The sequence below is a fragment of the Bos grunniens genome, chromosome 9, assembly GCF_055505025.1.
Source record: "Bos grunniens cultivar Pamir isolate PY7600 chromosome 9, Bosgru_T2T1.0, whole genome shotgun sequence".
Taxonomy (NCBI): Eukaryota; Metazoa; Chordata; class Mammalia; order Artiodactyla; family Bovidae; genus Bos; species Bos grunniens.
Window position 1 is genome coordinate 37,294,628 of NC_141173.1, and position 576,716 is coordinate 37,871,343.

General features: G+C 39.5%; 2 protein-coding genes, 5 long non-coding RNA genes and 1 pseudogene across 12 annotated transcripts; 5 read left to right on the forward strand and 3 right to left on the reverse strand.

Moving 5' to 3' along the window:
* Window positions 1-74,184: 74,184 nt before the first annotated feature.
* On the forward strand, window positions 74,185-109,559 carry HDAC2 (histone deacetylase 2). Its single transcript, XM_086317220.1, has 14 exons — window positions 74,185-74,470; window positions 87,005-87,117; window positions 88,224-88,341; window positions 90,531-90,605; window positions 91,123-91,261; window positions 93,770-93,911; window positions 97,646-97,738; window positions 97,820-97,928; window positions 103,200-103,340; window positions 103,568-103,676; window positions 104,326-104,456; window positions 105,172-105,327; window positions 108,124-108,181; window positions 109,190-109,559. The coding sequence occupies exons 1-14, from the start codon at window positions 74,419-74,421 to the stop codon at window positions 109,218-109,220; spliced, it is 1,467 nt and encodes a 488-aa protein (XP_086173346.1). The 5' UTR covers window positions 74,185-74,418; the 3' UTR covers window positions 109,221-109,559.
* A 4,193-nt stretch (window positions 109,560-113,752) lies between these two features.
* Window positions 113,753-156,168, forward strand: LOC147365804 (uncharacterized). Of its 4 annotated transcripts, XR_015132799.1 has the most exons (7): window positions 122,111-122,385; window positions 122,753-122,837; window positions 128,196-128,349; window positions 129,011-129,062; window positions 151,920-152,173; window positions 152,690-152,789; window positions 155,165-156,168. It is a non-coding gene; the product is annotated as an uncharacterized LOC147365804 (long non-coding RNA). The 4 variants fall into 4 exon arrangements; XR_015132797.1 differs by lacking the exons at window positions 122,111-122,385; window positions 151,920-152,173; window positions 152,690-152,789; window positions 155,165-156,168 and adding exons at window positions 113,753-120,009; window positions 120,240-120,314; window positions 138,434-138,810; XR_015132798.1 differs by lacking the exons at window positions 151,920-152,173; window positions 152,690-152,789; window positions 155,165-156,168 and adding an exon at window positions 138,434-138,810 and having other exon boundaries at window positions 122,123-122,540.
* Window positions 156,169-160,025: 3,857 nt separating this feature from the next.
* On the forward strand, window positions 160,026-165,448 carry LOC147365805 (uncharacterized). The gene is made up of 3 exons (XR_015132800.1): window positions 160,026-160,160; window positions 163,485-163,556; window positions 165,190-165,448. It is a non-coding gene; the product is annotated as an uncharacterized LOC147365805 (long non-coding RNA).
* Window positions 165,449-176,759: 11,311 nt separating this feature from the next.
* Window positions 176,760-182,856, reverse strand: MARCKS (myristoylated alanine rich protein kinase C substrate). The gene is made up of 2 exons (XM_086317221.1): window positions 182,212-182,856; window positions 176,760-180,411 (listed from the first exon to the last, which is right to left on the reverse strand). Exons 1-2 carry the CDS (start codon window positions 182,311-182,313, stop codon window positions 179,512-179,514), a joined length of 1,002 nt encoding a protein of 333 aa, XP_086173347.1. The 5' UTR covers window positions 182,314-182,856; the 3' UTR covers window positions 176,760-179,511.
* A 2,030-nt stretch (window positions 182,857-184,886) lies between these two features.
* On the forward strand, window positions 184,887-267,917 carry LOC147365807 (uncharacterized). The gene is made up of 3 exons (XR_015132802.1): window positions 184,887-185,431; window positions 266,843-267,167; window positions 267,718-267,917. It is a non-coding gene; the product is annotated as an uncharacterized LOC147365807 (long non-coding RNA).
* Window positions 198,558-199,843, reverse strand: LOC147365808 (TBC1 domain family member 7 pseudogene; annotated as a pseudogene). Its single transcript, XR_015132801.1, has one exon. The product of XR_015132801.1 is annotated as a TBC1 domain family member 7 pseudogene (transcript).
* Window positions 267,918-274,993: 7,076 nt separating the features above from the next.
* On the reverse strand, window positions 274,994-305,750 carry LOC147365809 (uncharacterized). Its single transcript, XR_015132803.1, has 2 exons — window positions 305,629-305,750; window positions 274,994-276,340 (listed from the first exon to the last, which is right to left on the reverse strand). It is a non-coding gene; the product is annotated as an uncharacterized LOC147365809 (long non-coding RNA).
* An 81,797-nt stretch (window positions 305,751-387,547) lies between these two features.
* LOC147365810 (uncharacterized) lies at window positions 387,548-393,259 on the forward strand. Of its 2 annotated transcripts, XR_015132805.1 has the most exons (4): window positions 387,548-387,873; window positions 391,318-391,507; window positions 392,836-392,953; window positions 393,044-393,259. It is a non-coding gene; the product is annotated as an uncharacterized LOC147365810 (long non-coding RNA). The 2 variants fall into 2 exon arrangements; XR_015132804.1 differs by having other exon boundaries at window positions 387,549-387,873; window positions 392,836-393,259.
* The last annotated feature ends 183,457 nt before the right edge of the window (window positions 393,260-576,716 follow it).

Sequence of the window (576,716 nt, forward strand, 5' to 3'; positions counted from 1 at the left end):
CCTCCCAGCTAACCATCAGAATAAACTGTGTTAATACCACACTCAAGAACGTAATCACACATTATCACTCATTTTATTATAACTCTTTCCAGAGCACTGTATAGTTCATACAATTTTATACCAGTATGTCAAAGTATGCCCCACTGGAACACTGATATTTCAAAAACTCAGCCTAGGTGTTCCACCAGTAAAATAAAAAAATGGCAATCTTTTCCTAAACTCACAGAAATTTTTTTAAGTAATGAATAGAAATTTTTCAGTGACAATCTTTTATAGTCCAAATTTGTCCTCAACTTTGCTGCTGCTTCCAACAGTGTATATCAGAGTTGATTATAAGATTCTATTTGACTTGTGTTGACTTTTAAAATTTGTTGTTTTTAGCTCAGGAAGCAAATATATCTTCATCACACACAGGAAAAAAACTGCTGCAATTTCCAGTTGTCAAATAACTGAGAATTGTTTTAAACCTGGGAGCCTCCTCACAGAGATCTAAAACAGGAGACTGGCCTAGAAGGATGTTTTTAGAGGCGGGTTTCATTTCAGTAAAAAAAAAAGAGAGAGAGAGAGAAACAGCCAGAGCCACTGCTGATTGAACTAGGTAGAAATAAAAATCCTATGACTTAAGAGCACATTTCCACTAGAGGCTTCAAACCTCCATGTTTAAGAAAATGTCTCCTGTTGTCATCAAACTGGCAACCAACCTCTCGGGACATCTACAGCTCATTACAATGGATCCACTAGGATTCTCTTTAATAAGTTATTCCTTTTATATTATGAAAACTTTGCATTTCTTCTGGAGGCTTGGTGGCACCATACAGTTTTGTAAAACAATTCAAGCTGCAAAGAGAAAAAAAAAAAAAAAACTGTTTAAACAATGGTGAAGTCTCTGCTGGATTATAAAGTTAAAACTACATCATTTTGGAAGCCAGGGAATTCCAATTATAATTGTACAAACACGAACAAGAGTCCCAAGGGAATGAGAGAGACCCGAGAACAGAGAGAAAAAGAGACATTCAAACCCTTAGACAGACATCAAATTCCTGAAAATCATCTTACAAAACCCCTTAGCTGATGAAAGTACTAATTTTTTTCTACTCATTGCACTGTAGTATAGAAAAAAATCTTCAACATCAGGGTCTTTAGCTAATCTATGATAAAACAGAAGCATGTAAACCCATCATAATCCCCTCTGATCTTAGATTTGGTACCTTTTATGGTGATGGGCCAGTTTGCCAGAATGCTAAAGCTGATGGAGCCTCATGAGAGCACTGCTTGGGGTCCTGCCCTTGGAATGAGGGCCCTCCTGGAGGACAAGCTCCAGGACCAGTGGAGGACTCCTGGGATGCTACCAAGGGAAGGTAAGAACCAAGGACAAGTACAGCCCAAGTTCCGACCCTGCCAGTAAGATTGTGCTCTATCCAATTAGCAGCCTACTAAATTGGATTGCTTTCATAAGCCCAATTTGAGAATTTTCCAGGGATGGAGAATTTCAAATGATCATAAATAGTGTCTTCCTGCTGAAGTCTTTTGTACTCTTTTTGCACACTCAGCAGCCATTTTCTACTTAAGAGAACAGACTACAATCTTAAGCAAAAAAGAAAACTTTGCTGAGAACATTTTCCCTAAAAATAACTAAATACAGCAGAAATCTTAGCAATTTCGGCTAGCAAGGTGAAAATAGAGAATATTTTAAAGCAAATTCATGGCACTTCCCCGAAGTGCCAAACTATACTAACGATGCATTGATAAATAAATACCTAATTGCACTTGATTTACAAATAAAAGCCTCTTAATTGGCATATTTTTTCCTAACTTGGTGTTACTTCCAAGTATTTCAAAAGTCTGTTCTCTTAAGTACTGTAGGTTATTCAGGCCTCCTAGCATCTGTTTATCAATTTTTATAACAAGCCTTTCTTTTATAGCTAGTGCAAGGATGAAATTTACACCCCTCCCCCCAAAAAAAGATCATTTGTTAAGGTCCTAATAAAGGCGCTTTACGACACATCTTACAAAAACAATTTCCTTATGTTTTATTCTTTTAAAGATTTCTTTCCAATTACATTTTATCTTGGCTTTAAGGAATAAAAGTGCTATTTCATGATGATTAGAAGTGGATTGGGGCAGAGAAAAGGCAGAACTGAACTGAGAGCAATATGCATTTGCCATAGAAAGCACTTGATTGGTATTCCAAGAACAAGTGTCTGTTATTTAAAGGCAGCTTAGTAGAAAAGCAATAGCCTTTCAATCATATCAAGGAGGCAGCCACATGCTTGGTACTTTATCAGGCTAGTTCCATCACTCCTGAATTTGCAAACCGTATCAGTCTACTAGGTCTTGGGGAGCTGTTGGTGAAAGAGTTTACTGTTTCTAAACATACATGTCATCCCCCTTTAAAAACAGTCCACCAAGAAGGTGAGTCACTTCCAGAAGATTGGTAACATCCTTTCAAAGAGCTAGCTCACTTTCAGCCCTTCTAAATGCACACAACTTTGCTTTGCATTACCTTTCCTTTAATGGCACCAGGGAACAATCTTTAAGACCAACTAGCAAAACTGTCTGTTTCTTTGGTAAGGCCATGCTGATGGCATCCTTCATCTCTGGCTCATTTTTTCCAGGACTGAGGCAAAGGGGTTCTTTCAAACACAGGTCTCCCTGGATATGCTGACCATGGAAGAGTCATACTCTTTCCCTGCCACCGAGCTTCTGGCTGTAGGTTCACTCATCCATCAGGAGATGCAGGAAGGAGAAGAAAACAGAACACAACATTCTCCCGCAAGTAAGACACTGTTTTATTTTCAGAAGTGTTTAGGAAATATCTTTGTTTCATTGAAAACAAAGGTAATATAAGCTAAATGGAAGTGAAACAGGCAAGTCAATTCATCCCTTTGGGGTTGAGCTTTCTATTAAATAAAACAGGAGCATCAGATTAGGGGATGGTTAAACTCTTTGAGGATAACATCATGCCAGCAGATGAAAATGATTATTGGAGCAGGGTGTTTGCCGGTGAATGAAACAGAGCTGAGAGCATGAAGGTGGAGAGGAAGGAGGGGGTTAGACTCAATGTGCTCAGCTGTTTCTATGGGTTGGATCTCTCCCAAAAGTTCTATGTCTATGATTTGTCTTTAAGGGATAGTCTTCACCACAGTTCTCTAGCAACTGAATTTGCTTTCAATTCAACCTTGTTCTTGGTTTTGGTTTGCTTTTTACCCTGGTGGCTCAGACGATAAAGCGTCTGCCCGCAATGCGGGAGAACCGGGTTTGATCCCTGGGTCAGAAGATCCCCTAGAGAAGGAAATGGCAACCCACTCCAATACTCTTGCCTAGAAAATTCCATGGATGGCGGAGCCTGGTGGGCTACAAACAGTTCATGGGGTCGCAAAGAGTCCGACATGACTGAGCAACTTCACACTTCACTTCATGCATTAACTTCTGTTACCTAGCAGACCACCTCCAAAACATCCTAATTAGTTCACAATTCTATTGCTTATCTGGGAAGTCCTGGTCTGTCCAGTTTATCTCCACACTGCTGGCCTTCCTCATGAACCTGTGGTTTCCAGCAGCTCAGCTGGTGACTGGATGGTCTAAGGTGATCTCTCTTAAATGCTGGTGGCCTGTGCTGTTGATTGATTGGTGCTACTTGCCACTGCTAGTTATTGGCTTGATGACAAAGGTGCCTGGGTCACATGTGTCTCCTCACTCAATAGATTCACTTGGACATCTTCATGGTAGTCAAAGAGCTATTTAAAGAATAGCAAGAGAGGGTAAATCCCAGTGTACAAGCATTTTTCAAGCATTTGTTTACATCCTGTTTGTTATTTCTCATTGGCCAAACCATGTCACGTGGCCAAACCATGAGTCAGCATGGGAGGGGATGCCACAAAAGCGTGGCTGTAGGAAAGAAAATGATTGTGGCCATTTCTGCAAATACAGACCATACCTCTCAACCGTGATCCTGCCATGATGAAAATTATAACAATTATAGTAACAATTCACTAGACAAATCTATCTTCCTCCGTTCCTAAAGAAACACAATGATAATCAGGATGGCTGTCAGAATAATGCCCTCCTTCCAAAGATATATATTAATACATCCTCATCTCAGGAATCTGTGAAAATGTTACCTTATATGGCAAAAGGGACTTCATAGATGTAATGAAGCAAAGGACTTTGAGATGGGGAGTTTCCTGGATTGTCTGGATGGGCCCAGTGTAACCAGAGGGTCCTTAAAGGTAGAAGAGAGAGAGAAGAGGACACTTGGAGAAATGCTGATAATGGAAAAATGGGTTTAGATTTTGGGGGCCTTCAGAGAGACCTGCACTGCTGGCTTTGAAGGTGGAGGGAGGCAGCCGCAAGCCAAGGGATATAGGCAGCTTGAAGAAGCTGGAAAAAGCAAGGAAGCAGTTTCCCGTGGAGCCTCCAGAAGAAGACATGGCCATGGCAACATCTTAGTTTTAGCCCAGGGAAACTTATGCTGGACTTTGATATAACAGAAATGTGAGAGAATATGTTTTTGTTGTTTTAAGCCACTAGGTTTGTGGTGAGTTGTTACAGTAGCCTTAGAAAATGAATGCAGGAAATCAGGGGAAACAGTGCTCACCAAATGCTGGAGTGTTCGACCAGCTTATGCTCCTCCGGCATCACAGGGGCAATAGCCGACGGTCACCAAGGGCATTTCGTCCAAGCAGAGCAAGCAGAAGTCCTGAAGCATAGGACCCCCAAAAATTCCCAAAAGTGAATGCAGGCAGGAGGACCCTCAAGGAGACAATTCCATGGTCCTAGAAACACAGAGCAAGTCTCATTTCTTCTGAGACACCTCCACTGAAGCCCATCAGGTAAGAAACAATTTAATGGTAAACTGCAGATAAGTTTATAGCAAGGTCTAGATTATGCAACATTTAAAAATCTCTTTAACATTGCGGGGTTCACACTGAAAAGAGAAAACATTTTGATCTTCTTACAAGACCATAAAATCTAGCCTGGATCCAGAATATCTGAAGTTTCCAAAGATCAGAGCCAGGAGCCTTCTTTTCTCTTCTTTACTTTCTTAGTTGCAGCACATTCCTGCGGCGTGCAGGCTCAGTGATTGAGGCTCACAGGCTTAGTTGCCCCTGCGGCTTGTGGAATGTTAATTCCATTCCCTGACCACGGATTGAAGCCGAGTCCTCAGCATTGGAAGGCAGATTCTTAACCACTGGACACCAAGGAAGTCCCAAGGAAACTCGCTTTAGATTGGTCCCAAGATCTCCTCCAAACAACCTTGAAAATTCTCTTGTGGGTAAAACAAAGACCTGAGATTCTTTCTCCTGACCTTAATGAAATTCAGAGGCATTTATTGATCACCTAATATGTTCCTAGCTTCTGAAAGATCTATCAATTACTAAAGGTCACTAGGAAAGCCAGTTAGAGGTGTGACTAGAATACAGCCCTCCAGGGTTCCGGCCCAGTGCCACTTGTCAAGAAAAGTCTCTAAATGGTTCTATTTATTAATTATGTCTGCCTACTTCCTAAAAAGATTTGTGGTAGCAATTTTCTAATTAAAATTTGTTTCTAATCTCTTTCTAATCTTGTCTTTTTGGCTGCATTTCAACCCCCTTGTACTTAATCAACTTGGAATAGTAACATGTATTGAGTCTGTATAAAAATATGAATTAGCTTTAAAAATTAAAATGTACATACATTTATTACACATGTAATATGTATGGACATATTTATATTTGTAAGCAGTTGAAAGAGGCTAGTGATAACGGTTCATTATGGGCTAATTAAAACCATTCTTTTGTTAGTGATTACCTGTCAAATTTGCTGCCTTTAAAAAATTACATTTCAAAGGTGTCACTGTCCAGTCAAAGTGAATACACGTAAAGAAAGGAAAAATTCAGTACATTAATATTTCAAAAGCACATTGACCAATCTGAAAACAAATATTTTCATAAAAGAACACAGTTCGCCTAATTAAAGTGTCACTACATATAGAATAAGTTTCAATGTCCAAAAAAATATGTCTATTTATCTTGTTAATTCAAGGATATTGAAGGTGCCCACATGGGAAATATTATACCTGACACCATTTGGTACTTGTGCACGTGGACACCTGTGTGTGTGTGTGTGTGTGTGTGTGTGTGTGTGTGTGTGTGTGTGTGTGTGCATGCGTGTGGTTCTTGACAATTGTATAACAGTGTCTCATCCTCATGTGATTATCACATTACTTCTCAGCTTGATTATCACAAGTCTTCCACCTTGGAATTGTGTCAGGTTTTTCTGAGAGCACAGTAAAAATTAATATTAGTGATGACAATAATTATATAATAACATTGTATTAATAATGAAAGAGTGATTCATTCAATCCACAAAAGTTAACTGAACACCTAACACTAGATTCTGAGTTATTTTTCATTATTTTTAAACTTAAAGATAAATTTAAGAACAATGTGTGTACTTGGTATTATTATCTGCATTGATTGTGTTTGAGGTACTAATGTTAAATTGTTTGAAATTAGTAAGTACACACACCCAAGCTCTGAGAGCATGCAATTGTTAAGTCTCTCTGGGAAACATCACTGAAAATAAAAGTTTTTTGAGGTGAAGGGCCAGAACCGTCATGATAGAACACCCCAAGGCTTCATTTTACACTTGCAGCCACCTCATGGGAAAGATGGCAAAAGGATCAGCCAACCCACTGAGCGTTACCTGTGTTTATACCCACAGACTGACCAGCTGACTGACCAGTCACACAGACCCTTAATTTGGATAGAGTTTGTTGAAATTGGTCAAACTGGTTACTGTGTGATTGTCCTCAAGAAAGTTACTTAATCTTTCTAGTTTCTCCTTCCAGACATTACCTTTGAAATATTTGGAGAAAAAACTTAATAATTCTTGATGTGGAATTGCTTCTTTTTCCATCTCTTCGGCTGGTTCATAGCCACCATGGGCCCCAGCCCCTGCAACTTGTTCTCGGAGCTTTCAGAAGTCCTTGAGAACTAGCTCTGCTCACACAGCCAGCCAGCACCACAGGGCACTGCCAGGTGCGGCTGACTGTCAGCACCACTGCCGATCCTGCTGGGCGCTGTGGCTCCCCAGCTGGCACTGTTATCACCTCCACATCCCCAGAGATCTATGGTGATGTATGAATGGGTGTGGCGGGGGAAGAGACAGGGGGTCAGTAGGAATCCAGTCTCTCCTTACGTTATACTCCTTTTTAAAAAGTTCCAAAGTCATCCTATGGAGATATCAAAAAAAAAATCCCTTTCCACTCTGTGTTCAGAATCTACTCTCTCCATAAGGCCAGACTAGGGTGGAAGCCAGATCTGGGTAACAGATACTATGATAAACTCAGAATCTTGTGATAGGTGTTCAATAAAACTTTGTGGATTGAATGAACAAATGATTCTTTCATTGTGATGTTGGAGTCTTTACCACTGGGTTAAGCTTGTCTGCCGGTCTCTTACTTCCCTTAGAATGGAATCTCTGCCAGGAAATTCTGAGGTTCTTTATTCAAAAAGATTTCTAGTGGGCAACCCACCATACATCCAGACATGTTCCCCAGCAGTGAATGTATGCACAGTGCAGACTTTTACTGAACTCCTGAATGCCCATTATACTTCTCATGCATTCTAAGACACAAATGCTAAGAACCAAGGGCTAGCCTGATACACTGCAAAGGCCTTTCCATGCCAGGAACCAGCATGACAGTTGAAATTACTTCTCTCTCTTATACTTCATAATATCTGACGATGAGGCAGCAGATGTCAACTTCTGTTTGTATGAGTCCTGGTCTCTCAATAACAAGGATCCTTACATTTTCTCTATTAAACTGTTACATTTTACACAATTTAGCATGAATTAAAATTTTGAATTTCAAAAACAATGATGGAAACAATCAACTAATTGCCGCCTTCATTACAGTAAACCATGGTAGTAAAGGTGAACAGCTTAGTTCACTCGTGATGTAGAAGTAGAGCTCATTGTTGTCATTTTTAATTGTATTTGACTCTTACTTCTTTTGCATGTGAACACAGCCTGAAATATGCACACAATACAGTGAACTCAAAGAGAAGTAGACAGTTCATGGACCACAAAGACACTGGAAAGAAAACAGGAATCTAGGTATATAAAGTAACTCTGTAGTCATAGAGTAGGAGAAAACCCACTTTTATTTGCTTTGAGACATTTAGGAAATCATTATTAGATAGTAATTAAAGAATGATTAATGCTAATTACTTGATGACGGCTCTGTATGTCCAAATGAAATAACCAGACCATGGTATGATCCACTTACTTCTACTCTAATAGTAGACATGCCTGCAAATTGAAATTGTCATTCTATGAGTCTAGCTGATTATTGTGTCTCAGTTGATTGGTTATATCAGATAGACACAGGCATATCTTTTAGGAACATACATTGATGCATGAATGAATTTGGATAGTTCAGCAAGTGGAGAGGCAGCAGCTGTAAATACATGAAAAGGCTTGACCTGAATATTTACCTGTAAATAGAGTTACACCGGTCAGGGCACAATGGGAATATGGTTAACATCTACCCTCTAGGCTGCTTATTTCAGTATCCACAGGTAATTCTGGCAGAGACTCAAAAGAAATGTTTATGTCAATTCCTACCCCCCATATTGCAGATAAGCAGCCCAGGTGGGGAGCCATTAATTCTTTATTCTAAAATGTAGGTATTGACATTATTGTCTTAGTTAAATGCAATATCATTAAGAAAATGGTGTCTTTGTTTAACATTTCTTCTAATTGTAAACAACTTTAGGGCAAGTATTGTTATCAACCCCTCCTGATCCGTTGAAGGTCCCAGCAAATGATTAAAAATTTTTTTTTCAAATGAAAAAAAAGTAACAATTTATTTATTTAAATATTAAGAATCTTGAACGTTCATTATTTGCTGAAAATACCTTCTGACACACAATACCAGTCAGAGCCCACCACATATGGATAATCGTAAATACATTCATCTAGTGGAGGGCCTGTCACGACGGGTGCAAGGAGGGCCATTGGCTCCAAGCCTCATACTGGTGAAGAGGTCACAGTTAGCCTGGTGACATTACCTTCGAATGAGATTAGATTGCTGGTCCTGAAAAACTCTGGCATATCTTATTTTTTGACATATTTTGTCAGTACCCCCGAAATCTCAGAAGATGGTGGTAGGTCCCTTGAACTATGAGAGGCAACAATCTCATACATTTGGACCTGAACTCATGCGTAACACCATCAGCAGGATGGATGAGGCATCCCTTTAGTGTGTTCACTTTGCTTGTCCTTGTCAATTTGGTTGAGAAACAATACCAGAATCCACGGGTCTGCAAGAGAATGTGCTTTCAAGCAGGGCAAATATTAGCAGGGAGGAAAAGTACAGGAACACTAATCCATATTCCCATGGAAATGCTCTGGTTTCAATATTCCTTTTGAAAAAAACCTAGCTTCTCTAGTAAGTTGGTCACACTCCAAGAGGAATTAAGCTTGAAAGATAACAGAACTTCAAAAACCAAATAGAAAAGACCAGACCCGAGGCTGTGAAGGGCATTCAGAAGAGAGAAGAGTTTTAACTCAGATTTCAAAGCATGTCCTCCCTGCTCTTTGAAAGTTTCTGACACTCTCAGAGTTGCTGAAGATTTTCCCACCTGAGACATCTTTCATCAGAAAACCATGAAATAACAACAACAACAAAAATCTCTCCAGGTAGAGTAAGAGGAAAATGTGAATTCAAGTAAGTTGCTGCTCATTCTGCTTATTCTTGAGCCTAACAGGTCATCTCCAAGAAAGTTGCTCGAGTGTTACTCATCTCACTGCAAATTAGCAGGATGCACATTCTACCATGAGTGGGATTGAGGCCCCAAACCCGTGGTGCCCAGCAGAAAGCATAGGTCTTGGCAGGTTGCCAGAAATGTGTCTCCATGACCTGTTTGCCAGGGATGGCCAAAAATCAGAAGGGAAAAAATAGGCAGTAGGAATAAAAGGTGTAAATCCACATCTCAACACATATATTCCTGCTTTTTCATGCTAATTCCTTTACCCAGAATCCCCTGGGTTCTGCATTTACCTGGGTAACCTTTGCTGACCCTTCATGGCTCAATTTCAGGTCCAGTGGCAGGCACAGAAACTTGACAGTGCCTGATGCAAGATGCCTGTCCACTAGGAGCTGCGTCAGCCTCACAAGTGGGCGTGATGAATGATGCACAAGGAAAGCAGTTCTCTTCAGCTCACTGCTTGGAACAAGAAATGAACCAGTACACAACACAGGATACCTACCCCCAAGGAGCCGAGGGTAGGTTGAGTACAGACTACAGCTAACTTGACAGTGCATGATGCAAAGTGCCTGCCCATAGTGGTTGAGTGCCAGGCTCAACTGGACCCAAGAAGCACAACAGTGCAGAACGAAATGCATTTATATCTACAGTGAGTGAAATTTGGAAAACTCAGCAGTGGCCACAGGACTGGAAAAGGTCAGTTTTCATTCCAATCCCAAAGAAAGGCAATGCCAAAGACCGTTCAAACTACTGCACAGTTGCACTCATCTCACACGCCAGCAAAGCAATGTTCAAAATTCTCCAAGCCAGGCTTCAACAGTACGTGAACTGAGAACTTCCAGATGTTCAAGGTGCATTTAGAAAAAGCAGAGGAATCAGAGATCAAATTACCGTCTGTTGGATCACAGAAAAAGCAAGAGAATTCCAGAAAAACATTTACTTCTGCTTCATTGGAACTATGCTAAAGCCTTTGACTATGTGGATCACAGCAAATTGGAAAATTCTTAAAGAGATGGGAATACCAGACCACCTTACCTGCCTCCTGAGAAATCTGTATGCAGGTCAAGAAGCAACGGTTAGAACTGGACATGGAACAACAGACTGGATCCAAATTGGGAAAGGAGTACGTCAAAGCTGTTTATTGTCACCTTGATTATTTAACTTATATGCAGAGTGCATCATGCAAAATGCCAGGCTGGATGAAGCACCAGCTGGAATCATTATTTCACCAGCTGGAAAAATATTAATAACCTCAGATATGCTGATGACACCACCCTTATGGCAGAAAGTGAAGAGAAATTAAAGAGCCTCTTGATGAAAGTGAAACAGGAGAGTGAAAAAGCTGGCTTAACACTCAACATTCAAAAAACTAAAATCATGGCATCTGGTTCCATCACTTCAGGGCAAATAGATGGGGAAACAATGGAAACAGCAAGAGACTTTATTTTCTTGGGCTTTAAAATCACTGCATGTGGTGACTGCAGCCATAAAATTAAAAGATGCTTGCTCCTTGGAAGAAAACCTATGACAAACCTAGACAGCATATTAAAAAGCAGAGACATTACTTTGTCAACAAAGGTCCGTCTAGTCAAGGCTATGGTTTTTCCAGTTGTTATGTATGGATATGAGAGTTGGACCATAAAGAAAGCTGAGCACTGAAGAATTGATGCTTTTGAACTGTGATGTTGAAGAAGACCCTTGCAAGTCCCTTGGACTGCAAGGAGATCAAACCAGTCAATCCTGAAGGAAATCAATCCTGAATATTCATTGGAAGGATTGATGATGAAGCTGAAGCTACAATATTTTGGCCACCTGATGCAAAGAAATGATTCATTGGAAATGGCCCTGATGTTGGAAAAGATTGAAGGTGAGAGGAGAAGGGGACAACAGAGGATGAGATGGTTTGAAGGCATCACCAACTCAATGGACATGAATTTGAACAAGCTCCGGGAGTTGGTGATGGGCAGGGAGGCCTGGTGTGCTGCAGTCCATGGGGTCACAAAGAGTTGGACATGACTGAGTGACTGAACTGAACTGACAGTGAGCAAGAATCTAGACTCAGTGCTGGACATGAGGAACAGAGCAGTGCACAGTCCAAGGTTGCAACTCACTGTGGATGTGCACCAGGCTTCATGTGGCCAAAACAGACATGGGGTGCACTACGCAGTGTGCAACAGTGCAGCTAATTTCCTTGAACCCCTTGGCCTTCTATAATTACTGTAGAAGTAATTATACTTCTACACTCCTCTTTATACCCTAAAAATAAACATCACTTTTGAGTAAAATATTTACAGTATTTATTTCCCTCATGGACAATAAGCATATTGAAGGCATCAGTTAGACTTTGTTTGTGTTCATATCCCCAGCAGTAAGCACGGTGACCTCAAAAAACCCAAAGCACCACCAGCAGTGTTAATATAGATGTATGTGGCACTAAACCAAATTACTAAAGCTCTGCTCAAAACAATGTCAATGAACTTATAGAGAGATACTTTGTTTGCTGTATTACACTTAGTATTTTGCATCAGTGTTCGTGAGTGATTCTGTTCTTCAATATTCTTCCCTTGTACTATCTTTCAATGGTTTTTGTATCCGTGTCAAACTTGTTTCATAAAAAAAAAGTGAGAAAGTTTTGCTTCCCATTCCATGTTCTAGAACAGGTATCAGCACACTTTCTTCTATAATGGGGATAGTAAATGGTAGCAAATATTTTAGGCAATGTGGTCCCTATGGTCTCTGTGTTGCCACTACAGTCGTCCTTCGGTATCTTCAGGGAACTGGTTTCAGGATCCCCACAGAGACCAGAATCCAAGGATGTTCAAGTCCCTTATATAAAATGGCATGGACCAGTTGTACCCAGTCTGTATCCATGCATCTGCATCCATGGATACAAGGGGCTGTGTGTACTCAACTTTGGGGAAAAGCAGTCATAAACCATAAGGGTACAAGCAGGAGTGACTGTGTTCCGATTAAACTTTAGGTGTTTCAATTAGTAACAGGTGGCAGACAGTCAGATTTAATCTCTGGGCCTTGGTTTGTGGACTTTTGATCTGGAATGCTTTATAGAGCAAGAGGACCGTGTGGTCTTGGTGATTTGGGAGAAATGTCCCTGTACCTCATTTTAGTGAAAAAGACTCTGGTGTTTCCCACTAAATAAGATCACAAGATGTTATGGGTTCATCTTGTATCTTCCTTGCCTCAGTTCTGGAATGACCCACTTCTCCAAGGAGCCAGTATCATAGTGTTTTAGGAATAGAGGCTTTATGGTATGTTTAATGTCTGGTAGAGTTAATTTCCCTTTGCAGCTATACTTTTATCATATTTTGTGACCGGATCTCTCCTGGTTCAGCCAACTACAGAAAAACAGAGACTAGGAGGGTACATGACCCAGAGGCAGACTTGCTCACAGAGACAGGGTCTTAGAGGAGGAAGCCCAGCCCTGCAGGCCAAATGTGGGCACTAGTAACTTGAGTATGCAATATTGTGACCACAGGTCACATGTCCTTGATCTTGTCAAAGAGGATGAGAGTTAACACCAGTGATATAAGGAAAGATCTGGCAGCAGTGGATCCAGGTGTGAAGGCAATCAGATCCACTCATGTTGGGTAAAAGCAAGTAGCAAATATCTGCTCCAGGAAGGTTTACTGTCCTTACAGAGGAAGGTTGCCTGGCATGGACAAGGCAGAGCCCTAACTATAGAATACAGAAGCTCAAGATCCCTCCAACAGAGGGAACAAGTAAGATACCCTTGGCAAAGCTGCCAGGAATCCAAGGAGTAAACTGAGACCCCAAAATAAGGCCCAAGCTGAGTTACCAAAATCGGAGCGCAGGACAGAGCTGGATAAGGAGTAAGTGGGGTTTAGACTAAACTCCAGGTGTCAAGCTGGTGCTCCTAAGTTCCTCCTGCTCAATGTCACAGTTAGTCACAGAGCCTGCGGGTGCCCTGTTACTCTAGCTTTGAAGGAAGGAAGGAGAGAGAACTTGGAAATCATCAAGATTAGACACAAGACAAGTCTTTGGGGCTGTCCTTAGTTAGTCATGACCTTTGGTGGGCCACTTTGCCTCTGGTCCACCAAGGGAATGGAGTGAGCTTATGTCTAAGGCACCTTCTAATTCTAAGAGTCCATGCCTCCACCACTGGGGGGCTTTGATTGCCTAGAGAATCCCATGGACAGAGGAGCCTAGCAGGCTACAGTCCATGGGGTCCCAAAGAGTCAGACACAACTTCACTTTCACTTTCACTTTTGAGGAACTAAGATCCCATGTGCCTCATGGCATGGCCGAAAAAAGAAACTAACAGGAACAATAAGACTCCAGTTTCACCAACACATTTTATGTGCCATACGTGATTTACATATTTACATACATTAAAGGGAAAGAAACTAATGTTTTTTGTTACCTACCGGTGGTGTAAATGTTTAACAACCAGCTCTCTTCGGGGGAGGAAAAAAGCTCTGATTTGCAGCATTTGCCAATATCTGAGGTACAAATATTCCCACTATGGTTTCAAGTTATCACCATGTAGTCACTGAATTCAGGGTTGGGAAGAAATGTGCAGTGAAACACCATCATATAGGGCATCCTACAGATGCAATAGAGTCAGATAGGCTCAGAATACAAATAACAATAAAATGTAATGAACTGATTAGAAAGTTATGAGTATATATGTGTTACATTTGTTTTTAATATAATTTATGTATAGAAGTATATACAATTTTCAACAATGACTGTGTTGAACGACTGGCTCTCAAAATTTCTGACAATTTATCAATCAGTCCTTGTTAGCTGATAAGGGCCAGCTGCAGCATACCACTGATTATGACCTGCTGTCTACTAGAGGCCATGATTGTCACTGTAGTTTTATTGTTTCATTAATCCTCATTGTGACTTTCTGAAATAGGAACTGTTTTTCTGATGAATAAAAGCATCTCAGAAAGGTTAAATAACCTACCTGGGACCACACAGCTGTTATGGTTATGTGGCCTTCACCCTCCAAATCCCCAAATTCTAGTATCTCATGCTGTCTCTCATAGAGCAAAATTTTTATTTTAAACGGTTTTATTCTTTAAGTGAGTAAACTATGTTCCAGGTAAAGCCAAAGCCCTCTGATTTCAGTGATTGTGTGACCACTGATGTGTGTTTGAGGTCACTGCCACTGAATCAGTTTGGTGTCAGAAAGGGCCATTAGGCTACATAAGATGCCACTGTGAGGCGGGACTTGACTACAGTTTTCTAGATGAGCACACAGGAGAGCACCACTTACCCGGTAATAAATCTCCACCCAGAAACACTGGGATCAATATATAATGAATAATGCAATAAATGAAATTAAAAACACTCTGGAGCCAACAAATAGTAGAATAACAGAGGCAGAAGATAGGATTAGTGAATTAGAAGATAGAATGGTAGAAATAAATGAATCAGAGAGGATAAAAGAAAAACGAATTAAAAGAAATGAGGACAATCTCAGAGACCTCCAGGACAATATTAAACGCTACAACATTCGAATCATAGGGGTTCCAGAAGAAGAAGACGAAAAGAAAGACCATGAGAAAATACTTGAGGAGATAATAGTTGAAAACTTCCCTAAAATGGGGAAGGAAATAATCACCCAAGTCCAAGAAACCCAGAGAGTCCCAAACAGGATAAACCCAAGGAGAAACACCCCAAGACACATATTAATCAAATTAACAAAGATCAAACACAAAGAACAAATATTAAAAGCAGCAAGGGAAAAACAACAAATAACACACAAGGGAATTCCCATAAGGATAACAGCTGATCTTTCAATAGAAACTCTTCAAGCCAGGAGGGAATGGCAAGACATACTTAAAATGATGAAAGAAAATAACCTACAGCCCAGATTATTGTACCCAGCAAGGATCTCATTCAAGTATGAAGGAGAAATCAAAAGCTTTTCAGACAAGCAAAAGCTGAGAGAATTCTGCACCACCAAACCAGCTCTCCAACAAATACTAAAGGATATTCTCTAGACAGGAAACACAAAAATGGTGTATAAACTCGAACCCAAAACAATAAAGTAAATGGCAACGGGAAAAAAAAAAAAAGAAACACTGGGAATCACCCCAAGTTCCCCTCTCATCTTCCTTTCTTTTCCCTAAAGTAATTCCAACTCAATAAAGCTAATTTATTCTTAATCAAGTCAATATTTTGTACAACAAACCTCAAGGTGAATATCCAATAATATTTCAACTATTGTCTTCAACAAATTCACAACATTTCTTATAGTTGTAATTTTTGTGATTCAGTTATTGTTTGTTCTTACCACATAACATGTTCTTTTTCCTAAGCAGCATCACTGTAAAGTTACAATGAAAAAAGATTTTTTAACTAATAATACACTTTCTCTAAAATAGAAAGAAGAGCTTACAGAAAAAAAAATATATTTTTTATGATTCAAAAAAAATTACTTTTAGGACATATTTAGACCTCTATACAGTCTACCCAAAAGGATCAAAGGCAGTTGTTCACAATCATGAGTGACCAGCCTCACCAGGAGAAAGACACCAGAATTGACTCCACTGAACAATACATTTTATTTCAAATACTGGCACTCTTATGAAAAATCATTTTGTCTATCACTGGTTGGTTAAGTTATTCTTTATTGTTATAGACTTATTTTACGTCTTGGAATAAATATATTACTTTTAATTACAGCGTCAATTTAAGAGGTTATTTTTTCCCCTCATGTTTGCTTCAAGAACACACAGGAAACTCAGAAGAACTGTGTGCAGCCCAGAAGCCTGATCTGATATCAAATGTTTCCTCTTGTCTTCACGGTTCTTGCTTTTCTGTCCCCTACTGCCAGTCACGATCTTCTTTCTTGGGTGCTCTCATTTTCCCCTCTTCTTCATTTCTCTCCTGGCACTCACTAAGGGAGTAGATGAAAAAGAGAAAGGAGAGTGGGTATGTACCCAGAGCCTGGCATGAGAGTAACACATGATAGGAACAAAGAGATAAAGAGGATACATGGTGCCAGGGCCAGGGCACTGTTACTCTGTACCCATTTCAGTCTTCATGCTTTTATACAAGGGTTTTGGGCATTGAAGTAGAGGACATAGTGGAGAAATGGAGTGAGGAAAAGATTTTTTTCCTCTTTAGATATATAAATATAGATATAGAATAGAATAACAGAGCAGATTGGGACAGGAGTATCTCAATACACCTCATCTGCTTCTCTCTTTTCTTCAGGATTAAACCAAAGGTTCAAATAAATTGAATGTGATTCTGCAAAATTATTCTACTTTGGTGCCATTAGTCCTATGGGAAAGGGCATGAGATTGTACTGGACCTGAGCGTCACCCAGGAAAAAGAGGACTGATGATGGATGGTGAAGAGGGATCTTCCATTTTATTTAGTGTACTTGTTCACTTAAAAAGATAGATAAGACTATATTTAATGATTTAAAGATGAAGTTCAGGAATGATTGCCAAAAAAAACATTTTTAGTACAATGCTGAGGGTATTGGTTGCCACTCAAATCCTGAAAGATGATGCTGTGAAAGTGCTACACTCAATATGCCAGCAAATTTGGAAAACTCAGCAGTGGCCACAGGACTGGAAAAGGTCAGTTTTCATTTCAATCTCAAAGAAAGGCAATGCCAAAGAATGCTCAAACTACCGCACAATTGCATTCATCTCACATGCTAGTAAAGTAATGCTCAAAATTCTCCAAGCCAGACTTCAGCAATATATGAACCGTGAACTTCCTGATGTTCAAGCTGGTTTTAGAAAAGGCAGAGGAACCAGAGATCAAATTGCCAACATCCGCTGGATCATGGAAAAAGCAAGAGAGTTCCAGAAAAACATCTATTTCTGCTTTATTGACTATGCCAACGCCTTTGACTGTGTGGATCACAATAAATTGTGGAAAATTCTGAAAGAGATGGGAATACCAGACCACCTGACCTGCCTCTTGAGAAACCTATATGCAGGTCAGGAAGCAACAGTTAGAACTGGACATGGAACAACAGACTGGTTCCAAATAGGAAAAGGAGTATGTCAAGGCTGTATATTGTCACCCTGCTTATTTAACTTCTATACAGAGTACATCATGAGAAACGCTGGACTGGAAGAAACACAAGCTGGAATCAAGATTGCCGGGAGAATATCAATAACCCCAGATATGCAGATGACAGCACCCTTATGGCAGAAAGTGAAGAGGAACTAAAAAGCCTCTTGATGAAAGTGAAAGAGGAGAGTGAAAAAGTTGGCTTAAAGCTCAACATTCAGAAAACGAAGATCATGGCATCTGGTCCCACCACTTCATGGGAAATAGATGGGGAAACAGTGGAAACAGTGTCAGACTTTATTTTTCTGGGCTCCAAAATCACTGCAGATGGTGACTGCAGCCATAAAATTAAAAGACGCTTACTCCTTGGAAGGAAAGTTATGACCAACCTAGATAGCATATTGAAAAGCAGAGACATTACTTTGCCAACAAAGGTCTGTCTAGTCAAGGCTATGGTTTTTCCTGTGGTCATGTATGGATGTGAGAGTTGGACTGTGAAGAAAGCTGAGCACTGAAGAATTGATGCTTTTGAACTGTGGTGTTGGAGAAGACTCTTGAGAGTCCCTTGGACTGCAGGGAGATCCAACCAGTCCATTCTGAAGGAGATCAGCCCTGGGATTTCTTTGGAAGGAATGATGCTAAAACTGAAACTCCAGTACTTTGGCCACCTCATGCGAAGAGTTGACTCATTGGAAAAGACCCTGATGCTGGGAGGGATTGGGGGCAGGAGGAGAAGGGGATGACAGAGGATGAGATGGCTGGATGGCATCACTGACTCGATGGATGTGAGTCTGAGTGAACTCCGGGAGTTGGTGATGGACAGGGAGGCCTGGCATGCTGCGATTCATGGGGTCACAAAGAGTCGGACACGACTGAGCGACTGAACTGAACTGAAGCATATTAATAATGTTCCTTCCTGATCAGTAACAATAATGCCACTAATGATAAGCTAAAGTAATTGTCACTCACATTGATTGAATGTTTATTACGTAACAAGCACTGTTTTAAGGACTTTACATGCACTAATTCATCTCACAACAAACCTATGAAATAGGAATTATTATTATCCCCCTAAACTTTACAGTAAACTGAAGTACAAAGAGATTAATAATTTATTCAATAATTTCTTATTATTTGAAAGTTAAGCTCCAAATTCCTTAGGTTTCCAATGAAGGCCCTCCATGATGTAGCCCCAAGTGCTTTTTTTAGGTCCCACTCCAGCTTACAGCAACAGACCTCATCAGAATCTGCCACATCTTCGGCTTAGCAATAGACCTCACTCCCACTGCTGTCCCACCCAAGAGATTTTCTTCCTTGCCCTTTGCCTATGTGCATCCTCCCACCACACAAAACTCTGCTGTAGTGTCCACTGTCAACTGGCATGAGATTCTACTGGACCAGGGCATCACCCAGGAAAAAGAGGACTAAGGATGGATGCTTTCATGGAGACATCCGTGACCATTCTCACTCATTGACTCACAACCCACTTTTGCCAATCCTTTCCAGTGGTTCCTTGTGACTTATTATCTTATATTGTCATTTAAATGTCCACATCAAAGTCTTGTTCCTCTAACTCCAATTCTAACTTGGCATAAATCATGTCTCCACAATGCCTAGCACAGTTCTGAATCTATAGTTATCTTCAGTGTCTTTTGTTAATGTATCCCATAGCTTGAACGTGAACGTGTTAGTCACTCAGTCCTGTCCCACTCTTTGCGATCCATAAACTGTAGACTGACTGCTCGGTTCTTCTGTCCATGGAATTCTTCAAACAAGAATACTGGAGTGGGTTGCCATTCCCTTCTCCAGGGGATCTTCCCAACCCAGCGTCAAACCTGGATCTCCCACATTGCAGGCATATTCTTTACCATCTGAGCCACCAGGGAAGCCCGTCCTATAGCTTATGTAGAGGTTCTTTCTTTCATCAGAAATGCACTTTTTTTATTGGACCCACACCTCACGTATTTTCAGCATGAAAAATGTTTATAGGCCTAAAGATTGTATCCATTCTAGTGAAAAGAACTGACAAGATTTATCTGTTAATCAGGATATTTGCTACCCCAAACTCATACTTTTTTTACTCTATTTTCATATGCTACAAGAAAATAGAATGTTAGAAAAAAAATTTCCCACATAAGCAAATAGTGGAAAATAATACTGAAAAAAACTCACAACTTAGACAAAAAATGAATGTTTGAAAGTAAATGATTTTTCTCATAATCATGAACAAGACCAAAGGGGAGGCAGATATAAAAGAAGTAGAGGGCCACGTGCTACTGGAGTTCTTTTTTAAATAATTCCATAGACCCTTGTAACTCTTCTGGTGGCTCAGACAGTGAGGAATCCACCTGCAATGCAGGAGACCCAGGTTCAGTCTCTGGGTCAGGAAGATCCCCTGGAGAAGGAAATGGCAACACACTCCAGTATTCTTGCCTGAAGAATTCCATGGACAGAGGAGCCTGGCTACAACCCTTGGGGTCACAAAGAGTTGGACACGACTGAGCAGCTAACACTTTCAGAGGGCCTTGTAGAAAGAAGAATTACAAAAGTTAAAATGAGGGAAAAAAAGAAATTTTAAATGGCATGTGAATTTGGAAGTTTGAAAGACTTTTCAGGACAGTCATTCACAGCTTTTTAAGTGTATTTAAATGAGGTGGAAACTGACAAAGCTGAATTGTTTGGGAAAACTTGCCCAAAGCAGACAAAAAGCAGATGGAAGGATAATGCCAGTGAACACACTGCATGCCACTTAACTCCAGTTTGATGATGGACCATTACACTAAAGATGAGAAAGAAAAAGAGTTTAACTCGAAAGAAGTAAACAAGCTAGCTACTTTTAACATAAAATGCCTGATTTTATTTCAAACTGCTCTTTAGGGGATCTGAAGTGCATCAACTCCTGCAAGCAGGTAGTGGAAACCATCTCTGTGTCCCTTCCAAGGCTCATTTGCTCATAAAACAAAACAATGAACTAGATTGCAGCATCGACATTTACTAGTCATGTTGTCAGAATTAGTGCTAACTTATTTTTAGAAGCCCTGATTGGCCATATTCTTAGCATAGCACTTGAACACCAAGGTGATTTAATTGGAATGATATCAGGCAAGAATTCAGGAGAAATTCTTGAGGAACTGAAATTAGGTAACAATAAAAAGGCCCAGGATGCTCTGGATTCGGAAAACTGTGGACTGGCTAGTTTAACTTCTGTCCTGAACAGAGTGTCCAGGCTTAATTTTAGAAGTCAGTTGGGAATACTCACGGACAAAGCTTCTCTTCATTAAGAAGAATGAACCTGGTGGCAGGAAAATATGGCCACTCTCACTAACAGAAGTAATAAGAGCTATCATTTGAAGACAGTAGAGCTGACGAGGACAAAAGGAAGAGTCAACATCATAATTAGATAGCCTCAAAGGGTATGAGAGCATTTCACACTCGCAGTAAAAGCTGTCAAGGGCAAAGTCAGAGAAATGCTGGCAGTGGTCCTGCCAGCACTGATTCTATAAACTCAGATTCTTAGAAGGTTCAGGGGCAGAAACCTACATGTGAAATTGTAATGAACTAATGAGTCATTTTTATTAAACATAAATAATAGATTACAACTTGCCTTAAAACATGTTCCAATATGATATTAAGAACCATGACTGAGAAATGAAAATTCTATCCAATATGAAACTTGGTAATCCAGGGCCTATGTCTCATCCACACCTCCCTCTGGAGAAGGGATGAGAAGACAAAAGTATATATATCTAGGAACTTCTTAATAAAACTAAATGTACTGTATTTCTTGTCATAGACTTTAACTCCAAAAACAAAAAGAAAAATACATTTGGCTCTGAACAAAAGATCTGGCCAATTTGGTCCAAAGTTCTATCAGTCATAGGAATGCTCCCAGGCAGCTGAATTAGTGACCTTTTAATGTACTGACTCTCCATCTAGGTGTCAGGATTTTATTCAAGGGCATAAGTGACTTCTTAAGAAAGTAGGTTCTTTGATGGATGTGGTAACTCTTTTATTTCCTAGAGTTTGAAGCAGCATTCACCACTCTAGATTTGCATCATCATCAAACATTTACTGAGACAAAACCCAAATGTATAAAAGCATGTATTTAAATAACAAAGGGGCATAAATTATGTACCAAATGAATGCTCAGGACAATAAATGCCACAAGAAGAGGTAAGAGTGGTCTGGAAAGGTCAAGAAAAGTTTCACAGAAAATGAAGTGAGCTTGAAAGTACTAGAAGAATTGGATGAATAAGGAAGAAGAATGCAGGCATCCAGGGATCTAGAAGTTGGAATTCATCTGGTCTGTGTTATTTGACTATAGTGCAGTATCCACATACTAGACATAATGAAAAATAAATCTGGAAAGATAATTAAAAGCAAAATGATACCGTTTCTTGAATGCCAGGTTTTTGTACTCAGTCTGTAGATAATGGGATTGTTGATGATTTAGAAAGTTTGAAGGGATATCTGTGAACCAGTTGGCCTCTGAATAAAACTTGTGCTATTATTGCCTGCTCCCCGCTGAATGAAAAAAGAACTTTCTGCTGCCAAGGCAGAGCACCTCGGCAAGGATTAGGGCACAACTAAGTTCTATACAACTTAATTTAGTAACACTGTGAGAGCACGCACCTCAGGTACTTTACAGTGTATATTGTAGCGGACATGTACCCAGTTAAGTAAGTGGGTTCATGGATTATGTTATCTAATTTAAGCCAAACTCACCCTCATGAGTGAATCATGAGTGAATACATGATTTATAAAAATAAATCATTATAAAAGGAGAAAGATGTTTAAGTAACAATATTGTTACTCACAATCTCAGAAACTTCATATTGAGCACAAAAGGCCAGGCATAAGGAGGATATGCTATTTGACTTCAGTCATATAAAGTTCAAAACAAACAAAACTCAACTATAATGTCGGAGGTCAGGCTAGTGGCTAGCCTTGGCAATGGGGGAGGAGGGGTATAGTGACCAGGAGAAGGTACAAAGGGAGCTTCAGAGGTGCTGATCATGTTCTATTTCCTGCTCCTAATTCAAGTTACATGGTTACACACCTGTGTTCACTTTGTGAAAATTCATCAAGCTGGACACTCATGATTTGTCTTTTCTCCCTGCATGTTATCTTTAAATTAAAAAGTTCAGTTACAATAACTTTAAAAAAAGTAAGATGTTTAAAAAGGGCTCAAAAAGTACATGGACAAATTTCTATAATTTGTAAGAAAACTGCTTTTGTCCTATTAAAAACAATTTTTAAAAATTATTATTTTGCTCAATTTTACCTCATCTGAAATTTTATTTATAAGGTATAAAATATTAGATAAATAGTGCATGATTTAATTTCATCAAATATAAGAATATGCATAGTGAGGAGTTTATTGATGGGAATATGAATTCCCAGTAGTGTTAGGGATGAGAAAAGGAAACAAGAGTCATTAGTGGCTCCCAGGTTTCAGCGTGGGCTCTGAAAGGCTGATAATGTTCTTCACCAAGAGATAACCCAGGAAGACAACAGCTGTGGAGAAGATGCAGACATTTAGCACCTAAAAATTCATTTATTATTTTCTGAAGCCACACAAAGAAGAGTCATACTTAATGGGAAATCTTAAGTAATTAATGTTATATACTTAAGGTTACACTATAAATATCATTTGTTTTTGAAAGATGGTCTAAGAAAAATTGTTCTGGAATCAAATGCTATATTTTTATATGTGTGGGAAAAAGTACACAGTATTTTATTATCAGGTCTATGAAAAGGGCAGTGTAAGTAATTATCAATTACATTCTTAAAACTAGGCTTCTTTTAAAATATAAAAGCCAAAGAAATGCATTCATGTTTAATTGAGGCTTTAAGAATATGTTATAAATTAGCATCATGAAAATGTTATTAAGATAAAAATCATTTGCATTGCCCACAAAAGACCCCATTCTCAGTAATGTGCATCAAGTGTATTGTCTCTAATAAGACTTTGCCCTTACTTAGCTTTTTTTTTCAAATCTGAAAAGCTTTCATTTCTTTGCAAACATTTATCCCATGTGCCTCATGAGGATAATTCTCTGGGAGATTAAACCACAAAAAGATGCCTGCCTTTTCCTCAGGTCACACCGTGATGAACTGAGTGGCATGGGCAGTAAGGAACAACCCAGTCGTTTCAGTCGTGTCTGACTCTTTGCGACCCCATGGACTGTAGCCCGCCGGGCTCCTCTGTCCATGAGATTTTTCTGGCAAGAATACTGAAGTGGATTGCCACTTCCTTCTCCAGGGGATCTTCCCAAACCAGTGATCGTTCTACTGCGTCTTTTGCGTGGCATGTGGATTCTTTCCTGCTGAGCCACCAAGGAAGCCCAAGCTAGACTTAATGGTGTCCCACGTTGCTCCCTTTATGCCAGTAAAAAATTATTCTATGAAGCTATGAAAGGCTATGGGAGCCCCTAAAATGTGTTGGAGGACAAGAAAAATATCCCCAAAGAAGAAAGGAGCCTATGGGTGGAGGAAAGAGAAAAGCAGCTCCAGCCTTGAGAGGATAATGCGCCACCATCATCTCTCCCTCTTTCTGAAGTATTTTCTTTCAATTATATTCATTCTCTACAACTGATTAAAGTTTCCCTTCCCTTTTTTTTTTCCTTTCCTTCACTTCCTTCTTTGTCTTCTCCATAGTCATTCACTGATTGCTGACCATAGGCGGGTACAGCGCTGGCATTAATGACACCAACATTAAGTAGGGCATGGTTCCTGCCCTCAAGAAGATCACAGTTTAGTAAGGAACTTTAGTCAAGGAAACACATGAATTTTATATATTTTTGTCCACAAAGCATTAGGACTCTTTAGTTTGATCAAGAAATTACCAGTATTTCTGAAATCTTAAAACACTGATAGATTGGCTTCTTGACTGTTCTTTTAGGGATTTTAGGTAAACCCCCTTCACAAAGGGCTGAAAGGCAAGCGAAGTTTGCTCTGCCTATGGATGATGTATTTTGAAGGCTGGGAGTGATTTTTAATATAGCTATTTTTCATGATACTGCTGCACACAGTAAATTTTTCAGGGTGCCATACTAATACCCCAGGCTCAGAGGTTGTTGTTCAGTCACTCAGTCATGTTCAACTCTTGGTGACCCCTTGGTGCAGCATGCCAGGCTTCCCTGTCCTTCACCATCTCCCAGAGTTTGCTCAAACTCATGTTGGTGATGCTATCTAACCATCTCATCATCTGCCATCCCTTTCTCCTTTTGCCCTCAATCTTTCCCAGCATCGGGGTCTTTTCCAATGAGTCAGCTCTTTGCATCAGGTGGCCAAAGTATTGGAGCTTCAGTTTCAGTGTCAGTACTTCCAATGAATATTCAGGGTTAATTTCGTTTAGGATTGACTGATTTGATCTCCTTGTGGTCCAAGGGCCTCTCAAGGGTCTTCTCCAGCACTACAAATTGAAAGAATCAATTCTTTGGCACTCAGCCTTCTTTATGGTCCAACTCTCACATCCGTACATGACTACTGGAACAGCTGTAGCTTTGACTAGACGGACCTTTGTCAGCATAGTGACGTCTCTGCTTCTTGACACGCTGTCTAGGTTTGTCACAGCTTTTCTTCCAAGGAGTGTCTTGAATTATTTAACTTTAAAATAAAGTTAGTTTTTATTTTTTCTCCCCTCATTATTTTTCTCCCCTCCCTCACACTTTTTGGTCATTCTAAGACTATTTCGGATAACAAATCACAGGCACAAGCAAGCATGCTCTCCATCTAATGGGCACTGCAGTGTTCCTATCATTTTCCTCCTTATTCTTCACCTAGCTATTAAAGTTGAGAGGTCTGAACTTTCCCTGCATGGGCCAGAGTTCTGGGAGATTCACATCACACTGGGGTCTGGGGTCCAGAGCTGCAGATTTCTTAATGCACAAACCACCCTGCTGTTTGCAAGATCCAAGGCTTATGTTGGATGTAATGAAATGGATAAGTGAACTTCAGCCAGTGCACCTGAGTGTTCTCCCTCAGGGCTCTGTGGTGTATAAAGTGCTTTGATGTGGTTGCGAGAATGGGGCACTCCCTGGGATGCTTCTGCTGCCCAGCATGGAGTGTCTTCCAGTGACATAGGCAAATGAAAGGAAACCACAGTCATTGTGCAGATGAAGCAGATTTTTGCCCAGTGACCTGCTGTAAAATGTAACCAGAGCTTTCCTTTAATGGACTGAAAATCCAAACCAATTAGAAAACTGACCCAAACCATAGTTCAGTTCAGACTACGAGAGAAGCCATTGTCTTTAATGTGCTTCACCTCTCCCCTGAAATAAGCCCTGGTGCTTTCAAAAAGGTTAAAATTATGCTCAGGCAGCAAAACTATAAATGGCTTTGCCTTTAAAGGAGCAGACTTCAAAATGATATTTTGAATCCTTACCCTCTGCAAGATTGAAACCACAGAACATTGGAGAAACGTGGCTGCTAATTTTCAGGCAAAAGATCTGGACACATAGGGAAAGAGAATCTTTAATAAATTTATACTTATTAAAATAAGAATGAGAGGAGTTTCAGGTGCTTTTCGTAGACTTATTCAGGAGGACAGCACAAATCCCCTTATGTCCATGCACAGAAGGAAGCAGTCTGCATTTCCCAGGAGGAGACGCATGGATATTACAGGACTGTCCATGAATTCCAGAGCCTAGAAAATCAAACTGAAGGTACAGTGTGTGCACACAGCAGGGATAGTAACTCTATGATCTTACAGGTGTTCCTCAACTTACAGTGGGTTAAGCTCCATCAAACCCATCATAAGTTGAAAAACTTTAAGGGGATCCCCTGGTGATCCAATGGTTAAGAGTCCACACTTGTGCTTCAGTTTTGATCCCTAGTTAGGAAAGTTCCTCACGTCATGAGGTGTGGCCAAAAAGCAAAAAGAAAATATTGTAAACCAGAAACGCACTTAATACACCTAACATACCTAACATCATAGCCTAGCCTAGTCGACCTTAAATGTGCTCAGAACACTTACATTAGCCTACAGTTGGGCTAACTCATCTAACACAAAATCTATTTAATGATAAGATATTGACTAACTCGTGTCATTTATTGAATACTGTACAGAAAGTGAAAAACAGAATGGCTGTATGGGAACAGAATGGCTTTAAGTGTACTGGTTGTTTACCTCCGGGATCTCATGGCCCACGAGGAGCCACCGCTCACTGCCACTGCCCAGCATCAAGAGAGAGTATCATACTGCATATCAGTAGCCCAGAAAAAGGTCAATATTCACAGTTCCAAGTATGATTTCTACTGAATGCATATCACTTTCGAACCAAGTAAAGTTGAAAAATCATACATCAAACCATAAGTCAGTTGGGGACTGTCTGTACACTGTAACACTGGGAAGGAATTACTTTTGAAAAAAATAGCGATAGACCAAATTAACCAAAATATTGCTTTCTTCAGCTGAATCATATGCCACCCCATCTGGTTATATATGAAAGTACTGAGCAGACAGACAAAAAAAGTACAGAAACTTCTCAAATCACATGTGGAAAGAAAATATAAGAATACCTAAGGTAGGCTACAAACCAGTGGACTTTTTGTGCTGTGGAGATGAGAAACAGGAGGGGCAGATATGCATCAAACGCTTGGTGGGCCAGTTATTAACAGATTGTCTCACAGCTCCAAATTCTCTCTTCTTTGCCCTGCCTTGTGATACTGGAGTGGGTCCCTGTAAACATTATCTTCATTGCTGGCTGGATTATTTAAGGCTTTGCCAACAGAGGCACTAGAAAGAATCTTCTCCACCAGAACCAGAGGCAGGGACTTTGCTTTTTCTGCCAGACCCAGAGGCAGGGACTTTTCCACTCAACAGTTGGTGGATTTGGCTCACTGTGGTCAACCTACACCTTCCAGCAAGGTTCTCCAGCATCAATGGGCCACATGTACCCTCTCCTCGGAGGTTCTGAAGTTCAGCCTGGGGTTGAGGGAGGAGCTTCCTCTACGTTTTTAGTTCTTTCTTTTCCACTCTCTTTCTGCCTAGAAATAGACACTGCTTTACCCCTTGGAATCCTTCTTCACTCCTTTTGGTTAACTACCTGTTGTACATTAACAGTTCTTCATGTTAAATTTTCCCTTTTCAAATTATTGATGTGATTTCTACCTCCATGAGATCTCCATGGAGAAAAAGTCTCCAAGGGTTACCATGGTCCAGGGTCTGGTACTTGGCTTTGCAGATCTAGAAACTCAAAGAATATGGAGAATTTAGAAGTGTACTTAATTTCAATCCCCTACTCACATTTCAATCCCCTACTTGCATTTCAATCCTGGTTCTACCATTTCCTAGTTTTGTAATCAAGAGCCACTTGTATAAATAACAACTCTACTTCAGGCAATGAGTCACGCCTTCAACATACGTTTATTGAGAATCCTACCATGTATCAGGTACTATTGTAGTCATTAAGGATATTGACAAAATCCCCTGCCCTCAAGTATCTTATATTTGGTAGGGGAAAATGGCAATAGATAAAAACAATATATGAAATACATTGTATAGTGTGTGTGTGCCTAGTCACTCAGTTGTGTCCAACTCTTTGCATCGCTTTGGACTGTAGCCTGCCAGGCTCCTCTGTCCATGGGATTTTTCAATCAAGAATACTGGAATGGATTGCCATTTTCCTCCAACAGGGGACCTTCCGAACCCAGGGATTGCACCCAAATCTCCTGTGTCTCCTGCATCGCAGGCAGATTTTTTTTTCACGCTAAACCATCAGGAAAGCCCATCATGCATGGATATGGGAAAGGGAAGGGGATAGGAAGCATTGGGAAGTTGGAAGTTTAAGTAGAATGATTGGAAAGAAAACTTTTCTGTGAATCTTACATTTGAGTCAATATCTGAAGGAGATGAGAGAATAACTGGGAGAAAGTATTCTAGGTTAGGGATTGTTCAAGTGTTGCTTCAGGACTTTGTGGAGGACTCCCTGGTGGTCCAGTGGTTAAGACATTGCCTTCCAATGCACAGGGTGCAGGTTTCATCCCTGGTCAGGGAAATAATATCCCATGTGCCTCACAGTCAAAAAACCAAAACATAAAACAGAAATAATGATGTAACAAATTCAATAAAGACTTTAAAAATGATCCACATCCAAAAAGAAAAACCTTTAAAAAAATTTCATGGATCAGATTGGCTGGAGCAGAGTGAGTGAGAAACAAGAAACTCCAGGAAACGAGATCAGAAAGGAAATAGGGAGTAAGACTGTGAAACATGGAAAGCACTTAATCCATGCCTGACACACACTCTCTAAACCATGACTATAATAGTTACCCTTGGGAATGAGCTCCTAAAAATGAGACAAGCCCTCAGAGTAGGAATTGCATCCTACCCACTTCTGAGTCTCTAGCACCTAGAGTAGTGCCCAGCATAAATAAAGTGCTGAATGAATGACGAACAAATTATTTACTCTAATCACACACATGGGACTGCTATGTGAGGTCAGAACATGAAGTTATTAATTTATAACATGTGGTACACCTCTCTAATGTACTAATTATGTCAGCTGGCTATCTAGGGCACTTCCTACCAGATATCAAGGTAGTTAGGCAGCATAATTAATCAAGAGAATACTGCTTAATAAGCATGGAATAAGGTCAAAGAAAGCCGGGGAGCCTTCAGGGATGTTACTTGCAATCCTGTCTTCCCTGCTCTGGCAATTTTACATATCAGAAGATATGCCAGGCTAGCAAATTGGATCAGGGAAGAAAACGGAATAAGCACATGAGAGGGATCTAACCAAGACTCATCCCTTCTCCCCACCCCACAGTTCCTGGCTAATAGAAGCCAGAGGGTAACTGATTCAAGGGGTTCTGGGCCCCATCCCAGTCCCCAAAAGTGACTAACAATTGATCTAAACCAATCACAGTAATCCTGATCCCCTCAAAGGGATTATTTAGGCAAAAGCATATGATACCATTTTGACTAAGACAGGAGGAAAGGATTTTGAGGGGTGGGGTGGGGTGGAGATTCTGGAAAAGTTTTTTTCACTCTTAAACAGGTTTTCATGAGAAGAAGCCTGCTTTTCTGCTTCTAATACAGCTGTGTACAGAGGTAACACGGGACTGTTAGCTCCCTTGTATCCATGTGTGCGGACAAGTCTAGGGGTTAAAAGTCAATATGCTGAGGATGGCAGGACAAGGAAATGAAAAGAGCCCGGGTCCTTGTTTACGTTCAGTTCAGTTCAGTCACTCAGTCGTGTCCAAAGCTTTGCAACCCCATGGACCACAGCACGCCAGGCCTCCAACTCCCAACTCCCAGAGTCTACTCAAACTCATCTCCATTAGTTAGTGATATCATCCAACCATCTCATCCTCTTTTGTTCCCTTCTTCTCCTGCCCTCAATCTTTCCCAGCATCAGGGTTTTTTTCAAATGAGTCAGCTCTTTGTATCAGCTGGCCAAAGTATTGGAGTTTCAGCTTCAGCATCAGTCCTTCCAATGAACACCCAGGACTGATCTCCTTTAGGATGGACTGGTTGGATCTCCTTGCAGTCGAAGGGACTCTCAAGAGTCTTCTCCAACACCACAGTTCAAAAGCATCAATTCTTCAGCGCTCAGCCTTCTTCACAGTCCAACTCTCACATCCATACATGATCACTGGAAAAACCATAGTCTTGACAAGACGGACCTTTGTTGGTAAAGTAATGTCTCTGTTTTTTAATATGCTGGCTAGGTAGGTCATAACTTTCCTTCCAAGGAGTAGGTGTGTTTTAATTTCATGGCTGAAATCACCATCTGCAGTGACTTTGGAGCCCAAAAAATTAAAGTCAGCCACTGTTTCCACTGTTTCCCCATCTATTTCCCATGAAGTTGTGGGACCAGATGCCATGATCTTCGTTTTCTGAATTTGGGGCTTTAAGCCAACTTTTTCACTCTCCTCTTTCACTTTCTTCAAGAGGCTCTTTAGTTCTTCTTCACTTTCTGCCATAACGGTGGTGTCATCTGCATATCTGAGGTTATTGATATTTCTCCCTGCAACCTTGATTCCAGCTTGTGCTTCCTCCAGCCCAGCCAGCGTTTCTCATGATGTACTCTGCATATAAGTTAAATAAGCAGAGTGACAATATACAGCCTTGATGTACTCCTTTTCCTATTTGGAACCAGTCTGTTGTTCCATGTCCAGTTCTAACTGTTGTTTACTGACCAGGAGCTGACTATGGCTCAGATCATGAACTCCTTATTGCCAAATTCAGACTTAAATTGAAGAAAGTAGGGAAAACCACTAGACCATTCGTGTATGAACTAAATCAAATCCCTTATGATTATATAGTGGAAGTGAGAAATAGATTTAAGGGACTAGTTCTGACACACAGAGTGCCTGATGACCTATGGACGGAGGTTGGTGACATTGTACAGGAGACAGGGATCAAGACCATCCCCCAAAAAAAGAAATGCAAAAAAAGCAAAATGGCTGTCTGAGGAGGCCCTACAAATAGCTGTGAAAAGAAGAGAAGTGGAAAGCAAACGAGAAAAGGAAAGATATACCCATTTGAATGCAGAGTTCCAAAACAGGCAAGGACGATAAGAAAGCCTTCCTCAGTGGTCAGTGCAAAGAAATAGAGGAAAGCAATAGAATGACAAAGACTAGAGATCTCTTAAAGAAAATTAGAGATACCAAGGGAACATTTCATGCAAAGATGGGCTCAATAAAGGACAGAAAGAGTATGGACCTAATAGAAGCAGAAGATATTAAGGAGAGGTGGCAAGAATACACAGAAGAACTATTCAAAAAAGATCTTCACGACCCAGATAATCATGATGGTGTGATCACTGACCTAGAGCCAGATATCCTGGAATGTGAAGTCAAGTGGGCCTTAGGAAGCATCACTATGAACAAAGCTAGTGGAGGTGATGCAATTCCAGTTGAGCTATTTCAAATCCTCAAACATCATGCTGTGAAGTGCTGCACTCAATATGCCAGCAAATTTGGAAAACTCAGCAGTGGCCACAGGACTGGAAAAGGTCAGTTTTCATTCCAGTCCCAAAGAAGATCAGATCAGATCAGATCAGTCACTCAGTCGTGTCCGACTCTTTGTGACCCCATGAATCGCAGCACGCCAGGCCTCCCTGTCCATCACCAACTCCCGGAGTTCACTCAGACACACATCCATCGAGTCAGTGATGCCACCCAGCCATCTCATCCTCTGTCGTCCCCTTCTCCTCCTGCCCCCAATCTCTCCCAGCATCAGAGTCTTTTCCAATGAGTCAACTCTTCTCATGAGGTGGCCAAAGTACTGGAGTTTCAGCTTTAGCATCATTCCTTCCAAAGAAATCCCAGGGCTGATCTCCTTCAGAATGGACTGGTTGGATCTCCTTGCAGTCCAAGGGACTCTCAATAGTCTTCTCCAACACCACAGTTCAAAAGCATCAATTCTTCGGCGCTCAGCCTTCTTCACAGTCCAACTCTCACATCCATACATGACCACCGTAAAAACCATAGCCTTGACTAGACAGACCTTTGTTGGCAAAGTAATGTCTCTGCTTTTGTATATGCTATCTAGGTTGGTCATAACTTTCCTTCCAAGGAGTAAGCATCTTTTAATTTCATGGCTGCAGTCACCATCTGTAGTGATTTTGGAGCCCAGAAAAATAAAGTCAGCCACTGTTTCCACTGTTTGCCCATCTATTTCCCATGAAGTGGTGGAACTGGATGCCATGATCTTCGTTTTCTGAATGTTGAGCTTTAAGCCAACTTTTTCACTCTCATCAAGAGGCTTTTGAGTTCCTGTTCACTTTCTGCCATAAGGGTGGTGTTATCTGCATATCTGAGGTTATTGATATTTCTCCCCGCAATCTTAATTCCAGTTTGTGTTTCTTCCAGTCCAGCATTTCTCATGATGTACTCTGCATATAAGTTAAATAAACAGGGTGACAATATACAGCCTTGACGAATTCCTTTTCCTATTTGGAACCAGTTCCATGTCCAGTTCTAACTGTTGCTTCCTGACCTGCATACAAATTTCTCAAGAGGTAGATCAGGTGGTCTGGTATTCCCATCTCTTTCAGAATTATCCACAGTTTATTGGGATCCACACAGTCAAAGGCTTTGGCATAGTCAATAAAGCAGAAATAGATGTTTTTCTGGAACTCTCTTGCTCTTTCTATGATCCAGCAGATGTTGGCAATTTGATCTGTGGTTCCTCTGCCTTCTCTAAAACCAGCTTGAACATCAGGAAGTTCACAGTTCACATATTGCTGAAGCCTGGCTTGGAGAATTTTGAGCATTACTTTACTAGCGTGTGAGATGAGTGCAATTGTGCGGTAGTTTGAGCATTTTTTGGCATTGCCTTTCTTTGAGATTGGAATGAAAACTGACCTTTTCCAGTCCTGTGGCCACTGCTGAGTTTTCCAAATTTGCTGGCATATTGAGTGTAGCACTTTCACAGCATCATCTTTCAGGATTTGGAATAGCTCAACTGGAATTCCATCACCTCCACTAGCTTTGTTCATAGTGATGCTTTCTAAGGCCCACTTGACTTCACATTCCAGGATGTCTGGCTCTAGGTCAGTGATCACACCATCATGATTATCTGGGTCATGAAGATCTTTTTTGTATAGTTCTTCTGTGTATTCTTGCCATCTCTTCTTAATATCTTCTGCTTCTGTTAGGTCCATACCATTTCTGTCCTTTATCAAGCCCATCTTTGCATGAAATGTTCCTTTGGTATCTCTGATTTTCTTGAAGAGATCCCTAGTCTTTCCCATGCTGTTGTTTTCCTTTATTTCTTTGCATTGATCGCTGAAGAAGGCTTTCTTATCTCTTCTTGCCATTCTTTGGAACTCTGCATTCAGATGTTTATATCTTTCCTTTTCTCCTTTGCTTTTTGCTTGTCTTCTTTTCACAGCTATTTGTAAGGCCTCCCCAGACAGCCATTTTGCTTTTTTGCATTTCTTTTCCATGGGGATGGTCTTGATCCCTGTCTCCTGTACAATGTCACGAACCTCCGTCTATAGCTCATCAGGCACTCTATCTATGAGATCTAGGCCCTTAAATCTATTTCTCACTTCCACTGTATAATCATAAGGGATTTGATTTAGGTCATACCTGAATGGTCTAGTGGATTTCCCTACTTTCTTCAATTTAAGTCTGAATTTGGCAATAAGGAGTTCATGGTCTGAGCCACAGTCAGCTCCTGGTCTTGTTTTTGCTGACTGTATAGAGCTTCTCCATCTTTGGCTGCAAAGAATATAATCAATCTGATTTCAGTGTTGACCATCTGGTGATGTCCAGGTATAGAGTTCTCTCTTGTGTTGTTGGAAGAGGGTGTTTGCTATGACCAGTGCAATTTCTTGGCAAAACTCTATTAGTCTTTGCCCTGCTTCATTCCGTATTCCAAGGCCAAATTTGCCTGTTACTCCAGGTGTTTCTTGACTTCCTACTTTTGCATTCCAGTCCCCTATAATGAAAAGGACATCTTTTTTGGGTGTTAGTTCTAAAAGGTCTTGTAGGTCTTCATAGAACCATTCAACTTCAGCTTCTTCAGCGTTACTGGTTGGGGCATAGACTTGGATTACTGTGATATTGAATGGTTTGCCTTGGAAACAACAGACATCATTCTGTCATTTTTCCGAGGTCAGGGGCAGAAGCCGGGAGGACCCCATGCCAGAAGGGTGGCGGCCAAGAGGAGTTAACCCACGTCCGAGGTCAGGGGCAGCGGCTGAGAGTACCAGACTGCGACGGCGCAGGAACAGCCTAGAGGAGCTACACACCATCCGAGGTCAGGGGGGCGGCTGAGAGGAGATACCCAGCGTCTGAGGTCAGGGGCAGCAGCCGGAAGGAGCTACCCCACGCCCCTAAGCCCGAGGCCAAGGGCGGCGGCGGGGAGGAGCAACCCCACATCCAAGGAGCCATGGCTGCGTGGGCGCAGGAAGGCCTAGAGGAGCTATCCCATATTGAAGGTCAGGAAGGGCGGCAGTGAGGAGATACCCCTCGTCCAAGGTAAGGAGCAATGGCTGCGCTTTGCTGGAGCAGCCGTGAAGAGATACCCCACGCCCAAGGTAAGAGAAACCCAAGTAAGACGGTAGGTGTTGCAAGAGGGCATCAGAGGGCAAACACACTGAAACCATACTCACAGAAAACTAGTCAATCTAATCACACTAGGACCACAGCATTGTCTAACTCAATGAAACTAAGCCATGCCCGTGGGGCAACCCAAGACGGGCGGGTCATGGTGGAGAGATTTGACAGAATGTGGTCCACTGGAGAAGGGAATAGCAAACCACTTCAGTATTCTTGCCTTGAGAACCCCATGAACAGTATGAAAAGGCAAAATGATAGGATACTGAAAGAGAAACTCCCCAGGTCAGTAGGTGCCCAATATGTTACTGGAGATCAGTGGAGAAATAACTCCAGAAAGAATGAAGGGATGGAGCCAAAGCAAAAGCAATACCCAGCTGTGGAGGTGACTGGTGATAGAAGCAAGGTCTGATGCTGTAAAGAGCAATATTGCATAGGAACCTGGAATGTCAGGTCCATGAATCAAGGCAAATTGGAAGTGGTCAAACAAGAGATGGCAAGAGTGAATGTCGACATTCTAGGAATCAGCGAACTGAAATGGACTGGAATGGGTGATTTTAACTCAGATGACCATTATATCTACTACTGCGGGCAGGAATCCCTCAGAAGAAATGGAGTAGCCATCATGGTCAACAAAAGAGTCCGAAATGCAGTACTTGTATGCAATCCCAAAGAAAGGCAATGCCAAAGAATGCTCGAACTACCGCACAATTGCACTCATTTCACACACTAGTAAACTAATGCTCAAAATTCTCCAAGCCAGGCTTCAGCAATACGTGAACCGTGAACTTCCAGATGTTCAAGCTGGTTTTAGAAAAGGCAGAGGATCCAGAGATCAAATTACCAACATCCCCTGGATCATTGAAAAGCAAGAGAGTTCCAGAAAAACATCTATTTCTGCTTTGTTGACTATGCCAAAGCCTTTGACTATGTGGATCCCAATAAACTGTGGAAAATTCTGAAAGAGATGGGAATACCAGACCACTTGACCTGCCTCTTGAGAAATTTGTATGCAGGTCAGGAAGCAACAATTTGTTCACATTACTGAGTTTCTAATTAATCAACCTGGAAATGTTTTTATCTGAAACTGTCTGTATTATATAAAGTAGTAAATTTGCTCATATTTACAGCAATTTTTTTATCTTGTATCAGTTTGTAGGGCTACAATAGTAATATACCACAGATGAGGTGCTTAAACAATTGAAATTTATTTTCTCACAGTTCTGGAAGCTGGAAACCAAGATCAAGACGTTGGCAGCTTTGGTGTCTCGGGAGGCCTCTCTCCGTAGCTTGTGGTTGATCACCTTTTGCTGTGTCCTTAGGTGGTCCTTCTTCTGTGAGTGCATGCCTGGTATCTCTTCCTCTTCTAATACAAATAAAGGCCATATTGGATTAAGGCTTTATCCTTATGATCTTAGTTAGCTTTAATTACCTCTTTAAAGGTCCTGTCTCCAAATTCATATGTGATTCATATACCCACATATCACTGTAACTGTTTATAACAGATCTCCTCTTATAGATAATCTATTATCTTTTTAGGTGATTGTAGAAACTTCAGAATATCAGTGCAAACCAATTCTTACAACATCCTCTAACAGTGATTATAGGTTCAGTTCAGTTCAATTCAGTCGCTCAGTCGTGTCCGACTCTTTGTGACCCCATGAATCGCAGCACGCCAGGCCTCCCTGTCCATCACCAACTCCCGGAGTTCACTCAGACACACGTCTATCGAGTCAGTGATGCCATCCAGCCATCTCATCCTCTGTCATCCCCTTCTCCTCCTGTCCCCAATCCCTCCCAGCATCAGAGTCTTTTCCAATGAGTCTTTTCAACTCTTCACATGAGGTGGCCAAAGTACTGGAGTTTCAGCTTTAGCATCATTCCTTCCAAAGAAATCCCAGGGCTGATCTCCTTCAGAATGGACTGGTTGGATCTCCTTGCAGTCCAAGGGACTCTCAATAGTCTTCTCCAACACCACAGTTCAAAAGCATCAATTCTTCGGCGCTCAGCCTTCTTCACAGTCCAACTCTCACATGCATACATGACCACAGGAAAAACCATAGCCTTGACTAGACAGACCTTTGTTGGCAAAGTAATGTCTCTGCTTTTGAATATGCTATCATATTCATAGGTTGGTCATAACTTTCCTTCCAAGGAGTAAGCGTCTTTTAATTTCATTATATATCAGATGGTTAGACTAGATAAACTTTAAAGGTCCTCTCAACTCTAAAATTCTATGAGTACATTTGTTTATAGTTAATGTTTTTAAATTGTAATTATTTATATGAAATACAACTTCAGTTACTTCCAGCCTCAAGGAACACAAATATCTTTTTTTTTAATGTAACTGAAAATGATTTAAGTCACATCACATGAAGAGAAATCTAGAAATAAAGAAGTTCTAGAGTTAAGTTTAAAAAGATGATTAATAAATCAACAGGGCCAAGATCTTTTTTCATCATTCCAACCTGCCAGTTGTCAAATGTTTCAGCACTTCCCCCATGGTCCTGAAATGACTGCAGCAGCCCCTGGTATCATATCACTGCACAGCACCTCCACAGATGGGACAAGGAAAAGGGAAACATCTTTGCTTCCTTCCTTTTTTTTTTTTTTTTTTTTTAGAATAAAGTACTCATTTCATAAAACTTCCCTATTAAGCTTCTCACTGGTCAGACTTTGTCATGTACTTACTATAACTGGTAAGTACATGACATTACTATTATCGGTAAGTACGAAGACAAATGAGAAATAGGTCTAAACAAATTGTGAGTCTTCCTTGGGGTCGGCTTTCTCTTCAGCATTTGCTTCTTGGAAAAGAGTCGACCAAATTAAGGCTCCTTTAGCAAGGAGGAAGGATGGGGACATCAGTTGTTTACAGATAGAACAACCACATTATTAAAATCCCGAATCAGGCCTGATTGTGCAAATGAATATTTGATGTTGAGATTGCCCTGGGAAACCTGAGAGACCAGAGATGGTGACTACACTTGTTCCCCCTGCAGTTACCTAGAAATATCAGAAGGTGCTGGTGGAATTTCTTAGCTATATTCAGTACCTCAAGAATCCTAGCAGAAAAGTTTGCACAGACTAGCTAAAAAATTTAAATTTTTTGAAACTGATTGAAATTCTATAAGGTCAGTACATTAAGGATTGTTCTCTCATGCAAATCAGAGGCTCATGTTGAACATTAAATATATATTGAAGTAATAAAAATTTTCAGTAAATTAATAACTAAATATATATATTTGAAAGACTCTTATAAGAAGGAATCCATGGAGGAAAAATAAATTTTAGATTTTTAAATAATTATTTTAAAGTAATTTTTTAAAAAATTTTAAGAATAATTTTAAAGGTCATTGGTGGAATAAAACATGAGAAATCCTTGATGCTCAAACCATTCCCTTCCTCAAGGAAAGGTAAAGGATGTCAGCTATTCACGGCTCAGGAATGCTGTCCTCTCTAAAGAAATAAGAATTGTTTACAGACATTAGGCCATTCGATCTTAGTCTATGCCATGTCTGAGAGTTATCTTTTACACTGACCTTATGCTCAAAAATTACTCTCTTTCCATATCATTAACTCATGACACCACCAGGATTTCTTGAATATGTAAAATGCATTACTTAATCTAAGTGGGATGTAATAATAGGCACCCTGTTATCATTTTTCTTGTAAGAAAAAGACCAACCAACAAAGAGTATTTAAATTAAATTCTCTCAACAAAATATATTTATTTGATATCAGAGACATTACTACTAGCCGATATAATCACCATCTGTTGCTGCTGCTGCTGCTGAGTCACTTCAATCATGTCCGACTCTGTATGACCCCATAGACGATAACTCATCAGGCTCCCCCGTCCCTGGGATTCTCCAGGCAAGAACACTGGAGTGGGTTGCCATTTCCTTCTCCAATGCACGAAAGTGAAAAGTGAAAGGACTCAGTCGTGTCTGACTCTTCGTGACCCCATGGACTGCAGCCTACCAGGCTCCTCCGTCCATGGGATTTTCCAGGCAAGAGTACTGGAGTGAGGTGCCATCGCCTTCTCCGTACCATCTGCTAGTAGTAATTTATTAAATAGGGCTAGTGGCAAAGAACCCACCTGCCAATGCAGGAGACATAAGAGACCTGGGTTTGATCTCTGAGTCAGGAAGATGCCCTAGAGGAGGAAATGGCAGCCCACTCCAGTATTCTTGCCTGGAGAATCCCATAGACAGAGAAGCCTGGCGGGCTACAGTCCAGAGGGTCGCAAAGAGCTGGACACAACTGAAGCAACACACCAAGCAGAGTAAGCATTAATTAAAATTATGAACATTTTGAGTCCATCCAGTTTTACTTTTCAATAATGACAACTATATTTAATAATTTTAAAAAGTATTAAGCAAAGTCAGAGAGTGATGATGAAAGATGATTACATGACTCTTGAACATTAGATGGTCAAAGGAAACAGTGATTCTAGAAGTACTGTCTGAGAAGAAGAAGAAAGCAGAGCATAATTGTCAGGTGTTTTGAGTGTTCTGATGGTAATGTGATTGGGTGGGACAAAAGCAGTTGGCTAGAAAGAGAATGCACTGAGATTGCATCAACAACCAGCCTTGTGCCTTTTTATTAGACTGGCACTTTATCCTGCTTGGCAGCTTAAAGGTACAATTAGCCTCCTTAAGAATCATCTACAGAGAAGACATTGATCTCAGATTGTTGGAAGACATCCAGGGAAGAATCTTATATATATATATCTTAATCTAAGTGGGTTGTAATAATAGGCACCCTGTTATATTTCTTACAAGAAAAAGACCAATCAACAAGGAGTATTTAAGTTAAATTCTATCAACAAAATATACTTGACATCAGAGACTTAAATATATATAAATATTATTTATATATATTTAATATATAATATATTATTTAATATATATTATTTATTAATATTATGTATATTTAAGTCTCTGATATATAAATATATATATTAAATCAAATATATTTAAATATATATATATTTAAGTGAATGACCATGACTTGCATTCATACCCCGGTAAAGTGGACCCTGAGCAAGAAATATATCTGATACTCCACATCAGACAGGAGGAGCACTGTCCAAAGGAACCTTTTCGTTTCAGGGAACAAAGACTCAAGCTAAGTAAAATGAGTCTGGTTATTAGGAATATCTAAATGGGATTTTTTAAAAAAGAGGAGCCAGAAGAGGGTCAAGGCTCAAGTATCAGGAAGAATAAACTGAAGAGCAGGTCTCAATCCAAGGTTGCTTGGGAGTCTTGCTGCTGCTGCTGCTACTGCTGCTAAGTCGCTTCAGTTGTGTCCGACTCTGTGTGACCCCATAGACGGCAGCCCACCAGGCTCCCCCACCCCTGGGATTCTCCAGGCAAGAACACTGGAGTGGGTTGCCATTTCCTTCTCCAATGCATGAAAGTGAAAAGTGAAAGTGAAGTCGCTCAGTTGTGCCCGACTCTTAACAACCCCATGGACTGTAGCCTACCAGGCTCCTCCATCCGTGGGATTTTCCAGGCAAGAGTACTGGAGTAGGGTGCCATCGCCTTCTCCATCCTTGCTGCAGTGCTCCACAATTTACAGAGTACCAACATTTCCCCATATGCCTTCTCTATTTTCTTTTCTATGAACTGGCATCTTTACTCTCCAGTCTGTAATTCTCTTCTCTGTCTTGAGTGTATGCTCATTCATAACCATGGCTCATGTATGGTTTTACCTCACCCTTGATCTACCTCACTCCCCTTCACTTTCTCTCCATTGTTAATACTTTATTCTCTTGGAACATCCCACTTGAAATGCCCGAGGGAGACCATCTGATTGGCTTAGAGGCCCGGTCACTAACTAGTTCATATGCTGATTGGCATCTTTAGTAGAACAACTAAATCAGGAGAACTCAGTCAGAAGACACACTTGTAGGTAGCTGCTGCTATCTGGTTTGCAGATCTTCAGTGATTCAGCAAATTGGATAATAATTCCGTATCTGTTTTATGTAATATAATCATACTTTACACTTCTTTCAATTTAAAAGTAAATGTTAGCAATTATGAGCGATACTCTTCAAATGTATCGGAGTTGTTCTTTTTTAATATTTCACTTTATTATATATTTATTTTTGGTTGTATTGTGCTTTGTTGTCGCACACAGGCCTCTTCGTTGTTGCATCTGGGTTTCCTCTGGTTGTGGTGAGCAGGGGCTGCTCTCGATGCGGTACACAGGCTTCTCATTGCTGCGGCTTCTCTTGTTGTAGAGCATGGGCTCAGAAGCATGCAAACTTCAGTAGTTGTGGCTCCCGAGCTCTAGAGCATGGGTTCATGGTGCACGGGCTTTGCCCCATGGCACATGGGATCTTCCTGGACCAGAAATCAAACCTGTGTCCCCTGCATTGACAGATTCTTAACCACTGGGCCACAAGGGAAGTCCCTGGAATTGTTCTTGATGCAACTGGTTTCTTGTATCAACTCAGTTCCAAAAGATTTAGATCCATGGGAAGCTATCATCTTCTCTGTTGTTGTTGTTCTTGCTGTTCAGTTGCTCACTTGTGCCCGACTGTGACTCCAGGGACTGCAGCACTCCAGGCTTCCCTGTCCATCACCAGTTCCAGAGCTTGCTCAAACTCATGTCCATCCAACTGATGATGCCACTCAACCATCTCATCCTCTGTCGACCCCTTCTCCTCCTGCCTTCAGTCTTTCCCAGCATCAGGGTCTTTTCCAATGAGTCGGCTCTTGGCTAATTCCCATGAAATAAACTCCCTTAGATATCCATAAATCATGACTATCCACTCTTGTTAATAAATTCTGTAAATACATTTCAAAATAAAGGGCAGTTTATTATTTGTTGTTTAAAATGAAGCCTCCTGGAACCAGAGGGACATTGTGAGGATCACTGTCAGATTTTGTAAAATGCCTTTGGCTTTTCAATGGATAGGTACTATATATGATAATAAAAGGAATAGAAATCATATTCTTGAAAAACCCTGACACTGAGTTCATCTTTGTCTTAAAAAATAAGACAGTTCATCTTTAAGCCTTATGGGGACACTGAATTCAATTTGTTCTGAGAATGCCAAGCCTGATGAAAAAAGATACTCATTATAAAAGCACTTTCTCCAGTTCCTGTTCTGTTCAATATGTACTGCTCTTAACTTTGGTTTATATTGAAGACCTGAGCATCATTTGTAAATGTATAATGGTAATAATTGGAATCTGAACCTTATAAAAATATTACAGTGACATAGGAGGAACTTTTTTAGAATAAGGCATCACAAACTTTGCAAATGTGCTCACCTAGCATTCATGTGCTCATGCAATTATGTATACATATATATGAGAGAGAGACAAAACAAGAAAAGGAGCTATGGAGTAAGACTTTTAAGACTAATGCTATGATCATACCTGTATGTGGGTTGTGCTTGTATTGCTTTATAAATCACCTTTGAATACCTATTTCCTTTGGTTCTCACTAGAAACCTTGGAGCTAGGTGAGAAGATGAGGCTTGTCTAGCTCTCTGGCCCTGGGCACTGTAAGATTCAAAAGCAATCAGACTTTTCAGAGGACAACAGAGTTTGGCAGGTGGGAAGTCAGGTGCACCAACAGTTTCTTGCTGGAGACAAAAGGACAGACCCCATGAAAGCCCAGAAAGCACTGAACCTGAAGCAGTGTTCCCTATCAGGTCCCAGAGGAGATTTCCAGGCTTTTCCTTTAAACATCTGGTTTAGGGCTTCCCTGGTGGTAAGGAATCCACCTGCCACTGCAGGAGACACGAGAGACGTGGGTTTGATCCCTGGGTCAGGAAGAGCCCCTGGAGAAGGAAATGGCAACTCACTCCAGTATTCTTGCCTGGAGAATCCCATGGACAGAGGAGCCTGGCAGGCTACACTCCATGGGGTTGCAAAAGAGTTGGACACAACTGAGCAACTGAGCACATGCACACACACACACACACACACACACACACACATCTAGGTTTGGGTAAGGGGAAGGACACATTGGGATGCAGTGAGATTTGAAGGAGGTGTCTCATTGGAATTATTTCTTCCTATGCAATTTTCAGGAGCCAGCAGGGACTAAGAGAGTAACACAAGCCCTAAGAGATAGTAAGGTACAAGTGAAGAGTCTTTCAAAATCCAAAATTCACACAAAGGCTCCTGTAGTCAGGCCTCTATGACTCACATGTCTGATGTGCTATTAACTTTCTATAAACAAACAAGCTGTTTTGATAGAATCACAACCCAGAATCAAGCCACTGTCTCCAGAGGAGCTGCCCTAAGCCTGCCTCTGCAGATTCTCTGATCAATCCCTGCCTCATATGAAATGATCACTCTTTTCTAGCTTTTCTTGAAATCTCACTTTTCAGAAATGCCAGGATGTCTCAAATGTGGCAGCCTAGCAACTTTCTCCCTATAGAAAACTCTACCTTGTCATTCTGCCATCTCTAAATCTAATTTAGAATTGCTTTTCTGGTTTTTACAACTCTTCATCGGCTTGCTCCTCCCTCCCTTTCCAAATTCATTTCTCCTTCTCTTCATCAATCTGTCACCTTCAGCTCCACCCCCTCACTCCACTTCTTGGCTTTTCAGGCAGTTACTGTTTGAATGAGAAGATTGAAAATCTCATTTATCATTTTTGAGAAGTCTCACAGGGGCGTACTGCAAATCTTCCCTCACACCCGAGGAAGAGAGAGAAAGCACAACACCTAAAAATGAATCTCTAAAGAGAGAATAGTCCTAAAATAGAGCAGAATAATAAATGGATGCTGCTGTGCTTTCTTACAAAACAAAACTCACAGTGAAACTTCCTTTTTGTATTTGAGCTACTATCAAAGGGCTCAATTCTGGAAATATTCCACAAATTGCTAAGTTCCCATTAAAAAAATAAAGTCCATGCTACTTGAACCGTTGCAACAAATCTGCAGCTGAAACAGCTGCAAAAACAAAGCCCCACTCTCACTCGGTACTGACACTGCCCTGGTCCATGCTACACCACCTCACAGACTTGGCAATCCAAACATCTGTTATAAGGCACACTTCTAACGCTATTTGCACTCACATTCCTTCCTTCCACGAGCTTGACAGATGGATGAATTCCTAATGGCCCCAGGTGACAGTCACAGGGTTGTAACAGCCACCTCCTTCTTAGCAAACACTGCTTGCCCCTCCACGCAGCAAAACCTCCAGATAACTGTAGAGGGATGGATAGTGACATAAATTGGGGATCTAGGCTCAAAACCCAACTTTGTCTGCTGGCAGGAGCACCTGGCAACAGTGTGTTCATCCTGCCATGCTCACGTGCTGCAAGTAACAACAGGAACGAAACACAAAGGAAGAGAAAGATATGCCCCCAGGTACCTCCCAAATGGTGACCAAGTGTTTTGTTTGAACCACCTTGTGGCTGATGGAGACTGAACTGCAGGCTTCCTGGAAGACTGACTACCACCCTGTTAGGATCTTTGCTGATCATCACCAAGGGTCTTTTGTCTTCAGATTGCAATGAAAAGTAACTCTCAGAAAGGAAGGTGGTATAAACTGAGAAATTCAGGCTATGTCAGAATAGTGTGGATGGATATGCTCTGCTAGCAGGCTTCCATTTCACTCTGTAACAGGAAGGAAAAGAGATGCAAGTCCTAGAGAAATAAAGCATGAAAACTGCTGCCAGCGAAAAGAACTTTTACTACCAAGTCACACAGACCGGGGTCTCCACTTACAGATGGTAATTAACATAGACTATGGACTAAACCGTGTGGACACGTACAGACCAGAAGTCTCTGTGTCCTTATGTGGACTCTGTTTGGGCTTCTTTCCTCATGCCCTTTTCTTACACGCTCATGTTCCAATCTTGCTTTCTGCTCTACGTTGGCATAAGATTCAAGTTTCTAAGGGTGCCAGGCTGTGAGTGTAGAACTGATTCCATTCTAATTTTATTTTTGTATATAAAATGTAATGTAGAATGAAGTACGTTTGTGTCATCTTTGAAACAGGCTATGAAGAATATTCTTTGTGGCCTCCGACATGACAATAGAAAGTGATCCCTTTCTATTTGCATTAAAATGTATCCATAGTCTTGGCATGTCCCTTTTTGGAATCTGCCAATACTCTTGTCTTTTCTACTATCAAACCCACTGATGAAAAGTTTGCATGCTGTTCAGTCTAACAGCTTCTCTAATAATGGAAGTGCCCTCTACACCACTTTTCCCCTCTTGCCAACTGCTATCCTGTCTCATGTTTGACTTTTCATACCTATTCCCTAATTCTAACATTTCTGTTTGCTGTCTTCCCTCTTTTATGTCCCCTCTAATTCTCTAGAAGGGATGAGATGCTATCACTGTTATTGCTATTTTCTTTTTTCTATCTAAATACTGGAAGAGTGGAGCTGAAATATATGAAAAATGACGACCCGTTCTATAAATATCAAAAGGTGAGAAGTATGTGGAAGCTGGTCCAGGAATCCTAATAGATTGTCTCCATTTGTCGTGAACCACATATGATAGGGGCAAGATGCAAAATCCAGTGCCCTTATTTTTCAAGTCTGTGCTTGGAGAGGGAAAGGGTGGAGCCCACAGAAGCCCACAGCTCCTCTTCTCCACGTGTAACCAGAGAGCAAAGCCTGGCAGGTGGGAAGCCAGCAATCAGCAGTAGGGGGCTGCAAACGACCTCAACTAGGGAAGGAGGAGGATCTCTCCAGTTGACAGCTGAGGAGCAGGACTCTTAAAACCAGTGTTGCCTTTACTGAAAGAGCGGAGGGCAGGGTTTCCCAGACACTGGTGAGTAGGTGAATCAGGTCAACTGCTAACAAATTCAGATCCCCAGTGCAGCCTCCAGAGTCTCAGGGCCTGGGAATTTTTTTTTTTTTTTTTTTTAAATCCTCATCTGATGAGGATTCTGTGATTCTCATCAGATGTGATGAGCATCTGTGATTCTGATGCTGCTGTACCAAGTGCAAGTGAGTGTGTGCTCAGTTTCGCTCAACTCTTTGTGACCGGATGGACTGCAGCCTGGCAAGCTGCTCTGTCCCTGGGATTCTCCAGGCAAAAATACTGGAGTGCGTTGCCATTTCCTAGATTAGGGAATCTTCCCAATCCAGAAATCAAACTTGCATCTCCTGTGTCTCCTGCACTGGCAGGCAGATTCTTTACCACTGTGCCATCTGGGAAGCCCCAGCTGTGCCAGGAACCACACTTTAAAAATCCCTGGCTGGGGTGCAGCATCTCTGACTTTAAAATACAAAGAGTATGATGATTACTCAGGTGGTAGGACTATTTCTCTTAGAGATTGGACTTTCTTTTTAGCCTTTAAAAAATGTACCCATGAAATTAAATTATTTAGGGACTATTTAACTAAGACACTTCCATGTTCTGATATTCTAACATCTTATCAAGCAATGTATCCTAATTTGTGGCATTCTAAATATGATCCTCATAAATTGTACAACACAGAGAATATAGCCAGTATTTGGTAAGAACTGTAAGTAGAGTAAAATCTTACAGACCTGAAGTCTCTATGTCCTTATGTGGACTCTTTTGGGGCTTCTTTCCTCTTGCTCTTTTCTTATACTCTCATTTTCACAATTTTTTCCCCAAAATATTGTGAATCACTATATTATAACCTGTGAGTGAGTGAAAGTCGCTCAGTCGTGTCCAACTCTTAGAGACCTCATGGGACTATATAGTCCATGGAATTCTCCAGGCCAGAATACTGGAGTGGGTAGCCTATCCCTTCTCCAGGGGATCTTCCAAACCCAGGGATCGAACTGGGGTCTCCTGTATTGCAGGCAGATTCTTTACCAACTGAGCTACCAGGGAAGCCCATTATAACCTAATGGGTTATATAAAAATACCTAAATATTTTTTCCAAAATATTGTGAATCGCTATATTATAACCTGTAACTTACACAATATAAAAATATAAAAACACCTAAAAAATAAATAAATAAAAATAAATAGATATGATCCTCATTTTAGAAAGAACTATGATCTTTGCTGTTGCAATAGTTATTTATATTTGTTGCTATTTCATTCTTGAAATAAAGAAAAGCCCACATAAAGACAAACATCCAATTCCTAGTTCTCTCAGAAATAAAATAATCCTGACTATCATTGAGCCCAAGCAATGCCAAGCCTGCCTGGGAGCAGCTGGTCAGAATGCCTGAACCTGACCTGGAAGGAATAATTGTTCTCCCAAAGGCCAGCTGTATACATTGCCTTTTCCTACCCGGGTTCTGATGCTCAGGAATGCTGTGCTCTGGTGGTTCTTCATTGGCGTCCATTCTAATCGCTGCTTCATAGTGGGCCACAGGCTGTCAGTGTGAAGATGGGCTTCACCACAGCACAGAAACACCATTTTACGATGCACATTTTTGCAGTCAGATGGAGGATTTGAGTCGCACAAGATACAGTAACTGCTAGAGGAAAGAGCAGTAAACCTAGAGAAATAAATCAAAAGAAAAGAATTGTGGAGGAGTAAATTTAACCATATGCATTAGATTGGCAACATTTCTTAGTTTTTCTTGGTAGGATTCTCAGACTCTGTCTAAAGAAGACAGTGCTACTGCCTTCCTCCAAAATTCATATTCTGCTATTGTCTGCAGGTCAAGGTGAAAGTTAGCTTTGAAAGAATCAGCTATAAATCTAATAAGTGGCAAAGAAACAGATGGTTTTTTTTTTTTTAATGGAAAAGTGATTTCTTTTAGACAGACTGCAAAAATGTGCTGACCTTAAATCACAGTTACAGGGTAATACTCGAGATATGCAAGAAGATTATTGAATTCTAAGACTATTTTCAGGAATATAAATACATAGGTTTTTTCCTTTTTTCTTCAAAGCTCTAAACTGAATCATCACTAAATTAACACATCATTGAGAGGTTTAAGCAAACTGGAGCCTTATACCCTGGTTATGTAAGCATTAAAAAGTCAACTGCAGGGTCTCTGAGCTTTCTGTCTTTCTGGTAGGCATTTCAACACTGTTGTCTTATGTTGCATCTCCCTCTGCTGCCCACACCCTCAGTAGCAATGGCAGAGCTAGACAATTGGTGGATAGGGACAGAAGTAGTGAGTCTAATATGAGGAATCAGACTGGGAGGAAACTAGTGTTTTCCTCTTGGTAATCAGAGAATTTGATGTGCACATATCTTCATATATTTCTTATGGTTGCCATAGACACTGACCCGGGGCTGATATTCCCTTTTATCTTCAAATTCTCTCCCTAAACACATGTAGACTATTTAACAATGACAATAGTAACCCTGTGTACTGAGCACTGGCCAGGGAAAGTTGAATGGCATTGATTCAGAAGGTGAAGTGGTCTGAAAGATACAACGAGGAGTTTAAGCCCCATGTTTCTGGACTGTGGGAGAAATAGCAACCTCTTCCAGAGATTACCTGAAAAATAGACCTGGAGGAAATAGCAGAAGATGGAAATTAAGGCAAGAAGGTTACTGAGAGTGTAAAAAAAGCTAATTGTGTACCAATTATGGTAACAGGAGACAAATGCTTAGACAAATAAGCTCCAAGTTTTCAGTGGCTAGTTTTCTCGCATCCAGGTTAGCAGTCTAGTGTAGACATTCTGTGTTGGCTACAACTTTCCCTATGGAGTAGCTCAGAGACTTAAGCTCCTTCATCTTGTGACTCTGCCAACCTCTACAGCTGCAGAATCTTTCCTATTTGAGCAGGACTAAGAGAGCAGGGAAAGCACAGATTCTTTTTAAAAGCCCATCTGGGAGGTGCCATAAAACGCTTCCTCGTTCCATCAGTAAGTACTAGTCAAGTGGCCACCTCTGGATGTAGGAAGGACTAGCGGAGGCCGTTCCTACCACCAGGGGCCTCCCAGTGACTTCTCTGCCCTAAAGTTGGGGAGCAGCTATCCTCTTGTTTCTCCCACCGCTGCTGCAGGAGCCTCTTCATCTCTTCTTACAAATATGGGTGCTTCTCACAATTCTGTTCCAGACCTTGTCTCTTCTCACTTTGCACATTCTTCCCCAGTGATACCATCGTGCTCTGATTGATTTCCAACTACTTGCTGCTAACTCCCAGATCTTCATCTCCAGCTATTTACTCACGACTCGAAACCCTTCAGGACTCTCATAGCCTTGAGATTAACATGCATTGTAACTACAGTTATCTGTTTACCCTTTTGCCTGCAGCTCCCTGCTTTTCCTGAAGAACTAGAGCCATGGATCAAAAATGATTTCTGAGTATCTAAAGTCATCACTATAATAAATTTCATTTTATTACCAGGATATTTAAGGCTGTGGGTCATGACCCATTATTGGGACTAGAATTAATTGGGGAAGTTACAACTAGTTTTTCAAGACTGAAACATGGAATAGAATGGAACAGAAATAGCCAAAAGCTTCCCTCCTCTCCCCAAAATAATAGTAAGTATTGCTTTAAGATTTTTTGTTTTGGGACTTCCCTGGTTGTCCAGTGGTTAAGACTCCATGCTTCTAATACAGTGGGTATGGGTTCAATCGCTGGTCTGGGAACTAAGATTCTCACACGCTGTGTAGTGCAGCTAAAAAAAGAAAAAAAATAATTAGGAAAAAAGCTTTTGTTTCAGTGTTTGTGCATTGGGTCATAAAAAAAAATTTATTTATTTGTTTACCATAAGTCATTGACATAATTGAATACCTACTGGATTAGACCACTGTTTCTTCCAGAGCATCGCCAATCAAACTGTAAGAAGAAGGATCGGGAATTAAGTTATTTGAGTTCAGTCACAAGCTCCCATGCTTATTAGCTGTATTTTCTGGGACAATTTCTCTACTTCGAAATTTTCTTGTCTGTAAAATGAGTATAAAAACAGTACCTCCTCATGGACCTATTGTGAAGATTAAATGAATTAATATAGTTATATATTAATATATATATATTATAGTTATATATAGCTGGACATGGGTGAGTACTTTCCACCTATTAACTATTCTTAAACAATGAAATATCTAAAAACTCTATTAAGATACCAAATTGTGGAAGTAAACAAGGATATCCACATAGAGGCGTATTATCTACAATGAGGAAATAGACAAATGTATTAAATTGTTTCACCTTTTTAATGAGGTGATGAGCATGGAAAATGAGAGTGTTTTTTTGAACCACAGGCTAAAGGGAACAAGCCACTCTGGCTGGAGATGACTGGCCAGATGTGATGGTGGCTTCTGGACAGGGACAAATGACAGTTTTAAGGCCTAAAGGGATCAGTATCTCTACACTTGATCCATTCTCAGCACAAGATGAGAAATTCTAGACTGTAAACCAAGATTCATATCTTTCCCAAGGTCAGTTACCAGTTCTGGGTGGGTCTGTAATCAAGGTTGGTGAAGGAGACTGGCAAGAGGTCCTTACACCCCAAGGTGCTTTCTGTCATTTACTCAATGAGAAAAAGGAAGCCCATTACCCAAGTTGATGCCAGCTGCAGGAAGGGGCATCTATGTGATGACAGAAAAGGCGATCTAAAGAACCTAGTCTCTGACAAAGTGGCCGAGGTGCTGAGTCAACCAGCAGCTGTCCTTTTCTAGACTCTCTGTTAGGGGGATAATAAATGTTTTTACTGTTTAAGCCATTTTGAGTGATGATTTCAATTTTACTCAGCCCAAGTTTCTAACTGATTCAGTGTCTTGTTCTATTTCATAGATTTTTCAACACTATAATTTATAGAATAATACTGTACCGTGAAATGCAAAGTATTACACACAACTTCAGCAATCAGTGTTACGGGCCACAGAACACAAACAATCACCAAGTGTTAACATTTGGAGTTTCCAGTTCTTTTGAGATTTTCATTAACCCTTCCATGGCAAAAGTTGCTACTAACTAACAGACTGTTTAATTCATTGCACCTCATTTAGATTTTTCTGCTTTTTGCTGGACTTGATGCACTTTCAAAAGTCTGGATAATTTCAGAATTTAAACTGCTGGAAGCCACGTGCCACCCTTCTCTGTAATTGCTTCTTTGGGTGCCTGTGGTAAACTCTGTCATGGCAATTCCATATCTGCTGTAGGAAGACTTAAGTTCATAGAACTTAATGCCTGTGGGGACGTAAGGACCTTTTGCCCTCTTGATGGCCCCTGACCATATTGTACTTCCTCTGACTATCTTGAAAGTGTCAAAAGCTTACAGCTACTGCAGATAGTAAAAGGCCAGGGCAGGCACCTGGAGCATCTTCGTAAGCTGTTCATTGCTCTCCCAACTCTTCTTCAGGCTGCTGCCTGACACCATCCTCTAAATGAACTGGCAGAAATGGAAGATGCATCCAAGGAGTGAGCAGCTTGGGAACTCCTGAGAACCCCCTTAATTGCCACATGTCAAAGCCTTTCACACGTGACAGAGGATGGGAGATGGGTTTCAGCTCCTGCACCTGCCGCTGCAGGTGAGTGTGTACCAGAGGGGAAGAGTGTTTGGAACACTAGTGAAGCAGTTTCTGAAGCAGAGTTCACACTGTCTCTACATTCGTAGGGATGTACGAATCCAAGACATTTGGATGACAAGTAGTAGCAAATACCCATATTCAGCCCTGCAATTCCTCTCCTTGTCTCAGCCACTCGAAGCAGCCCATCTGGAAACAGCCCACCAAAGCACGAGCAGACTCACTAGAATGACGAGCTCCTTCTTACAAATTCCTCCTACTGCATTTATTGGTTTGCTTTTGTTTTTACTATTAGAAGGAGCTGAAGAGTTTTGGCTGCTGACCACTGGACCGTACTTACCCATTAATTACTCATCCATTATGCTCCACTCCTGACTCAGTGCTTTGAATTTAGCATCCACAGAGTAACTTCTCTTGGAAAAGAGTGACCAGGACAGGATGGGTTCTGGGATTCCCTCAGGAGCACCTCTGAATTCCCATCATTGCAAGGTCCAAAGGGTCTGATCCCCTACCAGTCCCAAAGGCTAGTTCCAAATTCCTATGTGTGATGCTTCTTGCAGGAAAAACTGTTATTTATGTTATAGCAAACCAGTGGCTTTTGGCACAATTAATAATAGTTTCAGTCCCTACATGAAGCCATCATTATATTTGAGTTTGCTGCCTTCATTTTAGGAAACTTAATGGGATTACTTATGCAAAGACAAAGCTTAAAACCATTCATTGTTTTCAGAGTAGTTTGAGGTCACCTAAAATCTGTGATAGATGCTAAACACAGGACTTAAGGATTGCAGAAAATAATAAACACTGTAGAATTAGTCAGATCTTTCCCTCAAAACAGAACAAAACAAACAAAAAAAAAAGAGAGAGAGAGTTTTCATTAGAAGGAAAAAGGAAATCTAGGTTGGGGCTGTCTTATGGGATGATTTAATATGGAAGAACCAATTGCCAGCAGCAATTCGTGGCACAGCATTAGGCCACAGCATTCGTGGCTATTTATATGGAGCAAATCATCTGTAGAGAGTTAAAGGAAATAGACTGCATGCACAGTTGGGAGTAAGCTGTCCTATGTATTTGTTGTTGTTCAATCACTAAGTCGTGTCCAGCTCTTTGCAACCCCATGGACTGCAGCACACTGGGCTTACCTGTCCTTCACTATCTCCCAGAGTTTGCTCAAACTCATGTCCATTGTGTCAATGATGCCATCCAGCCATCTCATCTTATCTCCCCCTTCTCCTCCTGCCCTCAATCTTTCCCAGCATCAGGGAAAAGCATCATTTCCAGTGAGTCAGCTCTTCGCATCAGGTGGCGAAAGTATTGGAGCTTCAGTATCAGTCCTTCCAATGAATATTCAGGGTTGATTTCCTTTAGGATTAACTGGTTTGATCTCCTTCCAGTCCAAGGGACTCTCGAGAGTCTTCTCCAGCACCACAGTTCAAAAGCATCAATTCTTTGGCACTCAATCTTCTTTACGCTCCAACTCTCATATCATTACATGACTACTGGAAAAACCATAGCTTTGACTAAACAGACCTTTATTGGCAAAGTAATATGCTTTTTAATATGCTGTCTAGGTTGGTCATAGCTTTCTTTCCAAGGAGCAAGCATGTTTTAGTTGCATGGCTGCAGTCACTGTCCGCAGTGATTTTGGAGCCCAAGAAAATAAAATCTGTCACTGCTTCCACATTTTCCCCTTCTATTTGCCATGAAGTGATAGGACTAGATGCCATGATGATCTTCATTTTTGGAATGTTGAGTTTTAAGCCAGCTTTTCCACTCTCCTCTTTCAATCTCATCAAGAGGCTCTTTGGTTCCTCTTCACTTTCTGCCATTAGAATGGCATCTGATGTTGTTTATATTTCTGCTGGAAATCTTGATTCCAGCTCGTAAGTCATCTAGTCTGGCATTTCGCATTATGTACTCTGCATAAAAGTTAAATAAGCAGGGTGACAATATAAAGCCTTGACAAACTCCTTTCTCAATTTTGAACCAGTCTGTTTTCCATGTCCAGTTCTAACTGTTGCTTCTTGACATGTGTACAGATCTCTTAGGAGACAGGTAAGGTGGGCTGGTATTCCCATCCCTTTAAAAATTTTCCACAGTTTGTTGTGATCCACACAGTCAAAAGCTTTAGCATAGTCAATGAAGCAGATGTTTTACTGGAATTCTCTTGCTTTCCCTATAGTCCAGTGTATGTTGCCAATTTGATCTCTGGTTCTTCTGCCTTGCCTAAATCCAGCTTGTACATCTGGAAGTTCTCAATTCATGTACTGTCAAAGCCTCGCTTGAAGGATTTTGAGCATGACCTTGCTAGCAATTGTGAAATGAGTACAATTGTGTGGTAGTTTGAACATTCTTTGGCATTGCCCTTCTTTGGGTTTGGAATGAAAACAACTTTTCCAGTCCTGTGGGCACTGCTGAGTTTTCCAAATTTGCTGGTATACTGAGTGTAGCACTTTAACAGCATCATTTTTTAGGATTTGAAATAGCTCAGCTAGATTTTGTCACCTCCACCAGCTTTGTTTGTAGTAATACTTCCTAAGGCCCACTTGACTTCACACTCCAGGATGTCTGACTCTAGGTGAGTGACCACACCATCATGGTTATCCAGGTCATTAAGATTTTTTTTGTATAGTTCTTCTGTGTATTCTTGCCACCTCTTCTTCTTAATCTCGTCTGTTTCTGTTAGGTCCTTGACATTTCTCTCCTTTATTGTGCCCGTCATTGCATGAAATGTTCCCTTGGTATCTCTGATCTTCTTGAAGAGATCTCTAGTCTTTCCCATTCTACTGTCTGCTCTATTTCTTTGCATTGTTCACATAAGGCTTTCTTATCTCTCCTTGCTGTTCTCTGGAACTCTGCATTCAGTTGGGTATATCTTTCCCTTTCTCTCTTGTCTTTCACGTCTCTTCTTTTCTCAGCTATTTGTAAGGCCTCCTCAGACAACCACATTGCACTCTTGAATTTCTTTTTCTTGGGCATAGTTTTGGTTACTGCCTCCTGTACAATGTTACAAACCTCCACCCGTGGTTCTTCAGGCACTCTGTCTACCAGACCTAATCCCTTGAGTCTATTCACTGGTATAGTGTTCTAGGTGCAGTATGTGGCTGATGCTAGAGCCTCTTCTCACTGGGCACTCAAGGACCTGTTACTGGCCTCTGTATTCCGGTGCCGAGTCAAATCCTGGAGACAGTAGTTTTGAGTGAAGCAGAAAAGGATAGTTTTATTGGTTTGGAGATAAAGGGAGACACATCAGGCTTCTTCTGCCTTGAAGGACTATGTGTCTGAAAACTTAATGAGGGTTTTTATAACAGTGGGCCTAAGGTGGGGTCTCTGACAGGATTAGGGTGTGAACAGGGCTTGCCTGCCCTTAATCTGTACCAAGTAGTCTCCTAACCTTGATGAGCTTCTTTGCTCCATTTAACCTTGTCTCAGGTAGTTCCTTGGCTGCTCCTCCCTTGATTAGGAACTGTTTGAATTCACCTTTTGGAACTCAGGAAGGCCATCATGGCTGGGGTCTTGCCTACAAGAAATGGGTCCGGAACAGCCTCCATGCCTGGGAACCCACAGAGCCCCACGCAGTTGCAGGCCCAGTTGCAGGAATAGTAGAAACAGCAGCAAAGGGGCTGCTTCACTGGCCATTAGACTGCTTCATTTCCTATGGTAGCTTCGGCCCTTCTGGATGAAGCACCCTCAGCATTCTTAAATTCATCACAATGGGGATCCTAGAAAGATCAAAGGATAAGGGGAATAGGAGTCCCTTAAAAGGGTCATTCTTATCCCACAGCCCATGAATTGAAACATGTTCCTTTTGCAAGCAAGTGTAACAGGTATTACATTTGAGTACACGATACTGCTTCTTTTCCACTTAACAGATATAATTGGCAAACAACAAACTGCATATGTTTGAAGTACACAATCTGATGAATTTCAACCTGTGAAAATCATCATAATCAAAATGAAGACCCTATCCATCACTTCCAAAAGTCTCCTTTTGCCCTTTTGTAATCCTCCCGTCTTCTGCTCCTCCCCAGTGCTTCTTTCATCTCCAGGCAACCACTGATCTGCTTTCTGTCACTATAGATCAGTTGCATTTTCTAGGATGTTATATACTTGGAATTATACACTATGCATTTATTTTTGTCTGGCTTCTTTCACTCATTGTAATGATTTTGCAGTTCATTCATGGTGCTTCATATATCAATAGTTCATTACTTTTTAAACACTGAATAGTATTCCTTTGCACAGATGCCCTACAATTTGTTTATCCATTTACCTGTTAATGGACACTTAGGTTGTTTCAAGTTTTGGGCTATTGAAAATGAAGCTGTTATAAACATTCATGTACAAATCTTTGTATGAGCATATTCTTTCATTTCTTTTTGATAAATGTGTCCTTAGTTGCTCTTTGTGACCCCACAGACTGTAGCTCATCAGGCTCTTCTGTCCATGGGGATTCTCCAAGCAAGAATACTGGAGTCGGTTGCCATGTCCTCCTCCAGGGGATCGTTCCAACCCAGGGATCAAACTTAGGTCTCCCACATTGCAAGTAGATTCTTTACTGTCTGAGCCATCAGGGAAGCTTGGTCTTTGATAAATATTTAGGTGTGGAATAGCTGGATAATATGATAGATAATATAATAAGTTAAAAAGTCTAATTTTTTTTCTTAAAAAGTCAAGTTTTTATTTATTTATTTTTTCAATAAGTTTTTTTTTTTTAACTTTACAATATTGTATTGGTTTTGCCAAATATCGAAATGAATCTGCCACAGGTATACATGTGTTCCCCATTCTGAACCCTCCTCCCTCCTCCCTCCCCATACCATCCCTCTGGGTCATCCCAGTGCACCAGCCCCAAGCATCCAGTATTGTGCATCGAACCTGGACTGGCGACTCATTTCATACATGATACTATACATGTTTCAATGTCATTCTCCCAAATCTTCCCACCCTCTCCCTCTCCCACAGAGTCCATAAGACTGTTCTATACATCTATACATTTCTTTAATTTTTAAAGAAACTGCCAAATTGTTTTCCAAAGTGACTGTATCACTTTATATTCTCACCACACCTTTGCAACATGGTATAGACAGTCTTCTAATGGGTATGTAGTGGTAGCTCATTGTGATTTTGATGTACATTTCCTTAATGGTTAATGAGACTGAACATTTTATGTTCTTGATGTCTGTATATCTTTATAGGTGAAATGCCTGTTTAGATTTTTTGCCCATTTGTAATATACATATACATATGATACTCTCTAATTAAAAATAGAAGTTTTGACTAAGTCACTGAGGCAGATTATTAGTTCCTTCAGCTCCTCATCTTCACAACTACTAAATACCTTACAAATAGGATATTTGAAAAGTCTTAGTCCATTCGAAGAGTAGAACATAGAGATTAGAGTTTGACTCCAAAAGTTTCCACTGCCTTAGAAATCTTATAGCATGGAACTTAGATAGTCTTGGAGCAGAAGAGTGGAAGTAGTCAATTGTTAGAATGCCAATATCCTAGGACCAGAGTATAAAAGTGGTATCCTTTCTGAAGACTAAGGAGATTACAAAGCCAACCACTGCTCCTAAGTGGTTCTTGGATTCAGGGCAAGGTGGGGATCTTTTTTGGGGGGAGGGAGGGTACATTGTCTTCTTTGCCTACTGGGCTTACAGGAATGTACCACCTTTCACCTGGATACCTGTGTTGGATGGCAGCAAGAGTCACGAGAAAAGACCGGGCTACCAACAAACCCACAATGTTAAGAACAAAGCTCCCCCGAGAATCCCAATCTTACCAGCGTTTCCAGGGGCTGACAATTAAACAGACAGGGCACACAAAGCGGAAGGGATGTCACAGCTGGCGGGTGGTGGGGGGCGGGGAGGGCTTCGACTGAGTAGGCATAGAGGTGTGGCCCAGCGTGGTAGACAGCATTTTTCAAAAATGGCTGCCAACACTTTCAATCCCTAGTGTTTCCTGTAGTGTGGCCCTGACATTCCACCCATCACGCAGTGAGCTCTATATCCCCTTGCCCTGAATTGGGGTACACTTTTGTAACCACTTCATCCAAGAAAGTGCTGTAGAAGTGAGGTTATATGACTTGTGAGGCAAAAATCACCAAAAATGTCATGTTCTTTGACTTTGTTATCCTGGCATGTTCATTCATAGAGCTCAGCCACTATGCTGTAAGAGACACTAAGCAACCCCACGGAGAGTCTCAAAGTATCTCCCCTCAACTACCTTACTATTTACAAGGGGAAAAATAAAAAACTAGACAATGGAGAAACCTGTGGACACCATCTTAACCTAGTGATCAAAGTTAACATGACCAGTGAAGAGGAAAATGGATATCATGTGTCTCCTAACACAATGTACTAAGAAGGATGCATCGCTGCAGTGGCATTTCTGTAAAAAATTCAATCTAATAATGAGAAATATCAGATAAACAAAAGCAGAAAGGCATTCTACAAATTAGTTGGTTGTACTCCTCAAAAAATGGGAAGATCAAGAAACACAATGAAAGGCTAAGGAACTCTTACAGATTAGAGGGGACTCAAGAGACATCACAGCTAAACTCAACACACGATCTCGGGTTAGCTTTTAAACTGGGTGGGGAGAGAGAAATAGCTATGAAGATATTATTGGGAAAGTTGTGGAAATGTTAACCTAGGCTCTCGGTTAGATAATGCTATGCTATGCTATGCTAAGTCACTTCAGTCGTGTCTGACTCTGTGCGATCCCATAGACGGCAGCCCACCAGGCTCCCCCGTCCCGGGATTCTCCAGGCAAGAACACTGGAGTGGGCTGCCATTTCCTTCTCCAATGCATGAAAGTGAAAAGTGAAAAGTGAAAGTGAAGTAGCTCAGTCATGTCCGACTCTTAGCGACCCCATGGACTGTAGCCTACCAGGCTCCTCCGTCCATGGGATTTTCCAAGCAAGAGTACTGGAGTGGGGTGCCATTGCCTTCTCCGGGGTTAGATAATGGTATTATAATGGTATTATACAAATATTAAATCTCCTAACTCTTATAAGTCTACTCTGATCATGTAAGGGAATGTTCTCAGGAAATCATACTGAAATGTTTTCAACCTACTTTTAAATGTTTCAAGGGAAAAAAAGTGTATGTCAATAATTGGCAAACCTGGCAAGCAGTGTACAGAACTCTCTAGTCCTATCCTTGCAACTTGTTCTGAAAGTTAAAAAGTAAGTCAAAGTAAATAGCTCTACCTAAGCCCCTAAAAGAAAAGGAGGTAAGTTTTCATGGGATATGGCTGGCTTGGGCACCAGCAACACTTGCTCCTAAAGATCCTCTGAATCCAGCGACGCTCATGGGATGGTTATGCTTTGGCTGATCTTTGGAAAATGAGAATACAGTACAGAGGGATGTCATGGATTCTAGACAGGGGCTTGGACCAGCAAGAGCTGCTTTGCAGCAGAGGGTGGTCAGGCCATGCAAACTCTTCTGTGACACCTTGTGGCAATAAAGAGCTACTGCAGACGTCACTGTGGTCTATTTGCCAGGAATAATCTTTGAACTTGGTCGTCTCTCAGAGTTCTTGGACAATCTGGGAGGAAAAACATTAAGAGGGGACACTATGCTTCCTGTTAAATCTGGTATGTGAGTTTTCAAACTACAAAGTGTAAGAATAAGAGATGTAACAGCATTTGTATCCTGAGTTTACAGAGTGACGCCAAGCATTCTTCCTTAGCTTGATATGTTCCTGCAAAACAATTGTGTCAAAAATGATGCAAATGCTACAAGAAGATGGTGAAAATACAACCAGATAAGTCTGCACAAAAGGAGAAAGTGCAACTGCCATACAGAGTTATGTAACAGTCTTTTACAGAATATGTGTTCTTAAAAAGCTATGAGTAATTTATAGTTTTATAATTGAAACTTTTTTATATTTTCTTTGCACAGCAGAAGCATTTAAAAGAATATCATAGAACAATACTTTGAAATGTGAGAACATGCAAAATTTTTAGTTCAATACAAATTTTCAGTCTTCTAAAACATTCATCATTCCTTAAAGTGCTGCTGCTGCTAAGTTGCTTCAGTCGTGTCTGACTCTGTGCGACCGCATAGACGGCAGCCCACCAGGCTCCCCCATCCCTGGGATTCTCCAGGCAAGAGCACTGGAGTGGGGTGCCATTGCCCTCTCCTCCTTAAAGTGCAGTATTCTGCAAAGTTGGATGCTTAGATAGGCAGATGGAGAAAGAGAGTGAAGTAGCTCAGTCATGCCCTACTCTTTTGTGAACCCACGAACTATAGTCTACCAGGCTCCTCCATCCATGGGATTTTCCAGGCAAGAATACTGGAGTGGGTTGCTATTTCCCTCTCCAGGGGATCTTCCCAACCCAGGTATCAAACCCAGGTCTCCCACACTGCAGGTAGACTCTTTACCATCTGAGCCACCAGGGCAGAGGCTAGTGACAAATCATGCAAGCTTGAGAGCAGAAATTTTATGTTTTAAAATAATGGGCCATATGATAGGAAATAAATGTGTATATAGATATTAAAATAATTTTCTTCATGTATTATCAAGGCTGTTATGGTTATATAAGTGGTTATGAGTGACAGAGATCCAAATCAACTTAGTTTAAGCAAAAAAAAAAAAAAAGAGAGAGAGAGAGAGAGAGAGAGAATTTATTCTACATTATTAGGGAGTCCAGAGGTAGTTGTAACTTTAGGCATGGCTAGATACAGAGATTCAAATCTCTCCTATCTATTGATATCTATCCATCCATTGTCCATTCATCCATCTCTCTAGCTATCTACCTATCAATCATCTATCATTTTCTAATTCCCTCTGTATTTCTCTTAGTTGTTCTTTGTACAAACAGCCTTCTCCTTAAGGCCAGGGAAGACAGCCAAGAGTAGATAAAATAAGTCTCTCAATTTGCTTTATCAGCAATGCCTGGGGGAGTGCTCTGGTCCAGCTGGGATCACAAGCACATGCCTGGGACAGGAGAAGGGAGGCAAGGTGATTAACAACCCTTCCAGGATTGTGATCCAAGGTGGGGGGTCGAAGGGCAGGGTAGGATGTTATAAGGTGCAGTTCTCCTATAAGAACCAGTAGAGAGAAGCAAAAAGGTGGTAGGCAGACAAAAACCAGAGCTACAGTTTCCCCCTCTGCTTCATAAAGGCATAGTTTTATAATTTAATTCTAATGACCCAAATCACAGACAACTATATATCAAAAGATTTTTAAGGTAAATGTTGGACAAAAACATAAAAATCCATTATAGATTTGAAAAAAGCTCTGTTTTGTGAGTCAAGTCTTTTTTTTTAATCTAAATAGAGGTTTGCTTAAATAAATATTATTCATGAAATGGTTTTGCATTTATTTATACAGAAATTTATTGTATTATTGAGAAAATAAAGACAAATTTAAAACTGTATGCATTATAAAGCAGTATATAAACACTCAGCTTCTCTTTTTGTTTTATAGTGTATGTTCTTACTTGCTTACATGGATACATATGCACTTAAAGTAGAGGAGTATATATGACAGAATGTTACCAAGGGACATCTCAACTAGAAAGAGATGGATGATAGGTAATTTTTTAAAAATTCAGTCTATGTATATTTTCATCCTATAAAACTCAATTCTATACAAAATTTTATACATAAACTGTTACTTGCAAGTAACCCAGTTAATTTCATAATGGTAGCAAGAGGAAGGTGTCAGCCCCACCAGCTTACCTAGTTAACTTAGACTTAATGATTTGCAATAAGAAAACGTTGGCCAAAAGTCTCAGTGGATTGCAAAGACCTATAGGAAAATAGGGCTTCCCTTGTGGCTCAGCTGGTAAAGAATCTGCCTGCAACGTGGGAGACTTGGGTTCAATCCCTGGGTTGGGAAGATCCCCTAGAGAAGGGAAAGGCTACCCACTCCAATATCCTGCCCTAAAGAATTCCCTGGGCTCTATAGTCCATGCAGGAAAATAGATACCAAGCATCGGTGATGTTTCCCAATGTGTGGATTTTGGGTCACCTATATCAGAATCATTTTTGGGGAGTTTGCTAAAATGCAGATTCCCTGGTCTTATTCCAGACTTTCTGATTCAGAAATTTAGGCAGTGGTCCAAAGAACTGGCATTTCCAGTGATTTTTATGCACACTGGAGCATGAGAACACCTGTTTCAGAGATCATAATAAACAGTGTACGAGGGAAGTGACTGCACTGCCAAGAGGGGACCACTGCACATCCCATGGCCTTCATGTTCTCACCGTTATCAATAGCACAGTTCTTTCGTCTAATGCTTCAGCTCGGAACATTAATCAGAAAACTGAAAAGTTGTCATCAAACATTCTTTGATTTGAAAAATAGAATAATTTTACTACATATAAGGCTCAACATCTTCTTCCCAGGAGGATATATTCCAAATTTTTAGGAGTCAAAATTCATAAAATCTACAAAAATTCACAGTATAGAAACCATTCTAGCATCATATCTATGTTGTTAGCAAGGTAGTATTGAGAGTATAGATAGTACTGAAAGAAGCAGAAAAGGAAAGGAAAGAGGGAGGAAGAAGGAAAAGGGAAGGAAAGAAAAATTCATTAGAATTTTGCTAGGCACCAACTAAATACCAAGGCCAGCACTTTTAAAATCAGAAAACTCCATCAAGATTGTTTTCCAGGGACTTTCTTGGCGGTCCAGTGGTTAAGACTCCACGTGTCCAGCGCAGGGTTCACAGGCTCCATCCCTTGTTGGGGAACTAAGATCCCACTGCTATGAGGCCAAAAAATTTTTATTTTCTAAACGATTTGAAATATAATTTTATTATATCAAAGTTGAATTTTCAGATTAACTTTTAAGGGATCTATAATTTTAGGTATTTCTTATTGTCTTAAAACTTTAATAGAATGACAATTAAATGAAGAAATAAAAGGTGAACAATTAACCCTGTTTCAACTCTACCTAGTCGATGAGTTTACACAGTAACGGAATGGAAAGCAGTGAATAATAATGGAAATAATGGAAAAGCTTTGTTTAACTGAATAAAATGAGGTAAGCTAAATTCTGATAAATGTTTATTATGAATATACTTAATAATTTTCCACTAGGAGTAGCAGAAATCTTTATTGGCTGCTATGCTGCTGCTGCTGCTAAGTCGCTTCAGTCGTGTCCGCCTCTGTGCAACCCCATAGACGGCAGCCCACCAGGCTCCCCCGTCCCTGGGATTCTCCAAGCAAGAACACTGGAGTGGGTTGCCATTGCCTTCTCCAATGCGTGAAAGTGAAAAGTGAAAGGGAAGTCACTCAGTCGTGACCCCATGGACTGCAGCCCACCAGGCTCCTCCATCCATGGGATTTTCCAGGCAAGAGTACTGGAGAGGGTTGCCATTGCCTTCTCCCCAGAATGCTGCTGCTGCTAAGTCGCTTCAGTCGTGTCCACCTCTGTGCAACCCCATAGACGGCAGCCCACCAGGCTCCCCCGTCCCTGGGATTCTCCAAGCAAGAACACTGGAGTGGGTTGCCACTGCCTTCTCCAATGCGTGAAAGTGAAAAGTGAAAGGGAAGTCACTCAGTCGTGACCCCATGGACTGCAGCCCACCAGGCTCCTCCATCCATGGGATTTTCCAGGCAAGAGTACTGGAGAGGGTTGCCATTGCCTTCTCCAAGCCATTATCTGAGCCTTCTGCAAGTCATAGTAGTAATATTAAAGATCACTGATCATAGACCATAATAATAAATATCACAATAAATAATGAGTTTAAAATAGTGCAAGAAATACCAAAATGTGTCAAAGAAACAAAGTGAGCAAATGCTATCTGGGAAAAAGAAAATAATGACAACAACCTTGCTTCATGCAGGGTTGCCACAAACTTTCAGTTTGTGAAAAACAAACAGTATCTGCAAAGCACAGTAAAATGAGGTACACTTGTAGTTGGAAATACCATGTAGATATTCATCTTGAGTTGGATGTAAAATATCTGTAGGTTCACAGTATGAGAGAAAATTTCTCATTGTTAACGTTTTGGTGTTATATGGTTATAAATTGTGAAGCATTTGAGATTTTATCCCTTCTTTCAAGCTTACAAATTAACCTTGATTAATTTGTAATTAAAATTAATTACAGTTTCATGAACTCTAACTGAAGTCAAGAGACTGACTCCTAGATCAGAGACAATGTACTTTATTGCTCACAGAACAGCGAGCAGCATGAGCATCAACATACTCACATCCTTCCTCTTGCTCCCAAGCCCCACGGGAGAATATGTAATGGACCCAGATGACATCTGAACACAGACTGAGTTGCTACAAAAGAGGGATTCAAGAGTCCAGGCTTCTTGAAGAAACAGTGGCAAGCCAGTCTCCCCAACCCTGAGAGCAGGCAGTTACACAATAGTCATGTTATGGTGACCTTGACCTACTCAGTTGTCTGTGCGACCAGCTACAGAAACTGCTCAGTCTCAGGAGATGGAGAAGCCTCGCAATCTGGTATGCTCGGCAAGGACACCCAGGGTCATGGAAGACCTGCCTCTTCCGACAACCCACCCTACATGTTCTTGGCAGAACTGCAATTTTCATCTGGATACAGAATTCTGTTGACCACTCTGATTAATCTGACAAAGGTATTCAATTTTTCTCATACAGCATTTAATTAAGGAACTGTCACCAACAGCCTAGTAGCAGAGTAAGGCCAATCTGTAGTGCTGACCTCAATTGTGCCCCCCAGGTTCCTGAAATACCATAAACCATTGAAGTCTACCTTAGAAAGCCAGCAGCTTTCTTCTTATGGCTCTGATTTGACCTCTCTACTTGGTTGGTCTGAGGCATTAATCCAGGTACATTTGGATTAATCCCTTAATTAATTAAGGGACAGTTCAGAATCTGCCATCTATGGCAATTCTAGAACAACTCTGGCCAGTGAGTTAAGGCGGGCCTGACTACTTTCTAAGGTTCGGGCAGCATTGCTGATCACTTTAGCTAAACTCAGGGATACATTTCTAACCATCTTTTCTAAGTAATTGACTCACATCACTGGGATTACCAATCACAGAGTGCACTAAATGAGTCAGTTATCCCTCTGGGAAGTCCTTCCAAGTAACTAAGGATGGCCCTGTTTCAGAGAGATCTCCATAATCATCTGAATCTCTTATGACTACCCCTGGGTACACATTATTGTGATCTTGAAAGTGGAAAAATTAATGTGTGGCTTCCATATAAGAAGGACAGTTCTCGGGGTGAACATGGTGTCCCATGAAAGGAAGTGTTGCTTACAATTGTTGGGGCTCCCCAGTGGAACCAACAGAAGTCTAAGAACACAGATGAACAGTGCCCCCAGCATGGTGAGGAAGTTCCCACAGCTGGAGGAAAGTTGTAACAATCCAGACACTGCTCACGCATCTGTCTTTAAACCCACTTTTCATCCTGAAACCCCTTCCTCGTTTGCTCCTCATTAGCAGGCAATACAGCAGAGGGCCATTTAATTCCCAGGAAATTAGTAGCAAATATATCAATCAGTTTAAAATACTGAGACATGAGAGAGGAAGAATTAAAATACAAATATAGAGTAATTAGGTGATACTAGCAAGCAGGTTTCCTTAGAAACAGTGTGGGTATAGAATTTTACTAGAAAATTTGCACAAGTAGATGGAATACATCAAAGTAATACTATGCTTTGAGGGTTATAGGCAAAGTAATACTCAGCAAGCTAACAGAGGTGACTCAAAAGGTTTCATGTAACTGAATAATTTAGTAGGTAAGCTATAACTCAAAAACATATTTTTAATGAATATGAGTAATTTTAAATTTTATTATACAAATACACAGTTCAAATAGCATTCATTGTTTTGGTACTAATATTTAGATTTATGAGTTACAGTTTATACTACTGTGTAAAAATAGGCACCAAGCTTACAAGGAAATCAGAATTCAGCTTGAGGCTGTTTCAGTTTGTGACAACACCCTACTGTTAGTCACTATACTTTACCTTCTGTATTACCTGATGGAATTGCTACATAGAATTTAACACTAAGCAATCTAAATTTCCTTAGGGTAGAAACAAGCTTAAATGAATAATTTTATAGCAACCAAAAATTAAACTATCTGCTGCAGTTAATAGCAGGGTTTAATTTTTAGTATAAGTTGAGGCAATCAGTTTCTAGACAGTCATGTTTCTAGATAATCCATTTATGTTTAATAGATTATTCAATTGAATAATCTCAAACACTGAACATCTTCAAGACTGAAAAAAAAAAAAAAACAAGTCCATGTAGACGGAGCAGGAAATAAAGAAAAACAGTTTAAGAATAAAGAAAATCCTCATTTATGCATTCTGTGAATTATCCCTGCACTCAATTTGTTTCCTTCTATTGATTATTGTCTAAAACTCCCTTTTTTCTAATGGTAAAAAGGTTTGAGAGAGATGGGTTGGACTACGGAAATGAACTTGTCAATAGGTTTCAATAACCTGATTCCAGGTTTAGCTTTAATGACCTAAAGTTCACTATGGATGTTTAGGCACATAATTGTCATGGGCATAATTATTGGTAGACCAAACTCCTTCTCCAATACCAGTTTCTAGGGGTAAAATAATTTACTCTGTTGATTTAAAATTATTAAATAATAGGGTGGAGCTCAACATGACAGAATAGAAAGACATGGAGCTCACCTCCTCCCATAAATACATCAAAATTCTGTGGAATAATTCTCACAAAATACCTACTGGATGTGTGCCATATGCTCAGTTGTGTCCAACTCTTTGCAACTCTGTCCGTGGAATTTTCCAGGCAGGAATACTGGAGTGGTTTGCCATCTCTTCCTCCTGGGCATCATTCCTGGCCCAGAAATCAAACCCATGTCTCTTGTGTCTCCTGCACTGCAAGTGAATTCTTTACCTGCTGAGCTATTGGGGAAGTCTCTTGGACAGCAATGAGATCAAACCAGTCAATCCTAAAGGAAATCAACCCTGAATATTCATTGGAAGCACATACTGAAGCTGAAACTCCAGTACTTTGGCCACCTGATGTGAAGAGCTGACTCTTTCTCTTTGGAAAAGACCCTGATTCAGGGAAAGATTGGAGGCCAAAGGAGAAGGGGGTGGCAGAGGATGAGACGGTTAGATAGCATCACTGACTAAATGGACATGAATTTGAGCAAACTCTAGAAGATAGGGAAAGACAGAGGAGCCTTGTGGACTACAGTCCATGGGGTCACAAAGAGTCAGAGACTGAACAACAATACCTCCTAAAGGCTGGCAAATCTCATACAACCAAAATCATTCGGTTGAGAGATCCAACCCAATCAATGCAAGAACGATCATTACATAACCAGGAAGGATGAAAGGAAAAAAAAAGTCAGGATGGACCTGCACCCCTGGGAGAGAGCTATGAAAGATGCAAGGTTCTCTCACCCTAAAACCCCCATCACCAGACTGAAAAGGAGCCTCAGTGGCTTAGAGGAGAGCACTGCAGCTGGACTGTAGCAGGCAAAACAGACCCCAGCACAGAGGGTCCTGGCCACTTCCTACACTCCTCAGCCAAAAAGCATATCTGCAAGCGTGCATGGGAGCTGGGTGCTAAAACTCAGGCTTCAGTGGACAGACCCAGGAAAAGACTGGGGTTGGCTGTGTGGAGATAGACTGAAGGGCTGGAGCGTGGTCCAAGCTGCAACTGGGGGATGTAAGCAGGACCCAGCCTAGGTCTGCCATAGGAGCCCCGTTAATTGGAAGAATTAATATTGTTAAAATGGCCATACTACCCAAAACAATCTAAAGATTTAATGAGATCGCTATCAACTTACTGATGACATTTTTCACAGAACTAGAAAAAATAATCCTAAAATTTATATGGAACCATTAAAAAAAAACAAAAACAAATAAACAGAATTGCCAAAGCAATCCTAAAGAAAAAGAATAAAGCTGGAGGCATAATCTTCCCAAACTTCAAACATACTACAAAGCTGCATTATCAAAATAGTATGGTATTGGCACAAAAACAGACATATATATCAATGGAACAGAATAGAGAGCCCAAAATAAACCCACACATGGTCAAGTAATCTTCAACAAAGGAGGCAAGAATATACACAACAGAGAAAAGACTCTCTTCAGCAAGTGGTGTTGGAAAGCTGGACAGCCACACATGAATTAATGAAGTTAGAACACTTTCTCAAACCACACACAAAAATAAACTCAAAATAGCTTAAAGACTTAAATATAAGACATAACACTATAAAACTCCTAGAAGAGTATATGAACTGTAGCAATATTTTCTTTGGTCAGTCTCCCAAGGTAATAGAAGTAAAAGCAAAAATAAACAAATGGGACCTAATTAAACTTATATGCTTTTGCACAGCAAAGGAAAGGAAATGAAATGAAAAGACAACCCACAGACTGGGAGAAAATATTTGCAAAGGATGCAACCAACAAGGGCTTAATTTCCAAGATATACAAACAGCTTATACAACTCAATAACAAAAAAACCAAACAACCCAATCAAAAAATAGGCAGAAGACCTAAATAAATATTTCTCTGAAGACATACAGATGGCCAATAGGCAAATGGAAAAATGTTCAACATTGCTAACTACTAGAGGATTGCAAATCAAAACTAAAATGAGGTATCACCTCACACTGGTCAGAATGGCCATCATTAAAAAGTCTACAAATAACAAATGCTGGAGAGAATGTGCAGAAAACAGAATCCTACCACACTGTTGGTGGGAATGTAAATTGGTGAAGCCACTGAGGAAAACAGTAAGGAATTCCTTAAAAAAACTAAAAATAGACTTGCCATATGATCCAGCAAGCCCACTCCTGGGCATATATCTGGAAAAACCATAATTTGAAAAGCTACATGTACCCCAATGTTCATTGCAGCCATGGAAGCAAACTAAATGCCCATCAACAGATGAATGGATGAAGAGATGAACTACACACACACACACACACACACACACACACACACACCACACAATGGAGTATTTCTGAGACATAAGAAAGTGAAATAATGCTACTTGCAGCAACACAGATGAATGTAGAGATAATCATGCTAAGTGAAATAAACTGAGAAAGGACAAATACTATATATCACTTATATGTAAAATCTAAAATATGATACAAATGAATTTATTTACAAAACAGAAGCAGATTCACAGACATAGAATACAAACTTATGGTTACTACAGGGGAAAGAAGATGGGGCAGGGATAAATTAGGGGTTTGGAATTAGCAGATAAAAATAACTATATATAAAATAGATAAAAAACAAAGTCCTACTGTATAGCACACGGAACTATATTTAATATCTTAAACAGCCTTATGATTATACAGTAGAGGTGAGAAATAGATTCAAGGGATTAGATCTGATAGACAGAGTGCCTGATGAACTATGGACGGTGACATTGTACAGGAGACAGGGATCGAGACCATCCCCCTGGAAAAGAAATGCAAAAAAGCAAAATGGCTGTCTGTGGAGGCCTTACAAATAGCTGTGAAAAGCAGAGAAGCAAAAAGCAAAGGAGACAAGGAAAGATATAAGCATCTGAATGCAGAGTTCCAAAGAATAGCAAGAAGAGATAAGAAAGCCTTCCTCAGTGATCAATGCAAAGAAATAGAGGAAAACAAAAGAATGGGAAAGACTAGAGATCTCTTCAAGAAAATTAGAGATACCAAGGGAATATTTCATGTAAAGATGGGCTCGATAAAGGACAGAAATGGTATGGACCTAACAGAAGCAGAAGATATTAAGAAGAGGTGGCAAGAATACACAGAAGAACTGTACAAAAAAGAGGCTTCATGACCCAGATAATCACGATGGTGTGATCACTGACCTAAAGCCAGACATCTTGGAATGTGAAGTCAAGTGGGCCTTAGAAAGCATCACTACAAACAAAGCTAGTGGATGTGATGGAATTCCAGCTGAGCTATTTCAAATCCTCAAAGATGATGCTGTGAAAGTGCTACACTCAATATGCCAGCAAATTTGGAAAACTCAGCAGTGACCACAGGACTGGAAAAGGTCAGTTTTCATTCCAATCCCAAAGAATAGCAACGCCAAAGAATGCTTTAACTACCACACAATTGCACTCATCTCACACGCTAGTAAACTAATGCTCAAAATTCTCCAAGCCAGGCTTCAGTAATACGTGAACCGTGAACTTTCTAATGTTCAAGCTGGTTTTAGAGAAGGCAGAGGAACCAGAGATCAAATTGCCAACATCCCCTGGATCATCAAAAAAGCAAAAGAGTTCCAGAAAAACATCTATTTCTGCTTTATTGACTATGCCAAAGCCTTTGACTGTGTGGATCCCAATAAACTGTGGAAAATTCTGAAAGAGATAGGAATACCAGACCACTTGACCTGACTCTTAAGAAATCTGTATGCCAGTCAGGAAGCAACAGGAAGCAACAACTTGTTCACATTACTGAGTTTCTAATTAATCAACCCGGAAATGTTTTTATCTGAAACTGTCTGTATTATATGAAGTGGTAAATTTGCTCATATTTACAGCAATTTTTTTTATCTTGTATCAGTTTGTAGGGCTAAAATAATAATATACCACAGACAAGGTGCTTAAACAATTGAAATTTATTTTCCCACAGTTCTGGAAGCTGGAAACCAAGATCAAGACATTGGCAGCTTCCGTGTCTCGTGAGGCCTCTCTCCGTAGCTTTTGGTTGATCACCTTTCGCTGTGTCCTTAGATGGTCCTTTTTCTGTGAGTACATGCCTGGTATCTCTTCCTCTTCTAATACAAATAAAGGCCATATTGGATTAAGGCTTTATCCTTATGATCTTGCTGCTGCTGCTGCTGCTGAGTCACTTCAGTCGTGTCCGACTCTCTGTGACCCCATAGACGGCAGACCACCAGGATGCCCTGTCCCTGGGATTCTCCAGGCAAGAGCACTGGAGTGGATTGCCATTTCCTTCTCCAATGCATGAAAGTGAAAAGTGAAGGTGAAGTCGCTCAGTCGTGTCTGACTCTCAGCGACCCCATGGACTACAGCCTTCCAGGCTCCTCCATCCATGGGATTTTCCAGGCAAGAGTACTGGAGTGGGGTGCCATTGCCTTCTCTGATCCTTATGATCTTAGTTAGCTTTAATTACCTCTTTAAAGGTCCTGTCTCCAGGACTGCACAATTGCACTCATTTCACATGCTAGTAAAGTAATGCTCAAAATTCTCCAAGCCAAGCTTCAGCAATATGTGAACCATGAACTTCCAGATGTTCAAGCTGGTTTTAGAGAAGGCAGAGGAACCAGAGATCAAATTGCCAACATCCACTGGATCATCAAAAAAGCAAGAGAGTTCCAGAAAAACATCTATTTCTGCTTTATTGACTATGCCAAAGCCTTTGACTGTGTGGATCCCAATAAACTGTGGAAAATTCTGAAAGAGATGGGAATACCAGACCACTTGACCTGCCTCTTGAGAAATCTGTATACAGGTCAGGAAGCAACAGTTAGAACTGGACATGGAACAACAGACTGGTTTCGAATAGGAAAAGGAGTACGTCAAGGCTGTATATTGTCACCCTGCTGATTTACTTATACCAGAGTACATCATGAGAAATGCTGGGCTGGAAGAAGCACAAGCTGGAATCAAGATTGCCGGGAGAAATATCAATAACCTCAGATACAGATGACACCACTCTTATGGCAGAAAGTGAAGAGGAACTAAAAAGCCTCTTGATAAAAGTGAAAGGGGAGAGTGAAGAAGTTGGCTTAAAGCTCAACATTCAGAAAACGAAGATCATGGCATCTGGTCCCATCACTTCATGGGAAATAGATGGGGAAACAGTGGAAACAGTGTCAGACTTTATTTTTGGGGGCTCCAAAATCACTGCAGATGGTGACTGCAGCCATGAAATTAAAAGATGCTTATTCCTTGGAAGGAAAGTTATGACCAACCTCGGTAGCATATTGAAAAGCAGAGACATTACTTTGCCAACAAAGGTCCGTCTAGTCAAGGCTATTGTTTTTCCAGTGGTCATGTATGGATGTGAGAGTTGGACTGTGAAGAAAGCTGAGCTCTGAAGAATTGATGCTTTTGAACTGTGGTGTTGGAGAAGACTCTTGAGAGTCCCTTGGACTGCAAGGAGGTCCAACCTGTCCATCCTAAAGGAGGTCAGTCCTGGGTGTTCATTGGAAGGACTGATGCTGAGGCTGAAACTCCAGTACTTTGGCCACCTCATGAGAAGAGTTGACTCATTGGAAAAGACCCTGATGCTGGGAGGGATTTCGGGCAGGAGGAGAAGAGGACGACAGAGGATAAGATGGCTTGATGGCATCACCGACTCAATGGACATGAGTTTGAGTGAACTCAGGGAGTTGGTGATGGACATGGAGGCCTGACGTGCTGCGATTCATGGGGTTGCAAAGCGTCTGATATGACTGAGCGACTGAACTGCAGTGAACTAAACTGAAACAGCCTAAATGAAAAGGAAAATAAAAAAGTATACATACATAAGCTTTAAAAGTATATATATATGTATATACACTTTGCTGTACATCAGAAACTAACACATTGTAAATCAACTATACTTCAATTAAAAATTAAAAATAATAAAATTATTTAAAAGTAGTTAATATAACAAGTTCCTAGACCAATCAAAATATGTAAATATATGTCCAGGCTCTTTTCACATGTTCAAAGGTAGGTTCCATGGATACCAATAATAATAATTATTACTAGTATTATAACAATAATCCTAATACTCCCATGTATTCACATAGTTCTTCATTTTTTAAAAACTATTCTGGGGACTTATCTAGTGGTCCAGTGATTAAGAATCTGTCTTGCAGTGCAGGGGACACAGGTTCAATATCTGGTCGGGAAACTAAGATCCCACATGCCATGGAGCAACTGAGCCCGAGCACCACTACTACTGAGCCTGTGTGTCACAACTAAGACCCAAGGCAGCCAAATAAATATTTTTTAAAAAAATCTATTCTGTATTAATTTTCTTATTTGAGGTACTCTATATTCATATGAGGAATTACTCTCCAAGTAATACTGCCCCATTTTACAGATAAGGGAATTCAGACAATTGAATGACTTACGCATACAGATACACTTACCTGCAAGACAAACATAGTCTCTCCTCTCATGACACTGTTCTAATGAGAAGTTGCAGACAACTGCAGTATGGTAAGTGTTGAGCTAAAAGGGTACAAGTCACAACCACCAAGTGAGGGGCAGAAAAAACAGACTGGAGGCTGGGGAAGAAGTAAAGTCAAGGAAGTCTTCCAGAAGTAAACAAAGTCTCATTTCAGTTTCCACTCTCGTGGCTCTGAGAATGTTAGTTTCTACTAAATTAACTTATTTTGTTCTCAGAATATACCAAGTTGATTTGGGGCTTGATAGCGTAAAAGCTGTAAAATAGTATCATGTAATTTTTAACCTCTAAAGTCAAAGTTTCTCACTCTGATTCTTGTACCAACTGTGTCCTTTACCTGGGTGCTTGCTAAAATCATGGACTTAGGTAGAGGGGGATGGAGGCTACCTTGGATTGATTTTTTTCTAAATTTCGTGGGGGTGAGATCCAGGAAAATTACTGCTTTAAGTATGAACTACCTGGAGATTTTGAAGTCAAATATTTAACAGCAAAATTAAAAGGATAATTTTGTTACTGGCTCCCAATGATTCCTGTTTCAATAAGGACTTTTGTTTGTTTTTTGATAGGGATGGGAGAGAATGTGTATTTGGGGAAACCTACAAATGGTAAATGGGCTTCCCAGATGGCTCAATGGTAAAGAATCCGCCTGCCAATGTAGGAGACCGGAGTTCCAACCCTGGATCAGGAACATTCCCCTTGGAGAGGAAATGGCAACCTGCTCCAGTCTTCTTGCCCAGAAAATCCCATAGACGGAGGAGCCTTGGGGGCGGGGGGGGGGGGGGGGGGCACAGTCCACGGGATCGCAGAGTGAGACAGGGCTGAGTGACTGAGTCTGCACCTATACACAGTAAATGGTATACGGGAATAAGTTTTACCCATGCACTGTCAGCATCCCCCACCCCCACCCCAGTCACCTACAAGGTGGGTGGCTTACAGTAGGTAAAGGCTCCACGTTTGATGACTTATTGAACACAGGGGCAAAGGTATTTATAACGTCCCAAAGTTCTGAAAGTCCTTTCTCTGAACTTTATGCTGCGATCTTCCAGTGCCCGGCCAGCAGAAGCAGTCATAATGGAGTAGCTAGGATGTGTGGACTTTAGAGAAAGGCTGAAATCAAACCCCAGACCATCAGCCTTGGAGAGGACCAAGTGCGTTATAAAGTCCATTTATAAAGAAGAATAGAAACAATACTTAACGTCCCAGCTTACTCCCAGTTGTTGGGAGTCTCAATCGAGTTAACACATATCTATTACAGATATAAATGAAATACATCATAAATTAAATACTTAGAACCCTAACACATACATGCATGCCATAACTGCCTATTTAAAGTCAGGCAGTACTCTCTGCTCTTTCATGTCTGCAATAGGTCCCCTTAACAGGGGGGACCTCCTCCGAGGTCAAAACCTCCTCCGAGCGATTATCAGCAGAAAATGAAAAAAATAAATGAAATGCACGACGACCCAGTACAGGGATCGTGGGTTGCAGCTCGGCGGGTTCGAGAAGGTAGAAGGGGTGGGATAGTGGTCTCTCAGCGCCCGGCTCCGAGCACGTGGTCCGCCCCGGCGGGAGCTTCGCGACAGAGGGGGAGGGGAGCAGCGTGGGACTTCGCGGAGGGGGTCCAGGCGGCCCGGGCTACGGTTGGGGAGGCGCCGACTGCGCAGGCTCAGGATAGGCGCAACCACTGCGCGAAGATCCGAAGGGGGGGAGCGTTCACCCGGCTCCACGCTCCCTTTAGTTACCTAATCTAAAAGCGAAAGCCTGCTCTTTTTAAAAAAGAATCCTTTTACGACTATATTGGGTAGCCGTCCTGTGCAAGTTGCTCATCATAAGAAAGCCTCTTTTCCCAAATTGAAGAAGCCTCTTGCCCCCTCCTCCCCGTGGAGTCGCAGTGGACGCGCCCCACCTCCCCTCGGCCTCCGGAGGTGGTTTGGCGGCCCCCTCCCCCTCCCCAGTGTCGCGAGTTGGCGCCGCTGCCACCCCCTGGTCCGCGCTCTCGGCCCTTCGGCCGGGCGGTACCCAGCCCTCCCGGCACCCCCCCTCCTCTCCTCCCTCCGGCCTGCCCTTCCCCGCGGGACTGCCACCGTCCGCCTTCACCCCAGCCTTCTCTCCCCGCCGGAGCCGCGGAGGCAGCAGTAGCAACAGCAGCAAGAGGAGGAGCCGGAGGCGGCGGTGGCCGGGGAGCCCATGGCGTACAGTCAAGGAGGCGGCAAGAAGAAAGTCTGCTACTACTATGATGGTTAGACATCGGGCAGGCGGGAGGGTGGGCGGCCCAGGGCTGCGGCGCCGGGCCCGGAGCCGCATCGGCTCTGCGGCCGCCGTCGCGAGTGGTTGCGCCGGGTGCTGAGGGGTCAGGAGGAGGGACCGACTTTTGGCAGCATCTTAACCCATTCCCGACCCGACGCCGTCCGGCAGCCTCCGCGGGGAGCTAAACGGACGCCCCACTTTTCCCTCCGGCCCCTCTCGCTCCGCCAGTGCGGTCCGCCGCCGGCCTGCCCTGGCTTGGTGCTGGTGCGAAGGGGACGGCCCTCCCTCGCGCCTGTCCCGCCCGCCGCTCGTGGGAGGGAGGTTTTGGGGGTCCCCTGCTCCGGCCGCCTGCACCCGACTTCTCCTCGCGGGCCCAAACAGCTACCCCGGCCCAGACTGCACACAAAGCCCCACGGCCCCGAGAGCTCCGCCCCTCCAGCCCCCATCCCTCCCCTCCCCGCCTCTCCGCTCCTCTGTGTCCCCGGCTGGCCCGAGCGTCTCCTCCTTTTCTCTGCCGCCGGCCTCACCCCGGACCCCTCGACCGGGTTGGGTGCTGGAGAGTAGCCCCTGAGGTTGGGGGCCCACGTCCACCTTGAGGCTCGTTCGCACCCCTCTTTTGCGTGGACTCCATCCCTCTCCTTTGTTTGCCGGGTTCTCTGAGCGCCACTTTCTCAGCATTCAAATGAAAGGGCTTCACTTCCTCAATAAAAATGAGGGTTTTCGAGTTTGAGGTAGTCAGTCTTCACGGGAAATGTGACGGTGGTGGGGCAGCGTGCTGTCGCTGTTGCTGCTTGTGTTGTAGATCAGCCTCGATGGGTCCTGGCTTGCCTCTCTGAGAGGCGGTTACCACCCACTTCTTTGTTGCTCTTTGTTCGATCAGGAAATACACCCTGCTTTGGAGGTGTAGGACCGATAGGTTTGGCATCTGGCTTGCGAAAGCTGTTTCTAGGTGGTGGGAGTCCTGGTGTTGGAAAACTTTGAGGAGTACAGCAGAAAGTACTAAATAATCAGATAAGCTTGAGCTCATGGAACAGTAAATTATAAAAATCAAATGATTTCGTTTTAGAGGTTCTGACCTCATTTGCAATTTGAACAGTCTTTTTGAATCCCATTTCCTGTGCTAGTCTAAATTACACTAAAAGAAGTGGTTACCTTTTTTATAGTTTGCACGAAGACATTAACTTATTAAATAGTTCCTAGTTAGGTTACTCTCCAGAGAAATTCTGAAATTTAACAAAGAAGCTAGGTTCTGAAAGTCCATCTGATTTGTGTGAAGCAATAAAAATTTTGGAAGCTGTTTCCTACATTCAGTGTATCATAAACTGTAAAATCGTAGACTAATGGAAAGATCTTAGAGGACTAGGTCAGAATAAATCTAGACTTTAATTTTAAAAATGGCCATATCATGTCTCTTCAGTTAGCAAGCATGAATCATTTTTGTGCCTGTTTATATAAAATAACCACCTGTGTCATTTGTGGAAAAATCTGAAATCTTACAGAAGAAATCTAAGTGTTAAATATTAACAGCCATGTTTTTAAAGTATTTTTTGAGAAGACTGCATGTATATGTGATACAAATTGATTTAAAATTATGCATCATGGAGGGGTGGAGATGGGAGTAGATTTTAACTTTAATGTAAATTACTGAAGTTTCTTAGAATTGATTTTTTAAGAGTCCATGCGTATTTTGGGTCACTGCCTTGACTTGGGTTCCATGACCAAATTGAAAAGTAAATAACCATGTGTGTAAGTTAATTTTTAAAATGATATTGTTTCTAAGGTTTAGAGATGTGTTAGCAGGGCTTGGGGTAGAGAAGAAAGGTTTTAAAAGGTTAGGGTAACTGGTACTGAGGCTCTGCCTGCAGCTGTTAGTTGCTGTTGACAGTGATAGAGTGATGAATTGAGCTGCTTGAAACTTCTTGTCACCAGCCTTGAACTGCAGAACCAGAAGGTACACTTAAGTAGTAGTTTTATCAACAGCTATTCTTTTCCTGGGCCCATTTACAATGAGTCTCCATTGAGGGGCTGGGAGCAAGTATTGAGCCCAAGGGCAGGATGCAGACTTGATAGGAAGAGTAATCTTTGTGATTTAGTCAGTGCTTATAGTGGACCATTCAACTGCTTCATCTGATGGCCGACAGCAGGTGTGTAATTGAATGTTTAGATGTCTCGGGTTAGGTTATCTGTCTTTTGTCTATGGCTCTTCCTTGAGTAATTTTTAGAATGGAATATGTAATTGCTTACATCAGGAATATGCTTTGGGTTCTTTTTGTGGGGGTGGGCTAATAAAATATTTTGCACAGGTTATTAAATTGAACAAGTATCATTATGCTAATTCTTTGTAGGTGATAGTATGTTAAACTGTGCATAGTTAATTCCAAAAGCTTAGATTTTCATCACCAGAAAAACCCTATTTTGTCAGCTTATAAAGATAGTGATAGTAGTTTTTTTTTTCTTTTTTTAATTGTGAGGAAAGAGCTTGTGCATCAGAGAACTGACTCTAAGATAGACAAACATCCAGTATTCCTTGCCGGGGGAAGTTCTGTGGACGGAGGAGCCTGGCAGGCTACAGTCTGTGGGGTCCCTCGGACACCACTTGGCAACTAAGCAACAACATCAGTGTTGAAAATAATAGTGTCAGTGTCAATAATTTATGAAACTAGAATAGCTGTTTTTAACTTGTTGTAAAGGGAGTAGAAGGAAGAAAGATCAAGAGGGAAGCAGTGAGGTATAGCAAATTCTGTAACCATAGGGATCCTACCTTTAGGCTTACTGGGACCAACAGGCCTACTCTTGGTGACACAGAGAGAATGTCTAGCAAATGAAAGGGACTTCTAAAGATGTATGTTCTTTTCTATGTTCACATTACAGTCTCAGTATCATACCGTTTAGATCACTGGAATGAGAGTTTCAAGGCATTGATGGATGAAATATCCTTAGACCTTTGAGAAAAAGTAAGAGAAGTTTTGGGGCTTCCCCGCTGGCTCATGGGTAAAAAATCCGCCTGCAATGCAGGAGCCACAGGAGATGCAGATTTGATCCCTGGGTGGGGAAGATCCCCTGGAGAATGGAAAACCAATCCACTCTAGTATTCTTGCCTGGAGAACCCCATGGACAGGGGAGGCTGGCAAGCTACAGTCCATAGGGTCGCCAAGAGTCAGACATGACTGAAGCAACTGCATGCACAAGAGAAATTTTTACTTTTGCAGCTTTTGACTCATGACTCGTTTCCTAAATCTTGATCACCTAGTATATACTGCAAGATTGTTGATAATCTATAAAACGATATAGTTATATCCCTTCTGGCTTTAAAATAATGTGATTTCTAGGAATTCCCTGGTAGTCAAGTGGTCGCGGTTTTGAGCTTCCCCTGCAAGGGGCATGGTTTCAATCCCTGGTCAGGGAACTAAGATCCCACATGCCACATGGCAAAAGAGAAAAAAAATAAAATGATGTGATTTCTGTACTTAAATATAATTAGCAAACCAAGCTGTGTTAGGCTCTGATACATGTACACGTATCTGTATGTACTGATACATGCATCAGTAATACTTTATCAAGAAATGTTAACTAGTTTGTTTTAAATTAGCTTGAGGCCAATTACCTTTAGTGTCTGTTTTATTGTATATACAATATATTAATAATAGGGTTGTATATCACAATTTGTATGATTACATGCATTGCTCTGTGTTGTATTTTTCCGTTCTCTGATAGGGTTCATCATAAGATTTGGAGAAAAGTGATTCAGAGAAAATCACTCAACACTGTACAAAGATAGACTGTAAAAGTTCCCAGTGTCGTGTCTCCCAGTATACACCGAGTCTGCTGTAGCACAGTATGAGAACTCTACTTGGCAGTCAACTATTGGCAGATTTCCTTAGATTTTATTTATAACAGTGATGGCAGAGCCTTTGCTGCCGCTGCTTAGTTGCTCAGCCATGTCCAACACTGTGCAACCCTATGGACTGCAGCCTGCCAGACTCCTCTGTCCATGGGATTCTCTAGGCAGGAGTATTGGAGTGGGTTGCCATGCCCTCCTCCAAGGGATCTTCCCAACCCAGGGATCAAACCTGGTCTCCTGCGTTGCAGGCAGATTCTTTACTGCTGAGCCACCAGGGAAGCCCAAGCCTTTGGCTAGGTAGTCTTTAATATATCTGCATGGGTTCTTAGTGGAGAAGGAAATGGCAGCCCACTCCAGTGCTCTTGCCTGGAGAATCCCATGGAGGGAGGAACCTGGTAGGCTACAGTCCATGGGGTTGCAAAGAGTCGGACTCAACTGAGCGACTTCACTCACTACTATGGGTTCTTAGATATAGTATAAACATTATTATCCTTGAAATAGGTAATCTTTTCTTTGGAGGCAAATCTGGATACTGAATTATAGCAGCAGTTCATAAATACCAGTGGTTTTATTGCACATCATTTATTTAAACATAGCCAAACATAAGACTAAGATTTTCATATACTTGAATTCTCTTCCCCAAGATTTTTTTTTTTACCATTTACTTCCTTCATATTTCACCTTAACAGAGAAGCTTTTCCCTTTTACCTTAATCCCTGTTAACTGTTTTTTCTCCCTATCAGTTACACCTAATTTTTGTCTTTCTTCCTACTGCAATACAAACTTCATGAGGATAAAATCTGTTTTGCTGATGTCTGTACTTCTACCTTTTCATACTGTTCGTGGGGTTCTCAAGGCAAGAATACTGAAGTGGTTTGCCATTCCTTTCTCCCGTGGACCACATTCTGTCAGACCTCTCCACCATGACCCGCCCGTCTTGGGTGGCCCCACACAGCATGGTTTAGTTTCATTGAGTTAGACAAGGCTGTGGTCCGTGTGATTAGATTGACTAATTTTCTGTGATTATGGTTTCAGCGTGTCTGCCCTCTGCCCTCTCGCAACACCTACTGTCTTGCTTGGGCTTCAAACCTTGGACGTGGGGTATCTCTTCACGGCTGCTCCAGCAAAGCGCAGCTGCCGCTGCTTACCTTGGACGAGGGGTATCTCCTCACGGCCACCCTTCCTGACCTTGAACGTGGAGTAGCTCCTCTCAGCCCTCCTATGCCCGCGCAGCCACCGCTCCTTGGATGTGGGGTTGCTCCTCTTGGCCGCTGCCCCTGGCCTTGGGCATGGGGTAGCTCCTTATGGCAGAAAGTGAAGAGGAACTCAAAAGCCTCTTGATGAAAGTGAAAGAGGAGAGTGAAAAAGTTGGCTTAAAGCTCAACATTCAGAAAACTAAGATCATGGCATCTGCTCCCATCACTTCATGGGAAATAGATGGGGAAACAGTGTCAGACTTTATTTTGGGGGGCTCCAAAATCACTGCGGATGGTGATGGCAGCCATGAAATTAAAAGATGCTTACTCCTTGGAAGGAAAGTTATGACCAACCTAGATAGCGTATTCAAAAGCAGAGACATTACCTTGCCAACAAAGGTCCATCTAGTCAAGGCTATGGTTTTTCCAGTAGTCATGTATGGATGTGAGAGTTAGACTGTGAAGAAAGCTGAGTGCTGAAGAATTGATGCTTTTGAACTGTGGTGTTGGAGAAGACTCTTGAGAGTCCCTTGGACTGCAAGGAGATCTAACCAGTCCATTCTGAAGGAAATCAATCCTGGGTGTTCTTTGGAAGGAATGATGATAAAGCTGAAACTCCAGTACTTTGGCCAGCTCATGCGAAGAGTTGACTCACTGGAAAAGATTGATGCTGGGAGGGATTGAGGGCAGGAGGAGAAGGGCATGACAGGATGAGATGGCTGGATGGCATCACTGACTTGATGGACGTGAGTCTCAGTGAACTCTGGGAGTTGGTGATGGACAGGGAGGCCTGGCATGCTGCGATTCATGGGGTCGCAAAGAGTTGGACCCGACTGAGGGACTGAACTGAACTGATACTCTACCAGCCTTAATAAAGATAAAGGTTTTTTTGCATTATTGATGAATGATAAATACCTTGTACTTTTACAGCTGGAATCCTTTTATGTATTCTAATTCTTAAAGCCACTCAAGTTACAGACAGGCAGGATGAGTGGCATTTTATTTATTTTCTCCATGAAAATAGATTTGTGTATCTGACTCAGCTCACCATCTAACCTTTTCTACATAGTCTAGTTTTAATGTCCAAGGAGAGAGCAACACCTGGTACCTAAAAGATTTTTCTTTTTTCCTTTGGTGACACAAGTTTGGAACTACTGCCACTGCTACCATAAAAAAAGAAAAGAAAGGGTTCCTCTGCTACCAAAAAAAAGTATTAGTAATTATTTATTTCCCTTAACAAAAACTTTAAATGCTTGTGTTGACAAATCCTTAAAGGAAACTATTGCAATTGGGGAGAAAGGTTAATTGTCTCTTTGGAAATGATAATAGCATTGAAAGGTGGGTGAGGTCAGATTTAAAGTTCAAGTGTTGGGGTGATGTCAATTTTGAGTTCAGAAATAATTAAGTGGAGTTAAAGTCCTTAATCTGTGATGTGTAGACAAAAGATTGAAATCCTAAGAAGAAAATATAAGACTATGTTAGAAATAAATACTGGAGAGGGTGTGGAAAAAAGGGAACCCTTCTACACTGTTGATTGAAATGTAAATTGATACAGCCACTATGGAGAACAGTATCAAGATTTTCCTTAAAAATCTAAAAGTGGAGCTACCGTATGATCCAGCAATCCCACTCTTAGGCATATATCTGAAGAAGATTCCCTGGAGGAGGAAATGGCACTCCACTCCAGTATTCTTGCCAGGAGAATCCCATGGACAGGGGAGCCTGGCAGGCTACAGTCGATAGGGTCACAAAAAGTCAGACATGATTGAGCAGAGAGGCATTTATCTGGAGAAAACTAACTTGAAAAGATACATGTACCCCAGTGTTTATTGCAGCACTGTTTACAGTCATCAAGACATGGAAGCAGCCTAACTGCGTCAACAAAGGAGTGGTTAAAGAAAATGCAACACACACACACACACACACACACACACACACACACACACAGTAATAGTATTACTCAATCATAAAAAGAATGAAATAGTGCCGTTTGCAGCAACATGGATGGACTTAGAGATATCATACTAAGTGAAAGGTAAGTCAGAGAAGGACAGATATCATGATACCATTTGTATGTGGAACCTAAAAAGATTATATAAATGAATTTATGTACAAAACGGATTCAGACTTAGGAAACACATTTATGGCTACCAGAGGGGAAAGGTGGGAAGGAGGGATAAATTAGGACTTTGTGATTAACATATACAAATTATTGTATATAAAATAGATAATCTGTATAATACTGTATGGCACAGGGAACTCTACTCAATATCCTGTAGTCACCTATATGGGAAAAGAGTGTGAAAAAGATACATGTGTAAGTATACTTGAATCACTTTTCTGTACACTCGAAACTAACATGACATTGTAAATCAACTATACTCCAATATAAAGAAATATTTTTAATTAAAAATATTTTTAAGAAGGAAAGGTAAGACTATGTTAGATAGTAAGTGAGGGGACCTTGGTAGGGTAAATTTAGACAAGGGAAGCCCCTGAAGGCGTAGAATGGGGCAGCCTCCTTAAAAGAGTTTTCTTTCATAAGACACTGCAGACTTCAAAGGCTACATAGTTAGAAGAGAGCTGGTGCGCTTAACAGAGGAAGCTAAGGGGAAGACATGGGAAACTCTAGGGTCAGGCCAGGTAGTAGAGAGCCAGACCACCCAAGACTGTGTGGTTAGAGATTTGGACTTTATTCAGGAAGCAGAAAGCCACAGAAGTTTTCTTAAGTGTCCGAAAAGTGGAGAAAGGATGAGAAAGAGTGATAGAATGTAAGACTGAAAGTAAGAATGAGTATATGTTGGTTCACATACAAGGTAATGAACGCAACTGATAGACATGGACATATTTAAGAGATTTTAGGAGTAAAACTGATAGAATTTGTTGATTGGGTTGGAAATGGAGTTGGGACTTTGTGACCACCAAATAAAAGATGGCTCCTAGATTTTTGAATTTTGAGCAGTTAGGTGCCTTATTCCAAGAGAAGAGGATTTAGAGCAGCACTGTTGATTCACTTACTTACTCAAGCACCCGCCTGGCACACAGTAGGCTCTTGATGTGTTAGATGAATGAGTGAACTTACCAGACTTGATAAATAAAGGTTGGTGGAAGAATGGCTGTGGGGTGGTATGAAATCCAGGAAAGTGGTATCATGGAAACCAAGACTGAGTATTTCAAGAAGTAGCCAGTGTGTTAAAGTCACTAGTGGTCTATCTAGTCTGTGGAAGACAAAAATAATACAGTATCTCTGTTTTTCTTGAATCGTTTTTTAGTCAACTTTAGGCATAAAGGTTAATTTCATAGTCCTGAAATCCAAAATTATCTGAAAAGTGAAAACAAAACTGTACAACTCATTTGGAATCAAAGCTTAACTTGAATTAATATTTACCATCTTTTTTATCATCCACTTATTTTGAATATTTACACATTTTTGCTGCAGAAATATTAATGTTTGCTTACAGAATGCGGCCCAGACTTAAGGTTGTCACAAAATATATGGCAAATACATCATATTACATTTATAAAATCAAATATATCTAGTCTCGAGAACTTTAAAGAAAAGAGATTGTAGACCTTGTTAGCCACTTCTGTTCTGGGAGCTTCTTGAAGAGTGAGCAGTTTTGAAAATTTTTGCAGGTAATACCTAAATCTTTTTGGTAATTACTTCACATTGACAAACTTTGTTGTATTCAATGAACCACTTCAAGCTAATTTTTCTGACTACTTACTTTACTGGTAAAGCATTTTTTAGTATTATGATGAAAATCGGGGTAACATTTTAAATGCCCAAATTACATTGCATCCTTGCTCAGTTGTGTCTGACTCTTTGTGACCGCATGGTCTGTAACCTGCCAGGCTCCTCTTTCCATGGACTTTTTCAGACAAAGATATTGGAATCGGTTGCTATTTCCTAGTCTAGGAGATCGTCCCAACTCAGGGATTACACCCATGTTTCCTGCATTGGTACTGCACCGCCTGGGAAGCCCCCAATTACGTTCCTGACCATTTAAACGAGGTGAATGAAATCCGTAGATTTCTGCAACTAAGGAAAGCTATTTATCTTTATGGAAAAGTGGATGTCTGCAAAGCAGCCATGTAGAGAATTTTGTGATAGGGTTAAGCAGTTGTTCTAGTACTCCCTTACATTTTGGAAGAATTCTGCATAAACCAAATAGCAGTTGTCTGTAGCTTGGCTGCCTTTGTGGACATGTGTCATTTACATAGTGAGCATGTTCTTGGTAGAACTGGGCCCCCAAAGTATAGCCAAGAAACTTGTTGAAAGCTGTGTATATGCATATAAAATTTGAGGACCCTGTTGGTAGATAGGTAGGTTTTTTTATGTTTATATTCTTTAAATGTTTGTATTCCATTTTGTGTCCTTTTCTTGTCAGGCTTCCCCCTACAATTTCTTTCCAATGACTGTAAGTGCTGTTACTTTCCCAGTAGCTACTACTTAAGAAGATTGGCAGAGTTGCTCTGCCCGAGTTTGAACCTAGCTCTTCTACTTGCTAGCTGTGTGACTTTCACAGTATCACATGACTTGTTTACATTGCTCCATCTTCACTTTAATAAAACAGGAACAGTAGTCATATTAATAATACCTACATCATAGGGTTGCTGAAAAGATTGACAGATAATAACATGTGAAGTGCTTGGAACAGTGCCTTCTTGGATGCTCTGAATAAATGCTAATTGCTACTAACATCTTTTTTTTCAAGCACTCTTGCTGAGAAATTGCAGCTATACTTTCCTTCTGTAGATTATTGTTGTCTTTCTCATAATTAGTTCAGTTCAGTCCAGTCTCTCAGTTGTGTCTGACTCTTTGCGACCCCGTGGACTGCAGCACGTCAGGCCTCCCTTTCATCACCAACTCCCGGAGTTTACTCAAACTCATGTCCATTGAGTTGGTGATGCCATCCAACCATCTCATCCTCTGTCCCCTTCTCCTGCCTTCAATCTTTCCCAGCATCAAGCTCTTTTCAAATGAGTCAGTTCTTCGCATCAGGTGGCCCAAGTATTGGAGTTTCAGCTTCAACATCAGTCCTTCCAATGAATATTCAGGACTGATTTCCTATAGGATGGACTGGTTGGATCTCCTTGCAGTCCAGGGGACTCTCAAGAGTCTCCAACACCACAGTTCAAAAGCATCAATTCTTTGGCGCTCAGCTTTCTTTATAGTCCAGCTCTCACATCCATACATGACTATTAGAAAAACCATAGCATTGATTCGACAGACCTTTGTTGGCAAAGGAATGTCTCTGCTTTTTAACATGCTATCTAGATTGGTCATTGGAGAAGGCAGTGGCACCCTACTCCAGTACTCTTCCCTGGAAAATCCCATGGATGGAGGACCCTAGTAGGCTGCAGTCCATGGGGTCACTAAGAGTCGGACACGACTGAGCGATTTCACTTTCACTTTTCACTTTCATGCATTGGAGAAGGAAATGGCAACCCATTCCAGTGTTCTTGCCTGGAGAATCCCAGGGACGGGGGAGCCTGGTGGGCTGCCGTCTATGAGGTCGCACAGAGTCGGACACGACTGAAGCGACTTAGCAGCAGATTGGTCATAACTTTTCTTCCAAGGAGCAAGCATCTTTTAATTATTAGATTAGTGATAGCTTTTTATTGAATTCTCAGTATGTACATAGCTAGAGTATTTGATCTTAAGATATGGTAGATATTAGAGACATTTCATCTTGATAATTTTTACACAGAGAAGATGGAAGTTATGTGAAGACTGTATGTGCTCAGCTGCTCGATTGTGTCTAACTCTTTGCGATCCCATGGACTGTAACCCACCAGGCTCCTATGTCCGTGGGATTTTCCAGGCAAGAATACTGCAGTAGGTTGCCATTTCCTACTCTATGGGATCTTCCTGACCCAGGGATCGAACCTGCACCCCTTGCATCTCCTGCATTGACAGGTGGATTCTTTACCTCTGTACCACCTGGGAAGCTAGAGAATCTTTATTTTTATTCTTGTTATCTCCTTTAGTAGGGATGATAACTTAGAAATACCTTCCTTGCATTAATTTAGGCCCGTGATACTTTGTAAATCTAGTGAGCTTTCCATATCTAAGAATTCACTGAGACCAGGATGCTTTCAAGGAACTTTAGTGTTGTCATGATGTAAAGCAGACATCATGACAATTTACAGCTAGGAAATTAGCTGTTAGTTTCCTGTACTCTCCCCATAGCTCTGCTTTGCTACTTGTCTGTATTGTCTTAGCTTTATTGTTGGCACAGATTAAGAAAAGTTGACCATGTGTATATATGAACTGTTTTCAGAGGAAAGCTTGTTTTGAAGATGAAGAGTTAAATAAATTAAAGGTGCAGCACCAACAAAATCAGTTAGTAGTAGTAGTAGAAATGAATATGTTATAATGTTACAAAAGTGAATGTTCATCCTGGACTACTATTAAAATATATGGAAGAGAGAAGCAGAAATTTTTGAATTCCAGTGTTGTTAAACAAACCAAAAAAAGTGTGTATTTAGGCAGGATTTTGAAAGATATTTTTGATCTAGAAGGGGAGTAAACATCATTCTTTAGTGTTTATTATATTTATTTAAGGTGAGTTCAAACCATTGCAATCAGATTGGCTCAGATTTTAGACTTGGTTATTTAAAAACTAGAATTAGTACTGAAAGTAATTTCTGATAAACATTGTTGAAAAAATTGCCCATTGCATTAGAAAAATGGTGTATATTTAAGTGGCATCCTTAACACTTTTTATTATAGAAACACTGGCTCTTTACCTACTTAAAAGTATTAATTTTATTGGAATTTGGTAGGCAAAAATCTGGGTTTTTGGTGTTATTTAAAGTAAACCTTATGTGTAAATTGTTAAGACCTGGAATGTGAGATATCATAAAAAGATAGGAATTATAACTTTTTAATCATGAAGAATGAGGCAAAATATCCTCAGTAGCCTGAAAAATGTAGTAAGTATGTCATAACAAAACTTTATTTAGGATCCCAGTTTCAGTTACCAAAATTCCTTATTGACTGATATGGATGTATAAAACATTTCAGCCACGGTAATACCACCTGTATAGGATTTGAGGATGCCAGTGAATCATCTAAGAAGGAATAAATCATACTCGTGAAACTCCTTATGTACCTTACGCATCTGAATTTTCCATTGAATACTAAAAGCAGGTGTCACTTTAAGGAACAGTAACTCCTTTTTGTAACTTGAGTAGAGTATTTTATTTATGCTAATCCCAAACTTCTAGTAGACTAAAAATCGGAAAAGCTTGCTTGCCTTAATATTTGAACAAACATAATGTATTGATGGAGTCCTCAGAGTGTAAAAACATGCATAGTATCTTGGTTTTCTAATACTTTGAGAGTTGCAGAATTTAATATCATTATTTAATATTTTAAATAAAGCTTATTTTATTTAGATGACATCTTCTAATAGTGAACAATAAATAGTTCATTAAGATTCTCTTGTCTGTATTGTTCATTTTGTCTTTCCTTTTTTAGGTGATATTGGAAATTATTATTACGGACAGGGTCATCCCATGAAACCTCATAGGATCCGCATGACCCATAACTTGCTGCTAAATTATGGCTTATATAGAAAAATGGAGATATATGTGAGTATACCTTTTGGTAAATATTCAGTTTTCTTTGTTTTTTACCATTGCTTTGAATTGTTTTCAAAGTTGGAGGGCATTTAGCAGATGAAAAGGACTGGAAGGAAACAGAAAGTCCTCTTTCTTTGTTTCAGTTTTCAGAGAGAACTTGAGAGTGTGGGAGCTGTGGCCTCCTTTTTCCCTTTTTCCTTCAACCATTTAAAAAAAACAGTCTCCCTCCCCCAGGTTTTCCCATAACTAGAGACCAATTCAATTTAGCATACTAAATATTTTTGTTAAAATAATTATTGACCTGTCTACGCTGCTGAAGAGTTTGATCTGGGACTATTACAAAAGAATTAGGTAGAAAATTAATCATACAAATATTTGTTGGCATATGAAACACTGTATTAGTAAGCATGCAAAGTGTCTGTTGTGCAGAAAAGATAAGAATGTAGATAAACAGAAGATGCAACAATTCCTGTCTGTTGGGTGAGAATAGGACGGCTTGGAGCAGTGAACAGAGTTGGGCAATATGTGTAAGCATCTTTCTTTGAGATCATAGACATTTAGAGAAGAGGAGTTGAATAGGAATTGCATTCAGGAAGCCTTGTGGAAGAAGGGTGTCATAAATGAAGTGAACTTCCTAGGAGCAAGGATGATTAGGATAGTCAAAGGAAAAGGAAGAGAGATTGTGAACTAATAGAAAATGAGTCTCATTTTACCTGGATGAGTCTCAACCTTCCTAAAAATTAATGGTCAGTGATGAAATTACTGGCTATGGAGCAGAAGGTTTATGATAAAAAATGTTAGAAAGTAGAGTTTATGCACATGGGTTTGTCTTTAGAAGGATTGACCCATTTCCACTAAAAGAAAAGGAGTGATTAATTCATAGTTGGTGTTAGACCTGTGTAATCCTTTTTAAAGGAATATTGTTTTTGAAATGGATTACTGCTTTCTGAAACACACATGTATAAATTTGGATTTGCTTTGAAATTTATCTCTTTTATTCTGGCAGACCTAGTTCTTTTGAGCATAGTGGTAGGGGACATTGTATACTTTGTGTTTGGTAACCCTGATCTAACCAGTTGTAATTCCACAATTCTGACATTTATTTTTCTTCACAGAGGCCCCATAAAGCCACTGCTGAAGAAATGACAAAATACCACAGTGATGAGTACATCAAATTTCTACGTTCAATAAGACCAGATAACATGTCTGAGTATAGTAAGCAGATGCAGAGATGTACGTTTCTATGTTAAAAGTATATATTAGTAGTGATAAGTATAAATAAGTACTTTCAGAACTTGCAATTAGAGTTACCTAAATCTAGATATTTTCCTGATCTAATTATTTTAATTGTTTATTTATTTTTAAAAGTCCATATGACAATACTAAAACTGCTTAAAAAACAAACAAACAAACAAACAAAAAGCAGCCTACCTGAAGCTTATTGGTCTGCCAAACTGCCAAAGAGCCATTTGGATGTTCTTTGCTCTTTGTTTTGGTTTGTGTTAACTTTGAGATAGTGGATGTTGGTAGGGAAACCTCACTCCCCTGCTTTTAAAAATATGACTGTACTTTGGCATTAGTCTGGTGTGTATATTTCTTGTCTTCTATTTGTGTGCTTTAATCCAGACTATTCCAGAAAGTTCCAAAAAAGCAAAACTTGAATTTGCCTCTTGTAGGCAACTGTTTACATTGCATTTACAACTATCTGTTGGTGCTGCTAAGTCATTTCAGTTGTGTCCGACTGTGTGCAGCCCACCAGGCTCCCCCATCCCTGGGATTCTCCAGGCAAGAATATGAGTGGGTTGCCATTTCCGTCTCCAATGCGTGAAAGTGAAGTCACTCAGTCGTGTCTGACTCCTAGCGACCCCATGGACTGCAGCCTACCAGGCTTCTCCGTCCATGGGATTTTCCAGGCAAGAGTACTAGAGTGGGTTGTTATTGCCTTCTCCATTACAACTATCTACTTTCAACTTAATACAACTTAATTCAACTTAATACAGCTATCATTGTATTAAGTATTGAGAGTAATCAGAGATGATTTAAATATATGGGAGGATGTTCCATTGGTTGTATGAAAATACTGTATAAGGGATTTGAGCATCCCCAGAATTTGGTATCATCTGGGTCCTAAAAACAATACCTTGTTGATACCAAGGGACAATTGTATGTATATCTGTATTTTCCTTTGCTGTATCAATGAAGCTTTTGATTCTCTTCTATACAGTGTTCTATTTTGTAGATATTTTATTATAAGAGATTGAATGCAAGAAGATAGAGTGCAAGATGTCTTTCTAAAATGACTAGAACAGTGTTTTTTAAAGCTTGATACTGGAGTTCATTCCGATGTTTTTATTGATGGACTTCAGTAATGATTTTGTTAAAAGAAAACAGTATTGTTTGTTCAATAATACTAAATTAAGTATAGTTGCTAGACATCTTATAAATTCATAGAATTTGATGTACGTTTTATTTATCTCAAATTTGATTCAATAAAATGTTGTATTACAAATATTAATAGATATTATTTGCCCCTGTTTTTTCAATGGGGATTTAGGCTTAGATTAAGTCATAGTTAGCCCTAAGATAAAATGAACTAACAGGATTGGTTTTAAATTTACATAATTCTGAATTGTATTAAGATAATGGTCATATCTGAAGAGCAGGAAGCTAAAATGTATACGTTAAAATAAATGAAGGATGTGCAAAGCTATACAAAGTAATGACCCTTTTTCTTGAAGAGGATATAAATTGAGGGGTGAGGAGAACTGAGAATGGGTTGTACGATCTATGTCCATTTCGTCCTCTCAGTACTGAGAAGCTAAATACGTTGTGATGTGCTGTGTATCTATATGCATGTGTTGTCTCCTTGTGCATAAGTCTCTCTCATCTGCATCTTGGCTGTTAGGAGCTTAGTTAATTCTTAACCATCTTTTAAGATTAACATTAACCATGGATGTGGGCAACCAACTGTTATACTTTTTTGGTAATCAGTACATTTCAAAGTTATGGATGTTCTGTACACTTAAAGTAGTTTTAAAGAATGTAAATCATAAAGCAATTGGACTTAAATTTAAACTTTTTAGGATTTTTATTAATTTACTGTTGTATATTTAAGGAGAAATGCCTAGGAAATTTAACCTCATATTTTAATTAAATAACACCAAATACCTTTTCTATTTTGATAGCTATTGATTTGTTTAAAAAGCAGATATTTTCCACAAATAATCATGTTAAGAATTGGTGGCAGTATTTCAGATAAAATATTTTAACTGCCTTGGATAAAATTGCATACTTTACTACTGTGATATGCATATTTTATGAATGCATCAAATAAATGTTATTTTTAGGATATAGTTTTTGTAAGAAAAGGCTTTCATTGATTCACAGAATGGATTGAAATTAATGAAATCCGTCTTCCACAGTTAATGTCGGAGAGGACTGTCCAGTGTTTGATGGACTTTTTGAATTTTGTCAGCTTTCAACTGGTGGCTCAGTTGGTAAGTGTCTTGATTTCATCAAATTTAAAAGTTGATTTAAACTTGTGTGTATTTTTTGAGATGTTTGTTTGAAACAAGCTTTAATAGTGGCTGATTTTCGTAACAAAAGCAGTATGTGTATAGTATGCGTATAGTATGCGTATAGCTGTTTACAGTTACAGTTGTTTTCAGTGGCGCGCCCCCCCCCCCCCCAGTTTTGTGATCATCATGTCACAAACTTTTTATTTGCAGCTTTTTACTTCAGTTGCATTTTCACTTACAGACTTCTTTTTCCTCCCTTTCTTCTAGCTACCATTGTCACTACCGCTTTCCAACTATGTGCTCTGATTTAACCAGATCACAGCTACAGGAAAATATTTACCTAAAGAGAAACTGTTAGTGCCCATGACAGTGATCCTCCTATGATTTTATACTCATTTGCTTATGCATGACATCCTCTTTCCTCTAGGGCTTTTCTCTAGTTATAGTAACTTTTAATTTTGAACATTTAAAAATTTCTCCTATCTTTAATTGTTAGCTGGTGCTGTGAAATTAAACAGACAACAAACTGATATGGCTGTTAACTGGGCTGGAGGATTACATCATGCTAAGAAATCAGAAGCATCAGGATTCTGTTATGTTAATGATATTGTGCTTGCCATCCTTGAATTACTAAAGTAAGTTCATTGTGTTTGACATTTTTCCTGTAAAAAGTGTTTTAATTTATAATAAAAAACTGTGCCTTTTTTAAAACGTGAACAATGGGTTGAAAATAGTTAATAAATCATGTACAGATTCATTCTAAACCATTGTAAAAATGTAGGAAATTTGGCTAGTTCTTGTATGATTAAGAATGAGAAGTGCATATTAATGTCTGAGAGTTTATTAAGTACCTTCCTAAAAGTATTAGAAGTAGCTTGACAGTTTAGATTGGAGATGTAGTTCTAACTATTGAAAAAAAATGACGTGACCCGAAGTTTGTGTTTTAACATTTTGTAAGTTTTAACTTTTCAAGAAAAAAATTTGAAACCTGTGTTGAAATTTGTTTACCTGTTGAATGTGACCAGTTCACTGCCTAGCTCCCTCATAGAGTGAGGTTTTGTTCTCTACTAATGGATATAATTATCTCTATCTCTAAATTGCTAAAGGAGGTTTTGTTCTCTACTAATGGATATAATTATCTCTATCTCTAAATTGCTAAAGGAATCAGTTTTAAAGTTTTTCTTGACTGTCAGTTGGAGAGAAAGATCTGTAGAGGTATTTGTGATTTTGGAGATTTACACAGTTAGACTTTTTTTTTTTAACTCTCATTAGATAACACATCTTAGCCGATTCTACTTAAGATGGTAACAAATTGGTATTTTTCTCAAATTGAAAATGTTCTTGCCTGAAGTTATTCCATGCATGCTATTTATAAAGGCTGATTTTTCAGTCACTTAAAATTAGATATTGACTCAATAAACAACTGAGCTGTGTTATTTGACTAATAGAGAGCCAGGAAAACCACTTGAAATCATTTGCCTTGTTTTAACTCACTGTTGGTGTTGGTTCCTGTGTCTTCATCTCAGAGCAGTAGTTCTTGCCCGCATGCTAGTAGTCAACAAGCTTAGTTCAGTTTCTCTGGACACATTTCTTCAACTGGTACAAACTTGATTTAATTAACAGCAAACAGCTTTTGAGCCATTCAGACACTGTTCACGCTGTGTGAAAGTCACTCAGTCGTGTCCTACTCTTTGCAACCCCATGGACTATACAATCCATGGAATTCTCCAGGCCAGAATACCAGAGTGGGTAGCTATACCCATCTCCAGGGGATCCTCCCAACCCAGGGATCGAACCCAGGTCTCCCACATTGCAGGCGAATTCTTTACAAACTGGGCTGTGAAGGAAGCCCGTTACATGCTATTTTTCTTTTATTATTTTATAGAAAGTCTATGATGAGACATTGTTTTCTAAGTTTCTGAATGTTGCTTTCCTGTGAGTTGAGGATATTCTTGTGAGGGCTTAGTCTTGTTTTGTCAGCCTGTATGTATTACATTCTTTTAACATGGCTGTGGTAGTATTGTAAAATGAATAATAGTACTATACCATCTAATTCCATAAAAATCATCACTTCCTTGTGCCTTGAAAGGATGATATATGACATTCACTTTCTTTATTTCTTGTTTTGACATGAGTTATCACTAACATAAGATGTCCAGAATGATGATACTTGTGACTCTGAAAATGCATTCGGATTCCGCTGTGATTGGTCGTTCTCCAAGCAGCACTGTCAAGTGATGAGAAGCTTGTGGTTTCTGTCACAGCCATTCAGTTGGAAAGAAAAAGAAGCCATAGAGAATAGTGAACAAACAAGCATGGCCATATTTCATTAACACTTTACTTATAGACATTGAGAAGGCAATGGCACCCCACTCCAGTACTCTTGCCTGGAAAATCCCATGGATGGAAGAGCCTGGTAGGCTGCAGTCCATGGGGTTGCTAAGAGTCGGATACGACTGAGCGACTTCACTTTCACTTTCCACTTTCACGTATCGGAGAAGGAAATGGTAACCCACTCCAGTGTTCTTGCCTGGAGAATCCCAGGGATGGGGGAGCCTGGTGGGCTACCCTCTATGGGGTCGCACAGAGTCGGACACGACTGAAGCGACGTAGCAGTAGCAGTAAAGACATTGAAATTTAAATTGCATTTAATTGTCACATATGAAATTAATGTTTTTGATTATATTTTCAGTCATTTAAAAATGTAAAAAAAAATATGTTCTCAAAGACTGTACAGAAGCCATTGTCTGCATTTGAACTGTGTCACACCCTATTTTATAATACTAAAGATTTACTAGAGAGATGTGAGATGCTTTACAGTAGCAATTGTAACTAAGGTGTAATCTTTAATTATAAATATATAGAAACATGCACTATGTTTTCAAAGCAGAATAAGAGATATTTCAGAAAGTAAATACATTTTCTTACCTAGATATAAAGGTTGTAAAGAGAAGATTTATAAGATCTGAGGTTCAAACTCTGACTTGAGGGTGGTCTCTTTGAATGGTCTCTTAGGCTAGAAGTAAAGAAAAGAAAGGGGATTAAACATTCTGGAATGTGGGAGCTCAAAAACAGGTGTCCTAAATCTATGGTAGTTCTTCCTGTCTTAAAACCTTATTGAAAACTTATGGCTTTGTTTGCAGGTATCATCAGAGAGTCTTATATATTGATATTGATATCCATCATGGTGATGGTGTTGAGGAGGCTTTTTATACAACAGATCGTGTAATGACTGTATCATTCCATAAGTATGGGGAATACTTTCCTGGAACAGGAGACTTAAGGGTAAGATTGAATTCTGTCTGAATAAATGTTATGAGATGAACCTAGAGGAGGTTAGTAATCTTACACCTGAACTAATATTTTTCTGGATCATTAATTTGAAGCTTATATGAAAGATTAAGTCATTTTTATGTGCTGTAATGTTGTTGTAATTCACTTTTTTGCTGACTATAAGCAAAAATTCAATAACTTTAAGGGCTTTCTTTTGCTGAGCTTTTTATTTGGTTGAATAAATACTTTGGAACATCCACAAAGCATGAAGCAGTTTTTTTGATGTTAAGTTTGAATCATCAAACCCTACTTGATTGTAGCCTATATTGCTATTGAACATAAAGATTGGTGGGATAAAATAATTGACTAGAGTCTTTTTAAGGTTTTTGTATTGCCCTCTTTTTGTGATTTGTCTTTAATTACTCAGACTTTAATCTCTTTTTTTCTTTAGGCTTCCCTCTCTCCCCCCTCATTTCTATCCCCCAACTCCCTCGCAATTTAGGGAGAAAAAGAATATCATAGCTTATCCTGCCTGCCTATTTATATATTAAGCACATTTATTTCTATTATATTTCTGTTATCTTCTTTCATTTAGTGCTTTGAAGTCCCCCCCACCTTTTTTTTTTCTTTTTGCTTCACTAGATGTTTTGATTTTTGAACCAAACTACAAGCACATTGAAGTTTATTCAAAAATTTATACAGCTGCTTTTATTTTTTTTTTAAACAAAAAGATTTTTATTGAGGAGTAAAGTCTACAAATGAAAAGGCACAGAAAACATGAACTTTAAAAACACTAAAGAAATACATATCAGTATACATTTAACTCAAAGCAAAAAATTTGTTTACCATTTCCATTTTATTCTCATCTTTTTACTCTATAGGCCTTTGTGGGGAGGGTCAGCTGCTTTTAATTTAGCTGTATTATATGGGAGATTTCTTTTAGCATGCCATTCAACATTAGTCCTAAACTATTATGTTAAGGTAAGTTTTAAGTCTGTGATATGTCCTTATGTTAGAGTTTAACAACCAAAAGTTTAGAGTGGGCTTAAAGTAGTCTTCAAATATATGATTTAATTGTTTGATCACAAGGTTGTGTTCTTTCAGTAAGAGTGCAGATGATGAAACTTTTCTTTACCCGTAAGTGGGTAGGAGGTCATTTGTTTCATTTATTTCAGTTTAAATTATGTGGCTTTTAAAATAATTTATATTTTCAGTTCTTTCTTGCCTTGGTAGCTCATCCAGTGCCTTTACCCACTTGGTCTTATCTTACAGACCAGTGATTCCCAATGATCCTTAAACTAGCAGAGTCAGTTATACTGGAGAACTTAAAAGCACATATTCTCAGACTCCAGAAATTCTGAATGATTCTATTCTGCACACTAAAATTCGAGAACCACTGCTCTAAACCAGTAGAATTTGTCTATAACCATTGCACTCTGATGGAAATTAAGCAAAAACTTTCCCAGCTTTAAGCTTAAAGAAATTACACTGCAAGACAGTGTAATTTTAACTCATCTCAGAAATGGCAGTGGAAGCCTCTGTTTAATTTCTAACAGTGTACTTAGAATTGTTTGAAGTTGGAAGATACTGGAAAATGTGTGTTTTAAAGATTGAAAATGACTTTCAACATCTCTTTTCCTCTCAAGATTTTATACTCCTATGAAATGTCACATTTCTTTTCCCTTTAGGTATTAAAAGATATCCCCAAGTTTAGGAAACTAAAATCAGTTTCCTACATTGTACGTGTTGTTGTATTTGGACTTTCATGAAGTTCAAGTATTATATAATTTAGTAAACATTACCATTTCTACCTGAGAATTCATTCTAAATCAGAAAAGAAGTCTACTGTGAGCTTAGATCGTTGTTAAAACTATGCTTGCATTATTATTAGATCAGTAGTCTGTAGATGGAAGAAAAAAAAACAAAGGTGTGATAAGTAGTAGTAGTAGATGGAAGAAAAAAAACAAAGGTGTGATAAGTAGTAGTAGTAGTTGTCGTAGGTGTAGTAGTAGTTACGGAGGGTATAAAACTTGGTCCAATAAGGGCCGCAGTTCTGAACTGTGAGTGAGAAGTGCTTTTAATTCACCTTTAACTCGAGTGAGAAGTGCTAACCAACTTTCTGTATTCTGAAATCTTAGTGTCAATGTGTATTCCAACTGTGTTTTTTTACTACAGAAGTCTCAGGATTTACAGCATTTTAGTTTGTCCATATGTGTTTAGTTTGTATTTAGTTATATAAAAATTTAGATTCTTTAAGAAAAATTGTGGGAGTGTGTGTGTAATTTCATGCTTTTTCATCAAAAGTTGGATCATAACAACTCTAATATTGAAGGGTGAAGGGTAAACTATGCTCTTTAAAAAATGGATTCAAGCTGAGATTGTTCCATGAGAAAAAAGGGAATAACATGTATTTGTATTAGTAATCCTAAAGATTCATATATATTGAGACATTATACAATTGACCCTTGAAAAACAAGGGAATCAGGGATGCTGACTCTCCTGCAATTGAAAATCTGCATATGACTGACTCCCCAAAAGCATGAATACTAATAGCCTTCATGATAACATAAATGGTCAATTAACATATTTTGTACATCTACATATATTTTATGCATTCATGACATACTTTGTTCTTAATTTTCAAAAATATTTCTAAGTGCAGTTCACATGCAGGTTTTTTCATGTTGTTTCAAACCTCCAGAAAAATTTTCTAATACATTTATTGGAAAAAAAATCTGCACAAAAGTGGACCCACCATTCAAACCTTTGTTGTGTAAAACAGGTCAATTGTAATGAGAAATGTCTCTACCATCTCTTCTAAAATTATACAGTTGACTCTTGAACAACACAGGTTATGAACTTCTGAGGGACTTTTTTCACTAAGTAATTACTTCAGTGCTACACAATTTGCAGTTAATTGAACCCACAGATGCAGAATTGTAAATATGGAGGACAGACTGTAATGTTAAACTCAAGTTTTCAACTATGCTGTTGTTTATACCCCAGTGTTGTTCAAAAATCAACTATTCATAGTGTGTGTGTGTGTACATATATACACATATACATAAACATAGATTTACACATGCATAAATTATAATTAATAAAATAAGTATATATGTTTTGTATGTATGTAGCTGGAACTCAGTTTCTCTCTTTTGCTTCTTTTGGGAGGTATTAATGCCTTGAGTGATACTTTTTTAACAAGTAGAAACAAAATTTATTTCAAGCCTAGTTAAATAAGACAGATTTCAGTGTTTTAGTCTGTAGCTGTTAAAACTTGAAGAAAGTCTTACCAGTATTAATCAACTCATACCAGATTGTGAGCCACAAGAAACGGTTTTGCATTAGAGACAATGCAGGACAACCCTGTCCTGCAGGGTTCTTTGGCTCAGAGTTTGAATTTCCTACAGTTTGACTGGTAAATTTGTCTTGTGTATTTTGTTTATGACAAATTTCTTGAGTTAATATTTAATTTCAAACTGCCCTTAACTGTGTTAAATTTCTTTCCTCCCCAAAATAATCATTACAGATTAACTAGAATTGGTTCTTTTCAGCTTTATAAATATCCATAAATGTTGAAATACATACTTATTCTATATTATTTCCTCTCTCAGCCTATAAGATGAATTCAGAATTGGGTTTGTTACCTACTCTTTTAAATCTTTTTAAAATATTTGAATAATTAAATATGTCAAACTTTTTATTATAATGTATTCTCTAAGATCTACTTACACTATGTATTTTAGGATATTGGTGCAGGAAAAGGCAAATACTATGCTGTCAATTTTCCAATGAGAGATGGTATAGATGATGAATCATATGGCCAGATATTTAAGCCTGTAAGTATTACTATTTTTTAAAATGAAAAGGAATTCTAAAATGTTTTTTAGAGATATTAACATTTGTTACCTTATACATAGATTATTTCAAAAGTGATGGAGATGTATCAGCCTAGTGCTGTGGTGCTACAGTGTGGTGCAGACTCCCTATCTGGTGATAGACTTGGTTGCTTCAATTTGACAGTTAAAGGTAAGCGATTTGAAGGGTGATACTCCAGAAAAAAATTTTCTTCTTCCTAAGAACTTCCCATAAAAATTGTCTTTTTTTACCTGCTACTTAACACGGAACCACGTGTGTCTTATATTTTTTACAGGTTTTTGGCATATGTATGTATGTATTTCGAATTGATTTATATAATTACAGTTAATCTAGTTTCAGTAAATTAGGTCTTTTATTTTGTCAAATTTATATATACATTTTTATGTGAGCAGTTTTATAAGACTTGTTGCTGTCCCAACCAAGGCAGTGATTTTCTTCTCTTTTTTTTAACTTATATTTGTTTATTTATTTATTCTGGTTTTATTAAGATGTAGTTGACATGTAGCCATGTAAGCTTGAGGTGCACATTATAATTTGACTTCAATAGCATGATTTCAGCATCGTGAAATGATTAACACAGAAGGTTTAGTGAACACTCATCATCTCCTATAGTTAAAACATTAAAGAAATAGATTGAAAATGTGTATATTTTTCTTTGTGATGAGAACCCTTAGGATTACTGTCTTTAACAGCTTTCATTTATAATATACAGCAGTGTTAATTATCTGCATCATCATGTACATTTAATCCCTCATACTTATTTATCTTTTAATTAGAAGTTTGTATCTTTTTATTATCTTCATCTAATCCCCTCCCCACCTCTGGTAATTACAAATCTGATCTCTTTTTCTGTCAGTTTGTTTGTTGTTTGTTTTTGAAGTATAATTGACCTGCACCATTATAGTAGTTATTTTCTGGTCCACAGCATTGTAATTTGATAATCTGTACATTTCCAAATGATAACCATGATAAGTCTAGTTGTCATCAAGCATCATGCAAAGATATTATTTTGCTGTTGACTGTATTCCCAACACTATATTTCATACCTGTGTCTCATTTATATTGTACTTTTTAATCTCCTTCATCTGTTTCTCTCCCCTCTTGCAACTATCTTACTTGTTTTCTGTAACTATTTCTGTTAAGTTATATTTGCTCATTTGTTTTTTAGATTCCACATATTACACTTAGCATAATTTTCAACATTTTTGGTTGATTCTTTTGGTGCTTACCTTTCTTAAGACAATATGCAAGCTTTTTTTATTTTTTTTTTGGCCATGCCGTGCAGCTTATGGGATCTTAGTTCCCCAACCAGGGTTTGAACTCTGGCCCTCAGCAGTGCAAGCCCAAGAGTTCTAACCATTGGACCACCCGGGAATTCTGCAAGCTGTATTATTATTTTTAACTTAATTTTAACCTTGTATATTTACTTTCCATTGTGAAAGAAAAGGGAGTCACCACTGTGTCCCTAACACATGCATTTACCCTTCCAGTATCCCATTTTTGCGGTTTAAATCTAGACCAGAATTTTAGTTATGGTAGTCATTGTTTATGGCATCATCAAAAACATTAAAGCATGGTTCAGCTTACTCAATTTTCCTTTTGCATAACTTGTTTTTCTGTGCAATTTTGTCATTTCCTTCGTTTTCTCAGTTACTCATTAATAAATGAAGGTGGATCAGGTTTTCTATCAGTTTTACCTTCTTGAAGAACAGCCTTCTGACCTGTTCTTGTTTGGGTGAATTTCCTCTGTAGATCTGTTAGAATGTTGAGCTGTTCTTTGCTTTTAAGTGTTAAAATCAACGTGATAGAGGTCCAGACCAAAGTAAAGATCACCATTATGGAATGAGCTGCTAGGGTGTAAGAATAAATCTGAAAATATTTTATAAGTTTTGAAAATTTATCGTACGTAGGTTAGTAGTATTAATCATGGATATTGTACAAGATTTTGGAGTTGTTTTCCTTGTGAACTTTTAGGTAACAAGTTCATGTTCTACTTGAATTCGCTCATAAAAGGTGAAGAATTCTCAGGTAGAACTTTTTCCAGTACTTACTATTGGCTTAAACGGAAATTAACAACTAAATTTAGATTTTAAAGACTATTTTATTTAATATTAGGATGGCTCCTGTGCCGGGCAGCATTAGAATTATTAGATAATCAATCTATTCTACTTATATTAGGTTGAACGATTTGAAATTATCTGTTTCCTCAAAAATGGATATGATCTTCTTAAAATCTATCTAATGTCCTCAAAGTGTGCATTACTTTGTCACTTTTCTTGTCTTAACTTTTTGAAAGTCCCTAATGCCTTTGTGTGTAAAAGTAATAGCTTTCATAACTATAAGCCACAACATTTACTCTTACTGTAAATCTACATTATATTTCAACTGACTGATAGAATGTAATTTGTATAAAGCATATAAAGGTATTTGCAATCCCAAAGCTTAAACTTGATTCCAAGCTTTTTCCAGTGCCAGCTTCAAATCAGATTTCTCAGGTCTGCTAAAGTCAGTTTACCTCTTGTCCGTCTCCTTTCTATCTTCGTTTATATTGTTAGGATTGTATGTTCTCCAGTCTTCATGTATATAAGTTTTAGCCTTTAGAAAAATCCCTTTATAATCATTTTTGTCAGATTCTGAGATGAAGGAAAAGGAAATGTCCTTTTTTAGCCAGCTTTCTTTACTTAGAAGTCTTTAAGTTAATTTTTTGTTTGTTTCATCTTTAAAAATACCCAAATGGCTTTCCCCTATTATAAGAAGCATGCATTTTTGTAATTGCAGTAATAAAAATTGGGTTGTGACTCATATAATGTGACTATTGAATACTTAATGAAAATGCCCACAGTTATAGTTACATGAAGAAAACTTTAAGCTTTTAAAAATTAGGAAGAATTGGAACGGAATATTTAAAAAAAAACTATCTTTGGATGATGAGGCTTCACTGGTAGCTCAATGGTAAAGAATCTGCCTGTCAATGCAGGAGACTCATGGGTTCGATCCTTAAACTGGGAACATTCCCTGGAGTAGGAAAGGGCAACCCACTCCAGTATTCTTGCCTTGGAAATCCCATGGACAGGGGAGCCTGGTGAGCTACAGTCCATGAAGTTGCAAAGAGTAGGACATGACTTAGCAACTGAATACAACAGCAGCATCTTCAGATGATAGATTTTTAGGTATTTTTTTCTCTTTGTACTTACTTTGATTTTTCCAAATATTCAACATGTATCAGTTTCTTCTGTAATTGAAGGATTTTGTTCTTGCTTTAAAGGTTGACTTATGTTCCTGAATGATGATAATATAAGAAGTTACTAGTGACTTGTAATTGATTATTGAATTATGACATCCAAATGAAATATTTTGTTTTTATGTTAGGTTTACTTTATATTTAGATTTCTATACAAAGAAATTTGTTAAAGTTGTTTTTAATAGTAATAATATAAATAAGTTAAGTGTCCATAATACCACTATCTAAAATAACCTATAGTTAAGCCTTAGAAAGCATTACTACGAACAAAGCTAGTGGAGGTGATGGAATTCCAGTTGAGCTATTTCAAATCCTGAAAGATGATGCTGTGAAAGTGCTTCACTCAATATGCCAGCAAATTTGGAAAACTCAGCAGTGGCCACAGGACTGGAACAGGTCAGTTTTCATCCCAATCCCAAAGAAAGGCAATCCCAAAGAATGCTCAAACTACCACACAATTGTACTCATCTCACACACTAGTAAAGTAATGCTCCAAATTCTCCAAGCGAGGCTTCAGCAATACATGAACGGTGAACTTCCAGATGTTCAAGCTGGTTTTAGAAAAGGCAGAGGAACCAGAGATCAAATTGCCAACATCCACTGGATCATGGAAAAAGCAAGAGAGTTCCAGAAAAACATCTATTTCTGCTTAATTGACTATTGCCAAAGCCTTTGTGTAGATCCCAATAAACTGTGGAAAATTCTGAAAGAGATGGGAATAGCAGACCACCTGACTTGCCTCTTGAGAAATTTGTATGCAGGTCAGGAAGCAACAGTTAGAAGTGGACATGGAACAACACACTGGTTCCAAATAGGAAAAAGAGTACATCAAGGCTGTATATTGTCACTCTGCTTATTTAACTTATATGCAGAGCACATCACGAGAAACGCTGGACTGGAAGAAACACAAGCTGGAATCAAGATTGCTGGGAGAAATATCAGTAACCTCAGATATGCAGATGACATCACCCTTATGGCAGAAAGTGAAGAGGAACTAAAAAGCCTCTTGATGAAAGTGAAAGAGGAGAGTGAAAAAGTTGGCTTAAAGCTCAACATTCAGAAAACGAAGATCATGGCATCTGGTCCCATCACTTCATGGGAAATAGATGGGGAAACAGTGGAAACAGTGTCAGACTTTATTTTGGGGGCTCCAAAATCACTGCAGATGGTGACTGCAGCCATGAAATTAAAAGATGCTTACTCCTTGGAAGGAAAGTTATGACTAACCTAGATAGCATATTCAAAAGCAGAGATATTACTTTCCCAACAAAGGTCTGTCTAGTCAAGGCAATGGCTTTTCCAGTGGTCATGTATAGATGTGAGAGTTGGACTGTGAAGAAAGCTGAGCGCCGAAGAATTGATGCTTTTGAACTGTGGTGCTGGAGAAGGCTCTTGAGAGTCCCTTGGACTGCAAGGAGATCCAACCAGTCCATTCTGCAGATCAGTTCTGGGTGTTCTTTGGAAGGAATGATGCTAAAGCTGAAACTCCAGTACTTTGGCCACCTCATGCGAAGAGTTGACTCATTGGAAAAGACTCTGATGCTGGGAGGGATTGGGGGCAGGAGGAGAAGGGGACGACAGAGGATGAGATGGCTGGATGGCATCACCAACTCAATGGATGTGAGTCTGAGTGAACTCTGGGAGTTGGTGATGGACATGGAGGCCTGGCGTGCTGCGATTCATGTGGTCGCAAAGAGTCAGACATGACTGAGTAACTGAACTGATCTGAAACCTGTATAGTCTTAAGTAATTTTTTTGTTCATGTCTGTGGAGAAAAGTGGTAACAAAACATCAGTTTAGATTAGGTTGTACTTAATGTTTCATTGTAACCTCACTTATTTTTTCCCCCCAGGTAACCTTATATGAACATAGGATTTTCATATCACATTAATAAAAATGTGTTATATTTTAATCTTAATATAGTTGTATACTTGACTTTTCCATCAAGTACACTTGTTAACATAGCCAGTTATGTCTTAATGAGTTTTGTATATTGGTAAAAGGTGTTTGATGAAAGTTTTAGACTAGAAATTTTCTTAAAATTTTTATGTATTATTTGTTTTTTAAATATTTAGCAAAGCCATTTTGGTTGAGTAAAATTTTGTTTATATTTTTAAATTTTTCTTTTCCAGCTGTTACAGTGTGTAAATATATTGTTACCCAAATCTTCTTTGTCTTAGGTCATGCTAAATGTGTAGAAGTTGTAAAAACTTTCAATTTACCATTACTGATGCTTGGGGGAGGTGGATACACAATCCGCAACGTTGCTCGGTGTTGGACATATGAGACTGCAGTTGCCCTTGATTGTGAGATTCCCAACGGTAAGTGTTCTTATTGTGATGTCTTTATTGGATGAACTGTCTGTTTGTAGAAAAAGATGGTTAGGTCATTAGAGTTGATTCCAAAACTGTAAATAGGAGAGCAGCCACTAAATTCATTTTGTATTCACTTTTAAATATTTTCTCTGGAAATATTTTACAACTTGAGTCTGGATTTTGTGTATGGATTGAGCTTTTAATATGTAACTTTATTTCATTATTTTTAATAGAATTGCCATATAATGATTATTTTGAGTATTTTGGACCGGACTTCAAACTGCATATTAGTCCTTCAAACATGACAAACCAGAACACTCCAGAATATATGGAAAAGATAAAGTAAGACATCATCAAATTGATTTGATTAACATTATTAATGTAACTTTTGAAGCTTTTAGAAAGTCATGTGCAGTAGGTCAGTTTAACTTTATACATAAGGTATTCCCTTTTGTCAAAAGTATTTGAAACCTTAAGATTGTTGGTTTCTTTAATTTTATAAAATGATGGAAAATGTATAATAGATTATAGCTCAAAAATACTTCCGTTTTCTGTTAGTTAAAATGGACTTTTTTGTTGAAAAGGGCTCTATAAGTTGTATATTTTCTTGCTTTACACAAAAGTGAAATTTATTTTCATTGAAACATTTGATAAACCTTTCTCTAAGAAATAGAGTTTGGAGAGACATTGTTCGTACCCAGGCCTGGGTTTGTGCCCTCACTCCATGACATTTGGCAAGTTAATTTGCCTTTATGCTTATATTTCCTCATCCTTGAAATGGGGGATGAAATTTAGTATCTACCTTGTAAATTTTGAGGATTAAACAGGTTAATAATAGGTAAAGTATCAGTACCCAGTAAATGTTACGATTTTAATTCTTAGGTTAAGCTAGATAAAAGATGCAATTTATTTTGCTTAATGTTTCCTCTTTCACTGAAAAGGAACTTGAAAGAAAATATTTTTTCTAATAACTATGCATGTTGTAATTTAGACAGCGTTTATTTGAAAATTTACGCATGTTGCCTCATGCACCTGGCGTCCAGATGCAAGCTATTCCAGAAGATGCAGTTCATGAAGATAGTGGAGATGAAGATGGAGAAGATCCAGACAAGAGAATTTCTAGTAAGATAGTCCTTTGATGTGTATTCTGTTACATTTTTCTGGTTTATTAAAAGCACACTACAGACTGAAGGTTTTGGTTGCCCAAGAACTTCACCTGTTTTCATGAGCACACTATTATTACTGTCTATTTTCATCATTTTTTAAATCTTATGTAGATTTAATTTCCTTTGTCTCAGAGCCTGATTTGAGTGTCAGCAATTTCATTTTCTACAAATTAACCACTTATGTGTAGTGTAAGTTGAATAACATTAAGCACCTTCTGTTTGATTCTACCATCTAATTCCACTTAATATGATTTGTAAGCTTTTAGCCTAATAGTATGCTATTATGGTATAGACATTCTAACATAATTGACATAAATGATATTTCTTATTTTCTCTCCTTCCCCTCTCAGCTCTGAAATAAAAGGTTACTTTTTATTTAAAGACATCACTCCTACTTCCTATCAGGAAAGCAATATTTTTTTCCTCCAAAGTTTTTTTTTTTTTTTAATGAGAACCTCTAATGTTCTTCGTATTCCTTTGAATTATTTCTTCCTAGATTAAAGCTAAATTTTCAATGTTTAGCAAGCCATGCATTCAGTTATAATCTTAAAATCTGTTTCCTTACTTTTAAATATGACTGGCTAGTTCTTCTATAGAGCAATGCACTTAACAGTTGTAAAATCTGTGACTGCCTTTGTCAAAATGTTATTAAAAATCTTTTAATGTGTCAGTTCGAGCATCAGACAAACGAATAGCTTGTGATGAAGAGTTCTCAGATTCTGAGGATGAAGGAGAAGGCGGTCGTAGAAATGTGACTGATCATAAGAAAGGAGCAAAAAAAGCTAGAATCGAAGAAGACAAGAAGGAAACGGAGGACAAAAAAGCAGGTCAGATTTATTTTTTGATAGATGTTTTAATTGTAAGTTTTTGAAAGTGAGCAACCAGGCAATTTTTATAAGATCCTGAAATACTTAAATGAGTATCAGAAATAGGTGAGTATGCTAAACAAATAGGTGACTTTTTTTCCCTCCATGTAAGTAAACTTTTAGTTAAAGCTCTCCAAATGTTATTAGTCACATTTGCTTTTATAATATAGGAAACTATCTCTTCTTGGCAACATAGGCTTAAAATATTGAATGTTGCACTGTGATCTAGACTGAGTGAGAGAACAGACTGGTTATAGACCCATATGTAGCCCATGAGCAGAGCAGAAATTCTAAGCTAATTTGTAACTGCCTGTAAGTTTATTTGATGAGAATAAAGCATAAAAGAAGACTCACATTATATAACCTTAGACCAGTTTCACCATTTTGAAAAGGCTCAGAGAACAGACTTTGTTATAATTTGAAAGAAACGTAAAAGCGATGGAAAGATGGGAAGGGATTTGAGAGCTGGGTTAGGAGGAGACAATACTTTCTGATGTCTTAACTTTAAAAATGTGTCTTGTCTGTTGAGGCAAATGTGTCAGTTTGTCTGTTGAGAAAATAGATGATTTAGGGCATTGCATTTGCTTTCAGAGTGTGTTATCTTTTATCTGAGTTTCCAGAGCACTTACACATATCTCAGTCATTTTATTTAACACATCATATTATAACACCTCATTAGGAACTTTACATATCTCCCTGCTAGATTGAGCTGCTCTTGGCTAGAGAATGCAGTATCTTAAATACCTGAGTTCTTGTACTTGGTGCATTTCCTGCTGGATACCTGCTACCTATATGCAGGTAACGGTGAGGAGCACAGGTTTTAGTTGAGCTGTTAATTTTGACCCTGTAGCATGTGGAAAACAGATTCAGAGGTACTGGGCCAACATCCTTTTTCTGTCATATTGAAGTTACGTGAGTAAGCTGGCTCTCGTGTTCTTTTTTCACTAGAGAGTGTTTGGAATCTGTAGCATGTCTGCACATCTAGTTCTGTTTTGTTTGTGGATTGACTCCACTATAGGCTACTGTTCTCTGTCTATCATTTTATAATTTTAACTTCCCAATGTATTACAATGATGGCTCCAGTCTGCTCTTGTGTACTGATTGACATCCAGAGATTCCAGCTATGATTGAGGTAAGAAGGACTTAACTTTAGCTGTAGGATTTTTCTAGTATTTTTCTTTTCTCTGTCAATTTGTCTTTTCTGTATTTTTTGTTTGTTGTTTGTCTTCCTTTCTGGCATTTATTCTTGCTTTTTAAACTTTTATCTTTCTATGCTTTTTCTTCCAAATGGGAAAGTGGGTGCACTAGAGTGCTTATCTTTCATTGCTGCTTTAGCTGAAAATGAGAGTGCCTTTTGATCTGGCTTTAATGGCCTGGTGGTGGATTAATCTCAGTATTTAGTTCCTAAATACTTCTGTTGCTGATAGTAATTGATACTTAAATTTCTTAGTTTAATAATGAAATTCTTCTTATAGTGTCTTGCATTTGTTAAAATCTTGCAACATACAGATAAAAAAAATACTACCATAGAAAACATTTTTAAAAGTCTGTAGTTCAGAACCTAAAGTTAGGAATATTTCTTTGCTCTTCATCCCTCCCCAAACCACACTTGGCACTTTTGTTTACATATCTAAAATAAAGCCAGAAGCCAAAACAAATGTCATAATAAACATGTTGCTATATGTTTGTATTATAATCATTGCCTCACAACTTTGATTCATTGGCTTATCTAAAGAAAAAATTTACCACATTTTGGCTAATTTGTTTCAATGATCTTGAATGGATAGTGTTACTCTTACTATTTTGTTAATTTTTATTAAAATGGTAAAGTTCTGATACTTATATAGTGAAGGTTTAAAAAGTAATGGCTGTGTATATGTATGGCTAAGTCCCTTCACAGTTCACCTGAAACTGTCACAACATTGTTAATCAGCTATACTCCAGTACAAAAGAAAAAGTTTAAGAAAAAAAAGAGGGTACTAGAAAAGAAGGGTACTAGCGCTAAGAGTCGGACACGACTGAGCGACTTCACTTTCACTTTTCACTTTCATGCATTGGAGAAGGAAAAGCAACCCACTCCAGTGTTCTTGCCTGGAGAATCCCAGGGATGGGGGAGCCTGGTGGGCTGCCGTCTATGGGGTCGCATAGAGTCAGACACGACTGAAGCAACTTAGCAACAGCAGCAGCAGCCTAACCATTATTTAAAAAAAAAAAAAACTTGGTTATATAAGCAATAGAATTTAGCTTCTGTTTTGTCTCTGACCTTAACTGATTCTGTCCTCTTGTCACAAGACTCCAGCCAAATTGGTCTTGCAGTTTTTCCTTCCAACCTAATTCCTTGTTGCCTCAAAGTCCTTTTGAGCTTTCCCTCTGTTCAAGGTACTTCTTCCCTTTTCCCACTCAAAAGTGATTTGTTCTTCAGAATGCCTCTCAAAGGTCACTTGTCATAGCCTTTCCTGATCTACCATGGTGTTTGCGCATGTCTGTTGGCTGAATGTCTTCATAGTATATATCCTGCCTATAATGCTGTGATTCCCATAGGGCAAAGTTCCCAAAGGCAGGACTGCAAATGTTGCATTGATATTGAACCTCTGTCATTTAGTACATCTTCAGAAGCTTAGTTAGTTGTTGATTTCATGAACGATAATATTGTATATGGGAGTTTTTTATATTTTAAGTAAGATATATTTTAAAATAAAATATATGCATTTTATATTTCAAAATAGGTGTTAATCTCTTCCCAATTTTTGTTTTTAGATGTTAAGGAGGAAGATAAATCCAAGGATAATAGTGGTGAAAAAACAGATACCAAAGGGTAAGCTGTATTCTTTTTCTAGTAATTTTTATATGCTATAAAAATAATGAGTATGTTTACTGGGGTTGGGGTGAGTATACATATATTCTTTGAGAAGTACTGAACTAAACCTGGAATATCATCAGTAGGTTGTTATGAGATGCTCTGAATTTTAGTATGGTATGTAAGACAATATGGAGAAGGCAATGGCACCCCACTCCAGTACTCTTGCCTGGAAACTCCCATGGACAGAGGAGCCTGGTAGGCTGCAGTCCATGGAGTCGCTAAGAGTCGGACACTACTGAGCGACTTCACTTTCACTTTTCACTTTCATGCATTGGAGAAGGAAATGGCAACCCACTCCAGTGTTCTTGCCTGGAGAATCCCAGGGACGGGGGAGCCTGGTGGGCTGCCGTCTGTGGGGTTACACAGAGTCGGACACGACTGAAGTGACTTAGCAGTAGCAGTAAGACAATATATATGTATCTTAACCATTAGCTTATATTTCATTTACTTGCTTGTTTTTCATTTATGTAACATGCCTTTAAAAATTACAAAAGCTAATAATAATCAGTGTTGTAACTGAATGTATTAAAATAGGTCAGTTTATATTCTTGAACATAATTTATCTAAGCCTTGTTTTGCTATTAACTTTTATATAGACACTCATCATCTTTCATGGTGCTCTTATTTCTATATACATGATTTTTTGGTGTTATAAGACAGGTAAATTTTAAGAATCACTGGGCTAGTATAACATAATTTTTTAAAAGACCATAATTGAGCTTTCTGTTGTCAGAAAGCATATAGATGCTTGGCCACACATAATTTTGTGTTAGCCTTCATAGGATGACTTGGAATAGGTTGTAAAACCCTCAGAAGGTCAAGGCAGTCAGTCAGTGCTCCAAAAACTCAAGGCACTACCAGCTTACATGTTTCTTGGTGGGAACCATAGGACTGATCTATTGGTCATTGCATTTAAACTGAGATTGTGCAGTTTTTAATATTTCATATTGCCTCTTTTAACAGAGCCAAATCAGAACAGCTCAACAATCCTTGAATTTGAGTCTCACAACTTTCAGAAACCATAAAAAAGTGAGAAAATATTGGGAAGAAAAATGTTTTTTCTTTTTGAAGACTTCTGGCTTCATTTTATACTACTTTGGCATGGACTGTATTTATTTTCAAAATGGCTTTGTTTTTGTTTTTCTTGGCAAGTTTTATTGTGAGTTTTCTAATTATGAAGCAAAATTTCTTTTCTCCACCATGCTTTATGTGATAGTATTTAAAATTGATGTGTTATTATGTCAAAAAACTGATCTATTAAAGAAGTAATTGGCCTTTATGAGCTGATTTTTCCATCTTTTGTAATTATCTTTATTAAAAAATTGTACTTCGATTGTCTTTTGTCTGTTTATTACAACATGGAGTCTAATTTCATAGGCTAGTAACATGACCGTTTCTGTAGAAAAATAGAATACCCTAAAGCTGAAAGATACTGATGTCCTAAGACATCCATGAACTGTTTAGGAAATTACTGTGTTTACAGTAATTATTATTTCTTACTCTAATAGGAGTTCTACCATCTTGTTCTCTGTAGGTTAACCAGCCAATATTGGTGAAGATTAATATCTCATAATCATAATTTATCTTAGATTAATGAAACAAGCTATGCAGTTGAGATATAGGAATTAGCTTTGAGCTGAACCAAAGATTCTCAAAAACTGGTAATCGATTCTGAGTTGAAAGAAGAAATCTATGATCAGAAAAGGAAACTGTAGCTTCCATACTGAGCTCTGTGGGACTCTTTTGCCAACCCCTACTATATACCAAGTAGACAAAGAATTGTATAGTGTGTTTGAACAGAAATTTCCTGTGTTTATGTCAAGGCTAAAATAAAACCTGCTGTTTAGACAAAACCTGGTTCTTGTACTGCATATTCATGGTACCCAGGTTCCACTATTACACCCAGGCTTCCAAATGAAGGAAATAAACACTTAAAAGTCATTTATCATGAGTTTATTGAATGTCTACCCACTTTAAGGCTTTGAGCATGCAACTGAACATAATGGGAAAATGCCTGCTCCCACAGCTTACACTTTAATGGTAGGAAGCAGACAAACGGGGTAATTTCTGCTCCTAGGATATGCAAAGGAGAGCAAAACATTTTAGAAACTTGCCAAAATCAATGAAATCTTTTTGCTGGGCCAAATTGATTATTTTGAGTTAAAAATTTGGACAGTAGATCAGTCAAAAATATGTCTCTTAAAGCTCCTGTTAAATACTTCAGCATTTACAAAAACACCTGGACTTTTGTAATGAGCAGCTGTTCTCTCACCTGTATTTAACAGATATTTCACTTGCCATGTTGGTTCCAACTCTTTTTTTTCTTTAAATAAGTTTAAACAGAAGAAGTTGAAGCCCTCTTTATCCACTTTGTCATTTGATTCCCTTACAACTCTTCAGAAGTAACCATCCCTTATGCCTGTTTTCACTCTTGCTGCATATCTTGTAAGCATTCAAGCCCTTGTGGTGTTAGGAATTATGGAATTCAGTCCTTCATTCGTGAAATAGTTACATACATTTAGTGTTTGTGAAACACACAATGGTATTGCACATGTACACTTATGTAACTTGCTTTTTTACATTTTGATTAACCCTGTTGAACAAGTCCAACTCATTTTAACTGCTCTGTGTTAAGTTTCCATTTTAAGGACATACCAAAAATTTGTTTTAGTAGTGTAGTGAACCTCCTTGGTTACATTTAGGTTTTGTTTTACTATTTACAAATAGAAGCATCTACATAAAGCTGAAGCCTCAAGAGAATAATATGAAACATGAAAGCTCAGCAAAGTGACTTGGTACAACATTAATACACAGAAAACAGCAACTGGTAATATACACAAACAGCCAGATTTGCCAGAAAAAGTAAGGTCCTATTTATAAGAGCAGTAACAAAAATTCTTATAAATAAAAAATATAAAGAAGCTATGGTTCTGGCATATACTGAAAAAGATCATAAGATGTCAAGATAAATACCCTAATACATATGGAACAATATTGGATAAAATAATTCAGATTGATGAAGGAAGAGATTATTCCTTGAGTGGTATTGGGATAATGGGCAATCAAATGGATAAAAAGAAGTTGTATGCTTTCCATGAGAAGAGTCAGATTAGCTGGATGTTGAATTTTATCAAAAGCATTTTCTGCATCTATTGAGGTAATCAATTTTTATTCAATTTTTTCACGTGATTTTAAAATTAATTTTTAATTAAAAAATATAAACATAATTTCTGGTCAAAGGGATGGAAATTTTATACATCCTTATAGCTTTCCTTTCCTTTTTTTCAAATTGTCTTGTGATGACTTACAGATTCATCAGTTCAGCGTTTCTGGGACAATAGTGACTATCTTAAGTTTCATTTCTTCCTTGGAAGATTTACCTTGTGGCTACAAATCCTAACAGAGTCTTCTGGGAGAATCATATGGTCCTGATAGGGGTAGTCACTATCATTTCAGTTTTAAAAATGGCACTTTAAAACAGACCTCAACTTGGCAGGGAGGTAGGGGGAGTGGAGAAGCTCTTAAGGAAGATACTGCTATTTTCTCAATTTTTCTCATTTCCGTATGGCATGGATGAAAGCTTCCAAATTCCACTAGTCAGATCAGATCAGTTGCTCAGCCGTGTCCGACTGTTTGCTACCCCATGAATTGCAGCACGCCAGGCCTCCCTGTCCATCACCAACTCCCGGAGTTCACTCAGACTCACGTCCATAGAGTCAGTGATGCCATCCAGCCATCTGATCCTCTGTCGTCCCCTTCTCCTCTTGCCCCCAATCCCTCCCAGCATCAGAGTCTTTTCCAATGAGTCAACTCTTCACATGAGGTGGCCAAAGTACTGGAGTTTCAGCTTTAGCACCATTCCTTCCAAAGAAATCCCAGGGCTGATCTTCAGAATGGACTAGTTGGATCTCCTTGCAGTCCAAGGGACTCTCAAGAGTCTTCTCCAACACCACAGTTCAAAAGCATCAATTCTTCGGCACTCAGCCTTCTTCACAGTCCAACTCTCACATCCATATATGACCACAGGAAAAACCATACCCTTGACTAGACGAACCTTTGTTGGCAAAGTAATGTCTCTGCTTTAGAATACACTGTCTAGATTGGTCATAACTTTCCTTCCAAGGAGTAAGTGTCTTTTAATTTCATGGCTGCAGTCACCATCTGCAGTGATTTTGGAGCCCAGAAAAATAAAGTCTGACACTGTTTCCACTGTTTCCCCATCTACTTCCCGTGAAGTGATGGGACCAGATGCCATGATCTTCGTTTTCTGAATGTTGAGCTTTAAGCCAACTTTTTCACTCTCCTCTTTCACTTTCATCAAGAGGCTTTTTAGTTCCTCTTCACTTTCTGCCATAAGGGTGGTGTCATCTGCATATCTGAGGTTATTGATATTTCTCCCGGCAATCTTGATTCCAGCTTGTGTTTCTTCCAGTCCAACGTTTCTCATGATGTACTCTGCATAGAAGTTAAATAAACAGGGTGACAATATACAGCCTTGACATACTCCTTTTCCTATTTGGAACCAGTCTGTTGTTCCATGTCCAGTTCTAACTGTTGCTTCCTGACCTGCATACAAATTTCTCGAGAGGCAGATCAGGTGGTCTGGTATTCCCATCTCTTTTAGAATTTTCCACAGTTTATTGTGATCCACACAGTCAAAGGCTTTGGCATAGTCAATAAAGCAGAAATAGATGTTTTTCTGGAACTCTCTTGCTTTTTCCATGATCCAGCGGATATTGGCAATTTGATCTCTGGTTCCTCTGCCTTTTCTAAAACCAGCTTGAACATCAGGAAGTTCACGGTTCACATATTGCTGAAGCCTGGCTTGGAGAATTTTGAGCATTACTTTACTAGCGTGTGAGATCAGTGCAATTGTGTGATAGTTTGAGCATTCTTTGGCATTGCCTTTCTTTGGGATTGGAATGAAAACTGACCTTTTCCAGTCCTGTGGCCACTGCTGAGTTTTCCAAATGTGCTGGCATATAGAGTGAAGCACTTTCACAGCATCATCTTTCAGGATTTGGAATAGCTCAACTGGAATTCTATCATCTCCACTAGCTTTGTTCGTAGTGATGCTTTCTAAGGCCCACTTGACTTCACATTCCAGGATGTCTGGCTCTAGGTCAGTGATCACACCATCGTGATTATCTGGGTCGTGAAGATCTTTTTTGTACAGTTCTTCTGTGTATTCGTGCCACCTCTTCTTAATATCTTCTGCTTCTGTTAGGTCCATACCATTTCTGTCCTTTATTGAGCCCATCTTTGCATGAAATGTTCCTTTGGTATCTCTGATTTTCTTGAAAAGATCTCTAGTCTTTCCCATTCTGTTGTTTTCCTCTATTTCTTTGCATTGATTGCTGAAGAAGGCGTTCTTATCTCTTCTTGCTATTCTTTGGAACTCTGCATTCAGATGTTTGTATCTTTCCTTTTCTCCTTTGCTTTTTGCTTCTCTTCGTTTCACAGCTATTTGTAAGGCCTCCCCAGACAGCCATTTTACTTTTTTGTATTTCTTTTCTATTGGGATGGTCTTGATCCCTGTCTCCTGTACAATGTCAAACCTCAGTCCATAGTTCATCAGGCACTCTATCTATCAGATCTAGGCCTTTAAATCTATTTCTCACTTCCACTGTATAATCAAGGGATTTGATTTAGGTCATACCTGAATGGTCTAGTGGTTTTCCCTACATTCTTCAATTTAAGTCTGAATTTGGCAGTAAGGAGTTCATGGTCTGAGCCACAGTCAGCTCCTGGTCTTGTTTTTGCTGACTGTATAGAGCTTCTCCATCTTTGGCTGCAAAGAATATAATCAATCTGATTTCAGTGTTGACCATCTGGTGATGTCCATGTATAAAGTCTTCTCTTGTGTTGTTGGAGGTAGTTAATAACTAATGCTACTAGCTTTCTGTCAATAGGAGATGCTTTGAAGTTCTTAGAGTGGAGTAATTTGCCTTCATCTTCTGATTGATGTGGCTTCAGTAAAATTACTACTGAAGCTTCTCTGATACCGAGATTCATAATGTTTCTTATTGTATTGTGATATAAATGACATGGATTTTCAAGGTTTTATGAGAAAACTTCAATTTGTATGCTATCACAAGTAATAATTTTTGATTGTTTAAGATCCTTTTTTCTTCACAATCTTGTGCAAGTTACTAACTTCTCTGTGTCTTAATTGCTTCTTAACTTAAAATGAGGAAAATAATAGTAGTCCTCACCTCATTAAGGCTGTTGAGGATTGAGTTGATACAGTTAATGCTGTTAACTACTACTGTTGTTATGTCAGGTAAACAGAGATAGATGGGACCAGAATTGTGAGGGAAGTCTTAAATCTTCAAGTGTTATTTAAACATCAAAAATTGCTTCTGAGCCTTGTGTTTGAGTTTGATGCCTACTAGTACCAAAATACTAGGCCATGGTGGATAGGGAAACAATCTTTTGAGAACTAGTTTCAGCAAGGAATCTGTTAACATTTGGTAAATTTAGGGGGATCTTAGTGTCCCTGCAGTTAATTCACTGAACAGTAATCTGTCAAGCAAAATGGTTGTGAATGGATTATGGAAAAAATGAAACTATTAAATTGTTGTTGTCTGTTTACATGAGTAGCAATATTAATGTGAAGCAATAATCCTCAGAAGGGTTACAATATAAAGAAGCCACTCAACAGTTGCTGCATTTTCTCCAACTTGCCACAAGATGGCAGATGTTCCATTGTTTAAATTTTTTTTTTTTCTATTTTTTTGTGCATTTTCTCCTGTTGTCGCTTGATGGTCCATTGAACACGCTGAGTAACACTCATTGACAAGTTCTTTTGAATGCAGTGTTAAGACTCCATACCATTTGAATTAAGCTACAGTGTAGTTTACTGATTGGAATTTTTCTTTAGGTAGAACAATTAGAATACTAATTCCTGAGTTTTACATCCATAAAACAGTAGAGTGTATCTGGTAGTAAATGTTATTTGTGACTTTTCTAGTCAAAAGTAGAATGGAAATGAATATTAGAGCCAGAGTAGTTTTCTATTTTGGTTGGGAATGGAATCATTTAAGATACACAATAGAAGAGAAGGAATGAAATTTGATTCTAAAAAATGTAGTTCAGTATATAGTGAAGTTCATATGCAGGGATACTGGACTGCATATGAAATAGTTCCACAGCACTTGTTACTAAACTAAGTACCTAACCTCTTTGATCTTTGAAATTATGAAACTTTGAAGTATTATGATTAGGATATTAGTTAATCCTGGTGGAATAAATTATAAAGGAGAACTGAACTTGGTTAAGTTGTTATTTGCTCTTTACTTAAGAATGTTTACTCCAAATGTTGATAAAATATGTACATGTACATTTATTTCTAAAATAACATGAATAGTAAAATTCTGGATTGGTAAATTTTTTTTCCAGGACCACCTTATAACCAATGGTATGTGTTTGAGAGTAAGTTCAACAAAGTAATGATTGAAATCTAAGACTAATCTCTCAAGTTACGAATTTTGGTTCTATTGGTAAATCAGAAGCTTCTGGCTTCTCTTCTGTATTCTTTAACTTAGTTATCTTTTTTGTTTCTTCAGAAATCAACATTTCAAGGGTGACCTTCCTATACAGTAATTGCCTGATATGCAGGAAAAGTTTTTCAGTAAACAAATACCAACAAAAGGTCACTGCATTCTGGCAACTAGTAAACTGAATGTTTGACTTAAGAGACAAGTGTTTCTCCTTTTGCCTTTTTTAATTGCATTTTTGCTGTGTCTCTAGGTGAGAAACACTTCAAAAATCTCCTTATTCTGTAGTCTAGCTGGAAAGTTCAAACATGGGTCACCTTTGATTGAATTCTAGGTGGGACTGAGCTATTAAGGGCACCCTAGTGTGCTCCTTTGCTAGATAACAGCCTTCCAGGTACAAGAAAGGAAGACCTACATCTCATCAGCCTTTCAGAAGTGGTCTGAAATGGGCTGAATTCTAATTTCTGAAGGATCCACCTGATGTGGACATACTCTATCTTCCAGTAAAAGATTTTTCTCTACAATCTGAAGTTCAAACTGTTACTAGCTATCCTCTTCCCCGTTAATCAATGGCAAATCTCTTTTTGGTGAATTGTAAGAAATATATTATTTTTAGACATATTTAGTTGTATAATGTTCACATGTACTAGGCTTAGGTGCAATTTCTGTGCTACTCCTTTTAGATGGTGAGTACGTTTTGGAAATCTCAAATTAATCTCAAATTTGGAAATCTGAGATACCTTGAAGTAAATGGTAAAGCATTGGGGTTTCTTAATGACTCAATGCCATCGTATTTCTAGAGTTAGAAAACATTGTAAGTTCATTTTATCTCAGATCTATTTCTAAATATGATGGGCAATAAATCTGAACTTCCAGGTATGCACCACAGATCCTAAAAGTTATTTCATGGTGAACAGCCTCATCTCTAGCCTTTTTTGTGCTTCTTACTTGGCCTGTTCAAAGCACCAGCACCACTTAGAGCAGCAGCAGGTAAAGAGCAGTGCTCTAGAAATCACAAATGTGGAGTAGGCCCCAGCTTTACATTATTTATTGAAATATTATTTACTTTATTGTTTTGGCCTCGTCATTTAAATTGCTATGCCTCGCTTTACTGATCTATGAAACTAGTCAGGTAACAGTTGACAAATACTTTGCTTTTCCATCATGTCTCTTCTTTTACTTGGGGTAGACATTACAAATTGATCTTTGTTTTCTGGCCTTAAAATCCTTCTCAACCCAGATAGCCATTACAGTTAATCAGAGATGGCATTAAATATGAAATGCTTTTGCCATCTCTGGCTGAAAGATCTTTCAAGTCCAAAATTAATAGTATGTCTTTTTGTTTTTTGTTTTTTTTTTTGAATGTGTAGGGAAATATTCTGGTTTTGTAGAGCCAGCACCACACCTGTGTTCACAGGGCAGCGCTGTCACTTAAAAGTTTAAGGATTCCCTGCTTTCCTAGAGAAGTTTCTCAAAGCCTGGTAATTATAGATATTATGTAAAAACAGCTGTGTTTGCTGCTGTCTGGTCTCATTCCAGTAGCGAATCAATGCGGATGATTTGTCAGTCTTCCCAATCTTTAGTAGCACTGAGGTGGGTTTGTGGTGCTGTTGCTGTTCCTTTGCGGTTTTTTTTGTTTGTTTGTTTGTTTTTTATTTTTTTATTTTTTTTTATTTTTTTTAACAATAATCAGTCCTAGCAATCATGTACACATACGAATACACAGTCTCACATCCCATAGCTATATATTCCTAAAATACAAACTTTTTAAACTTCAAAATAGAACAGAAGTCCTGATTAAAATTAGACATGATGTCTTTTTTTATCAATGAGAAATCAAATATTAATATGTTTTCTTTTTTTTTTTATCTTTTTTTTTTTTTTCTTTTTAACCCTCCTCCCTCCTCCCTCCCCATACCATCCCTCTGGGTCGTCCCAGTGCACCAGCCCCAAGCATCCAGCATCGTGCATTGAACCTGGACTGGCATCTCGTTTCATACATGACATTTCACATGTTTCAATGCCATTCTCCCAAATCTTCCCACCCTCTCCCTCTCCCACAGAGTCCATAAGCCTGTTCTATACATCAGTGTCTCTTTTGCTGTCTCGTATACAGGGTTATCGTTACCATCTTTCTAAATTCCATATATATGCATTAGTATACTGTATTGGTGTTTTTCCTTCTGGCTTACTTCACTCTGTATAATAGGCTCCAGTTTCATCCACCTCATTAGGACTGATTCAAATGTATTCTTTTTAATGGCTGAGTAATACTCCATTGTGTATATGTACCACAGCTTTTTTATCCATTCATCTGCTGATGGACATCTAGGTTGCTTCCATGTCCTGGCTATTATAAACAGTGCTGCGATGAACATTGGGGTACACGTGTCTCTTTCCCTTCTGGTTTCCTCAGTGTGTATGCCCAGCAGTGGGATTGCTGGATCATAAGGCAGTTCTATTTCCAGTTTTTTAAGGAATCTCCACACTGTTCTCCATAGTGGCTGTACTAGTTTGCATTCCCACCAACAGTGTAAGAGGGTTCCCTTTTCTCCATACCCTCTCCAGCATTTATTATTTGTAGACTTTTGGATCGCAGCCATTCTGACTGGTGTGAAATGGTATCTCATAGTGGTTTTGATTTGCATTTCTCTGATAATGAGTGATGTTGAGCATCTTTTCATGTGTTTGTTAGCCATCTGTATCTTTTTGTTTTTTTAAATAATAGGTATGCAATATATTTATTGGTTGTTGAATATAATATACTTACTATCAATTCTTTTTTAACAGCAGCCTTTCCCTCATACCTAAACATTTACCCATAGAGGTTAATTTTTTAATTTTTATATCAATTCATTATTCCAAAAATTGCTATTGGAAAAATATAAAAGTCACAAAAACGGCTTCCCTGGTGGCTCAGTGGTAGAGAATCCGCCTGCCAATGCAGGAGACATGGGTTTGATCCCTGACCTGGGAAGATCCCATGTGCTTCGGAGCACAAGCCTGTGCACCACAACTATTGAGCCTGTGATCTAGAGCCCAGGAGGTGCAGCTGCTGAGCCCATGTGCCACAGGTACTGAAACCTGTGCACCCTAGAACCTGAGCTCCATAACAAAAGAAGCCACCTCAATGAGAAGCCCAAGCTCCACAGCTAGAGAGCAGCTCCCACTTGCCTCAACTAGAGAAAAGCCTGCACAGCAATGAAGACCCAGCACAAACTAATTTTTTTTTTAAGTCACATACAATTTATGCCCCTCTCAAAAAAGTTACAGAGACCAAAGATTGCCTGTGCCAGAGTCTAATCATGAGAGAAAACCACAATGTGATTTGAACATGACAAGTTTTATATGCTATGCTATGCTATGCTAAGTCACTTCAGTCGTGTCCGACTGTGTGTGACCCCGTAGACGGCAGCCTACCAGGCACCCTGTCCCTGGGATTCTCCAGGCAAGAACACTGGAGTGGATTGCCATTTCCTTCTCCAATGCATGAAAGTGAAAAGTGAAAGTGAAGTCGCTCAGTCGTGTCCTACTCTTAGAGACCCCATGGACTGCAGCCTACCAGGCTCCTCCGTCCATGGGATTTTCCAGGCAAGAGTACTGGAGTGGGGTGCCATTGCCTTCTCCGAAGTTTTATATAATCATTAATTATAACAAAATTAGACTAATGAAGGATTCTCCACTGAAAACTAGGGAGACTTAAAAAAAAAAAAAAGGTAAAAAAGAACAGATATAAGGAGAGGCCATTGTCCCTGAGAGTATCCCAAGATGAGCCCACCACCTGACCCAAGACTGAGACCCAGATTCTGGAGAGGACACATCTATGGCTCTCTGGCTGGCAGAGAAGTCACTGGGGATTGCATGGATGGAACTTGCTGGGAATCCACCCTCCAACAGTTGCTAGAAATTCTCCTAAGGTGGTAGGGAGATGCTGCTGCCCATTGTGTGATGGGTCCACGTGCCAGAGAACTGATTGGTGATGCAGGAGCCAGGTGCCAGAGAAGCCATTCACGCTGCAAGAACCTGCGGAGAAGAGCACACTGGAACCAGAGAAGCTCCTCCTCCAGCGCCTTTTATTGACACTTGGTATTGTGCCAGCTGGCAAAGTAGAAGTATTTAAAAATCAACTCTAGCATTGTGGTGCAGCCAATAAAGGATCTATTTGGAACTGAGAGGAAATAAACTCATAACTGGCCTGATCTTCTTCCCAAAGGACCCTGGCAAGAGCTATTCTTTGTAATGGAGTGGTAACAAAACTTGTTTTAGAACACTTGCTGAAGCCAGGTAACATTGGAGTAGCTGTAACTACTTAATGCTTAGTAAAGCTGTATAAGGTAGTATAAAGATCACTACTTACTGTTTTTTTGGCCTTGGACAAGTTTCCCAAGCTCTGAGCCTCAGTTTTCTCATTTATAAAATGGAAATAATATTAATTTCGGATAGATATAAAGGTTAAATAGGAGATTGTCTCTGGTCCTTCTTAAAACCACTAATATATTTTTTTTGTTTCTCAGATTCTCAATCATGTCCCACTCTGCAAGCCCATGGACTGTAGCCTGCCTGGCTCCCCTGTCCTTGGGATTCAGCAAGTAAGAATACTGGAGTGGGGTGCCATTTCCTCCTCCAAGGGATCTTCCTGACTTAGGGATTGAACCCGAATCTCTTATATCTCCTGCGTTGGCAGGCAGATTCTTTATCACTAGCACCACCTGGAAAGCCCAATAAAATATAAAAAGGAGCAAAAACTAAGTCCAAAAGGAGAATGGAAGTGGATACCACAGCAAAAAAAGAAAAATGATCATTTTGAAAAGTTACGGAAAGTGGTGACTGGAACCAACTCCTACCAGGATGAAAGTCAGGAAGCGGTGAACTCCAGAAAGGCTTAGAATGGGAGGCATCACTGAAAGCTGCAGTGCTGAATGAGAATGAAAACGGGAAACTGTGATGTCTTCAAGAGGATCAGCTTGATCTCCCTAGCCTGAGAAGCCCAACAGGCACCCCTGTCCTCCACCCCAACAGAAGAGGTTTGCCCTCTACAAAAGCTGGACCAGATTGGCTCTGGGCTCAGAAACAGAAGACCTGAGGTGACACCCTGAAAAAATAAAAGCCTTAATGCTAAACTGTGAGACCCGCTGTGTCTCAGTATAGATCTCCTCATGCTTATAATTCTTGGAGAGCATTGAGCTTATTAGATTTGTTTGTAGATTCATGTATTTCAGCAAATTTGAAAAGGCCAACAAAACTGACAGTTTTAACTCAGCTGACTAAGAGAAAGAGAATGCATAAATAATTAAAATCAGCAATGTAAGTGCAGACATTGCTAGCAAACTTACAGAAAAAAAAGAGGATTATAAGAGAATACTATGAAGAATCATATGCCAACAATTTAGTAAACTAGAAGGTATGGATAAATTCCTAGAAATACACAAATTATCAAATCTGACTTAGACAGAAAATCTCAATAGATATAGCAAATAAAGGGGATTGAATCAGTTCAACAACAACAACAACCCAACCTCCCTACAAAGAAAAGTCCAGGACCAGATGACTTCACTGGTGAATCCCACCAAACATTTAAAGAAGAATTAATGCCAATACTTCTCAAACTCTTCCAAAAAGTAGAAGAGGAAGGAGCACACTATCTCATCCTTGAACCCAGTCTTTCTCTGATACCAAAGCCAGATGAAAATATAAGAAAAAACTACAAACAAATATATATATATATATATATATATATATATAAGTGTGTGTGTGTGTTAGTTATATATATATTATATAATTATATATTAGTCAGTATTGTGTGTGTGTGTATATATATATAGTGAAATGTTATAGGAATGCAGTACTAATACAATGTGGATGAACCCTGAAAACATTACAGTGAGTGAAAGAAGCCTGATACACAGGATCACAGATCATATGATTCCATTTATATGAAATATCAAGAATAGGTAAATTGTTAGATAATGCAAACTAGTGGTTACTAGGGTAGAGGGGGAATTTGGAAATAAGTGCTTAATGGGTATGAGATTTCCTTTGGAGGTGATGAAAACGTTCTAGAACTGGATAGAAGTGATGGTGGTACAACATTGCAAATGCACTAAATGCCACTAAATTGTTTGCTTTAAAATGCTCAATTCTATGTTATGTGAATTTTGCCTCAAAAAAAAAAAAAAATCTACATTTCTGTTAGGCTCTCTTCTGAATATTTCTTATAGCGTTCACAGTACTGGCCCTAAATCTAATCTAATCTACCTTCTAGTCTCATGAAAGAGGCAGCATTAGATAAGCCAACAAGTAGACAATTATGTGGTTATGATTGTGGTCAGTGCTATATACAACAGAAAAAGGTGTGGCATAAGAAGAATATGAAGAAATTGAGTTAGATTGAGAAGTGAGGGATAGAGGCTGTCAGGAACGTCTATCTAAGAAAGTAACTTTTCAATTGAGAGCTAAAGAATGATTAAGAGGGTCTTACCTGGTGGTGAAGAATCTGCCTCCGAAGGCAGGGGAAGCAGGCTCAATCCCTAATCAGGGAACTAAGATGCCACATGCTGCAGGGCAATTAAGCCCTTGTACCACAACTAGAGAAGCCTGCATGCTGCAAAGAAGACCCAGAGCAGCCCCCACCCCCCAAAAAAGGAAGGAAGAAACAGCTTTGTAAATCAAATATACTTCAGTATAAAATGAAAATTAAATTGAATTTAAAAATAAAGAATGAATAGAAAGTGTCCTAGTGAGGAGTTAGGTATTACAGACTCCAGACAGAGAAGGCAGAATGCCTAGTGTCCTGCAGCAGAAAAGAGCTCGTACATGTGAGAAATGCAAAGAGTGGCCCAGCTTGGGCCCAGTGAGTGCCCTGAGTGACCTCAGTCAGTCCCTTGAGGGGCACAAGAGTTGCTCAGCGCTGTGTGGACACCCTTCAGTCTGCTCAGACTCTGACAATCCACTTCAAGTCTCCTGGAGGTGTGGGTAATTTCCTTGACTCTGCCCTGTCTAATAAATTTTTCAAATCAATTTTTTTCAGAAAGAGAAGGTAAAGAAAAGAAAGAAGGGGAGCAAAAGATCAAAATTGGAGTCTTGTCTCTGCCACTATTAGTACTTAATTTAAGGTAAGTTATTTACTGTTGTTATTCCATAATTAATCAGTTCATTGGCTAATTAATTATCTTGTAGGGAGAAAAAGATGTCCTGTGGTCAGTAAATTAGAGAAATGTGTTGATTGGCTGAACACTTTCTGATCTTTGAATATATTCCTCTTTCCGTTTCCTATATTCAATCCGTTGGCCTTTGTTTCTTCCTTCATAATAACTTTCACTTGTGTCTATTTAAAAATCATATGTTAACATTATATACTAGGCATCTTAAAAACTATAATTTAGTCCTCACAAGAATTATATATGTTATTTCACATTCATTTTCTAAGCAGAGAAACTGAGATTTAGCGAGGTTGGATATTTTGCTTGGGGTCACAGAGCTCATACATGATTGAGCTCTGATTCAAAGCCAGTCCTTTTTAACTCTGAAGGCTGTGGTTTTCCCAGGAGCACAGGCTATTTTCTTTCCATTCTATTGCCGTAACTTCCTCATTTTCCCTATGAACAACAGCAACGGCCTCCTGGTTTGCCTTACTTCCCTCCATCCTCTCTGCTTCAATCCACACTGTCCCACACTCTACCCTGCCGCCAGGTTAATGTCTCTTAAACACATATACCCCCAAAATCAAGGTCCCAAAAAACTTCTGATTGAATCTGGCAGAGGAGAGAGCTGAGGTTCCACTGGATTCATAGAACTTTAGCTGAAGGGAAAATTTTTCTGCACCCATTAAAGTTTTCAGAGGAAAGAAAGATGATAAATTATTAGAAGAAAATGAGACAGTTAAAACCTTCCAGAGTACTTGAGGTCAGGTGGGATAGCCCTCAGGTCAGGTGGGATCTGGAGAGGCACAGGACGTGCTGAAGGGACGAGCCAGTGGTCTGCGTATCGGCCTGCTCTCTCCTCTGTTCCCCACCCCACCAAGGGGAGGTGGGTCCCTCTCCATCACACAGGAGACCTGGTCTGGGAAACCTACCAACAATCCAGGATGGAAACTGCAAAAGGAAACTGATGTTTTGATTAAGCAAATATTTGAAATTATTTCATTCCAAAGAAAAATATCCCAATTAAAGTGCCAAGCATTGAGTATTCACAAACAGAAAACAGATGCAACATGTGTTCAGTTTGAAATCGACTTGGGAATAACTCTCCTGAAACTGAATGTGGACATATTTACACAATATAATTCATAACAGAGCTCTGGAAGGGTTTCTAAGAGGAGACAAAGGAGTACTATACACACATTTAGCTATCCCTGGAGTATGGGCATGTACCAAATGTAATAAATATATGTCCGCTATTTAGCTCTGCAATTTCCACATGTTTTTTAAGTGACTGCATTACTGATTACATAAGACACTAAAATCTTTTTACGTATAATGGTAATGTTTTTAGAACCAAATTATAAGAATAATTAACAATTGGGAAATGTATTTTTTTCTACTTCTCAAGTTCATTGCTATCCTAAGAAAAAACTTCTTCCTGATTTGGAAAATGAACTTGGAGCCAAGATTTACTTTCTCTTAGGAAGGAAACTTCCATAAAGATTTTTCATCTTTTGATCCTCTTAGGAAAATGAGGTTTATCACTCTTTAGAAAACAAAATTCTTGATGTTTTCTTGCATTCCTTTTACACAAACATAGAAGTGTTTTTGAAGTGCAAAAACAGAATCATAGTTTTTTTAAATAGCTAACTTTTAGCCAACCTTCCATCCAAGTGAATCAAAAAGTTTTAAATCCATAAAATACTCCCACATGTTTCTAACTAGAAAGATGATGGTGGATACCAAATTGTAAACTTTTAGTCAATATTGTCTCAGTATTTTTGCATGTATTTTTTTGTTTTGTTATTTTTGTTTGTTTCAACAAACGACAGTTCTCACATTTTGAATGTGTGGTTTTAGCAACAGTTCTCACATTCAAAATAAATTTATATAGACTCTATTCAACAAATGAATATTGAGTATTCCCAAAGTATGAAAAATTATACTGTGCTGTTAGCTTTCCATTTGGATTAGACTTTTATCTTGGTTCATATATGTGTTAATTTTATTGACTAATTCTTAATTTTTTAATTAAAAAAATTTAATGTGATATATTTTGCATTCAGTGAAATTTTAAATTATCAGTCCTATTAAAAAGGCAGAAGAAGATTAAAAGAAGATTAAATGTAAGTAAAATTAGAAATATATAGCATATAGTAAGCATATGGTGTCAGGGCTTCCATAGTGATTCAGACGGTAAAGAACTAGCCTGCAATGCGGGAGACCTGGGTTCGATCACTGGGTTGGGAAGATCCCCTGGAAGAGGTCAGGGCAACCCACTCTAGTATTCTTCCCTGGAGAATCCCCATGGACAGAGGAGCCTGGCGGGCTACAGTCCATGGGGTAGCAAAGAGTCGGACACGACTGAGCGACTAAGCGCATATGGCGTAAGACTTGCAATATAAGCTTGTGTGGACATCTAAGATAGTATGTTATTGGCCCTAGTCGCTCCTCCCCCACTTGCTCTTCTCCATGTCCACACTTTGCTGGATCTCTTTTCCATTCTCTCCCACAGCAGACATGCCTCTAACTGACTGACTTAGATTGAGTTCATTCTCTACCCTGGGCTTAGTCATTCGAATTGCTTTGGTTAATAGAAGGAAGCAGTCAGTACTTTGCTAGCTCCAAGACTAGGCCTCAAAAGATTTTTCCACTTTATCTCTTGTGCTCCTCCCATCCCTGGGTGCGACATGCCGGGAGCTAGCAACAGGTCCCAGAAGTAGGAATGTAGACATGGAGGGTGAGTTGCCCCAGGCAACTTGTCAAACACAGCCCAGAGCAGAGCTCCCAGTTCACTTGGACCCGGAGCCCAGCTCATATCTGCTATGTTACTTTTTAGGACTGTCACAACAAAGTACAATGGACCAGGCTGTGTAAACAATGTAAATTTATTTTCCCAGAGTTCTAGGGGCTGGAAGTCTGCAATCAGGGGCTGGTAGGGTTGGTTTCTTCTGGTCTCTCTCCTGGTCTCTCAGATGAGTCTTCAAGATGACATGGTGTTCTCTCTCTATGTGTGTCTATGTCCAAATCTCTTTTTATTGGAACACCAGTGGAATTGGAATGGGGCCTGCCATAATGACCTAATTTTAACTTGATTAATTCTTTAAAGGCACTGTCTCCAAATACAGTCACATTCTGAGGTACTAGGGATTAGGATTTCAAACTCTGAAGTTTTGGAGGACATGATTCAACCCATAATGTCGGCCAAACTTAGTCTAGATCAAGCAGCCCAACAGACTCAGGAGCTATAATAATAAATTAGCATTTTAAGGCACTAAATTTTTAAGTAGTTTATAATAAAACTAACTAACCAATACAAATGATATAATAAGGTATTTACATAGTTACAAGTGATGAGATTTTGAGTAATTTAAAAATATTTTCTTTAAGAGCGACACTACATATTCTTTTAAACTAGTGTTTTTGACTATAAGGTAATACTTTTCCATCATTTTAAAAACAGAAGATACAGTAATATATAAAATATCAAAACAAATATCTAGGGACTTCCATGGGACTTCCGTGGAGGTCCAGTGGTCAAGACTCTATGGTCCCAATGGAGGAGGCACAGGTTGGACCCTGGTTGGGGAACTGAGATCCTACATGCTATGCAGATCAGCCAAATATATATACATATCTGCCAACCTGAGAGGAAATTATCTTCCTATTTACAAACATACATTCATACATATTTTTCCACTAACAGTCATACATATTTTTACCAAAACAGGTATTCTATCATACATACTTTAAACTGCTTTTTTTTAATAAAAATTTTTTCCAAGGAGAGCATTGTTAGTAAGTATAGAGCTCTCTCGTAATTTTAATGACCACATAGTATGCCATTTTATCAATTTCCATAATTTATTTACTAACTTCTTGTTGGCTATTATATAAATTGTACTTGGAGAAGGAAACAACAACCCACTCCAGTATTCTTGCCTGGAGAATCCCATGGACAGAGGAGCCTGGCAGGCTATAGTCCATGGGGCTGTAAGAGTCGGGCACAACTTGGTGACTAAACCACCACAGAAATTGTACTCATTTTTCATGATTTTTATTTTTCCACTAAACAGAAAAAAATGTAACATATCCTTCTAAAATCCTCTGGGACCTGGGATTGAAAACACAAGATACATGTAGAGACTATTCTTGCTAACTGTAGCGTATTGTGAGATTTAGTTTCTCCCAGTCTTACATAGATTTCTGCCAGTTTTACCTTGGTGTAAAGGTAAGTGGATTGAAATGAAAATTATGATAACAAAAAGAGAGGGGATATGTGAAGACACATAACGGGCTCACTTTGCTGTGCAGCAGAAAGTAGCACAACATTGTAAACCAGCCATGCCGCTGCTGCTGCTGCTCACTCACTCAGTCATGTTCAACTCTCTGTGATCCAATGGACTGCAGCCTGCCAGGCTTCTCTGTCCATGGGCTTTCCCAGGCAAGAATACTAGAGTGGGTTGCCATTTCCTCCTCCAACTATACTCCAATAAAAATTAACTTTAAAAAAGAATGATGGTTTCTTTTAAGCAGAGCTGATGGTTTCATTTTATGAAGCATGAATCCAATCAGAATCTCCTCAGTTATCTAGAAAGTGTGTGATGCTGGCCTATGCACTCCAGAAGTGAAGCAGACACAAATGTGGCTTCAACTATCTTCCTCCCGAGCAGGGGGAACAGACAGGGAGGTGTACAGTTGACCCTGAGGAATCGCCACCTTAAGTCCACAAGGTTGCATATGGAATGAGGAAGTAAGTTAGGAAGTAAGTTCAATGTAAATTTGGGAAAGAAGTATGTTTTCTAATGTTTTAATTGATAAACTATACTTCTTCTTAAGAACACTGCTTTTCTTTCTTTAAAAAAGTTTTTTTTAGTTATTTGGCGCTGCCAGGTTTTAGTTGCAGCACTCAAGATCTTTGATCTTTATTGCAGCATTTGAACTCTTGGTTGTGGCATGTGGGATCTAGTTCCCCGACCAGGGATCCAACCTGGGCCCCCTGCACTGGGAGTGCAGGCTTAGCCGCTGGACCACGAGGGAAGTCCCTCCTTTTCTTCTTGGTTGTTCTTTCTGAATAAGAGAAAAATAAAATTAGTTTCCCTCACATCTGGATAAATTTAACAACCCTCTATCTCTCTAAGGAAGAACCTCCCAGGTGATTATTTTCTTTGAAGTTCTAGGGTGGTTACTTTGTCCCTGGAGGTTTGGCCAGCCACGTTAGTTGCGGTTCTGGTTTCTTTCCTGCCTCCTCCCAGTCCCTCTCAGTCAGCCTGGCCACAACAGGAGGTCAGCACTGATCTGACAAGAACCCTACCACTTCTCCCCTCAAAGGTGCCCGGTGGTGCTAAACTGTTGGTGCCATTTGTTCCCCGGTTTGGACACCCCTCCTTGGTGGTGACTGGGCACCAGAGAATCTTTACTTCTGGAGAATGTGGTGGTGATGTGCTTGCAGCGTTTCTCCTCCAGGAAGCAAGGTGCTCATTGTGTAAGTAATGTTCCACATAGAAGTGTTTTTCTCTGCAAAGTCAGGAGCTTCCTTGGAGGGAACAATATTTTTATCTAAACACACTGTTTGAATTTAGGTTAGTGTGATACAGAAATTGTACAAAAGCCATGCCAACCTACTTTCTTCACTTCTGTCAGTAAATTTAGAAAGCACAGATTAGTGTAGCTATATTGAGCTTCATTTCATTTAATGCTTTTAGCAATGCTGTATGTTTTTAATATTAGGATTCTAGGGAAAAATATGCCATCTGATAATGTAAATGACAAATGTATTTACTGTAAACTTACTTGCTTTGGATACACTTGGTCAAAGGTCTGGGATTGCATAATGATGAGACTGGGGACCAACAGGTGTACATATATTCAATCAAGATGAAAAGGTCTGGGTCAAAGAAGAGATTAGATTTTATACTAAAGGATTCGTTAACAGAGGAAATATTAGAAGTGGAAGATAAGGCTAGAGTCATTATAACAACAACAATAATAATAGCAACATTAATGATAATTACAACAACTATAGTTAATTGAAAGGTTCCTATTGCCAAGCATCAGCCTTAGCATGTCATATACTTACATTGTTTCTTCTCCACAGCATTATAGAGATAAATATTAATATTATCATTATTATGTCCATTTTTCAGATCAGGAGATTGAGGTACAAAGTGATTAAGTGACTTGATCATCACCTTAAAGGTAAGAAGCTACAGAACTGAGATTTTTACCAATCTTGGGCTTTGAATTACAGCAGTATACAACTTATGATCATCTTTCACTGTTCTGTACTGTGCAAGTTATTATTATCCATACTTTTGTAATAACTATAAACACTGAAGTGGAGAGAAAATTGCTCAAGTCTTCTTGAGAAACACTGTTGCAGGGAGCTAAGACCCAGGCCTCGCTTGCAATAGGCTGCATTATACCTACTATAGTCATTGCCAGATATCCTTGTCTAGATCTTTCTAAACACAAGATAAAATAGTACTTTTCAGGAATTGCTTTGGGACCTTTGCACAAAGTTTCCTACTGACAAATGCACTGTTCTTGCGGAGGGCACCCTCCAGAACATAGGTCCTGGGTTGTCCAGGGTGGTCGGCTTGCAGTAGTTTCTCTCTGGCTGCCTCTCAGAATCATTAATAATGACTTTACCATCCATACTTTCTACACAAATGAACCCCACCCTTCCTCCTAGACCCACTCCTCAAGCCCTGTTTCCTCCTTAGTCACCTCCTTAGTCACCTCCATCCACTTCATTCCAAGGAAGTCCCCGGGCCCAGCCTCCTGGAGAACAGTGCCACTGTCAGTCCACGGATGGCCCAGGCGGTGATCCTGGCAGCCAGGTTGCTAAGGGGAGAGGGAAAAAGAGGCACTGCCCCTCTCTCACGTGCTCTTCAAGGTCAGCAGAAGCTGCCTTCTCGGGAGCACAGCAAGATTCCCGACCAGTCGCGAGAGAGGGGTCGTTTCTTTACAGATTTAACAAAACTTGAGAGTGATGAATAGCTTCGACATGTCTTACTGATGTCATGTCCAACAGGTATCTATATCCACATTGACTCTTACAAGCTGTGAATCTAACAGCATTTGGGGTAGGCGTTGCACGGCCCAGTAATTAAGTTCATCTCAGGCCTCCTTGTTAAGGCCATTGAGGTCTATTACATCTTGCGTTTTCATTGACTGCAGAGAAGTCTTTGAAATTTTATTGTAATTTGTCCTGTGAATCTGGGCAGCAATCAACACTAAGTACAAAAAAGGAACAAACTGCTGATACACACAGACAACATGGATAAACCTCAACACCTTTATTCTAATTAAAAGACGGTATATGGTTCTACTTATAAAATTCTAGAAATGGCAAAACTATAGCAATAAAAAGACCAGAGGTTGCCTTTGGCCAGAGTTTGGAGGAGGGGGCTGACTTCAAAGGAAGGACACAAGAAAAATTTCCAGGATGGCAGACATGTTTTTATATTAATATCTTATGGTGGTGACTATAAGACTGTACAATTTCAACATTCATCAACTATACATATAAAATGGGTGAATTTTATTATGTGTAAAGTATACCTTAATACAAGTGGAGGAAAACAAAGTAGCTTTAAAGACAATGTGAGAGGAATAAGCATTATGAAAATTGAGAGGAAGGGGTCTGTTCAGATGACTTTAAAGGAAGATTGGTTTGAACACCCAGACATGTCATAGAGGCTTCTCCTAGTTTAGTTCCGCAGGTCTCCCACTGCAGGGTTTATGAAATTCACTGTACTGGGTTGTATATACAAAACCATGTTTCTGTGGATCACTTCTTGGATAATTTAAGGTATTTTCAAGAGTAACTTTGACTACACACGTTTGTGTTTCCTGTTCACTTCAGGTCCCATCGGGCTAGAAGACACAGGTCCACAGTCATAGTGCTGGGATGGGGCAGCTGGGTTGGATTTTAAGGTCAGGATCTAAGGCTGGACAAACAGCCTTCGAAAGAGAAAGCCGCCCTCTCCACCCATTCCCAAGGCTCACTCCCAAAGCGAGCCGTATTGCGTTCATCATAACTGGCTACCACATCACTTCGGGTGTTCACACTGTTGCTTCAGACACACAACTGCAGCAGTTGTTAGCTTCCAAGAGGGAGGTGTTTGCAGAGCTGGCCTCGTAATTACTTATGTTGGCGTCAGCTTCTCCTGGCATCACCTTGATCAGGGCTGTCACGTTCCCCCAATACATAAGGCGGAGGTGAACAGCTAGCAGCTATGCAATCACCCAGGCCTCACTTTTATCTTGGCAGGATTCTGTGTTAACTTCTCTGGTGTTGACTTGGTCTCTTGACAATGGAATGTTAACCATTCACCCTTCCCTAAGTGTCAGCCAACACGCATTAACGCTCTCTTCTGACTCCATCCAGGCCTTTGCACATACTGTCCCTCTGCCAGGCTAACTCCTCAGCATCCTTAAAGACTCCACTTATATCCCCTGCTCTTCAAGGCACCTCTCCCTGCTGCTTGCCACCCTCCTCCCCTGCAGTTGGGCTGAAGAGCCCCTCCTGGGGGTTTCTCAGCGCCTGGGTTTCCACCTGCCCAGTGAGGACATTCATCTGCGTCCTTATTGGTCTCCCCACTTGGCTCTGTGTACCCTAACCCAGAGATGCAAAGAAGATGGCTACTTTTCTTCTAAGCCTTATTATGACTTGTAAGAGTCTGGAAAATTTGTGTTAAATAGTAGAGGAACCGAATATCATCCCTCTAGGGCTTCAAATGAGATAGTGGATGTAAAGCATAAAACCTAACACCTGACGCACAGTAGACACAGTAGACAGTATTAGTCTTGCGTTCACTCCCCTAACTCCTCCAAATCCCGATTTTGTCTGACTCTGTCCCGCGGGGAGAAGTGATTCAATGGAATCCACTCAGAGTGATCCCTCACTGCAAGGAATGATGGGATTTGGTTGGGAAATGTATATTTCTGGAATAGTTTCAAACTGAACTAGTTTTAAGAGGATATAGGTTCATCGATGAGGACATTTTATAGAGTGACAAATGATGACCTCACTTCTTGGGGATATATCTAGGAAATTAGCTTGTACATTAATTAAGTGATAATTGCATTTTGGTGTGATCTGAAACTCAATAAACACATTATTGAAAACTGATAATTACAAATCATAACAATAATAGTAGATGTTTAAATTTACTGTGAATATTATTGAACATATTCAGAACATGGCAAAGAAATATTTTAAAGTACAAATTCAGTTCTAGAAGTTAAACTTTTTTACCATTAAAATTAGTTAAATATGAATAGGTGGCACAGATTTGATCAGGTGATAAGGACTATTTTGGCCACTAGAGGGAGCTCATACTTTAAAAAATATTTGTAGGGACCACACTGTGCCACCAGCTGCCAATGTGGGTTTTAAAATTAGTAATGAAGGTGCCCTGAATTTTTTTTTTTTTTGCAGCTTCTTTCATTATTAATGTTCCAAAGGGATGGATAAGTGACAAAAATTGTAAATCAATATGAATATATTAGAAATGTTTTCTAGCAATGTTCAAAAGGGTAATCTCTGATGGCACATACAGTTACAGATATAAATTACTTTCTCTTTTTTTCCAGAACATAAACTGTTTTTTTAAAGGTACTTTCTTCTAAATACAACATTTATTCAAAAGTAAAAGTTTTAGAATTATTTGTTTTCATTTTTTTCACGGATGGGAGAATTGGTATCATAATTTTACTATTTCACATATAATACGTGTGTGAAATATATAGTGTTTCAGGGTCATATGAACCTCTGGAATGTCTCCTAAATCTAGTTTTACCCTCTTCTTACTGCCACACCAAGTGCAAGAGCTTGTTCTCCCCAGATGGTCGTAACACTTTTTTATTGGCCTCCTCTCCGTCATAGACGACTCCTGCCTAGTGTCTCCCAAATGCAATTGACTGTATTTATACACTGCTCTCAGACTAGTTTTCCTGAAAAAAGTTTTTTATCACACACCTTTCTGCTCAGAAACCCATAGTAATTCCCTATTTCTATAAAACAAAGCCACAAATTCCTTCTTGGCATTTAAGATCCAATTCGATATCACCTCCTCTTCAGGCCCACGAGCTTCGGGCTGGATTAATCCTCTATTTTCCTCAAGTTCTTTTTTTTTTTTTCCCCCCAAGTTCTCATGGTACTTTTTCTCTGTGAAAGTGGAAGTGTTAGTCGATTAGTCATGTCCAACTCTTTGAAACCCCATGGATTGTAGGCTGCCAAGCTACTCTGTCTATAGAATTCTCCATGCAAAAATACTGGAGTGGGTATCCATTCTCTTCTCCAGGGGATCTTCCCAACCCTGGGATCAAGCCCAGGTCTCCTGCATTATAGGCGGATTCTTTACCATCTGTGCCACCAGGGAAGTATTGACCTTTATTTTATGGTTCCTTGTGAGCATGTCTCAGAGAAGGCGATGGCACCCCACTCCAGTACTCTTGCTTGGAAAACCCCATGGACGGAGGAGCCTGGTAGGCTGCAGTCCATGGGGTCGCTAAGAGTCAGACATGACTGAGCGACTTCACTTTCACTCTTCACTTTCATGCATTGGAGAAGGAAATGGCAGTGTTCTTGCCTGGAGAATCCCAGGGACGGAGGAACCTGGTGGGCTGCCGTCTATGGGGTCGCACAGAGTCGGACACGACTGAAGCGACTTAGCAGCAGCAGCGACCATGTCTAGTGTAATATCCAAGAGCAACTTCTCTAAATGTATGAGTCCTTCCTCTGACCAGACAGCAAGATTTGCCTTAGCAAATATTTGAAGCCAAAGTTCTGCCTAAGAGGACCAGACTGGGGAGACATTCAGAGGCGGCATGGATAGAACCTGGTGTTCTATTGCTATCAAGCCATCACACAATTATTGGTTTAAAGTAACAATTTGATATTATCTCTCAAGATTCTGGGGATTGTCTAGACCCAGCTGGATCATTCTTGCTTGATGTCTCAAGTGTGTTTGCAGTCAGATCGTGGCTGGGCTGGAGTCATTTGAATGCTCAACCAGGCTGGACATCCAAGACGGCTTCTTTACTTACGCGTCTGCCATCCAGGCTGAGAGGGCAGAAATCTCTAGGGGCTCACCAAGCATTTTGTTCTCTTCATGCAGTTCTTCCATGTGAACCACATAGGATTCCTCACAGCATGGTGGTCTCAGATTAGACTTCTTACATGGCGGCTGACTTTCCCCTGAACGGCCATTTCAAAAGACCCTAGTATGAGCAGCAAGGCTTCTTGGACGTCACATGGGATCACCTCCTCCACAGTGCCGGTCCAGACTCAGTGTGGGAGGGGACTGCACAGGAGCCCTGTACTGGGAGGAGTGGTTGTTAAGGGGCCATCTTTGGAGACTAGTTCCCTCACCTGCCAACATTTTCAATATGGAAATCACCTGAAGATAGACCAGTCAGAAGAACTGAGAAGATCAAGGTGATGAAAACTTAATTGCAAGACAAAAGGGAGGGTCAGTCAATATTGTTTAGTATGTCCATAGATCCTTTTACATTCTCCCCATCGAGAGATGGGGGTTATGTTTCCTCCCTCCAAAACTGGACTGGCTTTTCTGACTGTGATGCTATGTAACTTCCAAGGAAAGTTCAAAAAAGGCAGTCACGATATTTCTAACTTGCCTGTTGGAATACATGCTCTTGTTACCTTCAGCTTCTATATAAGCAACCTACCTTCCTGAGGCTGCCATGTTGTGAGGAAGCCCAATACAGTTCACATGGGATATTGTACATACGGTCATTATTTAGATGTCATATAAAGTGCAGGCTGGGAATTCCCGATATCCTCTCTCTGGAGGGATGTTTAAATTCTCAGATGCTTAGGAGAGGGTCACGGGATTTGGATAGAGAAATGATTTTGTAACCCTAAAGACCTTCTTAAGACAAAATTGAAGGCTGAATTAGGACTTGGCATGGGCAAGAATAAAGTTACAGAAGGAAGGATACAGAATATCCATCAAATAACTTTGGACCAGCTGCTTTTTCCCTCCTATTTTAGGCTAAGTGTTTAGTGTACTGTTCTTTCCTTTAGTTCACCCTTTGAAACTCTTTTCTCTTTTCTTTTCTTTTTTGTGTGTGTGTGTGTTTTTGAACTTTTATATTGAGGTATAGCTGATTAACAATGTTGTGATAGTTTCAGTTGAACAGTGAAGGGACCCAGCCATACATATACATGTATCCATTCTTCCCCTAAACCCCATTCCCATCCAGGCTGCTACATAACATTAAGCACAGTTCCATGTGCTATACAAAATGTCCTTGTTGATTATCCATTTTAAATATAGCAGTGTGTACATGATCATCCCAAATGCCCTCATTATCCCTTCCCTCTGGCAACCATAAGTTCATATTCTAAGTCTGTGAGTCTCTTTCCGTTTTGTAAGTTTATTTGTATCATTTCTTTTTATATTCTACATATAAGTGATGTCATGGATTATTTCTTCTTCTCTGTCTGACTTACTTCTATCAGTATGACATTCTCTAGGTCCGTCTGTGTTACTTCTAATGGCATTATTTCATTCTTTTTAATGGCTGAGTAATATTCTTTTGTATATGTGAACCACATCTCTTTTATCCATTCCTCTGTCGATGGACATTAAGTTGCTTCCATGTCTTGGCTATTGTAAACAGTGCTGCCCGAACATTGGGGTGCATCTATCCTTTCAGATATTCTCTGGATATATATCCAGGAGTGGGATTGCAGGGTCATATGGTAGCTCTACTTTTAGCTTTTTAAGGAACCTCAATACTGTTCTCCATAATGGCTGTAGGAATTTACATTCCCACCAATAGTATAGGAAGGTTCCCTTCTCTCTACACCCTCTCCAGAATTTGTTTGTGGATTTTTTTGATGATAGCTATTCTGGCTGGTGTGAAGTGATATCTCTTTGTAGTTTTTATTTGCATTTCTTGATTAATTAATGAAGCTGAAGATCTTTTTATGTGCCCATTGGCCATCTGTGTGTCTTCTTTGGAGAAATGTCTATTTAGGTCCGCTGCCCATTTTTTGAGTGGGTTATTTGTTTTGATGCTGTTAAGCATCATGAGCTGTTTGTATATTTTAGAAGTTAATCCCTTATCGGTCACATCATTTGCAAATATTTCCTCCCAATCTGTGGGTTGTGCTTTCGTTCTATTTATTGTTTCCGTTGCTGAGCAAAAACTTCTGAGTTTGAGTAGGTCCTATTTGTTTATTTTTTATTTTATTTCCAATTTCCTGGGAGATGGATCAAAAAAGATGTTGCCGTGATTTCTGACAGAGTGTTCTGCCTATGATTTCCTCTAGGAGATTTATAGTGTCCAGTCTCACATTTAGGTCTTTAATCCATTTTGTGAAACTCTTTATTTCTTTAAAGATCATTTCACTTAAAAGTTAAAGACTTGCCATGGGCGCTGTAGGTGTGAAAAGCCTGGAAGGAAACCGTTTGGGCATGTTTGGGGAAGTTATGATCGGAGGGGCACTGGCGCCGGGGTCCCACACGGACGCCTTTAGTCCTGCTGCTCTGCTGCTTGTGTCTCTGCAGCACAGTCGAACATTCCCAGAAAAGTAGTAACAAACAAGCATCCAGTTAAGGAAAGAAGATGACATCCTTAGAGAAAAGAAAACGGGAAGACTTCTGGTCAAGAAGATGAGATAGTTAGGGGGAAAAAAAAGTCTCGAACCACTGGTCACTCTTTCAGGCTTCCCAGTGGAAACTTGGTGCTTCAGATAAACAAAGGCATTGGCAGGAAGGAAGCTGAAGCTCAGAGGAGGGGGCTGGCAGGCCCACGCAACTAGCAGGGACAATTGGAAGAGAAGCCTAGGCTGGCAATCCCTGGGTCTCTTCTTCAACAACTTTTGGGTCCCTCTTTCAGAAAGAAGGCTCCTGGGGACACCCTCTGGCCTGAGGGACGTGGGAGACTCTGAAGCTGCCCAGAGAGCAATAAATACAGGTTTTTGCGCTTGTAACTGGAAAGAAGTGGGCAGCACTAGAAGCAATAGGGTTGAGGGTATGAGGGACCTTCTTGCCAAACCCATTCCCAGACTTCCTAACTCTCTAGGAACAGAAGAGAGAATGCCATGGCCAGTTTCCTGTCTTTCAATCAGTGGAGTCGGGGCCCCCACAAGTGTTCACTCTGAGAAAACAAACGCACAAGAGAAAAGGACGAAAAGCCAGCTAGGCAACTCCAAAGGAATCAGTGGCTAAGCTCATGGGCAACCCGCTTCAGTGCAGGAAATAAGAAGATCCGAGTGAGGTCATTTATTTTGGGGTGGGGGGGGAGGGGCAATAGTGCATACCTGCGCAATTAAGTCAGAGCTCCAGATTTGGGGTGCAGGGAGGAGCAGCCTGCCCGCACGCATTGTAGAGCAACCAGCCTGCTTGCAGAGCAGTCGCCAAGTCCCTTAGGGTCATTAAGAAACTAACCGAAGTTCAACACCAAGAGTTGCTTTCCTGGGAAGTTGCCCCAGGGAGGAGGGGTGGGGGCACTGGAAGGTAATGAGAGTTCCTAGGAGAACTTTTGTGATCCACTCCGAGTATGTTTGCAAATTCCTAGATGCATTCAAAGAGTTACCTTTTCACGAAAATGCCTTTCCCTCAATAGATCATACTGACGTTTTGGAGTCACTTCTTCAGTGACTTCTTCAGTGATGCGCTTTTCCTTTATGGCCTTTGATCGTCAACTCCCTGCGTGATGTTACTTTGGGGTGAACAATAGATAATAACTTTCTCATGGACTGTTTTGCTCAGCATGTGTTTCTAGAGACAGCTTGAGGAGCTTTGGGGTGTGAAAGAGTATCAGCATGGCCTATCACACAGTATTCTGTACCAAAAAATGAATGAGTTTAGGTATTACAAAGAAAAGAAGGCATAGGTCAAGAATCCAGAAAGGTCAGTAGCTCACCGTCTTTCAACAAATAGAGATTCCTTCACTCTTGGGTGGTACTTCCCACTCTTTTACAAAAGGTGGTACCTTTCTTTTGACTTAACTCATTCTGTTCATATTTTCCAGAACTCCAAATAGGCAGAATTGATTAACTTAAAAGTGGGGGTGGGGAGAGCAAATGCTCAGATAAAAAAAAAATCTCTCCTAAGGACTTTTAAGTGGATCCGGCTGCTTTCACCTGATAACTGCTATCTTTTCTGACACTTTCTACTCTGGGTTATGACAAGTCACACCAGCCTTGTGAGCTCACAAGTCACATAGAGGGAAAGGTGGGGACACCTTGGTGCAACAATGGACCCAGAATGGGAAAGCAAAGGGAATGGGCAGCTGGCCACATTAATCAGATGATTTTGTATCCCAGGGAAATGTACAGACTGCTTCTGGGTCTAAGATGCAACAAGACATTTCTTTGCAGGTTCCTCGCACATGCCACAGAGAGGGCCCTGACCTGGGCCTGCTGGTCTTAACGTTTTCCTTTACATTTTTTTTTTTCCACTTAAACTTTTTCTCTGGAAACAATCACCTGGTGAAGATTCACCCTAGATGTCAGTGAGGCGTCACTAGACACAGCTGGGTTCTCACACCGGTAGAAATGTGTATTTTATTTTATTCTACAGCAGCATGCAGCTCGAGGGATCTTCATTCCCCCACCAGGGATCGAACCTGCCGTCTCTGCAGTGCAAGTGTGGAGCCCTAACGCCTGAACCACCAGGAAAGTCCCAGGAATGTGTCTCAAATGGAATGCCCTGGAATGATTCATGGGGAATCCAGTGAACTGCTTGTGGTCCAGGCCTCTGTTGCATAGATGTTGGTCCAGGCAGTGCTTTTTCAAAATGGTAGAAGTTACAACTGAAATTTAATACAGTTAAATATATCTACATATATATTCATATCTAAGACAGCTGCATAAGAAAGATGCAGTTTTAATGTATCAAATGGGACTGCTTTTCCCTCCCCAACGTAATAATAAAACTTTCCTCTTTCTCTCCTGCAACTTTTCTATGTTTGATTATGTGCTTAAAGCAGATAGTCTAAAGAAGTTGTAACTATTGCCCTGTGATTGGCTTACAAGAAGCTGAGAAATGAAGAGTTCACTGTTGTGATTATTTAAGTATAACAGCTGCAACAATAAAAATGCCTATATTTGACTGCATTGGAATCTCATAAAATGTCCATTTAAGTTACCCAAATTCAACCACCATTAGTAATAAGGGCTGATAACTGCCTTCTGGTTGTCTCAGTAGCAGATTATTTGGACTGAGCTTCCAACAGGAGACTGACTCTTCACCTGGGCTCAGCCAACAGTGTTGTGTTCTAATGTCGTACGAAAAGGTCACTTCATGTGACATACTTAGAGCTTGTACGGTGGAAGATTTTGAGATCTGTTTTGACTCTTCACTGTTTCTATCATACATATGGATGATGTGTTTCCACCTGGATACATGATGGTGTTCCAGTGAGGACTAATGGAGACAGGCAACCACGAGACATTCCTCTCCATGTGCTCTCACTCTTGATGCTTTGACCTGGAAATTAGAATTAGGAACATTAATATCAGGGAAATGGAAGTCAGTTACCCTGACATTCTCATATTATTGGAGAAAAATCTAAGTATAGAGCTTTATTATTAAAATCAAGCAATTTTATTAGAAACAAAAATATTTTCCTGCTTTTTTATTTCAAGTAGAATATTTGTCTGAAAACTGAGATTTTCTGCAGCCATCTTGCTGGGGTTCAGATGTGAGAAGGGATTTTTGCTCTCAGTTGAAACCCTCTACATCCCAATGCCACTCTTGTGCTCAGAGACAAATAAGTGACTGAGCTTGGTTTGGTTTTAAATCGTAGTTAGGATGAAGTGTTTGGTAGGGGTGTTTGAGCAGGGACTGGGCCTAAGGTTGCTTGGCTCATGAGGCCTGATGTTTTTCCTGACTGAGGTGCTATGATTGAATTTATATGTTTTTATGACTGCAGGCTTATTTCCTGGTTTTTCAGATTTAAAGAAACTATTTGAAATAATAAACTTCCTTTTTCTCTTGTGATTGAATCTATGCTGGTAATAAAAAAAATAAGGAACAGCTGTGCAGAGGGGTAACCATGACTCCAAAACTTCTTGCCAACTTTAGTTAACAACAAAGGCCTGAAATGCAAAAAGTGAAAATCTTTTTGGGAGCCAGCATTCTGGTCAGCTTCATCCTAACCCTTGTGGTATTCTTGATGTTGCATGCTTGGGAGAAAGCGGTGAATCACGGGGTTTTAATCCTGGAGATTTGGGAGCTGGGGGAAGCATTATGGTAGAATTTCCTTTTTGCTACCTGGTCTCATTTATTGGTAAATCTGAACCCCACCATCAATCCCTCTTTTCCTCTCTCCAGGTATATATACCTACTCAACTCCCTAATGAAAATAAACTCTTCAACAGCAGACCTCATCCTAGACAAAAGCAGAAGGGAGCTGAACACGGACTTAAGGAAAGTGTATAGATTCCTTATCCTCTACAGGGAGAGAGAAAGTACAGAAAAATAAACATTTTTATTATCTAATATACACAATTTGACCTATGTTTAGTGCTGTGCATTATTATTATACTGGAACCTGAGTCTCAAGAACAAGCTTCTGGAATGCCATTCTGGTCTGCATGTTTGATTCTGTCAAAGGTGTTTGGGAATTGAAATTGTCTTATTTCCCCACTAAACTCACAGTGATTATACATGATTTTCTGAAACTGAGCAGAGCCAATTTCTCATGTCTACAAATGGTTCATATTGACACAAGGTGGTGAGGAGATTGCTGAAATGGCTGTATCTTGGGAAAACTTTATAAGAAAGATGGTGTATGAGAAATGTTTGATGAAGGAAAAGGACAGACAGGTGGAGAAGAGAAGCCAGGGGGAGTTTGGAAGGGGGCAAAGAGCTTGGTATTGCAGGAGTGGGTGTCATGTGATGGGGTGGGATGAGTGGAACCGATTGGCTAGAACTGAGACCTCTGTCGAGTTAAGCAAAGGGTTGCAATGGAAGTGGTGTTTGGCATAAACCTTAAACTAATGGTTATGATCTCTAATTTAAAGAAGTAGGTTAGCAACTTAGATTCATGAAATGATTGAATGTTAGCTGTTGGTAAATTTCTCAGTGAGGTGCTATAGTTAAAATGGATAACCGAGGACCTACTGTGTAGCACATGGAACTCAGCTCGATGTTATGTGGCAGCCTGGATGGGAGGGGAGTTTGGAGGAGAATAGGTACATGTATATGTATGTTTTAGTCCCTTCACTGTCCATCTAAAACTATCACAACATTTTTTGTTAATTGGCTATACCCCAATACAAAATAAAAAATTAAAAAATTCTGAGTGAGGGATAATGTCATGAAAAAGAGGCATGAGAAAGATTATTCTTAATCCCTATGGGAGAATCTAGAGGAATGAACTGTAGAAAAGGTTGAATAATCTACAGTGGGGCCTAAAGAGCCATGACTTGAGTCAGGTGTGTAGCAAGAGAACAGATCAAAGTATTGTACGTGAAGGAAAGAATTACTGTGAGAGAGTGACTCCAGGATTAGAGATGAGGCTAAGAAACACTGTGGTTGAAGGGAAACCCAAGGTAAAGTAATGCCACCAATGACAATGGAGGAAGTGGAAAGAAAGAGGAACTGCTGCAGTAAAAAGAATGATCAGTAGGTGTAGAGTATGGCACGTAACAACTTCTTGAGAGGTAAAGTTAGCAGAAAGTTGTGGTACATAAAACATTTTGTTGATGTCTAAATGGCCATGTTTAAATTTTATGTTGTTATTATTGCTGTTCAGTTACCCAGTCATGTCTGAATCTTTGAGACCCCATTGACTGCAGCACGCCAGGCCTCCCTGGCCTGGCCTACCCATCTCCCTAACTTTGCCCAAGTTCATGTTCATTGCATTGGTGATGCCATCCAGCCATCTCTTTCTCAGCCTTCTTCTCCTTCTGCCCTCAGTCTTTCCCAGCATCAGGGGTTTTTCCAATGAGTCAGCTGTTCGTATCAGGTGACCAAAATACTGGAGTTTCAGTTTCAGCATCAGTTCTTAAGATTGACTGGTTTGACTTCCTTGCTATTCAAGGGACTTTCAGGAGTCTTCTCCAGCACCACAGCTTGAAGGCATCAATTCTTTGGTGTTCTGCCTTCTTTATGGTCCAGCTCTCACAACTGTATCTGACCATGGGGAACACCATAGCCTTGACTATACACACCTTTGTCAGCAGAGTAATGTCTCTGCTTTTCAACACACTATCTAGGTTTGTCATCACTTTCCTGCCAAGAAGCAATCATCTTCTGATTTTGTGGCTGCAGTCACCATCCACAGTGATTTTGGAGCCCAAGAAGAGGAAATCTGTCACTGCTTCTACCTTTTCTCCTTCCTCCTTTGCCCATTTGCCATGCAGTAATGGGGCCAGATGTCATGATCTTAGTTTTTTTTAATATTTAGTTTTAAGCTGGCTCTTTCACTCTCCTCCTTCACCCTCATCAAGAGGCTCTTTAGTTCCTCTTCACTTTCTGCCATTAGCGTGGTATCATCTGCATATGTGAGATCATTGGTGTTTCTCCCTCCTGTCTTGATTCCAGCTTGTAACTTGTCCAGCTGGGCATTTCTCATAATGTGCTCAGCGTCTAGGTTAAACAAACAGGGTGACAGCAGACAGCCCTGTTGTACTCCTTTCTCAGTCCTGAACCAATCATTGTTCCATGCAGGGTTTTAACTGTTGCTTCTTAACCCACATATAGGTTTCTCAGGAGACAGGTAAGATGGTCTGGTATTCCCATCTCCTTAAGAGCTTTCCAAAGTTTGTCATGATCCACACAGTCAAAGGCCTTAGCTTAGTCAATGAAACAGAGGTAGGTGTTTTTTTGGAATTCCCTTGCTTTCTTTATGATCCAGCAAATGCTGGCAATTTGATCTATGGTTCCTTTGCCTTTTCTAAAACCAGTTGATGTCTACAAGTTCTTGCTTCACATAATGCTGAAGCCTAGCATTCAAGATTATAAGTGTGACCTTACTAGCATGGGAGATGAGTGCAATTGTCTGATGATTAGCACATTCTTTGGTACTACCTTTCTTGGGGATTGGGATGAGGATTGACCTTTACTAGTCCTGTGGCCACTGCTGGGTCTTACAGATTTGTGGACATATTGAGTGCAACACTTTGATATCATCATCCTTTTGGAGAAGGCAATGGCACCCCACTCCAGTACTCTTGCCTGGAAAATCCCATGGATGGAGGAGCCGGGAAGGCTGCAGTCCATGGGGTCCCTGAGGGTCGGACATGACTGAGCAAATTCACTTTCACTTTTCACTTTCATGCATTGGAGAAGGAAATGGCAACCCACTCCAGTGTTCTTGCCTGGAGAATCCCAGGGATGGGGGAGCTTGGTGGGCATCATCCTTTAGGGTTTTGAATAGTTCTACTGGAATTCCATCACATCCACTAGTTTTATTAACAGCAGTGCTTCTTAAGGCCCACTTGACTTCACACTCCAGAATATCTAGCTCTGGGTGACTGAGCACACCATCGTAGTTATTTGATTCATTAAGATTACGTAGATAATGTAAAAGACTTCTCAGAAAGATGTTTATTTTGATCTTTACCTTAGTGACAGCAGTTTGGCTCACAAATGTGTCTTTTAGCAGCTGGTAATTTCTTCCAAAGAATCACTTCCTTGGCTCTGGGAAGGCACACTTTAAGAAGTGCAAGAGCTGGGATATGAGGGCACAAGAAGCAAAGTAGATGAACAGTGACATGGGGAGATTAAAACAAAAACAGAGTGAATGTATGTACCATGTCAGGAGGTCTTGCTTGTGCTTAATGGGTTCTGGAAAATCACTGATGGTTTTTTAAGCCAGAGGGTGACATGGTCAAGTGCATGTTAGAAAAACCCAACTGGCAGCAGTTAGGACTGGAGATTAAAGAAGAGGGGATCTTACAAGTGAGACTGCTGCCTGCAAGGGAATTATTTAAAGAATGAATAGAAATCCCATTTGCTAGAAAATATTAGTTATGAAGATTCTGATATTGGGACAACTAAATCACTTGGGCTAAATTTCCATTATTTTTAGACTTAACAGTATGAACAGGGTATATTAGAGCTAACTACAGAAGGTCATTGGATAGTTAGAGGTTGAAAAGGAGAAGAGGAGACTTGCATGGTGGTTCAGTGGTTAAGAATCTGCCTTGCAATGCAGGGGATGTGGGTTTGATCCCTGGTTGGAAACTAAACTGCCACATGCCACGGAGCAGCTACTGAAGCCGCGTGAGCCACAACTAGAGAGTCTGTGCGACACAAAGAAAGGAATCACATGACATAGCAAATATCCCAAGTGCAGCAACTAAGACCTGAGGCGGCCAAAGAAATAAAAATTAAAAAAGAAAAAAGGAGAAGGTATATAGAATATTCTTAGGATATGTGTGTATACAGAAAGAGAATTGGTTTACTCAGCTGTGGGGGCTAACTAAACAAGCCCAGGTCCACAGGATAAGCAGTTAGGAAGGGAAAGTAACTAGCCAGCTCAAGTTCATGGATTTCCAATTCATTATTCTGAGAGAAAATTATACCAAACTGTTGCCTCCACTTTTGATAGGAAGAAACTGGTGACAATTTCTATTTTCAACTTTTTTATTGTCAACTGTTTTTAAATAAGAAAATGAATGTAAGGTCTTCTCTGGTGGCTCAGTCGTGAGAAGTCTGCCTGCCAATGCAGGAGGCACGGATTCTATCCCTGGTCCAGAAGGATCCCATGTGCCACAGAGCAGCTAAGCCCATGCACTACAACTGTTGAGCCTGTGCTCTGCAACAAGAGAAGCCACTGCAACGAGAAGCCTGCACACTGCAGCTAGAGGGTAGCCCCCACTCTCCACAACTAGGGAAAGTTCTCATCAGCAACAAAAACCTGGCACAGTCAAAAATAAAGAAATAAAATTTTTTTAAAAAAGAAAATGAATGTGAAATACCAAGTCAGGCAATACATTAAAGATTTCAAAGAGTAAGACAATGTAAATGAGGAGCTAGATCATATGAAATTGCTGGAAGAAAAAAGAGGAGAGAACAAAGAGAAAGGAGGAAAAAAGAGAGGAAGGCGTCTAGGCTGGCATTTGCTGGAGTAGACACCCACTTAGACCTAGCAATACTGCCACCCTCCAGTGGTTTGGACTTTTTATTAAAGAGTTTCAACTATGCCGTGCAATCCTTAACTTACATTGCTAAAGTAATTTATTCTTTCAATAGGTATCTACTGAGCCTCTACTACATGCCACGTATGGCATATGTAAGAGCTAGGTAAACAGCAGTAAGCCAAGGAAGGCTTGTTGTGGCTGTTTTGTTTACCGCATCTTTTCTCAAGCCTGTGCATAATGAAGTAGGAATACATATAGGGAATGTAAGATATATTTTCATCCTAAGATAAAATCAGAAGATTAAAGAAATTCTAATCTGATGTTTAAATATTTCTCTGATGCTTCTATGTTTTTATTTTCATAGAAGGAAGTCATGATTATTACCCCTGTTTAGACACTTCCAGTCAGACATTACATGGTTTGTCCAAAATGATGCTTGTCCAATTTTTTTGAAACTTAATATAGATAATGAACAAAAAAAATCCAGAAAAACTGTGATTTTCCCAATGTTAAAATTTGATCATCAATAATTTCCCTTTGGTCTTCAGGAATTAAATTTGTTTAAAGGTTTTAAATTATCTTATAAGAGGCCTTGTCTTTTAAAGTATTTACATATCAAATAATGTGACGCTTAGAATTTTCTTCAAAATAATCTGGAGAAGAGAAAGTACATGAATGTATGGATGAAATAGGATTATGGAGTTGACAATTATGTTGAAATAGGAATTGGAGTTGATAATTATGAAAGCTAGGTGACAAGTACATTGTTGTTGCTGTTCAGTTGCTCAGTTGTGTCCGACTCTTTGAGACCCCATGGACTGCAGCATGCCGGGCTTCCCTGTCCTTCACTATCTCCCGAGTTTGCTCAAACTCATGCCCATTGAGTCAATGATGCCATCCAACCATCATCATCCTCTGTGGCATTCCTTATACTATTTTGTCCACTTTATATATATTTGACACTTTCCATAATAAAACACTTTTTAAACTATCATATGATATATAGAATAATATATCTAAATATATATGTATATATGGCATGTAATATATAATATATTTAATATAAAATATATAAACTATTATATGACTTTCTGGTGTGCTTAGAATCAGAATGTGAATGACAGATGAATTCAACCCACAGAATAAGAATTCTGCCACAACAGTCCTTCAACAGTGTTTTCAACCCTCTGAATGAAATGCCAATGTGATTTAATGAGTCAATTCAATGGTCTTTATAACAATATTTTATGTGTACTATCCTTGAGGGTCATGTTCTTGAAAAGAATTAGATAACTAAGAGAAGGAAAGAAAAACTTGTAACATCTCAGTTGTTTAACTAATTTGGAAGGAAAATAAACAAAAGTGTTTTTAGAGCCAACTTGAACATTTGGTGTCCATGGAGAAATGAAAACACTCTGAACTGAGATTGTAGATACAAGGCAAACAATACTACTTACCGACTGGAGAACCACGGCTGAGCAGTCACGTGGCGGGTGCGGTAAGTGGGCTCGCCTGGTGTGCACACAAGCCATGTGTTTAATACAAGTATTTATGTTGAGTGATTCCATAAACACAGAGTTTATGAAGAACTGGGGCTTATGAGAGTGTTTACATAATAACAAATACCTGATGGAAAGTTTAACTTATAATAATCAATTTTAGTGTTCCTGAACATCTGAACTTTGGGTACTTTGCAGTACTTCTAGTGTTTACTGGATACTTATACTGCCCCAGGCCCCACTCCGGGAACCGGAAAACCCAGAAGCAAAATGAGCAAGTTCTTGCCTTCATGAAGCTTATATTCTAATGGAAAAAATGATCAACATAATAGAGATGTATGTGTTGAGGAACAAAGTAAACAGGGCTGAGCAGGAAGTACAGGAGTGGGCGGGTAGATGGAGGAACAGTTGTCATTTTATAAAGAGAGCTTGGAAAAGGGGCCTGGCTAAGGACACTTATGATTCTGTCAACACGCAGACATTCGGGGACAGAATGCCACGCAGAGAACAGTGAGTCCCAGGCACTGAGATAACAGCATCCCTGAGGTGCTAGAGGACACCAAGGGGGCCATGGATCAGGAGCAGAGAGAGCAGGGGAAAGAGATGGAAGCAAAGTGGTCAGACCAGGAAAGAGGTCTGAAAGGTCTCTCCACCCCCACTGGGAGCTCGGCAGCAGCAAAGACTGCTTGTTAAAGTGGTCGGGGTGAGTGGAAAATGATCAAGTCCCTGGCCACCGCCTTAGTCCCTGATGGGACCACTGAGAAGAGTCTAGAAGGCTGAGATGGAGCCTGTCAGCTCAGCAGTGAGAGGCTGTCCAGGCAGCCTACTCCCCACAGCTGAGCTTGAGGTCTTTCTGGAAGCTCACATAGAGACACAAGCAGAGCCTCCTTTCAATAAGTAAAATATCCAGGTTTCTCATGGACATGGGAAGAGAAAGAGGAAAAGAAAAAAAAAAATCCTGGCTTTTTCTTTTTATTTATTCATTGGAAGGACTGATGCTGAAGCTGAAGCTCCAATACTTTGGCCACCGGATGCAAAGAGTCAACTCATTGGAAAAGACTCTGACGCTGGGAAAGACTGTAGGTAGGAGGGGAAGGGGACGACAGAAGATGAGATGGTTGGATGGCATCACTGATTCAACGGACATGAGTTTGAGCAAACTCCAGGAGATAGTGAAGGACAGGAAAGCCTGGCGTGGTATAGTCCCTGGGATCACAAAGAGTGAGACACGCTTAGTGACTGAACAACAATGACAGTTCACACTTAGGGTTTTACCCCTCCTTTGGCTAAGTCCTGCTGTAAACTTAGAAGCCTCCAGGGAATGAGGTGGGCAAGCCTAGCTGGCTTTTCTCTCCTTAGCACCCCCTCCATCAGTTACTGAGTGTAGCCTGAAGGGAGAAGGGATTAGAAGGAGGAAGTTCCCATCCAGTGAGGAGTAGGGGCCTCCCCTCCCGGTTATTGTCTCAGAGGCGGGGCTGATAATTTACAGTCAGGGATGTATTCATGGCCTCCGAGGAGAGAATTTCAATCCAGGGCCAGAGACAAGGCTTGATCGCTCAGAGCTTTTGTGTAGCAGAGTCTTGCTGCTGCTGCTGCTGCTGCTAAGTCGCTTCAGTCGTTGGCGACTCTGTAGGACCCCATAGACAGCAGCCCACCAGGATCCCCCGTCCCTGGGATTCTCCAGGCAAGAACACTGGAGTGGGCTGCCATTTCCTTCTCCAATGCATGAAAGTGAAAAGTGAAAGTGAAGTCGCTCAGTTGTGTCTGACTCTTAGTGACCCCATGGATTGCAGCCTACCAGGCTCCTACGTCCATGGGATTTGCCAGGCAAGAGTATTGGAGTGGGGTGCCATTGCCTTCTCCAGTGAAAAAAGGAATAGAGAAAGCCTCTGACATAGACACCAGAAGGGGGCAGAGAGTGCCCCACTCACTAGTTTGGGTGGGGCTTTATATACTTTTTCAACTGGTTACTAACAATAGAAAGGTCTTACCAGACCCACTCCCACAGCTTGAGTCTTAAGATAACAAGATTGGTCAGAAGGTTCCTTCCTGTTAAGGAGAAGCGGGTCCTGTTGTTATATAATCATTAGTTATAGAGCTTAAGGTAAAACATACCCTGGAGCTAGATGGGTGAGGAGAAGGAGGCACTCCCCTCTGCACGAAATTTAATGAGGCACCCCTAAAGTGCAGTAATCAGAATAAAAGTAATATCTTAGTGGAATTCTATAAAACAGAAATTAATGCAAAAAACCTTGATGAATGAGCTATCCCATCCTTCACAGCTGGTCTAGGACAGGGGTTATAGGCACCTGCGGCTTTGCTCTGCAGCTTTGAACCGTTGAGGCAACAGAGAGCTCCACTGACCAGCATGCTCTCGGACCATGTGTGCGCCTGCAGCCCACAGATCCACCAGACCTGACATTCAGCACCTCTGTGACCAAGTCCTTCCTCACCTTGCCAACCTGGTGTGCCTCTCACTCCTCCAGATCCAACTCAAGGATCCTCTGCTTCATGAAACCTTGTGGACAGAGTGTTTGTGTCCCTCCAAAATTCCTATGTTGAAATCCTAACTCCTGAGGAGGTGGAATCTTTGACAGGTGATTAGGTCATGAGAGTAGAGCCCTCACGAATGAGATTAGCACTTCTATAAGAAGAGACGCCAGCAAGCTTTCTTCTTCCCCTCCACCAAGTGAGGAAACCATTAAGAAGGCTCTCACCAGAACCCAATCCACTGGTGCTTTGACTTCTCAGCCTGCAGAACCAAGAAAATATCAATTTGTTTAAGTCATACAGTCTATGGTATTTTTGTTATGGCAGCTTGAACTGACTAAGGCAGTGACCCAGCCTTTTCCCTTTTCCCAGAAGTTACTAATTCCATTGCATCACCCTCATATCTCACTCACCCTGATTTTGCATCTCTCCAGTAAACCATGACATCCTCTAGATCACAAAAACCTTTCTTCCACTTCTTCAAGATCCTGCAGAATATCTGGAGCATAGTAGATACCTGGAATTTTCTCTCAACAATGTATTTTGGACATTATTATGTTTTTTTTCAACCATCTAATCTACTTTGTTTTACTGATGTACCATAGTTTGTTAAACAGTCTCCTAGAGGTGTTTAAGTTTTTCTGATATTTTGCTAGAAAATTCATGCTGCAATGACTTTTGTTATGTTGACATCACTTTGCACATGAATAGAGTATTTGATCAACAATTCAGAGACAAGGAAGAATCACATTTGAGATTCTGTTCAAGTTTTATGTTTTGCTGAAACATCATAAACTTTTAAATTCTCACTATGTAGCACACCTTTTAGCATTTTTCTTTCTTCTTCTGCATATGTCTGACTCATAGAACTAATTATTTAAATCCTAAAATAGCTTTGATACATACAAACAAGTTGAACGTCAGTGGCATCTGTCCCTTCATCCAGTTTTTTTGGTGAGGACACACAGTGAAGCTCAGCATAAAATTAATGAAGAAAGAAAAGAAGAGAAAACAAAAAGCCATGACTCTAATGCATTTACTGTTGAGTGGCTCTTGTGGGACTGGTCAACTACATAGAGCTTTCTGAGTATTACTTTGCAGATTTAAGAAATAGAAGCACATGAAAACAATTACACAGGAAAAAATCAAGGAAAGTTAAGAGAATTTTTAGGTTAACTAAATGAAGCAAAAACATAGGTTTAGAAACATCTTTGAAATTCAAACTAGATTTCTTGAATTATTTTGGAATAGCTGAGGACTGATGCGAAGAACCACACACTTCAGACACAAATCTGCCTTCCAATTCACTGCCGTTTTGTAAGAGATAGTTTGTGTGTGGGTGTGGGTGTGGGTGTGGGTGTGGGTGTATAAAATACAATGTTAAAAAAAAAAAATCAGGCCAACCATTTATAAACAAATCTTCCTAAATTCCAAGAATTTTCTGACAAAGTATGTCAACTCAGAATGTCAAAGACCAAGTTAATTAGCTGAAGGCTGACCTCAGAGGATACTCATTAGGCCAAGTGTTTCCAACTGCACATTGCAAAGTGATGGAAATGGACGCCTGAACACCCAAGTTCTGCACTCCTCAGGGTGTTCACCCTCAGCAGGCTCCTCAAAAATGCAACTGTAGCGGATATAACCTCTCATTTAGGGGTTGTTATAAACCTTTCTCCAGTCTCAGGCCACAGATGGTCTACTGAGTTCCACCGAGAAGAAAAATTTCTGCAGCGCTTGCTCTCCTGGCCCTCAGGTGAATGAACATGGTCCAGTAGGCTCACACCACCCTGCTGACCTTGGGCCTTCATTGTGAGCCACGTGACGCATGTTTAGGGTGCCTAAGACATGTAATGCCTCAGCTTGGGCTAAGGCGGGAGCCTCTCTGCAGGTAAGCACATCCATCAGTCGCTTCCTGGCACCCCTGGGCTGGGACCCTTTCCCTGGATAGAAACAAAAGAGATTCCTGCCTTCTTCCTGTTATCCTTTTCATCTTCCTCTTTCACTTTGTTTTTCTGTGATCTCTAACTCCAGCCCTCTCCTGTCTGATACACTAAGGCACATGCCACCCTGGGAATGTTATGTCATTGCTGGAAGGGTTAGTTCCTATCATCTTTCTTCCCATCCTAAACCAAAAGAAGCTCATGCTGTTGCAAAAAAAAAAAAAATCTAAAGCTTTCATATTCATAAAGAGTCTAAAAGGACATATGAGGCACTTAAGTAGAGATTACCTATTGGATGGGTGTAGAAACTGGACAATTTGGGGAAAAAGATGGGAAGGATACCTTTTGTTGCATATATTTTTGAACTGCTAGTTTTTGAGCCATATACATTATCTAGTCAATGAAAGTATAGTACAAAAATAAATAAGAAATATATCTAGAAAAAAATTACTTATTGCTACTCAGATCTCACTTTTCCATAGAGAAAATAATATAATAGGTCTATTTTGTTTTAAGTATATTAGTTTTGACAAATAAGTTTTTCTTTTTACTGAAATGGCCATAAATATGAATTATACTGTATCTGCATTATAGTATAAGGCAATAGATTTTTTAAAATGTCACTTCAACTTTCCTTTCTTATTCCATCCAGTGTGTAATAAAAATTTCTTGAGTGAAATGTTAACATTTGCAAAGTGCTTTCAAGTTTGCAGAGTCCTTCACATGCTCTGCCTAATTACGACGTTCACAGAAGCAGCCTGGCACAATTCTTTACTTTGCAGCTGAGGAAATGAGTTCTGACTTGTTCAAGGCCACAGAGCAAGCCAGTGGCAGAACTAGGATTTGAATCCAGTTCTCTTGGCTCTGAATGGTGCCTTAATGTTTTCTCTAATTTCAGGGTAAAATTCATACATGAAAAATTTAAATTCGGCTTGGAAGACTAGAAAGGAAAATGAAAAACTTAAAAACTACCCTACTGACACCACCATCATAACTCAAACATGTATTTTGCACTTCACTGTTTCCGTTTCTCTACTCCTAGGTCTCCAGTGTGCTGCCCAGGAATGCTCATCACCATCTCAGAATCCAAAGTGGACATATTTATAGTGTCTCCTGACTTTGAAAGGACTTAAGAGCAGAGAGCAGAAAATAGTTGGTCTGAATGGGAAATGAAAATCAAATATTCTCTTATTCTAAAGGGCGCTGTGAACAAGAATTAATAATGTAAGATGCAAGACATGCTATATAGCACTCTGAAAAAATATGATGCCTACGTATTTAGTTTAAGGCAAAATGGTAAGTTGGATTTTTACATGTGTAACATATTATGAAAAAATGTGAAGAAAGGAGAATTTCACTGATGTTGAAATTTATGGGGTTTTTTTCACTCCCACAAGCAATTACCATTTTAGCAGAAACTGGAGAAAACCAAACATTTATTTATATCATTTAAGTGTTCCATTTTGTCTTGTCATCATCTTTTGGTTGAATACAAGTGAGTTTTTAATTGAGAGAATCTTAACAATCTAACTGCAGGGATTAAACACACGCAAACATGTGCTGTTATTCCTTAGCGTAGTTGTTTAAGGATTCTGGAATCAGGGTGCCTTGCTCAAGCTCTGTCCTCATCCTTCCTACCTGGGAGACTTTGGGCAACTAACTTAAACTCTCTGAAGACTCACTTCCTACCTTAGAATTATATGACAATCAAGTAAGATTATGAATTTAAAGCGAAAGTATACTTCTTGAAACACTGCACTGATTTGTTCACGCATACATTCAACAGGTAAGTATTTTACCTGTTATGTGCAGGCCTCGAACCCAGCCCCGGAGAGACAGCAGTGAACAGAACAGCAACCCCAGCCCCAGGGAGTTTACCTTCTCTGAAGGGAGACAGGAAATAACAGATAAGGTAAGTGCTACTGAAAAAAATCAATGGAGAGAGAGGAGAGAATGTCTGGGGCACAATTTTAAGTACATTGATTAGGGAAGACGATGCTAAGAAAGAATGGCTTTCCTAAATATTAGTTGTTCTTATTATCATAATCTATTATTCTACATTCACTTACCCCATTTGCAAGTCTTTGTGAGTAGATGGACGAATTTGACACGGTTGGTGGCAAACAGAAGATTATCAGACACACACCGTCACCACAACCACGCTCATCCCACTTCTCTGCAAATAATTTAATATCCTAGAATTGTTCTCTGGCCCCCCTGTGATTAAACACCTGTTTTATGTGCAATTTTATAATACATCTGGTGTCAAGGTTATAATAATGTTATGATATAAACTTGATATGATATATGATATGAACTTGTCAAAATAAATGTATAGAGTATATCTGTCTCTTTTTAAAAAAAAATGCTCTCTGCCATGTGGCCTGTCCATTTTGATTTTCCTCAACTTGGCAAAGTCACTTGCTCTGAGTCTAAGCCTCTCTTTGAAGCAGTTGTCGCATCTGGAGCAAACAGGCCCCAGCATCTGGGGTCAAAACATAGGGAATAGGTGTTTTATTAATTTGCAGGAAAAAACAGAATCCTTATCCAGATCCCTTTTATTATGATGACTTAGTTTTTCCCTTTCGTTTCTCACTTTCTTATACTTTTCTTTCTACCTTTTCCCTTCTTCACTACCTTTCTTCTCTCAGAGTCCAGCTTTTCATCCTCTCTTCTTTCCTGTTTTAGCCCTCTTCTCACTGTGAACCATTTAAAGTCTAGAGAGCAGTTTGCCATGGCGTGAGAACATCTTAGGCTCTAATGCAGGACAGGAATCCCCCCAGTTCCCAGGCTTCCGTTATCCTGGGCAGTTTGAGTCATCTGTAGGCTTTGCCCAAATCTCTCATAACAGGGAAAGAGAAATGGTGCCATGCACCAGCTGTGTGGTCCCAGGGAACTCAACCTCTGCAAGTCTCAGTTTCTTCAACTAACACAACTATACTTTCTGGTTAAAGCTTGTTTTGTAAGTTAGAAATAATATTTGAAAAGTACTTGGTCCCTTGGCATTGCAATGCAACTGCTGAGTGACGTACATGAATGAAGTTTTGAAGGATTGTGGTCTGCTCATTTCAATTCCAGTAAGTATATTAAGAACATTTTTAAGGGCCTGGCATAGTCCAGGCACTAAATAATGAGTTATTATTACCTTACTTGGCACCATCCTCAGTAGTTTTCTCTTTGAGCCTGATCCTTCCTTTCTGTTCTTTCTGGTATGTCTGTTCTTCTCTAAGATGGGCTTTATTTTTCTCAGTTTCTTTGCATGTTCCTGAACCACAGGTCCTTTCTTTTCAAGTCTAAAGACCCGGGCTTAGGCCTGGGCACGTGTCAGCCGAGCATTGTCTTTCACAGTGAGGCGTTGGCAGTGCCAGGGCAGGAACGGGGGGCTCCTTGACTGCGGGAGTGGGGCCCTTCCCTCACTGCACCATATGGCCTCTGAGAACCACATTTGATTTTCATTTAATTGAAATTCTTGTAGTAAACCACAACAATAGCATTAGCAGTAACCAGCTCTTTTAATTGTCAGAAGAATCCTTGTCTGTTTTTGTGCAGATGTTGTCTTGCGCCCAGGGCAGCTGTGAGTGTGTGAACGCCTCATCAGCGATTGCGGACACTGCCCAAATGGTGATCAGCACAGAAACCTTATAAAATTACCAACAGACTACCACTTCTGTCTGCCAGCACTTTCAATGCCAGCCAGCCTTGGGGCTTGTTTTGTTTGTTTTTTTGTTTTTTTTTTTCTATTGGAGTAGGTTGTGATTTAGAATGAGTGTTTGTGGACCGTAAATGAAAATATAGGCTCACACCCAATTAACTAGTTTTGACAAATCAGAAGGGACATACATGGTTTATTTGCAAGAATGAACAACAACCTAGAAAACTAGGGATCTTTTTCTCCCTTCCTTTCCCTTAATAACCTAGGACAAATGTAATCACACTCTCTTTCTCCCTCTGTCTTCATATGCTATATGTTGTGAGAAATACCAAAGAAGTGAGTTATACTTCCCGTCCTTCAAGGGCAAATATAAGAAGGTTGAATCACAATGACTGTGGTTTGAATCATTTACCAGGATATAAAAATATTAAGCTGAAAGTATCTATTTACATGTGATTCTATCTCTTTTGACGTCCAAAAGATGTGAGTGACATAACATCTCAGTTAGATGCAATTCCCCCAGTACCGAAGTGAACGTCTTTGTCTTATTCTTGCTTGGGTTACATAGTCATCCAGTTTCCCCCAATGCCTCCTGCAACTCTCCCTCAATGACTTCTCTTATTTGTACTTTACAGGATCTCCAGAGACTCTGCTTCTGTGAGGCCACCTAAACTATGATCCCATAAAATTAAAATGATGAGATGGAAAACCACAGAAAGCACCACACACCTGGCAGCTGAGCGGAACTTTGTGTTGCCAAAGGGGCCCAGGCCTGGGCTTCTGCCATGTGATTCCCTGCCCACCTTCTACCCAGAGGGGACTGCTAATTTTTAAAAATAGGTTTAATACAGTCGTACACTCTAATGTACTCTGTACTATCTTCTTCCTGTGGGTGCACTTTTCAACTGTTACAAGAAGTTCAGTCCCTTGTGAAGCATGAGTTTGTAAAGATTTATATCAGTTTTGTTGTCTCTGTTAATTTTAACCAAGTGGTGTATCCTGATATATTATATGAATTTAGAGTTAGTAGATCTCATTTCTGGAGAAGGAAATGGCAACCCACTCCAGTGTTCTTGCCTGGAGAATCCCAGGGATGGGGGAGCCTGGTGGGCTGCCGTCTATGCGGTCGCACAGAGTCAGACACGACTGAAGTGACTTAGCAGCAGCAGCAGCAGCAGATCTCGTTTCAACACTCTAGAGTTTGGAAAGTGTCCCAGAAGCCAGTAAGAAACCAAGCTTCTGCAGAACTGTGGGCAGGTGCTTTCACCTCTGTTTTCTCATCTGTCACCAGGGCACTACTATGGCCATACAAGTCTGTATACAAGTGTCATACAATTTCAAGGAGACTGTTCACATCGTAACTGAACAACAAAGCGGTCTGTCTGTAACAGGAAGATAGGTGAGCAAATTAAATCATCTTTCAATCCCTTTGAGCTAAAATTTAATCATTATGACAAGGTGGTATTCCAACTTTTCTCTAGATTTTCTTCACATTTACTTTTTAAAATATCATTTTTTTTTAAAACAATGCTTTCAAACATATGTTCTGGACTAAATTTGGTTTAGAAAATAGTTTTAAGTTTTGTACTATTTTCTGTAAAAGAATGAAATGGTAAATATTAAAAATTTTAGTGTTTTAAAACTTTACAGATTTCACAAAACCCAAAAATACATAATAAAAATAGCTTGCCACGGAGGTCTTCTACACAATGATTTAAACTGAGATTGCTAACAAATTAAATGGATTATTAGGTGTTTAACACTGTTGCTTTCCACTGTAATTTGAATGGAATACAGTTGGGCCTTAAACATCACTATAGACACTTTGCTCTAAAGCAAACCTATCTTTATCATTGGTCTTGGAATCTAATCAAGGGAGCTTAGGTGCTGAATTGCTGATAGAACTCCCTTGATGAACTGATTCTCCCTGTTAAGCAGCCCTAATAGTGTCAGAATCCAGTTCTTTTCCTATAGATAGTAATATGTTTATGTCAAATCGCTACACTCCATATCCAATTAGAAGGACACAGAGAAGCTTCAAAGTTTATTAATACCTTGTTAAATGACATCAGGTAGCTTTGCTTTGTAATTTCCAATTCAGCAAGATCTTACAGTTCAATGTGCAGGAAGTCTACAAACTTGAAGCCTAGCGTTTCCCGCTGTAAATTAAACCTGTTTCCTTACTGGTATAAGCAAAATACTTAATGATGACTCTCCTCTTTCAATATCCTTTCACAGCATTAAAGATTCTTTGGTCTTATTTTTTTCACCTCTAGAAAAGGATATTAAAAAAAAAAAAAAACTTTCACCATTTTAAGGACTCTCCTGGAAACCAAAGCTAACTTAAAAACTGCGTAGAGAATTCCCCATGATGTCTCAGTGCTTGCTCCGTACCAGGCACTGTTTGTGATATTGTTCTATTACATATGTTATTACCTCATTTAATCCTCACAACAACCCTAAGAGGTAATTCCATTATTGTTATTTTATAGGTGAAAAACCTGAAGAGGCTAAGTAGGTTACCCAAGGTCACATCATTAGAATTCAGCAGAGCAGAACCTTGCTCTTAACCACCAGTCCCCACTCCCCATCCCCGCTTTGAGCTTACTTATTTGGTAGCCAAATTTCTAAACACTGATGATGCATGTAACTTATTGCCTTCGGAACACTTCTGGTAAGCAATGTTATTACAGGTTTATTATAGTGTTATTACAAGCTTGCTAACAGTACACACTCATCATCAGTGAAAAAAAAATGATGCTCTAAGCGTGCCTGGCCTGGCGCTGGCTCCTCCCAGACTTCTTCCACCTGTTTTGTTTTTTTTTTTTTGATTGTCTGTTTTGCAGATGGTGCCTTTGATATTCCTTTTTCGTGTTGAATACATTGAATTTCACTTTAACTCTGAGATATTGTCCGTGCAGAATTTTTAAGGGAACTAAAATATAGAGATTGCATAGAAAACAGACTAGAATTGGTAGTCGAAAAGTAAAAAAGAAAGTCGATAAAATTACAATATAAACAAAATGTAGTATTCTGAATTTTTCATACGATAGGCTAAAAAACTTCCTCAGAAACAATTTTCTATACGTCATTCTTATTCAACCATTACATGGGACAAATGTATATTTTCAGATAATTGGGGCGAAGCTAATGACTTCAAAATGATAAAAGCCTAAACAAACGGGAGCCATAGTTTGCAAGCTAAAACCCTATTTTCAGTAAGTCTAACTGTTAGTGTTTAAACTGCCCAGGAGTGTCTTTGCCCTTTGAATTGAAAGTCACTGCACACCAGTGGCCTCTTTGTGTCACTGGTGAGCTTTCCTAGGCCCCATTCTTGAACGTGTTTCCACTTAAGTGCCACAGACTTTCTTGCAAAGGCCACTGGAGATCATGGCTTTTATCACAGACAATCTTTTCCCAAGACATATAGGATTCAGGATGAAAAGAACTCTCCTGGCTAATTTATGTTGCTTAGAAAGCTGAAACAGATAAAGGAATCGCCTCTAAAAATCACCACCACACTGTAATATAATCAGGAACTGGGTGAACTCAACAATAGAAGGAAGTTGAATAGGCTGACCTTTCCCAACTTGTTTTTAAACTGACATGTGGGTGGAAGTTACTGGTGTGGTTTAGTTGCAGCTTCTGTTTTCCTAAGAAATTTGGAATTTGATCAGGGAAGTAGCCTTGTTCTTTAGACATAGAACAAGAAAGAATACACCCATCTTTCTGGGGTGTGGGGAGAGTAGTGGGTATTATTGTAGCTGGGATCCATTTCCCCAAAAGATACAAATAAAATTACCAACCAGTAACTTAAACAAGAAGTACTATTTATCTCTTACTACTGACCCGTATAGTTCTACACATTGGTAGAGCTTGAGGGGAGCAAGGTTTCAAAAGGAGTATCAGAGTACACTGAGTTAATAAAAGGGTCTCTTCTCTCAAGAAGTTTTTACAGTTTAACTCAAAATTTTGCATTTTAAACATGTTTGAAAGTGCTTAGCTTTCTTCCATCATCATTTGTCAACTTTAAAAGTTATATCTGTAGTGTCTACATAAATTATGATTCCCAGGTTTTCTAACATGGTGCCAGAATACTGTGTAGGTAGTATATTATGCTGTCTTTTCATGTAAATATACTAACAAGTCGCCAAAAAGGAGGAGCTGTTGTTAAACCATGTGTTTAGAGTTGAATATAAAAAATACAGTCATTTGACCCATGCCTGAGTGTTATGAGTGGACTTACCCAATTTACGCTTATCAGTCAAATAAAACCTCGGCAATACATTTCTAATAACCAACACTAGAAGCCGAACCCCAGTCAGTCATTCCTTGGATTGTACCTGCACCCAGAATCATCCTGTGTTTGAAATCTTTGACTTCAAACCAAGAATCAAGTTGTCTTCTCCTTGTCTAACTTCCCTGCCCTTATTCCCATTCTGGGTCCTCTCCATCTGCTCATTTCTCATTGTCTCCCATTTCTACTGAATTCCTGTCTAGGACTGCAGGGCCCATCACTTTTATACCCCTCATATTAGGGTCCTTCCACATTCTTTTAACTTTCTCCCATACCTGTCCTGTCCATTGTCAACTGTGGATCAGTTCATTATTTGTTTTCTCTGTGTCTGAGTCAGTGGAGAAAAATCTCATTGCTGTTGATGGCAGGATTGCAAGCGCAGATATTTTTTGACCTGGCTCGTCTTCTTGTTCTTGCTTCTCTTACTCATTTCCTATAGAAATGCTGCCAAACTTTTTCATTCTGTCTAAGCCTTCCCTCTTATCCTGAAAAACTCATATTCAAGGGATGACCTTGCCTCCTCTTTCACATAAAAAACAGAAACCATTAGGATTGACCCATCTCGATTTCTTCTCACTATAATTTACCAATATTTTCAGGCTTTTCACCCTTCAAGCCCTAGCATAAAAGCTACTCTGAATCATTCTCTCTCAGTACAAATTGTCAGTTCTGTTTTCTGAGCTCCAATAATGTTATGAATATAAATCCTATAAAAATGATGGATTTTTAGGAATATATCTTAAATTTCCTACTGTCTATTAAATATACCTAATGAGATAACAATTCATATTTTAAGGCAAGACAGGAAAAGTTGAAACATCTGGCCCTTTGGACCTCCTTCCTCCCTTCTAGGATGCATCATCTCAGTCACTCAGTAGTGTCTGACTCTTTGTGACCCCATGGACTGTATCCAACCAGGCTCCTCTGTCCATGGGATTCTTCAGGCAAGAATACTGGACTGGGTTGCCATCGGGCATCTGTATTATGCATAACCTGGATCTGTCCAATGGCAGAGATGCTTGCTCAACCATGAAGATCAAATTTTCTCCTCCTGGTGCCAGCCCTGCCACTCCTTAAAAGGTGACCTTCTTTTCTCACTCCTATAAAGGGTCATAATGACCTACTACTTGCCTTGTGTATGCACATGCATGCGTGTATGCTAAGTCACTTCAGTCGTGTCCTACTCTTTGCCACCCCATAGATTGCAGCCCACCAGGCTCCTCTGTCCATGGGATTCTCCAGGCAAGAATACTGGAATGGTTGCCATGCCCTCCTCCAGGAGGTATTCCTGACCCAGGGATCAGACCCACGTCTCATATCTCCTGCATTGGCAGGTGGGTTCTTTACCACTAGTATCACCTGGGAAGCCCGTGCATGTAGATTCTTTCGGTGAATTTTATGTACAATGCCAAAATATTATTTTGCTTAAAGATAGCAACTGCTAGAGAACAGACTAGGTCAGATGACCTGGGGAGATATTAGGCCTTACCTAACAGAAGTTCTTAGCTTAACCTATTACTTATATCCTTATTAATGTTACTTGCTATATTACTTATATTCTGCTTATTTATGAAATTATTGTTTCTTGTACTACCAGATGTGTGACTGAGCTGCTGATAAAATTAATGATGATTAGATGACTTGAAATGATTGACCAAATGTATAATTTTATGAGATCAATGGCTGTGTTAGTAAAACTTGAGATATGGGAAGAAGCAACAAAAGAGAAACATTTCCTGAACCATAACAGACATAATAAGTTAAGACAAATAGTCCAAAGGCTTTTGGCTACTGTTAACAAGACTTAGTTCAGTAATAGCACATTACCTGTCAGTGAACCCCTTAGCTGACCTGGGAATGAGCAACGTGGGACAAGTTGGTCATGAAATGCCTCCCAAATCCTCATTTAAGTTAAGGCTGAAAAGGGGGGATTATAAGAATTTTGCCCACTATCAAGTTCTATAAGAATCAAGTCATTATCCACTACAGATGCTGACATATAATACACCCGGAAATGAATTCAGGGTGAAGATCTGAGCACGTTGTGCTCTGGGAAAACTGACAGAACCGGCCCTCAGATAGTCAGAGGTTTTCAGGAGAAAACTTTGTGAACTCAGTGTCTTGCATCTTCCTGTATGTAGAAAAACTCTAAAGTTATTAACTAAGATACCTATTCCTCACAAGGAGCAAGATGTGTGATTGATTACGTACATGTGCCCCTTCTCTAAAATCACAAACATACTGGCCTCTCCCCTTACCTTTTTGGAATAGTCCTTTGAGCTATCAGAAAGACTGTTTCCTGGGTTATAATCCTCAGGTTGGCTTAAATAAAATTTTCCATTTCTTTCCGAATTGACTACTGATTGTTTCATCATGTATCTTTAGGAAATGTAGCCTGTAATAATTACTATGTTATCATTTTTATAGTTTAACATTTTAAAATAAATACTACCTTCATATTATGAAACATTCAAAAGGTAAAAAGAGAAATCACTGAACATTCTTCCTCTGGGTCTAGCTACCCAGTTTCTTGTGTATTCTCTAAAGACGCTCCTGGGTGCATGTAAACAATTAAGTATTCTCCTCATCCACACTTTTTGTATTGACAGTACTATCATATTATATACACAGTTATATACCCATTAATTAACAGTGCATACCGGAAATTATCAGATCAGTATATAAAGTATTACTTTTTTTCTTTTTGGTAGATTAAAGATGGCCACAAGTTCTTTGCCATACTTTTACTTAAGAGAAAGAGTCTATTTCCCTTGCTTTGAATCTGGCCTGGCCTTATCACTCATTTTGTCAATAGAATGAGTTAGAAGTGATAATTTCTAAGGCTGACCCTTAAAGAGAGCTACAGCTTTATGCTCTGGCCACACTCCCTCTTGGAAGTGAGCCATCTTGCTGGAAGAAGCCCAAGCCATAAGGAGAGGACACATGGAGAAGAGCTAATGCTAATACACTATGATCAACAGTCTCAGCTTACTTTCAGCCCAACAACCAGCACCAACTGCCAGCCATCTGAATGAGCCATTTTGGACAATACAGCCTCATTGAGTCTCCAGATGACTGCAACCCCAGCTCATATCACATAGAACAGAACTTCCCCAGCTAAGCATAGTCACCCATTGAATTTTGAGAAGAAATCAATAATTATTATTGTTTTAAGCCACTATGTTTTAGGGTGGTTTGTGAATAGCAATAAATAACCCCAAAGCCAAGTATTCCATCATATATATATACCCCTACTTTACTCAACTTTTACTGATGGACATTCAGGTTGTTTCTACTCTTGTTACCTTTTTGCTACTACAAACAATGCTACAATTAATAATAATGTATATGTGTCATTTTACATGTATGGATATAATTGTGGGATGAATTTCTAGAAGTAGAATTTCTGGATACAAGGAAGTATGTGTCTATAGTTTTGATGGATATTATAAATTGTTATCAGAGATTTTGCTGACTTACACTACTATCAAAAATGTAATAGTAAAGAAACTTTGTATTCTGTTACAAGTTAATCACTAAGGGGATGCTGCTATTAAGCTCAAATTATACGTACATGGTGACCCTTCTTTGGGAAACCTGCCCCTCTAATAATGAACATTAAGCTAAAATGCCTTTGTGTAGCTCACAACAAATATCCTGACTGGCTGTTGTAAAGATGAAACTAGCGTATCCCTTCCAGAGTCTGACCAGAACCAGGACTTTGCCTACTCCCTGTGGTTCAGATGGTAAAGAATCTGCCTACAGTGTGGGAGACCCAGGATTGATCCTTGGGTTGGGAAGATCCCCTGGAGAAGGGAATGGCAAACCACTCCAGTATTCTTGCCTGGAGAATTCTGTGGACAGAGCAGATTGGTGGGCTACAGTCCATGGGGTGGCAAACAGTTGGACATGACTGAGCAACTAAAACTTTCACTTTTAGTATAAAAGAAGCCTGAACTCTACCTCTGGGAAGAAAGTTCTTTGGAATTCTTGTCTACCATCTTCTCAGTCTGCTGGCTTCTAAATAAAGTCATTATTCCTTGCTCCAGCAACCTGTCTCTCGATTGATTAGCCTGTCATGCAGCAAATAGTACAAGCTTGGACTCGGTAGCAATAATACTTGAAAATTCTCCCATAACTCTCAATAACACTGTGTTATCAGATTTTTTGATTTTTGCTAATCTAATAGATAGGAAATGATATCATTTTAATTTGTAGTTCTAAGTGAAGTTGAATATATTTTAATATATTTCAGAGCCATTATATTTTCTGTTAAGTGAAAGGTCCATGTCCTTTGCTCAGATTATATTAGGATTTTTTTTAATTTATAAAAACTCTTCAGGGAATTTAATCCTTTATTTATAATATAAGCTGTAAATATTTTCTCCCCAATTTGTCCTCTTTCTTTTGACTTTGCTTAGAGTACCTCTTGCTATGTATAGCTTTTTGTTTTTATGGGTCAAATCATCAGAATGGGGTCTTTCCCATTCTAAGAGTTTGAAATTGTACCTTGGATTCCTCTTCATATTTTCGTTTTAATTGTTTATTTCATTTAAATCTTTTCTAAAGCATGAATCTAAATTTGTTTTCCAGTTGGCTTTCTATTGTATTTCCTAATCTATTTACAAGTCTTCCTTATACCTCTTGATCTCCTCAAGGGCAAGAACCTTGACTCTTTATGGACATGTCCTAAATGCCTAGCACAATGGCTCATCTATAAGAGACTGTTGGTAAGTACTGATAACCATATGAAAGAAATTTTCATCCAGCCCTAGTTCCACAGATAAAACCACTCTTGTTGACATTATCTGGGCAGAGTTTGTTGAGAGAGAACAAATATGCTACTTAAAAGAAAATTATTTTAAACAATGCATTTTTTTTAAAGAATTTATTGAATTTGTTACAATATTGCTTCTGTTGTTTATGGCCCTGAGGCATGTGGCATCTTAGCTCCCCAACAAAGGATTGTGCCTGCACGCCCTGCATTGGAAAGTCAAGTCTTAACCACTGGACTGCCAAGGACGTACCTGGATGCTATGTTTTGTTTTTTTTTTTTTAATTTTTATTTTATTTTTAAACTTTACATAATTGTATTAGTTTTGCCAAATATCAAAATGAATCCGCCACAGGTATACATGTGTTCCCCATCCTGAACCCTCCTCCCTCCTCCCTCCCAATACCATCCCTCTGGGTCGTCCCCGTGCACTAGCCCCAAGCATCCAGTATCATGCATCGAACCTGGACTGGCAACTCCCTTTCATACATGATATTTTATATGTTTCAATGCCATTCTCCCAAATCTTCCCACCCTCTCCCTCTCCCGTAGAGTCCATAAGACTGTTAACAAGCACATTGGAAACTCTAGGACTCAAGTCTCAGTGATGTAGGAATACTTCAGTCTCATTTTTATCTGGATATACAGTGTTGCTCCATGTCCTTTGTGATAGGTTCCAGGACCACTGAAGAAACCAAAATCCCTCAGATCCTTAAGTCCCTTATATAAAATGGCACAATATTGGCCTATAACTTACTCACATCCTCCCATATACTTATCTCTATGTTACTTATGTAATGTAAACACTACGTAAATAGTTGACTATAAGGCCAATTCGAGTTTTGCTTTTTGTAACTTCCTGGAATTTTTTTCTGAGTATTTTCTCTCTGTGGTTGGTTGAATCTGAGGATATGAAACCCACAGATATAGGAGGGCTGACTGTATTTCCTATCTATTAGGTATAACTGCTCTTTCTCTTAATGCTGATTATTAACTCAATGCCTCAAATGCCAAAGTCTTATTACCTTGCACACAGACCTCTTTTAAAAAAAAATATTTATTTAGATTTATGTATTTTTGGCAGCACTAGGTCTTCATTGCTTTGCACGGGTTGTCTCTAGTTGTGGCGAGCAGGGGCTACTCTCTAGTTGTGGTGCATGGGCTGCTCATTGCCGAGGCTTCTTTTGTTGCAGAGCACAGGCTCTAGGTACATGGGCTCAATAGTTGTGGCTCATAGGCTGTAAAGCAAGGGCTCAGTAATTGTGGTGCACGGGCTTAGTTGCTCGGTAGCGTGTGGGATCTTCCCAGATCATGTACTGAACCTGTGTCCCATGAATTGGCAGGTGGATTCTTATCCACTGCACCACCAGGGAAGTCCAGATACAGACCTCTAATAGAAGTCTGGAAATCACCTTCAAATTTACCTAATTATCAAAACTTTTTACCACCTGGTCTCCACTCTAGACTTCCAAGTGATTAACATTTTTAATGGTTCCTTGTAATTGCTCTGATATGATAATGTATGCAAGCACATGTGCATTCAAAAATATTCTTTCTTCTTTCTTTTCATTCCTGTGTGTTTTGGTCAGAAGAGGAAATGTTTTAGGAATGAAGATATAATGAGAAATTTGAGAAACCACTGATATCACTGTGATGAGCTGTGGTTGAAGGGAACCCAAAAGGATAACAAGAGTAGTTCTTTCTTTCCAAGTATGGCCAAATAATGATGAATGCATTTACTTAATTCCCCTTAAATGAATCAAGTACCTCTCTTCCATGGGTAAGCTGTGTTATATACTGTCTTTTCCTTGTGTTTCTCAAAAGACTACAATAAAAACATTCTCCTTAGAGGTTTACTTTATTATTATTATTTTTGCTGCTTTTTGTGTTAGTTGTACATACTTCACATAGTGGTTGAACATGTAATAAAGATATATCTTTATCTTTGATGACTTGATGACATGGCTATCCCTATAGCAGATTGTATTTATTCAGAAGGGCTTCCCAGGTGGCTCAGTGATAAAGAATCTGCCTGCAATGCAGGAGACTCCCTGAGTGCAGGAGACATGGATTCCATCCTTGGGTCTGGAAAATCAACCTGGAGAAGGAAATGACAACCCAGTGAAGTTTTCTTGCTTGAGAAATCCCATGGACAGAGGAGCCTGGGCGGTGGGCTGCAGTCCACGGGGTCCTGAAGAGTCAGACATGATTTAGTGACTAAACAACAATAATTTATTCAGAAACTATGAAGTTGCCTATTTGAAATTATTTCCAGTAAAGTTTGTTAAAATACAACAGATCCGTTTGTCAAGCTTCAATACTCCCCACCCCTCACCCTCCACCTCTGTCTGAGCCAAGTGAAAAAAAAAGTGGAATTCTTATGAAGTTTAGTAGATTCCCAATAGGGTAATGCCCTAGGAAAATAACAAATGTTAGGCTGCAAAAATAATTGTGGTTTTGGTGAACTTTGACGTTTGATATTGGAATACATTCTTAAATATATTTTAATGTGCATTTCTCTATTTTTTTTTTTGCTAATGACTTATTACTTGCTGTGTATTTTATATTTATTTTAGTCTAGGGAAATAATATTAGACAAAAAGCAAATTCAAGCAATTTTCTTATTTGAGTTCAAAATGGGTCATAAAGCAGTGGAGACAACTCGCAACATCAACAACACATTTGGCCCAGGAACTGCTAATGAATGTACAATGCAGTAATGGTTTAAGAAGTTTTGCAAAGGAGATGAGAGCCTTGAAGATGAGAAGCATAGTAGCTGACCATAGGAAGCTGACAACGATCAACTGAGAGGCTCATTGAAGCTGATCCTTTTAGAACTACATGAGAAATTGCCGAAGAACTCAACCTCAACCATTCTATGGTTATTCAGCATTTGAAGCAAAGTGGAAAGGTGAAAAAGCTCGATAAGTGGGTGCATCATGAGCTGACAAAAATTTTAAAAATCATCATTTTGAAGTGTCATTTTCTCTTATTCTATGCAATAGCAACAAACCATTTCTTGATTGTTTTATGACATACAATGAAAAGTGGATTTTATATTCAACCACCAACAACCAGCTCAGTGGTTAGACAGAGAAGAAGCCTCAAAGCACTTCCCAAAACCAAACTTGCATCAAAAAATTCTTCAAGGATCTCAATAACTTTTTGCAAGGAAAATGCTTCCACAACCGGCAGGAGGCAGAAAATATTTAGAGTTTGTCGAATCCCGAAGTACAGAATTTTACACTACAAGAATAAACCAACCCATTTCTCATGGGCAAAAAAATGTGTTGATTATAATGGTTCCTATTTTGATTAATAAAGACGTGTTTGAGCCTAGTTATAATGATTTAAAACTCACGTTCTGAAATCACACATTTGCACCAACCTAATAGAATCTGATGTATCTATTTCAGATGGTGTTACTGAATTATGTCCTGCTGATTTTGGAATCTTGATCATTGATGTGGCTAATATATCAATAAAAGTGGGGAAAATGTTAGTCACTCAGTTGTGTCTGACTCTGTGACCCCATGGACTGTAGCCCACCAGGCTTCTCTGTCTGTGGAAGTCTCCAGGCAAGAATACTGGAGTGGACTGACATTCCCTCCTCCAAAGGATCGTCCCCACCCAGGGACTGAACCTGGGTTATAACTAATTAAATGTGGCTAATTATATCATTAATTAATGTGGCTAAAATATATCATTAAATGGTATAATTTTCTATAATATACAGTAATGGTGCTTACTATATGACTTTTGTGTTTATATCCATTTATAATATATCAAGGCATAACTCCAGGTTCTTTGAAGGACACTGCTTAATAAAGAGCAGTGAAAACTGAGGAGTTGATGGAAATTCTGACATTACTTCCACCTTCTTCCCCTACCACTGCTCTTACCATCCACAAGAAATTGTTCATAACCTCAATTTGGAGTCATCTTTTACTCAGGAATATCGCATCTGTAACAGGTATTTAGTGCTTTAAGATGGCTAAAATTGCTTTGACACTCCTCCCACTAAGAAGTTGTGTCCATGTCCTTCTTTCCTAGAGTCGGGATACACTCTGTGACTCTTTTAACCGAAACAGAATAGCAGAAGTGAGTTGTGCCAGTTTCTGAGACAAGGCTGTAAAAGACTGGCCGCTTTTACACCCTGTCTCTTGGAGCGTATCTTGAATCTTCACCTCAGGGAGGAGTTAGCTGCTGTGCGTGAAGCCTGACTATACTGACACAGCCATGGGTGAAGACTACGTGCTAAGTCTTTGCTGGCCCAGCCATCCCAACCTGGGCACCAAGACCAGTAGTCAAGGAGCCATGTTAGGCCTCCTAATCCCAGCAAACATGCCAAGAAGAAAAATGAAGATCCCAGACATATGGCCTCAGTCTAGCCATCCCAGCAGCTCCCAGCTATTCAAGCAACCCCAGCTGTGGCCACAAACGTCATGTATCAGACTCTCAAGCTGTCCCTGCTGTGCTGGCTCTAATCCCTGACCCACAGAATCATAGGCATCATGGACATAGTAAGAGTTTCACAGGTGTGTATATATTTGTGTATATAAAATTTTGCTCTTTAAAAATAGATGGTTTATTATTTATCCATTATATAGCAAAAAAGCTATTGGAAAAGAAAAAATTTAGATTATTGTTGCTATATACCACTGAGTTTTCAGGTGGTTTATGATCTGATAATAGATAAATGAACATGCGTCTTCTATATTTTATGTTTGAGGTTTCCCTGGTGACTCAGTTGGTAGAGTCTGCCTGCAGCGTGGGAGACCTGGCTTCAATCACTGGGTCGGGAAGATCCCCTGGAGAAGCAAATGGCAACCCACTCCAGCATTCTTGTCTGGAGAATTCCCCATACAGAGGAGTCTGGTGGGCTATAGTTCATGGGGTCACAAAGAGTCAGACACAAGTGAGTGACAAATGCTTTTATTTAGTAAAATTAAAAATATAAACATAGACAACATATAAACTTAAAAGATATATCAAATAGTTTTTTAAATAATATTCAATTTGTTTTAATGTCTATGTGATTAAGACTATAAGGTCATTGAATGTTTGACTTAGGAGAAATCATATTATGGATTGGTAGTAGTAGTGTTGGTATTGTTTTTAAGATGAGTGACTTTCCCACCAGAACAGATTTGAAGCATGCAGTATATTCACTCATATGTTCCCAGATCCCAGTCCTTTCACTAGACCACAGTAGGTGTTTAACAAATGTTTACTAAAATAAGAAATGAAGTATGAGATAAATACTTAAGTAGAAAACTCTCCTTTTGTTTTCATATCTTTATCTTGGACATCCTAAAACATGTTGCAAAGAGTTGCAGTGCACCAGCAGAGTGCATCTGAGGTATTCAATATTAAACCAAAAATTCAGATATATAATAACAGTGAACACTGATGAATGCCTCCTAAATGCCAGACATTAGAGTTGATGCATTCCTTCCTACTAACTGACATTCTTTTTATTCTCAATTTTACACACAAGAACAGTGAGGCTCAGAAAAATAATATACCTGATATTGTAAAAAGTTTTCATGTGACTTCAGCACCTAAGTGCCTAATACTGCTTCATTCTTAGACTTTTTTACACAATAACATTATTTACTAAACAAATTAATATAAAATATCAATAAATTAACTTTATTTTCTAAATAAAATAACACAATTTGACCACATTGACCACGAAGAATAGGACCTAAAGAACACGAAAGTAAGAAAAGTCAGTAATCTTTATTCTGCCCATTTCTTCTTTATTGTGGGCCACATTTGTATGATGGTTATTATACCTGCCTGTTATAAAAGACTAATCAGTGGTTAAAACCAAATTAAAGATTCTCATACAAAGAATTTTCAGAGAAATCAACTTCTGATCCAAAAAAAACTTCCTTTAACCAAATCTTAAACCTCATTCCATCATTGTTTTCTACTCTATAATTTTAAGGATTCAGAAGATATGATAGTATATTCCAAAGACTTCAGGTAGCAAATGAAAGAGGTGAAAAATTAAAACTAGAGGGGAAATTTTAAAAAAAATTTTTAATATTAATAGTAGTGAGCACACTCAGATTTATGCCTGATTTTATATATATATGTATATATATATATAGAGAGAGAGATAGATTTATAAAATATTTGTATGCTTGCTATATTAATTTAGTATACATACATAAATTTCTGTATTAATTATATATATATAACTTGTAAATATAGTTTTGATAACAAAATTGGTATACAGGTCAATAAGAAATTAGGAAGGAAGCATGCTTTATGAGGAAGCATGCTTTTTGGAGTAGAATGTGGCAACCCACTCCAATATTCTTGCCTGGACAGAGGACCCTGGTGGGCTACAGTCTGTGGGGCCGCAAAGAGTTGGACATGACTAAGTAACAGAGCACATGCTTTACAAACAGCTAGTTTTAATGAGTCTTCTTGATCTAAACAGAAAAGTATCAAAACTCTTCATTTTCTCATTACATATGTTTATTCTGTGTTTTAACTTATGGAAGAAATGTTTCATAGGAACTATTCACTTTCTATTACTGTGACTGTATTTTTTAAATTAATTGTACTGGTTCTTTGCCCACTAAACATTAATAAGCATGAAGAATCATTATGTTCTATATAAGAATGTTGAAAAATGTAGATTTTCTCAAGAGAGATGAATAACAACTTTCACTATAGTCTTGAAAATAAAACAAATGCTAGTATATTTTTCGTTTATTTTAATGTCTTTTTTTTTTTTGGCCACATGGTACAGTATGTGGGATCTTAAGTTCCCCAATCAGGGCTCAAACTCACACCCCCGGTACAAGAAGTGCTGAGCCTTAACCACTGGACCACCAGAGAAGTTCCGTGTTTGTTTTAAATAAATACATCATTGGAGTGCTCATACATTTCATTTTTGGATCAAATGGAATTTTAAATTTAGAAGGTATGTACCAATATAGTTTTTAAAATTCTAATTAAAAATTTTTTATTCTCATTCCAAAATATCTACCAATAGTTTACGTTTTTAAAATATTGAGACATATACGATAAAAAGAAAATCAGACATTTATTTGTACTAGTGTATTTCAATACTAGAACTATATAGTGTCCCAGAGATGGAAGGAAAATAACATTGTTAAGATAATTAATTTTTCTAGTTAAAAATCAATATTTTATAACATGACCTGACCAAGTCCATATGCTTTTTTTCTTTATCGTTTCACTGTGTTCTCTAATCTATAAAAATGTTATATATTTTAAATTATCTATTGCCTCGTCCAGTGCTTGCCAATTTCTAAAAAGCACTAAAATAAGTAGCTCTAGGCTGTAGTTTGTTTAAAAGAGAATATTACTTTATGGTCACTTAAATTCAACTTTCTCAAACTTCTTTATAAAAGCAACCAATTAATCTTGCCATAAGAGCCTCTGGGCTCTACAGTGAGTATACTTTTTCTTTAAAAATTGCAGTATCATTGACCCATACTCCATCACAGAAGTTCTAGTATTTTGCCAGGGAAATTAGTGATGCCTACTGGGCAATATGTTCTATTTAGTGTACCACTTCATCGAGTGCTAACATGTATGTCTCTATCACTAGTGACTGCTGAGTCTCCTCATGCCAGACATTGTTCTTACTACGTGGAGTAAGGTGTTAAGTTGATAGATTTTGACGACATTTAAACTGATTACTCAGCAGTAATTATTGGGTAAAAGAAAAAAAGACTGCACTGTCTCCCGTTTCTTTGAAATTGTATAAACAGAAGCCTTCTTGACATGACACCTCAACTAAAATTTAGTAAGGGATGTTCCAACACTTAAATATGTAAATTCATTTAGTTTGAGTAAAGTAAATATCGAGTTATGTTTATTTTTTAAGCACATTCCCCAGTATCTTAATAAAATTTAAACTGATTTCATTTATTGGTTCTATAACTTTAAAAGATAATCTACCATGAGTCCATTGGAGCATCATTTACATTGTTTATATCAAATAAGTTTAATTCTATGAATGTATAATGATACTAAACAAAAAATACTATCATTGGTCATCTTTGGAGGATATTAGGGAACCAAAGCTTTATTCTGAAAATCAGTAATTAGAGGGAAGAAATCAAACACTTATTCTGCCTTTCCATAAATAAATGTGCCTCAGGACAACCAAATGGTTGACGAAGGAAAGTTTCTTTTTATATAATTAGCTGCTCAAATCATATAAAAAGGAAACTCAATAAGAATAATGCCATTTTATCACTCTAAATTAGTTAATGGATTTAAGCAAAGATAAATTACTTCAAAAATCACAAAAAGTCAGGTTGCCTTCTGATAGACATACACACCATTGCCTATGACGTAGTCCTTTGAACCTGAATCTGATCAAGCCTCTTGATCTATTGATCAATTTATAGAAAATACAAGAAATACAGAAAATACAGAAAAGATGAAGGAATATGTTAAATGACAACAAGAAGTAGGGTTGGCAAAATTCACACTGTGGAAATTATAGGACAAACAACTCAGTTTCTTGCACAAATAAATTGCAAGGAAAATAAACAGTGATGGATAAATTCAGACATAACATTACATAGTATTTTTAGACATTTTTTTATTATGGCTGACAATATTTTTAATTTTATTTATTTATGGGTGACAATTTTTTAAAATTTTAGTTATTTATTTATGGCTGCACGGGGTCTTTGCTGCTGTGTACAGGCTTTCCCTATAGTTGTGGCGAGTGGGTGCTGTTCTCTTGCTGCTGTGCACAGGGTTCTCCTTGTGTTGGCTTCTCTTGTTGCAGAACACAGGCTCAGTAGTTATGGCTCACAGGCTGTAAAGCATGGGTTCAGTATCAGTAGCCCATGGGCTTAGTTCTGGCATGTGGAATATTTCTAGACTGGAGATTGAATCCATGTCCCCTGCATTGGCATGATTCCCAACAACTGAACCACCAGGGAAGTCCCTAGACAATGTCTTTTTCTTTTTTTTTAACTATTTGTGTTTTAGAGATTGTTCCTGTTGTTGTTCAGTCGATTAGTGTCTGACTCTTTGTGACCCCATGAACTGCAGCACGCCAGGCCTCCCTGTCCCTTGCCATCTCCCAGAGTTTGCCCAAGTTCATGTTCATTGCATTGGTGATGCCGTCCAGCCAGCACATCCTCTGACGCCCTCTTATCCTTCTGCCCTCAATCTTTCCCATAATCAAGGACTTTTCCAATGAGTCGTCCGTTCACATCAGGTGACCAAAATACTGGAGCTTCAACTTCAGCATCAGTCCTTCCAGTGAACATTCAGGATTCATATCCCTTAAGATTGACTGGTTTGATCTTGCTGTCCAAGGGACACTCAGGAGTCCTTTCCAGCACCACGGTTTGATGGCATCAATTCTTTGGCATTCTGCCTTCTTTATGGTCCAGCTCTCAAAACTGTACGTGGCAGCTGGGAAGACCATAGCCTTGAATACACAGACCTTTGTCGGCAAAGTAACATCTCTATTTTTCAACACACTGCCTAGATTTGTCATCACTTTCCTGCCAAGAGGCAATCATCTTCTGATTTCATGGCTGCAGTCACCATCCACAGTGATTTTGGAGCCCAAGAAGAGGAAACCTGTCACTGCTTCCACCTTTTCCCCTTCTATTTGCCATGCAGTAATGGGGCCGGATGTCATGATCTTAGTTTTTTTTAATATTTAGTTTTAAGCTGGCTCTTTCACTCTCCTCCTTCACCCTCATCAAGAGGCTATTTAGTACTTCTTTGCTTTCTGCCATTAGAGTGGGATCATCTGCATATCTAAGGTTGTTGATGTTTTTCCCGCCTATCTTGATTCCAGCTTGAAACTTGTCCAGCCTGGTATGTCTCGTGATGTGCTCAGCATATAGGTTAAACAAACAGGGTGACAGCAGACAGCCCTGTCATACTCCTTTCTCGATCTTGAACCAATCAGTTGTTCCATACGGGGTTCTAACTGTTGTTCCTTGACCTGCATACAGGTTTCTCAGGAGACAGGTAAGATGGTCTGGTATTCCCATCACTCTAAGAGTCATGATGCACGTAGTCAAAGGCTTTAGCGTAGTCGATAAAACAAAGATAGATGTTTTTCAGAAATTCCCTTGCTTTCTCTATAATCCAGCGAATGTTGGCAATTTGATCTCTAGTTCCTCTTCCTTTTCTAAACCCAGGTTGGACATCTTGATTCATGTCATGCTGAAGCCTAGCATGGAAAATTTTAAGCATGACTTTTCTAGCATGGAGATGTGTGCAATTGTCCAATGGCTAGCACATTCTTTGGTACTACCCTTCTTGGGAATTGGGGTGAAGGTCGGCCTTTTCCAGTCCTGTGACCACTGCTGGGTCTTCCAGATTTGCTGACATAATGAACGTAAAACCTTGATGGCATCATCCTTTAGGAATTTGAATAGTTCTGCTGGAATTTTATCACATCTACTAGCTTTATTAACAGCAGTACTTCTTAAGGCCCACTTGACTTCGCACTCCAGAATGTCAAAAGAGATACTTCCTATCAACTCATTAATAAAGATTTAAGATAGAGATATCTATTTTTCTAATTTTTAAACTATCATTTCTTTTTTCTAGGGTAATATTAATAATAAAAACCTCAAGCTAGAAACCAGTCTCTCTTTCTTTGAAGGAAGAGAAAAAGTAATCATGTAGAATTCTTTACATCCTGACCTAAGGACAGACAGCCTTTCCATTCTTACCCTGGAGTTTGCTAGGGCTGCAATAACAAATAGTAGACTGGGTTGGCTTTAACAGTAGACATTTATTTTCTCAAGTTCTGGAGACTAGAAGTCCAAAATCAAGGTGCTGACAGGTCTGGAGTCTTCTGAAGGAGATCTGCAAATCTCCTTGTTTTGCAAATGGCCACTTTTTTCCTGTGTCCTCACATGCTCTTTTTCTCTAAACACATGTGTTCTGGGTATCTCTCTGCATGTCCAATTTTTTTTCTTCTTATAAAGACATCAGTCACATTAAATTAGGGATGACCCTGACACCCTTATTTGAACTTAATCACCTCTTTAAGATTCTGTCTCTAATAAGTCACATTCTAAGTCATATTCAACATGAATTTTGCAGGGATGATTCAGCTGATAACAAGGCCTTTCAAAATCTCACCATGTTCATTTGTAATATCAATGCCATGTGCATGTGAGCTAAGTCACTTCAGTTGTGTCTGGCTCTGCAATCCTATGGACTGCAGCCTGCCAGGCTCCTCTGTCCGTAGGATTCTCCAGGCAAGTGTACCAGAGTGGGTTGCCATTTCCTCCTCCAGGGGATCTTCCTGACCCAGGGATCAAACCCACATCTCTTATGTCTCCTGCATTGGCAGGCAGGTTCTTTACCACGAATACCACCTGGGAAGCCATGTTAACTGCTTAAAATGGTTTGAAATCTAGAAAAAACTTCAGTGTTGATGTAAAAGCTAAGCCCTTGAAGCTCATGCAATTAATTACAAAGCTACACTTTGCAAATAGTCTGTAGCCAAACATTTCTAATCATTGACTCTCATACCCTAATTCTCCAGACATGAGCCCTCCAATATGGCAGCCACATGTGGCCATAAAGTGATTTTTATGTACACTTGGAATGAATGGTCCAAACTGAGATGTCAGTCTAAATCACTGAATTTCAAAGTGTTATTAAGGAAAAAACAAGTCAACTAAGTAATTTTTTTATTGATTACAAGTGCAAATATTTTGGATATGTAATTATTAAAATAATTTAATGTTTCTTATTTAAAATTATGGTTACTAAAAAAGTTTAAAATGACATTGTGGCTAGAATTATATTTTATTGGTTGGTGCTTTCCCAAATGCAGGTATGTATCATCCGAATTAAGACTTGCTTTGAGTCTTTCTTAGACTTCCAATTTATAATTCATCACAAATCCCTTCTCTTTCTGCATCCCCACTAATCTACCCAGGGACAGAATTCTAGCACTTTATCCAGTCCATAACACATATTTCAAACCTAAGAGACACTTGCCATTTGTTGGGAAGACAATCTGTAATGCTAACAAATTCAACTGAAATGTTATATTTATTGAAATTCCAAGTGATGAGTAATCCTATTGCCTTTCATCTTTCCCGAGAGAATAAGAGTAGTTGACAAATATACTCTCACTTCTCACTTACTAGTAGTACTAAGAAGTCTTATGTTCTAATTTCACCAAAACACTAGAACTGAGATTATTAGGGTTTCTAAAAATTTTAAAGTGATTATTTTATGTACACGCAGCTGCTAGATCCTATGGTGGGATATGTGTTTTGATTTGTTTTTAAAAATGTTGATGAGTTGAGAGGAAAAACCACAGATAGTATTTGAAGATCAAGAATTTATCACTTTTTTAGGAACATAAAATATGGTTAGCATTCACACCTTTTAGAAGTATTTATTTTCCATTTTTAAAATAGCATTGTTGGGTGTAATTTAAAGGAGTGCTAGAACTTGAATCCCCAACAGGGACCGGCACATTTACAGACTGAAAGCATTTTAAAATTTCTGTTTGCTATACCATGGTTTAAGCTCTTTCATATAGCTGGAAAGTGGACAGGGGGAAGTGAATAATTAAAGGAAAGATAAAAGCTAATAGCCCTGTTACTTAACCAATTTTTTAATTTTCAAAGCTAACTGGGCTATGTTCAACTACATGCCCCTCCCAGTTGGATCTACCTGATATATAGAAAAGCAAAAGGAACCCTTCCTCCAAATCCTTAACCTTAATTGCAAAAGTTTATTGTTTATATCCATGAGGGGGAAATGTAAATAAATTACATTGTTTCTCAAATACATTAAGTTCTATCATTAAAGTTTTTGACTTGTGAGCATTGTAACTCACTTTCAATGGATTTAATTTTATATCCTACGTATGATGTCAAGCATACCTTCTAAATTCCTTAAACTGAATAAGTTATACTTACCATCAACACTGAAGATGTAAAATTTTTCTCTAAAACTTGCATTTTATAGTTAAATCTGTAAAAAATCCTATTTTAGCAAGCTTGATTATATCAACTGTTAAAACTTTATTTTACAAGCAATAGGAATTGGATCAAATAATTATTATAATCCAGAGGAATTATTTTATAACCATAGCAAATGCCATTATACACACTGCCAATACAGATTTAATAGACAATACTGAACTGTACAAGAAGTTATTTATTTTTCCTTAATCTCAAAGCTATTTTAGTAATACAAAAAGCCATATTAACATTTCTCCATTAGAAAACAATGTGATGTACAAAACTTTGGATGAAAAGATATATGTCAAATTTCACTTAATCATTTGGTGGAAAATCCACCACTTCATTGATACCACCCAAAGTGTTTTAGGCAATGATTAAAATCAAAGTAAGCATCTTAATAAACTCCAGCTGTTAAAAAAAAACAGACCTAGCAATATAGTTGGCTACATAGTATTTTTGACTACTCAGGGTTACTTTTTAAAATCCATTTTTTTTTCTGAGTCCTACCACATACCAAGTGCTGTACTTGTCCAAGTAGGTATTTGAGGAAAAGTTGGTAAGGTAGAAGACCCCATAAAGCAGTCCTTTGGTTACCGTATTTGACTTTTAACTTTTAAACGTCCTCCAAGATCAAGGAACCCCAACTAAAAGTACACACTCTTCCAAGTGTTATTTGATTTTATTAGTGGGGAGGGTGTTGGTAAAGAGGTCATGAACTATTATTTATAATCCATTATTCCAATTAAAAGCACATGTCAGAAACTAATTTGTTATTTTTCTAATGAGTTTAAGATCTGGCATTCAGTTATTACCAACGTGGTTCACCCTACAAGGCACACTGCTCAAAAACAGCAAAGCAGGTATGCATAAATGCTTTTCTTTGCATTTAGTGAAGTAATATTTGATAGCCATATTTATCTTAAAATTCAGTTTTTTAAGGTTCAGTGAAGAAAATAAATCCAGTTATGGGGTGGTAAAGAGCAAAGAAAGTTAACTAGTAAATTATTTCTATACAAAGAAATTTTATTCTCTATCTTTTCCTTTGAATAACAAGATACTAACACACTATTTTCATTAAAAAAAAAAAAAATGCTTGCAACTATTGAACTGAAGCAAGTACAAAGGCCCATAAACCAACAGTATCGTCCATTCATCACCATTACTTCTTTACATTAAGCTTGTTCTCCTAAAGTATAATGCATACTCTAAGCTATAACTTGGAAATTAGCCAAGCACTAAGCAATTACAATGGCAGGTAATACACCATCAGTTTTTAAAACACTTTCGGTCACTTTTCATGACCCACCTCCAGTTTGAATTGAATATATTCTCAGTATAAATTTGTTTTGGGATCCGCATGACAAAAAAAAATGTAATTTTATGACATTTTCACATAAGACATTTAAATAGTCTTCAGTTCATACCACTTTTGTATTAAATGATTCATCCTGACATGCTATATATAACTACAATAAAAATAACCAATTTTTAAAGAAAACTAAATGCAGATAAACGTTAACAGATTTGACATGGAATGTTGTAAGATATTCCTGTACGTAATCTGATACTACTGATTATAAATTTACGAGTTTGAAAAACTTCAGATTAAAAACCACAAGAAAAATTTACTCTTGATGGCATGCAAGATCTTTTTCAAAATGAAACCAGGACCTCAAAGTCTCAGTATTTTATCAGAACATAAAGAAACACAACAAATTTGTACATTTTATTCACATTTATTTTTCGCTTTTAGTGTGCTCACAGAAAATTAGAACACCTTAAGCAGGAGTTTAATAGCAATTTTTGTAAGCAAAGTTACATTCCATCTCTAAGTCAAATTGGTCAAAGCTTCTCCAGTATTTACAAAACATGATAGACAAGATGCTACACAAAACCATTGCATCTGAAGATTTTTTCCTTATTCTCAAAGACGACTGGAAAAGAAAGCATTGTCTGCTGTAATCAAAAACATACCACAGTATAAACAGTAACCATTCCACTTATCACAGCTTGGTTGAGTTTAAAATTTGTGTTTAAAAGGTCCAAGATGACTGCAGTTTTACAAAAATGGGCAGGGTGGAAAGTTGCAAACTTCATGTGCTTCTGGATATCAAGATTTGTTTTTATACAATAGTCACAGTTAAAAACACCCTGCTGGTAATACATAATTACACTTTATTAAGGTCATAAACCAGCAATAAACAATAAAGCCTATACAACTTGTAGTTCTACTTAATCACTGACTGGTACAGCTAACATGAGATAAGTGAAAAGTTCCTATGGTTTAAATGAACTCCTAAGACTATGATCTTTTTAAAAATCTGGGTATCGGTGTTTTTTTTTTTTTCCTCTTTCCTTCTTAGTCAAGACTTGTAGTGTTGTAAACCTGCCTCACAAAATACATCGTAATAACTTTTCTTAAAAAAAAAAAAAAAAAGACTAAGCCTTTACACCATCATTTCTAGTGGTACATTATCTTGGCAATGTTATGCACCACTTAAATTTCTCCATGGTGGCCCCTATCACTTCATCTGATATCCCTTTTTGACCCACCCATCTCCTTCATATATGGGCATGTCCATAGATTGACAAAGAAAGTTTACAATTTTGAATAAAGATGCAAAGTATGCAAAAAACATTAATACTGATGCAAAAAATAAAAATAAAAGAGAAACAAGGCAGAGGAAGGTATTTAAGCTCTCCTCGACCTGTTGGAATGGTGGTAACAGAATGATCTGAGATGGGATCTGTGGGGAGTGGGTTAAAAACAAAATTTGTTGTTTAAAAAAAAGTAAAATAAAAAAAGACATCTTTAAAATCAATCCCTGGTTGTAGACAAGTTCTCCAAAACCAGTACCTGGCACCACTCCAACAAACAAACGGGGGGAGAAAAGTTCTTCGATTATCTCAAAAAATCTTGCCCTTTTACTCGGCTGCCTCCGCTGGGGGCGCTTCTGGACTGCACTCGGGCTGGGCCTCCTGTGAGGGGGCTGCGCAGGCTGACGACGCTGGGGCGGCCGCCGCCTCCTCAGCGGGGGCCGCCTCCTGCTCTGGGGGCACGCCGGGCCCGGCGGCCGAGGGCGCCTCGCAGCCGGCCGCGCTGACCCCAGCCTCTTCTGCCTTCTCTTCAGCCTTGCTGGGCTCCTCGACGGCCTTAGCCTCCTCGCTGGCGGGCGGCTTCTCGGGCGCGACGGCAGCCTCCTCGGGCTTGGCCTCCTGCGGGTCGCCCCCCGCCGCCCCCTCCTCGCCCGCGGCCGCCTCCTCGCCTGGCGCCGCTGTCGGCTCCCCGGGGGCCGCACCCGCCTCGCCGGCGGTCGCAGCGGCGCCCCCAGAGGCCTCGTCCTTGCCGCCTTCGGCGGAGGCGCCGGCGGCCCCTTCGGCCTCACCGCCCTCTCCTGCCTCCTTCTTGTTCTTCTTGAAGGAGAAGCCGCTCAGCTTGAAAGACTTCTTGAAGGAAAAGCGCTTCTTTTTTTTTTTCGGGGTCTCGTTGCTGGGCGAGGGCGTGGCCCCGTCCTCAGCCTTCGGCGAAGACGTCGAGGAGGCGGCAGAGGCGGCCTCCCCCTCGGCGGCCGTGGGTGAGCCGGGCTCGGCGGCCTCGCCCTCCACGGGGGCCTCCTTCTCCACGGGGCTGGCCCCGGCGTCGGGGGCAGCGGCGGCCGGCTCATCTTTCTCGGCCGCGGCAGGCGACGCTGCCCCACTCCCGGCGGCCGCGGGCTCCTCCTTGTCGGCCGCCGGGGCGCTGCCGTTGGCCTGCAGCTCCTCCTTGGCGCCGGGCTCGGCGGCCGCGGGAGAAGCATCGCCGTTTACCTTCACGTGGCCATTTTCCTGCGGGGCAGAGAAAGCGGGAGGTCACTGAGGGGGCCCGGGCCTGTCATCCCCGCCCCCACTTCTGGACCGGGAGGGTCCACCGTCCCTCCGGGCCCCTCAGGTTTTGCAGATCCTCTCCCTTTTGGGGAGACGGGGTTGGATGCCCCGACGAGAGTTCCTCGAAGACCTGGGGCAGTGGTGTTTGGGGTGCCTAAAGGCACTGCGGGGGCCTTGACCACGCAACAAATTCCGAGGCCTTAAGAGGGCAGAGACCGAAACGTGGAAAGCAAAGGGTAACCCATTCCAACCTTCGCCTCATGGGCTTTAGGATAAGAGTCCTATAATAAATGATACACCAAACGCCCGTTGGAAGGAGACACAGACACAGTACCAGAGCCAGTGATCTGTGCCTAGGTTACACGTCCCCTTTTCTCCCTAAACTCCAAAGGCCTCTTCAAAACACCAAGAACTCCCAGGGGGGATCCCAGCGTTCCAGCCCGAAGCGCATAGACTGCGCGCGCGAAGGCCCTACGCCCCAAGACCTGGGGTCGGCAGGGGGCGCTGCGCCTCCACCAGCTGACCTTGGCGCAGGCAGGCGCGGAGGGGCGGGGCCGCCCCGCCACCCCGCCCTACCCGGTCGGGCCCTGCCCGCTGGCCGAGGCGCCCCCGAGCCCGGATAGCGCAGCCCAGAGTCCGCAAACAAAGCTCAGGTGGCATCCTGGTCGGCATAAAACCAACAAGGCAGGGGGAAAACCATTATTTCAGAGGTCTTGTCTCTGCTTCCACGCCCACCTTTGCCTGTGATTCTGAGAAGCCCGGGCGCGCCCCGGCGGCTCATTTTGCATTTTTAACGGGTTCAAAGCCTCTTGGCAGAGCCTGCCTTTCCTATTAGGTTAGGGCAGGCGAAGCAACACGGTCTCTGCTCTAGGAAAAGAGGCGTGGTGATTGCCCGGTGTTTGTGAAGCAGCCACCCTTGGCCGACCTCTCGCGCCCACCCAACTGTGGCCATCTGCCTGGATTCGGGCAGCGCCGGGGCAGCCCCCGCAGTGGTCCAGGCGCCACGCACACCAACAATCTCGACTGAAACACACGAACTGCCTCCTGTTGACCATCTGGACAGGTTCTTCAAGGACCCACAGTCTTCCCACCCTAGGGAGACCATTTAAAAGTCAGATGGGTGTGTTAATTCCACAGACAACTACGAATAAAGACTTAGAACAGTGAGAAAAGCCCATCGAAAGGTAGTGAAACCTGCCCACCTCCAGCCACCCAGCAACCTTTCCAAGAACCCAGGTCACGCCACCTCGGTTTACAATAAGACAGCTCTCCTTCCCTCCTCAGCCTTTCTTCACCGCCATCCCTACTGCGCTCCCCCCACCCTTCTCTACCCACACACATACAATCACACCAGAAATCCTGAAGGCGACCCAGTCTCGACAACAGACAGCCACCAAAACACCTTTGTGCCCACCAAGCACAAATGTAACCTGGCTGGGGGTGGGGGTGGGGGTAGCACCTAGCTAGTCAGGTTCTGCCAAGCTCCAAACACGCCATTTTAAACGATTTATCACTTCTTTCCTCCCGTCTACACAAGAATTCGCCAGGATTCTCTGGGAACCATTACTTTGGGAGTCAGAGGAGACCCCACCTATGAGAAATTGACAATTTGGCTATCGCTTTCCATTCAACTTTCAGACTGGAATCTGGCCACGCTTCTCTCCGCCGAATGCGCCTCGGGCACGACCAAGGAGGGAAGGGGAAGGGCCGGGATTAGAGAAAGACACCAAATAAATGACCAGAACCACAGGTAGAATTTACCTGCCCATTCGCTTTAGAAGGCGACGAGGCCACAGCCGCCTCCCCGGGCCTCTCCGCGGTGGCTTCTCCCTTCGCGGCGGTCTTGGAGAACTGGGCACCCATGCTGGTCTTCAACAAAGAAACTCAACAGATCCAAGGGGGGAACAAAGAGCTTCGGGTTGGTGTAACGACGGGGCAAGCGGCAGCAGCAGCGGCAGCAGCAGCGGCGGCAGCAGCACACACACCGGAGGGAGGGGGGAGTGGGGGTGGTGAAGAGGACAGAACAGAACCGATTAAATACACGCCGGATAAAAAAATTTTAGTCGTAGAGATCAAAAAGCAGCAGCGCAGGAGGGAGGGGAAAAGGGTGGAAAAGTCGAGCACAAAAAAAGGAGCCCAAGTGTAGTTTTTTAAAAAAAAGAAGTAATAAAAAAATCCCAGATTTGTAGCCGCACTGTAGACAAGAGGAAAATGGAGAAATCTCCCTGGTTGCTAATAAGATGCGGGGTCCAACGCCCAAGTGCACAGATGAATGGGCTCGCGGGCGCTGACGCGGCCCCCGCGCTCGCCGGCCAATCCGCGCGCCGCACACAAAGCAGGGGGTGGGGCCTGCGCTCCCGGCGAACAATGGAGCCGCGCTTTGCAAACGGTTTGAAAATCAGCCTCAGACGGAGAATTAATGTCCTTCAAATAAATAAATCAATTAAAAAATACCTGCCTTTCGCCTCCTTCTGCTTGAAAATAATAATGCAGTACTGGATTGGCTTGCTTTGTTTGTAATTAATTAACGCGGGGGGGCGGGTACTTGTGGATGAGGGCGGAGAAAGCGTTAACTTGACTCGCTTTGGCTCTAGTCGGTCTATAACCGTGTCTGTCTCCTTCCACTCCCTCCCCTCCCCCATCTTTCCGTGTGTTTATGTGTATGTGTGTGTATGTACGCAAGTTTTTTAGACAATGGTTGGGATTTGGGTGCAGCATGTTTTCTATGTCTGTTCTATATAGGTTTCACAGATCTTGCACAGGGTTTGTTCTTCTAACTGTTGCAAATGTGAATTCGCCCCAAATTGAAAGGTATTTAAACCAAGAAGATCGAATTTCATCAAAAGAGATTGCGAGTTAGAATTAGGTCTGTAGGCCAGATGTGGAAAACGCAAAACCAGCAAGCAGACGAAGCCACACTCCCTTCTCTATTCCACATTGACGTGAAATAAAATATTTTGAGATTGGCCTCTGCGCTCATCAACCCTCGCCCCTCCCCCATCCCTTATTAGTGATTACCACCCCCCCCGACACACACAACATTATAAAGTGAGAATCATGAACAAAAGATCGAAAAGGCTTGCATTTTATCACTGTATGAAATGACGGTTTTCCTCTATGGTGAAATGAGACAGTCTAGAGTGTGCGAATCCATATTTACAGTCGGGATGCGATTCGCGTCGCTATGAATCTTTTTCAGTCTGCTGCCAGGATCAGATGGACTCTCTTTTTTCTGAACGTGTGTGAATGTGCAAGCAAGCGAGTGGGCTCCTAGAATGAAGGAGGCAGCAGCGATAAAATTCTGAAAAACCGGATTGATTATTACAATTTCTAAGGAGAAATTACATATTGAGAAATACCAAGATCCATGAACGCTCCAAGCCTAACTTGGGTTAGAGAAAAAGCTTCTATAAGGAAACCCAGGGTATCTCCAACTGCATCTCTTGTCGCGGAAATACCAGACGCTATTTGTGCGTGAAAGACAGCGCGCTGATTTAAATAATGGAGGGGGAGAAGGTAGGGGCAAAAATCAAGGATACACACACTTACACATACTCTTATAAGCATTCTCCTACCACCTACATTTTTGCTCCCAAAGTTTTCACTCGTGTCCAAATCAGACTACCTTTTTTCGTTTACATTTAGTGATCCTGAAAAGAATAACCTTTCGTTTATGGAGGTGAGAAGCAGTCGAAAGAATGGTTCATTTCTCCTGGTGCTGGCTCTGAATTCTCAAACAGTTTTATTTTTCTGCTCATTGTAGGGAAATGGGTCACACTCTAGAGTGAAAAAGACGGTTGGTTCAAGCCAATAACTCTTTGTTCAAGTATTGCTTTGAAAGTCACCAAGTTGCAGATCTTTACAAGCTTAGTCTTCTCACTGTCCACTACTTCAGATGCATCATTATTCCATCACGAAGTCATACTCCCCAGAGCCGACGTTAAGGCGTTTCCGTCGAGGTGTATCTTGCCAAACATGTTATCACCCTTAAGGGAGCCCGCTGGCCTGACCCAGGACCCCAGCTGCCGCGATGGATACGAATCCCTTGTAATAGCGGAGTTCCAACTCGAAAAGCAAACTGGTTGATTCAAAAACCACCATCCAGGCGATTCTCAATAGCTCTTTTAAACCGTTGATATCCACCCACCCCCAACGTGAATCGTGCCCCTTTCTTCTGCATCCCCCTCCTGGTTAAACTTGGGGTGTTGCTAGCTAGCTGTCGAATTTTTTTCAGACGCGTTCTTAGCCCTCCATTTGGGGGCTGCTTTTATTGCTCCTTTGTTACCAGGCTGCCGTGTAGCTTTCCCCCCTTTTCTTTCTCGAATGCCTATTTGCCTAGTATCTGCTTGTCTCCTTGACAACGGCCGGGGAAGATTCGGAGCCCAGGGCGGGGGGAGGGGGAAGGGGCGGAGCCGGCGAGAGGGTGGGCAGGGAGGTGGTAGAAGGGAAAGAGGTGCTGAGCGAGAGACAGGGAGACAGACAGCGAAGCAGATGGCCGCGCGAGGGGGCGGGGCCCAGGCGGGGCGTGCGGGGACCCCGAGCGTAGCGAGTGCGACGGAGCCAATCAATTCCCTCAGCTGCACCGGGGCTAGAAAACAAGTGTAAACACGTAGATTCCCTCGCCTGGAGCGGTCGGGTAACTTAGTGTGGAAAAGAGTTTTCTTTAGATAGGAAAGCGCATTTCTAGCGCAGGTTGGAAAGCCGACAGGCCCCAGTAACTGGCGGGGGAGGCAGCTTGCGGGACGCTGCCGGGGGTGGCGGTTGCTGAGGGCTGCGCCAGTGTCGCCTCAGACTCCCCCGGCATTGGGCCAGACGGGGGGTAGGGTGGGGGGGAAGCTTAGAATGCTCGAGGGGGTGAAGGCGGAGGATGGGTGGGGAAGGAAGGGCTGGAAAATGGGAAGAGGTCGCTCTGTCTCGGAAACTACATAATGGCTGGGAAGGACTGCCAAACAAGACTGAAACCGGTAGGAAGTTGTACAATGTAAGTACACAGTTCCTCAGGAGTTCGGTGTTCACACACCCAGAGCTAAATGTTTCAAAAACACCTTTAAGTTAAAAAAAAAAAAATTATTTATATAAATAAGACTAAGGAACCCAAGTGGTCATAGTGAAAATGTAAAACTGGTAACCAACTCACCAGGAGTACAAATTCTTTATTTGCATTTTTAAAGCACACACTAGGATATTTCTAAGATGTTAACGATCTGTATATAGTTTTCTCTAGAAGAAGAACGCTTTATTTTATTTAAGATATCTCAAAGTTATTTTTTCCCCTTATGTTAGCAGTAGAAGGAATTTTTAGAAATGGTTCCACAGATTCTTGAGGGACTACTGTATGCCGCACATATTGATGTAGGCCTTGTTTTCTCACTAGTGAACAAGAGAGACGAAGTTCCTAGCCTCAAGGTGCTTACTTCCCATGCCGTCGCTGCTTGCAGGTTCTTGTTCCTCACAACTTACTGAATCCTTGTTCCCTTGCTCCCTGTAGTGGAAGGACAGAGTCCTAACCACTGGTTTTGTTGTTGTTGAGTTGCTAAGTCATTTCCAACTCTTTGTGACCCCATGGACTGTGGAACGCTAGGCTTCCCTGTCCTTCACTATTTCCCTGAGTTTGCTCAAACTCATGTCCATTGTGTCCATGATGCCATCCAAGCATCTCATTCTCTGTAGGCCACTTCTCCTGCCCTCAATCTTTCCCAGCATCAGGGTCTTTTCCAGTGAGTCAGTTCTTCGCATCAGGTGGCCAAAGTATTAGAGCTTCAGCTTCAGCATCAGTCCTTCCAATGAATATTCAGGGTTTATTTCCTTTGGGATTGACTGGTTTGATCTTCTTGCTCTCCAAGAGACTTTCAAGAGTTCACTAGCACCACAGTCGGAAAGCATTAATCCTTTGGCACTCAGCTTTCTTTATAATCTGACTCTGTACTGCCAAGGAATTCCCAAGGAGCTTGCATTTTAGTAGATAGTCTGCTTTAGAGGAAGTGGACTATCTAGTTTCATCTCTTCTCTTAACAGATATTGTCAGTTGGCAGAACCAGGAATAGAGTTCACTGCCTTGATGATTCCAAGTCTCCAGCTTCTTCCATTACTTCTGGTGCTTACCTTCTTTTGATGGCACAGATTTATTGGTAGGTTGCTTATTCATTCCCGAATTACTTAATTCAGTTCCTGCTGAGTACCTGGAAGGTGCTAGACATTCAGCTGACACCCCTGACGCCAGGGAAGAGGATGAACATGTCTGTCCTCACTTGTAACTTCCATTTCACATTATTATGTCTTAAAACTTCTTAGAATATGAAGAAAGAGAACAAAGGATGGGATTATGTGTGGCACTTTCTAGATTCCAAATTAAATATACCTTTTTCATTTGACATTCATTCAGCATTCATTCATTCAGAAAATACAAGATCCCACTGTATTTATGGTGTTATGCTCCATTTTTCATCTCAGATTTTATATTATCTGAACTTTAATTCCACATAAGTTGATTAGTTTGGAGTATAGCATGGAGCAGAGCAGACACAGCCTCTCATTCATTCAATAGGTATTTTTTGAATTCCTATCACGTGCTAGGCATGTGAAACATCAGTGAACAAAAGAGACAAGAAATCTTTATGGAGCTTACATTTTAGACTAGGGAGAAAAACAAAATTTAACAAATATAAATAAGCAGTTTATCTTTTTACCTTTTCACACTGTTCATTGGGTTCTTGAAGCAAGAATACTGGAATAGTTTGCGATTCCCTTCAGTGGGCTTCCCTGGTGGCTCAGAGGTTAAAGCATCTGCCTGGAATGCGGGAGACCCGGGTTCGATCCCTGGGTCAGGAAGATCCCCTGGAGAAGGAAATGGCAACCCACTCCAGTGCTCTTTGCCCGGAGAATCCCATGGAGGGAGGAGCCTGGTAGGCTACAGTCCATGGGGTCGCAGAGTCGGACACGACTGAGCAACTTCACTCACTCACTCACTCACTCACTCTCCAGTGAAAGAAAAGAGTGAAAAAGCTAGGTTGATACTCAGCATTCAGAAAACTAACATCATGGCAGCCTGTTCCATCACTTCACGGCAAATAGATGGGGGGAAAAGTGGAAACAATGACACATTTTATTTTCTTGGACTTCAAAATCACTGCGGATGGTGACTGCAGTCATGAAATTAAAAGACACTTGCTCCTGAAAGAAAAGCTGTGACAACCCTAGACAGTGTTACTATAAGACAGAGACTTCACTTTGCTAACAAAGGTCTACATAGTCAAAGCTAGGTTTTTTCCCAGTAGTCATATACAGATGTGAGAGTTGGATCATAAAGAAGGCTGGGCACTGAAGAATTGATACCTTCAAATTGTGGTGCTATGGAGTACTTTTGAGAGTCCCTTGGAGAGCAAGGAGATCAAACCAGTCAATCCTAAAAGAAATCAACCTGCATATTCATTGGAAGGACTGAGGCTGAAGCTCCAATTCTCTGGTCACCTGATGGGAAGGGCTGACTCATTGGAAAAGACCCTAATGCTGGGAAAGAGTGAGGGCAGGAAGAGGGTGACAGAGGATGAGATTGTTGGATGGTATCAGTGAGCAAACTGGGAGGTAGTGAAGAACAGGGAAGCCTGATGTGCTGCAGTCCATGGGGTTGCAAAGAGTTGGACATGACTTAGCAACTGAACAATAACAACAAGCAGATTATATGGAAAACTAGCAGTACATTAAGTGTTGGGAAGGGGGTGGGTCTGGAACAAAGTAAGGGGGATGTGAGTGCAGGGTTTGAATTCTATATAGGAGGGCAGGAAAGGCCTTGCTTGCTGAGAAGATAAACTGTGAGCAGATTTGAAGAAGTGAGGGAATTGATAAGGTGCTTCTAACCTAACAAGAGAAGTAAAAATTAAACAAAAAGATCACAAATAGGTAAGTAATTATAAATAATAACATGTGCTCTGAAGGAAAATTTGGGTTTAAGAAGGCCACTTTAAAGTAGGAAACCTAAAGAGGAAACCTTTAGGTATAAGTAGGCTTTAGCCTGGTAAAGAGGTGGAGGGTTGTGTTCAGATGGAGGAAAGCCCCCGAGGAGGGAAGAGTTCAAATGGATTTGGGGGGAAGGTCAAGAGATTGGTTTGGACATGTTTTTGGATGCCTTTAAAATATCCTAGTGGAAGAGTTAAGTGTGCAGATGTAAGAGTCTGGAGCTCAGAGTTTGGTTTGGAATGTAAATAGAGATATGTGATCATTCCATATGTAAATACTTTCTGAAGCCAAGTCATGAAAGTACACCAAGAGAGTGCAGAAGCACACCCTAAATACCTTCTGCCTTAAGAGGCTGGGTAGATATTTGTCAGTTATACCTTAATAAAGCATAGCATAATTTAACAAAGTAATAAAATAATTGAACAGTAAAAACAAAGAGAGTGAGGCTGGGTAGAAAAGGAGGCTAGCTGGCAAAGAAGACTGAGAAGGAACCTCTAAGGAGACAGAAAACCAGAAGAGTGTGGGGTCTGGGAAATCAGTGAAGACAGTGTCTCAGGGAGTGGTTAGTTTTGTCAAATGCTGTTGAGAAGTCAAATAAAAGACTGAAAAGTTTCCATTGGTTGTTGCTGGTTACGAAACAGTGTTCTGTATGCAGAATATAGAAGTTACTAGTTACGGGCTGCAGAGCAGTTTTTATCTTACGTTGAAAGTGGAATCCAGATTTAATATGTTGAACAGTTAATAGGAGGTAAAGAAGATGACAATATAAATAGTCCCTTCTTTATGAAGTTTGACTGGGTAGAGGGTGTAGATAGACAGGGAAGTAGCTGTAATGGGATGATAGAATATTTTTTGTTTGGATTTGGGTTGACTTGGATGGAAGATAATAGAGCAAAGTTGACTGCTCTGAAAATTAATCCAGTAAAAGGGAAATGTAACCAGTATAACATTGAAAAGGAATAATGAATGGAATGAGACCTCTAAGAATGAAGGAGGGGATGGAGATGTAGGGCACATGCTGAAATACTGAATTTTGAAAGACTTTGCTCCTTTCCTGTGACAGAAGAGGATGGTCAAGACTGACTCCCAGGAAGATGAGAGGTTTTCCTTCTGATGGTTTTTACTTGCCTTTGAAATTCATCAGCTAAGGGTGAAGAAGAGAAGTTTGAGTTTGATTATGTTACAGAAGGTAGAAAATAGTAATTGGGAAGCACAAGATTGAGACTTTTGGGTATAGTAAGATTTTAAAGCAATAATGAGTGCCCATTTGATGTTGATAAATCCCGATGATGATTACTCAGTATATCAGAGTTTCTCTCTTGGTATAAACTCTTAAAATTATTTAATTTTGGCTGTACTGGGTCTTTGTTGCTGCATGCAGACTCTGCCTAGTTGCAACGAGCAGGGGCTACTCTAGTTGTGGTGAGCGGGCTTCTTGTTGTGGTGGCTTCTTTTGTTGCAGAGCACAGGCTCTAGGGCGTGTGGGCTTCAGTAGTTGAGACTCCTGGAGTCTAGAGCGTAGGCTCAATAGTTGTGGCACACGGGCTTAGCTGCTCTGTGGCATGTAGTAACTTCCTAGATCAGGGATCAAATCTCTGTCTCTTGCATTGGCCTTCTGTACCACTGAGCCACCAAGGAAGCCCTCATACAAACTCTTAACTGAATAGTCATATTTATTACAATCCTCTTTAAGATTACCAGCTATTCACTTTCCCAGCTTATACCCAATTTTTCAAAATTATAGTTGATTTACAGTGCTGTGTCACTTACTGCTCTATAGCAAAGTGACTCTGTTATACACACACACACACACACACACACACACAGCCTTTTTCATATTCTTTCTTGTATGGTTTATCACAGGCTATTGAATATAGTCTCCTGTGCTGTATGGTATAGCCCCTTGTTGTTTATCCATTCTGTATGTACCAGTTTGCATCTTCTAATGTCAAACTCACAATGCAACCCTCTCCAGCCTTGCCACCCCCTTGGCAAACACGAGTCTATTCTCTGTGTCCCTGATTCTGTTTCTGTTTCATAGATAGGTTCATTTGTGTCATAGTTTAGATTGCACATATAAGTGATATCATGTGGCATTTGTCTTTCTGACTTAACTTTACTTAGTATGATATTCTCTAGTTGCATCCAGGTTGCTGCAAATGGCATTATTTCGTTCTTTTTATGGTTGAATAGTATCCCGTTGTATATATGTACCACATCACTATCCATTCATCTGTTGATGGGCATTTATGTTGTTTCCACGTCTTGGCCATTGGGAATAGTGCTGCTACTAATTGTATGATGCCTATACCATCAGTATCTGCACAAAAATATAGATTAAACTGACTGCTTTTATAAAGCTCTATTTCAGTTAATCCTGTATGGTTTTGTACAGATATGTATAAACAGAATGGAGTAGGGAAGAGAACCTACTAGGCACTAGGTACTGTACTGTGTGAGCTTGTGCTAGGCTTCTATTTCACCCGTACAGCAGACCCATGGACTTGAATAATTATCCCCATTTTACAGATTTGGAAATTGATGTTCAGTAAGATTTGGAAAGTGAAATTCAACTACTATGTTAACCATTGTCTGTTGAGGGCTATATGATTTTAGGAATCTAATAAAATTTCAAATGATAGTAATAGCACAATGGAATCTCATAGTAGGGGCTTCATTAATTTTTTAATAGGTACCATGTACTGAATGGAGAAGGCGATGGCATCCCATTCCAGTACCCTTGCCTGGAAAATCCCATGGACGGAGGAGCCTGGTCACTTTCACTTTTCACTTTCATGCATTGGAGAAGGAAATGGCAACCTACTCCAGTGTTCTTGCCTGGAGAATCCCAGGGACGGCGGAGCCTCGTGGGCTGTCATCTATGGGGTCGCACAGAGTCGGACACGACTGAAGCGACTTACCAGCTTACCAGCGTGTACTGAAACGTTAAACTTTGCTTTTGTGTTCTTTATTAACTATCCAATAACACTCAAATAGAAAGATTTCTTTCATGGTTGGGAAATATCAGCATCACTGGTTATCTGATCTGAAGACTCAAGGATTAACACACCTACAAAAGGAATGAAGTTTCTGGAATGTTAGATCCCCTCCAGATACTTAGGTGATTACTACAAAACCACTGGAAGCTTGAGTATGTTTCTGATTACTGCTCTTCAGGCATATTGATTAACTTAGCAAGATTTTTTATATTTGAAAAACTTACCGAAGGGTAAGATACATTCTAGGTGATAGAAAGATTAAAGAAAAAAAAGGAAGAAAACAAAATTTTAAAGAAAAAAGTTTTTTCCAGAAATTTTGAATCAAAGCTTATCTACAGTAGCATTCCCTAGAAGTTGCAGTATTTACCCTTCAAGGGACAGGCTGAAAACTTTCCATGTCAGCTTTTGAAAGACCTGAGTTAGAAGGGAGAGAGAAACAGGCAAGTAAATAAAGAAAAGCAATCAAAGTTAACATTAAAAGGATCAGGTTCCTAGTCTTACAGAGTTATCTAATTAACTAGTTAGCCAGAAGGGACAGTAGAAAATTCACATGGAAAAAAGTTGACTCTTCAGTGTGATAGCATAGGAACCATGTAAAGGTTAGTTTTTCATTGTTATTTTAAAGACATAAATACTTTCTGATATTAAAAAGTAGATTAAATCCCTGGCTAGAATGAGATACTTAAACTATTCTATGGCTCAAGAAATTAAATTATAAAATTATATTAAATATCTTTATTACAAATAATAATGGCGTCTTTAAAAAATGATATGTTAACCTTTAGAAATCACTTGTTGCAATCAATAAATTGACAAGTTTTTATTAAGCTACTACTAAACCAGACCTCTGTAAGACCCCCTCTGTGTAATGGACATTTCAGTGTCTTCAGTGCTCTGTTGGGCTTTCTGATGGAATGATTGGGAAGGATGCTGACATTCATTTGCTCAGCTGGTATTTATTAAGTTTCTACTTTACACCAGGCACTGGATAATAGCACTCTGCCTATGATAGCTCACCGAATCCCCAGAGGTTACATAATAAGCTCAGATTTTTGTTGCTTATAAGTGGTCTGGGCTGGATTGGATTGTGAATCCAGCTCTTGGTGGTTCCAAAGCTTCTGGCACTGTTTCCCTGGATACCATGCTGTATTAGAGTAAGAATTTTATGGGATGTTTCCAGTTCTCCTGGAAGTTATAAAAATGCCCAAGAGACACTAAAAATTAACTAAAAGGCATTCAAGTTCATTTATCCATTGTGAGAGAAATACTTAGGGCCAGGTATAAAATGAGAATTAGTATTCAAAAAATCACACACACACACACACACACACACACACTCACTCAGAATCTGAAAGATCGGATTCTTGAACCTGGCACCATCCTTAGAAACTTTATCCATAATATAGTTATTGCAGAGTAGATACTGGTATAATTAAATTAAAACATGGTTAAGTTGCACTCAGAACTTACCTTTATCTTTTCTGGAGACAAAAATGTGAGTCTGGGTGAGGGCAGAGTGAAGCCGTTGGAATGTAGGTAAAATAGAATGTAGAACTCAAGAGAGGAAGTTACTGTTGGGAAGGAAATCAAGATATGAGATGTGTCTGGGAGCTGAGACCAGAGATGAGAAGGTGCAGACCTTCACAGCACCACTGTGGGAAGTCTGTGAGCATTCCTGGGAAGAAAGAAAATTGTAACAGAGAATGTAGGGGTGATAAGAATGGGGTATTCTTCCATTAAGTCTGCAGTTGAAATTTGATGTACATTTTGGTTGTATGTGCTGCGTAGCTCAGTTGTGTCTGACTGCTTGCGATCCCATGGACTGTGGCCCCCCGCCAGGCCCCTCTGTCCATGGAATTTTCCAGGCAAGAATACTGGAATGGGTTGCATTTCCTCCTCCAGGGGATCTTCCTGACCCAGGGATCCTACCCATGTGTCCTGTATCTCCTGCATTGGCAGGCAGATTCTTTCCATTGTGTCACCTGGGAAGCCTCTTTGGTTGTACAATAGGTTTTAAAATGTAAAGCAGTATTACGTATATTTCATTTGATACTCACAGTAAATTCAGGCATCAGTTAATTCCCAGTTATAAGAGAGCTGAATAATTTGCCTGAAGTTCTACATATGGCTGCTCACACCGCCAGTATCTTGTGGTCGGCTGGGACAGGCAGGGACTGTCTCAATGGCTCTTCCTGCTGTCTCTGCCCTTGTGTAGCATTTTTCCGCTCCCATTCCACCTTAATAACTTAATAAAAAGAGAATCATGCCACATTTCAATTGATTTTGAGTTTTATTCTCATTGCTTCAAATATTACTTCTATGCTAGTGATGTTAAAATCAGAAATTCCTGTCCTAACTGCTACCCCACATTCCAGATCTGTATTTTCTGCTATATCTTTACTGATCTGGGCGTTGCTGTGGGTATTTCTCACCACTCCCTCAAACTCAGGTTATCATTTTCCCACCTAAACCAGCATCACATTATGAAAGGATTTCTTTGGTTTTCTTGACATTTTGACTTATTCCTCTCCTTCACTTTCCAGGCTAAGAATAGAACCATATGTAAGACCGCCTTCAAGATTCAGTATGATCAAACTAGTCTGCTACCAATTAGAATTAAAAACTAAAACTACTGGTTCCATGTTATGTATGTATGTATGTCTGAGTCCCTTTCCTGTTCACCTGAAATTATCACAACGTTGTAATTGGCTATACCACAATACAAAATAAAAAGTTAAAATAAAAAAAAGAAAAAACTAAAACAAACTAACCATCTAAAACAAAACCTGAAGCTTTTACGTGTTTAGTCAGCCCATAAACTTCTCTTTCCATCTCTACTATCTTTCTTTAACATTTTGAACACAGTTTTCTTATGTTGACTATTACTATTATTTACTATTAATAAATTACTATTCATTAGACTTTATAAAAATAATTCTATAACAAGGAAAGTACTGGGATTTTCATTGTATAATTTATTGAAACTCAGAATACTCCATAGATCATCTTTCTCAAGTTATGTTGATTTTTTTTCCTTTCAAACATCTTTCATATTTTCTCAATACGTGGTAAAACTGATGTCAAGATATTTAAGGCATCTGCCTAAATTACCTCATTGCTAGTTTCTCCCCTTTGTAGGGCAGTCTATGCCACCAGAAGGGGTAAAATGTCCCCCTGAGAGGAGGAGAAGAGAAAACAGCAGCTAAAAAAAAATCATAGACATTGCCTTCTGATTATGTGGACAAGACCAGTTTTTCATTCTTCATGAAAAAATTTTGTATGTAACATTTCTTTTTCTCACACTGACACTTAATTTCCTTGGCTGGATCTCTTTTTTTTTTTTTTTATCTGCATTGTTTTTTAAATGTCCTAAGTACTTTTAGTGAATTTAAACTATACAATGTCCATTAATTGACTAAAACAGGTAATAATTCTCCCTATATTTTTAATTGGAGGCTAATTACTTTACAGTATTGTGTGGTTTTGCCATACATTGACATGAATCCACCATGGGTGTACATGTGTTCCTCATCCTGAACCCCTCTCCCCTCTCCCTCCCCATCCCATCCCTCAGGGTCATCCCAGTGCACTGGCCCTGAGCACCTTGTCTCATGCATCGAACCTGGACTGGAGATCTGTTTCACATATGATAATACACATATTTCAATGGTGTTCTCTCAAATCATCCCACCCTTGCCTTCTCCCACAGAGTCTAAAAGACTGTTCTTTACATCTGTGTCTCTTTTGCTGTCTCGCATATAGAATCATCATTACCATCTTCCTAAATTCAATATATATGCATTAGTATACTGTACTGGTGTTTTTCTTTCTGACTTATGTCACTCTGTATAATAGGCTCCAGTTTCATCCACCTCATTAGAACTGATTCAAATGTATTCTTTTTAATGGCTGAGTAATACTCCATTGTGTATATGTACCACAGTTTTCTTATCCATTCATCTGCTGATGGACATCTAGGTTGCTTCCATGTCCTGGCTGTTGTAAACAGTGCTGGGATGAACATTAGGGTACACGTGTCTCTCTCAATTCTGGTTTCCTCGGTGTGTATGCCCAGGAGTGGGGTTGCTGGGTCGTATGGCAGTTCTATTTCCAGTTTTTTAAGAAATCTCCACATTGTTCTCCATAGTGGGTGTACTAGTTTGCATTCCCACCAACAGTGTAAGAGGGTTCCCTTTTCTCCATACCCTCTCCAGCATTTATGGCTTGTAGACTTTTGGATAGCAGCCATTCTGACTGGCGTGAGATGGTACCTCATTGTGGTTTTGATTTGCATTTCTCTGAAAATGAGTGATGTTGAGCATCTTTTCATGTTTGTTAGTCATCTGTATGTCTTCTTTGGAGAAATGTCTGTTTAGTTCTTTGGCCCATTTTTTGACTGAGTCATTTATTTTTCTGGAATTAAGCTGCAGGAGCTGCTTGAATATTTTTGACATTAATTCTTTGTCAGTTGCTTTGCTTGCTATCATTTTCTCCCATTCTGAAGGCTGGCTTTTCTCTCCCTATATTTGTATTCTTTTCATTAGAAGGGAAAAGATATCTGCAATTTTGAGTTGACAAAATTCATGTTGTTATAATGTGGTGTCTTGAGAGTATCTCATAATAAGCAAAAAACTATTATTTTAGACATTGTTTTTTTAATAATAATTTGATATTTATTTGATTCATTCAATTTAATGGGAGAAAACAGTGAAAAATTATTTGACACCAGATAGGTAAATATTATTATGTCTGTATCTTTCAACTTATTTTTTTAAGTTGTTAATGAGTCTTGAGAATGACTCTGAAACACATTAAGATGTAGTTTATGTCACTGTATAAATATATATGTTACATCATATATTATTTAAATTTGAATTATATATTATATATCACATATAACTATTATAGTGAGTGACTATGCATGGGGTAAAATAGGAAGTTGAGAACATTGATTTTCATTGCCACCATATCCACACTTATAGAAACAAGCAACTATACTTTGAAATGATCACTTTATCAGAACACCCATCAGACAAATGCCAATCTTCAGATCAATTTGGGGAACATTCCTCTTTGGTTGGGCCTCGTGAACCACACAAGAAACTGCTTCAGTACTTTATAATTGTGTTTTATGATGATAATTTTTATTATTATAAACTGTGTTACCCACTTTGATCACTCACTTTAATAATACTAACATCTTCTAGGTACCTGAAAATGTGTTCAGTTAACTTGTAAAGTATAATTTTATTCACTGTGCTTTTCAGTTCAGTTCACTTCAGTCACTCAGTCGTGTCTGACTCTTTGCAACCCCATGAATCACAGCACGCCAGGCTCCCTGTCCATCACCAACTCCCGGAGTTCCACCTATACCCATGTCCATTGAGTCGGTGATGCCATCCAACCATCTCATCCTCTGTTGTCCCCTTCTCCTGCCCTCAATCTTTCCCAGCATCAGGGTCTTTTTGAATGAGTCATCCCTTCGCATCAGGTGGCCAAAGTATTGGAGTTTCATCTTCAACATCAGTCCTTCCAATGAATATTCAGGACTGATTTCCTTTGGGATGGACAAGTTGGATATCCTTGCAGTCCAAGGGACTCTCAAGAGTCTTCTCCAACGCCATAGTTCAAAAACACCAATTCTTTGGTGCTCAGTTTTCTTTATAGTCCAACTCTGACATCCATACATGCTGCTGCTGCTAAGCGCTTCAGTCGTGTCCGACTCTGTGCGACTCCATAGAAGGCAGCCCACCAGGCTCCCTGGTCCTTTGGATTCTCCAGGCAAGAATACTGGAGTGGGTTGCTATTTCCTTCTCCAATGCATGAAAGTGAAAAGTGAAAATGAAGTAGCTCAGTCTGACTCCTAGTGATCCCATGGACTGAAGCCTACCAGGCTCCTCCATCCATGGGATTTTCCAGGCAAGAGTACTGGACTGGGTTGCCATTGCCTTCTCTGACATCCATACATGACCACTGGAGAAACCAGTGGTTTCTGGTTTTGGTTTCTGGACCTTTGTTAACAAAGTAATGTCTCTGCTTCTTAATATGCTGTCTAGGTTGGTAATAACTTTCCTTCCAAGGAGTAAGCGTCTTTTAATTCCATGGCTGCAATCACCATCTACCATGATTTTGGAGTCTAAAAAAATAGTCTGCCACTGTTTCCACTGTTTCCCCATCTAATTGCCATGAAGTGATGGGACCAGCTGCCATAATCTTAGTTTTCTGAATGTTGAGCTTTAAGCCAACTTTTTCACTCTTCTCTTTCACTTTCATCAAGAGGCTCTTTAGTTCTTCTTCACTTTCTGCTGTAAAGGTGGTGTCATCTGCATATCTGAGATTATTCATATTTCTCCCAGCAATCTTGATTCCAGCTTGTGCTTCCTCCAGCCCAGCGTTTCTCATGATGTACTCTGCATAGAAGTTAAATAAGCAAGGTAACAATAAACAGCCTTGACATACTCCTTTTCCTATTTGGAACCAGTCTGTTGTTCCATGTCCAGTTCTAATTGTTGCTTCCTGACCTGCATATAGGTTTCTCAAGAGGCAGGTCAGGTGGTCTGGTACTCCCATCTCTTTCAGAATTTTCCACAGTTTATTGTGATCCACACAGTCAAAGGCTTTGGCATAGTCAATAAAGCAGAAATAGATGTTTTTCTGGAACTCTCTTTTCCGATCATCCAGCGGATGTTGGCAATTTGATCTCTGGTTCCTCTGCCTTTTCTAAAACCAGCTTGAACATCTGGAAGTTCACGGTACATGTACTGCTGAATCCTGGCTTGGAGAATTTTGAGCATTACTTTACTAGCGTGTGAGATGAGTACAATTGTGCAGTAGTTTAAGCATTCTTTGGCATTGCCTTTCTTTGGGATTGGGATGAAAACTGACCTTTTTCAGTCCTGTGGCCACTGCTGAGTTTTCCAAATGTGCTGGCATATTGAGTGCAGCACTTTCACAGCATCATCTTTCAGGATTTGAAATAGCTCACCTGGAATTCCATTATCTCCACTAGCTTTGTTTGTAGTGAGGCTTCCTGAGGCCCACTTGACCTCACATTCCAGGATGTCTGGCTCTAGGTGAGTGTGAATGATCACACCATGATTATCTGAGTCATGAAGATCTTTTTTGTACAGTTCTTCTATGTACTCTTGCCACTTCTTTTTTTTTTTTTTTTTTTTTATTTTTTTTTTTTATCTTAAGCAATTTTACTGGAAAAGCAATTACACTTCGAGCACCAAAGCAAGAACCCCATTATCAATTCAGTAGGTCACGTCCCAAGGGGGAAGAAAAGGCGCTGAGCAGGCCTGGCTGCTGTCCACAACGTCGGGAAGTTCAGGCAGAGTGGACCGGCGTCCCGCAGTGTTTGTGCCATAAGTCGATGGCCTTGCTCACGATCGCGTCCGAGCTGTCCTGGGGGATGTTTTCCAGAAACTTCGTTATCTTCTCTGCACTGTTCAGCGCCATTACTTTTATTTTAAAGGTTAAAAGAATTTCCACAGCTACAAAAACTAGTATCTTACAGGATCCACTTACAACTTTATCCCAAATCCTCTGTAAGCTGGACTCGGGCAAGCACCCGGCAAAGCACTTCTTGAACCACAGCTCTTAGGGAAGTGTGGACACTGCACAGCAGGCCTTCAGGTGACTCAGCAGTCGGCTATCTTCCAGATTCAGGTATTGTTCAAAAGCCTTTGGCAGCTGGGGCAGAGTGTCCCGGTACTTGCTGTTCAGCTGGTTCACGAAGCATCGCGTGATCCAGTAACAGTCGACACTGTCTTCCACCATCTCTTCCATGGCCTTCGCGATGGCAAGAAATACTTCATCTTCTGGCTCCAGTGGAAACGAGGGACTTCGAGGCAACTTCCCAGACTCTAAGCGGTGCATGTAGAGATAGACTTCACTCTGAGGGGTGGCATCACTGACGAAGCGGATGACTTTCAAGGCGTGAAGGACATCAGAGTACTGCTCCTTGCGATACATCATCACCTGGACGTGCGACTCGTGGTGCGGAGGCAAGATTCCGAGTAACACCTTCCAGACCAACGCACGGTACATGGATGGGAGAGGGAACCTCTGACTGAAAGTACAAAGTTTCTCGATATCGAGACGGTCATCTTTTAGGAGAATTTCTAATGATTTCTTCTCTTCAACTCCACGAAACCCCACTTTTTCATAATATACTGAACGAAAGTTTCTCTGGGAGTCCTCAGTCATGTTTCTTAATATCTTGCCACTTCTTAATATCTTTTGGTTGTCTGTAAAATTAATACTTGTCTTCAGAGAGTATGCCACTCTTGGGATGAATTCGCTGTGGTATAGTGGAACTCCAGTATTTCAGGACATGGGTTCAGTTTCAGGTGCAATCAATTAGTAGCTATGTAATGACCTTCAACAGTTGATAGGTTCTCTGAGCCCTTCGCAAGAAAGGGATAAAAATTTGTATCTTAAAGAGTTGTTGGAACAACAGACTGGTTCCAAATAGGAAAAGGAGTACGTCAAGGCTGTTTATTGTCACTGTGCTTATTTAACTTCTATGCAGAGTACATCATGAGAAACGCTGGGCTGGAGGAAGCACAAGCTGGAATCAAGATTGCTGGGAGAAATATAAATAACCTCAGATATGCAGAGGACACCACCCTCATGGCAGAAAGTGAAGAACTAAAGGGCCTCTTGATGAAAGTGAAAGAGGAGAGTGAAAAAGTTGGCTTAAAACTCAGCATTCAGAAAACAAAGATCAAGGCATCTGGTCTCATCACTCATGGCAAATAGTGGAGAAACCGTGGAAACAGTGGCAGACTTTAATTATTTGGGCTCCAAAATCCCTGCAGATGGTGATTGCAGCCATGGAATTAAAAGACGCTTACTCCTTGGAAGAAAAGTTATGGCCAATCTAGACAGTGTATTAAAAAGCAGAAATATTACTTTGCCAACAAAGGTCTGTCTAGTCAAGGCTGTGGTTGTTTCAGTAGTCATGTATTGATGTGAGAACTGGACTATAAAGAAAGCTGAGTGCTGAAGAATTGATGCTTTTGAACTGTGGTGTTGGAGAAGACTCCTAAGAGTCCCTTGGACTTCAAGGAGATCCAACTAGTCTATCCTAAAGGAAATCAGTCCTGAATATTCACTGGAAGGACTGATGCTGAAGCTGAAACTCCAAGACTTTGGCCACCTGATGTGAAGAACTGACTGATTTGAAAAGACCCTGATGCTGGAAAAGATTAAGGGCAGGAAGAGAAGGGGACAACAGAGGATGCGATGGTTGGATGGCATCACAGACTCAATGGACATGAGTTTGAGTAAGCTCCAGGAGTTGGTAATGGACAGGGAGGCCTGGCGTGCTGCAGTCCATTGGGTCACAAAAGAGTCGGACATGACTGAGTGACTGAACTGAACTGAAAGAATTGTTAATGTATTACTGTTTTAAATTGTACTTTGTGAGAGGTTTTTTGTTGGCATCAGAATGAAAATAGGCAGGAGATAAGAGGAATGTATTGAGGTAGTACATTTAATAGTCTGGGACTTGGTAAGCACTAGATAAATGGTAAATGTGGGGATTCTGTTTCATCTTGGAATAAGGGGGAATCACAGAGCTGTTACTAAGAACTTGTTTAAATAAGGACTTGTAGTTAACCCATATCTTCACTTTTCCCTTGTGCAGAATTCCTTCAGGAATTCTGAGAGAAGCTGACTTTAGAGACTAGAGAAGGTGCTGGAAGGCAATAGAATTGGTAGTTGTCTTTTTCTTCCAGCAAGTCAGGTGCTCTCATGAGGGAGGTGAGATTGTATTTCTCAATTAATATTAATTTTAATTAGCATTTAGACTTTTACATGATTAAGCAAATACTGTATCTCCACATTTTATTTTTTTTATAACTATCTTTTCTTAATCTATGCTTTTCCTGAAATATCCTGCAAACCAGCGCTGTTTAATGTAAGTCATCATTTTGCCCTCTTCTCTGGGACGTCTCTTTATCTGAGACCTAGCTGGGAGAGACAGCAGAGAGATGCCAGAATAAACAGCAATTTGAAAAATTCGCATTAGACTTTTTTTTAATCCCACCCTTCTTATAGAAAGTACAGATAGAATAATGAGTTTTTCCGGGTTTTCTCTCTTTCTTTTTTCCCTGAGTGCTAATTAAAAATTTTGTTATCAGCAATCTCTTAATAATTTATTTATGTCCTGGGTTTTTCTTCTTATCCATATGCAAATTTAATTTCTGAAGTTTTGCTTTTTCCTCCAGTTTTGAGAAAATATTAAAAAGAGATAATTTATAACAAACTACGGTCCTTGCTGTAATTATCATCATCATCATGATTTCAAAATGTAAAATGTGTATACCAGGAGGTAGGAAGCATCATAAACTCTCTCTGGTGTAGCAGTTAATAATTTTACAATCACATAAAATTAGCTTTGGGTCCAGGCTCTGTGAGACAAGCACTGGTATCATTTCAGCAATAGAATAGATACCAAGGCATGGAAAGCTTGACCCGATTTTGCTTAGATCACTCTGAAAATAAGCAGCGAATGTGCTCCAGGGGCCTGGAAACTGAGTTTAAAAATGCCCTTTCCCTTTCAGAGCAAGAACTTTAGAACTTCATGGAAGATTGGACATCAGGTTCAAATTGTGTTCTTGCTATGCAGAGCCACCAGTATCATGTGATTCAGAGTTGATGTCTGCCCCAGAGCATCACTGCACCAGAGCATCATGTGGCAGTGGTAGCTCCCTGGAGTTACTGCATCCTCATGGAAAAATTATGGACTTTTATTAATAGATCATGTCTATCCAAGGTCAGCTTTAAAGGTTGGATTTGTGTATACAGTCCTCCCATAGTGTATGCCTAAGTTTGTATCCAGGACCAGCCTTGGATATCAAAATCCCTTGAGGCTGTAGTTCCACAGTCTGCCCTCCTGTATCTGAAGATTCCTCATCTGTGGACTCAGCCAACTGCAGATCTTAAACTTAGTGTGTGATCCCTGGTTGGTTAAATTCATGGATGGGGAACACACATGAATACCTGAGAGCCAACTGTCATTGTTGTTCAGTTGCTAAGTTGTGTTGTGACCCCATGGACTGCAGCACGCCAGGCTTCCCTGTCCATCACTATCTCCTAGAGTTTGCTCAAACTCATGTCTGTTGAGTCGATGACATCATCCAACCATCTCATCCTCTGTCATCCCCTTCTCCTCTTGCCTTCAGTCTTTCACAGCATCAGGATCTTTTACAGTATGTTGGTTTTTCCCATCAGGTAGCCAAAGTATTGGAGCTTCAGCTTCTGGTTCAGCATCAGCCCTTCCAATGAATATTCAGTGTTGATTTCCTTTAGGATTGACTGGTTTGATCTCCTTACAGTCCAAGGGACTCTCCAGTCTTCTCCAGCCCCACAGTTCGAAAGCATCAGTTCTTCAGCACTCAACCTTTATGAAGTGCAGCTCTCACATTTGAACATGACTACTTTAAAAACCATAGCTCTGACTATATGGACATTTGTCAGCAAGGTGATATCTCTGCTTTTTAATATGCTGTCTAGGTTGGCCATAGCTTTTGAGCAAGCATCTTTTAATTTTGTGGCTACAGTCACCATCTACAGAGATTTTGGAGCCCAAGAAGATAAAATCTGCCACTGTTTCCAGTTTTCCCCCATCTATTTGCCATGAATTGATGGGATTGGATGCCATCATCTTAGTTTTTTGAGTGTTGTGTTTTAAGCCATCTACTCTCTCTTTCATCTTCATCAAGAGACTCTTTGGTTTCTCTTTTCTTTCTGCCATTAAGAGTGGTATCATGTGCATATCTGAGGTTGTTGATATTTTTCTTGGCAGTCTTGATTCCAGCTTGTGATTCATCCAACCTGGCATTTCATATGATGTACTCTGCATATAAGTTAAATAAGCAGGGTGGCAATATACAGCCTTGATGTACTTCTTTCCCAACTTTGGAACCAGTCCATTGTTCATGTCCAGTTCTAATTGTTGTTTCTAGATCTGCAAACAGGTTTTTCAGAAGTCAGGCAAAGTGGTCTGGTAGTCCCATCTCTTTAAGAATTTTCCACAGTTTGTTGTGATCCACACAGTCAAAGGCTTTAGCATAGTCAATGAAGCAGAATACCTGAGAGCCAACTGTATTAATATATTCATTGTAAAGAACAGGGGTATTAGCAGACTCACACAGTTCAGCATTTTACTCTTATAAAATTTTCAGTGCTTTTGTATTAGCCTGATCTTTATAAAAACTAGAGCTATTTAGATAAATATGAAAAATAAGGAAAAGAAATGAGTGAGTAACAAAACATAGCTCTAGACTTAAGACTTTGTAACTCTGCCAGTTAGTTACCTGACCAAATAGTTTTGTATAAGGTGGGAGCTATGTTAATAAAAATACTGCACATTGCTAATTCTGTTTTTTTCCATAGAAATTTTTAATGAGAAAAGATATATGTTCGTATTGCAATTTTTAAAATGCGATAGGAGAATATAAAGTAACTGAAAAAAATTCCCTTTCACTTTTCCTTCTTTTAGGAATTCTTTACTCTCTGTTAGTTGCTTGTAATATTTCTTTTTGAGTTGTTTTCCTATTCCTTTTCATGCTCACAGACCAATATGTACATGAGTTTTACAAATGGAATGAATGAAATTATTTTCTATAATCTATTCTATTCTGTGACTTTCTAAAACTTCATATCTTCAAGAATGCCCTTAAGAGTCCATATAGAAAAACCTCATTCTTTTCAAGAGGCACATTGTGTTTCATAGTTCATATGGAAGTATTAAAATGTATTTAGTCATTCTTATTTGTGAATATTTAGGTTGTTTTAAATTTGTCTCTATAATATCATTGGCTTCCCTGGTGGCTCAGATGGTAAAGAATCTGCCTACAATGCAGAAGACCCAGGTTCGATTCCTGGGTCAGGAAGATCCCCTGGAGAAGGGAATGGCTACCCATTCCAGTATTCTTGCCTGGAAAATTCCATGGACAGAGGAGCCTGGCAGGCTACAGTCCATGGGGTTGCAAAGAGTTGGACATGACTGAGCAACATTAAAATATATATATAGATTTGTCCACATCTGTAAGTATTTCTGTAGGATGGATTGTTAGAATTAATATTGTTTATCAAAGGTTATGATTAGTTGTCATAATCCTTAACATATTGGTAGATGTTGCCAAATTGACCTATGAAAATGTTTTCCTTGTTTGTTTTCAGATGTATAGTGATAAAAATGCCTATTTCCCCATTCCATTGTCAAAACTGCATAGCACCAATTGTTTTTTTTTTTTCTTATATGATGAGAAATTACTCATAATATTAGCCACTTTTCATGTTCTTTGATCACTTTTTCTTTTGCTCATTATTATTCTTTTACCTTATTATATTGGATTGTATGTTATTGATTTGAAGGAGCCTTTTGTTCTCTACGTATTATAGCAACTAGCTCTTTCTGTTATGTGTTGCAAATATTTTCTTCCAGTCTGTCTTCTCTTTTAACTTTTTATGTTGTTTTTTCCCTTATGTCTTCTGGGTTTTCTGTCTTGTTTAGAAAGGACTTTGTTGCCTTAAAAGTACATATGTATTCTCCTGTATTTCCTTCCAATTTGCTTAAATTCAACTAGTTAATATTTGCGTAAGTTCAACTACTTAGTAACAGAATATTTGCCTAAGTTCAACTAACAGAATAAAGATTAGAATCCAAGTCTTCTGACTGGTGTTACCCCACCATAAGGCAGCTTCTTCTTCGTGCCCATTCTTGGTGCTATCTCTCTTTTTAAACCTACCTTCATGTTGAATAATGAATCTGATTGAAGGAAATATAGCATAAGCTCATAAGTCTCTGAATCTTAAGAAATGAACAGTAGACTCTTATAAGGTTAAAATTTCTCAAATTCAAGTAATACTTAGGTTGACAGAATTTTGGAATTTATTTTTAACCTAATATTTCTTTAAAGGCCTCACATAAGTGAAACCTCAGCAAAACTTCTTAAATATTTGTCTCAAACTTCATGTACAAAATAAAACTATAAAATGTCATCACATTCATAAAATTGAGAGACATTATAATTAAGCTTAGCATTTGTCTTGCATTTAGTGTTGTTGCAAAACAGAATTGTTTGATCACCGTCAACACTTGACAAAAAGATGGAGTTTTAGCAATTATCAGTACAGTGTGACTCTTATCATCAAGTGCTTTGACACTAGAATAAATCTTCAAATTTCAGTAAATAAATATGAAACTGCTGCTGCTGCTGCTGCTAAGTCGATTCAGTCATGTCCGACTCTGTGCGACCCCATAGACAGCAGCCCACCAGGCTCCGCCGTCCCTGGGATTCTCCAGGCAAGAACACTGGAGTGGGTTGCCATTTCCTTCTCCAATGCATGAAAGTGAAAAGTGAAAGTGAAGTCGCTCAGTCGTGTTTGACTCTTAGCCACCCCATGGACTGCAGCCCACCAGACTCCTCCATCCATGGGACTTTCCAGGCAAGAGTACTGGAGTGGGGTGCCATTGCCTTCTCCAGAAAATATGATACTAGGGATCTCTTATCAAAAACTTATATGGAAGTAGATTCTGACTTAATGATGCATCCTAACAGCTTCTACAGGTGGCTAGTCAAGAAGCAAGCCTGATGCATTGTGTCCCTTCATTATACAAAGATCTCCAGCACTTTCTCTAGAATAAGTAGGTGTGTATGCTAATTCCATATCATAAAAAGAAGAACACTGAAAGATTTAACTACCTTTGTATCATTTTCCCCTATTTTTAAGCACAGGACCTCAAGTAAAATGCAGTTATGCCTGTTAGATTAGAACAAATATAACAGTAAAAATTTGAAGTGTGTAGTGTAGTCAGCACATGTAAATGTTGATCCAGTCAAAAACAGATTTGGTGGTGGCTTAGTTGCTTAATTGTGTCTGATTCTTGCGAACTCATGGGGTGTAGCCCACCAGGCTCCTCTGTCCATGGAATTCTCCAGGCACGGATTGGAGTGGGTTGCCGTATCCTTCTCCAAAGAATCTTCCTGATCCAGGGATTGAACCTAGGTCTCCTGCATTGTAAGCAGATTTTTTACTGATTGAGCCACCAGGAAGCCCAAAAACAGATTTAGTAGATAATATAAATGTGACTTGTTCTAAATAAAGTTTAGGAAAGACCTTGTCTGAAGGAATCAAAGATGAGAGGAACCAGGTTGCCCAGAATGGAGGCCAGTTGAAGAAGTGAAGATCACAAAATAGAAAAAATACTGTCTTGACTCAGGAGGTACCTGAATTTCTAGTCCTTATGGAGACAGTCATCAAATACTGGAGAAGGTTGGGGTATCTTCTTGAAGCCATCTGTGAGAAGGAAGGTTCTGACATGCCTGTTTTTCAAGGGGGTTGATCTTACCTTAATAATGAGCCAGTTATGAACCTTCCATAATATCTGTTGTACAGAAGCCGAGGGAGTGTCCCACAAGTGAATGATGGGACTTAAATTAAGTATTGAATTTTAGTGAAATCCTTACATCACTCTACACAGAGGTCTCACAGGATATTCTGACTCCTGCTTTTGGTGTCTGTGGGTCTTCTCTGGTGAAATTGATAATGGGAAGTCATGGTGCAGAAGGTGATCCAGTACATTAAATACCATTTCTGCTTTGTTTTGGTGTCTTTATCTAGGTACTCTTGACAGGAAATTCATTATTTTTAAAAATGAAGTATTTCATTTTGAAATTGAAAATGTTTACAATAATTGTGTGTCAGCTTCAATATCTCTACTATGTGTTCCTTGTTCTCATTGCTGTTCATGTGAAACCCTCAAGCTCAATCAGGCAAACCTCCACTCTTTCATGAGGCAACCACACATGGAATGAGAACACTTATTACCTGATACCTGATAGACAGGAGTTACAGATAGCTCTCTCAGGATATCACTGTCCCAGCTTTTCACTGAAGAATTGATGCTTTGTTGGCTGACCCATATTTTCTCTCCTAAAGAACATTTGGAAGGGATCTTTGCCTGTGTAACTTGCCTGGTTGGCAGTTTTGTTTCTTTCCTAGCCAAGAAGCAAGGGGTTCATCAAACCAAATTTGAACCTTCAGCTCCACTTGAAAAATCATGGTGGTTGGTGTAAGAATCAGCAAAGTCTTTGAAGTTCTCTAGCATGCAAGACAAATTATAATTTGCTTCTTAGCTGAAATGTAAGTTTCCTTTTGAGTTGTTTCGTATCCTTAGCACAGAGTTCCCAGACTTCTATAACCACCATCATGGGTATTTTTATATTAAAATTATACATTTTGTTTCTTCTTTCTCTCACTAGGTATATTTCATCCTTTATTTGAATAATTAGGTCTAGAGAATACAAATTTAGTCTTGAGTTGAAGAAATTGAAGTTACACAAAAATTGAAATTATTGTGAACCATTTTATTATCATGCTGTATTTTTATATCCAGTAAAGCGCCAGCAATGGAGTTTAATCAAATATAATAGAAATTCACTAAAAATGTGAATCTTCTATAGACATTACCAATTAATGGAAATGGATATTCCATTTAAAGTTACTATAAAATATTGGCTATATTCTCTGTGGTGTATAATATATTCTTATAGCTTATTTGGTTTGTAATAGTAGTTTGTGCTTCTTAATCCTGTATCTTCCCCATCTCTCTTCTCTCTCCCCCTGGTGACCAGTTTGTTCTGTGTGAGACTGTTTCTGTTTTATTATACTCATTCATTTATTTCTTTGGATTCCACATATAGGTGATAGTGTATTATTCTTACTCTGATATATTTCATTAGGTGTGATACCCTCCAGGTCCATCTGTGTTGTTGCAGATGCAGAATTTCATTCTTCTTTATGGCTAAGTGATATTCCATTGTGCATGCGAGAGTGTGTGTATATGTGTGTGTATGTTTGTATACCGCATCTTCACTATCCATTCACCTGTTGATGCATGCTTGGGTTGCTTCCATGTCTTTGCTGTTGTGGATAATGCTGCTGTGGGCATTGGTGTGCATGTATCTTTCTGAATTAGAACTTTCTTTTTCTTCAGATATATGCCCAGGATTGGGATTGCTGGTCATATGAAAACTGCCTATTTTCAATTTTTTGAGGAGCCTTCATGCTCTTTTCCATGGGGCTGTACCAATTTGCCTTCTCACTAGCAGTATACGGGGATTCCCTTTTCTCCACATCTTTGCCAGCACTTGTTGTTTGTGGTCTTTTTATGATGTCCATTCTGACAAGCATGGGGTGACATCTTGCTGTGGTTTTTGATTTGCATTTCTCTAATGTTGGTGATATTCAGCATCTTTTCAGATGCCCATTGGTGTTTATATATCTTCTTTGGAAAAATATTTATTCAGGTTTTCTTTCAGGCACTGCTTTTTTACGGTTCTTCTTGCTCATAGCTTTTACTGTCCGGTGTGTCCCCAGGCTTTCTCTTCACTCTGCTGTTAAGTCTGTGCATCTCAAATGCCCCAAGTCAGGGAATCTTCTGGCAGGTCAGTCACTACCCATAGAGTATGTCTGTTGGACCAAGCCCTAGCACCAGATTAGCACCAGCATAGAGATTGATGGTTATCCTGGTTTAGTAGTTGTTCCAAACTCTGCCCCAAGCAAATGTGACCAAGGGATTGTTGTCATGTGATGTCTGCATTTGAGAAGCTTCTCAGTGTGTTGTGTGGACACACTTGGCACCAGTGTAACTGGCAGAAGAAAATAATCATTCCAGGAGAATGACCTTTGAGGTCACTTCTATCTCTAAGAGTCTCTGACTAATTCTAATGAGATTTAATTCTGAATGAGATTCAGTTAGTATGTGTTGGATGATTGCTGCATGCCAGGTGTTCTTCCATACACTGTCGCATTTATGTCTTGTAACAAGCTAGGGAGTTGTTTTTACCTTCATTCATTGAATCTAAGATGCTACTCGTTATAAGCCAAACCATTATTTTATGTACCATTAAGATTGAAAGAATATTACCAGTTAAATTTTGACACAATATTCTCTTATTCCTTAGCATTTGATTGAACTGCACATATCAAAACAGCTTTCTTACTTATACAGACATAGTTTCTTATTACATATCATTTGTTATGCATTGAAAAGAAAATATAGTAAAATAAATGAGTTAAGGTATCCTGGAAAAAATAAAGATGGATATTCAATAAATCAGTCAACACATATTTATTTAGTGCTTCTGAGTTTAAAGATTTTAAAGTGCTGCTATCAGACTTTTCTGTGATGACAATAGAGCTTCCTAGAACCTGGAAGTGGTGGCATTCTCACTGTACTGGATAGTGGATCATTTTTTAGTGAGAGTTAGCTAACCAACCCTCCCCTCTATCATCGATCACTAACCTCACACACTAAAACGTTGACTTCTTATTGTACTCACAGAAAATAGAACCCATGAGGTACTCATGAACTTTTAAGTTGAAGTGCCATTATTGAAATTCATGCAATGTGATATAACAGTGTGAGATCTACAACTGAAATAAATGATTACTTCTGTGAGATTAAGAAAAACTGTAAGTTAAATATGAGCATATGTGGTAAGAACTGCTTCTCTTCTAATTGCCCTGCTGTCTTTAAGTGCTTTTATGCTCTTTCTAAGCCTAGTATTGCCCTCACTGGTTGGCCTTTGGTAACTTACCCTGTGGAAGTTTTCTTCCAGAGCACAATCTTCTATACCAAGAGTTAGCAACATTTTTATGAAAAGGTTCTGATATATTAGTTTCCTAAGCTGCCACTAAACATACGACTAAACAACAGAAATTCATTTCTGTTCGTGTTTGAAAACAACAGAAATTAATTCTCTTATGGTTTCGGAAGCTCTGAGGAAGAAACTGCGTCTTTTCGAGTTTCTGGTGATTGCTGGCAAACCTTGGTGTTCCTGGGCTAGTAAATGCCTCACTCCAGTCTCAACTTCTGTCTCCACAAGATTCCTTCCTTCTGTGTATCTCTGTATCTTTTTTTCTAATAAGGACACAAGTCACTGATTTAGGGTCTCTGCCCGAGCAAGCTATTCTAATATGACTTCATCTTAATTTCATCTACTAAGACCCTATTTCCACATAAGATTGCATTGTGAGGGTTCAGGCTGACATGAATTTATGAGAGATTCTGTTTCTGTTGAACCCATTACAGAGGACCAACTTTGTTGTCACAGAAGAGCAACCATAGATAATACATAAACAAATGAGTGGGCTGTGTCCCAATAACATTTAATTTATAGACACTGAAATTTGAATTATATATAATTTACACATGTCCTGAAACATTGTTCTTTTGATTTTTAATGCAAAAATTCAAAAGACATTTTGTTGGCTATATCAAAACAGGCAGGGGGTGAGGATAGCCAAATTTGACCCACATGCCATAGTTCACCAACATCTGATATATAGTAGTGGCTAGCAGACAGAGGTGACAATAGGGTAATTTTTCTCCCTTCTGCGCTTAAACAAAAGAACCAAATTCTGAGAAAATCTGTTTGTGATTTACATCAAGCACCTTTTGTTAGATAGCTTCATGTTTCAGCAGAGAGGAAACCAGACTGATCAACAGTGATGCCTGTTTGGCAGCATCATTCCCGGTGTGCTTGCCAAAATTTTGGTGAGGATTTTGCTGTCAAGATTAAGAGGTGATGCAGGCTTAAATGAAGAACATGACCTGGAGTCTTTACGTTGAAGGATTAGAGCATTTCCCTCATGGACTCATAGTACTGTTAATGCCAAATGTTTGAGAACTGTTTGAGTATGCTTTTGAGATGATTTTAAATTAAAGGCATTTTGTGATTTAATACTACATGGCATTCTGGTGAGATGTTGTCAGTCCCTAGATACTCTTTCAAGGCCAGATATTAGATAATACTCTGCACATCTGAACAGACTTTATCTTCTAATGCTAAGAGTTGTTAAGTCATTCGGGGGCAAAAATAATCTAAACATTCGGGTTTATCATGCATATTGTTTCTAGTAAGATTTATGTAGTAAAAATGTTTTGAGGCTGTTATTAAAGATTGTGATTATCTATCTGCTTTTTCTAATTAAAAAACCAATACATGATCTTTGTAGAAATTAAACTAGTGTCTGAAATTAACAATATATAAAGTGAAAGTTTCCCATAATCCCAATTCCCAGAGAGAATTTTTGAAGAGATGTTGGTAGTTATTTTTCCAAAACTTTCCACCCCATGTTATTATGGAAAGCAAATGAAAAAATACACTGAATAGATATTTTGTATGTTTTAAAGAGAATTGGGGACAAATTTTGTGAACATAAAGACAAAGTATTATTAGATATAAATACCTAATTACACATTAAACTTATAGTATGCTGATATAAGGTATGAAAAAGTCCTATTTCCTGATCTTAAGACATACGTCTTTGGCTTTGTTTTATTTCCAAAAAGTAGAGAATGACCCAGTGTAACTAATAACTTTCATATACACATATATGATGAAATTCTGTTATTTGAACATTTATTCTGTCTTGAGTTCAGTGGATCTTTTCTCTCTACTACAGAGAGACTAAGCAGATACCCAACTTCTTTGATGACATCAACATTTTAATGAGGTTTTCCCATCCATAAAGTATATTAGCAAACATTTTATCTGGCTGGGAATTGAGAAAATCCTTTAAGCTCCAGTTTAGTGTAGGGAAGAGTTGATTTCCAGGATCTCAAGTGGATTTCAGTGTTGACTGGTGTGGTTTATGCACTAGCAGTCTGGAACAGAATGGCTGACTTACCATCATTCCTAGATGACATGGAAATCTTGTATACAAAAGTGGATAGATAATTCTCCACTTGTACACAAAAGTGGGTAGATAATCTTAACAGTATGCCTACAAGATGCCAACATACTCTTATTACTAGTGTCATATGGGCTTTGGGACCAGACAGACCTGGGCATGAATCCTAACGTTATTGTTTTTATCTATGGGGAGCAATAAGTTACTTAAACTGAGTTTTGGTTTTCTTATCTACAAAATGGGTATAAACAGTACCCACTTTGTAGGAGTGTTGTAAAGATTAGTGCTATTATGAGTAAGTGTCTTAGGAGGAGCACAAATAATTTCTTTTTTATTGCTACTATTTGAGACATCTTTAGATGATTGAGAACCCCATGAACAGTATGAAAAGGCAAAATGATAGGATACTGAAAGAGAAACTCCCCAGGTCAGTAGGTGCCCAATATGCTACTGGAGATCAGTGGAGAAATAACTCCAGAAAGAATGAAGGGATGGAGCCAAAGCAAAAAGAATACCCAGCTGTGGATGTGACTTGTGATAGAAACAAGGTCTGATGCTGTAAAGAGCAATATTGCATAGGAACCTGGAATGTCAGGTCCATGAATCAAGGCAAATTGGAAGTGGTCAAACAAGAGATGGCAAGAGTGAATGTCGACATTCTAGGAATCAGCAAACTGAAATGGACTGGAATGGGTGAATTTAACTCAGATGACCATTATATCTACTACTGTGGGCAGGAATCCCTCAGAAGAAATGGAGTAGCCATCATGGTCAACAAAAGAGTCCGAAATGCAGTACTTGGGTGCAATCTCAAAAATGACAGAATGATCTCTGTTCGTTTCCAAGGCAAACCATTCAATATCACAGTAATCCAAGTCTATGCCCCAACCAGTAATGCTGAAGAAGCTGAAGTTGAACGGTTCTATGAAGACCTACAAGACCTTTTAGAACTAACACCCCAAAAAGATGTCCTTTTCATTATAGGGGACTGGAATGCAAAAGTAGGAAGTCAAGAAACACCTGGAGTAACAGGCAAATTTGGCCTTGGAATACAGAATGAAGCAGGGCAAAGACTAATAGAGTTTTGCCAAGAAAATGCACTGGTCATAGCAAACACCTTGTTCCAACAACACAAGAGAAGACTCTATACATGGATATCACCAGATGGTCAACACCGAAATCACATTGATTATATTCTTTGCAGCCAAAGATGGAGAGGCTCTATACAGTCAGCAAAAACAAGACCAGGAGCTGACTGTGGCTCAGACCATGAACTCCTTATTGCCAAATTCAGACTTAAATTGAAGAAAGTAGGGAAAACCACTAGACCATTCAGGTATGACCTAAATCAAATCCCTTATGATTATACAGTGGAAGTGAGAAATAGATTTAAGGGCCTAGATCTGATAGATAGAGTGCCTGATGAGCTATGGACGGAGGTTCGTGACATTGTACAGAAGACAGGGATCAAGACCATCCCCATGGAAAAGAAATGCAAAAAAGTAAAATGGCTGTCTGGGGAGGCCTTACAAATAGCTGTGAAAAGAAGAGAAGCGAAAAGCAAAGGAGAAAAGGAAAGATATAAACATCTGAATGCAGAGTTCCAAAGAATAGCAAGAAGAGATAAGAAAGCCTTCTTCAGCGATCAATGCAAAGAAATAGAGGGAAACAACACAATGGGAAAGACTAGAGATCTCTTCAAGAAAATCAGAGATACCAACGGAACATTTCATGCAAAGATGGGCTCGATAAAGGACAGAAATGGTATGGACCTAACAGAAGCAGAAGATATTAAGAAGAGGTGGCAAGAATACACAGAAGAACTGTACAAAAAAGATCTTCATGACCCAGATAATCACGATGGTGTGATCACTGACTTAGAGCCAGACATCCTGGAATGTGAAGTCAAGTGGGCCTTAGAAAGCATCACTACGAACAAAGCTAGTGGAGATAAATTTGATTTTTGATGGTTGCTAATTGGGCAAGGGGTATAGTCTGTACTGTTGTAACTATGTATCCTTATTTCATTACATTATATCTCCATGTCCAGTTGAAATTATGTGTCATGTAGTTTCCCTGGTAGCTTAGACATAAAGAATCTGCCTGCATTGTGGGAGACCTGGGTTTGATCTCTGGGTTGGGAAGATCCCCTGGAGAAAGGAATGTCTACCCAATCCAGTAGAATGCCTGGAGAATTCCATGGACAGAGGAGCCTGGAGAGCTTTAGTCCATGGGATTGCAGAGTCGGACACAACTGAGTGACTAATGCTTTTTTCTTTCACTCACTCTTTTTACTAACTTTATCTATTCCCTGTTTTTTATTTTGTGGAGATGATTTACAGACTTTTTTTTTTTGGTATGTGTGTGATTAAAAAGTCCCACCATGTGTCTCTTTTCAGCGTAATCTAAATTACATCATCTTTAGAAAGCAGTTTGTTTTCAGTCTACTCCTCTAGACTTGATATCCTAACATAACCATATTTCCACATTCCTTTTTATTTTGTTGATTCCATGATTTATTATATTTCTTCTTGGTTTTTCATGGAGTTTTCACTGGGGCATGTTTATTGTGTTGCTGGGCTTGTTTATTTATTCAGAAAATCTTATAACTTTGTGGTATAATTCTGAATATGATCTGATTATAGATACTTTAGGCTTTGTTTTGTTGAAAAGGATTTCTTATTTACATTCATTAATGTGTATTAATCAGGATCATCCACAATTCAAGAATAAGAATATCTAGACAGGCTAGAGGGAACTGCTCAGAACTTTGCTATTCAAGGGGCAAGGGGAGGTGAGGAGTGGGCAAAGAGGGTGATGTAAAATGTCAGTGTCAGAGTATAGTAAAAGAAATGTCAGGGGGTCTCTGATAAAATTTTTGCAATTGGTTTTATTTTTTTTTAAGGATTTATGCTGTAAGTTTATTTGGAGAAGGCAATGGCAAGCCACTCCAGTACTCTTGCCTGGAGAATTCCATGGATGAAGGAGCCTGGTGGGCTGCAGTCCATTGGGTCGCTAAGAGTTGGACACAACTGAGCGACTTCACTTTCACTTTTCACTTTCATGCATTGGAGAAGGCAATGGCAACCCACTCCAGTGTTCTTGCCTGGAAAATCCCAGGGACGGAGAAGCCTGGTGGGCTGCCTCTATGGGGTCGCACAGAGTCGGACATGACTGATGTGACTTAGCAGCAGCAGGATGCTGAGTTCAAGAGTTTGATCCTTTTTTCAAACAGATTGCACCTCTTAAAATGCTCTTCATATCTGCCTCGTGGATTATTTTTTAAGCAGTTTGTGTCTTACTATTAACATAAAGGTGCAGCAAATCTAGACCCAAAGTATAAAGTCATCAAAGCTGGTAACCTCCACTTGTTTTCCACTGAAAATGGTGTATTCTTCCCTGGAGCCTCCTCATTGTGCCTCCTACAAACCACAGAGGTTGTGAACCTCTAGATGCTCTGTCCCAAAATAGCCTGTTGGAAGTTCTGTGAAAGGCACAGAAGCTGAAGGTGGAAGCACACCAAGCACTCCTTTCCTCACGAGTTTGTTCCCCTGTATTGCAGTTGGTTTTAAAAAACTTAACCAAACTATTGTTTACTTCCGGGTCATCTTTAGGGATTCTGAGTCTTAAAGGATTTGCTTCGTCCCAATGGCTCAGTCAGTAAAGAATCTGCCTGCTTTGCAGAAGACCTGGGTTGGATCCATGGATCAGGAAGATCCCCTAGAGAAGGGAATGGCAACCCACTCCAGTGTTGTTGCATGAACTCCATGGACAGAGGAGCCTGGTGATCTACAGTCTAAGGGTCGCAAAGAGTTGAACACAACTGAGCAACGAACCCTAACACACTTGGTTCCATTAGTTGAGTAACTTTCTTCAAGTAAAATGATAACTGCTCACAAATTCAGTGTTTTAAAGTCTAAGAGGTCTTTTGAGCATAGGAATAATCATTCCTTGAACAAGTCACTGAAGAGAAGTTTCTAGAAATTTCTGTAGCTGTGGCAATCATTTTAGGCAAAGGCATCAGTTATCTTTTGCTACATAACCAACCACTGTAAAGTCTACTTGTTTAAGAAAACAACATTTATTCCTTCTCCTGTTTTGTTGGGCTGGCCTGATTAAGGTTGGAAGGTTGAGGATGGCCTCACTCACTCACATGGTGGGGACTCGTCTGGATGATGTGGGATGATTGAAATGCCTGAGGCCTTTCTCCACATGGCATCATCCAGCAGGCTATCAGGTCTGGACTTGTTCATAAGATCCTAGAAGGAAAAGAACGCAAACACCGGTGAGCCTTTTTCAAATGTCTGTTGTGTCATGTTTTCTAATATCCCATTGGCCAAAGCAAATCATACAGCAAAGCCCAGATTCTCCCTTCCTGATGGCAGAGACAGCAAAAGGGGCTTGCATAGAGGGCTTAGAGAAGTTTGTGATCATTTTGAAATTGATCTCAGCCAGTTACCATAGAAATTATTCTACATGTTTGTTAAGAGGTTGTAACAGTGAGCAAAACTGTCTATAGCTTCAAAAATTACTACATTCATGCAGTATTTGCCGCAAGCTAAGTCTATAAAACTTAAAAAAGAAACAAAACAGCTATCAATTTATAAGGCATATAAAATTTATCCCAGTTTTAAATTCTTCTGAATTTAAGAAAGAAAATAAGAAAATCCACTAACATTTCTATATTGCTTTTCATTTTCATTCACATCTTTTAAAAAAATATTTCAAGCCTCTTGGAGAAGTATTAGATCATTATCCTCATTTCATAGGTGTAGACTGATGCCTATACATGTTAAGAATCTTACTCGGAATCACTTAACTAGTAAGAAAGGTGGGTTTTGCACTTACTTCTTTTGGTAGCCTTGCCTCCAAGCTGTACCCAGGAGTCCCTGGGGGTGCCCCATTGATCATTTAATGCAGCAAAGGACAAATAAAAGTAGTTAGTAGTCATCTCTGTAAGTTTAAGCCATACCATGTGTATGTGTATATATATATATATATATATATATATATATATATCTCATGCTTTCATTCCATGAAAAGTCTGAAAATCTATTTTTTTAAGGAAAAAAATATATATAAATGATACTCTCATCAACAACTTAGTGAATTCATTTTCTGTCTGTTTCATTTCTGCAGACTGTTAATATATATTCAGTTATTTCCACATTAAACTTATATGTTTACTGAATTTCACAAATTTTTCTGGATCATAAATATTAACAGTTCCTATATCCATTTTACCGTAAGAAACTGGTTTATCTTATATATACACATATACTGAAATTATGCATATATATGTATGTATGTATGCATATATGTCCATATGTGTAAATAAATATCACCTTATGTCTATTATTTCACTCTGCACAGACATGGTTTTCCAATAGAACTTGTAGATATTCCATGCATTCAATGTATAGCCCCAGAGACAAGCAGGTTCCCAAAGATTTTTAAGTGAGAGATCAACATTCCTTAAGCCTGTACTTTCACACAGTATAATACCTTACATACTTGATGGGAGGTTCAGATGAGGTAATATAGGTAAAAATCATTTGTAAATGCTTAAAAGCTATAGAAACATGAGCTATTAATACGAACTTGCCTTAAGGAAATACCATTAAGAGGAGCCAACATAATTATTTTAAATTCTTAATTACTGGATTTGCACAAATTCAAGGATTTTTGGAACCACTCTCTGTACTTTTCCTATTTCTTTAGGCTCACTGACAAGAAATATCCCAGGTCTTGGAATAATCATAACTGCTTGTGACTGTACAGAACTAGGGACTTAGTCTAGCAGTGAAATTTTATGGATAACTTCTCTTCCCCATCACTGGGCCTCATCCCCCAAAAGAAATGGAGAGGGCCTGCAGAATTTCCTCAGGGGTCTGTTTGAGAGGCAATTAACATTCCTACCTGACCACTCTTCCCTTCACATTGAGCAGTACTCAGACCTGTCCTCACCCTTGGTCTGGATTCTTGTAGTGAGTCCTAATTATATTCATGGCCTGCCTTTCAGGCTGAAGTAAACTTTATAGCCAATTTATGGGCTATTTTCAAAGAAATTTCATAGTGTTTTACAGGGACTTTATTTACTTTCAGAAGACTTCAACATATTCATTATAAAGAACCATATAGGTTAGCTTTTCTACTCTTTTCCTTCACACTACAGCCTCTACAGGAAATTACCTTGCAGGCAGAGGCTTCACGCAATGAAAAGATGTCTCCCTATTCAGTGGAAGTAATTTCTGTCTTATGTGTTACTTTGACTGTCATAACATTCTCAAGCATGAACTTCACTCTCTTGATTAATATTTATAACCTTCTCTTTAGGCACCTGTAATGTCATTGCCTGTGGGGATGGGAAGCTTAGTACATGGCAGGTGGAAGAGTTGATACAGTTAACAGTTAAAGAGACTGGGGTCGTCAAAAGGTCCCACTGTCAAAGGAGGCCCTGGGACTAGTTCTGGCTGCTCTTAAGTATTCCTAATTGGAGGTGGCATGACCCACTGGACTCGGGGCAGGAGATCCCAGCCCTTTGCTGCTATGTTTGCTTGCTGCTGGTTTTCTCTATGACTTTGGGCAATTCCCTTATGTTTGAAACCTTTATTTCTGCAACTGTAACATGAAAAGTACCTAGATGGGGCTTTTATCAATAGGACAAATGGTGTGTCTGCGTAGCCACTCTCAAGGCCTCCTGCTCTCAGAAAGGTTAAGGCTAGAGTGTTTTCCTCCCCCTGGAGTGAAGAGATTTCCTGGAGCAGTGTAGAATTACAGGCTCTGGAAAGACATGTCTGTTTCTATCACTCCATGGGTTCTTAGATACTGCTCACTTTGGGAGTGACACACCTATGTCACATACCTCTAGTAGATCATGATGCAAGATCTGGGCAAACTTAAAGATTAAGGAAACACAAGGGGATGGAGTGCCTATTGGATAGATAACTGCTCATGAGTCATTTGTGTAAACTTTTCTAATGTTTGTCATTGACATAGTGGGTGATATTCCCAGGTGACTCAGTGGTAAAGAAAGTAAGTGAAAGTGAAGTCGCTCAGTTGTGTCTGACTCTTTGTGACCCTATGGACTGTAACCTGCACCAGGTTTCTTCATCCATGGGATTTTCCAGGCAAGAGTACCAGAGTGGGTTGACGTTTCCTTCTCCAGGGGATTGTCCCGACCGAGGGATCGAACCCAGGTATTCTGCCCTGCAGGCAGAAACTTTACCCTCTAAGCCACCCGCCTGCTAATGTAGGAGACGTGGGCTCAATCCCTAGGTTGGGAAGATCTTCCTGGAGAAGGAAATGGCAACCCACTCTAGTATTCTTGGCTGGGAAATCCCATGGACAGAGGAGCTTGGTGGGCTACAAGTCCATGGAGTCGCAAAGAGTTGGACATGACTTAGTGACTAAGCAACAACAACAGTTTGATAAATCACCTTGTTTTTGTGTTCATTTTCATTATTCATTAGTTAGTTAATCCATAGTTACTCAGTCAGCACATATTCTTGGAGAACCCAGTATGTCTGAGACACCATAGAATGTAATCCTAATTTGGGGCTTCAGGTCTAATGCTCCATGAATTTTTTTTCTGCTACTCTCAGTTGCAGATAATCTTTTTTTGCTCTGATTTTCTGCTTTCTAACTTTAGTACTTACTATATAATGATACATATTAATGTTATTTGTGTACATATTTCTTTCCAATACATAATTCTTATATATAATTAAACACCTGAACTGCCTAGTACATCCCCTTGTTCTTCACAGATAAATATGTAATGGGAAACATAGGAAAACAGAAATAGTATAAAACAATATATAATGTTATATGGGGATATGGTGCTACATGTAATATTAATAAGTGCTCAGGGAATTAAGGTGAATTGATGAGCAGAGAAATAGTTGGAAGAAGTTAAGGTGGTAACAGTCAGAGATGGGGCAAAGGCAATCCAAGTTGAGGAAAGGCATTAACAACTGACCCGTGTATAGAAACCATACATCTTTGGGGAGTCAGGGGACATGATAGACAGTAGCCCCTACAGGATAGGACGTTGCAGTTGCCAAGCTAAGGCAATTAGATTCTTCTGAGAGCAAAGGCTATACTACTCAAATATTTAAGATCAGAGAGGTGTTTTAGAAAGATTCCTCAGGTATGGTATCCAAGGTAGTGAGACCATCTAGAACCAGGGGGAATTAGACAAATTAGTTATGAGTGCAGGAGTGTGTGAGAGTATGTGAGCACCTGGGCACAGATGTAAAGGCATGAGGCAGTGAGACTAGAGCAGAGAAGTGGACTCCACAGAGCATGAAGCAGGGATCATCAATAGGACAATTGTGATTGAGGATAAAGAAAAGGATGCAATAAAAGCTAACTACAAAGTCTTGAGTTTGAAAACAGTCATACCATTTATAAAAATTTATAAAAATCAGAAAATAATTTTAGAGGGAAAATAATGCATTCAGCTTTATACATTTCAGCTTGAGAAACGCATTAGACTGTGTGGATGCAGAGATCATGGGAGTTAAGCAGCTTGTTCAAAGCTCAGGACTGGAGCTTAGGAGGGAGGTCAAGGGTTAGGAAATAAATGTAGATGCAATAGAGTTGTCTACTCAGGAAACAGTCTCAGTCTTTTCTGTCTCCTGGGAAATATTTTATTAGTGCAAGTTACCAAATTAGTTTATATTTGATTAAATATAGAATAACTTGAAAGGCTTTAAGCCACTTACAGTTTGGATCCCTCAGTTAATTAGTATTTTGTACTTGCTGACTTCTCAGGTTCCTTAAAATTATCAGAAATCTATGTTTCTCTAAGTAAGATGGAAAAAAAAAAAACCCTGCTTAGATAAATACACTAATCCTTGGAATGTTGAAAGTCCATTACAGCAAACATCTGCCCGCCACCCCCCCGCCCTGCTGCCATGTTTCCTCATTAATTCATCCAGCACTGAGAAGTGATTGCTGAGCCTTGAGAAAGGGCACTTTTGGTTTCAGCTTCTGTAGCTTCTTAATCTGCTTCTCCCCTCCCAGCCTAGGAGAGCTCAAGCCATGCATCTTTCCAAGCGTGGAGGGAAGAAGTCAGCTCTCCCAGCTCCATCAGTTCTCAGAGGTGCTGGACTGATGCCTGGTCGCCCCTGGAGAATTGTGCGGCTGCCAGTGCAGCTGCGTTCCTAGTTACATGGTGACCAAGAAAAGTCCCTTTCTATGCACTGATTTCTTAGCCCGTAGACACTGAGGCACCAGGATGTTATGGGGATTGGGAGGCCCTCTTCCCTATAAATATATCCTCCTCAGAGTTGCACCTCCTTGTGCTAGTCCAGCCTCCAGTTTACACCATAACACAGCAAAGAGACAGCAGCTGTCCTTTCTCTTTTCAAGAGAGAGACACTCACCCTGGCTGAAGTGCAGAGAAAGGAAGGAGGATAGGATAGTAGAGAAGGGCCTTCTTTTGGTGACAGAGCCTTCAGTGGCAGAGCCCTGGATTAGGACACAACAGGATGTCTACTCCTTCTGGCTGTGAGATACTTGACAAATCACTCTACCACTCTATCTCCATTTCCTCTTCACAAAATGAGCAACTCTAACTAGATAATCTCTAAAGCCTATTTCCTCTCCTAATACTCTAGTTTTTAAAAATTTTATGGGATGAAAGAAAATAAGCATTCCAAGTTAGTCTTGTCATAATCCCACTGGAGCACTGGGCAATGCCTATTCCACAGAGAAACACTTCTTTATGCTTTTTAAAGTACTTTGGGCAGAAGCGAGTAAAGAAAAAATAAAGTTCAGAGGATGAAGTTGATCCTGATGATTCTATTTAATTCAGGGAACTACAGCCTTGGAGTAGTGTTCATAAACTGGCCAGAACTTGAATTCTGGGGAGGTAACCACTTCCAGGCTGAATTTCTGATTTATACTGGCGTTGAACAAGCAAGGGCTCACAGCATGAAGGACTGTGATACAGCAAGGAGGTAAACTGGCTTTGGATTAAACTGCTCCATCTAGCTTTGCTTCTGGTTGTTAGGGGGTGTGCTGTCAGTTACCACTGTGAGGGAGCAGTGGGGTCTGTGTAGATACTTGGCAAAGGATGGCATCTATAGGGTCATGTGTGTTGTTTGTGCTAAAATTCCATAATATCCCCAGGCAATTTAATTCTGTGGTAGAACCAACTTGAATAATTAAACAAAGTGAAGATTTGACAACACTGTACTTGTGGTACAACACAGCTGTGATTCTGTGAGCTCAGCGGAGAGAAGGAGTTGGGGGCATCTGTCACAGCAAAAGGATGCTTTGTAACAGACAACAATTTAGCAGACATCCAAAGTTCTACAGAACAGAGGCTACAAAGAATATGGTCTCTCGGGAGTGAAAGGGTTGTGGTGTCTGTTTGGGGAATGTTAAAGGGATAGTTGATGGTGTTTGCTGGGTCACCAGCATCTTTTGAAATGAAACTGTGCCAGAGGAGAGTCAATACACCTTCTTTTCCTTTTATAAACACTTTTACAGACTTGTTTATAGATGATCAGTAAGTAAACTGCTGCAGGGAGGAAAGATCACTCTTTGGAACAACTAAAAGTTTGATACCTTTTTTGTGTACCTGTGATAATCCTAAAGATAGGGAAGACTACAGACTGAAGTTTGTACCTATGAAACGAGTTCTTCCCTGCTGCCTTTTCTTGTTGAGTAAGGCTTTTTAAAAAATAAAAATTTCTTAAGTAACTAATTTTTCTGATGCTCGACCATGAGATGGTTATCCCCAAAGGATTCTCTTTTATCTTATCCTGAACGTGATGGCTCTTTGTGTTCCCAAAGAGTACAGGGGATGCTTCCCAATAGGTGTTTGCTCCCCAGTCACATTCATTCCTACAGACCCATTTGTACAAGTGAGAACTGGAGCATGTTAAGCATCAGAATAAGTCTACTGCTTGGTATTTCCACAGAGCAGAAGTGATCTTGGAGCTTAATGTTAATACCTTTGAACTGTGGGGTTCAGTTTCATAAATAGATCTGCATATGAGTCTAAAAAGCAGTCATGTTATTTGTGTATTTTGACATCAAAAATCTCCAAGAATAATTTACTGTCATACTTTTGTGATTAACATAACTGCAATGACAGTTTTTTCAAAAAATCAATTTACTTCAGAATTCAACTTTTTCTCACTTTTAGCATGGGCAATGCATATAGTTTGAGATCACAATAAAATGAAATGACATATTTCAGATTTTATGGAAGATATGTGAAAACAAATGTTAAGTATTGATTTTTAAAAAGCTCTCTAAAGTCTTTGTATCTGAGCTGTCATGGCATTGATTTTTTTCTCCTTCTGTTTCTCTTTGTTTTTCCCTTCTTGACTCCCTGACTCCTCTTTTGGAGACATTCTCCCGTTTATGGAATGAGGTTCCAGTGTGAGTCCACGTTCTGTTCCTTGCACAGTTTCTTTACTGTGCAGTGTCATCCTCCTGGTTTGGTGACTGCAGCACCATCCAAACATCTGTCCATCTCTCTAATTCCTCCTCCATCAGACTTCTTGCCTCTGCTGCATAACAGCTGCCTGACAGTTCAGTCTACACAGTCCAAATTGTTTTCCACAGAAAGTTCTTCACTTTACTCAGTTCCTGTAGTTGGCTGCCCTTCTTAGAATGCTTAGCTGTTCTCACTTGGTGGATCCAGAACTCTAGCCTTTTTGTGCCTCTGACAGCACCCTCCCATTCTTAGTTCTCTCACACCTAGATATTTTTACTTGGTTTCCTGGTCTGAGCTTTCTCAACTCTTATCACTGCAAAATGTTTCATAACAAAAATTTCTTTTCTCTCTGTTATATTTGCGCCCACCTGCTTCAGAATCTTTCATCAGTTGTTTCTCATCTTTACCTTGATCTTTGATTTATCCATACATAATTTTCAGGGCAAAGCTCCCAGATTCCCACTACTTAAATATCTTGATTGTGCTGCTTGTATCTTTTCTATAAAGCCTTACCTACTGTTGGACACATTCCTTCCACAGGTTTACTTCCAAATGTGTTAAACATCTTTTTCTCTGTTCCGGAATGTACTCCTTCTTTTTCTTTGCCAAACCAGCACCTAGGCTGGGTAGTGGTTTAGAGCCTGGGTGCTGGGGCCAGATTGCCTGGGTTCCAGTTCAATCTCTGCCATATACTAGCTAATCCATGTTGTAGAGGACACTTAATCTCTTTCAGCTCCTGTTTCTTCATATATAACATGGGAATAATAACAACAGGCCTTACTTAATAAGGCTGCCGTGAGGAGTTTATGCACATGAAGTGCTTAGTGTTAAGCAGTGCTTAACAGGGTGAGCACTGCTTATGTATTCACTCTTATCATTCACCCCCATTCAGTGTTTCACTGCACATTATAGTCTAAGGTTGCATATGTCTCCCTAATCAATTTTGTTTTCATCCTCTGAGGATCTCAGAGTGGCTCAACAAATATTTGTTGAAATAATCTAGACAGTGTTGGGAGACAGCTGAATTCCTTGGATTTGGAACTTGACTTTTAGTTGTCTGAGAACAGAACAGTCATATGTCACTATCATATGTAATATGACATATAGTGTACATTTAATCTTCAATTTTCAAAAGTATATAAATATATACATAAATTATATACATATGGTGGTGGTGGTTTAGATGCTAAGTTGCCCCTGTGAGAGGGTCTGATGTATGGTAAATGCTCAAAATATATTGTTTTAAATGTTCGAATAAATGAATTGTCAGATTTCTCCAGATTTAACTTAGGAACCTCTTAGGTCACAATGAAATAATACATTTTTAAGCTAAAAATAATTTTTATTATTAGTAATAATAGTATATATAATATAGACAGACATTATATATATAATTATATATATATTATATGCATATGTACAAAATGTAGTATATGTGATTATGTATATATATTATAAAACTATATATGTATAGTGGCTCAGTCTGTAAAGAATCAGCCTGCAACGCAGGAGTCCCAAGTTTGATCCCTGAGTCAGGAAGATCCGCAGGAGAAGGAAATGACTACCTGCTCCAGTATTTTTGCCTGGGAAAACCCATGGAGAGAGGAGCCTGGTGGGCTACAGTCCATGGGGTTGCAAAGAGTCGGACACAACTTAGCAACTAAACCACCACCACATGTATATAATTTATGTATATATTTACATATATATATTTATATACTTTTGAAAATTGAAAAAAAGATTACATGTACATAATCCCATAACCAAAAATATCTAGGGTATAATTTTTTCAGATATTTTCCTGTGCATGGAAATGTAGATTTTTAAAACTAAAATTGAATCATACTGTATTTAATATTTTATAAACTCTATGACTTTATTTAAAACTGTAGTGTGAACTAGATGTCTACTATATAATGAGCACCAAAAGTGGATTAATCAGGCCATCCAGCTTTTTTCTCTTTTGCCTTTACATTTACCCTTTTAGTCCCACTTTCTTACCCTTATGGTGCCTACTTCGAAATAGTGTAATTTAAAATGCAATTTCCAAGGCATAGGGAGGTGAGGGTAGGTCTAACTTATACTAGAACATAATTAGCATTTCAGAAAATACACTTAATAGCTTTGTTTTACTCTACAACTTTGATTTTCCTTTTACAATTATTTTTTAATTATTTTATTTTACATGAATCTATAGCTGAAATTCCCCATTGATTTTAGAACAAACACTGAAATTAAAGATTTAATAATAAAGCATAAATGTGATACACACCTAGATAGATATTTTCAAGGAGATCAAAAGCATTTTTTCTTTTTTCTATTCAACATCTATACAGTTCAGCTATATTGGGGGCCTCACCACTAGCTCTCTCTCCCTCTCAGTAAGTATCAAGAAACACCGAGGACACTGTCCTTCCAAATTCCGTTTTTGTTTACAGAGAACTCTCCATTTTAAAGTATAATGTCAAAATGGCTAAGCAGAAGGGCACCAAAATTGACAGAAAAATGACTATGATTTAACCAAGAAGCCACATTTACACTGTAAATGAGATAAAGTAATAGAAAATGTGCTGGATCAAGATGATAGTTTGGGCCACGCTAATGAAATCCTCGGATGATAACTCCTTCAGTGAGCGTGCTCCTTTGCCTGGCCTTGTGAGTCGGATCTGGGGGAGCCACAGCTCTGTGCTGGGAACCAGGAAGTGTCAAGTTGTCCGTAAGCTATCTTTGCCTTCACAAATATTTACCAGCCACCACCCTCTTCTCTTCATTGCTACAGAAGTGAAAAAAACAAGGGGAAAAACAATTGAGAAAGGAACATGATTTCAGGTTTATGAGGTATGAGAGAGAAGGAATTATCCTATTAAGGGACTAGTTAATGGGACTTTTTAAAAAAGCAGTAAGATTTTTGACTCTCCTGATTCTCTCAAACAACATAGCAAGTAAATGTTTAACAGAAACTCAAGGTGTAAGAAATAAATCTTAGGTAAAATCTATAAGTGAAATGTACATAAATATCTGATTTACAAGTTTAGCTGAGTTTCTAGTCTGGAGGCTAAAAGAATAGAAGGAGGGGGAAAAGTAATAATATACATTATATTAAGACTTATCAATGTAATGAGTTATGATAGATATAAGTAATATTCAATGAAATATCAAAGGTAAACAATCTTGCAGAAACAGACAATTTTTATAAGATCCCTATACTAAACTATGCCTTTAAACAAAAATTAAGTGTATATACCAATCAGAGTGCCCTTGTAAGACTTTGAATTATTGTTTGTGGCATGTTTTCTTAGTCCATTGGTTAATATTATGCTCAAGTCAGAGGTATTTATAATTCCAAAGGTTTTGTAAAATGAGTTTTTGGTAATGTCTCTATAGCTGCTGGTGGAAAAGTACATTTTTGTGACATTAAATTTTATTTTCTTAGAGTTTGTCTTCTAAATATGTAATGTCTGAAGAAAATGACAATCTGAAAGGACAGTGCTGCTTCAGCTGCTTCAGTTTCATTTCTCCCTCCCTTTAAATCTGTCTTTCACTTAGGAAACACCAGCAGAATGGACTGACTTCAAAAGTGTTTATTTACTTTATAAAGAAACTGATTTTCCAGCAGACTTCCGATACATCAAAAGGTCCTCGGGAATCAAACCTTATCTCTCTTTTTTCTTTCTCCCTGCCCTACTCTGTTTGGTAAAACTTGTAAATTGTTTCATTGACCTTGAACATTTTGTTCACATCCTTTGAAGAAAGGCAGAGATACAAAATAATGTTTTTGAAAGTACTGTGTTACAAAAGAAAGAGTGCCCGTTAGCCCATGTCCTGGATAATAATACTTCTTAGGCTTCTAATTTGGGAACGCACAAATAACCAGAATATTAAATCTAGGTACAGTTTTAATGAAAACTTCAAAATCCTTTGATTTACTAGAAATAAAAGAGATTTTAGAGACCACTAAGTTCTGCTCTGAACCAAAACAAAATATCAGACATTTTTTCTTATTATAAACATAATATAGATGTTTAGTGCAAAGATTTGTGAAAAATAACAAATTTATGTGTACTCTGTCTAGCTTAAAATATAAGACATTATCCTGATCCGTATGTGGTTTAGTATTGTGTGTTTTTTCAACTTGATGTAAACGGGGATCATAATTAAGTGCCATTGGAGAAGGAAATGGCAACCCACTCCAGTGTTCTTGCCTGGAGAATCCCAGGGACAGGGGAGCCTGGTGGGCTGCCATCTCTGGGGTTGCACAGAGTCGGACACGACTGAAGCGACTTAGCAGCAGCAGCAGCAGTGTTCAGCGTTCTTGCCTGGAGAATCCCAGGGACGGGGGAGCCTGGTGGGCTGCCATCTCTGGGGTTGCACAGAGTCGGACACGACTGAAGTGACTTAGCAGCAGCAGCAGCAGCAGTGTTTTAAGTTCTGATTGTTCCATACCTTGCCAACACTTGATATTGATGAACTTTAAAATTTTGCTTTTCTGGTATATGGAAATGGTATTTGTGATATTATTTTGCATTTCCATGATAATTAACAAGATTGAATATCTTTTTGTACTTTTTGGATACATTCCTATTTTCTTTTCAATGATGCCTATTTTTCTGTTGGGTTATTTATATTCTTAAAATATATAGAAAATTTTCATGAATTTTGCATAAAAATTCTTTGTCAATTATGTTTTACAAGTATATTTTCTCAGACTTATATTTTCGTATCCTTTGTCATACATATTATGGGGGTCTTATCTAAAATCTTCAAAGTAAATTAACTTAGTATGCAAAATTATTATATATTTACATAAACACATAGCCATCACCTAGATCAACATATAAAACATCTCCAGAACTGCAGTAGAATCCCTTTATACCTTGTCTCTAGTTAATGTTACTGCATTTCTCATGCTCAGGCTTCCCTGGTGGCTCATATGTAAAGAATTTGCCTGCAGTGAGGGAGACCTGGGTTCGATTCCTGGGTTGGGAAGCTCCTCTGGAGAAGGGAATGGCAACTCACTCTACTATTCTGGAAAATCCCATGGACAGAGGAGCCTGGCAGGCTACAGTCCATGGGGTTGCAAAGAGACAGACATGACTGAGTGACTATCCCTTTCACTTTTGGCCAATGTTCACAGTATTCTCTTCTCTACCACTCTGGATCGATTTTTCCTGTTTTGAAATCTTAATGAATGAAATTATATAGTATGTTTTATACAATTCAACAGTCATATACTTGTATCATACAATAATCATATAAAACATATTATTTTATAACTGGCTTCCTTCACCCTGTATTCTATGAGCAAGACATTGTATGTAAAAATATTGTTCTTTTTCATTGCTATGTACCATTCCACTATGTGACCATTTTACAATTTTCCATTCTACAGTTGATGCACATATGGGTTCTTGTGTTAGTCTATTAAACGTTTCTGCTATAAGCATTCCTGTACTTACCCTTTGATAGACAGTAGCCCTTACTATCCTTGGATTTATAGCCATGAGTGGAACTTTGGGACATAGTTGTATGTATGCTTGGCTTTAGTAGATATAGCCAGAATGTTTGTCAAAGTGGTTACATTGATATTTACTTGGAATAACAGTATGTGAGTTTCAGCTGCTTTATGTCCTCATCAATATTTGGTATGGTCATTCCTTGAATTTTAGTCATATTTTATCAGATTGGTCTGTATGCAATCATCTTCTCATAGGTTTAATCTAGTAGATTCTCATTTTTCTCTTTAATTTTCATTATCTTGGTGACCAATGATGTTGAAAAACTTTTTGTAGGCTTCATGACTATTCATAAATTTCTTTTTATGAAGTGCTTCTGTCGTTTTTTTTTTTTGGATTGTCAGTCTTTCTGATTTTGATTCATATTTCTTTATATATTATGGATTCAAGTCCACAATTATTAGACATGTAGTTTCTTCTTCTGGTTTATTACTTACCCTTTTATCTCTACATGTTATCTTTTGATAAACAGAAATTCTTAGTTTTAATAAAGTCTAATTTATAAATTTTTTTATGGTTGATGCTTTTTAATGAAATCCAATTTGTAAATTTTTAAAAGTTATAATATTTAACATTTGGTGTCAATATTGACATGATTGTAAAATTTTGTTCAGAGCTAAGCTAAACAGTATACTTTAAATACATTTCCTTTTTGTACAATCTTTTTTTTTTTTTTTTGCTGATTTTTTTTTTGTGTGTGTGTACCTATTACTAATTAAGCCTCAGACTTCTCAACAAAGCTGTAAAATTTATTTCAGTATGTTCAATTTAAGTAATATGTATATTTCACTTTTTCTTTTAAAAATCTTCCCTTTTAGCCTAATTTCTAAATCTCCATCCTAAGCAGAGATTGTCTGCTAACCAAGTTAATCTACAATGGGCATGTAGAAAGAGAAGTTAACCTCTGATGTTTTAATTCACTGAGATTTTGGGACGGGTTGTGTATTACTGCAGCATAACTTACCCTGTACTGACTGTCAACAGTATTCCTTTGCTGAAAATAACTGCTTTGTTGCAAGCTGAACTTCAGCCATGCCATGCTTTGCCTCTGCTATCAATCTAGGAAGTCCTTTGATCTCTTCATTTTCTTGCATCCTTATTTTTTGGAATCTCAAGTCTTTTTCTTATTTTACTCCATTGTTTTGGTGGCACATATTCTTCAGTAGCTTCCTTATAAAAACTCATGGAAAATAAAGTTTTTGAGACCCTAATGTTGAAATATGTCACACTAGATATGATTTATAACTTGGCTGAATTCAGGTATTTATGTTAACAATGTTTCCCCTTCAAAATTTAGGAGACAGTTCTTTAATTACTTGCTGACAATGATATTATTTGAAGTCCATTGACATTTTAACATACCTGTTTTCCTTTCTAGAAGTTTTCAGAATCTTCTCTTTGTCTTGAGTGCTCTGAAATTTCAGAGTGATATGCCTTGGTATACCTTTGTGCTTTGTCATTGAATCTGGAAACCCATGTACATTAGTACTGGAAGTTTTCTTATATTGTTTCTTTAGTAATGTTTTCCCTACCATTTTCTCTGCACTCTCTTTAGAATTCCTGTTATTCAGATCCTATCTTCTAATTAATTTTATCTTTTCTCTACCATTTTCAAACCCTTTATCTTTCTCTTCTTTATTTTTTGAATATTTTCTCAATTTTATCCTCCAACCTTTCTATTGGTTTTGCTTTTCATATATATTTTAAAATTTCCAAATCTCTTTTATGTTCTCTGAAGGTTGTTGTTCTCCCTTCCTTCCTTCCCTATTTTTTCCTTCCTTCCTTCTTTCTTTCCTCCTCCTTCTCTCTCTCTCTATATTTTTAATCCTTTTATTGTTCTTCTGCTCCCTGCATTTTTTCCCTGTGTGCTTTTATTTTGCTGTTGTTAGAGATTTTAGTCAAATGTCTAAGAATCCTTGACTCTTCATTCATATTATGAATGAGTCACTAAAAAGCTAACTGGAATGACTGGAACATGGGGTTCACCATGATAATTTTTGTTGTTGAATTCTGGTAGGTTCTATACAGCACATTTATTTAAGAAAATTTATTTCAATTACTAGTTGGCTAAGATGAAATAAAAAGTAAGAATGGATTTTGTATTTAAACAATGCTTTCTTAGCATCTATTGAAATCATCAGGTACTCTTTAACCTTTAATTTGTTAATGTAGTTTCCGAATGGTAGGGTTTCTAACAGTAGTGTTTCAGAATGGCCTTGTTGTCTTTCTTCAAGGAGAAGCTAAAAGTTTCTCCTTTTTAAGGAAGGGGAAACTGGAGTGGGAAGGCTGACTGTGCTGTCCACGCTGCCAGTGTTAGGTCTGGGTTTGCCCTCTCTTTGCTCTATGCAATGCAGAAGTTAAGATTTTACTTTTCAAAACAAGGATTTGACGTAGGAAGACTGTAGCATATATTAAGGAGTCAACTAAGTTTGTTGTTATTCTTAGACTTTCTGTGTTTAATATAGTTTTTGCTTTATCAAAGCCCAAGTGGAATTAAATCTCCTTACTAGCAATGACATCTAAGGTATTTGGTTTGACATCATTTTAGGGGTAAGAAAATGTATTTATAAAATGTTTTTTCAATGAGCTCTTCATCTGTGGTTTAGCTACTTTCCTTACCACAGCATAGCTTTCCACCTACTCTTTATCGTCACATGGCAATCAAAAGACCAACACTCTTTTTCCTTCTGCAATATTTTACTCTTGCACATACTTCCCCAAAGAAGAAGGAAGAGTGAGGCCTGTTCTAATCATTAGCATCAGTTGCAAAAGAGTGTCTGAGTTCCCTGAAATGCCAAAGAATATTTAGCTAGGATTTTTCCTTAAGCTAAGAAATTTTATGCAGAAGTCTTAGAAATTATTGGTATATTGAAAAAATGAAAAGCAGCCTAAAGGTATCATGGAAGAGACTTAGGTCTGGGAACCAAGCCAGGAAGTATTAGTTAGGCTCACTTCTCACTCACTAGCAAGTCACTAGCCTCTCTGAGCCCTTGTTTCTTTGTACATAAAATAAGAAGGCTTGACTTCTCTAGATTGTCTCTGTGGTCTTTTGGGACTCTAACATTCTTTTGTACTCAAAACAATAGCAACTCTAGGAAATAGTAAAGGGACTTGTGCAGTTTGTTGCTTAATTAATGTAAACTTCATTAATGTTATAATATTTCAGAATTAAATATTTTTTTCCTTTTTGTTATGAACACATTTGTTTTTAAATATATGAAATAGAAGTCTTCCTGGGGAACTATAAAATATCCCCAGAGTAGGCAGAGTAATATCCCCAACTTAAGATGTCCCATGTCCTAATCCCTGAAATTTGTTAATGTGTTACCTTCCATGACAAAAAGACTTTGTAGATACGATTACATTAAGGATTTATGTAGAGGTGGAGAGGTTATCCTGGATTACCCAGGTGCATAAATCTAATCACAAGGGTCCTTATATGTTAAAGAGGGAATTCATAGAATTCATAGAATGTTGGATCTGGAGTGCACCATAAATATAATCTAATGAAGTCTAGCACTCTCTTTTCACAAGAGAAGAAATTGTAACCCTTTGAGATTAAAACTGTGAGTTTCTCCATAATCATCAAGCTAAATTCCACGACACTATAGTCTTTCCAACTGAAAGTGCTAGGACATGAAACTGCTTAATAAATACCTTAGTGGGAACTATGAAGGAGTATGAAATTCAAATGCATCCTGTATGAGTCAACTCATTCTCGCTTGAGAAGCAGCTTAACAGAGTGCATCTGATCTAGGATGTGTATCGAGATTGCCTTTATGCAAATCCCATCTCTAGTATTTCCCAGCAGTGTGACCCTTGACAAGTTATTTAACCTTTCTATGCTTTTATTTGCTTCTCTGTAAAATGGAGAAGGTAATACCATTAACTCGTAGGGTTGTGAAAAAGTGAAAGTTAGTTGTTCAGTCGTATCCAGCTCTTTGCGACCCCATGGACAGTAGCCTATCAGGCTCCTCTATCTATGGAATTCTCCAGGCAAGAATACTGGAGTGGGTAGCCATTGCCTTCTCCAGGGGATCGTCCCAACCCAGGGATTGAACCCAGGTTTCTGCATCGCAAGCAGATTCTTTACTGTCTAGGTTGTGGAAAGAGTTAAATATATTAATAACTGTAAGGCCTGTAGAACAAGGCCTGGACCATATTTAACACTAAATAATTATGAGAAATTACTGTTATGAGCAGCAGGCTTTATAATAAAGACATGCTATTTCAGTTAAACAAAAAAACATATTTCTTAACATTTAAAAAATTTTAATTATTAATACTAATATTTGTTCCTGCTGTGGTTATTAGCTACCTCCTGTGGTGAAGGGATGAACACATAACCCTGAAACAAGGGCTGAATGTTCTGGTAAGGCTGAAAGTCTTGTCTTCTTCCATGCCCCCAGACATTTTGTAGACAGCACATGACTGTCATGAGTGCCCTTGCTAATTAAAGTCTCATTAATACCAAAGAAATGTACAGTGACTGATTCTATATTGTCGTTTCTGCAAGCTGCATTGTTTGAAGAACAAAGCAGCTGATGTTCTGTTTCGTTTCTTTCATAATGCTGAGCATGGGTATCTGATAGAATTGCTTAGGTTGGCAAACTTTGTGAGCAGAAGTGCTAGATTTGTATACATCTTCAAGAATGAGGCAGCTCAAAGCTAAAGTGAGCTGGGAAAGAAACAGGAAGTGAAAAAGTAGAACGGAAAGACATAGGTAGATAGAGGAAGAAAAAAGAGGAAGGAAGAAAGGAGCCATGAAAGGACATGAAAGATAAATGAAAACACTTAAATGGAGAAAAGAGTTTTAAGAGACAAACAGGAGACTGTTTTATGTGAAGTGTCTCTGATGCCTAAACCTGTCTTCTCAATCTTTAATGTCCATTAGAATCACCTGGGGGACTTGTTAAACTAGTTTGCTGGATCCCATTGGCAGATTCTGATCCAAGAGCTCAAAGTGGAGCCCAGTAATGCAGATTCTAACAAGCCCAAAGGTGGTGCTGATGCTGTTTGTCTGTGGACACAGAACCTTTGCGTTAAACAGTATTTACAAAAAATAAATAGCTTTTAGCGCATTTTTAAGCTATATTTTATATATAGTAAATAGCACAGATATTGATGTTCTTGGTTTCCTAATGTAAGTTGCACCCTGCTGCTGCTGCTGCTAAGTCGCTTCAGTCATGTCCGACTCTGTGCGACCCCATAGATGGCAGCCCACCAGGCTCCGCCATCCCTGGGATTTTCCAGGCAAGAACACTGGAGTGGGTTGCCATTTCCTTCTCCAGTGCATAAAAGTGAAAAGTGAAAGTAAAGTCGCTCAGTCGTGTCCGACTCTTAGCGACCCCATGGACTGCAGCCTACCAGGCTCCTCCATCCATGGGATTTTCCAGGCAAGAGTACTGGAGTGCGTTGCCATTGCCTTCTCTGAAATTGCACACTAATAGGTCATAAAAAGATCTATCTTTTCCCATATACTGTCTCTTCAAAGATACCAGTAGATTTTTTTTTTTTTGAATGAAGTCCTAGTGGCCCGATGTTGTTTTCCATCAGAATGATATAATGAACTTCAGTAGGGTTTTTAGCTTTTTAAAGAACAACATGTATATCTATAATCTGGAATTGAATGCCAAAAAACTAGAAATACCTATATTACTATGATTACACCTGGAATTCTCCTGGTCTCATATAAACTATAGCCCATTTTCTATCACTTATTTATGATCCCATTTGAAAGGAGGATATTTTGTTGTGTTATATTGAATTCTCTTCCCATTCTTTGGATTAGTGATTTACAGTATTTCTGTAATAAGTAATCTGAGATGTTGGGCAAGGAAACTATTGAGTTGAAATTCTTGAGTGTGCTTCTTGAACTTCATGTGCATCTAAACCCCTAGGAATCTTGTTAAAAATGCATATTTTGATTCACGGGGTCAGATTTGGGTTCTAAGTTACACTTGTGTAACAGGCTTCCAAATGACATCGATGCTGCCAATTTACAGCTCACATTTTCAGTAGTAAGGCCTTGTTTGGTGTGTGAAGGTGGTTCTCACCCTTTAGGGAGTATCAGAATCAATGGAAGCCTTGTTAGAACACAGATTTTTGGCTTTTACACCTGAGTGTCAGAGTTAATGGGAGTGGGGCCTAAGAATTTACATTTCTAAGTTGTCAGATGATGCTGGGGAAAGTGCAGGGAAAAACACTTTGACAACCACTAATCTATTAACCAACCTCTTCATCTTGCTAATACTCATAGACTTGCCAGAAATTTATATTGCTGATTACGATTGCCCTCAGATGTCTCTGATAAAGTCACCAGTGGTCTCTTCATTGACAAATCCAGTAGACTTCTCTCAGTCTTACGTGGCTTCTCAGTGGCTTCTGACTTGTTACTCTGCTCTTGATACCGCCATCTCTCTTGGTTACGATAGCAGTATTTTCTTTGTTTCCTTCTTACTTCTCTAACTCAGACTGTATTCTGTCTCGGATTCCTGTAAAAGTTTCTCTTTAATCCACCCCATGCTCTAATCTCAAAAGTCTGCCTGACCTCAGCCTCTTATCATGTTACGTTAGACCACATTAGGGCTCATCTAACCAATCTTTCTGCCTCGAATCTCTTAGTCTCCCTTCCCACTTCTACCAGTGATCTTTCTAAAATACAAGGGTGGGGATATTTATTACTGTGCTTAAAATCCTTTAGTAGCTTCCCATTTGTTCCCATTGTTCCCTTTGGATATATTCCAAACTCTGGCTTGGCTAATGTGGCTCTCTATAATCTAGTTCTTATCTGCTCTTTCCACTTATATCATGCCTACTTTGGAATCTTAGTTGAGTTCAGTTCAGTCACTCAGTCATATCCAACTCTTTGTGATCCTCTGAACTGCAGCACGCCAGGCCTCCCTGTCCATCACCAACTCCTGGAGTTTACTGAAACTCATGTCCATTGAGTCAGTAATGCCATCTAATCATCTCATCCTCTGTTGTCCCCTTCTCCTCCTGCCTTCAATCTTTCCCAGCAACAGAGTCTTTTCCAGTGAGTCAGTTCTTCGCCTCAGGTGGCCAAAGTATTGTAATTTCAGCTTCCACATCAGTCCTTCCAGTGAATATTCAGGACTGATTTCCTTTAGGATGGACTGGTTGGATCTCCAAGGGACTCTCAAGAGTTCTCCAACACCATAGTTCAAAAATGTCAATTCTTCAGTGCTCAGCTTTCTTTATAGTCCAACTCTCACATCCATACATAACTATTGGAAAAACCATAGCCTTGACTAGACAGATCTTTGTTGGCAAAGTAATGTCTCTGCTTTTTAATATGCTATCTAGGTTGGTCATAACTGTTAATTTCATGGCTGCAGTCACCATCTGCAGTGATTTTGGAGCCCAGAAAAATAAAGTCTGACACTGTTTCCACTGTTTCCCCATCTATTTCCCATGAAGTGATGGGACCAGATGCCATGATCTTCGTTTTCTGAATGTTGAGTTTTAAGCCAACTTTTTCACTCTCTCTTTCACTTTCATGAAGAAGCTCTTTAGTTCTTCTTCACTTTCTGCCATAAGGGTGGTGGTCTCTACATATCTGAGATTATTGATATTTCTCCCAGCAATCTTGATTCCAGCTTGTGCTTCCTCCAGCCCAGTGTTTCTCATGATGTATTCTGCATATAAGTTAAATAAGCAGGGTGACAATATACAGCCATGATGTACTCCTTTTCCTATTTGGAACCAGTCTGTTGTTCCATGTCCAGTTCTAACTGTTGCTTCCTGACCTGCATACAAATTTCTCAAGAGGCAGATCAGATGGTCTGGTATTCCCATCTCTTTCAGAATTTTCCAGAGTTTATTGTGATCCACACAGTCAAAGGCTTTGGCATAGTCAATAAAGCAGAAATAGATGTTTTTCTGGAACTGTCTTGCTTTTCCGATGATCCAGCAGATGTTGGCAATTTGATCTCTGGTTCCTCTGCCTTTTCTAAAACCAGCTTGAACATCTGGAAGTTCATGGTTCACGTATTGCTGAAGCCTGGCTTGGAGAATGTTGAGCATTACTTTACTAGTATGTGAGATGAGTGCAATTGTGCAGTAGTTTGAACATTCTTTGGCATTGCCTTTCTTTGGGATTGGAATGCAAACTGACCTTTCCAGTCCTGTGGTCACTGCTGAGTTTTCCAAATGTGCTGGTATATTGAGTGCAGCACTTTCACAGCATCATCTTTCAGGATTTGAAATAGCTCAACTGGAATTCCATCACCTCCACTAGCTTTGTTCGTAGTGATGCTTTCTAAGGCCCACTTGACTTCACATTCCGGGATGTCTGGCTCTAGGTGAGTGATCACACCATTGTGATTATCTTGGCCATGAAGATCTTTTTTGTATAGTTCTTCTGTGTATTCTTGCCACCTCTTCTTAATATCTTCTGCTTCTGTTAGGTCTATACCATTTCTGTCCTTTATTGTGCCTATCTTTGCATGAAATATTCCCTTGGTATCTGTGATTTTCTTGAAGAGCTCTCTAGTCGTTCCCGTTCTTTTGTTTTCCTGTATTTCTTTGCACTGATCACTGAGGAAGGCTTTCTTATCTCTCCTTGCTATTCCTTGGAATCTTAGTAGACAGACTTAAAAACAACAAATTTCAGTAGAGGCTGTGTGATTTCATGCCTCCGCATCTCTGTTCATGTTCCATTCTCTTCCAGGAATTCTCTCCTTCCCATATTTGTTTAGCCAGCAGACATCTTCTCACCTTTCATATGTCCCTCCTCTTTGAACTCTTAATGACCATCCCAGGAAGCAGTGACCACTTTCTTCTTGTGGCCACACATTATAATGACATCAGCTATACTGTAGCTGTTTATGTGTCTGATTCTCTTTATCAGATTACCACCTCTTGAGAACAAAATTATTATTTTTCCAACTCAGACTTTATTTTCTTGGGCTCCAAAATCACTGCAGATGGTGACTGTAGTCATGAAATTAAAAGATGCTTGTCCCTTGGAAGAAGAGCTATGACCAACCTAGACATATTAAAAATCAGAGACATTACTTTGCTGACAAATGTTCATCTAGTCAAAGCTATGGTTTTTCCAGTAATCATGTATGGATGTGAGAGTTGGACCATAAAGAAAGCTGAACACTGAAGAATTGATGCTTTTGAACTGTGGTGTTGGAGAAGACTCTTGAGAGTCCCTTGGACTGCAAGGAGATATAACTAGTCAATCCTAAAGGAAATAAGTCCTGAATATTCACTGGAAGGAATGATGCTGAAGCTGAAGCTCTAATAACTTTGGCTACCTGATGTGAAGAGCTGACTCATTGGAAAAGACTCTGATGCTGGGAAAGATTGAAGGCAGGAGGAGAAGGGGACAACAGAGGATGAGATGGTTGGATGGCATCACCAACTCTTTGGACGTGAGTTTGTGCAAGCTCTGGGAGTTAATAATGTACAGGGAGGCCTGGCCTGCTGCAGTCCATGGATCGCAAAGAATTGGACATGACTGAGCAACTGAACTGACATGTTTCTTGTTTGTTTCCTGAACAAATAAATGAATAACAGATTGAAGAAGCAGCGACTGATAAAGACGTTGGGTGAGTGTATTAGCATATTAAGTCTGCTGTAACAAATTACCATAAATTTGGTGGCTTAAAACAACAGAACCTTAGTCTATTATAGTCCTGGAGGCTAGAAGTTTCAAATCAAGGTGCTAGTAGGGCCACACACTCTCTGGAGGCTTCCTCTGTCTTTCCAGATGCTGGGGCCTGTAGCTTTTCCTTGGGTTGTGGCTGAGTCACTTCACCCCATCTCCATTTTCCCTTTTTCTCTTCTTTCTCTTCTAAGGACGTTTGTCATTACCTTTGAGGCCAACATGGGTTATCTAGGATGATCTCCTCTTGAGACCGTTAGCTTAATTTCATCTGCAAAGGATCTTTTTTCAAATAAGTTCACAGTCACAAGTTCTGGTGGTAAACACACAGACGTAGCCTGTTGGGGGCCACTCTTCAACCCACCTCAGTGACTATGGGAAATATAAAGATGGTATTCATAAACAGAAATAGGAAGGGGGCAGAAACTCCTGTTCTGCCCTCTGAATCCCATTTAATAACAATGAATAGAAGGTGGTAGGCATGCATTCTCTGTTTCTAGTAAACCGGTTATCATCCACAGACAAACTCTTACTTCTTAAAAAAAAAAAGACACGTGTATGTGTGCATATGTTTTAGGAGGCATGGGTCAAGCACTAATGTTCTGCTTTCTGCCTAAATTATACCAAATCCTCCTTACGCTTCAAAAGAATAAAATAGAAAACAACAAAAAGCACAAGGCTCTCATCTATTAGTCTTTAAAAGGTAGCACTTTCTGAACTGATTTTTGTTTTCTTTCATTTACATTTGTCCTGGAAGAGAAGGAACTGTTTCTTTCTTTCTTTTTTTTTTTTTTTTTTAGTAGTACCAGGCCTTCTTCACCAATTAGACACTTAAATACTTTTGATGAAAATATAAATTTGTATTGGATGAGATCAAGGAAAGAAGTAGGGTTGGGATAAGCAGTTATGGAAATTGTGGGGGTGGGAGACTGGGCAAAGGCTTGGGAATGCTGGTCCAGATTCCAGCCTCAGCACTTACTCTGCAGTTTGCACATGATCCCCCAGCACTGAAGCCAGGGTTTCCAGAGCAAACAGCTTTCATTTCCATTAGTGACTGACTTATAGCCGCCAAGATCAAACCTTTTCCTCTGACTTTGCAATTGAAGGTCGAGGGCTTTCTCATCTAGTCTACAGATATGGGAGAGCTCAGGAAAAGTGAGGAAAACAGAAAAATACAGGATGAAGAAACTATAGAGCTACATTTCCCTTTATTTTTCCACAAGACAGGAGAACAGCACAGGATACTGTAATTTGTCAAATCCCCAAACAAAACAAAACAGGTCTGTTGTTAATACTGACAAACGGTCACAGCTGCAGAAAAGTTTCCACATGAAATCTTTCAGTCCTAAATAGTCGTTTTGCAGTTTTATAATTGCTTTTCCAGGGTTCTTTTTCCCCTCAGTGTTTATTCATGTTAACTGTTTGTTCCGTGTTGCAAGGGTCCTCCTGTTAGATAGATTTCTGACAGTCCTGCTTTCCATACAGTAGTTTTTAAATATTCTATTCTGTTTCATCAGTACATAAATATCATTTCAATTGGCACAATAACTTTAACAATGAATGTTTTAATTACATAGAAGAACTACTGTTATACTCCCTCACTGTACCCCCATTCTCAGCATTTGGATGATACAACCCCCCACCCCCAGTCTCAGAAGCTTGTGGTTAACTGTTGTGCCACAAATAAATGCAGTGAAGCTTGAAACCCAGGTTGTCATGCAGCTCAAATGTAGGCCAGGTGTTGAGACTTTTCCAAGTTTTTTTTTTACTATATTTTGGTTAAGTTAAATTTTCTTAGCTGGCTTGAATTGCTGTAAAAGTGAGAAAGCCAGGCTGAAAGAACTGGTGTTTGATCATTTAAGGCTGAAATTTAAACCTCAAGTAAAACAGAATCCAAAACTGATTCAAAACAGAAAGAAGAAAGTTTTATGTGACTTTGCTTTGATGGAAACTGATGAGTTACACATTTTTACTGTTGATTCTTAGCTTGTCTTCCTCTTTTACCAGAATATATTTATCTCTTCAGGAGTAATACCATGTTACAATAAAACCACTTTCATTTTAACTACATTTGTGATACTCAGACACATAAAGGTTGATGTTTAATTTTGCACTGACAAGAAAGAGTTTCCAAAGAATGGTGTATCAGCTTGTGAGATAAATGTTTAGCCCTTGTAAGAGAAAAGGAATCTCTGGGCCTTTGTAAAACACTTTACCAGCACAGAAATAATTTGAATATAAATAATTACAAAATCAAAAGGACAGAGTATTCGTATCTAAAAGCAGAGTCCAAAGTTTTTTACTTGGCAAATTTTATAGACATTCAGAATTATTCAATATAAATTAAAGTAATAAACATTTAACTTAAATATCAAATAACTTTTATAATACTATTTACAATGTGTTCACTTATTCAGCTGAACTTTTATCTGAATTTGTAAGATATTACTGTATTTGTATTTGTACACAAATTTTCTAAAGATACACTTATTTACATGCATTTAAGCTATAGAAAGTGAAAGTGAACTCACTCAGTCATGTCCGACTCTTTGTGACCCCATGGACTGTAGCCTACCAGGCTTCTCCGTCCATGGGATTTTCCAGGCAAGAGTACTGGAGTGGGTTGCCGTTTCCTTCTCCAGGGGATCTTACCGACCCAGGGATCAAACCCAGGTCTCCCACATTGTAAGCAGATGCTTTTACCGTCTGAGCCAGGGAAGCTTAAAATTATTTAAGCTATAATTTTACATATTTTATGGTACAGTTAAAGAAGGGAAAATAAACATATAAAAATGAAAATTAAATGTTTTATTCATTTTTAGGTATAATGTATTACAAATGGCTTCCCAGGTGGTGCAGTGGTAAAGAATCTGCCTATGCAGGAGATGCAAGACATTCAGTTTCAATCCTTGGGTTGGAAAGATTCCCTGGAGTAGGAAATGGCAACCCACTCCAGTATTCTTGCCTGGGAAGTTCCATGGACAGAGGAGCCTGGCAGGCTGCAGTCCATGGGATTGCAAAGAGCTGGACATGACTGAGCACACACACACACACACACACACACAATATTACAGGTTCATGGTCAAAAATTAAGGAAATACAGAAAACTCTAAGACAAGAAACCACTTCTAACTCTACCACTTAGTAATAACCATTGTTAAAATTTTTAGGATTACTTTTAACACTTTTACATATATATTATCTTTTTAAAAAATAAATCAGTATTAACTAATGTGTCAATGCTGCTGGAACAACTGAGTATCCATATAGAGGAAAACAAATGAGCTTTGATCCATATCTCACTCCATACACAACAAATTAATTGAGATGGATCATAGACTAAACTTAAAACCAAAAACCCGGGAACGTAAAGCTTCGAGAAGAATAAAAGGAGTCTATGATCTTGGGACAAAAATTTCATGGAAAAAAACCCACTAAGACCATTAACCACAAGAGACATAATGTTTAATTGAATTGTGCAAATTTTCTTGGCTTGTTAGAGGTCATCATTCAAATATGACCAAACCATAAACCGGGACAAAAATATTCTCAGCACATAGGTATGACAAAATACTTACATTTACACCCAGAATATATAAAGAACCCCCCAAATCAATAATAATACTATACAGTAACTATTGCTGTATAACAAATCACTAAAGTGAGCTGAAAGCAACAAACATTATTTCATACTTTCTGAAGATCAGGAATTTGGGGGCAAATTAGCTGGGTGGTTCTAATTGATTATTGCTTATGAGGCTGCAGTTAAAGTATTAGTTGGGACTGTAGTCAGCTGAAGGTCTGATTGGAACTGGAGGATTCATTTTCAAGAAATGACTCATGTGGCTTCTAGCAAAAGACCTCAGTTCTTATGCCACATTGGCTTTTTTATAGGTTGCCTTAATGTCCTTCTGATATGGCACCTGTCTTCTCCCAGAGTGACCAATCCAAGAGAAAGAGCAAGGAGAAAGTCACCATGCCTTTTATGTTCTAATTTAGACATCCATGCCATCAGTTCCACCATAATTTATTTATTAGAAGCAATAATAATTGGACAATAAATCTGGACTTAAGATTTAAGAAGTTAGGCTTCACTTTTTGAATGGAGGAGTATCAAATTTAAATCACTACAGACACATCACAAAAGAAGATACATATAAATGAGCAGTAAGTATAGGGACAAAAATGGTCAGCTTCATTAATTGTTAGATAAATGCAAATTAAAACCACTATCAAATACTATTCCAACCCACTAGGTGGGCTAAAATGAAAAAGATTGGCAACACCAAATATTGGAGAGGATGCAGAGCAACTGGAGCTCTCATCATTGCTGGCAAGAGTGTAAAATAGTCACATACTTTGATGAATTTCCTAGTGGTGTCTTATAAAGTTTACACTTAACTCATTCCACTTGTAATAGTTTCCTGAGAGAAGTAAAATATATGTTCACAAAAAGCATTAGACATGGGAATATTAAGTTTATTCATAAACACTTAAAACTGGAAACCGCCCAATGTCTGTTAACAGGCAGAAGGAAAAACAAGTTTACACAGTGGAATTCTTACAAAATGTGTATTTATACAATTAAATATTACTTAGCAATATAAAGGAATGAACTCCTAATATGAATCTCAAAATGTAACTATAAATGTAATTAATTATTAAGCAGAAGCAGCTAGACACGAAAGAATAAACATTGTATGATTTCATTTATATGAAATCCAAGAACTGACAAAACTAATCTATAGAGATAGAAATAAGGAAATTGTTGCCTGGTGACAATGGAGGAAAGGAATTGATTGGAAATGGGCAGGATAGAATCTTAGGGGGTGGATGAAAATGCTCTATTTCTTGTCTTGGATGGTTACAATAGTGTGTGCAATTTCCAAAACTCATAAAACTGAACACCCAAGATCTGTGCATTTTATTGTATTAATAATGCTGTAATAAATGCAGATGATATAATATTTTATTTACTGCTCTTTTGACTAAAATTACATTGTGTTATTCTATTCCCTTTATATTACTTTTTAAGAAAGTGTTGGGTGGCTACATATTGTTTCAGGATATTCAGTTCAGTTCAGTCGCACAGTCGTGTCGGACTCTTTGCGACCCCATGAATCGCAGCATGCCAGGCCTCCCTGTCCATCACCAACTCCCAGAGATCACTCAGACTCACGTCCATTGAGTCAGTGATGCCATCCAGCCATCTCATCCTCTGTCGTCCCCTTCTCCTCCTGCTGCCAATCCCTCCCAGCATCAGAGTCTTTTCCAATGAGTCACCTCTTCCCATGAGGTGGCCAAAGTATTGGAGTTTCAGCTTTAGCATCATTCCCTCCAAAGAAATCCCAGGGCTGATCTTCAGAATAGACTGGTTGGATCTCCTTGCAGTCCAAGGGACTCTCAAGAGTCTTCTCCAACACCACAGTTCAAAAGCATCAATTCTTCAGCACTCAGCCTTCTTCACAGTCCAACTCTCACATCCACACATGACCACAGGAAAAACCATAGCCTTGACTAGATGGACCTTTGTTGGAAAAGTAATGTCTCTGCTTTTGAATATGCTATCTAGGTTGGTCATAACTTTCCTTCCAAGGAGTAAGCGTCTTTTAATTTCATGGCTGCAGTCAGCATCTACAGTGATTTTGGAGCCCAGAAAAATAAAGTCTGACACTGTTTCCACTGTTTCCCCATCTATTTCCCATGAAGTGATGGGACTGGATGCCATGATCTTCGTTTTCTGAATGTTGAGCTTTAAGCCAACTTTTTCACTCTCCTCTTTCACTTTCATCAAGAGGCTTTTTAGTTCCTCTTCACTTTCTACGATAAGGGTGGTGTCATCTGCATATCTGAGGTTATTGATATTTCTCCCGGCAATCTTGATTCCAGCTTGTCTTTCCTCCAGTCCAGCGTTTCTCATGATGTACTCTGCATAGAAGTTAAATAAGCAGGGTGACAATATACACCAGGCAAGTATAAGTATCATGATATGTATAAAATTACATATCATGAAATGAATATACCAATATTGAATCTATAAATATTAAGATTAATCTCACATTTTATAATCATGAGTAGATTTTCTTATATCTCTAAGTATCTTGTTTTGAAGGTTAATGGTCTTTCATCATTAGATATTCCTTACTGAATCTTTCCCTCTTCCTTTCCTTCATTTCTCCTTCCCTGCTTGCCTCCTTCCCTCCTTCCTACTTCCTCCTCCTCATCCTTCTTCTCTTTCTCTCCCACTTTGTGTGTGGGAGGTTTTTTTTTTTTTTGGTGGGGGAGCATGCCAAATGGCTTGTGGGATCTTAGTTCCCCAACTAGGAATTGAACCTGACCCATGACTGAAAGCCCAGAGTCCTAACCACTAATCCACCAGGGAACTCCCCCACTTTGTGTATTTTACTACCTTTTAATTTAAAAATACTTCAGTTCTACAGAGAAGTAAGATGAATGATGAATATCATGAAATCTGTATACCTTTCACGTAGATTCACCAATTCTTAATGTTTTGCAACATTTGCATTGTGTGTGTGTGTGTGTGTGTAGGCACATACACTTTCTTAAGTCGCAGATGTTACTTCAGCATTCAGCAATTTTTCAGATGTGAAAAATTCTGCAAAATCACAATAAAGTGATTACTCTTTAGAAAATATGATACAATAATATTAATTATAGAGTGCTTACTCAAATTTTCCAAATGAGTCTCAAACTTTCCTTTATACTTTTTGTTGTTGTTTCAGGATCCAAAGATAATGCATTTAGCTCTTTCCTTAGTTGCCTTTAATCTATTCAAGAACAATCTGTCTACCTTTTTTTATTTGACATAACATTGATATTCTGAAAGATCTAAAATGATTGTCTTATAGAATGTTCCTTAGCCTAGATTTTTCTGATTAAGTCCTCATAATTAGGTTCAGGTTAAACATTTTTTGCAAAAATACTATGAGTTATATGTGTTGCATTATATAATATCACTGTGTACATTTACTGGTGAAGTTAAGCTTGATCCCTTGGCTAAGATATTTTCACCAGATCGCTCTCTCTTTGAAGCTAAACAATAATCTGTAGGATGATCATATGAATATCATGTCCTCTAATAAGTGATAGTTTTAACATTGATTAATGATCTGTACCTGAGACTCAATTATTACAGTGATGGTTACAAAATGGAGGTTGTTCTAGTTCTGTCCTGTTTTTTATGCTTTTTAGCTGCATTCTTTGGCATAATAATCTTATCTCTTTCTTTATTCTATACTTTAGTACCGTAGATTCTTTCTAAACAATTGTTTTATTTAATGTGTTATAATCTCCTTTGGACATTTTAGAGTTCAAATTGCCCTGAATTGGGCCAGTGGAGAATAGAGGTAATAAATTTAAATCATTTTAGATTGTTTTAGGCCATTCTCGGAGAAGTCAATGGCAACCCACTCCAGTGTTCTTGCCTGGAGAATCCCAGGAACGGGCGAACCTGGTGGGCTTCCGTCTATGGGGTCGCACAGAGTCAGACACGACTGAAGCGACTTAGCAGCAGCAGCAGGCCATTCTAGCCCCCCCACCCCAAATTTCTTCATAGATTTTCTTTTTTTCTTGTTTTTTGAAGCTTTATTTTTATTTATTTATTTTTGGCCGTGCTGGGTCTTCATTGCTTCACAGGGGCTTCCTCTAGTTCCAGTGAGTGGGGGCTACTCTTCGTCGTGGTGCACCAGCTTCTCGCTGTGGTGGCTTCTCTTGTTGCAGAGCACAGGCTCTAAGAGTACTGGCTTCAGTAGTTACGGCACGTGGGCTCAGTAGTTGCACCTCCTGGGCTCTAGAGTGCAGACACAGTAGTTATGTTGCATGGGCTTAATTGCTCTGCGGCATGTGGAATCTTCTCGGACCAGGGGTCAAACCCTTGTCCCCAGCATTAGCCCACAGATTCTTATCCACTGTGTCTCTCACAGAGAGCTGGGACTACTCTCTAGCTGAGTGCTCTGGCTTCTCATTATGGTGGCTTCTCTTGTTGTAGAGCATCGGCTCTAGGGTGTGCAGGCTTCAGGAATTGCAGCACTTTGAGCTCAGTAATTGCAACTTCTGGGTTGTAGAACATAGGCTCAATAGTTGTGGCACACGGGCTTGGTTGCTCTGTGGCATGTGGGATCTTTCTGGATCGGGGATTGAACCCATGTATCCTGCATTGACAGGTGGATTCTTTACCACTGAGCCACCAGGCAAGCTCCTTTTTATCTACCTTTGATATTTTTCCTGAAAATCAACAAGCTTTTTATTTTGTTACCTTTGTTTTTAATGTCATTTGTTTAACGATAAGTTTGTGTAGTTTTTCAGTTTTAATAATACCTGTGTTTAACGACTGGCTCATCATATTTCTTGCCAAAGTTTAACAATTGGCTCTTAGAACAGGTACAAACCAACTTCAGTACCTGATCCCACTGTCTATTACCAGTCAAGGTCTGAGCCCAACTTTTGGATTCAATATTAAGTAAATATCAATAAAATTATACTTAAAACCAGATTGAAAAAATCTTAGCATATTTTTTTCCACAGAGGGATCACTCTGTCAACGAAATCAATTTCCTTCCCTCTTCTCCTTCTGTGCTTGATGCTCTTAGTTTAGTAGTGTCAAAAACCATTAAACCATCCTCAATTTACTGAACTGGAAAGTTGGTAAGAACTTCAGGTAATATGTGAAGGAGAACTGAAAGACCATTTAGGGACAAGAGGCCCTCATGTATCATCCTGTCCAGATATCCTGTAGGGGAACATACTCTTTATTCTGCCCAGCTTCCATCCCTTTTAGCATCAGCTCCCCTTTTCCTGGTAAATGTCCTTCCCTAGTCTCAGCTAAGGACCTTGCTCCTTCCCATAGTTTGCTCTTGGGCATTTTTGAACTGAATCTGGAAGAGTAATTCAGCTCTTCTCTGGAGGACAAGTATGATGAAACATGGGAGGAACTGGCAGAAGTTGTGTGACCAGATTTGCCCTCTAGTCTCAGTTCTCTTAGCACCATTGCAGGGCCCTGCCCCATGTGCTCCGTGTGTCTCGCGGGCTGAGGATGCACCTCCTTAAAGTGAGATGAAGAAATTAGGGTTGAGCCCCTGATCGCAAGGCCCTAAACACTGATTCTTAAGAAGATAACCATAATCTGATTCAGCTCAGATCGACTTCATTAAGTGCTATCCTTGTGGAAAGAAACAGTTTATATGCTGGGGGTAAAGGAAGAGAGTCATATTTTTACCTTAAAGGATCTAGTGTAGTAGGAGAGAAGTGTGTGCAATCAAATACATATAAATAAATGGCATGTCTTACTGCTTATCTATACAGTGAACACTTAGCAGCCATTTAAAATGATAATCTATATGTATATACATTTGTGAAATACTACATAACTACTAAATCACCTCTCTTAAGAGTATAGCTAGAGGAAAGAATCATTTTATGCTCATTACGTACACAGGCATTATATATATGTATATATATACATATATACATATGCATATATGCATATAAATATACAAATATACAAAGCATGCATGTGTGCTATGTTGCATGTCCGACTCTGTGACTCTGAACTATAGCCTGCCAGGCTCCTCTGTGCTTGGGATTCTCCAGGCAAGAATACTGGAATGAGTTGCTGTGCCCTCTTCCAGGGAATCTTCCAGACTCAGGGATCAAACCCGCGTCTCTTCTGTCTTCTGCATTGGCAGGTGGGTTCTTTACCACTAGTGCCACCTGGGAAGACCATCCATAGCTTATATATGTGTATAACTAAAATTTAAAAACATACATAATGAGGTGACTCCAGTCGTTTTTTTTTTTTAAATGTATATACATGGGAAAAGGAAAGAAGGAAATACTATAAAGTGAGAAGTAGATGGTGGATTGTAAATGACTTGACTTCAACATTTTTTTCTGTTTTCACAATTTTCAAAATTTTCAGAGCAAGACTAATGTGACTGACACCAGTACTCAAAATATTTTATTGTTGAAGATATTGCTCAGTTACTGTAAGTCTTAATTTATACAGTATATAAATCTTCTAGGATTAATACAAAATACCAAAGACTAGGTGGCTTAAACCCAGAAATTTGTTTCTCACAGTTCTGGAGTTGGAAGTCCAAAATCCGGGTGTCAGCAAGTTTGGTGTCTCTTGTGGCTTCTTTCCATGGCTTGCAGACCACCGTTTCTTGCTGTGTCTTTCCTCTCTGTGGTCGCAGCATCTTGTGTCTCTTCCTCATTTTATAGGGACCCTAGTCTGTTGTGTTAGGACCCCACTCAGAAGACCTCATTTAACCTTAATTACCTCCTTAAAGTTCCTCTCTCCAAATGCAGTAACATCAGGGAACCTATTGAATTTCTGGAGAACACAAATCAGTCTATAACAAATGATTTCTAAAATGAATTCAAACTCAAAAAATTGATTCAAGATAAAGTTCTCAAAGTAAAAGAAATTTTCATGTAGCTTATTTTAACGTGATTATTTTTAATGTCTTTGTAGACTTGAAAATTAGTGTCTCGCTTCTAAATCAATGTTTCCATCTCCATTTCCCACATCACTACCCAATTATTTTCTTAATTATATTGTTGTCTAATTATGTGAGTACCAATGATATTATTGTTAAAATACTCCATACTTTAAAATATGAGTTTATGTTTGAAACTTTTTTTTTATTTCAACAATTTAATTTTCTAAAACACAACCAGGTAAATTCTCTTCCAATTGACTTGATTTGATTACATTATAATGAATGAAAATTTACATTTAGACCTCTAGAAATTCAGTCCTAAATATAAGAATTTAGAAAACTTATCTTACCTGGCTTCTCAGTATAGATGGTGACCTGATGGTGACCAGTTTCTCCAAGATAAATGTGCCTGCACACAAATAAACATATGTATGTGCATATATACATGTGAAGTGTGAAAGTGAAAGTTGCTCAGTCGTGTCTGACTCTTTGTGACTCCATGAATTATAGAGTCCATGGAATTCTCCAGGCCAGAATACTGGAGTGGGTAGCCATCCCCTTCTCCAGGGGATCTTCCCAACCCAGGGATTGAACCCAGGTCTCCCACATTGCAGGTGGATTCTTTACCAGCTGAGCCACAAGGGAAGCCCATAGATAAAGCACATATTTTTCTCTGATTTAAAAATAACATATGTGTGGGACTTTCCTGTTGGTCCAGTGGTTAGGACTCTGGGCTTCAACTGAAGGGGTCGTGGGTTCTATCCCTGGTCAGGGAACTAAGATTCTGCAAGCTGCCCAGCCTGGCCAAAAATAAAAATAAATTAAAAATTTTTTGTTCAGTGTAGAGATTTTAGGAAAAAGACAGAAAAGCACAAAGAAGAAAAGCATACACTTTATCCTAATATCCAGAGATATCTGATGTTATTGTTTTGCTATATATTTGTTCCTGGCCTTCAAGATGGCATCTAACAATTCTCACCTCATTACAGTCATATCCTTGTGTAGCCTCCTTCCCTGTGGAATCAGACTAGTCAGTATGAGCATTAAAATCACTTGAAAGTGACTTTGTGTGAATTCTGAGACTATACCATTAAAGAAACCACAGCTGCTGTTTTATTCTCTTGGGAATCCAGCCACCATGTTTGGAGATACTCAGGCATCCCTAGAGAGGCCCAGGGTGGGAGGAACTGAGCCCTTCCTCCAACAGCCAACATCAACTTGCCAGCCACATGAGTGAGCCACCTTGGCAGTGGCTTCTCCAACCCTAATCAGACAGTCAGATAACTATAGTCCTGGCTAACATGTGCTTACAGCCTCATGAGAGAACCTAGGTAAGAACTGCAAACTCTGCTCCTTTCAAATTCCTGACCTATAAAAAGTGTGAGAGATACTAAATGATTTTTGTTTTTAAGCCCTTAAGTTTTAGCATGATTCATTATACAGTAGATAAGTAGTAGAATATTCTTCTAGTTTTCTATTATGTTTATTTTTTTCATTTGACAAGTATTCATTGAACACTTGCTACATGTCAGGGTTGACCCAGAGAAACAGAAAACAAGGGTATATATATATATTTATATATACATATATATATACACACATACATATATGTGTGTATATATGTATAAGATATGTGTATGTGTTTATTATGAAAAACTGACCTACATATGCTCTCATGGTGGTCACTAGCAAGCCTGAAGTCCACAATACAGGCAGGCAGGAAGGAGAGGTCATGAGCAGGTTGGAGCCCTGCGAGCACAGGCTGAAGCTTGTCTGTAGGCAGCAGGCACTCAGGAAGGAAGATCTGGGGGAAGGGAGAGGAATTGGACAGCCAGCTGCTGTTTTGAAGTCTTTTAGCTCAGTGAAGTCGTAAGTTTTCTTTTAAAGGCCTTCCAACTGATGAAGCCAGGTCCCCTAGGGGTAATCTCTCTTTGGATTAATTTGAAGTCAGCTGACTTGGGACTTTAATTGTATTTGCAAAATCCCTTCATAGAAGCACCTAGCTTAGTGTTGATTGAAAAACTGGGAGAGAGAGCAAAAGAGAGAGGAAGGAAGAGAGGTTTTTATTATGAGGAATTGGCTCACATAATTATGGAGGCTGGGGAGCTCTGTGATTTATACTGTCTGTGAGCGGGAGACCCTGGAAAGTCAGTGTTATAATTTAAGCTGAATCTGAAGTCCTGAGAACCAGGGGAGTAGATGGGATAAAGCCCAGTCTAAGGGCTAGAGAAGATGAGATGAAGTATCCCAGCTCAATCACAAAGGCAGGAAAAAGGAGTGATTCCTCTATCCTCTGCCTTTGGCCCCCGATGAATTGGATGATGCCCACCCACATTGGGGAGCATAATCAACTTTACTGAGTCTATTAATTGAAATACTGCTCTCATCCAGGAACTACCCTCAGACACACACCTGAAATGATGTTTAATTCGGGCAGCCTGTGGCTAGGCAAGTTGACACATAAAATTAACCATCACAGCTGGTTTCTCTGGGCTTCCCCTGTGGCTCAGTAGTAAAGAATCCACCTGTAATGCAGGAGACCCAGGTTTAATCCTTGGGTCGGGAAGATCTCCTGGAGGAGGATATGGTAGCCCACTCCAATATTTTTGCCTGGAGCATCCCATGGACAGAAGCGTCTCACAGGCCACAGTGCACAGGGTTGCAAAGAGTCGGACGAGACTGAAGTGACTTGAGCATGCACACACAGCTGGTTTCTCCATATTATCACAAAACTGTTGGCTACCTAACATGCTACTAGTTGACTAATTTTGTTTATTCAGATTCATATAACATGAACCAGGACATAATATCCTATATCAGTTCTGTGTCTTTAATCTGTGACATGTATAGTTTTTTAGAAAGGTTTGTAGAAATGTTCATGCTGTTTTGTATACTGATGAATATATTTAAGTCATCAATACAGAGCTATAATAACTAACTTAAATCATCCTTAAAAATTAAAAATTGTTCCAAGAAAGCAGTTTGCATTGTTTATTATCTATAGATTAATATAGTGTCTTGCTTTTGGAGTGAGATTTTCTTCCCATTTTCAAAATATTTTCACATCTGTATCTTCCATGATTTCCACAGCATCCCTGAAGGTCAGCAGGGCAGTATACTAATATAAGACTTAGAAGGTTCAAGGGTAAGGAAGACTGTTTCTATCTTAAAGAGTTGTCAGTCTTGTAGGGGAGAATAATATGTAGGCAGATAGCTCTAAGAGAAGATTTGATGTGATAAGTCAGGTTATGACTAGCAGACAGGGATGGGTTTGGGGAACATGACAGAAGAATCGGATTGAGCAAAGTTATAGAATATGCCTAAAATTTTTCACCAAGAGGGCATATAACCATGTTCTTAGCACAGGTGTGCAATGAAAAGTTGGGCCAGTGGGAAGTCATGAATATAAGTAACAAAAGAGATATTTGAGTATGTCTCAAATAATGTTTCTTTGCAACTAAGCAGAGAAGATATTATTTTACCCTGTGGGGAAAAAAGCTTTTTGGAAAATGTTAACCCTTCTAATTGGAGAAGGAAATGGCAACTCACTCCAGTATTCTTGCCTGGAGAATTCCATAGGCAGAGGAGCCTCGTGGGCTACAGTCCATGGGGTCACACAGAGAGTTGGACACGACTGAGTGACTAACACACAACCCTTCTAAGGTCTTGATTAAACTATGAATTTTCTGTGGCTGAGAATTTTCATCGGGATTATTAATGACATTGAATAACATTTGATTTGGGAGAGGACTGATATCTTTTGAAATATGATTTTTGATTTGAAATATGGTTATGTTCATTAATGAAATCTTTTAGTATTTGAAAACCTGTGAGGCTGAACACAAGTGGAGCAGGACCAGAGAGAAAATAATAATGGCAGGAGTGTGGAAACCTTTCTGCTTGCTGACCAAGCTCAGGATGAGGCCTGAAAATATGTTCCTGGCTCTGGAGTGGCTGACATTACCAGCATGCCTCTGGTGGAACCACAGTGCCTGCTCCTGGGACTCATTGTGCAAGCACTACCAGACAAGAGAGTGCCTTTCTTCCAGCAGGGTAACTGCGTTCACTAATTGTAGTCGGTGGAGCCTACCATCAAACAGGAGCGATAAATAGGCAAGCTCTGTCCTTTCTGTGGCAGGGGAATGAAACTAGTGGTCATTTACTTTACATATTTATCTTTGGGGAGGCATTTTTTTTTCTCCAATTGTAGCTAAATACTACTGTCAGTAATCAGGGTACTCTTGTCACAATATGCTAGAAACCTCTATGCAGAGTACATCATGAGAAATGCTGGACTGGAAGAAACACAAGCTGGAATCAAGATTGCCGGGAGAAATATCAATAACCTCAGATATGCAGATGACACCACCCTTATGGCAGAAAGTGAAGAGGAACTACAGAGCCTCTTGATGAAAGTAAAAGAGGAGAGTGAAAAAGTTGGCTTAAAGCTCAACATTCCGAAAATGAAGATCATGGCATCCAGTAACGTCACTTCATGGGAAATAGATGGGGAAACAGTGGAAACAGTGTCAGACTTTATTTTTCTGGGCTCCAAAATCACTGTAGATGGTGACTGCAGCCAGGAAATTAAAAGATGCTTACTCCTTGGAAGGAAAGTTATGTCCAACCTAGATAGCATATTCAAAAGCAGAGACATTACTTTGCCAACAAAGGTCCATCTAGTCAAGGCCATGGTTTTTCCTGTGGTCATGTATGGATGTGAGAGTTGGACTGTGAAGAAAGCTGAGTGCCGAAGAATTGATGCTTTTGAACTGTGGTGTTGGAGAAGACTCTTGAGAGTCCCTTGGACTGCAAGGAGATCCAACCAGTCCATTCTGAAGGAGATCAGCCCTGGGATTTCTTTGGAAGGAATGATGCTAAAGCTGAAACTCCAGTACTTTGGCCACCTCATGGGAAGAGTTGACTCATTGGAAAAGACTCTGATGCTGGGAGGGATTGGGGGCAGGAGGAGAAGGGGACGACAGAGGATGAGATGGCTGGATGGCATCACTGACCCAATGGACGTGAGTCTGAGTGAATTCCAGGAGTTGGTGATGGACAGGGAGGCCTGGCGTGCTGTGATTCATGGGGTCACAAAGAGTCGGACACGACTGAGCGACTGAACTGAACTGAACGTGGTGGTTCCTCTACTGCTATTCTAAGGTGTTTTATGGGCACAGTTTGAGCAACATCACTGTTTTATTAAACTGTGCTCAGGACTAATCCCATCAAATCCATATGTATATGTGTGTATGAATGTATTAATATGTATATGAAATTCCATTACAATAAAACTGGTTAGGTTGTAGATCTTTATAGGATGAAACTGTTCTGACAGCTTGCTTATTTCAAGTACTCTTTCCTTTAATATTTTAACCTCCCATAAACTTAAGACTTTCTTAGATCTCAAAATACATAAAAGGTTATTTCTAATATCTGAAAAAAATACAGTTATTCTTTAAACTATTAATATTCAAAGGAAAACCATGAGGGAAATATTTAGAACTTAAGGGAATGCTCTGTCCTTTTTTTATATAAGTGAGTGAGTGAAAGTCTCTGTCGTATCAGACTCTTTGTAACCCCTTTGTACAATCTTTGTAACTGTAACTGTTTGTAACTCTTTGTACAGTCCATGGAATTCTCCAGGCCAGAATACTGGAGTGGGTAGCCATCCCCTTCTCCAGGGGATCTTCCCAACCCAGGGATCAAACCCAGGTCTCCCATATTGCAGGTGGATTCTTTACCAGCTGAGCCACCAGGGAAGTCTTTATATATATAGGACTTGAATAATAAATAGAGATAATTGCACAATAGAATTCAACTAGATGAATCAAGAAAGAAACCTTTATTTCATGTGTGTGTTACCTTAATTTAGATTTTTGAAACCCTTAATTAACTTGAATTCAGTAAAGTGAAATTGTAAGGAACCATCATTTGCTTTCTTAGGATTTCTCTACAAGAAGAAAGACAAATCATAGAAATTGGCAGGCTGCATGGTGATCCAGTTGAGAAAAGAATGTGACTGCACCATACTTCTGCTAAGAGTCTGTGAGTAGCTCTAAAATTCAAACAAGAAAAAGCAGCTCATTTCAAAGACTTTAAAAGGCAACAGAATAATTGCATGATATTTCTTAGGGTCAATGTAGATTAACATTAGTATGTCATATTTTCCCAGTTAAATCTGCAGAGCCACTTTATTGTAATTGTCATCAATGACTCTAAGGCACTGTAACATTTTCAATCATAAAAGGGATTAAAGCAGCAATTTTTACTCTGTTTGCTAAAGTAGGAAATCTATTAGAAAATATTAGAAAGATTATCAGCTACTAGGTTTGAAACAGAAAGGGATTTCATTTGAGTCCCTCTGAAGTCTTCATTATTTAGAAGTTCTTGTTCCTCTAACTTTAGAAAATCACTGCCTTAACTTTCCATTTTGTTTAAGTCTAGGTATTGCTACTTCTAAAATAAATTTCAGTAGCTAAAGGCTTAATCTATTTAGTAATTACTGGAACCATTTCCTGAAATTCTGAAAAAATTAAAAGTTTCAAAATAAGAGTCTTGTGGATTTAATCACCTTTCTGCTCCCAAATTAATTATACATGTAGTCAGGATCAAATGATTGTGTATATACTGTATGTATTTTATTTGTTTGTTTTTACCATTATCAGTGCTAATTCACTGAACAAGGGATATCCCAAATGTGTGGAAAAAGAGCCAGGCATCCCATTCTAGATTTGGTGTGGATGACAGGTTTGACAGGAAGAATATGATTTACAGATTGAAGAATAGGATATCAAAGTGAGTAGATATTTTAAAAAACATTTAAAATACACTATATAGAAAGCTGATGAAAATATTGTATTAAAAATAGGAGCTCTCTCTCTAGTTGATTTATGTGGTCTGTATTAGCTTTTTATTTTTTAATTTGAAGAAAATTGCTTTTCAAAATATATCATTATTTTATATTCTATAGTTCTGTGGTAATCTTCTGTTCTCATGGACAAACTCAGTATAAAATGTGAACTTATTGGCAGTAAATTCCATCTTCCTCTTACACCAGAACTATTTAACAAATACATTCCAGATTTTAGGTATATGTGCTGTGTGCTTAGTTGCTCAGTCATGTCCGACTCTTTGCAACCCCATGAACTGTAGCCCACCAGGCCCTTCTGTCCATGGGGATTCTTCAGGCAAGAATACTGGAGTGGGTTGCCATGCCCTCCTTCAGGGGATCTTTCCAACCCAAGGATCAAACCCAGATCTCCCATACTGCAGGCAGATTCTTTACCATCTAAGCTACCAGGGAAGTCCTTGTATACTGAAGTTGGTAGCCTATTCCTTCTCAGGGGGTCTTCCCGACCCAGAAATCAAACTGGGGTCTCCTTCTTTGCAGGCTGAGCTACTAGGGTAGTGGTTATTTTTCCCCACAAATTAATTATTTTTGTAAAGATTCTATAATATCTCCTTCTTATTGTAAGTATTGTGAAAGCATGCGTAGAACCTGGGGGATCTTCCCTCTAATGAAGACCATTTTCTGCTGGTGATTAACTTGGCATCACCAAGCCTTTGGGTTCAGTTTCCTAATCTGGGAATCGAAGGTTTACAATGGCTAGTTGCTAAAGATCCTTTTTATGATTCTATCTATAAGGACAATTATTTTTGAAATTTTCTTTTAAAATAAGAAATGTAGGAAATCTCAGATATTTTAGTGTAAAAACTTCAGAAAATAGGGATCAGGAAGATATTAATGGATGTTACCCTAAGATACACACTTTCATCATAAAAACATTCACCCAGCACTAGGTAAAATGAGTCTCCCAGCCACAGTATCTGTATATTTTGTTTTGTTTTTTTTCTTGGTTTTAACATGCTTGAATATGCTGTTGTGCCAGCACTAACAAAACGAGTTTTCAAGCAATAATGTATCCTCTAAGGAAAAAATTAAATGCCGATTTTGTCTGTGTAGGAAGTGTGTAGGCAGGATTCTCAACTTTCAGGAAAATTTCTGTCTTCAAATAAAGATATTTTTCAGCTACTCTTTGAATTACTTCCCTGAGAACAAAGAAAAGACTATGAAAATGGAGTTGTCACAGGACTTGCTTGACGGCAGGGGTGATCTGTGGCTGCCTCCACCTTTGCTGGAATTGAGAGCAGAATCTGAGAGGAAGACAGAGGTGGTATCACAATAGGGCTAGGGAGGTATTGGGAACAAAACTGCTTCAGAAAATGGCCCGATTGACTGGTTCTGCCCCAAAGACCCCAAATAGCCAAAGCAGTCTTGATAAAAAAGGAACTGGAGGAATCAGGCTCCATGAGGGCTATTAAATTGTTGACACCTGTTGTGAGTTGAATGAGTGCCACCAAAATTTGTCTGTTGAAGTCCTAATGCCTAGCACCTCTGGATATTATTTTATGTGGAGATGGGGTCTTTACAAAGTGTAATTGAGTTCAAGGTCTTTAGAGTGAGCATTAATCCAGTATAACTGGTGTTCCTATAAAAGGGGGAAATTTGGAAACAAAGACATATACGGGGGAATACCATGTGAACATGAAAAAGACCAAGGAGCAAGGCTTAGAACTGATCTTTCTCTCATACCCCTCAGAAAAAACAACCCTGTCAACATCTTGTTTTTGGATTTCTTTCTTTCTTTCTTTCTTTTTTTTTTTTTTAGTTTTTGGGCTTCTAGCCTCTGGAAGGGGGAGATAAAAGACTCCTGTTGTTAAAGTACTAAGTTTGTGGTACTTTGTTCAGCAGCCCTAGCTAACTAAAACAACACCCAACCTGAATAAATTTTAAGGAATAAGTAAGTAGCAGAAATTGATTTATATGAGTCATTCCACAGAGTAAAGTGAAATTTTGTTTGAAATGGAATTAAGAGTTTTGTGATTTTTATTTGTAGTGAAAAGAATTTTCCAAAAACAATTGCATATATGTATTCACACACATATTATTTTAAAAAGTTAAGCTATACATATAAAAAGTTAAGCAAGAATACACAGAAGAACTGTACAAAAAAGATCTTCACGACCAAAATAATCATGATGGTGTGATCACTCACCTAGAGCCAGACATCCTGGAACGTGAAGTCAAGTGGGCCTTAGAAAGCATCACTACGAACAAAGCTAGCGGAGGTGATGGAATTCCAGTTGAGCTATTTCAAATCCTGAAAGATGATGCTGTGAAAGTGCTGCACTCAATATGCCAGCAAATTTGGACAACCCAGCAGTGGCCACAGGACTGGAAAGGTCAGTTTGCATTCCAATCCCAAAGAAAGGCAGTGCCAAAGAGTGCTCAAACTACCGCACAATTGCACTCATCTCACACGCTAGTAAAGTAATGCTCAAAATTCTCCAAGCCAGGCTTCAGCAATACATGAATTGTGAACTTCCAGATGTTCAAGTGGTTTTAGAAAAGGCAGAGGAACCAGAGATCAAATTGCCAACATCCACTGGATCATCAAAAAAGCAAGAGAGTTCCAGAAAAACATCTATTTCTGTTTTATTCACTACGCCAAAGCCTTTGACTGTGTGGATCCCAATAAACTGTGGAAAATTCTGAAAGAGATGGGAATACCAGACCACTTGACCTGCCTCTTGAGAAACCTATATGCAGATCAGGAAGCAACAGTTAGAACTGGACATGAAACAACAGACTCATTGCAAATTGGAAAAGGAATACGTGAAGGCTGTATATTGTCACCCTGCTTATTTAACTTATACGCAGAGTACATCATGAGAAACTCTGGGCTGGAGGAAGCACAAGCTGGAATCAAGATTGCCGGGAGAAATATCAATAACCTCAGATACGCAGGTGACACCACCCTTATGGCAGAAAGTGAAGAGGAACTACAGAGCCTCTTGATGAAAGTGAAAGAGGAGAGTGAAAAAGTTGGCTTAAAGCTCAACATTCAGAAAACGAAGATCATGGCATCTGGTCCCATCACTTCATGGGAAATAGATGGGGAAACAGTGGAAACACTGGCAGACTTTAATTTTTTAGGCTCCAAAATCACTGCAGATGGTGATTGCAGCCATGAAATTAAAAGACGCTTACTCCTTGGAAGGAAAGTTATGACCAACCTAGATAACATATTCAAAAGCAGAGACATTACTTTGCCAACAAAGGTCTGTCTAGTCAAGGCTATGGTTTTTCCAGTGGTCATGTATGGCTGGGAGAGTTGGACGTGAAGAAAACTGAGCACTGAAGAATTGATGCTTTTGAACTGTGGTGTTGGAGAAGACTCTTGAGAGTCTCTTGGACTGCAAGGAGATCCAATCAGTCCATCCTAAAGGAGACCAGTCCTGGGCATTCATTGGTAGGACTGATGCTAAAGCTGAAACTCCAATATTTGGCCACCTTATGCGAAGAGTTGACTCATTGGAGAAGACCCTGATGCCGGGATGGATTGGGGGCAGGAGGAGAAGGGACGACAGAGGATGAGATGGCTGGATGGCATCACCGACTCAATGGACATGAGTTTGGGTAAACTCTGGGAGTTGGTGATGGACAGGGAGGCCTGGCATGCTGCGATTCATGGGGTCGCAAAGAGTCAGACACGACTGAGTGACTGAACTGAACTGATATATAAATGTACAATATAAAATGAGAGTCATCACTCTTCTTCCTCCAGTTTTAATCACCTGCTTAGTGCTGTTTGAAATCTAGCATTGTGTTTGTATGATGCTGGATTCTTAATATTACAGTGTACAAACTTGAATAAAATTCTAGTCCAAGAGTAGAGTTTTGCTTAAACATCACATTTAAAGTCTGTGCTGTGGGACTATATTGTAAGTTGAGTCTTACACTTCTCTTATTGCAGCACCATGGATAGGCTGTAAAGTAGTTAGGCCTGTTTTTTAAATTCTATCCTATATCACATGTTTAAAGTTTAGTATATTACCAACCAAGGGTGAATTTTTCAGAATCAACTAGCATTTGAAGTTTTTCCTGACTTTGTTTTGTTTAGTGCTTAAAACATTGTTATTTTAAGTAGAATAACTGACTACATCTTATTAAAGCTCTTTACTAGGAATCAGTAATAAATAAATCAAATAACAAATCAATACCTACCTTCTATGAAGTTTGAATCAATTATAGCAGAGTGATACCCTTGTGATGGAGAACTCAGTGAATCAGCAGCTCTACTGTGAATCTCCTACTTGATATAATAGTGCAGGGCTTGAGCTGTATGAAAACCTCTGAATAGACAACACAAACGTTACAAAGTCCACATAAGAAAGCTCAAAGCTTTGTTGGCAGACATGTCCGAGTCCTCAGCTGATGTTTGTGTACTCATGGTTTGTATGCAGTACCAACAACTTTTCTTGGTATAGTTCCTAAGTTCAAAGCAGAGAAACAGTAATAAAAAGAGGATGCATTTTACTCCTCCCATGTACAATGACCAGAATCAGAAGGAAAATTTAAGCACTCAATGACTTGCAAGGAATTGCAAACTATGAAATGCTACAGTAAGTTGAACAATTGCCTGGAGTCATTTAATAACAGAGAAAAGAGTTCTTTAGATTTTGAGGTCATTTTATATTAGAGTGTGATATTATAATTGATGATCAAAGTGGCCTCAAGTCACTGTGAAAAAATTTTTCTTGTGATCAATATTTCATATTTTAAGGTGGGCGCAGGAGCCTGGTAGGCTGCAGTCCATGGGGTCGCTAGGAGTCGGACATGACTGAGTGACTTCACTTTCACTTTTCACTTTAATGCATTGGAGAAGGAAATGGCAACCCACTCCAGTGTTCTTGCCTGGAGTATCTCAGGGATGGGGGGGCCTGGTGGGCTGCCCTCTATGGGGTCGCACAGAGTCGGACACAACTGAAGCGACATAGCAGCAGCAGCAGCAAGGTGGTAGTTGTTCTGTAGCTGAGTCACGTCTGACTCTGTAACCGTATGGACTGCAGCATGCCAGGCTTCCCTGTTCTTTGCCATCTCCTGGAGCTTGCTCAAACTCATGTCATGTAGAAAGTTGTGTAATATATTTAAGAATAATTTCCATTTAAAATTGTTCAAATATTAAAATGATTTGGCATTTACAGAGGGAATGATTCAGTAATATGAAAAAACTTTGCTGTCTACATAGTTGAGGTTTTATTAGTATACCAATTAAAGTATTTTCTTTGCTTAGATGCCTCTCTTTATGATTGTGCTTTAAGTTATTGGACCTTTATATTATATAGAAAGTGTTTACTCCACTGGTTGAAAATAAATAATAAAGTAATACTTTAAATCTTTGTGGAAAGTGTTAGTCACTCAGTCGTGTCTGACTTTGCAACCTCATGGACTGTAGCCTCCCAGGGTCTTCTGCCCATGGGATTTTCCAGGCAAGAATACTGGAGTGGGTTGCTGTTTTCTTCTCCAGGGGATCTTCCCAACCTAGAGATTGAACCTAGGTCTCCTGTATTTTGGGCAGATTCTTTACCATTCTTGAGCCACCAGGAAATCTTTGTAGTACTCTTATTTATTTAGGCACATTGAAGCTGTATTGTATCAGAATAAGGGATGCCTACCATATCAGCATATAGGAGAAGTTCACCAAGATCAATGGACTTCAAGTGAAGAGACTTTATTAAATGTACATCTCTCATTGTGGGAGTGCTACAGCTAAAGGAGAAGCAAGAGACCATAAACAAGGTGGTGTATTTAGGCAGTTTTACAGATACCTCCTTTTCCTCAGCATCAGATCAATTGGTGCGGTATTATTCAAATTATATTCAAATAGTCCAATAATGTTGATTTAGGATTGAAAAACAAAGGCCGAGACCATATCAGATGAAGTTCTCAATACTGTAATTAAACGAAGGCAGTATTTGTCATGTTGAACGAAGAAACGATCTTATAAAATTTATTCCAAGTTTTGAACAAGGGGCTTATACTTGCCTGCTCTTTGGTGATTCCATGATAACACATCTAAGTGTTGTTAGGTGCTCCACGCTAACAGAGGAGAACAGCTTATTTACAACAGCGTTGCAGGCAGAGGTCTTTCAAAGTTCATATCATCTTTCCTTCCCAAGGAGCAATTGCTTTGCACATATGCTCTACAAATACCAAATACAAGGAACCTGGTTTTTAATTACAAAGTAAAATATCATTCTAAAGTTGCATAACTGGTGGTTGCCTTTTGCAATGCAATGAACATAAGGAAACCTGACATTAAATCTTTGATGTGTTGCCATGACATTTTCTGAAATTTTATTTTATGCCACTTTTAAGCTGAAAACTATGTTAAATTTGAATTCTTTGGGGGATAATAGAGTGATGCAAAATTATAGAACCTAACTCTGATGTTGGAATGTCTAGGCCCACAGAGTGTATATTTCAGATTTTAGAAAAAAAGTAGATACAGAAATAGAGACACACTGGGGTCTTTATTCTCTCCTTACAGTAGTTCCATGTTTTTCTAGATATAGAGGCCATTTAGTCAGGGAGGGATGTCTCTAGCTTCCCCTTTGCGTGAAGGGAAACATAATAGAGTGGAGAAAAAAACAGTGGCAGTCAGTGTCACCACAGTTGAATGTGCAGGCAGGCCACTGAAACTGAGAGAAATAGCACAGACTGTGTAGTGTGTATAGGTATGTGCAGGTGTGGGGGTGGGGGACTGGTTTCAGGACTTCCTGTGGATAACAAAATCCACAGATGTTCCAGTCCATTAAGTGAAAGGGTGTACTGCAGTTGGCCCTCTGGATCCACACATTCAACCAAATGCATTATCCCTGGATGAGGGGACCGGCTGTATTCCTCCAGGTCACAGAGTTGCTGGAGGAAGGAGCAGGAGCTATAGTAGGAGGATGTTGCTCTGGTTCTCTCTTCCAAAGTGCCTTTTGGAGTAAATACTATTTGCTTAGCAGGGTTCAGTACCACTGCAAATGTTGGCACGGCTCCATACAAACCAGAGGATATTGAACACTAGTTTTTCCCCTCCCCACATCTGCATTTTCTACACCTGCAACCTTTTTTTGTTCCTTACCCCCAAAAGATCTCTGACATTCTGAAAAGTGAAGAGGCCAAATCTTAGAACTGGAAGACACTTTTTAAGGCATTATCTGTTCTGTCAATGAGACAGCAAAAGGTAGTTAGGTATCATGATTATAATTTGGGCTTATATAAGTAAAACGTAATATAAAAAAGCAGGATCATCCTACTTGAAATGATTTTCAAAGATTCAGTATGGTCCCAATGCCTTTGACCTCTGAAACCTCCAATACCAGCTAACCACGACACAATAAATTTAGTAAGTGAATTGTAACTATTTTGTAGATTATTGCGAGCAGGGTTGTTACAGAGACTTTAAAAATTGATTGTCTTGTTTTTAAATTTCACACCAGTAGTTCATGTATGCACTTTAACTCCAACAGTCAGCTAAATGTCTGGAAATAAATTCTTATTTCTTTCTCCAGCCCCACCTAGATTGTTCTTGCCTTCTCCCTGCCTGTCCTGACCTTCAGAGTGAGTCCAAAAGGTCATTGTCCATGGGCTTATCTTCATGAGACCTCAGTATTATAATTTTCATTGAACTTTTACTCATTTTCTTATATTTCACTGTGCCTAACAGAGTATTCTGCACAGAGTATTGTTAAACATTTGCTGACCTCAGTTAACAGCTGCCCTCTTGCCAACCTTAAGATACAATGTAGAATTTTTTTAGGGTCAGGAACTAAGTCATCTGTTTGTTGGCCTCCTCCTACTCTACAATGATAAAATGCATTCTAAAATAGATTGAACTGACCTCAGTGCTTTGCTGCTACTGCTACTGCTAAGTCACTTCAGTAGTGTCCGATTCTGTGCGACCCCAAAGACGGCAGCCCACCAGCCTCCCCCGTCCCTGGGATTCTCCAGGCGAGGACACTGGAGTGGGTTGCCATTTCCTTCTCCAATGCATGAAAGTGAAAAGTGAAAGGGAAGTCGCTCAGTCATGTCCGACCCTCAGGGACCCCATGGACTGCAGCCTACCAGGCTCCTCCATCCATGGGATTTTCCAGGCAAGAGTATTGGAGTGGGGTGCCATTGTGCTTTACTAAGAACTATGTATAACAGTATGCTAAAATTACATACAATAAACGGAATCACTTTGCTGTACAACTGAAACTAACACAACACTGTAAATCAACTATATTCCAGTGTAAAATAAAAATTAAAAAATTTATTCAATAGGTAACATTCAGATTTTCCTGTATATCAGGCACAGCAAGGTCACTGTGCTGAGACTTTTTGTGTGTGTGTGCTAAGACTTTTATAATCATGATCTTACTTATAGCTCATAATTTTGTTAAAATAGGTAATAACATTACCCCATTGAGACCCAGATTCATTAAGGAATTTGCTTAATGCTGTTCAGCTCATTAATGGCAAAGACTTGAAACCATGCACTTGACTGATTCTGTTGTGCCTATTCAAGCACCCAGAGCAAGTAAAGAAGTAGGAAGTACTGTTAAAGAGTTTTTAGTGCATAGTTGAGCAAACAGGTCATTTTGATCTTTTAATGCTTTTTAAAAAAAGGATCGTAAATCTAGTAGTACATTTATACTTCTAGGTACATAGCGATGTGTAAGCATGCATGCTTAGTTGCACAGTCAAGTCTGACTCTTTGCAACTCCATAGACTCTAGCCCGCCAGGCTGCTCTGTTCATGGGATTATCCCAGTAAGAATACTGGAGTGGGTTGCTATTTCCTCCTTAAGGGGATCTTCCTGACCCAAGGACCGAACCTGTGTCTCCTGCATTCCAGGCAGATTCTTTACCACAGAGCCACTTGGGAAGGCCCAGCTACATAGAAGCCTTGTAGAAATATTAAGACATCTTCTAAATATGGCGTTTATGGAAACATGATATTTTAATTCAATTTTTAGTCTAAGAATTATGTTTCATTTGTATCAAGTGCTATAATTGACAAAGTATTTTCATATATACTATGTTATTGGATTCTTAAAGCAGTTGAGTTCAGAGACTATGTGTTATCTGGTTTTACTGCAGAGGATTTGAGTTTAAGAAAGTTGAGATAACTTCCTTCAAATCATACAGCAAGTAAATGTTCTAAAAAGAATTAGTTCTTTTTATCACTATAATGATTCTGGAATATCTCAACATGTATTAATATCTCAACATATATGTGCATTTGTAGTCAAGAGTAACCTACTAAAAGTGATTACAGTTTACTACTACTACTAACTTTACCATTTGCAATCAAGAATAAACTACTAAAATTTTTTAGTTTACTAATAACAATAATCACCATTTTCACACAGGTTGTACACATGAATTTTCATCCAAACCAGGACCCCCTGAGAATGACAAATGGCAAAGTAATTGGGAAGTTGAGGCAACAGTCATAAATGGGACCAGCTCGAGGAAAGAGGGATGTGTGATTCCCCAGTTGAAACAGTACCTGTCCTGTGCTGTCCTATTCTAAACAATTTACATGGATTAACTTCCTTAATTCTCTATCCTTATGAGATAGAAATTATACATATTTTTCAGATGAACATTTTCTGATGTGTTTAAGGTCACACAACATTCATGGATTCTTTTCAGTGCCCTGTGCTCTACTGAATCTCTTTGCATGCTTAAAAATAGGGGAAGGGAGAGTCAAGGCCAAAAAAATAAAGACCTGGGGAAAGGCAGGCAATGCTTATGAGAATTTTGTAGTTGAAAGAGCAGCTAGTTGTTTTCTAATGCTAGTGGCAGAGTTGAGGGAATAGTTTGTGGGAAAGTGGAAGTGTTAGTTGCTCAGTAGTGTCCTACTCTTCAACTCCATGGACTGTAGCCCGCCAGGTTCCTCTGTCCATTGAATTCTCCAGGCAAGAGTACTGCAGTGGGAAGCCATTCTCTTCTCCAGGGAATCTTACTGACCCAGGGGTTGAACCTGAGTCTCCTGAATTGCGGGCAGAATCTTTACCATCTGAGCCACCAGGGAAGCCCATAGTATGGGGGAAGCAGTGGCAATTAACTGAGGAAGTATGGATACTATATCAACAATCTTGCTAGTTACTGTGTTTTTTGTTTGTTTTTTTAAAATTTTTGGCTGTGCTGGGTCTTCACTGCTGCGTGGGCTTTTCTCCAGTTGTAGTGAGCGGGGGCTACTCTCTAGTTGCGGTGGTTGGGCTTTTCATTGCAGTGGCTTCTCTTGTTGTGGCCCCTGGACTCTAGAGCACCAGGCTCAATAGTTGTGGCATACAGGCTTAGTTGTTCTGAGGCATTTGGGATCTTCCCTAATCAGTGATCGAGCCAGTGGCCGCTGCATTGGCAGGCAGATTCTTTACCATTGAGCCACCAGGGGAACCCCTTGCCAGTTATTGTTTTTTAAAAATGATTACACATTTACACACATTAAAGATGGTTTTGATGTACTTGGTGCTCTTGGATAATTATTTAATGACATGTGAACAATTAGGTGAACTCTAAGCAGTTGACTTTGTTTCTAGGTAAGATGGGTGAACCAATCAGGATTAGTTTGTTTTATTAATTGGATCTAGCCTGGGATAGATCCCAGTTTTTGACTGTGAGAAGCCCTCTGGCTTGTCTTGCTTCTGCTGAGGCTAAAGTTTGTTTGTTTTTTCCTAAGTGGGTGTCATCTGTGTGAAGTCCTGGACCCTTTCTCTAACTACATTCCTTTTCTTCTCTGCTCTATCCCCTCTTAGTTTGTTGAGAGAAGTCTATTGGCATTTCACTTCACTTGTCAGGCTGCATATAAAGGCAAAGATTGGAGATCTACAAGTGAAAAGAAATATTTCAACAGACAATGCCTGGTACTTTCAATCTGATCACTTTACAAACAAGCAGATGCTTTCTCTATTGTACGGATGACCTCATCAGGGAAAGTGGATTAAGCTCTGGATCACTCTACTCAGAGTCATCCTCCAGGACTTCTGAAATCACAGGCCTATTCTTCTGCTCTACTCTTCCCTTAAAAAAACAAGGACAATTCTAAATAACGTTCATCTCATTAATTAAAAAAACAAATAGGTAAGTATTTATACCCATAGTTAACTGTAAATAATGTTTCATTAAGTATGAATCATTAAGTTGCTTTCACAATGATTTTAGAGCAAACTGTATTTGGGGCAGACATTATGCTAGAAATTCTTTCATGGCTTATTTAATTCTCACAATATTCTAGAACTGCTATCCCCTTTTTAAACATAAGATAAGCACTGGTTAGAAAGATAACATAACTTGCTAAAGATCAACAGTAAAAAAAAATCTATTTACAGCTAATCAATTGGCTTTAACTGAAACAAGGTAGGTTTTTGTATTACAAAGAAGCTAAAGACATCATATGACATACAGTTGTGTTTCATTATCAGTCATTAACTCCACTGTCTTCCAGATTATCTGGCAAAATATGCCATTTAAAAGATAGGAGCCCACTTTTCCAGAATGACCTGACTTTTCTATTTTGTTCTTGTTGATCACCTAACAAAATTAAAGAAGAATGTACCTTGTCTCACAACATATTTTAAAACAATATCTTTCACTGTTGTTTTTAATTTTTTTTTCTTTTCTTTTTTTGCAGAACTCTCTTCCTTAAACATCTATTAAAAAAAATTAGCATTTAACAGATGAAGGACTTCACTGGTGGTCCAGTGGTTAAGATTCTGTGCTTCCACTGCAGGGAGCACAGGTATGATCCCTGATTGGGGAACTGAAATCCCACATGCCATAAGACATGGCCAAAAATAAATAAGTAAAATAATAAAATAAATGAAAACAGTATACCAGTTGTAAGATCAGTTTATACCGTTTGCTTACTATTAAATCAGTCATGTTAAGAGACTGTTCCTATGAACATTGGTACTCAAAATCAAGATTTAGAAAAGATTAAAAAACAAGAGTTAGAAAAGATAGTTGCAGGGTTATATTGTTTTTACTATCCAATTGTTTTCTGTATTTTTATTTGAAAAGTAAAATTGACTCAAGAAAAGTTACAGTTCATACTGTTAAGAATTAGTATCTGAATTTGCACTTTTTATATAGCCAGAATCTCTCTCGAATAAAAAGAAGAAATTCAGGCACATTTATTAATTATTAATAAATGACACATTTGCAATAAATTCAAATATCTGTATAGAGGTGTCAAGAAAAAGTGGCTCAAGTGAATGTATTGGTGGTTTCTTATTTGGTATAGAATGTATTTCAGTGTAGTATAGGTTTTCTTTCTAAATTATAAATCTATGTGTTATTGAATGTATTTTTATCATATTTTATTTTTTTATTTGAAAGCATATTTTTATAATGACATGTGAGCTCAATATTTATAAAACAGATGAATCACCAGGAATTTTCAGAAAGTTTGAAAATTATAACCTTAGTTTTCTTTTTACTTATTCAAATTCCAGTGATACCTGTGAATCAAAACTACAAAGCATTTTATCATCTATATTTAGTCATTTTCATAGAGTTTGGTGAGGCACATGTGAAATGCTATGGAATGGCACTTGATTTTTTTAATAATGAATTAAAACCCTTTTATTTTAGCTCCTGCTATGAAGGAAGCTCTGTGTACTTATACTTTATTTTTTCCATCTGTGTTGCAAATTACTTCCTCCAAATTATGAAAAACTTTTATTTAAGACTTTTAAAAAATAACTATTTCAAACTTATAGAAAATTTGCATGGACAGTTCAGAATATTTCCATATCTCATGTAGACACAATACTGAAAACTCTAGTGCACATTTCTTAAAAACAAAGATATTCTCCTCCTAATCCCAAATAATCCTCCAAATTAAGAAATTGATACACACTACCTTTTAGTCCACAGACCCCATTCAAATTTTGACAGCTTTTGCAATAGCAGCTTTTTCCTTTAACATCCAGAATCATGCATTGTGGTTATTTTTACCACTCTTTAGTTTTCTTTAATTTGGAGCATTTCCTTAGTTTTTCCTTAATCTTAGTCATGGATTCATGACATTGATAGATTGAAGAATATAGACATTTGATTTGATAGCATGTCCCTCAACCTGGGCCTTTTATGAGGTTTTCTTATGACCAGATTCAGATCATTCATTCATTCATCAGAAATGATGCTGTGCTCTTCCCAAGTTGATCACATTATGGAGGCTCAGGATGAGCACCCATCCCACCCCAAGTGATGGCAACCTAGAGCACTCAGTCAATTGCCAGCTTTCTCCACCTTAAAATCACCATTTCTCCCCTTTGTAATTGATAAAGATTTTATGTTGAGATAGTTCAACCTATGCCAATAGCCTCAAAATCTTTAAGCCTTCACTCACCAGCTTTGGCATCCTTTCCTGATTCCTGCCTGAATTAATGACTTTTATATGACTGTCAAATGATGATTTTCTATTTCCATTGTTTATCAGTTGGCATTCTAGGATTGAATAGATTTTCCCCTTCTCCTTCACTTATTTATTCATGTAATTATTTATATCAGTATAGATTTATGAATTCCTGTTTTATTCAGTGGATTGTGATCTGTTACTATCATTATTCTGATGCTCAGTTTTCCAGAATTGGCCAGTTGGAACCTTTGTAAACTTGCTCCCAAGTCTTTTTGATAGTGTTTATATAATTCTTTGAACACTTCCTTACTTTCTATGAGAAAAAAGATAACCCAAGCCCATATTGTATCTTCTTCATCCAAGTGCTGGGTTCAGTTGTTTATCTAAGGAGTCCTGGTTCCTTTCAGTGGAGAATAGTATTGGAAGCCAAAATGTGCTTTCAGAGTACTCATTACTACTGGAGTGTCATTGCTTCTAGACTCTCTTGGGAAACAGAGCTGAAATTCTATATGTATTGATATATATATACAGATGCATATATAGGTATGCATATATATTTATGTGTATGTATATATATTATGCACATATAATTATTATTTATGTACACTAATCTATATCTATCTATTATCTAAAACTACAATTTCACCTAGTATTTCCAATTCCAGTTCATAATCTCCGGGTTATTTCTAGCTTTCTCATTTCTTTTACTTTCTTTGACAGTGAGGAACCTGACTCTCATTACTGACAATATAGTTACATTTTCTCAAAGTGATTCTTTAAAACTGATCTTCCTATTTTGCTTTGTTCCTCCTCCACCATCTTCAAGAAAGAGAAGAAAACTGAAAGCAGCTGTAGTTTTCAGTTTACTTGGCAATTGTAGCCCTGAGAAGTCAGTACAGTGCCCCTCTAGAAGTATTTCCTTATCATTTTACCTGTCTTTCAATTTTTCTGCCTCCAAATGTGGTAGAATGATTATAGAATATCTTTGTGGAACTAGGGAATAACGTTCAACAGTTGTCCTCAGTCTAGCTACTGTTTCTTCATTTTACCCCTTCTTCTTCCTCTTCTGTTCTGCTGCTGCTGTTCACTTATTTCTTGATTGAATTACTTTAACAGGTTCCTAAATGCTACAGATCTTGTTGCCTTTAAGATCTTCTTCCCTATAAACACCAGTGTGATCCCTTTAAAACACAGAGCTGAGTACAACATTCTGTTGCTTTAAAATTTCTCAATGGCTTCCTTATTGCTCCAGATTCATTAATGTGGTTTATAAGAAAATCTATAACTTGATAGATTTCTTGTTTTCTCTCCAAATTCATCTCTCATCACTTTCTTCTCTGAACTTCCTATGTCAGCTACGACAAGTAATTGTATATATACAAAAAAGTCATTGAATGAGTGTTTTTTGAATCCAAGGTTTCTGGATTTGAATTCTCTCCTATTGCCTGATTATATATTATATATATATATATATATAATTTTATTTATTTATTTTTGATTGTGTTGGGTCTTCACTGCTATATGGGCTTTTTCTCTAGTTGTGGCGAATGGGGGCCACTCTCTAGTCGTGGTGCACAGGCTTCTCATCAGAGTGACTTCTCTGATTGTAGAGCACAGGCTCTCTGGCATGCGGGCTTTAGTAGTTGCAGCACATGAGCTCAGAGTTGCGGCTTCTGGGGCTCTAGAATACAGGCTCAGAACTTAGTGATATAAAACAAGAATTATTTTAAAACCAGATTTTGTGGGTCCAGATTCAGAAAAGGGTCAGTGGGGACAGTTCTATGCTGGGTCCAGAGGATTCATTTCTAAGATGACTTCTCACAAGTCTGGTGCCCAGGCTGATGGATCAGAATGGTTTCTGCTGGTAGCTGGACATTTTGCCAAGCGGCTCAGGGATCCAACGTGTGTGTTTCAGCAAACCAAGTGGAAGCTGCTTGGCCTTTTATAATCTGGCCCCAGAAGTTGCATAGTGTCACTTCCACTGTACTCTATTGATGGTAGCAAGATTCAAGGGTAGGAAACATAGATTCTTTCAGCATTTTAAAGCTGTTGCACCTTGGAGGTAAAATGGAGGTACTAGAAGTCTGGATTAAAAGAGACTTTTTATAAGGTGGCCAATACACAGTAAGTGGTTGATAAATATTAGATATTTTTGTTTTTCAATGACATTTCTTCCTGGAATTCAGGGCCTGTTCTCATCATCTGATGAAGATGGAGATAGGTTAGTCCCTTTCCTTGGAAGTCTCTCTTAAAAGTTGCCTCAGGGAGTTTCCGGGTTGTCTGACCTCTATAGTGCATATGAGGCTTCTAGGGCAAAGATAATTAATACAGTATTTCTAGCGTGCAGGGACCCAGGACCCTGAGACAGGATGATCATATATCCAGTTTGCCTGGGACATTCTGCATTTACATCTGCTGTTGTAGCACAGTTATTAATAGTGCCACACTTTATTCTCAAAAAGTTCCCAGTTTAGATGATAAATAATGCAGTATCTACTCAAAGAGACTTCTAGAGCCTCAGTCATGTTGCTAAAGGAAAGACTGCCGTTGACCCTCTGACACACTTTCCAATTGTAGCAGCAGGACTTGACGGTAACCCTGGAGCCTGGGAAACTTGCCTCTCACCCAGGGGGCTGGGGAGGCTATGAGGGAAATGTGCCTATGATGTCCCAGTGAACCAGCCCTTAGTGCTGAATCACTAGCAGCATTTCCCAAAAGTGGAGTTAAGAAACTATTTCCCACTGACTCAAAGGGTGTGGGGCTGTCACTGGTCCATACTGACTAGAATAGAATTACCTGGTTTGCTTTGACTTCTGTTGAAAAAGTAGTCTAAGTCCACTCTGAAACCCCCATTCCCTGTTGTTCTCTAAAGATCTTCAGGTATTGCCCCCAGACGTCTTTCAGGAAATATTGGCTGATGAGTGCTCTTCAGTTGTGCTGCAGAGTTTTGAAATGGCACAAAGTTGAATTTGGACTAAATTATAAATGAGCTAATGCTCTGATGTTTGTACTTGCCTGGAAAAACAGGTTTAAAAGATCCAGGAAATCAAGCCATACGATCACTCAAGAAAGAAGTTTGTAAGAATGTGCCATCACCTTAGATAGCCCTGCCAATTGCCATTTTTGGAAGTGAATGGGGACTTTTTTGCCTTTGGTTTGGTCTTCTGCATTTTTCAAGGCCCAGTTTAAGTCCTGCTTTGTCCAAGAAACTTTCCTAAATTCCCACAGACAGTCTCACCTCTCCTTGACCTCTGCTTTTCCTCAGCTCCAGGTATTTAAAAAATTTACTTATCTGGCAAATCTCCTGACCTTTCGGTCAATACCTTTGATACAGTATTTGTGTGCCAAGCACTGTGCTGAATTCTTTGCAGTAATCATTCCTTCTAATCCTTTACCACCAGGTAAGTACTGTTATATATATTTTATAGGTAAGGAAACACAGGTCACATTGCATTATTATTTATGTTAGATTACATCGCCTCTCCCCACCTACCTGTAATCCTCTCAAGAACTGCAAACAGGTTGCCTATCTCTTGGTATCCTAGTTTCCCCACACATAGTAGTAACTCAAAGGAGCAAATTGTTGATGTTAATGGCCAGTATTACTTTCTGTCTGCTCCACAAGATGGAATTTTAAGCATGAATACAGAGTTGTGCTCTATAGGCCATCTTTAAAGCCCTGGAAACCTCACATCAGGCCAGGGAAATTTAGTGTGAAGAGAAGGAATAATGCACATGTGAGACTTGCCATTTTGAGAGTCCATTGATGTTGGTTTTGAAACTCGGAAAGCTTTGCTTCAACATTTGTTTCAAAGAGGAAGAAAATGTTGAAAGTTTTTTTAAATGTTAGGCACATTGTGATTATTTGAATATTCTCTCGTGTTGATTTCCTGCATTACATCTTTAAAAGTGTCCTGATTTTCGTAAGTATTCCAGTGCTGAGTGGTATTTCCTGTCTCAGCATAAAAAATGGGTTTTAACTTGCAACCAGAAGTGTCAGAATCAGTTGCAGTGATGGAGATGTTGAGGCAGTGATGAGCACGTGGAAATACATTTGAATTTTGATCTTAACGCACACTGAATAAGTCTATAAATGTATATGAAATAAGTATGAGTGCCTTATCATAATTTTAAGTCTGATTTTTATTGTCAAGAATGTTTCCATTTAGAGTCCTTTTACTCTTGCCTTAAAGTGTTGGCCAAAGTTCATTTTTGTGTTTTTTAAGTCTCTTATACTCAAATTGTCGGGTATTATGTGTGATGAGGCCAGTCAAGGCAGAATTATGAAAATTACAGGTGGAAAATTAGGTCCTTTTCTTTTTTCTTTTCCAATACAGGCTACTTGCCTTACAGAATATCCTCAAATAACTTCCATCCTCGTTTAGAATAATGTACACAAATGCTGGGGCCATTACAGGTTCCCCTAGGAGTTTATTCCTCAGAAAAATGCGATTTGTTGCAGGTACATTTTTTACCTAATTTTTAATCTAAACTTTTGTTTTGCTCAATTTCATTCTTTTACCCCTTGGACCACCCGTATAGTTCTTCACAGAAGTTTGCAGAATGCTTTTTTGATAGGAATACTCATAATAATTAAAAGGAATTAGGTTCATTTATGTTTGCCATGCATGGGTCTGCTTTATTTTTTGTGTGCTTATTGACATGGCCTAAGGAAGCATTCCATTCTAAAGGATATCAGTCCTGGGTGTTCTTTGGAAGGAATGATGCTAAAGCTGAAACTCCAGTACTTTGGCCACCTCATGTGAAGAGTTGACTCATTGGAAAAGACTCTGATGCTGGGAGGGATTGGGGGCAGGAGGAGAAGGGGATGACAGAGGATGAGATGGCTGGATGGCATCACTGACTTGATTGGAAGTGAGTCTGAATAAACTCCGGGAGTTGGTGATGGACAGGGAGGCCTGGCGTGCTGCAATTCATGGGGTCGCAGAGAGTCGGACACAACTGAGCGACTGAACTAAACTGAACTGAAGGAAGCATAATGATAAGTGGGCAATTCTTAAACATAATCACAGAACTGGATTATAAGAGGTTCATATATATTCTTTTAAGTAGGTGTAAAAAATATTAGGCCCTTTCTTTTAGGCAAATGCTAGGTCTCTCATGTATGGGAAAATGAATGAAATAAGCAACCTGATCAGTTTGGTATTGGATTGTCTAGAACTTCTCCAGTAAGTTAGACTTGGATCAGTATGTTCAGTTCGACTTCATACTGTAGCCATAAATTGGGACGTTTCGATTTGCTGTATCCCAGAGACACCAACCTTGAGGCTTGATCTGGCCTTTATGGGTCTTTGTGTATCTATGATTGAGCCTGTGCCTGGCAGATGTCAGGTGTTTTGTTGGATAATTTAATGATGAAGTATGTGCCAATTAAGAAAAAACGAGTAAAGCAGCCATGTATCTAGTATTTTTGACACCCAGTGCCTATCATTTTTAATACCCTTATATGAAAGATGTATTTCAGTAAGATTTGTGCTATGAAATGAATAACAGCCAAAAGAAAAACATAAACAATAAACTTTCATTAAACAATATATAATCATGCAAGTAAATTAAAAATAAAAGCAAATGTTATAGAACAAAAATATTTTGGTTTTATAAAGTATAAGACATTAATGATTTCTTGGGAAAAAGGAAAATATTTTATACTGCCATGTACTCCATGACTTCCAAAGGGAGGATTGAAGTAACTCAAGTTTTCCTTCTTTGTCCTTACAAGCATTGTTTGTTTTGACTATTCCAAACACTTGAAGCTGTAGTACCATAGGAATTGGAGTTGCTAACTGCCATCCAGGCAAGCTCAAAGGATTCCAAACCATTTTGAACTTATTCTCTATATCTATGGCTGATTCATGTTGATGTTTGGCAGAAACCAACACAATTCTGTAAAGCAGTTATTTTTCAATTAAAAAATTTAAAAAAAGCATGTGGACAGCTGAGTCTCTGGGTGTACAAGTGGAGGTTCCAGATTACAGTGTTTATTTATAAATGATGCTTTATATAATATGAAGATTCAGTTCAGTTCAGTTCAGTCACTCAGTTGTGTCTGACTGTGACCGCATGAATCACAGCATGCCAGGCCTCCCTGTCCATCACCAACTCCCAGAGTTCACTCAGACTCATGTCCATCGAGTCGGTGATGCCATCCAGCCATCTCTCCTCTGTCGTCCCCTTTTCCTCCTGCCCCCAATCCCTCCCAGCATCAGAGTCTTTTCCAATGGGACAACTCTTCACATGAGGTGGCCAAAGTACTGGAGTTTCAGCTTTAGCATCAGTCCTTCCAAAGAACACCCAGGACTGATCTCCTTTAGAATGGACTGGTTGGATCTCCTTGCAGTCCAAGGGACTCTCAAGAGTCTTCTCCAACACCACAGTTCAAAAGCATCAATTCTTCAGCGCTCAGCCTTCTTCACAGTCCAACTCTCACATCCATACATGACCACTGGAAAAACCATAGCCTTGACTAGACAGACCTTTGTTGGCAAAGTAATGTCTCTGCTTTTGAATATGCTATCTATGTTGGTCATAACTTTCCTTCCAAGGAGTAAGCGTCTTTTAATTTCCTGGCTGCAGTCACCATCTGCAGTGATTTTGGAGCCCAAAAAATAGTCTGACACTGTTTCCACTGTTTCCCCATCTATTTCCCATGAAGTGATGGGACCAGATGCCATGATCTTCCTTTTGTGAATATTGAGCTTTAAGCCAACTTTTTCACTCTCCACTTTCACTTTCATCAAGAGGCTTTTTAGTTCCTCTTCACTTTCTGCCATAAGGGTGGTGTCATCTGCATATTTGAGGTTATTGATATTTCTCCCAGCAATCTTGATTCCAGTTTGTGCTTCTTCCAGTCCAGCGTTTCTCATGATGTTCTCTGCATATAAGTTAAATAAGCAGGGTGATAATATACAATATGTATTATTAAAACTCAGCAGTAACCACAGCAATTGTTTAGAACTTTGACGAACAAAAGGTGTTTTAAGTGGGAGGAGTATTTTATCATTGACTTTGTTTAGAGTTGACAGAGCATAGGGAAAATAGAAAGCAGTATGCCTTTGAGCTTATTTCTTTTGGTTTATTATTGAAAAATTCTTAATATTTTCAAATTTTATAATTCTCTACAGACAATAATGACTTGCCTGCACCTGGAGCACACTGTTCCCATTTCCCTGTCCTGGGTTCACTATTGTGGAAGATAGGAATTTTGCTTTGAGTACAATTTTAGGGGAAAAAAATGTTAAAAATACTCCATGACTTGCAGATATCCAATATATATTTTGAATGTCTAACTAGAAGAGAGAATGGAGGATGGGTGAAATCTCTCAGAAGACTATGGGTATTGGAGAGTAGCTGGCTAGTATCAGGCCCGTGGGGCAGCACAACAGAACATCAGCATTTTGCAAAGGGAAGTGAGGAGTAGAACAAAGAACTGATGTTCCATCCTATTGGTGATTGTTTTGGGTTGCTGATGGGAAGAGCAGAAGCAAGAGAGTTTTTCTAGGCTTAACTTCCCATCTCATTCTTTTAATTTCTGCCTTTGACCAGGGTTAGCCATACATACTGTTTTCTCCATTCCCTTGCTCAGTTCCTGAGAAGACCCCTCCTACTCTTCCTTCAGTGGCTTATCTGCTTCTGTCAATAATCTGGAAATTTTATAGTAAAACTGTGTGAAATGGGGAAACACTGAAATGCATCTCGTCATGCAGAACATTTGTATGCCAAATGTGTGGTACAAGTAGGTACAAGAGAACACCATTGTTCTCTTCTCAGACTCAGTTTTCTCTTGCTGAGTTAGAGCTGGCATGGAAACCCCCAACATCCTTTGTAGGCATTTTTATACACTTCCTCTCCAGTCAGAGCAAAGGTATCCAAGAAGTACAATTCTCTGAGATGGCCCTTAGTCATTCTATTTTAGTCCTTATTGCTCTGTCCAAGAGAAATCTCCATATGAGAATGCCTTGTACCCTGTTTCATGGCACCTCTATCTCTTACTCTCTTATCAAAAATAGAATTCCAGCATAGCCATTAGGATGGCTACTATTAAAACAATAGAAAATAACAGGTGTTGGTGAATGTGGAGACATTGGAACCTTTGTGTACCATCAGTGAGAATGTAAAATGGTGCAGCCACTATGGAAAACATTATGACAGATCCTAAAAAAATTTAAAAAAGAGTTAATACATGATCCAGCAACTCCACTTCTGTGCATACGCCTAAGAGAATTGAAAGCAGAGAGGAGACATTTGGGCACCCATATTCATAGAAGCATTATTCATAATAGCCAAGAGGGAGAAGCTGCTAGTCCATTGATGAATGAATGGATAAACGAAATGTGATATATCCATACAATGAAACATTCAGTTCAGTTCACTCAGTCGTTTCTGACTCTGCGACCCCATGAATCGCAGCACACCAGGCCTCCCTGTCCATCACCAACTCCCAGAGTTCACTCAAACTCAGGTGCATTGAGTAGGTGATGCCATCCAGCCATCTCATCCTCTGTCGTCCCCTACTTCTCCTGCCCCCAATCCCTCCCAGCATCAGCGTCTCTTCCAGTGAGTCAACTCTTTGCATGAAGTATTACTCAGCCCTAAAAAAGAAGGACTTTCTGACACATGTGATGACTTGGATGAACTTTGAGAACACTGTGCTAAGTGAAATAAGCCAGTCACAAAAAGACAAATACTATATAACTTAATTTATAGAAGATACCTAAAGTAGCCAAATTCATAGAGATAGAAAGTAGAATGGTGGTTACCAAAGGTTAGGTTGAGAGGGAAACGAAGAGTTGTTGTTTAATGGGTACAAACTTTCAGTTTGCGAAGAAGAAAAGTTCAGGAGATGAGTGGTGATGATAATTGCACAATATGAATGTACTTAATGCCACTGAACTGTATACTTAACGATGGTTAAGATGGTAAATTCTCTGTTATGTGTTTTTAACCTCAATTTAAAAAAAGAAAAGATGACAAAATTACATACCTAACCCTAATCCCAGAAAACTGCATGTGAAAAAAATTATGGGTATTTTACCACAATAAAAGATAATTTTAAAAATAGAATTTCAAATTTGTTACTTGTCACTCTTTTTTTTTAATTTATTTATTTTTGGCTATGCTGGGTCTTTGTTGCTGCATCACTGGATTGGGAAGATCACCTGGAGAAGGGCATGGCAACCCACTCCAGTATTCTCGCCTGGAGAATCCCTTGGACAGAGGAGCCTGTGGAGCTTTATTTAATGGGGTTACAAAGAGTCAGACGTGATTGAGCGACTAACATGCACTTGCACAGGCATGTGTGCATGTGTGCACGCACGCGCGCACACACACACACTGCTGGGTCTTTGTTGCTGGACAGGCTTTTCTCTAGTTGTGGTGAGTGGGGGCTTCTCTGTGGTTGCCATGAGCTTGCAGTGGCTTCTCTTATTTTGGAGCAGGGGCTCTAGGGTGCAAGGGCTTGGTAATTGCTGCTTGGGCTCTAGAGCACAGGCTCAATAGTTGTGGCCCATGGGCTTATTTGCTTCGTGGCATGTGGGATCTTCCCTGATCAGGGATAAAACTCATGTCTTCTTCATTGACAGGCAAATTCTTTACCACTGAGCCACCAGGGAAGCACCATGTCACTCTTAATATAAAATAACAAAGAGCTGTTTTAGGGATGTTAGACTCTGATGCCATGGGCCACATGCTATACCTCATTCCAAGCAAGTTTTGAAATCATGCTTGGTGGTTGCTGTGGTTTGAATACAACACATGGTTAAGCAATACTACCTTGTTTTTTCCAGATCAGAGACCAACGAAAGAGTACATCAGAATAGGAAATGACCACCACTGTCTATGATATCAGAGAAGGAGATGGCAACCCACTCCAGTATTCTTGCCTAGAGAATCCTGTGGACAGAGGAGCCTGATGGGCTGCCATCTATGGCGTCGCACAGAGTCGGACACGACTGAAGCAACTTAGCATGCATGCATGCATTGGAGAAGGAAATGGCAACCCACTCCAGTATTCTTGACTTAGCAGCAGCAGTCTATGAGATGGTACCCTCTTAGATGGAGAGCTTACATCCCTAGCTCATCTACATCAGATTTAAAGATCTGAACATTCACTTCAGCTCCAAGTAGAGCCTGCTTGTGCAAAATGATGTTTGGCAAAATGAAGTAAGCAAATTGGGTGTCATGGTGAATTAAAAGCACAATTTTGAAGAACAGAAGCCTTCAAAACCTGCAATGCAATATCCACATTTTGACATTTAGGTTACCAGGCCAGAGGTAGCATGGGTTATTGGTGAAAGAAAACTATGATTACCATGGAGACTATTTGGCAGTAAGAAATAGTAAAATAATGCTTTGATTTAAGCCATTTCTCCCCAGGGCCCACATATATAATAATTTATTTTCATAATATACCGAGGAACCAGGGAGGAATGGGTATTATTATCTCTACTTTATAGAAGGTGAAACTGAGAAATAGAGAAATAATTGACATTGAGGCAGTGACTCATTGGCAAGGTAGCCTTAGAAAACAGGCTTCTAGTTTCCTAATCTTGGGACCTCTTATGAATAGCTTGCCTTCTGTTCTGTTGATCCTGTTGAACAGAGCTGCACCTCTGTGTCCCCAAACATGACAATAGTTGGCTCTCTGAATAAGTTTTTTAAGTAAAGAAGCCACACAAGAAGATTGGGATCTTTAGGCCCCTCCAGAAGCAAGCAAATGTATGGATGATGACCAAGGAACTTCAATGTTGGCTGGAGAACTTCAGTTTCCTTGACTGTCACATTTCTCTGTGTCTAATTTCATTTGAGAGGAAAAAAAGACAACTGGAATTTCAGTAACTCCATTTTCTTGGCTTAGAAGTCACAAGCTCCAGTTAAGTGCTGCCCTGAATAAGTGGCTCCTCTGTGTTGAAGGAGAGACCACCCCCTGTTGCAGTTTCGCAACACACATATGGAGGTTTCCAGAAGCCCTCAGCTGGAGCAACTAAATGTGACTGAGACAACACAGTCCCAGAGACAAAGGTCAGACCTATTTTAATCTCTGAGTAAGGCTATTACTCTGGGACAAGGCCCTTCTTGTCTGATATCCTGCTATTTTCAGTGATTCACAAGCTTGAATCTCTTTCATCTGGGAGCACAGAGTCCCATCCCCCTTTCAGATTTGTTTGTGAGTTAAAATACTTCCCATCCGCAGTCTTCTCAGAGTGTCTTCATCTAGCCGTAGAATTCCTCAAGCTGTGACCTGGAGGAGTCCCTGGGAGGAAGAGTCAGGGCAGCTTGGAATGTGAGCCCAGGGGAGGATCTGGAGTGTAGCAGGAAGTGGGGTTGCGGCTTGCTTGGAAGGTCCTGCAGAGGCTCTGAACCAGTAGGTCACTGGGCAGCTGACTGTTCTGACAGTGCTCTGGGAGGCTTGCTCTGTACTGTCTGTTGAGGTGTATGTGTCATGCAAATGTTTCAAAGTCCAATCACTGTAGAATCCAATGGAATTAGGAAGAAAGACGCTCCCTTAGTTTCTTGATGACACAGCCCTCGTGTTAATTACTGATCCATTTGGATTGATCACCCTCATGTTTATGGGTTATTTCTCCAAAGTGAATGTTGCAATATAGAAACCTGCTTATCCAGTTTTCATATATCCTGTGGTTCCTGAGTTTGCCAGTTGCCTCCTTTCTTAAAAGCAGTTTTTTAATGGCTTCATCTACTATGGAAACATCTCAAAACTCTGTTTCTTAATTGTTTAATACCTCAGTTTGGTGTAGACAGAGAAGAGTTTGAGAAATGCAGTCAAAGCTAGCTTCAGAGAGTCTTCCCAGAGAACTAATAATGATGAATTACCACTTACTGATTTTGTACTGGGCAAATACTTTATACATATTATATAATTTGATCTATATAAGATCATTTTACTGAATACAAAACAAGGTTTAAGGTAGTTAGGTAATTTTCCCTAAATCACAGTTAGTTTATGACTAGAACTAAGATTCCATCTCAGATCTTCTTGCTGGTAAACATAATAGAATAATTTTGCTGAGACTTTGAAAATAAATGTTGGATCCTCTTCAATATCGTGGTCTTTGTGGATATCATAAAATTAAATATTTTCTAAATTTTCTTCTCTCTTATTCTTTTTAAATAAAAGGTCCCTGAAGTCAGTGAGAAACTGGTGAGTTGCCCTTTTCATTTGTTTATAAGAGGAAACATGAACTTCTGTGATTTTTCCACACATTCTTGCCACTTCCCTAAATCAAAGAAAAAAAGAGCCACAAAGCATGGCTGTAATGCCTGTTTTCGTATCAAAAGGTCAAAAACTAAAGATCCTTTAGCATGCCATGAGGAAATACTGGAAAGAAAGTATTGTCACAAAAATAACAGGAGTTGCATAAATAAATAAATAGGAGTTTTGAGGGGGTACAGAAAAGGAATTAACATTTTGTTTCTGAATTCTGATCCAGAGTTAATGTTTTCAGAAGAAAATTCATCCAGCAAAAAACTGAAGGCTTTTGGATTTGATTGTATCAAAATTCCACCCACAAAATAAAATTAGAAATTGATTACCTCCCCTCCTGTTCTCTACTGAGGTCAAGCAAACAGCAGAATGCACTACCTTTGCCATAGACTTTATGTATACCCCAGAGCAAGGTGGAGAGATAAGCTAATTATCCAAATTTTCAAGCCAAAGAAACAGTGATTTGGCTTCAATTATCTGGTAGAAAGTGTTTGGAAACCTGAATTACTTGCACATATTTTAATCTTTGCTTGATATAAATAGAGTGACTTTGTGTATAGGCCTTTTCACTTGATAGTTATCCAAGATTTCCTAGTTACTGAAATTATCTCTGCTCATGTAAAGAGAGGTAGTTTCATGTTCCACAGGGAGATAAGGACTGAGGTCAGAAATTTGGTTTTTAGGTCACTGCCAACAGTGAAGAAGGATGCAAATGGGGCTTCGTAGCCCCACCTTCACATGAGAATCACTTAGGGAGCTCTTGAAAGTGTACCAGTGGCCCTGGCCTCATATAAGGCCAACCAAGTCAGGATTTCCGAGATTGGAGTTGAGGTCAGTATATTTTCTGAAAGCTCTTTAGTGATTTGGAAGCATTCATGGTTGAGAATCATTGGATTCATCATGGATATTATCATGCTGATGATAAGTATAAAAAAGATGGAGAATATATTGGTTCTGTTGTCCAAATTATCCATGGACAGTTTATTTTTAAGAATATATCAAAAAGAGGTAAAGCAAAATGACAGTGTACGTTTATCTCCCTGCCCTTTTCATTAGTATTGTGGTCTCCTGTATCTGTCTCAAATAAAATGTCTTATAGTTCCCAAATCTAGTTATAAAAGCAAATTCTAAAGTACAAAAGCCTCCTTCAGAAAGATGAGAAAGAAAAATCTCTATGTTCTGACTGAATAGAGAACAACATTAACCAAAACACCATACTTTCAAATGATTCAGGAGTCACTTTCACAAATCCTTTGGCTTCATATTTTACTGTTCACACAGGCACAATTACTTTCCATATCCATTTGATGTTTTAAAGAAGTAGTGGTTCTTAGACTTTATTGTGCATCTGAATTACCCAGGGAACTTGGTAAAATCCAGGTTGCTGGGTCCTATTCTTGGGTTTTTCTGGTTTGATGGGTCTGGGGTGGGAATCCAATAATCTGCATTTCTAACAAGTTCCCAGGTGAGGCTGGTCTTGGGACCACAGCAAACTAAAGTAGAACTTGAACACCTCTCCCCAAAAGTTCATTATAATTGTGTAAAGAATAATGTGAATATTTACTTTAGTATTATTTTTATTCCAAACTAGATTTGATCAATTCTCTAAAAGTATATAAATAGGATAAAGTTTTAAATTAAAAAAAGAAGGTAAAGGAGACTTCCCAATTGTCCAGTGGCTAAGACTCCACCCTTCCAATGCAGGCCTGGCTTTGATCCTTGCACAGGGCGCTAGATACCACATGTCACAACTCAGACCCAGCGCAGCCCAAGAAGAAAAATGGGAAGGAAATTTGAGTGAAAAGTAAAGTTTGAGTAGTAAAATAAAACCAAACAGCACATATATATATATATATATATATATATATATATATAAGCTATTTTAAGAAGATACAGAAAATAAAATCTATTTTGCTATTTAATAAAACATACATTTGAGAGTATTAATTCTATGTAGTAAATATGTCATTCCTGTGCTTTTTCTTGCTTCTAAATTCCTTAGAAACTTAAGTGATATAATATTTAGCTATTCCAAAGTAAAAGAAAATGGAAAATTGCCTCGCCAGTCCTAGGGATACTGGTCAATGATGTGAGATTCCGTTTTGCCCCTCTGTATGTGCTCCTCTGTGTGTGACTGCTTTCAAACAGAATACAGTAAAATGAAATGAGGGGTGACATGCTTGGTTTACTTAGTAAAACTGTGCATAGTAGATAACTGAAAAAGTGATTTGGAGGCTTGAAATTTTTAGATTCATTATCCACATGAAACACAAAGTCAAAGGCAGGAGGAAATCTGAGCAAATGAAGCCAGGCAGGTAGAGACTGACATGGTGTCCTGACTAGTGGGAGCATATGGCCCAGTGCTGTCAGATAGTTGATTTATTGAGAGAAGCTAGAACAAATTTTTATACAAAGTGTTATGCATTTTAACTGTTGGCAACAAGTTCAATTAAAATAAATAATACTATGTGAGTCAAACCAGATTTGGGCCAGCAAGATTTGGCCTTGCTAATTTGTAAACTCATCTTCAGGGATTCATTTTTCCTGGTTAATTACCAACTCCTCTTTGCATTCTGAGTAGATTTCTACCCAGGCAGCTAATTGAAGCAGAGCCAAACAAATTATTGACTCTTACTTGCATGGCTTTCCTTTAATCCACTGGTTCTCAAAGTGTCATCCAAAGTTGTATCAGTGTCTTCTGGGAACTTGTTAGAAATACAGCTTAAACTTGCCCATCTGAAATGGGCTAATTTCAGATGGCCTGCTCCAACCTTAGCCAGAAACTCTGGGAATGGAGCCAGAAATCTGTTTTAACAAACCCCTCCTTGTGATTCGGCTGCCCACTAAAAGTTGGAGGGCCCCAATTTACTTTAAGAGAACTTAAGGCAAACTTATTAAACCAGAACAGATCTACTGGTTTGGTAATAAGATGAACTCCTTACCAGAATCCAAGGCCAGAGTGCTCCATTTCAAATGGTGCCGGGTATCATTACCCCATTAATTGATACTTTGGTATATTTCTTTTTAAAAATATTTATTTATTTACTTCGCTGCATCAGGTCTTAGTTGCAGCACTCAGGATCTCTGATATTCATTGCAGCACTTGAACTGTTAGTTGCAGCATGTGGGATCTAATTCCCTGACCAAGGACCAAACTCAGGCTCCCTGCATTAGAAGTAAGGAGTCTTAGCCACTGGACCACCAGGGAAGTCCCAGACACTTCTGTATATTTCATTTAAAAAGATAATTCCAAAGTAGCATGGAGAGTCTCATTTGAGAAATTTGCTGAAGAATATCTGTCAGTTTAGGGGTTGTTGTCATTGATTAGTCACTCAGTCATGTTTGATTCTTTCATGGACAGTAGCCCACTAGACTCCACTGTCCATGGGATTTCCCAGGCAAGAATATTGGAGTAAGTTGCCATTTCCTTCTCCAGGGAATCTTCCCAGCCCAGGGATCGAACCCAAGTCTCCTGCCTGGCAGGCGAATTCTTTACAGCTGAGCCACCAGGGAAGCCCCTAGGGATTGTGTCAGTGCTTATTTACTCTTTTTTACCAGCTGCTCCAGTTGTTGTGGTTGGTGTCAGATGAAAATATTCACACTTCCTTCTGTAGCTCACATTTACCAGTTTTCTGAGGGTCACTAGAATGTGAGTATAGTTATAGATACTTGCAACTACCCTTCTAATGGAAAAACAGCTTCAAATATACAGTGTCAAGGTATATCTAAAGAAGAACATTTATTCTCAATAAAAGAGAATTTAATCTTAAATTAGTATATTTACCAATATCCAGATGTGTGGCAACAAATACTAGCATTTGAACTGCACGTGCTGTTTTCTTCCCTATATTAGACACCTCAGAGTTGGCTGGAGTGACATTAGAAGTGCTGATGGGCACTGAAGAGGCTTGGTTTCTTCTTGTCTCTCCCTATCCCTCCATGTACCTTCAGCGGGTCATTTGTGACTTCCCTTTTCTCAGCCTGTAAAAGGAAAGCCTAGATCTGAATGATCTCTTCTGAGAGCCTTTCAGATCTGAAAACATTCTGTAATATTAAAGGCTTATTGTCATGTGGGTTATGAGCCTTAGCTGAAGCTTCTTTAGTTGTTTGGCTGTCTGTGGATTGTGTATTCACAGGCATTCCATTTAAATCTCATGCTCTGAGCTCATTTACTTGTACTTTTATAGTAATACTTAAGCATTTATATATTGCTTTTCATCTTCAAAGCACTTAACATACTTAAGAATCCTTCCAGCAACACTTTGAGGTAGCTAAGTATTATTAAAATAGAAAGAGGAAGAGGACAAGGGAGAAAGAAGGAAGGAGAGGGAGAGAGAGAGAATTTTAAGTCCTTTAATGATTTGTCTCTGGCTCAAGGAAGAGAATATACCAAGGGGGCACAATTAGAAATTTTTAAAAAATAGTTTTTTTAAAAACAGGGGTGGGGGGAGGAAGAATATACCAGGGCCAGAATTAAAACTACTTCCCTGTTGTGTGTTAGACTTGCTATCAAGCTTTTGTCCTTCCAAACGTTCTTAAGGGTTTAGAATCCTCCCTGTACTGCTCCAGGATTTCCTCGAATCTTTGTAGGCTGAAGGCATTTTGATATTGTCTACCTTCTTGGAGGGCAGAAACACATCTAGCACAAGTACAGTGCTCAGTTTATAACAGAAGTTTGCTGTTGGTGATGGTGTTATGGATCCTTTCCTGTTTTAAGCTGATGTAACCAAAAGCAGAAGGGAAAAGTGAAGATTTCTACTGCAGCAAATTCATGGAGTAGATGGTTTGGGCTGCTAGCTTGCGGGTTTGCAATCTTAAATTTCCCTGTAGCTTACTAGAGACCAACGCCTTTTAGAAATAATGCCAAACATATGTTGAACTTTAGTAACCTTTACTCTGTAATGAAAATGTAACTCTGAGCAGGGTGTATAATCAAAAACCTAATGATGAAATTATTGCTTAGAAATTTAAAGTTTGGTTTGAGGATTCTTAATGCTGACATGGAAAGAACAGTGTGAATGGAGAAAGAGGTTGTGCGGAGGGATGGCAGGGAGAAAAGGACAAATAGAGGGAAAGGAAGATGGGTTTTCTGGAGGAGACTCTGAAGAAGAACTTCAGCTATCACTACAGTGTCCTCAAGACATGTTCAAAGACAGGAAGACCAGTGCTGAGAGGTAAATGTCGAAAGTACCCATATGAATGAGTCTCTTGTATGAAGTTAGATCATTTTTAGCATAGTGCTATATATTTTACTTCACAAATTAGATCTGACTTTTTTTTGCAATCCACTTTAATCCAAGAATTCATGTCTTTGTAAATTTCTAATCCACTCTCTGACAGTTTTAGAGGTGTTACAGAAATTTGTGAAACAGCTGCTTAGGCTGAATTTTTTTTATATGTAAACTCGTTAAGTTCTGATAAAATACGCTGGCACACAAAACAACCCGAAGCTAGTTCATCAATATTTAATGTTAGGATGCAAAAAAATGGAGTTTTGCTGAACCGTGTTTCTAAGTTGGAGTCTTTTCCTGGCAAATATTTAAGACGTCCTGCCCTGGGACTTGTTATAACTGCCTTGCTCACACTGTTGTTAAACATGCATTTGCCTCAGAAAATACTTCCCTTGTTTTTCTGTTTATTTGCTCACTGAGTTTTATTTTCCAAAAATACTAAAATTTACTAAGAGATGAAAAGACGTCATAGAGGAGGGGGCTAAGTGTGGCCTCCTGTTTGTTTCTGGCTGAGCAGCTTCTGCTGCTAACATTTCCCTGAAGTCCCAGCAGATCTTGTGCCTGGAGCTCATCTTCCCAAGTTCTGAAATGGGAGGTTTTCTATTGATTGAGGGTCGATAGGGCTTTCAGGTGATTCACTTTCTCATGCTAGTCTACTCATGACAGATTTGTTCATACAACATTAGTAATTTGCAGGGTGCAATGGAGATAGTTCATATTTGGAATTAGTCTACTCTAAAGAATTCCTTTAAACAAAACAGTCCAAATTGCAGTACTTGGATGCAATCTCAAAAAACGATAGAATGATCTCTATTCCAAGGCACACCATCCAATACCACAGTAACCCAAGTCTATGCCCCAACCAGTAACGCTGAAGAAGCTGAACGCTTCTATGAAGACCTACAAGACCTTTTAGAACTAACACCCAAAAAAGATGTCCTTTTCATTATAGGGGACTGGAATGCAAAGGTAGGAAGTCAAGAAACACCTGAAGTAACAGGCAAATTTGGCCTTGGAATATGGAATGAAGCAGGTCAAAGGCTAATAGAGTTTTGCCAAGAGAACACACTGGTCATAGCAAACACCGTCTTCCAACAACACAAGAGAAGACTCTACACATGGACATCACCAGATGGTCAACACCGAAATCAGATTGATTATATTCTTTGCAGCCAAAGATGGAGAAGCTGTATACAGTCAGCAAAAACAAGACCAGGAGCTGACTGTGGCTCAGACCATGAACTCCTTATTGCCAAATTCAGACTTAAATTGAAGAAAGTAGGGAAAACCACTAGACCATTCAGGTATGACCTAAATCAAATCCCTTGATTATACAGTGGAAGTGAGAAATAGATTTAAAGGCCTAGATCTGATAGATAGAGTACCTGATGAACTATGGACGGAGGTTCGTGACATTGTACAGGAGACAGGGATCAAGACCATCCCCATGGAAAAGAAATGCAAAAAAGCAAAATGGCTGTCTGAGGAGGCCTTACAAATATCTGTGAAAAGCAGAGAAGCAAAAAGCAAAGGAGAAAAGGAAAGATATAGGCATCTGAATACAGAGTTCCAAAGAATAGCAAGGAGAGATAAGAAAGCCTTCTTCAGCAATCAATGCAAAGAAAGAGAGGAAAACAACAGAATGAGAAAGACTAGAGATCTCTTCAAGAAAATTAGAGATACCAAGGGAACATTTGATGCAAAGATGGGCTTGATAAAGGACAGAAATGGTATGGACCTAACAGAAGCAGAAGATATTAAGAAGAGGTGGCAAGAATACATAGAACTGTACGAAAAAGATCTTCACGACCCAGATAATCATGATGGTGTGATCACTCACCTAGAGCCGCATATCTTGGAATGTGAAGTCAAGTGGTCCTTAGAAAGCATCACTATGAACAAAGCTAGTGGAGGTGATGGAATTCCAGTTGAGCTATTTCAAATCCTGAAAGATGATGCTGTGAAAGTGCTGCACTCAATATGCCAGCAAATTTGGAAAACTCAGCAGTGGCCACAGGACAGGAAAAGGTCAGTTTTCATTCCAATCCCAAAGAAAGGCAATGCCAAAGAATGCTCAAACTATCACACAATTGCACTCATCTCACATGCTAGTAAAGTAATGCTCAAAATTCTCCAAGCCAGGCTTCAGCAATACGTGAACCGTGAACTTCCAGATGTTCAAGCTGGTTTTAGGAAAGGCAGAGGAACCAGAGATCAAATCACCAACATCCTCTGGATCATTGAAAAAGCAAGAGAGTTCCAGAAAAACATCTATTTCTGTTTTATTGACTATGCCAAAGCCTTTGACTGTGTGGATCACAACAAACTCTGGAAAATTCTGAAAGAGATGGGAATACCAGACCACCTGACCTACCTCCTGAGAAATCTATATGCAGGTCAGGAAGCAACAGTTAGAACTGGACATGGAACAACAGACTGGTTCCAGGAAAGGAGTACATCAAGGTTGTATACTGTCACCCTGCTTATTTAACTTATATGCAGAGTACATCATGAGAAATGCTGGGCTGGAAGAAGCACAAGCTGGAATCAAGATTGCCGGGAGAAATACCAATAACCTCAGATATGCAGATGACACCACCCTTATGGCAGAAAGTGAAGAGGAACTAAAAAGCCTCTTGATGAAAGTGAAAGTGGAGAGTGAAAAAGTTGGCTTAAAGCTCAACATTCAGAAAACGAAGATCATGGCATCTGGTCCCATCACTTCATGGCAAATAGATGGGGAAACAGTGGAAACAGTGTCAGACTTTATTTTTTTAGGCTCCAAAATCACTGCAGATGGTGACTGCGGCCATGAAATTAAAAGACGCTTACTCCTTGGAAGGAAAGTTATGACCAACATAGATAGCATATTCAAAAGCAGAGACATTACTTGCCAACAAAGGTCTGTCTAGTCAAGGCTATGGTTTTTCCAGTGGTCATGTATGGATGTGAGAGTTGGACTGTGAAGAAAGCTGAATGCTGAAGAATTGATGCTTTTGAACTGTGGTGTTGGAGAAGACTCTTGAGAGTCCCTTGGACTGCAAGGAGATCCAACCAGTCCATTCTGAAGGAGATCAGCCCTGGGATTTCTTTGGAAGGAATGATGCCAAAGCTGAAACTCCAGTACTTTGGCCACCTCATGCGAAGAGTTGACTCATTGGAAAAGACTCTGATGCTGGGAGGGATTGGGGGCAGGAGGAGAAGGGGACGACAGAGGATGAGATGGCTGGATGGCATCACTGACTCGATGGACGTGAGTTTGAGTGAACTCCGGGAGTTGGTGATGGACAGGGATGCCTGGCGTGCTGTGATTCATGGGGTCGCAAAGAGTAACACGACTGAGTGACTAAACTGAACTGAAAGAATTCCTGGTTGGACTTCCTTTGTGGTGCAGTGGATAGGAATCTGTCTGTCACTGCAGGGGACGTGAGTTCAGTCCCTGGTCCAGGAAGATCCCACATGCCACAGAGCAACTAAGGCCTTGCATCACAACTACTGAAGGGCCTGTGCTCCACAAGAGAAGCTACCACAGTGAGAAGTCTGTGCACTGCAACCACAAGTAGCCCCTGCTCATTGCAATTAGAGAAAGCCTGCGTGTAGCAACAAAGACCCACTACAACCAAAACTATTAAAAAACAACAACAACAAAGAATTTCTGGTCTTCAAGACATCCTAGGTCAGTAACCAGAAAACTTATCACGGTGAAAAGAATCACCACATAATAAATGGCACCAGTCAATATTGGAGGTTATTTTGTCTAGGCAGTTGTAGAGCCAGAGAAATTGTCTTCATACATGACCAGAAGTCACTTGAAGACCAAGAAGACTTGAAGACCCATCTTCCTTATATGGTGCTAAAGGAATGCTCCTAAATTTTTACTTTGCAATTCTTTTTTTTTTTGACAGTGCAGCTATCCAAGGCATATAGCTCTGTGCTCCGCAAGTCTGTTCCTTAATAGCTTACTACATTCAGCTTTGTATTTTGATGTACTGTGTTACCTATTTTTTTTTTGTTGTGTTAAATTTAAGCTCTTTTAAAGAGGAATCATATTTTAGTAATCTTTACTATCTCTTTTTGTGCCTATAGTTTTGCTTTGCACTCCATAGAAGTTTAATACATAGGATTTGTCTATTCTATGTATGTAAGTATGTATTTATGTATGTTTATATATATGTATCTACTTATTGCGAGGCCCTCCTTTTTTTTTTTCTTTTTCACCAAGTAGTTCCTTCTGTGAAGTGCCTGGTTAATGATCTAACTAGAAAATAATCTCTACCCCTAGTGTTTAAAATACATTATATCATGGATCCACAATACTTCCAAAGAAACACAGGGCAGCCATCCTCCTCTTATATAGCCATCAAGTGTGAAACCATATGATTGGGAATAGATTATCTAACCAATACATCTCCTCCCACCCCATGCCAAAAAAGAAAAAAAAGGCAAAGTGTCAGGTATTTCTTCAGGCACTGTGGGAAATGTATCAAAGTATCAAAATAAAAATTGCTATATCCCCAAATTCTTCTCACATACTTACTCTTAAAAGAGTGCCAGGAAATAATGTTCAGGCCCCATGTATTTAAAATGTGTTAGAACATGCTTCATTGGGGTTTTGGCTAACAGCATTGTGAGATGCAATTCAATTTAGTGCACAACATTTCTCTAGAGTGAGTTTTAAGAAGAAAAATATCTAAGGCTCTATTTATTAATGTCAAATAGACTTTGAAAACTAATTCATCTAATTTGCTTTCCTAACTCTTCATTTATTGACCCTTTAAACCATCTTTTTCTGTCCTAAATTTTTTTGAATAAGTAATATAGTTCCACGGTTCAAAAAACTGAAAGGTTTAACAACTATTCAGAGGTAAGTCTCCTATTCTTATCCTTGTCTGGCTGCTCCCCATCCCTAATCTTTTTTCATTACACAATATTCCTCAGCTATCTTTTCATATTGTGCATAAGGAGTTTTCTTATTCTCTTTTAATGTTATAGAGTATTTGTAAGGATGTACCACAATTAGTATAAAGTCTTCAACTGATAGACACTTAAATAGTTTCCATTGTTTTAGTATTATAAACAATTATTCAATGAATAAATTTGTGCAAATGTCATTTTGCAAATTGGCAAGTTTATTGGTCAAATAAATTTTCAAAAATAATATTTCTGGAAATTTTCTGTATGCATTTATTAATCGGTTAATGTTGACAAATTGTTATCATAGAGATTTTGTCTAAATTTATACTCCTATAGGTACATTTTCAAGTCATTGAATTTTTGTCAATCTCCTAGATGAAAAGTAATATATGAGTGTAATTTTAATCTGTATCTCTTATGATGAGTGAGGTCAGTATCTATCCATATGTTTAAGAGTCATTTTTTTGAACACTCTGGTCATGTAACTTACTTTTAAGTTGTCATGTTTTTTTATTATTGATTTTAGGTGCTCTTTGTATATTAGAAAAATTATTTTTCAATTTAATTTGAAAAGTTTTTTTTTTTTTTTTTGCCAGTTTGTAAAATTACTTGGCTGTGTATGTGTGTCTGTGTCTACATTTCAGAATTTTTTAAAATGTTGTTGAACTTATAAACTTCTGTTATGGCCTCTAAATTTTGAGCCATATTTAAAAAGCCTTCCACATTCCAAAGTTAAAAAATATTTTTTTATGGTTTAATTTTTTATATTTAGATCTCTGATCCCCTTGGAATTTATCTTGGTATACAATATGAGATATAGATCAATCTTTTGACATAATCAGAAAAACTAAAATAAAACCTTCTTATAGTTTAGAATAAAAATTGAATCTCTTTTAAATAATGGGTCAGATTGGTTGTCTACAATGATTACTCACTCAAAAATACCCTTCACTTCATATTAGCTGCATAACTTCCAACTTTAACAAACTCAAGAGTCCAACCTTAAATTAACCAAGAATAGTTAACTTCTCATAGAAAGTGAAAGTGAAAGTGAAGTCGCTCAGTCGTGTCCAACTCTTTGCAACCCCGTGGACTGAAGCCCACCAGGCTCCTCCATCCATGGGATTCTCCAGGCAAGAATACTGGAGTGGGGTGCCATTTCCTTAATTATTCAGCATATCTTTGGCCACATAATGTGAAAAGCCGACTCATCAAAGAAGACCCTGATGCTGGGAAAGATTGAAGGCAGAAGAAGAAGAGGATGACAGAGGATGAGGTGGTTGGATGGCATCACTGACTCAATGGATATGAGTTTGAACAGATTCAGAGATGGTGAAGGACGGGGAAGCCTGGCGTGCTGCAGTCCATGGTGTTGCAGAGTCTGACACGACTGTCTGGATGTTAAAAAAGTGAGATTCAATTCTGGTTCTGCCATTTAGCTGCCTGATTGTGTAAACTTGAGCAAGTCACTTACCCTTTTGGTTCTGTATTCTGAATTGTTTGTCTTTGCTCTAGGAACGAATAACTGTACAAACTGTACCATGAATAACAACAACATTCAGCATATAATTAATGCCTTCAAAGGTCTATAGCACTGAACATAGTACATTAGTTTTGAGTTCCACTTTCAAATTCCTATAGTCTAATATGACTGACAGATCAAGTGAATACAGAACAAATATTGAGTTAGATATAGAAAATCTATATCATATACTTCAGATGGGGTATAACGGTCCAAAAACGAACATAATCAGTAGATAAAAGGTTGTAGTTCTAACCAGAAGGGCTCACTGAAGACATGCATTTTGAAAAACCTCCTGAGGGAAATGGCGACAGGAGTAAATGGAACAGGGTACAAAGTGGCCTCATAGTAAAAGGAGCTTCTTGAAGTGCCTAGACAGGTTTTTTTACTGGAGAGGACACAAAACAGGTGTGAGTTGTTGACAGAATTTGCCATCACTTTTAAAAGCCTACTTAGGGAAACCAAGTATGAAAGAGTCCATATGTTCCTAAGATAAGACTATACTGATACACTGGAGCTGTTGCTGGAATCCAGTATCTTACCACAGATAACAGGCACTTGAAGATGACCTGGCTAATAAGAACAAATGTAAAGGGGCAAACCTTACTCAGTCCCCAACTCCACACCACCCAGTTCACATCAAGAGGAATAGCTCCTGGTTGGTATGGTCACTAGTGACCACAATGAGAGTTTCATGGATTGCTAGTAGCCTGTTAGTTGCATGTAAGGAACAATTAATTGGTCAAAGCCATTGTCTTGGAGTAAATTGCTTTCTCAGATGTTCTAAATATCTCAGTAAAGTATTCTGTGTAGATATTTACATCGGTCATTTAAGGAGTTCTGAAATATGAAGAGAAGACTGGACTGGATGTTAAAAGAAGTGAGATTCAATTCTGATTCTGTCATTTAGCTGCTTAATTGTGTAAACTTGAGCAAATCATGTACCCTTTTTGTTCTGTGTTCTAAATTATTCATCTTTGCTCTAGGAGTGAACAACTATACAACTCAATGGCTTACAACAATAGAACATAAACAGTTTTTCATGTTCTTGACATATGAGAAGCTGGATCATATGCATGTCTGTTTCCAGTGTCCTCTTCATTCCAGGCTGAAGAGGCTGTCTCTTCTAGGACATGTGAGTCTGTGGCAGAGGGAAAAGAATAGGGAGCTGGCAACATCACATGGTGACTTTTAAAGTTTCTGTTTGCCCATGGCATATGCAATGTTCCTTTTCATGCCACCGGCCAAAGCACACGGTCAAGCCCAATGTCAACGGAGTAGAGGTATATACTTCTGTACCAGGCCAATGCATGTTATATTGCAATGGGTGGAATTAATTAAACCTTTCATATGAAAGGGAAATGAATATTTGGAATCAGAGATATAGACTATTTCAAGTTCTAATCGTAATTTTATCACCGCTTCCTAAATATGCAATACAATACTTCTCTGATCTTCAGCTATTAAATGGGGGTCTTAAATGATCTTCCATCCTGTCTGTTCTGAAGTTCTATGATTCTGGGAAACAGTCATTTCTATTTGCTATCATAGTGTGGCTAGAAGAAAGGAATGGTGCTTCTGGACTGTGATGACCTAAAGGCAGGTTTCTTCATTCTATCTCTGCTCCTGTAAGTGCCTAGGGTATGATGAATGACAAGTATAACTGGTTATACTTATCTGGATGATCTCATTTCACTGGATAATAACTGGTGGAATTTGGATTAAAGTTCAAAGTTATTGAGTTCTCCAAGCTCAAATGTTCTTGTATGTTTAGGTCTGAATTTCCCAAATTCATCTGTGAATACAATATTTTTAAAAGTATAACAGTGATAAGACAGCAACTGGAGTTCATGAGAAATAGAGTTGAACTAACAGAAATCATAAAAGGGTCTCATGAAAAAAAACTAATTTCAATTAGAAGCTATTAGCATTTAATTTATATGCAAATATACAATTGACATTGGGTAACATTAAAAATACATGATAAAATTATGAGATAACTAACATAGACTGGTAATAATAATGGATAACACAGTTTGAGCCCAGCTGCTGGGTAAGTATAGCTTGTGTAGCAGTGGCAGACCTCACATCACATGGATTGTGCTATATCGGTTCACTTGACTGACATTCTTGCCAAACTCTTTTTAAAGGAAAATTATCACAAAAAATAAAAAGGTAATACCTACATGTTTGACATTTCTCTTATATATGTTCTAGAGTAATTTGAGAGAAAATGCTGCTAATGCTGAGAAGGTTTTGTTTTGTTTTCTTCTGTGGAATGCCCATGAATATCTCACAGAATGAGGTTTTACTTTGTTGAAATATAAACTGAGGCATGTTAGAGATTTTAAGAGTTTATTTGAGCAAACACCCATTCAAAGTGGGCAGCTCCACATGGGAAGTGTTTAGGAACACTCCACAGACAGGAGCATGTGTTATTGGCCACTGTAGATGAGCATGTATAATAGTCGGTCTCAGTGAATTCTGGCTCTGTGCCTGATGAAAACAGTTTTGTTTGCGGGGTGGTGGGGAGGTGAGCAGCAAGGAAATGAACCATCATTTAACATTTGCCCTCTCTTTTTGAAGATAAATTATAAAGTTGACTTTAGAGTTCACAGCTAATAGCCTGCAACATGTAGGTAGAATCAAAGGTGCAACACATTTATCCATATTCCTTCATTAGCATTGCTTAGCTTTAATATATATATACATATATAACACATATGTATAAATATGTGTATATATACATATATATATATATAATAGTAAAATAAGTAAAAAAATTTTTTTCCATCAGGATATATATGCTATAAAATCTAAGGAGAATTTTGTTTATTTAGCTGTGTCAGATCTTAGTTGTAGAACATGGAATTGTCCCTGCGGTGCACAGGTTTCTTTCTAGTTGCAGTGCACGGTCTCTGTAGCATCCAGGCTCAGTAGTTGGGCATGCAGGCATAGTTACCCCGGGGCAAGTGGAATCTTAGTTCCCTGACCAGGGATCGAACCTGTGTCCCCATGTCCCCTGCATTGCAAGATGGATTCATAACACTGGACGATGAGGGACATCCTCAGAGAGAATTTTGGATCAACTTTTAACTAGATTTCTTTCCTTTTATCCAAATCATGGCCTTCATACATGTGAACATTTCACGGAAATGTGATTAGGAAGAAAGCTAGATCTTGTCTGACATTATTCTAAAGGTTGATAAGATTTTTAAAGGGAATGTAATGTATTTATTTTTGGCTGTGCTGGGTCTTCATTGTTGCACTAGGTTTTCTCTAGTTGTGGTGAGTGAGGCCTACTGTCTAGCTGCAGGATGCAGACTTCTCACTGTGGTGGCTTCTCTTGTTTGGAGCACGGGCTGTAAGTCTAGTGGGCTTCAGTGCTTGTGGCTCCCACTCTAGAACACAGGCTCAATAATTGTGATGCATGGGCTTAGTTGCTCTGAGGCATGTGGGATCTTCATGGATCAAGGATCTGAGCCCATGTCTGTAATACTGACAGGTGGATTCTTTACCCCTGAGCCACCAGGAAAGTCCTAAAGATTGATAAGATTTTAAGCTTCTGCCAGGAATTGAGAATTGGTTGTCGATAGGCAAGTAGATGACCTCTAAGATGTTCTCCATCTCTCTGATATGACTTCTGATGTGCAGAGGTAGGAAATGTTATTTATAGGAGAAATGCTTGTGTAGTGTGACTTTTTAAAAAATAACAGCTTTATTTGACTATAATTTAGATTAATGAAATTAACATATTTTAAAGTATACTATTTAATGGTATTAGTGTGTTTACACTAATACACTATGGCACAACCATCATCCTTGTTGAATTTAAAATATATTCTTCATCTCCAAAAGAAACCCAGTATTCATAAGCAATCACTCCTCATTCTCCCCCATCCATATCCTTGACAACCACTTTGCTTCCTTCCTTCCTTCCTTCCTTTCTGTTGGCTGTGCCAAGAGGCTTGTGGGATCTTAGTTCCCAGGTCAGGGCTCAAACCCAGATTCTGGGCACTGAAAGCCCAGAGTGCTAATCGCTGAACCACCAGGGAATTCCCAACCACTTATCTTTCTATCTCTCTGAAATGGCTATGGACTATGTAAATACTGACATAGGCACTAGTTTAATTATATATATACACATACATATTTCGTCTGTCTCTCTATATCATGCACACAAATACATACACACATATGCATACATGTATGTACATTTATGTGTGGGTGTGTACTAAGTTACTTCAGTCGTGTCTGAGTCTTTGTGACCCTATGGACTGTAGTCTGCCCATGCTCCTCTGTCCATGGGATTTTCCAGGCAAGAATACTAGAGTGGGTTGCCATGCCCTCCTCCAGGGTATCTTCATGACCCACAGATAGAAACTGCATCTTTTATGTCTCCTGCATAGGAGGAGGCAGGTTCTTTACCACTAGCGCTACCTGGGAAGCCCATGTACATTTATATGTATATACAAAAACTTGCCAAAGAATGTTCAAACTACTGCACAGTTGCACTCATCTCACACAGTAGCAAAGTAATACTCAAAATTCTCCAAGCCAGGCTTCAACAGTACTTGAACCGTGAACTTCCAGATGTTCAAGCTGGATTTAGAAAAGGTAGAGGAACCAGAGATCAAATTGCCAACATCCGTTGGATCATAGAAAAAGCAAGAGAATTCCAGAAAAACATCTGCTTTATTGATTATGCCAAAGCCTTTGACTGTGTAGATCACAACAAACTGTGCAAAATTATTCAAGAGATGGGAATAACAGACCACTTGACCTGCCTCCTGAGAAATCCGTATGCAGGTTAAGAAGCAACAGTTAGAAATGGACATGCAGCAACAGACTGGTTCCAAATTGGGAAAGGACTATATCAAGGTTGTCACCCTGGTTATTTAACTTCTATGCAGAGTACATTATGTGAAATGCCAGGCTGGATGAAGCACAAGCTGGAGTGCTTTAGCACAAGCTGGAATCAAGCTTGCTGATATCAATAACCTCAGATATGCAGATGACATCACTCTTATGGGGGAAAGTAAAGAGGAACTAAAGAGTCTCTTGATGAAAGTGAAAGAGGAGAGTGAAAAAGCTGTCTTAAAACTCAACATTCAAAAAACTAAGATCATGTCATCCTGTCCCAATACTTCATGGCAAATAGATGGGGAAACCATGGAAACAGTGACAAACTATTTTCTTGGGCTCCAAAATCATTGCAGATGGTGATGGACAGGGAAGCCTGGTGTGCTGCAGTTCATGAAGTTGCAAAGAGTCAGACATGACTGAGTGACTGAACTGAACAAAGACTTTTATGAAATGAACTCTTTCAGATTATAAAAATGGAGACACAATCAGGCATTCATGTGCATTCAAGTGTTAGAGAAAGCATCAGATACCATTGGTTAAGGCTGCTGCTGCTGCTAAGTCACTTCAGTCGTGTCCGACTCTGTGCGACCCCATAGATGGCAGCCCACCAGGCTCCCTGTCCCTGGTATTCTCCAGGCAAGAACACTGGAGTGGGTTGCCATTTCCTTCTCCAATGCATGAAAGTGAAAAGTGAAAGTGAAGTCGCTCAGTCATGTCCAACTCCTAGTGACCCCATGGACTGCAGCCCACCAGGCCCCTCCGTCCATGGGATTTTCCAGGCAAGAGTACTGGAGTGGGGTGCCATTGCCTTCTCCGATGGGTTAAGGGTTCAGTCCTCTAAGACTTTCCCTCCTTGCCCCTGTCCCAATGTATACACTACAGACTGCTATAGCAAGTCCATGTTGTCACTGGTGCTTCTGATCCATGGGCTATGGAGGGAACAGGGGGCAGGGCACAACCCTCCAAAGAATGACATTGCCGTGGAGGATATGACAAAAACTGGTTAGAACCAGTTAGGCCCAACATGGTGGAAGATTTGACTTCCAGTAGACCTTGAGCCTCATTATGTGTGTGTTAGTTGCTCAGTCATGTCCAACTCTCTGCAACCCCATGGACTATAGCCTGCCAGGCTTCTCTGTCCATGAAATTCTCCAGGCAAGAATACTAGAGTGGGTTGCCATTTCCTTCTCCGGGGGATATTTCCAACCCAGGGATCGAACCCAGGTCTCCTGCATTGCAGGCAGATGCTTTACCATCTGAGCTACTAGGGAAGCCCAAGCCTCATTATATGCTCCTTGTAATACATTTTCATATGCCAAGTGACATACCCACAAATGCCATGACAGTTCGACTGACTACAAAAGGCCAAAAAATGGACAGTGGCCCAATTCCTGGAAATCCCCGCGCCTTCCCCTGAAGTTAGTTGGAATAACCCTCACACTTGTTCGCCTATGAAATTACTCAGCCCATAAAAACTAACCACCCAATATTTCAGGAATCATTTCACTTTTTGAGATGGACCACATTCTGTCTATGGAATATGTATTTTTCAGGGCCTCTTGCCTTCTGAGATGGTTCAAACTCATGGTCTATGGAGTGTATATATCTCTCAGTAAATCTGCTTCTTACCCTTGAAACTGAGCTTCATTAAGTCCTGAGACCAGATGTGTGATTTCAATTAAAAAACCATGGGTTCAAGACCCAGTCTGAGTTTTGGCTGGATTTGAATCCCATCTGATGTGGGATTTCTGATTGTGTGGTTTCAGCTATAGATAAGAGGTTCCCACAACTCCTTTTTTGGGATCCATTAATTTGCTAGAATGGCTCAGAGAACTCAGAGCAACATTTTACTTACTAGATCAATCTAATTATTATAAAATGATGTAACTCAAAAATGGAAAGATGGAAGAGATGCATAGGGCAAGGTATGTGAGGGGGAATGCAGAACTCCCATGCCCTCTCTGGATGGACCACTCTCCGAAAATCTCCATGTATTCATCAACCCAGAAGCTCTCCAAACCCTATGCTTTTAGAGACTTTTTGTTTTAAATATTTATTTTTTTATTTTGTCGTGCCAGGCCTTAGTTGCAGCACACGACATCTTTGGTCTTTGTTTCAGCATTTTAGTTGTAGCATATGTATTCCTATTTGCCCCCTGTGGGATCTAGTTCCCCGACCTGCTTTGGGAGCATTGAGTCTTAGCCACTAGACCACTAGGGAAGTCCTGCAGATTATATTCTTTGCAGCCAAAGATGGAGAAGCTCTATGCAGTCAGTAAAAACAAGACCAGGAGCTGACTGTGGCTCAGATCATGAACTCCTTATTGCCAAATTCAGACTTAATTTGAAGAAACTAGGGAAAACCACTAGACCATTCAGGTATGACCTAAATCAAATCCCTTATGATTATACAGTGGAAGTGAGAAATAGATTTAAGGGCCTAGATCTGATAGATAGAGTGCCTGATGAACTATGGACAGAGGTTCGTGACATTGTACAGGAGACAGGGATCAAGACCATCCCCATGGAAAAGAAATGCAAAAAAGCAAAATGGCTGTCTGAGGAGGCCTTACAAATATCTGTGAAAAGCAGAGAAGCAAAAAGCAAAGGAGAAAAGGAAAGATATAGGCATCTGAATACAGAGTTCCAAAGAATAGCAAGGAGAGATAAGAAAGCCTTCCTCAGCTATCAGTGCAAAGAAATAGAGGAAAATGACAGAATGGGAAAGACTAGAGATCTCTTCAAGAAAATTAGAGATCCCAGGGGAACATTTCATGCAAAGATGGGCTCGATAAAGGACAGAAATGGTATGGACCTAACAGAAGCAGAAGATATTAAGAAGAGGTGGCAAGAATAAACAGAAGAAATGTACAGAAAACATCTTCATGACCCAGATAATCACGATAGTGTGATCACTCACCCATCCTGGAATGTGAAGTCAGTGGGCCTTAGAAAGCATCATTATGAGCAAAGATAGTGGAAGTGATGGAATTCCAGTTGAGCTATTCCAAATCCTGAAAGATGATGCTGTGAAAGTGCTGCACTCAATATGCCAGCAAATTTGGAAAACTCAGCAGTGGCCACAGGACTGGAAAAGGTCAGTTTTCATTCCAATCCCAAAGAAAGGCAATGCCAAAGAATGCTCAAACTATCACACAATTGCACTCATCTCACATGCTAGTAAAGTAATGCTCAAAATTATCCAAGCCAGGCTTCAGCAATACGTGAACCGTGAACTTCCAGATGTTCAAGCTGGTTTTAGAAAAGGCAGAGGAACCAGAGATCAAATTGCCAACATCCGCTGGATCATGGAAAAAGCAAGAGAGTTCCAGAAAAATATCTATTTCTACTTTATTGACTATGTCAAAGCCTTTTCCACAATAAACTGTGGAAAATTCTGAAAGAGATGGGAATACCAAACCACCTGACCTGCCTCTTGAGAAACCTATATGCAGGTCAGGAAGCAACAGTTAGAACTGGACATGGAACAACAGACTGGTTCCAAATAGGAAAAGGAGTATGTCAAGGCTGTATATTGTCACCCTGCTCATTTAACTTCTATGCAGAGTACATCATGAGAAATGCTGGGCTGGAAGAAGCACAAGCTAGAGTCAAGATTGCCAGGAGAAATATCAATAACCTCAGATATGCAGATGACACCACCCTTATGGCAGAAAGTGAAGAGGAACTCAAAAGCCTCTTGATGAAAGTGAAAGAGGAGAGTGAAAAAGTTGGCTTAAAGCTCAACATTCAGAAAACGAAGATCATGGCATCTGGTCCCATCACTTCATGGGAAATAGATGGGGAAACAGTGGAAACAGTGTCAGACTTTATTTTTTTAGGCTCCAAAATCACTGCAGATGGTGACTGCAGCCATGAAATTAAAAGACGCTTACTACTTGGAAGGAAAGTTATGACCAACCCAGACAGCATATGAAAAAACAGAGACATTACTTTTCCAACAAAGGTCCGTCTAGTCAGGGCTATGGTTTTTCCAGTGGTCATGTATGGCTGGGAGAGTTGGACCGTGAAGAAAGCTGAGCACCGAAGAATTGATGCTTTTGAACTGTGGTGTTGGAGAAGACTCTTGAGAGTCCCTTGGACTGCAAGGAAATCCAACCAGTCCATCCTAAAGGAGATCAGTCCTGGGTGTTCATTGGAAGGACTGATGCTAAAGCTGAAACTCCAATACTTTGGCCACCTCATGCAAAGAGTTGATTCACTGAAAAGACTCTGATGCTGGGAGGGATTGGGGGCAGGAGAAGAAGGGGATGACAGAGGATGAGATGGTTGGATGGCATCACCAACTCGATGCACATGAGTTTGAGTAAACTCCAGGAGTTGGTGATGGACAGGGAGGCCTGGCGTGCTGCAATTCATGGGGTTGCAAAGAGTCAGACACGTCTGAGCGACTGAACTGAACTGAACTGAACTGAACGTAAACTCAATTGTTGCTGAAAGGAGTCTGTTCAGTGGCACCCCACTCCAGTACTCTTGCCTGGAAAATCCCATGGATGGAGGAGTCTGGTAGGCTGCAGTCCGTGGGTCGCTAAGAGTCAGACACGACTGAGTGACTTCACTTTCACTTTTCACTTTCATGCATTGGAGAAGGAAATGGCAACCCACTCCAGTGTTCTTGCCTGGAGAATCCCAGGGACCGGGAAGCTTGGTGGACTGGGGTCTATGGGGTCGCACAGATTTGGACACAACTGAAGCGACTTAGCAATAGCAGGAATATAAAGGTCTGTTAACTTCTCTTATCACTTAGGAAATTCCAGGAGTTTCAGGAGTTCTGTGCCGGAATGGGGGATGAAAACCAAATGTATTTCTTATTATAGAAAAGAATATTACCGCCATGGAACCAGCCCTCCTGAGTTTGAATGTTTGTCAAGTCACTTAATAGCTTTGCTTGAGTGTTTCCCCATTTTTAAAATAAAGACAATAATAGAACGCACACTGTAGGAATGATGGGAAGGTTAGACAGAAGGACAAACATGGAGAACAGAGAACATTGCCTGACATGCTGTGTTATTTAGATATTAACTCTTAATACTGAGCTTTTTTCCTTTTGAACTTTTTATTGGTGTATAGCCAATTAACAATGTTGTGATAGTTTCAGGTGAACAGTGAAAGGGCTCAGCCGTACATATTTATTGAGCTTTTAATATATCTCTGCTGACTCAATTATTTGATCATTTTTTGAAATCGCTCAGTCGTGTCTAACTCTTTGCGACTCCATGGACTGTCGCCTACCAGGCTCCTCAGGCAACAGTCATAGAGTTTTTCAGGCAAGAGTACTGGAGTGGGTTGCCATTTCCTTCTCCAGGGGATCTTCCCTGCTCAGAGATTGAACCTGGGTCTCCCACATTGCAGGCAGACGCTTTACCATCTGAGCCACAGGGAAGCCCTTTAATATATCTCTGATGACTCAATTATTTGATCACTTTTTGAAAGTGACTATCTGTTAGTAGTTTACACAACAGGGTGACTCAGCTTAATTTCAGTGAGCCACAGCTTCTCTCTACTCCATTCCCTACATCACGAGTTGTATTACCATTTCTGTGGTTTTCTCTGGGCTTCCTCATCACTCCACCAATCACCAAAGCTTACGTTGTAAGGGTTGCAGCCTATAATAGAAACTATGACAGATTTGACAAATCCTAATAGAGCAGAGGGTTTCCCTGGTGGCTCAGATGGTGAAGAATCTGTCTGCAATGCGGGAGACCTGGGTCAGGAAGATCTCCTGGAGAAAGCAATGGCAACCCACTCCAGTATTCTTGCCTGGAGAATCCTATGGACAGGGGAGCCTGGCGGGCTACAGTCTATAGGGTCGCAAAGAGTCGGACACAACTTAAGTGACTTAGCACACATGCAGTAGAACAGAGAGTATCCATGTTGAGTACAATGTCAACCCTAGTACTGAATCAGGTCAGGGAAGCAGAGCCACATGACAGAGAGCCTAGCTCTACACACACATACACAGCCACACCCATCTACCCGCCGCAACCCAACACATACCCCTGGGGCTTCTGAAAAGAGGGAAATATAATTTTCCGGCACTTTTCAAGGAATATCAACTACATTGTTGTTGTGACATGGGAAGATACTAATATTTACTATATTAAGTGAGAAAGGATACAAGTTTATACAACAATTCAAACAATGGGGGAAATTAGAAGAAAACATACAACTTAAAAAATATATTTTGGTTTAGTGAGTTAATGCTATCTCTCTCTCTCTTTTTTTTTTTTTTTGGCCACGCTGAGCGGCTTTCAGGATCTCAGTTCCACAACCAGGGATTGAACTTGAACCCTTGGCTCTGAAAGCACAGGATCTTAAACACTAAGCCACCAGGGAACTCCCTAGTTTTCCTTTCTAACCTTTAATATAATCAAATTCTATCTCCTGTGCTGATAGTACTTTATATAATATACCTTATAAGTAGTGAGTCTAAATGAAAGTATTTTTTTTTTAAGAATAACTTTGTTTTATTATCATGATTTGTGAAAGAAAAAACAGGATAGATAGTTCAAGAAAGGACACAGACAGTGCCCTGTTTTGGTCTCAAATTTCTTCTTTTTGATGGGTGGTGGGACCTGATGTCATTAAGGGGCCATTCTGCTGCCACCAGTGTTCTTTCATCCTAAAGATCTATAAAGAGTAGAGGCTTATATATCAGAAATTTGAAAAGCATGAGCTGTGATACATTCTTCAAAATGCAACCCTTTCTCCATCTAAGGAGATGCACAAGAAAAGCAGAATGGTAGTTAACTGCTTAAGAGAATTGAGTTGCAGATTTTATAATGGAGAAAGAAAAAAAGATTTCAAATCAGATTTCTCATGTTGTCCAGTCCCTCTTTTCATAACTGACACAATTATATAGTCCTCACCATGTTTATTTTCATCATCATGGAGACCATGTAAAGTCCTTGGTTCCACCTGCTTGTTCTGGATGTGCTGACTCTTCAAAACAGAGTTTTTGTTTTTGTTTTTTAATCTTTCTACTTGGAGGAATCTATGACATATGGCTCTCAGTTTGTTTTCCAGCTGTTTTCCGTTAACCTTGACTCTGAGGATTTTTTCCCCAAAATAATTTATATATCAAGGCAGGATGTAGGTCAGGGGGAAGTTGTCCTTTGAATATGAAGGTGCTGAGGCACAGAGCATGAAAAGAGAACACGATTATTCTAGCAAATTATACATGGGTGACTTCGACTTTCAGTTCTTTCTCTCACATAGTTTTCCTTCTCTTTCCTCTTTTGCCTTTATCAAACTTATAGATACACCGTGTTTTGCCCCCATCTGAATAACTTTTGTTTCTGGAGTGAATCTTAACCTCTCTGAGCAGCACCCCTTTTAAAGCCACAAGATCACAGGAGCAATTAATTAAAAACAGCAGGCTCTTACCTGATGTCTTCAGGATGACTTTTAATCACACAAAATGCTCTACTTTTCCCAGTGAGGATGCTCTGTAATCCAGCACATGGTTTTCCCCCCACTGCCTTTGCAGAAAAACTCTGTGTCCAGCAGGACTGTTGCTGCCTGCCAGCCCAAATCCTTTCTTTGTGACAAAGCCTGCCATTGTGTTCCCCATGCAGCCCCACTGATCTTTCCCAAAGGGCCTTTAAGAACATGTGCACACTTATTTCCATTCCCTGATGTGCTGGACGCGATAATAGAGAACCATGGTAACTTGCCTGGACTCACTGTCTAGTGTTCTCTGAAAGAGAACTGGCATATCTGGCAGCTGGACGTGTGTGTGTGTGTGTGTGTGTGTGTGTGTGTGTGTGTGTGTGTGTGTAGTTAGGGGAGGGCAATCTCTGGTGCTTTTGTTGGAGGGTGAGGAGGGAATAAAGAGCTTCAAAGTGTGACAAGGTGTCAGTGTCCTCCTAACTCAGCTGTTCAGGGGCCTAATCCAAGCCCACAACTGGATGTCTAAGGGATTGAAGGAGAATGTTCCTCCTGGCTAATTTCCAACTGTTTCCAAATGCACTTGATAAAGTTCCATGTGATTTTTTTTTTTAAAGTCGCACCTGCTATAGCAATCCCAAAGCAACTCCCCCAAACCACCCCCCACCCCACATTATACTGTACATCTGTTATTTTGCTGACATGGAAGCTAGCATAACAATTAGATTCATTACTTGCCCAATAAATTGATTCCAGCTAAGCTTAAAAGACCTCAGTGTATTCTTTGAGCATTTACCCAGTGAGAGAACACATTTTAAAATCCTGTCTAAAAAGACTTTTTCGAGTAAGACCAGTAACATGTCATTCATATAAGCTTGTTTCATTTCAAGGTGGTGACGAGATGAAATTAGAAGACCTGAATGATGGGTAAGAAAATGAGAGGTGGCTGGGAATCATTTTCACTTTCTTTTAAGCTAAAGCAATTTTGGGAAGGTCCTTAAAAAAATTCTAAATTTTCCGCCTGCAGAACAGTTTTTAACAAATGAAGACCCTGATGGTGTGACAGTTGCTTTTTTTTTTTTCTCTTTGCTTCTTTCCAAATATAAAAATAAAGAGAAGGTTCTTCTCTAGAACTAATTTTTTTCAGAATTAAAAAACATATACTTGGGACTTCTTTGGTGGTTCCATGGCTAAGACTCCACGTTCCCAATGCAGGGGGCCTGGGTTTGATCCCTGGTCAGGGAACTAGGATCCATGTGTTGAAACTAAAAATCCTGCATGCCACAGCTAAGACCTGACACAAATATAATAATTAAATAAAAAACATACCTTATTTGGATAGGGCAGAGATGAGGAGGAAGGAAGGTAATGTGTAAGTAATTTGGTTCAGCCCTAGACAATATCTTTGTGACTGTGTGGTGTACAGTAAAGTTTCACCAAATAGAACATCTTCTGAGAGAAAGAGATTAAATAAACTGGCTAATCCAAGGGACACGTACAGACTGAAAGTGAAGGGCTGGAAAAAGATATTTCATGCAAATGGAGACCAAAAGAAAGCAGGAGTAGCAATACTCATATCAAATAAAATAGACTGAAATAAATGCCGTGAAAAGAGACAAAGAAGGACACTACATAATGATCAAAGGATCAATCCAAGAAGAAGATATAACAATTATAAATATACATGCACCCAACATAGGAGCACCGCAATACGTAAGGCAAATGCTAACAAGTATGAAAGGGGAAATCAATAGTAACACAATAATAATGGGAGACTTTGATACCCCACTCACACCTATGGATAGATCAACCAAACAGAAAATTAACAAGGAAGCACAAACTTTAACTGATACAATGGACCGGTTAGACCTAATTGATATCTGTAGGACATTTCACCCCAAAACAATGAATTTCACCTTTTTTCTCAAGTGCCTACAGAACATTCTCCAGGATAGATCACATCCTGGGCCATAAATCTAGCCTTGGTAAATTCAAAAAAATTGAAATCATTTCAAGCATCTTTTCTAATCACAATGTGGTAAGATTAGATGTCAATTACAGGGGAAAAAAAAACTATTAAAAATATAAGCATATGGAGGCTAAGTACGCTTCTGAATAACCAACAAATCACAGGAGAAATAAAAAAATAAATCAAAATATGCATAGAAACAAATGAAAATGAAAACACGACAACCCAAAACCTATGGGATTCAGTAAAAGCAGTGCTAAAGGGAAGGTTCATAGCAATACAAGCTTACCTCAAGAAACAAGAGAAAAATCAAATAAATAACCTAACTGTACACCAAAAGCAACTAGAAAAAGAAGAAATGAAGAACCCAAGGGTTAGTAGAAGGAAAGAAATAATAAAAATTAGGGCAAAAATAAATGAAAAAGAAAGGAGACTAGCAAAAATCAACAAAACTAAAAGCTGGTTCTTTGATAAGATAAATAAAATACACAAACAATTAGCCAGACTCATCAAGAAAAAAAGAAGACTCAAATCAACAAAATTAGAAATGAAAATGGAGAAATCACAACAGACAACACAGAAATACAAAGGATCATAAGAGACTACTGTCAGCAACTATATGTCAATGAAATGGACAAATTGGAAGAAATGGATGAATTCTTAGAAAAATATAACCTTCCAAAACTGAACCAGGAAGAAATAGAAAATCTTAACAGACCCATCACAAGCATGGAAATCAAAACTGTAATCAAAAATCTTCCAACAAACAAAAGCTCAGGACCAGATGGCTTCACAGGTGAATTCTACCAAAAATTCAGAGGAGCTAACACCTATACTACTCAAACTCTTCCAGAACATTGCAGAGGAAGGTAAACTGCCAAATTCATTCTATGAGGCCACCATCACCCTAATACCAAAACCAGACAAAGATGCCACAAAAAAAGAAAACCACAGGCCAGTATCACTGATGAACATAGATGCAAAAATCCTTAACAAAATTCTAGCAAACAGAATCCAACAGCATATTAAAAAGATCACACATCATGACCAAGTGGGCTTTATTCCAGGGATGCAAGGATTCTTCAATGTTGACAAATCAATCAATGTGTTATACCACATTAACATATTGAAAGATAAAAATCATATGATTATCTCAATAGATGCAGAGAAAGCCTTTGATAAAATTTACAATCTGTTTATGATAAAAAACCCTCCAGAAAGCAGGCATAGAAGGAGCATACCTCAACATAATAAACCCACAGCAAACATCCTCAATGGAGAAAAACTGAAAGCATTCCCCCTAAAGTCAGAAACAAGACAAGGGTGCCCACTCTCACCACTGCTATTCAACATAGTTTTTGAAGTTTTAGCCACAGCAATCAAAGAAGAAAAAGAAATAAAAGGAATCCAGATCAGAAAAGAAGTAAAACTCACTGTTTGCAGATGACATGATTCTCTACATAGAAAACCCTAAAGACACCACCAGAAAATCACCAGAGCTAATCAGTGAATATAGTAAAGTTGCAGGATATAAAATTACACACAGAAATCCCTTGCATTCCTATACACTAACAATGAAAAAACAGAAAGAGAAATTAAGGAAACAATTCCATTCACCATTGTGACAAAAAGAATAAAATACTTAGGAATAAATCTACTTAAGAAACAAAAGACCTATATATAGAAAACTATAAAATACTGATGAAATAAATCAAAGATGACACAAACAGGTGGAGAAATATACCATGTTCATGGATTGGAAGAATCAATATAGTGAAAATGAGTATACTACCCAAAGCAATCTACAGATTCAATGCAATTCCTATCAAGCTACCAAGGGCATTTTTCACAGAACTAGAGCAAATAATTTCACAATTTGTATGGGAATACAAAAAACCTCGAATAGCCAAAGCAATCTCAAGAAAGAAGAATGGAACTGGAGGAATCAACCTGCCTGACATCAGACTATACTACAAACCTACAGTCATCAAGACAGTATGGTACTGGCACAAAGAAAGACATATAGATCAATGGAACAAAATAGAAAGTCCAGAGATAAAGCCACACACCTGTGGACACCTTATTTTTGACAAAGGAGGGAAGACTATACAATGGAGAAAAGACAATCTCTTTAACAAGCAGTGCTGGGAAAACTGGTCAACCATCTGTAAAAGAATGAAACTAGAACACTTTGTAACACCATACACAAAAATAAACTCAAAATGGATTAAAGATCTAAATGTATATAAAACTCCTAGAGGAAAACATAGGCAAAACACCCTCTGACATAAATCATAGCAGGATCCACTATGACCCACCTCCCAAAATAATGGAAATAAAAGCAAAAATAAACATATGGGACCTAATTAAACTTAAAAGATTTTGCACAACGAAGGAAACTATAAGCAAGGTGAAAAGACAGCCTTCAGAATGGGAGAAAATAATAGCAAATGAAGCAACTGACAAAGAATTAATCTCAAAAATATACAAGCAGCTCAATACCAGAAAAATAAACAACCCAATCAAAAAATGGGCCAAAGAACTAAACAGACATTTCTCCAAAGAAACATGAATGCATGAAAAGATGCTCAACATCACTCATTATCAGAGAAGTGCAAATCAAAACCACAATGAGTTACCATCTCACACCATTCAAAATGGCTGCTATCAAAAAATCTACAAACAATAAATGCTGGAGAGGGTGTGGAGAAAAGGGAACCCTCTTACACTGTTGGTGGGCATGCAAACTAGTACAGCCACTATGGAGAACAGTCTGGAGATTCCTTAAAATACTGGAAATAGAACTGCCATACGACCCAGCAAACCCACTGCTGGGCATATACACCGAGGAAACCAGAAGTGAAAGAGACACATGTCCCAATGTTCATCGCAGCACTGTTTACAATAGCTAGGACATGGAAGCAACCTAGATATCCATCAGCAGATGAATGGATAAGAAAGCTGTGGTACATATACACAATGGAATATTACTCAGCCATTAAAAAGAACATGTTTGAATCAGTTCTAATGAGGTGGATGAAACTGGACCCTATTATATGGAGTGAAGTAAGTCAGAAAGAAAAACATCAATACAGTATCAGTTCAGTTCAGTCAGTCAGTTGTGTCCAACTCTTTGTGACCCCATGAATTGCAGCACGCCAGGCCTCCCTGTCCATCACCAACTCCCGGAGTTCACCCAAACTCATGTGCATCGAGTCATGATGCCATGCAGCCATCTCATCCTCTGTTGTCCCCTTCTCCTCCTGCCCCCAATCCCTCCCAGCATCAGAGTCTTTTCCAATGAGTCAACTCTTCGCATGAAGTGGCCAAAGTATTGGAGTTTCAGCCTCAGCATCAGTCCTTCCAATGAACACCCAGGACTGATCTCCTTTAGGATGGACTGGTTGGATCTTCTTGCAGTCCAAGGGACTCTCAAGAATCTTCTCCAACACCACAGTTCAAAAGTATCAATTCTTTGGTGCTCAGCTTTCTTCACAGTCCAACTCTCACATCCATACATGACCACTGGAAAAACCATAGCCTTGACTAGATGGACCTTTGTTGGCAAAGTAATCTCTCTGCTTTTGAATATGCTATCTAGGTTGGTCATAACTTTCCTTCCAAGGAGTAAGTGTCTTTTAATTTCATGGCTGTAATCACCATCTGCAGTGATTTTGGAGCTCAAAACAATAAAGCCTGCCAGTGTTTCCACTGTTTCCCCATCTATTTCCCATGAAGTGATGGGACCAGATGCCATGATCTTCGTTTTCTGAATGTTGAGCTTTAAGCCAACTTTTTCACTCTCCTCTTTCACTTTCATGTTATATTAATGCATATATATGGAATTTAGAAAGATGGTAATAATGACCCTATATACAAGACAGCAAGAGACACAGATATAAAGAACAGACTTTTGGACTCTGAGAGAAGGCGAGGGTGGGATGATTTGAGAAAATAGCAATGATACATGTATATTACCATATGTGAAATAGATCACAAGTCCAAGTTCAATGCATGAAACAGGGCACTCAGAGCCAGTGCACTGGGCCAACCTTGAGGGATGGGATGGGGAGGGAGGTGGGAAAGGGGTTCAAGATGGGGGACACATGTACACTCATGGCGGAATCATGTCAATGTATGGCAAAAACCACTACAATCTTGTAAAGTAATTAGCCTCCAGCTAAAATAAATAAATAAATAAAAAATATTTTTAAAGGGATGCTCTTGCTGAAGTACTAAGCCCCCAAAAGAGATGCTGGTAGTGGAAATGAATAAAGTTCTCCTAAGTGGGAAATTTAAATGGACAGGACAAACATGTATGCAAAGACACAGCCAGTTTATATAGTTCAGACTTTAACTTAGAAATTATTTCTGTCTAAAAAGTTTGCTTCAAATTTGGTTTAAGAAACACTCATGAAGCTTTTTAAAAATAGAAATATTCATATATGTAAATCCTATACAACAAATATAATTAAGCACCTACTATGCACAAGGAATTGTGCTAGCAGCTACAGAAAATAAAGATGAATAAGACAGAATCTTCTTGAGGTGTTTTAGGCTAAGTGCAAAAACAGGTAAGAAAGAATGAGACCTCACCGGAAATCTCTAATTGAGGGCAAAAGAAACTAAGTCTGACAATTAACATGTATTTTAAAATGTATTTAGAGCTTCAAAATAGAGATAATGTGCTGTTTAATAAGGGCTTCCCAAGTGGCTCAGTGGTAAAGAATTCGTCTGCCAGTGCAGGAGATAAAGGTTTGATCCCTGGGTTGGGAAGATCCCCTGGTGGAGGAGAGAGCCACCCACTTTCCTGGGAAATCCCTTGGACAGAGGAGCCTGTCGGGGGTTACAGAATCACACATGACTGAGCAACTGAGCACACATGCACTGTTTGAAAAATGGATAGAATTCTAATGCAAGGAAGGGTACTCCAGGTCTAGTTAGCAGGGTAAGTTGACTGGAAATTTCTAGCTATGTCTAGCCCACAGAAGTCTGACATGTAAATGTATAAACTTTAGTATATATATCAGATCAGATCAGATCAGTCGCTCAGTCATGTCCGACTCTTTGCGACCCCATGAACTGCAGCACGCCAGGCCTCCCTGTCCAACACCAACTCCTGGAGTTCACTCAGACTCACGTCCATTGGGTCAGTGATGCCATCCAGCCATCTCATCCTCTGTTGTCCCCTTCTCCTCTTGCCCCCAATCCCTCCCAGCATCAGAGTCTTTTACAATGAGTCAACTCTGCATGAGGTGGCCAAAGTACTGGAGTTTCAGCTTCAGCATCATTCCTTCCAAAGAAATCCCAGGGCTGATCTCCTTTAGTATGGACTGGTTGGATCTTCTTGCAGTCCAAGGGACTCTCAAGAGTCTTCTCCAACACCACAGTTCAAAAGCATCAATTCTTCAGTGCTCAGCCTTCTTCACAGTCCCACTCTCACATCCATACATGACCACAGGAAAAACCATAGCCTTGACTAGACGAACCTTTGTTGACAAAGTAATGTATCTGCTTTTGAATATGCTATCTAGGTTGGTCATAACTTTCCTTCCAAGGAGTAAGCATCTTTTAATTTCATGGCTGCAGTCACCATCTGCAGTGATTTTGGAGCCCAGAAAAAGTCTGACACTGTTTCCCCATCTATTTCCCATAAAGTGATGGGACTGGATGCCATGATCTTCGTTTTCTGAATGTTGAGCTTTAAGCCAACTTTTCCACTCTCCACTTTCACCTTCATCAAGAGGCTTTTGAGTTCCTCTTCAGTTTCTGCCATAAGGGTGGTGTCATCTGCATATCTGAGGTTATTGATATTTCTCCTGGCAATCTTGATTCCAGCTTGTGTTTCTTCCAGTCCAGCGTTTCTCATGATGTACTCTGCATAGAAGTTAAATAAACAGGGTGACAATATACAGCCTTGACGTACTCCTTTTCCTATTTGGAACCAGTCTGTTGTTCCATGTCCAGTTCTAACTGTTGCTTCCTGACCTGCATACAGATTTCTCAAGAGGCAGATCAGGTGGTTTGGTATTCCCATCTCTTTCAGAATTTTCCACAGTTTATTGTGATCCACACAGTCAAAGGCTTTGGCATAGTCAATAAAGAAGAAATAGATGTTTTTCTGGAACTCTCTTGCTTTTTCCATGATCCAGTGGATGTTGGCAATTTGGTCTCTGGTTCCTCTGCCTTTTCTAAAACCAGCTTGAACATCAGGAAGTTCACAGTTCACATATTGCTGAAGTCTGGCTTGGAGAATTTTGAGCATTACTTTACTAGCGTGTGAGATGAGTGCAATTGTGCGGTAGTTTGAGCATTCTTTGGCTTTGCCTTTCTTTGGGATTGGAAAGAAAACTGACCTTTTCCAGTCCTGTGGCCACTGCTGAGTTTTCTAAATTTGCTGGTATATATATCAATAATATATAATTTGTATATGTATGAATATATTCACAAATATATTAATTGTAATCTGAACCATTATTTTATATATATATATATATATATAGTTTGTATATGAAATGATTTATAAGTATCAACGAGGGGGAGAATATTAAAAGAAATGGTTTGTTTTCTAGGTTTCCGGAAAAACCTGTGGTGTGCTTTGCCAATTGTAGCTATGAATGTTTAAAAACCTACAATTTGAAATTTGGGAGTTAGTTACCAAGTATTTTTTTTATATGCTATATCATTGAGCACCCATGGTATAAGCCATGTATAGGCAATGAAAATATAACAGTGCAAAATCCTTACTCTTCTGAACCTTGAGTTCTCGTGGTGAGACATGACAGACAAACAGACAAGTAAATATATGATATGTAAGATTCTGATATGGGGGAAAAATGAATTAAATAACAGGGAGAGGATGGTATTTTACATAGGTGGCCAAAGAAGACATGCAATGTGAACAGAGACTTGAAAGAAGTGAAGAAACAGCCAGGCAAAGATTCGGAGGGAGGGTATTCCAAGCAACAGAAACAGAAGCGCAGGGCAGGGAGTGTGCCTGGGGTGTGTGGAACGTGGAGACTAGTAAGGCTTGAGCACAGTGGGCCAAAGGGAGAACATTAGGGGACTGAGATCTGATAATCTGGGAGTAAGATAAGCCTTTTAGTCATTTTAAGAGCTTTGGCTTTGCTTTGACTGCAGTGGAGACATTGGATGCTCTTAAAGAGAGGAGCTCTATGATCTGACTTCCATTCATTTAGATGCAGGTGACTTGGACCAGGGTGGCAGTGGCCGAGTTTGGATTTTGAAGAAAGAGCCAATGGGATTTGCTAATGAACTACAAGTGGAGAATGAGAGAGGAAGAGTCAAGAATAACTTGAAGGGTTTTTGCTTAAGCATCAGGAAGGAAGGAGGGCAGAAGAGGACAATGGGAAATCCATAAGATAAGCCAAAACTGAATTACACCAGTATTTGGGCCTGGAAAATCCCATGGACAGAGGAGCCCAGCAGGCTACAGACAGTGGTATTGCAAGAGTCAGACACGACTTAGTGCCTAAGCCACCACCAGCTACATGGTGGCCGTTTTAAAAAAAAACAAAAACAAAAACTGAATTACAGTCTCCAGGAGTGGGCCCTGGGATTTCTCAGACACTCTGTGAGAGGTGGCAATTTTTCCCAGAAGTTGACAGTTGTCAGACTCCAGCACGCCACCATTCAGGCAACTGCAATAGGCGTGCATCCACATGCAGGATACCCATACGTCTCAAAGGACAAAAGCTGAAAAGGCTTCCTGCAAAGCTTTGCTCATAAAGGAGGAGGGCAGATGCATTTTGAATTTTCAGTTATTTTACACACTGAGGGTTAACAGTCCATAAAATTTTATTTGAAAGTGAAAGTCGCTCAGTCATGTCCGAGTCTGTGACCCCATGGACTATACAGTCCATGGAATTCTCCAGGCCAGAATACTGGAGTGGGTAGCCTTTCCCTTCTCCAGGGGATCTTCCCAACCCAGGGATCGAACTGGGGTCTCCTGCATTGCAGGCGGATTCTTTCCCATCTGAGCCTCAAGGGAAGCCCAAGAACACTGGAGTGGGTAGCCTATCCCTTCTCCAGTGCATCTTCCTGACCCAGGAATCGAACCAGGGTCTCCTTCATTGCAGATGGATTCTTTACCAACTGAGCTTTCATATGAACTTTATTTTCCAGTGGAGAAGAGAGAGAGATAATGAACAAATAGGCATGTAAATGTAAGTAAGGTATGTCAGATGTTACATGGCCACTGGAGATTATTGCTCAGCTAGCCCATATACTCTAGAGTAAGAAAACATTCCTTTTTCATAATTGAATTAACGTCTAGACTAGTGCTGTCTAATAGATGTATAATGCAACCTACAGGTTTAAGCTATACAGGCATTAAGAAAGAAAAGGAAACAAGTGAAAATTAATTTTAATAACACTTTACCCAATATATTCTAAAGATTATAATTTCCACATGTAATTAACATAATGGGTATATTACATATGCCTTTTTCATATTAAATCTCCAAAACCCACTGTGTATTTAAATGCTTAGAGTATGTATTTTGTATTTACTCAGACAGATGGTCAGTAGCTGCCTGCGAGTAGTAGCTACCGTTTTGGACAGCATAGATTTGGAGAGTTCACAGATTTGGATTCAGTTCTTCTGTATTTAACAATCATAAAGAATGATCCAATTCTTTTTAGATCTGGCTAGGTTCTCCTCAGGTCATGTGTGTGTAAAAATGTACATCTACAAAGTTTAGATATATGATGTTTAGGTAGAACTAGATATAGCATTGCATTATTCATCAAAGTTAAGGTTTTACTGACAATCACTGAAGACAACCAAATGGAAAAATAAGTACTTTCCCTTCTCTGACTTTTCCACTTTGGGGAAATACATTTCAATCAGAGGAAAGAGGAAGTCTTATTTCAGGGTCAGTGTATGTGTGTTCTTGTGTACACATACTCACTGGCATGTTTGTTTACGCATTCCTGTGTTCTCTGAAAGATGAGTGGCCTTGTTGGTTAATGAAAGTCATAATGCCATGGAAGTACTGGTAAAAATCCTGGCCCTAGGACACAGAAAATACAACTTCCTGACTGCCATTCCAGTGTGGAGAGACCAGGATAATTATCCATGACAAATCAAAGTTGTTGAATATTCTTGAAGTAGAAGGATATATTCCTTCTGAGAGAGAATGTCTTGAAGCTCTGTACCTATAATCATTAGCTATAAAAATTATTTATGGCTGTGTGTGTATACATACACAATATTTGCAATACTAAACCCTAGATTCAGTGTATGTAGTTATTTGTCCACTGGGCATTAAAGGATAGGAACCAAATATATATATTTGGTACATGAGATATTTAATGCAGTGGAATAGTTAACCTTAAAAAAAGACAGACATGTAATTATTAGTTTTTGAGGGGAATGCTAAAATACAGGATTTTGGAAAGATGGAGTGGGCGAAGAGGAAAAACCCAAATGTGAGAAAGTAATCAGAGAGGAAAGTGAAAGGACAGGAAAGGGAAACTATCCTACTTCATTATTTTGCCCAGAGATAGATCCAACCCCAGTGCACTCTTCCCAGCAGGCAGGGAAGCCTGCAGTCCCCTAGGCCAACCCTCTGCCCAGCAGAGAGGACAGGATAAAAAGAAATGCTAGTGAGCTTATTTTTCACACACTCCACCAACTAGAAACTCACTCAGTCGTGGACACCTTCGCACAAGAAATGTGTCACAGCAAAACTCATCAGTCTCGATAACGAGTTAATTGAACTGCTCAGGGCAGAACAAAAACATTTTGGGACCTATTCTCTGCCAAGTACTTTACACGTGTCATTTCAGTGAACTGTCACTTATTTATTTATATTTGTTTTGAAATGTTTAAGTTGCAGAAATGGTGAAAGAGTATATACTCATTGTAACAAGAAATTGTATATGAACCCAATGTATACATTAGACCACAGGGATTCAGAGAGGTTAGGCAATTGGTATGTGGCAGAGACTGGATTTGAAACTAAGCTTTACCTCCTTATCTAAGGAGTCTCCTGAATGACTTAGCTAAGCTATGGATATTTTAATGTGGAATGAAAGTAGGGTAGAGAATAAGGGCTACTTTTGTAGAACGAGAACTCTGTGAAGCAGGGTGAAGGGCTGTGAAGATGGGAACCCCACTGCTACTTCACTGTGTGTTAATGGCCAGGTCCTTCAGGCTTCCTCCTCCTGGCTTTCTTGTGTGTGGGTCCTGGTGATAATCCTTGCTTGTTTTGTGGATTTGGGGAGATAATAGGAATGACTTTTTATACTATGTAGTATACTGCTGATAATAATGTAGAGTGCTTGACGTTCGTAAGGGTAAAAAGTAAAAGTGGAGGCTTTGGACAGTGGTTGGGCAATGTGTAACCTACATCTCAGTGGGGAAGAGAAAGAACAGGCCCCACAACTGAGAAGGAGGTTGGGAGTTACCAGAGATATATATACATCCCATCCTGACCTGTGTTACTCTGGTCCTGATCATTAATCTTTCAGTTCATTAACAAGAATTCCTCTGAGTGCTTCTCCAGTTAGATACTAGTTTGGCACTGGCCATACAAAGCCAGGGATCTTCCCAAGCCAGGGATTGAATCCAGGTCTCCCACATTGTAGGCGGATTTTTTACCAACTGAGCCACCAGGGAAGCCCCATACCATGATGAGCATACTGATCCCTGTCCTGGCTGGGAAGGGCTTTTGTGCTCCTGATAAGCTCGTCTGGCAAGCAGGCTCTGGACCTGGCAAAGCAGGTCCTATAAAATCGAAATTGCTGGCCATGCTACAAAAGTGAATATGTGCAAACCATTCACACCAGGAAAATCCAGTCAGTTTTGAAAAAGAAACAGGTGATCCCTTTTAAAGCAGAACAATAGAATGCAGAATACGTAAACAGAACTTCCAAAATAATACAATAGGGGAGTAATTATTTATCTTTGCTTCACTTAAAAGATTTCAACAAAGAGTTTCTTTGAATATGGAACTGTCTCAGTGCTCTTAAACATATGTTCATAGATGACCTGATTGAGAGCCAGATGGAACCAGCCCACTATGCAGAGTTAGGATTCAGTGCTAAAAGATCATTCATTAGCCGGGAAGATAAAGGGATTTCTGTGAAGAGACAGTTTAAGCCAGTGCAGTCAGTGGCATGGCAATGTGCAGAAAGAAAACTTCTGTCAAGTTTCAGTCATTGTTCTTTGAAAATAAATTATTGTCGAATTGGGTAGCTATAGATACAAGGAAACATTTATGTCAAGCTAGAAGATTTTTGAAACTACTGTAATGTACTTAATTGTAATTCCCTCCCCTTTCAAATACATAACTCCTCTATAGAAATGTTCATGTATTTAATAACCTCTCACATATTGCAAAAGATATTCTTGACCTTGGGATTTGAATTAGTTCCTCAGCTACTCTCTCCTGTTTCTGGCCTTGTGTTGCTCCTTAATTTTTGAAGAATCATATCAGATCTCAAAACCCTGCCACTGGATTGGCAGAAACCACGTGGTCAACTAGAAAGAGACTCAAAGTGAAAGCAGGAAAAACTTGAGTATCAATTCAGCTTCACCACTATCCAGCTATTCTTTTTTAATTGCTTATGCTTCTTTTCTTTTTAATTAAAATGAGAGTGTGGGATTTTATAATTTCCAATAATCTGACACAGTTCCAAAATTCCATCCCATTAGTTTTCTTTTTCTGATGCCGTTTTTAGATGACTGTGAATTACTCAATATTTATATCTAAGCGTAAAACCTTCTCTTTCCCTACAGATTACTGAGGAAAGCCAAATCTTAGTGGACAAATAGTGAGAGGGGCAGAGTTTTAGGGTTTCTTTTCATTCTTTGGCATTTTGCCTGATTTTTTAACTTTACTCTGATTTCTTTGAAGCTGTGTTTATTGTTCTTGCTGTGTGGAACACTTATCATGAGCTCTGTCATTATTTCACGGAAAAAAAAAAGTATTGAGCACCTGAATGCCTTCTAGAACTTCTCTGATGAGACGCTAAAAAATTTTATGCTGTTTTCCAAGATGACAGCGGTGTTCTTCAAGGCTCCAGGCCTTTGTCTCTGCTGTTCCTTTTCCTGGCTATTCTCTGTAACCCTCTCCATCCTTGAAAGCCAATCTCAAATATCATTTCCTCTGCAAAGCCTGCCAGAGAACTTCCACTTTTGCATTCATCACATTGCACTGTAATTGTTTGTTTACACATCTGTTTCCTCAACTAGACTCAGAGCTCCCTGAGGTCGGAAATCTCCTCTTGTTCAACTTTGCAGCTTCCTGTTGGCTGCAGGGAAGTCAGAGCCAGAAAGGTGGCCCACCCTTAGTAAGTATGTGACCCTTCAGGGAAGTTTTCCTGCCCCCTGTTTGCCCCTTCTTCTTCTTCCCTTGACCTTATCTGTCTTATCTACTTCTAATTCCTGTTATCTGGCAGCATTGTTTATATCTTAGTAAATCATCTGAAAAAAATTTTAAGCTTGGAAGGTTTAAGAAGGAAAATACTCATCTGTGGATCCCTAGGGCTTGACATAGCACTGGACGGTACTAAGCTACTCAATAAATGTATGTTTAATACATGATATAATAATAGTAATATTTGAATGTTACTATGGACTAGGCAGTTTATACATATATAAACTCATTTAATTTTTCCAACCGAGAAGCAGAAACTGTTTTTATCCTCATTGTACATAAGAAAACTGAAGCCCAGGAAGTTTAAGTAACTAGTACTGTTTACACATTTTGAAAGTGTTTGGGTCAGTATTGAAACAAAGGTGATACAAATAAAGAAGCTAAATTCATTTGTTAGTCTGATCATCACCAGAATTTCATAAATGAAAATTATACATGTAAACTGAATGCCAAAGGGCCACAGATAATGTATAATTTTGGCTTCAGATACAAATCACATGTGGTAGGTTTTTTCTTTAATTTACAAATCTATATTTTATAGGAATTTCTTTGGGAAAATGTCATCCAGGAGCTGCTATGCTTCTCATATCTCTGGGAATATTGAAAGGAAGCAGAGAACCCAGATGGCTCAGCGGGTAAAGAATCTGCCTGCAATGCAGAAGACATAGGAGATGTGGGTTTCGATCCCTGGGTTGGGAAGATCCCCTAGAAAAAGAAATAGCAACCCACTCCAGTATTTCTTGCCTGAACAATCCTATGGACAAAGGTGCCTAGTGGGCTGCAGTCCATGGGGTCACAAAGAGTCAGACACCACTGAGTGACTAAGCACACACACAGAACTGAGCACCACATGGGTCTGTCTTCGTAACAAGTGTGCCCAAAGCAGCATCTGCAATCCTTTAATGATGCAAAGAAGTGTGGAATCAGCAGCAAATTCCCTAGTCCTCATTTAACCTGGGTCGCATCATAAAAGATGTTATGTCAATGATTTAACTGACTGACTGAGTCATTCCAAGGATCCTGACTTCCATCCAGGTCCTTGGGCAAAGTGGAGGAGGAAAGGCAAGGAAAGGAGAGTGTCTTCCTCTTTCCTACCCTCTGAGTCAGCCTCCTTCAGTACTTCTTGCCCTCTATAGCTTCATCACACATTCTTCCCCTTCAAAATCTCCACTACTGATTGAAGTCAACATCCAATGTGCCTCAGTTTCCTCCTCTGTAAAATGAGGGTAATAATGGTAACTGGCTTCCCAGGTGACTCAGTGCAAAGAATCCACCTGCCAGTGCAGGAGCCACAGGAGATGCGGGTTCCATCCCTGGGTGGGAAAGATCCCTTGAAGGAGGAAACGGGAGCCCCTACAGTATTCTTGCCAGGGTAATCCCATGGACAGATAAAACTGGTGGGCTACAGTCCATGGGGTCGCAAACAGTCCGACACAACTGAGCAACTGAGCACACACACACACAATAGTAACTACTTCCCAAGGGAGAAACAGGGAGGCACAAGGTACAGTGGGATCTGTGGAGGGGTAGAGGGGCGCCAGTAAAGACAGGATGAGGTGGAGACACTACTGGGGACATGCAGAAGACAAATACGAGTGAAACATGATCATAGGGGAGATTTGGGCTATTTCAAGAAAGGGCTCTGACTTACAAGGAACCAAGGGAGGGTGGGCTGATCCCAAAGCCTGTGCTGTTTCTCAAGCAGCAAATGGAGAATGTGGCTCCTGTTCGGATACAAATGAGACCACTAAGAGAGTTGCTGAAGGAAAGGAAATCTGACTATAATGCCTCTTCTCAGCTGACATCACAGGTTGTTGACAACCCTGCTGCACAGACATCTCAATCTACCACTGTACAATGACATCATTATATAAGACTACATATATTTGGGTCACTCCTTGGATATTTTTCTATGATGATTACAGATTCTAATCAGTGCACTTGTACATCTAATATTGTATTCAGAAGAGGGATAGTAAGCCCCACTACCCTAGATAAAAAGACCCTGAATCATCTTTTCATCCTTAGGTGGGGCAATGCTGGCTAATTTGTCACTATCTTGATGAGACTTTCCCTGCTGTAAAATAGTGTGATAGACCTAGGAAGGACCTTGAAAGTTATATAATCCTTTTCTTGGCATCTCAACAATAGCAAACAGATGAGGAGATTAAAGCCTAGGCAGTGATTCGAGGATTTGAATAACTGGGTGTTTAAATTTCTAGCTCTTTTGGCCATTAGTTGACCAGTTGACCATAGCTAAATCTCTTAACCTTTAAAACACTAAAGTGGTGCTTTCTCAGTGCAGTGCATTTAGAAAACTTTTAATCTGAGAATTCCCTGGTCCAGTAGCTAAGACTCTGTGTTCTCAATGCAATGAGTTTGATCCCTGGTCAGGGAACTGGATCCTGCATGCCACAGCTAAGACCCTGTACAGCCAAATAAATAAATTAAAAAGAACCTTTTTAATCTTCCATCACTACTCATAAACAGTGAAGGATGTGGACACATGCACTACAAATGCCTTTGCTGTTTCTCCAGTGAAAGGAATTTTCTAAATGACCATCTTCAGGTCAAGCAGACTGAGTCTGAAGGTAAGGCCAACTGTATCATTCATCTCAGTGGCATCCACCCGAAATGGAAGATTCTAATTCCAAGGGAAAGACAGATGGTGACAGCCTCCAGCATAGACCCAGTGTACTGGGTTATATCTGAGATGGATGGAAAAGCCCATCTGATCAAAATTACCTTGGATATATACAGCCCCCAGACAGTCATCCCTTTTAGTTAATGAGCTGAACTTCTCAAAGAGAAGCATTTCTGGGAAGGTTAACTCACTGTAGTTTTGTGGGTTTGTTTTTTTTTTTCTCACTGTGGTTTTTTCTTTTTTATAACCCTTCACACCTTCATGTGACTTTATTGGATGCAGATAAGAAGACCAATCTTCTGTGTGTCTGAGGAAAGGGTAAGCTGCAGTGGGGAGTTGATGCAGTGACTCTGTCCTTCCCAAGAGCATCCCAAGAAAGAATCTTATTTTTTCAGGGAATAGAAAGCAAGATTAAGGGGAAAAGGGAGATTGGAGAACAATAATATCAGAATTGAACTATTGTGCTATGTCCTAATGATAAATGTAGGATTACTGAGCTAGACAGGAAAAAACACCTTATAATTACATATTTATTTTTAGTTTTTTTTTTTTCCTCCTTTTTTCCCTCCATTTTATTCTTCTTAGAAGATGTAAGTTAGCATTTTCCAAGGAAAATCCGTGAGTCCCAAGTGACCAAAAGCTTTGCTTTGACTGAGAACATGCATAGAGGAATTTAGTTATGAGTTCTAGCTACTGAGGACAAAGACATTTGTTGGGGCCTCTTTCATGCAAGGTAGATTGAAAAAATTTCCATATTTTGAATATACATTAAAAAAAACAGCTTTATTGAGATATAATTCACATATCATATAATGTACCCATTTCAAGTATATTGGGTTTTGGTATATAAAATTATTAATTTTAAAAAATTTTAGCAAAATATATACATATATGACATAAAAGTTTCCATTGTAACCATTTTTGAGTGACAATTGAATGCAGAGTTTTTAAATCATTTTTTACAGGGGAATTCTGTGACTTACCTCTTGCTTGTCACTGTGAATCTGAAAAGAAAATAAATATACTGAAATATAAAAGACCAATTGAAAAGACATGCTGACATGGACTCTTCTGTAAATGAACAGCAAGTTATTAACTGTTCTTAAGAGACTCCATCAGCAGCCAGGTGCCCTGTGACTCCCAGAGGCCTTATAGATCCCAGACTCCCTCAGCACCATCTGCCCAGAAATACTGCTTCAGGGTCATTACCACAAAAAGATAAGTGTTCAAAAGGAGGGTTTCTCACAGCTTCCTGGGAACTCTGGCTTATTAGAATGTTGAGAAAGCTCTCTAGGTGATTCTGATGCATGGTGACTGGCTAAAAACTGCTGTGATGGAGTTCTAATACTCAGATTGTTGACTGCCATTATCTGAGGTTTTCCTAGTTCAGTATTTCACAGTAGCATCATTTTTATGTTTTGTTCAAGCTTTTGGTTGAAAATAACAGTAGCTGACAGTTTCTGAGCACTTCTCAGGTTCTGTCTTAATTGCTTCACATACATCATCTCTTGTGATTCCCACAATAAGTCTGAGAGAAAGAGGCTCTTATTATCTCCTTTACATAGACAAAGAAATTGAGGTTTGGAAATATCTAGTAACTCACTGGCCTACAGTGGGGTCATAACAACTGGTAAGTGGCAGAGACAAGACTACAACCCAGGCCCCAGCCCTGGGCCAGGAGGACAGATCCCAAATAAGCTCCTTGAGTCCCTCCATCTAAGCTCCTGCTGTGGAAGGGTCTCTAATGTTAAATCAGGAAAGCTCTGAACCAGGCCAGCTCTGAAACGATATTCCTGTCCTCCCGGGGCTTTCAGTCCAGGATGAGAGAGTACAAGGTAGGCTCTAATAAGGCCTATAGTAAAGCTGCTGCTGCTACTGCTGCTAAGTCGCTTCAGTCATGTCCAACTCTGTGCGACCCCATAGACGGCAGGCCACCAGGCTCCGCCGTCCCTGGGATTCTCCAGGCAAGAACACTGGAGTGGGTTGCCATTTCTTTCTCCAATGCATGAAAGTGAAAAGTGAAAGTGAAGTCGCTCAGTCGTGTCCGACCTTCGCAACCCCATGGACTGCAGCCTACAAGGCTCCTCTGTCCATGGGATTTTCCAGGCAAGAGTACTGGAGTGGGTTGCCATTGCCTTCTCCGTTAGTAATGCTACCAATAACCTACTCCAGTATTTTTGCCTGGAGAATCCCCATGGACAGAGGAGTCTTGTGGGCTACATGGGATCCATGGGATCGCAAAGAGTTGGATACAATGAGCGATTAATCACAGCACAACACAGCATAGCACAAAGCTACCAATAAAGTTGGGAAAACTCTTACAATTTAAATTTCTTAATAGTTGGATGCATTTTTGTTCCAGATACAATGATTTGCAATTAAAACGGGCCAGGGTAAAAAGATAAGGGCTTCTCAGGTGGCGCAGTGGTAAAGAACCCACCTACCAATGCAGAAGACACAGGAGACCTGGGTTCGACCCCTGGGTTGGGAAGATCTCCTGGAGAAGGGCATGGCAACCACTCTAGTATTGACTGGAGAATCCCATGGACAGAGGAGCCCTGCGGGCTATAGTCCATGGGGTCGCAAAGAGTCTGACATGACTTAATGATTAGAAAAGGATACATACTATACAAATCATTTCTTTAAAACTTATTTTGTAATTTCTGATACTTCGTTCTATAGTAGCTGCTGAGCTAAGAGGCCTCCAAGGTCCTGCAGTAGCTTTGAGAAAACAATGCTTGCTCCACTCCCAGAGCAAACATGCTGGTCTTTTGAGTGCTGTTGTAATTAGTCTGTTTACTTGAAACACTTGAGCTGAGTTTACAGGGCCCCTAACTGAAGCCTCCTTACCTTAAGGGCTATGTACCTCTCCAGGAGATGTCAATTACTGCTTTGCAAATTGTGTCAACTTCTTGGCAAAATGGCAGTCAGCTGTCAATGTGAACACAAGATGAATCACAGAACTCAAGAGAGGCAGAGGTATTTGCAAAAGCAAACTTTCAAAGAGCTGGACAAGCCTGCAAGCATTACAGCCTTTAGTTCCTTCATCTTTAACATCAACAAAGTACATCAAGCTCAGAAAAAATATTAATCCTTTTTAGGTCCCTGACCTCTGCACACCTCTCTTAACTTTTCTCTTTTTGACATTGTTTGCCTCTATCTTTAAAAAGTGCTGAAGCATAAATGCTATTCTAAACTGGTTACTTGTGAAAATACTTTTAAAATAATTTTTTGCTGCCAAAAGTAAAGTAAAAAAAAATTTTTTTTTCTTTTTTGCTTATGCTACTTAATCATGGATTTAGAAGCCAGGGATGGAAAATAAATAATCCAGGATAGGTATTAAATGTTAATGTAAAATGGTTAGATTAGCAGAATATCAACATCTGGGTTTTTTAAAGTGGGGCCGTATAGCACCTGCTTCAAAATCTCTTTTAGAAAACAAACAAATTCACTCAGGGCCACCTGGACTCAACTCTCTGGGGATAGAGTGCAGTTATCTGCATTCTTAATCAGCTTCCTATGATTCAGGAGCTTATTGAGGATCTTTCAAATTTTTTTCTGATTAAAAGTGACAGGCTGGAACGTTCACAGTTCTGATCAGCTTTTCCCAGTGACTGCTTGCTGCCACAGTGGGGGTTCCTAACCTTTATTTGTGCCATGATCTGGGAGTCTGGTAAGTGTACAACTCCCTTCTTAGGATAATGTTTATAAATTCATAAATAAAACATATAGGATTTCTAAAAATGAATTATACTGAAATGCAATTATCAAAGAAAAAACAATTATTTGCCTTTTAAAATGAATATATAAAATAATATTCAGTAATACCAAATGATAGGTATATTAACTACCAATATTTCAAAGCTGTGATGAGCATGAATGAAAATTTGATATTCTTAACAATTGCTGTGTCTATGATTGTATTAATGACTTCTATTTCAGTTACAGATATAGCTAATACCACTGCTTTATTGCCTACATTCAAAAAGAAGGAAACGCTAAAGGTTAGTTAGAAGTTTGTGAAAATAAAGAAGTGATTTTTTTTTCCCCCTCATCAGGGAGTTCAACTCCCTGAATTCTAAACTTGAGCTTATATTCTGCTTGAATTCAAGCCCCAGCTTAAAATTCCCCTTGTATTATAGAAAGAGGTAGATAGTAGTCATGTAAAAACTTCCATTTCCCAGTTCAAATATGTCAGTTCTAAGAAATTTCTTGCCAGTTAACTAGACAAAAAGACTATACTAAGTACAGCACATGGCAGGGCAGGGCAGCGAGCACACCCAGAAGTAACACTTGTTTGCCTTTATAGACCTCTGACCTGGCCACCTTAGAGACTGTGAGAAGTTGCAGACAGGTGTTGCTTGTGAGGTTTTGTCATCCCTTGGGGCAGCTTCTCCTGGGTCATTCATTCTCTAGATCCCTGGAACAAGCTTCCTCCATGGCTTCCTATACTGAGTTGGAGAGGGTGGAAAAAGATTGCTTATGTTATGCGGGTGGAAGGTTAGTCCTGGGCCCTGGAGTCGGGGATCTGAAATAGGTGTACGAAAATAAACCATTAGGCACATTTATCTTAAACCTTCCCCTGCAGCTCCATTATTTCAGGAAGGCCCTCAAAGGGCCTTTTTGCTGTGGGTGCTTCACCTCAGGAAGGCGAATGAAATGCTGAAAGCTCAGAGGATCCATCTTTTTGTGGAGACTTGGGTCTGTCCACACTTAGCCCCCATCATGGTGCAGAGTTGCTGAGTGAGCATGGGTTCTTTAGTGTGACCTCTACTGATCCCTTAAATGTGACCCTTCAGTGACCTGATGGTGGCAGGGGATCGCTCATCTGGGGAGGTGATGCACACTGAATTGGGTGTCAGGCCTGGCACGTGGGTCAGACAGACTGTGGTGCAAAAGCAGCTCTTTTTCTGTCCTTCTGCCTCGGGTTCCTCAGCTAGAATCAAGACAGGTGTATTAGATGATCTTTTTATGAAATTTAGCGATTGAATTGTTGAATTGTTCTTCTAGGGCTGCTATAACAGTGAACCACAGACTAGGCAGCTTACACAATGAAAATACATTCTTTCACAGTTCTCGTAGTCCTGGAGGCTGGCAGTCTGGATCAAGGTATTGGCTGGGTTGGTTCCTTCTAAGGGCTGTGAAGGAAAGGGTCTCTTCCAGGCTTGCGGTTGGCCTCTTCTCCCTGTCTCTTCACATCCTCTCCTCTCTATGTGTGTCTCTGTGTGCAAACTTCTCCCTTATATGAAGATACTAGTCCTACTGGAGTAGAGCTCACTCTAGTGACCTCACTTTATCTCGTAATCAAGATAAAAGGTGTTTTTTTTTGTAAAACCTTCTGTCTATATAACATCCCGTTCTACAGTGTACTTGAAGTTAGGACTTCAATGTACGAATTTGGAGGGGATACAATTCAACCTATGACAGTGATCTTTTGGGTCTCCTTTATGTTGGATGATTTTAGGTGTTAGATAATTGTTCAACTCTCCCCTAGATGTCATGAGTGATTTTGAGACTTTCCTACATGAGCTGGAGCACTGGTTCCTAAGGCGCTGAGCAGAAATGACCTGTCTTTGGCAGGTCTCTGCAGTGGCCAGAGGAGACTTGTCAGGAAAGCCATTCCTCACCCCACAGAGAAAAGGGACTGTCCTTTGGGAAATCCCAGACAGGGCAGTCAGGAGGGCAGCAGTCCTCATCTCCAGAGGCAAACTGAGAAAATCTTCCCCCTAGGAAGTCTGTTTCAGCTTGGCTCAGACTCTCTGTGCGGGGGAGAGGCACAGGGTAGTGACTAATGAGCAATTTTCCCAGCCCAGGGGAGGGTCCTGGACCCACCTGACCCACGCCCTTGCAGCCCCACCTTAGACACAAGCCAAGCAAGCCTTCAGTTCAGGAAAGGAGCGCCATTGTGGAGCCAACCAGCTTTCACAAGCTTACCCTGGATTTCAACAGTAAATCTGGGTGTTCTCATAGTGTGTTATTTACTCTATGGCACTTTATCTGTGTTTATAAACCATCTACTTGGTTTTCCTGCCAACTTCAGTGTGGTATAATTGAAATTAAAAAAGAAAGAAATGAAGTGCCAAAGTCTGAAACTGTCATCTGTAAAACAGAATTTAGTCAGGCCAGCTGACTAAGCTAAAATATGTACAATCTGACGTACAACAATTATTTTAAAATAATTTAAAAACAAAATCCAAATGAGAGTGTCCTCAAAATACCAAGGAATTTTGAACATTTGAGAGACAAAAAATACACAAAATCTCACAATGACTTTAATTTCATTAATGTTTCCTTGCTACTTTAGATAGTTACCACAATCTATGAAATGTGAACAACAAAAAGTTATCTAAAATTATATTACAATGAGGTAAAAAGCGATTTAAAATCTATTTGGAACTGTGAATTTTCACCTAAATTTTTACATTAAAATTGTATCTAAATCTCTGTCGGGTGTGCTATTTTTCCCTCCCATAAGTAAGATGTCACTCTGCTTTGTGATGAGCTGCTTTCACTTAGTTTTTTTCTCATTGGGGCTCTGCATAGTCTGGAATAAAGTGAGTTCAATGATTTTGTTCTCATTGGGGCTCTGCATAGTCTGGAATCCAGCTTCATTTCATAGCTTTTACTTTTGTGTCAGCTTCTGGGACTATTGTTTTTTTAAGTATATATGTTTATTTTCATGCTTTGTTTTTATATTACTCACCAAAAAGGTAGCTGTCATTTACATATCCAGTCATCTTTTTTACATCTTTCTAATGTTCCTCTCCTTTTCTGCAACTCTACTTGTTACCTGCTCCAGTTTTTGTCTGACCTAGATACCTCAGTTGTAAGCGCTTCAGGGTAGGGCTCCTGTCACATTTTGTAAGATGTTCCAGAAACTTCTTACCTGACTTTGAGTAATCATGATATGCAAACTGCTATAATTCAATTACGAATCTGTGAATGACAATATATCCTGCTGATAACATTTCAGATAACAGCTTGGTTAGGGTGTGGTTAAATAGTACAGATAGTTAGAGGTGGGGAAAGGATTAAGCCAAAGGAAAGTTGGACATAAATTTATTGAAAGTGTAAAGGAACTCAAGGGCTTCTCTGGTGGCTCAGTGGTAAAGAATTTGCTTGACATAAGAGATGGGAGTTTGGTCCCTGGGTCAGGAAGATGCCCCAGAAGCGGGCATGGCAACCCACTCCAGTATTATTGCCTGGAGAATCCCATGGACAAAGAAGCCTGATGGGCTACAGTCCACAGACTCACAAGGTGTCAGCATGACTGAAGCAATTGAGTATGCACGCATGCAAGGAAATCCAAACCTCTTGCAATGTGGTGATTAGTGCCAAAGAGAAGTTGTGGGTAAACTCTCAAGCCCTGGAGAGGACTTGTGCTTTAAGAGACACATGGAATGGGCTAAATGAGAACATAAGAAAGCCCATGGCTGCTCATTTGGGCATGTTGGAAACCAGGAAAGAAAAACTATTCCTCAGGTACAGAAAAAATGACTTTTAAAAAAATATGGTTGTAATATACTGCCCTGATTGAAAACTGATCTGACTAGTCTGTGACCCAAGTGAACTTTCTTTCCTGTCCCTATATTGTTACGGTTATGATCACCACATCTCCTAGGAGCTTGAAAAGTGACAAATCAGAAATTTGGAGATATTCCTCTAGGGTGAGGTCACTTCTGGTCACTTCCTCATGGGCTTTATTAAATCAACTGAACAGCTATACTCAAAATCCCCATTAGGTATCTGGGGACCAGTATTTATAACTATCAAAAGATGTCATCTTCTCTTTTGAAAAACAAAGCAAGATAAAGCCATAGAAAATTTGGAAAAATTACAGAGTTAAAGAAACTAATATTTATGAGGCTTCCCTTATAGCTCATTTGGTAAAGAATCAGTCTGCAATGCAGGAGACCTGGGTTCAATTCCTGGGTTGGGAAGATCCCCTGGAGAAGGAAGCGGCAACCCATTCTAGTATTCTTGCTTGGAGAATCCCATGGACAGAAGAGCCTGTCAGGCTACAGTCCATGGGGTCGCAAGAGTTGGACACAATTTAGCAACTAAACCACCAACCACCAATGTTTATGAGAAAATGAAAGCCCTCCTCATAGAGATCACCCATGGGGACTGTGGCTTCTGAAAGCCACTTCCTGGTTATTGCCTCAGGGGTACTGCTGCAGCCATCCCCTGGGAGCGTGGTAGGGAGTGTGGATCTCCATCAAATGCCCATAGCTGGGAGGGCTCAAGTATAAAAGAGCTGTTCAAACATTGGGGCTAGGATGCCAAGGCAAGACTTTGCATCGTGTTATTTGGCTGTGTAAGTGCTCCTGAATCTCAGTCTCTCCCAAGGCTCTCAAGCTCATGAGGAATTAAAGGGGTGACAGCACAGAGTCTGGAAAGGCTATCACCAGGGCTGACTTAGACAGTAGAAGAGCTCTCATAGTACCAGCTGACCACCTGGAGGGGAATGTTGGCAGCCTCTGTGGAGGTCTGGGGAAGATCTCTCTGGAGGAATAAGAAGACATAAAGGTGGCCAGATTAAGGATATTAACTTTCCAGCTTTGCTGGCAAGCTCTCTGAGGTGACAGGATTGAATGAGATTCACTAAACAGATCTGGCAAATTTCTATGGTGCTAGGCCACTTTCACGGACTCGATGGACGTGAGTCTGAGTGAACTCCGGGAGTTGGTGATGGACGGGGAAGCCTGGCGTGCTGCGATTCATGGGGTCGCAAAGAGTCGGGCACAACTGAGCGACTGAACTAAACTGAACTGAAAATAAAAATAATGTAGGATGTTGTGGACAGAATGTTTACATGCACCCCAAGTTAATATGTTGAAATCCTAACCCCGGGGTGATGGTATTAGGAGGTGGGGGCCCTTGGGAGGTAGTTAGGTCATGAGGGTGAAGCTCTTATGAATGGTGTTAGTGCCTTTATGAGAAGAAGGCTTTTTTCTCTCTCTGCTCTGCCACATGATGATATGTATGAGAAGACAGCCACCTGCAAGCCAGAAAGAGGGCTCTTAACAGGTCTGCTGGCACCTTGATCTTTGACTTCCTGGACTCTAGACCTGTGAGAAATAATGTTTATGTTTAAGCCACCCAGTCTGAACTAAGACATAGAGAATGCCCAGAACCTTGTGGGAGAATGTATCCTTTTGGGTAGTTTACAAAAAGATGAAAAGCTAAATATCTCTGGAGAAAAAATAAGCTTGAATTAGTATCAGAATTTGTATAAAGAATAAAACCAAGGAAACCCTGATTTAAAATCTTCTTGTTTATTGTCTTTGTTGGAATCTTTCCTATTACCTGAAAAGTTCCCTAATTAATCAATCAGAAATTTATACTCTGAGAACATTTCATGGGATTAGTAGTTTTGTAATTGTTTCTGACTCAGTTCGTACGTAGTGCGTATATAAACTATAGCACAAGAGTGTCAAACAATGGAACAGTTTTCTCTCACTATAATCAGGCTTTGCTCTCTCATATCAAAATTGCTGATTTAAAAATTTTTTCTTGCCAGCTTCAAGGTTGCTTGTTACATAATTTCTTATGAAATAAGCCACAGAGCTCAGTTGGTATTACTTTATGTCTTTGATGTGAAATCTGAGAAAGTATAGTTTAAAATTCTCAGTTATAACTGTTAAAATTGAGATTAAAGTCACTGACCTCCAGGTGACCAAATAAAAATGATTAAAATTAGTTGTATTAAAATATATTACTCCGTTCAGTCGCTCAGTCGTGTCCGACTCTTTGTGACCCCATGAATCGCAGCACGCCAGGCCTCCCTGTCCATCACCAACTCCTGGAGTTCACTCAAACTCATGTCTGTCAAGTCCGTGATGCCATCCAGCCATCTCATCCTCTGTTGTCCCCTTCTCCTCCTGCCCCCAATCCCTCCCAGCATCAGGGTCTTTTCCAATGAGTCAACTCTTCGCATGAGGTGGCCAAAGTATTGGAGTTTCAGCTTTAGCATCACTCCTTCCAATGAACACCCAGGATTGATCTCCTTCAGAATGGACTGGTTGGATCTCCTTGCAGTCCAAGGGACTTGCAAGAGTCTTCTCCAACACCATAGTTCAAAAGCATCAATTCTTTGGGGCTCAGCTTTTCACAGTCCAACTCTCACATCCATACATGACCACAGGAAAAACCATAGCCTTGACTAGATGGACTTTTGTTGGCAAAGTAATCTCTCTGCTTTTTAATATGCTATCTAGGTTGGTCATAACTTTCCTTCCAAGGAGTAAGCATCTTTTAATTTCATGGCTGCAATCACCATCTGAAGTGATTTTTGAGCCCCCCAAAATATATTACTAAGAACAGTTTAAATACAAAGCTGTTACAATTTCTGCTAGCTCAGTTTCTAAACAAGATAGTTTGAAATTTTTGATGATTGTGACATCTTTTATAATTTAAGGAGAACTTAGTACATAGGATTGTTACCTATTAATAAATTGTAAACCTATTTGAAATTTATATGGTTTGTGGTTGAAAGATAAGCTTTCTTGTGCATTTTTTTATTTAAAGCAGTTCCATAGATGTTTCTAAAAGAACTCAAAGTAGTACTATTTATCCCACAACTTTCTTATTTTCTTTGTGTACACTCGGTGTTAGATTGGGCAGAGTTTAGAATATCAAAGCTTAGGAATTCAAATAACACAGGAGGTTTAAGTATTGAAATGATGCTTATTTGCAAGATTGTCATCTTTGCAGGTGACATATCCTAAAGGTACAAGTGGATGTTTATGTAGATAAATATGGATGTACATATACATGCAATTACATACATTTTTTCTTTATATTAATTTGCATTTATTTTTTTTAATTCTCTCAACATGTGTTGTGAACCTAATCACACTCCACCTCTACTGCCTGCCCTGTGCTCCCCTTCCTTCCCTGGGATTCCATGTAGTATAAAGCATGTAAGAGTTGAGGAAGATTTGGGGGCTACATTTGGTGATGTATCCTTGGGGTAAATCCATTATGTCAGTTGTACAGAACAAGCAACCTTCCCACATTTCCTTTAATATCAATACCTTATTCAGGGGTCTAGATGCCATAAATATGTATTTGCTAGCCTTGTCCAGCAGGAAGCCTTCCCTGATAAGGCTTACCCCATGAAAATAGCTCATTCTTTTACATCACATCAACACTTAGAGTTTCAAGTTGGATTTAACTTTTTTTTCTGATTGCCATTTTTCAACCACTTTTTCCTCTACTACTTCCCCCAAAATGTTCATTTCAAGGTTACCTACTGTTGAAATTCTTGTCACCAGATCTAATAAACACTTGTCAATCAGTATCTTATCTGTTTACAAGTCGTCAACATTGTGATCACGCACTCTGTTCCCGGGGCTCCACCATTCAGTGTTTGTTTACCTCTTACTCACACGGGTAGTCCTTTTTCTTCAACCTTTCCATACCCGGTTGCCTCTGAAACCTGCTCTTCATTCAAAATCTGCCGTCTTGTTTAGTGAGAGGACCCATCCACCCCAGATGATATGGATAGCAGGGTACTGTTATCTGCAGATAAGACAGTTAGATGCACCTGAATCCAAAACCCGTCTTTGCCTTTTTGGATTCTCTCATGAAAATTACGTCTCTGACTCTAAACTTCTTTCTCTGAGGTTGAAGTGGTAACAATTATGTCATAGAATTACTATGAAGATTAAGTAATAATCTCATAGGGTTATTATTGTACATATTAATTATATGTACAACTGGCATGATGCCTAGAACATAGAAAACTTTTACTTAGTGTTAGGCTGTTCTTAATTTTTTCCTAATTGCTTTAGCCAGAAGTCACCCTGGACCATTTTCTCCTACAATTAAACTCCATCTTACAACTGTTCACAAAGTACTATTGAGTCAACCTTCTAAAATCTTCTAGAATTTATTACCTCCATATTCTCATGGTTTACTTATTTATTGATTGTATCATTGCCACAGTTTCCCTAATCCACTTACAGCCAAAATAAAATTTTAAAATACAAATCTAATCTTGGCTGGGCCCAAATCAAATTCTTCTGTGGCTCTCTGTAGAGTTCACAGTCAAGTCTACCTCCACAGTGTGGTGGAGGGACAACTTTCCACTGTCCCTTTGAAGTTAAGTCCTGCTACTTCCCCCAACAAATCACACCTGGATTTTCTTAAGTCTCCAACTGTCTTTACCTTTCTGTGTGTGGTTATACCTTAGACTCTTCTTTCCATTCTCCTTTGATTCATCTGGTTATCCTCCAAACTTGCCTTAAAGTTAACTCAGGCTTTATGTCCTCTAGGAAGGCGTCCTGATGAGCTAGCCTGGTTTAAGTGCCCTTTCTTCCTCTGTGGTTGCCATTGTCATGTGCATAGTTTGGCCATGGCATGAATTACAGTATTTTTTTCCTCATGACTCAATTTCCATTTCCCCACTAGCCTGGAAACCCCTTGGGAACATGTTAAATCTCCTGGATATAATATATACCTTATACATACTATGTCTCAATATGTGTGTTTTGAATGAATGGAATGTTGAGTAATTTATTATAATAGAGTAAAACTTGAATGAATGAATGAATGAATAATTGGATGAATGGATTAATGAATGACTTGAATCTTCAGAATGGGCCAGACTGGCAGGCATTCAGTTTTTTTCACAAGTAGTTTTCAACACCTTTTGCCCTTTTCTATCTGCCTAACTTTTGCCTTCCTCTGCTGAGTTAAGTGCCCAAACTTTGAATCCCTTTAACACCCCATACATGTCTCTGTATTAATACTTGCCAGCATGTTCTTAACAAAAGATTGAACTAAATTAATCTCAGGATCATTACTCAATAGAATCCAGAGTCTAGACTCATCAGTGAACTCTGATGGCCTTGTCTGATTTATCAACTATGCATTGTGGATATTATTATTAACCCTATTTAAAGATGAAGAAATTACTTAAAGTGGTGAAGTGACTTACTCGAGCTTATAGATTTCTGCAGTGGCAGAACTAACATTTCCAAATGCCGTGCTATTCTATACTCCTTCTAAGAGTCAAAAACAAAGAAGAGACACATTTTATTTATTTCAGTTTTTACTCATGTGAAAGCTGCTGCAACTAAATCAATTGTAGTCTAATTTCTGGTCCTTAACTAATATTTGAAGTTCTCTGTAGACATTTTGGACTAATGTTATTATTTCTTTTAACAAACACAAATCAGTTGAGCCACTTCCTTCTTGTATATGGTCAGTGAGGAGAAAGAAAAGAAATGGATTACAAAGTTTTACTCACATTTTGTTGGTTTATGGGCTATTCATATTGTTATCTACAATAATAAATGTAGTATGTATGGTGATTTCTGAGATAGTTATATTCAAACGTTGTGATTGACAACAGAAGAAAAACTCAAATATCAGATCAGATCAGATCAGTCACTCAGTCGTGTCCGACTCTTTGCTAAAATTGTTTCACCTGAGCTGTTGTTAGGGCATAGCCGAGAAATAACTTTTTTCCTTCTTATTTCCCACCCCCTTTTTTCTTTCATTAAACCTTTGTTTCAGATCCCTGTTTCTTCCATATAGAAGGGAGGCTTCTAGACAAGGCCTTGGTTGGGTAGTTAATGACCTCACCTGGACAAGTTCCCACCTTATCTTTTATGTCTTTTGTGTACACTAGACAAATAAAACAGATGAGGAAGAATATTTTGAGCCAAAGAACACAGTGCAGTTGGAAATTCTTGCCTCATGTAGCCATAGCCGTGTTTATTGTTGTTCTAGATAATAGATACTAAAACACAGACTGGAAGATAGGGAGCCCTAAACATACCACCCTCTTTCTCACGTCCACACCTTTGGTCCTGCTGAGATTGCTCCATGGACTACCCTCTTCTCTGCCTCTTGAGTGAGGAGAAGTTCATCTTTAAAACCTTAGCTCTCCAGCAAACCCTTTTAGGTCTGCCTCTTCTAAGCACATTTTGGGTCTAGCTCAGAGGTAAATGCCATATTGCATAATAACCATCTCCTTGCACATTTGTCTTATCTACTAGGTTGAGAGCACCTTGGGAGCAATAGATTGTGATTATTTCACAACCAGATCCTGAAAGCCAAGCTCTGGGTAAGCCAGACACATAGTAGTCACTCATATGTTTGCTGAATAAATGTGAAGTCTGGTCCTTAGTCTGAGATGATGTAATATTTGCAGCCATTGACTCAGATGATAAAATCCTAAGCCGATCAATTAGGCAATGTTAAGAAAAATGACTAAGGTTCTTTGTAGTTCCCAAAGTATATTGAATGCAGTTATTTTAAAGACCAGGTAAACATTTTGATTGAAATATGTTAGCTCTGTAGAGGGAGTTGGAGGTAGAATGGCATAATGGCTAAGAATGTGCCCTTTGAAATCAATATACCTGGATTGAAAAACAAGTTTTGGTGCTTACTAGACCTGTGACATTGAACCTCTTTCTTGCATCAGTTTCATTGTTTGTAAAATGAGTATAATAATGCCCACCTCACAGTGTTAATTAGAACATGTCAGTAAAACTCTCCCCATGGTTCTCAGCACATGGTAAGCAGTGGATACATGGTCTCTGTTATTAGCGGACCATGTGCTCCTAGGCACAGCTTTGCTGTGGAGTTGTGGGATTTTGGCCCAACAGTTATGTTTGTTTTCAAATGTTCCCTGATATGTAACTTGTTTGCAGGTGTTAGGATCTGACCTTAGCCTCCTGCCAACTTTGAGCCCAATTTTATAGATGACCTTAAGTCTCACAGAATGACAGGGGACCCAGTTTGAGTGAGAATTGGCATTTTAAGGACAGGCTTTTTCACTCTCCTCCTTCCCTTTCCACTCACTTGTCTCCTGTCTCTTTTCTATTGCAAGACTTTCCTCATAATGCTTGAAGAAAAAGATGGGAGCATATATAGATGACCATTTACTCATCCAAACTCTAGACGTAAGTCTTGTGTCCTAGGGGCCTGAACTGGGTACAGGATTGAAACCCCAGGAGCTAAAGTAGAAGTGTGTAGAGCAGAAATTGATAGAGACAACCAAGTAGACAGTTGAACTAGGGTATCAATTCATAAGTATTGCGTCTACCAAAAGAATTCTGCTCTGATGTAACATGATGGAAACTGGGGAAAGCAGAACTGAGAAATAGGGTTAAAGGAGGACAGAAGAGAACATATGGAGATATTCCCCGACTCATGGAGCAAAACCCCCAACAGGTAGCATGGAATAATGGAAAGGTCAGAGGTCTTGAGCCCGGACAGGCTGTGGGAACCTAAGGCATTCCTCTAGCCTGTTCAAGCCTCATTTGTTACATCTGTAACAGGGAGACACTAGTGATTGTCCCACTGTTTTCCTGAGAAGATTCAGGAAAAAGGTGTACCTAAACTATCCAGGCTTTTTCAGATACTCAGCCCTCAGGCTTGGCTTTGACGGCGGAGGGAACCACCAAGCTACTAATATCAACAGAGATATAAGGGGAAAACCAGGGTTTCCACTTCTGTAGTCTCCAGTTATCCCTTCTGATCCAAGTTTATAAAGACAGAGGATGGAAAATCAGATGAAGCATTGTTGATGTTTAAGAAGAGGATGCCAGTGAGCTTAGAATCTGTATTTGTTATGGACAGCTAACCGGATGATTGGTTCTGATTGGGTGCTGCTGATGTCAGTCTCTAACTCAATTCCTGCCTCTAATTTGGAAAAATGGTGAATGTGGAGTCCTAGAAAACATTTCCCCAGGATAAAGCTACTTTCTCCTTAGAGATCCAGTGCCCACTTTTCTGATGGAATGAGACACCCCTAGTTTGCCTAAACTCTTTCAGAGAAACCATGCAGTTTGGTATTTACTCTAATTTCCTCGATGTACAGGAATGACCATGATAAGTCACAAGTATTTGATCAAAGTATACTGAGCATATATTTGTTTGAAAATGTAGTTGAGTACTTTGGATAAATGGCAGTAATTACATAGCATAGCATTATATAGATGATAATGTGAAATTCAGATGCTACTGATTGTATTTAATAGTGTTTAACTCCTTTCTTGGGAATAAATTTAGTTTGCTTCAACCTAATTTGAGGACACTTGATTGAGGTGCTTGCTGTGACTGCCTTAGTGCTCAGCTAGGGGCATATGGAAAAAAGCCAAAGAAAACTGATAGTCAACAATAAGTTCCCTGGATTTGTGTGTGTCTCCCACGGCATTAGATTTTTTTTTAATTTTCTAAAAACTGCTTTTACATTAGTCCTTCGTTTTTTTAAACTTTTATAAATATCAGTGGCTAAAAATAGAAAGAGGAAATGGATATTGATAAATAAGAAATGCTCTTGATTCTTGAGAAACATGTTTTCTTATTTCTTGCTTGCATTTCCAAAGTTACCTGCCAGGCTATAATTATTGCGATCTTTATATATGGGAAGGATCTCACATGAGAGAAACAATAAAATGAGAACATTTTATGATCAAAATTCAGCACAGTTCTTTAAACTTACTGTTTTCCACTGAGTCCTGCAGTAGACATGATAGTGAGTTAAGAGAAAAACATTTAAAAAATGTGTTCTCCACACCTTTTCCCTAAGCGGGTTGTTTGGCTACTTTTGTATCCTGATTCATTTCCCATTTTCCCACAATTTTACATACTTGAGTGCTGAATCTCTCTCTGCTTTTTGTTGTCTTTCTAGCATCAGATAACTGTCCTAAATCAATAATTTGTTTTCATCAGAAACAATTTCCTTCCATAAAGAAAATATCATTGAGGAATAATTATTAGAATAAGCCTCCTTAATACAACTATGGGGAGAACTATGGGGACTGTGAGTCTTAAGATATGTGTTTGAGTCTCGACCCGGCCATTCTTTTGTGACCACTCTTGTGATCTTGGGAAAGAGATGTTTTTTTCTGAACCTCCGGTTTCTTATCCATGAAATGGGATGATGGTACTTTACAGTGATTATAAAAACTAGATGAAATAATGTCACAAAAGCAGAACTGCTTGTAAATTCCAGCTGAAAACCTTTTAGATTTTTAGATCTCTACTGAACTACAGGGACAGTGTCTTCATCTTTTTTATCCTCAGCATCTAGCAATTGAGCAGGCATACAGGAGGACCACAGAAATGTCTGTGGAAGGAGTTACTGATATTTTCACAGGTGCCTGCTTCATGTCAAGGCTTCTTTAAACATCTGTGAACTCCTCTGGGACCAACGTAGAAGTTACCAGGATGTTTCTCACAAATCCTGACACTGTTCCTGGCATACCGGCAGTTGTCTCCTGAGGATTTCAGAATGAAAGAGCAGGGGCCGTGCTGGCTGCACACTCTGCTTCTGAGGGAAGTAAAATCTACCATGTCTTATATATTTGGCCATTCTTTGTAACTATATCATTGAGCAGAGAAGTCTTTAAACTTCCTTAATGACATGGAAAACTAGACAAGCATAATGAAAGAATCATGCATAACACTGGGAATGATAAATAATCCCAAAGAGATCACAGATGTTCTATCATAAGTACTTTAATAAACTTCATAAAGCTGTTTCCAAATAAAAGCATATCCTCCAATGGCAGTAATTAGAATCTGTAATAGAACCAAACAAAGAATTAGAAGAGATCATTTACTGTGAATAAACACGCTACATTTGCCCACCTGCATTTTCTACAGCTTTGTAAAAGACACATGAGTCAGGGTCATGACATAAGAGAACACTGTGCTATATTCTTAAAACTAGACCCTGTATAATGGACTAGAGATAGAGCTTCTCCTTCTTATCCTGCCATTACTTTATAAAGTGAAGAAAAGCGAATCAATTAATGCCTGTGTGCCTTAATTTCCTAAACTCTAAAATGAGTATTATATTTGCCTTACCTGTCTCTCAGGGTGGCTATGAGGATTAAATGAAGGAATATAACAGATTGCTGGGAAATAAACATAAAAATCTCTTTATCCAGGCATTTTGTGATGATTCTAGCTATAGCAATTGCCCATTACTGATACAAGTCTATATGGTTTCTTTCATAATCTTCAGTGAAGATATTCCAATTGCCAAAGCCTTAAATTTCAGTTTCTGTGTTTTCTCTCCTAAAGACCATGTTGTTTCAGTTATTATAACTTTTTAAAATATTTATTTGTCTGGCTGTGCTGGGTCTTCGTTGCAGTGCAGCATCTGGGATCTTTAACTGTGGCATGTGGAATCTTTAGCTGCAGCATAGGAACTCTTAGTTGAGACATGTGGGATCTGGTTCCCTGACCAGGGACCAAACCCAGGACCCCTGTATTGGGAGGGCAGAGTCTTAGCCACTGATCACCAGAGAAGTCCCCCAGTGTTATAATTTTTATAAATCTATTGTGACAGTCACCCCCTCAGCTGATAGCTAACACTTGTGAAAGTTGGAGCTTTAGCTGTCAAAAACCGTAATAATAATAATGTTTGTCTAGTTTTTTTAGTAACCCTTATGTAAAGTTTTCAATCTTCTGGCAAAGAATGTGACTGTCTTGTTCATTACTTTATGATCATTTTGTAGCATAGGGCTGGGCATAAGTCCCTGCCTAATCAATATTTATGAAATAAATGAATGATTCTACTGTATTATTGAGAGATTTCTCCAAAGCAATTTTTAAATTTGTTTTTCAATTGGAGTGTAATTGCTTTACAATGCTATGTTAGTTTCTGCTGTACAACAACATGAATCAGCTATATGTATACATATATCCTCTCCCTCTTGAACCTCCCTCCTGCCCTCCCCCCGCCTTTCACCTCTCTAGGTTATCACAGAACACCGAGCTGAGCTCCCTGTGTTATGCAGCAGCTTCCCACTAGCCATCTGTTTTACACATGGCAGTGTGTATATGTCAGTGCTACCCTCTCAGTTCATCCCGTCCTCTCCTTTCCCTGCCGTGTCCACAAGTCTCTTCTCTGTATCTGAAGCACACTACTGGTTTCTTTGAAAAATTCACAGTTAGGAAGAAAAATGTTTTGTGTAGATGTGATCAGCCATCAGATAAATACTCAAATTATTAGGTTAAGAACCATATACATAAGCTGCTAATTTGAGGGATATTGTCTGAGCTCAGGCTCCATGTGGACAGGAGCTGAAATCCAGTGACATCAGATGGTGTGATGGCTCACAGGTGGAGTTGTTTCAGCTCACAAAAGCTACTACTTTTTCTTTATTTGTAGAGTTACATTTTCAAAAAGACTTAAGAAATGTGTTTCTACGTTAAATGGATTTTTGATGTAAGTCTTCATTTAGTCAATGCATATTCAAATGCCTTTTATTTATCAGGAGTTGGGATACATGTTCAAGGAGACAAAGAAAGACCTGCCCTTGGGGGTCTTATTGTAAACCAATGATGCAGACAAATAAACAAGCAAATATGACTTTTTTGATGAGGACTAAGGGAATGCATAACAGGATCACCTTAGAGACTAGGGTAGGAGAGAGAGTCAAAATAAACTTTCTAGAGAGATGCTGTCTAAGCAGAAAATGGAGGGAAAAAATTGCCAGGTGGCATGAAAGGTGAACACACAGTAGGGTTGGTCCATTAAGTTGGTGTAGGTGAGTTGGGCAATAAATATTTTATAGAAGTCACCTGGGATAGGTCACGCAGGACCTTGAAAGCAGTGTAAGAGTTTGGATTTTATCATAAGACTAACGTCAAGTTCTTGTAGGAATTGAAGCAGGAAAGTGATCAGATCAAATTAGTTCTTCAAAGATTCTTTCAGCAGGCAGTGCAGATAATGGATTGGAGGCTGAGACTAAAGAGAAGGCCCTTATAGACATCCAGAAGAGAGGATTAAGATTTGAACTGGGTTACTAGTGGTGTTGATGGAGAGAAGCAGACGAGTCTGAGAGAGCTCAAGGGGTTGAATTTGAGGGTTACTACAAATCTTTGCCAGGGACATGGCTGTAGATCTGAGTATAATGCAAGAGGGACCATAGGATTGGGGTTTATTAGGCCATAAAATCTCACAAAGACCAAGCTGTGTGATCTCTGAGGACAAATCCTCTGCTAGGCCAGCTTCACGAGTGTACACCCTGTACAGTCACACAGACCCCTGACTTAGGCAAGGTGCTTTTAATGGTTTAACATCCTATTGTTTATGTGTTGAAATTCTTCATAGTTTTTGAACTGGCCCCATAACTTATATGGAGGAGGGGGTTTTTAGCAACCCCCTCCAGTATTCTCGCCTGGAGAATTCCATGAACAGAGGAACCTGGCAGGCTACAGTCTATGGGGTTGCAAACAGTCGAACACAACTGAGTGACTTCACCTTCCACAACTTATATAGCTGGTCTGGAAATTACCGCTGTGGTTAAGATATGCTAGGTGTTCATAAAAATCAGTTGAATGAAAGACTTCTATTTGTAAGCACAAGCAGTCAGCGTAGGAGTCACAAGGCAGGCAGGAAGTAAGGCCAAGCGCTCCTTAACACAGGCCAGTTGTCCTGTGTCCTGCTGCCTGAGGGTAGAGAGGTCTAGAAAATGTGTGCCGGCAGCTAAAGCCGACCAGTCACACCTCAGGGATTTGTAACATGGTTCTGCCCATCCAGCCAGCTGATTCAGCTACGTTGTTTCTTCAATTACTTCTATAGATCAGTCTTTATTTTATACTTATTTAGATTATCCTACAGTGATTTTTTTTTTCCTACTGTGTTGACTTCTAATTTTGTATACAGGTTACTCAGATCATCTCTGAATCCTTGATTTTCTTTTGTCTTCTTTTCTGAACCAAGCATCATTTTGCTGCATTCAAGTGTCATGCTGTATAATTATTTTTAGATCAAGTATACTTACTGCTTCAATTGCTGAGAGCAAATTATATACTGTATATCCTGTCTATTGTTAGATTTAGGTATAATAGAATTATTTTAATCTTTCTTCACGTTAACTCTTGAATGCTTCTCTTCCACGTGTTTTCTTGCAATAACCTCAGTCATATCCTTGGTTGACATGTATCCTTTTGAAGAATGTATTCCTTCCAGGCTGTTTCTACTTCAGACATTGCTGATGGTCAGTCACTGGTTAAACTTGGTGTCTTAGTCTCTTTGAACTGCTGTAACAGAAGTACCATAGACTAGGTGCCTTGGAAACAACAGAAATTTATTTTTCACAATTCTGGAAGTTGGGAAGTCCAAGATCAAGGTGCCTGCAGATTCAGTGTCTGGTTCCTGCTTCCTAGCCCCTTTTTAAAGTACCTTTTTAAAGGGTACTAATCCCATTCATGAAGGCTTAGTTCTTATGGCCGAATCACCTTTCAAAAAGCCTTGCCTCCTACTAAGATCAGATATTAGGGATTAGAATTTCAATATATGAATTTGGAGTAGACACAGACATTTAGTTCACTTGGCAACCTATGAAGCCAAATAACGCCTTCATCTCACTTTTAGACCTGGGGTGGTAAAGACCCAAAATGGAAAAAAGCAAGGACTTGAGAGTCACTGAAATCTTGGTTTGAATGCTAGTTTTGCCAGAATAAGCTGTGTTTATTTGATTGTCATTCTCTTTATCTGCAAAAAAAAAAAAAAAAAGGCAATAATGCCTATCTTGCAGGACAACCTAGAAGAATAATTCGGTTAATATATAAAAAAAGTCCAGTATACACTAAGTATTCAACAATGGCAGCTACTCTGTAAAATAAATTCTGTATTTTCTTCTTAAACCTTATATAACTCAAGGAAGACTTGAAATATTCTTACCACGTATAAGGTAAGCAAGATAATCCTATTTATTTTTGTCTACCTTTTTATCTATCTATCCATCTATCTCCATTTTATAGATATATATAACTTAATTTCTAAGGGTTACCTGTAGTATTTTCTCTAATAAGGAAGGAAGACTCTACCTCAACTTTTTAACTTGAAAATTTTCACATCTACATAAAAGTTGAAATATTGGTAAAATAAATGCTGTATATTTTTCCCCTGGGTTCATTAATTTTAATATTACTCAATTGTTAAATAATTACTACTAATATCTGTTATATGCATGCCCTTTTTTGTTGAACTATCTGAAAGTGGTGGTGAAGACATTATAATCCTTTGCCCTTAAATACTTCAGCATGTGTCTCTTAAGCATAAGAACATTTTCCTACATGACTGCACTATATCACACCTCGGAAATTTAATATAAAAGAAGTCTTCCACTATTTTGTTCATTCCCATCCCTCCAGTAAAGACAAGTCATTAAGAATTCTTGTCAGCATTAGTGTTAGTTTCAATTCAGAGACAGAAGTTCTCTGGGAGAGAGGGTTTGGTTCTTGGAAGTCAGAACTCAGTCAGTTGTTAACAGTATGAACTAGCAGAGCAGAGATCCAATTCCTAACATATTTATGCATATGTCTCTAACTCTATACTTCATTCAGACTAGTTTTTCCTTTCCTTAGCATATCTTTACTTATCATATTCACTTATATCTCCCTCTTCCATTCCTGATTCTAAGATCTTGCTTTTTCCACCTGTGGGAATTACCACACCCTCAGGTTTTACTTTGTCAGTGGACTTCCCGGAAAACATCAGCTCACACCTGTCAGCCTTCTCTGAATTGTTGTATACCTTGTATGCATCAATTTATTGAGCATTGTCTTACCTTGTTGTTCTCAAATTGTTTTATAGGATTTTTATGAGGCAAGATTTAGGCTCCATAAGGGCAAGGTCTTTGAGAACATAATAGATGCTTGACAAATATGTGTTAATTGATGGTTTTATTTTCAGTTGTGTATGTCTTTGAATAACAATGGCATTGAACTGACTCAGCATCTTGTAGCTCAGTAGCACCCAGCCTTTGTCAACAAAAAGTGTTTTTGTAACGAACACATTTGCCATCAATTACACTCACAGTTGCTTTGTATTATTGGCTTGCCTTTGTCAAAGGATATATAGATCCATCATATGAATCAAGATCAGTAGGGGCATCTCCATTTAGGCAGAGGTTTTAAAGCCAGCTGGATGTCAGTTACCAGGACATTGTTCAGACTGCTTGGTGGCCAGAATGATGCAGATGTTTAAGTAATTGAAATAGCTGCAGTACCACATAGTTTGCTTTGTCATTTCAACTGTATTATTGTTCGACTTTTAGAAAAAGCAGTTGTGTGCATCTCCCACTACTTTCTTTCTGAAATCCATATTATTTAAAGTATGAATTGATATTTTAATGGATGTATTGGGTCCTTTTGACTTAAAACAAATGGTCACAACCTAAAAGTTGAGTTATGTTTTATTTAGTGGTAATTTTTAGAACTTCAGGGCTAGAAGACAGCATCTCAAGTAACCCTAAGAGAACTGCACTGAGGAGGCAAGGGGAGAAGTCAGATTATTTAGAAGTTTGCAACAAAGGGCAAGTAGTCTGAACATCAAAAGTATTTTCATGAATTAAAGAAAACTAGATATCTCAAGTTAAGGAATTTAGTGCTTTTCTATGTATGGGAAATGCAAGAGTCTGGGCTCCCTGAAATCATCGCTTTCATATGCATCTCAGCTATCTGGGGCCAATACCCTCCATTTTTCCTCATTGCTCACCGTAGGGAGTGGCTGCAGCCTGATGGCTGCTGGATCGCAGGTATAAAGTATTCTCCTTCCTGGTTGCCCTCAGGGCTCAGCGATTCACATTTGAGGGCCAGAATCACTGATAAATGTGACATCCTTATTTACGGATATGGCAGGACTACTCCATTTCTCATAGGTTTCCTAAAATTATAGAGTTTAATTATTTCTTAACACTTGTAATAATCTTGTTTCCTCTTTTATGGACACTCAAATAATTTTAGATTATTTGTATTTTTTTTTCTAAAATGTCAAATAATCTTTCAATCTCTCCATATAGGACTATTTGTATAGTCATAAAATGACTCCATTTTGGCTATGTAATTTTGGTTTAGGTAAGGAAAGGAGGTTCTGTTTAACTTAGTATATTTTTAAGTGTGCTCTTGACCAGAGTTTGTTGTTATTCTCTACTTTCTGATGCTCCAAGTTTTTCTCCAAGTTTGATTGGTGTATTTCCAGATTTCACAAATAAATCAGTTCTCTGAAACTGAGTCTGCTCTTTGTAGCAGTTTTCAGGGGTGCTTGTCCTGGTCTCCCCATCCCAATGCTATGGCAGATAGATGTTTGGGTCACCAGGTGACTGCCCTGGGGCCATACCTCCTTGCTGAAAACCTTCCCCCTCTCTTGTATTCTGAATTGAGGAAGTCTGCTCTGTTCTGTACACATGCACTTGATGTTTAAACATAAAAATGGCATTTTAGCTTTTTCCATACACCCACCTAAACTCAAATTCCACTGAATTTAGTAGAAGCAAAGTAAAACAAATACTATGGTTTGAAGCCAGTCTAGTTTGTCTTCTGTGACAGTCACAATAATCAGTTTGACTGAAATGTTCATGGTTCAATTAGTTCTGAGGACATACTTCTATAGAACTTCATTGTAATAAGTTTAGAAAGGTAAATTAAAGTGGCTCAGTCTATTATAATATGATGCTTTCTCATCACTTACCATTATTTATATTTATCTATTTTAAGCTGCATTTAGATGCCATCTCAGTTTGTTTTAATATTTAACTTGTAGGACTGTGTTTTGGAATGGACAAAATTGTTAGGTAAATGTCAAACTTGTTTCCTTCTGAATCTTTGCCTTGTGTGACTTCATTTTTACTTCGATTTTGATCCTGGGGAGTGATAAAGATCCATTGACATACCTCTTTGGGGACTTGAGCTTTCATGCTGAAAGCTGTTCCTATAACACTTAAATACATAAATTGTGGTGAGTAATTTATATGATGTGAGCAGCTTGGCTTTTAAAAATTCCTTGAAATGTTTTGGTATTGAATTTAGATTTGAATAATACATATTGGGTAGAAGGAAAATAGAAATAAGGTTTAAAATAATCAATATTCACTGAATATCTGTACTTTAATACTAGGTAAAATAACAGAAGAAAGTTGATATTTTATTTTTTGAAGATTATTTGAAAATTGTTTATTTCTTATTTCTCTTACCTTCCTTTGCATTTTCTGGCCTTTTTCAAATCACATTGGAGAAGTCATCAATTTTTTTTTTTTTTATATATATTTCTTAAAACAACCTACTTTGTATGAGTATCTAGCTAAGGATTGAAACATGGACATTCTTACAGCACCAAAATTATTTATTTTCTTCTCTCTCTCTCTTGCCTCCCTGCCTCAAATGCCTGGAAAGATAGTTTAAACTTTCTTTGAACTAGATTCTGAAGAATGTTTCTCGTTTTGGCTTTTAATCAGAACCATTTCCCATAGCATGATTCTTTATATTTATCTTAAATTATTTTACTCTAGTTTCAGAGAAAATAAATTTGAGGGGGCTAAAATATCTCATTGTCTCTCATCAAGCAAAAACCTTCTAAATTCTAATTTGAGTTTTCAGAATACATTCTCCTTTTTCTAAGTTTCTGTTACTTTCATACATTTTCACCTTTATTTCACTAATTTTGGATTTTTCTTACTCAGCACTCCTCGACCTATATAACAAATCTATCCATATGGTCTTCTTCTTCATCCTTTTACTCCTCCTCAACTAATCACTTCTTATCAAGACCTAAGTACTAGGCCGGGTTTTAGGCCCTCCCTGTGTGGCATGTTCTATACTTACAACAGCCTACGAGGTTTTATAGATGAGGAGGCCGAACAGTGGCCCCAGAGATGGCCATCTATCTCCAGAACTGTGAATATGTTACCTTCTGTGGTAAAAAGGGCTTTGCAGATGTGATTAAGGTTCAGAAATTGAGATGGATTATCTAGGATTATCTGGGTGAATCCAATCTAATTACAAGAGTTCTTAAATACAGAGAACATTTCCTGGCTGGATTAGACAGAATTGTGATGGAGGGGGATGTCTGCTGGCTTTGAAGATGAAGGGAATGGGCCATGAGCAAAAAATACAGGTAATTTCTGGAAGCTGGGAAAAGTGAGAAACCAATTTTCCTTAGGGCTTCCAGAAGGAACACAGCCCTTCCCACATTCTTGTTTTAGCTCACTGGGTTTTAGTTCATGTCAGACTTCTGCCTCCAGAACTAGAAAATGATACAAGATGATACTAAATTTGTGCTAAGATGATACTAAATTTGTGCTAATTTGTTATGGCAGCAATAGAAAATGAATACAGATAGATTAAGTCACTTGTTTATGGTCACACAACTTTTTTGGGGGGTATACTATTTATTAATATTTAAATTTCACCATTAAGCAATGAGCTCAAGTATATGCAGGCCATATGTTCAGATTTTTAAAATAAAAATAAATGAACAGACAGCTTAAAGGGTGCAGGGTATTTAACATTACACAATATATTCGGCAATTATAGAAAATCTAGGGGGTTTTTATACACTTTGTAGCACAAGTGTAGGAATGAGCCCTGCAACTGGAGATAAAAAACGTATTCAGGACTGAACAGAGGTCCTTGGTTGCTGACAGAATCTCCTCTTGACTTCAGACTTGAGACAAGCTGAGGGGTCTGGCAGTATACAAAAATCACTGAATTCAAGTCAAACAATAACAGGACTGGTAAGGGCCAGTTCGGATTACGGGGGCCAATCTGAAGGGAGCAGGGTTAACTGGAGCTCAATTCAGGATCTGTAGATTAGAGCAGCAGTAGATTAGAACAGAATGTTGGTTGCAATCCTCTAAACAAGTTCCTAAATCCCAAACAGGGTGATCACACAAGTTTTTGAGTTGGAGCCAAAACATCCTTGCTCATTGATGTATCTGTCCTTCTTCCATGCCATACTGCTGTTAGTAGCCAGGACAGAGAACAGCTGTTTTTCTCAGCCCATCAAGTATAACTAAATCTTCTTCCATCGTGCTTCTTTCCAGACTCTGGGCTGCTAGTTCATCTCTGCTCTTCAATATCTAGCACAGTGTACACTTCTTAATAGAACCCAGGCTATGAATGATAGTACAAAAATTCACACAATCTATGTGAATAACCTATAGTACTCTGTTAACCATGAGTTTGAAAAGCAAGAGATGCAAATTGAAAAACATTAGGAGAACCTTTATCTCTTTTATGGTATTTGCTAGCAAGAAAAAGGCCTTTGATCCAACATTGTTACAAGAAGAGGTACATTCCATTCTATTATAATACACTTGAGCTTAAAATTACAATTTAGTATCCAGTTTGTGTCCCAGGCTACAGCTGAATTTCATACCCCGCATGATTTCACCACTCTCCTTATTTAACTGTCTTTCTCTTGTTCTACATACAGAGGAAAAAAGTGATTTGTAAATATTGACTAGACAAAGGACACTTTAGAAAGGATTCCAGGAACTCCCTGTGCTTTTATTACCATTACACTGAAGTTACCGTCTAAAAAGTTGAAGATTGTAACTAAAAACATGCCAGCAGCTTGTACACCTTGAGAGATTGTTGTGCTGCACCTTAAAATTCAGGGCAGAAAATGGTGCTAGAGCAGTAGAATGAAGAAAATTAGTTGACTGAAAAAATTTTATGCGGTACCAAACATCTTGTTTTGTACAAATATTTATGAAATAAATTCTCTTCCTTTCTACTATGAGAATTCCTGAAAATTATGTTTGAAAGCTGAATAATAAGCTTTGAGGTAAAGGATTAACAAATTCATAACTGTCAAACAGCTTTTCTTCTCTAAGAATAAAGATTTGCTAAATACTAGAATGGAATACTAAAGGAAATCGTGAACTACTTATTTATTTAAGAGTTCTTTTAAAATGGTGTATGTTCTATATCCATCAGTGATAATTAAAATAAGGCTAGTTCTGAATTTGAGAGAAGGCTTTACTGAATCCTCAAGATTTAATTTTTGTTGAATGATTCCATGACCACTTGTGGTAGGTACTGCCATCTTCCTTGGCCCTGACCTTGAGAACTGAGGAGGTGATTTCCTTTAAATACAAAGGCATCTTCCTGTCAGCATAAAGCTTTAACAATAAAAAGGGATTAAAAACAATCAACTATCTCTTATTTTTTTTAATTTCTAGTTACTATAGTTCAGCAAACAAAGCCTATAGTCTAGGTCCTTCATATGCTGTGTGTGTGTTAGCCACTCAGTTGCGTCCAGCTGTTTGTGATGTCATGGACTGTAGCCTGCCAGGCTCCTCAGTCCATGGGATTTCTCAGGCAAGAATATTGGAATGAGTTGCCATTTCCTTCTCCAGGGAATCTTCCTGACCCAGGGATCAAACCCATGTCTCCTGCATTGCAGGCAGATTCTTTACCATCTGAGCTACCAGGGAAGTTGCTCACTTTCTATAATTTACAACACTGATACATGAACCACGATGCTGAACAAGAGATTGGCCATGGTGTTCCAAGTGGGCATGGGGTTACAGTAATGATGATGATCACTTCCTCTTGGTTTTGACAACTTTAGAAGTTGTCAAAGGTTTGCAGAAGTTTGTCAAAACTTCTGTCAAAAGTGGCAAAAGTTTTTCCTTGAGATTAACCTGGGGATTCTTTAAGATGTAGAGTCTTGGGTTCTTTGGAATTTAACATTTTATAGCTGGAGCAAAGAGGAAATAAAGGAACATAGAAATAAATACCTAGTCTAGTCCAAGGGTGCCTTTTCTCCCAGATAACTCTGAGTAAATTTTTTACCATATAGAAATGCCTCCTGCCATTATACATTTTAATTTGATGATAATTATTATTTATTTGCATATCAATTTCTCAATATCTTCTTTCTTATGTAAGGTTGACATTTGTGTGCCTTTGCTTTCTTTCAATCTATGATAAGCTTCAGTAAATACAGTACAGTGTATACCCAGAGATAAAGGTATTCTATTTCTAGGCATTTGAATGGCAGCAACTTCCTATTTTAAAACAAAAGAGCTGACTTTTTTCCAAATGCCCCATGATGCCAGTGCTACTGATCTCCCGTTGCCCTGACTTTTCGATGCCTAGGTTGAGTGAGCAAATCCAGTGAAGCATCTATGCAGGCTGGCCAACATGTCTCTGCTACTGCTCCCTTCATAGTTATGAAATTGGAAGAAACTTAGTGTGTAGATCTGTTGTTTTTACTGCTTTGTATCCATTCTTTCTTCTTCTGTTAGCCACATCCAGATTATTCTGGGGCGAGGTCACCATTGTCCTGGAACATGTTGTTCAGATAGAGGCGACTTTACTCCTTGGTATCAAGGCGAGTTGGGTCTGTGTCTCAGATCCGACCATCCTGTGTAGTTTATCTGCTTGGCTGTGGTGATTTCTCCAAGGATGGGCATGTGATCCAAGATACTCTGTATGTCTATGGGGTCTGTAGGTCATTTACTGATACTATTGGGAATGAGACATCCATTCTGCTGGTTGCTAAGCTAGCATAGTGGGTTATAAATTTAACACTGTTGAGGACAATCTTAATACCACAAAAGTGCACGTGTATCCTCAGTCACTCAGTGACTCTTTGCAACCTCATGGACTGTAGCCCACCAGGCTTTTTTGTCCATGGAATTCTCCAGGCAAGAATACTGGAATGGCTTGCCATTTCCTGCTCCAGGGGAATCTTCCCAACCCAGGGATCAAAGCTGCATCTCTGCATTGGCAGGCAGACAGATGTTTTTACCACTGTGCCACCTGGGAATCCCCACCACAAAGGTGAGCCTGCTGTAAAATAAAGCCCTGAGTCAGCTGGGGCTGAGGAAGGAGACACATTTCTAGTGAAACTGTTAGAGAATGTGGATCCAGCTGCAACTTTTCCCTGAATTATGTGAACCAAAAATTCTTTCTTCCTTTTATCTCTTGGTGTTCCATTTCCCTCACTTGGAACTGAGCCAAGTCCTAATTTGATTATGATAAGGGTAATGAGTCACATTCTAGTTGTATTCCAAGGAGCACAAGTGTGTTAGTTGCTCAGTCACGTCCAACTCTCTGTGACCCCATGGACTATAGCCCACCAGGCTCCTCTGTCTAGATTCTTCAGGCAAGAATATGGGAGTGGGTAGACATTCCCTTCTCCAGATCTTCCTGATCCAGGGATCGATCCCAGGTCTCCTGCATTGCAGACACAGTTTTCAATCTGAGCCACCAGAGAAGCAGTCAAGGATCCCCAAGTGAATCAGGAATCAAATGACTACCTTGTTCAGTACAAGAAATAGACTCTGCTATGGTGTCTGAAATATTGTATTTTTTTGTGCCCACAACAGATAATGCTAATCAATCAATATGGTGAACTCTGAGTGCTGTATAGGGCAGCATTATTGTAGTCCAAGAAGGTAGAACAGCATAAAAATGATTTAATCATGGTTCTTATATTTTTTGATCAGAAAAAAGAGATACAATGTGGGCATCTGTAGGTGCTTCCAAGAATCATTCAGGTGCCACTTGCTTCCACCGAGTGGTGGATACCATCTGATCTCAGGGGTCATGGAAGACACTAGAGTTTGCTCCCAAATCGTGTTCGGCTTCTACTCGGCACTCTCTGACTCCTGAAATTTTCCATCAGGCCTTCAGTGTTTGTCTCAGTGGTTGTCTATAATACATGCATAAAACATTTATGAGGAACTTATTATAGTGGCTTCCTTTGGGGAGAAGGTCTGGAGAAAATGGAACAGTTGACTCTTATTTTTTATTTTATCCTTTCTGCACAGTTGGACTTTTAAACTGTGCTTAAAATGGAAACAAAGGGTTTAATTTTCTAACTTTGTATTCAAGTTGTTTTATTTAAAAAAAAGGCAAGTGGATAACCTGTTTATTTGTTAATCTTTGCATTAAAAAAGCGTAATAAGTATCATAGTACGTACATGCATACCACATGCTCATTTATTTAAAAGTGTTTGAGCCTCTACTTTGTACTGAGCTCTGTTCTAAGTCATAGGCACAGCCATGAGCCTAGTGGGCAGTCTCTGCCTTCATGAGGCTTCCATTTCAGTGTCCAGAGCTTTTCTAAGAATGTCACTTGAATTTGCTCATTTGCTTTTATCACAGTGCTGGGATAATGATTTTGTTTTACAGAGGAGGAGGCCATAAATGTAGAGGTGTTAATTCCTTTGCCCCAGGTCACACAGTAGTGAGTGGAGGAGGTGGAATTTGAGTAGAGGCAGTCTGACTTCAGCATCTGAAGATGACATTGGGACACACAAATGCCTCCTAGCGTCTGGGAGCAAACGGACAGTTAATACCTGTTAATGCATAAATATCATTGGGAAAAGCATACTTACAGCTGTTATTCAATCCTTTGAGTTCAGCCAAAAGATGTGAGAGCAGATTTTTCTAGAGCACAGAAAGTAAAGAGCAAGAGGGCTGAAATTAGAGTGGTGACTAGAGGAAGAAGAGCAAGAGGAAAAAGAAGTGGGAAAGGAAGAGAAGGAGAAAAGGAAGGAAGGGGAGGAGGAGAGGGCAAGGGGGAGGAGGTGGATGAGGAGGCGGCCAACTTACTGCAGGGAATGGTGATATCCCCTTAGTGGCTTAGCACATTTTTGGGGTCTGGAATGGCACCCCACTCCAGTACTCTTGCCTGGAAAATCCCATGGACAGAGGAGCCTGGTAGGCTGCAGTCCATGGGGTCGAGAAGAGTCGGACACGACTGAGCGACTTCACTTTCACTTTTCACTTTCATGCATTGGAGAAGGAAATGGCAACCCACTCCAGTGTTCTTGCCTGGAGAATCCCAGGGACAGGGGAGCCTGCTGGGCTGCTGTCTATGGGGTCACACAGAGTCGGACACGACTGAAGCGACTTAGCAGCAGCAGCAGCAGCACCCTGAGTATTGGCACTTAACACATTATATCATTTAATCCCCACCACTGCTCTGTCTGGCGCCAAAACATATAGCTCATATCCTTCCAGCTTACTTCCAGCCCCAGCACAGTGTTGTCTGGACTCATTTCTGGGGAGAACCAACGTAGCAGACCTCAAAATGAGGATCTGAAGATTCAGAGCCATGACGTTCAAAGAGTGGCATGGCTGAGCCAGCCTTCTCTGGGAAGAGCATCCCACAGAAAGTTATTTTCTGGGGTTCCCTGGTGATCCAGTGGTAGGGAGTCCACCTTGAAATGCAGGGGACACCAATTCAGTCCCTGGTCTGGTAAGACCCCACACACTGCTGGGCAACTAAGCCCATGAGCAACTACTGAGCCCATGTGCTGCAAGTACTGAAGCCCAGGCTATGCAACAAGAGAGGTCACCGCAATGAAACGCCTGTACACTGCACTAGAGAAAGCCCACACACACCAATGGAGACCAGGGCAGCTGAAAGTAAAATAAATAAAAATTCAAAAAATAAATAATTAAACTAGGATCCAGGACTTCCCTGGTGGTCCAGTGGCTTTTTGTTTTGTTTTTTTTTTTAAAGATATTTCCTGATGAAACATTAGTATTATTTGGTGGTGATGTTTTTGGGTATAAAGTTGTGGTGAGCTCCAAGCTGGATTCAGTCTTTTCTCAATGATTATAGCAAAGAATTTGGTCTGTTGGCTGGGAAAGTAGCTCCTAACCAGAGCCTGATGCGGGGGATGGGAGGGAAGAGGAGGACTCACATGAACCAGGCTTCCTGGACATGCTCAATCCCTAGAAGCTGAGAGCGCAGTTTGTTTGTTCTTGGCTTAATGGTGGTTGTGAATTTATTTGTGATAGTTTGACTGTACGTGAGAGAAAATGCCCATGTAGGGTGTTTGTGTGTGTGTGTGTTCTTTTTAATCAGAGGCTCACTAGAGTGAGTCTGGAAACAGATCATCTGAGGGCCCTCAGCAGTCACAAGAGTGAGCTTGGAAGGAGCTCCTCCCTGATCTCTTAGTAGGGCTGCTGGCCTCCCAAGAGCAAGTGATCCAACACAGAAGAGACAGCCCCCAAGACAGAAGTGACAGACATTTTTTTAAACTTTTTTATTTTTATATTAGAGTGTAGTTGATTAAAAAGCAAAGACGTCACTTTGCTGACAAAGGTCCGTCTAGTCAAAGCTATGGTTTCTCTAGTAGTCATGTATGGATATGAGAGTTGGACCATAGAGAAGGCTGAGCACCAAAGAATTGATGCTTTCGAAATGTGGTGTTGGGGAAGATTCTTGTGAGTCCCTAGGACTGCATGGAGATCAAACCAGTCATTCCTAAAGGAAATCAACCCTGAATATTCATTGGAAGGACTGATGCTGAAGCTCCAATACTTTGGCCAACTGATGTGAAGAGTGATGTATTGAAAAAGCCCCTGATGCTGGGAAAGATTGAGGGTGGGAGAAGTGTATGGTGGAGGATGAGATGGTTAGATAGTATCACTGACTCAATGGACATTAATCTGATCAAGCTCTAGTTTGAGTGACCAAACAACAATAGTTGATTAACAAAGTTAATCAATTAATTTCATGTGCACAGCAAAGTGATACAGATATATAGATATATGTATAGATATATATAGATATATACACCTATACTTTTTCAAATTATTTTCCCACTTATGTTGTTACATAATATTGAGCAGAGATCCCTGTGCTATACAGTAGATCCTCGTTGGTTTTCCATTTTGAATATAGCAGTGTCAGTTCCACACTCCCTAAAAGATGCTTGCTCCTTGGAAGAAAAGCTATGACCAAACTACACAGCATATTAAAAAGCAGAGACATTACTTTGCCAACAAAGACCCATCTAGTCAAAGCTATGGTTTTTCCAGTAGTCACGTATGGATGTGAGTTGGACTATAAAGAAAGCTGAGAAGGCTGAGTGCCAAAGAATTGATGCTTTTGAACCGTGGTGTTGGAGAAGACTCTTGAGAGTCCCTTGGACTGCAAGGAGATCAAATCAGTCAATCCTAAAGGAAATCAGTCCTGCATATTCACTGGAAGGACTGATGCTGAAGCTGAAACTCAAATACTTTGGCCACCTGATGCTCAGAACTGACTCATTGGAAAAGACCCTGATGCTGGGAAAGACTGAAGGCAGGAGGAGAAGGGGGATGACACAGGATGAGATGGTTGGATGGCATCACCGACTCGATGGACATGAGTTTGAGTAAGCCCGGGAGTTGGTGATGGACAGGGAAGCTTGGCATACTGCAGTCCATGGGGTCGCAAAGAGTTGGACATGACTGAGTGACTAAACTGAACTGAACTTACCCCTCCCTGCCACCCTTCCCTCCAGTAACCATAAGTTCATTTTCTAAGTCTGTGAGTTGTGACAGTCATTTTGTAATCTGATCTTGGAAGTGACATCCTATTACTCCTGCTATATTCTGTTTGTTAGAAGCAAGTCACTAGGTCCCATGCATTCAGGGGAGCAGCTGCATAACGGCTGACTAGCAGGATGGACGGAGAAGGCAATGGCACCCCACTCCAGTACTGTTGCCTGGAAAATCCCATGGATGGAGGAGCCTGGTAGGCTGCAGTCCATGGGGTCGCAAAGAGTCGGACACAACTGAGCGACTTCACTTTCACTTTCCACTTTCATGCATTGGAGAAGGAAATGGCAACCCACTCCAGTGTTCTTGCCTGGAGAATCCCATGGACGGAGAAGCCTGGTGGGCTGCAGTCCATGAGGTCGCACAGAGTCAAATACGACTGAAGCAGCGTAGCAGCAGCAGCAGCAGGAGGATGGAGGCCATCTTAAGGGCACCTACCACAGGCCTGTCACAGAAATCTTTTATCTATGCGTATTCTTGGTCACCAAATCCAAAACATACATTTAATCGTGGTTAACACAAGTGAATAGTTGATGAGATCAAAGAATGCTGTTAGTAATTTTAAGCAAAGCTAACTTGTACTGAGAAGAAAACATAAACCAATGGGAGGTACATGGGAGAGACCCAACTTCTGAGAAATTTACTTCTGAGAACACTGAAGACAACTGAGCCAGTTCAATTATATCAGCATTTATTAAGACCTCTGTGTTGTGTATGCTCTGCTCTGTGTGAAGTCGACTTCGTATTTCCCTTCACACAAAAGCATGCATTGCCTAGTTAGGAAGGCAAGACAAACAGAAAACAGAACAACAGTAGGAGAGTTTACATTAACCTGAAGCACGTAGAGTGGCATGGGGAGAACGGGGTGCGCAGACACTTTCTGTAAGAGCAAGCTGCAGAGTGTGTATTTCAGGCTGTGTGGGCCACATATGGTCTGTGTTGCTTCTCTTTCTTTTTTTGTACACTATTTTAAAAATGTAAAAACCATTCTTGAGCTTAGCCCTGTAGGCAGTGAGGCATCACTAGGTTTTTGAATAAGGTTGTTACTGACTTGATGCATGCTGCAGTGCATGGGGTCACAAAGAGGCAGACACGACTGAGCGACTGAACTGAACTGAACTTATTCCTAATTCCTAATTGTTTTAGGAATCCTAACCTGGGGCAGTGGGAGGGGAGGGTTGCTATGTTGTTGAAGTGTAGTATCCTTGGGCATTGGGTGGGTGGGTAGTGAGAGATGACATTGGATATACAGAATGAAGCCATATTATGAAGCTAAAGAGTCATGAAAATTTAAAAGTACGGGTTGTCTCAACCCATTAAGATCAATGAAGAAGACTTTGCATTAATCCAGGCCTAATGAAATGATGAGGGCCTGTATTGGGCTGGCAGCCTCTATTCATGCTGCTTAGCTCATGATTGGCTTAATAAATGATTAGATGGCCCTGAATGATGATAAATGAATACTTCTTCAGAACTAGGAGATAGCTGAATATTTAGTCTCAAATAGAATTGCATATGAGTAATAATGCATGTCTATATAAAGTGAAAGTCACTCAGTTGTGTCCAACTCTTTGAGATCCCATGGACTATACAGCCCATGGCATTCTCCAGGCCAGAATACTGGAGTGGGTAGCCTTTTCCTTCTCCAGGGGATCTTCCCAACCCAGGGATCGAACCCAGGTCTATATGCGCATGTCTGTATACACATACTAAATATATAGTAGTGTTTGGAGCTGATAATCTTCTCTTTTAGATTTAGAATGGGCCCTCTGGGCAATCCTTTTCTGAGGCTTAGATCTATTATACAAATACCATTTGATAACTAGACTTTGTCCTTTTGATTAACACACTGTCTCCTAAATCAGAACTTACAGGCCTTAAGGTACAAACAAGGTAGTATAATTTAATTATTATCCAAAAATTTGGATTTGTGTGCAAATATTTAAAGTACAAGACATAGACTTGTAGAAATATAGCTTAGGAAACTTGTTCCGTTACTTATACTTGGGACACCAGCCCCTTCCTCGTCATAGGAACTGTTAAAAGAAGTTCTACAGGCCTCTCTTATCCAGCAGGGTGGGAGTGCCCTGACTTACGCTCCAGTTTGTGTGGTACTCCTTCCACTAGAAGCCCTGGCAGAAACGCTCAGACAAGGCTGACAGCTTCTTTCACTTGGAGTAGTGGAAACTGTTACTCTCTGCTCTCTCCTGGGAAAGGAACAGTCCATCCTTTCTCCTGAGTCTATGGGTACTTAGGCTGATTAAAGCCAGCTTTATCCATGCACACCTAGTGAATTTATATTCTTAGCAAAACAGCCAATTTGCTGAGAACAATGGTCCTCAAAGGATAGTCTCTAGACTAGCAGCAGCATCACCTGGGAACTTGTTAGAAATGCAGATTTCTGGACCTCAAACCAGACCAACTGAATCAGAAACTCTGGGAGTTAGGCCTAGCAGTCTGATTTTAACAAGCCTTCCTGGTGATTTTCATGCATGCTCAAGTTTGAGAGGAAAAAAAACCTCACTCTGAGTTCCAGGTTTGAACGAGGGATTTAGTTTTAAACCAGATCAATGGATCTCTGCATCTGTTGTGGGAAGAAATAATACAATCATCAGGGAGTCAGTTATGAGGAATGTCAAAGAGACTGTGAATGGATAATTGGGTGTAATGAAGAGAGAATCAGCTCCCTGGGAATTCCTACTGAAATCTGTTCGAGGAGATTTCCAACACAGAATTTTGTACGACATTTGGAAATATTCTGCACATTGAAAAAGAATGCAGATTTGATCAGCAATAATGCATTTACTTATCAGCAAACACAGTCTGGGGCTCCCAAAGCTCCAGGCAGCCAGCTGTAGTTGGTCAGCCCAGCGTGGCCACAGAAACCAAGCCGAGTGTGTTCTGTTCAGAGAGGCAAGGCAGGAAGCCTCACGACTCCAGTTTGTTTCGGTTTGCGGGTGCCACTCCCCCGCCCCCTCTTCCTGTGTCATAGTTCCTTTGAGAACAAGTTCTTTAAAATGACATAGTAACCAGTTCCAAATGCAGAGAGAGAGAGAGGGGGGGAAAAAAAAAAAAAAACCTCATCCTTTTCTCAAAAAAAAAAAAAATGTAATTAAGGCAGATTTTTCCCAGGATCTCAGTTATTCTTTGGCTGCAGACGTACCTTTGGAAGGGGTACAGCCGGGTCTCCCTGCACAGGAAGTAAATCAACTGGAAGTACTTCGTCCAACAGATGGATTTTGACCAAATTTGAAAATTATATTTTTGTAAAACAAATTATATTTTAAATTCAGCAGAGAAATTGCCATTTAAAAGGAATTTCCTGGCAGATCTTTTGCCAAGAATATAATTATTTTATTATTTATTTCTTACTACAGAAATTTCCATATACAATAAAACCTTAGTGAAGAAGAATTTTCAAGGAATTGGAGGATTCTTCTTATTCCTTTTTTTTTGGATTGACAGAGGCTTAACTGAAAGAAAAATATCCTGTTTCTAACTTTTGTTGACAATCTTTCTAAAAACCTTACAATTGATTCTTCAGAATTAGTGGTAGTGGATATAATCAAGTCTTTCTTGGTGATTAAAGACTTTGCAGCAACATTTTTATCAGTTGGATAGTGATAGAAAATTAGGTTGAATTTCTGTTGACCGTAAAATGATACACTGAAAATGAGTTACTAGAATATTGTTGGAATAAAACTCCTAGTTTTACTTCTTTTTAATTGATATTTTACTTAAGTATTCAGCAGAGAAGGATATTGGTTTACATAGAAACTTTTGTTGGTTGGGTCCTGGTTGAAGTTTAGCAGATTTACCTACTGAGTGTACATATATGTTTAGAAAAACTAATAAATAGGAAATGTATGTATATCTTTAGAAAAACTAGTAAAGAACTGAAGTGAGTTAAAATATCTTTGGGTTAAACATGCGATTATATTCTCACTGGAAAAAAAAGGTAGTTGTTTAAGTCCAGTGGTTGTCTTTGTTTTCATATTTTGTTGGTATTAAGAAGTGGCCCTCAAGCAGGCCGTATTCAAATTCGTGACTTGGACAGCCTTCTGCAGGCAAACAAAATGGGAGGGGAAGCCAGGTTTAGCACCCTGATAGCTAACCTACTCTAGAATTAATTTAAATTCAGTAAAGCTTATTATATCCCTGGAGGAGGGCATGCAACCAACTCCAGTATTCTTGCCTGGAGAATCCCATGAACAGAAGAGCCTGGCAGGCTACTGTTCATAGTGTCTCAGAGAGTCAGACATGGCTGAAGTGACTGAGTATGTACACAAAGCTTATTATACGTTTGCTATGGGACAGGGAGGCCTGGCATCCCTGCGATTCATGGGGTCGCAAAGAGTTGGACACGACTGAGCGACTGAACTGAACTGAAGTGAACTGATGATTATTAAGCTGTAACTCTTGGTGCCTCTGGAGATACAAAGATAAGTAAGAGATGGGCCCAGCCCTCAGAGAGCTCACAGTCTAGGGTGGGAAAACTTTGGGTATGAAGTTGGGGTGGGGTTATGGAGTGATCCAACCAGGAGTCATATAATTTGATAATCTTTAAATCTGTTTAGGTAGTGAATGCCATTGAGGAACACAGTGGGATGCTAATCCATTTTATTTTACCACAAAAACTGGAATTGATCTTACAAGCAGAAAAACATGCCTACTTAAAGCTATGTTTGTACTGTAAAATCACATCTGTGAACTCCCAGGCCCACAGAAATAACCCCCAAGCTGTTGAGCTAATAGGCAGAAGGGACTGTTTTCCCATTTCTTTTGCTGTTGTTAATGTCAACATTTGTTGTTGTTTAGTCACTAAGTTGAGTCCAACTCTTTTGTGACCCCATGGACTGTAGCCCACCAGGCTTCTCTGTCTGTGGGACTTCCCAGGCAAGAATACTAGAGTTGGTTGCCATTTCCTTCTCCAAGGGATCTCGACCCAAGTATTGAACCCACATCTCCTGCATTGGCAGGCGGATTCTTTACCACTGAGCCACTAGAGAAGCCCAATGTTAATATGCTCCTCCTCAATTCATTATGCCATTTGCTAGCACTTGTCACTAAGTAGGGTTTCCCAGGTGGCACTAGTGGTAAAGAACCTGCCTGCCAATGCAGGAGACATAAGAGAGCCCTGGGTCCAGAAGGTCTCCTGGAGGAGGAAATGCTAACCCTCTCCAATATTCTTTCCTGGAGAATCCCATGGACAAAGTGGCTTGGCAGGCTACAGTCTATGGGGTTGCACAGAGTCGGACATGGCTGTTGCTAAATAGTGACAGGTGTCAAAGTTGAAGGACATGGAGACTTGAGAAAATTCTATCAATTTAGTTTAAAACTGTGATTTGGGAAATGATGACCCCTCACTTCTGTAGCAGGCTTCCCTGGTGGCTCAGATGGTAAAGAATCTGCCTGCAATGCAGGAGACCCAGGTTCAATCCCTGGGTTGGGGAAATTCCCTGGAGAAAGGAATGTCAATCCAGTCCAGTATTCTTGTCTAGAGAATTCCATGGACAGAGGAGCCTGGTGGGCTACAGTCAGTGGGGTCGCAAAGAATCAGACACAACTGAGCGACTAACACACACTCACACTTGTCTCTCTGTGACTCCATTCTTGCCCTCACCCCACCAGTACCTCTGTCCTTTATCCAATCTCTTAAACTCCAATCTCTGTAGGATTTTCTTGGTGGCTCAGATGGTAAAGAATCTGCCTGCAATGCAAGAGACCCGGGTTTGATCCCTGTGTCAGGAAGATCCCCTGGAGAAGGGAATGGCAAGCCACTCCAGTATTCTTGCCTGGAGAATTCCAAGGACAGAGGAGCCTGGTGGGCTACAGTCCAAGGGGTTGCAAAGTGTAGGACATGACTGAGTGACTAACACTTTCACTTTCATTTCTGTAGCAGCTCAGAGAAACCCAGTGCTCTGTTGAGGATATGGGAGCTTCTGAGGTGCTGAAGAAATGGACATTGTGTCCAAAAGGATTTATTGCCTTTCCAGCCTCAGCCAGGAGGTCCTTCCAGAAAGTACTCACTCTGCTCCTGGGTGTGGGGCAGGATAGAAATTCCTAAATGGTAGGGATGCTCCTGGCTTAGCTTTATACTTTTCCTTGGCACTAACATTTCTTCAGAAAGTAGCTGCTCAATGAGAAAACTGTTGAAAGGTGCCACAAGCTGGAATTTGGAACAAATTTCTCTATAAAAACAGTGTTATAAAGATTATTGGGCTTTCCTGGTGGCTCAATCAGTAAAGAATCCACCTGCAATGCAGGAGACGTAGGTCCAATCCCTTAGGAAGATCCCCTGGAGAAAGGAATGACAACCCACTCCACTATTCTTTCCTGGAAAATCCAATGGACTGAAGGGCCTTGTAAGCTACAGTCCATGGGGTCGAAAAGAGCTGGACACAACTGAAGTGACTGAGCATATGTGCATAATGATTAAGTTTAAATGAAATAGTGTTAAATTCTTTAAAAAAAATACAAATGGGTTGAATAGATTTTATGAGCTGGTCTTAGAAGCTACCCTCCTATCTATAATATTATTTATATGGAGTGGTGATTTCTTACTTTTTTAGATTCAATTAGCAGATGTTTATCTCAAGACTATTATGTACCAAGTACCTTCTGGACACGCTGGGTCATGGGGACAAAAAAAAGAGTCCTTCACCTCAAAGGATTGTTATAAAGATTAAATGAATTATAATGTGTAAAACTGTTCTGAAGGGTGCCTGACTTAAAGAAAGTGCTTAATCATTACTAGCTGGCCATTCCCCATATTACTGTATAGCAACGTAACAGACATGGTCCCTCTCCACAGGGAATTCAGACAACTTTCTAGCTGGGGCTGGTCTGTATTATTAGAGTTTCTTGGCATACAGGTCTCTAAGGGAGCAGCTGTTTTCTTGCAGTTGGGGCTGGACTGCCCTGTGAGCAGTTGGTATCTGTCTGTGTGGCTTGACTAGTAAGCAGAGCCCTTTTCACTTTTCCCCTGGGGCTGAAGGATGGTGGAGCAGGGAAGCTGTGGGGAGCTGCCGGCTGCCTCTGGAAACTCTAACCCGTGGCCTTGCCTCCTGGGAATTGCAACACTACCCCATGAGTGTTTACTTGCCAGCCACGGCCGGGGATGTGAGGCCTGCAGGCTTGCAACCTCCTGTCCGAGGCTCTCAGGTTTGTGGACATGTGGGTCTCTCACTCCCTTGTGTAAATCCTGTGACGACCCAGTTTAATAGTTCCACATGGACTTTCTGGCCTGATCTGGAGGAAGCAGGCAAGAGGAAAAACTTGACGTTTTCACTTTTCAAAATAGGTCAGGTTTTAAGTTAACTTCTTCAGTGATGAAGTTCCAGAATTGTTTTGGACATCCTGAAGCAAACATACCAACTTCTGAAGCTGTCAAGGATTGGGGATGAAATTTTTACAGGCTTCCTGCTGCTAAGCATTGTGGAGCACAAATTAGTCCCAAGTGGATTAAAGGGTGAAAGAACTACACTTACATGCTGTTGAAAATCTTGGTAAAATGAAGCTTATTAATGCTTGAGTAACACCAAGGTATATGGCTCCATCAAGCTTAAGACAAACAGTGAAAGTGAAAGAAAGTGAAGTCGCTCAGTCGTGTCTGACTCTTTGTGATCCCATGGACTGTAGCCTATCAGGCTCCTCTATCCATTGGATTTTCCAGGCAAGAGTGCTGGAGTGGATTGCCATTTCCTTCTCCAGGGGATCTTCCCAACCCAGGAATCGAAACCGGGTCTCCCACATTGCAGGCAGACGCTTTACCATCTGAACAAGGGCAAATAGGAACTGTTCCTTGAAGAACCTAGTGGGGCTCTCCTCCACAGCTGATGCTCATCTCACCACGTAGAGGCTTCTCTCTTTACTTATTTGTCCTTCATAATTAGCTCCTCTTCTTTCAGTGGACCCTTCTCTTCATTGTGGTTGGGGTTTCCCTGAATCCCCATTCTTGGTCTTGTCTCATGGTAGCATAATTTTCATTCATTCAGCAACTTCTATATGTTTCCACTCTTAACTGATTTACATGTTAGGCATAAGGACCTGGCCTTTAAGGGAAATGAAGCAAAACAAAAACCAGATATAAAGCCATTTAGCCAAATATAGGTTCAGTTTTCCATCTTGGTAGGGGTTGCAGAATTTTATTTTGTTAATTTAAACTTTTCAGGTTAAAACTTGGACCAAGATTTACTAACAGTAAACATATTTGTTTTGTCCTCTGCTCTCAAAGTTCCTTAAAATGTATCTGGGGACAGTTTAAGAAAGTATCTCTCTATCAGTATTTACTGTGGGGAATACTGGGCACTTTGAAGAACTAGTAAGTCTCACTTTGTTATCATCGTTAGATACAGAGCTTAGGTTTATCTGTTCTACAGTTCAAGATCAGCACAGAAAAAACTATAAGTAACTCAAGGACTGAATGCTGCCTGTATCCTTTAAATGTTGGTGAATGAGGAAGTGGCCACAAAGATCATGCAGGTAGACTTCAGATAAAGCCTCTTTTTAGTGTTAGGTCTTTACAAATTAATCATTAATATAATGATCCTTCGGATTTAATATAGGACTGATACTTGGATTTATAAATGAAGCATAGAGAAAAAAAGAAAGAATATCTAACTGCTGAGATGATGTTTTCTGTGTTCTGTTTCAATGTCTGATTTCAAAAGACTGTAACTCTCCAGTGGAACCTTGAGTGGCAGATCACCAAATCATCACGGCAGCAGAATATTCTTAGAGCTCAGGAGCAAGGGTGTCAGGAGCAAGGGGGTAACATGGGGTACACGTCGGTGGAACCTCACTTCTGTATCTAGACCCACTGTTTTGATAGGAACAGCTGTGATGGTAAAAGTGACTTGGGAGCTTATTTAGACAGTAATTAAATTCTGTGACTCATTGAACAAAGCTTATTAAACAAGAAGTACAACTACCTGTAACCAAGACTGATAACTTTCATTGAATGAAGTAAAATTTACCTGCCTTGAGATGGAAAGATTGAGAAATAGAGAAGCAGTATTGTGCCAAGGATTCACTGTACACTTGGGATCTACCCCGTTCTAGTTCTAGCTGTATGACACTGAGCAAGTTGCTTAACCTCTCTGGCTTCATTTTTCCTCCCTGTACAGTAAGGATGTATATATAAAGTTAATATAAAATAAAATGATAAACAAGTAAAGGTCTCAGTTCACTGCCTGGAGTACATAAAAAACAATGATTGTTAGTAGTATCCTCTATAGTTTCACTGGTATTTCAAGAATAAGAACTAATATGGAAAAGCAATTTTAAATTTAGGGAAGAAAAATACGTAGATATACTCTTTTAGGAGGTAAAATTGAGATGACTACAAACATCATCCATGGAATTTACTCAGGATTTTGGTTAGTACTTTAAGGGAAAAGACCAACATTAATTTTACTTTCTTAAAAGACGGTTTCACATACCAAAGTCATTTTATTTTCATGAGTCTAAGGAAATGAAAAAACTGAAAGGAAATAGCATATGAGTGTGACTATATTTTTTAAAAGTAGTAATAATGAATGTGATAGCACATTTATTTTCTTCAATGAAGAAGATTTTGTAAGTATATTACAAAGTGGAAAATTCAGTATTCTTTCTATTTAATTCTTTGGTACAAATAAAGATACTGTTATAATCATGCCATACTTTTAAAATAATACTACACTCCTTTTTTATTTTAAAGCAAGATGGCTAATTATGCTATATATTTTTTAACTTTAGCATTTACAAAATGCTTTTAAGTTTTTGAAGCACTTTTATGCTCTTTTAATAACAATCCCCAGGTAATTTTGTAAGGTAGTCAGAGCAAGTATGATACTATTTTTTACATTCTGCAAGTGAGAAAAAAAGCAAAAGAGGTTGAAAGACCCAGCTAGTTGGGTATGGGGTAGACACTCAATAATGTTATGTTTAAAACTTCAATTTTTTTTAGAATGTATAGTTTGAAACCATTTAGATTCATCTACCAACCAGTTCTTGCCAGGAGGCAGAATATTTTAATCTCCACTTCAGTCTTTAATCTCAATGATGAATCTTCCCAATTTGTCTTCCCACTTAATCATACAACCTCATTGTCAGAGTTCTCTATAAATTATATTCCATTTTTTGGAAAATAATGTCTTAATTTACAATATGCTTCTGTGGCACCTGTGTACTATTTCAAATGAATTATTGTCACTGTAAACTGACACCAGACCCTGAAAGTGTCAAATTTAGTGACTGGTTAGGTAAGTATTATAAACGCCAATCTCATGTTTGGATGAAAACCGAAAGTTTAGTCATCCAGACATATGTAAATGCTAGGTGATTGAGACATATTTCTTTTAATTTTTCATATAGACCATGGTTTCACACAGATACAACTTGAGTGAGGAAAGTTTGGGAAATGTTGCTGAGTGCCCCAGCAAGTGGCTGTTGGTTTGGGGTGTTTTCATATGCTGTCTTTTAAGGAAACTGTCCTTCACTGTCCAGAGTCTGGCCATGCTTGGGACCTGCTGGATGACAGATCCACCTGCTAGTTTCTAGTGTGGACCAGCTGGTGAGACTTTCATTCTTAGAGAAGATCCATCTACAGGATGTGCTGAAAATGGCAGTGGGAGAAGAGAAGCAACATCAAGTCAGCTGCCTTCTTGCCCAAGGCAGGCTGATGAGAAACCCTTCAGAAAATAATCCTGTAATTTTGAAATGTCCTTCGTAAATAAAGGCAAACTGCTTCCTATCTTTCAGAGAAGGCAATGGCACCCCACTCCAGTACTCTTGCCTGGAAAATCCCATGGACGGAGGAGCCTGGAAAGCTACAGTCCATGAGGTTGCTGAGGGTCAGAAACGACTGAGCGACTTTACTTTCACTTTTCACTTTCATGCATTGGAGAAGGAAATGGCAACCCACTCCAGTGTTCTTGCCTGGAGAATCCCAGGGACAGGGGAGCCTGGTGGGCTGCTGTCTTATGGAGTCACACAGAGTTGGACAAGACTGAAGTGACTTAGCAGCAGCAGCAGCAGCAGCTTCCTATCTTTACACTACTTTGAAATTCACTCTTCACCACTCCTCACCCCACTTCCCTGAATCAGCTGAGTCACTTAAATGATGGGAATTAAATGCTGTAGAAGCTGGAACCATGTGTTTAAAAGAGGTTTGGGAAACCTTACTTAGGGCTTCCCTGAATTGAGGTAATTAAGGAAACAATCACCTCTTTGACCCCTGGGAACTTCTGATGTTTTGTTTAGCAAACACCTGTAACTTTTACAGCCTGTAGTGCTTTCTTTGAGTTTGGTCACCTTGCACTGTGTTATTTCTGCTCTTATCTTTTTTATACACACGATTTGCTTTCCCAATTAGTCTGAAGAACAAGACACATTTTACAGTTGTATATCTCTTTAAGTTCTTACATAGTTACCCTGGTAATCTACACAGAGGAGATACTCAACACAGTGGTCACTGCTAATAATAATTACAGATTTCCTCTTTGAGATGCTGATACTTCCCATCCCCCACATGGGAATGGAGAGTGTATCGCTGTCCTAGAGAGGCATTTGTGACCTTAGTAATTTGACACATGGGTGTATATAAACATGGCTGAGTTGGAAAAAATGACTCAGAAATTATTCAGAGAAATCAATTTAAATATCAAAGAGTTATAGCATTCACCCTGCTTAAGCGATCTTAAGTTAGATTAACAAAAAATGTAATAGCTTGTTCATATAGGCTGATTATTTAGGCCACCCAAGATAGGTGTTCTCTTTCTCTCTGTACACCCCTTGCTCACCCAGTGCCTGCTTCACCTACACTTGCTCCTGCCCCAGCTGATGATTATTTTAATCCATCAGAACATCTCCACCTGATAGCTTTTCAAAGGGGTGGTGAGGGGCCCCCCTGCTAGTTTCCCTGGTAACCCATGAGCCAAGCTGACGTCAGTTCCCCCTATAAGTGGTAATCTCCACTCTCCTTCCGGGATCAAAGAATGCTGCCATGTCCTGCCTCGTTCTGCTGTGTGCTGCCCACTGCCAGCTGCACATGGTGTGGTATCCCTCTAGGACTTTGATTTAGACATGTTAGCTACTCTTATGAAACCACTGATGTCTCTGTCACTGATTCCAGGCTCTAAATTTGGTCCTGAACCTGGGTGAATACAGGCCTGGCAGTGCAGGCCAACACCGTCCAAACTGAGTTCAATTAACATAGGTTTTTTCTTTCCTTGTAGCTAGTCTACTACATTTTAGACAAGAAGTTAGGTTCAGAAACTTTGCTGGGGGGACAAGGTAAACTGTATACCTGCAATGTTTTTCCATTTGGAGAAGACACAGAGAAACGTCTGTTTACTCAAAGGACCAAGAGAGTCACACAAACTTCACTAAGGAGCCTAAGTAGGTATATCTTCTCAAACGAGCCACTCTTGAGCTGATAATCACACACAGAAGGTGCCTCAGCTCACCACCTTAATTACAGTAACTTCAACAGCATCACACCTCTCCTTCTCCACCTCCCTCCCCTGTGCCCTCTTCAGATTTTAGATTTGCCTTCGTTTTATTGGGAGGGACATCTTGACTTTTGTCAGTGAATAGTACTTTGGAAGCCAGTCATTCTGGAAACAGCAAGCAAGAAAGTCCTAATGGAAATGGAGATGTCCTTCTGGGGTTAACCATGGAAATAGGCATTTCTTTTCTTTGCTTGTGGGGAGAGAGATTTGGCTTCTGTGTGTGTGTATGTGTGTGAAGTCATCAAGGTAACGGCACATTCCATTCCAGGGATTTTAAAATAATATATGGCTGTGAAATGGAAAATGGAGGTAATTCTATACTTGGTAATTTGGTCAACTTTCTTTTGAATTGTACAGATAATATTTATTTTTCTTGCCTAATTTTTGCCAGCATGGTTTGTCTATACAATACAAATAACCAGAACAAATCTAAAGAATGCCATGAGTGGGGCCATCTCTTGTTGTGTTATGTTCATAATGGCCTTTAAAGTTGGCTTTAGAATTTTAAGATATATTTGCAGAGTGTGTATTTCTCAAAACAACTTCACTGTATATAAACTGGGTTTGTTTTGAAGGACATTGGACATTCTGCCTGCTTGAAATGCCTCTTCTAGACCACACATCACCTTGGTTGGAAATTCCTTTCATTAGTAGCCAGTCTGATCCCCAGAGACTAATTTGCTAAGTAAACTTCTATATCATTTAAACTGTCTTAGACTCAATTTCCTTATTTGTAAAATAAGAGGTTGAAGAGTCTATTTCTCTAGTCTATTTTTTCCGTTTTCTTCTCTTTCCCAATTGCTCCCTTTTGTGTTTAGTGTTTTTCTGTATTCAGTTTGCAAAGTGTTAAGATAATTTTAATTATACTACAATCAAAATGTCAACTTCTAATCTTAAGAAAACAGATTCTAAAGAACTAGGATTGCCCTTAAGCACTTTCTTATCAAGGGAGTGTTCTCTCTGCAAATCCCTGATAACCTTTCTCTATAAAGACTCAAAGAAGTTCTTAACCTCCACTTGAACTGCCTTTCTTATTTCAGACCTTTCCATCATCTTCATTACCTTCTATGTTTCCACTAGTGGGCTAATGGCTACCAGTAGTTGATATAGAGAAAGCCTCAGGTTTATCAGGTCTTACTGTTTTTTGGAATAGCAGGCAGTGTAAGTATAGTTATCTTCACTTTCTTATAAGCTCTTAAACTGAGAGGCACACATTTCTGTTGTGAGAGAGAGACTTAATTTTATATACATGCCACATCATCTTTATTCATTCATACATCAAGGGATACTTAAGGTTATTTCCATATCTTGGCTATTGTAAACACTGTTGGAAAAAACATGGGAGTGGGGAGGGAGCACAGGGAAGGCATATATCTTTTTGAACTAGTGTTTTTCTTTTCATCAGGTAAGTACCCAGAAGTGGAATTGCTGGATCATATGGTATTTGCATTTTTAATTTTTTGAGGAGCCTCTATGCTACTTTCCATAGTGGTTGCACTAATTTATAGTCCCACCAGCAATGCACTTGGAGCTTCCTTGGTGGCTCAGTAGTAAAGAATCCACTTGCAAATGCAGGAGACAGATTAGATCCCTGGTCCGGGAAGATCCCACATACCATGAAGCAGCTAAGCCCATGCACCACAGCTACTGAGCCTGTGCTCTGCAGCAGGAGAAGCCACTGCAATGAGAAGCCCGCACACCACAACTAGAGAATAAACCCTGCTCACCCTGACTAGAGAAAGCCCATGTAGCAACAAAGACCCAGCACGGGCAATAAATAAATAAAATAAATAAATAAAATTCTCTTAAAAAACTGTATGTGGGTTCCCTTTTCTCCACATCCTCATCAACTCTTGATTATTTCTTGTCTTTTTGGTAATGACCAAGCAAGGTAATATTTCATAGGTTTTGATTTACATTTCCCTGATGATTAGTAATACTAAGGATCTTTTCATGCAACTATTGCATATCTTTTTGTCTTCTTTGGAAAAAAAAATGACTATTCTAGATCCTCTGCTCATTTTTGTTCTCCTCTCATTTTTAAATTTATTATTATTTTGCTATTGATTTGCATGAATTCTTTATATATTTCAAAAATATTTTCTCCCATTCAGTAGGTTGCCTTTTAGTTTTGTTGATGGTTTCTTTTAGATTTCTACAGTCCCACTTGTTTATTTTTTATTTTGTTGTCCCTACTTTTGGTGTCAAATCCAAAAAACTATTGCCAAGATGGATGTTAAGAAGCTCATTATCTATGTTTTCTTTTAAAAGTTTTATGATTTCAGGTCTTACATACAAATCTTTACTGCATTTGAGTTATCTTTCGTGTATAATGTAAGACAGTGGTCTAATTTCATTCTTTTGCATGTGGCTGTCCAATATTCCCAGCACCATTTATTGAAGAGACTGTCCTTTCCCTCATTGTATATTCTCGTTGCCTTTGTTATAAATTAATTGACCATACATGTGTGGGTTTATTTCTGGGCTCTCTATTCTGTTCCATCGATTTATTTGTTTTTATAGGAATACCATACTGTTTTGATTACCATAGCTTTGTAATATAGTTTGAAATCAGGGCATGTGATGCTTCTAGATTTGTGTTTCTTTCTCAAGATTGCCTTGGCTATTCAGGTGAGATTGTCAGCTTTTCCTGAAAAAACACATTCCACCTTATAGTTAGGTATATTTCCACATGGTACAAGACATCTTATGAGTATCCACTATGTGTTAGCCATCAGGCTGGGTTCCAGGTGGGAAATATAGAAAGCTAAACTGTATGCTTGTTTCTAGCAACTCAGCTTCTAGCAATGGAGCTCCTCTCGCTCCTGATACACCTAATAATTTATGTACCATTAAATGTATAGTGCAGGTAAAATTGCCATGTTTAGTCTTGAATAACACCTGATTCCACCTGAAACTGTAAATAGTCTTGAGTTTACAAAGAACTTAGCTTTCATGCAGCTACCTCAAGTTCAGTCTCAATGAAAGGTGAGCAAACCTTGAAAATGCTCTCAGTAGTTGAAGCATAAGCTTACAAAAGTAATGAAATGTACACCCAGACAAGAACTGTTGAGAAAGTTTCATATCACTCTCCAAATTGAAAGTGGTTGCAAAAAAAAAGCACATTTCATGCACCTTATTATGTTCCCGTCTTTCCTTCTGTCCTTCCTTCTTCTTTGCTTATAAAGGCTATAAATGTTAGTATAGGCTGTTAGAGTTTCCAGAAGAATAAGCACCCCAACCCTGCACCGTGTACTTTCTCCGTTAATTAGTGAGACTCTGAGTTATAAAATACATCTTAGAGATAGCCCAAGAAATCACTAAACATTTTTCCATTTTGTGATTCACTTTAATAAGTGACAATTTAGAAATAGACAGTTCTGGGCTACTCTAAAGTAAGTTATGGTCCCCCAGCTCAGCAGTTAGTTCCAACAGGGCCTCATTACTTTTTACAGCTATCAGTTGAACACTTGTGCAAACTGATGCTGTCATTCCAAATGTTTCTGCCAAGTTTCTGCTGCCAGGAGCTTTTGAAGGTTTTATTAAGCCTTTTCTTAAGACAATCTATGTTTTCCCTCTGATGAATTATTTAATCTGATTTATTGGGGAAATAATTTTTTGAGAATGATTTAGTATCTTAGCATTAATCCTTTATTTGTGGTTTTAACTTGCTTCTTAGAGTAAAGGATTTTACCTTTATTGTTATTTCCCTTTTATTGTTTCAACTTAATGTTTGTTCTAATCTTAGAAGTATAATCTCTTATTTATTTGAACTTTGAGGTGGGTGGGTGTAGAGGGGAAGCATTTTAAGAAATATGGTCATAGACAAGAAAACAGTCCTAACAAAAGTAAACATGACCCATTTCAAAGCTGTAATTTAAAATTCCTCAAATACTACTTTTTTTTTTTAAGGAGACCTTCCCCAATATGATGTAGGGAGTTAGGTAATTTTTCTAAAATTATCTTTGAGGCTTTTCTCATTTTGCTCATGACCCTTATTTCACTCTTGGTATATATTTGAAGAGCAATACATTATTTTTTTTCATCACAGAGGTTAAGCTTTTTGAAGTACAATATGTAAGTTTTGATCATGAATGTAGACTCTAACCCAATTTAGTTGGTCTTTACACCCCATGTAATCGAAAGATCCTAATTGTTTTTCTTATCTTATAAGAACCTCACATCATATGCTGAATCTGATTCCCATAAACAAATATCAAAACAACCAAGGAGACAGAGCAAATACATCTTGCGGACTGAAGCAGTAAAATGGGTTATCATATTAACTCTTGGCCGATGACAAGTCTATTAATGTTTACAAGGAAAATGCATTTCCTCATTCATTCATTCAACAGTTAAACCATCTTTCTTGCAAGCCTCCTATGTGTAGTGATAGCCATTCCAAATTATGGACTATCAATCTATGACCTGCAAATCTGGCCAACTGCCTATTTTTGCACAGCCCATGAGTTAAGAATGGTTTTCACATTTTTTAATAATTAGAAAAATCAAAAGAAGAATAATACTTTGTGGTTCATTAAAATTATATGAAATTCAAATTTCAGTGGTCAGAAATAAAGTTTTAATGGAACCATAGACATACTTCCATTAGTAATTTTCTAAAGCTGCTTTTATGCTAACAAATCAGAGCTGGAGTACTTGTGACAAAGACTCTGTCCTACAAAGTTTAAAACATAGACTGCCTGGCCCTTTACATAAAAAGTTAGCTGATCCCTGTTCTAGACCCTGGGAATTTAACATGAGAAAAATAAGAAAATTTTCTGCACTTGTGAAAATTTGCATTCTAATGGGAAAACAAAAAGCATAAATGAACAAGATTGCTTCAGACTGTTGAATATATTATAAAGACAATGAGACGTTTGATGTGATGGATAGTGAAGGTTTGGGCTCCCCTTGTAGTTCAGCTGGTAAAGAATCCACCTGCAATGCGAGAGACCTGGATTTGATCCCTGGGTTGGACAGATCCCCTGGAGAATGGAAAGGCTACCCACTCCAGTATTCTGGCCTGGAGGATACCATAGACTGTATAGTCCATGGGGTCGCAAAGAGTTGGACATGACTGACCGACTTTCACTTCACATAGTGAAGGTGGTTAATTTAGATGGGGTGGTCAGAGGAGTCCCCTGTGACAGTGAAGCTGAGAGCTGAATGTCAAGGAGTCAACCATGAAGCACCTGGAAACAGAGAGTCTCAGTCAGAGGGAACAGGAACTAGAAAGTCTCAGGAACAGGGAAGCATGGCTGGATCACAGAGAGATGGGGACAGTAGAAGGAGGTGAGACCAGACAGGGAGTGAGGGTTAGGCAGGGGCCAGCTCACAGAAGGCCTTTGTATTTTTCTCTATCGGCAGAGAAAATTCTCTGAAAGGTTTTAGCATGGGAATGACATGATGCTGAATTCCACTTTAGACAGATCAACTTGATGATTGTATGGAAAAGAGATTCTAGTGGAAGCCAAAGTGGACACAAATGGGCTGCTGCAGTGGACCCAGAGAGAGAGAGGGTGGTGGTTTGACTTAGGAGTGCAGTTGAGGGAAGGGAGGAATTGGGTAGATTTAGAGCTTAGCATGGAGGTGAAGTGTCAAGGCTTGCTGAGGTGGAAGGTAAAGGAAGGAGAGAAACAGGACTACACTCAGGTTTTTTCCCAAACTTGTGCCATTTCCTAATGTAAACTGTTCTGCATGCATGCATGCTAAGTCGCTTCGGTCATGTCCATAGTCCCCAAGGCTCCTCTGATTCTCAAGGCACAAAGTGTACTGAAAACTATTAAAATATATGAACTAGACATATCTCAAATAGAACTTTCTCTGTAATGGATGGTGTTCATCTGTTTTGTACTAGAAATGTGGTTGTGCATCTACACCTTGGTGTCTGACTAATTTTTGTCTCTATTGTCTTTCTTGAATGTATTAATAGGAAATAACTGACATCATCCACAAAGGCATATGTGGTATTGGAGAAGACCCTTGAGAGTCCCTTGGACTACAAGAAGATCAAACCAGTCAATCCTAAAGGAAATTAACCCTGAATATTCATTGGAAGGACTGATACTGAAGCTCCAGTACTTTGGACACCTGATGCGAATATCTGACTCATTAGTAAAGACCCTGATGCTGGGAAATATTGAAGGCAGGAGGAGAGGGGGATGACAGAGGATGAGATAGTTGGATGGCATCACTAACTTGATGGACTTGAGTTTGAGCAAACTCCGGGAGTGAAGGACAGGGAAGTCCATGGGGTTACAAAGAGTTGGACATGACTGAGCAGTTGAACAACAACAACAGCAAAGGCAAATAAACCAAGAGGAAAGATAACTTTTAACTTTAAATACACATGAGGACCTCTTTCTCCAGAGACTGAGGAAGAGGTAAGTGTGACCATGAAATGCCAGGTTTTTTGTTTATTGATTTGGTTGCACCTTGTACTAGCTGTGGCACATGGGAGCTTTGATCTTGGGTTGTGGCAAGTGGACTTTTGGGTTGCAGCAGGAAAAATCTAGTTCCTTGACCAAGGATTGAACCTGGGTCCCCTGCATTGGAAGCATCGGAAGTCTTAAGCTCTGGGCCAACAGGGAAGTCCCTGAAAGACCAGTTTAACACCATTTGTAAACTTTGCCTTACACAGGTGATCTGTTGTTGATTTGTAGATAACAGGGAAATAACCAGATTTCCTTGTGACATTCTCATAACAGATCTTTGTGACATTGATTCAGTTGTTTTAGTTCAGACTATTATAGATATCTAGTTGATGGACCCATCCAACCAAATAGCAATCACCTGTATTTTTCTAGGCTGTAGAAATATTTTATTTGCAGAAAGAAAACATGTTTCTCCCAGTTTTGTCAGCACAGTCAAACATCAATGATGTACATCAGCAAAAACTTATAAGAAAATGGGGGATATCATAGTACCAACACTATCATTAAAAAGATAGGAAGAAACTTCAAAACCTTTGCTAGACTTTTTTCTCTCTCTAATCTTCTATAAAAAGAAAACCAGAACTTTAAACCTCCCCACAGGTGATCATTTTAGCTACACTAATTACTCATGAAGATTACATGACTTTGAACAGTTGTGGTCGCTGAAATGGTTGAAAAGATCGAATGAACTGGGTGATAGGATGGTTGTAGTAATCAGCATCAGACTCTGCAACTTTTGGTAGATTGTGTGTGAGGGTGGAGGGAAAGAAAGACTTGAATTTGAATTCAGACTTGAGCATTTGGTGGAGTGATTACGGCCTTACCGAGACAGCAGACCTGCAGAGGGAATGTACTTAGGGAGTGAAGGCGATGATTTCAGTTTGGAACCTGTGTTGCATTTGGGTTGTGTGTGAATAATCCACTTGGAGACATCCAGGAAGTAGTTAGAGATAATAAGTCTGCAGTTCATAGAAGACGTTGAGATGAAAGATTTAGAGGGACTTTAGAATCTTGGGAGTAAATACGATAGCCCAGAGAAAATGTACACAGTGAAAAAGACTGATACTTACTCTCTAAGGAAAAGGAACAAGAATAGAAACTTGTAAAGGAGACTGCAAAGGAAGAATCAGAAAGATCTGTAGTAAACCACTGGTATGAGAAGCCATAGAAGTCACAAGACTATTTTTTTTTATATTGTGTCATATATTTATTTATATATGTATATATTTTTAATTCTCTTCTGATTATGTTATCTTTTTACTTAAAACACTTGGCTCTCAGAAAGAAATCCCTAATCCTAAACAGGCTGTACACAGGGATTGTCAAACTATAGCATTCATCAGAATTCTTGGAGGGCTTATTAAAAGAAGACTATTTTAAAAAGTGAACTGTGGTGTCAAATGCTGAAGGAAAGGTGAGAAAACAACTGAAAGTTTCCATTGAATTTATTCATACATAGACTTAGGTATCTTTCTCAAAGCAATTCTGGTAAAGCAATTCATGGCAGAGAAACCTGGACTGTAGTGATTAAGGGTCAAGTGGGAAGTGAGAGAACAAAGTGCATATTGTCAAGTTTTTCAGGAATTTGACTGTGAAGGGTAGAAGTGCATAAGACATTGGATTAAAGACATGTTGGAAAGAGGAAGATTCTCCCTTTCTCTACCATAGTATTTGAGCTTGTTTAAATACTAAGAAGATTTAATATATGAGAGTGATTAATTACAGATAAGTGTCACAGAGACCATTGGGATGAATATTCTAGTAATTGTTGAGGGTTTAGCATTATATATATACTAAATCACTTCAGTCACGTTCAACTGTTTGCAACCCTATGGACTGTAGCCCATCAGTTTTATCTGTCCATGGGATTCTCTAGGCAAGAATACTGGAGTGAGTTGCCATGCCTTCCTCCAGGAGATCTTCCCAATCCAGGCATTGAATCCTGTCTCTTATATCTCCTGCACTGGCAGGCAGGTTCTTTACCACTGGTGGGAAGCCCCATATGAAAGGATGGCTAGTGCTATTTTTCCAGTAGAAGAGAAATGGAGAGTTGAAAACAAAAGTAGATTTGCTAGATTAGAGAGAAGTTCAGAAGTTCCCTTATGATGATTACTATTTCTCAGGGAAGTAGGAGTAAAGATTATGGGATGAAAGTGCAAGGTAAAATGTAGCTAGCAGAGATTTGGGGGAAAGGAGCAAGCTTAAAGCAGAGTGGGAAATGTTCATGGCTAAGGAGTTCATGGCTATGGAGAGCCCAGCAAGAGTCGTGATCACAGATAGATGATCACAAATTGCCCAATTGTTACCTCTCACCTGCACCATGCAATGCTGGACCAAACTTGTTAAATTGCATGCCAAGAGTAAATAGTTGAGTTCACCTAGGGATGGAGGTTTGCCAAGTAGATGCTATAGAAAGACAGGGGCATGGGAATTCTAGACTATTGGTAAGAGAAGTAGTCAGAATGTTCAAAACATGAGATCTATGCAGAGTAATGACAGAAGTGAAGACTGGAGAGGGCTGTTGGACAATAAAAGAGTAGTCGAGGACTAAAGGTTCTGATGACTTGCAGCACTCCTTCTAGATTTATTATGTATTTGATAGATACTCAGTTGAGAGTAAGGATACACAGATGGCTACTTCCAAGTCCAGACATCAAAGATCACATGACTCCCATGCATATATCCCATTCCTCCATTAACACCTCTATTTCAACTGAAGGGATCAGTTTATTCAACCAGAATATGTCACCCTGCCTCTGTACCTTTTGTCATAGCAATATCCTGTATTAATACCTATTCCACTCCTTTTTGCCTATTCAAATCTTACCCATCTTTTAAGGCTTGGCTTTCCCTTTATTCACAGAACTTTCAACTGAGGGAAAGCAAGGGGGAAAAAAATGCCCTGACATTTACTGAGCACTGATTATCTTCTAGGAAATGTACATTTCACATGCAATTCTAATTTAATTTGGACACCGGCGTATTCAACTTCCCTTTAATTTTCCTTAACTTTATTTTATATTGGCGAATAACCAATTAACAGTGTTGTGATAGTTTCAGGTGGACAGCAAAGGGACTCAGCCATATGTATACATGTATCCGTTCTCCCCTAAACTCCCCTCCCATCCAGGCTGCCGCATAACACTGAGCAGAGTTTCCTGTGTTATACCGTAGGACCTTGTTTGTTATCTATTTTAAATATAGCAGTATATACATGTCCATCCCAATCTCCCTAATTATCCCTTCCCCTCATTCTTCCCCCCTCCCCTGCCCTGGAAAACATATGTTTATTCTCTAAATCTGTGAGTCTGTTTCTGTTTTGTAAATAAGTTCATTTATATTTTTTCTTTTAAGATCCTCATATAAGGAATGTCATATGATATTTTTCCTTCTCTGTCTGACTTACTTCACTCAGTGATGACAGTCTCTAGATCCATCCATGTTGCTGCAAATGGCATTATTTCATTCTTCTTAATGGCTGAATAGTATTCCATTGTATATATACACCACATCTTTATCCATTCCTCTGTCGATGGACATTTAGGTTGCTTCCTTGTCTTGGCTATTTCAACTTCCTTTTGAATGTGAGTTATCTATATTGTCTTTAACATTATATGGCATTTCTCTATGTTTACTTGTTTTGAGAGATTTTTGTGTCTATGTCTCAACCTTATAGTATTTTTTGATGACTTAATTATATTGTATTTTCTGTAGTACCACTCATTCTGAAAGGTGCATTGCAGGCATAAATTCTTACTTGATTAGGAATATGAAAATGCAAATAATACACTAAAGAATATAGAAAAAGGAAAACGAATATGAATACCAAACATTATCCCTTATAAATTCATGATATGTGATGGGAATTGGGAAAAATTTGAGAAATACTGCCCTAGTGTTCAAAATATGAATCTACTTTCTAAAACTGGATAATTTATTATTTCAGTAGACTCAGATCTGATACATTTATAATAGAATGTCTTGTAGCCAATTCTACATGATTATTTCATTTGAAAGGTAGCCAAATGTGATATAATGGGTAGAGGCATAGATTTATTTTAATCCATTGTGTTTCCATATATTTACATGAACTGACAATTCAAAAAAATAAAATTCAGTCTTTGACCTATTTTGAAAAAATGAACACTTTATATAATTTGGATGGTTGCACATATCTGAAATCCAAAATATATAAAGAACTCACACAACTCAATAGCAAAGCAAAAACAATCCAATTAAAAAATGGGCTGCTGCTGCTGCTGCTAAGTCATTTCAGTCATGTCCGACTCTGTGCAACCCCATAGACAGCAGCCCACCAGGCTCCCCTGTCCCTGGGATTCTCCAGGCAAGAACACTGGAGTGGGTTGCCATTTCCTTCTCCAATGCATGAAAGTGAAAAGTGAAAGTGAAGTCGCTCAGTCGTGTCCAACTCCTAGAGACCCCATGGACTGCAGCCTACCAAGCTCCTCCATCTATGGGATTTTCCAGGCAAGAGTACTGGAGTGGGGTGCCATTGCCTTCTTCAAAAATGGGCAGAGGACCTAAATAGATACTTTTCCAAATAAGCTATACAGATGACCAATAGTTTCATGAAAAGTTGTTCAACATCACTAACAATTAGGGAAATATAAATCAAAGCTACAGTGAGATATTACATCAGGTCTGATAGAATGGCTCTTATCAAAGACAAAAAAATAGCAAAGTTGGTGAGGATGTGGAGAAAAGGGAGCCCACACATACTATTGGTAGAAATGTAAATTGGTACAGCCACTATGGAAAACAGTACAGAGGTTTTCCCCAAAATTAAAAAGTATACTATGCGATCCAGCATTTCCACTTCTGGTTATTTGTCTGAAGAAAATGAAAAGAAAAACACTAATTTTAAAGGTATATCCACCCCCCTATTCACTGCAACATTATTTACAATAGCCAATATATGGAAACAATCTAAGTGTCCAAAGATAGGTCGATATCATGTCATCTTTATCCATTCCTCTACCTATCTCTAATGAAGTATTACTCAGCCATAAAAAGAATGAAATCTTGCTATTTGCATCACCATTAATGAACCTAGAGGATAATATACTCTGAAATAATATGCCTTCAGACAGCAAAAGACAAATATCATATGATTTCACTTGTATGTGGAATCTAAAAAGCAAAACGAAAACAGACTCATAGATACAGGGAGCAAAGTAGTGGTTGCCGGAAGGCAGGTGGGTGGAAGGACAGGCAAAACAGGTGAAAGGGGTTAAGAGGTACAAATTTTCAGTCGTAAGGTAAATAACAGGGCTGTAATGTATATCGGAAGGAACATAGTCAATAATATTGTAATAACTTTGGTGACTAGATTTACTGTGGTGATCATTTCACAATGTATGAAAATACTGAATCTCTGTTACATGTGTAGCATATCTGTTATAGATATGAAATGAATACAATATTGTATGTCAATTAGAATTTACAGACTTTATTATTTAGAAAAGTAGTATTAAAGTGAGCTAAGATTTTAAAGGACTTGGCCCATATAAAAAATAGGAGTGTTTAACAAAAGCATAGTGGGGTTTATATGTCAGAGATGAAAGCGAATAGTTCACATTTTGGTGGCAGCAGAGTAGTTTTATGGAGTTAAAGCACTGGAATTAATTCTTTAAAGAAATGTTGTAGCATCTCATTGAGAAATGGCTATGAAATACTCTTTAATGAACCATCAAAATTTCTTCTCTTCCTTTTCCAAATTCTCCTCCTACTTCATTTTTAGGTTTATAGTATTTTTATATCCAAAAGTTAAGCTTCATTTAAAGGCTTTGCCAACATGATGTTCATTTCATAAACAAATTCATTCAAGCATAGACAAGTTATACATGTCTGAGTTTCTTCAGAAAGCTTTTGCTGGAACCAGCAATAGCACTGGAGTTTCCTATTTGCAAATGAGGTAACTATTTTAGAGCATCATATGCTATATATTTAGTGGGCAAAGGCTGTCAAACTTGTTTTACAAAGTTGAATGGATCAGTTTTTCTTTGCTTTTTACAGTGTTATCATCACCTTCTACCTGGAGATCATCGTTTTCTTCACTAACCTCAAATTTACTAAAAGGAATGTTAATTTTTAGTGAAAATTTATAAAATATTTCAGTATTTTAAATGCTTCGCAGTTTCTTGACATGCAAAAGGGAGAAACTTTTTAAATTATAAATTCACAATGACATATATATTATTGAGATGACAAAGCCTAGGCCATTTTGTAATTCATATGTAACTATAGTGTTCTTATCCCTGGATACACTATAAGAGTAGAGTCTATAGAAGCTGCCATAATACCTTATATTAGTAAAACAAATATCATAGCATGTTTTCATATGCTGTTTTTTCTTTCTAAACATAAAAGTGTTTTTCCTTTCTATAATAGAAATATGTGCACATTATAGAAAAATTAAAAAACATGGACACACAAGTAGAAGAAAAAGAAAATATTGATATATTACTCTGAGTTAAGCTCTAGACACTTTGAGTTTAGTTTCATACCATTCTCCTCCCCATGTGTGGCTCATATACACAAAATTTCTATTTGCTTATACACTTACTTATTATATTTTACATACCAGCATGTACCAATAGTTATGTTTTTATTTTACAACATAATTTTAGACAGCTGTATAGTACTCTATTAGGTAGGTATTAGTCTAATTTTTAAAATCAGTTTCTTTTGGACAGTTGATTGATTCTAATATTTTGTTGTTATAATCAACACATGAGTAAATATCCTTTTACATACATCTTTCTACGCTTTCTTAATTATTTCCGGGAGGCTAAATTTCCAGAAGAGGAATCATCAGCCATAGTTCTGGGCACTTTTAAGTCTGATAATTACTGCCAAATTGCTCTCCACAGTCTTATACTCTGACCAAATACATTTGAAAATGTCTTTTGCCTCTAAGAGAAATTCGACTATTAATTTGCATTGTCTCATTCTGACTCTTATAATTGTGAGGTAGGCAGAACAGATGATGAGAAATGATCACACATCTAGTAAGAATCAAGGTGGGGAGTCAAGTTTTCTGACTTGCCATGCCATATATTTTTTTTGCATCAAATAATTCTCACTGTTACGCTATTGGTGATGGCAATTCCAACTGAACTGTCAGGAAAGAACCATGAGCAGGAATTCTTGCACGCTGCAGCCTGACTCATGTCTGTGTTGCTGGCAGTGCCCTGGCCTCCAGCCATTGGACTGTGGGTGGCACAGTTCTTGTGATTCTGAGAAAAAGGCGATGTTGTCACCCTGCCTGAAGCCAATGGGAAAGGGAGGAGAAAAGAAAGTTGGAGGCACAGAGGCAGTGGAGGGTGACCAAATTATAGACCTTGTAACAGCATGTCCCTAAGACCTTTTGAGTTTTGCCCCATGTTATGAGTGAAAGAATCCAGGCCATCTATCTGACCACAAAATTTTAAATTAGTGAGTTTATTTTTTATAATTTTTAAATTGTAAAATTGACACAAACAGGGTTCTGTTTTTGTTTTCATTTATACAAACAAGTCAAGGATCCAAGTTCTCATAAGTGAAACAAAGGAGGTGGTGAAGGGAAAAAATTCTCTTTTGGATAGAAAGACATTAAAGTGGGATTTTTAAACTCATTGTTTGTACAATATGGTTGAGTAAGTTTAAAGAAAATTGAAAAAAATAGCAATGTGTTTAATCATGTAGTTGTTTGCAAAGTTCTAAAAAGCATTTGGCTATAGAATTATTCTAGAATACTGTTGTGCAAAGTGCAAGCAACATTTGTTAGGGGCTAGTAAACCAGCCACCAAGTCTTCCTGGTGGCTCAGGCAGTAAAAAAAAAATCTGCTGGCAATGCAGGACACCTGGGTTTGATCCCTAGCTTGGGAAGATCCTCTGGAGAAAGGAATGGCTACCTACTCCAATATTCTTCCCTGGAGAATTCCATGGACAGAGGGGCCTGGTGGGCTACAGTCTATGGGGTCATAAAGAGTTGGACACGACTGAGTGATTAACACTTGGCTTTCACAAACCATATATGTTAGTGAGTGTTGTAGGGTTAGTAAGATGAAATGAAGCTCTGTTCTCAAGAGCCATCTTATAGTGGCAGGATTGCCACTAGGAAGGTTGCCCCAGGAAGCTTTCCTACCTGTTAATCTCTTCTCTTGTCACTTAACCTACTTTACAAATTGACTTCAAATCCATTTCCTTGTCTGTTATACCCATCAGACTATGAGTTCCTTGAGGGCAGGAATTGTGCTCTGCTGTTTACTGTGCTCCAGAGAAGGCAATGGCACCCCACTCCAGTACTCTTGCCTGGAAAATCCTGTGGACGGAGGAGCCTGGAAGGCTGCAGTCCATGGGATCACTGAGGGTTGGACATGACTGAGCGACTTCACTTTCACTCTTCACTTTTATGCACTGGAGAAGGAAATGGCAACCCACTCCAGTGTTCTTGCCTGGAGAATCCCAGGGACGGGGGAGCCTATTGGGCTGCTGTCTATGGGGTCGCACAGAGTCGGACACAACTGAAGCGACTTAGCAGCAGCAGCAGCAGTTTACTGTGCTCACCATGAGAGACTGTATAGGAGAGGGATCATAGAAACTTAATAGAACAAAATAATAGCAGAGGAAATATAGCTTTGTCATTTACCATTTGGGGGAAGGAATTATTCTTTGATTATTATGTTAACTATTCTCAAACATATTGGGCTATACTTTTCAAATTAAGGTAAGTTAGCATATTATCATGGAGAAGGCAATGACACCCCACTCCAGTACTTTTGCCTGGAAAATCCCATGGATGAAGGAGCCTGGTAGGCTGCAGTTCATGGGGTCTCGAAGAGTCGGACACGACTGAGCGACTTCACTTTCACTTTTCACTTTCATGCATTGGAGAAGGAAATGGCAACCCACTCCAGTGTTCTTGCCTGGAGAATCCCAGGGATGGGGGAGCCTGGTGGGCTGCCGTCTATGGGGTCGCACAGAGTCAGACATGACTGAAGTGACTTAGTAGCAGCTGCAGAAACAGCATATTATCAAATTTTAGTTTTTATTAATTTTTCAAACCTAGGCAAATCATTCATGTCCTTAATTTTTCTTATCTACAAAGTAAAGGTGTTGGACCAGACCAATAATTATCAACTGATGTTGGGGAATCCTATCTCAATATTCAGAGATAGGGTAGAACACATCAGAATCTTAATATATTTGTGGTTTGAAAAAACACACTCAATATCATTGTATAATTTTAAAATTGTAAAATGAAAAGAAAGGTCCTATTTCTGTAATGTTAAACAAAGAAAAAATTGTCCTAGAAAATGTTGGCCTCCAGGTTTTTCAGAAGTTGTGGGCCAACTTTTCTTAGGAGGTTGTATAAGAACCTTTAAGGTAGGTGTCGGAAGGATCATAATTTATATTCATTATGGTTTTCAATGAGTTCAATAAAGTTAAAATACACTGCACTAATGCCAAGAAGCTCCAATCACCTAAGATTTCATCATGGCTGACATAAATCTTAGTTTTCTTTGCAAGTGTTGGAAAAGTTCAGTCACCTTTTTTAAGAAACTTATTTTGAAGAGGGAAAAAGCTGTAGATCATATTAATACTAGGCTCAGAAAGATAAAGAGGATAAGAACCCAGTCAGACTGAGTTATTGAAGCATTGATGTGTAGAACTGCTTACTTCTTGGACTTACCTATGTGATCAAGGACAGGCTGATACTTTAGTTTAATTGTAGCTCAGAAGACTGAAACCCAGCATAGCATGTTTGGGTGATAGGGTGCTGAATTTTTAAGAGATGAGAGATTATGTTCTCAGAGTGCTTGGGGTCTTTATTTGAAGGAGTTTTTTAAGGGTTAAGTACTTGCTATTTAGCATCTGAATAACTTCCTCCTATAGTAAATTACTTTCTGGTCAAAATCGACATGATTTTCATATGTCTTTCTGGTCATGAGTATCCACATCACAACAAAAGCATAAAGTGATTTAAAATTCCTTGTCCAAACTAAAAAGAGATTGAAATGTCACCCCATTATAGGAGTTGATACAAAAGTCAGTTCTTGCAAGCTCCTCTTCTCTGTGGCTCTCTTCAGATGGCTAGTGATGGAGTTGTTGTTTTGTTGTTGTTTAGACATGTTGTTTAAGCCATGTCTGACTCTTTATGACCCCATGGACTGTAGCCCACCAGGTCCCCTGTCCATGGAACTTCCCAGGCAAGAATACTGGAGTGGGTTGCCATTTCCTACTCCAGGGGATCTTCCTAACCCAGGGATTGAACCTACATCTCCTGCACTGGCAGGCGGATTCTTTACCACTGAGCCACCAGGGAAGCCCTAGTGATGGAGACAGCTGTGCTACTTATCCTTTGAGACTTTTGGAGCCTAGTCCATGCCCTTTAGCTCCTCTTATCCCTCAATGATTTGCCCACATTCCTGTGGTTCCAGGAGTCAACAGCATCCTGATATCTTCAGTTACAGGCCAACCTGGGCTACTTTCACCCTCCATTTTGCCAGTGAGAATCCATTTGTCCCATCTTGTGATATTTCAAGATCTGATTCTAAACTACTGCATAGCTTTAAGTTAGGGCATTGTTCAGTTTGGGGCGTGGCCTATAGATTTAGTGAAGCATTCTTAAAGTTTGACTTTTTGACCTAAATCTTTAAGTACCTCTGTCAATTTGGGTCTTCTGAAAAGCAGGTGTCAAGCAAGAGATTTGGGGAAAACATTGTGAAGGAAAAAAGAGAAGGAGCACGAGTAGGCCAAGAAGAGCCCTGAGACCCTGATGCAGGTCTGTGAAAGGAGAGGAAGGGAGTGTTGGTGTGGAAGGAGCCTCAGACCACTATGTAGTTCTGAGGAAGCCTCAGCCAGGCCTGTGGGGATCCCTGAGCCCAAGGGTCCCATTAGAGGAGTCCTGTGTCAGGCAGAAGTGGCTTGGGCCTACTGTTGCTACCATGCTCTGTCATTGTCTGGGGGCAGTCAGTGGGAAGTGTGACCTAACTTGAGTGTTGCACTGCATCTAAGAATGTGACAGCTTAAGGGTGTCCATCAGCTGTGTTCTCTACAGCAGATCCTCTGGGAGGGAGTTAAAAGAGGTACCTCTAGAGCCACTAAAGTACCCAAAAGTGGGACCTGAGATCCCAGGATCCTCAGCAGAACTTTCTGAAGGTTATTGGCCTTATTCTTCCACTCTCCATTCCCATCTCCTGCCTGACTCCTGGAGATTCCTTCCATTCCTAGACCCTCTCTCAAGTACAGATAGGGAAGCTATACCTCTGGAGGCTCACTTTTGTTGGTTTTTATTGCCTGGCTAGTAAAACCAGCCATTAAAAAAAATAAAAATCCTGATTCCATGAACATTTCCAAGATGAAATTCCCAGCACTGTTTTAAATACAGAGGACCCAGGATAAATAAGACACCTCAAAGGACTCATACCCTAGAGAAGGTTATGCACAAATTAGCATACATTTTAATAATGTGATAAATAGAGGACTAGACTGAACATAGAACTCAACATATCTTGACCAGCCTGGGCAAAGTCTGAGCAGAGTCTCCAAGAACAAATACCGCTTACTCAGACAGAAAAGGTGGTCAGAGGCAAGTCTAGGCAGAGGCAAGAAAGTATGAGGAACAGACTATAAGAAATGGGGTGTTCCTGGAGGATAAAGGGGAAGGTTTATGAGGTAGGCAGGATCCAGATTTATGCTTGGGAACTTGTACTTGATTATGTTAGCCATGGTCACCTGTGTGTTTTACAAGTGTGGCAGAGGATTTGGGTGCAAGAGAACAGTAGGAAGCCACTGCCTGCCAACTATGTATCTCTATCCTTTTAAGGACAGGTGTCCTGGGGAAAGATTGCCTTCCTTACATTCAAAAGATGTGGGTTCTAATCTGTGTGTCATGGTTTATCATAGTTAGGCAAGTGCTGTAGTTCTAGAAATGGAAGTTTGTTACTTATAAACTGGAAATTGTGATACTTTCCCTGACCCCTATTCAGCTGTTGTGAAGATCAAATGAGTTGAGACAGGACTTTCTGAAGGCACTTTGCAGACTTTCAGCACTGTAAAAATTAAGGGGCTGTTATTACGTGCTGCTCAGGAAATAACAGGCACCTGGGAAAACCCACAGAGTGTGGTTTTGTAAGAAGTTGCTCAGCCTCCAAGGGAGAAAATGCTTGGCTTAAGGTTGGCCAAGAGGAACATGTCCGGGAAATTACGACATGAGGTAAAGCAAATGGGGCTTTCTGTTTTGTTTTTGGAGATTACTATTTCTTGTCATTCTCATTGTTTACCCTTCCTCACCTTGGGTGGTTCTGAAATGAGAGGAAGTTGAGGTGGAGAATATTAATAAGGCAAAGAAAAGATGGTTAAAATTTACTTGATGTAACAATTAGAAACTGAACCATTTCAATGTGGGGAAGATCGTAAGCTAGACCTTGGTTATTTGAATGTGTAAAGTGGAGGGATGGAAAACAAACTTAGGTGTACCAGAAAACTCTCTGACTTTCTAGGAGTCTCAAGGGGTCCCCATCCTCTTATACTCCCAGATAGAAATAGCAGTACAGTATGAAATAAATAAAACTTATCCTAACACTTCTCTCCTGGAAAAATAAAAATTATGTTTCTTATTAGCTCTCTTTTGTTGACAGCTTGTTAGATTCTTACCAAACAAAAAACTCCACTGTCATCAGCATATTTGCTGTTGGTGAGATTCAGTGGCCAGGCCTTTGACATATATGATCAATGTATATCCCTATAAATATATTATTGGATTGGCCAAAAAGTTCATTCAGATTTCCTGTAAGATCTTACAGGATCTTTTAGCTCAACCCAACACCAATACACGTATAAAGGTTTGGAAAAATCTCTATTTAAAAAAATCCTACTTTAAAAATCTCTATTTAAACAATCCTGTAATACCACTGATCTCCTAAAAGAGTCGTCTATTCTAAGAAAAAACTTTTTTTTTTTTTTTTTGGATAGAGGAATCCACAAGAATATTTGCATGTGAATTGAGATAATTAGTTAATTCTTATAGCGAACTTGCAGGCAAAAATGTTGATTACTCTTTCTTGAATAGTCATACCATAGGTTGGTCATTGCCAACTTAAAGCAAAACAAAAAAAACTAAGAGAATTGTATGACCCATGAAAGACGTTTTGGAAAAGAATTGCCCAAAGAACTGGGTGGCTGAGTTAGAGATTCATTCATTTGATGTCAACATCAGCTACTTTTGACTTTCTTTTACTAATGTTTGGAGGGTAGAAAGCTAAAAATAATATCCCTCAAAAACCCTTGGAGTTAAACTTTGGGGAGTGACCTGGGCTTAGTCATGCAAATGCAAGTGTTAATTTTCTATTGCTATTTAACAAATCATACAGATTGAGTGGTTTAAAATAGCATCATATGTTGGCTTATAGTTTCTTCAGTTCAGAAGTATGGGCATGGTATAGCTGAAGCCTCTGCTCAGAGTTTCATAAGGTTGAAATCAAGATATCAGCCAGGGTTTCACTTTCAGAGATCTCGTCCAAGCCCACTGGTTGTTAGCAGAATGCAGAATTCAACTACTTACAGCTGTAAGAGATCCTTGTTTTCTTCCAGGCCATCAATCAGGGTTCCTAGAGGCTTCTTGCATTCTTTCCATGTGGCTCTCTCCATAGCATGGCAGTTTGCTCTTCAAGGCGAATAGGACAGAGTTTCTGACTTTGAATTTCTGATTTCATTTAAGGGTTCACTTAATTAGGTCAGGCCCACCCAGAATAGGGCTCCCCTGGTGGCTCAGATGGTAAAGAATCTGCCTGCAATGAGAGAGACCTGGGATCTATCCCTGGGTTAGGAAGATTCCCTGGAGAAGAGAATGGCAACCCACTCCAATATTCTTGCCTGGAGAATCTCATGGACAGAGGAGCCCAGCGGACTACAGTCCATGGGGTTGCAAAGAGTTGGACATAACTGAGCAACTAACACTTTGACTTTCACCCAGGATAATACCACCTTTTGATTAACTCACATTCAACTGGCTGGAGACCTTAATTACATTTACAAAATCCCCCTTTTTTTTCGGTAACAGAACACAATCATGGAAATAATAGCCCATTGTATTCACAAGTCCTGCTCACACTCAGTAGGGTCTTGTACAGGGCATGTACATCAGGAGCAAGAATCTTGGGGACCATCTCAGAATTCTGCCTATCTCAGTGTGCCATGTATAGATAGACGTAGCCAAGGTGAGGCAGGAAGATTGTACTGTGCGGGAAGCACAGGGGCACGGATGCTGCGCCCAGGGAGAGTTTGTTTCTGTTTCCTAGTGCTGTGTGTGCCAGGCAGTAGGCAGCAGCGGCAGAGAAGGGTTTGGGTTTGTTTTTTTTTTGGCTAGAACAACTAGCAAAAATGTAGTTGAGTATTTTTTCTGGGCAACTTTTCCTGTTTTCCTTGGTAACATTCAACCCTGTTTCTTTTGTCCTCTCATGGATGGTATAAGAACGATTATAATAAATCTCTTTCTCTTAAACTAGCTATAGTGAATACTTTTATCTGCAACATAACACCTTTACTGATACAACAGGGTCAATGATGACCTCTTTTTATATATCCATTAAGTGTGTGTCATTCTGTAATGCCTCTATAGATTCATAGAACTTTAGAGCAGGAAGGATATACTTTCAGCTCTACAGCTTTTAAAAATATATTCTGTAGAACACTTGTAATAGACTTTAGGATGTGAGGATAGTTTTTTTTTCTGAGGAAAAAGTATTCAATAGTTCTACCAGCTTGGGATACGCTATGCACTCGTGGAGTTTATGATATTCATTAGCATAACAAAGACTCTCAAAATCCTACAGAAAAAAAAGCAAACCCAAATCCAAAACTGTTAGACTTTTCTTAATCCAGCCAAGGTTTCCCAAACCAAGGACCAAAAAGGTTAACTAAGTTACCAATTCAACTAGTTAGTGATAGAAGGTTTAAAAGTAGACTGACTAGGTTTTGCTGACACCCAGACACATAAAGCTTACTCCTTACTCCTTAAATCCACTGGAGAATTAAGCTTCGGTGAATACAAACACAGCCTCATGCAGAAGTAGAAGATATAAATAACTCCATCAGATATACTAGTGATGTCTCCATGAAACTTGTCCTAGCTCTTAGAGAGGCTTGGTATCCCGCACGTCTCCACTGTAGGAGGAGGTGACTGCCAAAAGAGCAGACTCTGAGAGAATGTTTCCTTGCTTCTCTGTTATTCACACAATAGCTTTTCCTGGGTGCCAAGGCCAAGGGCTCTCAGACCACAGGCAAAAGGAGCTTGTGAATTAGATTCTAGGACATTTTGGTAACCATTGCACCGTTATCCTCCATGCAGACATTTTGGGCTTAGTGCTTGATAGAAAAATAAGTTGCTTTAAAATAATTTCAAAATAAAAATGAAAAAAGTATAAAGGCAGTATGGATCATGTGCATAATAGAAATCTGATTCCTGGATCACAATGCTTGTAAGCACATGCCTCTCCCAAATTCCAAAATGTAAATCACATCACACACATCTGACCAAGAGAGAAGAGGTTCCAGGAGGCGCATATTTTGAGAATGAAAACAAGGAGCTGTGAGTGTTACAAAGCACAGCTCACAGTCAGCTGGCTGGCCTGACACACCTTGATTTTTATTGTTCCCCCAGGCCTTCCTGCTTGCGTGGTGCAGAGCTCGGGGTGGTTGTGGACGTGCGCTGAAGCAGCTGCAGCCCCTAAGCTTCCCCCACCCGCCTTTGCTGATCTTGGAAGGAACTAAGATTAAGTAAAGAACTTAGTCTCTGCCACACGTTTATTACTGGGAAGATTCCCTCTCAGGGCAGAGAGGCAGGGTCACAGGTAAGACTTCTCACAGTCTCTCCTGGGGCTTTCCCCTCAGCACCATAGTTTCTCCTTCCTTTCGGTAGCAGCATTTCTAACAGTGCATGGGTTAAAAACAAATCCAAAAGGAACTATCCTCCCCACAATGTTTCACAGCCACTGAAGCCCTTAAAAGAAAGAAAATGAAACAAACCCAGCCATTACACGGAGTCATAAAGGGACTTGCCACCACATATACCCACCCCGATTCTATGGGAAGTTTCCACATTCGTGCATATTCTCAGGGGTTTGTGGTGTTCCCTAGAGCTTAGATGGAGGCAGGACTGTGCAGCCTCCTGTAAAAGGCTCTGGGGTTGCCTTTGTTGTGCTTGAGGAGCCGGAAAAAAGGCAATGTAGGAGTTCGGGTAATGGCATATGGTGATTGTACTCTTTCTTCCATGCCTTGTATTCAGTAGACATTTTCTGGCCTTTTTGGTTCAACTGTTGAGCCTCCACCCAGAGGCTTTCAAAGTAAAGCTATTAGACCAGTGAAAGTGGGTTGTGTGGATACTTTTGGGGACTACAAAAGATATCTTGTTTCTTTTAAAACACTGTGAAACAAGCATCCAAGGAATGGGATCTATTTCAGCTTTTAACTATTATTCTGGACACCCTTATGGAAGAGCAAAATAATTGACAAATTAGGTTTCCAGCCCCAAATGTTGACATATTTGTTAATCAAGAAGTAAAAAATATTTTGCTCTTCTGTTCTCAAAACTGGGCTCCAATTATATTTGGTCTATAATTGATAAGATGTAATGGACAGTGAAAACAGAAATATTTAAGGTGTGTTCAACTCCCACGCTTTGTTAGATAACATATAATCGGGACAGAGTTATCCTGTGAAAGAAAATATGCGCACTGGATGCAGAGGGATATGCAGACCTATTTCTATTCTAGCAGTGGGTGAAATATTTACAACAGGCAGGGGTGTCTGGAAAACTCTGAAAGTCCAAACCACTTGCTATCTACACAAAACTTCTTCCCTTTAGTACTACACGAAAGATCTCCAGGAAGTTCTGATACCTATTCCCTATTCCAGGATGACATGACACTTCACTATATGTGGAACTCATTTGTTAGCTGTATGTGGGACTCATAGTCTTTACTGTAAGAAGTATACAAATTGTTTATGCTAAATTTGAATTAAAACTGACTCTTTGAAACAGTGAGGATTCCAGGCTTGTGATGGTAGAGGAGACCATATTTTTATTTCTGTTCTATTATCTAATGGCCTGAATTCATTTTTATCTATTTAATACCAAAACCAAAATGAAATCAACTTCCTTTAAAACTTTGACTTGCAGTTACCTGAAGAATTAAAAGGAAGATGTATTGGGGTTCCCAGTAGAAAGGATGGGTATTTCCCTGTCAACGCCGCACACCAGGGACTCCAGCTCAGACCCAGGAAGGCGACAAAAAAAGGTGTTGAGGGTGTGGATAAAGTTCCCCAATTCTTTTTCTTCTTTTTATCAGGCTGTAACTTTAAATGAATTTCTTTCTGGTCCAAAGCAGGAATAACTGCTAAGGATTCCAAATGAGTACTCAAACAATTTTATCGGGCCCAGTAATGGACCTATTTTTGATAAGCGAGCAAGGAAAGCTGATAGCCCTATTTCAAAGCAGCTGGCAGTCTGCCAGAGAGAGGCACCTCCCAGGAACTTTCAGGGAAACACTTGTAAAGTTCACTGATGGCTCGAGGTGGATGCCTTGATCCCGTACTTTGGACTCTTCATTGCTGTTCTAACAGGTGAGGCCCCAGATGCAAATATTTGGTTTGACCCTTTCTTACTGTGAACACTGCAGCCCTTAGTATGATATGAAGTATAGAATTCATGGCTATTTGCTCAGATATTATCAAAATAATTGTAAATTCTACTTGTTATTTCTCAAGGACCACTAGCCTGGCTGCCCTTTTGGAGAAGGAATTTGATAAAGGTAGGTGAGTAGAAACTTGTGGAAAGTGTTAGTCACTCAGTTGTGTCCCCACTTGCGACCCCATGGACTGTAGCCTGCCAGGCTCCTCTGTCCATGGGAATTTCCAAGCCAGGATACTGGAGTCAGTTGCTATTCCCTTCTTCAGGGGATCTTCCCCACCCAGGAATCAAAGCCTAGTCTCCTACATTGTAGGCAGATTCTTTACCATTTGAACCACCAAGGAAGCCCATTAGGGGATGAAAAATAGCAATAGTACAGATGAATCTTAGGACTCAGCATTTACATTCAGACATAAAGTTAAAGCATGGAGCAGTCTTTCAGTGAATCTGATTTCACTCCAGCATGGGAAAGGCAATAATGAGCTCAACAAGGTGTCTATCAAAGCGAACTTCCGTACCAGTTTTTCCTCTCTACTTTTTGTCCATGATCATTCATGATGGTTCTTCACCACCTTCCTTGTTGCTTTCTATTGAATTTCATTTTGTAATTTTTTTTTAACTCAATACCACACACCCACCCCCCTTTCTGTGAGTATAAATCTTGCCTCTCCTTATAAATTTCAAGCATCATCAGGGTGAAGGCATGGTTCAGCAAATAAAAAAAGCATGAACTGTGGAATTAGCCTAGCTACTTTCAAATTCCAGTTCTTTCGTTTATTAACTATGAAAACATTGGGAAGGTAATTAACTTCTCTGAGTCTTTAGTACTTTATCTGTCAGAGATAATATCTACTTTTCTCTTTGTTTTAAATATAAAATGAGAATGTCAAGCCCATGGCTCAGATCTAGTTTCTCAATTTGTTTCATTCCTTCTCTTGTATTTCTGTGATATACGCTTGCTCTGGCACCCTCTTCTTACACTTAGTATATAACAGACATTGAACCATGCTATATGTGTGTGTATGTGTATGTGTATATATATATGCTTTTTTGAGGGTGGATTGGAAAGTTTAGAAATTATCAGTTTGTATCAGTTTGGAGAAACTCAATTCGTAAGAAGTCCCTGGATCAGGGATCAGGAGGATGTTATTTCTCTCTGAATCTTCTCAACATATTTGCCTTAGCTCCCTACTTTGCCTGTGTAGACACACCCTTAACTTTCTATCCACACTGGTATGCTTAAATCTAGAAACTGTTAAGAGGGAGGTGGAATGGAGAAAGAAGATAAAAAGGAGAAAATCAATGAGAAGAAAAATGAAGAACAAAGTTTTAAAAAGAAAACTGAATGAAATAAATTTAAAACAACAAAATTCCATTTCAGCAATGTGATACCAGTAGCATAGGTGAGGTCAAAGACTTGATCATAGACACGATCAAGTCTAGTGTAGGCTTGGGTGTTGAGTGACATCAGCAAATGTAGATTCCCCAGCGAGTTAAAAAGCTGAGGGATTTGGGAAGAAAGTTTAATAAAAGGAATCATCCCTGCAGTCTGAAAGTACAGACATGCATAGCTGAGTTAGATATTTAAAAGACTTGTTGAAATACAGAAGTTCATAAGCAGCAGTGTGGAAAAACAATGCCATTTGAGTTACTAATTCCAATTTGGAGATCTGGTCTCATTTAGGAGATTTTTTAGAGAAGGAAATAGCAACCCACTCCAGTGTTCTTGCCTGGAGAATCCCAAGGACAGGGAAGCCTGGTAGGCTGCTGTCTATGGGGTCGCACAGAGTTGGACACGACTGAAGCGACTTAGCAGCAGCAGCAGCAGGAGATTTTTGCATGATATATGTGTGTGTATATATATATATTAGATAATATTTTAATATTGCTGTGTTTTTAGGTTTTAGGATCTTCTTTTTATCGCCTCTATACATCATTCAGCTCTCGTTCCTCTCAAGGACCCACTGAAACACCATGAACATACTTTTAGAAAAATCTCAAAGTTAAATTTACTAAAAATTTGAGAACATTAGAAGTATAACTAAACTGCTCACTGAGAATTTCTTAAGACTGTATGAATACATTTCCCACCTCCCAAAACATTGGTTCTTACTAGCCCAGTTATTTTTTGAAGTGTTGAGAATACAGAGTCTGATGATGTGGATGGCAGGAGTACTAAGGTCCTTTTTTTAAATCAAAAAAAAAAACGAACAAAAAAAGCCATGAGCCCATTAAACATGGTAGCACCCTAGTGGCTGCTACCACAGCAGAGCTGCATTTCCAGGGAAGTTGCAGAGGTGGTGTGGCTCACATTAGGCAAGGCACAGGCAAAGGCTGCTCAAGGAAGGAGAACTGGGATACTGCTTGTCAAACATTCAGAGTGAATATTCCTCTTGGTGAAGTCTTTCCTAGCAATTTCCACAATGTGACACTTCTTTGGTTATGTGCTTCCGGGGCAATTTGCCCTTTTACGGCACTTAGCATATTGCAGTGATTACCTGTATAATGTCAGATCCCTGCAACATGATATCTGACATATAGCAGGGAGTTGAATGACTTCCCTGGTGGCACAGTGGTAAAGAAACCGCCTACAATGTGGGAGCTACAGAAGACATGGGTTTGATCCCTGGGTCAGAAAGATCCCCTGGAGGAGAGTATGGCAACCCACTTCAGTATTTTTGCCTGGAGAATCCTATGGACAGAGGAGCCTGGTGGGGTGCAGCTCATAGGGTCACAAACACGACTGAAACGACTTAGCACAGCCCGGCGGGGAGTTGAATGAATGAATTAAACAAACTAACCCTTTCTGAGCAGTCAAGTTTGGCTGCCCTAAGATCTAGGAGATCTCCCAGTTAACCTAAGCTATTAACAGCAACAGATACCTATTGTTTATTCAATAAAACAAACATACTGAGTTTTCCTAGTGCCACCTGCTTTTGTTTTTTATTGTATGTTATTTTTTTCTAAGACTTAATTCTCATGGCTGGCCTTTGATCTCTCAAAAATAAAATATTTTCATGAGAGATAATATGAGATTAGTGCCTGTAAGGTCTTAAATTCTTAAGCTCAATCTATAAACTTTAAAGTCTATATAATACACTGATATTAGAAGCAAGATTTTGATAACTATTTCCCTACTTGTAGTTGAAATGGTATTTTTTAATAGTTATTTGAAGCTATCTAGATACTGGTTGGGTGTAAGATGAAGGAAATACTGTGTGAAAGTTTCATCGTTGGTGTACACTGTACTCAGGAGCTAGTTTAGACTGTGCTAGAGAAAAAAACAGACACATCATTTGTATATCATTTGAATTTGGTGTGTATGACACTTTGATCTGGTGTGCCCTGAAAAATCATAGACTGAGATGTACACTTTTATAGGAGAACATATCAGAATTAACACTGGATTAATGGTTTGGGGTCGGGGAGGAGGTAGAAGCCTTTTCTCTCTATCTCTAATCCGGTGCTTGTGAAATTAGTAAAAAAATTTATTCAAAACTTACAAGCTCAAAAAAAATAATTTAAACTATGTGAAAGCAAGTGTAAAGGTTGACACTGAATGGTAGCTATGGGTTTTGTCCCTGAGCCTGCTCTCCATTTAGGAATTGGAGGCATTTAAAGATAGCACTTGTACCTGGGTTCAAGCACTAGCCTGAAGTGCCTTCCCCAGCCTATTTCTACAGGGAGATGAGGGTCAGTGTTCCCTCTCTGTGCACAGTAGGGTCAAACCATGAACACATTTTCCTCCCCAGGAAATGGGCTTTGATTATGTTATGAAAACGAGTGCCAACATTTGTCTTTCACTTTCTCACTGGTTCTGAAAAGGCACAGAGTCCCACCAACAAGTGAATATTAAATTATAGACTTAATGACCTGTTTTGAATATTTAAGAGACAAACCCAAACTCTTAAGAGCTAGTAGCTGCCTGTCCAGGGAGTTCAGTGCACTAAAAGGGAAAAGTAAAAAATAGCTCTAAGCTGTTACAATAATTTGGGAAATTATGTCAGAATCAAGTCTATGCCCAAGGTTCAGGTTTGTTTTTTCTTCCTCTGCCTCTTTTATCTTAAACCTAACAAATGAGTAGATAGGTTTGTCCAGAGGCAATGACAAAGTAGGGGGAGAGAAGGAAGTGTAGAAAAGCTGGCAAGGAATCAGCAAAAGGGAAAGCAGAAAGGAAATCTGTAGTGAACAAGCTGAACCACTCACATTTTAAGTAGTAAAACTGAATATATGTTGACGTGAATATTGAAAAACCCAATGGAATCAAAGGTGCAAGGGTAACTCCTTTGTTCACATTTAAAGACTAATGAACTATTAGTTCGGAGAAGGCAATGGCACCCCACTCCAGTACTCTTGCCTGGAAAATCCCATGGATGGAGGAGCCTGGTAGGCTGCAGTCCATGGGGTTGCGAAGAGTAGGACACGACTGAGCGACTTAACTTTCACTTTTCATTTCCATGCATTGGAGAAGGAAATGGCAACCCACTCCAGTGTTCTTGCCTGGAGAATCCCAGGGACAGGGGAGCCTGGTGGGCTGCCGTCTATGGGGTCGCACAGAGTCGGACACGACTGAAGTAACTTAGCAGCAGCAATAGCAGAACTATTAGTTAAGAAGCAAACTATCTCACATGCTCTCTGAACTCCTGCAGAATCTTAATTTAATTTCAGTTTTAGCTCTGGTTTAGTTTAGTAAATATTAATTGAGCATTTGCTGTCTTACAGAGACGGTCAGAAACTGGCTACCTCACATAAGCAATGAAAGAATTTCAGCATATTTGGGGAGATGACAAGTAAGCAGAAACTTCCACCATAATAAAACAGGATGCTGTAAGAGAAAAAGGTGTAATAGACATGAGGGCTAATTAAAAAAAACCCTTTTTTTTGTGTTTAAATCTAATTTGAAGTATATAAATGGCCAAATGTAGGATGAACTGGGATTCTGGAAACAGCTAAGTGTAGTAGAAGATCCCAAAGGACTCCGCCCTTCTGTGACTGAGCAAATTATTTGGGAAAGACTCATGTTTAAAATACAGGCACTTTAATTTTAAAATACATCATACAGTAATTCTGAAGCTCAACCACTGTTACATATTAATTATCATGATTATATGCAGTTATTAGTTATTGAACTAATAGTATTTTGCCATGTTTACATAAAACTATGGAAAATACTTAGATCCAAGCAGAAGATCATAGAATGTCTTAACTTTATACACTGTGGGTTTATGAAACATATGTTTAGCCTTCCAAAATATCCAGATGTTTGGCTTTTCCAGGAAAAATTATTGCTTGTATTTCTCTCTTGTTCATTCAGATGCTTTGGCTTCACATAGATTCTGTTTTGTTGTCAAGATGTGATCAGAACTTTCTAAATTATTGTCTATGGTATTCAGCATTGTTTATGGCCACACTAGATCTGACATCACACTTTTAATAGTCGCTTCAGAGTTTTTAAGATTTTTGTATCATACAAAATTTGATGCCAGAGCTTTTACAGCAGATGTGTTCAATAAGAAAAAGCTGTACAAGAAATTCTCATCCATATAATTGGTCATCTCCCATCAATGTGCTTCTTCCTGATCCTGATCTCTGTCTCCTCCAGCCTCTAGAGTCAAAACACTTTTTAGCAAGGTTGTGGCCATGCTGGCTGACTGCATCAGTAGTTAGGCATTACAGGTTCTGGCCTTGTCCTTAGGCTCACTTGTCACTTCCTCTCAGACTTTGGACTTGATTGGCCTCTCGCCAAACACCTCCAGCTGTGGCTCTTCCTCTCTTCCTCCCAGAAGACCTTGTCCCTGGATCCTCCCCCAGTGCTCCCACCAGCCCCAGTGACAGCCCTGCTGCTTTCTGCTTTTCAAACCGAGTGTTCCCACATAAAATTTTATTTCTGGGGGTTTATCATTTAGTATTCTTAGGTTGCATGGGACACATCCCTCAAATCTGTTAACTTCAATGGTTTCTCCCAAATTTCTTGAAGACTCATTTTGTCTGAAAAAAACCTTTTGGAGTTTCCCCTGTCCCCTCGATGTGACTCATCAATGGAATCTCCCTGTTTTTCCTTGCCTGAGTGTTAGAGTCTAGCATAAGCCCACCAGGAATTTCCATAACTTCTTGTTCACTCTGAGGCTTATGAAAATGTTGGACTCACTTCTGCATTTAAGGGATTGTGGAACAGCCAGAATTTAGGGTGGCTGTCATTAGAATGATTTCCAAACAAAACTCTAAATGAGGTCGCTCCCCCCTTCAGAGATCTTATTCACCACTTGCCCCCAACATCCGCAGCTCAGATCAGTAGGCCTTCCAAACGAGTTTCCCCCTTTCATCCTCTCCCCTCCACCACGTCTCCCATCAGTAACATTTCAGATCCTCTTAGCACTTTTATTAGTCCACCGGGCCTCTTCCTGAAGGTCACATTAAGATGTTAATAGTGGTTTAGTGGGTTTCCCTGCCCAGGAGTCTTTAAAAAAACAAACATATAAACTTTTCAATGAGAAGTGAAGCTAACTACCAGTGCTCTCCTTCTAAGCAGGGGAATTTTGTGCCTCTCGAAGGAGAGTGAATGTGAGGGTTTAGTGCTTTCCTATACTCATCCAATACCCCAGACACAATCCCCATGTTTACTTTAAAAAAAAAAACTGGTTGTACCAGATATTTTATTTGTGCTTCCAATGGCACTCTGAATCTGAAAACTCAAATAATCCCCATGCCCAATTTAGAAGGCTTGAGTCTGTTCAGCCCTCTCTCTTCCTCCAGGACTCCCCAGACATCAATTTGAATTTCGAAGACACAGCCCTTGACCCTGCATTGCATAACTACCCTGGAGGGAGAGATGATCTCTCCCCTTCACATAACCTTGTTCTCTTCTAGAGAAACAGCTCTGCAAGATTAAATACACTTGAGGGAGAGTGACATTACTGAGGAGAGGATAGTTAATTGTTCCCTCAAAATCCAATGGGCAATGATCCAAAAACATTTGGGGAAATAGAAGTAACTCATTGCAAGCCAGCCAACCAGTGGCTTAAACTCTTTTACTTGGTGATTTCTTCTGAGTGTTTAGTTCAATTGCCTTAAGATCCATCTTGATATTAACAGGCTGTTTAGGATTTTAACAAGATTATTTGGAGACTCAAAACCTTTCTGAGCTCATGTAATAGATGAATTCTCTCAAGGTGGGCAAACTGTAAGTGGCCCCCAAAGAAGGTGCACATTCCCCTTAATTTACTGAGGTACACAGAGGAAATAATATAAGTAGATAGATAAATAGATCAATCTTTAAATACAGTATTTTAAAGAATTCTATTTTTTGTGAATGTTTTGTATTGTTCATAATCTATTAGTTGGTAGTACAGTTATGTAACTCATAAATAACAGATATGTTGGGGTATGTTCTTTTTTTTTTTTAAACTACTAAGAAGGAGGGATTAAATAAAACAAGAGCACCTTGCACTTAATACCCAACCCTCTCCAGTCCATGTACTGTAATGAACTCTCCATGGAAGCATCTACCCAGGAAAATGAAGAGGTAGTCCTGCTTCACTCAAAATCCAAAATTTTTTTCTGAATTCCAGCCACCTCTAGAAGTGGAAGCTGGGTACAGCTGCTTGAGAGTCAGTTTAGATAAAGTTGAAGGTAGCTCCTGAAGGAAAACATTTATTTTTCAGGTCAGGGCACTTATGTTTTGCATAATCCTTTAGTATCTTGACAGTCAGACGTCCCCACCAGATACGCTTGCAAGGACTCACAAGGGAAGGCTTTGAGGGAGCCAGATGGATGGAATCAGTGAGGAGCATGGGTGTTCATGAGGATTACTTGTGGTCTGTTCTCTCTGGGGAAGGAGAATTAGAGCTGGTCTTTCTTTAGACAGCATAAAAGAGGACCCCCTGTGAGAGAAGAGATTTCCTGCTTTGATTTGTCACAGACGATGTAGGTTCTAGACATAATTCCTGTCTGTTTCTTCACAAGTTTGACCATCAAGGGACACAAGGTGCAGGGAAGGGAAGAAACAGAAGTTTTTCTTCTCCTGCTGCCTCAGCCTGTTTTCAGCTGCAGAGGAAAGAGCACGCTCTGGTTTTGAAGGCCTGCATGGGCATGCGTGCTCAGCTGCTTCAGTCGTGTCTGACTCTGTGCAACCCTATGGACTGTAGCTCGCCAGGCTCTTTGGTCCTTGGGATTCTCCAGGCAAGATACTGGAGTGTGTTGCCATGCCCTCCTCCAGGGTCGCTTCCCCACACAAGAACTGAACCCTCGTCTCCTGCATCTCCCGCATTGCAGGCAGGTTCTTTACCCACTGAACCACCTGGTAGGCCCCAAAGACCTGCATATCTGCTTTTAAATCACTGCAGGGCTGCATCACTGCACAGCTCATGTGCTCTGCAGCTGTCAGAGTCTAGATGACCCACAGCCTCTAGAGCTGTTCTCTGAATGGCTGTCTGACTACTGGTGCCTGCCAGCCTCTCAGTGCTATTAGTTACTTGGTGTGTGGTCTTGGATGAGTGGCTTATTGTACCTACTGGTAAATGGGATAATAATTCCTACCTCCCAGAGTTGAGTATATGTATGCCTTATAATTAAAGTCTTTCTTTCTTCCCTGGTCAGTTTGATCTGTCCACCTGCACAGCATCCATTATTTATCTTTGTTCACATTAAGATGTTACTTTTTGGATATCACTGTTCAGGAGCCTTCTGTGAAGCCCTTTCTAGTAACTTCCTCCTTTCTAGTTCCATGTCTTCCTCACCAGCATTTCACTAAGAATTGGTCATAAGGCACTAGGTGTGCAGGATTATAGCTGTCATATGAAAAACAAAGGAGGTGGGGACATGAGGTCTGCAGTAAATTTGAGATGTGCTGGGTCTGACAGGCAGGTCCAGGTTCCTCCAACAAGGTGAGTACAGTGCAGGGGACATCACACTTCAGCGTTTCCCAAACTGTCTACTTTGATGCATAAAACTTTTATGCACAATCATTTGTGGGCCTGAAGTTTGGTGGCATTTACTTGAAGAAATACCAAATTCTTGCCGTAAAAACTTTAGAGATTTCCATTCTCTTAGTGTCTCAGGCCCAAAGATCTGCTGTTTCTGTAACATCTCTTGAAGGAAGACAGATGTTAAGTCTACAACTGATGTTAAGTTAACCAGAGTTAACCCTGGTTTTATTCATTAGTCCAACCTCACTCTAATTCCTTAATAAAAAAAAACCACCTATGTAAGACCATATCTGTCATTCCCTTCCAGGCCTGGGAGAATTTTAAACATCTTCCCTTCTACATGATCACAGCTACATTTTCACTATCTCTAAGGCATAAAAGTAGAGAACAGTCCTTGGAGTTAGTTGAGAGATCAGTTTTCCTATTGCCTTCCATAAGCTCCTAGGATTTTATATATGTAGTGTGTAATTTTAACTATGCCTTTGATCACAAAATAGGTCCTAGTTCAAACCAAACAATTTCTAAAGACATGAAAACCAGAAAGAAAAATATAATACAAAAGTTTTTGCTATAGATATGCCCTAGTTTACTAGCAAAATGGAGAAATTACTGCATAATACATGCTGAAACCAGAGAGGAAAGAAAGTATATTTGTGGTGTCTATCTCACATGTACTTCTATTCTAGAATATAAATGCTGATGTTGAGCAACTTAACCCTTTCTTTGTAATATTTGCTGATGGTTCCAGATGAGGACGATGTCTCTTATACAAGCATCAGTGAACAAGCCTGTCAAGACAAGCCCAGGGCTGGCATTATTTGCATTTGTTGATCAGCGACTCTGGAGAGCTGTAAAGACTCTGACCCAAACAGTGACTCAGAAAACCAGGGGTCCATGTCATTATGCTCTAGACTCGGCCTTGCAGCATTGCAGTCTTGTGACTCGACAGTCCTGCAGCTTGCTTGCCTGTCATTTTCATTGACTGATGGTGCTGAGTGAAACTCTCAACAATTCAGCGTTCACACCCCAGCTTCTCAGCTTTTCCTCCTGTACTGCTTGCTTGATCAGAGGCCGAGGACAACAGTTTAATGATTCATAGGCTTTCTTGGCAAGTAATCATTTTCTCACAGTGCTCATATACTCTGGGAGAGGGGTAAGGAATGTTGATTTGCTTTTTAAAAAAATTTTTTAATTTAAACTTTCTATTAACATGAGGTTGACAGGGTTAGTTTGTCTCCATTTGCAAGTCCTTCTAAAAAATATTTAAAAACATTTTTGTTTATGTAGCTTGGGACCCTTAAACGTATGTTATCCATTGAGAACAGAATATGATAATCCCATTACATTCTTTATTTTTTAAGAAAAGAAAAATTATTTTGTAAGTTCCTTCCTTATTTTGGTACATGAGGACTAGATATGCTTCATAAAAGTTTAAAGCAGAGAGGTCCCCCCACCACAACTCCATTTTATAGATGAGAAAACTGCCCCAGAGAAATTGTATGATATTTCTATTGCCATAGAACTGGTCAGTGGCAGAGATAGATCAGGGCTGAAATCAGCCAATTTGAGGCTACTGTCTTATCTGATGTTAAGCTTACTTGTACCTGTCATAAGAGAATCTAGATCTAAAGAAGTCTGTGACTTGCATAGTGTGTCATGTGAATTAGGGACAGGGATTGAGGCAGAAGCACAAAGCACAGAAATTGGTATCAGACGGGTCTCAATGTGAATCCTGGCCCTGGAACTGGGTGTGTTGGTTAATGTCTTGCTTAATTTTTATGAGTGTGTTTTCTCATCTTTACAGATGAGAAAGGGATAGTTCATAGTACCTGCTATAAGGATAAGAGATAATGCACACAAAGCTCCTGGCACACAGTAGGGGCTCAATAAATGGAAGTTTATTGAGCTCTGGTTATTGTTACGACTAAGAGGCATTTGCCCTTCCTCTCTGCTGCTTCCTTTCAAAGCAGGGTTTGCTATGCTCCACACTCTTAGAGTTCTGCCTTGTCAGGTTCAGCATGGTTCAGCTCATTTTCTCAAGACACCAGTGATTTTTTTTTTCTTCATAATTTGCATCAGCATTGTCTCATTTCCCTGAAACTCTGTCACAAGTCAGGAGATTGTTGCAGAACATGATCTGAAACCTTACTCGCAAGGGAAAGTCCCTTCCAAAAGAGGCATTTCCCCTCCTCTTGAGTTTTACACTTCTCTTTCACATTGTGCAGGCAATTCCCCAGCCTGGTGGCTGACTGGACACAGAGAAGGGCCTGCCCCGAGTGTCCTGTGCAGCTTGAGTGCAGTGGGAGAGAAGGGTCTGGTCACGGTGGCCCCTGGTGACTTCATTGTGATCATCTCTGACACTGTGCCTCCAAATGCTTCCAGCTTTCTGCTTTCACCAGGTTTCACTCTTGAAACCCCCGATGGAAATTTAGAGGCTTCTGTGGTTCTGAGGGGTTACTGGGGCTTTGCATTTTCTGTTTCCTCACTTCCTTTATAGCTCTCAGGGATTTCCTAAGAAGACTCTTTTGTCCTAGTAGCCTAGTCTGGCTCCTCCCCGCCGGGATGGGGGAGCTGACACGTAGGTGCATATCTTTTTTTTTTTTTAACACCATTTCAAAAATATATTTGGGTCTTATAATGAAAAAATATTCTCTGGTCATTTTTTTATTTTTATTTTTTCTAGTGCAAATAGTATGCACTTATTATGATAAAAATAATCAATTTTATCAAATGGATTCATTCTTTTATACCAAATGTGTGTGTGTGTGTGTGTGTGTGTGTGTGTGCGCGCCAGTGCTCTATTTTCTAGGTATTTTGTCACCAGGAGATTTTTCAACTTGAGGATATGTTGCAACACAGGTGAACTATCTGCAATATCTTTTAAAAAAAAAGTACAGATCTATGTTAATTCTTTAAAAATACTTTACATTAACTGTTCACATCATAAAGGAATTTTTCAAGAAGAGAAAATAGGACTCTAATCCCATCCTTTCTGCATAATAACTGATTTCACTTTCATTAACTTTCATTTTTTATTCATGTACTATTCATGTATTGTGTTTCCTTAGGACAGGCTTTAAAAATTTGTGTCATAAAAATAAAGCTAGCTATTTCCTAAAATTTACTGCAGTGGGCCTGGCCACTTTCCTGATTTCTTGTACCCTGTCTTTTTCGACCAATAGTATACCAAGTAAAGATGGAGCCAACGTTCTCTTGCCCTGGGGATTGATCCCCAGTGAGGTTACTGATTCAAACTCCATTTTTGGTAGTTTTCTTTTCCTTTTAAGACTGAGTAGAGACAGAAGTTCCAGTATTTTAAATTTTCATTTATTTAACAAATATCTATTGAATATTCTTAAGTATTGAGTACTACTATGTTGATTAGGACAAAAGGTGTAAACTCACTTTGACCTGCTCAAGACTAGAGTGAAAAGTTATGGAGGAGACTTACTGGTTGGCTTTTGTGATTTTGCAAGTGGCTCAGGTCCACTCTGAGTGGAAAGATAATTTCTGCTATCATGTCCCACTCATAGTATGGAAAGAAGTGGATGTGGAGGTGATGAAATAAAATGAGAGAGCATTATAAGCCATGGGCTGGTGGTGGCACTGAGTTTGGATTTGGGGAAGGATAAAGTAATGGGCTCCAAGAATAATAGAATGAAGCTGAATCAATAACCATGGATTGGAGAGCCTAGCATCTGGAAGCAATAAACTAAGTGTATTTGTTTATTTACTTGTTTGTGGGAAGTATTTAAGCTAAATTAATTAAATTGATTCTCACTGAAAAGGAAAGACTATTCTAACAGGTTTACATGAAAACTGAAATTTATTCCACATGTAACTAAAAAAAATCCTAAGCTGGATTTGGCTTCAACTTTGGATGAAATTATGTCTTTCAACAAAAGTTGTCATTCTGTCTTCTCCAGATTTTCACCTAACTTTCTTGTTGGGTTTCCATGTTAGTCAGGTTTCCCAACTTGTTGGCAAAGATGATCGTCACCCCCTTGTAGCTTATGCTCAACAAGCTTTGTAGCCCCGATGGAAAATACATGCTTCTTAAATTTTGACTGGCCTGGCTTGGGTTACAGGCCCACCATGCAGCCAGGTGGGGTGATTAGCCCCATCTAAATCATATGGCAAAGTGGTCTTCTCCAAAGGGAAGGAATGAATTTTGTTATCAGCAGAAGTGATGCTGCATAGACAAACACCAAGAATTACCACTACACAGATCATTTAAGTATCTGAGTATCTGATGAAAGGATGAGCCTTCTATTTCTAGAAAATTGCTCGTAAGCACTTCTCCACATTCAATAATTCTGCTTATAATTATTAGAGTTCACAGAGCTTCTGAATTTGCATATCTGTATGTACCCTAGAGTTCCATAAATCCTAGCTTCAAAAAACTCAATAGCATGAAATAATTGAGGGCAAGCACTAGGACTTTTTGTACATGATATCCACAGAACAATGTCAGAAGAATGAAATGAAATAACATATACAAAATACTTAGCATACTACCAATACAGCAGATCACAAAAAAATGCTATTTGATTGATTGATTCATTCATTCATTCAGTGTATTCAGGGCTCAGTATGAACAAGACTGTCTATGAAACAGGAGTTATCCTGCTCAGACCCTGAACTGAGAAGAATAAAGTAGCCAACTATACTTTTCAGCAAATCATCTCACATGGGAGGAATGAGGGAAAACTAATATGCAAATTGCAGGGAGACAGTGGTTATGTTCTGATTAGTTCCTACTGATTTGAATCCATGCATATATATGAACTGTTGATATCAATATGGACAATACGAATGTTTACATAAATAGATTTGAAGCTTTATTTTTTTCCCATAAGGACCTAGTACTTACTTCTTTCCCCATTAATTTTGATGAGCCTCAATCAAGCTACTTTCTTTTCTCCTATTCTTGCTCTTGTGAAAGATCTTTTTCTCTGTGTGTGTGTTTTTGTGTGTAGCTTTACTAACCATATTTTCTGGGATCTTGAAAAAGGAGATGTGGTACAGGTTACATTTGAACTAAACATTTGTTTATTTAGCAAGGGCTTCTGTTTAAGAAGGGGTGAGTTGGGTATGGGGTGGTGTGAGGAAGCAAGATGTTACCAGATGATTAAACACTTGCTGTGAACGTTACTTGATATGTCGAAAGAGTCTTTGCAGATATGTGTAAGTTAAACATCTTGAGATGGGGCATTTAGCCTGGATTATCCTCTTAGATCCAATGCAATCACAAGGGTGCTTATTGTTTTGTTTTTCTCCCTTTGGCTGCACATGCAGCATGTGGGATTTAGTTCTCTGACCAGGGGTTGAACCTGTTCCTCCTGAGAGGGTCAATTCCTAGGCAGGTTGATAAGAAGTCTGGGGGTCCCCAAGGAGAGAGGGGTCTGGAATTCTCAAGGAGGAGGAAAGGACAAACGTTTTTTTTCCTCTACATTCCTTAGTCTTAGTCGCATAAAACGTTTTTATCCTTAAGCCTGGAACTGATGATTACACAACAAACTCAGTTTAAACTCTGTACTAAGGATTATATAACAATGATGTATCCTGCTTTAGGACAGTTTCTCCTTTCTGAAAACCTTCTGGCTAATCCTGTTATCTTAAAATGTAAATTATGGGAGTGGGTCTAGTAAGATCTTTACAACCTCCAGACATTCTTTTGATTCATTGTAATAACTAATTAAAAGGTATATAACTCCATTGCTAGCACTAGCAAAGGGGGTATTCCTTCTGCTCCCTTCTGATGTCTATGTCAGAAGCTTTCTCTATCCCTTTTATACTTAAATAAAACTCTATTACACAAAAGCTCTGAGCGATCAAGCCTCGTCTCTGGCCCTGGATTGAATTCTTCTCCTCTGGAGGCCAAGAATCCCAGCTGTCTTTTGTGGTTCATCAACAACCTTTCACTCCTGCAGTGAAAGTGCAGAGTGTTAACCACTGGACTGCCAGGGACATCCCACAGGGGTCCTTATAAGAAATGGCAGGAGGTCAGAGTGAATAGTAGGAAATGTGGTGATGGAAAAGAAGGTTGGAGTGATGCTCTTTGAAGATGGGGCCTCAAGCCAAGGAGTACTGGCAGCCACTAGAAGCTAAGGAAGATAAAGAAATAGATACCTTCTGAAACATCCAAAGGAACATGACCCTGATAAGACTTTGATGTAGAGTTGTGTTCTCCAGAACTGTTAAAGAATAAATTTGTGTTAGATCACTGTGATCATTACAGCAACAATAGGAAACTAACACACATTTCTCCTAGGAAAGGAAAGAAAATTCCAGTAGACATTTAATCCAGTATATTAATATGTGTGTTTTTTTGCCTGCTATATACATATGGTAACTGCTTTTTCAGGTGCCAGTTACCAATATTTTCTTATCAGTTCTACTAAAAAATATGTATGATACTAAATTGAGTAGTGAATTTAAGGAAAGAATGGACAGTGCGTAAGGACACGTGCTTAGGGAATCAAGGGAGCTTGCTATGACAGGGCTTGATGCCTCTGTGTTGGTTAGAAAGGCTATGCCAGGCTGTGGTGAACAACCCCAAATCCTGGAGTGACAGAAGCTTCTTTCTTGTTTGTGCCAAGTCTGCTGCATGAACAGGTGACCTGACAGGGAGTTCCCTTCCATGTGGTGGTTCACTGTGTCACACTGTCATATTAACCTTTGCTTACATGCTAGCCAAGGCAGGGCCCGAGAATGCTAGAGGTTTTCATGCCAGCAATTAAATGCTTCTGCCTGAAAGTGACACTCATTGGCCAAAGGAAGCCATGTGGCTACATCTATGTAATTTCAAGGAAGTGGGAAAGTGTAATAATACTCCTCTGTGCCAATGGAGGAAACCTAGGGATACAGGGAATCAACTTATATGTCTAGTCTATGACCACAACTTTGTGGAGTATTTTAAATAATTTTGGAATTTGCATATGTCCTTCAAATATATAGTGATAGATACATGCTCAAATCTGAGTTATCTATCTTCTTTCTTAGAAGTGTTTTAAGTTCTGAATTTTCTCAGTATTGTCACAGATCCAGATTTCAGTTTAATAGTTAACGCTAAGAAATTGAATACTATAATTAATAAGCGTTAACAAATGAAGTTGATTGTTAATATTATATTCTTTTAAAAGGCTTAAAAAAGCACAAAACTAAACAAAATGAGTATAAGTAATCTAATAATGAAAAGAGAACCCAGGTGGTGCTGAATTAAGTATTTAGTAACATTTGTAAAGAAATGGAAAATCATACCTAATTATTTGATTGTGCCTACCTTTTCTCAGTTGGAAAGCCTTTGGCAGGCAGTGCATTTCTATAGGCATTTCATGGTGATTTAATATCAATTAACATATACTTGCAGCAAACTGTTGATAGTAAGTTTCTAAATTCACAGACTTGACATTTTGCAGTGTAATTGGGCATATGAAGGAGATTTCCAGGTTGCTGCTAATAGCACCTCAGAAAGATGAAAAGTGGATTTTAATCCTTTGCCAAGGAGGCCAGCGAATCCCCTTGCTGCAATTTAGGATATATTGCATCCAGAAATAGACAAAAGAATTGTTTATTCATTTATTTGTTTTTCCTTCTTACAAACTAACTAGTGTTCCAAGTTCAGTTTGGTTCAGTCGCTCAGTCGTGTCTGACTCTGTGACCCCGTGGACTGCAGAACGCCAGGCTTCCCTGTCCATCACCAACTCCCGGAGCTTACTTAAACTCATGGCCATCGAGTTGGTGATGCCATCCAACCATCTCATCCTCTGTCGTCCCCTTCTCCTCCTGTCTTCAATCTTTCCAAGCATCAGGGTCTTTTCCAATAAGTCAGTTCTTCGCCTCAGGTGGCCAAAGTATTGGAGTTTCAGCTTCAACATCAGTCCTTCCAATGAATATTCAGGGCTGATTTCCTTTAGGATGGACTGGTTAGATCTCCTTGCAGTCCAAAGGACTCTCAACAGCCTTCTCCAACACCACAGTTCAAAAGCATCAATTCTTCAGCGCTCAGCTTTCTTTATAGTCCAACTCTCACACCCATACATGACTACTGGAAAAACTGTAGCTGTGATTAGATGGACCTTTGTTGGCAAAGTAATGTCTCTGCTTTTAATATGCTGTCTAGGTTGGTCAAGCTTGCTCTTTGGGAGAAAAGTTAGACCAACTAGTGTCCCCAGCACACAGTAATTAGGCCCCATGTTCCTGACAAGGGCATTCTGCTTAAAGTGGCCTTTTTTTTTTTTTTTTTAAATGCCTCTTGGTGGAGTTATTATCTAATTCAGACCCTTTTTTTCCCCTTGGAAAGGAATCAACATGTTCTACAGGCCCTGCCAGCCAAGACCTTTAGTAGTTTGCTTGTTTGTTTATTAACTTTGTTTTAATCACCTTCTTAAAGACGTTCTCCCTAACCCCCTCAGGGCAAGATGTGGATTTGTTTACACCTCAGTCTTTAACTTCAATGTGTGGTTACTAATCACTAAATCATTGAATATATTTCAACTTTTCTTAGGTTGCTCAGTGTCTACTTGGAGAGGAGTCAAACCCAGAGTCCCTTTGAAATTAACAGGAGTGCCAGGTAGTCTGAAAGTCAAATAAGAAACAGGTTCCCTTTGAGGTAGAATCAGACAAGTATGAGTGACCATTATTATTATGTATTTAATGAGCATAGAAAAACTGATCTATAGCCTTCGAGAGTGTACTAGAAGTCTGGAATATTCTTACTGTTGGCTCTATCTCAGATCAGTCAAAAAGTCAAATGGAACAGCAGCTTCAGGGTATTAAATTAGAGGTTTCTAGACTCATGCTCTGGGTAGACCTCATGATGAACCGGAATCTGTTCTCACCGGACCCTACAACCATTCATACCCAGCTCCTCTGTATAGTTCCTACCTCTACTTCACTTAATAAGGAAGTTGCCTCTTCTTGACAACTGAAACCACCAGTAAGGGTGGGAAAAGCTGTTCCTGGCTTGAAATACAAGATGAGAAATAATTTTCTCATCAGTGTATCTCCCTCGCATTGAGGAAGTGATTTCATATGAGTTATTATGCAAGATGCTCATCAGCAAATACTATCTGAGCACTAACTATGTGCCAGGCATTGGGCCAGGTGCTGAGGATTAAGCTTCAAACAGAATGGAATCTCTGCCCTCCTGGAAGTGACTGGTGTGAAATTTGGAACAAAAAATAGCCAAGAACAACACCATATGATAAATGAGATAAAGGGGGAGCACATGGACTCTGGGAATACCAAGGAGGGGCACATAACCTGTACTGAGGGACTGGGAAAGGCTTCTTGGACAAGGAGGAGATAAAACGAAGGATAAACAGGAGTTGGGGAAAAACTGGGGACTAGACTTAGAAGACAGTGTGACAGGCTGAGGAATGAGCACAAGCCAAGACTCGAAAATGAGAGGGAGCATTTGAGGTAGCGAAGATCTTTAGGTGGAATAGAAAGGTTAGAGTTGGGGCTGGCATGGCAGGCATGAGGTAGCATAGGCATTTGTAAGCCAAACTAAGGAATTTTGCTGCGTCTACAAGAATGAAATTTATTGAAAGATTTTTAGGCACAGGGTGAGATGATCAAATTTATATTTTAGAAGGATCACTCTGGTTTCAGATTCAAATGACCTGAAAGACTTAAAACCACACATCTGTGGAGAGACCAGTTAGAACAGGACTTCATTAGTGTGACTGATGGGCTTCCCTGATGGCTCAGCAGATAAAGAATCCACCTGCAATGCAGGAAACACGGGAGATGTGTGTTTGATCCTTGGGTTGGGAAGATCCCCTGGAGGAGGAAAATGGCAACCCATTCCAGTATTCTTGCCTGAAAAATCCCATGGCCAGAGGAGCCTGGTGTTCTATGGTCCAAAGGGTCACAAAGAGTTGGAAACAACTGAACACAGTGTGATGTGAGTGATGCTGTTGCCTGATTGAGCCTAAGGACCAGATGGTTGTTTAGACACTAAGTCGTGTCCAACTCTTGTGACACCATGGACAGTAGCCTGCCAGGCTCCTCTGTCCATGGGATTCTCTAGGCAAGAAAACTGGAGTGGCTTGCCATTTCCTTCTCCAGGGGTCTTCCCAACCCAGGAATCAAACCCAGGTCTTCTGCATTGCAGATTCTTTACCAACTGAGCTATGAGGGAAGCCTAAGGACCCGAAGGTAGTAAGCATGACAGCCGTTAAAGACTGGTGGTTAGCTAGGGCACAAGGTCTGGTTTAGGGAACTGGCTCGATGCTGATGCCATTTTCAGAGATCAGAAACAGGAGTAAGAGCAGGTTGAAGAGGGAAGCTGAGGAATGTGGTTTGGTCATACAGGGTTTGAGGTGCCCTGTGAAGATGTCCAGTAGTGCACTTGATTACATAGGTCCGGTGCTCAGAGGAGAGAGCTGGTCTGCAGATAAACTGGCAGTCACCAGCTTGTAGCTGGTAATAGAAAATGTTACCTGGAGTGATTTCTAAGATCAGCAAGTAGGCACAATGCCAAGGAGTACCCACAACTGAGAGATAAACCCCAGGCAGGAACCCACAGAAGAGACTGAGATAGGAAAGAAAGCCAAGGAGTGCTGATTCTACAGAATCATGACTCAAAGGAAGACCAAGATGAAACTAAACACAGGCCCAGTTCTTAATATATTTTAATATAAGAAATCAGGAAAGGTCAAGAAATGTTAGGAACTGAGACTAATGAAAATGAAAAAATACTTTTGCTTTAATATCTATAGGAGGGAAAGGGGGCAGAGAGAGAGAGTGTGTGTGGTTGTTTGGGATTCAGGGAAGGAAACGGGGAGTGTGGGAAATATTGTCAGCAGATATTACTTGTGTTCCCTTAACTCAGTCATATATGGAATGCTTATTCTCTTAACATACATTTAGAGCCTACATATACAGCAGTTTTCCTATGGCAGTGGATGATACACAAGAAGTACGAGTTACATCTGCTCCCTGAATCTTGTGATCTTATCAGGGAAGCAACACCTGTATCATAACATCAGTAGTGGAGGAAGCATATGATGAGTACCAGGGGCTTATATAGAAAATAAGGTCTGTAAGAATTTGGAAGAGGGAGATATTAATTTTCACCATGTGTGTGGAACAAAAAGATAAGACACAGGGCCAGGCATCTAATGTTTGAACTGACAAAAATTTTTACAGGTTTTGAATTGTTAGAAAGCTACCTACAAGGAAGATAGGCTCCTAGATTTATTCTCCTCCATGTCCCTTTCTGAACTCACCAGGGTTAATGCTCCATTTTTTCAGAAGTGCCTCTGGCTTCTGAAAGCAACATTCATCAGGGGAGGAACAATTAGTCTTTGTCTCTCATTAGTAATAGAATCAACAGCTCAGGGAGGAAAAGCCAGCAGTGACTTTTCAGTCACCCCTTCAACCCCCTAGGTTGTTCTGAGAAATTCCCAAATATCTTGTAGGAAGAACATGCAATATATTTAGCAACAAGTTCCTCCTTGCCCTGAAGTATGCCAGAAACATACACTTTGAAAGCTCATGGAAAATACAGAGAACTTGTGGGTTTTGTTACTTGGCAACTGAGATCTGAGCTGTTAAAATAAGAAATTTGCATTATTTTACAATTTCAAAAATGCAACCCATGTTATTTTCCTTTCTAGAAGGGGAAACATAATGTAGAGTCAATATCCTATTGTTTCAAAAATCCACTTTTGTTGGATTGACTTTCCTGTGATTATATCCTTGTCATCCAAGTTAGATACCTCATAGGCTGGTGGTTTCCAGGTAAAGCTCAAGTCTGGCTAGAATTCCTAGAAATGCCATGGGAAAACCAAGTCAATATTCAGAGAATGAGGATCATTTTATCAGAGGAGTAGGAATGCTGTCTTGCATGTTGTGTTGGTGGGAGAAGACACTGAAGAGACAGAGATCAGAGCTATCATCCTGAGATTATAGGGGAGACTCTTGCATCTGCTCCCCTACTGGGAGTTACACCTTCCTTCTTGCTGCCCGGTCCCACCTCTCTTACTGCTGCCCTTACACTTTGGTTGTCCTTTACTCCATGACCAACACAGGAGAAAGTATCAGTGTGGCACCCATACTTCCAAAATCACACCTTGAAACTAGTATTCTAACAAGAGTAAATGAATGATGAGGAAAATGGACAAAATATTTGACATAATTTTTTGGAGAAAGTGAAATGGAGGATGCCTTTCTATATGGATTAGACTTGGTTGAATGCCCAACTTTGGGTCACCTGAAACTCTAAGGTGTATTAAATATGTTGAGCACTTCTGGATTCAAGGGTACATCTTAATACATCTCTTCTCCCATCCAGTGTTGTAATGAAAGTTTTGGTATTGTTGAAGAAGAGATCCTGCAATCAGATTGCACATCAGTGAGTCAATAAGAGGGGAACTCCTGGGGAAAATATTTTCTTTTTAAGCTGGAGTTACAGCTAATCACAACCTGGTTCTCTGGCAGGGGTAATTCTTTTGAGTTTAGAAAATGGAGAAGCTAAGTAATGATATTGAGATTTTGGTGTTAAATATTTCACAAGGAAATGGTCAATTCTGCCTTTACCGAGAACATCATAGAAAGCATTTTGTTCTGTATTACTTTATAACAATACTATAGTAAATTCATGAGGATGTACTTTTACTGTATTGACACATAGGCTAAAATATAAGCTTTGTTATTATTTTCACTGATATAGCCCCAACTACCCAGAAGAGTTTCTGGTGCATAATAGATTGGCAATAAATATTTGTTGAATAAATAGATTCTGAGTATATTATGTATAGATAGTATAAAATTGAGTATTTTTTCTAATATTTCATGGAATTAAATTCTCCTCGGAATGGACTGTATTTCTAGACAAAAGTCTCAAATTATGGCCTTTGTAAATCACAAATTCTGAAATATTAGGTAATTTTTTTTGGTCTGTTAACTGAAAGAAGTTTAACCATGTTCAATGAAATGTTATCTTTTCAATCTGCTGCTAAGTCACTTCAGTTGTGTCCGACTCTGTGCGACCCCATAGACGGCAGCCCACCAGGCTCCCCCATCCCTGGGATTCTCCAGGCAAGAACACTGGAGTGGATTGCCATTTCCTTCTCCAATGCATGAAAGTGAAAAGTGAAAGTGAAGTCACTCAGTCGTGTCCGACCCTCAGTGACCCCATGGACTGCAGCCCTCCAGGCTCCTCCATCCATGGGATTTTCCAGGCAGAAGTACTGGAGTGGGGTGCCATTGCCTTCTCCAATTTTTTCAATCTAAAAGCCAACAAATCTATGAATGTAGATTATTTCTCAAGCAGTTTTCACTTATAACATTCCATGATTTTTATAAAAACATACCCACTAGTTCTACTTGACACATATTTTATACCTTTGGAGAATGGTTTGGGAAATTCTAATCGAGCAGTGCCAACTCATGTTTGGTGGGTTGTCCAGGGCATCACCGCATATAGAAGAAATATGATTGACCTCTGAAGACTTTAGCTGACTATCTGTTCAGACAATCAATTAATGTGAACATACTGTTCATTAATCATCTTCCAAGCATTGTACTGGTGCTGTTGCATTGAGCATATAGTTGAGAAGACAGACAAAAAACAGTAACTAATCATCACAGGTTGTGAAAAATTACCATCACAAAAAGAAATGGGGCCAAAGTAGAAGGTGAGCTATTTTGATAGGGAGGTCAGGAAAGGCCTTTCCTAAAAGGTCTCATCTGACAGATGAGAAGGGTCAGCCGTATTCAGGAGGAAGGGGCAAGCATTTCAGGCAGAGAATACAGCATAAGCAAGTGAACCACACATTTAGAACTTCTTGTATTTTCAGATAGAATGATATGATTTCCAAGATTTGCTTTAAAATAGTTCAAGGGAAGGCTGGGGAAGGGGAGTATGTAGATAGAGAGCATTGGCCATATAGGGATGACCATTGACACGAGGTAACTTGTACGTAAAGATTTATTATCCTATGCTCTCTTCTTGGGTATGTTTGTAGTGTTTGACAATAAGATTTTTTTGAACTTCTTTTGTTTGTAGGTTGAGCTATTGTCTCATTTCGTTAGTTTCAGAAATAGGACCCTCTTTCATCATCCACTGTTTTTAAGAAAATTGGAACCACAGGTCTGAAGAGAGTCATGTTAGAAACATTTGACAGGGGGAGTTCAGTCATTTCTATAGCCCTTAGTATAGACCAATCTCTGTTCCAGAGGAGAAAGGTTTTCATATATTTTTATGAAGTGAGAGAAAAATAATATTTAAGAAAGTTTGGCTAAATTCTGCTGTTAAAATTCAACTTTTGGGAAGTATAATTTACATGAAATAAAGCTCACATATTTTAAATACACAGGTTGATGACACTGTGGAACTGTATCCTGATCCAAGTATAGAACACCTCCACCTCTCCAGGAAGTTCCCCTTTACCTTCATGCTCAAGTCTCCCCTTCCTCACTTTAGAAAACCACTGATTTGATTTTTATTATTATCTATTTATTTTGGTTGTTCTATAATTTCATAGACTGTAACCATACACCACGACTTTGTGCCATCTCCTTTCACTCAGCATACTGTCTGTGTGATTCATTCCTACAGTGACGTATAGCAGTCATTCATCCTTACTGAGTAGGATACTCCATTGTACGGCTGTGCCACAATTTATCCACTTGCTGCGGACATCAGGTTGACTCCTGGTTTGGACTACTGTGAACAACACTGCGTACAAGTCTTTTGTGTGCATATATGTTTTCATTTCTCTTGAGTAGATATTTAAAGAGTGGAATTGCTGGGTCAAATAGTAAGTGTATTTTTAACCTTGTAAGAAACTTCCAAACTGTTCTTCGAGGTAGTTGCATCATTTTAACACTCTTACCAGAAATGTATGAGAGTTCCTTTTGCTCCCCATCTTTGGCAGTATTTCATCTCGCCAGTCTTTGATTTTAGCCACTCTAGTGGATATGAAATAATGTCACAAAGTGGTTTTAATTTACATTGCTCAAATGACTACGGTTGAACATCTTTTCATGTGCTTATTGGATATTCATATATATTTTTGTGAATATATATGAATATTGGATATTCATATATATTAAAGCCTATTGACCTTTATGATAAGTAGCATTATTTGTCTTTTATTGAGGTGAAAAGTGCTTTTCATATTCTGGATATACTCCATTAGTAGTTATATGTGTAGCAAATACTTTTTTCTCAGTCTGCCTCTTTGCTTTCTTGATGTTTTCTTTTAAGGAGAGCAGGAGGATTTAATTCTAATTAAATCCAATTTAATTTATTTTATTTTATTTCTAGTGCTATTTCTGGCCTAACAAATATCTTTGCCTACCCACAAGGCCATCAAGTATGTTTGGGTTTATTTCTGAACTCTCAGTGTTATTTCATCATTTTAATTGCTGTAGCTTCATACTGAGTCTTAGAATTAAGTAGCGTAAGTTCTTCAATTCTGTTTGTCTTTTACAAAATAATTTTTTTCCTTAGATCCTTTGCATTTCCAAACACATGTTTAGAACCAGCTTGTCATTTTCTTAAAAAAAAAAAAAAAAAAACTTTCTGGGGATTTAAATTTGGTAAGACAATACTGAGTTTTTCAATCCATGATCATGGCATATATTTCCATTATTTGATTCTTTAAAAATGTCCCTGGCAATACTTATTGCTTTCTGCATAAAGATCATGGACAGCTTTTGTTAAATTTTTATTTCTGTTTTATTTCATTTGATCCCGCTGTACATGGTATTCTTTTAAAATCTTATTTTCCCCCATTTTTGTTTCTCAATTTCGTTTTTTAAATTTTTATTTCTAATTGGAGGATAATTGCTTTACAATAGCTTTATTATTTTGAGATGAATATATTTGCAAGCTTAATAAACCATGTCACTAGATTTTTCATGAATTATTTCTCACAAAACATGATTAAACTTACTCAATTTTATAGCAAAAAATTGAGATACCACGAGGTAAAATAATTTAAACAAGCTGTGCAATGCACACAGTCCTTCTCAGTCTTTTACCAGGCCTCTCTTAGATGGAAGAGAGTTGGAGAGATGTCACTGTGTTCCTATATACTGGAAATGGGAAGGCGATAACTTTCTCCTTTATACTGATAATGTCCCGAGAAGGGAACAAAACTTGAGGATGCCTGGAGGAAAAAGGAGCGAGCATTGTCTTGATTGTCCAGAGAACGGGCGCAGTAAGTGTGCTCCATTGTGTTTTTTACAACAGTCACCTTACACAGAGCCCACCTGGGGAGTCATTGTTCTTCCCCAGAAAGATCCCGATTCTCTGGGCTTAAGTCTGAGCATGTGACTTTCTAGTTGAGTACATTTATTTATTTATTTATTTTTTTGAGTTGACCAATTATTTCTACATGGGCTTCCCAGGTGGCTCAGGGGTATTGAATTTGTAGAAGATGCCTGGGTTGGGAAGATCCCCTGGAGAAGGAACTGGCAACTTATTCCAGTATTCTTGCCTGGAGAAATCCCATGGACAGAGGAGCCTGGCAGGCTACAGTCCTTGGGGTCCCGAAGAGTCAGACATGGTTTAGCAACTAAACAACAACAAAACTAGTTCTATAGGGGACTTATACTGATTTTTATTTTCTTCTCTAAAATTAAGATCGTACATTTTCTTGCTTTGATGTTTTGTAGACCTTTTTTCAAGGATCAAATGTTAAGGCTCACAAAAACCCTTTGTAAACAGCAAGGCTTTAGCAGAATGTCAAATATCAAATCTTTTAAAATGGAGCCCTTTTTTAATGTCTAGGCAGAGAAATTTAATTACTAGTGACAACTGATTGTTGCTGTTGTTGTTTCTAAATTTGGTACAGGAAGATGTGACAGAACAGGGCCTTAACATACACTGAATAAATAAGCATAATTATCATCCCTTTGCAAATAAGAAAACTGAAGTTCAAAGAGATCAACTTGCTCAAGGTTCTTCCATGGTTAAAACTTTGCCTTGTCTACAGAGCAAGTTGTCTAATTGAGAAGCTGAGTGTTGGAAGGGTAGCATGGGGATACTTGAATAGGGGATGCAAGGCAGTTTAGAGCTCAGCTGAGGGCCACTTGGTTTGCTCCCTACTTTTCTTTGTACCACCATCCCTGGGCACCACATCCATTTAGAGTCTCAAAGGGTTAAGGCAGTCCAAACTCTTTAACACGGCTGGAATCACACATCCCAGATTATTATTGAGGTGTTTGCATAGATTTCAGTTTATTTACAGTGTCTGTACTGAAATTTATCTTTGGAAGTTGCAGTCAAATAATGTTTCTTAAGTCTCTCAATGTATTAGACTGGTAGTAAATGCTGGGTAGGACGTCCATGATATAGCCACTAACCTCCAAAAGCCTTTTCTCTAGATATGGGCACAAGACATATCCTGGGCAGATAATTCCCAGCAATATATAGGTAGTGCTTTAGGATACATAGAATATTATGCTCCAGGATACAGACGGAGTTGAGAGCATGAAGGGGATTCTGCTGGTAGCTGGAATCTCACTTGGGCTTTGAATTGGAAGAAAACAGGGAAGATGTATCTCCTGATATGGAATGTGAGGGGATTGGGAGTATGTGTTCTCTGCTTGAAGAACCTGAGGAGGCGCATGTGGTAGGAGATGTGTCTATCATGTGGTGGTTAAGCACAGGGTTGGAGGAGACTACCTACATCTTAATGGCCACCAGTAACTGTCTTTGAGGTTCTGAATATCTTTAGTTTATTCATCTCCTATGGGCATGGGTGTACACACACACATACTTTCTCATCTGTGAAGTAACGGCAATGATAGTATTTATCTCCCCGTGTTATAGTGAGGATTCAGGGAAACAGGTCATGAAAGTGCTTAGCACGCTGCCTGATACAAAGCAAACACTGATGAAATGATAGCTGTTTTCATTACTTGGATGCCAAAGTAAAGCAGAATTTTGCTTGGCTTCTGTCCATCACCTTCCAAACTTATTTGCATTTGTAACCATGAGAAAACTAGGGCTGCCATGACAAGATAATGTAGACTAGGTGACTTAAACAACAGAAATTGATTTTCTTACAGTTTTAGGCCCTAGAAGCTCAGGATCAAGATACTGGCAGGTTTAGCTCCCCTAAGGCCCTCCCTTGGCGTGCAGATCGTCATCTGCTCACTGTGTCTTCGGTTCTCGCAGGGTCTTTTCTCTCGACACAAACCTCGTGGCTCTCTCTCTTCTTACAAGGTCACTTGTCCGATTGAATTAGGGTCCACTCGTATGACCTCATTTAACCTTGATTGCCTTATTAAAGGCCCTTTCTCCAAAGACAGCCACATTCTGAGGTCCTAGGGGTTAAGGCTTCAGCATACAAATTTGGAGGGGGCGGGAACAAAATTCAGGGCCTCGTGTTCTCTGCTTTCATAGTGTTATGTTTTCTTGTCAAGGTTAATCCTTCTACATGGCCTGCATCCCATCAGGTATTGCCTCCTTCTTTTCCAGTGCCTTGATATTTGGGGCTTCATATCTCCTTTTGCTATTCATTCATTTATTTACTTATTTTTTAAAAAGAGATGGATAACTATAAATCTTTCTGGCTTGCATATATACTATTTACTTCCTCCTTAGTTAAATTGAGAAAATGTTCTTTGTTTTAAGATTTTTATACAGGGCAGGTTAGGTAGTAGCAAGTGACATACTAGGTGTGTGTGGATGTGCATATATGTATGTGTAGGTGGGTGCATTTGGCAGTTAACATGACAATTTGGAAATCCTAATTCATATTTGGACAAACAATTTAAAAAATGCTTGCTCTTCAATTTAAAAAATGCTTGCTCTTCAATTTAAAAAATTATCAAAAATGGGAAACTCATCTAAAGAAAAAAGCAATCATTAAAATATAAATGCTGGGGAAGATTGCTTGTCTGTATTCAAAAGGCAGATCATTGCTTTTAAATAGAACAGAAAAGGGTAATGAATATTTCAAAGGGAATGTCAAATAAATGGGCACAAATGTATAATTTACAGCTCCAACATGGAAGAACAATTTAGAGTTTTCCTAGCAACAGGCGCTCTGATGAACTGTCAAGGGTGCAGAGATGCTGAGGCCTCTGCTCTCTCAGCTCCCCTCCAATCTCACTGAATTCCTGCTATTTCAGACACGCTGTAGACATGGTGTTAACTTAAATGGTACCCAGGGAAAAAAAAAGCGCATGCTGTGTATGGAGAAAAGCCCAAGTTCTTCCTCTTTTTATGAGCTGCCAAATCTTGCTGCTGGTGTTTACATTAAGAGAGAAATGTGATATTAATATTTAGCTCACTCTGCAGAAATATGCATTTAAATGGGGGCAATTTCAGCATGCAAGCTCCAGAGGAAGATCTCTGTCTCTGTCTCTCTCTCTCACACACATGCACACACACACATGCACAGAGAATGTTTTCTGGCTCCTGTGGCTAAGAACTTTCAATTAAATGTGGAGCATAACACATGGCCAGCAGAAGGAGGGGACCCAGCAGAATGACAATGATTACGGCCTCAGGGTAGGCCCGGCATGCAGGAGAGCTCTGTGAACCCTGCTGGAGATGGAGGTCCCACATCCACAGCTGCAACATCAAAGAATCCTGGTGACCTAGATTCAGCTATAGATCGGGGACTGCTTTGGCCTGCGTGGCCACCACTAGGCCAGCAACCTGCTCGCAGTTTCACGGGGTTGCCTGGCAAACAGCGCTGACCCATTTCACCATGACAACTCAGGCTGCTCTGCTAAAGGCCAGTGCACAGGGTAACACTTGCTGCTGGCATTTTAAAGATTTCAAAATTAAGTTTACTCAGAGTTTCTAAAAAACACATTTAGAAAACCCAACCAAAACTGACATTCTGGTGGTGGGAGAGATGCAGAAATGTGAGAAAGTTGTGGTTAGTCTTTTATATGTTCTAAACTGTCGACAAATCTATCCATTTTATGTTTTACTCAGCCAATAGCATTGTAATAAATAAGTCTCCAACCAAAGTGAATTGATAAACAGAGAATAAGTAGGTGAAAAAGCTAAGGGATTAACTTCCAGGGCCATATATATCCTGGTCTGTTAAAACAGAGTATATAGAAACTAATAATTTAAAATCTCCTGATAAATACATGGAGGTATTTAAATGTGGATTTATTATAGCTTTAGCTCAATCTTGAACTGCACAGAATTGAGTTTCATTGGAGAACTAAAATAGTATGCCCCACAGGGGGGAATAAATGGGTCTGTGCTTTGGTAAATTCCATTTAGTAAGTGCAATTTAGGAAAATCATGGCCTGGTTTGTGCATGTGATTGCATTGAAACGCAACCTCTGCTTTTTTTTTTTTTGACAAAAACCATAGCACAAAATTGAAAGCATTTTCAGGTCTTTATATTGAAATCCATGCACCATTCTCAGCACTGCTTTTTTGGTTGTTGTTAAAATTAGCTCAGGAGATTAAACCTCAGAACTTTCTCAGTGATCTTGGTTGTTCCCTATGCGGAGAAAACAAAATCAAAACAGGCCAAAGAATTGTTTCATATGATGCAGAGTCTGTTCCCAGTGACTGATCCTACCCATGAGCCGTGTAGGTTTTAACTTGAGGATGATAGTCATACAAAGACTTGACTTTCAAGGCGGGGAAGGGGAAGGGGAGCCATAGCTTCGCATTGGAGAATCAATCCAATATCATTTGTGGAGACATGGAATAAAACTATAGAGTATCTTTGTAAAATAAATGAACCATCCACTCCCTTCATAACAAAGACGTTAAAAACTTTTCCTCATTCTCTCTTACTCAGAATTTTCCTTCAATGCTTAAAAAGGTTTCCTTTTCCCTTGTAAGATTTCAGTCTACTTTCCAGATCCCTACTGTCTCAGAGTCATCCAGGAGCAGTCTCCATCCTGTGTGAAAGAATTGACTTCTTATTGGAAAAGCATCTAACTGTTTGCAATCATGCCACACTTAATCCCAAGGTCCCCTGTCATCCAAGGGTTTGTTAACTGAGCATCTAATACATTGTTGCAAACTAGATCAGAAATTAGAAAGCAAATGCTGTTTGAGGACAATAGTGGCTGTGGAATCAATCATTCAATTTTCAAGGACAATTAAAGATGAAAATTAATTATCCAAAATACCAGAAAGATATTAATAGTCCCTCGTGGGCAAAAATGGAGTTGTAAGTAGGATAATCATATGTTATAGCTTGCCTGTCATCCTGATAGAATTAGAAATGGTGGCCTTTTTGTATCCTCATTTGAATGATAAATTACATGGTCTTCCCAATAATTTTTCAGTGCTTCCTTCAGTGTATTTCTGCAGTTTAGTTTGCTGTCTTTTGTTGTTGTTGTTTAGCTGCTAAGTCATGTCCAACTCTTTGTGACCCCATGAACTGTACACCAGGCTCCTCTGTCTTTGGGATTTGTCAGACAAAGAATACTGGAGTGGGTTGCCATTTCCTTCTCCAGAAGATCTTTCTGACCCTGGGATCAAACCTGTATTTCCTGCATTGCAGGTGGATTTTTTACCACTAAGCCACTAGGGAAGACTTCCTGTCTACAACTAGGATTTTATCGGGAAGAGTGTTATCTTTAAAGCCTAAGGTGACCACCTCTTGGCAGAAGTTCCATCCACTTTCAAATGATACATTTGGTCATGATCTTGTATCCAAGAATGACCCTAACCTCCAATGAGAAGTCAGAAGGTTCAAATTAGTGTCTTGCTCTCTGTACGATAATCCTCTATATACCCTACTCTCCTCAATTACATGCATCCATTTAACCTTCCCCACCTTCAGGGCTCTTGCTCATCTCTCCTGTTCCTTTTCCAAGGCCTTATGTTCTCAGATTCTCCACTAGCACCCATCTGCAAATAATTGATAAGAGCTTTGAAAGTTTGCTTTTTGGAGGGGAGGGTTAGTTGAAATTGTAAAAGGAGGAAAGACTTGAAAGACAGACAGAAAGCTTCCTTGGTGGAATTTTGGCATTAATCCTTAAAATCAAACAGCTCAGACAGCTTCTCGTTTACTTTTACATCTAAGTCATCAAAGTCAGTGAAGCCAATAGACAGGTGGTCAGCAGAACTCCCCAGTGTAAATGATCTGAAACATTTAGGTAGAAAACAGCCTTCTCCTATAAAATATTTTCATTTCTTGGGCTATGAAGGCATGTTTTCAGTTCAGTTCAGTTGCTCAGTTGTGTCCGACTCTTTGTGACCCCATGAACTGCATCACGCCAGGCCTCCCTGTCCATTACCTACTCCCGGAGTCCACCCAAACCCATGTCCATTGTGTCGGTGATGCCATCCAACCATCTCATCCTCCTTTGTTCCCTTCTCCTCCTGCCCTCAATCTTTCCCAGCATCAGGGTCTTTTCAAATGAGTCAGCTCTTCACATGAGGTGGCCAAAGGACTGGAGTTTCAGCTTCAACATCAGTCCTTCCAATGAAAACCCAGGACTGATCTCCTTTAGGATGGACTGGTTGGATCTCCTTGCCAAGGGACTCTCAAGAATCTTCTCCAACACCACAGTTCAAAAGCATCAATTCTTTGGCGCTCAGCTTTCTTTATAGTCCAACTCTCACATCCATACATGACTGCTGGAAAAACCATAGCCTTGACTAGATGGACCTTTGTTGGCAAAGTAACGTCTCTGCTTTTTAATATGCTGTCTGGGTTGGTCATAACTTTCCTTCCAAGGAGTAAACATCTTTTAATTTCATGGCTGCAGTCACCATCTGCAGATTTTGGAGCCCAGAAAAATAAAGTCTGACATTGTTTTCACTGTTTCCCCATCTATTTCCCTGAACTGATGGCACTGGATGCCATGATCTTCGTTTTCTGAATGTTGAGCTTTAAGCCAACATTTTCACTCTCCTCTTTAACTTTCATCAAGAGGCTTTTTAGTTCCTCTTCACTTTCTGCCATAAGGGTGGTGTCATCTGCATATCTGAGGTTATTGATATTTCTCCCGGCAGTCTTGATTCCAGCTTGTGCTTCTTCCAGCCCAGCGTTTCTCATGATGTACTCTGCCTATAAGTTAAACAAGCAGGGTGACAATATACAGCCTTGACGTACTCCTTTTCCTATTTGGAACCAGTCTGTTGTTCCATGTTATATGTTTCTGAAAACGGCATTTATGAGAAAGCAAACACAGATCCAGAATGTGTTTATCATTTCATACTTGAAAGACAGGAAATATTTGAGATCAGTGTAATGTAATGCCAAGATTTTTTATATAAAAGAACAATGTATGCATGTCATATTTAAGTTACTTCCTTAAACTGGCATACAGCTAGCAATCTAATTGTATAGTAATTACTTTTTATTGTGTGAGGGGAAAAGTCTTATGATATAAATACGTTCTGGTGAATCGTTTCCCATAGAACAATTTTAGAAAAATATAGGGTAGAGTATTTCATTAGATCACTCAAAATCCTTCTAATGTCTGTGATATTATTTCCCTTCCACCTTTCAGTCGCTTATTTATTAGCTTTTATGGTTTCCCTTGCCTCAAGGTGTTTAAGAACTAGTGAAAACATTATCTTTGCAAACACTTTCAGACATCCAGCTCAGTATTTCTGCACAGTATTAATGAAATGCATTATCTAGACATGCACTGTCTTGTAGACTGAATCATCATTGTGAATTGACCGTGGGTTCATTTATGCTTTAACTACAAGCATCATTTAATGATGCAAATGACCAGTCCATTTCTGAAATACTGGAGCATCCATTAATGGTAAAGATTCATTTGCCCTGACTGGCAAAAACTATGGTATTAGGTTGAGAATATTTTATTCCTAATGCAAGTAGGATACATATGAGGATTTGCTCCTGGTATCATTTTCCCCTTGGAATTTTTATAAGAAATGGCTTATAGCATGATTTGTTCACAGTCTGTGTTAGTTATCTTAATGACAGAATGATTTTCCATTCTTTTAAAAAAAATTATGGTCCTTCTTGTTTTTTTCCTTAAATCTCTATTTTTATTGATATTATTAATTCAGTTACTCAGCGAGCATCCAATCAGTAACATCATTCTCTTTCAACATGACATTGTTCCAGATATTGTGCCATGCAAGATATGACTTCTGCCCTCCTCTGGGTTGCAGTCTGGTGGGAGGGTTAATACTTACACAGGTAGTATTCCTGGCAGTGATGAAGGGCTATACGAATACATGATGAAGACTGTATGCTCCAGAAATATGATATAGAAGGTATTCTGGCTTTAGCGGAAATAACATTTCAAGCTAAAGTGTGTAGACTTCCTTTTGGTAGTCTGGGCTAAGTGCTGGGCTAAGAAGCCACAGCATAAGTAACAATATGGGCACTAGAAGGGCATTCTGTGATCAGAAAAGAGTCTTTAAAAAGTTGCATTTAGAGCTCAACCTTGAGTAATAGAGCTGGAAACTGGAAGAATAGTTGGGAGCCAGATATTAAGGCTAAGTGGTTTGGTCTAAATTCTAGGCAGTGAAGAGAGAGTGAGATTTTAAGTAGGAGCTTGGTGACTTCTCTGTGCTTTAAGAGGATGATTAAGGGCAGTTTGCAGGATGAACCACAGGAGGGAAGAAGGTCAGTTGGGAAATTATTGCAACACTCAAGGTGTGATGTGATAAGAGTTGGAAAGGAGGTAGTAGCAATATGAATAAAAGGAGAAGATACGGAATGTGAGACTGTTATTTTATTTCCCTGGGGAATTGAGTTTGTGTTGATTAGTAAAGCAATAAAATCAGTTATGTTTTTTCTAAGACTTCAAAAAATGTACAACTTATTTTGCCCATGATTTACTTATGAAACGAATTCAGTCAGTGATTTAAAAAACATTAATCAAATGATAGGTAGTGATTATCATCTTAAGTCCAATATGCTTCCTTTTGCAACCTTCCACTCCCCACACTCTGCAAGAGCACGGGCGCATTATGCACATTCCCTGTTCAACCTTCCCCCATCACTCTGAGACTGATGAAGCATTTCTGTTTGAAGATAGAGAAACTACAGCACAGAAATTTTAAGTATACAGGGAGGCACAAAGGCAATATTCCCGCTGAACCAATTTTCTTTAGCATGAGACACATTAGGATGGCTTTAAGTGGCAGTTAGTTAATAGTGAAATAATTTGAGCAGGTCAAATTTTTGATGAAATGTCTAATGGGGGATAATTAAGGTTAAGTATATATGGAGGACCGTGGAAGGCAATGGCACCCCACTTCAGTACTCTTGCCTGGAAAATCCCATGGATGGAGGAGCCTGGTAGGCTGCAGTCCATGGGGTCGCAAAGAGTCGGACACAACTGAGCGACTTCACTTTCACTTTTTCACTTTCATGCATTGGAGAAGGAAATGGCAACCCACTCCAGTGTTCTTGCCTGAAGAATCCCAGGTGCAGGAGAGCCTGGTGGGTTGACGTCTATGGGGTCACACAGAGTCAGACATGACTGAAGTGACTTAGCAGCAGCAGCATATATGGAGCACTGGGATCTGTCTTCTAACAAGGAACTGTCCTTAATTGCTAAAGCTGGCATGAATAATTTAGGATGTTTAGGACAATGACATTGGATTGTTGTCTTCAATCCTGTGGAATAATTTTTATCTTCTTAGTCAAATTTACACACCAAAAAAAGTCTTGTTAATACTTGACATTGCACTGAGTAGGTTCCAGTCGACTAGCTGCCTACATGGGACTAGGCTACGTAGGGATTATCCTTGACTCATCAATGGGAGGAGACAATCATGCAATCAGATAGAACATAAGCTGTAGTTGAATGCAAATTTTGAAAGCATTACTGAATATACATCCCAGTAAATTACACTAGGAAGCAATGATTTAAATGAACCAATTACTATAGAAATACACTAGTTATACATTGTGTATTTGTGTATCTATCTGGGTATATAAAACTTCTGATTTTGCATATGTATATGATGAAGTAGGAACAGGGAGAGAGAAGGAAAAGGAGAGATTTTACCCAAAAGTGGAATTTTCTGAGTATTTATGCTTAAACTATCTTTTCCTTAAACTACTTAAAGATCTATCCTTCACTGTTTGAAATAGATCTCATCCTTTAAAGGTTTTATTTTATTGTTCATTTTTATTTGTACAGAGTTGCCCATTAAGCTTGTATTCTACTGTGCTATGACTTTTATCCTAAATGACAGAATTACTGGACTTTGAAAGCTGACATGGGGGAAGAAGAAAAAAAAAGGAAATGCTTATACCTCCTCATTTTGACATGGCTCCTTCAGAAATCTGATACTAAATATCTTCCTGCATCTGGGGGAGGGAAGAAAGAGGCCATACAGGCATTCTGTACATAATGTTGAAATAAAACCCTCTATTGTCCACCAAGACAATAGAACTAGTCTATAATAATGTAGTACAAGTAGAGCAGAAACTACACAAACCAGCAATGCAATCTTTGTTCCGGTGTAATCTTCCATATCAACCATCGACAATCCCCAGAGGTAAGAGAAAGGCCTTTCTCCTATTTCCCATACAAAACTCACCACCCCTCCTCTCTCTCTCCTTGCTGTGTAGGAAGCAGTGTAATAAGGCTCCCTTTGGGGATGGCTAAACATGTTTGACAACATAGGAACTGTCCTAAATAATGGCCAAAGTCTCCAACTAAGCCCAAATGCTTTGTATGGATAAACAAAGTAGTTAGCTTCATTGTCTGTTTCAAAGTCTGCAGGTGTTTCCTTTGGTGGGAAGAGAAGTAGAGATACTGAGAAGTATGATGACCCAGGAGTGCTCACAATCAAAGGGCTTCTTGGGAAAATAGCATTTCAACTTTTATCTAGAAAGACAATATCTTTCTATAGGAGTATGAGGCGAAGACACAAACAAACCTAAAACAAAATATCCAAGAACGTCAGGAGGAAGGCAGAGCACTGAATACATTGAGGCTGACACAGAATCAACTGTTCACTAGCAGTTCACTACTCCCTGGCCTCTGTGAGGTAGAGGTACTGGGTGGCTACCTCACGAATGAATAAGATTAGTGTGCTGCCCTCCGCATGGAGCTTTCATTCATAGTGGGCATTTGACCCAAACACACAGACAGGTATCAGATAAATTGTTGTTACTGTTCAGTCACTCAGTCATGTTAGACTCTTTTGTGTCCCCATGGACTGTAGCTCGCCAGGCTCCTCTATCCAAGGGATTTCTTAGGCAAGAATACTGGAGCATGTTGCCATTTCCTACTCCAGGGTATCTTCCTGGCCCAAAGATCAAACCCATGTCTCTTACATCTCCTGCATTGGCAGGAGGATTCTTTACCACCTGAGCCACCACGGAAGCCCCATCAGATAAATATCTCCTAGAATTTTTCCTAAGCCTAACCACATTTGAGCCCCTAAAATTGCTTGAGTTTGTCTGTAATTAGTATTGCTGAAACCCATGACTTCAAGTTATATGCAAGAGTCAAAAACAATTAATTCCCAAAACATGTCGTGCCTTTTTACAACCATAAAATTAACCTTTTGTTTAAGAGAAAATTCAACCTGTTAAAAATGCTTTATGACTGAGAGAAACTAGTCTGTAAAGATAAGACCGTTAAGAATTGTGAAAGCAGTCACAAGAGGACGATTGCATATTCAGAAAAAGTTGAAAGGAGTTTGGAAGAAGCTTGTTTATGCTGTTATCTTTGCTTTATTGGAGAACAAAAGGGATAGAAAGGCTCACAAAGTTCATAATCTCTTGACATCCTACCCTCCTCATTCTGGGAAAGACTGGTCCCACATCTTTTAAGGGCACTTTTCATTTTGCTACATGTCTCAAGGGTCTGTCACATAGAGACATTCAGTACTCCATAAAAGGTGGAGGGGATATACTAGTGAGTGAAAACGAGGACCTGATCTCATAAACTTTATCATCAATAGTGAAGACATACGATATATACATATATATTTACATATATATATATATTTTTTTTTTTTTTTAGGAGAAGAATGTTGTAAAATCCAGGGTATATGGAGATACTTATGGAATTGTTAAATTGTTGAGTAGCTGTTTTACATAGAGCTATCAGGGAAAGCCTCTTTAGCCAAGGGGCATTTAGCTGAAACCTGAATGATATGAGGGAACATGCTAGGTAGATATCTGGGAACAGTGGCTCTAGACAGAATAAACAGCAGATGCAAGGGCCATGGGACAGGAGTCTCTAGTGTTTTCAACGCTCTGCAGTCAGTTTGCCTATAAGAAGCAGACAAAGGCAGAGAGTGGGAAGAGATGTGATCAGAGAGGTGAAAAAGATGAGAATATAGATTATGAATGGGTCTTTAGGGCAACATTAAGGAGTTTGAATTTTATTCTGAATGAGATGGGTAATTTTTCCAGAGTGTAAAATGAAGCTGAGAGGAGGACATCCATAGTTCGAAAATAATCTTGAACAAAGATCATTTTGTTTACACCAAGAAAGTTTGGGTTAGGTCTGCAAAATAATATTTGGATTTTAAGGCATTTAATCATTGGAAAAAATTAATCAAAAAACAATAATAAACCTCATTCCCTAGAGATATTTAGGAAAGGCCAGTGTTTATTTGACATAAACTACCATTTAGAAAACAGGATCAATGTGCTTTTCCCTCTCCTAGCCATTTAAGCTAATTCACAGTCAATTTGATTAACCACATAATCAAACAGATTTAGTAATTAAGACCACAGGAAAACTGGAATGCATTCAGCTCCTCAGCCTATTGTTTTTCATCAGTAGGTACTTCCCAGGGGAAATATCCATTTGACTGTCTCTAGAATGCTGGTTCTTCTTTACTTAGACTGTGAACAACTTCAATAGATCTTCAGTTATTTATTCTAAAAAAACAAAAATTGTTTTTGAGATAATACCATGAGGGGCTGGACATGATGGCAACTTGGAATAATGTGCAATTTAATACCAAATTGATATTTTAAAAATATTAGCCCAATACTCATCATAGTGAGAATTCAGAGAAATGAATTGTCTTTTATTAAATGTTATATACAAACCTATTTCTTACCAGTTACCTTTCACTGCTCAATAAGAACATTCTGCTAAAAAATATTAAGTAAAGCTTTTCTTTTTCTGCATTTTTTTCCTCCTTTCATCTGTGGTTTTTCTGTTTCTTTTTTTTTTTTTAACCTGTTTTTATTTATTTGGCTGCTCCGGGTTATAGTTTTGGCAAGAGAGATCTTTAGTTGCAGCATGTGGGAAGCTCAGTCCCCTGACCAGGGCTTGAACTCAGGCCCCCTGCTTTGGGAGCCTGGAGTCAGCCTCTGGACCACCAGGAAAGTCTTTCTTCTGCACTTTTTCAAAGCTTCAATTTGTTGATGGCATAGTGAAGTATTTAATATTTAGGTAATAAAACATTCCCATAAAGAGCACCATGCTGAACAATTTTTAATGTCAGAACTCAGCTCTCTGTGATCTTCAGTTGAAAACCACCATGCAATTTCTCCAAGATACTCAACTATAAGAGTTTTACCCTAGTAAGGAACATTTCCTTTTCTTTTTTCCTCTCAAAGGCAATGAGAATGGGATCAGTGCACATCTCAGCCCAGGCTAAGTCTCCAGCATGGATCCAGATCAACCAATTTGGTAATAAAATGAAGGGTCTCCCTCAGTTTGGTTCAGTTCAGTCACTCAGTCGTGTCCAACTCTTTGCAACCCCATGGACTGCAGCATCCCAGGCTTCCCTGTCCATCACCTGGAGCTTACAACTCATGTCCATCGAGTTGGTGATGCCATCCAACCACCTTATCCTCTGTTGTCCCCTTCTCCTCCTGCCTTCAATCTTTCCCAGCATCTTTCTTCCAATCAGTCAGTTCTTTGCATCAGGTGGCCAAAATATTGGAGTTTCAGCTTTAGCATCAGTCCTTCCAATGAATATTCAGGACTGATTTCCTTTGGATGAACTGGTTCGATCTTCTTACAGTCCACGGAACTCTCAAGAGTCTTTTCCAACACCACAGTTCAAAAGCATCAATTCTTCTGCACTCAGCTTTCTTTATAATCCAACTCTCACATCCGTACATGACTACTGGAAAACCATAGCCTTGACTAAATGGACCTTTATTGGCAAAGTAATGTCTCTGCTTTTTAATATGCTGTCTAGGTTGGTCATAGCTTTCCTTCCAAGGAGTAAGCGTCTTTTAATTTTATGGCTGCAGTCCCCATCTGCAGTGATTTTGGAACCCCAAAAAATAAAGTCTGTCACTGTTTCCACTGTTTCCCCATCTATTTGTCATGAAGTGATGGGACCGGATGCCATGATCTTAGTTTTCTGAAAGTTGAGCTTTAAGCCAACTTTTTCACTCTCCTCTTTCACTTTCATCAAGAGGCTCTTTTGTTCTTTGCTTTCTGCCATAAGGGTGTGTCATCTGCATATCTGAGGTTTTTGATATTTCCCCCAGCAATCTTGATTCTAGCTTGTGCTTCATCCAACCTGGCATTTTGCATGATGTACTCTGCCTATAAGTTAAATAAGCAGGGTGACAATATATAGCCTTGACATAATCCTTTCCTGATTTGGAACCATATATTAATTCAAGATGGTGGAGTAGAAGGACATGCACTTATCTTCTCCTGCAAGAACTCCAAAATTACAACTCACTGCTGAACAACTGTTGACAGGAGAATGCTGGATCCCACCAAAAAAAGGTAGTCCACATCTGAAGGCAAAAGAGAGTCCCCAGCAAGATGGTAGGAGGGGTGAAATCCTGTTTAGAATTAAACCCCATACCCACCAGAGATGCTCAGAGGAACCTTGTGGGCACCAGGACCCAGAGACCCCACAGAGACTAAGCCAGAACTGTGTTTGAGTGTCTCCTGCGGAGGGACAGGTCAGCAGTGGCCTTTTGCGGGGACGGAGGCTCTGGGTGCAGTAGACCTGGTTATGGCATAAGCCCTCTTGGAGGAGGTCGCCGTTAACCCCACCACAGAGCCATCAGAACTTACACTGGACTGGGGAAACAGACTCTTGGAGGGTACAAACAGAACCTTGTGAGCCCTAGGACCCAGGAGAAAGGAGCAGTGACCCCACAAGAGACTGACCCAGACTTGCCTGTGAGTGTTGAGGAGTCTCCAGTGGAGGCATGGATCTGGGGTGGCCTGCTGCAGGGTCGGGGCACTGAGTGCAGCAGTGCGTGCAGGGGACCTATTGAAGGAGTTCACCACTATCTTCATTACCTCCACCATAGTTTGGTCTCAGGTCAAACAACAGGGAGGAAACACAGCCCTGCCCATCAACAGAAAATTGTTTTAAAGATTTACTGAGCATGGCCCCGCCCATCAGAACAAGACCCAGTTTTCCCCTCAGTCAGTCTCTCCCATCAGGAAGCTTCCATAAACCTCTTATCCTTATCCATCAGAGGGCAGACAGAATGAAAACCACAATCCCAGAAAACTAACCAAACTGATCACACGGACCCACAGCCTTGTCTAACTCAATGAAACTATGAGCCATGCCATGTAGGATCTCCCTGCTGCTGCTGCTAAGTCGCTTCAGTCATGTCCGACTCTGTGTGACCCCATAGACGGCAGCCCACGAGGCTCCCCCATCCCTGGGATTCTCCAGGCAAGGACACTGGAGTGGGTTCCTATTTCCTTCTCCAATGCATGAAAGTGAAAAGTGAAAGTGAAGTCACTGAGTCTTGTCCTATTCTTAGTGACCCCGTGGACTGCAGCCCACTAGGCTCCTCTGTCCATGGGATTTTCCAGGCAAGAGTGCTGGAGTCGGGTGCCATTGCCTTCTCCGAGGATGTCCCTCAACAGACTCTAATGTCTTTTCGAGGTCATGGCCCTCAACTGCCTTTACCCATCACTACTCCCCAGAGGAATCACGTCCCTCATCCTTTCCCCAGACTTGATTTCCCCAACTCAGCTTTCTAACACGTTTTCTGTCACTTGTGGAGGTGGGGTGGAATAGCATGGAGGAGGAGGGAAGGGGCCCCTTCGATTGTTTTCCGAAATCACTTTCTCTGAAAGTTCTGTCCAAACAGTAATATTTGCAGCGGGAGCATCTAGAGTTACCGTTTGGAGAGCAGAAGTCAGCATCGTAGCTCCGAGCGGAATCACCATGATGCTCCTCCTGAGGTCCCAGCCTTGTGAAGGGGAGGAAGGGTGGAAGGGACTGGATCCTCTGAAAAGCACATTTCCTGTTAATAATTTCCTCATACTGAGTGCCTATAAGGAGTTATTTAATTTAATCAGCCTAATCGTTCTATGATGTAGCTATTATTATCACTATTTTACATGTTAGGAAATTGAGATGTGGGAGGCTTAAATAATTTATCCAAGGTCACACAGTTAGACAGTAGAAGAGCAAGCAGTCAAACCAAGGGCTCTTTGTGTTCACAGTTTGTATCCTTTCCACTATATGAACTGCTTCTTGGTTCAGACTTCTCTGGGGGAAATGGTAGAATAATTCAGTCGTCCAGTGATTCCAGGCTTCGAGGCACAGAGAGTAACCTTTCCACTGTATGTGCAATTAGGGTGCTACGGATGTGGATAGGTCCACGTGTGGCAAAGAGAGAGGACTGATTATTCCTTCCCTGTGCCCCAAGAAGCTCTACGGTAGTCCATCCCACTCCAGTGGCATTGCGAGGCAGTGTTGGTGACCTTCCTGTAGTGATAGATACGGTAAACACAGACCCTGAGGGGAGCCTGGTTGACAGGTAACTCCTCTGTGACTCAGCCCCTTACTCGTTACATAAACTCAGAAGCCCAGACAAGCCCCCAGTCCTCACACATCATGGCACCAGGGAGATAACCCCATCTGAATCTGGAATCCCACTTTCTTGAGAGGAAGCTGATTAGCGCAGCACATTCCCAGTGCCTGACCAAGGCCACACAGAGGGGAAAATAACCATTCTTCCCTCAGCGGATGAAACCTGAGCCTTGTATTTCACTCTGCTAATCACCAAGTAAACAGGCTCTTTTATGCTAGCATCTGTGAGGGCTACTTCCCACACTGCCTCCTTCCTCCCTGCCTGCCTGCCTCTCTCTCCAAAATATCAGCAGCATCACAGGGCCACCGTAGCCCCAGAGAAGCCCCGCTATCCTGTGGCCTGTGCCATGTTCCACAGAGGCCTGGGCTTAGGGACTTCTATTTCCTCCTAGGGCCAAACCACCCCTTTGGTGTGCAATATCCATGAGCTGCTTTGGCAACTGCAGAGACTCTGTCAGTGGTCTCTGCAGAATTTTCCTGGATTCCAGAGTTTCCTACCCCTGCTGGTTCATGGTTAATTCACTGGCAGCACTGACTGCTTGAGAATAACTCTGTTTTCTTCAGGTTTCTTCCTTGCCCAACACAGGCCAGTTCATGAAGCAGTTCACACACACTGGTGCCAGATTTATAAAGTGTGAATTGAATTCTGCCCTTGGCCTTCTCTGCCCAATTCCCCCAACTTTCCTATTGTAGCTTCTCTTAAAACACAGCCACATTTCCTTTCTAAAGCTCTAGGAAATCCTGCCAGATTAACAAATGGGGGGAGGGGGAAGGATGATTTCTTATGCATTTTCACATGTAGGCTATAAACAGTCCCTGTTCTTTGCGATATTTCTTACAGAATGCCCGTGAACCAGGGTAGTTATGTTCCAGGTTTTCTAAGAGGAAAAGCAGAGACCATTCCATTTTTTTTTTTCCTACTGCCAACAACCAAACCAAAACAAAAAAACAAACCCAAATGAAGTGAATTGGAAATGAAGTCCAAGAAGCAGAGGCCTTCTGTCTTTTAGCTCAACACTTGGTGATTTGCTTGATTATACTTCCCTCGGCCTCTCTCTCAAATCTCAGAGGCGCAGACTCATTACCCCATTAGGATTTGGCTTCGGAGCCTGAAGGGACAACGAGAACAGAGACGAATCTGGTTAGGCTGCCAGAGCTAACAACCTCTTGTGTGCAATAAAACCAGACAGCATTTTTGATGGACCACATTCTCATTGCATTTGAACAGTCTTGGAAAGCTTCCATGGCTGCTGATTTCAAATAAGAAAACATGCCATAGGGAAGCAGGGCAAAGAAATGTCCCCCAGGCTCGCCTCTAACACATGTGGACCCCGTGTAAGCATCCAGTTGGAGGTGCACAAGCCATATGCTGAAATACTTAAAAGTTAGGGTTCAAGCTTGAACATTCTTTCGATAAAATGTAAAATATGCTCTACTCTCCTTCTGCAATAAACATGTTTTTATTGATAATCTAGTGGCTGGGTTAAAATTTGAATTTCTCTGACTCCTTGGAGTTTCATTCTGGATCACAGTGGTCAGGGAGAGCTGGCCTCTTAGTGCTCAACACACTGTCCTTGGTCCCAGGTCCATGCTCTTCTCTTCACATTCTGGCTCCAGATTGCAATGTGTGGCCTCTCAAACTCCTGCTGGACCCTCTACCTCAAGTGTCCAAGTCCCACCTACACTCCCACCAGCAGTACCCCCAGGGCCATTCCTTGGCCTAGAGATGTACCCAGTTGCATTCAGGTGCACAGACCCTGGAAAGAGGCCTCATACAGTTCCTGGAAATTGCCTCTGGCTGGTTGGAAAGCGAATTCCAGGGTCCTGGGAAACTAAAGTATGGTTGAGGGAGTGTGTCGGGGTTGGGGGGAGTATCTTTTTGGACCCATGGTCTCTTCATCCCATTAAGAGAGCTGCTGTTAAAAGATGAGGTTGGACACAATTGTAAGATACAGGGCACAGACCAGTTGGCCCTCTCGCTTGGATTTATGGACTGTGTGTATAACATAGGTCCTTTATAGGAGGATGTTTCCCTTAGAAAATGAATTCTTGCTACCATGACCACTACAGTATAGCAGATGGAGACTCATCAAAATAATGTGCTCTTAGCTTCATAAACTGGATTGAAATGAATGTATAGCTGTACTGGTTCTCCATTATGGATGCATAGTAATATCACTCAGGGAAGATTTCTATGACCCCACACATAAAGATTCTGATTTAATTTGGTTTAGGGTGGAGTCCAGGCACGTGTATTTATTTTTTAATCTTTTTCTAAAAATTGAAGTGTGGTCATACTCCATTTATAGTTATAAAAATATTTGCTGTATTTCTTGTAACATTTTATACAGAGTAGTTCGTACTTCTTCAGTCAGTTCAGTTCAGTCACTCAGTCATGTCCGACTCTTTGCAACCCCATAGACTGCAGCATGCCAGGCTTCCCTGTTCATCACCAACTCCTGGAGCTTACTCAAACTCATGTCCATAGCGTTGGTGATATCACTCTATGGTGATATCAACCATAGAGTTGGTGATACCATAGCAGCCATCCCATCCTCTGTCGTCCCCTTCTCCTCTTGCCTTCAATCTTTCCCAGCATCAGGGTCTTTTCCACTGAGTCAGTTCTTCCTATCAGGTGGCCTAAGTATTGGAGCTTCAGCTTCAAAATCAGTCCTTCCAATGAATATTCAGGACTGATTTCCTTTAGGAATCACTGGTTGGATCTCCTCGCAGTCCAAGGGACTCTCAAGAGTCTTCTCCAACATCACAGTTGGAAAGCATCAATTCTTCAGCACTCAGCTTTCTTTATAGTCCAACTCTCACACCCATACATGACTCCTGGAAAAACTATAGCTTTGACTAGATGGACCTTCCTTGGCAAAGTAGTGTCTGTTTTGTTAATATGCTGTCTAGGTTGGTCATAGCTTTCCTTCTAAGGAGTAAACGTCTTTTAACTTCATGGCTGCAGTCCCCATCTGCAGTGATTTTGGAGTCCCCCAAAATAAAGTCTCTCACTGTTTCCACTGTTTCCCCATCTATTTGCCATGAAGTGATGGGACCGGATGCCATGATCTTAGTTTTCTGAATGTTGAGCTTTAAGCCAACTTTTTCACTCTCCTCTTTCATTTTCATCAAGAGGCTCTTTTGTTCTTTGCTTTCTGCCATAAGGGTGATGTCGTCTGCATATCTGAGGTTATTGATATTTCTCCCAGCAATCTTGATTCCAGCTTGTGCTTCATCCAGCCTGGCATTTTGTATGATGTACTCTGCCTATAAGTTAAATAAGAAGGGTGACAATATATAGCCTTGACGGTCTCCTTTTCCTGTTTGGAACCAGTCTGTTGTTCCATGTCCAGTTCTAACGGTTGCTTCTTGACACTGCATGCAGATTTCTCAGGAGGCAGGTCAGGTGGTCTGGTATTCCCATCTCTTTAAGAATTTTCCACAGTTTGTTGTGATTATACTTCTTAATCCCTTAATCCCCTACTTTTATATTGTCCCTCCTTTCTCCCGTCTCCCCACTGATAACTACTAGTTTATTCTCTATATCTGAGTCTGCTTCTTTTTTATATTCACTAGTTTTTTGTGTTTTTTAGATTCCACAAATGTGATATCATACAGTATTTGTCTTTCTTTGACTTATTTTACTTAGCATAGTGCTCCCCAAGTCCATCCATATTGCTGCAAATGGAAAAATTTCATTCTTTTTGGCTAACTACTACTCAATTGTGTATATGTAGACACACAATTGAATTGATTTATATATATAGATAGATAGATAGATAGATACAGATATATCTACTGATGGATACTTAGATTGCTTCCATGTCTTGGCTCTTGTGAGTAATACTACTATGAGTGTCGGGGTGCATGTCTCTTTTCAAATTAGTGTTTTTGTTTTTTTCAGCTATGTAGCCAAGAGTGGAATTGCTGGGTCATATGGTAATTCTATTATTAGCTTTTTGAGAAATCTCCACACTGTTTTGCATAGTGGCTGTACCAATTTATGTTCCCATCCACGTGTTCAAGGGTTCCTTTTCCTCTACATCCTACTTAACATTTGTTATTTGTGTTCTTTTTGATGACAGTCACTCTGACATGTGTGATATCTCCTTGTGGTTTTGATTTACATTTCCCTAATGAACAGTGATGTGGAGCATCTTTTCAGGTGCCTGTTGGCCGTCTGCATGTCTTCTTTGGAAAAATGTCTGTTTTGTTCTTCTGCCCACTTTTTAATTGGGGTTTTTTTTTTTTTAATGTTGTTTTACCTGTTTTTATATGTTGGATATTAACCCACCAGTCATATCATTTACAAATATTTTCTCCTGTTTAGTAGGTTGGTTGTCTTTTTGTTTTGTCAATGGTTTCCTTTGCTGTAGGCGCAAATATTTTATAAAGCTCCTAGGTGACTTTATGAGCAGCCAAAATTGAGAACCATGTGGTCCAGTGTAATGATATTGCTTCCAAACCGCAAGAACATTCACCTTTGTGTTTACCTTACCCCTAAAAACTCAAAACCATCATGGCTCAGGAGATGTTCATTTCCAGAATAACAGGGCCCCTGTGTTGTAGCCTACAGTCAGTTCTCTGCTTGGAGCAATGAGTAAGACTGGTCTACATAGGTTCTGCCAGAGGGAGGCAAAGCTCTTAACTGTTTTCACCATGCCAGATGAAATTCAAAATATTTAACATTTAATAGGCACGGCAGCAATCCACTGTCTACAGTAGACAGACTCCAACTGTAGAATACTGGTTGGTCTGACAGATTCCTCTAATTACTCCTCCCAGAAACCCCTTAGAATGGATGTTACTGTGTACCTTTATTAGGAAGGTGGAGATCTGTGACCCAGATTCAGGTCTTCTGACTCCCAGTCTTGAGTTCTATCAACTGCAGCAGACAGCTTTTCTAGTTACCACAAACTAAGTTCTTTAGTCTATAATGCTGGCCTAAGCCAGGACACTTGAAGGAAGATACATTACTGGCTTCATATAAAACACTACCTACAAAATGGATTACCTAGTTTAAATCTAGACAAACACAAGAAGGGAAGCAACAGCTTAGAGCCTCTATTTGAATGACATTTATTTCTGACCCGAGTAGTCTGCTTTTTAATTCTGAAGTTTATGTATGAATTCCGACATATACTCAGAGCTGTGCTTACCCTTAACAACTGGTCACACTCAAATCTTACAAGTACAGGATCCACAGTTTTAAGGTTGTAGCTCCAATGTGACTTGTGTAAGTTTAAGTATCTGATACTTACATCTTATTTACTTAAATTCTCTAAACAGAACAGGATCTTTCGTGGCCATCTAGTCTACTTCTGTTTCTGGGAAAGTCTGCATTTAAAGCATCCCAGAGACAAAACTTTCCCACTTGAAATACAATTTCTTTCTCTACTCAGCAGGGGAGGCTTCTATTCAAAGCCCAGGTCAAGGCCTATCTTTGTGACAAAGTAATTCATTGCAAGTCTCTGTCCTCAGCAAGGCAGATTCATGTTCTGGGGAATGGAATTTTGTACAATTTGGAGAGTTCCCTTTATGATAAATAAAATGAACATTTATTTAATATGAGAAAATAAATCAAATATTGTATTGTTTACAAATATTTCCATGTATAAATCTTCTCTCTTCAATAAGACTATAAGCCTCTTGGAGGAAAGGATCATGTCTTATAGCTTTTTTCAATTTCTCTACGTTACTAAGCATGTTATAGATGCTCAGTAATTATTTGTGGATTGATTGGCTATCTACTAATTTTTGTAAATCTCTATAGAAGTTAAAGTGATGGATTGATCAAGGTAGAATGGATTTAATATGGGAAAGTTCCATATTGAGTACAGAGGTGTACTCAAAACTGATTTTTGAATAAGGAATACTTGAATGGAAAGGAGGGTGTTTGTATGTGGAAATGGGAAGTTAAAGGTGTTTAATGAAGCTTTTTAATTTATTAAAAGAAATATGAATTTCTAATAATTATCTTCACTGAAACATAATCCACTGGGTATAGAAACACATTTAGATTCATCGAATGAGGTATTTTGGGTAAATTATTCAAAATCAATGTTGTGGTTTTTAAAGTAATTGTAGTGATATCTAATTATCAACAGACAAGTTGCCCATTTGTTTCCATATATAGAGGGAAGGAAAAGCAAACAAAGTAACAATAGGAAATTCCCTGGTGGGACAGTGATTGTGGCCAGAAAGAAAAAAAAAAATTCTACTCATAGACAAAATTAAATGATACAGAAAATCATATAAAACAACAACAAAAAAACATCATCCCCCCCCCCAAAAAAAAAAAAAAAAAACCAACCCCACAAACAATGAACAAGTGATTGAAGTGAATCAAAATTTCAAAATTTCCTTAGGGTCTTCAAAATTTCCTTAGGGCCTTGACGACTCTCTAAATATTATCCAAAGAATGGCGACTCTTCATGTCTGCACAGGCCTTTAATGAGTGACAGAATGGTTTACAGGCTCACTCTGAGGATATGCTTTATGTTTTCACATCCATGATTTCCATTCCCGCCTGCTTGTGAGGGGACTGAGAGGGTGATGAAATGCCATAAAGTGGGAAAAGAGCTCTCTTACCCACTATCTTCTCTCAGATACTTAATAGGTGAAAGCTATGAGAACATGAGGCTACAAAGAAGTCCTGGCATCTGTCCTAAGTCCCGTGGAATGGTAACAAGCAGGCAGGAGATAAGCAGGGTATTTTACAGATTCCTTATCCCAATCCCACTTAAGCCGAATCCTGCATCTCACCTCTGCTCCTGGGGGTTGATCAGCAATCCGAGGATCCAGAGATGTCGAAGGGCAGCAGGAGCGGAGCATTCTGAACTCAAGCCTTTCTTTATTTAGACACGGGCTAACTCATTGCCTTATGACTTTCCTATAGATTGTCCTGGTTTCAGTTCACCTTCAGTTTACCCTCCAGGCTGTATGTTAGGTAATTATATGTTACTTCTATCTTCTGATAGCCTGAATGTTTCTCATTTTTCCTTCCCCTGTGCGTGAAACATAGTGTGTGTTACACGGTAGGAACTAAGTAAGTGTCTCTTGAATGATTTTTTAAGTGGGTCATCTCAATAAAATTGGGCCTCCACCATGTCTCCTTATCACTGGTCCATTCCAACTTGTTCAGAACTTCACACTGCTACATAAATTTCCATTGAAGGAAATTTTGATGTTACTCACTCTTCTGGTAATAAACACACCTCTACTACCTTCATTAGTTCAGATGACACTTCCCTGGTGGCTCAGCTGGTAAGGAATCCATCTGCCATGCAGGAACCCCAGGTTCAATCCCTGGGTTAGGAAGATCCTTTGGAGGAGAAAATGGCAGCCCAATCCAGTATTCTTGCCTGGAGAATCCCATGGACAGAGGAGCCTGGTGAGCTAGATAGTCCTTAGGGGTCACAAAGAGTTGGACACAAATGAACAACTAACACACACAAGGAAGCTTATTATTAGAAAACCTTACTTAACTTGAGCTATATTTCATTTCAAACACAGAGGGGTAAAGGCCTGTGTAGAATATAGGTGACTATTGATTTTATCTATTCTCAAGAAGCTTTCTTATCTCTCTTATTGCATAACAGATATTTTACCTCTAGCCTTAGGAGTAGTCAGTAACAATACTGGCCAAATATTCCCCTAGCTAGAAAGTTGTAGTTAAAATTTGGGCACATGAACCAGACAGACTGTTTCCCTGATTTTGCCATATGGGAACCAAAGGAGAAAGGAGTCACCACTTTGCATTGGGGTTACTGAATAGAGAGTGGATGTGAAGTTCCTTCAGCTATTTTCTTGAGCTACTTAGAGGGAGTCTTGACTGTAACAGAGCATAAGGCAGCTCTTTCAAGGGAAGTGGGGCCGAGAGATGAAGGGAAAGAGGGAGGATGGAGAGAAAAGGTCAGACAAATAGTGGACATTTATTGACCCCGAGATTTAATCATGCTCAAAGTCAGTGCCTTGCTTGGATTTCCTAGTTACAGGAGTCAATAAATATCCTCCCTCTTTACTTTCTTACTTACTCATCTGTATTGGTTGTTTGCCATCGACAATCAAACATTACCTGTGGAATATCCAAGGAAGTTGCCCAAACCAACTTGGTCAATTTTAGACAAAGCGTATTTTACCAAACGTCTTTCCCTAAAAGAACTTTTTCAGTTGAGCATAGTATGCCCCTGGATTGTAGAAGTGATCAACTTTTGCTCAGATGAGTTTTATGAGCATTAAATAAGTCAATCATATAAAGCTTTTACCACTTGGCAGATGGTTCTAGTTGTTGGTTAAGTCTCATCATCATCATTATGTTCAATGAAAGTTATTGAGATGGGGACTAGGTTGAGATATTGCTTGGAAGCCAGATAAGTGGTAAATCTGTGTTATGCAAGAATATTTTACAGGTAGTACTTGGGGTTTAGTCCGTGTATATGTAGTATACAGAGTATAATGTGCTTCAGAAATTTTTGTTGTGTTTGTTTAAAAAGTCTCCTGTCTTTCTCAGAGCCTTTCCAAGTCAGTTACATAAGTGCATTTGGGGGGAGTTGGCAAGGTTTATTTTTACATGGAAAAACAACGTATCACTTTGACTACAAACACAGGGGGAGACAAGAGGTAGCTTACTGATATGGGCTAGAACAACTCCCCAAACCAAACAGGATCCTATCCTTTTTTCATGAGCTGCAGTCTAGACAATAAGATCACTTTAAAAAAAAAATCTTATGTCATTTCTGGACTAAGGTGAAAATTTTAAAGAAATTAAAAAATTATTTTAAAGACAAATGAGAATTGCTCATCAAAATTAACCCTAAAGTAAACAAAAGCTGTTGACATAGTACTTGTGAAGCTTGCGTTTCTGTCCTCTGACTCATGAGGTAATTAAAAGCAATTCTGGTGAATAAATTGACTGTTAACGAGGTAGGAGATGGTAGTAACCATAATCTGGGAAAGATTCCGTAAAAAGACAGAAATTGAGAAAATTCAAACTAAGAAAATCAACCATTTCTGCCCCAGAGAATGCAAGTTGAAAACATCTTTGTTTTTTCACCCACAATTTTATTTCTGTTCTCACACCCCACCCTCCTTTACATGAATATTAAGAACTAAGGCTTTAGCAACAGGCTTTGGTGGTGGGGGAGGTGGGGGTAAAGGGAAAAGTGCTGTGTATGGCTTTTCATATGTTAATAAGTTGATTCCATGACAACCATTGAAAAAGAAGGGCTCGAAACAAAAGCCGCTGCGAGAGAGGATCAGTGCTCTTTCATGGGCGCTGTAAGAATAACAGCCGAGACTCCCTCCGCTGAAAGGTATCTGATGGCCGCTCGTCAAAGGGCTTTGTTTTAGTAGCGCAGAGTCAGTATATAATTAATGCAGAGTTTTATGAGTCCAAATTGCACCCTCAATGATGCTTCCCTTTTAAAAGATTGTGAATAAGAATCTGAAACCAAGAGGATTTGCTTCCAGGAGGGACCTGAGCTGTACGCAGACTATCAGTTCCTGTGATCATGCACTTCAGTTTTAGGTAAAAAGGTCAAGGGCTTTTTATCTCAGAGTCTAAGAAAGCATTTAGAGTTGGGCCGCTAGGGGAGTGCGATGAGAATGTCTTGCTCTGCTCTCCAGGCAGCCTTTGAACATAGGGCCGAGTTATCCCAATGACGTGGTGAAAGTGCTGCGGCCTCACACAGGAGCCGCCCTGCGACACTGGCATTCCTGGGCTTCTGGGACCAATGATAAGAATTCCCAACTTGCTGTTTTTCCTTCCAGAAACATGACCATGACGTGACACCCTCATGACAGATTTCCTAATGCTTCTTACAGTTAAATTTTTGCTTTGACTTAAGTAGCCACGCATATCAATTAGCTGTTGTATCAAGTTAGCACAATGCATTCCTTCTGGTTAGTTCTAAAGCATTGTAAACTGCTGCATTCAGGAATAATGCTGACTTTACTAATTTTCTGTTCAGCCCTGTTTTTCTGTCCTGTGTATTACCCAGTTCTTGATTGAATTATATTGTTCCTTTTATTTGTCCCCTTTAAGTAGTTGCCAAAAACTTGCCATGAGTAACTTGTGATACAGTGTTTTCTCTGTTCCGATGGACACAAGAACTTTCATCACAATGGAATGCTTATGGAATTACATGTTTCAAAGGACACATACGAAAATACGACTTCATTCGGAGTCAGGTCACAATGATGAATAGTAATGCCAAAATGATTACTAGAAGAATTTGCAATTTGCTTTTAAAGTATTGGCTTTGGTCTTCCCTATAATTCATGTTTTTTTCCTTATAAACTTATGAACTTATGTCAATCTTGCTTTCATGCAATTAATGTCTATAGTAGTGTTGTTTGATGAAAAGAAAAGAGATATTGTAGCTCTGATGAATCAGAATTTGAGATCTGATGATATTGTTACCAAGACTGTATCCAAAATGTGCCAGTTTTCTTAAAATCTTATTTCCAGATGCACATTTTACTCAATAAATATCTGCAGTGTGAAATTTATCACTATCCAGTAGTTTGGCAAAAATCATTAAACCATTCATTAGACAAACTTTAAAAAAATTTATTTATTTTTAACTGAAGGATAATTGCTTTACAGTATTGTGTTGGTTTGTACCAAACATCAACATGAATTTGTCATAGGTTTATCTGTGTTCCCTCCCAATTGAACATCCCTCCCACCACCCTCTGCATCCCACTTCTCTGGGTTGTTACCAAGCCCCAGTTTTGAGTTCCCTGAGTCATACAGCAAATTCCCATTGGCTATGTGTTTTACACATGATGATGTTTCCATGTTATTCTCCCCATACATCCCACCCTCTCCTTCCACCCCAGCTGTGTCCGAAGTCTGTTCTCTTATGTCTGTGTCTCCATTGCTGCTCTGCAAATAGGTTTATTAGTATCATCTTTAATCATTCAACAAACTTTTAATGTCTATTGCAGACCAGAACTGGATTTACTTCTATTTGTACACAGATGACAACATTTTTGCTTTTCTTGAAAAATTCATAGTTTAGTGAAATGGATAATTATGTTAATAGATAATCACAGCATTTTTATATCTCATCTCTTTTGAAATTAAGATTTGAGATGGCTTAGTTATATATGATAAAAGATAAAAGAGGATGTATAGGTGAAATAAAATGACAGGAAAAGAAAATGAGATCAAAGAATAGAGTGTGCTCTAGAAACAGACCCGAAAATCCTGTATTGTTGCCAGAAGTGATCCACAAATTTAACCTTGAATTTTTTAGCAGCCAGTCCAAAGAATATTGTTTACAAAATTCATGGTGTTCATAAGGGCAGAGCCAGCAATAACAAATGATAAGACAAACTTTTACTTGTATTGAGATATGAGAGAAATTTCCCTACCGGATCTGTGAAAAAGTGTGTACAGTGGCATGGTGTGGTGCGTTCTCAATACCATGCTAAAATAAGTGCAATATCATGGCTCTTATAAGTATTTTGGGTACTATTCCTCAGCTCAAAACAAGACAGACTGAGATTCAGAGTGCTTCCAATGACCACAGAGCTCCTCTAAAAAAAGGAAAGTAGCCAGAGTTGGCTTGACCACAAATAACTGTTCTCTGTACTATGTAGCCTCCCTTCTAACACACACACACACACACACACACACACACACACACACACACACACACACACACACACACACACACTCACAAACCTCCCAATTACAAACATCATGGCCACAGCTAATTGGCCTGGGGAAGGGAGGAGCACTTGACTCAAGAGGAACTAATGTTTACAGACTGGCCAGTGGCCTTACAAGGCCATCTGACAAAAAAGGTTTGCTCAGAAAGGGTGATTGAAGTTGAGAGGAAACAATTGGATGTTTTCTTTTGGAGTGTTTGATGTTAAGAGACACACAGAGGGAGGCAATTATTTGGAAGTGTGAGCAGGAACCAAAGGGCACAGAGAGAAAAGTTAGGTTGCAAAGGGCAAGAGGCAGCTGAGACAATAAATAGGCAAAAAGTGAAAGGGACACACAGAGCGAGGGATGGGGTGGTGATTTCGTGTGGACAGAAATGGTGTCATCAATAAGCTCCTGCTGCTGAACTGGGGCTGGAGAGCCCATCCCGGGAACTGTGGCGGTTTCTGAATGACAGCGGGTTTTCCTGGAGCCTGACTCTACTGTGTTCTGCTCTTCCTGCAAGGGGTGGGTTTGTGCTATTAATATAGCTATCCCGAGAGAATCGCTGACTTTTGTCACTGACAGAGGAAGCCAAGTACGTAGCTGATGGCACAATTTGAAGTGCAACTCAGTATTAGAAATCTTACAAAGGAGTGAACAGTGTGGTGCAAACATGTAGCACTCAAGGTCTGTCTTGATCCAAGGAAAAAAAGACATGTATAATGGTGGGATTGCACGTCCTTCAGAAAATCTCCCATAAGTGTTACTACTATAATTTGTAAATAAATTCTTCACAAAGATTAAGTGGCAGAATTTCTAGTGTTGCACCTGAAAAGAATGAATGCAGATGTTGCCTCTAGTTTGATTAACAGTGTGTTAGTCACTCAGTTGTGTCCAACTCTTTGCTATCCCATGGACTGTAGCCCACCAGGCACCTCTGCCCATAGACTTCTCCAGGTGAGAATGATGAAGTGGGTAGCCATTCCTTTCTCCAAGGGATCTTCCCAACTCAGGGATCAAGTTGGGAAGAAGAACTCATCAGAAGAAAAACTCATCAGAAGAAACTTCCCAGAGTCTTTACCCTCTGGGCCACTAAGGAACCCCCATGGTCAATTTAAATCTGGAGCATAATGTTGATATGCTTTCATGCTGCTACTGCTGCTGCTAAGTCGCTTCAGTCGTGTCCGACTCTGTGCGACCCCATAGACGGCAGCCCAGCAGGCTCCCCCATCCCTGGGATTCTCCAGGCAAGAATACTGGAGTGGGTTGCCACGCCCTCCTCAGGGGTCTTCCCAACCCAGGGATCAAACCTGTGTCTCTTACTGTCTCCTTCTGCATTGGCAGGCAGCTTCTTTACCACTAGCATCACCTGGGCTAAGGCAGTATTGCCTAACAAAACAGAACAAACTCCCAGTTCTAAATCTCAAACACAAATAAATGCAAATCCAGAAACCCACAGCTCTGTTCCATAAAACAGAGCTACAGAGATGTAAACATTTTAAAGTATGATTGACCATGATTGTTCCCCATGACCATAACAAAATTTCCATTATAATCTCTTAGAACATCTTGCCTGATACAGCATTGTTAGAAAGAACCAGTTGAATTTTAAAGTTCAGCTGCCCATGACAATGGTTTTAGTTTTATTAATAACAGAAATGTCCATTGCATATTGGAGACCCTCTTGATCATCACAATGATCAGTATAGGAGAGGTATGAATGGAGGACTGGGAAGATGAAGGGAAGAAAAAACTCATCAGAACTACAGGGCTTTAGGATGTGGCACTGACTGAACCTTGACAAATAGGGGCAACACAGAGAATCCACAGACTCTGAGCCCCTGATGGTGGAGGCCTAGCTGAAAGCCTAACCTATAGCCGGCTTCCAACTCCTCCCTTCTACTATGCATGCAGGAGTCATTGCAATGCTGATACAGTCACATGCAGAAGTGGCTAGGGCAGATGAGGGGCTAATATAGAAACAGTGTAAACACATACACACACACACACGATGAAAAAGAGGGGCATCTGGACCACCGTCATGGAAGATACTGACTTCTCTAGCAAATTCAGGTTGATACAATGCTCAGTAGTTCTTAACTAAGATGGGCATTAAATCATACAGTATACTGAAAAATTTCATGATGCATTTATGTCCAAAACACATCCTAGAGGAATTGAATTCTGTAAGCCTAGGATAAAATCGAACTGGTGTAACTGGGTAATGCTTTCCAAGTCGTCCTGATCTGTTTCCTGATTAGTAGGATCATAAGACCAACCCTTGTTGAGAAACGGATTCCTAGATATAAATGTCAGAACCCCTTTGGGATCTTACTCCATTTAAGTTGGAGTTTACTTTGTATGTACCTATGGTTCCTAGGTGGCCCTAGTGGTAAAGAACCCATCTGCCAATGAAGGAGACGGAAGAGAGGTGGGTTTGATCCCTGGGTCAGGAAGATTCCCCTGGAGAAGGAAATGGCAATCCATTCCAGTATTCTTGCCTGGAGAATCTCATGAACAAGGGAGCCTGGTGAGCTACAGTCCATGGGGTTGCAAAGAGTCTGAGACAGCCGAGAAACTAAGCATATGTGCTTCATTTAACTATTTAGACAACTATATGTAGTACATTTCAATGTAAGGATTAGGCCTAACACAAAATGGGAAAAACAAAAACAACTTGTTGGATTTAATTGATTTTGTGAAGTAAAATGATTCTCAAAAATGATTTTATTATTTTTTCCTATTTTCTCCCTTAATTTCCCTTTGGTTCGCTAAGTCAAGTCAATTGATTTTCAGAAGTAATTAAGACTTCTAATTTATTATATTTATTGAGGGACAGAACTTGAGAAAGTTTCCAAATGTTTCTGATATTACTATTACTGATTTAGAGAACGTTACCTAGTTTTTAGAGACTTTACATTGAAAAAAAGAAACTGCCAAAAAGTGCTATTTTTCAATTGCCTGACTGGTAAATTTTCTCATTTATGTGTCTGCAGTAGATAGCTTTTTGGGCTTGATATCAAGAGAACAGTTTGGTTCTTTATGTTGTCGGGCAAATTTCTTATCTTTTAAAAATTCTTGACTGTATCTGTCTGCAAAATAGATAGAAATACATCTGCTATACAGAGGATTTTCTAAAATAAGAATTAAATGAAATAAACTATAGTATACTGCCATCCACAGTCCTTGACCTAGTCAAATAGTTATTTTTCTTTGCCTGTCTTGGTAAGTTGGATAAAAACAGAGCATTGTGAATGCTAAAATTCGACTCTCTCATTCTTTGAGCAGGATCCTATGAATAGATTTGGTTTTGGTTGTTGTGGAATGATCTCCCTCTTGAGATGACGTCTCCAGGCTGACAAGTTTCATGTTTTGAATAAAATGTGGAACTGTGCATTTAAAATTCCAGCTATGAGTTTTCCTTTTACTTTGAAATGTTCCTGTATGTGGAAAGTGAAAGAAAAAATTGAGGCAGCTGCCTGAATAATTTCAGCGAAACCAAAAAGAGGCTATCATTGTGTGGATCATTATACATGGAAGTGGTCCTTAACCTATCTAGAGAACAGCTACAGTTCCATTCTACTTTGATACAAGTACATCACCTTAGAATTGGAGAAATGTGAAGGATAGTATTTTAGCCAAATTTTAATTTTAAACTATTCTTTCATGAACTTCCTTGCTTCATTGGTTTAGTAACTTCATGGATTTATCTTATTTACCTTATTCTCTTCTACCTTTGTCCCTACCCTATTGGAGGAGGCGATATATACTATTTTATGCTGAGTTTCAAAAAAAAAGATGACTAGTACTTTGAAAATACTTCTTGGGGACCAAGCTGTTTGTATTTTCCTGGGGAGCTAAGAATAAGTGATGGGAGGATTTTGTGATCTCAATTTCTTTTTCATGAATCTCAACATAGTACTCTTTAAAAAAAAAAAGTCAGCTATAATGTTTACATTAATTACTCAGAGAAATAGAGTTTTTCTGAAGGAAAACATTGAAGATTATCTACATAACAACTAAAACTTTGGAATGGAAATGAAAAATACTGTCAAATATTTGGATATTGTTTCTACAAAATAAAAAACATGAGGTATTTAAAATATTTAGGAATTTGGACCTGTTATTGCTAGAGCACCCAAATCTTCTGTTAGAACATCAATGTATTTGTTTTGTGAGGAATATCTATCCAAAATGAGGGTATTTCAAAAGAGCAGCTTCTGTGGAAGATTCTAATCAGATATGTTGTGAAGTTTTTTTAAGATGTGGATGCCTAACATAGGAAGGCATTTGGAAATTCAGAGAAAATGTTTGGTTTGTTGGACCAAGTCTTAGGCTGTGACATATAAAACCTGGGATTCTGTGCTGATGAGTGGTGAGACTTTGGAAAAGATGTTTCTCTTGTGCCTTAGGATTGTCACCTGTGGTGTGTAGTCGTGAGAGAGGGCTCTGGATTCAGAATTAGCCAATGGGAAGAGAGGTGGGGCCTCGTGTAACTGTCAGTGTGCGATTATTGCCACTTCATTTTTCTCCCAATGCTGCTATGCTCCCGACCCCATTGTGATAAGAACACTTTCTCTTCCAGGTCCATTTAATTTAAAATATTTGTTAGAGTTGAGGACTGTGAGACCAGGTAATGGGTCATAAAAAACTCAATTGAAAAAAAGTGGAGAGGTTGAGAACATCAAAACTGTGGGAATACTGGAATAATGAGTTTGGATACACATGTGCATATTCACACTTACTCAAGAGAGCTTCCAAAAGAGAGAAATGAAAAAAAGCTGAAAGGAATAGCTGAAGATTAGGGCAGAATAAAAGAGAAAGTGATGCAATGGAGGAAGAGAAAATGACCAAGAAGAAAGAAAGAAAGAACTATTAGTTTTTCATCTTCTTCAAAATGGAATATGCAAGGAGAGAGAGACTAAGAAGGAAGAAAAAGAGTAAGAATTCCCTACATTGTCTGAAAGGAGAGATAAAAGTAAGATCCTTAAAGGCAGCTTCCAAGATAGGAGCTCAGAGAACTGAATATTGAACTCTATATCTTTTTAAAAACATTGAAGCGTATTTGATTTACAATGCTGTAAAAGGGGAGGGACGAGGTAAATTAGGAGTTTGGGATTAACATATACACACTACTATATGTAAAATGGAGAAGGCAATGGCACCCCACTCCAGTACTCTTGCCTGGAAAATCCCATGGATGGAAGAGCCTGGTGGGCTGCAGTCCATGGGGTCACACAGAGTCGGACACGACTGAGCGACTTCACTTTCACTTTTCACTTTCATGCATTGGAGAAGGAAATGGCAACCCACTCCAGTGTTCTTGCCTGGAGAATCCCAGGGATGGGGAAGCCTGGTGGGCTGCCATCTATGGGGTCACACAGAGTTGGACACGACTGAAGCGACTTAGCAGCAGCAGCATATGTAAAATAGATAACTAACAAGGAACTATTGTATAGCACAGGGAACTATACTTAATATTTTGTAATAACTTATAAGGGAAAAGAATCTGAAAAAGAATATACATTTTTTTTTCCCTTTGCTATACACTTGAAACTAACTCAGTGTTATAAATTTATACTTCAATAATATTTTTAAATGGAGTTAGTAGTTATACTGGTTAGTGTCAAATGCTATGGCTCAACCACAAGTGAAGTTTATTTTTCACTCCATCCAGAATGGATGTTCCTTTTTTCAGGTTGGGAGGAGGAGGGAGAACTCTATGTTGTCTTCAGGGAATCTGGATGACAGTGACTGTCATTTTTAATATGTGAAGTGTGCTCATGCTCTGGTTATCAACATCTCGTGCAGTGGAAGGGGAAAGTTTCTCAGGACGTTTTATACTCCAGGCCTGGAAAGAAAAGGCAGCAATCATTTCTGCATACTTGCCATTGACTGGAACCCAGTCTTGTGACCCCATCACAAAGCAGAGGGTCTTGGGAAATGTAGTCTAGCTGAAGAGGAGAACATACTCTGATGATAGCTAGCAGTCTCTATCATAGTTGCTGACATTTAAAACTCACAGATTTCTTACACACACACACACTCCAATTTCTAGCTTCCCCTAAAATGGAAAGACCTGACAATTCTGATCAGATTCCACATGACAACAATTGGATGGAACCAAGTAGTAGCTCCCCTTTGGAAGCAGCATCTTATCTCCAGGTTGCAGTCATCCTCACCACTTCTATTTTTGTCCCAACCCTGGTCCTACCTCATTTCATCCAAGCATGATGGACTCAAGCATGAAGGGACTATACAGTTAGAGGCCTTCTTATAGTGTAGTGCTTAGTCACTCAATCGTGTCCGACTCTTTACGGTCTTGTGAACTGTAACCCACCTGGCTCCTCTGTCCATGGGATTCTCCAGGCGAGAATACTGTAGTGGGTTGCCATTTCCTCCTCCATGGGATCTTCCCAACCCAGGGATGGAACCCACGTCCCCTGTGAGTCTTTCATTGCAGATAGATTCTTATACTGCTGAGTCACTGGGGAAGTCTTTGGTTCATTAAAACAAATGAAAACAACAGCTAAAACAGGAAAATTTTAAAAAGGTTCTTTAGACTTTCTATACTACCCTAAGTATGATAATTTACTTTTTTTGCTTGATTGTAATCTTGCATCAAAGTCTTTTCTTTAAACATATGTCTTCTGATGGAACTCAGAATTATCTTTTTTCTATAAATCTCACAATATCACTTCTATAATGTTCAACTTTTTTTTAAATAAAAGGAGCATTTAAAGACATTTATAAAGCACCTTAAAGGAAGAATCCTTTAGATTTTGATGACTTTGTCCCCAACATCCCAGCTATCTCATTCACATCTAATTTTTAGTGACTCATCCTTATCAAATTGTTCCAAAGTACTCGTTAGTTTTTACTGAGATAATAACTTCTATTTTACATTCCTATTTTGTTGGGTGAAATAATATTTTGAAAAATCATATAATTTACAATAACAAATACATTTGTCATAAGTAAGTTTGAAGATTAGCACAACTGACTTTTGGTAAGTATGTTAGTTCAAGTAAGAATAAGTTGCTATAACAAAGAAGTCCAACATAGAATAGCTTTACTATGATAGAAGCATTGATATGTTTTCACAGAAGGTTTCAAAAGCAGGTGAGTAGTTTAGGGTGAGTAACCCTTGATGTGATTCTTTTTTTGTTTGTTTGTTTAGTTAAAGATAAACTGTGATATACCTACCTTCAGTCCAAAAATTAGAGAAGGAGAGAGTCCAATGCAAACAATACTATAAAGGAGACACCTGTGAGGTTGTACTTTTCATTACTACTCACATTCTATTGGCCTAAATCTGGTCTCCTAGCCTTGGATAGCTACAAGATGGCTGGAAAATGTAGCCCATAGCTGGCCATGTATTAACAGAAAGAGGAAACTTCTACTACTGAAAGGAGAGGATGAATCTTGGCATTAGCAGTCTCTGACCCCATAAACATGGAAATGAGTCTTGTGTACTATTGTATCAGTTAGATTTTGCAGCACAACAAACCTTCCCAAACTTAGCTGTTAACAACAAACATTTATTATTCCTCATGATCCTATGGGTTTGTTTATTACTTCTGGTCTGGTTGGCTTAATGGGGGCTGCATGATCTAGGGTGGTCTCATTAAGATGATTTATTTTTGATTTATTTGGTCTCTCATCCCCTGATAAGCTGGCCCAGGATTCTTTTTATAGGTATGTTAAGTGTATAATGGAGAAGGCCCTGGCACCCAACTCCAGTACTCTTACCTGGAAACTCCCATGGACGGAGGAGCCTGGTAGGCTGCAGTCCATGGGGTCGCTGAGTCGGACACGACTGAGCAACGTCACTTTCACTTTTCACTTTCATGCGTTGGAGAAGGAAATGGCAACCCACTCCAGTGTTCTTGCCTGGAGAATCCCAGGGACGGGGGAGCCTAGTGGGCTGCCGTCTATGGGGTCGCACAGAGTCGAACATGACTGAAGTGACTTAGCAGCAAGTGTATAATGCAAGAAGAGGGCAAGGTTCACAGAATAAGCAGTTTTCAGCTTCTGGTTGTATATATTTGCTGAAGTCCCATTGACCAAGGCAAGTCATATGGCAATTCCAAGATGCAAGGAGTAGAAAAATAGAGGCTTCCCTGGTGGCTCAGAGGTTAAAGCGTCTGCCTCCAGTGCAGGAGACCCCTGTTCAGTCCCTGGGTCGGGAAGATCCCCTGGAGAAGGAAATAGTAACCCACTCCAGTATTCTTGCCTGGAGAATCCCATGGACAGAGAAGCCTGGTAGGCTACAGTCCACGGGGTCGCAAAGAGTCAGACAGGACTGAGCGACTTCACTTTCACTTTATGATGACAGAGGCAGCAATATCACATTGCAAAGAAGAGTACACACAAGAAAGGGAGGAATCTGTGAACATTTTTGCAATTTACCACAACAAAGAAGCAATCTGTTAACTTTGAGAGTTCAATTTTTTTTTTTAATAGAGAGTATTGTATACCCAAGCTAGTCTGTTAAATGAAAATTAGACAATAAAGCTTCTGTCCCTTTATTATGATGTTTGTTCCTCAAAAGAGAAACAATTGTTTACCTCTACTCCTACTTAGAAACGGGGAAGGATTTTTTAGGTAAGAACACCAAAGTGCAAACCACAATAAAAAGGTTGATAACTAGAATACATTGTGATTAAGAACTACTTTCATTAGAAACATAAATAACATGAAAAGCCAAGTACAGACTGATTGTCTATGCAGCATATTTAGCCAGAATGGATTATATACCCTCAAACTCCTGAAAATCAATAAGAAAAAGATAAATAACTCAATAGAAATATGGGGAAAAAAATACCCAAAGAGTCATTTCAGGGAAGAGGAAACTCAGAGGCCAATAGACAAATGGAAAAAGGCTCAACCTTATAAGACACTGAGGAAGTGCCCATTGAACTCTGAATCAAATACCATTTCAACTCTTAAGATTGGTAAAAATTAAAAAGCCAGACAATGAATGTTGTAAAGGATATGAACCAATAAGCACTCATGTATTTTGGACAGGAAATAGTATAAATAGTTTGGAAAATTACTTGGCACTATTTTGTAGAGTTAAAAATATGCATATCCTATGACCTAGAAAATTACTCCTAGATAAATAGAGTAATTTCTACCCATGTGCACCAGGAAATGTGTACGATAATGTTCCCAGCAGAGCAATGCATTGAAAGTAAATGTTTGGAAACAACCTAAATGTTCATTGATATGAGACTAGATGAATATTTTTTATCTTTTTCATGCCATGTCAATTATACAGCTGTGAAAGTCAGTTAATCATAGCTACTATATATATGTATATATACAGAATAAACAATAAGTATCAGTGTGAGTGGAAAAAACCTATTTCAAAGGATAAATATAAAGTGAGCCTCTTTTATATTTTTAATTAATTAATTTATGTTTAATTTTTTGCTTGCATTGGGTATTCGTTTCTGAGTGCAGACTTTCTCTGGTTGCCAAGAGCTGGGTCTAATCTTCGTTGCGGTGCATGGGCTTCTCACTCTGGTGGCGTCTCTCATTGCAGAGCACAGGCTCTAGGTGCAGGGGCTTCAGTAATTGCAGCTCTTGGGCTCAGTAGTTGTGGCGCATAGGCTTAGTTGCTCCATGGCATGTGGGATCTTCCTGAACCAGGAATCAAACCTGGTGCCCTGCACTGGCAGGTAAATTCCTGTCCTCTGTACCACCAGGGAAGTCCTCCAGTGTGAATACCTTTTATTTAAAAAAAAATGTTTTTGTATTAAAAAAATATAAAAGCAATATATTGCTAAGGGATACATGTATACATCATAAAAACATTGAACAAAAAATAGAATGAAGAAAATTTCAGGATGGTGGTGTAGGGACAGGATGGGATGCATGAGAATGTGAATGGTATTGCACTGTGTGTTCTTTGGTGTGTATGTACAATTTATAGTTTTAAGAAAAAGGATGGTGGCTTGTTGGCTAGTATTTGCTTAGAGTTTTTAATCAGAAAATATTTCATTAAACGTCCATTACTCCTGAGGGTTTCAGGATAGAATTAACGCCTCTTGCTTTAAGCAAAGAGGGCCTTTGAATTCAGTGTCTTAAAACATATTGACCATTAATTTTGCATTCTACTTCATATTCCAGTGATTATGTTAATATTAAATTTACGCCATTGCCATAAATATTAGTAGAATTTAAGTTTTAAGAAAATTAACCATTTAATTCTATGGCTTTAAGGACTCCCCAGCAAACCATAGTATATTTCACATGGTAAACACAGGTTTACTATCCTATAAAAAGAGACAATATTTAAAGTTTTAAATTCTGTGGTGGTTGTAGAACAACAAAAAGAGTGAAGTGGAGAGCCTTAAAAAGGAGAGACAAAAAATTGCTATACTTTTGAAGGCATCAAAGAAAGACAGACCCTCACTTTGCACATAGTATTATCATGTCAGGTATGACACTATTATAATTGCTTGTTCACGGGCTGCATGCCCTCCTAGAATGTAAACTCTTTCTGGTCAGAGTTGTTCATTTTTTTATCCTTGTATGACAGCAAAATGAGCAGCACACAGAATGCTCTATAGGAACTCTCTTGGCTCGCTTTCTAATTGCAGACTATCAGATTGCAATTTTGGCAGACAAATCCTGGTGGAGGAAGGACCATGAGCTAGCCCCTTCCTTTGAGATCTCATCAGTAACAATTGCCGTTTCCTTGTTGGCATGAGGGAGTGATGCGCTCTCCTTAGCTCATTCTGAAGTGAGTGGACATGAGCCTGTCCCTTAATACCACCCAGAGTGACTAGTAGCTTTAACAGAATGTAGTGGATAGCAACAGAGTATATAGCTTACTCAGGAAGTAAGTTAGTGACTGGTTATTCTTGCCATCCAGTCACCAGTTCAAATGTATACTAACTGCTTTGCCAAATTATCATTCTGACTTCAATATGGCAATGGCCATCTTTCTCCTACCACCTTATAATAGTTCAAGGATATCTTGATTCTAGAGTCAAGAGATTGTGGCTGCAGAAGTGAAGGGAATCAAGTTTATCCATGGTCTGCATTCTGCCTTTGAAGTCATAATTTTCCATCTTATGATCTATGTAATTTCCATATAATTAACAAAAGGACCACCTTCCCCCTTTAGCGAATACCAGCTCCAACAGGACAGTCACATAGCGACAAAAATGTTTAGCCTCAGTACAAGAGATAGACCAATTTGGGGAGAATAGGGGCTGGAGGGAGCATGAATAGCATGATTGGCAGGGTGGGGGGCATTTTCCATAGAGGTGGTTTTGATAAATGTTTGTTGAGGAAACAAATTTTAAAGGGCTAGTCGAAAGTATTGAGTACACTGCAATGATCAGATGCAAAAGAAAACTGAGGAATGAAAACATATGGAGTAGAAAAGTAAGCAAACCAAATTTTAGAAAAGAGAGTAATATTGAACAAATTATTATTATTAATTTTTTTGTTGCCAACTTTTTTAAAAACCATAGTCTATTGTGATTCTACTAATGGGGTGTACCAGCCTTCTGATGGGGACTTTTTCATGACCTAATGAAAGTGAAAGTGAAGTCGCTCAGTTGTGTCTGACTCTTTGCGACCCCGTGGACTGTAGCCCACCAGGCTCCTCCGTCCATGGGATTCTCCAGGCAAGAGTACTGGAGTGGGGTGCCATTGCCTTCTCCATGACCTAATGAAACAGCACTGCAAATAGGAAAACAGCTCTCAAGGTGGAAAGAGAGTCTAGGCATACCAACTTGGATGTTTTTCAAGTTTGATGTGTATATTTACTTTAGAAGTCTGAACACATGAACAATCAAGAGCGTATTCCTCAGATTTGGCTTGAGGCTAGTGATAGCCTCATGTCAAGAGGCTAGTTAAATGGGCACATCTCTTATAATGTTTTGTTTGTTCATTTTTTTTTAATAGGAAGGGAGAATTATAGAAAATCTGGGGATAAGAATTATTCATTCACCCAACACACATTTATTGTACATTTCTACATGAAATACTCTGTGGGGTTCTGAGGATATGAGGACTATTTAGACATAGTCTGCAATTCCCAGTAGCCTAGCATCTCATGCAGATAATGTACACTAGCGTGAACATAAAGGACCTCAAAAGGGTTAAATAACAAAAACAAACAAAAACTATGGGAATGTGCTATGGTTAAGAGCTATCAAATCTGAACAGTAATTGTAAAATATAAATTGATAGACTTGAGGGTTAGAATACTATAATGATTGACAACTGTTTGTAAGAAATCTAAAAACTGATACAAAACAGATATCAGTGGAATAGATTATGTAATAATTTCTGATTAAAACTGTGTACAACTCTGTGGTTGCAGAAATGGTATGTTCTCAGAGAAAGGTACAAGGCTCATGGCAAAGAGCATTTTCTGAATGTACTTTGTGGAAACAGGATCAAGAAAACTGAGATAATTGGAGAGAAGAGAGAAGGAAAGCCAGGCAGCCTATAGTTATAGAGGGAATGCTTACAGTATTTTATCCTTATTGGTATAAGGAATAACAAGAGATCATGATATTGAGGTGATGATTTTCTGGAACTGTAGTAAAGTCCAAGTACATAGGTGGGTGAGAGAGTCAAGAGAACTGGAAAGCAGAGCAGAATGCTGAGAAAAACTGACAGTGAGACTGATGGGGGGCAAACCACAAATATTTCAGAGTAAAACTTCTATGCAAGTTTGAACTGTAACATCAGTGGACATGCTGTTTGCTTTGCTGGAGAAATGACTGTACCAACTTATGATTAATATTTAAATAAAAACCTTTTATAATTTCATATTTTAAAAGTTGAAATTGGAATGTGACAGAGCATTTGGGGCTAACTCTATATGTAAGGGGTTATTACTATACCACTGTCATTGGTTCCTCCCTTCCCATCTGAGGTAGAAAAAAATAAACCCAAAATGCATCTACTGGAAAGTAATGAGAGTTCCAATTCATTCTGTACACATTCATTAACGGCTTGTTATGGGCAAAACATTGATCTGGATTAGGAAGCTACTGTAGTATTACGTTACTTTAATTCTTCTTAAGCATTTTGATGTCTTTCACTTATGGCTACTGTATCGCTAGCGCTTTTTATGAAGAGAAGGGTATACAACACACGAGTGTTTGGTAAACATTAGTTTAATTCCCAAATTCTACCCAAGTTCTCAGACTAAATAAAATAAAAATTGTAGGCCTCCGTGGGCATGTGATGATCATACTAAGTCATACTTTAAAATTTTTCAGGTCAGAAAAGTTGCAGGTAGATCTAGTTTCCTACCAATGGCTATCTTTCTCTTCTATCCAAGTTCCAGCTAAAAAACATTTCTCTCCTTAGACTCTTTTGAAAATAGAGTTGGTCATATAATCACTGTTTACCAATAAGACATAAGAATAAATCTGATGGGAAAGGACTGAAACTTCTATGGTGTCTTTTAGCCTTTGTTTTCCCCTATTTCCTCCCAGGAATATGGCCATAATGCATTGGTCATCTTGCAACCACGAGGATGTGACAGCATTTGAACCAGGGCAGAGACAAAGACAGCAGGATGGGTCTCTGATGGCATTGTGGTGCCACTTACTCCAGCCCTTCCACCTTGAGACTAACATGTTATGTGAGAAAAATAAATTCCTATTTGGCTTGGTCTCTGTGGTCAGGTTTCCATTTCATGGAATTTAAGAGAGGGACAAAACAATTCTAGAGGAAGAAATGGGAAAAAAAGAAGAAATGGGACAAAACACAACACAGTAGAAAACTATTTTCTCATACTCCAAATTCATATAAATTTTTATGAAGTAGTAAATATTTCTACCTAATGAGTTATAGCTCATTCAGTAAGTACTGTAGCTCACTGATTCTAAGATATACCTTTTTTCATATTTTTATATATTTTTATTACTGACATTGGATGTTTTTCAATTGCTGTTGGCTAGGTGGCACTCCTATTGTGGAAGTTATTATTTGCACACCTGCAAAAGAACTAGCAGAATTAGTGTTAGGGGCTTGAAAGAAATTTCTGACCACAATGATAGAGCTTTCTTGTAGGAAATTCTGCATCATCACGTCTCTCAGTTGCACAGATGATGCCACTGTGGGGAAAACAGAGGTGTTAACAATTCTCATACAAAACATGGTAAGAGAGTTGAACTATGCAAAAGCTTTTCAAATGCCTTAACCTATCTATTTTGCTGATGTTTTCCTTCTTATAAATGCATACGAGTAATGTATGATCCAGAATAAATTTAAATGGGCTTGTTTAGTATGTATAAAATTAAAATTCTAAGAGAAGAAAAGAAGTAAGGGTAATAATTTAATTTGCAGTTTTTAGTCATTTTTTGTTGTATTAGTTACCAAGTTGTGTCTGATTCTTTTGTGACCTCATGGACTGTAGCCTGCTAGGCTCCTCTGTCCATGGTATTTCCCAGGCAAGAATACTGGAGTGGGTTGCCATTTTCTTCTCCAGGGGATCTTCCCAACCCAGGGATCGAAATTCCATCTCCTGCATTGGCAGGCAGATTCTTTAATTCTTTACTGCTAAGTCATCTGGGAAGGCCCACTCAATCATTCTTGCTGCATCGCTTCAGTCGTGTCCGACCCTGTGTGACCCCATAGACGGCAGCCCACCAGGCTCCCCCGTCCCTGGGATTCTCCAGGCAAGAACACTGGAGTGGGTTGCCATTTCCTTCTCCAATGCATGAAAGTGGAAAGTGGAAAGTGAAAGTGAAGCCACTCAGTCGTGTCCGACTCTCAACAACGTCATGGACTGCAGCCTACCAGGCTCCTCCATCCATGGGATTTTCCAGGCAAGAGTACTGGAGTGGGGTGCCTAGTGGCATATAAAATCATGAGTTGTTTTATAAGATATCACATCATAGGTTTGATAACATACCATAAAGGTCCGCTCAGCCTGGAGTAATGATTGGGCTTTATTTTCATGGCATGATGTTGTATTAAGGACAGAACATACGCCTTAGGGAAAAAGAGGCCAAGGTAACAATGTCCCAAAATAACATTTTGTGGCTATGTGCAATGGGCCTAGCAGACTGCCTGGCAGTTATATTGCCTTAGAGACTCATCCTGTGACTTGCTCTAAATTCTGGGCTAAATCCAGATGCCAGATCCCAAACTTGACAGGCAAATGATATATATATTTGTAGGATGAAGTGATTTCTAAAAATTCAAGTCAGTTTCATATACCATGCAGGTTTGTCTGGTATTTTTAACTTCTCTTCAAGTGTAATGTTTTTGGATAATATATTTATACTTTTGCCTTTTAGAATTTGTGCATCTGAACTGATTTTCAGTAACTATATTGACTTTTCTCATATAGAGTAGGTTTTAATATGCTTATTTTAAAAGGGAGAATCTGAAGTGTCAAGAGGTAAGTGACTTGCCTAAGGTCACATAGCTAGTAAGTGGCATAATAAGGATTAGAATTCACATTTATCTGTTTTAAAAGTCCATGTTCTTTATACTGTGTGTAAATTAAAGTAAGCCTCCCCCTCTCTAAATCACACCTAATAAAATACTGGAATCATAGAGTAAATTGCTAATGTGCTATGCTTAGTAGCTCAGTCATGTCTGACTCTTTGTGACCCCATAGAAGAAGCCAAATATCACAACCAAACTGTGCAAAGTTCAACTGTAAAAATTAAAGCAAAACAAAACAAAGCTAGTTTGTACTAGAAAAGAAGAGGAAAGAAATGAAAAAGAAGATGGAATGGAATAAAATTTCCTACATAATGAATAGAGAATAAAAAAGTTATGGTTATGAATGATAAAAAAAATATTTTTTAAATGTTTTTGACAAGGACAAAAATGATAATTTGATTGCCAAGATGCTTTTTTTTTCCCTTTGGTTAATGACCTTTTAAAGGAAGTCAACATGGCAGAATATGTTTTGGATGATTACAAAATTTCCTCAGTAAGAGTCTGATTTCCCAGTTTCCTGTCAACTTAAAAGTGATGATATAGAATCATTGGCTTTACCTGCAGTGGCAGCAAAACCAGGTATGACAAAGACTTGTTTAGTCTGACTGGCCAAAAGTTATTAAGACGATCAGGGAAATTTATGATGTGTGACTGTCTGAGCTAAATGTCTAAGCCAGTCTTTAGAAATTAGTTTCATTTGAAACTAACAAACTGATTTTTTACATATGAAACCAAGCCTTCCCATAAATAAGAACTTCATTCCCAGAGTCTTGAAAACAACGAGAGAGGTCCTCTTAATGGATTAGAAAGAAGATCCTGCTGTGCTCCTGAGAACAACACAAACCTTTAATTTGATTAGAGAAAGAATTGAAAACTTGAGAAATTTTAGAAAAGTATTCAAAACTGCATAATTGTATTTTTTAATTTCTTTTTAGTATTTTGAGTTAAATCCAGACAATGCATATCCAACAACAAATGGATATGCATTGTTAGCTATGGCTTTTAAATTTCTAATATTTCTATTTCTGTGTTGTTGATATTTAACCCATAAAACTATTGTTTGATACAAATTATCTGACATATAAAAGATACTTTCTTTTTTTTTTTTTGATACTTTGAAATGAGAAGGAGTTATTTTCCAAACACAGAAAATTAACCATAAAGGCTATGGTCTACTCCAGCAAGATACATTATTTTGTTTTTAAGAATTTTTTAATCATACACTATTATCTGAAGCAAAGGACATTTTCCCTCTATTATCGTTCTCTACAGAACTAAGCAAGATGTAACTTGAACCTGGGGAAGCTAACCAGACTCTGCAGTCTGAGAAATGGACTATGGGTCACTATGTGAAAGCTATAATCAGGAGGCTTTTTGTTTGAACAGAAGTAAATATTTCAAAAGCTTCTCTTGGCAAAGCTTAATATTAGGTTAAATCATTATGAAATTTCAGTTTTATAGGCTCAAAAATGGATGAATAGCAATAATGTTACATACTTCCACATAATGCATTGAGATACTGAAATTTGCTAAACATGTAATGATTATTGGCTCAAGACACAAAAATCAACTTTGGGAATAAAAAACTACGTTGCCTGTGAGAAGATAAATATTAAGTGAAAGTAACTATGTCAAGTCTTGTCAAAGTGAATCCCTGGACCAGCAGAACCTCATCACTTGGGAATTTAAAAATGCTTACTGTAACTCCTCCCTAAATCCTATACTGTGGGGTGGGGCTAAGAAACTTGTGCTTGAATTAGCCGTCAGTTGACTTTGATGTACGCTAACATTTAAGAACCACTGGACTATGTGTTTCCTAGCATAAACTATGTCCTCACTATCAGTGAAACGAATTGAGTTGAACTTGCATTTATTAAGTTTACATGCCAACTGACAGAGAAAACACAACAATGGCAATCTTTTTACTTTATACATCTGATCATTGGTATTACTATATGTTCATAGTACTGTCTTTTATGCTATCCTTTCATTCTCCCATCTGGAAAATCTTTGATGGTAGTAGGAAATGCTACTTTTGTCTTATCAAAGGAAGTGAAATTTTGAAGACAGAAATAAAGCCACTTGGCACATATTTAATCATAGTTGTAAGGTTTTTAATTCACATAAGTAAAGACCTAAATGTAAGAGAAGATGGCTTGCTAACTGGAAAAAAAAAATGATAAGAGAAAGGAACTAGGGAACAGAGATTTGTACAGTGTCCGGTGTTTTGAGGAGTTTTAAGGTAGTAGAACAAACACAGGAATGCCGGTCTCATAAGCAGGTCCAAGACTGCTGCTCAGAGCGTGAAACCAGGATTATAGGTTCCATGAACGTGCCAAGGTGGAGTATGTTAGCTCCTTTAGTGTAGGGTTATAGCAGAGCAAATGCTTGTGTTTTGAAACATATTTTTTCAAGTGAGAAGCAAATGAAAGTAGTGGATAGAAAATACCGTTAAAATGATTGTTGGATTTATATCTGAAAAAGTGGGTTTCAATAAGATAATGGAAAGTTTCTGACATTCTTGATTGCTAATATTTTGAGATTCACCATTTTGTAATGTTCTATTATACTTGAAAGTGTAAAATTTTATGATTTTAAGCATCATCAAATAATTCGAACCATTCCAATTCGTGAGAAGGATTAGATATGACACACATTTTGTCATGTGTGTGACAAAAAGCCTACAACAAATATCAGCCCTAACGGAAGAGTTCCAGGCCCAGTTCATTTATGGCTGAGGAGAAGACAAGAATGGTCACATTCAACCCTGCTGCCATAACACTGTGGGAGCTTTTAGGCAAAGAAATGAGTAAAAGAACAAATAAGTACTACAAGGGTAGAGACAAAAATAGCCTTATACTATGTACCGGAAAATTTAAGAGGATCAATATATTTTTAACATAATAAGAGGACAAAAAGAGACTTGAATAAATGTAAAGATGTACTTAATATCACATATATTTCAATTTTTCAGAATTTAATATATAAATTATATCTTATCCAGTCAAAATCCCAAGAGAATTTTTGAGTAACTTTAAAAATTGATTCTAAAATATGTGTACAAAAATAAAGGTCCATGCATATTTATAGTAATTTTTAAAAAAGAAGCCAAGGAAGGACTTGTCTAAGCAGAACTTCAAGCATATTACAAAAATGTTTAAAAAATGTACTAAAAAAATTTTTTTTTAATGTGGTACTAGCATAGGAACGTATAGGTAGATAGTGGAATGGAATAAAGTGAAGAAAGAGGAGAAAAAAATATGATTGAGGTGACACTGGAAATTAGCAAGGAAAAGATGGATTCTTTAATATAAGCAATAGAAAAATTAGGTCAAGACATGAAGAAAAATAACTTTGTAATTTATGCTTCATATTGCACATATTGCAAGAAAAGAAAAGGAATCCACTTCAAGTGAATTAAAGGCCTAAATTTGAATGGCAAAAATTCAAAGCTTTTATGGAAGAAAATACAGGAATTTATCTTTGTGATCTCATTTAGGGAAACCCCAGCAATATCCCAGAGCACAAGTGAGAATATCTAAATATAAACATTGTTTTTAACAAAGGATTCCATAAGCAAAATTAATTGGCAGGAACGGATCAGAAGATATTTATAATGTGAAAACAAAGTACATATACAACGTGTATATTGGTTTCCTGCAAATAAGGAAGAAAGTTTGTAAACCCAATAACACATGAATGAAATATATGAATAAGAGTTCAGGAAAACATGCAAATGTACCAACGGAGAAGTCACTCTACCTCTCAAAGGCAGAGTGAAAAACAAGGCAGAATGGGCTTTTTATGGGAAATTGACATTCCTTGTGAAGAAGATTAACAATAAGGATAGATCTAAAGGCATAATATTGGTGAAAATGTCAGGAATGAGACAATTTATAGTTCAGTCAAATATACACATGTTATTTTTTAAAAGTACACAAAGAGCATATTTTTGAAGGTTGCAAATACAGGAAATATACAGAAGGTAGATTAGAAAGGTGGGGAGTACATATATTTTGTAGATGTCTATGGGAGATTAAAAGTTTAAAAAAAATAGTAAAAGAGGAGTTTTGTACAGATAAAGGAAGATAGTGTCACCTGAATTTAGGTATATGAACAATTTACTCCTGTACTACGATTAAAAAGACAACATTAGGGATGCAGAGATGATATGGCATTTTTTATTATGCTGTTATTTGCATTCGTATATATGAGCAAAAAAAACCTACCACAAAAATAAAGTTAATAAATGATAGCAATTATCCCAGAACTCAAGGATGGACAAAGTATTAAGCTTTCTCTAGAGTTTAGAATCTTTTGAGAGACAGCTTTCATTTTTACACAAAACTTTTGCTTCTGAGGAGAGATGATTATTAATCAGACGATGTTTGTAAGAGAGAAGGGAAATCAAACAAATCATTTTGATGTTCTAGGTACTTTTTTTTACACTTCCTGTGCTTTTCACTTCCGGAGCGTGCTTTCTGCTATTGTGTGTCCCACTAGTGATTGACTGAGACATGTCGTTAATTCAGATTATCTTGTTCCCAGAATCTGAGGGGATAAACAGAACCAATTTTGCTATTTTTGTTACATAAATATCTTATGAGAAATCTGCTAGCAAACTGCCCCGCCGTGGAGCCAGGCAGGGGCCAGGCCAGGTAGGAGGGGGATTGCCAGCTGGGCTGGGCCTCCCTGGCTCAGGGATCCTCGAGACTGGATGCCATCTTGAGGCAACTCCTGCTTGGGCTGTGCAGACAGCACAGGGCTGCTAAGCGGCACCCACTCCGGGACTTGGAAAGTACCCCTCAGCCCCACAGTAGACAGATGGTATTTCTTCTGCGTTTGTGTGGAGGGGGTGGGGGAGTGGTGGTAACAATGAGCAGCAGTAGCCACTTGACAGGCTCCCTGCTGCCAAGAATTTGCATGACGAACGCTTGCTGCCATCTGGAGAACTTCAGCTCATTGAGGAAGAATCAGCATCTCAGCCTCACGATTCTCTTTGCCCCCGTCTGTGCCGAGAATCTCTTTTCCCAGGGGAGGAAGAGAGCAAAAAGGCAAATCAATCCGACGAACGGAACCTGGCCTGAGGGAGGCAGGCTGCGCCATTCCTTAGGGGAAGTCCCGGTGAGCTGGACGTTGCTGGTCTAGTTCAGGGGGCGTGTGGACCGGGCTGGCATTTCAGAGTGGATTAGGTCAGTGGAGTCCGTCACCTTTTGAACAGGGCTTTGTTTATCTGCCGGTAGTTGGTGGAGGAAGTGTGGAACTGAGAAGGAGAAAACTCAAATAAGGAACCCCTTTCCCATGACCTCCAGCGTGGAGTTCAATGAGGCAAAAGACTGACCGTACACCCTGGGGATCTGGTCACAGACCACAGTGTGATGTACGATAAACACATGTGTGGGCCATTTAATTAAACACATAACACAGCTTTCCAGCTGCTGAGATACTGCATGTTTAAAACAAAAGGTATTTTTCAAAGTATGAAAAAAATTCCACTTAATATTAGTTATTGTACTTTTAATATCCTTTCCTTCCTTGTTATGGGAACCTTATGGTTATGGTATTTTTTCTCTGAAGTTTTTTCTTTAAAAGGTATTTTTTTTTCCTCTCCAAAATATCTTTAATATTTAAAATTTATTAGGATCAAATGGTATCTTAAATGAAACATTTTATTAGGAGATTATATCCTATAAGGGCTGTATATAATACATAAGACCACATAGCTTAATGTCTTAGAGTTTCTAACCTTAAACAACACCAAGCCAATTCCTCATTGGAAAAAAGAAACGGACTCATATATTAATTATGGAATTATCAAATAAGTGGGAGTAATACCACATTCAGGGGCTTCCTCGGTGACTCAGATGGTAAAGAATCTGCCTGCAGTGCAGAAGATATGGGTTTGATCCCTGGGTCAGGAAGATCCTCTAGAGAAGGGAATGACTACCCACTCTGGTATTCTTGCCTGGGAAATCCCATGGACAGAGGAGTGTTGTGGACTACAGTCCACGGGATTGCAAAGAGTTGGACAGGACTGAGTGGCTAACACTTTCACTTTTAGTGCCACATTTACCACTGATGCTCTGTGAGCTTTGTGAAAGTGGAAATTGTATTCTGTTTCTCCTCAGCACCCTAGCACCCAGCACAGTTCCCACCTTGAGGAGAGTCTGTTTCTGCGTTGGGTATTAGGAGGTATGAATTACAAATTAACAGCAAACTTCAGCCCAGTGGAGGACTTGCTGGAAAGGTGCTGAGCCATCATATGGACTGTAAAATGGTGAAGAACCAAGACTAGAAAGGAAGGGCCAGCAGGAACGTGGAAATTGCTTTAATGATAAGTAGGCCTATATTCTGGTGACCTCCAGCCTTTGAATCTAAATTTCAGATTCTCTGAAGGTGAACTCTGATGGGCCCAGCTGGGGCCTGTGTCAGGTGATTGCTCTGGGCCAATCAGAGTGGGGAGGAAGGTGGCAGGCACAAGTAGCACAGCAGTGCTGTTGGCGCTGACTCCGGGCGTCACAGACAGCTTCCACCCAAGGGAAAGATGTGTCTCCATCTCATGTCCCAGCTGCACCATGAAGTCATTGAGGAGCCACCTGGCAGTATCAGAGCGGAGGCATTCTGGCTGACTATATATTGCTCGGAACATAAGCTTAATGCTGTTTGCCGGAACTTAAAATTTAAATTATTTAAAACTTGTCAGTGTATTTCCCTATCTTATTCGATGCAATTATTGAGGTAATTTAGTGTTCCAGTGATTCAGAATTATAATTATGCATGTTAATTTTTATAAACTATTGTAACATGATTCTCTCTCAGGAACCACTGAGGGATAGAAGGGACGGGCCTGGACTAGAATGAAGAGGGAGGCATCTAGGCTGTAATGTTTAAGAAGGCACTCAGGCCAGCATGAGAGTAAGTTAGGAGTGTTTCCTTAAATGCTGCATCCTTGGTGACTCACTTGCTGTGCCCTACTTTGGGCACTGGTCAGAGGGTATATTTAACCTTAAACAAAAATGACTTCATACTATTCACCTAGGTAGTTTTGTCATCTGTTGCTTCTGAAGAAACCATTGTTTTGTAGGGCCCTCATTACAATCACTCTCACTTCCCCACCCATTCAGACTTGTCTGATCTTCTTTAGTTTGTTATAACCATGGTGTTCTAAGAGCCCTTTATTCCCAGCCCAACACCAGTCTAGGGAAATCCTGATTTAAAAATTTCCATCCTATAGTTCCATTGTCACTATGAATGTCAATGATCTGATATTCATATGTACATAAGTATTCAAATCAATTTGAAACTTTCATAAAAGGGTCATTTTGAAATAATACTAAATGAGTAATCATTATGTACAGATGTATTGAAATAAACATGTTTCCTAGTAGGACATGTATCCTGATTTTTACATATGAAAATCCAGCAATTATAACCATAATCTAGAGAGAACTAAAGCTTTAAAGGTAAAAAGCAGACAGCTACAATAACAAAATTACATACTGCACTTTAAATCTCTATAGCAACACAGTTTTTGTGTGAGTCCTTGAGGGTGATTCTAGTTCTGACCTGTGGAGAAATAGCTCATGACATTTATGCCAGATTCTCAGCTTTTTTTCTAGGCTCCAGGTAGCCCCCGAGAGCCTAGTGCTGAGTATAAGAGATGATTGCCAGACAAAGGTGATGTGATGGTGAGACAGAACATCATTAACCTGGAAGGAAAGTCAAGTCTTGAGTTGTATTCTTGGCTCTACTCTAACTTGTGAGATTACCTTAGATAAGTCACTCACTCTGTCACAGTTTTCAGGTCTGTAATTGAACTAGACAAATTTGAAGTCCCCTTTGGATATAATAGTTTCTATTTCCATTATTTCAAATAAGAGTTGACTGAACATAAAACTTGAAAAACATTTCTACTGTTTCAGGTGATCTATTGAGTTGGCCAAAAAGTTCATTTGGGTTTGTCTGTAACATCTTATGGAAAAACCTAAACGAACTTTTTGGCCAACCCAACACATACATCAATGAAATAATTAATTTTAAGGGTTTTCTTTGTGGTGCCTGCTTGATATTCATCACAAGAACAAAATGCTGTGCCTGTGTGACCTGTGATTATAGCTGAGTCATTCCAGTGGTATGACAGTTTTCGTTTTTTCCAGTAGCTGTATACAACTTTAGGAAAATTGAAGTAAAAAAATTAACCAGTGGGTAGTTTGCCTGCAAAACACTAGGAACTAGCTCAATCTGAGGACAGAATTAAAATGCCCATGTTTTCTGGTATTATAGAGAACTGTGTATATATGCTCAGTTGTGTCTGACTCTTTACAACCCCATAGACTGTAGCTCGCCAGACTCCTCTGTCCATGGAATTTTCCGGGCAAAAATACTGGGGTGGGTTGCCTTTTCTTTTTCAAGGGTATCCTCTTGATCCACGGACTGAACCTGTGTCTCCTGTTTCCTGCATTGGCAGACAATTTCTTTACCAATTGTAGAGAACTAGTTTTTGTTTAATTAAAAAAAAAAAAAACTAAACAGAAACAGACATCTAGTTTGGTTAAATGGTCTTGCTTGCTTTTGTATCTTTTACTCTATCAGTGTAATTTTTCTTTTAGGGGATATGCTATTGGTTCAGTTGTATCTCCCCCAAAAGACATGTTGGTATCCTAACCTGACTCACCTCAGAATATAATGCTATGTGGAGATAGGGTCTTTGCAAAGGTATTCAAAATAGTCTTTATGATGGGCGCTAATCCACTGTGACTGATGTCTTTATAAAAAGGGGAAATTTTAACACAGATGTGCACACATGAAAAATGCCACGTAAAGAAGGCATAGATCTAGATTGGGGTAATATTTTTCTGAGCCAAGGAATTCCAGAGATTGCTCACATGCCACCAGAAGTTAGGCAAGAGACATGGAACAGGTTCTTCTTGTCTACCTTTAAAGAAATCAACCCTTCCAGCACCTTAATACTGGCCTTCCAGCCTCAACTGTGAGATAATAAATTTCTTTTTTTTTAATTAATTAATTTTTTTACTTTAAAATATTGTATTGGTTTTTTTGTATAAGCCACCCAGCTTGTGGTACCTTGCCTATTAAACTAATGCAGATACCTATTAGTGTATCTATGTGTAGATAAAATCCCATTATTAATTTCAGTTTTGGTTTTGAACACACACATTCACATGCACAAAGATTCTAAAATTACATATGTAGTTTTTAAGGTCTCAGAGTGAAACAAAAAAAATGCCTTAAAGGAGACCCCACAGAATTTGCACTTTATACACATATTCACTAGTAGCTTGGAAACCTAATTGCTTTCTGTGTCTTATTTTATTATGAATCTCATTTATTCAGTAACCTCATTTATTGATTATGATTGGAATAATTTTCAGGATCATCTTGCTACTCAAAAGCACAAAGAAAATTAGAAATTTAGAGCATTTATGAACCATTACTAGGCAAAAATTTTCTGCAACAGAGTGGTCCCATCACCCTCTTAAAATGTACAGTGTCATGCCATTAGTGAATTTATGAAATACAAGAGAATTCATATCTTTCTTTGGGAAATATTGATAAACTATCCTTAAAATTGTGACTTTCTTCTTTATAATCTCATAAAATAAGATTCTGTAACTTCCTTGTTTTTTTCTTCCAGTATTTCAGAGTCCCCTAAAGGAAGATTATTCTTTCTAATAGCTAAGTAAAATTCCCCCTTTTTGGGATTTATGCTTGAACTTTTTTACATACAGTTAGTTAGAAATAAACAGCCAGTTACTAAAACTACTACATATAATCTCATGGAGGTAATGAATATGGAAATCAAAGATATAATATTTTTAGTTACTTCTATTTGCTTCGCCAGTTTTAAAGTAAGATTATATGCTTATAGAAATGTTTTCCTTTCTGGCTCACTAGATTGTATTTTTTCCCCACTCTTTGATATACAGGGAGCAGAAGTAGGGCAATTTAAATATACCTTTTGAGCCAAGGAAGTTAGCAAGAAATAATCACAATTTTAAAGAAAAATAAGAAATTGTAACAGTGTTTAAGTGGGAGATTGCATTTTATTTGGATTCTGTTAATTACTGCTACCAGTCCACAAGCTGTTGCAAAAGTCCCCTGGAGATTATTTCCAGTCTATTTATAGAATCTTCAGAGAAGAAGCTATGAGAATGTCTTTTTATGATACTCTCTTTAGGCTTCCCTTTTCAATAGCTCACAATTAGTTGTCTGGAATGAGGATGTACGTTAGGCTAAATATGCAAGGGTCATAATTTTCTGACCCACTTCCTTCTTCATGGCCAAATACATTTGGGAAGAATTTTTTCCAGATTCTGTTTGTTGTATTAACTTACAATGACATCTTTTCAACTGTCTTGGCTTTAGAAGTGTCTTGTAGCTTTAAAGAAGCAATTTCCCATTTTAAATGATCCATTACCATGCCTACAAGAATGTGGGTAGTTACCCACAGTGGTGAATATACTTGTGGAGAAAGCTTAGAACTGAGATGAGCACACAGATTAAAGATGGGAGAAAATTAATGCCTAGAAAGGAGGTGGATTGTAAAGGGAAGCTGGGGGTAGCTTCTTGTAGAATGGACTCATTTTAGCAGTTTTCTCTTTCTTCAGGTAACAGTGGAAGTTATTGTCTTCCTTATTAGCAAATTGAAATTGATTGTTTCATTTATTTATAGTTCCTCTCTAAGAAAGAATTCTTTATTTGGTTTTACTGATCAGTTTCCACAGAGTAGAATTTTGTACCTTTCTCTTTGGTATCATCTGTCCGTTTGAGAAGTACAGGGCTTCCTTAATTCCCTAAAATGTGTTTTGTCTGTGCCAGAGGGCAGCATGTGACACTCGCCCATCTGGCATGAAAGTTGCCACTTGGCTGCCACCTGTGTTGCCACCCAGGACCCTTGCCACTCCTCCTCCATCCAAAGCATTAGACTCCAAGTCCCCACAGCCCCTTGCTGACTGCTGTCTCTTCTCCCGTGGCAGATGTCAGGGTGGGAAACACTTTGAGGGCCAAACATTTGCTATTACCAGCCTGGCATAGACTCAAATCCTCCTCTACGGGCAAAATATAACAACATTGAATATGTTTGCCTCTTAGTCTACAATCACTTCCCTCCTTTACCTCAATCCCAATTCCTAACTTAATTTGACTCATTGCTTTAACTCGGAATAGATCTGGTAGCCCATCGTGCTTGCCATCCCCAGTCCTCACTAAAGAGATCTTTGGGTGAGGAGGAGGACTGATTCTTTAATCAGCTGAGCTTAGAGCCCCTTTTGAAATTTTCCTGGTCCTTGGACATGCAAATCCCAAACCATTAAGTTTTTGCAGTCTGAATAGATTACTGAGCTAGTGGAAGTGCCACAGAGGCCATAGAAGAGGCAAGAGGTGTGAATGGATTTGATCCCTCTAATGATGAAAGATCAGCTTTGGCATCATAAGCTCATACTATTTTTAGAGCAGGAGTTATCTTAGAATCGTTCATTTACATATTTTACAAATGAGAGAACCAAAAGTCCTATGGCTTGGTTATATATGGTTTGCATATTGGTGCTAGTCTTATTAATTAATTGATATTCTATAAAAACACATGTCATGAAATTTATTATTATAAGTATTTTGGATTTATGTCTATTGTTTATGCACCTAACGTTTGAATGTGGGCAATCTTAGGAACAAAGCATTTCATTTGAATGAGACCATTGAGTGCTAAGAGTCTTTCCTAGGCATGGCATTGAGACGTTTCTCAATTACACTCTGAGAAAATGTTTTTCTTTCACTATTTGAGTTTATGGGAATAGCTTTAGAAAACATCATTCGTATTCATAACTGTTCGCTTATTCAATGAGGTACTTATTGAATATTTATTGAAAACTGGTAGGCACTAGACTAGGTACTCGGGATATAGTGAGGAACAAAACAAATAAGATTCTAGATGCTAAAAATGAATGGCTTATATTTTTATTTAATGGGCAACTGAATGTGGTCTTAAAACTGTAAATCTAGTTGTTTGTTTTTTTTTTTCCTTGTGTGTTTTCCTTGTCTTTAATATCACCATCATTGCAAAGTGTTTGTTAGGTACAAAGGGTATTAGGTAGAATGCATTTGGCTGTGAGGGAAAGAAAAATCAATCAGATTCAAACTGGCTTAAATAATAAAGGGAATTTATTGGCTCTGTAACTTAAAAGTCCAGCTGGAAGGTGGGCTTCCAGCATGGTTTAATCAAGGTTCCAGGTCAATTGCTCAGTGACTATTCCAGCTCTGTCCAGCACCATGCATGTATCATGTTACTCCCTGAAAGGCTTCTCTTGTGGTTGCAAGATGAATACCAAGAGAAAACAGGGTTTGATTTTTCTCACTCATAAAAAGGAAAGAGTATTCTTAGGATTCCAAGCAAGATATTGAGATGACTCAATGAATTTGATTAGAGCATATGTGTACAACTGAACCAATTATTGTGGCCAGGAGAATAAAATATGTCATTTGAAAATCCCATGGACAGAGGAGCTTGGTGGGCTGCAGTCCATGGGGTTGCTAAGAGTCGGACACGACTGAGCAACTTCACTTTCATTTTTCATTTTCATGCATTGGAGAAGGAAATGGCAACCCACTCCACTGTTCTTGCCTGGAGAATCCCAGGGACAGGGGAGCCTGGTTGGCTGCCATCTATGGGGTCACACAGAGTTGGACACGACTGAAGCGACGTAGCAGCAGTAGCAGCAGGACCTAAAATTGAGAAATCTGTGTGCAGGTCAGGAAGCAACAGTTACAACTGGACATGGAACAACAGACTGGTTCCAAATAGGAAAAGGAGTACATCAAGGCTGTATATTGTCACCCTGCTTATTTAACTTATATGCAGAGTACATCATGAGAAATGCTGGGCTGGAAGAAGCACAAGCTGGAATCAAGATTGCCAGGAGAAATATCAATAACCTCAGATATGCAGATGACACCACCCTTATGGCCGAAAGTGAAGAAGAACTAAAGAGCTTCTTGATGAAAGTGAAAGAGGAGAGAGTGAAAAGTTGGCTTAAAGCTCAACATTCAGAAAACAAAGATCATGGCATCTGGTCCCATCACTTCATGGGAAATAGATGGGGAAACAGTGGAAACAGTGGCAGACTTTGTTTTTTGGGGCTCCAAAATCACTGCAGATGGTGATTGTAGCCATGAAATTAAAAGACACTCCTTGGAAGGAAAGTTACAACCAACCTAGACAGCATATTCAAAAGCAGAGACATTACTTTGCCAACAAAGGTCCATCTAGTCAAGGCTATGGTTTTTCCAGTAGTCATGTATGGATGTGAGAGTTGGACTATAAAGAAAGCTGAGTGCTGAAGAATTGATGCTTTTGAAGTGTGGTGTTGGAGAAGACCCTTGAGAATCCCTTGGACTGCAAGGAGGTCCAACCAGTCCATCTTAAAGGATATCAGACTTGAGTGTTCATGGAAGGACTGATGTTGAAACTGAAACTCCAGTACTTTGGCCACCTGATGCGAAGAGCTGACTCATTTGAAAAGACCCTGATGCCGGGAGGGATTGGGGGCAGGAGGAGAAGGGGATGGCAGAGGATGAGATGGTTGGATGGCATCACTGACTCAATGGATATGAATTTGGGTAAACTGTGGGAGTTGGTGATGGACAGGGAGGCCTGGAGTGCTGGAGTCCATGGTGTCGCAAAGAGTTGGATACAACTGAGTGACTGAACTGAGGACCTAAAATTGGAGATAAGGGTAGGATCGGTTTCCCTCAAAGTAGTTTAGCTGGAAGAAGAATAGGGCCAAATTTGAGGGCTATTTAAAAAAATGTGAAATAAATAATGAATACCAAGTAGAAAATCATCAAATATTTACTAGATAAATTTTGGGATACTACATCAGGTTCTGTGATCTTGCTGGTTACCACACATGGAGATTTATTTAAAAAGTTGAAAATGAGTTTACATTTTACATTGTTCAAAGCAATAAAGAAGAAAAAGTTAACAAATTAAATATTCAACTCAGTAAGAAAAACTTTAATAAAACAAACCAAAAAAGAAATTAAAGGAATTAATAAACATAAAAACAGAAATTAATTACTGAGAAAACATAATGAAATTCTTCCTTTTGTGATCATAGAAGACTGTTTACTTTTAAACCAGTTCAACACACTGAGAAAATCCCATGGACAGAGGAGCCTGGCGAACTACAGTCTGTGGGATTGCAAAAAGTTGGACTGAGCGACTGAGTATGCACGTGCGCGCACGCGCGCGCGCACACACACACACGCACACACACACACACACAGAAAACAGAAATAAACTAACAAGAACAACAAAATCTGTTGGATGACACTGAGGAGCTACCAAGGTAGCAAGGACTTGAGGGCCAGAATTCTGGAGAGAAGAAGAGCCCTAAGAGATGAACCCCATTTCTGGTGCCACTTTTCATCTTAAGGCATTTGCCAGTTAGAAGCATAGGTGAAGGCTGAGAGGCTAGAAGTTTTGCAAAAAGTAATATTTGAGAGGCATAGAGGCTCAGCAGATTTTAGGGTAGTCTTATGGGGCTGGGTGCCCCAAACTAAAATTGAGAGCCAACTTGAGAGTCCCTTGGACATCAAGGAGATCAAACCAGTCAATCCTAAAGAAAATCAGTCCTGAGTGTTCATTGGAAGGACTAAAGCTGAAATTCCAATACTTTGGCTAACTGATGTGAAGAGCTGACTCATTGGAAAAGACCCTGATGTTGGGAAAGATTGAGGGCAGGTGGAGAAGGGGACGACAGAGGATGAGATGGTTGAATGGCATCACCGACTCAATGGCCATGAGTTTGAGCAAACTGCGGGAGGTAGTGAAAGACAGGGAATCCTGTTGTACTGTAGTCCATGGGGCCGCAAAGAGTCAGACACGACTTAGTGACTGAACAGCAACAAGCAAGAAGAGCTGCTTATAAATACCCAAGGTTTTCAACTGGGGCTCCCAAACAGTTACACCCTAGGAGTATGGACTAACTCTCACAGGGAAAACAAAGTCCCAGTTTTGAGTCATTTCAGGTCTTCCCTGATAGCTCAATTGGTAAAGAATCCACTTGCAATGCGGGAGACCTGGGTTCAGTCCCTGGGATGGAAAGATCCCCTGGAGAAGAGAAAGGCTCCCCACTCCAGTATTCTGACCTAGAAAATTCCATGGACTGTATAGTCCATGGGGTCGCAAAGAGTCGAACGCGTACTGAGTGACTTTCACTTTGAGTTATTTCAATCAACTTTAATCAATTATATTAAAGTGATAATCCTTTGCCTTAATTTTCTCTCAGAAACAAAAGTAAGTCCCATCTGGACAAAGACACCATTGTCCAGAGTTTCAAATTATTTTTTATATACAATGTCCAGCATTACATTAAGAAATTTCTGGTCATGTTGACCAAAAACTAAGAGAGAAAAATTAAAACAAACAATAAAATCAGACCTACAAGAGATCCAGATATAGGAATTATCAGGCATGGGTTTTAAAATATTTGTGACACATTTATTTAAAAAAAGGATGGAAAATGTTAGCAGAAAACTGGAAAAAGCATAGATAAGTTAAAGCATATTTGAGAACTGAAAATTTTTTAGTAATTCCAAGTAAGAACTGGATATATAGGTTTCATTAAAACAGATTTAATGAATTAGCAAATTGGTAAGAAGAAAGCATCCAGGTATTCAGACCTAAGTATCAAGAAACAAAGAGATGGAAAATACATAAACAAGCATCAGAGACCAGTGAAATATGGGGAAAATATCTGACATATGTGTACTTGGAATCTAAAAAAAAGAAAGAGAATGTGGTAGAAACACGAAGAGGTAATGACTTAGAATTTTCCAGAAAACAGATGGCAGTAGATAAATGATTCAAAAGCTGTTTATGAACAAAGCAAAACAAATAATAACAATGACAATAACAAAGTTAGCTAATATAATCAAGGGAAAAACAAAATAAGATTCCAACAATGAATATAAACTATAGATATAAAGGATATTGAAATTATAATAAGTCTGTACTTATAAATTTATAAGCTTGATTAAATGAATAATTTCTAGAAAAATTTAATGACACTCATAGAAACTCTAGAAATTAATGATAAATTACCTCCAGAAAAACATGGCTTGAGTGCTTTCATGGATGAAATTCTATAAACTATTAGAGAACAGATGATTCACACAATATATAAAATTGTTTAAAAGCAGAGAAAGAAAATATAAAACCTTCCAATTTACTTTCAGTGCTTATGATGATAACAGTATGAAAATCTTCCCCCAAATGGCATAGAAATCTACAAAAGATCTCATTTAGAAATAGATACCAAAAGTTTCACAACTGATATCTGACAATTTATTAAGAAAAAAGGCAATCATATTCTGGCAATATAAGAAAAGTTTAAATCGTAGAGTTAAACTGATACATTTCTATCACATTTATAGATAAAAGAAAAAAAAACAATATTGCCTGCTTGGTGGTCATCAGATTTCTTTTTTGAATTAAGTTTTACTACTTTGAGAGTTAGCATCTTGTGTTAGAAAACTAACATCATCTTTGATTCTAAAATAGGAGAAATCCACACCATACCAGTGTCTGAAAAAGCAAAAGACCATTAGGAATTTTATATTTCTTGCCTTCTTTAGAATCTATAATGATATGTTACTTCATTATTCAACTTTTGCACACTTAAATTTCCAGTTGTTTTGCAGAAATGCATCATGTATGAAAATAATGCAGAGGATGCATTTCAATTCATCAAAGGGGTAGATAAATAATTTATAGTTCAGTTCAGTTCAGTTCAGTTCAGTTGCTCAGTCATGTCTGACTCTTTGCACCCCATGGACTGCAGCATACCAGGCTTCCCTGTTCATCCCCAACTTCCAGAGCTTGCTCAAACTCATGTCCATTGAGTCAGTGATGACATCCAACCATCTCGCCTCTGTCGTCCCCTTCTCCTCCTGCCTTCAATCTTTCCCAGCTTCAGGGTCTTTTCCATTGAGTCAGTTCTTCACATCAGGTGGCCAAAATACTGGAGCTTCAACTTCATTATCAGTCCTTCCAATGAATATTTAGGACTGATTTCCTTTAGGATTGACTGGTTTGATCTCCTTGCAGTCCAAGGGAGTGGTTTAGTTGCTAAGTCATGTCTGACTCTATTCCTGGGTCAGGAAGATCCCCTGGAGAAGGAAAGGGACTCTCAAGAGTCTTCTCCAATACCACAGTTTAAAAGCATCAATTCTTCAGCACTCAGCTTTCTTTATAGTCCAACCATCACATCCATACATGACTACTGAAAAAACTATAGCTTTGACTAGACAGTCCTTATAACGTCTCTGCTTTTTAATATGCTGTCTAGGTTGGTCATAGCTTTTCTTCCAAGGAGCAAGCATCTTTTAATTTCATGGCTGTAGTCACCATCTGCTGTGATTTTGGAGCCCAAGAAAAAATCTATCACTGTTTCCATTGTTTCCCCATCTATTTGCCATGAAGTGATGGGACCGGATGCTATGATCTTAGTTTTTTGAATGTTAAATTTTAAGACAGCCTTTTCCCTCTCCTCGTTCACTTTCATTAAGAGGCTCTTTAGTTCTTCTATGCTTTCTGCCATAAGGGTGGTGTCATCTGCATATCTGAGGTTATTGATATTTTCTCCCAGAAATCTTGATTCCAGCTTGTGCTTCATCCAGCACAGCATTTTGCATGATGTACTCTGCATATAAGTTAAATGAACAGGGTGACAATATACAGCCTTGATGTACTCCTTTCCTGATTTGGAACCAGTCTGTTGTCCCATGTCTGGTCATAACTGTTGCTTTTTGACCTGCATACAGATTTCTCAGGAGGCAGGTAAGGTGGTTTGGTATTAACATCTCTAAGAATTTTTCACAGTTTGTTGTGATCCACACAGTCAAAGACTTTGGCATAGTCAATAAAGCAGAAGTAGATGTTTTTCTGGAACTCCCTTGCTTTTTCTATGATCCAACGGATGTTGGCAGTTCATCAAAGGGAAGATACAAAATAATTTGCACTATTGCAATATTGTTAGACAAGATTTTTAACACTTTGTTGTTGGTGGTGTAAAACTGATGAAGTCTTCTTGGAGGGTAACATGGTTGAATGTACTAGAAGTTTAAAAAATATTAATTACCTATGTTCTATCAATTTCATTTCTAAATATTTATGTCAAGGATATTACTATGGTGTATAAAATGATTTATGTTACAGGATATCCTATTCATTGCAGCATTATTATGAAAGTAAAAAATTGGAAACCACCTAAATGTCAACAAGACATTAAGTAAATTATGATGAAGCTGTGATTGGATACTATGGCTTAAAATATTTTAATGGCATGAAAATATCAGTTATGTATTGATAAAAAAAGTCACACCTTTATAAACAACAAAATGTATATTATACACATGCAGACAGAAGAGATATCAATCAAAATCATAGCAGGAATTATTTCTTTCAGTAGTATTGTTGCAGTTGATTTTCATTTTCTCCTTTGAGCCTTTCTATAATTCCACATTTTCAAATTTCCACAATAAACATAAACATATCCTATTTTTGTAACCAGAAAATATTATTTTAAAAGTTGTGCTTGAAGTAAGGCAAGAAGGAGAGGTTATTTCTTTTCAGGAGAGCTGGAAACTTTGTAATAGTTTCCAGCATAACAACTATGACTGGCAAAATCATGTTATTTCCTTTTCCCTCCTTAGTTAAGCACTCCTGAGATACTAATTTTGTCCTCTTAAATCTAACATTTAATCAGAAGAGGGTCCAATATGGCAGTATCAATTCAGTTCAATTCAGTCGCTCAGTCGTGTCCGACTCTTTGCGACTCCATAAACTGCAGCACGCCAGGCCTCCCTGTCCATCACCAACTCCCGGAGTCCACCCAAACCCATTTCCATTGTGTCGGTGACGCCATCCAACCATCTCAACCACTGTCATCCCTTCTCCTCCTGCCCTAAATCTTTCCCAGCATCAGGGTCTTTTCCAATGAGTCAGCTCTCTGCATCAGGTGGCCAAAGTACTGGAGTTTCAGCTTCAACATTAGTCCCTCCAATGAACACCCAGGACTGATCTCCTTTAGGATGGACTGGCTGGATCTCACTGCAGTCCAAGGGACTCTCAAGAGTCTTCTCCAACACCACACTTCAAAAGAATCAATTCTTCGGCACTCAGCTTTCTTCACAGTCCAACTCTCACATCCATACATGACTACTGGAAAAACCATAGCCTTGACTAGATGGACCTTTGCTGGAAAAGTAATGTCTCTGCTTTTTAATATGCTGTCTAGGTTGGTCATAACTTTCCTTCCAAGGAGCAAGTGTCTTTTAATTTCATGGCTACAATCAGCATCCACAGTGATTTTGGAGCCCAGAAAAATAAAGTCAGCCACTGTTTCCACTGTTTCCCCGTCTATTTGCCATGAAGTGATGGGACCAGATGCCATGATCTTTGTTTTCTGAATGTTGAGCTTTAAGCCAACTTTTTCGCTCTCCTCTTTCACTTTCATCAAGAGGCTCTTTAGTTCTTCTTCACTTTCTGCCATAGGTGTGATGTCATCTGCATATCTGAGGTTATTGATATTTCTCCCGGCAATCTTGATTTCAGCTTGTGCTTCATCCAGCCCAGCATTTCTCATGGTGTACTCGGCATGTAAGTTAAATAAGCAGGGTGACAATATACAGCCTTGACATACTCCTTTTCCTATTTGGAACCAGCCTGTTGTTCCATGTCCAGTTCTAACTGTTGCTTCCTGACCTGCATACAGGTTTCTCAAGAGGCAGATCAGGTGGTCTGGTATTCCCATCTCTTTCAGAATTTTCCACAGTTTATTGGGATCCACACAGTCAAAGGCTTTGGCATAGTCAGTAAAGCAGAAATGGATGTTTTTCTGGAATTCTCTTGCTTTTTTGATGATCCATTGGATGTTGGCAATTTGATCTCTGGTTCCTCTGCCTTTTCTAAAACCAGCTTGAACTTCTGGAAGTTCACGGTTCACATATTGCTGAAGCCTGGCTTGGAGAATTTTGAGCATTACTTTACTAGCTTGTGCTGCTGCTGCTAAGTCACTTCAGTTGTGTCCGACTCTGTATGACCCCATAGACAGCAGCCCACCAGGCTCCTCTGTCCCTGGGATTCTCCAGGCAGGAACACTGGAGTGGGTTGATATTTCCTTCTCCAATGCATGAAAGTGAAAAGTGAAAGGGAAGTTGCTCAGTTCGTGTCCGACTCTTCGCAACCCCATGGACTGCAGCCCACCAGGCTCCTCTATCCATGGGATTTTCCAGGCAAGAGTACTGGAGAGGGGTGCCATTGCCTTCTCTGACTAGCATGTGAGATGAGTCCAGTTGTGCAGTAGTTTGAGCATTCTTTGGAATTACCTTTCTTTGGGATTGGAATTTAAACTGACCTTTTCCTGTCCTGTGGCCACTGGTGAGTTCTCCAAATTTGTAGCTGCTGCACTTGTGTGCCGTCGCAGCCACTGGGTTCGTGCGTATGGCGGTACAGGAAGACCCTGAACTCCCTTCCTTCCATGGACATACCAAATCTATAGGTATTATGAAATAATTTTTGCTGAAAGAGAACTGTGGACTAGCTGAACAGCTCACAGCACAATAAGAGATAAAAAAGTCACAAAGAGATGGGTAGGAGTGTCAGAGATGTAGTCTGTCTCCAAACCCTACCCCTGGCAGGAGTATCTCCCTGAGCATGAGGGGTGCCTACCTCACACTGGGCCTGAATGAAGAGATGAGGTCCTCAAAATATCTGGCTTTAGAAACCAGTGGGGCTGACATCCAGGGGATCTGAGGCCTGTGGGACCTGGGATACTTCCTTTGAGGGACTCAGGAGTAGACTTAACTCATCCTGGGTCTCAGTGTAGTGAAGGCTACAGTTTGAGACGTGACTGTATGATATGTGAAGAAGGTTCATTTGCTAATCTTAAAGATCTTAACCATAAAGCATAGATGCATAAAAAATGAGAAAGAAATCTAAACATAACACTAAAGAGAGTCATAAAATCACAAGAGAAAAAAGCAATAGAAGAAAAAAGGAATAGAGGGAAACTACAGGATTGTAGAAATGAGGGAGCCATTGACAGGAGAGAGGTGAAGGCAAGTTCTAGGATGATAGCGCTAAAGCTATGCAGTGGGTCTGGAAGAGCATGCAGTCCAGAATGGAGAGAGAGTGAAAGAGGTCTCAGAGGGAGAGATTTCCAGGAAAACATATGCCATGGTGAGACTCTCTGATGCTTTTGATCATGTGAAAAATAGTATTATGAAATGTTTTATGTGTTAGGTTTACACTTTTGAGGCAAATGAGATATAGGTTTTATGTATAGAAGCCTAAGTCAATGAAGAAGTGAAACCATTATACTGTTTTAGAAATAGTAAAAATACTACAGAAATGGAAACATAATCATATTATGCTACTTGGCTCAGCAACAAACAATAATTGAACAGTTATAATAAAGTATCTGCATTCAGGAATTTAACCAAAAACTGTTGTAAACATACACTAGGAAGATGGTGGGAACAGGAAGTGATTAGTAGTGTAAGGGAGAGGTTTAGTGTAAGAGAGAAAAAATATCTGCCGCAATTGGCAGTCAGTAGATAAAATAAGATCTTCACGACCCAGATAATCACGATAGTGTGATCACTCACCTAGAGCCAGACATCCTGGAATGTGAAGTCAAGTGGGCCTTAGAAAGCATCACTATGAACAAAGCTAGTGGAGGTGAAGGAATTCCAGTTGAACTATTTCAAATCCTGAAAGATGATGCTGTGAACGTGCTGCAATCAATATGCCAGCAAATTTGGAAAACTCAGCAGTGGCCACAGGACTGGAAAAGGTCAGTTTTCATTCCAATCCCAAAGAAAGGCAATGCCAAAGAATGCACAATTGCACTCATCTCACATGCTAGTAAAGTAATGCTCAAAATTCTCCAAGCCAGGCGTTAGCAGTACGTGAACTGTGAATTTCCAGATGTTCAAGCTGGTTTTAGAAAAGACAGGAACCAGAGATCAAATTGCCAACATCCACTGGATCATCAAAAAAGCAAGAGAGTTCCAGAAAAACATCTATTTCTGCTTATTGACCATGCCAAAGCCTTTGACTGTGTGGATCCCAATAAACTGTGGAAAATTCTGAAAGAGATGGGAATACCAGACCACCTGACCTGTCTCTTGAGAAATCTGTATGCAGGTCAGGAAGCAACAGTTAGAACTGGATATGGAACAACAGACTGGTTCCAAATAGGAAAAGGAGTATGTTAAGGCTGTATATTGTCACCTTGCTTACTTAACTTATATGCAGAGTACATCATGAGAAACGCTGGGCTGGAGGAAGCACAGGCTGGAATCAAGATTGCCGGGAGAAATATCAATAACCTCTGATATGCAGATGACACCGCTGTTATGGTGGAAAGTGAAGAAGAACTAAAGAGCCTCTTGATGAAAGTGAAAGAGGAGAGTGAAAAAGTTGGCTTAAAGCTCAACATTCAGAAAATTAAGATCATGGCATCTGGTCCCATCACTTCATGGGAAATAGACGGGGAAACAGGGGAAACAGTGTCAGACTTTATTTTTTTGGGGTTCCAAAATCACTGCAGATGGTGATTGCAGCCATGAAATTAAAAGACGCTTACTCCTTGGAATGAACATTATGACCAACCTAGATAACATATTCAAAAGCAGAGACATTACTTTGCCAACAAAGGTCCATCTAATCAAGGCTATGGTTTTTCCAGTAGTCGTGTATGGATATGAGAGTTGGACTGTGAAGAAAGCTGAGTGCCAAAGAATTGATGCTTTTGAACTAAGGTTTTGGAGAAGACTCTTGAGAGTCCCTTGGACTGCAAGGAGATCCAGCCAGTCCATCCTAAAGGAGATCAGTCCTGAGTGTTCATTGGAAGGACTGATGTTGAAGCTGAAACTCCAGTACTTTGGCCACCTCATGCAAGGAGTAGCCTCATTTGCAAAGACCCTGATGCTGGGGAAGATTGGGGGCAGGAGGAGAAGGGGACGACAGAGGATAAGATGGTTGGATGGCATCCCTGACTTGATGGCCATGGGTTTGGGTGGACTCTAGGAGGTGGTGATGGACAGGGAGGCCTGGCATGCTGTGATTCATGGGGTCGCAAAGAGTCAGACACGACTGAGCGACTGAACTGAACTGAGATGATTAATAACCCTATTAATTAGAAGTATAGAAGAAGAAGTCAGAAAAAAATAGCTGAGACATTTTTGCATATATTTGTGTTAGGAAGTAAGACTAGGTTGGAGGTGTGCAGTGGTAGATTCTAGTTTTCACTGTGTTTTCTGAACCTACCTGACTTTTCAAGTGATATATTTGAATTACTTTGATAAAATTAAACACCAGTGACTTTTAAGAGAGCATTTGCTAGTGAGGGGCAAAGCTAGTATGGGCAAAAGAAAACTAAGATCATTTACTTGTATTTCTAGGTAGGCATATCTCCAGAAGTAAGAGCATTTAGTCTGCTCTAAGCTCTTTTAACATCAGGGCCCTTGTGGTCTCTGCCTTAGACTTGGAAATGGTCTTCAAATTCTGCACACTTGCCACTCTACCATATCATCTCAAAATCATTTGGAACATCAGTTGATGTAAAAACAACTTGACTTCAATTATTTCCTTGAAAGGATTTTCCTTTTCTACTCTTCTTGGCAATGAAGACTGGACAGTGCGCTTTCCCAGAACTGGCTTGGTGTTACGCAGTCCACCCAGTCAACAAAATTAAACATAAAAGTGTTTCTCATGTTTCAAGACCTAGTCTTTGCTCTGACAGCTTGTTGATACCGCACCACTGGATTGATAACACTTAAGTGTCTGGCTTTGATTGTGGTAAAATGCAATCAGCTGTTGACATAGAAAATATGAATAAAAATCCAGAGGGCAGATTTAGAGTATATTTATGTGTGGGGTTGGTTTGGAGGATGGAGTGGGAGGAAAAGAATTTGAGAGGAGACAATGGAGAGAGACTTGAGGACACAAGTATATAAGCTCTGCAGCCTCCAGTGTTTGTCTGACAGCCCTAACCTTGGAGCAGGCTTCTTCGAAACCTCTTTATACTTATGATAATGGCAAAATAAAAAGAAAAGCATATCATTGTTTTGACTTAGATTCTTATCCACAGTGGAGAATGTGATAGCTTATTTGCAAATCATTTGTTCTCATCTGAAGGGGTTCCCATTGTTAATGCTTCCCAAGCTGAAACTGAATACTCTGGGATTTTACCCACTGCCACTTGCCCAGCTGCAGGGAGAAGCATTGACTTAGCTTCCAGACCCCAAGGCAAATGTTCTAGGAAAGCCTGCTTAGGTGCATTTTAAGAACCTCTCAGTTATCACTTCTCTTTCTCCTCAGCCCTTCATGGTAGAGTTCAGAATAGGTTGGAGCTCTGCTCCATTTTATGCCCAATAATTTAATGGAGGTTAAAGTGCAGTTAATAAAGGTAAATGACTAGGGAAGTAATAGCCAGGCCAAATTCTCCCAACTTCATCAGCAAAGGGGAATTTGCAAGATATTTTAACAGCTGAATAGTCTAAGTCAACTTCTGGTGGGTATGAGTGATTTCAGAAAGGATGTCTCATGGCCATTAAGAATTAAGGAAACCAATTAATCATGTGGTATTATTTAATTCGTGACCATCTTGAAAGTTTTCTTTGTAATCTGGGTTGCAACCATTCACATGACAATTTGATTTTAAAGAGTTAGCATTCCACTAGTAAATTTTCAATTTACTCCTGACAAGTGAATACACTTAGTTGAGGAAAATTAAGTATTTGTGTAATTATGTGTTTTGTTATTCCTCATGGTCGATGACAGCATTTCAGGTCTTCTAAAATTCATCATCTAAGAAGAACTAATAATATGTTCTAGTCTCCATTCATTTTCTTAATAGCCACAGGCTACTCTACATCACCACTCAGATTTCTTCAAGTACTAATGGCATTTGCTGCCTAATGATCTGTGATGCTAGAGCTGAGCTAATGACAAGGTGAAGAGCATTTGTCAAAATACAGTGTCAAAAAAGACATTGTATATTGTTACAGTGGTATATAAGCCTTAAGGTTTCAAATATTTTTCCCCAATTACTTTAAATATTTTAGTAATAATATAGCCAAGTTTTGTAATACACTTCTATGCTTTCTATAAAATAAATACATGTATATATGTATATGGACTTCCCAGGTGGTGCTAGTGGTCAAGAACCCACCTGCCAGTGCAGAAAATGTAAGACATTCAGGTTCTGTCCCTGGATCAGGAAAACTCCCTGGAGGAGGACATAACCCACTCCAGTATTCTCGCCTGGAGAATCTCGTGGACAGAGGAGCCTGGTGATCTACAGTCCATGAGGTCACAAACAGTTGGATGTGGACATGACTGAAGCAATTTAGCATGCACGCATATATGTATAAACATGGGTAGGAGGGAGTGAGTGGGTTTCAGCCCTGAAAACATTGGTGGAAAGGTATATTAAATTGGTGATGTACAAAAGTCATTTTATATTCCCCTTCTTACTCTCTCCCTTTGTCCCTCACTCTCTCTAAATATGTATGTATGCCTGTGCACACATATGCATTAATAGTGTATATAAATACATACACATACACTCCCACATGACTATTCCCTCTATTATGTCTCACACTATGTATGTCTGATAAAATGCAAAGAGAGAAATAAGGCTGGGGAACAATAGGGTCAAACACTAAAATTGAAAACTCCCTTTTTTTCTCGTCAGAACATTGTCAATCTTTTTATCTTCCAGGACAAATTCATTTTGGTTTTCCCTAAAGTAAAAATGAGTGGTTATCTATAATTCTTTTCATATTGAACTCAAAGTTCTTCCCTCCTTGGCCTTATCTGGTTTCAACTGCTCTTTAGAATGAACATTGTATATTTTCTTAGTCCACAAATACAGACAAAGCTCCTACTCTTCTGATTTGCCCTAGGGCAATGTGGTCTAAGTCTCAGAGCTGTGCTGTAATGTATTTGTATGAAAAAGAGCATCCTTGAGTGAGTCACTCTACCTCCCACAGACCAGTGAGTCGCGCATGTAGTTTCAGAGCCCTGGTCAGAGAGGCCAAATTGAGCTCACTGTGAACCCTGAAAACAACATCAGTGCCTGGGGTTATTTTAAACTTCAACATTTTAGTGTCCATTCTTTTTCACTACCATGAGTAATTTAATGAGGGTTAGTTTTAATAGACTAAGATATTAAAGAGTCTTTTGTATTTATGAATGAATTATTTAAAATATACTCCATCTTTAAAGCAAGTAATTATCTTTTTTCTAAAGACAATTTCTAAAAACAGAGATTTAAAGATTTAAGTGTATATTTTAACTTTTTGAATCTATAATGAGTACCATTCTGGAAACAAATAATTATTTCTGAAAAGAAAATATAATAAGCAAAACAAGCATGTTATTTATAAAGTTTTTTTTTTTTTAATTTATCCATTTGTTAAGAATTCTTTCCACAAGAATATTTACACTCTTGATGAATGGAGTATCAAACCCAATTTCAAGTTGTAGATTGTCCCTAAAACATGTATTTGGTTTAATGGTCTATTAACACTTACTTCTAACAGTAGTTAATGTTTTCATTAAAAGTATGCATCACTGTATTTTTTCATCAATACAAATTGGAACAGTATTTTATATTAACATAAAGATAACCATTTTGAGTTTCTGTTATATGCAAGGTGCTCTATTATTTATTTAGGTTTCAAAAAGCAAAGACTATTATACCTATGGGGCTTCCCTGGTGGCTCAGCAGGTAAAAAAAATCCTCCTGCAATGCAGGAGACACAGGAAATGAGTATTTGATCCCTCGGTCGAGAAGATCCCCTGGAGAAGGAAATGCAATCCACTTCAGTATTCTTGCCTGGAAAATCCCATGGACAGAGGAGCCTGGTGTGCCATAGTCCATAGGGTCACAAAGAGTTGGACATAACTAAGCATGCAGGCATAGCCATTATACCTATGACAGTGTTAGTCACTCAATCATGTCAGACTCTTTGTGACCCTGTGGACTGTAGCCCATCTAGCTCATCTGTTCAGGGAATTCTCCAGCAAGAATACTGGAGTGGGTATTCACTTCTCCAGGATATCTTCCCAACCCAGGAATTGAACCCCGGTCTCCTGATTGCAGGCAGATTCTTTACTGGCTGAGCCACCAGGGAAGCTGCATTATACCTATAGTGGCATTTTACAATAACTAACTCTTAAAGAGTGTTGATGTTATAACTTGGTCCCTTGAGAGTCCAGAAAAGTAAGAGCTAATTATGTTTGTTTGTTTTTGAAAAACGCAGAATGTTTCAGGAAGTGGTAATAGAATGACTAAAGTATGGAAGAAAAAAAAAGAGTTGTTGTGGAATGCATGCACACACGCATGAATGATTATATTCCCCTCAAATTCATATGTTGAAACCCTAACCCTGTAATGTGATGGTTAGGAGGTGGGCCTTTGGGAGGTGGTTAGGTTTAGATGAGGTGGTGATGGCAGGACACGGTGGTAGTGTAATCTTATAAGAGGAGGAGACACCAGAGTTCTTCTCTCCACCATGTAGATACAGCAAGAATGCAGTTGTCTGCAGGCCAGGAAGAGGACCCTCACCAAGAACTAAATGTGGCTACACCTTGATCTTGAACTTTCTGGCCTCTAGAACTGTGGGAGATGTGTCTATTGTTTAAGCCATCTGGTCTATCAGTTCAGTTCAGTTCAGTTCATTCGCTCAGTCATGCTCAACTCTTTGCAACCCCATGGACTGCAGCACGCCAGGCCTCCCTGTCCATTACCAACTCCTGGAGCTTACTCAAACTCATGTCCATTGAGTCAGTGATATCATCCAACCATCTCATCCTGTCGTCCCCTTCTCCTCCCACTTTCAATCTTTCCCAGAATCAGGGTCTTTTCCAATGAGTCAGCTCTTTGCATCAGGTGGCCAAAGTATTGGAGTTTCAGCTTCAGCATCAGTCCTTTCAATGAATATTCAGGACTAATTTCCTTTAGGAATCACACTGGTTGGATCTCCTTGCAGTCTAAGGGACTCTCAAGAGTCTTCTCCAACACCACAGTTCAAAAGCATCAGTTCTTTGGCACTCAGCTTTCTTTATAGTCCAGTTCTGACATCCATACATGACTGCTGGAAAAACCAAAGCTTTGACTAGATGGACTTTTGTTGGTGAAGTAATGTCTCTGCTTTTGAATATGCTGTCTAGGTTGGTCACAGCTTTTCTTCCAAGGAGTAAGCGTCTTTTAATTTCATGGCTGCAGTCACCATCTGCAGTAATTTTGGGGCCCCCCAAAGTCTCTCACTATTTCCATTGTTTCCCCATCTATTTGCCATGAAGAGATGGGACCAGATGCCATGATCTTAGTTTTCTTTCTTTTTTTTTTTTTAATTTTATTTTATTTTTAAACTTTACATAATTGTATTAGTTTTGTCAAATATCAAAATGAATCCATCACAGGTATACATGTGCTCCCCATCCTGAACCCTCCTCCCTCCCCATACCATCCCTCTGGGTCGTCCCAGTGCACTAGCCCCAAGCATCCAGTATCGTGCATTGAACCTGGACTGGCATCTCGTTTCATACATGATATTTTACATGTTTCAATGCCATTCTCCCAGATCTTCCCACCCTCTCCCTCTCCCACAGAGTCCATAAGATTATTCCATACATCAGTGTCTCTTTTGCTGTCTCGTACACAGGGTTATTGTTATCATCTTTCTAAATTCCATATACATGCGTTAGTATACTGTATTAGTTTTCTGAATGTTGAGCTTTAAGCCAATTTTTTCACTCTCCTCTTTCACTTTCATCAAAAGGCTCTTTAGTTCTACGCTTTCTGCCATAAGGGTGGTGTCATCTGCATATCTGAGGTTAATATCATTAAATAATGATATTTCTCCTGGCAATCTTGACTCTTGTGCTTCATCCAGTCCAGCATTTCTCATGATGTACTCTGTATGTAAGTTAAATAAGCAGGGTGACAATATACAGCCTTGATGTACTCCTTTCCCAATTTAGAACCAGTCTGTTGTTCCATGTCCAGTTCTAACTGTTGCTTCCTGACCTGCATACAGATTTCTCAGGAGGCAAATAAGGTGGTCTGGTATTCCCATCTTTTTCAGAATTTTCCACAGTTTGTTGTGATCCACATAGTCAAAAGCTTTGGCATAGTCAATAAAGCTATACATATAATAAGCTGGTCTATAGTATTTTGTATAGCAGCCTAATCTAAGACAGGAGAGAGGAAACAGGTTTGACCCAAGAAGATAGTTTAAATTGAGGATTGTATTACTTGTCCATTGCTGTGTAATAATATTAGCACAAGCATGGTGGGTTAAGACACATGCATTTTTATCTCACAGTTTCCTGGGGATTCAGATTTGAGGCACAGCTTAGATGATACCTCTGCTTAAGATATCTCACAAATGCTGTAATCTCTGCTGACTGGGATTGGGGGTTTTATCTGAGGCTTAATTGAGGAAGGAGCCAGTGCTACGCTCAGAGGATTACTGGCAGCATTTCAGTCCTTGTGGGCTGTCAGATGGAAGGCCTTCATTTTTTGTTGGCGGTAATGCCCAGCTCTTTGCCTTGTGGACTTTCTAAACATGGCTTCTTGCTTCCTCAAGCCAGGAATGAAGGGAGAGTCTCCTAGTAGGAAGGACATTACAACTTTATGTAATGTAATCATGTACATGTAAACCTGTATGGGCTTCCCTGGTGGCTCAGCGGAAAAGAATCTGCCTGGCAATGCAGAAGACATGGGTTTGATCCCTAGGTCAGGAAGATCCCCTGGAGATGGAAATGGCAACCTGATCCAGTATTCTTGCCTGGGAAATCCCATGGACAGAGGAGCCAGGTGGGCTACAGTCCATGGGGTTGTAAAAGAGTCGGACATGACTTAGTGACTAAGACAACAAACAGCAACAGTCCTGTACACCATGTCAGCTTTGCTGTAATCTGTTGGTAAGGCACAAATTACAGATCCCATCTACACTCACAGGGAAAGATTACACATGGCTGTAAATACAGGTGTAAATTACACAGGGCAATAATCAAGAGAGTCACGTGAGGGTCTTTTCACCACAAGGAACAAAGCCGAAAAAAAATCAGGAAATAAAAAAGGGTCCTTGTTTAATGAAGATATGGATAAATGTAAATGATTATCTTCATTGTGAGTAAAAAAAAAAAAAAAAATCTAATTTCTTATGTCTTACTGATTGAATTTCCAACTTGAACTTTCCATTGTGATATACAGGTTATTGACAGTACCCTGAATTTAGGAATAGATTCTGTCCAACTCTGTGTAGGCTGTTTGATAAGCAGTATTGATAAATATTTTCCCTTCCCTTGTAGATTGTATGTGGTGCAGCCATGAGATGTTCAGCTTAATGAAGAGGAAATGTGGTGAGGTTTTTGGAGAGGATCTGGTTACTGGAGGGGAGAAGATCCATTTGGGGAAGAATTTACCACACTTGCATCTAGCAGTTTGATAGAGAAGAGGTCATATTTGGGCAGAGAATAATGAACAGATTACAGAAATTAGAGCAGGGGAGTGGCAGAGCCAAGAGGTCAAATCAAGCAGCTTGACCGCAAAGCCTGCTGTCTTTAACTCTCCGCATCTCCACCCAGGGTCTCTGAAGTGTCTGGGTTCTCGGTGGAAGGGAAATCTCAGAGGTCATTCGGTCCCAGCTCCTCAGCTTCAGATAAGGAAATTGAGGGGTTAATGAGGATTAAGTATTAGCCTCGAGTCATGAAATGGTCTTCCCAAAAATTAGAGCAAAAATCAAAGTACTGGTTTGAAACTTTCTTGGATTTTAATTCTTATTTTATGGGAGGAGGGCCCTCAGAATAGCATTGACTGTCTCTTATAGTTTCTAAAGAAGAGGTTGAAAAGAACTGAGTATCTGAAGAATTCCTTCAGTCCTCTTCTGCTTGGGGTCTTAGGATATAAAGTAATTCCATTAAATCAATGTTGTAATAGCAGCAGCAGCATGTCCCTGGAAAGAAGGGATACATATCAAGCATATCATTCCTCAGCCTTTTTTTTCTTCTTCATTCCTCTACCTCTTCAGGACAAATCTAATGTGAGGCTTTTGAAAGTGACATGGGATGAGGGCTGGGGAGAAGCTTAACTAAATCTAATCAAACTTCATTGTCTACTAACTTAAAAGGGAAACCAAGTATGAAGGACACGTGTGAAGAATCAGCAGGCAAGAGGCTGTAAGATATCTAATGACAGTTTGCTTGAGTATGTTGCACTTCTAAGTGTTAGGAGCATTTAATCAAGCCAGAAGAAGCCTTGAGAGAAAAATAGGTACTACTACTAGAATCTAAAGAGGTTCAGGTATGTTAGTAGTAATCAAAGCAGGTTGATCGGTTATCTGAAAACTCGGTGCAAAGTGTTTGATACTCAAAACAACAATCTGATTACGTCTTTCTTGGTTGGAACCAATCGATTACTGTCTCATTACTGTTCATGTCCAATCAATCAACAGGATGACAGGTTTGGGAACAAAGACCAGATACCGAACAGAAGATGAAAAGCTAATGTGGAGAACATGCATTTGAATTTTCGTGCAGCTGTTTGCTATGTAATCTTCCTTTCATTCACAATTAGTTCACATCTATGTCCCTATAGATACTCTAACCATTAATCCCAGTGGTCTCAAGTTCTTTAAATGTACACACTGAGACCCAGGAAGGTGAAGTGGCTGAACTTGGCCACAGGTCTAGGTAGCTACAAAGCTAGAGTGTTAGCCCAGGTCTTCAACACTTTGCACATTTTGTCAAGACTCAGTTTCCAATCCGGTTCATCGATGTTGATTTAACAAAGGAAAAAAAAAGTTAAAATAAGATTATCACATACACCTAAGGAGAGGAATGAACTTTAGTGATTATTTCATTTCCATTGAGGCATTGATTTTTAGCTTTGAAATGCTGTAACTTTTCTAAAATTTAGGAGGCTGACTAGATGCTGAAAGACTTACTTATTGCCTAAAATCTATTTAGAAATCCTTAGATGAAAAGGCGCTACATAAAATTATTCTTATGACAGAGTGACTGTGTGGAGCTGGTTTTGTGTTTGGCTAGGATGCGTCTCACCTGGTTAGCCGGCAGCCAGGTTCTTTGGGGAGATGATGTATGCCTGTTGTAATAACAGGGCCAGAGAGAGGGAGGCACTGGCACCAAGGCTTCTTAGAAAAAGCCCCAGGGTAAGCCCAACCCAGCCTCTCCTCCCACTAATTGTAAGTTTTATTATTATTATTATTTTACCTTTTATGTTTTAAGGTCAACATCTTCATATTTTAAGGTTATAAGAACTTATGGGGTCACAGCACTTTATAGTTAATGAAACTTTCATATAGGTTATTCCTTTGGAGAGGCTTGAAGTCTGTAAGATATGTAGGTAGATATCACTATCCTCTTTGGATGTATAAGCACAGACGATTATTAGAATCATACTGTCAGAAAATGACATTCTGTACCAGAACAAGGCTGCTTCCCTAGCTGAGCTTCAACCTTAGCAGAGGTAACATTGATGTCATCTCTCCCAGGCGTGCTGGGGCATCACTGCTGAGTGGGAGGTTGGCAGCTCTGGCAGGATTACCGAGAGGGATTCAGGTTATCCTAGTCAGAAGTGCCAGGAAGTTACATCTCTGCCTTTGGTTTTATCACTGTGGGTTAGGAGGTTTTGTGGAAGAGTTGCCTCATTCCTCTGGGCTTCAGGTCCAGGCCTTACATCATCTAGGTGACTGTGCACTGGAGTAGAGGGAGACAGACACCAAGGCTGCTTCCCAAGACTGCTGTGGAAAGTCGTGCAGGCTGTGTACTACCCAACTTTAGGGGCGCCATTCAAATCAAAGATGTTATAGATGCTCACATTGACTATGATACTGTTCCAACAGAGAGAAGGAAAGTTGGGGAAAAGGTGTTTTTCTAATTTATACAAAAGTTGAAGGCAACTAGGGCTCTAAATCAGGGCAGATTTATGGAAAAAGATGAGAAATAAGCAAAGAAAAAAAAAGTTATTAGACTTTTATTCACAGCCAATTAATCTAGGAGGCAATTTATGAGAATACACCCCAATTTATATTTAAGAGCAAAAAGAAAATCAGTAAATTCTACATATTATAGGTGTCTCATCAGATAACACTGTGAGTATAGAAACTTCAGACAGCAGGCCTGATTTTCAAAGAATTAGATTTAATTAGAAAATAAATCTACAAAACTTCAAGCATCAAGCAATTTAGGAAAAGATGAATTTTTTTCTACCTTATTTCACAGGTGACTGAGAGATCTAAAGATTCTAGGTCATTCTAGGTCTAAGAATTTGCCCAAAGTATTATTTTCATTTTTCCCTAGCTCTTTTTGAGACTATTCTCATACTCAGTACTTCCTCAATTTATATCACAGTGAAAGATGAATCAGTTCTAAGGAGCAAAGGTTTAAAATATTTTACTTAGCTTGGATGGGATTTGATTGAACTCAAGCTTGACTAACAGGAGTTTGAAGTTAAAAACTGAGTGCAGTTATACGTCAGTAAACCAAGGAGAGCCCAAAGGAACCGGAAGTGAGAGTATCAAAGAAGTAAAATAATGCGTTCTGCATGTTGAATGCAACAGTAAATAAATGCAACAAAATAGCAACCATTATGCATTTTTCCAAAATTCTATAAAATTCCTATTTTCTAATTTTATTTCCAGTTTCTTATATTGCATGGAAAGAATTGCAGGTGTTTCTCAAAGAATTTGTAATAGCTCTCTTTTTTTTTTTTTATAACCACGTAAATAAAAATTAATCTCTGGCTTCAGTTGTTCAACAAAACCTCTTGGTGAGGTCCCTCAAGCAAAATCTACTATCTTTCTCTTTCTTTTCAAAGTCTTGATGTTGTTCTAACAGTACTGGCCACCTTCTCATCTTGGGTCCTCTTGATTTCTAAGTGTATGTGCACCTTTCACCATCCTCTCACTTATTTCTCCTTTTGTTCACACTTTTCTGGACTCTGCTATTTCCCCATCTTATATTCTGCAAAAATATGTGTACATATTTTGGCATGTGCTTTCTGAGCATCTTTATATTGACATTTCTCCAGGTTTCTTTTTTGAACTCTTTCCCCGTCCCTACATTGTTGGTCATATCACTGTATTGTTTTGCTTGACTGGCCTACATCAGTTTACCATCCGTCTCATGTTTCTTTCCCTTAAATATTTCTAAAGTCCACTCTTGACATCTTTTCATTCTATAGTCACACAGCCTCCAGCTTGCTGCCTTTAGCAACCCGTTTGCTAATTTCCTTGTCTTTAGTCTATCTTCATCTGAACAGCTGCATTCACACAAAGAATATCATTTTCTTTTCTTCTAGTAACTTCCAGTAAACTGTCACATCAAATTTATGTATCCTCTCAAGCAATTCTGGTCTTTCCATGGCCCTCTTCCCTCTAATCTCACTGCCCTCTGCTCTGTGTAAGGAATTATATAACATGGTTCACCCAAAATATTCTTGCTTTGTTCCTGTTACTCTAGAGCAATTATTAATTATGTCTTCTTACTCTCTGGTGATTGCAGCCATGAAATTAAAAGACGCTTACTCCTTGGAAGGAACGTTATTCCAATCTAGATAGCATATTCAAAAGCAGAGACATTACTTTGCCAAAAAGGTCTGTCTAGTCAAGGCTATGGTTTTTCCAGTGATCATGTATGGATGTGAGAGTTGGACTATAAAGAAAGCTGAGCGCCGAAGAATTGATGCTTTTGAACTGTGGTGTTAGAGAAGACTCTTGAGAGTCCCTTGGACTGCAAGGAGATCCAACCAGTCCATCCTAAAGGAGATCATTGGATGTTGATCTGGAGATGAACTGGGTGTTCATTGGAGGAACTGATGTTGAAGCTGAAACTCCAATACTTTGGGCACCTGATGTGAAGAGCTGTCTCATTTGAAGAGACCCTGATGCTGGGAAAGATTGAGGGCGGGAGGAGAAGGGGATGACAGAGGATGAGATGGTTGGATGCCATCACCGATTCAATGGACATGGGTTTGGGTGGACTCCAGGAGTTGGTGATGGACAAGGAGGCCTGGAGTGCTGTGCTTCATGGGGTTGCAAAGAGTCAGACATGACTGAGTGACTGAACTGAACTGAACTCAAAATTGTCCTCTTTAGATATTAAATTATAAGGTTATCCTATCTTAATGGGACCTTGGTCATGACTGTGTCTACTACACAAATATACTTTGCAATTCTCTGTATTTGAGTTGTCCTTATGCTTTTCAGTAATGATATATAAGTCTTTGTGAAGTTTTTTTTTCCCCCTCATGTTCTTATCATGACTCACATTTATCAAAATGCGCTCAAGATTGCATGCAGTAAAGACTTTTCATTCTCTCTTCTAGATTCTCCCCAGAAACCCTTATATATTTCATCTCCTATTTGCTGTTATTGTTCAGTTGCTTAGTCATGTCTGGCTGTGCAACCCCATGGACTGCAGCACACCAGGCTTCACCGTCCTTCACTATCTCCCAGAGTTTGCTCAAACTCATGTCCATTGAGTCAGTGATGGCATCCAAACATCTCGTCCTCTGTCATCCCCTTCTCCTCCTGCCCTCAATCTTTCCCAGCATCAGGGGCTTTTCCAATGAGTTGGCTCTTTGGCCAAAATATTGGAGCTTCAAGTCAGCATCAGTCCTATATCCCAATTCATTAAGGCTTCACCCCTCATGTTCACAGAGAATGCCTGGAAGTTCTACTTTCTATTCTGATTAACGTGGCTATGTAGAACCAGGATCCATTTGTTTGGTATCATCTAGTGTTTTGTTCTTCACAACCAAGATAATCACGATGGTGTGATCACTCACCTAGAGCCAGACATCCTGGAATGTGAAGTCAAGTGGGCCCTAGAAAGCATCACTACGAACAAAGCTAGTGGAGGTGATGGAATTCCAGTTGAGCTACTTCAAATCCTGAAAGATGATGCTGTGAACATGCTGCACTTAATATGCCAGCAAATTTGGAAAACTCAGCAGTGGCCACAGGACTGGAAAAGGTTAGTTTTCATTCCAATCCCAAAGAAAGGCAATGCCAAAGAATGCTCAAACTACCGCACAATTGCACTCATCTCACACACTAGTAAAGTAATGCTCAAAATTCTCCAAGCCAGGCTTCAGCAATACATGAACCGTGAACTTGCAGATGTTCAAGCTGGTTTTAGAAAAGGCAGAGGAACCAGAGATCAAATTGCCAACATCTGTTGGATCATGGAAAAAGCAAGAGAGTTCCAGAAAAACATCTATTTCTGCTTTATTGACTATGCCAAAGCCTTTGACTGTGTGGATCATAATAAACTGGAAAATTCTGAAAGAATTGGGAATACCGGACCATCTGACCTGCCTCTTGAGAAACCTATATGCATGCAGGTCAGGAAGCAACAGTTAGAACTTGATATGGAACAACAGACTGGTTCCAAATAGGAAAAGGAGTACATCAAGGCTATATATTGTCACCCTGTTTATTTAACTTATATGCAGAGTACATCATGAGAAACGCTGGACTGGAAGAAACATAAGCTGGAATCAAGATGGCTGGGAGAAATATCAGTAACCTCAGATATGCAGATGACACCACCCTTATGGCAGAAAGTGAAGAGGAACTAAAAAGCCTCTTGATGAAAGTGAAAGAGGAGAGTGAAAAAGTTGGCTTAAAGCTCAACATTCAGAAAACGAAAATCATGGCATCCAGTCCCATCACTTTATGGGAAATAGATGGGGAAACTGGAAACAGTGGCAGACTTTATTTTTTGGGGGCTCCAAAATCACTGCAGATGGTGATTGCAGCCATGAGATTAAAAGACGCTTATTCCTTTAAAGGAAAATTATGATCAACCTAGATAGTGTATTAAAATGCAGAGACATTACTTTGCCAACAAAGGTCTGTCTAGTCAAGGATATGGTTTTTCCAGTAGTCATGTATGGATGTGAGAGTTGGACTATAAAGAAAGCTGAGTGCTGAAGAATTGATGCTTTTGAACTGTGGTGTTGGAGAAGACTCTTGAGAGTCCCTTGGACTGCAAGGAGGTCCAACCAGTCCATTCTAAAGGAGATCAGCCCTGGTATTTCTTTGGAAGGAATGATGCTAAAGCTGAAACTTCAGTACTTTGGCCGTCTCATGCGAAGAGTTGACTCATTGGAAAAGACTCTGATGCTGGGAGGGATTGGGGGCAGGAAGAGAAGGGGACGACAGAGGATGAGATGGCTGGATGGCATCACCGACTCTATGGACGAGTTTGAGTAAACTCTTGGAGTTGGTGATGGACAGGGAGGCCTGGCGTGCTGCAATTCATGTGGTCGCAAAGAGTCAGACATGACTGAGTGACTCAACTGAACTGAACTGAACTGAATGGTACAAATATTTACGGGTCATTTTTGATCCATATCTTAATTTGTAATGTTACCTGGCATATTTCTGTATGAAATACTATAGATTATATTTCTATAATTATTATATTATAGATCTGAGCTCTCTTATTTCATTTCCTCTGGAAAGGAATTCTGCATCTTTTATAATATCCCACCTAGAAAGATTTTAAAAAGAAAACTGCAGTTTTTCCATTTCTAATAAATAAAGAATGTTAAAGTTTTTACTTATACAAGTGGTCCCTGACTTAACTATGGTCTGACTTTACAATGGTGTAAATGTTATTTGCATTCAGTAGAAATTATACTTCAAATTTCGAAATTTTGATCTTTTCCTGGTTAGTGATATGCAGTAGATATTCTTACAATATTGGGCAATAGCAGTGAGCTGCTGCTGCCGGTCAGCCACATAATCAAGAGGGTAAGCAACCCACACACTTACAACCATTCTGAACCCATATAGTCATTCTGTTTTTTTACTTTCGGTACAGTATTAAACACATTACATGAGATATTTAACACTTTATTATAAAATAGGCTTTGTGTTAGATGATTATTGCCCAGCTATAGGCTAATTAATGTAAGTGTTCTGAGCATGTTTAAGGTAGGCTAGGCTAAGCAATGATGTTGGGCTAATTAGATGGATTAAATGCATTTTTGATTTATGATATTTTCAGCTTGTGATAAGTTTATCGGAACCTAACCTCTTTGTAAGTGGAGGAAGACCTGTACAAAATTTAGGGATTTTAGCATGTTTAATTTTTGCACATTGATCTAAGGTCAAAGATTATCTGGAAGTGTTCTTGCTTCCCTCTTGGGTTCTTGCCTTTAAAAAACAGCATGTTGGCAAGTATTCAGGTAGGATCATACAGATTTATCATTATCTACAAAGTGTTTCAGTGGAATTCAGGACAAATGTTAGTCAGTATTAGGGAGAGACAGACGACAGAAATCAAGTTTCTGTCTCTTTTCTTGTTCCTAAAGGAATGTTGGGCTTTATCAGAGTTGCTGAAAGAAAACAGCTGAGAATTGAGCACAATGAATGAATTTCCCTACGTCCTTCAATAAATGGTAGTTGGTGAAAAGGAATGTAAACATTCTTACAGTAAAAGAAGTTCAAAAAGAAACCCTAAATCCTTAAAATTAATAAACCAGTAAACCAAAACTTAAAATTGTGCAACTATTTGCATCACGATAAGCAAAGAATTTCAGGTATCTTTTTGAAGAACAACAGTGTATTAAAAACTAAAACAGTGTTAAATACTATACAATAGAAAAAATATTGAAGGCACCAAATAAAAGAAAGTAAATATAAGCTTCTGTTGACAGAGAGTGATTTTAAGAGTGATGATTCAAGTTGTTGACTTCCTTTCTTTCCTGACCCCTTACCCAGAACTTACCCATTTTTTCCTTAAGCTTATCTTGTACCTTTCACCTTTCCCTGTTACCAGGGCATTTCAGAAAGCTTCCTTTACTGTTACTTATTCCTTACATGCTGCAGCTGTGGTTACATGTTTTTCAGTTGTTAGCACCTTGCACTGATCTCTTAGCATCCCACTTCTGTTTTTTGTTTATTTTTAAAATAAAGTTACCCTTCACTTTACTAAGACGATATTACTGATTAGCCAGCAATATTAGATATTTCAGGTTGTTTTCTGGAAGTGATGATGGATTTATATTGCCCACTTGTATTTTTCCAACATGGTTCCCTGGCAACTATGGGCATTCATTTAAGTAAGGGTTTTTCATGGTAGAGGTTGCAGTTTAGGGTCATAAATAGAACTGTGCCTCTTATATTATTCTGTGTATCAAAATTATGTAGGGAACTTAAAATCTTGAATCTAGGTCATATCATATAACAATTAAATTCAAATTTCTGGGTGAAGGAACTTGAGATCTGGTTCTTGTTTAATCTATGTTCATGAGGGACTTGGGTGTGTAATTTTGTTTTCTTATCTTTTTTTTTTAAAAGAACAGCCTTTTTGGTTATCTTTAACAAACAATGAGTTTTACCATATATGTTCACCTGTGAAACCATCACTACAGTCAAGATAATGGATATAATCCTATGATTCCTCACGCACCGGTGTAAACTCTTCCTTCTCCTGCCCCTCCCCTGCCATTCCCAGGCACCTGCCAGTCTGCTTTCTGTCACTATAGTATGCATTTTCTGTAATTCTGTAGAATAGAATCATACAGTACATACTCTGTAAGGTCTGGTTTTTTTAATTTTTTACCAGAGAGAAATCGTATGTATCAATGGCTTCTTTTCTTTTTTTTTAATTGCTGATTAGTACTCCATTGTATGGAAAAACCATAATTTGCTTATCAGTTCATGTATTGATGGGCATCTGAGTTGTAGCTATTACAACAAAGCTCCTATAAACATTCGTGTACAAGTCTTTGTGTAGAAGTAGGCTCTCATTTTTCTTGTATAAATGTCTAAGAGTAAATTGATTGGATCATATGATAGCAGATGTTTTTTAAGAATCTGACAAACTGTTTTTCAAAATGGCTGTATCATTTTGCATTTTTACTAGCAGTATAAGATTTCTAGTTCCTTCACATCCTTGCTAACAATGGATATGGTCACTCTTTTTAAATTTTTACTCATTTCTAATTGATCAATAGTGATGTCCCATTGTGGTTTTAATTTGTGCTTCCCTGGTGGCTCAGACAGTAAAGAATCTGCCTGCAATGCAGGAGACCCAGGTTTGAGTCCTGGGTCAGAAAGATCCCTGGAGAAAGCAATGGCAATCCAGTCCAGTATTCTTGCCTGGAGAATCCCATGGACAGTGAAGCCTAGTGGACCACAGTCTGTGGTGTCACAAAGAGTCGGACACAACTGAGCTACTAAAAACACAGTGACTAATGATGTCAAGCATATTTTCATGTGCTTATTTGCTAATTATACATATATACTATTTCAACTTTTAGAAAATCAGGTAATTTTTCCATTTATTATTGAGTAGTAAGGATTTTTAAATGTGTTATAGATAAAAGTCTACTCTGAGGACTTGCCTTTTCAAATTTTTAACAGTATATTTTGAAGAACAGTTTTTAATTTTTATGAAGTCCATTTTATTGACTTTTCCTTTTGCGGTTTGTGCTTTTGCCAGATTCAAGGTCATTAAGATTTTCCTCGATATTCTAGTAGTTGCATAGTTTTAGCTCTTATATTTAGGTCTATAATTCATTTTTAATTGGTTGTGAGAAAAGGGTCAAGTTTTATTTATTTTTCCATATGGACATCTAATTGTGCCAAAGCCATTTGCTGAGAAAATTATCCTTTCCCCAGTTGGATTATCTTGGCGTCTTTATTGAAAACAAACTGACTATATATGTGTGCATCTATTTCTGGACTCTACTCTGTTACACTGATCTATTTGCTTATTTTTATGTCAATTCCACACTGTTTTGATTACTATACTAAGACTAAGTCTGGAAGTATAATTCCTCTATATTTATTCTTTTTTCAAAGATTTTTGACGATTCTGAGTCTTTTGAATTTTCATTGAAATCTGAGAGATTGTCAAATTTTACCAAGGAGGGAGGGAGCCTGTTTTTATGGCATTATGTTGAACATATAGATCAAATTAGGATTTATGTTAGCTCTATTTGTTTTTTGGTAGATTCCATAGGATTTTCTATGTAGAAATTGTGTTCTCTTTGAATAGATAGTTTTACTTATTTCCATATTCTCCCAATATTGTTGCCTTTGTCTCTTTTTTCTTATCTTATTACACTAGCAAGAATCTCAGGACAATGTTAAGTAGAAATAATGAGAGTAGACATCCTTGTCTTACTCCTCATCTCAGAGGAAAAGCTTTTTGTCTTTTACCATTTAAACATGATATTAACTGTTGTTTTTTTTTGTAGATGCATTATCTACAAAAAAAGGGAAAGTTTTCATTTCAAAATACTTTCCCTTTTGATATTTCTTTTGTATCATGGGTTATTTAGATGTATATTTGATTTCCAAATATTTGGGGATTTTCCAGATATTTTTGCTCTTAGTGGTTCCTCAGTTAATTACACTGTGGACATAAAACAGATTTTGTATGATTTGAATCCCTTTAAATTTATCTAGACTTACTTTATATAATCTGTGTTAGTAAGTGGTCCATGGACACTTAAAAAAAAAGAGAAGTGAACATATTCTGTGTTCAAGAATCTATGAGTGAGGGAACTAGGCATCAGTGTTTTTTCTTTAATGCTTTCCAGATGATTTTAATGTATAGCCAACTTTGAGAACAGATTAGACCAGGGGTTCTCAAATTTAGTATGTGTCAAAAATCACTAAAGTGACTGGCTAAAACACAGATGCTGAGTAATACAGAATTTCTGATCCAGTACTTCTGAAATAGAGTCCAAGAATTTGCATATCTAAAAATTTCCCAGGTGATACTGATAATACTAATCTACAACAACATTTTAGGAATGACTGGACTAGATTCTTGATATTCAAAGTATAGACCAGAGACCAGCAACATAAGCATCATCAGTGTGCTTATTAGCAATGTTGAATCTCTGGTCCACTCTATATCTACTAATAGAAATTTGCATTTTGGTGAAATCCTCTGGTTATTCTTTTACACATTAAGTTTATGACTCAATGGACTAAGACACTGCTTCTTATTCTGATTCAGTAGGTTTCATCATGGGGCCTGAGATTCGGCATTGCTAATAAGCACCCAGGAGATGTCAGTGTTGTTGGTCTGTAAGTCACACTTTGTGTGTGTGTGTGTGTTAGTTGCTTAGTCATGTCTGACTCTTTGCAACCCCGTAGACTGTAGCCCACCAGGCCCCTCTGTCCATGGGATTCTCCAGGCAAGAACACTAGAGTGGGTTGCCATTTCCTTCTCCAAAAGGAACTATAGAAAGAAAGAAAGTAAAGCCACTTAGTTGTGCCCGACTCTTTGTGACCCCATGGACTGTAGCCTACCAGGCTCCTCCATCCATGGAATTTTACAGGCAGGAGTACTGGAGTGGGTTGCTATTTCCTTCTCCAAGTCATACTTTAAGTAGTGTTAAATAAAAATCCAACTGAGTGAATTTTAAAGATCTTATTGGCTTTGTTGAACAAGGTATGGATTGGTCAGCATCCCATCTAGTGAGTAGAAAAGAGTTCTGCCACACTGTAGAAAAGAAAAGTCTCTTAAAGGTGGAAAAAGGGGTGGCAAAAGGACATTATTACCAAAGAACACATTGTTTCAGTGGCATTCTGGCAAAAATGAAAAACCTTAATCTAATAATCATAAAACAAAATGCTCCCAGATTGAGGAACATGCTACAAACCAACTGGTCAGTATTTCCTAAAAGTGTTAAGGTCATGAAAGACAAGGAAAGAATGGGAACTGTCACAGATCAGAGCCGAGGCTGAGGAGACACGACCGCTAAATACAATGTGGGATCCTAGACTGGATCCTGCAACACACAAAAATGGACATTACTGTAAAATTACTGGTAAATCTGATTCATATCCGTAGTTGGGTTGAAGGTTTTGTACCAATATTCATTTCTTAGTTTTGAAAATTATACTACAGTCTTGTAAGATGCTAACATTAGGGAAGGCTGTCCTACTTTTGCAACTTTTATGTAAGAAGTCTAAATTTATTTCAAAATGAAAAGTTTAAAAAGTGTTTTAGGGACTTCCCTGTTGGTCCATATACAGGCTAAATGGGACAGGAAAATGGGGTATGCTATTTTTCTGGGTGGAAAGTGAGTTTTTGAAACGCCCAAACTCTTAGATGAATTTGTGATCTTTCCAGTGGAACTTCTAATCTAAGAGTTAGTCAAGTTCTTCTGGTCTTCCTGGGAAAAAGATAATGCAAGGCAAGATAACTTCAGAGCAATGGAAAAACAATAATGATTTATGTATTGCAAAAGAGATAGAAAAGGATTTAATTGACCTCTGCATTGTCAGGAGCCTGATGACTCATTATCTTATAGTTAACAGAATGGAACTCTTTTTGGAAAATTTGTTTGAATGGATGTGTCAAAATACTAATCAAGCCATACCTTAGAACCAAATTCATTAGTTAAATTATTTGTAGAGACATCTCAGTCTCAGTGAAATGGCATCAAAACCATTTTAAAATCTTTAAATTTCATCTATGCCATCCAGGTGAAAATAGTCAAACTATATGTGGACAGCGCCCCTCCCCCATCCCCACCAAACAAAACCTAAACCAAAAATGTTGGCTTTAAACTAAATAACTAAATATTGTATTTTCAAATGCTTTTCAGGTCAGTCAAAGATTTTAAAGGGGAATGGAATTTCAGAAGTTTTCTTTTGCATGGTAGGCAGTTAGTACACAAAGAGGTAGATAGATTTTTTTCATTGTAATAGATGAATTGAATGTGGAAGTTTTAGGTATGTCCTCAAATTTTTCGACATTCTTCCCATGGAGATGTGAGATCCATGTCCTCTGCTGTGGAATCTGGGCTATCCATAGTAACTAGCTTGTAAGCAACAGATTAGGGCTTCCCAGTGGTAAAGAACCCGCCTGCCAATGCAGGATGCTGCTGCTGCTAAGTCGCTTCAGTCACGTCCAACTCTGTGTGACCCCATAAACGGCAGCCCACCAGGTTCCCCCGTCCCTGGGATTCTCCAGGCAAGAACACTGGAGTGGGTTGCCATTTCCTTCTCCAATGCATGAAAGTGAAAAGTGAAAGTGAAGTCACTCAGTCGTGTCCGACCCTAGTGACCCCATGGACTGCAGCCTACCAGGCTCCTCCATCCATGGGATTTTCCAGGCAAGAGTACTGGAGTGGGGTGCCATTGCCTTCTCCGGCCAATGCAGGATACCCGTGTTCTATTCCTGGGTTGTGAAGATCCTCTGGAGAAGGAAATGGGTACCCACTCTAGTATTCTTGCTTGGGAAATCCCATGGACAGAGGAGCCTGGAGGGCCACAGTCCATGGAGATGCTAAGAGCTGGATACGACTGAGCATGCGTGCAAACAGTTGATTATGGTGGAGGTAACACTGGGGAACTTCTGAAGTTTGTTCAGAAAAAAGTCATGCAACTTCTTCCAGTTTTCCTTGGGAAACTCACTCCAGGGGAAGTAGCTGCCATGTAATCCAACCCTGAGGCTGTCATGGAGGAGAGGCTATGTGCTGGCACTCTGATTGGCCCCGGCTCAATGCCCAGCAGCAGCCAGCTTCAGTTGCCAGCCCTGTGAGGAAGACATGTTGGATGGCCAGCCCTGTAGAGCCTTTCGTTGATCCCGTCCCAGCTCACACCTCATTGTCACCTCCTGAGAGACCTCAACTGAGAACATTCTAGACACGCCCTTCCTACATCACTGATCCACAAAATACTACCCTCAATAAAGCAGTTATTTTAAGGTGATAAGTTTTGTAATGATTTCTGACACAGCACGTGTAACTAGAAAAGTACCAGCACATTTATGTGAAATCACTGATTTATTTATTCATTTATATATTTCTGGAACAGATTTGTAAATTTGAAGGTCTTTACCAGTTAGAATCACACACAGTCCAAAAAAATGATTTACAGTACTGTCCGGGTTTTGTCCAATTTTAATTGTGTATTCTATATTTTCCATGCATTTATCTGAAAGTAGTCACTGATTAATTGTATTCTTAGTGGGGAGGATTCATGGTTTATGCTCAGAAGGGCAGCTGTTGCCAGGAAGGAAACAGGTTTCAACAGGCTGAAGACATAGGCCCCACTTTTTCTGGCTCCAGCCACCTGTTTCAACTGAGCTAAAATAGCCTGTATGCAGAGATTTTGGAAGTAGTCATTAGGAAAGAAAATAAACTATACTCATTTTGAAAACTCAATTTTATGGAGAGGAAAAAATTTGAAGGCCCAATTTAGGGTATAGATATGAAAGCAATTTACAAATGATTTAGGATTTCTTAGTGGAGAATTTCTTATCCAAATGGCAAAACATTTGGCACTGCTGATTGCAGCAAGAATATGAAGCTGCTTTGAGTGAGGAGCTTGGTGAGGGCTTATGATGTTGCATTGTTGAAAGTGATGTAGTCTGAGTGAGTCAGTATGCATATAAGGCTTATACATCTTTGGTTCTCAGAGAGTAAGTCCTCTAAGCAAGGCACAGGATACAGTACTTCATACAAAATCAAATAAATTCACTGTTGTATGAAAACGTATCCATAACTAAGTTATTATAACTGCTATACCCTATGAATTTAGGAACCGTACTAATTTCCTGAAATTTTCAAACTCCTGCCTTTGTTATTTGTCCTTTTTTTTTTCCCTTTAATTAAACTATTAGAAGCAGTAAATTATAAAGGTGAGAATCTGAGAAAGGAGAAGGAAGAGAGAAACTCAGGCATTTGCCTAAGAAAGAGAAAAAAATAAGGTGTGAGATAATATCAATTTAATTTTTAGTTAACAGATAAATGTTCTGAGGAGAATGTTAGTACTTTATATTATAAGATTTTATATTATAGTACTTCATATTATAAGATAGATTTCCTATCTTTTTTTTTGTAATGTTTCAAGTGTTTTGTCTTTCGAATCAGAATTCTTAAAGTTATGTAAATGATTTATTAAACAGGTGGGACCTGACAGGGTATAAAGGAAGAAAACTTTTTTTCTCCTTCTATCTTTGAGAGTTCCCTTCCCAGGAGCCAAAGGCCCCATTGCTTTTGTAGTTGCTTTTAGGTGTTAGACTGTCTTTTTTTTTCCCCCTAGCTATGAACAAGATTAATTTAAAAAATTAAGCTGGCACTCAAGTCAGAGGGGTATCACTCACTTCTCCCTAACTAAGGCCTAACTCAGGCATGGCCTCTGCTTTCCCAGGCATCAGAGGAAAAAGAAGTGACCCGCCTCCCCCGGCCCAGGGATTCTTGTGCACTAGTCCAGTTGTCAGTCTTTTTTATGGCAGATGCTCTGTGCTTACTTTTCTGCTGATGCACTGGTGAATTCTTTGGGGAGGCCCCTCTGCGGATGTCCACGCAGCAATTCTCTCACAGGTGAGGCTTCTTCTGGTTCAGTTCTCTGAAGCTTCCTCCTCTCCTGTTTCAGAGGTACACTCTGTGATGTCCTCCACGATATGGCCTGCCCTCTCTACTGGAGCCTGGCTACCTTTGCAGCTTTCTCTTGGCCTAGAGGAAAACTTAGGAAGTGCAGGTTACCCCCGCGATTGCCCTCTCTCCTCGCCCTCTTTTCTAGTTTCCTCCAGACAGCCTCCCATCCTCAGTCTTCTCTGAGAGGCAGCCATTGGTATCTCTCTTCATATATACCCCCAAAGTTCTGGAGACAGTTGTCAACATGTCAGGTTTTCTCCAGTCCTCTCTCAAGGATAAGCAGCCAAGATTCTGCCTCTGAGCACATACCTAGTTGGAGGCTGAGGTACCCACTGCTTCTTAGAGAAGATAATTTCAGTCTCTAAGAGAGTTGCCCTCAGGGCTTTTTTCTTTTTGTGTGTGCGTGTGTGCATGTGTGTACTTGATAGTGAAAGAAACCAGTTTGACCACCTCTTAGTTAAGTTGTGTGGGGATGTTTCTAGAACGTCTTTTGTAAATGCAAGAGGGGATAATAGTCAACTTTGGTCATTAGATTTGAAGTTGAACTTCTGAAACAACAGGAAAAGCTTAATTTCATATCTTGTTACATTTGAACTTGGATGTACTCTAGTAGGGATAGATCATGAACAACACACCTGGAGGGCATTACTCAAATTTTTGCAATTATATTATTTCTACATAATTCAAGTCCATAGTGATCTGTACTTCCTTTTCTACGACCCTTTGACTGTTTGAATCCTGTGAGAGGCTTCAGTTTATCACTGTAAGAATATGTACCCCCCCTTTCCTTGTCTTGCACTTCCCTTTTTCCCCTAAATTCCTCCCTCCCTTTTTTCCTTCTTCATCTTCTCCCTTCTACCCTAATCTGTGCCCCATCTCTTTTTTCTCCAGTCTCTCTTTTCCTGATATTTTCTTCCAACAGCCACTGCAGTATTTCACAGTGAGATATAAATTATAAGTAGTTCAGAAAAGAGAAAGCAAGCTAGAGCGAAATATAATACGGAGCTAAGAACAAACCAAGTATAAAAACACATTCCATAAAAGCCTACATAGTACCTACAAAAGGACCATGAATCTGATACTAATTGGCATCCTAGCAGCCAAGAAAAAAACACTGCTTGATCAATTATATAACTTAGAGAGTCCTTGACATAAAAAGAGACTAATTGGACAGAAAAAAACCTTAACTATTGCTGGTAATAAGGACAGACAGGAATTTCTCCTGAGGGTGTAACGTTATGAACAAAAAAACCCAATAAACCACCTCTTAGTAGACACAAGAATATTTTGTGTGGGGCTATTTCATCCAGCAATTCTTGGTGTGAGCAGATGGCATCTTGCCAAAACTCTGGTTGGTAACAACAATTTGATGAGCGCTAGTCACTGCTTAGCCTCTTACAATGTGCTCCGTGAAAAAGTGTGCCTTACAAAGCTCAGGAGAGGAGAGAAGGCAATCAGTGTAGATAGCCTAGTTGGAGGAGAGGCCGACACCTACATCCCCATCTACATGGAATGTAAGCTGACGGAGCCATATTCCTCCCAGAGAGGAAGTGAATACTGCCTAGAAAATTCAGTTCCAGAGAAGATAAATTGTGCTAGCATGTTTTCATATACAATCTTTAATTAGCATTAGCACACTAGGGCAGTAAACAATTCCCCAAGTCCAGTTGGTCTTCCTGTGGTGCAGAAAGGCCAGGTCCAGCCTAAAGCATACTGCGTGGTAACGTTCTAATTCTGGACCTGAAAGTGGTAGGAATAGACAACTACTGTTGCCCTACATTTGAGTCTAAAGAATATACTTTAAATTTAATAACATCAAGAAGACTTTCCAAGAAGTACTTTTTTCGATGGCAGCTGTTATACAAGAGTCAGTTTCTAAAATATTTTAGATGTTTTGTAAATCTCTGTAGGATGTCCCAGAGACCAGAATTCCTAAGGGCAGCATCTCCATCTGATATTTCAGATATGGTGGTGGTCTCTCTCTTCTTGGTGTTCTTGACCTGTTTCTTAGTCTTGGTTGCAAAAGACATTCTGACTCTTGGGCAGGATTTTTCAATACATCTGTGGAAAGGGACCAGGGTACCTACCCCCACCCCACCCCAATCTGTCATGGACTCATATTTTTATAAGTCCAATGCAAATGACTAGAAAAATGGTCATGCATTTAGATATTGTTGCCACAAAATGTCAAATTATTAAAAACATTTCTAATGTTTACTTTCATTTTCTGTGTTCAGCTCTTTGAGGGTTGGTAACAGTTTGCAGATGGGCTTATAGTATCTGGGCTCTACTTGAAGAAGCACAGCTCTAAGGTATTAATTAACCTGATGCCATTCAAAGTTGAATTCTAGCTGGTGTGTGATCAAGCTGAGATGCTGTTTGGCGTAACATCTTCTGACAGTTTTAACTCGCTTTCTGTTCCTTTAGGAGGTATTTTGCTGACTTAGCAGATGAGAAGATGCCAACCAGCCACCTGGGCCAGTGCTGGCAATACAGTGGGCGGGGCTCAGTATTAAATGAAAATACAGGGCTCCTTATTCAGGAATTATTAAGAATTCCAAGACAGCAATGGCAGGGAATTAAGTTGCAGGGTCCTTCTGAGGGTAGCAAGTGGTCTGTGCAATTGCCAAGGTCACACACCTATGATGTTTGACTGGCATACTCAAATTGCTCCTACTAAACTTAATATCTTAGCAAGACACTGTGTGCTTGCACTGCCAGATGCTCTAGGAGGGATCCCTCTGAAGCTCATTCTAGGGTGTCCTCAGGCCCATGCTGCCTCAGTGTTTGAAGATATTGCTGCTGTTAACAGAGTTGTCCCTTGACATGCGTGTGTGACCTAAAAAAACCATGAACAAAGTCCTTTTGATATTACATTCTGGTGAAGCCAGATGTGTATTAGAGACTGCTACTGCTGCTAAGTCACTTCAGTCATGTCCGACTCTGTGCGACCCCATAGACGGCAGCCCACCAGGCTCCTCCGTCCTTGGGATTCTCCAGGCAAGAACACTGGAGTGGGTTGCCATTTCCTTCTCCAATGCATGAAAGTGAAAAGTGAAAGTGAAGTCGTTCAGTCGTGTCCGACTCTTCGAGACCCCATGGACTGCAGCCTTCCAGGCTCCTCCGTCCATGGGATTTTCCAGGCAAGAGTACTGGAGTGGGGTGCCATTGCCTTCTCCCGTGTTTGAGACTACTGTCAGTGTAATTCCAGCTTCTTAGCCCTTTCGAGGGTATTTACTTAAAACTGGCTTTTGGTTTTCTCTGGTTTCTGAATGCTAGGGCAACAAAGGTAAATAAAAATAATCACCCTGCTGGCAAGTGACAGGATTAATCTCAGGGCACAAGCTATTTGGTTTTTTTCTTTCTTTATAAACAAGGTTAAGTGGTCCAATAGAGTGTGAAAAAGAGGCCCTAGGTTCTTTCGGAAGGTTCAGTCTGGAAAGTGAGAACAGAAAAAAAAAAGGCCTTTTAGGTACACTGGTGTTTACAATTCAATTTTGTTTTAATAGCTGTAAGGCAGACTTGTTCCGTCCACTTCCTTAAACCTTTAATAAAGTCTGCTACATAAAGGCTTTGCGTGATCATTTTTTACTTTTCTTTCTCTGTCTCTTTTTAATTTTTTTGTAAATCAAATAAAGAGTACATTCCTACTGTCCCACATCTGAAAGACAGGACAGTATTAGGTCAGCAAAACTTACTGGACGAGAACTTGGGCTTGGGAACCAAACTGCCTGGGCTTGGATCTTAGCAACAACACTTACCAGCTTAATCTCAGGAAGTTATTATCTTTGTGCTTCAGTTTCCTCTGATAGTAGTAGTAGTTCCCCTAAGGTTGTTGTGAATATTAAACCAGGTATCTGTAAAGCTCAGAGAACAGAGTTTGGTTTGGTAAGTATGTTAGCTATTATTATTAATCCATAAGATACATTAATTTGATAAGTACCATAAGAATATAAATCCATTGAAAAGGGGCAGAGATCTTAGGAGCACACTGGGTCATAGGAGTTTATATCAGTCTGATCTGGATCTTAAGAGTCCAGGTTACAGCAGTGGCCATTGTGATTGTTCTAGGTTGGACTCTTTCCTTGTTGAATTCTTAATGTCTTAGCAGCACCATCTTGATGAGGCCATGCCCCCATGTGATAGGCCTGTGTTTGATCCCTGCCATTCATTCTGATATCCCTGGTCCTCCCTCCTTCATTTCAGCATTACCCCTCCAGCTGTAGAAAATATCTTGTTTGGGTCTCCACAGTTAGGCTGCTGCTGCTAAGTCACTTCAGTCGTGTCCGACTCTGTGAGACCCCATAGACGGCAACCCACCAGGCTCCCTCGTCCCTGGGATTCTCCAGGCAAGAACACTGGAGTGGGTTGCCATTTCCTTCTCCAATGCATGAAAGTGAAAAGTGAAAGTGAAGTCGTTCAGTCGTGTCCGACTCCTAGCGACCCCATGGACTGCAGCCTACCAGGCTCCTCTGTCCATGGGATTTTCCAGGCAAGAGTACTGGAGTGGGGTGGCATCGCCTTCTCCAACAGTTAGGCTACATGGCTTAATTTTATTTATCTACATAGATTATTTTTTTAATGTGTTTTTCCCCCAGATATAAATTTTATTTGTTTATTTATGTTTGAGTTTATTTTTAATTGAAGGATAATTGCTTTACAATTTTGTGTTGGTTTCTGCCATACATCAACATGAATCAGCTGTAGGTATACATATGTCCCCACCTTCTCAATCCTCTCTCCCACCTCTCCCCCATTATTTTTTAAACGTGTCTTTATCACACTTCCCTTAGCTGTTTGGCATCCATCTTCCCCAGTAACTGAGTGCCTGTTTAAGGGCTCTGACATTGTTCACCTGCTCTCAACATCTTGTCCAGGAAGACTGGTTTGTCATCACTCTCATAGTAGGCCCTAAGGAGAGGACGTTATCAGTGGCCTGTGGTGCTAGGCAGTAAGAAACCTGTATGGAGCCCACCTCAGGTCCACAGGCGTACTATCAGTGCAAGGTGTGCAAACACTTCCTCTCAATAAAGAATTTAAGAGCAGATAACAGAATCAAAGTTCAGTTGTCCCAGCATAGTTTTTGAGTTATTCTCATGAGCTATTTCATGAATAATGCTACCGTATAATGGTAGTGATGATGATGATAATCTAATATATGGGGACACATATGTGTCAGGCTTTGTTCTAAGTATTTCATATGTACTCACTAATTATCATAGGAATCTCGTGAAGTGTTTTCCCATTTTTACAGATGATTAAACTCTTGATCTCTGAAACTGGGTTCTGTGTTTGTGAAAAGAAAATGCTGGATTTCTGTAGTCCTGTTTACTTCAGAGGATAAGAATGATCTGGCCAGGGAATGCAGTAATGTTGAGCTTTAAACCAATGATCCTCAAACTTTGGCATGCATCAGAATTACATGGAAGGTTTGTTTAAAAAAAAAAAAAAAAAAAAAAGATTTCCAGGCTCTACCACAAGAGTTTCAGATCTAGTGGGTCTAAGTAGTACCTAAGAATTTGTGTTTCTTTCAAGTTTTCAGGTCATGCTGATGCTATGTTGGGCTGAGCCCAATAAGGTGAGGTTGTGATGTCATTATTCAGAATTGGGGAGCACGAAGGCACAATTCTATGACTATAGGATCACCTCCCTTACAAATAATTAAACTCTGCAAGGCCAGTAATATATGCACATTTATATATACTTATATATACATTTCTATTTATTCCACTGAAATGAGAAAAATATCTTTTACTTCTCTTGAAATCTACAGAGTACATTTATTTGTGTCATGCCTACTGACTTTAAAAAATATTAATAACTATTTTTAGAGCAATTTTAAGTTCACAGGAAATGGAGTGCAAAGTACAGCGTTCTCATAAAGTTATTGTCTCCAACATGCACAGATTCCCCTACCATTAACATTTCCCATGAGAGTGGGATGTTTGTTACTATCAATGAACCTACACTGACACATCGTTATCATCCATAGTTTACATTAAGGTTCACTCTTGGTATTGTACATTCTATAGGTTTTGATAAATGTATAATAACATTATCCAAAGTCCCACTTTTAAAAAAATAAGTTATTTTTAGCTATTACTAAGCAAATAAATTTTAACATTTTCTTTGCCTTTATGTTTTAGTTTTCCTCCGAGGTAAAATAATATTCATTTTGCTGAGAGGATCCATCTATTCCTTGCGTCCCACTTCCCCAGCCCTGCCCTCCCAACCACATACACACTCATATACTTTTATTTTTTTTTGAAAGGTAAGGAAGGGGCAATAAAAAGATCTTATTGGTTAATTTAAATTTTTTTTCAATGTTAGAAATTCCCAGTTAAAGAAGCTCTGCTTCAGATTTCAATGGCAAATCAGCCATGGGATTAAGTGGATTAATGTAAAAAGCTTTCTCAAAAAGAACAAGAAAATCCACTCATTTCCTTCTGAGTGAATGTGTCTGTGATTTCAGTGACCCTAACAATGCAGCATGAAGCAGCCACCACACAAATGGATGGCGACAGCTGTACTCTAACACCAGGGAAGGCAGTGAGTGTACGCGTCCTGCACAGTTCTAAGAAGCTGGTCCTTATGTGACCCCCTTTATTGTAGGTGGTCGGGCTGTCCTTTCAACAATGCTTCACTTTATTATGTTAGCAAAATGTAAAAGGCACTGTGTTATGGCGGGAAGAGCTGTAGAGTTTTTAAATTCAGTCAAGTGTGAGTTTGAATCCTGGCTTGAGCAAGTTCTTCATCTCTCAGAGACCATTAAAATGGTGGCGATGGAGGACAAATTCTATCTTTTCAGGTTACTGGGAAGCTTAGCAAAGGGCTATTAAAAATGCCAGTGAGTACTCATCATTTTTGGCAAAAGCACTATGTTAAAACAACCATTCAATATTCTACAAAAACGATTATTCATAAATCAGTTCAGGCAATCATTCATTCATTCATGTTTATTGAGCACTTCTGTAAGTGCTCTGTATGAGGCACCATAGAGTATCAGTAGTTTTTTTCTGTTACTGCTTTCTTCTTTGTAATAATCTCACTAAGCAAGATATCAACATGAACTATTTTAGATGGTTATAAAAATATAAGCATAGTATATTTTCTTTAAATGTTTAAAAATTAGAGACAGAAATAAGAACCATCTCCAAATATGAAAGTGATTTTCAGGGAAGTGAAATTATGTATGTCTTATGTTTTCTTCTTCATGTTTTATTTACATTTTCTAAACAATTTTTACAAATTTAAATGATTTGGGGATAATAAAAAGGACAACAAATTTTATTAGAATTTTAACAGTGTTTTGCTAATTCTGATAATCATCATTGCAATAATCAGTAATTGATTCCCACTGTACACTATTAGGGAGAAGGAAATGGCAACCCACTCCAGTGTTCTTGCCTGGAGAATCCCAGGGACGGCAGAGCCTGGTGGGCTGCCGTCTACGGGGTCGCACAGAGTCGGACACGACTGAAGCAACTTAGCAGCAGCAGTACACTATTAGGGGGCTTCCCAGGTGGCTCAGTGGTAAAGAACATGCCTGCCAATGCAAGAGATGGAGTTTTGATCCCTTGGAGGAGGAAATGGCAACCCACTCCAGTAATCTTGCCTAGAAAGGGAAATGCCACGGGCAGAGGAACCTGGAAGGCCACAGTCCATGGGGTCACAAAAAAGCTGGACACAACTCAGTGACTGAGCATGCACACATGTGCATTATAAATTGGGGGGCAAAGGAGGAATAAGGGAAAAAAACCCTGTGCTTGAGAGTCTTTCAACAAACTTATGAAGGGAGATGCTTCTTTTATATGTCAGTGGTATCCTGCTATCTTTTTAATTTTCAAAAGGACAAAGGATAAAGCTTAAAGTTTAGAAATAAGGGACTATCAAAATCATGAGAAATAATAACATATATCTTTCTGAAGAGAAAATGAAATTCTCTTAAAAAAGGAAAAATTCTTAGAAATCTTCCTCAGGCTCCAAAGTTAAATTTTATATATGTTTGCTCTCTTTGGATAAAGAGTTTTAAAAACTTAGTTTCATTTCAATTCTTTTCAATTCTAGTCTAATTATACTTCATGCTGACTCTAATTACCAGGTTAATGTGAACACTGATAGGCTTGTCCTTTCCAGGAATATTTACCATGTGACTGATAAGGTCATTTCCCAGATCTGTGATTATGGGACTAATATCCAAAGTAGACCAAAGATGAAATTGTGTAGAGATCTCCACCGTTATGGAATCTGTGACAAATGGCAGGTTGTCCTTATGTAAAGAATTGTTGCTGTTTAGCTGTGAGATGTCAGATGTCAATTGCTCTGAACCACAAATATAGAAACATCCTGAACTTAACAAAAACATTTTCTTAAGTATAAACTAATTCAGCCAGACTCACAGAATATTTCAGAATGTTGAGGTGTATCCAGGGTTTGGGAAGCTTCAGCAGAGCTGTGGGTTCTGAAGACAAAATATTAGAGTTATGGTATTCAGCCACAGTGGGGGTATTTCTACCTATTGATGATATTGGACACCTGAATTGCCTTCTTTGTCAGTGCTGCAAAGGCCTCAGAACTTATATTTGTAGTCTGAGAACTGAGAAGGCTTGATGACAACTCGTACCTTTTTTTTTCCCAGCATGAAACCCAATTATACTTCAAGGGCTTATACCAGCAAAAATAATTATTTCTTTTCCAAAGTTGATTCAAATCATTATCATAGCTGTTGGGCCTGAAGTGGGGAGAAAATTACATAAGGTATTATTACATTTTTTAAAAGGAAAACAAAATGTAATGAATACTATTTACTCCCCAATTCCCTATCTTTGAAGACAAATTTTATATAAAAGGTATGCTTCTTATCAAATTAAAGTGTTTTTTATAATGGACTTGATTAGTTAATTTTAAAAAGAGGAAAATATACTTTATGTAATATGTATATGCTGATGTAAAGGTCCATCTAGTCAAGGCTATGGTTTTTCCTGTGGTCATGTATGGATGTGAGAGTTGGACTGTGAAGAAAGCTGAGCACTGAAGAATTGATGCTTTTAAACTGTGGTGTTGGAGAAGACTCTTGAGAGTTCCTTGAACTGCAAGGAGATCCAACCAGTCCATTCTAAAGGAGATCAGTCCTGGGTGTTCTTTGGAAGGAATGATGCCTAAGCTGAAACTCCAGTACTTTGGCCACCTCATGCGAAGAGTTGACTCATTGGAAAAGACCCTGATGCTGGGAGGGATTGGGGGCAGGAGGAAAAGGGGACGACAGAGGATGAGATGGCTGGAGGGCATCACTGACTCAATGGACGTGAGTTTGAGTGAACTCCGGGATTTGGTGATGGACAGGGCGGCCTGGTTTGCTGCAATTCATGGGGTTGCAAAGAGTCAGACACGACCGAGCAACTGAACTGAACTGATGGTAAGAATGCAGTGTTATATAAAATGATCAGCAGGCAGTCATTTAGGTAATTCGTGGTGGTCAAACGAGGGTGGTATGGTGGACATCCATACCCTGCACTCAGGGATGCAAGCAGTGATGATTCCAACTCTGGGTCCTGGAAAATGTAAGGCCTACCTATTAAGTGGTGCTAGTGGTAAAGAACACGCCTGCCAGTTCAGGAGACATAAGAGATGCGTGTTCGATCCCTGGGTCAGGAATATCCCCTGGAGGAGGGCACGACAACCCACTCCAGTTCTTGCCTGGAGAATCCCATGAACAGAGAGGAACCTGGTGGGCTACAGTTCGTAATGTCACAAAGAGTCGGACACAACTGAATTGAATTAGCATGCATACGTTGCAGTACAGTTTATTCCACAAATATTTCTGAGACTCTCTGGGCCAGGCTTCACACTTTATTGAGTAGATACCACCACAGAGGCAAACCTCTACTATCAAGGGGTTTGCAGCACAGTGGGGACAGTCATATACCAGCACCCTGATAGAGGCTACTATATGAGCCTTGAATAGGGGGTTCCTGATGTCCCTTGGGCAGTGGCATGAGGTTTTGTTTTTGTTGTTTTGTTTTCAATAGAGAGGACACTGAGGCTTAGAGGAGTCATACAAACAACAAGAGACAAAGCTGGGACTTGGAGCCCATGTCCTTTGCCCATAGTATGCCAACTCCTCTAGGGGTGGGAAGGTCTTGTTGAGCCATGAGGTGGACAAAGGAGGACAGAGATAGGTTGAAAAGATTTTTTTTTCTTTTTTAATATAAATTTATTTATTTTAATTCGAGGCTAATTACTGTACAATATTGTATTGGTTTTGCCATACATCAACATGCATCCGCCATGGGTGTACACGTGTTCCCCATCCTGAACCCCCTCCCACCTCCCTCCCCATACCATCCCAATGGGTCATTCCAGTGCACCAGCCCCAAGCATCCTGTATCATGCATCGAACCTGGACTGGCAATTCATTTCATATATGATATTATACATGTTTCAATGCCATTCTCCCAAATCATCCCACTCTCTCCCTCTCCCACAGAGTCCAAAAGACTGTTCTATACATCTGTGTCTCTTTTGCTGTCCCACATACAGCTAAGATGAGGTGGTAGTTCTAGAAGACCTTGTAGGTCTTCATAGAACCATTCAACTTCAGCTTCTTCAGCATTACTTGTTGGGGCATGGACTTGGATTACTGTAATATTGAATGGTTTGCCTTGTAAATAAACAGAGATCATTCTGTCATTTTTGAGATTGCACCCAAGGACTGCATTTCGGACTCTTGTTGACTATGAGGGCTACTCCATTTCTTCCAAGGGATTCTTGCCCACAGTAGTAGGTATAATGGCCATCTGAGTTAAATTCATCCATTCAAGTCCATTTTGGTTCATCGATTCCTAAAATGTCAGTGTTCAGTCTTGTCATCTCCTGTTTGACCACTTTCAATTTGCCTTGATTTATGGACTTAACATTCCAGGTTCCTGTGCAATATTGCTCATTACAGCATTGGGCTTTACTTCCATCACCAGTCACATCCACAACTGGGTGTTGTTTTTGCTTTGGCTTCTTCTCTTTATTCTTTCTGGAGTTATTTGTTCACTGGTCTCCCATAGCATGTTGGGCACCTACCGACCTGGGGAGTTCATCATTCTGTATCCTCTCTTTTTGCCTTTTCATGCTGTTCATGGGGTTCTCAAGGCAAGAATACTGAAGTGGTTTGCCATTCCCTTCTCCAGTGGACCACGTTTTGTCAGAACTCTCCACCATGACCCATACATCTTGGGTGGCCCTCCATGGCATGGCTCATAGTGTCACTGAGTTAGACAAGGCTGTGGTCCATGTGATCAGTTTGGTTAGTTTTCCGTGATTTGATTTTCATTCTGTCTGCCCTCTGATGGATAAGGATAAGAGGCTTATGGAAGCTTCCTGATGGGAGCCACTGACTGAAGGGGCCTTGTTCTTATGGGCAGGATCATGCTCAGCAAATCTTTAATCCAACTTTCTGTAGATATGTGGGGCTGTGTTCCCTCCTGGTTGTTTGATCTGAGGGCAAACTATGGTGGAGTTAATGAAGAAAATGGTGACCTTCAAAAGGTCCTGTGTACACAATGCCACACTTAGTGCCACACTCAGTGCCCTGGACCCTGTAAAAGAAGCAGAAGATATTATGAAGAGGTGGCAAGAATACACATAAGAATGATACAAAAAATATCTTCATGACCCAGGTGACCACGATGGTGTGATCACTCACCTAGAGCCAGACATCATGGAATGGAAAGTCAAGTGGGCCTTAGGAAGCATCACTACGAAAAAAGCTAATGGAGGTGATAGAATTCCAGTTGAGCTATTTAAAATCCTAAAAGATGATGCTGTGAAAGTGTTGCACTCAATATGCCAGCAAATTTGGAAAACTCAGCAGTGGCCACAGGACTAGAAAATGTCAGTTTTCATTCTAATCCTAAAGAAAGACAATGACAAAGAATGCTCAAACTACTGGACAATTGTACTCATTGCACACGCTAGCAAAGTAGTGCTCAAAATTCTCCAAGCCAGGCTTCAACTGTACGTGAACCATGAATTTCCAGTTGTTCAAGCTGGATTTAGAAAAGGCAGAGGAACCAGAGATCAAATTGCCAACATCTGTTGGATCATCGAAAAAGCAAGAGAGTTCCGGAAAAACATCTATTTCTGCTTTATTGACTACACCAAAGCCTTGGACTGTGTGGATCACAACAAACTGAGGAAAATTCTTCATGAGATGGGAATACCAGACCACCTTACTTGCCTCCTGAGAAATCTATTTGCAGGTCAAGAAGCACCAATTAGAACTGGATGTGAAACAACAGACTGGTTCCAAATCAGTAAAGTGGTATGTCAAGTTTGTATACTGTCACTTACTGCTTATTTAACTTATATGAAGAATGCATCATGTGAAATGCTGGGCTGGATGAAGCACAGCTGGGATCAAGATTGCCAGGAGAAATATCAATAACCTCAGATATGCAGATGACACCACCCTTATGGCAGAAAGGGAAGAAGAACAAAAAAGCCTCTTGATGAAAGTGAAAGAGCAGAGTGGAAAAGTTGGCTTAAAGCTCAACATTCAGAAAACTAAGATCATGGCATACAGTCCTATCACTTCATGGCAAATAGAAGGGGAAACAGTGGAAACAGTGAGAGACTTTATTTTGGGGGGCTCTGAAATCACTGCAGATGGTGACTGCAGTCATGAAATTAAAAGATGCTTGCTCCTTGGAAGAAAAGCTATGAGCAACCTAGACAGCATCTTAAAAAGCAGAGACATTACTTTGCTAACAAAGGTCTGTCTAATCAAGGCTATGGTTTTTCCAGTAGTCATTTACAGATGTAAGAGTTGCATTATAAAGAAAGCTGAGCACTGAAGAATTGATGCTTTTGAACTGTGGTGTTGGAGAAGACTCTTGAGAATCCCTTGAACTTCAAGGAGATCCAAGGAGTCCATCCTAAAGGAAATCAGTCCTGAATATTCATTAGAATGACTGATGTTGAAACTGAAACTCCAATACTTTGGCCACCTAATGCGAAGAACTGACTCATTGGAAAAGACCTGATGCTGGGAAGGATTGAAGGCAGGAAGAGAGGGGGATGACAGAGGATGAGATGATTGGATGGCATCCTCAATGGCATCATCAGTGGCATGAGTTAGAGCAAGCTCCGGAAGTTGGTGATAGACAGGGAAGCCTGGTGTGCTGCAGTCCATGGCCTCACAAAGAGATGGACACGACTGAGTAACTGAACTGAACTGTGAAGATGAGGTGACCAACTGAATGCTGATTATGACTGAAGGAATAAGTAGGGGTGACTCTTGGATGGAACTCTGCCTTGGGCAAGTAGGAAGATAGTGACACCCGCTACCAAGAAAGGGAGATGGAGTGGTGAGAAGTGGAACAGGAAATGTAGTAATGTCAGCTTTAGATCGATTGTGTTCCTACGGCTTATGCATCTAACTGATGTTTAAAGCTGACAGGAGAGGAGCATGAACAGGCAAATGGATTTTAAAAGCCTTTGGCGTGCAGTTGGTGGTGTAAACTGTGTGCGAATATGACATTTTGTGAATTAGAAAAACCAGGATAAGTGGAACAGTCTAATGAGTTTCATCTTATCTAGAATCAAATATTTAAGGCAACCAAATTCTTTACTTTCAAAACTAAATGAAAACTAGTGATATTTAACATAAGATTTAACAAATGAACATTATTCAGGTAAAGAATTAAATACTTTCTTATTTATAAAGCTGGGAAACTTTCTTATTTAAAAAAAAAAATTCTTCCTCCTTCAAGTGTCCTTGTTCCCCACCATTTCCCTGCAAAGGAATTCAGATTTGGTCATTTCTCATAGTACAGTTGTAAAGAAAGTGACCATCTGGTGATGTCCATGTGTAGAGTCTTCTCTTGTGTTGTTGGAAGAGGGTGTTTATTACATGTTCTCTTGGCAAAACTCTATTAGCCTTTGACCTGCTTCATTTTGTACTCTAAGGCAAAATTTGCCTGTTACTCCAGGTATCTCTTGACTTCCTACTTTGCATTCCAGTCCTCTACAACAAAAATGACATCTTTTTTGGGTGTTAGTTCTAGAAGGTCTTGTTGGCATTCATAGAAACGTTCAACTTCAGCTTCTTCTGAAGGCATACATTTGGATTCTTATGGTATTGAAAGGTTTGCCTTGGAAACGAACAGAGATCATCCTGTCATTTTTGAGATTGCGTCCAAGTACTGCATTTTGGACTCTTTTGTTGACTATGATGGCTATTCCATTTCTCCTAAGGGATTCTTGCCCACAGTAGTAGATATAATGGTCATATGAGTTAAATCCACCCATTTCAGTCAGTTTTAGTTCACTGATTCCTAAAATGTCAATGTTCAGTCTTGCCATCTCCTGTTTGACCACTTCCAATTTGTGTTGATTCATGGTAACATTCCAGGTTCCTGTGCAGTATTGTTCATTACAGCATCGGACTTTACTTTCATCACCAGTCACATCCACAACTGGGTGCTCTTTTTGCTTTGACTCCTTCTCTTCATTCTTTCTGGAGTTATTTGTTCACTGATCTCCCATAGCATGTCGGGCCCCTACCAACCTGGGGAGTTCATCTTTCTGTGTCCTCTCTTTTTGCCTTTTCATGCTGTTCATGGGGTTCTCAAGGCAAGAATATTGAAGTGGTTTGCCATTCCCTTCTCCAGTGGACCATGTTTTGTCAGACCTCTCCACCATGACCCATACATCTTGGGTGGCCCTCCATGGCATGGCTCATAGTTCACTGAGTTAGATGAGGCTGTGGTCAGTTTGGTTAGTTTTCCATGATTGTGGTTTTCATTCTGTCTGCTCTCTGATGGATAAGGATAAGAGACTTATGGAAGCTTTCTGATGGGAGAGACTGACTAAGGGGGAAACTGGGTCTTGTTCTGATGGGCGGCGCCATGCTCAGTGAATCTTGAATCCAATTTTCTGTAGATGGGCGGGGCTGTGTTTTCTCCCTGTTGTTTGACCTGAGACCAAACTACGGTGGAGGAAATGAAGAAAATGGTGACCTCCTTCAAAAGGTCCTGTGCAGATACTGCAGCACTCACTGCCCCCGACCCTGCAACAGGCCACCGTTGACGCACGCCTCCACCGGAGACTCCTGGACACTCTACACATGGACATCACCAGATGGTCAATATCCAAATCAGATTGATTATATTCTTTGCAGCCAAAGATGGAGAAGCTCTATACAGTCAGCAAAAACAGGACTGGGAAGTCACTGTGGCTCAGATCATGAACTTCTTATTGCCAGGTGGTCGTGAAGTCACTCAGTCATGTCCAACTCTTTGTGATCCCATGGACTGTAGTCTACCAGGCTTCTCTGTCCATGGGATTTTCCAGGCAAAAGTACTGGAGTGGGTTGCCATTTCCTTCTCCAGGGGATCTTCCTGCCCCAGGGATCGAACCAAGGTCTCCTGCATCACAGGCAGACGCTTTGAGATGCTTTATCCTCTGAGCCACCAGGGAAGCCCAAATTCAGACTTAAATTGAAGAAAGTAGGGAAAACCACTAGACAATTCAGGTATGATCTAAATCAAATCCCAAATGAGTATACAGTGGAAGTGACAAATAAATTCAAGGGATTAGATCTGATAGAGAATGCCTGAAGAACTATGGATGGAGGTTCATGACATTGTACAGGAGACAGGGATCAAGACCATCCCCAAGAAAAAGAAATGCAAAAAGGCAAAATGCTTGTCTGAGGAGGCCTTACAAATAGCTGAGAAAAGAAGAGAAGTTAAAGACAAAGGAGAAAAGGAAAGATATACCCATTTGAATGCAGAGTTCCAAAGAATAGCAAGGAGATATAAGAAAGTCTTCCTCAGCGATCAATACAAAGAAAAGAATAAAATAATAGAATGAGAAAAACTAGAGATCTCTTCAAGAAAATTAGAGATACCAAGGGAATATTTCATGCAAAGTTTGGCACAATAAAGGACAGAAATGCTATGGACAGAAGCAGAAGAAATAAGAAGAGGTGGCAAGAATACACAGAGGAACTATATAAAAAAGATCTTTATGACCCAGATAATCATGATGGTGTAATCACTCACCTAGAGCTAGACATCCTGGAATGTGAAGTCATATGGGCCTTAGGAAGCATCCCTATGAACAAAGCTAGTGGAGATGATGGAATTCAAGTTGGGCTATTTCAAATCCTAAAAGATGATGCTGTGAAAGTGCTTCACTTAATATGCCAGCAAATTTGGAAAACTCAGCAGTGGCCACAGGACTGGAAAATGTCAGTTTTCATTCCAATCCCAAAGAAAGACAATGCCAAAGAATGCTCAAACTACTGGACAATTGTACTCATTGCACACGCTAGCAAAGTAGTGCTCAAAATTCTCCAAGCCAGGCTTCAGCAATATGTGAACCATGAACTTTCAGATGTTCAAGCTGGATTTAGAAAAGGCAGAGGAACCAGAGATCAAATTGCCAACATCTGTTGGATCATCGAAAAAGCAAGAGAGTTCCAGAAAAACATCTATTTCTGCTTTATTGACTACACCAAAGCCTTGGACTGTGTGGATCACAACAAACTGAGGAAAATTCTTCATGAGATGGGAATACCAGACCACCTTACTTGCCTCCTGAGAAATCTATTTGCAGGTCAAAAAGCACCAATTAGAACTGAATGTGGAACAACAGACTGGTTCCAAATCAGTAAAGTGGTATGTCAAGTTTGTATACTGTCACTTACTGCTTATTTAACTTATATGAAGAATGCATCATGTGAAATGCTGGGCTGGATGAAGCACAGCTGGGATCAAGATTGCTGGGAGAAATATCAATAACCTCAGATATGCAGATGACACCACCCTTATAGCAGAAAGGGAAGAAGAACTGAAGAGCCTCTTGATGAATGTGAAAGAACTAAAGAGCCTCTTGATGGAGAGTGAAAAAGTTGGCTTAAAACTCATCATTCGGAAAACTAAGATCATGGCATGCAGTCCCATCACTTCATGCCAAATAGATGGGGAAACAGTGGAAACAGTGAAAGATTTTATTTTGGGGGGCTCCAAAACCACTGCAGATGGGGACTGCAGCCATAAAATTAAAAGATGCTTGCCTCTTGGAAGAAAAGCTTTGACCAGCCTAGAAAGCATTTTAAAAAGTAGAGACATTACTTTGCCAACAAAGGTCTGTCTAGTCAAAGCTATTGTTTTTCCAGTAGTCATATATGGATGTGAGAATTGGATTATGAAGAAAGCTGAGCGCCGAAGAATCAATGCTTTTGAACTGTGGTGTTGAAAAAGACTCTTGAGAGTCCCTTGGACTTTAAGGAGATCCAAGGAGTCCATCCTAAAGAAAATCAGTCCTGAATATTCATTAGAAAGACTGGTGCTGAAGCTGAAACTCCATTACTTTGGCCAACTGATATTTAGAACTGACTCATTGGAAAAGACCTGAAGCTAGGAAAGATTGAAGGCAGGAGGAGAAAGGGATGACAGAGGATGGGATGGTTGGATAGCATCACTGACTCAATGGACATGAGTTAAAGCAAGCTCTGGGAATTGGTGATGGAGAAGCCTGGTGTGCTGCAGTCCATGGGGTGGCAAAGAGTTGGACATGACTGAGCGACTGAACTGAACTGAAGTAAAAGAAAGTGAAAGTCACTCAGTTACGTCTGACTCTTTGTGACCCAATAGACTGTATCCCTCCATTCTTCTCTGTCAATGGAATTTCCAGGCAAAAATACTGGAATGGGTTGCCATTTCCTTCTCCAGAGGATCTTCCCAACCCGAGAGTGAACCCAGGTCTCCTGCATTGCAGGCAAATTGTTTACCATCTGAGCCACCAGGGAAGTCACAGTGATAAAGAATCCACCTGCAGTGCAGGAGATGCAGGCTAAACTCCTGGGTCAGGAAGATCCACTGGAGAAAGAAAGGACAACCCACTCCAGTGTTCTTGCCTGCGAAATCCCACGTCCAGAGGAGCCCACCAGGCTACAATCCACGGGGTCGCAAAGAGTTGGATACGACTGAGCGGCTAAACAGCAACATCTACAGATGCTGCTGCGTTTCTTTTGTCACTTTATTTTTAGTTAAGACCCCATTTTTTCTATTTTCCCCTTTCTATCATTTATACATTCTAGGTAGTAATTATCTTATTTTGTTTGTACCTCTCAAAGCCTCTTTTTTGTATGTTGTTTTGTTTTGTTTTTATTGCTGTTTTTGTAGGTCTCTCCAGATAGTTCTGTTGTCTGTGCCTCTTTGCTCATCTTAAAAAGCATTCACATCCTATTCCCTGAAACTTGCAGTTTCCGCAGACTTAATCACTCCCTGTGAAACCTGCCCATTGTGACCTTCATCTCCTCTGGCCGACAGCACCCAGATGCTTCCTGTGAGACAAAGCGCAGGCACTGACTTGTGAGCTACAGGAAGCACTGTTCTTTTTTTTTTTTTCTAGTTGAAAATGCTAAAATAGTGTAAAAATGCACTGTGTTATCTTTTGATTATTGGAAGGGTGGTTCTCATGCTTTTATATTTTCCTTCTCTTTGGTGACGAACTTCCTAACCATTCACATCAATTGCCAGCCCCATACCAGGGTCTGGATAGAAACCAGACACACAGGTGAACTTGGTCCTGCTTGTTGGTGTCTCCAATGAAAAATTTGGAATTTATAGACATAAAAACTGTAGACAAACTTTGATTGTGTCCTCTATCGGAGGAAACATTACCTATTTTTGAACAATGAGACCTATTTTAAAATTATTATTTAGAAATATAATTTGATGGCCACACTTAGATCTAAATGTGTCTGATATTCTACAAGGCTTTAACACTTCCTGCACAATCGTGAGGCCGAACAGTTAAGAGGAAACGGTGATGAAATCATTTGTCACACTCCCCTGCTTAGGCTCCTCTACCCAGGAAAGACGTGACATCACATCTTAGGCTGATACAATGCTAAAAGCACAGTCAGCAGGATGTCAACCTGTTTTTTCACACTCATTCATTCAGTAAATATTCATGAGAGCCAATTTTTGTCAGGCACTATGTTAAAGACTGGAGAAGGCAATGGCAACCCACTCCAGTACTCTTGCCTGGAAAACCCGATGGATGGAGGCGCCTGGTAGCCTGTAGTCCATGCGGTCGCTAAGAGTTGGATACGACTGAGCAACTTCACTTTCACTTTTCACTTTCATGCATTGGAGGAGGAAATGGCAACCCACTCCAGTGTTCTTGCCTGGAGAATCCCAGGGACGGGGGAGCCTGGTGGGCTGCCGTCTATGGGGTCGCACAGAGTCAGACACGACTGAAGCGACTTAGCAGCAGCAGCAGCAGCAGCATGTTAAAGACTGAGGATGAGTACAGTACGTTGGAGAGCTATGCAAGACATTGTGAGATCCTGGAGGAGAGAGATTCAACTCCACCTAGGGTATGGAGGGGGTTGCTGCTGTCAGAAAAGCTTTGGGAAATTATATTTAGCTCGTTGTCAAAGGTTGAGTAGAAGCTAGGCAGGGAGGCAGAGGTGAGGGGTTAATAAGAAGAGATAGGAGTGGAGAGAGTCTGAGCAAAGTATGAGGGCAAAGAATTGAATGCTGTATGGGAAACAACAGTCATTTCAAGCTTTCTGAAATGTGGAGTGTGAGATTGAATGGTGAAAAATTAAAGGTATGAGATTGCATGGCTGGAAATGAGGGCATAGAAGTGGGCAAGGGACCGTGTTCCATGTCAAGAAAGTTGGACTTCATTCTGAGGAGCTAGGGCTCCATTAAAAAGACAGATATTTTAGATATAACTCTAGGGCTAGAGAAAACAAAATAAATGTAAATGAGGTGAGAGAGGAGGTTGCCACTGTGTTTAAGCGGAAACAAGAGACCTAGTTTTAAAGTCGTAGTTGAAACAAAACGGAGTTGAGGTAATGCAAAGTGTTTAAGCAGAGACAAGAGACCTAGGAATAAAGTAGTAGTTGGGGTAATACAAACAATTTTAAAAGTATTTTGAGGTAAAATCATCAGAGTTTTGTGATTTCACTGATTACATATGAAAATTAAGATAGATGGCAAAGTTAAGAATGATACCTAGGTTTCTAGTTTAAATATTTGTTTGAACAGCAGTATCATACACTGAGTAGAGAACATAGAACAGGCACAAAATTAAGGGAAATCTGATGAATTGTTTTGGACATGTTGAATTTGAAATTTTGTTGTTCATTCTTTGGACTTATCCAACCTATAGTTCATCATATATATCCACTGGGAGATCAAAACCAAGAGTTTGAGCTTGGAAGCCGTTAGTAGACATATGGTTCTTAAAACACAGGTGTGGGTGAAACCACAGTAGGAAGAGAACGTTGTAGATGGAGAAAAGTGCAGTAAAGCTCTGGATCTGAGCAATATTGAATGCTTGTGCAGAGAAAACAGGCAAAAGGAAGACTCACAGGAATAAGAAAGATCAGGAAGATGGCTCAGAGACCAAGCAGGTAGAGTTTTAAGAAGCAGGAGAGAGATGACCAACAGAATTAAAACAAAGTTGCCTTCCACAGATAAAGACTGAAAAATAGCCCTAGGATGTGGGAACTCAGAAGTTTCTTGGGAACTTAGGGAAGCAATGAGAACAATTTCAGTCTAGTCATGAAGCAGATGTTAGATTTTGCTGAGTTCTCAAGCAAATGGGAGTGTATGTTGTGCTTTTGAAATATTTGGAGAAAGGGTAAAAAAATACCAGAAAATAGAAGTTGGACCAAAGGAGATTAAAAAAAAAAAAGATTATGGAAGAGTCTTGTACATGTTTGAAGAATATTGAAAGAGGAAGAAGCCAGAAACTCACCCAAGCCTTCAGTACCTTTGCTGTGCCACCTGACCCTACAGTGCTTCACTGTGAACAGAAACTCAGAAACTAGGGCCTCAATAGAGCAGAGTCTGGTTGATCCAGTTTTGGCAACCAGAGATGCTCACTAATGAAATATGTTGTGTTTCTGGTTAGCACATTGCTTGGGGGTGAGTTGGGTAATTAAATGAATTAGTTGAAGTGGTATAATCTAACTTCTTCATGTCTATAGAATGCTGCTGGGTTTTTTGAAAAAAAAAAAAAAAATTAGATGGAGATTGCTTCCCTTGTGGCTCAGCTGGTAAAGAATCCACCTGCAATGGATGAGACCTGGGTTCGATCCCTGGGTTGGGAAGATCCCCTGGAGAAGGGAAAGGCTCCCCAGTCTAGTATTCTGGCCTGGAGAATTCCATGGACTGCAGTCCCTGGGGTCACAAAGAGTCAGATACAGCTGAGTCACTTTCACTTTCACTTTCCTAAGTGAAGGTATTAATGAAAAAAATAAAAGCAGTAAAAACTGAATGTGTTGTCTAAAATGAAGATTTTTGGATTAAGTAATCTAGTTTTGCCCCTTATTAACATAGATGATTGAGGGTGACTTGCTTCTACTGTTTTTTTCCCTGTATTTTTGAAATAAAATTTCAACCTTAGGACTCCCTCTTAGAGTCTACTTTCTTTCATTTCTTTTATCTAAAAGAAAGGAGGTTTATCCTTAAAAAATATATATATAGTGATTCTAGATACCTAGGTGTCAAATCTAAGCAAAGGACTTTGGGTTACTCCTGCTTGGGCAGAGCCATAGAAGGACTTTGGTTGGGGGTGGGGGCGGGGAATGAGGGCATTTTCTATTTTGTGAACAAGACTAGTAATATTCACCATTTTTTAATATGCTACCTAGGCAGGACTTTAGGTTTTTAAGGATATTCTTATGCAGAAATATCACATTTTATCTGTGATAGATATATTCTTGAAAATTAGTAGATAAAATCTTGCTCAAATGCAGCAAAAGAGTTATTTAAAGAAAGCCTATAGCAAATCTTTTCTTAAACCCAAGGGGCATTTTTAAGTGGATCTATTGAGGAGATAGGCATTTTTGTGAATTGGGCTTTGTCACATGGAGGTTGAAGGACATCTGCAGTAGACAAAGCCCCACCACATACAGAAATCAGAGAACTTTAATCGGAGTCACCTCTAATTTACTTCAGTGAGTCAAGCTCTGATTAGCAGTAATAAATTCTGAAGATCAGGGCTGAGGTCTCCTGCATCCAAGGGTAATTCCACTGAGCTACTGGAGGATAAAGAAAGTAGGATGCCCCCCAGAATGTTTGTAAGGGGACTAAACTGGGGCCAATATAGTCTGGAGCACAGATGATCCTCAGCTTGGGTGCAGACGATAAACAACCATAGCACAGAACAGTCTGAAGCACAATCACTGAACAGCTCTTGGGTCAAAGCTTCAAGATGATTCCATAGCACAAGGGCTGAGTGTTAAGTAGGGAGAGATTTTGCAAACATCAGATATATGTGTAAAGAGAACTGACATAGTTCTTTGATTTTATGATCTCTAAACATTGCTTTAATGTATATTTTAGTAGAATTAATTATCATATACTCTATCAGCCTTATAGCGAAATTTTATGAATGTAATTACATATGATTTGTTTGTGTTATCACTTTTGTATCACACCCTTTTTTTTAGCTTTCCTAGTTGCCCTTCCTTTACCTTTATTCTTAGCTTTAGTGTTAATGCCACCCTTTTCTGTTAGACATTGTCTTGGCATACCTTCTGTCAGCACCCTCTCTTTTGGACATTGTTTATGTTATGTTTCTCATTGACATGAAATATAAAACGCATAGAGAAAAATTTTATTCCTACCTTCAAATGCAGACGTTTAGTTGATACCCTGTTCTAGGCATGCATTTTGGTTTTTCTGCTTTTAAAGAATGACAGGCAATATTTTGCCATGCCTTAAAGTTAATACAAGACTTTCATATTCACTAGTCTGTTCGCTTTTCACAACTATCCTAAGACGAAGAGTTATGAGTTTTGTTTTTAAGAGTAGGAAACTGATGCTCTTGAAGATGATGCAACTCTGCATGAGTGGACAAAGTACCATGTCGTCAAAAGAATACTCTTGGGGAAGGCTCTCAAATAGACTTAATGAATTTCCATGGTTTGAAATAACAAGAAGGAGTGTTGGAAAGCAAGTGAGTTAAGGAAAAATAACAAAAAGCAGCAGCAGCAGTTACAGTCACATCTCAGGCCACCATGAGTTCCCTACGCAAGTGTCTTTTGACTGCCAGACATTACAGAACCCAGCCCCCCACCAATTCCCACTTTTTATCAGAAGCCTTTTTTTCCCCCAGAGTTCAAGATTGCAAAGAAGAGAATGAACATTTTGTATTCATTTAGTTTGTGCAAGGACAAAGATGGTGGGGCTTGGCTTGCAGCATTTGGCAGGTTGAGGGCTCCTGACTTCATTAACTATGAGGCTTTCACATGTGTACAAACATACACATATACAAACACGTGTCTGCTGCTGCTGCTGCTGCTAAGTCGCTTCAGTCGTGTCCGACTCTGTGCAACCCCATAGATGGCAGCACACCAGGCTCCCCCATCCCTGGGATTCTCCAGGCAAGAACACTGGAGTGGGTTGCCATTTCCTTCTCCAGTGCATGAAAGTGAAGAGTCAAAGTGAAGTTGCTCAGTCGTATCCGACTCTTAGCGACCCCATGGACTGCAGCCCACCAGGCTCCTCCGTCCATGGGATTTTCCAGGCAAGAGTGCTGGTGTGGGGTGCCGTTGCCTTCTCTGAAACACATGTCTACAGATACATAAATCAAGTTAGTGAAAAGAAAAATTAGACAAAGTTGGTTAATTTTTTGTGTGTTCAGTCACTTAGTTGAGTCCAGCTCTTTTTGACCCTGTAGACTGTAGCCCATCAGGCTCCTCTGTCCATGAGGATTCTCCAGGCAAGAATACTGGAGTTGGTTGCTATGCCCTCCTCCAGGGGATCTTTCCAACCCAGGAATCGAACCTACGTGTCCTGCATTGCAGGAGGATTCTTTACCTGCTGAGCCATCATTTTAATTCATTTTAAACTTAACTAATAATTACCTTACATGTATCTAATCTCTTCTTCTGAATAATTTATTTAAAAATATATTACTGTTACAATGGAGTATATCCAAGGAAATAATCCCTAGAAAATATTGGGCAAAATCATGCACTTCACATATTAATGAACCTTGAATGCCACCAAGACACAAAAGAGTAAAAGCAAACCTAGGCTGTGCTTCCTTGCATGTGAAGAATTCCAGTGAAGAAGGTGTGTATGGAGGGTGTCTGTTTAGTTAATTATAAAAACAAATTCTCAAGAAATTATCTTCTCCTTAAGTTCTTTCACTGTGTAACTGCTGATCTGGGCCCTGGCTGAGCTGGTTATGAAATAACTAGCCCAGAAGTAAACAGCACATGGCAGCTGCGGATTCTTTGGTAAATATCGCCGCATATTTGAGATGTGCTGGGGAACACAGAGCTCAGTGATTGCACCTCCAGGTGGGAAATATCTTTCGCTGTGATTTTCGTGCTGATCTGGAACATAGTTCAGGCAGAACAGTGAACTGCACATCTAGGCACCTCCTTTGGGAAAACTCATAATCACGGTAGCTATTTTTGCTCAGCACCCATCAACGACTGTGGAGTTCCATGCAGGATGATAGCACTTTTATCTCCTTAGCTTAGAAAGGCTGCCACGTGAATGCCAATGGATATATGAAATCACAAAATACCCTTCAAGGGTGAGGAATTCTGAAAGTGATCAATCAGGCGATAGATACATCAAAACAAGATTAATAACTTCTCCTAAAGGCATGCTCAGCAGTAGTAAACTATAGAGAGAAATTTTATTTGGATGAAAGATTCCAGGCTTTTACTGTGATGTTTTTTTCCCTAACTTCAGAAAATTAAAATCTATATTGAACTTCTAGTGTTTAGAAATTTTTAAGCCTATAGGAATCATCATTGTTTAATTTGAACACAGGAACTGTGTTATGTTTGCCATAGACTAGGTTGGATTTGCTCACAGACTTTCAGGAACTCATAGGAAAGACAACGAAACATCACTTCACATCTTTCCGTATATGAGCACCTGGATTTCTCAGCATTACTAGTGGGAACATAAAGTGGTATACCATTTTGTAAAACTGGCACTTTATAATAAAGAAACACCCTTCTTTCTTTATAAAGGGTGTTTATAAAGGTATATGACTTTGTAAAACTGGCAATTTCTAATAAAGAAACACCCTTCTTTTTCTTTACGAAGAAAAAGACCTTCATAAACCTATGAATGAAAAAAATAAATAAATAAATAAACCTATGAATGGTGGCTTTGTTCATAATGGCCCCCCCCGTGGAAACAACCTAAATGACCATTACTATAATAGTGAATAAACCATCTGTGGCATATATATATATATATATATACACACACACACACACACACACATACATATAAATAAAATGTGACTACTACTCAGCAATGAAAACTGCTAATTTACTAATGAATTATTTGAACACAAGAATCCTGATGTAAAAAGTGAATGGATGATTCTGTTTACATAAAATTCAAGAGTAGGTCAAACTCATTTATGTTGATAGGAATCAGGATAGTGATTGTCTGCAAATGTGGGATGTTATGGATGGTGAAGGGACTGAAGAAATTTTCCAGAGTTGTGAAATACTATTTTAATCAGGTTACATTTGAAGTATAATGCACACTGAAGTTCATCAAGCTGTGTAACTAAGGTGTTTTATTGTTCAATATATAAATTATACTTTAAAGTACTATAAATACAAATTTAGAAAAACTCAAGATATTGTAAAGAAAAGAGAGATTATAATGGCAATTTATGTTGAATCCTCAGGGGGGAAAACCTGAAGAAGTGGTAGAGGTGTTGAGGAAACAGTTTAATCTGCCTTTTGGTTGTGGTATTTTGGTTGAGGGAGGAGAGAGCTTGTGCATCGCTGCTGGGAAGAATGGGAGGATGGAAATAAAGGTAGCCGAGGGTGGCATATGGATTCAGATCTCTAACTTAGAGAGAATGTGAGCACAGATATGTTTCTATACCTTAAGGGCCATATGATTTCAATACATCAAAAGAAGTACCTTTAGCAAGACAGTGTCCTCTAGAAGTAATAGAAATAATGGTGGACACGGGGGATGCTTGTCCTATATAAGGCTGGGAAAAGTTGTCCAAGTTATGTACAAGTCAGACTTGATTCAGAATGCATCTTTGGGGCAGGGATGTTATTTTAAAGAGGACTAAAAATTCTATATGAAAGAGTAATAGATGAGTCAGAGACATTGAATATTAAAATTACTGTGGCTTCAGCTTTCTTTGAAATTGGTGAGTCTAAGGCTTTTGGGTTACATTCCAAAGAAGATAGTATGTGTGTATTTGTTTTCATTGAGTGCTCTTAGGCCCCCAAATCAGTGCTTAATGAGTTTGATGGGTTTGAGCATCAATTTTATTGCTATAATCTGTTAGAAGTTAGAACCTGACTTTCAATTTCCAGACTTTCAAAACAGTACAGGTGAGCTGGCCAGAAATTTTGTAAAATCCTACAGCCAGTCCAGCAGTACCTGTTGAATGACTGAATCTCCATGACAGTAAATGACTATGCTCAGTAGGAGCTGATTCTACTGAATAGAACGGGCCATTTCTTTTAGAAAGTCTTCCTGATGGTCTCTGAGTCACCTTCAACAGTAGGACTGAGATATTTCTACCCACAGAGTGGCCTATAGCACCTGGCCAAGTTAAAAGCAGAAACCTTAATAAAGCCTATTTCCTTATCTATAAGAATGGTTTGTTTCCAAATAAGAAGTGACAAATACACATTAACTCAATCAATCTTCCCAAAGCAAAGGGGCAGGGATTTTGCCCAAATGTGGGTTTTCTCTCTGGACACTCAGGTAGTAAAGCTAACCCAATACATGAATTCTTAGCTCAGCATCAATCTGCAGGCATGAGTAAGAATTTCCAGGGTATTAGATTAAATGTGTAAAATTATTTATTGCATAATAGAAGATATGGAAGTGATGGGAACACAAAGGACTATTGCAATTTTATATTTGAAAAATACCTCTAAACCCTAGGGACTTCCCTGGTGGCTCAGATGGTAAAGAATCTGCCTGCAATACAGGAGACCTGGGTTCTATCCCTAGGTCAGGAAGACCCCCTGGAGAAGAGAATGGCTACCCACTCAAGTAGTCTTGCCTGGAGAATTCCATGAACAGAGGAGCCTGGTGGGCTACGGTCCATGCGGTCACAGAAGAGTGGACATGAATGAGCAACTTTCACTTTCTGATCCACCACCAAGACTATTGTTTTGCTATAAAATTTTTTCTCAGCATAAAAATAAATTTCATCAAAATAATTAAAAACCTAAGAGAAGACAGTATGATGTAGTGAAAAGAACATAGGCTTTGGAATTAGCAGATCTGGATTTGAATTTTGTCTTCACCAGTTATAGTGACTCCGTTAGCATCAGTGCAGGTTACAATACTGTGTACTGTGGCCAGATCCCCCAGTAGCTGATGGCAGCAAACATTAGTACTCACTTGTGTTGCATGTTTTATTGGGTGGCCATGCCTCTGCTCTATAGTTTCTTTATAGCCCATATCTTGAGAGCATTGTTGGCCTCACGGGAGAGGGGAAAAAAGAGAGCCCATGATAGACAATGTTAGATTTCTACTCACTGGCTTAAACAAGGCACAGGGCCAAGCCTGACTCACTGTGGGTAGGATTGTATAATAGACTCATTGGAAGTAGCAGAAAATGGTCTGAATCTAATCTACTACAGTGATCTTAGTGAAGTTACTTCTCTAAATCTGTCTCCTCAGACTGTCAAACAAGGCTAATGATCCCTGTCTCAGCTGTGGTTCTCAGTAAACAGTTGTAAATTAAATGCTCTGAACAAACCTAGCTCTTTTTTTTCTTCTTTTGTGATGTTTGTGGATGAGCACTGATTTGCATTACTGTGAATTTCAGAGTTTAGAAATTAATTAATCTTCACAAGCTGTAATTTAGCAACTGTTTTTTTGGCCACATCTTACTATGTGCCCTGAAAATCATTAATTTGAAAGAAATATAGACCTTGCCATTTTTCTTTTAAAGTTTACTAACATAGCATTAGTTGCTCAGTCATATCTGACTCTTTGCGACCCCAAGACTGTAGTCCACCAGGCTCCTCTGTGCATAGGATTCTCCAGGCAAGAATACTGGAGCGGGTTGCCATTTCCTTCTCCAGGGGATCTTCCCAACCCAGGGATCCAACCTGGGTCTCCCATATTGCAGGCAGATTCATTACCATCTGAGCCACCAGGGAAAACCAGAATGAGCCCATGGGATTTCCCAGGCAAGAATATTGGGGTGGGTTGCCATCCCCTTCTTCAAGGGATCTTCCTGCTCAGGGATCAAACCTGAGTCTCCTGGATTGCTGGCAGACTCTTTACCATCTGAGGTACCAATATTAACAATTTGAATTACAAGTATGATAGTGTTTCCATTATGCTTTGTGTTTGATAATATGGGAAAGTATAAGTGTTCCCATTATGCTTCATATATGAAAATATGGAAAGGAGATTAGCATTATTAGTCTCACTTTATAAATGAATTAGTTAAATGAATGAGTTAAATGAATGAGTTGAATGAATTAGTACAATAATTTAAAAAATTCGTTAATTCATTAGCAACATTTTAAGTTTTTTCTTCTGATTATAAAACAGTAATATGAATATATTATAGAAAACTGAAAACACAAAAAAAGATTTAGAAAGAAAGTAATCATGCATAATATTCCAAGAATATCCTAACATTTTGTTATACTTAGATCATTGTTATCTCGTTCTCTCCATGTGTATTATGGCTATAACATTGCACAACCAGAATCATAAAGCATAGGTTTCTTTTTTTTTAATACTTGATTTCTTAATATGTTTTACTTTTCTGTCCATTAAAACATCATTTTCAAGGATGTTTAATATTCTTCTGTTACATACATATCATACATATGATGTTTCCACCATTGGAGATTTCATAAATTATTCAGCTTTCTACTCTTGATTATTTATCATTGTTTTTTGTTCTATTTTGTTTTGCAGTCAGTGCAGCACTGGATTGAACATCTTTGCATATATGTTTTTGTTTGCATTTAGAATTGTTTATTAAGTCTAAGGTTCTACAAAAATAATTAGGTCAGAGAATGTTTGAAGTACTTGATATGTATCACTACTGTGTTTTCCAAAAATTTTTGACAAACATTGTTGACTTTTTACCACATGCATATTACTAGTGGGACGAAGTTGGCAGTAGGTAGTGATGAGTTGAATTGGAAGATGGGATTCAGACATGAACAAGACCTCAAAGCAAATCTGGCCTAGGAAAGAAAATAAGGTTATAAATAAAAGTGGGGCATTGTGGAAATAATTGAGTGTGGGTTAAAACTGAGAGCAGCCAAGGTCAAGTTACTAAATGAAAACAGTAGCATTTTAAAATCCTAGCCCTAAGGAATGGTGCAAGGTTTTGTGTCCTAACAGGTTTGGAAGACAGAGAACAGACTAGTCAGTGGGAGTGGTCTTGACCTTCCCCAAGGTCACAGAGTTTGATAAGGACCCAGGATCTGGGCCTTCTGATCCTGTGGTCAGTGTACTTTTCACCACATCACAGTGACTCTCACGACAAGGCACACACGCGTGCATTGAAGAGTCAAATTACCACACCAGACATGGTGTAACTGAGTGACGAAATGCATGACATAGACTCGTGCTTCCTGAGTCAGTGGTTCTCTATCCAGGGGCTATGAGCTGGGTCAAGTAAATTTCAAAACAGTAACCGAAAATGTGCTTTTGCTTTGTTCCCATAACCTTCTGCAGATTGGCTCATTGTTTCCCGCTAACCCCACCTCTGACCCAAGTCATCCATGAGAGGATTCTAACAGGCTGTTGCATCCTCAAAACTGCTGTTTCTTTTGATGTTCTCTTCCCCTTGCTCTCCAACAAGTCTTTTGCATGTGCCTCCTCACGTGTTGTGGGAGGCTCAGCACTTATGAGTCAGTTTTAAAAACTGAGCATTACTCTGCACCAGCTCCTGGAAGCAGAGCTGTGAACAACAAAGGCACGTCTGCTCCTCAGAGGCTGAACTCTAATGAAGGGAGATAGACAAAAACTGAGCAATTTAATAGACACAGGAACTTCAGATAGTAAAAATATTTTAAAGAAAGTGACGACAAAGGGGATAGAAGGGTGGAGTGAGTTGGGAGATTAGGATTGACATACCCATGCTATTGATAATGTGTATAAAGCAGATAGCTAATGCAAACCTCCTGTATAGCACAGGGAACCTTACTGAATGCTTGGTGGAGACCTAAATGGGAAGGAAATCCAAAAAAGAGGGGATAAATATGTACATTTGGCTGACTCACTTTGCTGTACAGCAAAAAATAACACAACATTGTAAAGCAACTATACTTCATTAAAAATGTTAAAATGTAGATTAAAAGAAAGAAAATAAAGTAGACCAGATAATATGATAGAGGTGAAGCTTGAACCTTATCTCGGTCCATGGACAGGAAGGACTCTTTGAGGAGATGCCTTTTAGATGAGACCAGGATGGCAAGAAGGAGTTACCTTGTGAAGACTGGGGAAGAGCATTCTGTACAGGAAGGATGCCAGCTTCAAAGGCTCCAAATCAGGAACAGGCTTGGAATGTTCAAGAAATAGAAAAACAGTCTGTGTGCCTATAAGGTAGTGAGTGAGGCGGAGTAAAGGAAAAGACAATCTTAGACCTGGGCCAGGTCTAAGACATATCAAGTCTCTCTAGGGTAGTCTGAATCCTTCCTGCTAACATCAGATTTCCTCACCTTAGTTCACTCCCAGGTTAACATAGGAGGGATGTTTCTAAATGCAATCTGACTATACCACTATAGATTTCAAGTAACATGCAAGAAAGCCTCCCCAGAGCAAACAAAACCTCTCCTTATCTGGTCCAGCCTTGTTTCTTACCATCCTCTTCTCCTGTCTTCACATTCCTTCCCTCTTTATTCCCCCTTCTCATATTCACTTTTTCTCAAGCTGTCCAGAGCTTCTCCCTGCAAACAGATCATGCTTATTTTTGCACTTGTACCACCATCCCCCTATGCCATGCACACGTGGTCTTTTTTCCCTCCTCTCCATGTCCCTTTAGTGCCCCTGATGCCGTGAGGGATGGAGCCAGCTGCCCTCCTGGGTGCCTTAGCAACTATTGTTGCTTCTGCTACACACATAGGACTTCTTACATCTCCCTCACTAGGGTGAAAGTTCTTGCAGGTAGGGTTTGAGTCTCATTTGCTTTTCTATTCCCACAATTAGAATGAGGGCAGTGCCAGGCACAGAGGAGGTGCTCTGTGAAAGTAGGTAAGAGGTCCTCATCTACTGTGGGTCTCAATAGGAGAAATATTTGGGCAGGAGGGGCTTTGAGGAACCCTTATGCCTTCTTCTGATGTGGAGGGCTGTGGCAATTTCATGGTCCCAGGAAATCTACTCAAAAAATGATGGTAGTGTCAGTCTTGGTTTATGAAGAAGATACTAAAAATCTCCCTAGTGCTCTGTCTAGACATGCGTGCGTGCTCAGTCGCTTCAGTCATGTCTGACTCTTTGCGACCCCATGGACTGTAGCCCGCCAGGCTCCTTTGTCCATGGAATTCTCCAGGCAAGAATGCTGGAGTGGGTTGCCATGTCCTCCTCCAGGGGATCTTCCCCATAGTTATTAAGGCTAAATAAATATTTCATAAATTAATGAATGAGCAAGTTAATGACTTCAAAGAGAAATTCTTTCCAAATCCAGATAACCTTGGCAAGGAATACAACCCTGATCCTCCCAAGAAAAGGAGTATATTTTTCAAGGTTTTTTCTTATAGCAACATCAGAATTTATTTTGATATTTGGATTTTTCCCATTGAACCTGAGGCATTTGCTTGAACACTTCTCAGGGCACTTCACATATGGATCTTAAGTATATTGTGTATGTGTGTGTTTGTGTGCCTGTTTATTTTCTTATGTTTGTGAACAGGAAATATTGTATTTACATGTCACTTAAGCTTTCTCAGAACTCCCTTCCTACAGTCCCAGGAACCTGCATCATACTGGAATGAACTATTTCCCGACAAACCCAGAGAACATACTGTCATGCTGACCCTTTTGTTTGTGTGAACAAACTATTTAAGGTAAACGTATCAGCACTGAGATGTCATTTCCTCAAGACTCAGGCTTTTTGTGTGGTTGATGTGCTCATATCTGAGTGGATAGACTTTTAAAAATTAAAATACTGGCTAAACAAACCAAAGAAAAATATTTTGAGAAATATTAAGATTAAAGCTGATTGATTCATAAATATAAGAACTTGATCAAATATAATGTATCATTATACATTATGATCTATTCAAAAATTCATCACAAAAGAGCAGATGTAATAGATATGATTGATATTACTTACCATCATCACATTTTTAAAAGTTCTGGAGATGAATTGAAAAAAGTGAGTGACTGAAGAAATGTGAAGGATGCTTTTATTCTTATTGTGACTTGGATGTTATGTGAAAATTGCAAAGTTATGACTAGTTCTCTGAAACTGGCAGAATAAAGATGATGTGTCTTGTATATATTATGAAAACCACAATTCTTGTAAAATGCATAAAACACTCAAATATGCAAGTGAATGTGGTGTTTCTTTTTTCTCCCATATTTTAGTGTCAAGCAATATAGATTCTATTTTTTTGGGTACACATACCCAAGCAGATCTCTCTTGGTGTACAAATATACAAAATTATTTTTTAGCATTAAATAATATTGATCAAAAAAAAATTGCCACATCCATGACTGGAAAGTAGGAAGAGGTAAAAACAAAGGAAATTCTAAAAATACAATTTAAAGAATCCAATTCAATACCATAGGGGTGTGCCCAGGAATTAATATTTTTGTAGTGCTCCCCAGGTAATGCTGGAGCATAATCAGGTTTGGGAGGCACTGGCAAAACCTAGTTCTCTGTTCCTGGAATTAGATTTAACATCTGTCCGCATACCTCTGTACTAGGTAATAGTGCTAAACGGAGTCCTTAGCCCACAGCAAGAGAGAAGGGAGCAGGTACTTCTTACTTCCCTCATATAATGATAGGGACGTCTATGGTACATGGACATCGACTGGCTGCAACACCTAGCTTTCCCTGTTGGAACTGTCAGCTGACACAGTTGTTGAGAAACATGGAGATTATTTTAGTGTAATTTGTCATTTCACAGTTGAGGATACCTATAGATAGTGAGGCAAGGTCACACAGATAGTTCTGGAAAGATTTGGGAGTAGAACTCAAGTTTCCTGAGACTTCAGTGCTTTTCTCATTAGGGAAAAAAAAAAGCTGTTTATACTGAGACTTCAAAGAATAGACCTCTTTCCCTATCACTTTACTAGACGTGCTGTTACCTATCCTCGGACCTCAGGTATTTCCTAATGTGGTAGACACCAGTTGTAATGCCAGCCTAATGCCTCTTCTTCCTTCTTTTGGTAAACACCCTTGGCTAGTGATTGTGAAAATGCTTTCTTCACTCTCTTCTGGTTTGAGTGCATTCCCCCCAGCCCCTGGCCTGAGGGACGGCATGAGAGAGAGGGCATATCACCCAAACCAGAACACTTGGAGATTGAGTGTTTAGTTCCAGGAGGGTTGGACTTATCCAGGCCAGTGAGCATCAGTCAGGGAACTTGTTGGAACCACTGAGAAAGAGCTACTCTCTCCTCTGTGGTCCTTGTGGGCAAGAGTTGAGCTCCTGCTGCTGGTGGCCAGATTGTCAGCGGCTGGGGACACCCTGCCTGAGAATGAAGACAACATGGAAGAAAAAGTCATGTGGAGAAAGTGAGACTGATCCCTGGTGGCTCAGCCAGAGTACCTGGGTCCCGTTACACCATTTCCACATCTACTCCTCGAGTTTTCACTTCAGTTCAGTTCAGTTCGGTTCAGTCACTCAGTCGTGTCCGACTCTTTGCAAGCCCATGAATTGCAGCACGCCAGGCCTCCCTGTCCATCACCAACTCCAAGAGTTTACTCAAACTCATGTCCATCGAGTCAGTGATGCCATCCAGCCATCTCATCCTCTGTTGTCCCGTTTTCCTCCTGCCCCCAATCCCTCCCAGCATCAGGGTCTTTTCCAATGAGTCAACTCTTCGCATGAGGTGGCCAAAGTATTGGAGTTTCAGCTTTAGCATCAGTCCTTCCAATGAACACCCAGGACTGATCTCCTTTATGATGGACTGGTTGGATCTCCTTGCAGTCCAAGGGACTCTCAAGAGTCTTCTCCAATACCACAGTTCAAAAGCATCAATTCTTTGGTGCTCAGCTTTATTCACAATCCAACTCTCATATCCATACATGACCACAGGAAAAACCATAGCCTTGACTAGACGAACCTTTGTTGGAAAAGTAATATCTCTGCAAATATGCTACTGGAGATCAGTGGAGAAATAACTCCAGAAAGAATGAAGGGATGGAGCCAAAGCAAAAAGAATACCCATTTGTGGATGTGACTGGTGATAGAAGCAAGGTCCAGTGCTGTAAAGAGCAATATTGCATAGGAACCTGGAATGTCAGGTCCATGAATCAAGGCAAATTGGGAGTGGTCAAACAGGAGATGGCAAGAGTGAACATTGACATTCTAGGAATCAGTTTTCACTTAGGTGTTGATAAATTGACCTATGGCTTAAGCTGATTTGATTGGGTTTCTGTTAACCTGCACAAGAGAGAATTCTGCTGATACAATGGGTTCTGTCATTTTGCAGCTATTTCACCATTTGACTGTAATACTCATTCTTTATTTTTCCTTTTTAAGAGCTTTTTATTAGAAAAGACATAAAGGATTAGTTAGCCATGGTTGTCCTGTTTATCATTCACACAGACCAGTTGCCTGGTTATCAATAGCCCTGTCCTGACATGCATTACATTAAGCGTGAGGGAAAGTTTTTTTCATAACTGTTTACACATTGGGCTAGGCCCGGGAAATGTCATCAAACAAAGATTCTTGCTTTTTTGGAATTTAACTTTTTGTGCAGGGAGTGATAATTAATGAAGAAAAATCAAAAATTAAACATGTAAATTGTCCTGTGGATTAGAAGGTGAGAAGAATTATGTTAAAAATACACCATCAACAAGAAAAAAACAGACTAGAGGGTACTAGAAATCCTGAGGGTGTGAGGATTGCAATTTAAAGTAAAACTCATTTACTAAGTTACAACCTAGGAAAGACTTAGTGGTAAGGGAGTTGGGCAGGTGGCCACCTGGCAAAAAGGGTGTTTCAGGTTTTTAGGATAATCAGTGCCAAGACAAAAATGGAGTCTACCTGTAGTCTAGGACCAGCAAGGAAGCCAGGGTAGCTGCAAGAGCTAACAATGGAAAAATAAAGTCAGAAAGATCACAGAAGTCAGTTACATTTCATTTGCAGTTATCTATGAACACTGTCTTTTACTCTCTGAAATGGAGAGCAAGTGAAGTTTACTTTACTTTATTTTTAAGTTTTTATTATCCTATCCTACCCTATTCTATTTGATTCTTTTGGAGGAGTGACATGGTGTACTTTGCATTTAAAAAAAAAAAAAAAGCCTGTGGGTATAGAGTGGAGAATAGGCTGGGTGTAAGTGTGGAAGCAGGGAGACGAGCTAGGAGGCTGTGGCAGAAAACATGCACAGATGCTCGGCTCCACACTCAGTCTTCTAAACATTCCTCAGTGCCATGTGTCTGGAAGCTCACAAACTATTTTCCTCGACTCCCTCGCCAGCTGGTTTCCACATAGGAACTGCCAATGGAAAGCACGGTGGTAAAATGAATGTAGGAGGAAGAGAGCACCATTTATTCTTCTGCTTCTGGTTGCAGCTCCAGTCGAGATGGCAGTAGGAAACGTGGGTAACAGCACAAAGAGGAGGGAAAGACCATCAGCTGATAAGGAGAGGAGTGCAAATGGAGCACGTTTAGGGCAGAAGTGGTGGGTGAATAGGAATTCAAGTTTGGGCATGTGAAGTTTGAGATGCTGTCCTAGCAGAGTTGTCAGTAAGTGACTGGACAGTATGGAATTCAGGAACGAGATCTAAGCTGCAGATGTTACTTTGGAAGTCAGTGATGTTATTTAAAGCCGTGAGATGAAGATGACAGAAAAGGAAAATCACTGCTGGGATCCTGAGGCTCTCTAACATTCAGAGCTCAAGGAGAAAAAGAGAAAGCAGAAAAAGAGATAGGAAAAAGAATGAGTAATGATGATGAAAGCCTCAGACCTTGTCAAATCAGCTGATGAGTCAAAAAGATGAGGACCGAGAATGGAAGCTGGATTTAGCTCTGTGGGGTGATTGGTGACCCTGATAAACGTAGTTTTTAAAGAGTGTGGGGGTGACAATCTTGGCACTGGTTTATTCATTCACTAATTCATTCAAAAGTACTTATTGAGCATGAGCATCTTCTTTGAGCCAGTCACAGAATTTGAGGTGAACATGAAAGACATTGCCCTGACATCTCCAAGTTAAGAGGATTCTACTGTAATTACAGGCTATGATATCAGGCAGGGATCAATTTCAAAACAGACCTTTACTACATGTGTGCGTGCTCAGAGGCATACACACCCTTGAAGACTGAAGATAGCAAGAAAGACACAGGTTAAGGGAAGTTTACTGTAAGCCCGTAGGATGTATGAGAACACTCCCTGCCTCTATGGGCTAGGACTTGTTAACTACTGTTTATCTTGTGAGTGGCTGCATCTGGCATCTTTAAAAGGGGATTATCGACTCTCTTTTTGTTTTTATTTTGGGAAGTATTTGACCGGGTGCCATAATTTGATTTTAATCTGATTTTATCTCTGTAGTGCTTAGATAGTTTAATTGCTGGTTTGATCAGGCACCTAGAATGTGAATTGTTGGAAAAATAACATGCTGCATTCTTATAGTCAGGACTGTTTCCATGGATTCTTTTTCCTGAATACAAGCAGTTATTCATGACTCTCCAGGGACTAAAACTTGCAAAATAGTATTTTGTTCATCTAAATATTGTTTAATAGAAATCCTGTAAAGCAATATCTGAAATCCTAATATTTTCTTAGGTAAGTTTTGGCATGAGGTCCTATGCAATAGAATAATTGAAATTGAAACAAAACTTAAATGGTAGACATCCTAATATGTTTCATTATAATATGGCTCTTAAATATTAATCTCCTGTAATTTTTAATAGCAAAGTAATCACTAGGATATAATAAAAATGTTAATATAGCTTGAAAGTTATTTCTCTGTAGATAGGAGACCTCTGTAAAGAACAGAGAAATATCATTCTTGCAAATATAAAGCACATTAGTATTTTGGGTTTTCTGTTTGAATTCTGTAAACACTAGTAATAACCTATAAACAAATGCTCTTGGGCCACGAGAATATCAAACTGTGATAAAGTGTGTATATTTTGTTCATTCAGGCAATGAGATTGATCTCCAAAGAACTTGCCTTAACAAGCATCGGTATGACCCATTTTAAACTCGTTCCTGGTGTCCTAGCAAGCAGCTGAATACAACATACTTCTACATTCAGAAACCTGAAACACAAATGATTTGTATCTTAAACATATTTATTTCAAGAAAGGGATTCTTTCGCTGGGAATTTTTATCAGGAAGTGGGTGAATAGATGAGAAACTATGGCACTGTTGTAAAAAAATCAGTTACATATTTTTAAAAAACTGTCCATAATCAAATGACTTATTCTATTTTATAACATATCTAAAGTAAACTATAAGCTCCAAGTGATAAGAGCACACACATTAAAAATCAGAAAGTTCATGGCCTGGTTTTGGCTCAAAGAACTTGAAATAGCCAAACACAACCTTATATGGCCAGAGTGTTTGCCGTGTTTTCTTGGATTTCTTGGATTTCTTGGATTGGGCTTGTAATAGAGCCCTGGAATTAGTGACTAGAATGAAAACTTCTTAGTTCCCTACCCACCCACCACCCCCACCAATTTATCCCTTCACTCATCCCCCTTTCTCATTTGGTAACCATAAATTTTTTCCTATGTCTGTGAGTCTACTTCTGTTTTGTAAATAAGTTCATTTTTTGTATCTTTTTTTTTTTAGACTCCACATATAAGCAATATTATATAATATTTGTCTTTCTCTGTCTGGCTGACTCAGTATGAAAATCGCTAGGTCCATCCTTGTTATTGAGGTAGAAGAGGGAGAAATCAAACAATTCCTAATAGAAAAGTCAACAGAACTGAAGAAAAAAACTAAGACGTTTTTCTCTAGGTCATCTATGGTGAGAAAAGTTATTTTTTTGTTTTGCTTTAATTGTGTTGACTTTTCTATTGCTTCTTTCTGTCCTCTACTCTTGAAATGAAGATGAAAAATTTTTTCTAGGAGTATTAGGCATACTTTTAGCTTATTTCTACCCTCACATGTAACTCCAGTCTGGACAGTTTATTAGTTGATGAGACATAATATTGCCTCATTTGTCAAGATTAGATTTGTGGGGGAGAATTACGGAAATATCCTCCCCTTTTACTCTTTGCATCAACGTGATTGTTAATTCACGTTTGGCAGTGTCTTCTGCAGGTTTAGAAGTGCTCTCAGAACACGCTGGGAAAGAAATGGCTCAGCATTCACTTCCATGTGTGTTCACTCAGCTGACAAAATTGATATAAATCAGGATCAGAAGAGGACTTTTCATTATTTAAATTAGAGAGAGTGATGTTCATTGGTTGCGCTTAACTGCTGAGGAGGCTTGGCTCAGATGGTAAAGAATGTGGGAGACCTGGTTCGATCCCTGGGTTTGGAAGACCCCCTGGATGAGGGCATGGCAACCCACTCCAGTATTCATGCCTGGAGAATCCCTGTGGACAGAGGAGCCTGGTGGGCTGTAGTCCATGGGGTTACAGAAAGTCTGATATGACTGAGTGACTAAGCATGCACACACACTGTGAGAGCTTTCTGAATTTTATTTCTTAGAATAACAGGTCTCCCACAGAGTGGAGTAGGAGTCAGAGAAAACCCAGAGGCTCATTCTAGCCCTTTGCTTCCTAATTACAACCAAAGGAGCTCTCCATTCTGCTCTTTTAATAGCAATGTGTTAAATTTGCAAACAGCACTACAAAATGAATTTGCTGTTTTAAAACTTAGCTTAGCATTTGAAGAGATAGGTCTTGTTAAATGAGCATCATAGGAGTGGGGGTCTGAACCCAGATGTGCTAGAGTCTGATGATGGTTCCCACAAATCCATTCTCCCTTTTTTCTTTCCAGTGGCAGAACCCTGAACTCCCTCATCTCCTTCCATTTTAAAAGGCTGGCACAAGGCCACCCAACTAGCTTTATTTTCCAGTCTCCTTTGAACCAGCCCTGTGTCATACGACTAAGTCCAGAGGAGTGAGGTGTGAGCAGAAGTGAGGTGTGAGCAGAAGTGATGTGTGCACATTCTTTAAAATATGTCAATTCTTTAAAAAAGGAAGTCCATTGCTATCTATTCTCTTCCCTTTCCAAGGGGACTCTCATAGCCACCTTAATCTCTAAAATGGAAGCTATAAGTTGAAGATGTCAGTGCCACCCCAGCAGATCTTAACTGCTTCTTTTGAACTATAACATGAGTGAAAAATAAAATTACATGTTGTCATGTGTGTGTGTGAGTGTGCTCTCAGTCGCTCAGTTGTGTCTGACTCTTTGAGACCCCCAGGGACTGCAGCCCGCCAGGCTCCTCTGTCCGTGGGGATTTTCCAGGCAAGAATACTGGAGTGGGTTGCCATGCCCTCCTCCAGGGGATCTTCCCAATGCAGGGATCAAACCAAGGTCTCCAACATTGCAAGTGGATTCTTTACTGTCTGAGCCACCAGGGAAGCCCATCTATTTTGAAGACCATCAAGTTCCTCTATTTTGAAGATTTTGCTAAGCTAGTAGTTCAGCCTTTACCCAAAGTAAAGTAACAAAGGTCATGCAAGATTCGTGAGGTCAGTTTCATTAGAAAGGCTGACTTTAAAGAATTTAATCTTCAATGTAATTGAGTTTTATCTCATGAAATAACATGGTACAGAGGAATAGCACAGCAATCAGTGCTCTGCAGGCCAAAATGGATAGATTCCGGTCATTACTGTCCTTATTATTTGACACAGCACAAAAGAAGGGCAGGATGAAAGGCAGAGACACATCTAAACAAACAAACATGGGCAGGAATTAAGTGGAGGCGGTATTACGACACACAGGCCTAGGAGTTAGTGGGAACTGAGGAGAGCCTGGAATAAAGAGAAATGTCCACAAACGGCATCTGAGGGAACTCTCATTATTTATCATTTTGTACTTTTGCTGCATCTTTCCTGTAGGAAACTTCTGAGTCTTTACACAGTAATAACAGTTATCTTACTGACACCCTGGTGCTTCGTACGCTCTCCTGCTGCACAGGCATCTTCCTGTGGTCTCTTATCCAAGTGCTCCTTGCTGCTGCTGCTAAGTCACTTCAGTCGTGTCCGACTCTGTGAGACCCCATAGACGGCAGCCCACCAGGCTCCCCCGTCCCTGGGATTCTCCAGGCAAGAACACTGGAGTGGGTTGCCATTTCCTTCTCCAGTGCATGAAAGTGAAAAGTCAAAGTGAAGTCGCTCAGTCGTGTCCGACTCCTAGCGACCCCATGGACTGCAGCCCTACCAGGCTCCTCCGCCCATGGGATTTTCCAGGCAAGAGTACTGGAGTGGGGTGCCATTGCCTTCTCCAAGTGCTCCTTAGGGGTTATATTAAACTCACCCTCAGGAGCCCTGCCATGGCCCTACACTGAACACATTAAAACCAGAATTCCCTTTCTCTTCATAGAGGTTGCTTCCCCTATCTATTCTCTGTTTGTCAATGTTACTTTTTTTTTTTTTTTCCATTTTTCTCTGAAGTTTTTTTGACTGCATGCGGTCTCCGTTATTTTGCTGGGCTGTCTCTTGTTAAGAGGTACAGGCTTAGTTGCTCTGAGGCATGTGGAATTTTCCCGGACCAGGGATTGAACCCATGTCTCCTGAATTGGCAGGCAGATTCTTATCCACTGCACTACCAGGAAAGTCCTGAGATCTTTTTTTTTTTTACTTTTCTTTCTCTTTCATCTAGCCAATGTCAATATACCCTCCTCTTCTTTCTTTAAACTGATTTTAGATTTATCCATTGCTTTCTGTTCTCACAGCCACCTACTTGGTCCAAGACCAGAACACATCAGACCCCACAGCCCCACAATCTTCTGTTTGGTCATAACCAGATTTTGTTTGTTCTCATATATTAAGATTGGAGAAATTACTCTGGAAGCTGCTCTTAGCATTTACTTCCTTCCTCACCACCCCATTACAGTTGGCTCCCATTTGTCTATTGCCTATAAGCCATATTTGCCTTCTTGCCAGGCCTTCCATAAACGGTGCTGATGAAGTGTGTTCTGGGGTAGTCAGTAAGCACAGGTTTTGGTGTCCTCCTGACCTAGCTTCAAATTCCAGTGTCACCACTTAATTATAGGCTCTGTGGTATGGCCATTTAAGCCTCAACTTATTATCTGAAAAGCTATGATAATGCCCCCTTGATAGGGCTTCCTGAGACATCTCAAATGGAGTGATATCTGGGATGTGTATGGAATAGTCCACAGCACACAGCGGGCACTCAGCTCATGTACTTCCTGTTGCCTTGCAGCCAGCACTCCCTCCCCCGTATCGTCCGCATTAGATTCCTCCTCTCCTGGACCGCATCGTCTCCATTCCTTCCTTGGCATTTTCAGTGCCCTTCACCCTTTAACCCCTGCTGAAGTCCTACTTTCCTCCCAGATGCTTGTCTGAATTCTCACTGCTTCTGTCATTGACCGACATAAGTCATGTATTTTCTTCAGCTACAGTTCAAGTGCACCCCTTGAAAGGCAGGAATCATTCTTATACTTGGCTACTCTCTCCAGCATCTGGCTAATGTTGATCACCTATCATTTGCTCAACACTTAGCAATAGAGATATTAACATAGATGGGTTTACAAATATCACAAAAATAACACACTCATTTGATGTACTAGTTTACGAAATGTTTTGGAACACATGTGCCTAACTAGCCTTGCTGTTGTTATGGCCTCACATTCCTGTTTCTTCGCACTGTCTCCCACGGGACTTGACTTGAAGCAGTAATGGGAAGGCTATTTGGTGATGTGGGACAGAGAGAAAAGGTGAAACCTAAGTGTTCAAGGGAAAAGGGGCAAAGGTAAGAGTAAAAGATGTGAAACCGAGAGAAAGGAATGAAGGTCATGGAAAGGGCAGTAAGGTGAATTTATATAAGGCTGTCTCAGCATCATGCTGAATCCTGGATATCAACAGTTTCATCAAATTCCGTTCATAAACCTGAAAAACTGGTGTTATCCTTGTATTAACAGATCTGTTATAGGTGAACTATTACACACATATGAAAGGTGGTACAAAAGTTTGCATTATGGATGAACGTGCATTGAGCCAATACTGACTCAGACACGTGAGGCTCCCAGAAGCCTTAGAAGAACTCTCAATCCCAGTCCAAGGCCTGGGATAGCCTGGGATAACCAGAGCACTGCAGATCTGTGGGCAGACTGGGTGACTTCGGAGTTTGGGAAGTCAGCCTGACGGTGTAGAGTTCCAGGTTAAACTGGGAGTGATTTATCTGAGTCTCCAGCTTCAGTACCCTCTGGGCTTTACCTTTTCACTCTCTAATCTTTAAGGGTGACAAAAGCTCAGCTCAGTTTTGCTGCTATTTTATTTTTTCTAGATCAGCAAATGACTTCAGAGCAACAGTAGCTTTGTGTTTTGGTCTCTTACCTTTCTGGAATCTTGTCTTTCAGATTTTGGTCTAGTAATTCCTCAGTATCTTGTTATCTTTTTGATTATGATTATAAATATTTTGTTTGACTATTTTGCTTGTTTTTAATAGGAGTGTAAGTCTGAATTACTTACACTAATTATTAGAGGAAAACTTGTCATTGCATTTTTTTAGATGTAGAAATTGAAGTTTAAAGAGAAATATATATCCAGTAGAAAGAACCAGAACTTGAATCCAGTTTGGTCTTATCCTAAACTTTTTGCTCATTCTGTTCTGTCATTTAGACTAATAGATGAATGTAGTATAATTGCCTGTAATTACTGTGTTGGGTAAAAATTATAAGAATTAATTTCTTATTTGCCTTCTTAGTTGTCTGCCTTTACTTCACTTTTAACCTGGGTTCACAACACTCTCTCCTCTAATAACATTAGTTACTAAAGTGAGTAAAGAAAGAAGTTTAATAAAGACTGCTGGCAGTTACTGACTCTATGCATTGTGCATTAAAGAAAAATGGATTTTGGAGGGGGGGGGTTGTTTTAATCATGCACCTAGGAGATAAAATGATGGACTCCATGGGGTTTTGAGCACTTAACCAATGTGATCTCGTTAATCCTCACAATACTACCTTGATGTCTCTGTTTCATAACAAGTGTAATTTTCCAATAGAAAGTGAGTGACTTGAGTCTTGATTTTAAAAACTCTTCTTTTTGGATCCCCTGGCTGCTATCCACATGTCTGGGCTGCCTCTCCGTATTGACAGTTTTGCCATTTATCTAGCATGGCTTTCAAAAGTAAGACTTTATAAGGCTCAAGGTAAAAAAAAAAAAAAAAAAAATTAAAGGTGTGAAGCTAACAGGATGTATTAAAGGGATAGCATTAGGATGGTGCTTATGTATTACAGGTGAAATGGAAATTTCTCCTCATCTGATACAACGTGAATGTTGAACTGGAGACAGCTCACCCAACACCTGTCTTTTGATAAGTATAGAAAATTGTGATTATAGATTTTCTGTTTCTATTATGTAGATAATTCCCTTAATTTTAAGCTATCACTTTTCAGTAATAAACAAATTGCAAGCTGTGTGTGTACTGTACTTTGAAACTGAAGAATTATATACTTTAATATTGTTTTTCATAATTAGGCAAGGAGAATAGACAGTCCCGAGATTGAAAAGGCTCACCCAATGCCAGAGTTTTTCATAGTTCTAAAAAGGGTCAATAGGAGTATCTTTCTCAAACTTAAAAATCACACAAGCTCTTGTTCAAAGCTTGCTTGCGTGCCTTGTATCTAGATACCAGAACTGGTATATACTGCTACTGCTAAGTCGCTTCAGTCGTGTCCGACTCTGTGCGACCCGATAGACAGCAGCCCACCAGGCTCCCCCGTCCCTGGGGTTCTCCAGGCAAGAACACTGGAGTGGGTTGCCATTTCCTTCTCCAACGCATGAAAGTGAAAAGAGAAAGTGAAGTCGCTCAGTCGTGTCCAACCCTCAGCAACCCATGGACTGCAGCCTTCCAGGCTCCTCTGTCCGTGGGATTTTCCAGGCAAGAGTACCAGAGTGGGGTGCCATTGCCTCCTCCAGAACTGGTGCATACTGGAGTCAGAAGTTTATCCCTGACCAACCCCCCAAACCCCTGCCACCAACACCCAGAACTTTTGACAGGAAAAGCCCCATATCCAAACCACGAAGAAGCAGGAAGCTCAGATTGCTTTTTTGCCACATCCTGGTAGTTGCAGTGTGAATCTTTTGTTAGGAAAGCTGGAAGATCACAATGGGATAACGCGTTAATTTCATAATGCTTACGCGACAAGAAAAAAATGACCGTTGCACTGGTTGAGGGCCTCTCTAACAAAGTCAACCTGAATTAAGTATAATCAAATGATTAGGACAGCATAAAACACATGAACCAAACATTTTCTACCACCGAGTCCAACAGAATCTTGCTCCTCCTCACTATTTGTGAGTGTGATGGACAATACCAGAGCAAGATCTCATGATGAGATGAGGTTTGAAATAACATATTGTGGGGATTCAAACTTGCATTGTCTTTTTACCGGGGAGTTATTCTTTCTGTTTCTGTTGTCAGGGCTTTGAAACATTTCTATTTCTCAGAGATATCATAGTTGCTATGGGACATTTCAGAGTTTAGATAATGGACACTGGAAGAAGCACACTGAGAGAAAAGATGGCTTCATGTCAAGACAAGGCCTTGGGAGTGAGCAGAAACCACCGTGTGTTTGCATGTTAATGAGAGGGAACAGGTGAGCACTGACAAACGGGGGCACAGAGGGTGGCTGGTGAGATGGCTGAGGGCTATGAAGCCCAGACGGTTTGCTATTAAATACAAGCTAATGGAGCGCTCCTTTAAGATTCTAACAGGCACCAGCGATCCATAGGAACCTAGGGGCTAGAAGTATTCACTTCCTTCCTTTTTTATAGTAGAATATTTCAGCTGGCGTTATAAAGTAATCAATGCTGAATTATTAAATAGAAACATCATTAATTTCAACATAAAGCACTTTAAGAGTAAGAAGTTGCTAAGGAATATTTAGATTTCAATAAGGTTCAGTGTCAGAATATCATCAAGAGTGCAGGGGTAAAGTCAGTGTGGAGACAAACAGCATTGGTTCAAGTCAGCCTCTCTAAGCCCTGGGACTGCGGGAAGTGACTCGTGCCCTTTCTGAGGCTCAGTTTTCTCAGTTATAAAATGGGGTTAATGTAGTTTTCCCCTCACTTGTTATAGTATAATCTTACATAGGTAATTTAGTGTTGTAAGCAAAGGTGAATAGATAAAAATCTGTGTTAAAAAATAATCTTCTCCCAAAGATTTCTAATTTCTGTCTTTTAAACAGCACTTTTTTGGCATATTTGAAATATACAAGTCTTGACATAGGCACATTCTAGCAATCTACGTGTAATCATATCAAGTATTTGCCCTGTTCCCATGGTCTGTGTTTTTTCCCTCTCTTTTTTCTGTCAAGAAGCCTCAGGCCAGAACTAGGAGTCGCTACATCCCTTTAGGGAGACTCAGTCCCTGGCAGAGAGGAAGGCTGTGGCAGAGGGCATTCTTCAGGCCCCCCGCTTCTTTTTTTAATGTATTGCTTTTATTTATGTATGCTGGGTCTTCCTTTCTGTGCACAGGCTTCTCTAGTTGCGATGCACTGGCTTCCGGTTGCGGGGGCTTCCCTCATTGCACAGCGCAGGCTCAGGCGCGGGCTTCATTAGCTGTGGCATGTGGGCTCAGCAGCTGTGGTGCACGAGTTTAGTTGCTTCCTGGCGTGTGGGATCTTTCCAGATCAGGGATGGAACTTGTGTCCCCTGCACTGGCAGACAGATTCTTAACCACGGTACCATCAGGGAAGTCTAGCCTCTTTCTGTTGGATTCCTGCAACATGGGAAAGGTATGACTCCAAGGGTATGTGTGGAGTCAGGAGGAGCAGATGAAGCTCTAAGGCAGACACTGGGGAATTTTAGTAGCACTGTAGAAATTTAACCAATTGCCCATTCTCTAGTATGAAAATGATGTGGATATATTATAGGGCAGAATTCAAAATTCATATAAAGGCTTTAAAGAAAATTGGTATTTGAGGTTGGGATAATGTAAAATTCATAATGCAAAATTCAGAAGTATTTTACCTTGACATTGAGGTTATGTGAGGAAACTGTACAGCAAGTCAGTTAGCTCTCTATTCCTAAAATCAGCTGCTGCCTCACCTGCCGTGCAGGACTACTCTTAGTTTTGTTGGGCTTTTCTAAAACTCATCTTAAGGAAGTACATGGTCTTTGATTTCTTTTTCTGATGAAACAGAAATGAGCTTTTTGCTTCCAATTGTGCTTTTTAAGATCTAACATGTCTCGCTGAATTGTTATTGCTATTCTTTATGCTTGCTAATTTAGTGCTTTATAATATTGTTTATTTTTCTCATCTTCTTTCCCTTCTCCCCCTTTTTATAACCAAACTGAGAATTAGCACTCTCCTGGCACTTATAGGAAATATATAATTAGCCATCTAATGCTATATTAGGCAACCGTTATTTTTATTATATATTCAGGGATTTTAGATAAGTAGATAAATTAAGGAAGAAAAATTCCCTACTTTTGAAGCTACACAATTTTAATTTGACCCTACATTCATTTTCTCAAGTTTAAATATTTTTGAGATGGAGGAGGAAAATAAAAACCAACAAATAAGTAAGCCCATTTGACTTGACATCTTGGATTATATTTGAACCATGTAGAGGTTTTAGCACATTTGAACCATTATGTCATTGAGTTATTTTAAAACAACTAGGAATCTTGATTTAAATTTGTATTTAAAAAGAAAGGATTGATTTTAATTGCTGGGTATAAATTATTTAAAGCATGGGTTGGCAAACTTCAGCCTGTGAGCTAAACCTGGTATGTGTTTTGTTTATGTACAGCCCAAGAATTAAAAATGGCTTTTACATTTTAAAGTGTTGTAAGAAGAACAACCAAAGGACAATATTCTATAGAGACTGTATGTGGTCCACAAAGCCTAAAGTATTTGTTATTTGGTTTTTTACAAGGAAAAGTTTGCTAACCACTGGTCTAATAGATTGCACAATATATTTTCTTTTAATTCCTTTTAATGCTCTCTGTTCCTTTTAACGTCCTCATCCTTTCTGGGACTCACTGCTGCTTGGTTGTCCAAACTGTTCATGGAGTATGTTTTGAGTTAATAAGCACAATGCATCATTACTCACAGAAAACCTGTGACTTCTGCTCCTTTCGTGGCTTCTTACAGTAACATTTCAAACCCAATCTCTAAGCTTTATGCTAATTGCAATGACTCTACACTGATCTTGAAAACAGTCTTGTCTTCTGGCCATCATTAATCGAGAATGTTATTAAGCAACCATTCTCATTAGTGAGTGGTAAAGAAAAGCAGTAACACTAAAGTTTGGAATACTGGTTAGTCCTCAAAATATATACATGCATGATGAAAAGAAAATCTTTTTCATAGTGAGGAAGAAGACATGAGAGAAGCTCAGGAATTAACCAGTTAAATAAAAAGCTTTTTTGCTTTGAGAAAGGAGGGAAACAAGGGCAATCCAGTGGTTTGGGAAATTGTATTGCTTTTTTCTTAAGTAGAAATGGACAGGTGAAAAACACAATCCTCTTTCTACATGAAAAGAGAAAACCAATTCTCAATTTCTCTTCCCCTCTCTCTCTTTTTTCTCATAACTAGTGGTTATTTACCCCTCAGAGTCCAGAACATGGGCTCCTGTAGACATTCTGGCTCCCAGATATCTGACTTTGATTTGTACCATTTCATGCAGGATTTCTTTGTTAACTGAAGAAAGGCAAACGGTCCAGTGCCAAGGAAAAGCAGTAAAGCTCAGAAAATAGATCTAAAGTAAGGTGATACTGAAACAAATAATAATACTTTTAAAAGCCAGAATAGTATTATAAACTATTATCATACACTTTCCCCACCCCACGCCCTGCCCTTGTTTGTTTTTTAAAAAAACTTAGAATAGCTTTATGTGTGTCTACTATTAGGTAATAAATTTTACTCAGGAATTGGTTAAGTTCCAGATCATTCCATTTGCAGTTCTCCTAACTGCCTAGTGATGTTCTCATTTTGACATTGATTATATGTGGAAATGAAGAAACAATGGGTCAGACTAATAGTTTTTACATAGACAGGCAAAGTTTGGGCAGGTTCCTTAAAAATTCCCTTCAGACTGCGGGAATAGTACAACCAACCACAAAGCCATTCCTGGAATATTTACTCTTGTCCAGCTCTGGAGAATTCTTGGTTGTCACATGGCCTTGGAGAAATGCGTGGTCTTGTTTCTTTGCTTAGGGGCCCCTTCCCATGGTGCCGGCTGCAGCTCTATGCTGACCTTTGATGGATGGTGACACCCATTTCCTGGCTGCCAGCTAACAACATCCTTGACTCTTCTTTGAAAGAAGCAAATCTCAGGGAGTGAATACTCAGCCAAAGGAAGTCAAGAGGAAAGGCAGAGATTGTAACAAAAGGAAAAAGTAAATTTGGTTACTTTGGGAAGAATACTGTAAAGCTGCAGATTCTGATGTATTCCATTTACTGCCAGATAAATGTTCAGAGGTGGGTAGTGTTAGAGAATGTATGATTAGCAAGATCAATCACTTATTTTCTTTAATATGCAATGCTACATTGCAACTGGCAATGTACTAGGCTTGGAATCAAGAGATCTGGATCTGAGTCTTTGAATAGTTGTTCAAATAATAGTACATATGTCTGAAGATGTGCAGGATATTCTCTCCTCTCTAAGTTTCAAACTCCCTTTGAAGGCATTGATGTGAGACTGGAAATTTGGAAGAGTAGGGGAAAGGGAGAAGTTGCATCGCCTCTATTTGTTCCCCAACCACACAAATGAACGTGTGTGTGTGCGTGTGTGTGCACGGGCACACACACACACACACACACACACACACACACACACACAGTGCTTCTGGCAGCCCCTCCAGCATCATTTGCTTATGAAGGTTTTTAGAATAATGCTTGCAGCACAGAATGTGCTCCAATTGTTGTTAGCTATTATTTTTCTTGTTTTATGCACAAAAATGTTTTGGCATTAGATTAATTTGGAAAGGCTGCAACCTCCCTCTGTTTTTCCCATGAGATTTATAATAAACGTGCTAAAGAGTTTTTTTCATTTAAAAAATCAGTTCAACTTTAGTGATTCCAACATTCTCTAAACCTATTTGAACACCAAACTTTCCCCCCTCAAATACACCAAATATTGTCTTGTAAAAGTGGGGTTCTACAGAAGATATTTTAGAAAATGACAACCTAGTGAGACATCTGTGGAGAACTGCCTCTTTACTTTCTATATGACCTGAATGGGCTTTTAAGCTTCAATGATCCCCATTTTGGTTTCTTCATGACACTCAGTTTCTGTGGCAGATGCAGTTCAGGGCTACCCTCTATCATCCATGGCCTTGTATGATCCCCTCCTCATGAGTATGGCCAATAGAATATGGCAGAGGTGATGGATTGTCACTCCTGGGGTTATGTTTCATTATGAGACTCCATTTTAGCAGATTGGAGACAGAGAAAGAGACTGTCCCACTGACCTTAAAGAAGCAGTTGCTATGATGTGGCAGGGCAGTGTGAGCAGCTTAGAGGACCCAAGGGCCTCAATGATAGAGCAGATAGGAATCTAATTCTGCCAACAACCACGAGCTTGGAAGAGGATGTTGAGCTACAGAAAGGAACATGGCCCATCTGACACCTGCATTATGAGACCCTAAGCAGAGGACTCCGTTATACCATACCCAAACTCCTGACCCATGGAAACTGAGATGTAATACATGTATGTCATTTTGAGCTGCTAAATTCAGTAATTCTGTAATTAGAGTAGCAATAGAAAACTAGTATAGTTGCCTACCAAAACCCATTCCCCCTGTTTTTTCATTAATAATAAAACCTAAATTTCCTTCAAAATGTCAAGCTGTTCAGAAAAATACTTTACACTCCTGAATCTCTTTGCTGAAAAGGGAACAAAGGGAACATATCTAACCTAGGAGTTCCAAGTGGAAGTCTGATAAGGATTCTTGAAGGCTTGTTTTTCTAATGAAAGGGAAAAATACCCTGGTGTCTCCTTAGTTTTCCCCTTTGAACATATATCCTATGTAGGGAGCTGTGGCAGTCATACTGGGGCCAGGGATACATAGAGGTGACGGCCTTGACCTTGTTGAACCATTTAATCAATACTAGCTTCCGCCTAATTCCATAAATCTTATTATTTGAGAAAAAGAATTTCATGTATTAGTATGTTTAAGCTATGGTTTGTTGGGATTTCTGTTATGGTCGTATAAACACATTCTTTAACGGTTAATATACTATATGATTTTAAAAAGAACCAAAAGACACAGACAAAACATAGGACAGTGCCTGCCAGAGCGGCCCTTTCTCCCTCATACATACATGCACGTGTGCGTTTGCTCTCCTGCTTCTCTGCACTTTTACCCTCTTTCAGTCCTCTCTCTCATCCTTGCTCTATCTCCATTCATTCGTTCATTCATTCATGCAGCAAATATTTACTGAGCACATGCTAATTTCTGGTACTGTGCTAGGTCCTGAGGATGCAAACATAAATAAGACACACAGGTTTCCATTTTAACATTTCAGTCCTTGCCTCATTAGAATGAGAAGAGTTTAATGACTGATTGGCTGATAACATTTTAGTATGATTGAGTTCCATCTGCAATCTCAATATGTTTACGAATGAATGATTCTTGATCCAAATTGCCACAATGTCTTTACTCTCAGATACAAAAATCCCAGGTATTAGTAAGCAGATGATGGAGGTTTTCTTGGTGTGGGGTTGGAGGAAATATGTGCAAGCAGATGACTGACCTTGGACGACTTGTTATTAGTAATTTCTGGAGCCTTCCATGTGTTTTCTGATAGCTCTTTCTTATTCTCCACTTACCTGGCCACAGGACATTCTCTTTCTTGTCTTAAGGTACTCAAACCCTGACTCTTTCACCTCCCTTTTGGCTTCAAAATTCTCAGAAACATATCCTGATTTCAAGTAGATTTTATGTACTTTACTGCATAACAGTGTTGTTGTACTATGAACCTCTTTATCTGGAAACACCACTATACAGGTCTCTAACTTATTTCTACTTTTGGTGATAATGACTCAAACCAGTAGTGTAACAGTGGAATGCACTCTCTTTGTTAAGATATTTCTGTGCCCTTAACTAATCATTTGCTACTTGTTTCATGTTTATGTGCTTTATTGCCCTTTATATATTGATTTGACCTATCTCAGACCAATTGAAGAGAGAAAGTCTGATGCAATTCCTGTCTTGCTGTATGCTGGAAGAAAATGAATTGTGATAATGGTGGTGATAGACTTTCTCTGAAGCTCTTGGTCACTAGACTTACCATCATTTAGGGTCTAACTAAAATATGCCCAACTCTTCTTTCAAGTACCAATTACAGAATGAAGCAGAAGTAAACCCAAAAGGGCATAAACTGTGTTGGAGATTATTTTTAGTTTGTGAACTTAAGCTAATTAACATTTGAATGGCCCAACCCTGATCATCTTAAAGACAAATAAAAAGGAGAGACTGAGGCACACCATCTGGCTGCCAGGAGGCCACTGTTATCATGGTCAGGAGAATGCACACATAGGGGCTCTGATGTTCTGTTTGCATGTCAATGGAATCAACACCAACCACTCTTTTCCCCCTGCATTCAGAATCTATTGAGAAAGACACTCACCCATAGAAGTCAGGCAGTTGGAGCTGGAGAGCAAAATGTCACCCTTATCGCCAAGGCTGCTGCTGGGGTACCTCACGCTTAGTCTGCCAGGGAGGCCGGCTTGCTAATAACCTCAGAGCCTCTGTCAGCTCTGCTTGACTGCAGCCCCTCCTTTCTGGGGCCCACCTGAGTAACACTTACACAGCAGAGCAGGGCAGGCTGACAGATTTTGAAGGAAGAGCATACTCAGACCCTTCTCTCAAACCCACCAACAGAATACTCACTCCTCTTCCCAAGGCGGGAAGCTAAATGGGGCCATAGCTAGGGCGAAGCAAGTGAGGGCAGAGTTGTTTTTATGGAAGATTTTTATATTTTGTTCCTCTTGGATTTTTTGCATTTATTTTGATTTTTAAAAATATTGCATTAAATATTATTTTTCTCAATTATTGAGTTTTTGAGTGCATCCTTAAATTTCTTAATTGAGGTGAGTGCCTCAGTAGCCTTGTCTGAGTCTGAACCTTGCAAGAAGATAAAAGGGTAAATGGATAGAGACCCTTCCAGATAGAAATATCAGGAGTAGGGACTGTATTCCTATCTGGTCGGATGTTTAGATAGAAATATCAGGAGTAGGGACTGTATTCCTATCTGGTCGGATGTTTAGGAGCTTGATCAACTCTATTATCAACTCTACTGTAATTGTGCAGATACTCATAGTCACAGAAACTCTTTTTTCTTTAGTAAATATGTTGGATCTCTGTTGTTATAAAAGGAGAAGCAAAATAAGACAGGTATCGGAGATACTAGAAGATGATTATAATGTTCAGTAAAGCTACCAAATAACATTGGTTCTAATGGGCTTCAGAACCAAGTTGCCCTTTAAAACAAATACTTGATATGTCTTGCTTTTTCCCTAATTAGGATTCAGAAAATATTTGAGTGTGTATCCGAACATTATGAAAAATGTAAACACAGATTTGAACTTGTGGAATTTAATGCATGAATGTGTCCAACTAAGTCTTCAGGCTCTGACCATCAGAGGAACGGCCTGTTCTGTGACAAGTGTGTGCCTGCCTCTGGAACTCACAGCACATTCCAGGAAAATCATATCCTAACTAGTTTGGTTGTTTACGCCAAAGAGGGCATTTTTGCACTTCATTTTTCAACTCTAGTTTGTTTATATTGAGACAAAACATTCTCACACAGGAAGACACTAGACACTCTTTCTCAGTGGAGGGAGCATTCTCTTTTCGGGGTCAGGAACTTTATGTCTGCAAAGTTAATTATCACGAGACTGTAAACCAGGCCTTCAGGCTCCATGTCTGTGTCTCTGACCTTTGCCAAGGGCACAGTGCCACCAGACATACCACAAGATATGCAAAGGACGGACTCTAACTTGAATAGCCTTGTTAGCTTGTTTTCTGGTGCTAATATGAAGAGTCTCATCATAAACCATTTTGATGCATTTGAGAGAGCTCAGTTCAAAAGGTGAAATCACCTAGTATCAAAAATATTACCTTATTAATGGCCACATCTTAAATTCTTTCACTGGGACCTATAAACATTTAGCCTTTCAGGTTTAGACAAGATCTAAGCAAGGCATTGGGCCAGGTTCATCAGTTTTGTAGTCTTATAAGCTTTGACAAATCAAAAACATTATTTCTGATTTATAGTTTACCTTTAGGTAATATCTAATATCATGGCAATTGGATGGGTTTAATCAATTACAAAAGTGTGATGATTCAAAAGAATTATTCTGAGTCTATAGCTTAGTTCTTGGTGGCTTTCACTAACTGACCACCTGGACCTCTGTTGTTCAATGTGGCAGCACTAGCCATGTGTGGGCTACAGAGCACTTGAAACATGGCTTATCAGAACTGAGATATACTACGAGTATGAAATTCACAGGGGATTTATAGACTTAGTTGATATTTTGATTTTGAACAGTTAAAGAAAAATCTATCCTAATTTATAATACCTGTTAACTTAATATTTGTGGCCAATATTCTAGTTCTGTTGGACAGTGCCATTCCTGATGTTTTGGAAGTAAACATCATGGAGAGAGACACTCATATACTTTGTACACTTATACTTCCTTTGAGTATTCCAGAAGCAGCACTAATATACACAAAACCCCTGTTAAAAAGGTAGGAAGTACCTTTTACTAATGTTTCAAAAGAGAAAAAAAATAAGTTCGAAGAATGTTGTTATCATGACTGTGATTCATAAATCAGAAAAAGTTTGAGCTCATGCTTCAGAGAGTAAAACATTCAGGGTCAGCTGTTTCATGTATTACTAACTCTTCTTTGGGTCCAGTTTGAAAACAAAAATCTTGGGGGAAGGGTGAAGAGTGCTGTGGACTTGGGAAGCTATGTATAGGTAATAATTTTTACAAAATACCTAACATACAGTCGGTCCTTAACAAATCTTTGCTCAATCAAGAAAAAAGGGCTTGTGAAGTTAGATTACACCAAAGTTAGAATACACAGAAGAACTGTACAAAAAGATCTTCATGACCCAGATAATCATGACAGTGTGATCACTCACCTACAGCCAGACATCCTGCAATGTGAAGTCAAGTGGGCCTTAGAAAGCATCACTACAAACAAAGCCAGTGGAGGTGATGGAATTCCAGGTGAGTTATTTCAAATCCTGAAAGATGATGCTGTGAAAGTGCTGCACTCAATATGCCAGCAAATTTGGAAAACTCAGCAGTGGCCACAGGACTGGAAAAGGTCAGTTTTCACTCCAATCCCAAAGAAAGGCAATGCTAAAGAATGCTCAAACTACCACACAATTGCACTCATCTCACATGCTAGTAAAGTAATGCTCAAAATTCTCCAAGCCAGGCTTCAGCAATACGTGAACCGTGAGCTTCCAGATGTTCAAGCTGGTTTTAGAAAAGGCAGAGGAACCAGAGATCAAATTGCCAATATCCTCTGGATCATCGAAAAAGCAAGAGAGTTCCAGAAAAACATCTATTTCTGCTTTATTGACTATGCCAAAGCCTTTGACTGTGTGGACCACAACAAACTGGAAAATTCTGAAAGAGATGGGAATACCAGACAACCTGACCTGCCTCTTGAGAAACCTATATGCAGGTCAGGAAGCAACAGTTAGAACTGGACATGTAACAACAGACTGGTTCCAAATAGGAAAAGGAGTCCATCAAGGCTGTATATTGTCACCCTGCTTATTTAACTTATATGCAGAGTACATCATGAGAAATGCTGGGCTGGAAGAAGCACAACCTGGAGTCAAGACTGCTGGGAGAAATATCAACAACTTCAGATATGCAGATGACACCACTCTTATGGCAGAAAGTGAAGAGGATCTAAAAAGCCTCTTGATGAAGGTGAAAGAGGAGAGTGAAAAAGTTGGCTTAAAGCTCAACATTCAGAAAACGAAGATCATGGCACCTGGTCCCATCACTTCATGGGAAATAGATGGAAAAACAGTGGAACTAGCATCAGACTTTACTTTTTGGGGCTTCAAAATCACTGCAGATGGTGACTGCAGCCATGATATTAAAAGACGCTTACTCCTTGGAAGGAAAGTTATGACCAACCTAGATAGCATATTGAAAAGCAGAGACATTACCTTGCCAACAAGGTCCGTCTAGTCAAGGCCCTGGTTTTTCCAGTGGTCACGTATGGATGTGAAGGTTGGACTGTGAAGAAAGCTGAGTGCCGAAGAACTGATGCTTTGAACTGTGGTGTTGGAGAAGACGCTTGAGAGTCCCAACAGACTGCAAGGAGATCCACCCAGTCCATCCTAAAGGAGATCAGTCCTGGGTGTTCACTGGAACGACTGATGCTGAAGCTGAAACTCCAATACTTTGGCCACCTCATGCGAAGAGTTGACTCACTGGAAAAGACCGTGATGCCAGGAGGGATTGGGGGCAGGAGGAGAAGGGGATGACAGAGGATGAGATGGCTGGATGACATCACCGACTCGATGGATGTGAGTTTGGTAAACTCTGGGAGTTGGTTTTGAACAGGGAGGCCTGGCGTGCTGCGATTCATGGGGTCGCAAAGAGTTGAACACAACTGAGTGACTGAACTGACTGACTGAAGTTAGATTAAAAGCCTCCTGTTGCCAAGTTACAATTGGCTGTACTGAGGGCCATGGCACAGTATGACAATTCAGCATCTCCTTCCAGTAACAGTGGTCCCCATTTTACCATGGCATGGCTAGGCTAGGTCCAATGGCAGCCACAGAGTATGGGTTCACTGGCAAACGTCAAACATGAGGAGTCCAGGAAATACTGGTGTAGAGTTGTGAGAGAGTAGAAGAGATGAGAGATCAGAGATTGGATGACATCAAGAAAGCATTCAAAATGCATTCTGTGTCAAGGATTCAAAAGGGCTGGGAAGTGAGGCTTCAAGCTGGTGAGCTGCAGGTTAATGGAAGAGCCACTTGCAGAGGTCAGTGTAGGCACAGCACCTTGAACCTAATGGAGGAGTAGGTGCCGTGAGCTGAACTCTGGGAGGCAGAGCCTGGCTCAGCCAGGTCCTCTGGTCCACTTCTTGCTGAGCAGTTAGTGGTTCTGGGTCATGTGCAGATTTGAACGTCCCAGTGTCACTAGGAGCTGACATCACTTGATGGCAGATTGGATGAGAGAGAGGCTGAACTTAGGTTCTGACAAACCTACTGGTTCAGGGTTTTACCATCCAAGATGTAAGCCAGGCTGCTTTAGTTGCTCAGCTGTGGTTCTGGATTAGAGGGAAAGGAGCAGAAGTGAGGGGCTTTGATACTCTCATGACTCTTTTCACCGCTGATTAAGAGAGCAAAATTCTCCTTTTTCCATATTATTAGATACTCAGCACAGGCTACTAGGTGATCCAGATGTGTGGTAGCATGCCAAGTATTGTCAGTCACTCTAGTCACGTCCAACTGCTTTGTGATCCCATGGACTGTAGCCTGACAGGCTCCTCTGTCCATCGGATTTCCTAGGCAAGAATACTGGAGTGGATTGCCATTTCCTCCTCCAGGGGATCTTCCCAACTCAGGGACTGAACCTTTGTCTCCTGCATTGGCAGGCGGGTTCTTTACCACTGAGCCATCTGGGAAGCTCTAGATGTGTGGTTAAATACTCCTTTTTTTCTTTTTGGTCTTGGCTACTTGGAGGAACAGAAACAAAAGAAGGTATTGTCTTGTTTTATCATATGCAAGGACTATCTGCTTTTACTAGAAACAATTATCAAATAAGCTTAATTGAACTGATCTTGCCTCAAAATAACTGTAGAATAATAAACTTGAAAGCTATTTTATTTAACTTTGATACTGTAATATCTATATAATATCCAATAGACCAATGTTTTTATGGATCTCATCATGTGATCCTAAATTGGATTGAAATAATGACTTTGATGCCTTATTGATTTTTTCTTCCAGTTTTATTGAGATATAGTTGATAAATAGCACTGTGTAAGTTTAAGGTACGCTGTTGTTCAGTCACTCAGCTATGTCCAACACTTTACAATCCCACGGACTGGACTACAACACACCAGGTTTCTCTGTCCTTCACCATCTCCCAGAGCTTGCTCAAACTCATGTACATTGAGTCGGTGATGCTGTGCAACCATCACATCCTCTATCATTCCCTTCTCCTGCCTTCAATCTTTCCTAGCATCAGGGTCTTTTCTAACAAGTAGGCTCTTCACATTAGGTGGTCAAAGTATTGGAACTTCATCCTCAGCATCAGTCCCTCCAATGAATATTCAGGATTGATTTCCTTTAGGTTGACTGGTTTGATCTCCTTGCAGTCCGAGGAACTCTCAAGAGTCTTCTCCAACACTACAGTTCAAAAACATCAATTCTTTGGTGCTCAGCATTCTCTATGGTCCAACTCTCACATCCATACATGGCTACTGGAAAAACCATAGCTTTGACTATATGGACCTTTGTCTGCAAAATAATGTCTCTGTTTTTTAATATACTATCTAGTTTTGTCATAGCTTTTCCTCCAAGGAGCAAACACTTTAATTTCATGGCTGCAGTCCCTATCCACAGTGATTTTGGAGCCCAAGAAAATAAAGTCTGTCACTGTTTCCATTGTTTCCCCCTCTATGTGCCATGAAGTGATGGAACCAGATGCCATGATCTTAGCTTTTTGAATGTTGAGTTTTAAGCCAGTTTTTTCACTCTCCTCTTTCACTGTCATCAAGAGGCTCTTTAGTTCTTCTTCACTTTCTGTCTTAAGGTTGGTGTCATCTGCTTATTTGAGGTTATTAATATGTCTCCCTGCAATCTTAATTCCAACTTGTGCTTCATCCAGCCTGGCATTTTGCATGATGTACTCTGCATAGAAGTTAAGTAAGTGGGGTGACAATATACAGCCTTGATGTACTCCTTTCCCAGTTTGGAACCAGTCCTTTGTTCCATGTCCAGTTCTAACTGTTGATTCTTGATCTGCATACAGGTTTCGCAGGAGGGATGTAAGGTGGTCTGGTATTCCCATCTCTTTAAGACTTTCCCTCAGTTTGTTGTGATCCACACAAAGGCTTCTGGCATAGTCAATGAAGCAGAAGTAGATGTTTTTATGGAATTCTCTTACTTTTTCTATGATCCAGTAGATGTTGGCAATTTGATCTCTGGTTCCTCTGCCTTCTCTAAATAGAGCTTGAACATCCGGAAGTTCTCAGTTCATGTACTTCTAAAGCCTTGCTTGGAGAATTTTGAGCACTACATTGCTAGCATGTGAGATTAGTTCAATTGTGCAGTAGTTTGAGCATTCTTTGGCATTGACCTTCTTTGGGATTAGAATGAAAACTGACCTCTTCCCATCCTGTGACCACTGTCGAGTTTTCCAAATTTGCTGACATATTTAGTGCAGCACTTCAACAGCATCATCTTTCAGAATTTGAAATAGCTCAGCTGGAATTCCATCACCTCCACTAGCTGTGTTCATAGTGATGCCTCCTAAGGTCCACTTGACTTCTGACTCCAAGATGTCTAGTCTAGGTAAGTGGTCACACCATCATGGTTATCTGGGTCATTAAAATCTTTTTTGTATAGTTCTTCTGTGTATTCTTGCCACTTCTTAATCTCTTTTGCTTCTGTTAGGTCCATACCATTTCTGTCCTTTATTTTGCTTGTCTTTGCTTGAAATTTTCCTTTGGTATCTCTAATTTTCTTGAAGAGATCTCTATTCTTTCCCATTCTATTTTTTCCCCTCTATTTCTTTGCATTGTTCACTTAGGAAAGCTTTCTTATTTCTCCTTGCTATTCTTTGGAACTCTGCATTCTGATTGGTATATCTTTTGCCTTTTGCTTCTCTTCTTTTCTCAGCTATTTGTTAGGCCTCTTCAGATAACCATTTTGCCTTTTTTTGCATTTCTTTTTTGGGGATTGTTTTGATCACCACCTCCTGTATAATGTGACAAACTTCTTTCCAAAGTTCTTCAGGCTATCTGAAGAACTCTGTCTATCAGATCTAATCCCTTTAATCTATTCTTCACTTCCACTGTATAATCATAGGGTATTTGATTTAGGTCATATTTGAATGACCTAGTGGTTTTCCCTTCTTTAAGTATATATACGGTATAATCATGATGATTTACATACATCATGATTATCGCAGTAAGTTTAGTAAACATCCATCATCTCATATAGAAATAAAATTAAAGACATAAAAATTATCTTATAATGAGAATTCTTAGGATATACTCTTAATAAGTTTCATATATAATATATGTAATGTTAATTATATTTATCATGTTGTACATTGTATCCCTGAACTTTCCCAGTGGCCCAGTGGTAAAGAATCTGCCTGCAATGCAGCGGTGGCAAGAGACGCAGATTTGATCTGGGTCAGGAATATTCCCTGGAGGAGGGCATGGTAGCCCATTCCAGTGTTCTTTCCTGGAGAATCCCATGGACAGAGGAGTCTGGCAGGCTACAGTCCATAAGGTCACAAAGACTTGGACACTACTGAAGTGACTTAGCACACGCATGCACACATACACATTGTATCCCGAATGCTTGTTTATCTTATAAATGGAAGTTTGTACCCTTTGGTGCCGTACTGACTTTGACTAAATAGCAAAATGAACAGTTTAAGCAGTAGTTGTTTAAGAGATGTGACCACCTTGTTGCTCTGTGGGAACACATGGGGTCTTTATGCCATTCTTATTGATTTGAAATCGAATTTGTGACTCATATTAGTCTAACAACTGCTCTGGGACCATCATTAATGACTTAGTAATGGAGTTCAAATCAGAAGCAGTATTTTTTGTTTTCTCCAAGAATCTGAATTATACCTTCCTCCTAAAGAATTTGCATGCAGACTCGGTCTTTCTTAAAAAGATGGACTTGTCCTACTGCATTACTAGAAATGTGACAAGTTATAAAAATAGATACAGATCTGAGATTCTGCCACAATTTTCCTCAGTACTGGATTTATATCAAAAATGGACCTCTTCAAATTTTTGGTTACGGAACATCTGAACAAGCACAAATACTTCTACAACCCATAATTGCCAGTTTGGACCATAAAAAATGTATGGCTTTTTGTGGATTAAAGACTTAGATTTCAATACTGACTCTCCCCAACCTCCACTGCAAAATCCAGCAGTCTTATAAATACAACATAAATCCACATGCACTATAATTATTGTGGTCAATTATGCTAAACCAAGCACATAGTTTTTCCTCAAACATTTTCATAAGCAAGGAAAAAATTGCCTTCACAACTCATTTTTAGAGATGGGCTAACAAGTTCGGGTCATTTGAGAGCTGACTCACTTTTCTTTTTTGTCTCTACACTTAAGCCATGTTCACGTTTAGAGGAACCTAACTAAAATAGCTTTCTGTTACCTTGATTGGGACCAGATGAAAAGAGACTGAAAACAGGTCAGGGTTTTTACATCCTGAGGACATCTTTATAATAAGTAAACCCCTTGTAGTTTATGACCAGATACCTTCTCATGTAATGTAATTTTTTAAAAAACAGCTTTGAGGGAATATAATTTACATACCATAACACTCACCTATTGTAAGTGTACAATCTAAATATTTTTAGTAAATTTATACAACAGTATAAACATTACCATATTTCAGTTTTAGAACATTTCATTACTCCTATAAGTTCCCTGTGTCCATCGACAGCTCACCTGTTTCTACTTCCAGTTCCAGACAACCACTGACTTGTGTTCTCTCCGTAGATTTGCTTTTTCTAGACATTTCACATAGGTAAATTGTATAGTAATTATGCCTCTTGTGTTTGACTTCTTTTTGGGGTACTCATATATGTTATAGCATGTATCATTTGCACCATCCTTTGTTGAATAACATGCCACATTAAAAAAAAATCCATTTACTAGTTGATGGACACTTACATTTTTGTCCAGTTTTTGGCCATTCTGAATAATGCTGCTATGAACATTCACTTATATGTATTTGGATGGACATATGTTTTCATTTCTCTTCCATGAATTCCAAAGAACTGACTCACTTTGCTCTATAGTAAGTTTGTATTTAAATTTTTAAGAAAGTATCAAACATTTTCTCAGTATGTAACTTGTTACACCCCCACCAACAATACATCCCCACTTGATATTTCCTGTATTTTGATTATAGGTTCTAATGGATGTAGAGTGGCATGTCATTGTAGTTTTAATTTGCATTTTCCGACAAAGAGTGTTTAACATCTTTCATGTGCTTAATCAACCATTTATATATCTTCTTTGGTGACATGACTTAACATTTTTGCCCATTTGTAAATTAGAGTGCCTGTCTTTTTATTATTAAGATGTAAGTGTTCTTTATATATGTTGGATACAGGTCCTTTATCAGAGAAGTTTTCTTCTGGTCTGTGGCTTGCCTTTTTATTTTCAAATTCACTTGAGACAGTGAAGACAAGAAAAGATACGAATTCTGAACCATCCAGGCATGGAAATGCTGCTTTTACCCTTCATTTTTCCCTGTAAATGGTAGCTAGCAAACAGGAAGAGATAGTCATGTACATGTGGCTTTGCAGACAACTTAGAGACCATGACCTGGACCTGGAGTGATCAGCTCTTTGGCCATGATATTTGTCAGGTTGTCTAAGCAATGTCTATATGTACTATGGCATGCTTAGGAAATAGTTGAGGGGAAGGAAAATTGAGAAGAGGCAAGAAGGGGGTAGGAAAATAGAAACTGTTATGGAGAAGAGAGAACAAAGATAGTCATTGGCAGAAGCACAGTATGAGGAGCCTTCCTCTGTATCCTGACACTCATACGGGACCAGCCCATATTGTTCACTACTGTAAGACTTAGGACCTAACAGAATGCTTATTATTTAGTTGGCATTCCCTAGCATGTGTATCAGTCGCTTGGTTGTGTCTGACTCTTTGCAACCCCGTGGACTGTAGCCCACCAGTCTCCTCTGTCCATGGAATTCTTTAGGCAAGAATACTGGAGTGGGTTGCCATTTTCTCCTCCAGGGGATCTTCTCAACCCAGGGATCAAACTCGGGTTTCCTGTATTGAAGACAGATTCCTTACTGTCTGAGCCACCAGGGAAGCCCTGGCATTCCTTAAGTGTTTTAGAAATATGACTTACTGGAAGAAGCCTATCCATTAATTAAAAAAATGTCTTTGATTGATGTGATATCCTAGCCATGGTGTGAGGTCTTGGCCTCTGCCCTCAAGAAATACATAGAATACTTGGGAGGGGAAACATAATCAAATTATTAAAAGGAAAGCATGTTAAGTTCTGTAATAGATGAACAAAATCCTATGAAACAGTAGAAGAAGCTACTTGTGTTGTCTCAGGGCTTGGTGAAGAGTTCATAGAAAGCATGGCACTTGAGTTGGGAAGGCTGTTGAAAGCATGGTGTGAAGAGTCATTTGAGAAAGGATGAGAATGGCGTAGTAGCTAGAGATACAACACATGGACAGAAAACATTGGGCACACATGTGGGGCTTTCAGGTCAGGCTAGAGGTTTCTTTCAGAGAAGGCAATGGCACCCCACTCCAGTACTCTTGCCTGGAAAATCCCATGGATGGGGGAGCCTGGTGGGCTGCAGTCCGTGGGGTCGCAAAGAGTCGGACACGACTGAGCGACTTCACTTTCACTTTTCACTTTCATGCATTGGAGAAGGAAATGGCAGCCCACTCCAGTGCTCTTGCCTGGAGAATCCCAGGGACGGGGGAGCCTGGTGGGCTGCCATCTATGGGGTCACACAGAGTCGGACACGACTGAAGCGACTTAGCAGCAGCAGCAGAAGTTTCTTTATAGCCTGGGGCACTTGAAAAGCATTAGGGGTCCCTGTAAGTTCACCCTCTACCTTGCTATTAGAGCAATTTTCTTTAATATGTAAGTTTTATGATGTTAATACCCCTTGTAAGCCATAAAGCCACCCAACCATCACATGGGATTATGAAATATGAGCTTCCATAGACACCAGCATGAAAGTCCTATTGTGGAAGCATCAGTTCACACAGGTAATTGAACTTCTATGGTGGCCTAAGCCCCACCTCCTGATTTCCATGCCCTGGTGTAATGCCCTCCTATACCATATTATTGATCTGTGTGACCAATAGAACACAGAGAGAGTGATAATATGTCACTTCTAAGGCTACATCATAAAACACACTGTGGTTCTGTCTTGGATGATTTGCTCTGGGAGAGCCAGTCACCATGTTGTAGGATATTCAAGTGGCCTATGGATTTCCCCAGGTAGTGAGGAATCTTAGTTGCCAGCAATCATATGGGTGATTCAGCCTGGAGCTAGCCTGTCCAACTCGTCACGTTGGATGGTTCTGGCCCCAGCTGGCCTCTTGAGTGCAACCTGACGAGAGATTCTGAGTCAGAGCCACCAATTTCTAGACCCACAGAAATTTTGAGATAATAAATGCTTAAGTCATTAAATTTTATGATAATTTTTTAGAGCAGTTGATAATAATACAGTCATCAATCATATAGTCAGAGTTAGAAGAAATACTAGAGATTAAGTAAGGCAGGTGCTGATAATTGGGTTCAACATTTCCAATGAAGTTTGAAGAGATTTGTGGAGTCTTCCTCTACCTGCACTGAACATATTGAAACCTCCTTACTATCCCTGACTTTAAGAGATATGGTGCTTGTCCAACCTTGCCTGTCTAATTAATGATAAGAACTCCATTTCCTGAACACAAGTCAGACTTTTACCACCATATTGTGCTAATGTCCATGAAAATGAATTAATTTAGGTGCCTCTTTAGTTTATAAGGGATACCCACCCATTTGCTGAAGATTAGTTATTGAGTTTGTTAAGAATTATTCATCTAGGAAGAAAATATTATACAGCTGAAGAGAGTGGGAGGCAGTTTGAATATTAATTGTGGTAGCTGAATAATGGCCCCCAAAGATAGGTAGGTTGTATCCCTGGAGTCTAGGAAAGTTGCCTTATCTGGCAAAAGAGATTTTGCAAATGGAATTAAATTCAGTTAAGTCAATCAGTCATGTCCAACTCTTTCTCACTCCATGGACTGCAACATGCCAGGCCTCCCTGTCCATCACCAACTCCCGGAGCCTACTCAAACTCATGTCCATTGAGTTCGTGATGCCAGCCAACCATATCATCCTCTGTTGTCCACTTCTCTTCCCACCTTCAATCTTTCCCAGCAACAGGGTCTTTTCAAATGAGTCAGTTCTTCACATCAGGTGGCCAGAGTAGTGGAGTTTCAGCTTCAGCATCAGTCCTTCCAATGAATATTCAAGACTGATTTCCTTTAGGATGGACTGGTTGGATCTCCTTGCAGTCCAAGGGACTCTCAAGAGTCTTCTCCAACACCACAGTTCAAAAGTATCAATTCTTTGGCACTTAGCTTTCTTAATAGTCCAACTCTCACATCCATGCATGACTACTGGAAAAACCAAAGCTTTGACTGCTGCTAAGTTGCTTCAGTCATGTCCGACTCTGTGCGACCCCATAGGCGGCAGCCCACCAGGCTCCCTTGTACCTGAGATTCTCCAAGCAAGAATACTGGAGTGGGTTGCCATTTCCTTCTCCAATGCATGAAGTGAAAACTGAAAGTGAAGTCGCTCAGTCATGTCCGACTCTTCGCGACCCCATGGACTGCAGCCTACCAAGCTCCTCCATACATGGGATTTTCCAGGCAAGAGTACCGGAGTGGGTTGCCATTGCCTTCTCTGAAAGCTTTGACTAGACAAACCTTTGTTGGCAAAGTAATGTCTCTGCTTTTAATATGCTGTCTAGGTTGCTCATAACTTTCTTTCCAAGGAGTAAGCGTCTTTTAATTTCATGGCTGCAGTCACTGTCTGCAGTGATTTTGGGGGCCCCCAAAACAAAGTCTGACACTGTTTCCACTGTTGCCCCATCTATTTGCCATGAAATGATGGGACTGGATGCCATGATCTTAATTTTCTGAATGTTGAGCTTTAAACCAACTTTTTCACTCTCCTCTTTCACTTTCATCAAGAGGCTTTTTAGGTCTTCTTCCCTTTCTGCCATAAGGGTGGTGTCATCTGCATATCTGAGGTTATTGATATTTCTCCCAGCAATCTTGATTCCAGCTGGTGCTTCCTCCAGCCCAGCATTTCTCATGATGTACTCTGCATATAAGTTAAATAAGCAGGGTGACAATATACAGCCTTGATGGACTCCTTTTCCTATTTGGAACCAGTCTGTTGTTCCATGTCCAGTTCTAACTGTTGCTTCCTGATCAGCATATAGGTTTCTCAAGAGGCAGATCAGGTGGTCTGGTGTTCCCATCTCTTTCAGAATTTTCCACAGTTTATTGTGATCCACATAGTCAAAGGCTTTTTGGCATAGTCAATAAAGCAGAAATATATATTTTTCTGGAACTCTCTTGCCTTTTTGATGATCCAGCGGATGTTGGCAATTTGATCTCTGGTTCCTCTGCCTTTTCTAAAACCAGCTCGAACATCTAGAAGTTCACCGTTCACGTAGTGTTGAAGCCTGGTTTGGAGAATTTTGAGCATTACTTTACTAGCGTGTGAGATGAGTGCAATTGTGCGGTAGTTTGAGCATTCTTTAGCATTGTCTTTCTTTGGAATTGGAATGAAAACTGACCTTTTCCAGTCCTGTGGCCACTGCTGAGTTTTCCAAATTTGCTGGCGTATTGACTGCAACATTTTCACAGCATTATCTTTCAGGATTTGAAATTGCTCAACTGAAATTCTACCACCTCCACTAGCTTTGTTCGTAGTGATGCTTCCTAAGGCCCACTTGACTTCATGTTCCAGGATGTCTGGCTCTAGGTGAGTGATCACACCATTGTGATTACCTGGGTCATGAAGATCTTTTTTGTATAGTTCTTCTGTGTGTTCTTGCCACCTCTTCTTAATATCTTCTGCTTCTGTAAGGTCCTTACCATTTCTGTCCTTTATTGAGCCCATCTTTCCATGAAATTAGGAATTAAATTAGGGATTTAAACTGGGGAGATTATCCTGGATTATCCAGGTAGGACCTAAATGTGTGCACAAGTGATCTCTTAAGAGGGAATCAGAAAGTGATTTGATAAAGAAGAGGAGAAGGCAATGAGATGGGAAAGAGGGAGAAAAAAGATACTGTGATTCAGGGCCATGGGCTAACGGAATGATGCATCAATCCTAAAATAGATGATTTTCCCCGTGAAGCTCCAGAAGGAACAAGCTTTGCTGCCCCTTTGATATTAGCCCACTGAGGCTGATTTTATGATTCTAACCTCCTGAACTGTGAAAGAATAAATTTGCGTTGTTTTAACCCACCGGGTTTGTTATAATTTGTTGTAACTGCCATAGGAAACTAATACATTAATCTTAGCTTCATCATGTCCTATTTCTGTTAGTTTATGTAAGACAATCTTTCTAAGACTCTGTCTTCTCATCTGTAAAATGGAACAATAAAATGTCTATTTCAAAGGTTTGTTGTTAGATTGAATGGGATCATTCATGCAAAATGCTCAGCATTGGACTTGGCACCTGGAGAGTTCTTTATAAACCTGGCTATTGGTTTAATTTGGTCTAGACAGGAACACTGCAACATTAAAAAAAAATTATTGAAGTATAGTTCATTTGCAATGTTATTAATTTCTGCTCTACAGCAAAGTGACTCAAGATATACATATTCTTTTTCATATTCTTTCCTGTTATTTGTCACAGGATATTGGATATAGTTCTTTGTGCCATACAGTGGGACCTTGTTGTTTATCTATCCTATATATAGTTTTCCTCTGCTAATCGCAAACTTCCAATCCTTCCCTCCCCTCCTCGCCTCACTTGGCAACTGCAAGTCTGTTCTCTGTATCTGTGAGTCCGTTTCTGTTTCATAGATAAGTTCTTTTGTGTCATTTTAGATTCCACATATAAGTGATATTATATGATATTTATCTTTCTGACTTACTTCACTTAGCATGTTAATCTCTAGGTCCATCCATATTGCTGCTAATAGCATTATTTCATTCTTTTTTGTGGTCGAGAAATACTCCATTGTATGTCACATTTTCTTTATCCATTCATCTGTTGATGGACATTTAGGTTGCTTTCATGTCTGGGCTATTGTAAATAGCGATGCATGAACATTGGAGTGCATTGTCTTTTTGGTTTTCTCCACATATATTCCAGGAGTGGAATTGCCAAATCATATGGTAGTTCTGTTGCTTTTCAAATTACAAAAGCGGCAACATTTTTTGTCTCCTTTTGAAAACTCAAGAAGCATACTAAATAGTCTTGGAATATAGAAAGGGTTGAATATTTATTAACTATTCTATTGGTACTGGCTTCCCTGGTGACTCAAATGGCAAATGCAATATAGGAGACCCTGGTTCAATCCCTTGGTGGGGAGATCCCCTGGAGAAGGAAATGGCAACCCACTCCAGTATTCTTGCCTGGAGAATTTCATGGACCGAGTTACCTGGAAGGCTACAGTCCAAAAGATCACAAAGAGTCGACACAGTTGACAGACTAACTTTCACTTCCATTCTATTGTTACTAGTCTATCAGGAACCCTAAAGTCTGTTTATTTTACCCTCTCCAATTGTTCTTTCTCAAGGGTGTTGACTGCAAGATGAGGAAAAAGCACATAGATGGAATGAGTGGAAAATAAACCACGAATGAGAGATCTAACAAGGGTTTTGGAAAGGTTTCTCTGTTTATTACTTGTTTTCAGAGAACAGCACACAGAACAGGTGAAAAGTTATCCTATTTATAAAGATCTCCAGAGAGGGAGAGTCTGCAAGTTTTCTTAGTAATTTCCCTTGGTACATATGAAGACTGCTCTTGATTTTCAATGACTGCACTGATGGCTGTACTTCTCTACAAAAATAAATTCTCCTCTACAAAAATAAAAAATAAACAATGATTTTGTTTTTGAAAGCTGCTTGATATATAA

What these genes read in the sequence shown, in the direction of transcription:
- MARCKS (XM_086317221.1), bottom strand. Translation starts at nt 182,313, where the DNA reads ATGGGTGCCCAGTTCTCCAAGACCGCCGCGAAGGGAGAAGCCACCGCG. An exon ending in CTTCTAAAGCGAATGGGCAG is followed by an intron (nt 180,412 to 182,211) that starts GTAAATTCTACC and finishes TCTGCCCCGCAG; the next exon opens with GAAAATGGCCACGTGAAGGT.
- HDAC2 (XM_086317220.1), top strand. Translation starts at nt 74,419, where the DNA reads ATGGCGTACAGTCAAGGAGGCGGCAAGAAGAAAGTCTGCTACTACTAT. An exon ending in GCCATCCTTGAATTACTAAA is followed by an intron (nt 91,262 to 93,769) that starts GTAAGTTCATTG and finishes CTTTGTTTGCAG; the next exon opens with GTATCATCAGAGAGTCTTAT. An exon ending in ATGGCCAGATATTTAAGCCT is followed by an intron (nt 97,739 to 97,819) that starts GTAAGTATTACT and finishes CCTTATACATAG; the next exon opens with ATTATTTCAAAAGTGATGGA.